Source organism: Eulemur rufifrons, chromosome 10, assembly GCF_041146395.1.
Source record: "Eulemur rufifrons isolate Redbay chromosome 10, OSU_ERuf_1, whole genome shotgun sequence".
NCBI classification, from domain to species: domain Eukaryota; kingdom Metazoa; phylum Chordata; class Mammalia; order Primates; family Lemuridae; genus Eulemur; species Eulemur rufifrons.
The window spans coordinates 4,297,006-4,867,813 of record NC_090992.1 but is presented as its reverse complement, the minus strand read 5'-3'; the positions used below and the strand labels follow the sequence as shown (position 1 = coordinate 4,867,813).

General features: G+C 45.8%; 1 protein-coding gene across 2 annotated transcripts; it reads left to right on the top strand.

Moving 5' to 3' along the window:
* Positions 1-89,319: 89,319 nt before the first annotated feature.
* Positions 89,320-549,710, top strand: SPOCK1 (SPARC (osteonectin), cwcv and kazal like domains proteoglycan 1). 2 transcript variants are annotated; one of them, XM_069484074.1, is made up of 10 exons: positions 89,320-89,505; positions 292,856-292,901; positions 404,609-404,723; positions 426,568-426,694; positions 469,446-469,560; positions 534,127-534,243; positions 537,871-538,092; positions 541,763-541,825; positions 547,397-547,534; positions 547,981-549,710. In XM_069484074.1, the coding sequence occupies exons 1-10, from the start codon at positions 89,320-89,322 to the stop codon at positions 548,169-548,171; spliced, it is 1,320 nt and encodes a 439-aa protein (XP_069340175.1). In that variant the 3' UTR covers positions 548,172-549,710. The 2 variants fall into 2 exon arrangements, with proteins under 2 accessions (XP_069340175.1, XP_069340176.1); XM_069484075.1 differs by lacking the exon at positions 89,320-89,505 and adding an exon at positions 143,350-143,580.
* The last annotated feature ends 21,098 nt before the right edge of the window (positions 549,711-570,808 follow it).

Here is a 570,808-nt window from a genome sequence, read left to right as displayed (position 1 = left end):
GTTGGTCAAGTCTGTCTGATGTCCTCGTCTTCCTTTTCTTGTGCTTTCCCCCAGGATCCTCCATCCCCACTTTCCCTCTGGGGTAGGAGATGGCACGGGGCCCAGATTTGAGATCTTTCCCAAGGGGTACTTGTATTTTAAAAGAGGAGCTTAATGAGAACTTTCCTAATTCACAGGCAAAAATTATTAATACTAGAACTTCAAACATCTGGAGGGGTGGGTATTTGAGGGTGCGTGGAGTCATTTGCATTAAAAAGAAATCTTCAAGCTGTATTGTTCCTGAACTAGCAAATTGCTTTTGCTGGAATTTCCGGCATAGGAGAGGAAGTCTTGTGCCTAGAAAAGAGTCTCATAACTTGGGGGCTGGGGTTTAACCCTCCTGGTGTCAAGGCCTACCCACAGGAAGCCAAGGGGCTTCATAAACCCCGATGTAGGACTCTGACACATCGGGGCTACTTCCAAGCAGATACTGCGGGAGGTCAGCACCCCCAACCCTGCAGTCAGACACCCAGGAGTCTCCCCAGCTAGTTGGCCACTTGGTGTATTTACTGTATATTTATTGTGTGCTAAATATGCAACGTCCCTGAAGACAAAACTTCTCTTTCCAATGCTAAGCAGATGTTACTTTAACAAGACATTTGGAGAGCAAGAAGACACCTAAGATTTTTGGAAGCCTTGGGAAAGGGTAAAACGTCCAGCGTTGGTGGACGTGGCGGAGCTGTCTGCAGAGGACTGGAGGCGTGCTTTAGTCAGCGCTCTGTGCTCACCTGGCAGCGGGGATGACTGTGGTTTCAGAGCTGTGCCTTGCTCTGGGCTGGAAGTTGATGGCATCAGCTTTTTGTTCCAAATGTCGTTTCTTCCTCTCTGACGGAGTTGTGAGGCTCCTTTGGGTGCGTCTGTGGTCAGGATGAGAGTGGGCTTGGGACTGACGTACGCTGCTCACAAAGCTGTCAACGTCAGATAAGGTGGAGTCCCCATGCCCTCCCCACCGCTGAGAAGCCGGACTTCCATGCTGGTGTAGGGGAGACTATTTTTTGTGTGTCATTGTCCCAGAAAGGGTCCCTCTCTTGAAAGCTAGCCAGCCATGTTTCCTGCTCTTGGATTTTTGCTATCGGTTCCACTTGGCGTCTCCCTTCCCAGGAAGCGCTGCCTCCGCCGGTAGCGCTGCCGGGGCCACACTCATCTCATCCTCACGCGTCTGAGCTCACGGGGACGGGACGCTGCTGCGTCATCACCAAAGCCAGTCCGCTCTAGCTGCCCACAGATGCCACCCCAAACCCGTGTCTTCACCAGGTACGATTCTTTCTCCTCAGTAGACACAACAGACTTATTTTCTAGTTTGTGCTGGTCACATGGTAGGTGACACCTCCTCCCGCCCCCACAGGGTGGCCACTGCTGCTTGCTATGCAGATGCCCACGGTGCAGCTGTAATCTGATCGCGGTGGTGACACAGAATCGAGCCCCAAGGTTAGAAGCAGCTTAAACGCCACTTGGATACTGATTTGGACAACACAGAAGTCAGATTCTGAATTCCAAAGTTATTTCTCATAAGTACCCAATGGCATCTCTCAATCTAAAAAGTTGCAGTATTATGCAAATGAAAGTGACCTCATTTTCTGCTATGCAATAAGAATACTTAATTCTATTTCATGACAAGCCAGTTGCAATGTCCCCTAAGATGCTTTTTGAGCTGTCTTACTTTGATACCTGTTGTGTGATGTTTGTATATTTCTGAGCCAGATCCTTTCAAAGATTGCCTTTTTATAAAATTGAAGCTATAGCTTGTAGGCTAAAATTTTAATGTAGATATTTTTATAAGATAATTTTTCAAGATATTTGAATTGCTTTTTATTGTCCACGATAATGAAATGTTACGTTCTATATGTCATTCACTCTCAAACATAGTTCATGCCTGTAGCTATCTTTCCTTTGTTTCTCACCCTCCAAAAGTGGATTTTTCAGTAGCTCCAGGTAGATGAGTCGTCTTTTTTATAACCCTATTCAAGGAAGACTGCTGAATTTCAAAACTCAGTCACTGGTGTTTCTTGAATTGCTAGGGACTAATGTTAAGCTTGACTCAGCGCTTACCCATCTATACTGCTTGTCTATTTTTTTTTTTTTTTTTTTTTGAGTCTGCTTTCTGCAGGGGAGAGGCTAGGTTGGCCCATCTCCTGTTGGCTGTCACTGGCTGGTGCTAAGCCTGGCACACGGTGGCACGGAGAAACCCCAGACAAAGGCCAGCCCACGAGCTCATACTCCTGGAGTTTCCTGGGTCCAGCAGACCGCTTTTCTGTCTCTTCTCTCCCCCCCCCCCTCGTTCTTCTGAAGCTTCCAATAGCCTGAGGTGTTTGCTGCCGCCTCACGTTGCTTTTGGAAGCATCTTGTCTCTGAACTTTGGAAGAGGGGTCAATCCTCACGATCCCCATTAAGAACGTGTTAAGCATGCGCTTTGCAGATGCTGCACTTACAATTTACAACTTGTTTCTTGAGCTGTGTCTACACTCCAGGCTCTGTTTTGTGTATTTATCTGCCATTAGCCTCATGGTGTTTTTTTTTTTTTTTTTGAATCTCTATTTTTATTATTGTTGGGACAGGTGCCATTTAAATTGCCTCCTTGCTTCCCGTTTGCACCTCGCTGGATCAAGTTGGGAGGTTAAGCAAACTCATATTCCAGTTAGCTGGAGTTTTTAAGGCTCTGTTTGCCCAGAGAAGCAAGGAGGTCGGAATGTATTTTTTTTAAGCGTTTGCACTATTTAGAGTCAGTCCTAAGCCCCTCATGTTCAGCTGTGCTGTGTATCTACTGACCCGGCAGGAGAGCTGGCAGCACGTCCAACGTTTGGGAATGGAAGAGGCTTCTTCCACAGCGGATAATCGCAACCTCATAGCCCCTGTGCACCCCTTGTCATGGGACTCAGTGGTTCACGGATACAGCGTCAGCCATGGCAGAAATGCATGGGACCGTGGCATCTGCAGAAACAAATGTCCCTAGTGCTGTGTTCTTGCCTTTGGCTATGCGATTGTACGTCATCTTTCCCCCTTTTCAGTGGCAATAAAGGACCCTTGTTGGACTTCTTGTTTAATTTGTATATGACGTGTAAAATACTTTCTTTGAAAGAAAACTCGAGACGCTGAATGTGTATGTCTGTGTGGGTGCTCTGTCCCTGTGGTTGTCAGAGGCAGTCGGACTTGATTGCCGACACCCGTACAACATGTCGCATAGGAGAGGTCTTTGCCCTGGTGTTTTATGCGTGGATGTTGGGAACTGTACATCTTGCAAAAGAACACTTGTCACATGCTTGATCAGTTACAGTGATAGCTGAAAAAACATTTCCTCAAATGTATCATTTTAACAGGAATCATGTTCTAGTTTCCCATCCTTTAATTTTAATAAAAGCCGAACTGTGCGAACCTTTCTCAGTATTTCATTTCTGTAGTCCAGCCTTTCCACGGTATCTCAGATGTGAAAAGGACAGACTTATTGCTCTGCATATCTTCAGATTTAAAAGTTTTTCTCTTTGAGATCTGCTGGACAGGGTCTGGGTTCCTTTGGTCTCTGTCACCTGGCCCCAGCACAGTGCCAGACCCACAAAGACCTTCAGTGAGGCCCATATAGGACAGTCCCTTCAGTAGGTGTCGCAGGGTGTGGGCCACTGCCAGGTAATCCCTGGGACCTGCTGGGTGTCAGATTTGGAGGGTGGGGTGGCTGGCTACGCCGGCGTCACCATTTGGGAGGGAGCTTCTCACAAAGTGGGTCCAGGTACTTGGCTCAGCTGTGACTTCTCAAAGCCCCCTGCACAGGGACCTGAGCTCCCCCTCTGGTTAATAAACTGGGCAGTCCCAGGCCCCTTCACGATGTCAGTGGCTTTGTCCTGTACCAGGTGACAGATGGACAACACAGAGGGGTCAGGCTCATCCTTAAGCTGGAGAGACCCAAGGGACAAGTGGGACCTCTCTGCTAGATTCCTCCCCATATGTGGGAAAGTACATTCTGGGCTCCAAGAGGGCACAGCCTGCTTGACTTACTCTGCGTCCCTGGGGCCTGGCACTCGGTTGGCACTCGGGAAATTTATGGAAGAAGGAAGAAAGGCACGTGAGTTGGGCCCGGGTGGTAGCACCTTCCCTCCGTCACCTGCTCTCCCTGGGCTGGCCTCCGCTGTAGCTCTGTTCTCCCGTCCCCCGGTGCCCAGAGAGTGGGAGGCGGGAGCTGCTTGCCCTTCCCGTCCTAGAGCAGTGAAAGCCTGTTGGGAAGGATGAAGTTGGGCCTCCTGGAGCTCCACTACGACCCTCGGGGCAGGCAGGTGGGAACCTGTGTCCCTGGGGTGGAGGAGGCCCAGAGAGGCGACCCCATGTACGTGAGGCTGTGCTGTGAGTGAGCAGGGGGGCACACCTAGCTAGAACCCGCCAGCCCTGGGCCCCACAATTCAGTGTGAGCGTCGGTCTGAGAGGAGGGCTCAGGCCGCAGTCGTTTCGATAATCACTGCAGCTGGCATTGATTGTGCGTTTACTGTGCGCCAGGCCTGGGCTGAGCACTTTAATTCCTGTTAATCCCGCAGCACCTCGTGGAGGTGGATGAGGACGTGAAGCTCTGCCTAAGTCACGCGGCTCCGGGGGTGAGTTAACAACCCTTGAGGAGAGACGGGGGCCCCTCCTCTTACTGAGGCTGCTTACGGAGCCGTGTCACCCTCAAATCCCAGAGGGCTAGCCCTGGGGCTGCGTTCTGGAACTAGGAGGTTGCCAATATCTGGCCCTCAGGGCTGGGCAGGGGGGCAGAGCCCAGAGACCCCCCTCTGCAGCCGGCCTGCCGTGGGCCACCCATTCTGGGCCTCACCTCGCCTCTGGCAGGGTCCTGGCGAGGGACTGTTGGCGAACGAGGACTTTGCAACACACCTTCCCCCTCTGTGCTCTGCTGGCCTGGTTTCTCCTTCCCCAGAAGTTCCAGAGTGATATCATATTTGGTAGTTTTTGTACGAAATTATTTTTCTAAAGTTTACATATAAGGTCTTTTGGCCCTAAGCAGCTGTTTTATTTTAATGAAAACATCTTTTCTTGCTGTCCGCTTCCTGTGATTTTCGCTGCATGGTCTGCATTTACCCTTGCCCGTCCTCTCTGCCCAGGCGGCTCCTCCCGCTGCTGCAGGGTCGGTGCTGTGGGGAGGGGCGTGTGGCTGCAATTTTAGTGACTTGCCCGAGGGGAGGCTGGGCCTGGAGGGGGCCTGGAGCTGTGGAGCGGCGGCTGCCGTCCTGGCCCGTCTCCAGCCCACAGGCAGCACCGGAGCCGCCTGTTAGTGCCTGAGGCAGAGCCGGTCCCCTTCAGCCCAGTGGGGGCCCCAGGGCCCAGCCGCCTGCCCTGCCCGAGGTGACTGCATGCGGGAGGCCACGCACTTGCAGGGGTGGAACGGAGAGAAGAGAGAGAAGGGGTGGCCCTGTCACGGCGGGGCGGGTGGCCCTGGGACTCCTGCCCTGTGCTCACTCCAACCCCCCAGGGTTGCCGGCGGCCCCAGCCCTCCTCGGGTGCCAAGTGGAGGGAGGCCTGACCCGTGGCTGCGTGGCTTGCGGGCGACCTTTCCCTTTCTGGCTCCTCGTCTGTAAAGTGGGGCGACTTGTGTCCTCGTGAGCATTTGCCAGTCTCTCTCCGGAGTCGGTGCCCCCATCTGTGGAACTTGAGTGCCGGCCAGTTTCGTGCGCTTGTGGGGAAGGTGGTCGCGAGAAGGCCCCAAAGCACAGAGGGCACAGACAGCAAGATGGCTGCAGTGGCTTAACCGGAGGGCCGGTTATTCCGCCGGCATAAGCTCAAGTCCGGAGGCGGCATTCCAGGGCTGGCCCGGCAGCTCCACTGTGCCGCTGGCGTCCCGAGTCCCTCTGTCCCTCTGCTCTTCCATCTTGGCATGTTGCACAGCAGGCCTGGAAAGGAAGGGAGGGGAGGGAACAGGAAGGCAAAACCTTTCCAGAAGTCCCTAGCGGAGTGCTGCTGTCGCTCCTGCAGTGCCCCGGCGGCAAGCGGGTTGAGGTGACTACGTTTAGCGTGTGGCTGCTCCAAACAAGCTCAGAGTTTGCCTGGGGACAGAGAAGGGGGATGGACTTTGGGGGAGCAGCTAGCAGCGTTGGCCACAGTCAGAGCTCCTACCACCTCCTGTCTCCCAACGCCATGTGGCTTCCTCTCCACCAGTCAGTTCAGAGTCCACCTTCTCGGGTCCAAAAGTTCACATCCTTTTGGTCTGTCCCCTAGCGTCTGCCCTTTAGGTCATTTTATCTGAACACTGGTTACATGCGGGGCTCCCTGGCTGTGAGTGCGAATCACACTCCCTGTTCGCTGAGTGGGGCCCAAGGCAGGACGGGGCCGGGCAGGGAAGGCTTCCTCTCAGGGCCCTATGTTGCCGCCTTCCTTGCTGTCCTGGCATCGAGGGTGGATGTCCCCCTTGCAGGAGAAGTGAGGAATCCAAAGCAATAGGGACCTTTAGGAGCCCGTTGCTGAGGCCTCGGCGACAGCTCATTTATCAGCTGTGGAAGTTTTTCTGAAGCACTGACTGAAGGGGCCTGTCAGCCTCCAGATCCATGACCTTCATCTCCGGACTGACCCATCTGTGCGGCACCATCAATCTTTCCAAGCTGCAGACTGGGTGGTGGTGGGTGAGATTTGGTGTTGGCCTCTCGGAGGCAGTTTTCCCGCCTCCTTTGTCCTGCTGCCCTCGCATCTAATAGTGGCCCACCCCGCCGTGTCCTGAGCCGAGCTGGGCTGAAGGAAGTCCCAGAAATTATGTGGACAGTCTGGCTGCCAAGGGGGCTGTCGTAGGTCTGTTCTCGCCCACCAGGTGTGGCTCCAACGTGGCACAGAGTGGGGAGGGGGTGATATCTGAGCTGGAGGGGCTCAGGCCTTGTCCTGCTCCTCATCAGGAGTGTGGCTGGGTAGAGTGAGAACTGGAAGATCTAGTCCCAAAGCATCATTTGACAATGTAGCATGTGGTTAAGGCACAGGCTCTGGGTTGGACGGTGTGGGTTTACTCCCTGCCCACCAGTTCCTAGCAGTGTGATGCTGGTGACAAAAGGCCCTCCTGGGACAAATGGGTCAGCACAGGCACTGCGCTCCCAGGATGAGGGAGCCCGGGGGGCTGACAGCCCCTTCGCGGGCTTTGCCCGGGTTCTGGCCGTGCTCTGCCTTTAAGTGGCAGCTGGGTCCGCGGTGAGGGGCTGCAGGGGGAAGGCCGAGACCGCAGAGGGCATTGCAGATGTGCACTTCAGCCGCAGATACATCATTTTAATGCACCCCGGGCCTCCTATTTGAATGATTAACTAAGGAACTGTCCGTCCTGGTGCAGGCGGCTGCTGCAGAGTCCTGATAAGGAAGCCCATAAAACCGTCTCCAGGCCGCCAGAGGAGGCTTTATGTCTGTCCTACAAAGGGTGGTCGATTTCTAGCAGCTTCTAGTAGAAATCTCCTGCCTGGATTTGGGAACCTGACAGGCACCAGGAACCTGTGAATGGCCCCAGGTGAACTCCAGGAGGCCGGGTGGAGCTGAGGGGCGAGGACGGGAGAGCTGGGCTTTGCTGTGGTGTCGGCTCCATCGTGGGGGAGCCAGAGTGGGCTGCGGAGCTCCGGGGTGGCGTCAGGGGAGCCCCCCCCACTGTTGGCCTGGGGTACTCGAGTCCACTAGACAATCCCCCGTGTGGGCTGCTTGTGAACTTGTATGTGTCGTGTGCTCGCTACATGGTTTTGCTTCATGTATGTCAGGCTCTGCCAGCTCTAGAGATAACGCTGTGAATGAGAGGAACCCTGTCCTCGGGGGGGTCATGTCAAGTTGTGGAGACCAAGTCGCATGCAGGGAGTGACAACAGGGCCTGTGGAAGCACGAACGAGGGTCGCGGGTCGGGGAGTGTCCTGGTGGGAGTGAGAGAGAGCCGGGTCCGTAGTGTGGGTGGGTGACGGGTGTCAGCCAGGTGAGGGACAGACTCAGGTGTTGGGGAAGGAACGGCAAGTGCGGGAGACCCAGAGGCTGGAGAGGTGGCTTTTTGAGAAAGCACAAATAGTTCAGTGCTCTGAATTATGGGGTATAATGCGAAGGTGCAGAGAGATGAGGCTGGCGAGATGGGTACGGGCCATGTCACGGAAGGACTTGAAACCATGGTGAGGAGGTGACCCTCTGTCTTGAGGTCAATGGGTGTCTAAGGTCAGGTACCCCAAGAAACAGACTCCGAGATGCTGAGATTTTCATGCGGGATGTCACTGGCTGGTGCCGTTGCCAGTCTCGCCCAGGAGAGAGTCGGGGAGCAGGGGAGGGCGGGGGAGGGGCTGGGCTGGGGTGCGGCTGCCGCAGAGGCCTCGGCAAACCCTCAGGGAGCCCTGGGGTCAATGGCCTGGCAGCGTTGCCCTGCGTTGACACCGGGAAGACAGCCCTTCCTATCTTTGCAAAATCAGTCATTAACACCAAAAGCACAGGTAACCAAAGAAAAAAGAGGTAAACTGGAGTTGATCAAAATTTAAAAATTTTGTGCTTCAAACAATACCATCAAGAAAGTGAAAAGAAAACCCATCAAATGGGAGAAAATATTTGCAAATCACATATCTCATAAGGGTCTAGTATCCAGAATCTATGAAGAGTTCTTATGACAGAACAGTAAAAAGATAAATAGCCCAATTAAAATGTAGGCAAAGGATTTGAATAGACGTTTTTCTAAAGAAGACATACAAGTGGCCAATAAGCACATAAAAAGATGCTCCACGTTATTAGCCATCAGGGAAATGTAAATGAAAACCACAGTGAGATGCCACTTTGTACCCACGAGGATGGCTGTAATCAAAAAGACGGTAACAAGTATCGGCGAGGATGGGAAGAAATTAAAGTCCTTGTACACTGCTCATGGGAAGGTAATATGGTGCAGCCTCCTCGGAAAACAGGCCGGCATTTCCTCAGAAAGTCATGTGTAGAGTTACCCTGTGATCCAGCAGTCCCACTCCTAGCTACATGTCCAGGAACACTGGAAACATTACCACACAAAAGCCTGTGCATGAGTTTTCATAGCAGCATTATTCATAACGGCCCCAAAGTGAAAAAACAAACCTACACGCCCATCAGCTGACGAATGGGTAAACATCGCATACCCACGGAGTGGAATATTGCTCGGCATGAAGGAATGAAGTTCTGATAGATGCTGCAGCCCGGGGGGACCCTGAACACGTTATGCTAAGTGAAAGACGCCGGGTGCAAAAGGCCACGTGCTGTATGTGTCACTGATGTAAGTCCGGAATAGGCAAACCCGTCCAGACAGAAAGTAGGAGCTGGGGGAGGGGGCTGGGGGAGGGCCATGGGCAGTGACTGCTAACGGGCAGGGCGTATCTGGTATCACTTTTGGGGGTGACAAAAATGTTCTGGAATTAGATAGTGACGATGGTTGCAGACTTTGTGACTATACCAAAACTCATCGAGTTGCTCTTTAAAAGGGTGAATTTTTATGGTATCCACATTATGACTCAGATAACAAGGTAGTCATTGCCTGTGCGTGCCCCCAGCCCCCAACCCCATGGGTCACACAAGCTCGGGTGAAGCGGCTCCCCTCGGCGGGGGGCAAGGTCTGGAGAGCGGCTCAGCCGTGAGCCGTTGGGAGAGGACGCGTTACGCGCTGGGGGAGCAAGTGCCTTTGGGGACCTGGGCTGTGCGCCACAGCATCCACTCCGGAAGCCGTTATGGGTGGAAATGGCACAGTGAGATTGTCACTGTAGCCCCTAATCTTCACGACAGCCCTAAGGGGCAGGAATTATTATCCCCCTTTTCAGACGAGTGAACCGAAGCTCCAAGAGGCCAAACAACTTGCGTAAGTTTCTTGGCAACTAGTGGAAACTTGGGTGGGGATGTGAACGCCTGTCTGCCTGAGGCTGAAGGTCACGTTCCTCACTCTGGTTCTGAGCTATCTTGTGTTCACTCGTTCAGATGTGTTTCCCCTGAAAGATAAATTCGTTTAAAAGCAGGGACCCTGTCTCTATGCCTCCTCAGCACCCAGCACAGAGCGTAAAGAGGGTGCTCAAAAATACTTGCCACACTGCAGTCAGAAATTCCCTTCCCAGCTACTACAGATGCCAGCAGTAGTTTTTTCCCAAGCCACAAGAAGAAATTAATGGGATGAACAGAATTTTCTTATTTTTAATCTTTTTCTGGATGCAATTTTTTGCTTATACTTTTTGACAACTTGTTTGTACTAAAATCGAGTATCAGAGGCATGTTATTTATGAAAAACATTATAAACTTATCTTCATCAGTGTTTGAGTTTCCCGTCAGATTTTCCCATACCTGAGCACATTCCCTCGGTGACACAGGCGGAGTGACGGATTCCAATCAGCTGAAGTCAGGGCTGACGGAGATGCAGTTTGACTGCTGTTTCCCCCTAGGTTCCCCGCGAAGCTGCTTCCTGGTGGCTGATGGAGAATCCAGGACATTCTCCTTGACATAGATGCCACCTAGTCCCCTGCCAGGCACATTGGTGCCTCTGGGCTACACCCTGGCTGGGGCAGCAGAGGGGGTGGTGTTAGGTGCATCTGAGTTGTGTTTGGTGGATTTTTCTCCATATGCGGAAGGGCAGGAGGGTGCATGGTGGGGGCTGCTTCGTGGGGAGACAGTGAGTACCTGGAAAGGCACTTTTCAGATTAGATGGACACGGGGTGGTTTTCAAGACCCCAGGAAGGACCACATGTCGCTCTGTGTACTTGCTCCAGCCTGGAGTTTCATCCCTCGAGCTCAGCCAACGAGGATGTTGACGCTAGTACAATGAAAACAGCCCTGCCCGCCAACGCTGACAGCTGTGACATTTATTCCTGTTCAGAGTGCTCAAGCACGTTTTGAGAGGGGAGGAAGCAAAGGGCCCTGGGGACCTAAGTGGTGGCTAAGAGGGTGAGGAGGGGAGAGCTGGGGCAGAGCAGCAAGGTGGTTGAGAGAGCTCTGGGGGTGCGCTGACTAGTTACAATCCCGGCCGCACTGGGGGTGTGCACGTGGACCCAATCTCTCTGCGCTTGCCGGCTCGTCTTCGCAACGGAGCTGATGATAGTTCTCTGCTCACTGGGTTGTTGGAAGGATTCAGTGAGGTTATACGTCCATGGCAGGCACAGATGAAAACATGGCCATAGGAGCAGAGAAGATGCAGCCTCTGCCAGGGCCGGGGGAGTGTTCCTCACAAGGGTCCCCTTGCCGGCTGGCAGGAGGGGAATCTCTTCAATTTTAGTCCAATCTAGAAAGTTTAGTCTTACTAAAAAATTGAAACAATCCTTGTAGGTAGTTCTCAGACTCCTTAGGTAAAATCGCTCAGCCCGTCACATGTGTCTGGTTCCCTTTTCTCTGTCCCAGGATGGCGTCGAGGCACGTGTGGTGGCAGTGGAGAACGGCGCTTGTCTGGGTCAGGGTTCAGATGCAGAGAGAGACGTGTGAGAGGGTTAGTCGGTGGCTCATGAAACCGCGGGGAGAGGTGAAGACCCCCACTCTGGGCTGCTCTGGCTCTTGAAACTGTGCTCCCGAGCGAGGCTGCCTGTGCCCCGGCAGGAAGCTGCGGAATCAGAAACCACCATCCCGGCTCCCAACCCCACCTCTGCACGGTCCACACCGGGAACGTGGCCGCTCCCCGCTCTCCCCATGTCCTCAGTGCCCCAGCTCTGCTTCCGTGACTCTGACTAGCAGAACCTGAACCACGTCCAGAAACCCTCGCTGCAGATGAGTCTGGGAGATGTGGTTTTCAGTTCTCCGGCCTCTGCGTGCTGGAAGGGGTTGGAATGTCTCTCGAGCTATCAGTCCCTGTTTTTGCCACACGCCTCCCGTTGGGCAACTCAACATCCATACGGACACTTCATGTGTCTAAGCAGTCGTGACAAAAACGTGCTCCTTTCTAACCTCTAATGCAACTATCCCAATATTAATTAATGCAAAAATTAAAATATGCTTACCCTTCTTCCCCAAAGGGGAAGCCCCAAATGTCATCAGTCACTGCATGTTTAGGTGACATTATTCCTCTCCTACTTCAGTAACAATTCTGCCTTGATATCACGGAACCCGAAGTCAACAACCACAGTATGTACTAGAGCTTATATAAAATAGAAAAAAAGAGAAAAAGGGGAATGGGAGTATGTGTGTATATAACATGCATATATACACATATCTGTTAGTTTCTGCTGCATAACAAAGCACCCCAAAACTTAGTGGCTTGAAACAATCACCACTTGTTATTGTTGTTCTGTGGATGGGCCAGGCAGCTCTGGTCTGACGCGGTTCGGCTGCTCTGCTGGACTTGCTCATGCGTCTGTCGTCAGCTGGCGGGTCAGCTAGTGGCCGGATAATCTGTGATCACTCAAGTATCTGGTGGTTGGCAGGTTGTTGGCGAGGGTGTCTCATCTTCCAGCAGGCTAGCTCAGGTGTCCCGATGAGGGTCCCAGGGTGTCGGGCACAGCAAGAGGTCAAGCCCCAATATGCGATCACTCCTTGAACCTCAGTTTATATCACGTTTGCTGATGTCCCATTAGCCAAAGCAAGCGGCATGACCAACCCAGACTCAGAGGTTGGAGAAACAGATGCCACCTTTTGTTGGGAGGAGAAGAACTCGTGGCTGTTTTTGTCATCTACAATATCTATGTACACCAAGACAGAGCAAATGCAGGGCCGTAAAACAAGTCTCAATAAATGTGAAAAGACTGAAGTCACAGAGCACATTCTCTGACCACAGTGGAATTAAACTGGAAACCAATAACCACAGGGTAGCTAAAGGAAACCCCCAAATATTTGGAAATTAAACCGAAGTCCTTACCATGTTTGGGGGAGGCCGGCAGGAGCCTGTCTCCACTTTTCTTCATCCCCGTATGATCTTCATTTCTTCACAGGGATGGCAAAGATTTGGGAAATTTGTCAGCTAGGGGTTCTTTATTCTCTTGGGCACAACCTATTGCTACATTTGCTGATTAAAAAAAAAATTTTTTTTTTCTGAAGACTGGCTTTATCAACGTAGCTATTTGTTAAGGTGCCTCCCATGGAGTCCCAGCTGCCCCGGCTCTGTTTCCTGTGTCCTCCTGCTCTGCGGGGCCATCGTCCCCGACAGCGGGCCCTCCCCAGACACCCTGTCTGCTCTCGCGGCTGGTGAGCAGATTCTGGTCATGGCTGCTGGTCTCCCTGGGTGGCTGGAGAACTGGCACGGAATCGAGTGATATCGAACACTCGAGGAGAGCCTCCAGGACCCAATTCTGAGCCCACGGCACACATCATCAATCAACTGGGACACTCTGGCTCCCTGGCTCTGGCGAGACAGGCACCAGGCAGCCCCGCCGATCCGTCAGAGCTGGCCTCACGTGAAGCTGATCTGCCATCTCAGTTGTCACCACTGGCCCGTGTGTTCCTTTGCCTGGTGCAAATATAATGTAATAACATAATATAATAATATAATATTGTGTTGGTGTCCCAGATGTTGGGGGGGGAGGGGCTGGGGTAGAGAATCACAGGTACCCGGAATCTGCTACAACTGTCAAAAGTGCATAAAATTGACAAAGCTAGAAACAAGCCATGGCTCATTTTCTCTCTCTGCAATAGTGTAAAATTTGCGATTTTTTCAAGTTGGAAGATTTTTAAAAAAATACCCTGACTAGTGATAGGTAGAGCAGACTTAAAACCAAGCCGTCTGTGCCCTCCCCTGAGCACTTTTTCCCTTAAAGAGCTGTCTTCTCCCCTTATTTCCAGATCTTAGGGAGATCCTGGAAGCTTTTCCTTTGTATGTGAAGAGCATGTCAAAGATTTCAGGTTAGTTCTGTCCTACAGCTTGAGAAAATACCCGACTCGCACACCAGAGGCCCCTCTTGGATTTTGGATTTCGGATTTCGGATTTTGAAGTACAACTAGTTTAACAGCAGCCGGCTCTGGGTACCCTCCTGTGTGCCGGGCGCTCCCGGCGACGCACCTGCCATGGCCTGTCAGCGCCTCACTCTGCTGACGACGACATGGCCCTGAGTGGGCCGTGGCTGGTCCAGCCTGCACGGCTGGCCAGGGCCGAGTTAGGATTTGGGTCCAGGTGTGTCTGGCATCAGAGCCGCAATGAATCCTCTCCTTGGTCCCTCTCGGGGACAGGGTGCTCTTGGATTTGGGGCTTGAAGGTTCCTCTGCCTCTGTTCTGCTTTCCCTACATTTTACTCACACTAAGTTAACACTTTCAATGTCCATCTCAGCCTTTCTCCACTCGCCCCTTCTCTGTTCGTCTGCAAAGGCTGCGCACTGCTCAGACAGGGACATCCCAGGGACCCAGCTCAAAGTGCAGGAGTCCTGGAGCAGAGAACATGGCCTGCGAGTTAAGTGAGCGCTGGTGTGAGGTCCTTTATGCGCCTGCCCGTGTGTTCCTTTGTCTGGTACAAATATAATATAACATGATGTCATAACATAGTGCTGTGTCGGCGTCCCAGATGTGGTGGGGGCGCTGGGGTAGAGAATCTTATGTACCAGGAATCTGCTACAACTGTCAAAGTGCATAAAATTGGCAAAATTAGAATTTGCAGAGTTTGAGAGAGGCAGGAAGCTCAGCAGGGAAGGGGAGGAAGGGGAACGGCGGAGGGGAGGTTGGGAGCTGCAAAGTCAGGCTGCGCTAACCTTGCCTCAGACCCAGAGATTTAGTCACTGTTTATCCAGAGGACGAACCTCCCTTGAGCGCCTGTTGAGTGCCAAGCCCTGTGCTTGGTTCCATGGCGAAGACCTGCCTCTAGGAAGTGCCATCCAGAGCCGGGGGAAGCAGGTAGGCGAGGAAGGCGCAGCCGCTGGAGGCGGGGAGGGCAGAGATTTCCCTTAGGGCCAGGCCTTCCGGGGCCAGGTTGTGCCACACTCTGTGTCTTCGCCCTCTGCCCTCGGTTCGGTGTCCCTGACTTTCGGGTTGGTGCCCACGCTGACCACTGCCGTTCGTCTTCTCTGTACGCAGATATTTCACGTGAGGGGCTGGCCCTGGGTGTCAATAGTTGCACTTTGGTTTCCACTGCTTCGGAGGAAGAGGTGTCACCTCATGCTGCTTTCAAAGTGACTACTGTGTGTCCGTGTGTTTTAATTCAACTATCCAAATATACCCTTCAATGTAAGGAAAAAAAATCTCCAGCCCTTTCTGTGCATTGTACTAGGACAGAAATTTCATTTTCTGTGAGTAGTTACTTAAAGGCATTCTTGCTCAGTCCCTTCTCGCGAGCTGCGGGGGGCCTTGCGGGTGGTTGCCCAAAGCTCTGGTTTGGCGGGATTTGGTTCTGGGGGCACCTGCAGGCTGCTTCTCCCCTCCCCCTGAGGGTCCCAGTCCTGCCTTTCTCCGCTCGCAGCCCGCCAGGGTCCCATCACACAAAGCTGTGCCCCTGGGTCTGCTCCACGCACGGCCCCAAACCCACGGCAAAGCCTCAGCCCAGGCAACCGGCCCAGCGGGGGCAGAGAAGGAGGCGCTGCTGTTTCTCATGACTCTGCCGGCCTGATTTCCTCAGGGGCCCTGACAGGCTGTTGTGACTTCCTTGGTGTTGGCCAGGCCCTTTCTGTTAATGTTACATCTTGGCACTTAGTATTAGCATATAATAGTAGGCCCGGGCCCTGGAGCAAACTGCTGTTGTGTGCCCACTTGCTTGTTACTTAATATCAGATCTGGGCCCTGTGTCATCCCGCGGAGCACACTGACTGCAGGACCGGCAGCGTGGGGACCGGCAGCGTGGGGACCGGCAGGGTGGGGGACCGGCAGTGTGGGTGTCTGATGCAAGCCCTGTGCCGACAACTCCACGCTGTTTGCGCGAAGTGCTGTCTGGAAATGGCAGGAGAGGAGCAGAGTGCTCCCAAGGTCTCAGCATAATTTGGTTTTATCACAAGGGTTTTCATTTTGATGGCAACATTATTCTTTTCATGGAAGAAATTATCTTCAAATTATTTAATCTCACTCCTTTATCTCTGGGGACACGTGTGGGTATATCGCTGCAGTCTCCGCAGAGTGCTGGGAGGTAGCTGGCCTGTCAGTCGCTGTGATTGTTGTGGCGGGCCCACGTCTGGAGGGGGAGAAAGTGTCTTGTTTCCACAGAGACACTTGGGCCCCGAAATAATCCTGAACTATCTGTGCTTTCCGGAGCAGAAGCACTCACGCTCCTCTGTTGCTCCAGAGGAAAATACTACCAGTCTGGGAGGAGCCGAAGGTTCGTATAAAGGAAGGTTATGAAGAAGGTGGACTCCACCGTCTTTCTTAGGGTAAAAAGTGTTACTGTGAGATGCAGATCCTGGGAAGATGGTCATTTTAATTTTTCTTGTGTGGCCTGGAATCCAGTAAGCATTAAAAACAGTAGTTGTAGATAATATTAATAATAAAGTATCTCAGTGGAGAAGCTCAGTGGAGACTGAGCAGGGCCCTGGAGCTGGGAGCTGGAGGAGGAGGCCCCTTAGGGCTAAGTTGCATGGCTCAAGCTGGTGCCAGCAGGGTAGGTGGCGCCACGCTGCCCAGCTCCCGGCCCAGAAGCAGCCCTGGAGGAAGATACAAGGCGAGGGTTTCAAGGGAACATAGCGCCAAGGCTTCCGGAACCTTGTTGGCTTCTCCAGCATCATCAAGGGCTGAGCAAACCTGAACCACGGTGGCCTCCTGGAGGGCAGGCGCCTTGTGGAACATTGTGCTGCTGGCCAGGTGGGGATTAGGGGGCTGAGGAAGGAGCTGGGGACCGCTGCTGGTCATTAACCAGGGGGACTTCTGGGAGCGCAGACCAGGGGACCATGCAGCCTCACAGAGACGGGAACAGACATGTGGCTGCTCCAGGTGCAGGGACTTGAAGCAGCTCCCACATTCCTGGATCTGGAAAGCCCGTCCCAGCCACACCTGTCTACCTGGCTCAGGTGTCTCCTCTTCTTGGCCGCCTTTGCTTTCGACCCTCCTTCCCTAGCAGGGTGAATTGCTGTCTCCTTTCTGTCCCTAAAGGACACGAAGACCCTTGGCAAGGCACCTTTGCCTGAAATTGCAGTCACCCGTTTTCGACGGCACGTTCATCTGTCCCCAGTAGACTGCAGGATCTCCCAGGGCAGAGTCTAGCGTAGTTTCTGGCACAGAACAGTCTCCGCGCACGAATGCTAAAGCACTCATCGGCGCGCTCTGTGCGGGAAGACACAACGAGAGGGTGTGTGATCAGAGCACGTGCTCTGGAGCAGCCCTCGGTGGCTGTGTAGCCTCAGGTAAGTCACTGCGCCTCTCTGAGACTCCATTTCTACACCTGTTGCACAGAGAGGGTGATTTTGAAGGGCTCTGGTGAGGGTGGCGGGTGATGCGTGCGGACGTGGCTCCCCACATCCAGAGAGGCTCCTTGGCAGGGCTGACACGATCACCTTCATTTTCGATTAAACGCTCCATTAAATGCTCTAATAATTTGCTTTTCCTTCATGGCGTCCACCGTGGTCATCAGTGACATGTTCTGAAGCGTCTATTCGGGCCTGTCGCGGTTGGCTGTGGGCGCTGGGAGGATGGGCGCACAGCAGGTGCTCACAGTTGCCGAGTGCGTGGGAGTTTCTCCCCTTGCTCCGCGTTGGGCCTAGCCTGTCCTTGTCCCCGTCAGGGCCTTCTCTGGAGGCGATCCCCTTGCATTTTTTGAAACTTGTGCATTTTGACTAGATAGCAAATTGACGCCCGGGAAGAAGGAAGCTCGCGCAGCCTTAACACGAGGCCCGCCCGCCCTGCTTCCCGTCCCCGCCCAAGGCTGTGGCGCGTTCCTCCGCGTCGCCTGCGGGCCGCCCTGCTCGTGCCGCAGCTCGGTGGCGGCTCGTCCGGGTGTCCTCCTAGAGCGCGGTGTGATCCGCCACTCCTCCCTGTCCTGCCGCGTGGAAACACTTGCTTTTCAACATGCGCTGGGCGAATTCCAGGCGCGGGGAGGCCGTTACGGTGCCCGCTGCCCGGTCAGAAAGTCCTGGACTTGGCTGCTTCCTCTCGTCCTCAGTTTCCTCGTCTGTGAAACAGGGACGGGGCAGTGCCCAGAGCGCAGAGCGTTGAGAGGACCCCAGGAGGCGGCCACGGCGCGCCCCGGGGACTTGGCACGCGGTCAGCTGTGCAGACGGCGGCGGCTGGTGTTGATGTCGGGAAAGGAGAGGAACGTCGCTTGGGCCGGACACCTGCGCAGACCGATCCTGTCTGCAGCGAGGCTGGGTCTCGGGTCCGCGGTTCCCGCCGGGCGGAGCGGAGGCCACGGCAGGCGGGCTGTGGGGACGCACCCCGAGTCTGGTGGCCCCGCGGGGCTCTCAGGAAGCTTGTGCCGGTGGTGTGAACCGGGGCCTCCCACTCAGCAGATGGGGCTGCCTGGCTGGGAGCCGCATTTCCATGGGAATCCGCGGGTCTGAGCTGCGGGCTGAGGACTGCGGGCTATGCTATGTGGTCAGGCACGCAAGAAACGCGCGTTAGGCTCCTCGCGTCTCAGAGGACGCCTCCCCTTCTCCGGCCTGGGAGGGTTTCGGTCGTGGAGGTGGCAGGTGCCTGTCACGGTGAGAGCTGGTGGTGGTGGCGGGGGAGGGGGACATGTGTTGCCCCCGCTGCGTGGTGGAGGCAGCTTCCTTGCTTTTCTTGGCATCGCAGATTCTCACAGATGAAAGGGACTGTAGATTGTCAGATTCAATCCCATAATTTCATAGATAAGGAAATGACGTCCAACAAGCAGCTTTGCTTTGTTGTGACCCAGTTTCCTTATCTTTAGGGATAGCATCTCCTGTGCAGAGCTGGGGTGAGGGTACGGGGTGTGTAATGGGCCCAGCAGGGTGCTTGGCTTGTAGCAGGCACGTAATTCCCATGTTCTGCCTGGTTTCTCTTACTGAACTGAGGTGATGGGGAGATCTTGAGGGGTTTTCTGATATTATTTTTGTGTGTGCATAATGAACAGCTTTAGCCCTGGAACCTGGAACTACAAAACCTGAATTTGAATCCTTGCCCTCGTACCATTGGGGAAACCCCCCCCAAACTTGGGTGAATCACAGAACTTCTTGGGAACTCGGCTTTCTCTTCTAACCCTTGCATGTCTGCTCACTGACCTCACAAGGCCAGCTCAGAGCTCGAGTAGAACTGTGCACACAAAGAGCCTTGCAAAGCATAAAATGCCCAGGGTGGACGGTACCATCTTCCCATTTATCTATATTGCCCCCTCCATGCCCCAAAGTGGATTTTTCTGCTAGAGCAATGAACTCTGGGTGGGAGCATGAGTTCGAGTTTGATCTGGTCCTTCGAGTGAGTCTTCAAGTATGTCAAGTTCATGAGCTGGTCCAATGGAGCAGCTTCCCACTTGCAGATCTTCTTCCTCATTCTCTTCCCTCGCCACCGATGTGTGTGAAAGCTGGGCCTTCTCTCCTATATGTTACTTCTGCGATGATCTATGTCACCAAGAGTGAACAGCATCCGAATTGGCTGGAGATAATTCCAGATTTACTGGGTGAGAACATCACGGTCTGATCCTGATTCATGAGCACTAAGGGTTGAATTCCATTATGGAGCAGACAAGTCTCTGGTTTATTTGCAGGAAAAAGGGTCAATTTAATGTGATGAGTTCTTTTTGAAAACAGCAATGATAATTGGATATTTCCATGTACAGTTAATCACTTTTTAAAATATTTTTCCTTTAACGGCTTTCTTTCATCTTCTGGGCATCCTTGGTAAATTCATTACTTTTTTTCCTCATTAATATATTTATTAATACTCAAACATTTATTGTACTTCATTAATCAGGTTAGAGGATTAACCAAAATTGGGATTTTGAGCAATTAAAGCTACAGGCAGGTCAGAATCACAAAAATATAGAATTTCAGTCTGCTGATGGCTTCATTGTCCAGCCTGGGTTTTGAATATGAAGAAGCTGAGTGTGAAGGCCAAGTTGAGTTCAGTTTTCTTCCTGGGCGTCGGAGCCCTCCGCTCAGCTCCTGGGGCATTGGCGGTGTGGGAGGTGTGACCTTGCTGGCTTTCATACACGTGTGTCCTGAGAATCATATTCCTGAGAGAAATAAACTCAGTGTCAATAATGAGTTAGGGTTTAGAGGTCAAAAGCAATTATTTTAGTATATGTCTGCCAAAGCAAGCATCAAAAACAATTATTTTAGAATCTGTTCTCTTGCCAAGTCATCTTAAAGCTGTAATGCCTACTTTCTTCGTAGGCAGGATGACAATGTTAATAATAACATTATTAATACTAATGGGAGTTCTCATTTTTGAATATCTACAATGAGCCAGACACTATGTTAGGCACTTCACATGAATTACTTCATCTGATCCTCACATGAACTCAAAAAGAGAGGTGCTAATTGCGTCTCTCTTCAATAGATGAGAAAATTGGGGGACAGAGAAGGTAATGAGCTTGCTCAGGGACACTTGGTGAGTGGGAGAGCTGGGGTGATCACAGTGTAATAGAGTAAGCCCTGGATTGGGATCAGAGACTGGGATTCCAGCCTCGACTATCTGATTAATCCTGTGCCCTTGGAAGTTACCCTGGCTTTATGGGTTGCAGGCATTTTTGGGGGGTTGTTTTTGCTGTTGTTTGCTTGTAAATGAAAAGCATTCCTAGGAAACATGGACTTTATTTGAGCCCCTTTCCAGCTCTGACATTCTGGAATACCGAGAAATTATACCCAGAGTAAAAAGGGCCACTAGAGTGAACTGAATAGAATTATCTCCCATGCAGAACACTTCAGCTGGCCTGAATTTCTAGCAGTGACACTTCTGTGCCGGTGCCTGTGATTGCTTTGCGATGAAGTCCTGCCCGGGTTCTGAGCCCTCCTCAGCTGTCGCACACTCCAAGCCCCTTGAACATTCCCCTCAATTCTGCAGTTTCTCCTCGCGTGCCCCGAAGCCCAGACAACACGTAAACAACCAGACCAAGAACAATAATTCTGCTTCTTGATATTGAGAAGTGTATCAATTTTCTGTAATTCCTTGTAGCAGAGTGAGCATACATTATAGAGTTCAAGTGTTTTGAAAATAAGCTATGAAGAATTGTTATCTGCTGAAAGAACTGGCAATTTGTCAATGTTCAGCAGCTGCGGGGCTGAGTGTACTCTGTGTGGTGTGTGCTGTCAGCACTTGCCCCAAGGAGGCGTGAGCAGAGGAGGAGGGAGACAAGGAAGGGAGCATCCCTCAATCTCTCAAAGAGAAAAAATAATTTAGCTACTGGAGATGTGAGAGGACTTTCATAAGGACCTGCGTGAAGCTGTGTCCACTGTGACCCATAAGTCCCAATTTGCATCAAGATACAAAAGAAAAGCCATGAATGGTACAACTCAATCATACTGTCTCGACCTACCTGCCATTCTCATCCAGCCCCAAGAACTTATTTGTTTGTATCAACACCAGCAAATTTCAGCATCTCTTGGTATCCTTGATAAGTTTTTTACTTTCCTTCGGTAGTTTTGTAATTCATATTTCAGTTATGGTTGGTTATGGCTTCTTGAGAACTACAATTGTTTGCAAAATAAAATTGAAGTCTTCTTTTTCACTTTGCTAATGAATCTTTCAGCAGTGTCTGCTTTTGCATTTGTCTTTGTTTTCTTTTTTCTCTGTATCTTTCTCCCCTTCCCATTTCCCCCTTTTCTCCTCTCCCACCACTGCCTTTTCCTTCATATTTTTTAGAATTCTTGGTAGAGGTTGCTGAGAGATCACTGCGGTCGCAGGTTAGGAGAAAATCCCAACAAGCAGGACCAGCACCATGGACAGCGCCAGGCGCATGCGCAGGCTCCTCCAGCTGCACTGTTCTGATTAATTAAAATGCACTTGATGGCGTCACCTTGGGGCAAGACTGAAACCTGTACGGAAAGTTTATATACTCATTTAGAAGCTGCAGAGCTGAGAGTGAACTAAAATGTCCCTTGTTCTAGGAAAGAAAACGTTTTAATCTTTGGAGCCTGACAGCACCAGCCAAAATTTGCATCAGAAAGTTAATTGTCACTAGCTGTGAGCAGGGAGTGAGGATCCTGCGACAGCTGGTGAGAGTGAAAAAGAAGAACAAGCCGGAGCTGACTCTGACTGGAGGTTGTGGGGCTGGAGCTGGGACGGTGCATCCCTCGGTGGGGAGCCGTGAGCAGTTCGCCCAGGGGTCTTAGTCAGCCTGCCCGAGATGGAGACACGAGGGCATTTATAGAAGTTATGGGTGAGAAAGTGCTATACATTTTGTTCTCACGGGAATAGAGTGTCAAATGACATGCAAATGACATGCAAATTGGCTGCCACTATTTTGCTACCATTAGCTCATGTAGTTTACAGAATGTCACAGAGCTAGGAGAGCAATAATCTAAATACCAGGGACATCACCTAGAAGCAAGGGAGAATTCATCAGGGCAGAATACTTTTCCCCAAACAGTCCTGATTAAGGGAGACCCTCTGCTGGAGAACAGAGGCTGAGATGCTTTGCTGCCCAGAAGATCTGGCCTTGGAATGGATGGGACGGTAGAGAGATGGACAGGGGTGTCATAAAGACCATGTGACAACAGAGATCCAAAAACATGTAAATATTAATTTTTAAATTGATTTTGGAATGTGTGGTATATGAAATTACATAATATAAAACATAAAATGTACAAAAATGTTGTGATGTTTTTATTGTCATGAAGGATTATTTAATTTGGCTATTTGAATTTGTCAATTCATTCCTTTTTGGTATCATGGTTTTGTGTCATATTTTAGAAAGCCTTTGACTTTAAGATTCTAAAAGTTATACAGTTATAAAAACATATATTGCCATATATTTTGTCTAGCACTTTTATGGTTTTATTTTTTAAATATTATTATGAAAAATTTCAAGTAGGCCTCTCTCTTTTTCCTGTTTCCCAGGCATCTACTTCTCCTACCCGGAGGTAACTATTGTTACCAATTTCTTGTGAATCCGTCTAGAGATGTTCTATGCATATAAAAGCACATACCTGCCATATTTTCGCTTCTTTATATACAAGTAATAGCCTACTGTATCCACTAAAATGCATCTCACTTTTTCAATTAATAAAATGTCTTGGAGACAATTTCATATTCGTACACTCAAATTACCTCATTATTCACAGATTTCAAAGACCTTTAGGATGTAGGATTCTATTTGAGCTTTGTCTCAGAGCTGTTAGGTAAGTTGGCAGACATTCCCGTGTTGCAGATGAAGAAAACTGTTCCCAAGTGGTTTTGTGACTTGCCCAACTTTTATTTTCTCTAATAGTAATAGCGCCAGGATGCAAATTCAGGTCTTGGGGTTCCAGCGCTAAAGCTCCTCTTCTGCTACACACACAAGTTATACCAGATACTCCCCCAGAAAGCTCCCTGCAACTTATTTTATTAGAGCTGAATTATATCAGTTTTCATTTGTCTTTATTTTACCCAAATCCGTATTGGTAGTGATTTTCTCTCAGTGCATTTTCCTGTGCCGCCGTGTTCAGGCTTTCGGCATTACCGTTGATAAGTCAGCTGTCGATCTGACTCGCTCCTCTGTCCTTTTCCTCTGAGTGCTTTTGTGTCCCTTTCCCCCCGTATCTCTGGTGTTCTGTGGTTTTGCTATGTCACACCTTAAGGTGATTTTTTTTTTTTAAAAAGACTATTACATCTTGGGATTTGTTGGTCTTGCTGACTTTGTGGATTGGTATCTTTCATATGTTCTGGAAAATCCTCTCCAAAATTTGTCTCTAATTCATTTTTTCTTCTCTCCTACTTTTGGAACTCTGATTAAACATCTTCAATGTTTTCACTCTACTCTCTTGTTTCTTTGTTTTTGTAACAGTTTTCATTGAGATATAATTCACATACCATACGATTCACATTTTAAAATATACAATTCAATGGGTTCTTCGTATATCCACAGTCCTGAAATCATCACCACAGTTTTAGAACTTTTAATAACCTAAAAGAGAAACCCTATACCGGTAAGCTATCATCTCCCAATTCCCCATCTCACATCACCCTAAGCAACCACTAATCTACTTTCAGTTTTTATGTATTTGCCACTTATGAACATTTCATATAAATAAAATCATATAATATGTGGTCTGTCTTTTGAGAGTGGCTTTTTTGACTTGGCATAATGTCTTTTTTAATTTATTTTTATTTCAGCATGTTACAGGGGTACAAATGTTTAGGTTACATATATTTCCTTTGCCCCACCTGAGTCAGAGCTTCAAGCATGTCCATCCCCCAGACGGTGTGCACCGCACCCATTAGGTGTGAATATATCCACCTCCCCTACCCCCCCACCTGCCCAACACCTGATGAATGTTACCACTATATGTGCACTTAGGTGTTGGTCAGTTAAGTCAGTTAATACCAATTTGATGGTGAGTACATGTGGTGCTATTTTTCTATTCTTGTGATATTTCACTTAGTAGAATGGGCTCCATCTCTATCCAGGGTAATACAAGAGGTGCTAGATCACATTGTTTTTTGTGGCTGAGTAGAACTCCATGGTATACATATACCACATTTTATTAATCCACTCATGTCTTTAAGATTCATCCATGAATACATCCATGGATGTAACAGTAATTCATTCCTTTTTATGGCTGAATATGATTCCATTTTATGGACATACCACATTTTGTTTATCCATGCATCAGCTGATGGACCTGTAGGTTGTTTCCACCTTTTGGCTAGCATGAATAATGCTGCTATAAACATTCATATGTAAGTTTTGTATGAACATATGTTTTCATTTCTCTTGAGTATATAGCTAGAAGTAGAATTGCTGGAATGGTAACTATATGTTTAACTTTTTCAGGAACTTCTAGATAGTTTTCCAGAGTGACTGCATTATGTTACATTCTCACCGGAAATATATGAGGGTTCTTATTTCTCCACATACTCACCAACACTTGTTATTATCTGACTTACTGATCATAGTTATTCAACTGGTGTGAAGTTGTATCTCATTATGGTTACAATTTGCATTTCCCTGGGACTAATGATGTTCAGCATCTTTTAAAAATGTGCTTACTGGACATTTGTGTATCTTCCTTGGAGAAATGTCTATTCAGATTATTTTGCCCATTTTAAATTGAGGGTTTTTTATTGAATGTTTTTATATATTTTAGATATAAGTCCCTCATTAACTACAGTTTGCAAATATTTTCTCCTATTTCATGGGTTGTTTTCATTTTATTGATAGTGTCATTTGAAGCAAAAATGTTTTTAATTTTGATGAAGTTCAATATCTTATTAATTGTGCATTTGGTGTCATGTCTAAGAAACCATTGCCTAGTCTAATGTTGCAAAGATTTACCCCTATATTTTCTTCTAAGAGTTTAACAGTCTTGTCCATTACATTTAGGTGTTTGATCCATTTTGAGTAAATTTTTGCAAATGAGATGAGTCCAACTTCATTTTTTTGCATTGGCCATTCAGTTGTCCCAGCACTATTTGTTGAAAAGACTATTCTTTCCCCATTGTATTGTCTTAGATCCTTGTTGAAAATTACTTGACCATAAATCTATGGATTTATTTTTGGACTCTCAATTCTGTTCCATTGATCTCTATGTCTATCCTTGTGCCAGCAATAAACAGTCTTGATTACTGTAACTTTGTAATAAATTTTGAAATCAGGAAGTATGAGTCCTCCAATTTCATTCTTCTTTTTCAAGAGAGTTTTGGCTATTCTGGGTCTCTTGCATTTCCATATGAATTTTAGGATCAGGTTTTCAATTTCTAGAAAGAAGCCAGCTGGGAGTTTGATAGAAATTGCACTGAATCTGTAGATCAATTTGTGGAGTATTGCCATCTTAACAATATTAAGTCTTCTGATTCATGAACTAAAGATGTCTTTCCATTTATTTGGATCTTCTTTTTTTCTTCCAACAATGATTTATAGTTTCCAGAATGCAAGTTTTGTACTTCTTTTGTTAAACTTATTCCTAAGTATTTTATTCTTTTTGATGCTATTGTAAATAGAATTGTGTTTTTAATTTCATTTTAGGATTGTTCATTGGTAATGTATAAAATGAAATCAATACAATTGATTTTTTGTGTGTATTGATCTTATATTCTGCAAACTTGCTGAATTCATTTATTAGTTATACTAATTTTCTAGTGGATTCCTTAGGATTTTCTATATATAAGATTATGTCATCTGTGAATATAGTTTTAGTTCTTCTTTTATAATCTGAGTGTCTTTCATCTCATTTCCTTTCTTGATTGCCCTGTCTGGAACATTTGACACAATGTTAAATAAAAGTGCTGAGACTGGACATCCTCCTGTTGTTTCTGATCTTAGGGGGAAAGCATCCAGTTTCTGGACCATTCAGTATAATGTTAGCTGTGGGTTTTTGTACATGCCCTTTATCATGTTGAGAAAGTTCTCTTCTATTCCTGATTTGTTGAGCTTTTATTTTTTTTAACCATGAAAGAGTGTTGGATTTTATCAAATGCTTTTTCTGCATCTATTGAGATAATCATGTGGCGTTTTTTTAATTCTGTTGATATGGTGTATTACATTAACAATTTTAAGCTATTAAATATCCTCTTTGTCTTTCTTCCATATTTTCCACCTTATTATACTGGTTATGCTTTATTATAGTCTGTGTCCCGTCATTAATATATGAGCGTAATAAAGGTAGAGACTGCATCTTACAATAGATTCTTGGCTTTCAGGAGGGAGATCTTTGTGGATCTTGGAATATGTGAATCCTAGCCCTACCCCCCATGCAAAATGCCACTGGGGGAAAAGGAGAGAAAAACTAAATTGGGTTGAGGTGCGTATTCTGGGTAGTCACTGGGGCTCAATCACCAGGGAAGTGATTTTTTCTTACATTCCAGTCTTCAAACAAGTAATTCAAACTCGTGCCTCAGCAAAATGACAAACCATAGACCTTCAGGGTCACACCTGAATAGCTAAATTTCCAACGCTATATTCTCCAGGGCCATAGACCACAGGTGTTCATCCCTACAGTACCTGGCATGTCATGGAGGACAAAAACTGTTTCTTCACTTTATTGGGATGTGTACCCTGTGTTAAGCACTGGGTTAGGTTCCGAGGCTACTGAAACGCATGAAATATGGTTCTTGCCTCAAGGATCCCAGAATCCGTGGTGGCGGAGCGACAATTAGAATACAGGGGAAAGTTCTATGGTGATGTGAGCACAGGGGAGGGGAGAGGAGAAGCCTTCCTGTAGCAAGTGAGGTCTGAGCCTCTCCTCACCTCCACAGCCATCTCCTGGTCCAAGTCACCATCCTCTCTCTCCTGGAATAATGCAGGGGCCTTCTAACTGATCACCCTGATTTCCCCTTGCTACCCAGCCATCCATCTTCAGTAGAACATCCAGAGTGAGCCTTTAAAAGCTTAAGTCTTCTTATATTAATATTTCTCTTCTACTCACAGCCCACACTGACTTCCCATCTTTCCAGAGTTCAAGCCCAGGTTATTCCACAGCTCACAAGTTCCTACCTGATCTGGTCTTCTCCTGGGTCTCTGACCTCTTTCACAGTTTCACTTTTGATAAGACCACACATCTCCACCTGGGCCTTTGCATTCATGGTTTCCTCTACCTGGAATGCTCTTCCCCGGGTACCACTCCCTCACGCGCTTCAGGCCTCCGTGCAAAGCTCTTGTGAACAAGGCCTTCTCTGACTTCTCTACATAAACCAAAGGACTCTTTCCTTCCCACCAGAATCTGCTTTGTCTCTGTACTCCTCATTTATTTGCTTGTTTATGGCCTTTCCTGGCTAGAATGTAAGTCCCATGAAGGCAGAGACATTTTTGCCCATTTTTGTTCATTGCTCTTGCTCATTGCCCGGCATGCTTCCTGGCGCACAGTAGGTACTCCTTAAATATTTGATGACCAGACTGATGCACTGCCATTCTGGAGGGTGAGCAGGAGTGACCCAGGCAGAGGAGGTGGTGGGGTGTGAGGCGGACAGGGTGCTCATTGACATGATGGTTTGTTTTCCCCACGTGGAAGGTTTGGGCTTCAGATCAGCCAGTTGCTGATGCCCATTTCCATCCCATCATCTCTGAAATAGCATGAAAAAATGGCAGTTTTGGAGTCTAGAGTGGACCGAGGGTTTATGTGAAGGACACTGACAGCGTTTAGCAATCTGAGGGGGAGGCATGCCTGCAGCCACCAGAACTCATGACCAGGTAGTAAAGATGGTTCCTGAGACCACAGCCAAATCACAGATGCCACCCACTACTAGTTCTCCCATCTCGAGAACCACCTTTGCACTAAACCTGTTAGGCGGGGACCAAATCTGCAGGTGGCAGATACAGGCCAGGAGGGCTGTTTCTAGGGGTGGAGAAGGCGGGGGTTATGGGGGTGGGGGAGGGACTGCAGGAAAACACGGCTCACAACCACAAAGAACTTGAGGTTTTGAGACACACACACCTGTGGAGCTGCAACTCTAAGAACACCTGTCAATCATGTACATCAATCATCTGGTAACACCCCACCCCTCCCGTAAGCCAAGCCTGCCCCAGATCAGGCCAATAAAAGGAAACCACCTGGCAGTCCTCAACCTCTGTCTCCACTCCTGAAGACTGACCCGTTCCTCTCTGGAACTTACTCTCACTTTGTATAGCTCCTTTCCTTTCTGCAGTAAAAGCTGTTTGTGTGGAACTGCTTCCTGTCTGTGGTCACTCGGTCACACTGGCCCTGCTTGTGAATTTTCCAAGGAAGGAGCCAAAGAACCAGGACAACAGTCCACCAGGAGGCCCTACCTGACCAGAGCTCAAAGTTAATCAGAAGCTCCCTAGCAGAATGTATTGTTAACTGTTTTTTACTGAGTGCTTCTCTTGGGCCATGCTCAGTGCCGGGAGCTTTACAAAGTTCTCTCTTTTAATCCTCTGAGACAGGTACTGTTGTTACCTCCCTTTTACAGATGAAAAACAGGAGCTCAAAAAAGTTTATCATTTACCTAGGGCCATGTGGCTGGTAAGTAGCTAAGCTAGTAAGTATTAATTTCAGTCTGATAGAGTCTAAAACCTATGTGGTTGGCCCCATTGAATATCCCCAGATCAGCCACCTGCAACGGATGTATTATTTCTGAGGGTAAGAACACAGCCTGGAGGCTTCTCTGCTTTTGGAAATAAGGTTTGGGATGTTCCAGAAACTGCAGGTGCGTTTCCTCCCAGCTTTGATAGGACAAGGGCGGAAGGACCGTGCAGGCTTGGACACTGTTCTAACGGAATTAGTTATAATTTCACATACGCTGTTTTCAAAACTCAATTAGGGAAGTCATTAAGAGTGCCAAGGACAGGGCAGATTAAGAAGGCATTACTACTTAGGATAAATACACTCTTGCTTAGGAAATGTATCTTCTGTGAAATTCTGGGAGTCCAGTTCCATAAGCTTTATTGAAGGGAGCCCAGTGTACGTTGGGGAGAGAGTTTGGAGTAGCCAAGTTCCCTGGGAAGGGGCAGGAAGTGTGTATTAAAGCGTGTTGGTGATTCCTGTAGAGCATTACGGGGTTAGATAGGAGGATGTGAGCTTCAGAAACAGAAATGCAGACCACACGTTGAGGGTTTTGCAGAGGGTTTACAGAGGTCGTTTGCAGTTCAGGTGATAATGAGATTCTTCCTTTTGGGGAGCTTGGGCTGGGGCTCAGCCCAGAGAGTCTGTTCTTGGGTTAAGGAACCAGGTCTTTTCAGAAGCGGCACTGGGGCAGCTTCTGAGTTACACTGTGGCAGTGTTGTGACACCCCCAGATTATGTCAAGGGACAGTGTCTTGACACCCCTAGATTACATCCTAGGCGGTGCTGCGAGACCTCGTGGTTTTCAGCACACTGCGAAGCGTAGTGGAAAGAGCTGTGACGTTTGACATTGGAGAAACCATTCACGGCAGCTGGTCCGGCTGAGGCCTCGTGTGAGTTCCTTGACATATATGGTCTTACGCTAACACCTACCTCAGGGGTGGTCCTTGGGTCCCGCTGGTGGCTGAAGGGAGCCTTAGGGAGTATCGGGAAGGTCAGGACACTGTCGCGCCTTTAAAGCCGAGGAATCGCCTCTGAGCCTCTTCAATGACGGGAAGATGCTCAGGATTGTCATGAGCCAACTGGAGTGTTTGTGGCCTGTGAAGCCACTTGCCAGCAAGCTCAACAGAGGGAGTGGGAATGTGAAGAGAAACATGGTATTTTGCTCTCTGTTTTAGCTTCTTAATCTTCTCTCTTGCGCTGGGGCCGTCCCGACCAGTTACAGAAATTTCAAGGTGAGTCCGGCCAGCTCAGGCTCATTAGCTTTAGCAAGCAACCTGTTTTCTGGGGTGAACTGGGGTGTGTGTGTGTGTGTGTGTGTGTGTGTGTGGTGTGTAGAAGGCCGTTGGGAGGACTCAGGCCCATGGGATTCTGCACGACCTCCACATGGCATGAGCGCCCACAACGGGGAGCTCTGTCTTCATTCTGTGCAGCATGGGGTGACAACCCCCCACCTTCATCCCCCAGCCCGGGCTGTCCACTCTCCCGGCTCATCTTTACCTTCTCCTTCATTTAGACTTGAGTTTGCTTCCTCCACTCAACGTCTCAGTTAAGTCCCCCGTACGTGAGTTTCCCTGACCCATTCGTGTCTGTTAACTCTCAAAGAAAGCTTGTCTGACACACCGTGAATACTGCCTAACGGCCGCCTGATGTTCAGAAGTGCATTCTAGGAAGGGCTTTGTGGAGACAAGGCCTCACTCCGTGGGACAGCGCCACAGGTGGCCACAGCAGGAAGGCCAGGTGCGTGGTGTCTCTCCTGGCCGTGGAGAGCGAGGTCTGGCTGGAGGAGCCACGGGCACAGGAGGGGGAGAGGGCGGTGGGAGCCGTGGGAGGCGACTGGAGAAAACGCAATTGTGCGGGAGACGTCGGACTCTGCGTATGTATCACAAGCTAATTAGGAGAACAGATTAAGCTGCTTTGGTGTCAAAATAGCTGTGGGGAAAACAACCTTAATAGCAGGTTGCAGATGAAAGAAAATGAAATGGGAGAGAAGTGAGGAGCATTTTAAAAGAAAACAATCAGGCTAGAGGGAACGGGGAGAGGAGAAATCAGTGCATTGAAAAAATTAAAGAAGTTGGCATGGGCGGCACATGCAGGCCTGACAAATGACGGGGTGGGGAGAATCTAGCCCCACAGTTCCTTCAGCCTCAGAATTGCCTTGTTCAAAGCCCCCCAGCTCCTAGGGGACAGGAGAGGGGAGGTGGGAAGCAACTCTGGGTGGTCACCCAAAATCATCAGCTTCAGAAGGGGCTGGTGTGCTCTGTCCCTGCTCAGTCTCAGCTGGCCAATGCCCGGGGTTCTGCCCTCTGCTTCCCTCTTCCCATTCCTGCCAGTGAGACCCCAGCTCATCCCATCCCTCTCATGAATCACCACCCCTTAGTGGATGGCTCCGAAATCCAGGTGTATGGCCCAGGTGGGCCCCCTGAGTTCGTTAGCTGCTGCACACCCCACTCTTCACCATCTCACCTACACGTTGAGAAGGAGGAACTCATCCCTCTCCCCATGTGCTCAACACACGATTCTCCTCCAACCTGCCCCATCTCAGCACGTGGTACCACCCTCCACCCAGTTGCCTGGGCCAGAAAACTGGGAATCTTTCTTGACTCTTTTTCCTCCACACACCCGTGAGTCGGTCACTGCGTTCTGTTGCCTCTGCTGTCTACACACAGCTCAGCACTTCTCTTCCCCTCACTGCGGCTGTCTTGGTCATCACCGGTACAACTGCAGTAGCCCAAAGAGTTGTTCTGCTCAATTCTTCCCACCCTCTAATCCATTCTCCACACAGCAGCCTGAGCACTCCTTCCAGAACAAATCTAATCACGTCACTTTCCTTCCTAAAACCCTTCAATATTTCTTTGCTTTTCTGGTTATCTATTGCTACCCCCCAAAAACTTAGTGGCTTAAAATGACCATTTTATGATACCTTATAATTTGCAGGTCAAGAATTCAGGGAGGGCTCAGCTGGGTGATTATTCTGTTCATAGGACATCACCAGGTCAGTTGTGTTACTCAGCTTGTGGTGGGCTTCACTCACACACGCAGCACTTTGGTGGGAAGGGCTGCAAGGCTAGGCTCTGCTGGGACTGTCAGCTAGAGCACCCACACGTGGCCCTTCTAGCATGGTGGTCTGAGCGTAGTAGGTCTGTTTTACACGGTGGCTCATGGCTGCAAGCGCGAGAGCTCCAGAGAACAAAGTGGAAGCTCCGTGGTATTTTATGGCCTGGCCTTGGAAGTCACGCTGTGCTCTGTGGGCTGAAGCAGTTATGAGCCTGCCAAGCTTCGAGAGGGGACATAGACCCCACCTCTCAGTGGGAGGAGTGTCAAGGAATTTGCAGCCATGTCTTCCAGCCACCATCAGGGTGAAGGGTGGCCTCTGCAGTGTGGGAGCTGTGGCCTTCCTGGGCTGGCCCTGCGGATCCCCTCCCTGCTCGACATCCCCAAACTCATTGCCTTTTGGGCTCCAAGGCCTCAGCCACCCTTAGCAACTTACAATTCTTTGAGGAGTCTGAATTCTCTTGCACTGTTCGGTTCCACTCTCTGTTTAGAATGAACTTCTTACCCCTTCTTCATCTAACAAACTTCTATTTCCATTCAAGTCTTGGCTTAAGTGCTATGTCCCACAGGAAAGCCTTCTGTGCATCCGTTAGTCTAGGTTTGGAGGCTTCCCATGTGGTCAAATAATACTTGTTACACGGTCTCGTAATTGTTTAATAGCTCACAACTCTCACTAAACTGAAAGTTGCTAGAGGACAACACTATGTCTTATTCATCTTTTTATCCTCAGGACCTAACACAAGACTTGGCCCATATTAATTGCTCAAAAGATATTCTTTGAATCCTTTACCTTCTCTGCATGTCAGCTTCCTCAGTTATAAATTGGGCCAGTTAGTTAACATTGGAGATGGCAAATAGGTTTATCCTATGTGCCATTGTCTTACTCAATTGCTTCCTCAGCATAGAATTGAAAAGGATTCTGAAGTTATGACCAGTTTCAGCAAGAAAGAAGATCGTGATCCATTGGTGATGTCTGCCATGGGCACAGCAGGGGGAAGAGGCAGCATGCATGCTGTGCATTTGACCTACCTAGATTAGGTCACCTCCAGGGCTTCTCCAGCCTTAAATGTCCACAGTACTGTATATGACACAACTACCTGGAATCCCAGGCTGTAAGGGCTGGATATTTCCCCTGGGATCACTCAGTCCAATATCTTCATTGCATGGATGAGAAAACTGAGACTCGGGGAAATTGATTCACTTGATGTCAGAACTGAGTCCAGGGTCAGATCTAATATAATGAATTAATTTGCACTCATGTAAGCAGGGCAGGAATAGAGGATTGTTATATAAGGTAATAGATGCAAACACCGGCTCAATATTAATTTCCTCCCTTGTCTACTCTGAGGTTTCAGACGACTTGGCAATAGAATGAACTGGGTTTGAATCCTGGGCATAGCCACTTACCAGCCGTGTGTTCTTGAGAAGATTACTTGACTTTTCTAAGTTTCAGTTTCCCTTTCTGTAAAGTATGGGTGATTTTTATCGTCTAAGTGAGGTAATGTAGGGAGAGCACTTTTCACTTATTTCTGGAACATCGTGAGGACTCAGCTGTTACCCGTCAATAGCAGCGGTGTCAGTGTTATGACCACCTCTGTTACCGTCACTAAGCTTTCACCTGGATTACTCCCTGGAGCTGGCATCGAGGTCCGGGCAGCAGGGGTTGCAAGGCAGGGGGCACGGGATACCCAAACTCTCGGGGGTGACTTGATACTTTGTTAAGGACAAATTGAAGAGTCCTATTTTCCCCACCCAGAAGGCTTTGAGACTGAATCCAGTGACAAACTGCGGCTCGCTCCTGGGAAATGTTTCTAGACCACTATCAGAGCGGCCACATTTTCAATCAGGATTTCTATAAAGGAGAAAGGACAGCTCATCTAACAGGCCAGACACTTGATCAGATCTGAACAGTTTTGTCTTGGGGAAAGAGAGGGAAGAAGTGGTAAAATCAATGGAAAACAACTGACTTCACACACACACACACACACACACCCCCCAATGAGGGGAAGGGATTGGCGTCTCCCATAGTTTGGGGTTTGTCACTAAAAGCTGAATAGTAATGAATCAAGGTGAGCTGATTATGAAGTTTAAAAAGTAAAGTTCTCTGGGAAAGATCAGTAGCGGGTGATTGTCGCAGAGTCCTGGCACCGCAGCGGGGGCCTGGGGAGCAGCAGGGCGCGGTCAGGCGTTAATCTGATTTGAGGAGGGCTGATGTGAGAAGCTCTCCAGGCAGCAATGACAAATGCACTTCTAATCATCCACATATTAAATTTAGTATCGAGGAGAGGGGCACTTCTCTCTCTTCAATTTCATAGGAATGTGATTAACATGGATATGAAAAAAGTTAAACAGAATTTGATTTGAACTTCAGAGTCCGTTTCAGAGTGAAAATTAAGATGTATTTGTAGGGTTTTCGTGGGTAAGTGTCCAGGGACTCTAAATTGTGATTGAACCAATTCCATCTTGTACTTTTCCTCCCTCTCCTCCCGCTTTCCTGGAGGTGTCAGTCTGCTAAGATTTGAGCAAAAGGAGGAAAGAGCCAACCCGGGTGGGCGCAAGGAGGATGCCACCCTGGGCAGGGAGGAAGCTCCTTTGGCAAAACAGTAGCGTGAAGGGTTTCGGGCTGGCTGTAGACAGGAGAAATGAACCTCCTGGTTGGCCATGAACCCTTTGTCAGCACAAGGTTGGGGCTGTCTGGGTTTGGAACAGGAGAGCTGGACACACATGAGAAGGAAGAACTCTCCAAAAACGCATAAATGTGTTGGTCAGAGTTGGCTTAGTGCTGCCGGGTAACAGGCTGCCGCCTGTCGACAGTTGTCGGAAGAGACAACCGCCAACCTTCTTCCTCTAGTCACTCCCCTCACTGCCCGGTTAAAGGTGCTGGATTCGAAGACTGAGAACGTGAATGGTTATCCATGGACAGCTGTACCTGGAAAGGTCTCTTCTCTCCTAAGAGTCTCTCAATTTTAATAATTTTGGGGCACAGTGAAGGATAAAAGGGGAGAAGAAATCGAGGGCTCCTCTGGTTTTGACAATAAAGGCACCTGCAGCTCTCCTGACTTGTGTCTTGAAAACTTACTTTTTATAAAGAGGTGCTTTTTTGGAGTGTGCTTGCAAATGCATCTCCTTCTTTAGGGAGGGGCCTTTACACGCTCTACCTTTCGTCAGTAATTTAAGAAGCGCAGACCACTGGTCTGGCTAAACATTAGAAAACAGGGAAATTAAAGAGATGTGTTTAATTGGGAAATTGACCCAGAGCCTGATTCAGCTTCATCCTGCAGGCCGGACGGGGTCGGGCTGACGTCAGTGGCAGTCTGGCTGCCTCGGGAGCTGGGGACAGAGCTCGCTTGATTAAGATGTTTCCTGGGAAATGAAATTAAGCCTAATGATTTTCTATGGAAGGGACTGCTAATTGGGGAGGTGATGCTGCCTAATTGGGACATCTGCAGGTAATTAAAGGCTCCTGCCCTGCTCTGACTCTGGGAGGTTAAGACAATGTGAGTGATGTGCAGACTCTGTCCCTTGGCCCTCTGTCCCGGGCCACTCAGCTGGGCCACCTTTCTCCTCCACGTCAAATGGGCTCAGAGCAATGTCTTCCACGGACCCTCGGAAGCCTGGGTGAGTTTAGGTCTCGCAGTGAAGCTGCCGCCGGGGAGTCTGAGCTCCCTGGAAAGGGGAGGAAAAGTCAATGGGTTACGTGCAGTGTTCGTGAGGTGCCCCAGGTTTTGGTCTTGATGCCCAGAGCCGAGAGGCCTCCCTGTCATGACTCTGGCTGAATGGGACTTAAGATGGAAGACGTCACCTTCCGCAGAGACAGGCAGCCTGCCCACGTGGGAAGGGAGCCCTGGTAGAAAATACAATCAGCAATTGGGAAATATGATTTCTAGTTCCAAATTCACTGCCAACTGGCACTGTGGCTTATCTTGTTAAGCCTCAATTTTCTCAACTGTAAAATGGGAATGATTCTACCTAATTGTGGGCTGTGCCAAGATCCTTTCACTCTAGGCGCTGGGTGAGGGACTGGGGAAGGGTGAGATGTTGACCTGTGTTCTAAGGAGCCCAGGCGAGTGAGAAGGCAGACCTGTAAACCGACAGCTGCCATTCGGTGTTGCAGGCCCTGCCGGACAACGGAGGGACAGGTCAGTTATCAGAGATCAGAGAAGGCTTCAAAGAGAAGGGGACGCTGAAGTGAGCTTTTTGAGGGACGTTTATGACTGGGTAGGGCAGTGGGAGAAAGCATGCCAGGCAGCGGCACAGACACGCAAAGGCCGTGGCGCATTCTGGGGATTGGCACTGGCGGTGCATTTCTGTTGGGTGGGGAAGTGGGGAGGAAACCACACAGTGGAGGTCACAGGAGGTCGCAGCAGACGGATCACAAAGGGCCATGCATGTGACTGCCGGTGGCTTCCTTGGACTTTCTCCAGTAGACAGTGGGTGGGTGCTGAAGTGTTCAGTGTGGGAGTGACAGGTCACAGCGGGGTTGGGAAACGCCACCGACAGAGGTGAGCCTCTAGTCTGGGAGCTCAAAGGGGCAAGGCCGGAGGCAGGGAGACCACTGCGACAGTCCGGAAGACGGGAGGTTTGTCCCTAAATTCAGGCAAGGGCAGCGGAAACCGAGAAGAGGAAAGAATGTGAGTTTGTACCAGGATTGCTTTGCTGGTGTTTGTACTTTCGCGTGTCTGAGAGCTCTGCTCATGACAGCCGCTGCTTCCTCACAGCCAAAGGCTGCTTTGTTCGCATTTCTTCACCTGCTCGAACCCCTCGTTCTGCAGACAGAGGCTCCCCGGGAACCGTTCTCCAAAGGAAACTTTGGGAAGGCCTGGGACTCCCACCCAGGGCCCTCGGATAGGAGCAATGAGAAAGGACAAGAATCTGGGGCCTCCAGCTCCCCAGGGGACTTAGGAAGGAGAGCTCTGGCGAGAGGCAGGAACCGGCCCAGGCTTGAGTTTCAATGGTTTTGAAAAAACACGAGATTGAAAAGCAGCCCAGATGGGAGGCACAAAGGTGAGCTGGAGCCGCGGGTAATTGCAGGGCTCGCTGGGACTGCGTCTCTTGTTCGCTCCTTTGATGCTGGCAGTCTGGGTAATAGGCACGGCCTTCATCCCACAACAGATGAGGTGGGGTCCCATTTCCAGTTTTTTTGAAAGGCTGCTCCCAAGAGTTGGGTCACCTTAGAGGCTCGGTACCAGCTGATGGTGCCAGTGCAGACTCTTGGGACTGAAACTCTTACCTTCTAACCCCATCAAAAAGCGTCTTCAGTGTGGCAGGTTTTTGAAGTGTTCAGCTGCGCTTCCCTAGCGAGTGCAGCGGGAGCAGCTCCTGTGCAGGGGAGCGGTCCCTCCTCCTCACTCTCACAGCACGGCTGCACCAGCCCTCGGGAGGCCTTAGGCCGAGCTGGGAGCGTGTGTGTCCCTGGGGAGAGGACTGCTTGGTGCACTTTCAGAATTTTCATCCCAACGTGCAAGTTCAGTTCCCTTCAACTCGTTTTGCTTCCTTTCGAAGTCCTTAGTTCGAACCGGATTGGAACAGGGTGTGAGGGGCCTTTTCCTCTTTGGAAACCACAGGTTGACCTGCCTTTTCCCTCCGGCCTCTTGAGGGCAGGAGCCTGTGTTTTCTCCGCGTTTCTGGGCAGAGTGAAGCACCTGGAAGTTCTTTAGGACAAATTTTACCATCGACCACGTGGGGCTGATTTCACCCGAGGTGCGTAGGAGTCTTACTACCCTGGTACATCCTTGCTGGGTAAATGAATCAGTTTACTTTATTTCAGGAAAGTGTTTCCCAAAAGGGAAAAATAGAGACTGTGCTATAAAGTCTGTGCCCAAACATCTTCTCTGACACTTAGAAAGAGCTGTCTTGCACCAGTCCCTTCCCACTGTGCTTAGGGTAAGATCCAAGCCCCTGGCCATGACCCACACGGTCTGCCAGGACCCTGGCTCTGTGGCCTTGTCTTGCTCTGCTGTCCCTCTGTGACTCTGTTTCAGCTGCACTAACCACTAACCACTTGTCCTCGTCCCACCCCAGGGACACAGCACAGACGGTTCCTTTGACTGGGATGCTCTTTTCCTCCCTGTCCAGCTAATTCTAAATCGTCCCTTAGCTGGCCCTAGGGAGGCTTCTCTTACCCCTAATTCATCAAACTCTTACATCTCTTATTAAAACTCACCCTTCCATATTTCCATGTGAGATTATTGGCTGAGCCATTCTTTCCCTCTGGACTCTAAGCACCCAGGGCAGGCACCTTGCCCGTCTGAGTCTCCACTAAATTCTAGTGCCCGGCACAGTGCCTGGCACGTAGCAGGTGCTTAGCAAATATCCTTGAGGAAATGAATGACTGATGGGGACTCTTAGTCCAGTGTGGCAGCCAGGGTGGGCAGGGCTGGGCAATGCTGCAGTGCAGACAAGCCTACATCTGGCCCATCCCAGGAACAGTGATGGCCACAATGCTTCTAGAACTCTCCTGCTTCTACACTATAGGGGTCATCAGAGTAGAGCAAAGAGGCTGATGCCACGTCTTGAGTCTTCTGAGTCAGAAAAGTTCTGCTTTTGCCTCTCCCATTTTCTTGGAGTCCTGGAAGTTCTCTTGGTGTTTTTTTCTGTCCCTGCAGGGTTGGGTGGTCTGATGGGCGGGGAGCCAGGTAGGGAGGGAGGAGGGAGGAACTTGTTTGGCCAGACTGGAGGCTGGCAGAGCAGTTTTCTTAGCAGGGTGTCTGTTGATGAAATACCTAGAGCCAGCTGCGAGAGGTTATTAATCTCAATTAAACTTGATTATGACAGGATTGGATTTGGGCTGAGACTGTCGAAGTCAAGCCTGGCCCAGGTGACAGTCTGCTCAAAGGCAGGATCACATCACACAGGCTGGTGTACATCAGGGTACAGGAGAGCCTCTGGCACCCCCGGGAAAGAGGGGCGATGCTGTGGATATTGAGGTCCCCAGCCCTAGGGGGCTTCACAGATTATAGGGGTCTAACTGCTGTTGGCATCTTGGAGAGACGTGATGTTCATTATGAGGAGATTATTAATCATCACAATTATGAAATTATTACCTTGGAAAAGTGGCCACTTTTATTATCTTCCCAGTGAGGATGTATTGAGAGAGAACTTGGTCTTCATCGTGAAACCAGGGGAGCAAGCTGGCACCAGGAGCTTCCCGGGTCCTGCCAAGGGCCAGGTGGATTCCTGAACAGCCAGTATTGGCCTTGTCGGGGGCTGTGCAGGTTTCCAGCTGTTGAAAATCATGGCTCAGCCTGTTGTTGTCACAGGGAACAATGAGAGGGTCATTAGCATGTGGGCCAGACAGGCTGGGACAACGGTGAAGCTATTAGTAGTAGCCTGGACGCAGAACCGCAGAGGGCCAGGGAGCCATTGGCTGCTGAGGTCTGGAGAAACGAGAACAGACGAATCCCTGCCTTTGTCCACAGCAGGTGCCTGGAAGCACAGGTGAACATCAAATGGGTAGAAGGTGAACAGTAGACTTCTGTGTTACCAGGGAGCCTGTTTTCAGAGAACTGGAAATAATAACAAATCCCTTAAGACATTTCACTATTTAAACATAATCTTAAATAATGTGGTAATGTGTTGTGTGTTGTTTTAAAAAATAAAATTTGCTTTTATCAAAGTCATATATGCTCGTATATTAAAAAGCCCATAATGAGAAATAGTCACGTGCCCTGCCCCTCAGCCGTTTTCAGTTCTGTCCCTGAAGTCAGCCACTCTCAACACTGTTCATAATTCTTTGGGCATTTGCCTCCATATTTGCGAGTACTATGCTGATACAGCTATCTCTCGAGTCACTCATTTTGGACATTATTGAATTCTCGCTAGGGCAGGGGTGGGTTTAAGATGCTCGCACACGCCCTCCTACCCACTTTCCACCCCTCACTGCCACTGTCTCATTTTCCTGTAAAATGAAATAATGTATTTTGGTTGAATTAGAAGCCTACGGTTATATTATTACTATGTAAATGTAGTACACTATTAAGCCAAATAAAGTACTAGAGTTATTTTCTTTTGGGGGGAATTTTTATTTTGTTTTTCCTAGAGTTAGTCTTGTTCTATTTTTTCACTCCAAGAGTTTTCTTTTTACATACCTTATATTTTTTATTAGAGATTGTCACACTTTTATAAAAAAAATTTTTTTGAAATACACATTCTATCAATTCTGTATTGTTTGCTTCCTAGAGTCCTCCTCCCTGGAAATTTTCATCTTCCTGCTTCTGCTTTGGACTGATTGTTCTCTAAGGCCTGCAAGCATAACATCACTTGGGAATACTGTAGCTTTTCTGCTTTAGAGTCTCTGCTTTTGAGTTCTTTCAAGTTTGAAATGTATCAAGTTTCACACAAATGGTAGTTTAGCTGGTTATAAAATCTCAGGTTTAAAAACTCATTTGAAAGCAGTGCTTCATTGTCTTCTGCATCCCATGTTCAGTTCTCTCCCTTTGGTCTCTCTTTTAGGAAAGAGGAAGCTAGGGAAAAACTACTTTCAGGGTAAACTCTTTGTCATCCAAATATTCCATTGAATTTTTCTTTGGGCTATCATTTTAAATTTTAGAGTTCTTTCTTGACCTTTTTTTTTTTTCCTTAAAAAAGATAGAATGCTGCTCTTGTTTTTTGGATATCACAGCTTATTTTTCTAATTAAAAATTAAGACATTTACTTCTCTTTATTATATTCTCATTTTCCCTGTTTTTTTCCTTTATTTCTGTTTTGTTCTGTCTTTCATGTTGGAAGAACTACTCAAATGTTAAGTGATCCTTTGTTGGCTGTTAATATTTGACAGTATGGTTCTAAAAAGCTTTTGGTGGGTACTTGTGTATATGTGTGTGCAAGGAGAACCTGGTCAATTAGTAGGCTTCCCTGTAGTAATACCAGGTGAATATAAGAATCTGGCCATTTTTTCTCTGGATAAAAGTCATCTTGTCTCCAGCCTAGGAGGAGAATGACTCATTTCTAACTTTCTGGGAACAGGGTGGAGGAATGGGGACATGCAGACATTAAGTTAACCTCCTTTATCTCTAATATGCCTGGTTTTTTGAGTCCAGAGCCTCTCTGGTCTGATTTCTCCAGAGAATAAACCTTTGGTTTCCTTGAGGATGAGGTGGGTGGAATTCATCGCCTGGCTGTGTGGCGGCAGGGAGGAAATCTTGGGGCATGACAGTGTTGAATACCAACTTTCAGTTAAGTCCACCTCTTTTTAGCTTGGTGCCTCACATTCCCACGTTCTGCTTTTTGTTGCATCTAGAACTTTAAGTCCTGATCCTTTCTGGGGCTCTGTGGGTAGAGATTGGAGAGGGAAGAATTAGCTTATTTATTATAACTATCTCCATTCTGGGCACATCGGTGGTAGCTTTCTCTGCCCTGGTATGTAAGTTGCCAATCCTTCATTTTCTGTCTTCCTCAAGTTTGTAGATTATTTATTTATTTACTGATTGATTGATTGAATGATAGGGTCTCACTCTGTCACCCAGGCTGGAGCACAGTGGTGTGATCATAGTTCACTACAGCCTCGAACTACTGGGCTCAAGCGATCCTCCTGCCTCGGCCTCCTGAGTAGCGTGCACCACCATGCCCAACTCAGTTTGTGGAAATTTTTCATTCACTATTATCTCCTTTCCCATTCTCTTTTCTCTTGGGTGGTTATACTTAAAAAAAATCCTTTAATATTATTTTAGTGGTGTTTTCCGAGGGGAAAAGAGATAAATGCTTTGGTCAATTAGTCATATTTACCTGGAAGTCTCATATGTTTATACTTTTGTTCTTTTCAAAATTGCACACGTAGTTGATGGGCTTAAATCCAGTGAGTACTATTGGAACTAAAGATGTACTGCTTTTGGCTCACCCCATACAGGTCATCTTTTTCTAAACTGTACAATATTTGTATGCTGTTTTTCCTCTAGTAACGGGCCTTTGGTTTTATCTCCCCATAATCTAATATTCAAGTATTCATAAAAATAGGAAACCACACACAAATGCAGCAAAGCTAACCAAACCGAATCATTGTTTGGGAAGCGAGGCCGCTTGGTGATAGCTTGACGTGCTTGTCCGTCAGCTGGGAAAGTCCACCTTTGCAGTACAGGGGACAGCGTAGAGGTGACAACATGTAAGCCACGAAAGTCATAGACATGGACATGAAGGGCTGTTGGTGGATACAGAGTTTAAAAATGAGGTTGCTGGTCGTGCCTCTCTCCGGCTGCCTTCCCCTCCGGGGTGTCCCCAGGGTTCCGCACCCTCTGGGGTGAGCTCCTTCCATCCTGCAGCACCCGGCCCAGACAGTTCCTCTCCTGGAGCCCTTCCCTCTCTGCCCTGCGCAGGGCTGCTTGCCCTCACAGACTTTGCTCTTGCTTCTTTCCAAATCCTCGTGGTGGTTTCTAAATGGCCTTCTGTGAACCGCTGCTGAGCTGTGATGAAATTTCACTGAACTTTAGAAAAATGAGAAAAATGAAGAAATGCAAATATTGCATGTGCATGTGCATTGTGGGAACACACATGGTGGGAAGTTCAAAATCCCTTTTCTTGGTGAAGAGTGACCTTTCTTAGGAAGCTGTCCTCCATTCTTATATGTAAATAATGGTGAAATGTCTTTTATGAAATACTCATGAGAGTAAATCATAGCCAAACAAATGTTTACTTGGCAAAATAACAGGTTGTACACATCAGAAACCAAGCTCTGAATTAGGGGGCTGGACTGTCACCTGGAGCAGTCATCCCAAAAAGCCACCTATGGACTTGGCTATATCCTGTCCCCTTAGGTTTTGCCTTTCTTACAGCAAATATCTCTGTCATGAATTTCCTTTCCTGTACTGAGTGTGTAGGGTCCTTAAAAGACAATAAATATACCCCTGGTATTTAATGGATGAACTGGTCACATTGCCTGGGCGCGGGTCAGGTGTAGGGTTTGCTTTCAAGGGGTGGATATTGCGAGTGTGGGACTTGGGTCCTGGTGTTGACACCATTGTTGCCTGCTCCGTGCTGAGGTTTTTTTCCTGCCTTCCCACCCCTCCTGCAGCTTTCCTACGGTGGCACGTCTAAGCTTGGCAGCATCACAGGGACCAAAAAATTCTTCCAGTGCTTCCCTCTCCTTCCTTCTCTGTGCAGCACACATCCTTCCCTCGCCTCTCACACTGAGCCGTGAGCCCCTCAAGGGACCCTATTTAATTCGTCACTACATCTTCACTCTCTTCTGGCCACTGGCCCAGTGCCTAGAACACAGTAGATGCTCAGTCAACGTCTGCAGAATGAATAGTAAAGAATCATGCCTGAAAATTTCATAGTACATATAATTTGCAAATACCTCCATTCTTTAGTTATTTACTGAAAACAAACAAACGAGCATTGACAACTTTGTAGATCACAGATCTTAAGGAATTCATGGATTGCCTTCTTTAAGAATTTGTGAACCTCTTAACATTATGTGAACAATCTTGTGAATGTTTGGTGAATGTGTGTTTTTCTTGAAGAGTTTTCATAGCTATACCTTTAAAAGGTTAAGAACCAGCCCAGCAAACAAGGCTTGGAGATGTGCACAAATACACCTCAATGTACATGCTAAGATGGGAAGTGCTGTGTCAATACAAGGAATTATTATTATTGTCTTCAGGAGTCCTCTGCTTTGGAATGGCCAACCTCCTGGCTTGACCACATTCTCTTGTTGCCATCCTTTCTTGGAATATGCCGTAGCTTTTGGGTCCAGGATTTTATTACTGGAAACTAACCCTCGAATCTTAGAGTCCCTGAGCCTGGCACATGAACCCGAAGCTCTCGGTGACTTAAACAGATTTTTAAGTTAATAACTAACTGGATCGGATAGAGTGTTTTGTTTCACAAACATGATCATAATTTGCTCTTATTTACTTTCAAATCATAAATGATTATTCAGTAGTTTTTTTCCTCCTTTTTAAACAGGCTCTTGGAAACATTGCTTTAATGAAATATAGAACTTAAAAGCAGCTGTGGTGTTGGTATGTAATGATTGAAGTGTAATTAAGAGTGGCAATTATTCCCAATTAGGCATTTGGAATGCCAAAGCAGGAACCCAATCAACTCAGCACGCCAGGGAGGGTCAGGCCTGAGACGGGGCCAGGGTGGGGAGGGGTTGACTCAGGGACCCCAGGTTCCCAAGGTTTGGCCATGGGCTGTGGCATCTGGGGACTGATTGGTCACGTGTGGCGGGATTGCAGAGGGAAGGCCCCGAGGTCTCAGGTTTAGGGAGGGAAGAAAGTCCTGCTCAAGGGAGGATGACTTTCAGGGCTGTTTCCCTGGGCTTCTGAGCCTTGTTTACTCGACAGCAGACAGACACCCTGGAAGAACTTCTTCCCTTTATGGAAATGTAACTTGAGGACGTATCAGGGGCCAGAACCGCCTTCCCTATGTCCTGCAGGGCCCATGACCTGCTGTAATCTCCAGGCCACCAGCCTTCCCCGTCGCTGTAATCTTATGCTGCCTCCCCCGTGACTGCACTAGAAACCTTTACTGTCCCCACCTTCCTTTCACAGTCACATGACCGGGGTTCAGTGGTCCCATGGCCCTGCCACCAGCTCACAGATGTGCCCAACCTAGGACTCGATGCTGTGGAAGGAACGTGGACAGCAGTGGGTGACGGCTGCGTCCTTTGGCCTGTTAGGAAGTCCTCCCGAAGGTGTGATTCCCCTCGTGCCTGCTCCTGCCTTTGGTGACAGTGGTGCCCGGGCCAGGCTGGGAGGCGGCGGCACACCTGGGGAACGGCACCCCCGGCAGACTCGGTCACGGGGCTGCAGGCACACGTGGCAGAGCCGTGGTGGGACGTGGCTGGAAAGGTCCTCTGACTCCCGGCTCACAGCAGTGGACTTTGACACTCGGGTTTTATCCGCCAGTTCGGCCAGTGTGGGTTCACTGGAGGACTTTGAATGGAAAAGGGACTTGGCCAGAGCTGGGCTTTGGAAGATTTTTCAGGCATTCTGTTTGTGGGTGTCAGTAAGTGGGGGAGCCTGGAAGCAGGAAGATACACTGGAAACCACTCCTGCAGTCCAGGGGACAGTGGTGATGGACTGGGCAAAGGCTGGCTGTGGGCCAGTGGGATGGCGGGGGCGATGGTGGGGTGTGGGACACAGGGACAGAAGAGTCCCTGGCAGGATGGCGGGGAGTGGGGGGAGGGGCCAGGTCAGCGATGTTAGGGTTAGGCGATTTTGAACTTAGACAATTGGAAAGACAGAAGAAAGGAGCGAGGGAGGTGAGACGGTTTGGGAAGGAGAGGAGGAAGAGAATGAGTTTGGCTTGAGTCCTATTATTAATATTTGAGAGAATCTCCATCTGGAAGTGTCCAACCAGCATTAGGAATGTGGGAGCCGGGTTGGAGCACCTCTGGGGAGAGAGTGAAAATATAGGAGGACCAGGGACCAGTCTCTGGGCAGTGCCTGTGTGAACCCAGGGCCAAAAAGAGCCAGGGAGAAAGCAATCCTGCCAGCAACCCTGACGGTTTTCTTTGGGTTTTCATTCTTAAGGACCGGGAACAGCTCTGGGTTGGGTCTGTGGACTCACTGTGACTCTCGTCTGTCGAGGCTCCGAGAGGAAGCCGCTGTGCTGGGACTGGGCAGATCTGAGTTCTAGTCCCACGTCTGCCACGTCTAGCTGTACAGCATTGGCTAATTAACCTTCTGGATGTCAGTTTTCTTATCTGTACAATGGGATAATAATAGAACCTTTCTCATAGGTACATGCAGCAAATATTTACTGAAAAACCTTTTGCACACTAAGCACCGTGGGTTTACAGAGAGAAGATGTGACGCATCCCTACCTTCAAGCCACTCACCCCCTAGAGGAGAGAATGACAGACCAGCAAATACAATCGAATGTGGCTGCTATGGAAACTGCACCAGGGAGGGTCAGGAGCTCATGGGAGGGTCATCAAACCTGGACTGTGTGTCAGGGTCTGTGTGTGTCGGGGTGTGGGAGAGGACATTTCCCCGGGGGATGTTGCAGATGAACTTGGGAGACTGAGGAGGAGAGAGTCCAAGTGCTGCCCGTGAGGATCGGCTGGGAGCCAGGGCTCCACCTGGACCTGTTCAATCCGGATCTCAGAGAGGGGTGGGGTGCGTTGGCACAGGCATCGGTGTATTTCTAAGTCATCCTGCGTGACGTGCAGGTAGAAAACAACCGCATTCGCCAAAGGGGGAGTGGGGAGGAGAAAGTGATTCCACCAGAAGGAGCGGGGTGTGTGAGATCTCTGCAGGGCAGGAGGGGAGGGCGAAGTGGATGGATTGCAGAAACCTGTTTGGAACATTATTTTACAAACTTGTAGTTCATGGTTTGTTAGTGAGTCATGAAACTGATTTAGTATGTCATGGCCAGCTTTAAAAAACAAACAGACGGAATTGAAAATATCAGGGCACATGGTAAATAGTAAAGATCACTTTTTCCAGAAACTTCTGTTTCACAAACACACGTGCGTGTGTGCCGTGGGTCTCCTGCAAAGCGTGTCAGTCGCAGGTTTCTGGAAAACGCTGGTTCAGCTGCACCGAGTGCGGGAGTGGGGCGGGGAGGGGGCAGGGAGGGGGGGGCAGCGGGGTGGGGGTGGGGGGCGAGGTGACGGAGACCGGCTGTGAAAGGCTCTTGGGCTCTGTCCCTAGGGCAGGAGGAGCCTTTGAAAGGTTTGACACAGAGAGTGACAAGGTCACCTCTGCATTTCAGAGTGGTTCCTCACCTGCAGCGAGGGCTGCCACTGCGGTGACAGTCCCTGCAAGGGGTGACCTGTCTTGACAGGCAGCGGCCAGGGAAGGAGGGCTGGGAAGGGAGGACTCCAGGCTTCCTTTCCTCTCACTTGCTCCTTCTGGGGCAGGTCCCTGGGGCTCCAGCCACAGCGGGGACAGTCCCTCCCGCCGGATCCTAAGGGCCTGCATTTTCCTCTCACCTCTCCACCCACTTGATGTCTCCACCGGGGAGAGCTCAGCACCACCTCAGTGATTCCAGCAGGGGGAATAGAAGCCTCCAGAATCTCTCTTTAAATTGAGGCATTTTGGGAGGTTTCCCGCTCCCCTAGATGCAAAAATAGTGGAACAGATGAGAGAAAATTTCCTTTGAGCTGATATCAAACATAACTGTTGCGCCCGGAAGGGGATGTTCAGAAGGTTCTAGGCTGGAAAACATTCCATTTTAGCTCATCTGAGGATGGGCACTCCGTGGCTTGTTCTCATCAGCAGGATGCGGGGGCCCGTGTGGTGCTGGGGGCTCAGGTTAGGGTGGGCGCAGGCGCCGCAGAGCCTTCCTGCACATGGCGCCTGGGCTGAGTGACAGCAGCCGGAGACTGAGTCGCAGACGGAGTCGCTGCCACCGCCCCTCCCGCGCTGAGCAGCTCCCGGCTTTTCCAGGACAAACTGCCTTAAGGGCTTCCATTCCCGCTCCTCCCCCAGATCTTCACAAACGTCCTGTTCCAATGCCACCCATCCTGCGTCCTGCGGTGGCCTTTCCTGGCCACCAACGTAGCTTTTTCTTCCAACACATTCTCCTTCTCTCATCTTGCTTTACTTTTCTTTCATTGCAATGACCCGACCTGCCATGACTCACGCGGTAGCGGTGGGGGGTCTTTGCCCTCAACCACAGGGTGAGTCCGCGAGTGCAGGGACCGTGTCTGTCCACGTCCACCTTGTCACTGCTGTATCCCTCACGCTGGAACACGTGATGTGCAGGGCGTGTGGCATGTGGCAACTGGTGCTGAATAAATATTTCTTTAAAAAAATTTTTGACACATATTTGTTCATATCTGTGGGGTACATAGGGATGTTGTGATACTATGTCTAGTGATCACGTCAGGCTAATTAGCATATCCATCATCTCAAATAATTACCATTTCTTTGTTGGGAACATTCAATATCCTCCTTCTAGCTATTTAAAGCTATATAATACACTATTGTTAACTGTAGGCATCCTACAGTGCTGTAGAACATGAGAACTTACTCCTATCTAGCTGTAAATTTGTATCCTTTAACAAATCTCTCCCTTTCCCCTCCAAATATTTCTTTAATGAACGAACAGTAGATCTGGGCATCGCGGATGGTTCAACTCATTCATTTGTTCTTCATTCAACCATGTGTCAGGCACTCGACTTGCTGGTGAGGGAGGTTTGGGAACCTTGGTTCATGTCCCAAAGGTCTTGGCCCCAAGGTCTTGGAGCTTTTATGGGAGACAGCCACTTGCGGTGCGACACTGCTCGGTTTTGTACCCCAGTGTCTCCCCCTGGGGCTAGGACTCTCCGCTCAGAAGGCACCCTGCTTCCTTGGGGCTTCCAGGTAGTTTTTAGTGGTTTGTCCCGGGGGCCAGGTACCTACTGAGATCCATTGGGAAATTACATCTGAACAGCCCCTGTGGTTATGTAAGCAACCCTTGCCACCTGTCCCGGACTTGGGACTCAGTTGTGCCCCATTCTCTGCTCCCAAAGCCTGTCGCCACCTCCTCCCCACGTGTTCCCAGTGCCTCCCTCCCCGGTGTTGCGGCTGGAGCCTCCACATCGTATCTTTGTTCCCTCTGTCGTGCTTCCGGCTAGATTTGGGGTTGGTGGGAGTCTCAGGTCACCAACTTGGAGGTGTAACGTGTCTCACTGTCTGTAAATCTGAGTTCCCATCCTGTCAGGCTGGTGGAAGCTCAGGCTCGGTCATTCTCGGATACTGCCTCTCCTCGGGCAGTGCCAACGGGTTGGGAAGGTCCTGGCCATGGGGCACTGAGCTGCCCATCCTGCCAGCCACATGGTCTCCCAGGCCCCGAGTTCCTGCCGTTTCTCTCCCACACTTGCAGCCCTGAGCTCATGTCCAGTCTGCCCACTGCACAAGGATGGTTTTTCCCACTGAGCATCACTCCACGTGTAGTTTCAAAGGGAAAGAGGAGTCCCTGTCCCCGGCCTGGGAGACCAGCCTGTTTAGCTGCAAGTCACAGGCTCCGCGTAAAAAGGATAAGTAATAATTCAAGGCAGTCAGTCAAGTGTTAAACAGCCCAAGGGCTCTAGCCGTGGGGAGTAGAGTGAGAGTGGGGAGGGCTGGAGAGGTGGGGAAGGGCTGCCCCGGGGAGATGACGGGAACCCCTGCGTCTGGAAGCTGGGCTGATTTGAGAGTTCCCTCTGGGGAGAAATGAATCCCCATCCACATACGAAACCCAGCCAGCCAACTCCACGGCCAGTATCAGGTGAATTTGCTGGAAGAAAAACCAACTTGAACTATTGAACTTTGAAGGACTTGAAAAAGCGTTTGGCTATTTCTGCACGGACGTTCTCCCCCCTGCGCCTGCCGGGACCGACAAAGTTGGGTTTGAGATTCCGCAGCCCGATGGCGTTGCCTCTCTTCGTAAGGGCGCGGCTTTGAAATGTAGTATAACAGGTGCACCTGTCACAGGCCTGAGCAATTCCTCAGCTGTCGCCCCCAGCTCTGCTGCTGCGGCACAGGGGCCACATTAGAGTCCGACCCCAGAGAAAATGAATCTGGAGTTCACTGTGGACGGCAGGTGCTTTTTATAGCTTTCCATGGGTTTTGAGCGGGGCTCGGAACTGACAAAACAGCTCTCGAGGCAACGGCTGCTCTGGACACAGTGTTTTGAAAAGGATTCAATTCCATTTAAATGATGGCATTTCGAGTATTTTTTCACATTCTGTACCCCCTGTCTTCCTTTCTATTTTCTATAGGAAGAGTGTAAATGTGAATTAAAATTGCCTGGGAAAGTCTAGGCATAAATATTAAAATGTTTGGCTGCTGGTTAAAGGGAATTTATGTTCGCAATTTCTCTCTGGTGCAGAAACTTGCTTTTATTTTTAGTGGAGGCTGTTATCGCAGACTTCAGAAGATGTTCTTGGTGTTGTCTCCCTCTTTCTCTGTAATTCCCTGTCCTTCCGCTCTGCCCCAACTCTGTGTCTGGTGGTCTTGGGAACAAGCGCTCGTCATCTACAAAGTAGGGGCCAGACTCTAATGGCCTCAGGCCCCAGCAAGTAAATATATGGGCGACGTAGGCTGGGGGCGTGGGGTGGGCTGGGGGCGTGGGGTGGGCTGGGGTGGGCGTGCTGTTGGAAAGGGCAGCTGCCACCACACCAGCTGACAGTTGTCACAGGATACAGAGCCAGGGGGCCCCGGCCTCTGAGTTTTCAGAAGGGTTTTGGCCTTCTTTCTGAGGGTGGTGGGATCTCCAGACTGTCTCTTCGGAGGGAGGGGGCAGGAGGAGCAAGACTGCTGTTTTTATAGGTTTGGGGGTGGCTTGGGAGGGAGCTGATAGAGACTACGAGGGAGGCACTAAAGCCTCCCTGATGACTTGGGCAGCCATTGCCCGCCATCTTTGGGGTGCAAGGGCCCGTGGGGAAGGTCTGCACAAGGGATGCCCCTTTTTCGCTGCCCAGTTGCCTCTGTAGCTGCCGCACATAGAATGACAAGGCAGTGCTGGCTGCCTGGGACAGCACTGAGTTTCCTGCTCTGTGTCCTGTTCCTTGACCAGCGGGGCAGTCAGCTTTCCGTGCAGTTGCAGTTTCCCGGGGCGGGGGTGGGGGGGATGCCACTGCCCGCTGGGAAGCTGGCGCTGGGCAGCCAGTTCACAGCATGGTTCTTCTTGCTCCTGTTTGCTCTGGAATCAAGAATTTGTTGATTGTGCCTCCCTAAGAACTAATATTCCCCTGAATTTCGTGTTACCCAGCCAGTGCGGCACTAAATGTCCTCCTCCACGTGTTCAAAATTCATTGCGTAAATATTTACTGAGTGTCTTGCCCGGCACGGGAGACAGAGGAGTGAATGAGACAGACGAGACCCCGGCTCCCACCTGGCTCTCCCGGTGGGCGCGGGCTGGGAAACAAAGCTGACAGGTCTGGGGGGTTTCAGAGGAAATGCTGTCGGGTGGAGGAGGAGGATGCACGAGAGGGTAAGTCAAGGGTGAGAGAACAGTGTCCCAGAGAAGAGAGAGGAACAGACAGTTCTAGAGAGGAGAGAACAGGGCTCGTTCAGGAGCAAGGGGAGATTCGGTGGCTGCAGCTTGGGCGCAGGGCCAGGCCAAGAAACTTCGTACAGTTTCCACTTTCTTTGCTGTCCCGGAGAAGCTTCTCCAGAACTTGTGGGGGAGTCCTGAGCAAAGTCCTTGGTCAAAGCTGTCCAATGCTGTCATCCTGTGGGATCATCCTGAGCACACCGGGTCCTAGACACGTCCGTCCAAGCTGTGTTTCTCAGCTACCGCCTGCGTGAGGGGGTCGTGACACTGGTGATGTCAGAAGTCACAGGAAGTGATTGTTGCAAACTCTTGGAGCACACTTACGGCTCAGAAGCTTTTGCATGGATGCCCCGAGTCCTGCACTGCTGAATTGATATAACTGCAATGACAAGGGACAGCTTTCTGCATTTAACGAGAGGAATGGGGGGTAGCGGGGCTACAGCGGCTGCAGCGACCTTTCACGGTAGGCAGGGAAATGCCAGTGTTGAAACAATTATCTCAAGTGCCTGCGGGTACCAGCTTCCTGTTGGTAACATGTGGTGCTAATTACCTTGAAGAATTTAGGGCAGATGTTGGTGCCGGGAATTAATTGGCCTGCAGAAGGGCTGGGGCTGGCTGGGGACCAGAAGCGCAAGTGTCAGCCTCCTCCAGCGCCCAGCACCAGGGGCGGCTCCCCCTTCTCGCGTCCCCCTTTTATGACTCCAGATGAGGTTCCTGTCTCCTCCAGCCGCTGTGTTTTATTGCACCCTCTTAACCTTTCCAGCGAACCAAGAATTTGATTGGCTGACCACTCACCCCTCTCTCTGTTTATAATCTCCTAGACCTGCAGGGGAGGGACCGGTGGCCAGTTAATCAAAATTACTCTGTGTGGAAAAGGTCAGCGTGGTGGGGCCCCTACAATATATTTCCCAGAATGGGAGGTATTAACATTCTGCCTCTGCATTCCTCTCCGTATTGCCCGAGTCGAGCCATGTGGTCAGGAAATTGCATCGGTGCTGTGGGTTCTCGATGGCCACGACTTTAATTAAAGAGAGCAATGGTGCCGAGTCTGATCGACTTGTGCCTTCTTCCTACCAGCCCACTATTATCCGAAGGGTGGGCAGTGGTTTCCCTGCTGTGAGCTCCATACACTCTCTTCCTTCACAACTTACTACAGGTGTAAATGCTTATGATGGTGTTAACTAGCCTTCATCTGGGCCACTCGTGCCAGGCTCTGCACCAAGCAGTGCACGAGCATCATCTCAATGAATCCCTGTAACAACCTTATGAGTTTATTTTATGCCCCTTTGTCAGATGGGGAAACTGAAGCCCGGAAAGGTTGACTACCATGCGGGCCCCCCAGCTAAGCTAGTAAGTGGGGAACCAGGATTTGAACCCAGGGAGTTTGACTCCAGAGCCACTCTGTTTCAGTCTACCTCCACATCAGACCCTGAGTCCCATGACCACAGAGATGGCCCCTATCTTGGTCATCTCTATGCCTTCGCTCCTAACAGAAGCCGAGCACACAGGGGAGGCTCACAAGGGTTTGTTGAGTGAATAAATGAACTTAAAACCTAACCCTTGCATGAGGGAGAGAGCAGGAATGGCCGTTGGACATCAGGTTCTCACCCGTCTGTCCCCTTCCGTGGGTTTTGTAGACGGGGTCTGGAGGGGTGGTGTGAGGGGCCAGGCCGAGTGCTGCTCGGTGGTCTGCTGTTCTTGAAGAATCCGGTGAAAGCTGCTTTGGTTGTCAAGGGAAGCTCGCTTCTGGGAAATGAAAAAATGGTTGCCATTGAAGGTAATGAACCCTGTGGGCCATTTGCCATCATTTCTGATTTCCCCAAATCTTTAGATGTGAAAACTAATCTGTAATAGTTGGCTAACCAAAAATGGAAGCAAACTCCAGACACCATCATTTACCTTTCAGATATTTTTAGAGGATCTTGTTCTCCGAGTGAGTGGGGAGGGTGTGCACGCGAGTATCTCCATTACTGAATGGAGCACGTTGAATTTTCTGCAGTGAGTGCCTCTCGTTTTTACCCTGGAAGGCTGTTTCATTTAGAAAAATTTAAAGTGTATAAACAAAACAGAAAAGCATGAAGGCTAAAGTAAAAATCACTTGAAAACCCACCACCCAGAGCTGACTAGCAGATAATTTGGTGGACATCCTTCCAGCATGTGTGTGTAGAAAATATAATTTTACAGAGAGTAAAATACTATAAATACTGTTTTGCAATCTGCTCTCCTCTCTCCTCATTTAATATACTGCGGAGATCTTTCCATATCAATGAATATGGTGCTTTATCATGCTTTTTAATGGCCTTATAAGACTCTATTGTATGGCTGTTTCATGATTAATTTAGCCTGTCCCTCATAATATACATTTATCCACATTCATGTGGCACTGTAATTATCCATTTCATCATCATCTCTCTCTCTCTATGCTGTGAGTTCATTGAAAACAGGGACATATCTAAACCCACAGGCATACAATAGGTGTCCAATATATGTTTGGATGGACAGATGGGTGGATAAGTGAGTAAGGAGAGGAAGAGGCTTTGTTTTGTCATTGCTGTGGTTTGTTTCTGGCTAAACCTATCTGAGTGACAGCCTATTAACCCAGGGCTGGCGAGGAGCACTTAGTGATTATACAGCTAGAGGGTCCCTGTTCATTTGGTGCCATGAGTTTAAATCCTGGTGCCACAAGCAAGTATTTCTGACACCATTCAGATTAATTCCTGGTCCTCTTGAAGGACAGTCCTCGGTTTCTTAACCCTATGGGTCACTTTCCCTGCAGTTACAGCCTCTCCCCTGCTCATCTCTTCCACAGCGACGTCGACTGCCCAGGGAAAATGCCACTAACACACTTAGGGACAACAGAACTGGCTTTTTGTGTGGGGAGTTGAGGGCAGTGTCATGGGTAATGGTCTCTCTCTCTCTCTCTCTCCTTGTAGAGTTCTGAGCCGGCTGCCTGAGCCCCGTTCCAGGGGTACAGAATGTGCTGAAAAGTAGAGATGAAAAAGAAACCCTCCAAGATCACTGAGTGAAAACAAAATTAAAATTCTAGATGCCCACTTCTGGGGGAGCGAAAGATTTTGCCACGCTGGGGTCTTCACCTGGGGATTGTCTTCCCTGTGTCCACAGCTGGTGTCGGATCCTCAGACTTTTGAGACCCCCAGATAGGTTTGAAAACTTTATTGTTGGACGAAAAGTAATTCAGGTACCTAAGCCTCATTTTTCTTTTCTGTAAAATGGAACAATAGCTATTGCCTCACAGAACTGGGTAAGGCTTGATAAGGTATTTACAGCAGCTGACTCAGAGTGCAGGAAACGGCCGCCGTACCTGACACTCCCAGGGTGGGGCAGCTTCCCTTTCTCTGCTCCATGGTGACCATCCCAGCACCACTGTGTGTGGGTGTTGGGCTGTCACCACAGGTGTGCTTTCGCAGCTGCTGCCATGGGCTGAATGTGTCCCCCCTAAATTCATACGTTGAAACTCGATACCCAATGCAGTGGTGTTAAGAAGTGAGACCTTCTAGGAGGTGATTAAGTCAAGAGGGCAGAGCCCTCAGGAATGGGGTTAATGCCCTTGTCAAAAAGGCCTGGGGACTTTGTTTACCCTTCTGCCATGTGTGAGACACACAGAAGGTGCCATGTACGAGGGACCCTCCCCAGACACTGAATCTGCTGGTACCTTGGACTTTTCAGGCTCCAGAACTATAAGCAACAACCTTCTGTTGATAAATGACTCAGTCTAAGGTATTGTTTTTTTACTGTGGATTTTTATTATTTTATTTTATTTCAGAATATTAAAGGGGTACAAACGTTTTATTTACATGAATTGCTTTTATACAGATTGAGTCAAAGTTGTCAGTGTATCCATCACCCAGATAGTGTACATTGCACACATTAGGTGTGAATTCACCTATCCCCACTCCCCCCCACCTGCTTGATAACCATTGAATGTTACTACTGTATGTACATATGAGCGTTGATCAATGTAGTAGTGAGTTCATCTGGTTTTTGTTTTTCTATTCTTGCGATACTTCGCTTAAAAGGATGGTCTCCAGTTCCACGCAGGCTGTTACAAAAGGTCTTAGTTCACCATTTTGTTTTATGGCTGAGTAATACTCCATGGTCTACATACACCACATTTTCTTGATCCACTCATGTATTGACAGGCCCTTGGATTGTTTCCACATCTTTGCAATTGTGAATTGTGCTGCTATAAACATTCCAGTGCAGATGTCTTTTTTATAAAATGTCTTTTTTTTTTTTTTTAAGTCTAAGGTATTTTGTTACAACATCCTGAATGGGCTCAGACAGTAGCCTCGCTCTGACAGTGTTGGTCTCACGGACCAGAGAGAGGGAGGGGAAGGCTGGAGCCCAGGTAGGGGCTCCCCGTCCTCCTGGGCAGTTGCTCCTGCTCTCGCCCTCCCCACCCCACCGCCACGGGGCCCTGTGCTTTGCTGGGTGACAATGAGCACTTCTGTAAACATCTCCTCCTGTAACACCTGTCAGGTTCCCACATCTTTCTTAAGTCTCTTTATGTTGTCAAGGGCAACCTCTTGGACTAAGGTTTCACAAGCACAGTGACCCGAGATCATCAAGGAATTTATTCCTTTCAAGGCAAAAAGCCTTTTTACTTTTGGATGGAAATATTTTATAATTGTATTATAAACTTCCTTGCCTTTATAATCAGTATTGATAACATCAGGAATAAAATTTATAATTATTAATGCTTAATAAAAATCCAGTGGTAAGACACATGTATTTACCCCCCTCCAGAAATCTGTGTCCCATCGAGCCAGGCTTGTCAATTCTGCACCTGCCTCTTCTCACTGTCCTCCTCCCAGGAGGCATCTGGCTGTCCCTTTCCGTGCCTTGTCTTCTCATTTCTACTTTCTTACTCTTTTAAAACTGTTAAAATTTTAGTGATTGCAATATACACATTTATGTAGAAAATAGAACATATGAACAAATATGAAGAAAATACAAGTATGAAGAAAGTATTTTTCTTCCATCTAATTCTCCCTTCCTCCCTTACTCATACCACAGAAAATTCAGTTGTACTGAATATATATTAATATGTTTCCTATTGAGCTATCTTACAAAATGATTAAAAAGTGTTTTATCACAAGATGTACCTTGTGATAAATTTACCTTGTCTCTTATGATTTAACATTCAGGCAATTTGCATTTTCTAAACTAATTATATGATGAACATTTTGGGGTATTTTTATCCTTATTTTTAATTTTTTTAAAAGATAGATTCTTAGATGTGAGATTAATAGAGCAGACTTTAGAGTTTTGCTTTGTTTTTTTAAGCTCTTGATTCTTAAGGCCCGATTTCTTTGGCCATACCAGTTATTGGTGACGGTGGCACTGGAACACTCATATGTTGCTTGTGAGAATGTGAAATGGTACAACCTTTTTAGAAAACAGTTGGGCAGTTTCTTAGAAAGTTAAACACACATCTACCATATGACTCAGGCTTTCCACTCCTAGGTATTTACGCAAGAGGAGTCCACACAATGCTAATAGAAACTTTATTTGTAATAGACATAAATTAGAAGTAACCCAAATTTCATCATGTTTATCCATGGCAAATGGATAAACAAATTGTGGTGTATCTGTACAAATGGATTTCTCAGCAATAAAGAGAAATCAACTATTTTTACATGTAACAACACAGATGAATTTCAAAATCGTTTTGCTGAAAGAAGCCAGACAAAAAAGAACATATACTATATGATTCCATTTACATAAAACTCTAAAAAATGCAAACTAATCTATAGTGACAGAAAGCATACTAATGGTTGTCTGGGTTACAGGGGTGGGAAGTAGTGAGAGAGTTTGCACATGAGCGCACACACCACTTCCCAGCTTGCAAGTGGAGAGGGGAACCTTTTGGGGGTGATGGATGTGTTTGCTATCTCAGTTGTGCCAATGGCTTCTCAGGGGTACGTGTACCTCAAGAGTACACTAAAATATGTACAGTTGATTGTATGTCAATTATACCTCGATAAAGCTAGTTCTTAAAAAAAGATATTGTTACATATGACCAAATTTCTTCCTAGGACAGTATCAGTTAATATTCCAACTAGGAGTGTGTAAACCCCTTCTCACCGGAGTCTTGACACTATTGGGTATTATAACTTTTAAGCATCCTTGATTAATTGGATAGGTTAAAAATAATATCTAATTGTTTTATTTTGTACATGTTTTATTTCTGGTAAGTCTGAAATTTAAAAAATGTTTATTGGTCATTTGTACTTCTGTGCGTTTTTTTGTTCATGTCTTTTATTGCTTTGGGGCTCTCTGTCTTATACATTTATATGTGCTCTTTATATATTAAGGCTGCTAACCCTTATGTTTATTTCGTATACTTTTCTCCAAGTTTATGGTTTTCATTTTTATGGAGAATTTTTGATACAAAGGAATTGTAAAAAGTTATAAGGTTAAATCAATCAAACATTTCTTTATGTTTTTCTTGCCTTCCTAATGTGCAAATTTTAGTTCTGGAAAAATGAGTAATCAAGTATCTTAAAATTTCTTATTAAACAAGAACGAATGAGGCTGTAGTGTAAGCCTATGAGGTTTTTCTACATAGTTATATATGTGAGTTTGGTGACAACTGTTCCAGCCCTTTCAAAGTCATTGTTTTCTAAATTTATTGTGTTGCAGAATTCTTTTTAATGTAAAAAACTGTGGCCCCCACATGATAGTGATTATGCTCTTAGCATCTGATGATGGAGAATATATAATGACTAAAAACTCCTACAAATTCAGTTACTTTCAAAAACAAATTTGCATTGTATTAATCACCACAGCACTTATATACATTTTGAGAAATGGCGCACTTATGTGTGAAGTGTGTATTCTGTCTACAGGCGAAGTTTGGTGTGTCTAAGAATGCACAACCCCCTGTAATAATTTAAGGCCCTCCGCCTTTGGGAACCCTCACTGGGAACCACGTCTGTATAGGTGGAGTAGAGACTCAGACATTTCACCTATGTTGAAACCTGGCCCTTTCTTTAAACTGCCTTCACCTGGGAATTGTGGGGACGTGGGGCAGGGGCTTTTGGGAAGCCTGAATTTGGCATAAGTGGGAATACTGGTGAGCTTTTAAAAACTTTTGTCTTCAACCCACCTTTTTTTAGTTTTGAAGAAGCATCTTCTTCAAGTGTCCTGGGAGTGGGTGAAAAAGATATTAACTATATTCTTCTCAGTTGTTTTCTATCCCATTGCAAATGTTTTTACCCAGAATAATGTGCATGTGGCTTCTCCTGGTCCCTTTGTCATTTTGTCTCAGCAGACTTGAAGCAGGCCTGTTTAAACGAGATAACATGAGAACTGCCTAGCACAGGGCCTGGCTATAGTTCACACTCGGCAAATCTTTGTTCTTCTCCCCTTCCCTCTTCTGTTTGACAGCAGGTTCCAAGCTCACTTGCAAATGTGTCATTGATCTCACAGCAAATATGTTTTGGCTTAGCACTGAGTCCACTGAAAAGGAGGAAGAGAATTATTTAAATTATTGAAATACCTTAATCCATAAGCTCACATAAAAGTTGTTTTGAACTCATAGTTTCATGCACTTTGGCTCCTGTGTTCCATCTTATGGGTGGTTAATATCTCTTGCTATTACATACCAGGCTGAATATCTCTTGCTGTCACACACTTTAAAAATTCAGGCGTTTGAAATTTTCTTTTTGTTGAACTTGCAATGGAGTGTTGGATTCCTTGGTTCATTTTTTAAAAAGCCCTTTATCAAAATGTTAAGCTTGGTTAATTTGCATGAAATATTTCCTCTGCAATTTACTCTCTATTACTGTGGAAGCACAAATTGCCTCTGTGGCGGCGTGGGGTGGCTGTGATGGCACTCGAGCTATTAGCGTTTTCAATTCTAGGAATGAACAAGTCTCGGGTTTGAAGCTCAAGGAAATAAATCGGAATCCTGTCTTGACTCACTTTTGTGGGTGATCTGATTTGAAGAAGAAAAGGAAGAAAAGGAGGCAGGGGCTGCAGAGAGAGGGTTCGAAGGCCGAGGTTGGGCCTGTAGAAGGGTGTGTTAGACGCTGCGGTGCAGTGTGTGCTCTCCTGTGTGTGGGGCGAGAGGAGGAAGGAGGAAGGAGGAAGGAGGAAGGAGGAAGGAGGAAGGAGGAAGGAAGGGCTTGAGGTTTTGTGCTCAGAAAGCAGCTCAGTGACAACACATCTAAGGGGCACATACAGCCAGACTCTTCTGCCTGAAATGCAGCTCCCATCCCGCCATTCCTCTGTTCTGCGGCCTTCACTGCCTCCCGACTAGCCCAGAGTCAACTCCACATTCGGACAGGGAGTCGGAGCAGCTGGTGGACGTCAATGGTGAAGGGAATAAGCAAGCCTCAGTGCACCCAGCAGGCTGCCGGGAAACCAGAGGCCAAGAGACTTTCCTGGGGCCTTAGCGACAGGGACCCTGAGGGTCCTGCCTTTGCCCCGAGAGGCCCACCTCAAACCTGGGTGTCCATGCTTCCCGCGCAGGGCAGCAAAGGGGAGCATTTCTGCGCTTCCTGACAATCCCCCTTTAAGGCAAAGCTACTCAGCCTGAAAAACACTGACATTCACGGAGAGCAGATGGGCAGGCCATAATTAGGCAGCTGCTGGCTCCTCACACTCCACTTTCCTTAGAGAGGGGCAGACTCACAGAAAAGAGGGAGGGCTTCCTTGCCGGGGAGGGGTCTCTTCTTTACACGCAGAAGTTTCTTCCTGACTCACCCTGGGCTTTTCTCGGAAGGTTCAGAACTAGCTAATGTTAGTAGGAGCAAGTGAACATACTTGGTGAAAGGTGGGATTCGTGTGCAAGGAGAGGGGTTATATTTAGACCTGTGTAATTAAGGATCCATTTATGTCTGAGCATCCTTAAACAGACAGATATAAAACTCATGAATACTAAAGTCTATTTGGGTAACTGGCTGGAAGCGCACGCACCCTCACGCAGACACGCTTGAGCCTGTCTCTGTCTATTCGAGCAGAAGCAAAGGCCACCAGCTCAGCTCAGGTTGAACAAATTTTGAGCCTCACTACTTAGGGCTACAACAGAGAATTCTCCAATTCAGCGTGTGCGCAGGGAATCGGGGTAGGCGGTGGACATTAATCCTGAAGGAAATAAACAAGCTTCTGGTTCCAAACAGGCTGTCGGGAAACCAGAGGTTGAGAGACTTTGGGGTTTTAGTGACGGGGGCCGTGATGGCCCTGCCTTTGCCCAGAGACACGCACCTCAGATCCGAGCGTCCCGCTCTCTCTGGTTTTGAAAGTCTCATCCTCTGTTGCCGCATGAAGTCCAGGATGTTCTGAGATTGATACTGACAAGAGAGAGACCAACATTTCTTCTGAATTATTTTTTCCCTAGGGCCCACGTAGAAGTGATTTTTGAAACCTTAAAAAAAAAAAGTCAATGATTTGCACCTATTGAAAAGCAATTTGTTTTTCACTTAAAATACTTCAAAAAGAAGAAAAAAACCCACAAATTCCCAATCTGTTAAAAGCCCCGCCAGCCTAGAGACTGGGGTTTCCATTTTCTGTACCTTAGCAGTAGTGAGAAAAAGGCCACTGATATCTGACTTTCTCTACCCGATATTACATTGGAGATAATCATCTGAAATTACTGCAATCATGTTGTTTTCTGAAAAAAGTGGGCACAGGCCGATCTTTGGATTTCAAATGTGCTGGAGTTTAACTACCGAGTCCTCCACTGTAGCCTCCAGCAGGGGCTCCTGTCCCTTCCTCCCTCTCTCCTCTGGAAGCCACAGGCACAGGTTCCACACGGTGCTGGGCCGTCCCGTCTGGGGTTTGCACCCTCTGCGATGCAGCATCCAAAGGACAGAGGAAGCAGCCAGGGGAGCCGTAGCTCTGGTCTTTCTGAGTCACAGGAGGGACCCTGGGAGAAAGTGGCCGTGTCCTCCTAGAGATTTCTTGTTGAGGATTTGGGTGAAAATGGAGAGGGTCCTCTTGCCAGTGTGCAGGTGACAGAGATGGGAAGGATGACCAGTATGTTGAATGACAGCTTTGGGAGTCAAAGAGATCTTGACTGGATGGAGCCAGAGCCTGGAATCTAACAAGGCAGAAGCGAAAGGGGTAAAGGTAAGGCCTCAATACGAAGGGCACAAACCCAGAGCGGGGAAGGAAGGGTGTGACTTGGGGTTGTGGCTCGCTGTGAGTGCATCTGAGTCAACGATGGGGTGTGGGATGCGGGGAGGCAAAGTGAGCTTTGGCTTTGTTGTTAGAGGTATGATGGCTGGAGTGGAGGAGCTGAGTGTCCCCATCTATCATGGCCTGGTCACACTGGAGGGTCCTACTCAGGGCAGGACCTCCCACTAAGAACTGCACAGACAGATGGAGGGTGTTAAAGGAGCGTCCAGGCTCCTGGAGGAAGTGAAGATCTTACCAAGGAGAAGGGAAGGAACTGGGCTTATTTGATTCAGAGGATAGAGGGTTTGGTGGTTATCTTACTGTATTTGCAGGACTGACCTATAAAAGGGAGATGTCATTTGTTCCGGGTGGTCTAATGCAGGGAGTCAGCAAACTGAGGTCTGCTGCCCATTTGTCTAAATAAAGTTTTATTGGAACACAGCCACACTCATTGCTTTATATATTGTTCATGGCTACTTTCACGCTGCAACAGCAGTGTTGAGAGACCGTATGGTCCACAAAGCCTAAAATATTTACTATCTGTTCCTTTCCAAAAAAAGCAAGCTGACCTCTGGTCTAATGTATAGGAATAAGGTCTAATTTGGAAGAATTGACAGTGAATATTTTAAAAGAAGGCGTATTCTTACACAAAGGAAGAAAAGTTAAATTTAAGTTATTAATTCAAGGTAAGAGTTACCTTCTTGATGGGATTGATTCAAGCATTAGTGGCTGTTTAGTCTTAGGTGACCTTTGACCTTTTCCCAGTTTTGGAAGTCTGTGATTCACTACCTCGTCATGGCATTACTTAAATTTCTTTTTGGTTTACTTTCTGATTATCAAATGTGATCAATTCCATCCTTCCCTGCCCCCTCCTTGTCTACGGAGCTCACACCTTACTCTGCTATGGCCAAGGTAAGTCTGCCCTGCGCTCTCTCCAAGGGCATTTATGATGAGAGTTCCAAGAGGACCTCCTCTTAGGAGAGTTTCACCTATAAGGCTGTCCAAAGGTGGGCACTGCAAGGTTAGTATTGTAACAAAAATCTAGGGAGGTGGCATGGATTGAAAACAGCACAATCTTGGAGCCAGACAGCCTTGGGTTTGAATCTCAACTTCACCATTTACTGTGATCTTAGAAAAGTTTCATTCATTCATCCAATATTACATCCAATGTGTATTGAGTACCTACCCTGGTACCTGGTATTTAAGGCACTTATGATATATTAGTGAGCAAAGGAGTAAAAATTCCTGCCATCTGGGAACTTACAGTCTTCCAGTGGAAACAGACAATGAATATAAAATGTGATAAATGTGGAAATTGCATAATACATTAGAAGGTGATTGGTGCCATGGAAAAATAGAAGTAGAGCAGGGTAAGGGTGTTTGGAAGCTGGGGCTTGCAAGTTTAAAAAGGATGGTCAGGATAGGTCTGAGAGAGTGACATAGAATCAAAGATTGGAAGGGAGTGAAGGAATCGGCCATCCAGACATCAAGAGAAGAGCAAGGTACCTGGATGAGATTGCTCCAGGTGTGGAGCATCAGCAGAAGTGGTGGGAGGCTGAAAAGGCTGCTGATAGAGGGGGCTGTGAGAGAGGAGTCAAGGACGACTCCAGGGTTTTGATACCAGGAGTTGGTAGGATGGGGTCACCTTCCACAGGTTGGGGAAGGCCAATGGTGGAGCAGAGCAGGTTTTTGTTAGTTTGCTTGATTAACTGTTTAATTTTAACTTTTCTTGGTGGGGGCAGACCTGGAGTTCAGTGTTGGACATGCTAAGTTTGAAGTGTGAGACGGTGGAGTGGAGTGTTAGGCAGGCGGTGGGATTCACAGGTCTGGAGCTGAGGGGGGCATCTGGACTGGAGTTGGGAATTTGGGAGTTGTCAGTGTATGGAAGGTGCCTAAAGCCATGTGACTAAGTTCCTGAACCTCTAGGAATAAGGATCCAGTTACAGGGAAAGTCGTGTGGATCCGGGTGTCTGGGAGGGACGCTCTCATAGTCCACAGGAAAGGCAATCTAGTCCTTGTCACTCCTTGGAGCAGCGGCAGTGGCATCACCTGGGAGCTTGGTAGAAGTGCAGACTCTCAGACCCGACCCTGACCCACCCAATCAGAACCTGCATCTCACGAGGTCCCAGGTGACTTAAATGCCCATTGAAGTTTGAGATGTGCCGTTTTCATTAGTATAATTACTCACCTCACTTTAGGTGTTTGTGGAATGGGCTTAATTTAGATTTTTCTGGGAATATCTATTTAAAATGGCTGCTAGAGTCAAACAAAGGATCAGGGAACTTCTACAGCAAAGGGCCAACCTTGTGTCCTCATAACATTTGGAAACCTTTGTTATCGCATTCTCAAAAGTACCCGCAGTCGGTCTAGCAAGGTGCCTCAGCTTCAGGGGAAGACAGGTGCAAACACGCATACCTGGGAGGTGAAAAGTGACCCTTGCTTGTTCCCCTGACTCCGCAGTACCAGCTTTTCACAGCCAGAGTGTCCTTGCAGTATTCTTTCTTCCTCCAATTCCTCTTCACCACCTCCCCACGCAGCGGTTACAACCTTTACAGCCCTTCACGGATCTGGGGTCCTCTCAGGTGAGAGGGGTCATTTTTTTAAATAGATAAAATCTGATTTATCTAAAAGTCTTAAAATATATTTTAGAAGGTGAGTCTACCTCTTTTTCCTCAGTTAGGTGAGGCTGGTACCAAAATAATCTATAAATCCTTGCGTGTGGAGGTGGATGGACTAATTTTAGGAGAAACCCTCTCCTGGGAGGAGGGCTCACAGGCTGAGGACAGAGGTACTGATGTAATTCATTTTAATCCATGATTTCAGAAATCTACTTTCAGATATTTTCTTTATGGGGATTTTAAAAATAGGAATATCTTGCTTTATATAGTAGACTCATTTCAGAAGACTCCTAGTGAACTATAACTTCTGGAAGTCAAGCCGTATTTCCTTCCCCATGAACTCATCTGATCATTTCAGAGACATTTTGCCCCGATTTTTGAGTAAGACACAAGCAGAACTTATCCCAGCTTGGGAATAGGGTGACCAGCTGTCCCTGTTTGTCTGTGACTGAGGGGTTTCCTAGGATGAGGGTCTTTACCAAAAAAAACTTAATATCTTCAGAGCAGTTTTAGGTTCATAGCATAATTGAGTGAAAAGTACATATTATCCCTGTTCCCACACATGTGCAGCCTCCCCTACTGTCAACATCCTCTACCACAGTGGTGCTCGTGTTACAGCTGATGAACTACTTTGACACATTATCATCACCCAAAGTCCACAGTTTACCTTAGGGTTGGTCTTGCACATTCTATGGGTTTGGACAAACGTATAATGGCATGTATCCACCATTATAGTATCATACAGAATAGTTTCACTGCCCTAAAAATCCTCTGTGCTCCACCTGTTCACCCCTCCTTGCCCTCTAAGCCCTTGAGACCAGTGATATTTTTACTGTCTCCATAGATTAGCCTTTTCTAGAATGTCATCTAGTTGGCATTGTACAGCATGTAGCCTTTTCATATTGGCTTTTTTTTACTTAGTAATATGCATTTGAGATTTCTCCATGTCTTTGCATGGCTTAATAGTTTCTTTTTAGTGCTGAATAATATCTTGTTGTTTGAACGTAACACAGTTTATTTATCCACTCATCTACTGAAGGACATCTTGTTTGCTTCCAAATTTTGGTGATCATGAATAAAGCTGCCATGGACATCGGTGTACAGATTTTTATGTGGACATAAGTTTTCAACATGAGTAAATACCTAGAGCATGTTTGCTGGATCACATGGTAAGAGTATGTTTAGTCTTATAAGAAATTGCCAAATTGTCTCATTTTGCATTCCCACCAGTAATGAATTAAAATTCTTGCTACTCCACATCCTCACCAGCATTTGGTGTTATCAGTATTTGGAATTTTGGCCATTCTATTAATAATAGGTGTGTAGTGGCATCTTGTTTTAATTTGCAATTCCCTAATGACATTTTTATGCATCTTTTCATATGTTTGCTTGCCATCTGTGTATCTTCTTTGGTGAGGTATCTGTTCAGATCTTTATAATTTTTTTATCAGGTTGTTTTCTTATTGCTGAGTTTTAAGTGTTCTTTGTATATTTTGGATAAAATGGACTTTATTAGATATGTCTTTTGCAAATATTCTCCTTCTAGCCTGTGGTTTGTCTTATTCTCTTGACCACGTCTTTTACAGAACAGAAATTTTTAATTTTAATGAAGTCCAGTTTATCATTATTTCTTTCATGGATCATGCCTTTGGTGTCATATCTAAAAAGTCATCACCAGACCCAAGATTATCTAGATTTTCTCCTGTTATCTTCTAGGAGTTTTATAGTTTTGCATTTTACATTTAGGTATTTGATCCATTTTGAGTTAATTTTTGTGAAAGGTATAAGGTCTATGTCTAGATTCATTTTTTTCACATGTGGATGTCCAGTTATTCCAGCACCATTTGTTTAAAAGACTGTCTTTTCCCCGTTGTGTTGACCTTATTTCTTTGTCAAAGATGAGTTAACTATATTTATGTGAGTCTATTTTTGAGCTTTCTATTTTGCGCATTGATCTAATTGTCTAATCTTTCACCAGTACCACACTGTCTTGAATACCATATATTTACAGTAAATTTATAAAAAGTTCAAACTTTGTTCTTTTTTAAATTGTATATATTTAAGGTGTACAACATGATGTTTTGATGTAGTTTATCTTGATGGACACATACATACTGAAGTGACTACTATAGTCAAGCAAATTAACATACCCATGATCCCATATAGTTACATGTGTGTGGTTCGGGTGGGGGGGGGGTGGTAAGAGAACCTGAAATCTACTCTTTTGGTAAATTACCAGTATCAATACAATATTATTAACTGTAGTCCTCATGTTGTTCATTAGATCTCTTAGACTTATTCATCCTACGTAACTGAAACTTTGTACCCTTTGACCTACACATTTCTATCCCCCGCCCCATACCCCACTTGTGTTGTAAACCACTTTATTGAGGTATGATTGACATATAAAAAGCTGTATGATTGGAAGATGGGTATATTAAATTACTTGATTATAGTAATCACTTTACTATGGGTGTGTGTATACATATATCTCAACATAATAACCATATACTGCATAATAACAGTTAATGATGAACTGCATATACAACAGTGGCCCCATAAGGTTATCATAGAGCTGGAAAATTCCTATTGCCTAGTGATGTCATAATGTTGTCATAGAGTAACACAGTACACACGTGTTTATAGTAATGCTGTGTAAACAAACCTGTGCTGCCAGTTATGTAAAAGTCAAGCACATACAATTATGTGTAGTGTGTAATACTTGGTAATAATAATAAATGACTATGTTACTGGTTTATATATTTACTACACATCATTATTTTACAGTGTACTCCTTCGACGTAAGGAAAAAAGTTAACTGTAGAACAACCTCAGGCAGGCCCCTCAGGCGGTATCCCAGAAGTGTCATTACAAAAGAGTCAAAATGTTAAAAAAATTAAAAGTTTATAAAAAATTACAGTAAGCTAAGGTTAATTTATTGAAGAAAGAAAAATTTTTAAAATAAATGTAGTGTAGCGTAAGTGTACAGTAATGTCCTAGGCCCTCACATTCACTCACCACTCCCCAGCGGACTCACCCACAGCAACTTCTAGCCTTGTAAGCTCCATTCGTGGTAAGTGCTCTACACAGGTGTACCATTTTTTTATCTTTTATACCATATTTTTGCTATAACTTTTCTATGTTTAAATATGTTTAGATACACAAATACTTACCGTTGTATTATAATTGCCTACAGTATTCAGTACAGTAACATGCTGTGCAGGTTTATAGCCAAGGAGCAATAGGCTATACCGTATAGCCTAGGCATGCAGGGTGTACCATCTAGGTTTGTATGAAGTATACTCTGTGATGTTCTTACAACAATGAAATTGTCTAGCAATGCATTTCTCAGAACATATCCCCATCATTAAGTGATGCATGACTGTATATCAAAACATCATGTTGCATACCTTAAATATGTAAAATAAAAATAAATTTGGAAGACTGATACGACTCAACTTCGAGACTTACTATAAAGGTATAATATTCAGGGTTTGTCATATATGGGTCCTGGCACAAGAACAGAGAACCCAGGTATAGAACCATCTCATATAGCCATCTGATCTTTGAGAAAGCAGACAAAAAACATACACTGGGGAAAAGAATCCCTATTCAATAAATGGTGTTGGGAAAATTGGATAGCCACATGTAGAAGACTGAAACAGGATCTGCACCTTTCATCTCTCACAAAAATCAACTCACGGTGGATAACAGACTTAAACCTAAGGTGTGAAACTAAAAGACTTCTAGAAGAAAATGTTGGAAAAACTCTTATAGACATTGGCCTAGGGAAAGAATTTATGAAGAAGACCCCAAAGGCAATCACAGCAACAACAAAAACAAATAAATGGGACCTGATCAAATTAAAAAGCTTCTTCACAGCCAAGGAAACTATCACAAGAGCAAACCCACAACCTACAGAATGGGAGAAAATATTCGCATGCTACACATCTGATAAAGGGCTGATAACTAGAATCTATATAGAACTCAGGAAAATCGGCAAGAAAAAGCCATTCTGTCTTAATCAGAGTTTGAAAGGGGAAGTCAAGTGACTGAGAGTAGGTGGGGAGGAGTCAGAATTTCCTAGGTAGTGGTGTTCTAACTTCTGTTCTCAGCCCCTGATGAAGCTCACCCAGCAAGTTCCTTCTGAAAGGGCACAGGTAAGATAGGAAAAGTACCTCCGCAGTTCGTTCATAACCTTGAACGCCTTCCCCATGTGGGCAGGGTTGACGGTGATCATCCTCTGGTTCTTCTCATCATCCCCAGCCTGTATCGGGGGCTGGGAGCTCAGCTTGATGCTGTGAACAGGAAGGGAGAGAGGGAAAGAGATGATCACACATCGGTAAACCCACTCCGTGCCTCCAAGTGCCACAAGTCCACACATTTACCCAACCGCCAGGGGCATCTCTGCCAGCCTGTTCTCCTCACATTGACCCAGCAGGAAAGAAAACGCCCTGGGTCAGGCAGGCATTTCTGCAGGATCTTCCAGTGAAAAGTGCGTTCCTCTGGAGGAAGGCAGGTCCTAGCTCAGTTTCTTCCACCAAGTGCTTTGTGACTTTGTGCGAGGTCCTTATCCTCCCTCTCTCCATCCTCAAAGTTGAAGGGGACTAAGTACCACATCACTGACTTCACAGAGATGTTTGTTCACTCAACAAACATTTAATGGAGGCTATTGTATGGCTATGCCATGTCCAGTGTACTAGTGAATCCGTGGAAGGCATTCTTCATTTCTGTCACAGTTTTTTCTTTTCTCTCTCGCATTCCTACTTGATGCTTCCTTAGAAGTTTCATCTCTTTGCTTATGTCCCCATCTATTCGTATGTGTTGTCTACTCTTTCCGCTGGAGCACTTACCGTGTAAATCATAGTTGTTATAAATTCTGGTCTGATGATTCCAACAGTCCTGCTATATCTGACTTTGGTTCTAACACTTGTTCAGTCTCTCAAATTGTGTGTTTTTGCCTTTTAGTATGCCTTGCAAATTTTTTCTTAATGGCCATATCTGATGTCCTGGGTAAAAAGAATTGTGATTAAATAGGCATTTAGCAGTGCAGTGGTAAGGTGTGGGAGAGGGAAGTGCTCTATGGCCCTATAATCAGGTTGCAGTCTTTTAGTGAGCCTGTGCCCGTGGACTGTGAACTTCACCACTCGGACCCTCCTCTTATGTGGGACAGGGTGGTCAGAGGGGGCTGGAGTTGTGTATTTTCCTTTCTCCACATGCAGTGCCAGTGTGGGAGAGAGCTGGGCATTTCCCTGCCCTGGGGAAATCGGGCTCTGATACAACCCCAATAGGTTAAGCTCTGGGCAGACAGTTCTTTCCTGGGCCGGCTTTATTAAAAGGAGCAGAATTCCCTGGTACATTTCAAATTGGCTGCTTTCCCCTCTTTCTGACAGAAGCACGAGGGAATTTTTCTCCCATCTTTACTGTAAGAACCTGGTAGGCTCCTGGAGGTAAAACTCAGGAGAGGTGAGGGCCTCTCGGTAACTGGTCCACACTGAGCCTGTAGCAATTCGTCAATTACAGGTCAGGTTTCCTACCCCAGCGCTAGTTCCCACAGAGATTTCTGCTTGTCGGTTTCTGTTCAGTTACGCTTTTCAGTGTATGTCTGTCTGTGTTCCCAGGTCTGGGGGCAGGGGTTTGCCCTGTGACCTCACTTCTCTGATGGACCTAAGAATTGTTAATTTTTCAGTTTGTTCGGGTTTTTACTTGTTGAGCTTTTTCAGTTTGTTTGGCTTTTTACGAGGACAGAGTGACGACTTCCAAACCCCTCACATTCTGGACCAGAAACTGGGAGTCAGATAAGGGCCTTGTAATACTAAAATGGGTTCAGTTCTGGTGAAACAGGACGGCTGGTCTCCCTCCCTGGGAGGAAAGAGATCCAGGATCCTGTCCTGGCTCCGGGGAGTTACCCTGGGCGTGGCATTCCTGTCTCGGAGCCTAATTTCCTCCTGTGAAATGAGAGAGAGTTGCCTTCGGGCTTCCTTCTATGTACTTTTAAGTTCACAGGATCTGATTTTCTTGATGCTGGGTGTTCTTAAAGCAAGGCATTTTGGGACTTAAACTAGTGGAGACTCCTTGCTAGGAGATAAAACCTAAATTCTCTTGTTAAACATCTTTTTTTCTTGACTTGGAATCATCTTGGTTTGGAAGGCGCGATGACCCTTTGCTTTCAGAGAAAGGGCCTCCCTGCTGCTTTCCCCCATTGTGATGTTTGTCACACAGCAGGGTGTCTTCACCCTTTGACATCACCTGTTTGAAAACAGAACAGTTGTGGTTAGGGATGACTTAGGATATTCTGTCTCCTTTGGCCGAACTCAACTGCAAGGATCCAAAGCAGAAGTAGGAGTGAGGTGGGGCTGGGGGTGAAGGCCTGGCCCAGCCTCTGCGCTGAGGACACAGCCTTGCAGATCGGCCTCCAGTTTATTTCTTTCCACACACCTTTCAGTCCCTGCTTCTTTAATTATTCCACGGTTCCTCACTTGCCCAGCAACACAGACACATTAAGTGCATCATTATCTTCCGACGTCCATGGCAGAGAAATAGCTAAGACAATTTTTATGAAATTGTAATGTGCCCATTGAACACAAACCCTAATTTCCTCCAGTCTAGCTCTCGTTTGAAGAATCGTCTGATTTTTAAAAAATTGAATTTTGCTATCAGAGAAACTGCCAGTGCTCACTGCCAGCATTGTTATTGTGTTCTTTATATATTTTAGTCTTAGCTCTTGAGTATAAAAAGCTCTCTCCTGCCTTCCCTTCCACGAGTTGAGTTTCAATCGCGTGACTAGCGTTGACGATTTTGCACAGGCTTAAGCCTTCGCAGGGAAATGGAACATGCTGCCGTTTCGTTGTCTCTTCTTGTAGATGGTAGATTTTCCCAGTGGCAAACAGACATAGGGAGAGGGCCAAAAATTCGAAAAAGCAGAAAGGGTCCTAGGAGGTCTCCTGCTCCAGCGCATTGCCCACTGGCAGATTTGTATCCAAGCCATTCCAGGTAGAAAAAGGGCATTTCAATGTCCCTTGGGAATCATTTCATTCTCAAGAGGGTCTTGTGGAAGGTCTGTACGTTCAGGCCAAGTCAGTCAACAACTACAGAGGACAGCACCGTGTAACCGGTGTGGTTGTAAGTGCTGGGTACACAGCAGTGAGAAAGATAGGTGAATAAATAGGAAAATCAGTAATGCTATCAAGAAAGTAAAATAGGAACATGAGGTGGGGAGGCCTAGGGGTGCGGCGGGGGTGATACCACTTGAAAGGGAAGGCACAAAGATGGGGCAGGTGATATTTAAGATGAGATCTGGAAAATAATCATTTAGATTCTACCCTGTTGTCTAACTAGGAACCAACAAAGTTTCCCACATGGGCGACCACAGTATGATGTAATCAATAACCCACTCCCACACCTACATAAGTGTACGTATCTTATTTTTTCATAAGAAACTCTGTGAGGTAATTATTAATATTATTCCCATTTTACATACGAGCTTCAGAGGTACATATATTATACCTTGTGCCTGAGGAGGCCGACAGCCTCTTTTTTCCTTTTGATTAGAAACGTTCAGATTCCTTTTCCTTTGCTCATTTCCTGCCTCTCCCCAACGCCATGCAGATAGTCAGAGGAACTGGCTCTTTCACAGATGTCTATTTGACCTGGGGTCAGTCACCTTTGGGACCAGCCTGCCCGTCTATAGATGGATGAGGTGCCCTTAAGAGGCCTCACGGACTCAGATACCCTGAGTCTGGAATTTGTCCTCACATGGTGCCCTTTTTAGTCCGAGGGAAGCAAGATGGGTACACAGGGCCTCCTGCCTCTTTTTACGAGTTCCCTTGTCCAATGGAGGGACGATTAAATGGAGGCTATTTCTCCTGTGCCGTGGAGGGAGAACCACAGAACATTCTGAGGTCGTTGCCAGACTGCTTTGGGGTGTTCATCCTCTTTGGAGACTCCACATTCCGTCTGGTCCCTGTAATAAATGGGCGCCCACACATCTACCTCCCCCTTGACCCCATCCTCATTACAGTGGGTTTGACACTGACCTATTAGGCTGTTTATGATGAGATGAGGAGTTAAAAAAAAAAAAGAAAACTTTGTTCATTTCTTAAAAAGTAGGTCAAACATACCAAATCTGTTATCGTGTTATTTAATCTTCAGATATTAACTCCCATCTATTCTGCAACCTCCCCTGGGGAGCTTGCAATGAGAAGGGATGTTTTATAGCCTGAGATGTGTGTTTGATGATCTCTGCCTCATTAAATTGGAATAGAACCCCTCATTCGTTCTTCTAATAGATACTTGAACACCACACCATTTGTTAGCGCTCCTTGTTACAATTTCTCTTTGAGACACCCAAACAGTCAGAGAGAAGCCTGGGCCCCTGCGCCCCTTTTCAGCCTCCCTCCACCCAGATACGCTGGAGGTTCTGGGACTGTTTGCAACACAATTGGGAGGGCTCGCCCCTCTGCCTCGGAACAGTGGCTCTGACCGGGGAGACCTATTTGGTGGGGGCAGGTTGGTGATGACTTAAAAACTTTTATTGTAGTAAAATACATATAATATTTGCCATCTTAACCATTAAGTGTACAGTTCAGTGGGATTAGTAAATTTATCTTGCTGTGGAGCCATCACTACCATCCATCTACAGAACTTGTTCATCTGCAAAACTGCAACTCTGTACCCATTAAACAGTAGCTCCCTGTCCCTCCTCCCCCAGCCCCTGGCAACCACCATTTTACATTTTGTCTCTGTGAGTGTGGCTGCACTAGGTATCTCGTATGGCAATGTTTGTCCTTCTGTAACTGGCTTATTCCACTGAGCATAACGTCTTCAGGTTCATCCGTGCCGCAGCACACGTCAGAATTTCCCTCCTTTTTAAGGCTGAGTAATATTCTAGGCAATGCACATACATGTTTTATTTGTTCACTCATCAGTCAATGGACACTTGGTTTGCTTCCATCTTTTGGTTATTGTGAATAATACTGCTCTGAGTGTGGTTATATAAATATGTTTGAGATCCTGTTTTCAATTCTCTTGGGTACATACCCAGAAGTGGAATTGCTGGATCATGTGGTAGTTCTATTTTTGATTTTTGGAAGAACTTCTATACTGTTTTTCATGCGGCTCCACCATTTTACTGAATACATGTATAATTATTTTTATCATTTAAATTTTAATGATGTATAAATCATTATATATTCAAATATTTTATAGAAAAATGCCCTTTACTTAAAAATATTCTTTCTGTTTTACCTTTTGATCCTTGTCAGTGGATCTTCCTTTGTTGTCTGCGAGGAGGTTTTAGTCTAGGTCTAGTTGCTTGTCACACAAAAACCAATTACTAAGACAATGAGGATTGCCAAGGGAGAAAGGAATTTTTTGATGCGGCAGATGTCTTGTTGGAGGAACAGGAGAGGCTGCCTCAGATCCATCTCTCCTCCCAACAGAGATCATGGGCTTTTATAGGAGTGGCCACGTGCCTTGGGGCAGGTCATGGTGTAACCAGCAAGGAGCTACATGCACCGGGGGCAGGTTGTGGGGGGTGGTGAATCTTGGCATCAGGAAGTCTGCCCAGAGGCCTTCAGAATCTCAGCTCCTTTGTTTTGCAGAAAATCCACCGGGGTCAGTTACATATTTGGGATCATCCTTGACTTGTCTTTTTCCCTCCATATCCAACATCCAAAGCACGAGGGAAATTCTGCCAATGTTGTCTTCAGAATATATCCAGAATCTATCCAGTCTCACCACTTCTACTTGCCTGCCTCGCCCGTGTGTTTCCCCCCAGCAGTGAGAACAATCCTAAAACCTATCGGATCATGTCACTCTTCTGCTCGAAACTCTCCCAAAGTTTTTCCCATTTCATAAACCCAAAGCCTCCTCATGGCTGCAGAGTCCTTCAGGACCTGGCCCCTCCCTCTGGCTCACCTGCTGGCATCCCCGCGCTGCCTCCGGAGCCACACAGGTGTTCTCGCTGTTTTGGGGACACACAGGTATGCCCTTCCGCAGCACCTGTGCACTCAGTGTCTCCTCTCCCTGGAGCACCCCGCTTCTACCCACCCCACCCCCGCTGCACGGCGTGGCTTCTCCTTCCCTCACTCTACTCACAGATTATAAAACTTTCTCAAAAAGGCCTTTCCAGATGACCCTATTTAAACGTGTAAACTAGCTTCCTCTTGCTTCCTCCCCTCCTCATGTCCTCTCTTCACAGTCCCTAGGTCCACTGGTCACGTTTGCCTGTCTGTCTCCCGTCGCCACCAGAAGGCAAGTCCCAGGAGAAATAGAACCTCGTCTGTTTTGTTGATCCTGTATCCCAGAACCCTCCAAAGGGCCTGGCGTATATAGACATTCCTACCTAGTTGTTGGATGCATGTTCATGCCTGCATTTTCATTTAGTAATGATAAACTTTCCAAAGGCTCTGGAATCAACTTTCCTAGCTTCTCAAATGGGTTCCAGTTTAATTTAAGTAAAATTTGGATATTTTACTTAACATAAGCCTAAGTTTCTTCATCTGAAAAATGGGGATAAATAACAATATCCACCTCATAGAGTTGTAGCTGAGGGTTCAGTCAGATAACGCTCGTAATGTGCTAGTCACCACATCTGCACATAGTAAGTGATCAGAAAAAAGTTATTTGGTTGTAATTGGTGTTGTTATTCTTTTGGCTTCTGTATGTTTTCTTTTAGTTTGATCTTGTTTCATGTACATGATGCCAAGTCATTTTTTAGGGTTATATGATCTCCATCCTGGTGATCTATGGCACCCGGCTTAGCCATTCCCCAGATAGATGATTCCAGGTATTTTTTTAAATCATTATAAATAGGGTTGTGATAAGCCCCTCTGTATATGTTGTAAATTTGTACTTTTTATTCATCACTGCTAAACAGAAACTGTTTGGAGTCTAGTCTTTCATTTGGACTGCTGGAGGAAAGGCTTGGAAGTGGCTGAGTGCCCTGTCTCCATCCGGGAGACTTAGGATCCCAGCCCACCCCCCAATCGCCCCACGGTACCCGCGGAACACAAGTGCTCCCGTCTGGGGCCTTTCTGGCCAAATTGGAAGCTAATAAAGGGCAGGAGTTTCTCTATGGAGGAACACGACATAGAGGAAAGGGGACAGGCTTTGTGACTAGGAAAACCTGGGGTAGAAAAGCGGTGCTGACGTTTCCTAGCTGTAGGATCTCTGTTAAGTTATTTTACCTCTTTGAACTCGGTTCCTTGCTGAACAAAGGAGGCCAAGATGACCTCCCTCAAAGGGTGAGGATTGGAGATGCTGTTTGAGACACGTCTGGTATAGTGCCTAGCACATAGTACTATGCAGTTGTACCATGCATAGCAACAACTGTGCATAGTTGTTGCTGCTGTTCTTTGTGGGTGGATGGTCCCTGCCCTGTAGGAGGGTGGTTAATGGGGGAGGTGGGTAAAATGTTGAGGTCAAGTCCTTGCACTGTAGTCTCATGAAAATGTAAGTCTGTATATTGGACAATGGGTTTCCTCTCTGCAACTCCCCCTTCTAGGGGATGATCTGACTTGATGGAAACACCATCGGTGGAAAAAGCTTCCTTTCCCATCTAGCGCAACCCTCATGTCACGGTGCAAGAGCTGAGGTCTGTGCCATCAGGTGCCTTGCGACATAGCTGAGCTGGTGGGTGGCTGGCATGGAAACACAGGTCACGGCCACTTCTAATCTGGCTGCCTCTGCTGTCAGAACAAACCTCCAAGTATAACCCTAGAATGACTATGCAAGTCTTTCGCCCCCTCTTTTTCTCATATTTCTATTTCTTACACCATTTATTTTAGAGCTGAGAGAAAATTCACAGTCTGAGTTAGAGGTTTCAAATGTGTGACCCCTGGGGAAGAGGGCAGGTGGGGAACCTGGCCGCTCCGGGAGGAGGTGAGATTTGTGAACGTTGCTGGGGTCTGAGGCAAGAGGGAAGACCAGGAATGCAGGCGAGAGGATAAGTACAAGAGTTCCAAAGACAGGGTTATTTATAATGGTGTAATTTATAAAGATTGAGTAAATTTAGAGACAGATCTGGGTGCTGAGATTTCAAATAAAAGATTTTTTTTTTTGGACTGGAAATCTTTATTTGTAATTATTTACTATATTAGTAAGTGCTAGAAACCCAAGTAAAGCTGGCTTAAGCAAAATCAAAACAAAAAGGAATGTATTGGTAAGTGGACCTGGCTGCATCCATCTCTCTCCGCTCTGCTTTCCTCTCTGTTGGCCTCATTCAACAACTCTTCCGAGAATGGCACGGTGGCCACCCCTCACTCTGGGCTGTCATCTTAGTGCCATAGTGCAAAGGGACCTTCTCTTTCCTACTGATTCCAGCAAAAGCCCTGGAATGGAGCCTCACTGGCCAAGCTGGGGTCATGTGCCCATCCTGAGCGGGTGCTGGTAGCCAGGGGAATCAGATGCTCTCTGGGCAGGTTGAGGTCTACGCCCAGCTCTGCAGGCACCTGAGTCATGTGGGCTGAGAGTGGGGAGGAGGGGGCTCCTCAAAGGAAAATCAAGGCACGTTTTAGCCCAAGGAAAAGAAAAGAATACTGGGTAGGCAAAAGCCTTAGGTTTCTGCTCCATTTATTATATGCTGATGTTTACTCACCTGGACATTTTCCTTTGTGCAAATGAAAGGGTGCCCCATGAATGGCTGGAGTCAGGTGAACACTCCCAACCTTATAAGAATATGAATATAATGTATCACCTGTTAAAATTTTCCTATGACCTTTGTCTGTGCCACAAATATGGGGAATTGTACATGACTATTGAATTTGAGTTCAATAAAGGATCCGTACCACCTGAATTACACCTCTACACACAAGATAGGATACATTAACTTAATTACTGTTGGATTCAATAACATAGGCCATTGCCCGGGGAATTTATTTTGTGTTGTACCCAGAGAGAGAAACTGGGCATCATTTCTAAAGGCAGTCAATTTCCAATTATCCATGCTAATGGAAGAACACAGCATGTGGAGATTCTAAATACAGTTTCTGTTTGGTTTGGGGAATAGACATGATTTTTTTATTTTTCCATCTGAGTTATTTATCTTGTTTGGGCTTAGGAAACACTAAAAGGAGTCTGCATTATCTGGGCCTACACTTACTCTCTTTTTTTCCCTTTGGTTTACAAAATGTGAAGTACATTTTATTATTTGGGTTTTAAAAAAATGTTTCCTTTTTAACTAATTTTAGACTTACAAGTAGTATAGAGAGTTTCCTTCTGTTCCTTACCCAGTCTACCGTCACGTTAACATCGTGTATAACTATAGTACAAAGCTAGAAAACTAACATTGATGCAATACTATGAAATAAACTATAGACTTTATTTGAATTTCACCTGTTTTCCAGCAATGCTCTTTTTCTGTTCCATAATCCCACATTTAGTCATTATTTGTCTTTAGGCTTCTCCAATTTTTAACAGTTTCTTGGTTTTTCTTATTTTTCATGATCTTGATACTTTTGAAGAATACTAATCAGTATTTTGTAGACTGCCTTCAGTTTGGGTTTGGGTGTTGTTTTCTCATGCCTGGATTGAGGGTATGCATTTTTGGCAAGAACACCGAAGGAATGTCCTCGGTGGGTCAGATCAAGAGCTTGGTGAGGGCAGTTGATTTTCATCACTTGGTTACGGTGGCTTCTGCTAGGTTTCTCCACCGGAAGGTTACTGTCCTTCTTTTTATGGTTAAACATCTTGGAGGAGACTCTTTGAGACTATACAAGTCCTGTGCCTCTTCAAACCATCACCTGCTAATTTCACCATCCTTGGCTGATCTTGTCTGTAACAATTATTACTATAGTGTTTGCCCAATGATGATTTCCTTTTTCCTTCTACATTTATTAATTAGAATTCTACTTTAAGGAAGATCTTTCCCTTCTTTATTTCTCTGTTTGTTTGTTTGTTTTATTCTATGGGTTAAATCCAATACTATCATTTTGTTTCCAAAATTTTTCCAGCTTTGATCATTAGGAACTCCTTCAGGTTAGATCTTCTTCTTTTATTTATTTATTCAATAGACTTTATTTTTTTAGAGCAGTTTTAGGCTAACAGCATAATTGAGCAGAAGGTAAAGAGATTTCCCACATACTGCTTCCCTCCCTACCTGGACAGCCTCCCCGCTCATCAACATCCCCCACTGAAGTGGTACATTTGCTGCAATTGGCGAACCTGTATTGACACACCATTATCACTCAAAGTCCATAGCTTACATTAGGTTTCACTCTTGCTGTTTCACATTCTATGGGTTTGGACAAATTATAATGACATATATCCACCGTTACAGTATCATACAGAGTAGTCTCACTGCCCTAAAAGTCTTCTGTGCTCTGCTTATTCTTCCTTCCCTTCCCCCATTCCCTGGAAACCACTGATCTTCATACTGTCTCCATAGTTTTGTCTTTTCCAGAATGTCTTAAGTTGGAATCATACAGTATGTAGCTTTTCCAGATTGTCTTCTTTCACTTAGTAATATGAAATTAAAGTTCCTCCACGTCTTTTCATGGCTTAATAGCTCATTTTTTTTTTTTTTTTAGCACTGAATAATATTCCATTGTCTGGATGTACCACAGTCTATTTATCCAGACCCCGTTCTTTGACAAGCCCACATTCTTTTTTGAGCATTTCCTTACTTTCTGGCATTACAAAGTGTTCTATCCTCATCTTGTATTTTCCCTGTCCTTGCACTGGAATCAACTAATTTTTCAAGGAAACCTAGTTCTTTTTGTTGGAGAACGTGTTTAGAAACCAAGATCTAGGTACTAGGTATGCTCATTGGTTCTGAGGTGTGATTACTGTAGACCCTCTCTGTAAATAGGGCTAGGAAATTTTATACACACACACACACACACACACACACACGCACTATATATATGTATCACAAATCCATGCATATACACCCATCTGTATTTCTTGCATGATGAACTGATGAATGGAGTAGTCAGGGTTGCAGAAAAGAAAACTGTGTGTGGTTCCAACAACACAGGTTCCCTTTCCCCTAAGACTAATTTAGCTACTGCTGCAGCTGAATGTTTGACCTGCCAGAAACAGAGACCATTGTTGAGCCCTTTGCATATCAGACCTCTTCCAACTTGGAATCAGCAATGTTTCATTCTGACTGGGACTGGCACATATTCAGGGATCAGATTTGCCTTTTCTGCCTGCAGTGTCTCAGCCAGCACCACCATGCTAGTGTCTGATCTACTGACGTGGGAGATCACATTCACTGCCTTGGACCAAGGCCCATTGTATGGCAAAGGAGGTATAGCAGCGAGCACACACCATAGGACCCACCGTGCTCCTTTTAAATACTGTCCCATCCCAAAGCTGCTGGCTTGGTTAAGGGTTGGAACAGCCTGTTGAAGGTGTAGCTGAGGTACCAGTTTAAAGATGATATCCTTCCAGGAAGGGGCAACATCTTTTAGGCAGAGTACACACCTTAAACTGATAGGCATTGCATGGTGCCTTGTCCCCAGTAGGCAGAATACATGAGTCGGAATGAAGGGGTGGAGGAGGCAGCAGCCCTGCTCATCCGAGCACCCCACCCCGGCAGCCAGCAGCCAATGCCGCGGGAAAGCACAGACCGAGGGGCTGTGTGTTTCAAGGGGCATCGACAAGGGGTACCAACAGTGTTCCAGCTCCCTGGGGCTGGGCTGAAGCATCTCCAGCGGAGACCACCCCCTTGCTTGGCTTTCTTCCCCGAGCGTTCCTGCTTCCCTCACTCTTCTCCTCAGCTGCCACTTGTCCCGGGTTGTTTCCTTTTACTCTCCCCTCCTGCTGCAATCACCCTGCGCATCCAATTCTGTAACTTGTTTTTTTCCTACTCTCTGTTTCCCCATGTTGCTTCATGGGTTTTATAGCCATCATTTTAATGCCCTGCATAATATTCCTTTGTTGGGCAGATGCTATAGTCTTGAATTTAGTGTTCTCCCACTGAAGCTGTTGGGAGAATTTCTGGGGACCCCTGCTGTCTCCCCTGCAATTCTCCTTGGCTTGATAATTCCTTTCTCACTTCATGTCTTGAGTGAAATGATACCAATTTAACTTGCAAATTGCCTAAGGATGTCTTTTGTAGTTGTAGGCATCTGTAAATTATATGCAAATATGTGTGTAGCCAGGCAAATTCTTCCCAACGCTTCGACCTTAAGAAAAATCTAGTGAAGATGAGTGTGTAAATAGTGAAAAGTTTTTCTCTGAGCCTCAGTTTCTCAGTCTATAAAGGGATGTACTAACCTACTTATGTGAGCCTCATGTGTGAGACGTTAAGCAGACATTGCATGGTAATTTGAAAGGCAACGACAGAACCACTTCACACGTAGTATTTCACATGCAGACACTGGCACTGTGGATTTTACATATCTCTTAATCCTCTCTGCAGCCCTAGAAAAAAGGCACACCATTATCATCCCCATTTTATAGACAAGCAGATGGGCCCAGAGGGGTTAAGCAACTAGTCTGAAAGTCCTACTAGTAGGAGGCGGAGCTAGTGTTTGAACCAAGGCTTGTCAGAACCTCAGAGCTCTGTGCCTTGGCACAGTGATGGAGGTTTGTGTCCTCCTGCAGGTCTGTCAAGGCCCCCTGGGACTATTTTGCCTTAAGATGATAACTTTCTTCCAAAGTATGTGAGGAAGTCCTACAGCTCAATAACAAAAAAGCAATAACTTGATTAAAAAATGTGCTGAAGACTTGAATAGACATTTGTCCAAAGAAGACATACACATGGCCAACAGGTATATGAAAGGATGCTCAGTGTCACTAATAACCAGGGAAATGCACATCAAATTCACAGTGAGATATCACCTCATACCTGTCAGGAGGGCTATTATCAAAAAACCAAAAGACAAGTGTTTAGGAAGATGTGGAGACATTGAAACCCTTGTACACTGTTGGTGGGAATGCAAAATAGTACAGCTGCTATGGAAAACAGTGTGGAGGTTCCTCAAAAAATTAAAAATAGAACTACCATATGATACAGCAGTCCCACTTCTGGGTATTTATCCAAAAGAGTTGAAATCAGAATTTCAAAGAGATATTAGCATTCCTGTGTTCATTGCAGCACAATTGACAAGATGTGGAAACAACCTCAAATTCATTGATGAGTAAGTAGATAAAGAAAATGTGCTGTGTACCTACAATGGAATATTATTCAGCCTTAAAAAAGAAGGAAATCCTGCAATATGTGACAATATGGATGGACCTAGAGGATATAGTGCTAAGTGAAATAAGCCGGTCACAGAAGGACAAATACCGCTTGCTTCCACTTACATGAGGTGTCCAACATAGTCAAACTCCTAGAAGCAGAGAGTAGAATGGGGGTTGTCCTGGCTTGGGGGAGTGAGAATGGGAGTTGCTAATCAATGGGTGTAATATTCAATTATGCAAGATGAATAAGTTCTGGAGATCTGCTCTACAAATTGTGCCTATAGATTACACTGCTGTATCATGGTGTAATCTAACTTAAAAACTTAAAAATCTGTTAAGCTCAATGTCACTAATCATCAGGGAAATGCAAATTAGGAACACAATGAGATATCACCTTACCTCAGTCAGAATGGCTTTTATTAAAAAGTCCAAAAACAATAGATACTGGTGTGGATGCAGAGAGAAAAGAATGCTTATACACTGTTGGTGGGACTACAAATTAGTACAACCTCCATGGAAAACAGTATGGAAATACCGCAAGGAACTAAAAGTAGACCTACCATTTGATCCAGCAATACCACTACTGGTATTTACCCAAAGGAAAAGAAGTCATTTTATCAAAAAGACACCTAGACTTGAATGTTTATTGCACCACAATTCACAATTGAAAAGATGTGGAATCAAACCAAATGCCCATCAACTCATGAGTGGATTAACCAAATGTGGTGTATGTATACTATGGAATACTACTCAGCCATGAAGAAGGAAGACTTAATTCCTTTTGCAACAATTTGGTTGGAACTTGAGACCATTATCCTAAGTGAAGTATCTAAAGAATGGAAAAACAAAGACCACATGTGCTCACTATTAAATTGGAACTAACTGATGAGCACACATGTGCATGGAGGGAAGTAAAACTCAGTGGAAATCAAGCAGGGGGCAGGGGGGAAGGAGTGGATGGGCGAAAACCTACCTAATGGGTATAATGAGCACTATCTGGGTATTGGATATACTTTTAATCCTGACTCAAGCATTGCAAAAGCAATCCATGTAACCAAAAACATATGTATCCCTGTAATACTTTGAAATTAAAAAAAACACCTATTACAGTAGATCTCATGTTAAGAGTTCTTGCCATAATAATAATAAAAAATGATGCTCTTCTAGTCTAGTGTCCTTCATTCCTAGGGGCCTGAGCTGGTTCAGTTTAGTGTGTAGGACCTTGCTGACCCATCTGCACTTCATTTTAGAAGTTGTGGTAGGAAATATATACAGGAAGTTTGGTCTGGTTCAATTTAGTGCACAGGGTGATTTTAGAGATCCTTTTGAGTGAGTTCATGGTGCAGTAAGACTGGGCTTCTCCGGGGGCTCAGCAAACTATTAATAGTTTGATTCATGTTGTTGGGTTTCCCAGGCCCACCTGGCTCTGTGTGACTCCTCTGGCTCCAGTTTTGCTCTCCTGTTTCCATCCCAGCTTGAAAGCTTCCCGGAGAGCTGCTTCCATAAGGGACCCCATTTTGCTCTTAGTCTTGGGGTGCTTTGCTAAGCAGGGGCCTCTTTCACCAAACTTGTCCTTTGGGGGCATGACCAGGCTCGCTGTTGACTCAGCATTCACCAGCACCCCACTCCCCAAGGTGAGGACCTGCATCACACCCACCCTGTGAGGTCCTCCTAAAAGCAGCGATCTGGACTTGACCCTGACAGGGAAGGAGGCCCCTGCCGGCCTATCCCGAAGCTTTGTAGTGTGTGTGGAGGCTGGTGCCAACATGTGGGTGCATTTCTGTTCTTTAAATGAACATAAAGCAAATGAGAAAAAGAAAAGGGGCCTGGATTGCTTTTGTGAGAGCGGAAAAGAAAATTGTCTTTGAGTCTCAGAGGGCTTGTTACTCAGCCAGCAGAGATCATGCATGTTTCCGTCTGCATGTTTCCGGTCTCAGCCTGTAGCGTGAAGGGGAGAGAGTGCCTAAGGCTTGGACATCGAGGGAGACGCTGCGGGCACCGTGGGATGGCAGCGTGTGGCTGAGTGCTGTGGGGGTCAGCGGGAGCTTTGACATCAGATAGTCCCCGGCTCAAACCCTGGCTCTCCCATTTACTCCCCGAGTGATCAGCAAACGTGATAGCTTGACTCTGGGACTCTAGGCTTTCGTCTATAGCGTGTGCCTACTTCACAGGGGGCTCTCATGAGGATCGCATGAGATGACACACAGGCCTGACATGTTGTAAGTGCTCATGCGTGCCAGCCCATGTTACTAATATTGTGGTCCTTGTGATTTTTTTTTCTCTGTGTCAGAACTTTGGCATCCTCTGCTCTGTCCCTGAGTAGTTGCTTGGCCGTTACGCTTTTCGGGTGGTTATTTTCATTTCTTTGTGAGATGTTCATTTGTTTAAAATCAATTCCCCCCAGTCTGGGTCACCCGCATGCACCATGGCTCTGCGTGGGGAGAGGAAAACAAGGAGGTGTGTGCTGGGGCCATGGGGGATGCAGGGAGATGGAGAGAGCCAGGCCCTGCTCAATACATATAATCAATAGGGAAAATTGACGCGCTCGTACAAGTTGCAGGCCTTGCTGGGTGAGCTGTTTTCGATGGTCTTGAGAAATGCGTCTATTTCATTACTCCTTTTTGTGGGGCCCAGCTATATCCCAACATCACCCTCCAACCACAGCAGAGTAGCCTGGAGTGGGAAGGTTGTGTCATTCCCTCTCTGTCCCAAGCTTCCATCCAAGGGGTGACAGGGGATTAGAATACTCAACATGAACCCTGAGCTTCTTTACTTCTAAGAAGGGAAGGAAATAAACGGATTGAGCTACGAGCATTTGTCGATTCATTCAATATCTATTGTGTACCTACTATGTACCAGCTGCTCTTTTAAGCACTATTAGCTCTGCAGCAAATGAGACAGACTCAGACCAGACTCCGCCTTTGTGCTGCTGCACGTCTTGGGGGGAGTGATAGTAAGCAGTTATGCAGCGGTGATGAGCGCAGGGCCGCGGGGGGCGGGCAGCCTTTTCTGAGGACTTGGAGAAGTTGTGGCTGGAAGGGTGGGAGGGGCTGGGCAGAAGGGTGGCCAGGCTGGAGAGCATCTAGGCTGTAGGGAGCCCTGCAGGGATGGCCCTGAGGGGGAGGGGCAGGGGACTGCGGGTCCCTGGGCTTAGCAGGATGCACAGCGGGTTGGGTGTGGTGCCCGATCTTCATCCCGAGTGCAAAGGAAGGACAGTAAGTAGAGAGAAGTGATCACATTGCCACTGAGAGAGGACCACTCTGGCTCCTGGATGGAGAATGAATTACATGGGGTGAGGAGGAGATGGAGCTCCTTGCAAGGGCTCTGTGGAGTGCAGGTGAGGGGTGGTGGGGAGTGGACGCCAGAGGCCCAGAGTGGGTACAGCTGGGGAGAGTGGAAAGGTGGGCTGGGCGCTGGGGGAGCCGTGGAAAGTGGGGGCTGGGAAGGAGGTTGGGATGATGCTAGGGTTTAGGGCAGCGGTGGTGGTTTTCCCGAGGTGGGGACCCAGAGCAGGTTTGACGGGGGATGCAGCTGTCTTTCAGTTCTGGACATACTGAGTTCAGATTCAGTGAGACAGTGAGATGGAGATGCCACGTAGCAGGCAGACATGCGTTTGTGGCTAAAGATAAATGAGGGCTGGTGACAGGGAAGCATGAAAGGCAACTCGGTTATTGCACGGGGCCTAATGGGTGATTCTCATTCTAGCCAGCATAGCATCCTGAATGGGGTGGGGCGTACACCCAGAACCTTCTGCTACTAGATTCAACTTTCCCTCTTTCTGTGACCTTCAGCAATTCGTCTAACCTTTCTGTGCTCCCCTATCCTGGGCATAAAATGGTGATAGTTATATCTGCTTCAGACTACCCAGGAGCACATGTTTGAGGATCCATTAAGCCGCAAATAAAACATGTGGGGCTCTTTGGAAATAAGAACTATGTTAAAACAAGGCGTTATTATAGTTGTGCATAAGCCAATGAAAAGCAGAAATACAGCCCCAAGGCTCAGTATTGATTTTGCTCCCGGGTGCTCCCCGCAGCCGAGTAAATCTGCCATTTCTGCCCTCGAGCGCTGGCGGAGCGGATGGCAGGTCTCCAGCTCCAGCCTCCTTGCCCCGCTCCAAGGTTATGTCCCCTCCCGGCTCAGGCCAGGCCAGCAGCGCACACCTGCCCGCGCTGCTCTGGCTGGCTGCCGTTCCCAGGCTGGCGGGTGGTTACGGGGAAGATTCCAGTTGTGCAGTTGGAGCTTGGCCAACAGCAGATGCCCTCTGATTAAACTGGGGACAGGTCCCCTTGAAAAGCAGAACTCGGATCTGCAGAACGAAGGATGTAGGGGGACTAAAAGAAATGGGTGTAGACAGCTAGGGGTTTCAAACTTAAGGATGCATTAAAGGTTATGAAATTTACTATTATACATTCATTCATTCAAGCACTGGATAAATATTTATTGAGCGGCCACTGAATGTCAGGTTCTGCAATTAGCCTGGGGATACAGGAGTGAAAAAGACAATACGTTTGTCCCCTTGGAGTTAATATTTGAACGGAGGAAGAAAAGAGAAACAAAGGAACAAAATACTCTTAAGGGAACAAACAAACAACCAGGTACGACCATAGGGAATATTGATGTGGCTGTGGTGGGGACTGACTATTTTACAGGGGTGGTCAGGGGAGGCTTCAATGAGGTGGTGACAACTGAGCTGAGATCTGACAACTAAGAAGGGAGCCAACCTGTGAAGAGCAGCGAGAGGGACATTGCAGGCGGAGGGCCTGAGGGGGCAGATCTTGGGATGTTTGCAGAACCACGTGAAGGATGTGGCTAGAATTAGGGACTGAAGCAGCACAGGGACAGAACCAGATGGTGCAGGGCTTTTTCAGTCATAGGAAGGAATTTGAATTCTTGTTTTAGTGTCATGGCAAGCCACTGAAAGGTTTTATGCAAGGGAGTGATTTCTCTTTTCAAAAGATGCCCTCACCTCTGAGTGGACAGTGGGTTGCCAGGCAAAGGGGAGAACCAAGGAAGCCAGTCAAGCAGCCACTTCAGTGGCCACCTGGCTGAGGGGACGAGGTGCTGTCCCTGGAGGTGGAGGGAAACAGATGGCTCCCAGTAGAAGGGACCAGCTCGCTGATGGACAGGAAGTGAGGGGAGAGGAAATAGAGGAATTGAAGATGACTGGCAGGTTTCTGGCTTAAGCAGCTGTGCAGACAGGGATTCATTTACTGTAATAGGGATGAGCGAGAGCACAGGTTCATGGAGGGAGACCCAGGCTTCCGTTTTGGCCTGGTGACGTGTGACATACCTGTGAGGGCCTCCGAGGAGATGCCAAGTGTGAAGCTGGAGGTACAGTTGGACGTCATCAGGCACCTCAGGGCTGGACAATACCTGGAGAATCTCAGCACAGGAATCGACGTGAGCACCTGGGGAAAGGGTTTGGGTGCTTAGAGCACAGGCCAAGGCCGGAGCCCCGAGAAGCTCCGCATGAGCAGGAATGACGGCAGGGGGGCAGGAATGACGGCAGGGGGGCAGGAATGACAGCAGGGAGCAGGAATGACACGGGGAGCGGGAAAGCCAGCAGGCTGGGGCCAGGGGCGCCTGAGGACACTGCTCAGAGGCAAGTCGGGGAGGATCGAGGGGTGCTTGGACGGGGCTGCTGATGGTGCCATGTCATTTCAGTCAGTGAGGATGCAAGGCAGATTGGAGCAGGTTGAAGAAAAAATTGGAGGTGAGGAGGCAAACATGACATCTGGGGACAACTGAAATTTTGCTGTCAAATCGGGCAGAGAAATGGGGAAGTGCTGCTTACTTGGTTTTCTATGAACAGAAGAAACATTCTCTTCATCATTTCTAAACCTCTCTCCCACTCTGATACACCCACCTAAACATTCGTATGATAAAATAAACCATGGATGATGTGGAGTCCCCAACATAGTAGCTGTGACTCTACTCCTCTCTCCCTTTCAAGAACGTTTCTAGGAATGCAAATCAGTCAGAGTAATGTCGGGATAACCATGGATCTGCTGATGTTTTTAAGAAAAATCATAACCAACTTCCACACGTTAAACTATCATACACAACCAAATTATTTGCAGCACAACTTACTACAGACCACATCACACATTATTGTTGGCGTGTTGGCTGAGACGTGTGGTCCTAGGCATGGTTGGGTGGCATTTATTCATTCCCCCAGAAAGTATCTTTTGGGCACTTGCTGTGTGTCAGGAGCATGTGCTCTGGGCTCCAGGGAGCACCAGTGGATGGGACAAGCACAGCCTCTGCTCCTCAGGAGCTCCAGCACGTGGGGAGGCAGACCCAGGGTAAGTGATTCCACGTGCAGTGAGCTGAAGCTGGAGAAGTATTGTGTTTTCAAGGACAGCGTCCCTGGGGGTCCTGGCCTGGTCCACAGGCTCAGCGAGTCTCTCTGAAGAAGTGAGGATGAGTAGGCAAAGGAGTGACTTGACAAGGCTCCTGCTGGGTGTGGGGACAGTGGCCCAGGCGGAAGTGAATGCCAGTGCTGGAGGGAGCCCATCTCCACTGGGGTCTGTACCCAAGGCCAGCCCATCCAGGAAGTCAGGGAAGGAGCAGGGAGTAGGGTGAGAGGCAGCCAGAGAGGTGGGCAGCGGCCAGGTGTGCAGGGCCTGGGGGCTCCAGCCAGGAGTTTGGTCTTTACCAGGAAGCATCATGAAGAGTCTTAAGTTTGTGTCGAGGGGAGAGGGGTGAGGGTAGGGTCAGACTTGTGCTAAAGGAGCGCTCAGGTGTCTGGGGAATGGAGTGTAGTCGTACAGAGAAAGGTGGCAGATAGGCGTCACCTGTACTCAGGCAGGGGAAGGTGGTAAGTCCCAGCCTTAATCAAACACGGGTGAGTACTTGGAAATGGGGGTGGGGGGAATGGGAGCAGGGACAGCCTCTTGCTTCTCAGTGTCCTGTCCCCGAAGCCTGGTCTAATCCTCCTCTTTCCCCTCACTCCCCCTGAGAAAAACCCAGCAGTTAGCACCAGGGCCAGTTCTCAAAGGGAAAGATAGTAACAGCCACCAAGGGATACCCTACGGGGCCACTGTGGGGACACAAGGATGTAGGAGTGACAGAAATGGAAGCTAGAAGGGCCATTTGAAGGGACTGAGCAGTGGGCCCTGCAGGTGGGTGCATGGCTGGGACAGGCAGCGCCGAAATTCACTCACCAGGGAATGACAAGGCAGTGGTTCTCAAACTTTGCTGTGCACAACAAGCACCTGCGCACAATGAGCGCAACGAGCTCATGGAAAGCGCAGCCTTGGAGGCCTTCGTAAGAAATGCCGATTCGGCAAGTGGGGAGGGGCTGGGAGCCCGGAATCCTCATTTTTAGAGAAGCTCTCTCCTCTCTCCACCGACGTGGTTGTGATTCTTTCTTGTTTTTTCTAAGACACAGGTCTCGCTGTGTTGCCCAGTGGCGATTCACAGGCGCGATCCTGGAGTGCTACAACCTCCAACACCTGGTCAAGCGAGCCTCCTGCCTCCGCCTCCCCGGCAGCTGGGACCACAGGTGCGCGCCATCACGCCCGGCTTCCACCAACGTGATTCTGATCTGGGTGGCCCGACAACCTTCCCTTCGAGAGTGCCTCGACGCTGGCGGGCTTCTTGGCCTTACGTCCCCAGGCCTCTGCTGTCTGGCACCAGCCTGGCCGGAGAGCTGACTTCACCGCGGCGTGAGACGTGGGCAGCCACGCTCTGGCTGGGGCGCCCGGCTGTCGCGCGGACTGCACGGCCGCGCGCGGCCGCCAGGGGGCGCCAGAGGCCTCGCCTCGCGCGCTCGGGCTCCTCCGCCCGCGGACGCCGCGCCCGAGCCGGCGAGCGAGCGGAGCCACAGCGCTGCGGGCTCACAAAGCGGCCGGACGCGCGGCGGCGGCGGCGGCGGGCGGCGGGAGCTGCGGGAGCCAGCCGGCGCCCAGCCTTCTCGGCGACCGCTCCCCAAGAGCTCGAGCAACTCGGACGCGGGGACCCGGGCCGGCCCCCAAGGTACGTGCCCCGCGGAACCCCGCGCCCCAACTTGGCGTAGTTGGGACCCCCCGCGGCCGCCGGGGGCTGGCAGGGCCGGGGCCTGGGGCGAGCCCCGCGCGCCCCTCCGCCGCCGAGGCCGCAGGGCGGGCGGGAGGAAGCCTCCGCCGCGGACAGGGACCCCCAGCAGCGGCACCCCCGCTTCATTTTCCCCGAGCCTGGGCCGCTGCTCGGAGCCCTCTTCCCCGCGTTCCCTGCCCCGGAGCTGCGGGCACCGTCTGTGGGGCGCCGCGTGCGGTCCAGGGCTCCCTGCTTTTGGGGAGGGGGGTCCCGAAGCCCCTGATTTGAGAGCACGGTCTGCGGGGCACCTGGAGAATAGGTGAGAGGGTCCTCTGTAGTTTGACAGCCGCCCCTAATTTGTGACGCAGCCTCTTGGTTTGTATCTGAGCCCCCCGCTGGTGAGCGGGGTCTCCAGTCGGCGACAGGCTCCCCAGGTGCGCGCGGGGGGACTCTGTCCCCGCCGTGAGAGCCCCTCCTCCACGGCGGGGGCCGGTCTCGGAGGCGCTCGGACGCCCGGGTGCCCGGCGAGGGGCCGCCGTCGCCCTGCGCGCGGCTCACTGCCCCCGCGTGTCCCCGCCCCGCAGATGCCAGCGATCGCGGTGCTCGCGGCGGCCGCCGCGGCGTGGTGCTTCCTCCAGGTGGAGAGCCGGCACCTGGACGCGCTCGCCGGGGGCGCGGGCCCCAACCGCGGCAATTTCCTGGACAATGACCAGTGGCTGAGCACCGTCTCCCAGTACGACCGGGACAAGTACTGGAACCGCTTCCGAGACGTGAGTACCGGCGCTGCCAGTCCCAGCGGGGCGGGGACCCCTCGGAGAGGGCACTCTGCCGCGGGGTGGGGAGGGGGCCGGGTGCAGGGCTCCCCCTGGGGCCTGTCCGTCCGTGGTTCCTGGGCTGCATCTTGCATGAAAACAACTTTAAAGAGAACTTTGGAGGCTTGATGCTCCTGCCTGTTACCTGTGGTCCAGGTGTGTGTATTTGTAGGACTGGGGGAGGTGACTACACTAAGATGTGACACACACCACGAGCAGCTGTGGGGATAGAGACTCCCTAAGCTTCTCAGTTCTCCTTAGGGTGGTAGTTGACTTTGCCAAGCCCTGGAGAAAAACCTCCCTGGGGCAGCAGTGGTCTGGACCCTCTCTAGGACGTATCAGAAGAATCCCTACTGGAGAGGTTAGGTGTGCGGTGAGCCCAGCGCATCTATGAGGGAATCAGGGGTTGCAGGCAGGAGAGGAGGTCCTGGGGGGAGGGCCATGCAATGGCCTGGTAAGATGTTGGGGAGGAGTGTGGTGGTTTTGACCCTTGGAGTCCTTAGGGGAAGGTAAAAGGAAACAGGCAGCCGGTGGAGATGGTCCCCGCCGTGAAGGGTAGCCAGGGTGGCAGAGGACTGCTCCTCAGGGAGAGCCCTGGGAGGGGAGAAAGTGATTCCTGGGCACCCAGAAGCACGTATGCTGCGTGTTTCTGCCCCAGGGCTGGCTGCCACTCCCCAGGTGTGCCCCGGAGGATGTGGGGCAGGAGGCACCTGGTGCAGGCTTTCCAGCAGATGGCATTGCCTCTGTGCTGTGGGAGCTTCTGCCAGCTCCTTCAAGGACTGCCCCAGGTGGCTTGGACCATGCCCTTCTAGGGGACTCGAAAGTGCCATATTTTATGGTACTTAACATTAGGAATTCTAGGCACTGAGAGGCCCTAAATATTGTAAAAATGCCTGAGGCTTCACAACAAAAAGAGAAAAGCTGCATGTTCAAATGCACTGCTTTTGTTGTTGTTGTTTCCGGAGCAGTTTTAGGTGTTAACCTAACATTTTTAGCAGCATATATTTAATAAAATGAGAATTTGATCCATAGCACAGAGCCCCTTGTTCTGTCACAGGGCATGGTTTACAGACTTTTCAAGGTGGGGTATTTGTAGGGGTCAACTTTCTCTACTGGATTCCTCCTAGCCCCCTTCCCAGTATCCCCAGCCCTTGCAGGGAGAGGGTCTGAGGAATGGAAGGAAACTCAGATGTTTTCTTACACTTTCTGAAGAGCACCCTCTCCAGGTCCCCTTCCAGGGGGCAGGGAGCACATGCACCCATAGCCTTGGGTGGAGACTGACTTACCTCTCTTCCCTCTGTTCCTCTTCTTCCTCTTTCTGTTAATAGACGACACTGGGCTACTTCTCTTGGAAAGGGGCTTTCAAACACTTTCAGTGAACATTCACAGTTATTTAGTACCTTTTTAAAAAATTATAACTTCATTTAAAACAGTTTTAATTGATACATAATTGTTGGGGCCTTACTTTTGCAGCAGATGTGCCCCCTGCTCCCCTCCCCAACTCCAGTGAGATTCCTGCCACAGCTTGCCCCATGCCTGACCTGCTCTATTAACCATCTCTATCCCCTTCCTGCTCGGAACTGAGAAGCCCTACATTGACTACCTTTGCCTGTGGCTTCAAAAGATGCCCAAACCATGAAGGAGTCACCTGGGGCAGAAATAATTTTTTTTGTTTTGTTTTTATTTTTCTATCATTATGTCTTAGAGTTGAGGACCAGGGCAGATGCTGAACTCTGCTAGAGACGGGAGAACTGGGCCAGGAGTAGAGGTGCAGGGCTGCCTTTGCAGGTGCTTTGGTTCTCCCGGCGGCTGGGTCAGATTGAAAATACCTGTGCTTGTTGTGGAAAGGTCTACTGTGCTTTTGTGCCTGTTCAAGATTTTCTAGTCTCAGTGTATTATAAGCATGACATTCTTAATTCCTGTTGAGCTTTAAATTTTTTTAATTGGGCTTTTCCTCATTTCTTTTCTTTCTTATGGGCAATGTCCAAGACATAACAACAAAAAGAGAAAAGCTTTTATGTTCAAGTGACTGCTTTTCTGTTTCTGGAGCAGTTTTAGATGTTAAACTAATATTTTTAGCAGCATTTTTTTAAAAAGATAATTTGATCCAGCATACCATTACAAACATCTAAAAGTATTCAAAAAATCACAAATATCTTAAATCATCAACCATTTTATATGCTTTATGGAGCCTTCTGATACTAGCAGTGGCTCAAACATAATTTAAAGTCATTAACCTCTTTAAAGTGTTGTGAAACTCAGACCAGACGCTCTTTTAGGGAAAGTCCAGGTGTCTTCAGTCGGGTCGTTTATGTGGAATAATCGCAAGGCCTGAGTCCCCTGGGACCAGGGAGTAAAAGGTTGCTTTCTATAGAAACTGGCTATTCGGTGGACAATGGATAAAGCCCCAGTTAGTGTTACAGTGGCTCAGCCAGCCTGATCGTTTTCACTGAGCCAGGCCTTGCTTGAGGTTGACAAAACCCCAGCTTCTCTACTCTTGTTTTAATTGTTTTGTTGAAGCTACTGATAACTTTGAAAAGGCTGTGTCCCAAGATTATTGTTATGATGCTTGTCAATTTTTGAAGCTCATTGTGAAAGCAAACTTCTTTCCTTCCTCCTGACTTGTTATTTTGTTGGACCTGGGGGAGAGAGATTTAGAAGTGATTTTTGAACTAGGGAAACTGAAAGCTAAGGGCTCTTTTTAGAGAATCGATTGTAGCCATTGGTTGTTACTGGGCCAACTTCGAAATAAATATGGTGGTGAGATGTGTGCTCCATGTGTCCCTTACTGTTGGGTGTGCTGTGACATTGCTGGAGATGAGCTGGCAGCCTCTGCTTAGCATGTTGAAATATGTCCTGTTGCTCAAGGTACATAAATACTTACTGTCTCCTTATTTCCAGAAGTAAAACCTTCACAACTACTCCATGGTTGTTGCCTGGACTTATGGGTCCAGGAGAAATATAACAACATTCAGATGATTGCTCCTAATGTATTTGTGTTCTGGTGAGTTTGGTTATTGTTCTTTGATAGGGACTAGCAATTGGGATGTTTTGGCCAGATGGAGGCCTGGACTTTTGCACAAATACAATATTAAGGAGGAGGAGGAGAAGAAGGCAGATGTTTGCATTAAGTTGTACAGTAATTTTCCATCTCCAGCTGTCATGCATTTAACTCCTTTGTGGTTTGAGGTTGAGGGGTCAAGATTCTCCTAATTTTTCCAAATCTGATTTGGCTTTGGCTTTCCATAACCATTACTGTAAGGAAATTTTATGCTGTGCATTCTCACATCCATTTGTACATTCATGGATTGCAACACATAATTTGACTGTCTGCCATGTGGTAGGCACTGGGCTATAAGGGTGAACAGGAGAAATGTAGTATCTTTCAGGTAACCTCTTGTCTGCTGGATGAAATCCTTTAACTTATACTGTCACATTTCTTATTCTGCTTTCCTTTTTTAAAAATAAGGGTTTTTTTTTTTCCTTATAAAGGTAACATATACTGATTGTAATTAAAAGATTAAAACATTGCAGAAATAGATAATAGCTGAGGTTTATGGAGCACTTAGTGTGCCAGACATTATTTAAGGTATTTTCCATATATTACTTAACATTCATCACAGTCCTATGGGAGAAGTGCTATTATTAGCATTCACTGTTTCCTGGGAGGTTAAGTCTCTTGGTCAAATTAGAGCTGGGATGTGGAGGAGCCTGGGCTCTGGACTAGGCCAGCTGAACTAGGCTCTCACTCTGCACCTCAGCCAATCAGGAGCTGAGTGGATTTGAGGTGTGCACCTTCAATGATGTCACATTGCAAGTTCTTCCTGCCTTATGGGTGAGGGCAATCCATGAAGAGCCTTAGGTTAAGACAAAGTGGGATGGAAAGCCAGGTGGACACAGCTTACTGTGGGTGCTGTGTGAGGGCTTATCTTCTCCTAATAATGAGCTTCTGATTTGATTAAAATAATATTGTTGCTTACACCAAACATGACATTTTCTTTCTTCTGCACACATGAAACTATCCCTGACATTTAACTTTAGGATAATTACCTTTAGCAGGCCCAAAGAATCAGAAGTGTTGCCTTGGCTGGCATTTATCTTACTGCAGAGTGACCTGAGTTTGTAATTCTAATAAGAGCACAAGGACCAGTGCACATTCTTCTTTCTTCTGGCACATACTCTGTGGGATTTGGTGGTCTCTGTAGCAGAACTAAGGTGGCAGCGAGCTTCTGATCTGCTCATTTGATCTTAACGTCTCAGCTATAATGAGTTTCAAGGGCAAGTGGGGCTTATTGATAAAACAGGGGCTGGCTCAGTCAGTGGGGCTGGTGACAAAAGAGGTGGTATGGCTTAGTGGATCGGTCATTAATCTGTCACCAGGGAAACTCGGCTTGTAATCGAGAGTAGCAGAAAATCATTTCGATTAAACAGGTTCAAGGAGACTTAAATGAGTTTGTGATCATGACTCTCTTTAATGAACCCACTATCTTAAATCCCCTATACCAGCTGACCATTGATAGAAATAATTATTTCACAGGCATCATTATAAAGGGACAGTTTAAAAGTTGATAGGACTAAGAACATTCTTGTCTTCTCTGTCCTTACCTTCAGTTTGCCCTTGCCAGAGATACACCCAGTGTGGTCTTAGATGGTTGAACTTCTTGCCCCAGTTGACCTTTCCAGGCTGAGTTTCCTGTCTCTCCTGGTTCTTCTCAGACCTGGCCCCACAGTACGTCAGCTGAACTGCGTTGCTGGGAGGATAAGTACTCTCTTATATTCTGATGAGGCTATTTTTAAAACCAAAAACTGGCTCCGAATGGATAGTCATACCTATAATATTCCCCTAGAGGAATGGGGCCTCCTCGTTAGCTCAGCCATTTTAGGTTGCTTAAAAATAATGCTAGTAATTAAATATTTTATAATAAATCATTTACTCAACATAATGTACTTCAAACCAAACACATTCAGGATGACTCATTTTGCCTTTCTTACGGTGAGGTGACTGTGTGTGTTTCTTGGGAAATTCATGAGACCCAAGCTCACACTTGGTCTTATCTCCCAGGTGAGATAATTACAAACAAAAGAAATTTCCCATAAGGTATTAAATAATTTGCCCAAGGTTATAAGTATTTTTTAGCCATATTTCATCCAGTATGGGATGCCATCAATTGTAAGATGTACCATTTTTATGTGCTACCAAGAAAGAAGACAGTGCCCGGGCTGAAGAGTTTAATAGACCCTGCATAAAGCTGGGACTCCGAATGGCTGTCCCCTCAGTGTAGAGCTAAACAAGAAGTAAACTCACCGTGAGGGAAAAGGACCACAGCGAGGCAACTTACCTGTTTCTACCTTTACGTTGTTGGGTGGAGAGAAAAGAAAGATCGGCTCTGAGCAATTGAACCGGCTGGTTCTGGTCTAAGTGCACACTACCTTTGCAGCCCCCCCACAACCTTGCACTGTTAATTTAATTTAAAGCACTCCTAGGTCGTTCATCCTCTCTGAGCCTCTGACTCCTCATTTGTTAAGTAGGGATAATAATATGCTATTGGTGAGGACTCTAGATTGCAAGTGATTGAAATCTAAGCCAAGCTGGCTTAAATGGAAGAGAAAACTTATTCACTTGTGTAACTAAAAATTCCACTGATAAGCGGTGGCTTTATGTAAGGCTAGATCCAGAGGCTCAAGTTATATTACAGGACTTGGGGTTTGTGTGTGTCTGTCATTCTGCCTCCCTCGGCCCCCACCTTTGGGCTTTATCTCTCCTATGTTGGTTTTGTTCTCAGGCTGACTAGTTCCATGTAGCAGCTCATGGCACCTACAGATTTACATCATGTAGTTGTTATGTCTCGGTAGTGCCAGTGAAAGTCTCAAATTGAGATGTGTTGGATTTACCTCTGTTCTGTACCCAGTCCTCGATCAATCATCTTGGCCAAGGTGGTAGAATGTACTGACTGTTCAGGCCTGGAGCCTAGGGCTGGCGTGGTGGAGGGGGCTCCGTTGGATCCCATGGCTGACGGTGGTAGAAGGGTAGTTCCTTAAGGGGGAATGAGTGCCTGGTGGGCAAATACCAGCAGATACCCACTTGCTGACCATCCTCACGGGTCAGCATGAGGAATGTTTGGTTAATACAGGGGAAGCTCTTAGCACAGTATCTGGCTTACTACTCAATAAGTGGAGGCTATTGTTTTTGTTAATATTAACTCCTATAGCACTTTTATGCATTATTTCTCAATTTATAGTTGTATATATCTATATTTTAGCTTCTTTAATAGTCGGATGCTTCCTGAAGTAAGAGCTTAAGTCTTATTATGCCTCATATATAGCAGGTGGTCAAACAAGCATTTTGTTGACTTAAATTGCATCCTAAGCACACCTCTTGGATGAACTCCTGAGGAAAGCTTTTAGGAGCATAATAGGCACATGTGCTTACAGTCTTTGATAGGTGGAAATTCTAGGGGTCACACACACTTTTTTTTTTTTTTGGTCTAACTCCTATCTCTAAGGCAGGACCTCACAACTTCATAATTTCTTTTATGATACACTGTTGTATTTAGCTTGGTGTCTCCAGACCTTTACCATAGAGCCCTTCACAGAAAGCTGCTCAATGAACATTTGGGTGAATTTGAATGAATAAATGGATGAGTGAACTATCCCAGACCAGAACTTTCCACGCCTCTGGTGGGTAGGGGGCTCATTACAGAGGGCTGAAACCAGTGAGTCATACTAGCTTTGCAAATGTGCTTCTCATTGTATTAGTCATTGAAAATGATGATGGATACCAATAGATGGGGTGCTGTTGAGAGGCAGGGGGAACCTGGCAGGGAAACACAGTCCCCCTTGAGATTCGGGCACGATCTCCGAATCCATGAAAAGCTCTTTGAGACTGACACCTGTCAGGGTTCAGTGTCCACTCTTCACTTGAGTTCGTATTCCAGTTTTGCCAAGTCTAAGCTTGGGTCTTTGGCTAGAGCATCAGTTTCCTCATTCCTGTAAAACTGGAATGATAATATCTACTTTGTGGGTTTTGGGGGAGGACTGAGTGAACACATGGCACGAAGTAGGTGCTGAGATCTTTGAATGGCCGATAGATCTGCTATTTTAATTTGTTTTCCGAGCCTCACTTCTCTTCACTTCCGCCTTGTATGAGTGAGTTGATGGCACGTGGCTGCTTTCCATCTCATGTCTTAGAAACATGTTGGGGAAATCGTCCCATGATCCTTGAGCCTGTCTTCACTCCATGCCTTGCCAGTCTGGGAGGCTGTGTGAGGTTCCATATGGCCCATTCTGTTCCTGGCACCGAAGACCTTCCCATCATATTTCACGTTATCGCCAGACCCCTCCTGAAACTGCTTTCTCTCAGCATGAAGTGTCTGGGAGGGGAGTTGTGCCCAACTGTGCCTGAAATCCTATTTATGTGAAGGGCTCCCCTGGGAGCCCTGTTATGTGGACTAAGCCCTAATTAGTGTTGCTTTTAATATTAAGCTCTGATCCAGTTGCCTCTAGCCCATCTCAAGAGGTAAAAACTTCATCTTGTCCTGCATAGAGGTCCCAGGCTGACTTTATGGGAGGGAAGGGGATGGGGCCCAACCAGCCTGTGTGTTGCTGTGGGTTTCTCAGCATCTCTGCACATCTGGTGCCTACGGTTTGGTCTTGGTTTGGCATGATGGTGCATTACTGTTCTTGGGGAAGTTCCTGCAGGTTTTAGCAAATGCTTCTTGGCATTCAGGAAATCATCAAGTTCCAGGTTTGGCTTTAGAACCAATAGGAAAATTCTAGTAGGATTGGTCAGACCTTTGTTCCTTCTCTCCAAAGACTCAGTTCTGCAGCCCAGATTGTTACGGGCCATCTGAGAGCCTATAATTCACGAAAGCTGAAGCAGGTTGGCTGTGCTTTTGGAAAAACCCAAACAATAACAAATAGTTACTGCAGGGCAAGGTGGTTTGTTGGTGCAAAGGTGTTCTTCAAATGCCAGCTACGTGCCAGGCCTGTGCTAGGTGAGGAAGGTAGACACATCTGTACCATCCTGGAGATTATGGTCCAGCGTGGTAGACCTATCAGCAATCACCAAATGATCCCTTAAGTACGTCTAGGTAGAGGCACTGATGCTCTGAGGATGTGTGGTGGGGCGGGGAGGAGCCGATGGATGGTTTGGCATTGCAGCCGAGCCGTGCGGGATGACAGCGGTCACAAGGCGAGGAGGGCGATGGGAAGAGCAGGTCTGAAGGTCTTGAAGTGGGAAAGGCCTTGATGTGTTTCCGTCAAACGTGTTTGCCCTAGGGTTCCCTCAAGTAGCACGTTCTCTCCGAGTGTACTTAAAAAGCACGCTTCCCACATTTTCAATTTAACACTCATTTTGGGGGCAGGGGAATGAGTCAGCTGTGGAAAGTGAGGTACGCAGATGGCCTGTTGGAAGGATGGCCTATTCTTTCCCCCCTCTTTGTGCCTTTCTGTGCTGCCTTCTGCTGCCATCTCTGTTGTTTAAATATTCCTCACCCTGCCCCACCCCTCTTAAGAAAAATCCTTCCTACTCCTTTAGCATCTGCAGACACTCCTAGCTTATGCATCCCTCTGTGGTCAGGTGTCCTGGGCTTTAGAGCTCCTACACTTCCCACTGCGGTTTAGAAATAAGGGCACCATCGTATTTCTTAGAGTGATGATCTGTGAAGTTTATATTTCAAAAATGAGACTAGTATACTTGGCGCTGCTCCTTGCCCTCCTGCCCCTCCCCCTTCCCGTTTATATTTCAAAAATGAGACTAGTATACTTGGCGCTGCTCCTTGCCCTCCTGCCCCTCCCCCTTCCCGTTTATATTTCAAAAATGAGACTAGTATACTTGGCGCAGCTCCTTGCCCGCCTGCCCCTCCCCCTTCCCTTCCACCATTGCTGAGAGCCAACTGGGGGCCAGGCTTTGAGGTTACAGATGAAAAGCAAGATTTCCACCCTCAGGGATCCCAGCTCAGGGGGAGAGACAGGCATGCGTGCTGTTACTGCAGCGCCACGTGGGGTGTGTTGGCTGGTATGTGTGCTTTGTAGCATTTGGGTCTGGGTCCTCCCAGCTTTCCTGCGACAGACACGAGGAAAATCGGTTTTTGGAGAAGAGGAAAGATGCATTTGCAGACTGGTGGCGATTCTTTTAGAAAGACAATGCTAATGTCCAATTAACTTGATTGGGTTGCTTTTCTTATGGTTCTATAAAAATATGTCCCCCAGGAGGCCCTCTCACTTGACCCTTGAAAAGGAACTTTCCTTTGGTGCCATGGGGAAGGGAGGAAGGCAGGACATGTTATACAACTATTTGTAATAATTTACTAACTCTTCCTGTGTGATCTGCGACATGTCACACCGCAGAGGGCACCGTCAACCTTCCCCAGCATAATTATGGGGTGGGTGAGCAGGCATTTATGCAAAGTCCGTCGGTGCCTGTGATTGGAGCAGGGAAGCAGAACTTGCTGCAGGTGTTCCTGGCAGTCTTTGCACAAATAGAACATGGAAGAAACAAATATGCAGAGAGCAGAGGCCTCTGTTTCTACTTCAGCTGTACTCGCTCTGTCCCGCCATGCAGATGGATTCACTCTAACTCAATTCTGGGAGGCCAGGCCAAGGCAGAAAGGCCAAGGCAGAAAGGGAGGATGCCCAGAGGGATGTGCTCGAGCAGCATTCTCAGACTGGCATCTTTAGATCTTGAAAAATCACTGGCAGGGCTTGTTTGAAATGCAGATTTCATCCCTAGTCCAGAGCATAGTCTTCGGTAGGTCAAGGGTGGCGCCCAGGAACCTGCATTTTAAATAAGCATTGTGAGTGACTCTGTTGTAGGTAGTTCTCAGACTGCATTTTCAGGAAAATCCTAGAGAATTATTATTCATCTTAAATAGCCAACATCATTAACTCCAATGAATAATAACATCTTAGACAAAGTGAGCATTTTATTTTGAAGACTTGCAATAAATTATTTGTGATATTTTCTCCTTATGCCAACAGGGCTGCCATGGATGTCAGTAGGAAGAAAGGTCTTATTTCCCAATGTGTGTATCTGCAGAGGTCTCAGCAACAGCTCTTGTCTTGAGGTTTTCCTGGGATGGAATAACATTTGACTCTTGACTGCCTTCTAGAGCTAGGGATGCTTGCACACATGAGCATAGTAGAATTGATGTGAGATCTTCTACATGACAAAGTCCCAAGGGATCATCTCAGCAAATCTTTCTGTCTCCGTAGGGCCTGATTCCAGCCTACTCTAACCTGAGTTTGTCTTCTCTAACAGAATTGATACGCTTTCTGCACAGGTGAACTGAAGGAGATTGACTCTGACATTGGCTTTAGTTACAGTGAAAAGGGTATTGAAACTGAAGTGGTGTTAAGGGTATGGAATAGACAAGGAATGGTGGATGCAATAAATAATTTTTACTCTTATAGGAGGTGTCCCTTGGACAGAGAGATGCAGATACTGGCACTTGGAAGCACAGAGAAGGTTTAAGGGATATGGGCTGGACAGTGACACTATCTGCTACTCTCTTCCTGGAATAGTCCATTTTTTTGCTTGGTTGTCCAGATATTTTTGGAAAGATCAGAGGACACCAAAAACAAAGATTCATCAAACTTTAGAAAATTTACAAGCGCCAGCAAGAGTTGTCAGTATTCCTTGTTCTGAAGCCGTTCCGTTGCCCACTGAACAAACTCAAACTTTGCTTTACCCCACTTGGTTGAATTTCCTTTAATTAATGGGAAATTAATGGCTTCTAAAATTGATAAAAATATTACCAAGAGGGAGAAAAATAGTTAAGTCTATTGGACAGACTTGTGTGGTTAATTGGGGTTTTTCCATTGATCTGTGTTAAGGGGGATATGGGGAATTTCTGGGTCTTTCCAGGCTGATTGAATATGATGATTCCCTTGTGAGTTTTGTGGGCTTGGTTGGTTAAAGTCCAGCACTTCCATTAGGCCGAGGCTTCGCTTCCCAACTGAGCTAGCTGGTCTGTGGTGACTCTGGCCAGACATCCCAAATGAGGCCTGTGTTGCTGTCAGTGAGTGAGAGAGTGAAAATGCTGTCTATGGTAAAGATAAAATAATGCTCTATTTACTGATGTTAGAGAAATTCTCAGATTTTTTATATGCCAGGATTATCGGTTTAAAAATTCCTACCTCAGAAAAACCACCTCATATGTTTTTTGAACATTTTCTTTTGTTTCTTTCCATGGCTGTTCTGGATCTACATCCTTGCCTTTGCAGAAACCAGCATCTGGTTTCTGGAACCACCTAACTCAGTAGGTCTTGTTTGTTTTTCATGCATTTGTACCAGAGATACTTATTGGCCAGGCTACCATGTACCAAGTGCTGTGCTGCGTCCTTAGGATATAGTGGGGAAAAAACTAAACGTGGTTCCTGTCCTCTGGACAGGCTACAGGCTTCCTGTCTGAGACAAAGTGAAGAGGTCAGGGAAACCTGCTGGGGGTGGTTCTGCAAAGAAAAAGGCCTAGTCTGTAAATGGATCAGAGCAGTTCTGTCAGGGTGGACTTCCAGAGGCTTTGTTCTTCTTGTGACCCTGGGTCACATCTCTGGGGGAGAGTAGATTAAGCCTTCATCCCTGCATCTTTCTGGGGGTCAGGTCACCTGGGCTCGCCTCAACTCTTACTTACATGCATGGGTAGCCTCTGCTATTTTGCCCAGGGTTACAGACCAGACACTGCCAATGAGAGGGCGCTGGCCTGTCCTATCAAGGTGGAGAGTTTAGATGAGTCAGAACTTGATGTGTGTGTAGATGCCAAGGTGTGGCGTGTTTCGCCCTGTCAAGGCCTGTATTGAATGGAGAGATGATCACAGAGAAGATGCCTTGTCCTCAGCAGCCTGGATTGGTAGGGAGTACATTGCACTGGACTATGGCGTGCGTAGATCAGAAGGTACAAATCAGACGGGTACCAGCTGATGCAGTTTCCCAAGGGAACACACCTGTACACCAGATCAAGAGGCAAAATACTATCGGCATCTGAGGCATCTGACTTGTGCCCCTTGTGGTCACTGACTTCTAACACCATAGATTTGTTTTGCTCGTTTTTATGCTTTTATAAATGGAATCATAATAAGTATGTGCTACTTTTTATATCTGGCCTCTTTTTCAACATTAAATTTGGGATACATTTTTGTGTGTAGCTGTTCTTTGTTCATTTTCATTGCAGGATGAATATTCCACAATTTATTTACCTGTTTTATTGTTGAAGGGCGTTTAGGTAGTTTCCAGGTTTTGGTTATTACAAAATAGCACTCTCTTGGCATGTCTTTGGTGACCCTATGTACACATTTTTCTGAGGTACACACGTAAGTGTGGAAACCACTGGTCCCAATAGGGTAGGGTGAGTGTTCGACTTTAACATATGCAGTTAAACAGTTTTCTGAAGTGGTTGCGCCAGTTACTCTCTCACCATTAGTACATGAGAGTTCACTGAGAGCAACATTTTTGTTTTACTGATTAAGAAATTAAAAAACAAAAACGTATAATCTACCTCAGACATCCAATTCAACAAAAATGTATTGAGCATCCACTACGTGTCAGACGCTTGCCTGCCCTTGTGAAAGTTATGTTCTAGGCTGGGAGAAAAGCAGCACAGGTGAAGGTACAATGGTTGGTTTTAAGTGTTACGGACAAAAATAAGCTAGTGCAGAGGGAATACAGAGGGGAAGTGTTGATGCTCTAACTGTGGGTTTTCCATTATTCTTTTGACATTACATTGTTTTCCCAATTTAAAGAAATAGATAATTTTTAAAAAAGAAGACACAGAAGAAGAGGAATAGATCACTTCCTTCCAATATGCAGTCACTTTTTGTGGGAGGGGTCTGTTTGCCTCCAGTAGAGTTTTTTTTTTTTCCATTTATTTTTTATTTGTTTATATTCGTTGAGTACAAGTGCGATTCTGCTACATGGGTGTATTGCACTGTGGTGACGTCAGGGCCTTCAGTGCACCCATCACTGGAGCAGCCCACAGGGTACCCAGCAAACAACCTCCCGTCATCCCCTCTGAGTCCCCATCTTCCATCAGTCCACACTCTGCTTCCCTGTGTGCACATTATTTAGCTGCCACTTATGAGTGAGGACATGTGGTATTTGTCCTTGTGTCTTTGTTTCACTTAAGATCATGGCCTCCAGTTCCATCCATGTTGTTGCGAAAGACATGATTTCATTCTTTTTTATGGCTGAATAGTATCCTACTGTGTATACACACCACATTTTCTTTAGCCAGTTATCCCCGGATGGACATTTAGGTTGATTCCATATCTTTGCCACTGTGAAGAGTACTGCAGTAAACATATGAGTGCAGGTGTCTTTCTGATATAATGACTTCTTTTCCTTTGGGCAGATACCCAGTAGCGGATTGGGAATCATATGGTAGTTCTGTTTTTAGTTCTTTGAGAAATCTCCTTACTGTTTTCCATAGGGGTTGCACTAATTTACATTACCACCAACAGTATGTGAGAGTTCCCTTTTCTCTGCATCTCTCTAACATCTGTTAGTTTTTGTCTTTTTAACAATAGCCGTTCTGATAGGTGTAAGATGATCTCGTTGTGGTTTTAATTTGCATTTCTCTGATGATTAGTGATGTTGAACATTTTTTCATACGCTTGTTGGCCATTTGTGCCTCCAATAGACTTTTTAATACCAAAGTGCTTATTTTCGTGGTTGATATCATACTGTTTATCTGATTTGGTGCTCTTGTTTTTCATTTAACAACATAGCAAAAACATTTTAGGATGGTACTATTCTTTGTAAATGACATTTTAATGGTGTGTATTAGTCCAGTGAATGTGCCTGCTACAATATGCCAGACTAAGATATGTAGTAATAGGCAATTGGTTGTTTGCATTTTTTTCCTTATTCTAATTAATCATATTCATATGAATATTTTTGGTCATGTGGGTCTTTCTACATTTAGAATTATTTCCTTTTGATGTATTGCCAGAAGTAGAAGTACCTGGTGTACTGGCATGTGCATTTCAAAGGCCACTGATGCATGCTACCATGTTATACTCATTCTACTCCTCAAATTGTAGCATGCCTGTTTTACTGAATTCTTGCCAGCATTGGGCATTAGTGATTTTTTGGTAAGGAAGAAGAAGGTGGGAAACGTGGCCTGCCAAGACAAGTGCAAGGACTAAACCAGCACAGGTAAGACGATGTGTGATCATCAAGAGGCCTGACTGGGAGGACGTTTCTCTGATCCCTCTTGATTTTTGTCAGGGAAACAGGTGAGAGTCCCCGGCTCACCCAGAGCTGGGAAGCAGAAGCTGTTGCCCTTTTTCACATTTGTGCCTGGCCTTGTGAGGGCTTCGCAGAGCCTATTCTCTGAAGGGCCCTTTGAGCTTGTGGTGGAGGTATTAATGAATCCCAGCCTTGTTCGTAATTGGGAGCAGGCGCAGATGCTCCAAGCTGGATTTTAAGTGAACTTGCTGCTGACGGCTCCCCTGCGACCCGTGCTACGTATAGATGCTTTAATGCCCTTGTGTGGAGGAGGGTGAGAGGAGATCATTAAAAACCAAGTCCATCCCCACCACAGCGGTAAAGTGCTTTTTCCTGTAGAATACAGACAAGGCTTGGGCCCACAGCTCAGTCTTCATTTGTGTTCCAGGCATCTGCCTGATTTTCATTACCCAGTATTTCCTCCCACCGTGGGCCTGTCGGTGCACTCGCCCCAGAGTGTAGGCAGAGAGCAGGGTTTCCCCTGGTGCTATCTCAGCATTATGAAAGAGACAGAAAACGCGTCAGTTCTCTTGGTCTGTGTCAGCCCTTTGGGAGCTCTCTGCAGGCCTAGCGCAGTGATGCCCAATTAGGGAAGATTTTGCCCCCAGGAGACATCTGGCCATAGTCTGGACACATTTTTGGTAGCTATAACGGGGTGGGGAGTGTGCTACTGGCATCTAGTGAGTAGAGGCTGGGGGTGCTGCCAAACAGCCTATAGTGCACGGGACAGTCTGCCCCCCACCCCCAGATAAATTGTCAATTGGGTCAAGGTTGACAACTGCTGGCCTAGAGATATGGTTGTTCCTTTTATAATTATTTTTTAATGCAGAGCATAGCCCAGGTGGATGAAATTGAGAATGACTTGCCATTCTTTCCTTCATTTAAGAAATCAGCGTGCCACGTACTCTCTTAGGCTCTGAGACACAGAGAAACCCCCTGCCCTCATGGAGCTTACATTCTAGGGCATAGAGCTCCTCTCGTTGGTGATATTTGACTTTTCCAGAGCCAAGAGCAGGGAGGACTAATTGAACAAATCCATTATTTTTTTTATATCTCAAGGAAGTTTGATAGATTATTGCAACCAGTCAGGTACAATAAATACTACATGACTTTTATTATTTTCACCAAGATAAATGGCCAGTGGGAGTTGTGTAGCTACCTCTGAGTTACAGTAAGTTGGTTGCACTGTGAATCGGAGACCCTGTGTGATTTTCTTCCCCTGAAGAGAGTGGAAAATGCTGTGTAAAACTGTTACTGTTGCCCAAAAGAACCGACTGGATGGACGGGCTGGTTCCTCTCCCTTGATTCCTGCTTCTCTTCACGTCTTGGGTAGCATTGTTATTTCCAACAGGATCATCCTTATTCCAGCTCACTTCTTTTTCGTGTGCTGTGCAGCACATTGTAAAGACCGGCCCCTCTGAGTTCTGTAGCCGTGACAGCCAGTGCCACGCAGCTTGGTGTCGGGAGCGTGTTCCTCACGCTGGGCTCTTGTTTGGTCTGACTGAGGCACACCTGGATTGTGAGCTCTTGTGTTTTGAGACCTTGCCTCATGTATTCTGGCATCTCTACACTCCTCAGGATACCCAGTCCATATCTGAGGATGTGCTGGGAAACTCTTCTCTCTTTCTCTGTATAATTCTAACTCTTCCTTGGGCAAGAATGGGGACACAGCCCATAACAAAGTGACCAAGCCCGCCAGCCCCTCTGCGGATGCTCGATCCGGCCTTTACTCCAGGTTGAAGCAGTCTACGAGTCCACACAAAGCCCATGGGCAGTGGGGATGGGGCAGGTAATGCCTCTGGATGTTTCTGTAGCTACTGATCATGGATGCGAAGTCTTAGTCCGGGAGGAAGGGAGGTACTGTGTGGCCCACCCTGTGGCTGGCAGAGAGTGTTCCCATGGGTGTTGTCCATGGTGTCCCTCCCCAAATCCTGCCAATTTCGGTCCCTGACATCCAGCAGGGGTTGCTACCTCTGCCCTGGCTGTTCGCACTCCTGGTGAAGGTTGAATGTCTTAGGCATGGCTAGGAGTGTGGAAAAAAGATCTTTTTGGTCTGGTCTGAAAGACCTTTTTCACTTTGAATATTAACTTCCTGCCAATATAACTCCCGTGCAAAGCTAAGCTAAAAGTGTTATCTTTCTCCTTTTTAGCCTAAACTTCAAAAGACCCATTGAGTTCATGCTTTAGAGCTGTGGTCCCCGACTAACAGGCTGTGGACTGGTACCAGTCTGTGGCCTGTTAGGGACCTGGCCGCAGAGCTCCCCTGCCCCCGTCCATGGAAAATTGTCTTCCATGAAACTTAGGATCCAGGGGGGCTGCACAGCAGGAGGTGAGCAGCGGCGAGCAAAGCTTCCTCTGTATTTACGGCAGCTCCCCGTCGCTGGCATCGCCTCCTGAGCTCTGCACCTCCCCTCCCTGCCTCCAGTCCTTGGAAAAATTGTCTTCCATGAAACCAGTCCTTGGTGCCAAAAAGGTTGGGGACCACTGCTTTAGAGGGCATGAGAAAAAGAGAATAAAACCTGTATTGCCATAACCTGCTCCCTCACCACAGCTCTGCAGGACCTTTCCTGTGTGGAGTTGACAGACCTTAGCTGACTGTGCTGGTCTGTTACTAATCCTCGAACGTGGGACCTTGACACCCAGACTCACTTTCTGGAGTAGCTTTTTGAGTACTTTTCTTAAGTTATGGTTTTAAAATCTTACTCTCTTCTCTATTCTCCTCCCCACTACAGAGTTAGCCTTTATGTGAAATGTTTTCATAGTGCACGAAACTGACCAGCAGAATAGTTGAGTTTCTGCAGAGGTATCACAGATGTTGATGCCTAGACAAGAAATACAGTTTGTGTTACATGGACAAGGGGAGCAGGTGAGAATCACTTTCTTCCCGTTGTTTTGGTCAAGTAAAATTTCGAGAGAGACTAGATTGACTTACTTATTGAATACCTGTGTGCCAGGCATGGTGCCAGGCTCGGGGATGTGGAAATTCAAGACACTCTAAGGAGCCGACACGCGACTTGGATAAACAGATAATAGACAGTTGTAACGCGAGGCAATGTGAGTTGATCTAGGGAAACACAGGATGCCAAGGCAGCCCAGGACGGTCATCCCACCCCAATGGAGAAGTCAGAGAGGCTCGCAGGGAGAAGGCGTCTGCTCTAGACTGTGAAGTGCCTTTTGGAGAAGGTGAGATCAAGAGGGCAAGGGGGGAGGCTGCTGTAGCCGAGGAGTTTCTGCAGAAGAATCTGCCACCCAAATAAGCCCCAGGGCCTCACACAGCCAGGCCTGTTTCAAGTCCCGTTCACGGATGCGCGGTCCACCAGCCAAAGGAACTCAGAGAATTCTAGTTCTTTCTTCTATCTTTCAAAGAATGTAAAAGACCCAAATCATAACCCACAACTACAGTTCTCAGAAGCTCTGTTCTGCTCATCCTCCTGTTTCTTTTCGTCCATCAGTGTGTTCAGGAGACCTCCTTATGACAACACCATCAAACTCTCTTTTTCCTCCTTCCCTTTCTCCCAGCTCTCTGTTAGATTGGCTTTGTCTCTCCTGGCCACATACCTTCCCACTTTCCTCTGGCCTCCTAGGTGCTCTCCCATCCTCCTGACTTCCAAGCTAGAAAAAGATAAAACTGTTCTTTGCAGGGCCCGGGGTGGGTGATGTGGCATGGGGAAGGTGTGGGGAACCGTGACATGTCAACAAGGCTCCTCCTGTCACGCTTTGGCTATTCAGTGCCCCCCTCTGGGTAATGATAGTTGAGCTCCAATCTGCTTCTCTTGGACACGTTATTTTCAGATATCCTGATCTCTCTCTCTCCCTGTGGGGTGTGCAGAGTAGAATAACTATATATCTAAAAGAAGCAGGAAGGCCATGTGATAGGATTAGTAGGTCACCATTGATAGGCTGATTAGAATTGATGGTCTTGGGGCAACATTGATTGTCTTTTGGAAACTATTTCAGTGTTACGAGTGTGTGTGTGTGTGTGTGTGTGTGTGTGTTTTAAGGAGAGCAAATGTGAACAGCTGCAGCTTTCTGAGACCAGTCGTAAACACATGTCCCTGTTTACCAAACATGTATGGGCAGCCAGTGTATTGAAGAATTTCAGTTTGGGAAATAAACATGAGGCAATTTTGTTTATTTTTAATTGCTGCTTTCCCTTAATAACATCTTGGCAGATTCCATAGTTTCCCATCATTTTTAGCTTCAAAACTAAGTCCAGTTGAGTTTTAAACTTCCATCTCATATCAGATTTGGGTTTTTCTCTTCCTCTTCCCCTGCACAGTCTAGACGTGTGGCTTGAGGAGCCCGTGTGGGGATGGATGTAGGATTGGTTATTGAACCCCCTTCCTCCCAGGCCTGGCATCACGGTGGCCCCCTCTAGGCCAGGCAGGGACCTGCCTACCGCATAACTCCCTGATGTGGTGGTTTGATCCCTCTTATCAGTCAGGATGGGCTAGGTTATGAAAAATCACATTTTTGTATTAAAACAACAAAGGTTTATTTCTGTCTCATGCTACACATCGCTCACAGGTGGGTAGGGGCTCTGATCTGCATTGTCCCAGGACAGCAGACTGGCGAAGGCCTCATCTCCATGCGTTCACAGCCACTGTGGCAGGAGGAAGAGTGTGCTGTGGAACTTGCATTAGCAGTTCAGTGCATCTTGCTAGAAGAGATGCCATTTTTGAGAGTGAAGCAGGTCACACAGCCAGACCCCACATCAATGGGGCAGTTAAGGGTAATCTTACCATGGACCTGGAAGGAGGAGAAGTCATGTGTTCGGCTGATGGCATCAATACCATCCCAAAAGCATGTTCGGCTGGAGACCTATTCTACAGACTTATGCCAGTAAGGTCCTCTCACTTATGGGTGGTCCCCATGGAGGGGTGCACACACGATGGCTCCAGGTGAGCTACTGTTTGTGTTCTTTTGTTTCCTAACCTCTCATCTCCTTGCTCTTCTAAATATCGGGGACAGAAGTTTCCTTAGTGCTGCCCCTTCTCTCAGTTTGGCCAGTCCTCTTGAATCCTTTTCTCTGTTCAGTTAGGCACAGGACAAATTAGCAAGCTCACTACCGGAGTACATGTCCAACTGGGGAAACAAATCATCTCTTCTCTATGGTGCCCCAGTTTTTGAGCAATTCTCTTATAATACTGCCTTACATGGCACTTGGGAGGCAAGCACACCTCCCTGGGAGAACCTGGTAAACATTGCATATCTCAGAAGGCTGGTGACCACCACCTTCTGCCTCTCTAGTGCTCTTCTCATACAGACCAGAGGACAGGGGAGAGCTGGTATGACATAATGGTAGGGGTCAGTTTTTTTTCTGCCCCCTTTATGAAGCCTTTTAGGTAAGAATCATTCTTTAACGTCTGGAAACCTATTGCCTGTTCCCCACTCCCACCTCCTTTTTTTATTTTTTACAGGAATTTGGTGCTGAACTTTGATCTTAGTTAAATTTAGGGGGCGGGCAAATTCAGAGTCCCACTTAAACACCACACTCCTGTTATAAGGAACCTAGCCCTCTGCTTGGCAATATAGTAGTTCATTGATAAATAGGAAGCCTTACTAATATATACCAATTTAAAATCCTCTGGATTTGTGACCTAGCTTATTTTGGTTAACACTGGAGTCTTTGCTGAATGCAAATTTCCTTTTTCTGTTCAAATTTACTAGGAACCGGGGAGAAAGCTTGTTTCATTTCTAAAAACAAACATTTTACTGGGTCATTTAGTTTATGTTCCATTTAAAGTAAAACCAGTGATTATGTCAAATCTGAATGTCTTTGATATGTGAGACTTGGATGTGTTTTTTTTTTTTTTTTAATCCAATAATTTCTTCCCTTTTGGAGAATACTGATGCCAGTCTTAGCTCCTGGAGGCTTTGAATCTTGCCACAGGTGATTGTGTCTTAAGCACTGTGTTTGGTTTATTCCATCTGTAGGTGGATGACTGGCCCACTGATCTTTGCTCTAGCAATAACAGCTAGTACTTACCGGGGCTTAGTATGTGCAGCTGCTATTCTAGGATGGCCTGTCACCATTTTGCTCTCTGTTCGTCAGTCCTCCTGTGCATGTATGTGCTTACTTCTCTAGCAGGCAGTTCACATGTAGCTCATTTAACCTTCATGGCTCTACTAAAAGACCCTGGTACCTCCAGGTTACACCCAAGGTGCAGAGCAGTGACTTGCCCAGGTAGAAGAGCTAATGAAGAGAAGGGGAGCTTCAAATTTGGGTTTGACTCCAAACCTGCTTCCTTGAGCCTGCTGTGCTGCACAAGTAGACCTCATGCTGCTCACTGGCGCGGCAGCCAGCAAGTTGACAGAAACCGGGAGTTCCTCAGCTTTCTTACCTGAAGCCAGTGTCCCTCCTTCCAGAGTCACCAGGATGTGCTGATGTGTGGGAGCTGCTTCTGTCAGCTTTTTGCAGGGCTCCGTAGCGTCAGGTGCTGTCTGAGCTGACATGTGGAGCTTCGACAGGGGTGCTAGGTTGAAATGAGGCTCCGTTTGCTCCTCACATGTGATCATTCCCTGGGGAGTGAGTAGGGAAGTGTCATGGTCCAGTGGATGTTGACCTATTCGAGCTGCTCTTGGGGGTTGTTGGCAGGTTGACAGGTTGCTTTGATATCCCAGCCGGCAGGCAGGCCCCCTGCAGGTTACACTGAGAAATGTTACAGGAGCTAGAGACGTGTTGGCTACCCCAAACTGAGTGGTTTGCAAGTTTTCCCAACCTTGAAGTTGGTGAGAAAGGCATCTGGATTGGACCTCCCCAGAGCCTTCTGGACAAGGCTTTTCCAGTCCCACTTGATAATAAATTTGCTACTTGAAAAAACCATAAAATCTCATTTTTTGAGGAAATTAAAAAGAAACCCAGAAGAAAACATATTAATAAAATACTTGTAATTCTATCGCCCTGAGATAGCTATATTGCTTTATGTGTTTATATACCTACATATGTACAATTTTAAATGAAATCATGTAATGTATTTGCCATTTTCATTTTAAAATGCTACATGAACATCTTTCTAGATCATGGCATATACTTTGACCACATCTTCCTAGTATTCCTTTGGATATCCCAATATTTACTTAAGCCTTTAAAAAAAAAATTTGGATTGTTTTCAGTTTTTACTTTTTTTTTTTTTTTGAGACAGAGTCTTGCTCTGTTGCCCTGGCTGGAATGCAGTGGCATCATCATAGCTCACTGCAACCTCAAACTGCTGGATTCAAGCGATCCTCCTGCCTCAGCCTCCTGAGTAGCTGGGACTACAGGTGCACACCATGACGTCTGGATAATTTCTTCTATTTTTAGTCAAGATGGGGTTTCACTCTTGTTCAGGCTGACCTTGAACTCCTGAGCTCAGGCAATCCTCCCACCTCGGCCTCCCAGGGTGCTAGGATTACAGGCATGAGCCATTGTGCCTGGCCAGTTTTTCCCTCTCATAACAATGTTGTGATGATCATTTTTGGTGATTAAGTCTTTGTTTATTCTTATAATTATTTCCTTAGGATAAATTTTTATAACAGTAAAATAATTGCTGAATTGCTGGGAAATAAGAATGTACAAACATGTAAGACTTGATTTGTTTTATTGAACTATCCATCTACTCTTCTCCACTTAGCCTGAGAAGACCATGCTTCACCGTACCAAGGACACCACTGACACCTCTAGAAAACGTTAAGGAGTCTCTGGCTCCTGTAACATTTCTTGGTGTAACTTAGAGAGGAGGAGGGGGCCAGCCTGCTGACTGGGATTTCAAAGGGGGGCCTCTCAAAATATTTAAAAAAGCGTACAGCAAATAAACTTACTCTTACCCCTGTCTCTTGTCTGCTCTGTTCTCTGCTCTTCTTTGTCACCTGCCACAGGTATCCACTTTCATTCATTTCTTATATATCCTTCCAGAAATAACATGTGCACATACAAGCAAATAAAATTGTATGATTTATCCTCCCCCAACTTTTTAGACCAAGGTAGGATTCTGTGTACACTGTTCTATATCTTGCCTTTATTTTTACACAAAATATGCCAAAGAAACTTTTAAATATATCGGAACATGGAAAATGACTTCATTCTTTGTTTAAAGACACTTTATCTGATATGTTTCTGAAGAACTCCATGTTTTCAGTAATAAAATTGTCAGACCCAAGAAACTTAACATTAATACAATGTTATCTAGTCTACATTAAAAATTTCTCTTACTTTCCAAAATCATTATGTATAACTTTTTTTTCATTCCATGATCTGTCAGATATTGAATATTGAATTTGGTTATCCTGTCACCTTTTGTCTAAAAAAGAGAAGAGGAACTTTGCCTTTTATGGGAGGGAAGGGTCTTTTAGGACATTGTTGCTTTTGAATAGTTGAGCAGTTGTCCTGTTGGATAATACCCAATCTGTATTTGGTTGCTTCTTCATACTTACATTTGGCGTAGACATTTTGGTAAGAAGATCACGTCTGTGATGTTATGTACTTCCCACTATTTCACATAGGCACCCAGTGCCAGTTTGTCTCTCTGTTAGGGATGTTTAGTGTGATCACTTGGTTAAGGTAGTGTCTTCCAGATCTCTCATTATAAACATACTGTGTTTCCTTTGTACTCAGTAAATCTGTGAAATGGAATTTGAGTCATGTGACTATCTTGTTCAACAACTTTTCACTCAGTGGTTTAGCATCCATTTATAGCCATGTCTTGTATTAACTATTACATTGCAAAGGGATGATTTTCCAATTTTACCATTCTTCCTACATTTTTTAGCTAGTACTTTTTATATGAAGAAGAGCTTCATCTTTCTTCCACCTTTTTAGTGACACTGTGGACTCCTGGATTTTTTTTTTTTTTTTTTCCATTTGGTGTGTTCCTCTTCAGTGTGTTGTTGACGATCACTGCTCTTCTTGGTGCTCAGATTGTCCCAGATTTGACCATGGAAGCCCTTTCAAGCTTGCTGGAATGTTCTTTTGGTCACGGTCTTGCTTTCTGGCATAATAAGGTGTTCCAGGTTTATTTTGTATTTCCCCAGTCCTGGAATCAGACATTTATTTAGCCAGTCTCCTGTAGATGGGCATTTAGGTGGTTTCAACATTTTCTGGCATATTCATGATGGTAAAAGAATAGCTTTGTGCATCTGTTGTTTCATATTTGTGGAGGCATATCTTTGGGGTAAGTTCCTAGAAGTGGAATTGCTGGGTCGCTGCTGAAGCATCTGCAGTTTAGTTAGCTATTGCCAAATCCCCCTCCAGGGGCCTGAGCCATTTTGTCCTCCAACCTGCAACATACAGCAGTGGTTGAGAGAGTATGTGATGAAACTTTTGAGTTTTTGCAAGTAGGATAGGTAATAAATGGTATCACAGTGTAGTTTTAATTGATATTTATTTTACTATGAGTGAAGCAGAGTATCTTTTCAAATATTTGCTGTTTTTTTTGTGTGGACTGTGTATAAATTTTGCCCATTTTTCTATTGGGTCTTAATTTTTTTTTTAAAGTTGCAGAGTATTTCATCCTCTGGTGGAAATTGGGGTTGTTTCCCATGTTATGCTTTCAAAAACAATGCTGTGATGAATAATCTTACGGAAGCCTCATACATGTGCAGCTGTATCTGTAGATCACATTTTAGAAGTGACTTTGGGGCCGGGCGCGGTGGCTCACGCCTGTAATCCTAGCACTCTGGGAGGCCAAGGCAGGTGGGTCGCTCGGAGTCAGGAGTTCGAGACCAGCCTGAGCAAGAGCAAGACTCTGTTTCTACTAAAAATAGAAAGAAATTATCTGGCCAACTAAAATATATACAATATATAGAAAAAATTAGCCGGGCATGGTGGCACATGCCTGTAGTCCCAGCTACTTGGGAGGCTGAGGCAGTAGGATCACTGAAGCCCAGGAGTTTGAGGTTGCTGTGAGCTAGGCTGATGCCACGGCACTCTAGCCAGGGCAACAGAGCGAGACTCTGTCTCAAAAAAAAAAAAAAAAAAAAAAAAAATGACTTTGCCTGGTCAAAGGGTATATGTGTTAGTTACATGAATGGATATTGCCAAATTACACTCCCCTGCCATATGTTGGCCCAGTTAACATCCCTGCCAGCAGGATACGTGAGTGCCTGTTTCCTCCCAGCCCTATGAGCTGCCTGGGTGTTGCCTTTTGGAGTTTTGTCCTGATTGGTGAAACATGAGATCGCTGTGAAGTGTTAGATTGCGTTGAGCATTTTGTGTATACTTGAGACATTTGTACTTGTTTTCCTGCTGTATTGCCTTCTACATTCTTTTAAGGTTTGGGTCCCCTTTTACCTGGCGGTCCTTCCTGGAAGAGGTGGTGATGGGGGCATCAAAGGGAAGATAGTATGACAGGCATCCCTCCTGTCTGACCAGGAGCTCTGCCTCTGGAGAATTAATTGGCAGCTGCAGACTAAACCATTCTCAAAGCATCCCCGTGCCTGAGGTCCACCTTAAGTATGCACCTGGGCTGCTGGCAGCACTGGAGCCATGTCCCTGATGCATGTCCTCCCATGAATTCATGGCAGCAAGTCCTCGGTGAGCTGCACTCCAGGTGAATTCCTTAGTGGAGAAAGAGTCTGACTCTGGGACCACCGCTTGTGACTTAAGGGATGTTGTCCTCACTCTTATTTGTGTTCAACCTACCTGGGCTAAATCACTCTGCCCTGTTATTTTCTGTGCCTTCAGTTCCCATGGGTATGTGATTACCTCTTTGCTGATTGCAAGGCTGCAGAGTTCCCTGATCACCTGTTTGCAGCCTCCTATTTCCCTGCTGAGAGGTGGAGAGAGTGCTGAGGCCCCTCCTGCTCTGGGGAGATGCTCCTTTTCTTGCTGCTGGGACCTGCCCTCCTGGGCTTTGCCACAGGTCCAATCTGCTGACTGCTGGCACCTAGCTGGCCCCCAGCAGCCGTCATTATTTATGCTGGGTGGGAAGGGGGCTGCTTCTGGGTTTCACGTTATTTTAGAATAGCCACCAAGGCCCTGCAGTGTCCAGTGTTTGTCAGCCACACTATGGCAGCAAAAGCAATGGTGGTGGATCTTTCTCTTGATTCTGGCGATTGCAGCCACACAGATAGTAAGAGCAGCTACTATTGATTGAGAATTTACTGTGCGCTGAACATGTTACTTATATTTCCATTTAGCCTTTGCAACAACTGAATGAAGTAGGTGCTATTATCATCTCCATTTTTACACATGAAGAAGCTGCCCAAATCCTCACAGTTAGTCAGTGGAAAGCAAAAAAAAATATGTGAATAATTTGACTTTGGGGAGTATTTTAATTTGGTGGGGAGGGCAGCAAAATCTGCCAGTCTAATTATGTGAAAAATAATTTCTACTTCTTGGGCATATATCATCTGAATACATCAGCCTGGGATTACCCCTTGTGACCCTGGAGACCTCAGCTTGGATTGGAGAGTTGAGCAGAGCTAAGTCCTGCACCAGGCAGGCTGTGGTTGGGGAGACCTGTTGATTAATAATGCCAGTGTTTAGTGAGCATTTACTATGTGCTCAGGGCTGGGCTAACTAAGCATTCTGTGCAATTACCTCATGCACTGTCACAACAATGCTATGAAAAAGGAACTATTTTCACCCCAATTTACACGTAAGAAGACTGAGGCTCAGAACGTTGACCAAATTGCCCAAGGACGATGGCTGATGACTGGAGAGCCTTGATTCAGAGCTGGCTGCTCTACCTCCAGTTACTCATGCTCCTGACTATTCCGTCTCACTACATTGCCTCCCCTGAGGCTGGGGAGATTCTTCCCAACCACCTGGAAGTTTCCTCCAGTCAGTCTCCCTTCCAGTACTGGAGCCAGGGAAGCCGGGATGTTTTGCTGTCCACTGTTGGTGAACCAGTGACCAGTGATTTTAATGAGGCTGACTTCCTTCCTGTCTCGGGTGGGCTTGTTACCAGGGCAGTCCCCATGAGCGACAGAGTGCGTGAGCTACCAGACTGGAGAGGGCTGGCCACCTGTCGGGGCCTGCTGGGGTCTCGAGGGCACTGTGCTCAGCAGCCACCCCTTCAGCTCCCTTTTCCTGATGTACCTGTGGCCTGCTCCATGCCGTTCAGGTTTGGCCTCCTTACTGATATCACCCTTACAGTTGGGGGAGAGCCTCACCTTTCACACTGTTGCCCCTGGGTAAGACAAACAGCATAGTTTCTCATCTCAGAAGGCCAATGCCAGGCTGACTGACAAGCTTGGCTGCCCTCATTTATAACAATACTTTGCATTAAAATTTTTTTTTTCTCGGCCAGTCTATGTTCTCAATGCCACGGGGAGAACACAAAGACTCTGCCCTTGCAGAACATGTTGTTTAGCTGAGGATTCACTCACAAATCCGTCCACAGTGAAATGGTCAGAGAGGCACAGAAGTAACCACAGGAGGTGTCATGAGGCAGCGCCTGGGCAAGTGCCAAGAACATCAGTGCGCTGATGCCATCTGTGCTCTGAACGGGGCAGAAAAAGATCACTGTGGTCTGGAGTTTCTCAAAGGAGGGGGATGTTAAGGGTGGGGGGTAATGTACACGTGGAGCACAGAGTTCTAGGTCCTGACAGGTTTCGCAGCCAGCCTCTGGGTCCCAGACAGGCACAGGGAGGTGGAGCCGCTCTCACAGTCCACCCCATAGCAGCACAGTCAGTGGGGGGGGGGGCGTGACTCGGTGGTGTCCGGAGCTCACGGTGGCGGGGGTGGCCAGCGGAGCCAAGGCCCTGCCTGCGCAGCGGTTCATCCTCATCGCCAGCCCGTCACACTGACCGAGGCCCTTGATAAGACAATACTGAGCCACTGGGAGCATTTAAGGAGAAAGGGAGGTGTCCAGCACAGTCTTTCCAAAGTCCGTCACACAGAACCTTAATCTCAGGAGAAAAATGATTCTCCGGAGAAGTACATAACATACCCGCTTGAGATACTCACAACATACTTTATTTTTAAAGAATTTCAGAGAAGTCCTATTGTTAAAGAACCTATTTAACTTTTTCAGCCTACTGTTTGCTAAACTTATTTGACCATGGGATCTCTCTACTTTTTTTTTTTTCCCATAACTCTTACTAATATCCAGAAGAACCAGTGTTATAAAAAAACCTTTGAAAATGCTGAGATAGTATATTTCTGAAAGATTTCCATCTTAAACGGATTTAACTGTTAAAAAGCTCTTGTACGTAAAGGTTTAATGCTCAGTTCTCAGAGAACTGAGGAACAGAGTCATTCCTGGTAGGAATGACTGAGGTTTATTATTGCATACTTGTTTTTCCTCTTGAGTTAAAATGTTAAGTTCCTTGTAGGCAAGAAATGGAATCTGAACGTCCTTTGTGTCAAGCACGCGGCTTTCTCAGGGCTGGCTATATAGTAGCTACTCAATAAGTACTTGCTAATTGATTGATTGAAGACGTTTGTTAAAGGCCAAAGAGTTAATTAGTTGAGGCTGGAATCCAGTTCTTTCAACTTCCAGCCAGAGGCTTGTTTTGCCAACAAAGGAACTCTAAATTTAGGGTCCTCCAGCCTCCTGCAGTTTCCTGAAACTACTTCAAAAGCTTTTTAACTATTTTATTAAGGAGTTTTCTGCTGGCCAGTCGTTCTCAATCCCCCTTCTCCACATTGCCGTGGGCCTTGGCTAAGATGAAGCGTGTGATGGGACAGTTTGTCAGCAGGTAGGTGTGTGCAGGTGTGTGTGGGCAGCCCTTTTCCCTCAGTTTTATCCTGCTACAGCTTCCTGCCCCGAGAAAGCACTCGACTTCGTTGGTACCTGCCTTGTTTTGCCTGTGGGTTTTACCATGGAAATTCCATCCTGGTGTTGGGTCTGAGGGAAGTGGGACTGAAGGTAGGTTGTTCCCAGAGCTGGCTTCCAGTTGGTGCTCAATTGTTGAGCATAATAAAATCATGTTACCAACCCCCAAACCTCAATTGCATTATTCTGTGCGTATTGACTGCTGACAGTGTGCTTGGTGTTTTCACAGCATCAATAGAAAAGATGGTCCTTTGTCAATAGGAGTACAATGTAGGCCATTTATCATAAGTATCTCAGTCCAGGTTAACATGGATATAATGAGGATCTGCTAATTTCTTTTCCTGTACAAATGTATCAGATTTCAGATATATTAAAGTGTATTCTTTTATGACTGTTTGACACTTAGACCTGCAGCTTGCTGGTAAGCAGGAGAGAGCGTTGAGCAGAATTTGAATGCCTTTGAGGGAAGTTCTTTATTTAAACACCCACTGGGCTGCATCTGTTTCTGGGTCTATTCTCCAACCTTGGGAATCAAAAGAAAAGCATCTTTATTTTTGAGTGTTTTAGTCTACCTCTGCCACGCATCAACATCCCCCTGTTCTCTCTAGCTCCAGGAGTCACTTAGCATTATTTATGTAACAATTGATTGAATTTCATGTAATGGAACAAGGAGGAGTCTTCATTGTTCTAAGCAAGTGTGTGTGGGTTGGCAATAATCCATTGGGATGAGATCTGATTTTGGTTAGGGGCAGTGTGTCCTGTGACGTAAGGCTGTCTTAATGGATACCTTATTAAAATAAAACTAAGCCCCCAAGACACTGGAGGTTAGAACGTGTGGAAGATTCAGACCAAAGTGGGTTTTATTAACTCTGTTTATCTGGATAGTTTGTTAGGGCCAATGTACCTGAATTCCATTTTGTGAATTTAATTTAGTTGAGAACAATGGCCAGTTAGAAACTTTCCTGTTTAATGTAGCTTCGAGGTATACCTGCCTCCACCCTCCACTCGTGGATTCCTTGCCATGTGCAAGATACTTTCAACCTCACAGCCTTCATGCACCCTGTTCCTTTTGTGTCCAAACCTCTGTTCTCTTTCCTGTCTCTGCCCTTTGCCTGGTTAACTCTTCCTTATCCTTTTGGTCTCAGCTTGGCTCTCTTCCTTAGGGAAGCCTTACTTTGAATCCCAAGTAGATCACGTTCTTCCTGCATTTTTTAAGATACTTTTTCTTTGTGGCACTTGTCACAATTTTAATTCGATGATAATTTGCCTCATTTCTTTAGTATCTGTTTCCGCTGCTAGATTATATGCTTCATGAGAGCAGAGGTATGTCTGTTCTCTTTGATATATTTTTCAAGGCCTTTGTGCAGTGCTTGGCACAGAGTAGGTACTCAAATATGTGTTGAAAGAAAGAGTTGGAAGCTCATCGTGAAGAGTCTGGCCTTTCAGATTGTAACAGGCAAACCTGTGAGTGGTCCTGGAATATCCTTACCTGCTGGTAGTCGGGCCTTTGTGTAGTGTAATCCCCTCCTCTTGAGTATGGGCTGGGCCTAGTGACTCACTTCCAGCAAATAGAATATGGCACCGAGTATGGGATATCACTTCCGAAATTAGGTCACAGAGGGAACGTGGCTTCTGTCTTGTGTGTCCTCTCTTGCTCCCTGTTTGCTCGTTGTGATGGAAGCCAGCTGACATGCTGTCAGCTGCCCCGCAGAGGCCTAGGCCGTGTGGCAAGGAACTGAGGGGGGCTTCTGGCTGCCAGCCCGTGAGAACTGAGACCCTCAGCCCAATAGCCCGCAAGGACCTGAACTGGCAACAGCCATATGATTAAACTTTGAAGTGGATCTTCCCTCCATGGGAGCTTCAGATGAAGCTCTGGATGATCCTTGGCTGCAGCCTCTGAGAAACCCTGAGGCAGAGGTGCTGTGCTAAACTGTGCTCAGACTCCTGACCCAGAGAAACTGGTGATAAATGCTTGTTGTGTTAAGCCGCTGTGTTTTGGGGTAATTTGTTATATAGCTGCAGGTAACTCATACACAGATTAGTGATAATCATGGGAACTTAATATGTGCCAGGTCTTGTGCTAAACACGTAACATGCTCACTCTTATCTATTCCTCACCTTCGCTCTGTGATGTAGGTTCTGTTATTATCTCCATTTTACAGATGAGAAAAATGAGGCAGAGAGCTTGAGTAATTGTCTGAGGTGTTGGCAGAGTACTGTTGGTGTGATCCTGGAGCCTGTACTCTTAACCATCACCCTGAAGGTAGAAAATAACCTGAAATGGCTTTAGGCTCCTTCCTCACCTGAGGATGAGGGCACCTGACTCCTCGGGCTTCTGGGACTCAATGGAGGTAGGTTGGGTGACTGTATGAGGATTTGGGCAATGGCTCAGCTTGGACTCTGTCTCTTTAAGGAGGTGGAATAAGCCCCTTTAGGAGCCATCCAGCTGTCCACTTATTTAGGCATGACCCTCTTAATGCCCTGTGAATTAGCATGCTTAGTGTGGAAGCCCAGGGAGAAATTCTGTTCAGCCACTCCTCTTGTGTCCAAGAATAAAATCTAATCAGGGACATAAAAGACGGTGGCTTTGGAATAAAATGAGCAGCATCCACTGTGATTACAGCTTGTTTTCAACTTCTACAAGATGAAATTAAATTGAGTAATTGTTTGCACATTTACCCACATGACTCTGATTTGTCTGAGGCAGATTGTGGCATTGCGAATATTTAAACCAGTAATAACGTCTTTAAGCTTATGTTCCATTTGATTGCATTTATCTGTAGATCTAAAAATGCAATAGAACAGAATGTAAGATGTTTTGTGGGAAAGATGAATGTTGTGTAAGATCACTATGGATTTAAGGTTAGGAATTTCCAAGACCTTGTATTGTAATTTTATATGCATCATGATTCTGAGCCCTGGATTCTGGGATATGTGTTCTTGCAGAGAATTCTTGGAAGATTGGGACTCTGTTATTGTCTTTTTTTCTGTCATTTGATGTGCCCGTGTCTCTCTTGCCTCCAAATTGATTTTTGCCACCTTCTTGAATACTGTGGGGGTGCATCATAATTGCTCACTCAAATAGATTCATTTTTAGTGATGGAAAAATAACCAGGCATGTACATTTTGCAAATAACTGTTGAGTATGAAATGTATATTGAATCTGCAATTACTTGAAATACTGCTTCAGACAAGACCTTATATTCTGGAAACATACCTGTGTATCTGATAGTAAAAACCTTTGACAGTTCAGCACAACTTTTCCAGATAAACAAGGATCAAGTTTGGGCTCTTAGGAAAATAATCAATTTACAGTTTTTCAAATGTATAAGCTTATACATTTATCTTAATGTTGTTATGAGAAGGAATTTGGATAGAACTTGGATTTCATATTCCAAGGCTTTGCTTTGCCCATGGTGTTCATCTGTCATGGTTTTGGCAGCTTTTTGAGACCAGAGTTGTTTTCTAACCTCAGTGAGATCACAAGCAAATTAAATATGTGTGTTTAATTTGGTAGTCTCTTCAACAATGTAAATTTGGAGAAATGTGTCCATTTATTTTGGTGTCTTATATTTTATGGATGTACCAAAATCGATGTCCTTGGGTGCTTGGTTAATTACTTCTTCTCATTCAGCTGAGTCTGGACTCTGGTGTTTTCTGGCACCCCCTGCCCCTGCATTGGCTTCTACAGCGCTGTTCTGTTTTCTGCCTCCCAGCCAAGTACTAACCAGGCCTGACCCTAGTTAGCTTTCGAGATCAGATGAGATCAGGCACATTCAGGGTGGTATGGCTGTAGACTCTCTTGGTTTTCTGACATGGCCTGTCAGTCTTTTAATTTAGGCCCACGTCATTTCTTGCCATACGATCTTCAAGCTATCTTCTAGTAATATATGGAACTTGCTTTGAGCTCCATGTTTCTTAAACCCAAATCTGATCTTGTCATGTCCCTGCTTAATATGCTTCAGTGGTAGCTCCTTGCAGTCCTCAGGACTAAGTCTGGATCCTTCCACTTGGTGAACTCTGCTTGGTGCCAGGTGGAGCATGGTCAACCTCTGTATCCTTTGACTAGTTCTCTGCCCTCCAGCAAGTTACTTCTTTGTGTCTCAATTTCTTCACCTATAAAAGGCAGATAACAGTCATACTACCTCATGTTTGTTGTGAGGATTGAATGAGTGAAGTATATCTTGGGACATTCCTGAAACATAGCAAGTGCTCAATAAATGTTGCTGATATTATCATCATAAACTAAAAGAGTTTAGATTAGCAACTTCTGATAAATATGTAGGAGGTAATAAGTGCTAATTTTGCCTCATTTGTCACCTCGGGGCTGCCGTTTGCAGCACCTCTGGAGTTCCTATCACTCTTCCTGCTGGTCTCACTTTGTTTATGAGACGCAGAGGGGCTTCTAAAAGCCAGCCTAAAACCCACCACTGCTAGTATGCCCTTCCCAAATGGGTTATAAAAGCATAAATGCTTCAGATTTCCATTTTAGATTTTAATGCTTACTACACATTCTCCAAATGAATTTGTATTAATAATAAACTTCTAAGCTATTCAGTGCTCTGCTTCCTAACATAAATGCATCATAAAAAAGCAGATCCCTTAGTGCAAAGAACTTTTACTGTCAATTCATCTGATTACAAGTAATTATCTATTTTATTAATACTATTTGATCTGTTATTTATTTTTGTCCCACTCAGGCAGAGTTGATCACTTCCTCCTTCTGTCAGACCTAGACTATGAGCACCTTGAGGAGATGATCCGTGACTTGTCTATTGCTACAGCTCAGTGCCTGGCACAGAGCAGGCACCTAACACATGTTTGCAGAATGAAGGAGTGAATGAATGATCTCATTTGCATATAATTTTTATATTATGAATTGACAGTTCTCTTCTCCACAAATGCAAAATCAACCAAAATGCAAATTCCCTGCTCACATAATTCTTAATTTTCAAACATTTTCCATTATTGAAATGGTTTGAGATCAATTTCAATACAAGTGAGTTTTCCCCATGAAGGCTGTGGCTGGGGAAGAGAACTCTGAGTAGACCATAGGTTCCTTGGCTATCGGAATGTGCAGGTGGAAGCCGTGATGTGATGAGGTTGTCACATGGCACATACAGACTCTCTTTCCCCCAGGGCAGTTGGTGAAGACCCGGGTTTTTCCATTGCTCATGGCAGATGCCCACTGGGGGCTGGAGAGCCCCGACCGCTGCTGTGGTGGCGAATACTGGGGGGTATTGTGGCAGGCGGTTGTGAGTTGCATGGTGGAACTATCTGAATGCTTGACTCTAGAGACATTGGGGGATGGGTCAGAGCCTATAGTCTTTGCCACGCTGCGGAGCCCATGCCATGGGCGATGCTGGGATCTTGGCCATGGGCAGAGCTTCAGGACAGACACACATTTGCCCTCATAGTTCCCTACCTGGTACATCCTTTCTCAACCTGGAAAATTCTCACTTCTCCTTCAAAACTCAGTTCTGTGTCCAGTCATGGATTCGGCAAAGTTGCTGAGCGTCTACTCTGTGGCAGGCACTTTTCTGGGCTCCAGGGAAGCAATTGTAAACAAAACAGGCAAAGCTCCTTGCTTCATACAGCCAATGTTCAGGGGTGGCAGAGGGCATTGGGCAATAGGAAGGTGGACATGCAAGATTATTTCAGATAATGATGGATACTATGAAGACATTACAATCGGGTGATGTGGTGGAGTGGTGGGGAAGGCCTCTCTGAGGGGAGGGCACTGGAGCCCACCACGGGAGGATCTGAGGACAGACTTTCCAAGCAAAGGAAACAGCAAGTGCGAAGGCCTTGAAGCTGGAATGAACTTGATATTCTCAGTGAGGCTTTCCCTGTCTGTTCTAGTGAGTATTTGGTTTTGTATTTGGCTTCTAACCTGTGCTGCTCATCTCTTGGAAATATTATTAAACTGCATTCTAACTTATCTGTGTACATGTTTCTTCCCATCCCTTATTCTTTGCAGACTCTTAACCTTTCACTATATGTGAAATAAGAGCAATTAATGGCAATAGCTTACATTTATTAAACTGCTGTGTAACAGTACTAGATACTGTGCTAAGTGCTTTGCGGGTATTTTCTCATTTAATACTCACAGTAGCCCCATGAGGTTGATACCGCTATAATGCTCATTTTTCAGATGAGGAAACCAAGGCTGAGTAACTCGCCCTGAGTCATACTGGTGTGAAGTGGCTGATGTGAGGCTCCAGGCCTGGCAGTCCAAGCATGAGTCTGCCACCAGTGCACCACCCAGCTTCCCAGTGCTTGTGGCTTTCAGGAGTGGGACTGACCCAAGGAAGCCTTTCTCACCTAAGCGCATGAACCGCAGTCTTGTCTGTGTCCAGCTGCAGCGGACTGTGGGGCTGAAGTGGCTGGAAGTGCTGGGCTCTGGCAGCTGCCAGAGGAGCAACAGACATGGTTACTGCCTTTGGGGCCTTTCTGGATCCTGGTTGTTGAAGAGAAATGTGCATGCCAGAAACAATTGGAGGAAGTTAAAAAATAACCACTTCTGCCAGTGAAAAACAAGAGAAAATAAAGGTGGCTGTAAGGGCTGGTGCCTGCCTAGATATGGGCCGCATGGTGTCCCTGGCATAGAAGGCTGAGCACAGGGCCCAGCAGGACCTTCCCACTTCCTCTTACTCCTGTGTGAGCAGGTGCAGACACAGGTGGGGAGTTAACTCACACTCAGCAATGTCAGAAGATTGTGGTCCGAGCCTTCATTTGGCCTCCTGTCTGGGACTCTGGTTAGTCTCCTTGTCTCCCTGAGCCTCAGTTTCTTCATGTGATAATACAGATGCTACCACTGGCTTCACAGGCAGTTTGAGAATCACAAGAGATGGTGGGATGTGAAAGTGCTTTGTTGAGTAATCAAATGCGACAGAAATAGTAGTAGTTTTTATTGTTAGATCATAGATTTGCTGGAAGATGTTTCTGAATTATCTAAGAGTTTCATTTATTGTCTATCTCGTTAGTACCAGTAAGTGAGACTTGGTTGCAATTTGCTGTTTCTAGGTTAGGATGAAGTTTTCTTAAAAGGCATCTCTGCTTTTCATAAAGCCTCATTAGAGCCCAGAGACAGGGGCAGAACAAAGACTCAGGCCCCAGAGCAGACAGTGACTCATGGCCTAAGCCTTCCAGAAGACTCTCATTTCAATCTCAGTGGCATGCCAGCGGTCTTACCTGCCTCTCTCCAGCCCTTAACTCCACAGTTAGGGGGGTTTTATTAGCAACATTGACAGCATTTCAAGGGGCTGCCCCCAAAAGCTGCTTCATTAATGAAGACATTTCTGGAAGCATCCTTTCTCCCTGACTGTGTGTTCAGCAAGTTCCCCATTGCTTTTCCCCTGTTTGATGTGAGCACACACAATACCCAGCTGCCAATTTTCTGGATGCATATGGTTTAAAAGAGACCAGAAACTCGACAGCTTCGGTCTCTTTAAGATCTGCCTGAATGTCACACACCCTTAAACAGATTTTCTACCCAGGGAGGTAAAGTTTCATGGATCTCCTAAGACATGGATTGATTGATTAATCATTTCATTTATTTAATCAATATTTATTGAGCACTAATGTGTGTCAGGCACTTCTATAGACACTGGAGAGACAGACATGAACAAGACTGAAAAGATTCCCACTCTCCTGGGTTTTACATTCTAACAGGGACACAGACAACAAATCAAACGTATATAGAAGTTAGAGTTTCTACTAGAGCTACGTGCAGTGAAGGAGATGTGGCAGGGAGCTGTGCTAGGTGCGACGTGGCTCCTTGGAAGCACAAAACTTAAATAAAAGCAGTGAGGACAGCCTTGCTGAAGAGCGGGAAGGCCAGTGGGGCCTGCGGAGTTAGGCCCTGGGGAGAGGCATCCTGGTCCAGGGAGCAGCAGCGTAGATGCCTAGAGGGAGGCATGGGAGTGGCACATCTGGGGAATAAAAAGAAGGATGTCTGGAGCATACTAGGTGGGCAGAAGTGTGGTGGAATATGGAGGCAGGGCTTTATAGATCAGTGGGAGGAAGTAGGTTTTATTTGAAGTTAGAGATCGGCTTGTCTGCTCTTCAAGTGCAATAAGTAGCAACCCAGAGTGGACTTTGCAACCCTGTGCTACCTGCCTCTCCACTAGGATGGTGGTTGTCATCCTCCCTGTACATCCAGGCTTCAGCCTGGAGCCTGGCCTGCATCTTTTGGCTGCCTGGAACTGCTTGCTTTAGGTCTCCTGTAGCCCTGGGCCACATGGGGAGGGCAGGGCGCAGCTGCTGAGCTCTGCACCATGGCGCCTCTGTGTCCCTTAAGTGCATTCAGCAGGCTGGTTCTTATCCTGTTCCTTGACCTGGAAGATTCTCTCTGGGGGTCTCACATCCTAGGAGTTTGCTCCCCTGCCGGGAAGACTGTTAAGCACACAGGGGTGTAGGGATTTTCAGAAGAGTTCTGGTCAGTAACCTCTTCAGCCCTACAGATGGAGGGCCCAGGCATCCTGGGCTGCTTTGAGCCTTTCCCCATTGTCCAGCACGGGCCTTCCCCACCCGTGACCACCTTGCAGCCTGCTCCATATTTATCTTGCAGCCTGCTCCATATTTATCTTTCATATCCTCCAGTGTATCTGCCCCGGTGCTTTCAAAGACTGCTTGACGTCGATGAACTGAATCCATACCTCTTAGCGTGGCTTGCTTGGCCCTTTACAATTTAGTCCTACTTACGGCTCTTCCTCACCCACTCTTCCCCTACACAGATTCTCTCCCACACCAAACACGTTTACTCGTGATCTCTAAATACCACTTGTACTTTCTGCATTTGTACATGCCAAGCCCCTCTCTTAGCATGCCTTTTCCATTATCCTAACACTCAGGTACACCATCAGTTTTCAGTTCCAAACCTGCCCCTCCAGGCAGCCCTTCCTGATTGCTTTAGTGCATGAGGATCTTTTGTATACCTGTGAACCGCTCTAGTGCTTACCGTGTTTGGCTGTAATGGCCTCACCAGGTAGTTACTTTTTCTTTTACCTCCCCCAATATACCCTGAAGGACAGGGCACCTGCTTTATTGTTGGTGTTGATAAAAACTGAGAGATAGTGAGAATCTATGAACAAGCTGGAAACCACATGTGCCTCCTTCAGGTCAGGGTGGGAGTACATTCCGGATGAAACAGTCCAGAAAGATGGAGGAGCATCACTTAAATTTCCAGGTGGTTCCAATCAGCTTTTCAGGTAGTTTCCAAAAGGAATCCCTGGTTGATGTAACTCCTCGGGACTCCAGCTGTGATAGTGATTTTTTTTAATATCTTACTCAGAAGCCTTGAGTTGGCCTCTATCCCTGTGTAGAAGGCAAGGACATCTTTCTCTTGGAGACACCTCTTCATCAATGGGACTGTTCCCCCAAGGCTTGGAGTTGGAGGTGACCTTTTTTTTTTTTCTGTCTGAGGAGGAAAGTCAATTCCGGAGATGGTTGGGCCTGGTCGCAGGGCTGTCTTGTTGCTTCTGGCATTGATTTGATAAATGTTCTTGTCTCGGGCCTCGGGGAGCATCCCCTGCCCTTGAATTCAGTAAGGAGTCTTGTTTTTAGTTCCTAGGAGACTACACGACACTTACGTCCACATCCATTCATCCTGAGCCCGAGGAGGGCCCTGTCTGGTTCCACATGCAGCCACCAACAAGCTCAACCGACACGGGGCCGTTAACCTGGGCTGCCAACCTCACTGACTGCTCGGACACGTTTCATTGTTTGTGTAGCTTCACAGAGAAATGGCAAGATGCAGCCAGAATGTGAGGAATACGCTCTAGCTTTTTTGCATGTGTTCTGTTTCCTTGTTGGTAAACATCATCCAAATAGTGCAACCAAATTGGTATCCCATCCTTCTAGGCTTACAAGATGGTAAAACCATCCAAATCAGCTTCCTGTAATGCTCGCTTTGACATGAGAGTTCCCACAGTATTTCATTTTAGCTGGGGGCTAATCTGTGTATTTTCATTTGATGCCCAGGTGCTTCCCTTGTGTCCATGGGTCATATGTGTTTTCTCAGAGGGACAATACGACGTACACAGGACTGTTAGATATTTTCCTGACTTTACTGGTCAAAGATAAAAAACAAGAAATGAAACTCTTACTCCAGCAGAAAATGAGATGATTGAAGAACGATAAAGTATCTTAAATTTCATAGCAAATAGTTTTTTACTGTATCTTATCATAAAAACTTGACTGAAGGCCAAGATTCACTGACTTTCTCAAGAAGAGAGGATTATTTGCAAAATTAAGGCATCCAGGAGCTAAAGATATTGCCCCTGGCAGCTTTTAGTACTGTCTGTTTTTAAAAAACGTGTTTATCTTATTACGAAAGTAATTGTAATATATGTTCATTGTAGGGAGTTTAGAAAATAGAGTCAACTTTTTTTTTCCCCCGCATAAGATTCTTCCAGGCTGGTCAAGAGAACCTGATCATGGAGCCAGTTTTAGAAATGATGACCAAAGTCTGTGGCTTCTTGAGGAGCATTTTGCATATGTTTTGGACGTATCTCACAAGAAAGTGACACCGGTGTCTGTTTACGTGGGTCCTTTGCCAGGTCCTCTGTCCCTTGGTCTGTTCCCTCTGAAATGTACTCTCTGACCTACCAGGGAGAGTGCAGGCTACCCTAGAAGGAGCAGCCGCTGCAACTGCGATGCTGTAGCCCACCAAGAAAACCGTCCCCCGTCCTTGGGAGACACGGCAGCTCTCCTTTAAGTCTCTGCTGTGTCTCCTGGCAGCACTGACTGCCACTGTTTGCTGTATTTTCAGTAACCGCCAAACAGAATTGAGTCATTTCTGTGGATTTTCTCATTTTGTGTCCTTTTGTTTATCCCCCACCTACAGCTCCCACTTTGTTGAAAACCGAAGGAGATTTATCTTGTTCACAGAACAAATTCCTCTTTTCATTTCTCTGAGGTAATTAGAAAAGCCAATATGTTCTTGTGGAAATAAAAGGGATGTGATAATTCTGTGAGAGTGGGCTGAGTAGTTTCTAACCTTTGCACCCCCGATGGCTTTATACTGCTTGGCACATAGTAGGTACTCAAACAAGGCTAATTGAATGACCCAGTTAGACACCGACACGTCCTCACTGGCTGAGCTCATGGAAAGAGGACTGTCACACCGCTTAACTCCAGGGGCACCTTCCCCATGCACGTCCTGCCTGTGTGGCCGAGTGCAGCAGCCTTGTCTAGAAGTAATAGTCAGCACAGGGTGTGAGATTTGAATAGCTTCTTGGTTTTTGGTATAGTATAAAAAATCTCTAAGACTGGCATTGAGTCTGAAAGCTGGGCGCTGCTCGTGCTCTCCCAGTAACCCACACTGGTATTATTCATTTGTCTCCTCAAGCCTAGGAACATAGTATTCTGCTCAAGCTCACCCTGCATGGATAGACTTTATCTAAATTCTAATCCAGGCCAGCACCGCTTCCATTTCATATCATTCTGCTCCAACCCATTCATGTCTATTTTCTCTTTGATCTTCCTTTGAAAAATTCATAAGGACCTCTGCAGGTATCTGCTTATGTGTGGGTTTCTGCTCAGAACCAGCCATATGTGAAACTTCTCGATAGTGAAGCCTCATCTTAGCTGGTGATTTGAGTTGTTATCAAATTTCAATTTATTCTTTCTTGAATTTCGAGCTAAACTGAAAAGCCCTAGACCATCAAGGAGGATGAGTACTAGAAGACATTCCTTGGGTAAACAACTTGCGGACTTGTTTTAGACTTCGTAGTTTCTTGAAACAAAGGTTAATATATCAACTAGCAGATGTATAGTAGTTGGTAGTGTGTGTTAAAAATGAATTTCTTCTGTAGATGCCAAGCTGTCTTTTGTTGAAGTATCATATTTGCTGTCATTTTTATAGTCTCAGAGGTAAAATAAAATTTATGCAAATTTCCCATTGGCTCTAGTTAACTAGTTGTTGTTTGGTTCCACCATGGTATCCATGACTTCTGTCATAGTCCCTGTAGATCATCTTTTACTGGTTATGGGTTCTTGCCTCCATCACTCATTATTGCTTCCTTGAGGACAAGGGCTTGCTTTTTTCATATACATACCTAGTGGTGATAATTGTGACAGAACATAATACTGTTCAGTAAGTGTTTGTTGATTGAATAAATACTTCAAAAGTCTTTAGGAAGCTGGTGGGCCAAAAACACCCTTGGGTAGTTGGATATAAAGATGCCATCTGGGATCAGGAGTTAAGAAGATTCTTAAGCATTTAATACAGTCGGAGAGTCAGAAGGCATAAAGGGGACATTGCCTCTCAATTACCAAAAGGAGAGAAGGAATCATTGTAAGTATTAAAAGTATGTGCAAGCGGCTACATAGATTGTGATGTGAGTTATTGGTTATGTGGGTTTGGTGATACTACAAAATCATATTTTTCCTTCTCTCAAAATGAGAGCCATGAGCACGGGGATGGGCAGGAACCTCCTGAGACACAGGAGAAGCACAGGGATAGCAGTGACAATTAAGACCATGGACAGTCACAGACGTTTCTCAGGTTTAGGCTGTGGCCCCTCGTGTGACCAGTCCAGCTTATTTAATTGGAAAAGAAATTAGTCTCTGAATTCTAAGCCATGAAGAAAGCGGGTGGCTGGAAGGAAGGAATGATTCCATTTTAAGAGCAGATCCTCCAGGCGTCTCAGATGACCAGGTCTGCGGGTACTAGAGATGAGGAACAACCTGTTGCCGTGGACCACATCAGCACACACCTCCATGGTGAATGGTTACTATTGTTCCAGGCCATCCCAGGGCTGTGACTTCGGCTGGCTACTATCTCTTTGCATTGTCTTTATTTAAGCTCCATGAAGAAGTTATTCTTCTCATACACCCTGTTAGGCCAGCATGGGCCCTGTCTCCTAGGAGACATGCTCAATATTCTGCAAGCAACTATCTTAGTTTCATTTAGGCAGCCTGGTGTCTACAGTGCTTCCCTGGAAACAAAACCATCCGTAAAGAAGAAGAATCCTTCCTTCTTGATGAGTTACTATGGGACTCTGGGCAAGTCCTTTCACCTTCTCTGGCCTCTGATTCCTCTGAGTTGGAGTAGATAACTTCTTTATTGTCCTTAAGGTGGTATGTGTGAATAGACCCAGACCCTTTGGGGAAGATGCTCTGGAAGATGACAGTGAAGCAATGTTATTACAATGATAAATGGGTGCTTTCCCTTGTGTAAGGCACAAAGTCTGTTAAAGCTTCAAAACTTGGCCTCATTTCTCCATAATTCCTAGCTCAATGAACTGATTGTATAAATATTTGAGAATTGAACATGCATCTGAAGAAGACAGAAAACATCTCCTTTAAGACAATGGAGGTCTGGTTTGGTGATTAATTTGGAAAAAAGATCGTTTTCTTATATTTTCTGTGGGTAGAAAACAATGGGACAAACAGATTTATGCTTTATGTTCAGGTGCTCCTAGTTATGTGTGACAGCTTTTCAGAGGCAAAAAAAAAAAAAAAAAAAAAAAAAGACCCTTTGCATATATATGATTTGACAGCATTCTTGGTCTTGGATCATAGAAGATGTGTCATTTATTGCTGTAATTCAGCAATTGTGATTAATTGTTCAAGGCCTTCTTTGTACTTTGCCAAAGCCAAATTAAGGGAAAACAACATTCTCATCATGCAAATCATGTAACCTTAATGTTTATTAATCCTTACATAGAAGAATCAATATCCACTTTTGAATGAGAGCACTGATCATTGTGAGCCTTCTCAAATATTGCTGGGAGACATCATTTTGAATTTTTCTAGGGGACTCACCTCATTATCTTAGCAAGTTTTATCTCATTGTGCACCCCTCCAACCTCAGCAGGTTTTTGAGGCAATTATATGGATTTACAGGGATATGGCATTTGCTTCAGGGTCTGTTGGTGATGGGAACAAGATTTTAAATGTTCCTTCATGTGAATGTTACTGAACCACATTAAGCAGAAGGAAGCTCAGTGATCCTCTGAATGTCTTTACCATTCTTACAGGTAGTTTTTGGGAGGACTCTTTGTAGTTAACTTATAATCCACCTTTGTGATATCAGAGTTGGTGTGGGGGTGGCTGCCCTTTTAGGTCTGAGTTCCTATCTGATGCTGAGTTCTCATCAATGCCTATCCAGGCCCAGGTTTTGCTTGTCAGACGAGCCATCCTTGAATTGTATGGGCTGGGCCACACTAACAGAGACACCTCTAATCCTATTTTATCATGTTAAGATTGATTTTTCACTATTCTCACCTACTCTATCCTTGAATATAATTGATGGACTGTGAGATTTTGTCTCCCCTACATTTTTTTCTTGATCCCAAATATTTGTCTTCCATTCTTGATTGTAACATCCTTATGCACCATAATAATTGCCATTAGGGAGCATGGTATGTATTTGCATTCATCCATGCACAAACAGCTAAATTTAGTTTGGAGAAGTGAAACCCAGGGGACAAAGGAGATTCGACTACAGTCACATCAGACTTCTAAGACCTTGACTTCTCATTTACTTTCTATTCTCTACATTCCCTGTTCCCCCACAGAACAGGGCAAAATAAAACAGAAGGACATCTTGACCTTCTCTTACTCTACCCCCTAAATTGCATCACTGTTGTGACATAGATACCATATATGGAGCAGTGGTAACATCTAGCTTTCAGTAATGCTGCTTGGAGCTATCCATGGTGCTGATAGGCTTACAAGAAAACTATTCTTGAACAAGAGCACAGCCTTGGATGGAATGAAGCCTTTTGCTCCTTAAACTTAGAGCTCTAGATACTCACGGCTGGATTCTGCCATACTGAAAGAAATAAAGAATTGAGGGCCCGACACGGTGACTCATGCCTGTAATCTGAGCACTTTGGGAGGCCAAGGTAGGAGGATTGCTGGAGGCCAGGAGTTGGAGACCAGCCTGAGCAACATAGCCAGGCCCCTATCTCTACATAAAGTAGAAAAATTAGCTGGGGGGGGGGGGGGGGGGCGGTGCATGCCTGTAGTCCCAGCCGCTTGGGAGGCTGAGGCAGCTGGATCGCTTGAGCCCAGAAATTTGAGGTTGCAGTGACCTATGATAACACCACTGCACTCTAGCCTGGGCAAGAGAGCAAGACCCTGTCTCAAAAAAAAAAAAAAAAAAAAAAAAAAAAAATTGAGAATTGGATATGATTATACTGCCTTGAGCCAAAGTAATTTTTTTTTTTTTTTGAGACAGAGTCTCACTCTGTTGCCCAGGCTAGAGTGAGTGCCATGGCGTTAGCCTAGCTCACAGCAACCTCAAACTCCTGAGCTCAAGCGATCCTCCTGTCTCAGCCTCCCGAGTAGCTGGGACTACAGGCATGAGCCACCATGCCCGGCTAATTTTTTTTCTATATATATTTTTAGCTGTCCGTATAATTTCTTTCTATTTTTAGTAGAGATGGGGTCTCGCTCTTGCTCAGGCTGGTCTCGAACTCCTGAGCTCAAACGATCCGCCCACCTCGGCCTCCCAGAGTGCTAGGATTACAGGCGTGAGCCACCACGCCCGGCCAGTAATTTTTTTTTTAGCTTTCAGTGCCTTGATATTTTGGGCCCCATTTCTCTTGGTCTAAGATACTGGGAGAGTTTCTTACTACTGGGCTGTTTTTGGTAAAGTTGGTAAAGCTTATGTTTTCATTTTTCCTGTCTTGTAGTACCCTGGAGTATCACAGAGAATACACAGGGAATTGACAATTATTTTTAATGAGAGGTGTATGTGAAGCAGCTTCTCACTCTGAATTCCCTGCACTGCTTTTTAGTGGAATCAGGGGGTTTGAGTTGAGCTTCTGGTACTGTTTGTGTTGACAGTGAATTCCATAATCACTTTCTGGAAGGACCAAATGGGCTCTGGTTTTGAGTTTTATTTCAGAAACATGCCTTATTTTGCTAAGCAAACCAGCTGGTTGTGACATTTGAGGAAAGCACAGCCCTCCGATATTTGCCTTTGGTTTGAATGAAGGTGAAGAACATGGTAAGGTAGAAAAGGATTTAAAAAGTCAAATAACCTCCACTTTTTCTTTTCCTAAAACTCAAATTTATGGGCTTTAAGGTGTCCTGGATTCTTACGGTACTAGTGCCCTAGAAAATTCTCAGGAAACAGGGCTTTCTTTTCTACCTAAGTAGCTGTGCCACTTTGGTACTAGCACCAGGAAAAAAAAGTGATATTCAATTTAATATGTATGTATTGAAAATTTACATCTGGGCCCTCATAGAGCTAAAAGAGCAGTAGAGAAAACAGGATAAATAATTACCCATGTACTAGGGATGCCATGTAAGCCAAGAGTGAAACTATAGTTTTGTATCTGAAATGCAAGTGATAAAAACACAAGTACCATTGTGGGTCAAAACTATGTCCTGGAAATTTGTGTTTATTGTTGTTGTTGTTGTTTTCGCTAAGAATTATTACATGAGGTTTGGTGGGGCATGTCACCCATGCACATATAGTCTTTTCAGGATGTCTGTTAGACACATTCACATTAAAAAGGGAGAGTTTTTTAAAAACTATGTTATAAACCTTCAATCAGATTCACTTTTATTATGTTCCTACGTGGCAGTAGGTAATAGTCAACTCAAATGGGAGAAAGGATGCAAAAATCATTTGGGATTCAATAAGCTCCACCCTTTCAAAATGACAGCTTCATAATGACTTGGCAAAAACACTCCATTTTTATATTTTCTTAGTCTGCATAACAATAAGCCAGAAGAATTGATACAAAAAAATTTCCTTGGCAAAAAGCTCATCTAGCCAAAATTATCATTGTGATACAAAATGCACACGTAGCACATGATGGTGAGATTATGTACCACAAATGTAGAGCATTAGATCTTGGTTTATTTTACAAAACGTATTTTTAAGGTTCTCTGTGTGGTTAATGGTCTAAAATATGCAGTTATTATACCAATTGACTATCCCATATCTGAAAATCCAAAATCTGAAATGCTCCAAAATCTGAAACTTTTTGAACACCAACATAATACTCAAAGGAAATGTTCATTGGAGCATTTTTTTATTTTCAGATTTGGGATGAGATGCTCAACTGGAATAAGTATATAATGCAAATATTCCAAAATCTGAAAAAATTTGAAATTTAAAACTCTTTTGGTCCCAAGCATTTTGGATAAAGGAAACCCAACCTGTAGTGTCTGTGAAATTATCCTAATCTGTAGAAGTAGAAAACATACATGCATAATTACTGAGCTAAAAAGTTATAGGACTTGCTGAAGGAAACTAATATAAATGGGTGAAGCAAATCAATGGATTTTGCTGGCAGCATCTTATACAAACTGGAATTAGTGTGCTGCAATAGGATTAGGATTTCAAATGGAGGCAGAAAATGTATGTGCAGGACCAAACACAGCCTGAATGGGCTAAATCTATTTTTTATTTTTACATAGATCAAGGGAAAGAGATGTACCGAGATGATGCTTGTTAAATATTCAAATGAGAACTAGATTTTGGTGGCGTTAGAGGGAAAGCACATTAGCTGGATTAGTGAAGATCTTTCATATAACTTTGAGGTAGATTTCAAGAGTCTGTGCTTAATGTAATTCTTCTGTTTGTGTTTATTGTCACAAAAAAAGGAAGAAAAGGAGGTGACAGATGTCCTACAAAATTGAAGACATTGTAAAAAGCGCTGCAATAGCACTGAGTTCACCCCTGCTAAGGCTGAAATGTGAGCTTGGGCAACATTGAAAATGTGTATTGTTATAAGTCACTTTCTGAAAAATTGTGCATTGTGTGGGGGTGCTTGGGGGTAGGCGGAGATGGGGTGATAGAGCGTGGATTCTGACCGCAGGGAGCATGCAGTATAGTAAGCATGGTATATACATCAGAATGGGGAAGCTGTTCTATTTTAGAATGAGGATTAAAGAGGAAGAGGTGACCTAGCTGTTGGCCTGTGGTTTACCTGAAGTTTTAGGAGTTCTGGGAAGGGGAGGTCTGTTCCGAGACTGGGCCAGGAGTGGGGATTATCGGTGTCTTCAGAGAAGTGGAGTTGCTACACTGAGAGAGACTGGGGGCTTTGACATAAGCATGCGTAGATACCCCCACCTGCCTTTATGTCTTGGGATGCCCAAGTGAAAACAGAGCAGGCTTGCATGTGTTGGCACAGGATGCCACACAGGGACTGAGGCTGAAAAGGACAAGACTCAATGTCGGAGTGGAACTGAGCTCATTCTACCCCAATTGTTGATGATAAGCTCATTATCAAGCGTGATCAATTCCCCAGGACAGGCGGGGAGCCAGAGGTCCTCTGAAATTTGCCATCAGTTGGCATTTGAGTGAAAGCTATTGAAGCAGAGAAGCCTTTAGAAGGCCCTTAATCTTCTCACCCTCCTTCACCCCAACATCTCACTCCCCCAAGGGTAGAGCTTGAAAATTCCCTGGGCTTTTTTTACATCGAGGGAGGAAGATCCTACCCTTTTTTGGGGGTGTCTACCGTGTTTATGTCAGACACATTCTTCTAGAGTTTTTATGAACGCTACTTTATATAATCCTTAGATATGGGTATTACTACCTCATTTTACAGATGAGGAAACTGGGGCTTCCATAGGCAGGAGGCTCCCAAACCTCACAGTTTCCACTTGGCAGAGCCCCTCTTTGTCTGTGAAGCTGTCTCCTCTTTTTGGCCACAGAAACACAGATAAATCAGAAGTGCTCAAGATTCTTAAAAAATGTTGTATCAGAGCTAAAGTTAAAACTACTTTCTAAAGAAACTGACATCGTATTCAGGGCCTAGAGGATAGAGGCAGGGTGGAGCAGGAAATATTCTGAGGTTAAAATCGTAGTGCAGGTGGTGCACATCCATGACATGTGGTCCAGGAGTGGCTGTGGTCTGCTGGAGGACGCTGGCTTTTTCTGTCTGACGGGGCAGAAAGTGTTGGGCCCTTGGGTCAGTTGAAAAGAAATCATTTTCTAGTTTGTGACTGTGGCCAGCCAGCAGGCTGGAAAGAGCGCTGGGGCAACTGGTCCCACATGTGTCCTGGGGGCCAAAGCCAAGTATCTCCTTCCAGGCTGCTTAGCTGTTCCAGTGCCTTGAAGCAGGGCCTGAGGGGAGGGAGATCACTGGAAGGTTGTGGAAGAGAAGTGACACCTTAATGAAGAGTGCTGTTTCGCTTCCCTGGCACCCAGCTGACAGCTCAGCAGAAATCAGATCTCAGGCCAAATTCCTGTGGAAGGGCCGACCTTCCTTCCCCAGGCAGGACTTTTCTGCATAGGGCCCTGCCCTAGTGAAGGAGGAAAACTGGGAAGGCACAGAAAGAAGAGCAGGTACCAACTGCAGGATATATTTGTACGAAGTGTCTGCTAATTCTGTGAATGACAGAACAATGGAGAACTTGGTGTTTGGGAATCTGAAATCATCATTGAATTAATTCTGAATTAATGATTCAAACTGATTGATAGGAAAAATATGTCCTTAAATATATTGCTGTTTGAAAACTTAAGTACAAGAAAATCTTACTAGTAAAATTTAAAAATATATCTGATTATTTTTCATTCATGCATTCTCACCTACATTTGAATTCCATTTAGTTAGGAAAGTGTGTGCGGAGTCCTGGCCCCAATAGGAGTCTAGGTACAGAGGGGCTCAGGGGGCGTCTATACGTGTTTTGGAATCTGAGGGGTTGCACATCACAGTGGAATTCTTCTGTCCAATCCTCCCAACCTCAGGGCCCTGAAGAAACTGCCAGGTTTCTAATTCTCCACCTCTGGACCTCAGACGCCTGGGTGGGGTGGTGGCTGTGGCACGATGGTGGGTCATCTGTAGATTTCAAGTCTGGGAATCAACATGCTTGTCAAGCTTTGCCTATTATATGTGTGCTATTGAGTGTAATATACTGATTTATTTTAAAACACCTCTGAATTGCCAAGAGCTTTTTGTCACTGTGTACTTTTTTTTAATTAAGATTTTTTTTTTTTTTTTTTTTTTTTAGATATTTAAAGGAGTCTCCTTGTATAGAAACAGAAAAAATAGGGGACCACTGTTTTAGGGAGAAGCTACAGCCCTGTGGCTGGGTCGTGGTCTCCCCGTTGTGTGCAGTGGCATGCTGTAGGTAGCACTCGTAGCAGTCCTTGTGTGCGGACATCCTTCTCCCCTGCTGGTGAAGGCCTTTCTCAGCTGTCGCCCTCCTCTTCTCCGACTTAGGCAAGAAGGAGTGATAACATATTTTAATATTAGTAACCAATGAAAAAAATTAGGCTGACCTTTTCTTCCATTTCTGTTTATGAGAATCCACTTATAAGAATCATCACCATATCTGTACACCCATATTTGATATTCATAGCAGCGTTAGTCACAGTAGCCAAGAGGTGGAAGCAACTCAAGTATCCATCAGTGGATGAATGGATAGAGAAAATGTGGTATAGACATACAACGAAATACCATTCGGCCTGAAAAAGGAAGGAAATCCTGTCTCATGCTACAGCAATCACAAAAGGCACCTTCTGTATGATTGCATTTCATGCGGTACCCAAAGCAGTCAAATTCACAGTAACAGAAAATAGAATGGTGGATGCCAAGAGCCGGGGGAGGGGGGAAATGGGATTCTGTTTAATGGCTTTAGAGTTTCATTTTTGCAAGATGAAGAATTTCTGCAGATTGGTTGCACAACAATATGAATGGACTTAATAGTACTGAACTGCACACTTAAAAATGATTAAGATGGTAAATTTTATGTTATGTGTTTTTTTTTTTTTTTAAATCACAATTACAAGAGAATCATTGCATTTGTAGTCCCTAAGCCATGTTGACTTGTGCCTGTCTTTTCTCTTTTCCCTGGTGTTGGCATATCCTCAATTTTCTCATATTCTGCATCTCACATCTCCTGTGGGGATTCCTTAGAATCCAGGTTAGACTTGTTTTGGGATCTCTTACCTGTGGGGTCCTGCAGAGACCAAAGGGAAGACTACCTTTGCCTCTGGGTCCCTGCTGTGGTGGGTTTCTACCGTTCATGTCTGGGTAGCCTCCGTGGTCTGGTTTTTTCCGGCCCAACTGCTCTCTGGAGATCCAAACGCTGTGTCATTTTCTGCAGCTGCATTGATTAGTTGCATCATTAGGTTTGGTTTAATTGCGGTGACTCTGCTGTTAACAAATTTATACAAGGTACAGCCAGAGAAAAGGCTTTGGGCACTTCCATCTCCCTGAAAGATAAAACATAACCATTTTTCTGCATCATTTGAATTTTTATTGTTAATAAATGCCCAGCACTGCTTTTTGGTGTGATATTTAAGTCCAAAGGGATATTGTGGTGCCTGCGTATACATAATTTAATGGAGAACATAGAATTTTAGTGCTGGAAGGGATTTCAGAAAGCTTTTATTTCAACCTCCCTTTTTTTGTTCTTTTCTCTCTCTCTTTTTTTTTTTTTAATAGAGGATGAATTTGGGGTCCTGATTAGGAAAGTGGTGAATGGTGGAGCCAGAACGAGGCCTAGCTCCCAGTTTGAATTGTGAGCTCCTCCTACTCCTTCATGCACCCTCTTGGAATTTATAAAACTGTTTAGTGCCAGGGATCTGAATACCATTCGTTTTAGAGCATAATATATCTATTAGCTTGCAGTGATTTTATGCTCAGTCTCAGCAGTGAGAAGTGTCTGAAGTCCTGTGTGGGTTTCCTTTCCTTTACACAGAAGATGTGCTTCTGATGCCATGTGCAAAAGTCAACTTTTGAACTTAATGCTTCCAAGGAGCTGACTATTACACGATTGTTGGATTAAATCATTTTGAAAATGGAAAAGTTCTTCTATAACATGAAAAAAATCACCTTTGAATTAACCTTTTTCAGAAAATGTTTGCATTCACCTTTGACTCCCTCTTACCTTTCCTCACTCAAAACTTGTATGAAATTCTTTGGGGACCTTACACGTTACTCCCTATGAGGTTATAAGCTTCCCAAGTCTCTCTGGTTGCCCCTCGCTCGGTGCTCAGCACACCGGAGGGGCATTTGTTTTTCAATCTGGCTGTACTGAACTTCAGTAGACCCTTCACAGGGTTGAAGAAAAAGCGTGATCATAAATAAAATGCAGCTTCCTAAAGCAGAGTAAATAGCATTTTGAAACTAGATAGAATTAACCCTACCAAGCTTCATGGATGTGACGTTTGTTCTCAGTTCTGAAAAATGGGCAGAAAACTTGCGAAGATAATTCTAGCAGAGGAAAAATGACATAGTCAGGGGGAAGGGTAGAAAACAAACTGTCCAGGGTGGAGCTGGCAGTGGAGTTGCCTTTTGGAGTGTGTCCCTAGCTCACATGAGCCCTGTCACTCTGCCTCATTCCCCACTGTGTATAGTAGTGGGCCCCTCCATGGCCATGCTGTCTGGAAGCATCCTGCCTGATGTCTTCATTGATTGAGCTGGGGACAGGCCCCTCACCCAAGCTGGGCTGATCAGAGTCTCTTTTCCTGGGAATTCGGACCAGGAACTGGGAGAGGAACTTGGGTAGCTGGGTCTGTGTGCGCTTGGGAGCTGGGAAGTGGACATCTGGTCCCTGCCAGGAGGGTGGAGAAGGGGAAGAGAATGGTTAGCAGAGGGTGATTTCCACTCCAGGGCCTGGCTGTAGTTCTGCCCGCACACCCTGTCAGCTTTCCTGTGACGGCATCATAGATTCTCTTCTCCTTAGGCCATCCTGGGATGGAGCGAGGGTGGTTCTGTTACTTGCACCTAAAAATGTTAACAAATAGCAGAGCCTCAGGAAGAAGAACTAGAGTTCTGGTTGTATCTCAAAAGCTTATTGGAGAGTTTTGGTTTTGATCTCCTTGGAGGCTTAGTGGCTTGGTCCTAGTGTACCTGGGTCTGTCTGTCATCTCTGCTGTGACTCAGCACTCTTGTCCAGTGTGGGCTCAGAAGCCCAGAGAAGGGGGGTCATTGATTGGAAGCTTACATATTTAATAAACCTTGGACACTTACACTGCATTCTGCACTAGATGCTGTTGTGACACTGGTAGAGCCCATGTGATGCGTGCTCAGACAGAGGTGTGTATATGGTGCTCGAGAGGGTGGGGGTAGAAGACCCAGGGTGTCCCAGGGAGCTGGGAGGACATCCCAAAGAAGGTAGTGTGGGTGGATGTAGGAGCTTTCTTGGGGGACAGTGGGAGCATCTAGGCAGAGGTAGCAGGATGTGCCAGTTGGGGAAGAGCTTGATGCAGGGGGATGTGGGGAACAGTCCATAAGGCCAGAGCAGATGGTGTGTGACAGAGATGGGAGACAAGAATGCCCTCACAGAAGCTAGACCACGAAGGGCCTGTGAGCCTGGCTGAGGCCCACCCTTTATAGGAAGGTGACAGCACATCTCAATTTGCCCAGGACAGTCAGTCCCAGTGCATACTTGTTATCCTGGTATAATGATGACTGGTGTCCGCCTTCATTCTCAAAAGTGTCCAGGTTTGATAATAGAGGATGTCTTTATCCTACTTTTAGATGGTGGGGCCATCTTAGGATTGCAAACAACAGAGGAGGATTTCAAGTTAGGGAGACGATTCAGGAGGCAGGGGAGAGGATGGAGGAGCAGGGAGCATGACTGGAGACCAGATTAGGGGTGAGGGCCTGAGCTGGGCAGAAGTAATGGAATGGGGGAAGGCAGCACTAGTGTGAGAACTGGCAGGAAGGTGCAGCCCACAGTGCTGTGTGAACCCATGGCTGTCTGGAGAGAGGGCTGGTGAGGGTAGCTGAGGAAGAACAGGCTTCGGTGAGCCGTGGTATTGAAGTTTGTTTCAGATGAATGGTTGAGGGCCATGGGGCGGCTGGATAAGGAAGTCAAGTATGGATCTGGAAATAGCGATCTGGGGTCTGGGAGGGAAGACTGGCCTGGAGACAGCCATCTGGGAGCCAGCAGGCTGGGTGGTGGTTGAAACCATCACAGTGGATGACACTGTTCAGGGAGAGTGTGTGTCAGAGAAGCAGACAAAGACTAAGCCTTGGGGATACCAGTGTTTAAGGGGGAGGCAAGAAAAAGTGAGTGCACGCTGAGAAGGGCTAACGAGAGGGTGAGGAGGAAACCTAAGGGCATGGCAGGAACAGCTGTTGCTGTGAATCGAAGGTGTGTGATTCAGGTACTACACTGGAAAGTCCAAGTACCTCAATCTGTGAACCCGTAACAGCCTTGCAGGTAGGCGGTATTAGCCTCAACTCATGGGCTTAAAGTTTAGCTAACATGTCCATAGTTAGCTGTCCAGCCAAAGTGGCAGACCTGTCATTTTCCAAAGCCCATGTTCTTTGCCACCTGATGGGACTGGTGGTGGCAGCATAGATGGAGGCTCCAGAGTCTAAAAAACTCCTCCTTCAGGTGACCTCAGCAACTTGGGCAGATGTCAAATTTGAGGAACTTGACCATTACAGGTACCAGTTGTGGGGGGGTTGGCTACTGGGCCGGTTTCTCTGCTGGGCCCACTGAGCAGCCTACATAATGGAGACCTGGACAAGGAAGCGATTTAAAATGGAGCATGGAAAACAATGCCAGTGATTTAATTGCACCGTGAATGGTGGCCAAAAAAGGAGCCTAGCAACAAACTCATTTTCTGTTGGGCACAAGGCACAGACGACCGGCTATAATTAGTTCTGTTTTTTTCCTTGTTGGCAATTGCGTATTTATTATTTTCTTCCTTGAGTGCACAAGATGGGTCAGCTTTTACCTAAGGTACTGGTGTTTGAATTGTCTAGCTGTGTTGTGAAGAGTTTGTGGGGGTCCTCAGTTTGTTGAGTGTAGGTACACACTTGTATCTGACATTTATGGATCACCCGCTATGTGCAAGGTGTAATGTACTTGAGTGTCGTACATGTACTATCTTATTTAATTCTTCATACAACCATGTGAGTTAGGTAATATTATCATCTTCATTTTACTGGTAGAGAAACTATATTGATGTAAGTTAACTATTTGCCCAAGATTCCATTGCTAATGAATGGCAAATTGAGGATTTGGACCCTGTTCTCCCTGGCCTTCCCAGTTACTCTCTGTGTCTCCCTTTATTTGCTCTGGGCCAGTGTCTTATCCGAGTCAGAGCCTCTTTAGCCTGAATCTTTTTTTTTTTTTTCCCCCTAAACTATGATTGTCACTGAAGACCACGAAGGGCTAGCAAAACCGTTTAAGAAGGAGGTGGATGAATGACCCACAATAGTTAAAACAATGCATGCAGAAGCCTTAGTCTGAAGCTAGAGTAGCTGAGGCCTGAGGATTAGCCGAAGTCCTCAGCGTCGTGGATCAAGGTCTGCAGGAATGTCATCAGTAAATGAACACTCCAGGCCTGTTGCTGACTGGCTTTGTTCTTTTGCTTCCTTAGAAATAGAAGGAGGCTGTTTCTGAGACTCAGGAAATTGTGACGCTATCACATACCCAGTGACCTTTAGGGGTAGCTCTGGGCCCTTCATTCTTACAGGGAGCATGCTTTCTGGCTCTACTGGGAGCTCTGCACCTGTCTAGTTGTGAAGAGGTAACTGCTCATCCCCAGAGACCTGGCGTGAGTGTCCTTTTAAAAGCCAATTCTTAACACATAGACAGAAACATGCCCTTTGTTTGAGGCTTCTTGCTTATGGATTTTCTTTTGTCACCAGGGTGGTTCTGTGCTCTTTTGTTAATGAATTACCCAGGAGTCAATGGCCCATGCACAGTGGATTGGTGTTGCCGTCCACGCAGCACAAGGCACAGCTGCCAGCCCTGTGTGACTGGGACCCGGGGGTCAGAGTCTCCGAAGGGATTGCGGAGCTGTGCCATTAGCCACTTTCCCATTCCCTTCCCGTGTGCCAGGCAGGCCTGCAAGTCTGCATTTGCTCACTCGCCTGCGGTGAGCAGTGGTTTAAGCCTGGCAGGTGGCTGCGACTGCTGATTTGATTTATCTTACTAAGTAGTACGATTTGATAAAAGTTGGAATCACAGACTTTGGGAGCTGGAAGGAACCTTCAATCTCTTTATCCTGTACCTGAGAAAACAAAGGCTGCAGAAAGGAGGTGGTTTCCTTGGTGAGGTCTTGAGGCAGCCCTTGGCCTCGCACCCCAGCGATTTTCTGTGCTAGCACTTCAGACGTCTCCGTGGCAGATGCTGCTGAGGCTGGTCCTGTTGCCCAGGAAAATTGGAAAAGAAGATTATAAAGAGATTGGAGAAACCTCATCAGTTTTCCAGTGGCGGTTGGTAGGTTCCTTCTCAGACACTCTCACGTTGAACATTTGATTGTGGGTCACTTATTTCTGTCCAGAATCGCGGGAGTAGTTGTGACGAATGCTCAGCGTTTTTCAGACGAGTGAACGAGGATCAGTTGTCATATTAGAAAACTCCTTTGCTCTTCAGGTTATTAAAGAACTATTATTGCCCTCCAATAGTCGTATAATAAATGAAGCCTCCCAAGGCTGAATGGCAGCAGTAAGTGCCTCATTTGCACCTAAGGATTCACCTGCTCACTCAGCAGGATCTAGGTCAATAGACACCATTTTCATAAGACATTTATCTTTCTTTTCCCATATTAGACAGGCTTATTTTTTTCTGAAATTTGCTTTTGAGGCAATAGGCTTTGGGGGAAAAAATAAAACTTGCAGATTATAAGAATAAAAGCTTAAATCAAATTGAAGTATAAAAAATAAAATGTGACTTCCAGGGAACCAAATCACTGCACCGTTTCCATTTATATCAACACTTCACCTTAATGTGGTTTAGATTCAAAATCCAATTCTGAGTTCTGTAAGATGATTGCTCATAGCAAAGGTGCAGTTATGCCCACTAGATGCTATTCAGGCAAGTTGGAGAGGTCATTAAAAAAAGATTGTAAACAGCAAGTGGCAGGAGTTAACCCCTGACGTAATCAGAAAATTTCACGTATAAGAGTCCGTAACCCAGTCATGCCCGTTAGTCTTGGTTTTCCTCATTAATGAACATCCCAAAGTGGGCTGTACAGACTTGGCCCTACAGTTACATTCTGGGGCTCTGCAAACTTACTTCCTCCCCCTCTTCTTCCTCCCCCTTTCCCTCCCTGCCTCTCTCTCTCTCTCTCTCTCTCTCTCTTTCTCCTTCTTTTCTTCTTTACTTTCTAGGAGATTTTCTCAAGTTTGTCTTCCAACTAGCAAGGTTTCCATGTCTGGAATATACACAAATATGTAAATTTAACTTCCCAAGACTTCTTTTTCTAGGGTTCCAGATGTTCTTTTATTATACCATGCTTTTCTTATTTCATGGCTACAGTATCCTTATCTTTCTGAGCATATTCATGGTAATTATTTTTAAGTCTTTTCCCTTCCCAGTAGGGTCTCTTCCAGATTTCTTTCTCTTCCCCTGTGTTTCGATCTCTGTTTTCCTGTGAAAGTCTTTCCCTCAGTGTCTGAGAATAATTTAATTGTTGGTTTATCTGTAAGAGGGACAAAAAAGCTGTGTAGAACTTTTGGGATGTGTGGGGCTTGTTGACCCTGAGCCTCACCGAGCGGGGGGGTGATCTGGCGGGGCCGTTTATTGAGAGTCAGTGTTGGTACCTTTAGTTCTGTCCTTGTGGGCTGCTCAGACCCCCAGAGAAGACTCTTCTCATCTCCTAACTGGAGAGTGAGGGGCGGCTGCTAGAATTGCCAGGAGCCAGTGAGAATGAGAGGGCTGGGTGTGTGTGTGTGTGTGTGTGTGTGTGTGTGTGTATCTCGGCATCCTCCTTTGTTTGTTTAATCCTTTTACTTTAAGTGAGTACCCCAGCCCTCAACCTGTGCTGGGGGGTCCCTCAATTTAGAGACCGTCTGATACACCTGTCAGCGAACCTCCTGTGTTTTGTCATGGCGGACAAGGAGCAGGTAGCTCAGCTCTGCAGAGGGAATCTGGGGCTTGACTGTGTCTCGACTGGAATTTCAATTACTCCTTTCTTTAGCCCCCTCACCCCATACCTCTGGAGGAACCTCATAGCATGAATTCCTCAGCCTTTTGGGATCTGAAATGTTAAATTGGTTGGTTCTTAGCTTTCCCTGTTGCTGGTTAACAAGTCAGTTTACTCAGGTCAGCTGAGACTTGAGTGAGTGAGGAAGCTCAGGGCAGGAGAAGGGAAGAGACTTCTCTGCTGTCACGTAACTGGTCAGTGCGGAAGCTGGAGCAGAAACCAGACCAAGTCTTGGGACTCCTTGTCCAGCAGTGAAACTACCTTTGCACCCTCACCACCCTGTGACTCGCTCGCTCTCACACGCTCCGTCCCCCACCATTCGTCTCCTTTCCACCCTCCCCGTTCTGGTTTATGTAACCCTCCACCAATCCAGCGAGTGAGGCTTGAATATCTTGATTTTACAAATAAGGAAACCGAAACCCAGACGCTGTGGTTTGCCCATCGCCACAGAGCCATTTGGTGGTGGAGCCAGTGTCTGACTCCAAGTGCATACTCCTAACTGTCTCATTGTACCCTCGTAAGTCACATGTTGGGTCCTTGAACCTCGCCTAAATAAACTATCTGGACACTTACTTTTGTGGTGGGTTTTTACAGCTAACTTTGACTTGGGGAGCCTGAGGCATGTTCCTTGCGACAGGGCGTCCGTCTGCTGTGCCTCCTGCCGCGCTCTGTGGTGCAGCAGCCGCCGCCAACTCGTTCTGGCGGAGAAGGGACCCTTTATCTTCCTTCTTAAATCTACTGGTGTGAAATTAGACAGTTCATCAGGTTCCACTTTGTGGCTTCTGTGTGTGTGTGTGTGTGTGTGTGTGTATGTGTGTGTAAATACCTCAAAATGAAGTGTTAGGACTGACGTTTTCTCACAAAGGCAAACAGTGGCGCTACCCTGGTCAACGCATTCCGAGAGGGAAATTGGCTATGGACGTTCCCTTCCAGGGCAGACGGAATTCGCTGATTGGAGGCACATATGTTTCTTCTTCGGGTTATTAGCATGGAGGGTCGGGAGTGGTGGGGAGACTGTTCCATGATGGCACAACTATCCAAGGTAATGGGATGATTATTTTAAGATGATTTATTTTTCTTTGAAAATGTAAAGTTGGTATTGAGCATGCAAGAACCATCGTGAGTCTGTTACATGGTCTAGCCAACCCAGCTCTGCCCTGACTCCGGGGCTTTCGGGCCCATTTGTCATTCATTTCTTCATTCATTCATTCATTCGTTCAGGAAATGTTGAGCCCTCTCTGTCAGGCACTGGAGAGACAGGCATATCTTTCACAATGGGGTGTTGAAATTTAGGCTCACCCCCATCTTGGACCTTCCTTGCTTGGTGTAGTTTACTTAGGAGTAAAAATATATAAAACACACAGGAATAACATAACAAGAAATGTTGCAGAATCCACATGAGGAAAATCACAAAAATTTACTGACTGACATAAAGGAAGACTCAGATAAATGGAGATGTGTGCTGCCAGCTTCTCTCTGTGTGATGGAGATGTCACTTCTTTCCAAAGTAATGTATCATTTCACCCCAGTCCAATCAACATCTCAGCTGGGGTTTTCTTTCTTTCTTTCTTTTTTTGGATTGTGTCAAATCCAAGTAAGAATACACTGGCTGGAATTGCCAGAAATTTTTGGAAATGATGTATAATAGAGGAAATTTGCATTTCCAGATATAAAGTGTACTCAAAAGATGCTAATTAAGAGCATGTAGTTATTATCGCAGGAACATGCCAGTGAATGGAATAGAATAGTCTAGAAACAGAGACTAATATGAAACAGGGCTTAACGCATGAGGGAAGGAAAGAATGAATTAATATATTGTAAATTAACTACTTGGAAAAATATGATTAGAGCCTTTCCTTATGTAATATACCAAAATAAATTTTGGTTGGATGCAAAAATTGCAATAATAAAGAATTAAAAACTAGGAAAATTGTAGGTAACTGCGATATTAGGGAAGCCAATACAAACAAAATACCCATGGAGGAAAATGACTCTATAGAAAATTAACATTTTTATAAGTCAGAAAACTTCCCCAGGAAATTAAAATTAAGATGCTGATAAAAAAAAATCTTGGGAAAACATATGGAAAAATGGATTAATTTTGTTAATATATAAATAAGAACAACACTAAAACCCAAGTGGGAAAATTGGTGAAGGATGTAAGCTGGCAATTAACAGAAGAAATACAAATAGCTAATAAACATGAAAAAGTCTTAAACCTTTCAATGCTTCTCACCTTTAAGAAATACATTTTATATGATGGTTTATATATGTTCATTAAGAGAATGTTTCCAAAGAACCCTTAATATCTTAAGTCAAAGATTGTAATGTTAAGTGGAAACAGTAGGAGACAAAATAGTATGTCCAAAATTTGTAAAACAAAGAGGAACATACAGAAAAAAATTGATAAGACATTTACTGAAAGTTTAGTAATGCTGTTGGAAAGAAGAGTTCTTAATTTGGACTATTCATTACACCATTGGTAGAAATGTAGATTGGTATAACATTTAGATAAAGCAGTCTGGCAGGTCTTATTAGTAATAGAAATTTTAAGGAGTCAATGAATGTTGTTCCCAGAGTTTCTTTCTAAAATCCCTTTTAAGGAATTAATCAGATGCAGCCATAGGTTTACCTACGTGAGTCTAAGTTTATTGATGAAAGTTTAAAAATTGGGAACAAGCTATAAATACAGTAATAGAGCGTTACAGAAATTATGTTAAATTAAATGTAGTTGATACAGTGTTTAATGACAGAACAAGATGTAAGATTATAAATATAACATGTTCACATTGTGATTAAAAAATATGTATGCTTAGAAAATACGTTGAAAGGAAAGAGATCAAAATGTTAATTGTGGTTATTATGGTTAGTGGGATTATTGGAAATTTGAATTTTCTTCTTAGTACCTGTATCTATTTTCTATATTTTCTTCTTTGATTACTTTTATAATCAGAATCTTGTCTTCATGGAATACTTAGTATTTGAGCAAACAGTTCATTGATAGGAATTACACAACTTCTGCTAATATTTAACAGTTAACATTCTTAAGAAATTGAGAAAGGAAATCCTTTTTCTCAGTCATAAGGATTTGTACGTACTTCCTTGAAATCTGATATAGTTTGGATGTAAGACCTACAGGGTAAATAGTGGAAGAATTTCCATTTATCTATCCAAGATCATCGGAATGGGGGATGTGTTTTAGGAGTTGAAATAAATTCTATTGTGAAGGACTGAAGATCAATATAGAAATGTCTCTCTCTCTTTTTTTTTTTTTTTCCCAAATGACAGCTGAGGAAGAAAGATAGATCATTACTCACTGCCTATTTGGAGGCTGTTCACGAACTGCTTTTAAAAACCGGTGCATGGTTCAGCAACTTTGCCATTTCTTCAGCTGGCCAGTTTTGGTGGATCTATTTAATTAGATTTCAACACGGCATCTGTAGCCCCAGTAAATTCAAATAATTAAGCTTCATGATTTCTTGTGTGTTATAAATGTCACTAAAATTGCTGTTGCAGAACAGATCATTTCTTTGGTAATTGCAATTTCTGTCATGAATTGTTTCATCATTTATAGTGATTAGAACTTTGAAATAATTTCTTAAAATTGGACTCAACGGAATACATTTTTTTTTGGATTGGGTCTTCTTGTCCATTTTTCTTCCCCACCTCCCTCAATTACTTGTGCCTAGTGTACTTGCTTTCCATAGAGAGAAGAACATGGGTAAATGCTCTCAAAGAGCAAGGTGCCCAGAGTTGGAGTTGTGCTGGGAGGGTAGACTCAGTGTTGCTTTAGAAAGGAAGCCCTGCTCTGGTTTTTAGACCCCATCTGGGACTCTTTGGGAGCTTAGGACTGGCCTGTGGTATCCATTAGTAACAAAGGCCTTTTGAGGTGTTTGCCTGTTTGCTGTGTCTCCTCCATCTCTTGGGAAATAATAGCCTAGACAATAGTGATGTGTAGGGGTTGGTCTCGGAAGCTAAGTGGGGCTGCCTTCCCTGATAATCAATGTTAGTCATTTGGAGGATTCTCCAGATACTGCTGACCACAGAGTGAGTTGACAATTTTTGAGAACTTGGGTGTATCCTTAGAAGAGTCTTAGTTGCTGTGGATGCAACTTTATCTCCCGTCTTTATCTCCCGTCCTCGTCTATGAAATAAAGATAAGACTTCCTTACCCAGTGTCTGGCTGTCATCTTTTCTGCTCATGTTAATGGACAATTCCCTCCAACCAAACAGATGCTCTGCCGTCCCTGCTCACATTGCAGCTATTTCTACCTGGAATCATCTTTAAAACTCCTTCTGTTTCGGCAATAAAGGTTCTCATTCTTGGAGTCCAGCTCCATTTTCATCTCTTCTTTGGATCTTTTCTCAACCCCCAAAGCCAGGAGCAGTGGCCTTGCCCTCTGAGGATGTTGTACCTATCTCTGCCTCTCTTCAGGGCAGATGTTACATCTGATCTTGGAGTACGGCTGTTCTCGAACATCGTTTTGCCTTCCTAAAGGGCAGGAAACGATTTGACTCATCTTTGGTTTCCTAGAGAGACAAGTACGGGTGCCTGTTTGCTGCATGAATGAAATGCCTTTTAGATATGTTGATCTAGGACAAATCCACAGTGGGTCAAGCATAGCAGGACTTGACCCAGGGGTGTCCAGCCAGCAGTGTTTGACACCTTATGAACTCAGTGAGATGTTAGTATTGGTATTGCAAATTACCATTTTATTATAGTTTAAAAATTATTTTTAAAAAATGTGGTAAAATATAAAAATCAGCATTTTAACTATTTTTACCTGTGCACCTCGATGGCATTGAATACATTCACATTATAGTGCAACCATCACCAGCATCTATCTCCAGAATTTTTTTCTTACAATATGGAAACACTCTTTCTCCTTTTCTTCCAGCGCCGGGCAACCACCATTCTACTTTATGTCTCTGTGAATAGTCTGACTACTCTAGGTGCCTCGAATAAATCAAGCAGGAATCATGCAGCATCTGTATTTTTATGTCTGGCTTATTTCACTTAGCATAATGCCTTCAAGGCTCATCCATATTGTAGCATATATCAGAATTTCATTCTTTTTTAATGCTGAATAATATTTCATTGTATGCCACATTTGAAAAATCTCTTTGTTGGTCAATCAACACTTGGGTTGCTTCCACCTTTTGGCTCTTGTGAATAATGCTGCTGTGAACATGGGTGTACAAATATCTTCTCAAGTTCCTGCCTTCAGTTCTTTTGGGTATATGCCCAGAAGTGGAATTGCTGGACCGTATGGTAATTCTTTGTTTAGTTTTCTGTGGAACCTCCGTACTGTTTTCCGTAGCAGCTGCATCATTTGACATTCCCACCAGCAGTGCACGGTTTATCCACATCCTCACCAACACGTATTTTCTGTTTTTGTTTCGTAACAGCCATCCTGTTGGGTGTGAAGTGGTATCTCATTGTAGTTTTGATTTGCGTTTCCCTAATGAGTAGGTTATTAATTACGTTTTCATGTTCTTATTGGCCACAGTTTATCATTTGCACATTTAACTAGACGTTGCACAAAAATTCTTCAGGTGCACAGTCTTAGTCCATTTCATGTTGCTATAACTATACCTGAGACTGGGCAATTTGTAAAGAGGTTTATTTAGCTCATAGTTCTGCAGGCTGAGAAGGTCGATGGCATGGCCCTGGCTTCCAGTTAGAACTTTTATGCTGCATCACAGTGTGGTGGAAAAGGTCAAGAGGGAAGTGGACACGTGAAGAGACAAAACCCAAGGAGCATGCTGGCTTCATGACAATCTGCTTTTGCAGGAACTAATTCATTTCCATGAGAACTAATCCAGTTTTGCCCAAGTAAAAACTCACTACCTTGAGATTGGCACCAGCCACAAGGGCGAGGCCCTCATGATCCAAACACCTCCTTTTAGGCCACACCTCCTAGCACCACTGCATTGGGGATCAAATTTCAACATGAGTTTTGGTGGGGACAAACTATATCCAAACCATAGCTTGCACCATCTCACATATGCCTAACAGCAAACCTGTGAAATAGGCAGTTACAGTGTTTTCATTTCATAGAAGATGGAAACTGGACTCCAATGATTAAATAACTTTTGTCCACACTACGTAGCTAGTGAGTGACTGAACTGGCACACAGCCCCACGTGTGTCCAGTCTACAGGCCATGTTCTTAATCATGCCCTGAACTATACGTTCCAGGACTATTTGGCTGTAGGTAACAGAAAACCTCTCCCACAATGGTTTAAGCACTGATGGGTTTGTTTTTCTTATTTAGTAAGTAATCCGAAGGGATCTAGCCACTGTCATTGTCTCTTTGGCTCAGCAACATCAGGGCTAACAGCTCTGATTCTCTGGGTCTTTCCCTTGTGACTCCCTCATTGCTCCTTGGATGCAAAGTGGCTGTTAGAGGTTCAGACATCAGATCTGTGGTAAAGAAAGATCTAAAGGCCAAGCTACCTGGGACTGTCTTTTCTTAAAAATCAAAGCAAAAGCTTTCATAGAAGCCCCTGAAGAGATTCCTAAGACATTGCAGTGTCTAGAACTAGGTTGCGTGGTGACATCTCAGTGAAAGGGAGGCTGCCACGTGGGTGTCCCACCCTTCAGTCTCTGTAGTGAGAGGCAGCAAGGGCACAGGGTTTGCAGTGGTGTCTGGGCAGCCACTCAGCAGTCTGCCATGGTGTACCTTTCTGGAGGAACCCAGGAATTAATCCTTCCTATTCTAAAGCCAAAATGAGGCTACCTAAGCTCCCCTGCCTCATCTTAACTGGAAACAAATTTTATGTCAAATTCTTCTCAGAATAAGGGAAGCATATACAAAAATAATGAATATACCTGGAAAGATGCATAAAAAGGTGAAGTAAAATCACTTAGTAGATTGTGAAGGGCTATACAAATGTAGTTTGTTGAAAATTTTGTTGTTGAAAATGTAGGCTGGGAGCTTCCTGGGGCACAGGCCATGTCTCATCATTGCGGGATCCCTGGGGTCTAGCACAGGGCCTGAAATATCTTGGGCAAAATAAATAGGTGATTAAGGAATTGGCTGAAACATCATTTTAATAAGCTAGTGGTTGGAAAGCTTCCAGGACACACACCTTTCTTGATGAGGCCGGGAGAAACTGTCTGTGAATTGACTGAGTATGAGCTGGGGTCATGGATAGTCTTTTTGCCCACTTGTGAATAGAGCCTTTGGTAGGTTCAATAATAATGCTATAGGTACATTTAAATCAAAATTTAAATTCCTAGTACATACATTGCTGGCAGAAGTCAGTTAGCCAGCAATGCCATCTTCCCAAGATGGATAGCCTGCCACGTGGCTCTGTGTGCTAGAATGTTGAACACACTTCTATGTGGTAAGATTAGTATCATGTGTTTATCATCCTTATCAAACACTGTTTGCTGGCTGCCTGGGGGAACAGCAACTGCTCACTATGAAATGCTTTCCTGCCTTCCTAAGTACTTGCTATTCTGGTGGATGCACAGGAATTGAAGACCCACTTCATAAGCTGTCCTAGAAAGCCCCACATCTCTAGAGAGACCATACATGCCAGACCTTATGCCAATCACAGTGTACATTTCACTGTATTTAATTCCAACCACAGTGTACGCGTAACCTTGTTTAATTTTTGCCACAGTTTATGAGGTTTAAGTGGCCAGTGCATCCAGGATTTGAATACAGATCTTTGGTCTTCATGGTTTAGGTCTCATCCTCTCCTTTGGATTATGGATGGATGGATCTCTTGGGGTTGGAGTGACTTCAGTGTCAATGTGGACTAAGGATGGAACTGTGGATTAAGAGTCCAGGGTTTGAAACACAGCTCTGCCAAAGATGGCAAGACTTTGGGAAAGCTATTTCCCTTCTCTGAGCCTTGGTTTGTTCATCTGTTATGTGAGCAGGCTGAATTTGCTAAGCCAAATCATACTTACTGAGTGCTTACTGTGAGCCTGGGGCTGTGCTGGGTGCCTAGAATATAGTACTCAGCAACTTGAATTGGTTTCTGCCTTCATGGAGCTTACATCTAGCACAGCAGAAAGCCATTAAATACATAATTATCTAAATAAGAATTTGGATAAATACAATGTGGGATTATGTGATGAGAAGGGGGGTGGGGTGGGCTAGAAACACTTCGCTGAGAAAGCTGTGCCTTAAACAGAGATGGAAGGGTACATAGGAGTTTTTTGTGGGATATGTAACCCTGAGGGGCAGGGTCACAAATGTATTCCCAGAGACAGGGCAGCCTGAGAAAGTTAGAATCCTGCCGCAGTTCAGGAACGGAAAGGAGACCAATCTGAGGGAGCAGAACGAGTGAAGAGGAGAAAAGTGGCAAGACTGCTGGAAAGGCAGGCAGGGACCAGGTCGCGACAGTGTTGTGAGTACCATGTGGAGAGTGTGGTTCTATCCTGAGAAGAGTAGAAGGAAAACACTCAAGGTAGGGAGAGAATACCAGGATCAGAGGTAGGTCCGTGGAAGATCACTCTTCTGGCAGGGCGGAAAGCAGGTTGGAGGAGATCAAGCACACCTGGGCCCAAGGGCATCCTCTAGTCCGTGTGAGAGAGCTGCTCTCGGCCTGGGGTATGGTGGCAGCGGTGAAGATGGAGAGATTCAGGAAGTAGAACTGATAGAATTTGGTGTGTGACTCCAAGGTGTGAGTATTAAGAAGAGGGAGGTATGAGGACAACTCCCACAATTCTGGTCCTGTGTCTTTGGGGGTGAGTGGGCTATGGGCCAGTGAGGACAGTCAGAGGAGGAACCACGGGGGTGGCAGCAGGACACTGAGGGAGTAACAAAGTCTAACCAGGATGAACGAGTGCCTCTTTAAAGCTCATTTGAGGGAGAACACAAAATTTCCATTCAATCAATAAAAGCCTACAAGTTTTTCAGGGAAGGAAGCAGAATGAAGATGGACAATGCAAACAGTGAAAGGAACTTGGATTCCATGAAGCACAGCAAACCATGAGTAGAAGAGCCAAGACAGTCATCTTGCGGGACAGGTTTGGGGACTGGCTTTCAGGGCCAACTCTCCTGATGGGTTGACTGTGATGGCCTCCAAACTGGGCTCCCTGCCTTTCCATTTCCCCTACATGACCCTCCTAGTGATGATTGTATCTTAGAGACCTCACTTAAGAGGTTAAGAGCCTGATGGGTCTTTGTTGTGTAAAGGACTCAACCTACTCTCTCAGCCTCACCCCTTCCACTGTGTTCCCTCCTTTCTCCCTCCTTCACGTGTGCTAACTTGTTTTTAAGCTGAGTCCAGCCAGGTTATAAAGAGCTGGGTATGTCTTCAGTGGACCCAGAGAATGGCTTATGGTAGGTCATGGCTTGACTTGTCCATGGGAAGCCCTGAAGTGGATGCAAATAGAAAACTTCTAGGCTCTGCTGTGCAGGTAGGAGTCAGGGGAAGTTACTCCTGGCACAGTGAGACCTGAGAGCATGGGAACTGGACTTGGCTAGCGTGATAGGACTTGCTGAGTAGCCAAAGTATTGCCTTTGTGGTGGGGTAAGTTGTTTCTGGGCTCTGACGTGAGTGGAGGTGGTAGTGCGACCACAGTTTTGAGATCTTTTGGTCTGGTAGGCATCTTGCTCCATGGAGGATGCTGTGACCACTGAGCTCTAGATGAACCATTGTGAGAAAACAGGGGGGAACAGAGCTTGGTCCTCACCTGTGTCCTTGGCTTCTTTCTAACCCTGGCACTGTTTAATTGTTTCTTCCAGAGTAAACTAAAGAAACTCAACTGTGTTTTTATGGGACCCTTGGTGAGATATGTGAGCATAGCCCACACTGCTTTGGGGCCCAAGCATCAATGTATCAAACAGTGTTGGAGAGAAGAAGTTTCTCTCCACTTCAGCAGTGAGCACTATTTTTAGTTAAGATAATGCTAGCTGCTGTACGAGGTAAGCCCCAGCATCTAAGTGGGTTGGAGAAGGCTCTCCTCCTCAGAGTTGTTCAGGGACCCAGCCTATTGGGGGCCTGCTGTCTCCAATGTGTGTCCACTGGCAAGTGGGAAAGGAGAGAGCATGGAGAAGACACACCCGCTGCTTAACCATTGACCTGCACATGACTCATTATTTTCACTCTGTTAGTGAGGATTAGTCATATGGTCCCACCTAGATGCAGGGGAGGCTGGGAAATGAAGTCCTTGGCTTGGCATCTTTTTCCCAGCAACAGCTGTACTCTGCGGAAGGGGAACATGAATCTTTGGTGGGTCACTCACTCTCTGTGCCATGCAGAATATTGTGTTGCACATTCTGGGAGTTCCCCTGGAGGCTGTATCCTGGCAGAGGTGTTAGCACTCTCAAGGTGGGACGCAGGGGACACAGCAATGAGCGGGAGCCAGGCTGGGGAGGCTTCTTTTTGAGTGCCTGTATTTCACTTCCAAGGACTCCTAGAAATAACTGGAGGAGACTTTGAGAAGCAGGAGGTCTTACATCATGTCGAGGCAGTCGCCCATAGGTTCGAGGATTGCTGATAGGTTGAGAAGCTTTGAGGAAAGTCAGGTTACATGTGATAAGAATTTTCCAGAGTTTTGTGAGGGGAAATGGGCCACATTCTTTCAGTAGAAATATTCTGCAAATGTAGGAGAATAACTCATCAGGCTGCCATTGTTAGAAATATCTTTTGAAAACATGCCATTGTGTTGGCTCTTATCCTGTACTCACAAGGCAAACTTCTGATCTGTGCTGAGTACGGCGTGAGGGGGCCTCCTTGGGTGGCTGTCTGGCTCTTGATCATAGACAGTCCTGTTGTACATGAATGTGTAAGTGCGCATTCTGAGTTGTAAATCTGTCTTACATTTGTTTGGAAGTAATGAGTCAGTTCTTAAGCCCCTCTCTACTGCAAAACTGAGCAGCAGAGCTTGCTTCAGGTAAATTTTGGAAGCTCAGCCCAAAAGAGCCTTCATTTCCTCTTCCTTATTTTTTGATCCTCATTTAGTTGAAAAAGAGCCCTTATTTCTTTTGCTGATCGCAGTTGATTCCTACGGAGTATACTGTGTCTGAGTAGGAGTTTCTGAAAAGCTGTGTGTCCAAATTGGGTGTCCAGAATTCTCATTACCTCCCTCTGCATTTGAGAGTAAGCTGTCAATGGTTTTATTACCAAATTGATTGTAGTTGATATGTGAAAAGGTTATATGCCATGGTATATATAGATTACAAACAGTAATCAACAGCAGAGATGATAGGCACCTAACATTTATTGATCCTTTACTATTGGCCAGGCATCTGAACTGCACAGCACTTATAAGCTAGGGACTGTCATCTCTATTTTATGGATGCAGAAATGATGGCAATTCTTCCAAGGTCGTACTGTAGAGACATGGTCATGCCAGTGTTGGAGCTAGACTGTTGGGTCTAGCACGTAACTTCTGGACGGGCACGGGACTAAGATGTGTTGGTGAGAGACTAAGAACATGCCGGCATCTGGGTTTTTGATCCCTATCAGTTTAGTGGTTTAGATGACACTCTGGTTCTTCTGGCAACCTCTTTGTATTCCTAGAATGTACCCTTAATAATATAGACGAGGGAATATATACTCCAAAGAGGTTTGGGGGTTTTAGGGGTTTAACCAGAAGCGTTTATTTCAGGTAGGAAATGTCTTTGTGTAGTGTCTTTTTAAAATCTTAAGTTGTGTGAATATTGCTTTCTATTCCATAATATAGTGTGACTGTTTTACAATAAAAACATTTTCTCCTTTCTAAATTTACATGTAAAATTGATGCTTCAGAAAAGATGCTCCATGTTACATTGTAGCTTGCTGTGCTCCCTGCCAAGATGTAGGGCACTGATAGAGGTAAGCAGGTCCCAACCCGAGAAGCTTCAACACAGGGTTTGCCAAATCAGAGGTTATAGATGTGTGAACATTGCCCAGGACCTGGGGTGCAAACGTGGATGTCTGGGCAAGCCTTACTTGTTGTAGTGCTGTGTTGTATTGTGATTCATCAACATTATTAGAGTTGCCATTTACCTCGGAAAATGCATGTGGTGTTTCTTTTTTTGGAGATGAATTTGGCAGCAGAATTCCAGGTCATTGTCTTTTGGAAGGCAGGCTGTGGAGGATGTTTGCATGGTGGCACAGATGGAAAGGCACGCATGTGAGCCAGAGAGAATATGCAGTAGGCTATATCTGTGTGGAATATTCTGCCATTCTGCCATTCCAGCATCAGTCTTTTTTCATAGCAATAACGTTATGGGAATCCAGATAATAAACAACTGGGGCAGATCAATACGTACATTAGTAATAAATGTATCTCCACTAGGTAAGGCCATCCATTGTGCTGAGCCCAATTTTAAGTATTGGTTTAAAATATTAGCCTTGTGAAAGCATTTTAGAAATAGTCAATAGAAACAAGGGGAAGCCTGACATCTTTGTAAGTGTGGTTTTCATACTTATGAATGTAGACAGACGTTTTGGTAAACTTTTAGAATAGAAAGCCCATATTGATAACAGGGAAGGTTGATTTTTTTAAAAATCAATTTTATTGAGGAATAACATACGATAAAATGCACCCATTTAAAGTGTACAGTTTGAGATTTAACAAATGTATACACCCATGCAAATACCACCACAATCAATATTTAGAACATTTCGATTATCAAAACTTTCCTTACGCTCCTTTGCAGTCAGTTGCTCAGTCCCAGGAGACCTCTAATCTACTTTCTGTCACTGTAGGTAAGTTTTGCATATAAATGGAATCATGTAGTATGTAATCTTCTGTGTCTGGACTCTTTCTCTTAGCATAATCTTTTTAAGATTTGTCCATGTTCTTGTGTATATCAGTAATTCTTTTTTATTGCTGACTCCTATTCCATTGTATAGATATAACATCATTTGTTTATCCATTTACCTGTTGATGGACATTTGGGTTGTTTGCTGCTGGAGGCTATTATGAATAGGGTTGTCAAGAGCATTCATGTACAAAGCTTTTGTTTGCCATGAGCATTCATGGCAATGAATGCTTTTAAGTTGGGTAAATAACTAGGAGTGAAATTACTGAGCCGTATTTATAGCTCAATGGAATAAAATGGAAAGTCCAGTAATAGTCTCCCATGGATATGGTCACTGAATTTTTTTTTTTTTTTTAACAAAGATGTCAAGGTAATTCACTGGGTGAAAGACTTTTCAACAAACATTACTTGGAACAACCAGATATCTGTATGGAAAAAAATGAATCTTGAATCACACCTTACAACATACATAAAAATAAACTTGAAATGGATTACACACCTGAACATGAAAGTGAAGTGTAAAACTATGAAACTTCTAGAAGAAAATCTTCACTACCTTGGAGTAGGCAAAGATTTTTTTAGACAGGACTCAAAAAGCGTTAATCATGTAAGAAAAAAAAAAACCCAAATTGGACTTCATCAGCATTAAAAACTTACTCTCTTTGGAAGGTCCCATTAAGAAAATGAAAAGATGGGGAGGCATGGGCAATGTATATAGCCTGATCTTTTGTACCCCCTTAATGAGCTGAAAAACAAACAAAAAATAAAAAAAAAAAAAGAAAATGAAAAGAGGGCCAGGCTTGGTGGCTCACACCTGTCATCCTAGCACTTTGGGAGGCTGAGGTGGGAGGATCACTTGAGGCCAGGAGTTTAAGACCAGCCTGGGAAACAGTGAGACCTCACTGCTACAAAAAATAAAAAAATTAAAAAAATTGTCCAGGTATAGTGGTGTTTGCTTTGTAGTCCCAGCCACTTGAGAGGCTGAGACAAGAGGATCTCTTGAGCCCAGGAGTTTGAGATTGCAGTGAGCTATGGAGACACCACTGCACTCTAGCCCAGGAAACCGAGTGAGACCCTTTGTCAAGCAAATGGAAAGGCAAAACAAGGGGGAGAGAAACTATTTTGTATGTATGCTTGTGCACATACACACGTATGTATGTGTATATGAATATGCATATGTATGACAAAGAACTTATATCCAGAGTATATAAAGAAATATTACAACTTCATAATGAGAAGACACTCTAATAAGGAGATGGGCAAAACATTTGAACAAAACTTCACAAGAGGAGATCTGTAATTGGCTAATGAGCACATAAAAAGATGTTCCATTGGTGATAAGGGAAGTGCAAATTAAAACTGTAATAAGATACTATTTCACCTGCAAGATAATGGCTGACATTTAAAAGTCTGACAATACCCCATGTGGGTGGGGATGTGGAACACCTGGAACTCTGATTAATTGTTGCTGAGAGGGTAAAATGGTACAACTACTTTGGAAAAATGGCAGTTATAAGTCATATTATTTTTGATAGCCTTCTGATTTTTTTATCAATAAGTTACAGGTTACTTCCTCTACTGTATGTTTTATTTTCCCAAATTTTATAGATCTTTAGGGAGAATGATAAGTTTTCTAAAGTCCTAATTTTTGTCTTTGAGCAGGATCATATAAAGCTATTACTTTTGCTCTTCTGCTTAGCTCAAGGTGATATCAAAGAAAGCAATAGATATATTGCAACAAGACAATCAGTATAAGGAAAGCAGTTAACGTACATAACTAATGTTGATTCTGAGAACCCATGTGCTTACCATTGCCAGAGCTCTTCATGTCTTTGTGTAGTATTATACCATGTGGTATAATACTCCTTTTACCTGAGGGATTAAACTTTTTTTTTTGTTTTGTTTTTGTAATAGACATATGCTGGTGATGAATTCTATCAACTTCATTTTGGAAAGACATTTTTGCTGGGTATAGAATTTTAGTTTGACAGTTTTTTTTTTCTTTCAGTGTTTTAAACGTGTTGCTTCTGTGTTGTTTTCGCATTGTTTCCATTAAGAAATTTGTTCTTTTCCTTTTCTCTTGTTCCTTTGTATGTGACATGTCTACTTTTCTTCTGGCTGTTTTTAAGATTTTATGACTTTTTCTCTTTATGACTGGTTTTGAGCAATTTGATTATGATGTACCTTTGTATTGTTTTCATGTTTCCTGTGCTTTGAGGTTCACTGAGATTCTTGGATCTGTGGATTTATAGTTTTAATCTGCTTAAGTTTCTGAGAACTAACAAGTTGACCTGAGATTTTGGGATATTTAGGAATATATAATTTCTCAGGGTTGTCAAGGTAACAGTTAAGAGTGCCAACTAATGTGTTTTCATTCAGTCGAATTAGCAGGGAAATAAGTGGATATAGTTCAGCAAAAGGGTTTTTTTTTTTTTTTTTTTTTCCCCCCACCCCAGAAGCCTCAAATGGATTTGCCTACAAACTCTGGGTTAAGAAAATGAAGGTCTTCATTTCACTTTTTATTCACCTGGGCAATTGACCAGATAGAGATTTCCTGTTTGTGGCCTGTTAGTGCTCATTGTAGTGAAGGACCAAGTACTAATTACCTGTTTACCCCGTTATGGAATCTAGGCAGTTTCCATTCTTTACAATTGAGGGAGAGGGCAAGACCTGGCTGTCACCTTGACCTTAACCTACAGGACCTTTCTTACCTCCTTTGAGTGCATGTCTCTCCTACCTGGGCCTGTGGAGTTTACAGTTTGCCCTTGGCCACTGGCCTTCAACAGCCGCTCAGACACATGGCTTGGGTTTTTCCTCCTCCCTCACAAATCCTATTTAAAACGTCAGCCAAGAGGATTACCGGTAGCACTGATTCAACTTAGAAATATCTGTATGCTTATAATAGGAAAGGGCTGCCTTTTATGAGATGAATCTCGAAACATGTGGGACCTTCTCTATTTGTCTCACCTCCTTCCCTAATCCAGGAATTATTCGTAAATCTCTATTTATATGTTTATCTTGAGGTATATTTTTCCTTATCAACTTGGAATTTAACTTCCCCGAATGGCTTGTATCTCCTAATTAGGATGTAGAAATATCACCGTGTATCTTCTCTTCTGGTTTCCTTACAACTGTGCTAGTTCCTAAACTGGAATGCTTCCCTGGTCCTAATTCAATGTTCATTTGCAGATTCAGGCCAAGTTCAGAGTCAAGGAGGTCTGTGATAGAACAAGCTTTGATCAGCAAAGACGCAGCACCTGAGGGACAGGACACAATGTCCTCCAGTTAGCAAGGGATGGGGATGTACTTGGGATCATCTATGACTTTATCACCATAATATGCCGTATTTGAAACTCTGGACCTTAGGGATGAAAATATGAAGTCTTGGAAAATATTTTGTAATACCTCCCGGGACCACAGAGTACTTATTGCAGGAATTACTGAAAATGTAAGTGTTACTTTCTTTTCCCAGTGTTATAACTGATGGGTGGACACATAGTCACATCCTAATTTAGTAAAATTTCCCTAGTGATAAATCCTGACCAGAAGGGTATTTTCAGTGTTTTGCCACCGGCAAGCGAATGTCTTCCACTTAATATAGGGAAATGTAAACAGAGCCAGCATTCCTGTTTCTTCAGGCTTTAAAATCATTAATAAAGATGTCTTAACTCTCGAAGGGAAGGGTGGTGAGCAGTCACATTTTTATTATTCTACTGAATAAGTGAATTTACCCAGCACATAAATTAGCAAATACATTTTCTCCCTGCAGCACATGTTGACATTTTCCTGCAGATGGCTCAGCAGAAGGGGAAGCGTAAAAGGTAGTTAAGTGACAAAGGACAGGCATGTCTGGTCACTGTCTTTCACCGCTGAGAGACACTGGCCTGCTCACCCCTCTCACCCAGCCAGTGTGCTTGTTGGGAGGGGAAGGCTCTGTGATTGCAGACACTGTTGAGAAGGATGGAGGAGGAAGAGGAAGGAGGTCAAATCTGTCTGGTCCCTTAGAATTATGTTTTTGCTCTTTTGTATTAAATTTGTTCATATGATTGTGAGTGGGACAAAGCCTTTTTTGTGTTTTCTGTCAGTTTGGAATCCTTTCCCAATCATGGTTTGTTTATAGATGATCTTTTCGTGAACCATCACTTGAGGAACAGGCTATTTGACCTACAGGTGCTCAAATTTTTACTTTCAGGCAAATTGGAGGCAGGATTTGGGGAGAACAGGTGGGTAAAAGGGAGGTAATCTATGTTAAAAAAAAAAAAAAAGTGGATGCAGAACTGAGTAAATGCAGCTTCTTGTCACTCACGCACCTGGTGAACCCTTGTGAAAAACAAACTGGTTGTTGAAGGGAGCATGGGAACAGGTAGGGGCTCAGTATGAATAATTTGGTGTTTCTTGATTGTGAAGGATAAAGCTTTGATCAGGCACTTGGGACTGAAGTCCGTACAGAGGCAGATTTCCAAATAGGATTGTGGCATCTGGGTGTGGTGTGGCTCCCTCCAAGGCTGCGGTGTCAGAGATGCCAGGAGTGTAGCTCAGGTCTTGGGTGGAGGGCTGTGACTTGTGCTTGGGTGGGACGGAGCTCGCTCCAGGGACTGTGAAGAAGCAGGCGTGGCCAAGAAGATCCGCTGGGGAGGCAGAATGACATCAGCTGGAATCCCCAGGTAAGTGAATAGAAATCCCATTCATCTATCCACTCACCCAGTAATTAATTATCTATTATTAAAACTGTTCAATATCGAAGCCAGTTTTGAAGTAAGAGAAGTTAGTAAAATGATGGATTGCAGTGTACATGCGGTTCTTTGTTTTTTGCTTGTCTCTAGCAAAAGAGAATTAGTTTTATACATTTTTATATTTTCTTCTAACAGTTTATCTTTAGAATTCAGTATAATCCTGGGGAAAAATATCTCAAGATAGACTGAGTTAACGAGAGAAGCAAAATATAGTTCTTCATTCAGCAGAGTTGACTGAGGAGAAAAGAATTTTGGGCCAATGTCCTCATTTCTAAAATGGAGTAAGAGTGGCACCTACCTCATAGAGAGTTAAATGAGATGATGACTCTAAGTTTTTGATACAGCATCCCCAGACACTTACAATTAAGATTTTATAAAAATAGAATTAGATGCTACATGTTGTTTTCAAAGGTACGTCTTTTTCACTTAACACTCGATTGGGGACAGCCTTTTGTGTTAAAACATGTAGATCTAGTCAGATGATCAGAGTATACTCGGACTCTAATTTATCTTCCAAATCTTCTGTTGGAGGAAATTTCGGTCCTCCGTGCTTGTCTTCCTCACAGTGTGATGGGAGCCTCCTTGCGCATTTATCCGGCTGTGCTCTCTGAAGGATAACGTCTGCCACTTGTGCTTGAGGCCTGTGTGGGGGTCAGCGTGAGCTCCCTGCCTTAGTTATAGGGCCTGGCCGAGCTCCATTGAAGTCCCCAGGCTTCCTCTGTGGTGGGGAATTGGAGTCCACACTGTTCTCTTTTTTGTCCTGAGCACTTCTCTTCTTTTTATATATATTTTTGAGACAAAGTCTTGCTCTGTCACCCCAGGTAGAGTGCAGTGGCATCATCATACCTCACTGTAACCTCAAACTCCTGGGCTCCTAAATCAGCCAAGTAGCTTGGACTACAGGCATGTGCCACCATGCCCAGCTAATTTTTTTTTCTATTTTTAGTAGAGAATGGGGTCTTGCTCTTGCTTGGGCTGGTCTTGAACCCCTCAGCTCAAGCGATCCTCCCGCCTTGGCCTCCCAGAGTGCGAGGATTACAGATGTGAGCCACCGCGCCTGGTCCTGTTCTTTTTGAGCTTTAGGGGCTCTGAGTGAGTCAACATGGTTCCTTCTGGTTGGTCGAGGAATGATGCTTTCCGGACAAAGAACTTGTGCTTCCCTTGTGTCCCTCCCTAAATCAAAGGGACAGCCCTGCAGTTGTTTTCTAATTCACTGATGTCAAGGTGGCATATTTTGTTTGGGAAACATCTACCCATAGTTAGCTATCTCCCGTGAGTCGCCTTTCTCAGGCTTGTCAGCTGTAGAATGGAAGTCCAGATAATTTTTCACTCTGGCTCAAGTTTGATAGGGCTTCCAGATGTTTATTTTGGCACAAGGCATCCCCGCTGGCAGAAATTGGACGACAACATCAGCTCTGCACCAGCCACTTGTTGGTGAGGTCCTGAGGCAGAATGGGCCAGCAGGGTGCAAACCTGTGCTCTGAAAAATCAGAGATTTTGCCTGAGCTGAGCGGGGCTTGTGGTCCTGGAAAATGATTGTCTGTTGAGAGAAGTAATATGTGAGGTCACTGTTGCCTGGGGCTCATACATGGCATCTTCATGACATGTGGTTACTCTGGGTAGCTCAGGTGGATTGTTTATCTTGGGGGTCATTTGGAGTCTGAGGACTCTGCGTCACAGAGCCCTAGAGTGTCTCTCTTCCTTCGTTCCTCTTTCTCTTTGGCTGCTGTGACAGTCACCCACACCTTGTCTTTAAGGGGGGAGGGGTGTGTAGTCAGGGCTAGAAGAAGTATGGAAAAGCATATTCAGCCTTTTTGTTAGATTTAAATAGATTTTTAAAAATTTTTCTGGAGGAGGTTAAAGCTATGAGATGAAGTGAAATTTTAGTGTTGGGCGAGTTGTCATGACCTGTTGCATTTATTTAACTCATTGCACTTGGTGAGCTCCCATTTGCATGGTTGGAGCCTCAGAGGGCTCTGGTGAGATCAGCAGGGCCCAGTTGTTGTCAGCCCCACTTTACAGATGAAAAAGTGAAGCCCATGAGGAGAAGTGAGTCATCCAGCAACACGCAGCTGGTGAGTGGCAGTGTGGGAAGCAGCCCAGGGCTCTTTGCTTCGAGTCCAGGGTGCATTCCAGAACATCACGTTGGTTACTCAGAAGGCTTGTCTTCAAATGCCATTACAATCATGTCTTTCCTGTTCCTTAAATCTTTGGGGGCTGCTTGTTGCCTTCAGAATGATGCCCAAACTCTTAGCAAGCCACGCACGGCCCTTGGTGATACGCCCCTGCCTCCTTCTCCTGCCCCTCCCTGGCGTTCTCCCCTTCTGGTCGTCTTTGCTGTGGTCGTACAGAGCATGCTCCATCTCGCCTCCTGCCCTTCGCATGTGCTCATCTCTGCCTACCTCTTTCTGTGGATAATCATGACCCCTGCTTTAGGCCTCAGCTCAGAGCCCCCTTTGTCTGGGAAGTCTTGGCCAAGTCCAGTCTGGGTTAAAGAACCATTTTAGCTGCTCACATAGCATCTTATCTCCATGGTATTGTAATGGTATGTGTCCCCCACTGGACTGTGAGGGACAGGCTGCACCTGTCCTGTTCTCCGCTGTGTCTTCAACAGGGCCCAGCATAGTGCCCCATCCATAAGAAGGTGCCACTGGTACTGAGAAACATCAAATTTGTGCCTCACTCTGGATGTTACCCAAAGCAAGATGCCAGGAAACATTCTTGCCCAAGGTCCTCAAACTTGATGTGCTCATCTGTGAGGCATGGTGTTCTCAGGATGGCATTTCTGCCTTTTCTGGGCTTGCACTACCCCCCTTGCCATCTCTATCTCTGTCTGGGCCTCTAAGGAGAGAAAACACGTCTCCTTTGTGCGTGGGATGTCTCCGACTGTGCCTTGGGGGTGGCCGTCAGCTGGTGGCACACTGCCCTCTTCACCTGAGCTGTGGACCTGAGTCCGGCACCCATCCTGCTGGCCTGCTCTTTGGGGCGCACCCTAGGCAGACAGAGCTGTCCAGCCCCGTGGGGCACAGTCTCCAGTTAATACCTGTTGACTCCATTAAAATGCAGAGTGTCTTCTGGGCCAGTTACCCAGTGGGTACAAAACAGAAGTTGTTTGGAATAATGAAACTAGTAACAACCCGGCAGCCATAATCTGCGCAGCCACTGAGACAGTTACCAAAAACCAGCGTTTCCCTGGTCTCCTGCAGCCAGCCAGCTCCTAACATCCTAAAAGGCCTCCTAAAAAGGCCCGGTTGTCAGGATAAACCTACGTGGCCATGAGTTTCCAAAGACTGGTTTCCCCTAACTTCTTGTTCAGTTCTTAAAATTAATTATCATTGGGAGCAAGTCAAATGATACCTGGGAAAGATCCTTTCAAGCAGTCGCAGGCCCCGTGGTAGAGTCCCCAGATAAGGGGAACTGCATCAGCTGGAAGATGCTGCTATAAACCAGCAGAGCACCTTGATTAAGTGCCTGTGGACGCCGAATACCAGGAGCATGATAATAAGGGTATAAAATGGGAAGGCTTGAAAAGGTAATAAGGTATGTGGTGCGATGATTCTGGATGTGAGGGAGCCCAGGGAGGAAGTGGAACTTTCAGGGTTTGAGGAGGCAGCTGGGGCCCCTGCCGGCTGGGTGGTGGCACCAGGAGGCATCTCATGTTGGTCCGTTCCCCGGCCCCATCTGATTCGCCTTGGCATCCTTTCCTCCACCCCAGTGCTTAGCCCTGGCCTGAAACGGAGGAGGTGCCTGGTACACGCTAAACTGGGCTAAACTGAATTTCCATTCAACCGTGAGTTCCCCAAGGGCCCGGTGTCTGTTTTGCCCAGTGCTTAGTGCTGAGCCCAGTACTGGATGTCACATGATTGAATGTGAATGGAGTACTGGCATGTACGTCCTTCTAACCTAACAGAGACACAGGAACGTCAACAAACAAAACAAACTTTACCAACCCAATAATTGTGAGCACCACAGTTAGTCTTCGGTGGCAGCTGCCGTGTGCCGCTTATCCATGTGTAGTATTCATCATGTGCTAAGTGCTGTTCATTCATTGTGTTCAAATGCTGCTAAGGTTAATTTCGTTTCACCCCTACACACAGCCCTATTAGATGGGTACTGTTATTACGCCATTTTACAGAAAGGGAAGCAGGCTTACACAGCGAGCACGTGGCAGACTGGGAATGTGAGCCAGACTGTCTGACTCCAGATCCTGTGCTCTGAGTTGTGAGGCCAGATCACCTCCTCCAGATTCCCTTTAGCCCAGTGCTCTTCGTCCCAGTCCCGTGGGAACCTGATGCCAGGGTGCTCAGGGCAGCCTCCCTCTCACCTGCATGCTGGCCTTGGATCCGGATTGCCCCCAACCCATGTATCTCCTGTGGAGAACATACCGGATAGACTTGTACATACCCTGTCAGTGCTTCCTGCCTCCAGGCTTTTCATAGAGAGGATGGAGAGGTGGGGAGCGTGTCTGGCACTTCTTGGATGGAGCTGGGGTGGGCGGTCATGACACTTGGGAGATTGTGCGGGGGCCTGGAGGTGGCTTGGATCCCCTCAGACTTGGAAGCTCCTTCTCCGGAGTGTGGTGGGGGCTGTGTTCTAAGGTGTGTGTTCAGGGAAGGGGCTGGGAAGGAGAGGGGACTGACCTTCACAGAACATAAATTGTGCACCAGGCACTGTACTGGGGGCTGTCCTCCCACCCACCCAGTGAGGAAGGGGGAGTTACCCTCTCATTTCTTAACTGAGGAAACTGAGGCACAGGGAGGCTAAGAAACGTGCCCAAGGCCGCACAGCTAGTAAGTGGTGGAGCTGGGATGCCCCAGTCTATCTCATGCTGGAATCTGCGTTCTTTCCTTTAACGTCTTGTTCCATTCTCCAGGAGAATCAGTCTTTGATGGAGGCTGGTGTCCTTTGCTGTGACATAAAAGTAGAAAATGAGCTGTAGGTGACCTTAAAAGTTACGCAGTTAAAAAAAATTAAGTGGGGTCCAGAGAGGGTAAAATATCTTCCTTTTGTGTTGGCCATAGCTAGGAACTTAAGGCTTTTCCCTCTTCCCCTTATCTTTTCTCAAGAATGGGCTGGGGTCAGAGACAAGCTCTTTGTCCCTGAGAAAGGAGGGCAAGGAGGGATGTGTTTGAAGGTCAAGAGCCTCTGGAGGTGCTGCATTCTAGAGGTAGAGCTTGTGAGGTGGCAGTGGTCACAGCAGAGGGGTGTGGTCTTTCTTCTTCAGCATCAGTTGGCCGAGGATCACAGTTGAGCCCAGACATCCATCTGCGTGTCCCTGTCTGTCTCCCCTCCCCCTCCCCCCTTCTGTCTGGTGGTCAGACCATACCACTCGCCATTCGTGGTGGGGTTGGGGGAGACATGGCCGTGTCTGCCTTCTGTGATATATGGGGAGTGCTGGGGACACAGCACTGACTGACACAGACAGGGCCTTTGTCCTCATGGGCCTTATGGTCTAGTAGAACAGACAGATGATAAACCAGAACACAAGTAAATCATCTATTTTCAGATAGTGGCAAGTGCCATAAAGGAATTAGTCAAGATGCGGTGAAATAACCTTCCAGGGAGATGAAACGGCACCTGCAAAAGCCTCCTGGGTGGTGCAGAGCTTGGCTGCAAGGAGGCCTGTGTGGCTGGAGCCAGGTGAGCTGGGTGGAGTAGCGGGGAGGGCACGGGGGCAGAGAGGGGTCGAGCAGGCCAGACCCTGCAGGGCGTTGGGGCTTGAAAGCAGGACGGAGATGTTGTTCTAAGCACGGGGGAAACCACTGATGGGGTTTAAGCTGGGGAGTGATGTGACCGACGTGGATTTCAGATGTTCTCTGTCTCTCTGGCTGTTTTCTCTGATGCTGATAGGTGTACGATGGGCTGTGTTTTCTCAGAGAGCAGAAAGACTTGAGATTCAGTTTTCTGTTGCGTGGAGAATGAGGTTCTTTGTGTTAGCCTTGGTGATAGGAGTTCTCTTTGTGGTCTAGCCTGAATCACTGGTGTTTTGTCTTGGGGTTTGGACTCAGGAAAGTACTGTTTCGTGCTGCTTTTGTCATATATTTTCCATGGGGACCTTATGGAGGATGGAAAAATGGGACCAGGCAGGATTTAGGTGTCCCTGGGTCCCTATCTAATGCTGTTCTCCGATAATTTCCTGATGTGATCACCACTTCCCCTTGTCAGGTATACCCAGCTAGTAAGTGACTGCAAGAACCTCAGAGTCTGTGTTCTGGGCAGGAATAATTTTTATCGTAACGCCCTGCCCTCCAGGTTAAGCCTGTCAATGCCACCCTCTCTCTACCTCCTTTCTCTTTCCAGGTTTTCCCCCAGTTGTGAAATGTAGCGTAAAGTAAAAAAAGCACAGTGTTGTCACCTTTCTCTAGAGAAAAAAGATCAGTTGCTCTAAAATTGCCTATTCTCCTTGGACAGTGGCACTTCAAAGTGACAGCTATGAGTTGAAGTGAAGATACTCTATCTGTTTTTCCAGACCATGAAATTATGTCCTGCTCCAGTACATATTTTACTGATACAATTAAGCCGTTAATTCTGAGTTTATTTTAAGCCTGTTTTAGCAACACTCCAGGATGGTGTTAATGCTTCACAGTGGTTAAGGGTGAGACTTCAGTTCAAGACCCAGCTCAGCCACTCACTAGCTTTTTGGCCTTAGGCACATTTCTTTGTCCTGCAGGCATCAGTGTCCTCAGTGTAAAACTGATATAACAGCAAAGTCTAATGGAAGTGAACATCCACACACAGACTATTGAAGCACCTGCTTGAGTAATTCATTTAGTCCTCTTAACAGTCCTACGTGGCAAGTACTGTAGTTTCCATCTTACAGGTGTGAACACTGAGCCCAGTTCAGTCACTGGCCCAACCAAGGCCATTCGCCTAGAAAGTAGAAGAGCTGCATTTGGAGCCAGAGCCTGTGTTCTTAGCCCTGAACTAAAGCCGTCTGCAGAGCCTTCCTCCAAGGGTCCTTGTTGGACTTAAGTGGAAAAATGTGTGCATTGCACTTATCACAGTGCCCGGCCACGGAGTCAGTGTTCTTCCCTGTGTCTTCCTCTAACTCTGAAGTGTTGCCTTCTTGAAAGCTTTCTAATTAGAAGGGCAGAAGCTGTGAATCCAAATGGACTTTCTGCTGATGGTGACAGTTCCTTGGCTCCCCATGCTCAAGGTGGACTGCACGTTAGGCCATTAGGTGTTGACAAGGTGAAGCTACCTGGAAAGCGGTATTCTGCCCTCACCCCCAGCCCTGCTGGCTGCCCTCGACACCACGGATGTGCATCCACTCCTGCCCAGCCTTATTGCTCCTGTCGGAGTTCTCGCTCATCAACACACACCTGTGCCCCAGAATTAATACCTTCCTTCAGACCACTTTGGCATCCAAAGGGTTGGCACTGGCATCAAGCACCAGGGGCTGACACTGCTTTTTTGTGTCCCTAGGTATGACTGTCCCACTGCCTCTGTCAGGATGCCTGGGCTGTGAGCATCTGTCAGTGGTAGGATGCTGGGCTCCTCGAGTGGGGAGCCTGTACCTTCTCATTTCACCTTCCTGGAACTCAGGACGTCCTCCCAGCTGGACAGGGAGGGCAGCCTAGAGAGCAGCAGCTTTCCCAGGGACACTGACTCGAGGGGTGATGGAGCCAGGCCACTGCCCAGCCACAGACTTCTGGTTTTTCTTTCCTGTGTTGGCTGGGCCAGGGTGGTAAATGGAGTAGAGCTGGTGACTCAGCCATTGCAGGTCTGTGGGATGGTGCTGCTCACCTGGTCTGTGCGCCCAGATTCGTGGAGAGGATACACCACTGAGCCACAGCACAGCTCTGGGGGATCCTGGGGGGCCTTGTTGTTGCTTCTAGCCACTAAAGATGTCCTCTCAAATTAGGACTTTATATATGAATATTTAACTAAAGTGGGAAAAGAATTAACCAAGCTTTTCTCTTTCCCTTGCCCTCTGCAATTTGGATTTTGTTAGAGGACTTGTTCTTGGTCCTTCTCGCCTGGGTAGGTGGGGGGCAACCTGGACCCCCAGAGAAACCTGGAAAGGAGAAACAGGAAGAGCCCCTTTTGGCCCAGCAGGGATCAGGGCTGCTCCTTGGCTTGTCCATCGTGAGAGGGGTGGGACTAGGGAGGGGATGTCTGTGCTTCCCACTTGGCCCTGGGCCGCCCCCAGGTGGATCCTCGTGTGTGCCTGAAGGAGAGAGGACAGGGGAGAAGTGGTAGCTGGCTTTGCCTACTGCTGCTGGCCCTTCTCCCAGGAAGCACACCCGAAGCTCTCTTCCTTCAGAGACTTAATGACTTGTAGTTTAGCTGATTTATGGGACTAAGATAAGCTCATTATGCGAGTTGTCAGTAATTATATGAATTGATGAGGGGATTTCCCTGTTCCTTCCCTTGGATGCTTGCAGAATCATTTCAGGTTGATTTCACTTTCTTGACCTAAACAGTGATGAATTTAGACATTAACTTCTTTCAGTTCAGGATAACTTCTGATCTTGGAAGCTATTTTGTAACAAGCTTATCTTAGGGAGAGTTTCTGAGAAAATTTGCTGGCACCATGGGTGACCAAAAGTTTCCTGCATCGTTGATATGCCTTTATTGTCTTTATTTTCCTAATTATTTACTAAGAGCATCACCTGGAACGACCTCAGCCTGCTGGCTCCTCTTATGCATGTTTGCTCAACATGATCGATGGAGTATTCTTGAGGATAAAAAACCACAAGCACCTGGAAACATAACTTTTTGGGTAGTAATGATGGAGTATAACTCTTTATTAGTAGGCCAGTTTTTCAATGATTAATCAAACTATTAGCACAGCAGCACTACAGGTGACAAATCCATGGGTTAAATCTGACATGCAGATGTGTTTTGTTCGGGCTGTACCAACGATGTTACAAAATGTTTTTTGAATTAGTTGTTAGCATTAATAAATTAGAAGATGTCATCTAAAACTTCATATATTTGAATTGCCTAGTTCTCTGGGAACATCCTTGTCCATGGGCACACTGGCCCACAGTCCTTTATGGGGACAGTTGGCTGTCACTGTCTCGACTGCCCTTCCATGGGGCGTGTGATGCATGCACTTGCTATCTAGCTTTTCTCTGTTTGCACCTGATCGACTTTGCTTATTTGTCAGTTTGGCCACATCTGGCATTGGAGTTCGTGACTCCAGGTGCAGGATAGTGGTGTGGATGTGCTCAGTGAGTGAGTTACTGCTCCGCAACCCTGCTGTGCCCATCCTGGCTGGAGCTGACGTCTCTGGACAGGTCTGCCTGCTTCTACCTCTGTGTCCTCCCTGCTCCTCCTGCCTCGTCTATACTCAGTGCAGAAGTCAGAATGGGCCTTATAAATGAAAGTCAGAGCATGTCACTCCTCTGCTCTAAACCTTTCTCTCTGAGGAAGAGCCAAAGTGCTCACACTGTTTCACAGACCTGTCATGATTTGGCCTCCTGTTAACTCTCTGAGCTGGTCTTCTCCTTCTCTCAACCTCATTCGCTCTGCTCCCCTGTACCATCCCCTTGCTGTTCCTTGAACGTGCCAGATGTTAGGGCCAGTGCCCATACTGCCTGGCATGCTCTTCTCTGGATACCTGCTTGGCTAATTCTCACACTTCCTGTGCATTGAGGCCTCCCCTCACCATCGTTTTTATTTCAGCAACCTACCCACCTCCTACCTCCTGCATTTCTCACCCCCTCAGCCTGCTATACATTTAAATTTTTCTGTAGCATTTATTCCCTTCTAACACATCAGATGCTTTCTTTATCATGTCTATTATTTGCCTCTTCTGTCTCCTAGAATGTGGATTTGATAATGAGAAGGATTTCTGTTCTGTTTACCATTTTATCCCAAGCATCTAGAGCAACCCCTGGCACATAGTAGGTGTTAATAAATGTCTGTCGTTGGACACTGTTGAGATCCTGGTGTGTTTTCTGAGAGCTGCAGGGCACACGGCACTCAGAATTGTGGGAGCTGTGGTTGTCTTTCCGGCTGGGTGTACGCTGGCCAGCAGGTACCCCTGCGGAGGAAGTGCAGCCTGTGTGCCATCGGGCCAGGGATGGGAGGGCCAGGATTCCAGCGCTTTCCCTCAGCTTTGTTTCCTGTGTGGTCTCCTTGCTTCTCTATCTCTTTCTCTGTAAATGAGGACTAAGGTGGCAGTGTCTTTGTCAAACAGAGCAAAGAAGAAATGGAGAAGAAGGAAGGAAGGAGAGAAGGAGAGGAGACAAGTTTAGGTGGTTCCAGCTGTGAAGTTACCAGGCTGTGTGACTGTAGGCACATTTCTGAGCTTCAGTTTTACCATCTGTGAGACGAGCCCGTTATTTTAGAAAGTCCCTGAGTCTTAGAACTCTGTAATGCTGTCAGTGGTTCTACCACGTCCTGATCCACATTGGCTGTATTTCACATACAGTAGGAGGAGCTCCAGGTGGAATTATTTGTGCCTCTCACCCGCATTGTAGGACTCATAATTGTTTCCTAAATCGGCATCCATGCTGTTAAAAATGCACTTTTTCTTATTTTTCAGATTTGCGTTAGGAATTCTTTTTTGGGTTCAGATATTTTCCCCCAACTTAATGAAATATGACATGATTCCAAGGTGCTGCTTGTGGTTTTGATGTCCCTCTGGGTATGGAGGAGCCGATTGAGGTCTGACCCCCTGGGGCTGCTTTTGGGAGCCCAGTAATCACACTGTGGTGTCTGATGTAGTTTTTTAGATTTTTGCCACCATTCCCACTTACTAATAAAGAATTATCTTCAGTCAAATATGAAATAATAATGGGCCAACTATTGCCTCGGCCAAGTGGCATAATACACACCTCAATTCCACTCCAGATGGTTGTCAATAAAAAGTGACATTTAAAAATGCTGACTAAATTCAAGACTGTGAAATGATTTCTTCCATAATTTAAATTCATTTTGGGGAGATGTGCAAGTCCGTTTTGTTATAATGCCTGTGAGCATATTAATCTCACATGAACTAGAACATCTACAATTATGTTTCCCTAAAAGCTTTTCCAAGAGAAACCTAACAGCTTCCACTGAAACAAATGAAAACCCCTCTGACTCAGGGGAACTACAATAAATGGGGCTATTTCCTCCAAGACACGACAGCTTTGCGCTTGTAACCCATCTTCCCTGGCTTTTCAGTGCTGGCCTCAAGGTGGAATCTTCACGAACGGATGGGACTCCTGGTGGGTCCTTGGGAGGGAGGTAGAAATGCCTGTGAGATAACACTAATAAATGCACCGTTTCAAAGTGCCCCCTTCCTCCCAGAGAAACCTGGGACTCAGTCTTGATATCTCAGATGAACTAGAGCCTTCCTTGAGTACAGACACGTTTAACTTTCTCCTAAAAGAAAGAGACACAGGGCCGCAAGGGGAGGCAGTTGAGAGAGCATGCATGGGGAGTTTGTGCACATACACACACACACACACACACACACACGCTCTCGTAAGCAGATTTTTCTTGGTGCTGGCTGTGCGACCTTGAGCAAATTTCTGACCCTCCATTTCCCAACTTTAAGATGAGAATGTTAATAGTACCTACTGCATAGGGTCAGTCTGAGGACTAAATAGAAAGATGCACATGAAGCTAGCACGTGGCGAGCACTTGATAAACATTAGCTTTTATTTGTTATCATTCTGTTAAGTCCCCCACGCCCCACACACATCAGACTCTTCCTTGTCCTGTTAGAACGATGGAAAGATAGAAACTCCTTGAGCACTACTATTTTTTCTCCAGCTGAAGTGTTTCCATGGGTGGGCCCTGGTATACACCTCCCCTGGTGACCTGGTCTGTTGTTGCCCCACCTGCCAGAACCGTCAGGGATGACCCCTGGTTTCTAGCTCCTGGGTGTATGTTGGGTTTGGTGCCAGGATGCTTTGCAGCCTCTGTTGGGACACAGGCCCTCTCTTTGCACAGCCCCATACCTATCTATTGACTCTGGCTCCAGTAAAGTCAGGTCACTAGGGGGTGGGCTGGGGAGGGGTTTCTAGTGAGTGCTCTGCCGGGTAAGTCTGAAAGTGGTTGTGGAAGGGCCTCCCTATGAGCAGTGGGAACCACCCTTGATTTATCTTGAGCTGAGCTTTTTCTTCTCTCTGATCCACACTTTTCCTCTCTCCTTGCCAGCTGTTCTTTGGACCATCTGTTTTTGGGTGTTTGCCCATGCAGCTTCCAGCTCCTTGGCTGGGAGCATTGCTTAAGTCTTCTCAGGAGCCCTCTGAAGTTCTGAGTGCTGTGTGTGCTGAGGGCCCTGCAAGGACCATTGTCATGGCCACTGTGCTGACCACCCTGCCACAGCGCTCTGTCAAACCCTAAAGACTGGTTACACTGAGAGCTCTTCCACTTGATCCCTCGAGGCAGGAGTGATAAGTTATAATCCAGGCCTCTTTTTTTCTAGGAAATACAGTGTATCTTGCAGATTTGCAGTTCTGGCTGGGCGGAGTGAACAGGGAGGGATCAGACAGGTGTGGGTAGGGACTCAGCATAGCTTCCTGGCAGACCTCAGTGGTCTCCTTATCCACCTGTGAATCTTCCTGTACAGAGCTGGTCCGAGCCCTTTCTTGGTGGAGACTCCAGTAGTAAGGAGGGTCTGTTCCTGAGCTATTTGGCCTAGAGACCTGTAGGCTGTGTGTAGGTACAGTCTCTGGCTGTGTGGTCAGGCAACAAGAATCAGTTTCTATGAGGGCTGTACTTGAGCGCTGTCCTCTTCCATGCTGTGGCCTGGTGATCACCTGAGCTGGCCAGAGGCCGCAGTGACCACAGCCTTGTGTTCCACAGGCTGCCTGCAGACGGGCGAGAAACACCCGTCATCGTAGAGCCCGTGTGGGGAAACTGGGCTTTTGCAGATGTGTCAGCTTATCTGCACTGTGGTGGATGAGACCTGCTTCAGGGCAAAAGACTTTGAGAGATTGAACAGTAATTCTGTTGATTTTCAGGAAACGCTGACCACAGTAGTGAGTCCAGAAAAGAAGCTAAACTCTCCCTGAGTTAGCAAGCCTAGTGTTTTCTTTATTCTTTATTTTAAAAAGCTTTTTTTAATAATCTAAATTACATCAAATTTTTAAATATAATTTGAAAAGGTTGACTTTACATCACTACACAAAGCTTTCCTCTGCTGTTTTTGGGGTCTCTTTTTACACTGCAAATGGTCTGGTCTCCACTAAGCCTGGTCTTTGGGGTCACCTACCTCGCTTGGTCAGGATCTGTGGTAGTGCTTCTACAAGGAATAAATATTTTTTAATGATTGGACAGAGTCACAGTTTTTTTCTTTTTTTTTTAAAATACTTAAAGAGGCAGTATGGTGATAGTAATGATGGTTGGATGGTTTTACAAGTATATACTTATGTCCAAACTCACCAAGTTGTTTACATTAAATATCTACAGTTTTTTGTATATCAATCACACCCCAATAAAGCGGTGAAAAATAATAAAGAGGCAATGTAGCCCAGCACTGAAGAAGCTGGACTCTGGAGATTCCCTGCTAGGTCTGTTAGAATGAAACTAGTTTATGCTTGCAAAAGCTTGCCACATACAGTGACTAGTCCTCGGTATTTGTTAGTAATCATGGTTTACTTTTACCATCTTTCCTTGATATCCCGGCTCCTGGCATATTTCAAACCTTTTCTAGCATTACTTTCAGCACCCTATGTGGGCTACTGTGACTCAGAAAAATAGAACTTTCAGGAAAAATAAAAGGCTTGCTAAAGTATAAACGTAAGTGCATATCTCTCAGGTGGCATGCATTGTCTCCCAGCCTTGCATCGTGTACACTTGAGGATGGTGTCGTTTGTGCACAGATGGCCCTCCCCCCTCTGATTCATTTGGCTAAAATCTCTGGCCCTCCTCAGGTCTCCCTAGCTGCTTACAGTGTAAGGTTTGTGGGGAATCCAAATGGCTTGGAGCATGCTGTGCTTACTGGGTTGATGTCTCTGCTTTGTCTGTGGACTGCAGGTTATGGAAGGTTGGTGCATTTGGAATCTTCCATGACGTATTTTTCATGCTGCTTGTTCATTTTCAGGAGTAAACAAGTGCTGTAGTATTAGATTTTATCGATCACTTAACTAGGAAGAAATTATGGAAATGTTATCCGTAAAATTGCCATAAAACCTTGTTAATGTGCCAAATTTTCAAATTAGAGAATCAATTAGATTTGTTGAGTATTTGTTTAGCTGTAGTCTCTGGGTGACTCCTGCTGTATTTACTCTCATAATTCCTCCAAAGATTTGTTACTGTCTTCCTGAGAGAAGAATGTGTTCTGCATGTCCTATCAGAAGCTACTTGATAGGATTGGGGCAGAGAGATAAATTAAGCAAATATTTCAGATTTGTTACCGTATTTTTGTGAGCCGTATAAGTTAATGATCCGAAGCCGGATACATTGCTTAATGCCAGATGCAGCCACGTTAAGTTCTGCTTTTCCCGGGGAAGCTGAGGATGGATTGCAGTCCAGGGTTCTCTGGCCTGTCTCCTGGGGTGATGGGAACCTGCCTCGTGATACTTCATCTTGGACTGAACACACTTAGTCTCTAGGTGCCAATTATTTCAAAGCCATGAATTATTGTCACAGTGCCACCTTGTTGCAACCCATCAGCTAACAAGGCTTCCTCTCTGAGGTTTGCACATGCTCAGAAATGGCAGGCAGGCCTCATTGGAAGTCTTGCCAGCTGGGGGAATGGGCTCGTGTGTTAGTGATATTGGCAGCCACCTATATGGGTGTGACTGGTGGTGAAAGGTGTTTTGGGAAGGCTCTCCAGGCTACCGAAGATTGACCCTACCATTGCCATTCCAGTAGTTCGTCTTCCTTCATTTAGGCTCTGATGATTCACTTTTCTTTGGGAAATTCTTATACATATTCATTTGATCAATATTTATTGAGCATCTAGTATATGCTGGGTATGGTACTGGCCTCTGTGGGCAGGATGGTATCCAAGAAGGCTTCCTGGAGGAGTGATGTCTGAGCTGAGACTTGAAGAATGTGTAAGAGAGCCAGGTAGTAATAAAATGATTCTGACTCCTCACAGCCCTGAGCGGTAGGTATTCATGTGATTCCCACTTGATGGAGGAGGAACTGAATCCCAGAAAGGGCAAGTAATTTGCCTAAGTCAAGAGCTAATAAGTGAACTTAGAAGGTCTCTCCTCAGAGCCCACATGCTCAAACCCCACTGTACCTTAATGAAGGACAGACAGGCACAATCCACAACTGGATGCAGTGTTGTGAGACATTTGTGAGAAGTGAGAGGGTGGTGAATAAACCTGACCTTTAGGGATGGCTCTATGAGAAGGGGGGCTTGGGGTGGAGAGAGAAAGAAAGAGAGAGAGAGAGAGACTTGATTCCTGCCCTTGAGGAGTTATGACCCCAGTTAGAAAGGTAAATCCGTGAAAACTTTGGTTGATAGAAGCAGGTAACTATAGCCGCATGGGTAGCCCAGACGTCCATCTCTGGGAGGTGACAGGAAGCAGTCTGTGGCACTGGCATCTGCACACACACTGTTCTAGAGGGTCTCAAGCCATCTTTGGAGCTCTCTGTATCCCACTTCCTAAAGGAGTTCCTTGGAAAAGCTCTGAGTCTTTGACCTGTCATCATGGAAGGATCATGCAGCAGGGTTTTGAGCTTCTGGACCAAGAATCTGGAAACTTCAGTTCTTATCCTGCCTCTATTGCCCACTTATGTGTGGCCTTCGGTACCTTGCTCAGCATCTCTGGGCCCTGTTTCCTTCATCTAAATGAAAGTAATACCACAAGGTAACTAGATGTTGATGGGTGTGAAAGTGTTTTCAAGAGTTCTAAGTATAAGAGTGTAAGGCTCTTTGCAGAGTAAGTTCTTAATGTTATGTTTTCCCAGTCTGCTGGGAGAAGGCAGATAACTGGCCACTGAGACACCCTATCTTGGGTGGCCGTGACTTGTTCCAGCCACATGTCAAGGCCAGATGAGCCACTCAATACATGAGATTAATAAATGTGCTACTTTAGGCAACTGCTGTAACGTGTCTGTGTTTCCCCCGGACTACAAAATGAGGAGACTGAATTTTACCTTGTAGGATTGTTATGAAAATGAAATGAGATGATGCATAAATGGCTCTCCCGAAGCAGAGCAGGTGCCCAGAGTGTTACCTGCCCTCCCTAGTCGCAGCCCGGATGCGTGTGTGCTCACAGGTACTGCAGGTGCAGTGGGAACGGCTCTCCAGTCTCACGTCCAAGCCGGCGTCGCCCAGACTTGTGGGCACCACTGTCCTGACTTCTGCCACATTATCAGATGCCTGAATTTATTTTTTAAAAATATTTTTTCTTTTAATCAATTCCCTTTTCCCTCCAACTTAGTCTTAAGGGACTAACCTTAACTGTGAAAACACAAGTTGAATATACATTAACATAAATCATTTAAATAAAAAAAAAAATGTGTACTCCATAAAATCCTCGGTAGCATCCCATGTTGAGAAACACCGTGCTAATCAAATCCCTTTGAGAGACCTTCATGCTTGCTGGAAGTGTTTTCTCTGTTACTACTCATTAAGAAATGCTCTCGGCATTTTGGAGGTAAGTTGGTGAAGGGAATGTTTTTATCCGAGGAAGTCTGAGGAACAAAACTGGCTGAATTTTAGTGGGGAACTCCAAATCCAGTTTGGCTTCTAGATCCTGAGGTCTAGAAGCTCTATCTTTTAAAAGCTCTTTCTAGGTACTGGAACCCAAAGTTCTTAGCCGAGGCAGTCCTTGACAAAGCTGCAAAAAGGTGAGGAGTACTATGGGCTGCAAATACATGTCACTTATGTTGAAGAGACATTCAACCTACGTTGAAGAGTTACTAGTGAGTGCCGCTAGAATGAAATTGTAGCCTTTCTATGGGTGTTGGGGGTGGGGTTTGGGATCCTTCTGGAGGGGAACTAAGTGAATGGCCTTGGTTCACTATTCCTATCTCGGCTTTTCTCGGGCAACAAGTGCACAGCCAGGATAGGATCCCACCCAGGATCATAGCAAGCTTTGGATTGTCCCCCCGGGCTTGCCTCACCTCTCAGGGATGCGGCTCCAAGGCCCTGCAGGCGCCGGCTTGTATCTCTTCCAAGCTGCATTGCGGGAACATTATTTCTGCTCCATCAACCGCCTCACCTCACCACAGCCCTGCCTTCTCCTTCCCTTCCAGCGCGCGCACTGTGTAGCAGCTGCCTGCAGTCTGGCTGGTAGATGGGTGATTATTGTAGTTATTAAACCCAGTCAGTTGGGAATGAGTCACCAGGTATCGAGTGCCGTATTTGGTGTAGACAAGACGTGGGGAAGATGCACAGTTGTGGGTAGAGTGTCCTCCCGTTTCCCGCTTTGCTCGCTGACTGAGACCAGCTCATCCCAGACCAGTGAAAATGTGTTCTGTTTGTCAAGCCTGCATTTTCATTCTTGTCTGAAGAGAAATGTGGTTTTAATTCCAAAGATCAGACGGGATGGCTTGTGTTCATATGGCCGATAAATCATCTTAAAGAAAATTACTTTGGCATGCCTGACATTTGTATGAATTGCTGATGAATTAAAGGAATGGCTCCAGATCACGTCAGAAATATTTTACCATTACAAAACATTGTGGTCTGCGGAAAACACAATCCAATAAAGCTATAAAGCTGTCTGACCGTCCTTCCGAGCTGCAGAAATGCAGCATTCTGGAACTGTGTCATTGGCATACACAAGCCCCATGGTGGGCAGTCTACAGGGAGGGGAGACCCTCGGATAGGAACAGGGAGGTCTGTGCATTGACCACCATTCACCGCTGGGCAGAAGTCATTTCATCTCACTGGACCTTGGCTTTGCTGGGTTATTGACGTCACGTGAGTGTCTGATAGAAGCTTTACCCTCTCCCTGGAAAGCGTTTACACTTCCCCAAAGTGTTTTTCCCGTGGTGCCAAGTCTTGGTGCTCCCCTGGCAGCTCATCCATGTGGTGGCAGCAACACTGTAGAAAGAGTCAAGATTTAAGTTCTGATTCTAGCCTTGTGATCCTAGGCAATTCACTGTGCCTCAGTGGCTTCAAATGTACAGTGATGTCAATAATTTTAGGACCTTCTGCCTCTCCGAATTATGAAATTCACATATGCTCATGTATTAAATTTTAAAAATTGATAATAACTGCTATGGGATTGTGTCATGTATAGAGGGGTTAAATGATAAAGCTCCTGTTATTAAGAGTTGACATTCGACTGCCAGAGACGATCTTTGCCAATAAAAAAAGTATATAAAAATGACAGCGCACACCAAGAGTTCAGAGAAGGAAGTCATTACCTGGGGTTTGGGTGACCTAGGGAGCCTCGGCCTGGAACCCAGGGATCTTCATCTTGAAGGATTTATTACTTTTATTACCATATTATATGTCATCCATATTAGTTATAGAAAAATAGAAAGTAATACTTACTAAAAAACCTAAAACACACTATTCATCATTTGAGCAGCTGGAGATAATCACTTTTGATCATTTGGAGGCAGGAAGTGGTGTCAGATTTAGAGCCTGTGCTCGGGGCATTTGGCAGCCAAGGCCAAGACCTTTGTGGGGCAGCAGGGCTCGGGGAGAAGGTGCTCTGTGTTAGAGAGGGAGAGGGGTCAGGAGGAGACAGTGGGGATGACGGAGGATGTCAGAGAGAGGGGGCTGATGAGTGGAGCAAACCCCAGGAGGAATACATGAAGGCTGGGGACCAGGAACTGGCGGCCGAGGAGGAGGAATTAACCACGGAAGGGAGGAGGGAGAGATGCATGGAAGGACCTGGGAAGACACCAGGTGAATTTGAGGTTAGTTGGGGAGAAAAGGGTAGGCCCCATGCAGATGCGGGACAGCGTGGTCATTGCTGTGTTTGTGGTTAGCTGCTTCCCATGCAGGAGCCAGAGGGTCTTCTGGAAGTAAACCGTTCCAGCTCTCCCTTGCCCCCAGGATGAAGTCCGCTCTCCCTGAGGTGGCCTGCGTTGCTGGTTGCCTTTCATGTGGGGTTCCTGGCAGTTCTTCAGCCTCGTCCAGCCACCCCCTCCCGCAGTGCTCCTGCCAGCTCTGTCCTTGTGCCGCACCCCCACCGGCTCCTCCCTAACTCTAGCCTTTGTTTTGGACTGTTGACCTCTGGCTTCTTTCTGCACTTCCCTTCTGGAAGGTGCCTCGATCTTTGCTAAATCCCAGCCCCCAGCACCAGGCCTGGCCCACAGGAGGGGCTCAGTACAGATTTCTGGAAGGCAGTTGAGGTGGGCAGTGTTAACACACAGCGGGGTTTGCCACTGGTAGCTGAGAACATCTATGGAGGTGGGAATCTCTATGGTTTTTCTCTCAACTCCTTTGTGTGCTCAGTGGAAGAACCACTGTGTGTTTTTCGAGCCTGACCAGCTGTCCTCTACCTCGCAGTCCCCCTTTTCCTTTTTCAAATGGAAGTAAAACGGGTAAAGCAGACCTCACAAGGACCTTCTTCCTTAAGACAAATAGCTGGTATTCCCATTAAAATGGTAATTTCCTTTGTTTAAAAAGGCAGATGTGGTCAAATTAAGCTAATCTAATTTGCAATTTTTCATTAAAAATATATACGAGTTAGGCTGGGAGGCTATTCAGGTCCCAGGGGTCACTGTGGTAGCAGCCACGGGAACAAATGTCCTTTATTTGCTTATAGATACATACAGCCTTTCAGGCAAGCATCATTTCCTCACACTGACTTCTCCATGACCTTGTTTCAGACCACAGGGGATTTTTATCTGCCAACTTGTCTTGTATTTTGCCCTTTTTATTAAATAGAAAATCCCTAAGTCCCCCCGGTTGCAGAGTCCCTTGTAGAAAGAAGAGGAGAAAGGATCTCCTCTAACTCACAGGGACACAGCACAAAGACATGGGAGTTTTTATATCACGCAAGAAAGAATGCAAAATCCTGTGTGAAGCTGGGTGTCCGTAGAGCTCCCTGCTCACCCACACGCGGGGACCCGGTGGACGGAACACCACGGGTGGAGTAGCACGGGGACAGTGGTACCCCTGCGTACTGAATAGGCCCTTGAAATTCCAACATCACAGACTTTGTTGATATCATTGGCAGTCTAGGATTTTCCCCACAAAATGCCATCAAGCATGTCTGAAACCAGCGTGTGCCCATCTGAACCTTAAAGAGAGTTCACGTGCACTTGGCAGCTAGGACAACAGAGCTAAGCTGCATGGAGCCCAAGATGCCGCGGCCAGCTGGTTTTTCTTCCACACTCCAGCTGTGAGGGACTTGGTGCAAATCAGTTCCTTAGCAGAAGCTTTGGCATCACAGCGATCGGATTAGAGCACCAGCTCTGCCTTTTGCAGCCTTGTGGCTCTAAATCTGTGGAACGGGGACACCGCTGTGCTGGAGACGGACCTGTGAGTGCTCTGCGAAAGCTCCGTGCGTGGCAGCGATCACGACAGGGTGGTTCTTACCGTCACCACCGGCTTTCGGATTGCTTGTTAAGTGTTGGGACCGTGCGTGTTAAATCTGCAAAGTCAGGGGTCCCTCCTGCTTCTGGTTCACCTCAGCAGTGATGCATTGAACCTCGAAGGGTATGTGGTCACTCCGCTCTCAGAAAGCTGAAGTACATCTGAGTGGTATTAGATAGTGGCCATACAAAGGTTTAGCACCCACAAGGGCAGGCAGTGCCCAGCAGAGGATAGGGCATATAGCTTCTGAGGGGACAGACGAGACCTAGGCAAAGTGTTCTTGGCCTTTCTGGTAGTCCTGTGCAACTCCAAAGCTTACGAGGAATTGGAGATGCTTCTGTGCTATTTTAAAGATGGCTGATGTACTTGGAAATATGTAATTAATTTTGATTATCATTTGCAAGCCTACAATAAAAACCATCTTCCAAGAAGTGTGTGGCAGTGTGCTTTATTTGTACCGCTTGCATCCTGTCTTGATTGGTCTTTGGAATGTAGTCGGCCTATTTTCTTGCCTACCTAAATTACGCCAATTTGTATGAAGTGCTGTATATGATGACAAGTGAATGGTCTGGGTGAAGTCTCTCTTCTGAGGCCCTTTTCTCATCAGTGTCGCAGCTGTGAGTGTTGGCAAGTCCTCCAGATAGGTTTTCTTTTCCTCTTAAACATTTGTCTAAAATTAATTTAGGCTGTTTTGAAGAGGTTGCCGAGCAGTCATGGGGTTCCGTAGAGCAGAATCTGCAGCCCTGGCGGTGGCGCTGAAACTTCCAGTTCAGTGTGGTGTGTGAGTGCTGTACCCAGGTGGACACTGGGTCCACGTCAGTGTAGAGCTGGGAGGTGACAGTGGCCATCCATGCCATTGAGCTGACCCGGAGGGACACCTTTGGGGCTGAGGCTCTACACGCCACCACACCATGTGGACTTTGAGGGTAGGAGATGGCACTGGTCGTCATAGACGCACACACTCCAGACATCTGGCTGCGTATCAGGAAAAATAGTGCTTTTTTTAAAAAGCAAAGTTCTGTGATCTTGCTTTTGCTATACAATGTCTTGCAAATTCAATAGCAGTTCCCCACGTGCCCCTTACCCTCAGAGATGGCAGTAAGGAAGATCTTAACTCAATAGTTTAAAGAGTATCAGTGTTCAAGGGGCTGTCTTTGTATGCCGTGTGCATGTGTAGTTTGTGTGTTTCCAGTTAGAGTCTAGCATGATGCTGTCTCCCAGGAGATGAAACTCTCATTCAGTAGGTTGCAGGCTCTGTCAGGGTTGGGTCCGCTTTGCTTGTTCTTATATCCTCACTGCCTGGCAGAGGCCTGGCACACAGTAGGAACTTAATAAATACTGGTTGAACGTGTGTGTGAACAGACTCTTCATATTTGTTGATTGGATTTTATATTATAAATACTCCGTCGGTGCCATCTGACAAGTGGTTTGGGAGTAATTGTTCCTCTTTTCCCCTTTGAATGCACTTTTAATTGATCCTGGGTGGACAGGATAGGACATAGTTCAGCAGCTTGATGGGGGAAGGGGAGACCTGGATTCTGTTCTCAGCATTGTCTGTCTGAGTTTTGCCTGTCATTGTGTGGATAGTGAATCTTACTCATATGTGTATCCTCAAAAGCAGGGGTCACAAACTATATAGCCTATCACCTTTTTTTTTTTTTTTAATATACTGTGTTTTTTAGAGCACTTTCAAGTTAACAGCAAAAATGAGAGGCAAGTACAGAGATTTCCCATATGGCCCCGGCCACCCCCTGTGCACAAGCTCCCTCATTACCAACATCCCCCACCAGAGTGGTACCTTTGTTACAGTTAATGAACCTGCACTGTCACATAATTATCTCCCAAGAACCGTAGGTTATATTACTGTGGTCCCTGTTGGTGTTGTACATTTTATGGAGCTGCATACATGTATGTTGACATGTATCCATCACTATAGTAAAATACAGAATAGTTTCATTGCCCTAAAAATCCCCTTTGCTCTGTCTATTCATCCCTCCCTTCTTTCAAACCGTGCTAACTACTGCGATCATCTTACTGTCTCCACAGTTTTGACTTTTCTAGGATGACATATAGTTGGAATCATACAGTATGTAGCCTTTTCACATTGACTTCTTTCACTTAGCAATATGTACTTAAGGTTTCTCAAGGTCTTTTTCATGGCTTGATAACTCATTTCTTTTTAGTGCTGAATAATAATATTGTCACTCATTGTCTGGATGTAACACAGTTGGCTTATTCATTCATCTACTGAAAAATGTCTTTTTTTTTTTTTTTTTTTTTGAGACAGTCTTACTCTGTCACCTGGGCTAGAGTGCCATGTCATCAGCCTAGCTCATAGCAACCTCAAACTCCTGGGCTCAAGCGATCCTCTTGTCTCAGCCTCCTGAGTAGCTGGGACTACAGGTGTGCACCACCACCCAGATAATTTTTACTATTTTTAGTAGAGATGGGTCTCACTCTTGCTCAGGCTGGTCTCAAACTCCTGAGCTCAAGCGATCCTCCTGCTTTGGCCTCCCAGAGTGCTAGGATTGCAGGCATGAGCCACTGCATCTGGCCCCAAAAGATACCTTGGTTGCTTCCAAGTTTTGGCAATTATGAATAAAGCTGCTATAAACACCTATGTGTAGCTTTTTGCGTGGATATAAGTTTTCAGCTCCGTAGGGAAAGTATCAAGGAGAACAATTGCTAGATTATGTGGTGAGAGTATGTTTAGGTTTGTAAGAAACCACCAAACTGTCATCCAAAGTCAATGTGCCATTTTGTATTCCCACCAGCAATAAATGAGAGTTCCTGTTTCTCTACATCCTTGCCAGTATTTGGTGCTAACACTGTTCTGGTTTTTGGCCTCTCTGAGAGGTGTGTAGTGGTACCTCATTGTTGTTTTAATTTGTATTAAAACAAATTTAATGGCATATGATGTGAAGCATCTTTTCATAAGCTTATTTGCTGTCTATATGTCGTCTTTTGTAAGGTGTCTGTTAAGGTCTTTAGGCTATTTTTTAATCAAGCTGTTTTTTATTGTTGAGTTTTGAGAGTTCTTTATATATTTTTGGGTAGCAGTGCTTTGTCAGATATGTCTTGAAAATGCTTTTTTCCCATCCTGTGGCTTGTCTTTTCATTCCCTTGACAGTGTCTTTTGAAGAGCAGAAATTTTTAATTTTAATGAATTCCAGCTTGTCTGTTCTTTCTTTCATGGATTGTGTCTTTGGTGTCTAAAAAGTCATCATCAAACCCAAGGTCATCCAGATTTTCCCCTGCTTTATCTTTTAGGAGTTTCGTAGTTTTGTGTTTTACACTTAGGTCTGTGATCTGTTTTGAGTTAATTTTTGTGAAGGATGTGAGGGTGTAGGTCTGTGATTTTGTTTTTGTTTTTTTGGCATGTGAATATCTAGTACTAGCACTATTTATTATTTTTGTCCATTTGCTCCTTTGTCAAAGATTAGTTGGATGTATATATGTGGGTCTACTTCTTGGCTCTCTGTCTTGCACTGTCTTGATTACTGTAGCTTTTTAATATGTCTTGACTTTGGGTAGTGTTAATCCTCTGACTTCATTCCTGTCCTTCTATATTGTGCTGGTTATTCTGGATCTTTGCCTCTCCATATAAACTTTAAAGTCAGTTTGTGAATATCCACAAAATAAACTACCGGAATTTTGACTGGGATTGGATTGAATCTCTAGATCAAGTTGAGAAGTATTGACATCTTGATAATATGTCTTCCTATCCATGAACATGGAATATTTCTCAATTGATTTAATTCTTTGGTTTCTTTCATCAGAGTTTTATAGTTTTCATCATATTGATCTTGTACATAGTTTTTAGATTTATACTTGAGTATTTCATTTGTTTGGGTGCTAATGTATTAAATGGTATTGAGCTTTTAATTTCAAACTTCACTTGTTCATTGCTACTATATAGGAAAGGAGTTGAATTTTGTATATTAACCTTGTATCCTGCCACCTTGCTATAATTGCTTATTAGCTGCCACCTGTTTTTGGAAATAAAACTGTATTGGAATATGGCCATGCTCATTTGTTTGCATGTTGTCTGTGGCAACTTTCATGCTGTATCAGCAGAGTTAAGTAGTTGCAACAGAGACCATATGGCCCAGAAAGCCTAAAATATTTACTATCTGGCCCTTTACAGAAAAAGTTTGCTGATCCCTGCTCCAGAGCATTCAGGAGGCAACTGGCAGATGGTGGGTACCTGGCAGAGCCTGTGTTCATTGAATGCCCAAAGAATGTATGAATATATTGGTTTATTGATCTGGAAGTGAGGTGTTCATTCCTAGGGGCTGTGGAGGAGGTGAGATTGTGGGCTCAATCCTAGCACTACCTCTGAGGGCCCACAGTCTATGCAGGGGTGTAGATGGCTTAGTGTGATCTGGCACCTCTATTAGACTATAAGGAGGAGTGGCTCTTGGTCATCATTTATTTAGTTGTTAGACATTTGTTGAACAAAACAATTGCTGAGAGCAGTGATGAATCATTATTCTAGTTAGGGAGCATGTACTATTTGCTGGTCACTCTTTTTGGTGCCATATGTCTTTTCTGAAGTGTTCAAAATATTCCTGCAAAGCTGGAAATATTCTTGTTCCTCAGATGATAATGGTCAGGCCTAGTCATTGATGCACATATCTGGGGTCTAAGCATTAAAAAGAGACAGAGCCAGCTTCCAAGCATGGGTCTTTCTGGTGCAAAAGCCCATGGTCTTGCTGGTCTTGCTTCTGAGATCACGTATCTCTACATGTACCCTACACTCTTAGGGGTACTTAGAAAGTGGATTTCAACAAACATGGTCCCTGTGCTTAAGGTGATTGTGATCTAGAGGGGGAGTCTGAATTGTCTCAAAGTCTTTCTGGAATGAAGTATTAGGAAGGCTTCCTGGAGAAGGAGATGAGATGAAGATAATGTCTGTGATAGTAGCAACATGTGGCATTTATTGTTTACCACGTGCCTGTTACTGTGTAAAGCATGTTGCAGACTTTGCCTCTGTTAATCTGAATAACCCCCATGTGATTATTGATGGACACTGCAGGGTTTATGGATTCCCCCCACCCGATTCCACGACAGTTCACATTCTAACCCCTGGTACTTGTAAATGTGATGTTATTTAGAAAGAGGGTCTTCGCAGATGTAATTAAGGATTTTGAGATGAGATCATCCTGGATTTAGGGTGGACTCTGTATGACCGATGTCCTTAGGAGAGAAAGAAGAGGGAGATTTGACACACAGAGACCCAGAGGGAAGGGCCATGTGAAGATGGAGGCAGAGATTGGAGCTACGCTGCCACCACCAAGGGATAGCAGGTGCCACCAGGTGCTGGAAGAGGCAAGAAGGCTTCTCCCCCTAGAGCCTTCGTGGGGAGTGCAACCCTGCCGGACACTCTGGCTGCCAGAAAAGTGAAAAAAGATATTTAAGCCACCAAGTCTGTGATAATTTGTGATTGTAGCCACACGAAAGTAATATAGGGACAATTATTATCCTACTCAGAGAAGCTGAGTTAGCTGTCCAGGATGGCACAGCACGCCAGGTGAGTGGTGGAGCTTGGGCTCAGATGCAGGTTAGCCTACTTTAGACTGCTGGAGCAGGGTTTGGGTTCAAGGTCAGGTGGAACCTGATTAACAGGATGTTGTAGGCAGTGTCCCACTGGGCTGCTCTGCCTGTCAATTCCAAGTGAGCATTTCGGTCCTTTCTCAGAGGCCTTGTTCCCAGCCGCAGAGGGTGAGCGCCCCTCTGCCACCTGTGCACGGAGACCCAGGTGGAAGCCCCACTGGGAGTGTGCTGGACCGTATGTTCCCGCTGTGCTGACAGCCCCAGCTGCGGCCCTGTGCCTGGAACAGAGCCCCTGTGGTTTGTGCAGCCGGCCACTGAGGGAGGCACTGGAAAATGTGGCCTCGAGTCGGACTGGGCCTCTGACCCACAGGCTGAGGAGGTGGCAGGAGGAAGAGGCTTCTGTCCTTGGTCTGGGGGGTGTGGACAGCACGTGCCTCTTGTGGTCCTCCAAAGAGCAGAGACCTTGGTTTGGCTGATGAGGAGGGAGCCAGTGCTGAGTTTTAGTACGTACTTTCTGAAAAATTGCTCATGATTCAGTGCTCCTCAGGGGAAAAAGATGTGAAACAGACCCCAAGCCTGAAGGAGTGAAAGTGCGTCTGGAGAGGAAGCCGTTAGTTGACCTTCTCCCTGGGCTGCAGCCTCGGAAGCGCTGTCACAGGTGCCTGTTGGCACCGAGGGTGGGACGGGCCTCCAGGGGCTTCCCGGTTAACTGTGGCTTGGACTCTTCCACGTCCAGTCATTTCCATCTGCTGTTTGGCCCAAGCCTGTGCCGCTGCCCTCTTCGTTCTTAGACTGCCCTGGCCTATCTCACTGTGCTTACTCTTCACCAGCCAGAGGGAAGGAGAAAGTGACCCTGACTAGATCACCTTGCAAAGCTGGCCTTTCACACAGGCTGGCTGGCTGATTGCCTGCATTCATGGGGGTGAGGAGCGTGAGTAGTGAGCTGCCTGCTTCCTGGAGAACAAGGGTAGCTGGAACTCAGCCAGCCAGTGCGCTGCTGGTGCTGTTGGATGCCTCAACTCACCGGGTCAGCAGCAGGAACTGATGGCTGGGTGGCTCGGAGGGCGGGGAGGGGAAAGACAGTTGGAGCTGTCATTTGTTGAACCCTACTGTGTGCCAGGCAGTGTGTTAAGATTTTACTATTTTTGCATGTTTTTAATAAACCTAAATAGCACAGCAGCTCTTTGAGATAAGTTTTTATATCCCCATTTTTTAGATGGTGGAAAAAAGGCTAAAGGGCTTCAGTCTTAAGAGACTGAAGCAAAGACTCAAAGTAAATGGCAATGCTGGGATTTGAACCCAGGGTCTTTCTGAATCCAAAGGTCATGCTCTTTACTGCTGCTTCTGGGCCGTGAGGTGGGGCACCAAGGGGGCTGCCCAGTAAATAGGCTACATGGAGATTGTGGAAAAGGAATAGAAAGACAAAGGGACTGTCTTTACTTGTTTCATAATTTTAACCAGTCCTGGCCTAGCAGCTAATCAAACTTCTGAGACTTGTGACATCACATGCTTTCATTTTAAAGTGAACATGTTTAAACTCTTTTCTCTAAGGATAATGCTACCCCCTGTCCCCGAGGGGTTTCCCCTTCCTAAGGCACAGCCTCTTTCAGAAGCTCACACTCACATATTAGACACACATAGATCATTTCATGACTTGCTGTCTCCTTTATATTGCATAGGAAAATGCACCCAGAAGCTGCCGTGATGACTACACCAATAAAGTGGTTACCTAAATGAGTTTTCTCTTGAGTTGCATCAGTGTTTAGCTTTGGGCATTGTCTAACCTGTCAGGTCACCTCCTCGTCAGCCTCCACCGTCTCCATTTCTGCCTCTCTGCCCTCGGCGAGTCCTTCCAGTGGGGGGGTGGGACATAGGTGGAGTGTGGTTCCTGCGGGCGCCATTTGCCCCACTGAGCTCTCGGTCTGGTGAGCTTATTCCGTGTGGGTCTTGAGGAGCTGCTATATGAATATGTTAGAGGGGGGAGAAAAGGAGAATGATGAATGCTTGGAAAGCTCTTCCCTGACATTCTAATTCTTACCCACTAAGTGTTAAAGTGGCAGTATTTAGTTTGATGGTTCAGTCTGTGCAGGGGAATTGGTTTTAGTGCCATCACCACTGGGGCTCATGAATTGATCCACCACCAAGGTCTGAATTACCTGAGAGATGAGTTTATTTGGACCTTGGAAAGAGAAGGTGGTTTTAAGCCTCAGTCACCCAATAGCTCCTGTTGTCACGTCAAGCCCTGGCTAGTGACTGGTGCTGCAGCACTGCCAGGCATGTCTTGGCTCATCGAAGGAAAATTTCACATTCAAATCAGATGCTGGTTTAATGTATGATTTATGGTTATTAAACCAAAGTAATGAGGAAAGTTTAAAATCGTTGGCTTGTCTTGTGTGATTTTCAAGTAGCACCAAAGTCCCCCTGGGCAGCAGCGGGTGCCTCTCAGAAGCGTTTGCATCTTGTTTTGGGATGGGGGTGGGGGTAGTTAGTAAGAGGCCTTGTCACTTGAGCAGCATCTTTTTGAACGTTAAACCTTCCTTTTTTGTTAAAGCCACAGGATGGCTCAGAAATGCATTCGCATATTACCCAGGATTTTTTTTTTCTTTTTAGTAACGATAAATCTCCATGTGTTTGATCTTTCCTGTGTTTGAAGGAGATTAAAATAGAATCATTACGATGAAACTCTTCTCAAATGGTTAGTCTGTTGTGATGGAAAGCTAGAATGAGTTTTCATTCTCGTGGCTTTAAAACATGATCCTGACATTATCAGTTCTGGGGCGGGCGGGTGGTGGTGGTAAGTATGTAGCATATATTCTGCCATATATAGCATCCCCCAGCCCTGGAGAGGTGCCTCTAGGTTAGATGGTGATGGGGGAGTGTCTGGGTCTCTCTTGGGCTACTGGGAGCAGAGCCTGGCTTGGGATGCACACTGCAGGGCACAGGGGGAGATGAAGAGGCCCAGGAAACAGTCTCCCTTGTGCGAAAGCCAAGTGTCCCCAACAGCCACACCTGTGGAGCCCTGGGAAGCCGCTCAGGATACAGCAGCCATTTCGTCGGTCTGGCTCCATGGGCATCTTCAAGGGTAGCAGTTTGCCTCCTTGGTGCCTTTTCCTCTCTGCTGCTGCTGCTTCTCTCTCCAGCTGCTGAGTCGTTCCTCAGCCCTCACTTCCTGCTCCCCAAGAGGAAACTGAGTCACTTCTCGTGATCGCATTGCTGGTTAGTCTGTAGAAGACAGCCTTGCCTCAGGCACCCAGCCCTGGTCTGGCCAGCTGTGGGCGGGGAGAAGGACTGCCTGGTACCAAACTCGCTCACTTGTACTGATTTACTCAAAAGGAGGCCGTCAGCGAGTGGCTGTGTCCCCCATCATGGGCTCCTCTCTGGCTCAGGTGGGGACTCCAGCCTCACTCCCAGGAAGAGCCTTTGGGTTCGTCAGTGTTCCTAGCTGAGAGACCGCACCCATCCCTGTGTGAGACAAATCGTTGCTGTTTTGCTCAACCTATGAGGTGGTGGGGTTTTTTTTTTTTTTTTTTCTTTTGAGTAGCCAGAACCAACATTTATTAAGTTCACCATCTTATATGGACACAGTTTGTGGCACTCCCAAAACAATTACAATAGTAACATTAAAGATCACTGATCACAGATCATCATAACAGATCTAATAATAATGAAAATTATGCCTGTGTTTGCATCTTCTTCTTTTTTTTTTTTTTTTTTTTGTTTAGCTAAAGTTTTATCTCCTTTGTCTTTTTAAAAAGCCAACTTTTGGTTTCATTGATATTTTCTATTTTTTTCTAGTCTCTTTTATTTATTTCTCTTGTTATTTTCACTGTGTCTGTCCCTCTACTAACATTGGGCTTAGTTTATTCTTCTTTGTCTAGTTCCTTGAGCTGCATCATAAGGTCATTTATTTGAAATCTTTCTTCTTTTTTTCCCCAGAGACAAGGTCTCGCTGTGTCACGCAGGCTGGAATGCAGTGGCCCTGTCATAGCTCACTGTAATGCGAGGTGGTTTTTGATCATCAACAGGCCTGTCTACATTTTATGGAGCTGGGGTGGTTGTGCCCATCCCACCTGTACCCTCCATGCCACTTCTTTCTCACCTGCCATTAGACCTGTTCTCTCCCTTCTTCCTTCAGCTGCAAAGACACTAGAATCCAAGCATTTGCCTGTGATTATCACAGGCTGTCTCCCTCAGGCAGCAATTCCCATGCAGAACAAAGCTAAGAAATGGAAGCGAAGAGGGGATTGTGTTGCATTTCTGCCAGCTCTGTCTCCTGATTCTCCTTTAGTCTTGCCTGATTTCTTTTAGACCCTGTCTGATTTCTCTTTAGGACAAGGAATTACATTCAAGACTGATTTGATTAACTTGTTGGAATCTGTCCATTGTGGAGAATGCCAAGGGGTTTCTTCTGAACACATTGTAAGAGAATTAAATTCTACTACCGCTGGTGGTCATGCAGAAACATAAGAAGTAGCTCCCCCACCCCCATGATTTATCTGTCAGCTTAATTGCTTATGTCTTGCCTGTTCCCAAAACTTAATTTGCTATTCCATAAGTAATATGTGTTCCTTGTAGATTAAAAAAAAAAAGGAGGTATGGGTACAAGTCGTTCCACAATACTTGGAGAGTAAGACATCACACGTTAAAATTTTTTTCTGAAGTTAAATCAACTTTAATCAGAACTTGCTGAGATAGACAGGAAGCCCAACATCCGGCATTCCTCAAGGCTTCTTCCTTTGGTAGGGACCTAGGAGATTCAGGAGACAGGGGAGGGCCCGGAGGCTCTGCAGGCCCTGGACTGATGCTCCCTTCTCACAGGCACCTGCCTGGCCTTCCCCGTGCCAGCTTCTACCCCATCAGAGACCTGTGTTCCAGAGAGTCAGGTTCCCCCACTGGAGACCCCACAAGTCTTCCCTGCCTAGTCCAACAGCCTGTGTGGGGCCATTTCCCAATGTGGTGCTTGCAGCCCATACCTTCATCTCTCCTACGTGGAGATGCTGGTACAGTTAATTTTCCTCATTGGGCCAAAAAATGGAAATCACAGGAGTTGGAGGAAGGCTTGCCTATAGGTTCCTTCTCTCTCATTTTGAAACCTACAAATAATAACGTTTACTCTTTTGTGGAACAAGGAGAGCCCATTTAGGAAGTTCAAAGCTGGTCTTGCCTTCATGAGTTAGGAAGCAAGGTGCCATATTGGTGGGAATACTGTAGTGAAAACAAGCAGATGAACAAAAGACACCAGTAAAATTCCTAAAATACCCTTTTAGCATAAGGTGCACAAAAAGAAGGCACAAGTCACCCATGGTCCTGCCACTCATGCTTAACAGCTTGTTAACATTGTATTGTTGACTTTCTAATCTTTTTTCTATGCATCTATATAGAGATGCACTGGAAGGGTTGGAGACAGTGTACAGAGATTCTGTATACAGCAGTATTTAAAAAACGACACCGACATGAAGGGAAAACAAAGGCCTGAAAATGAGATAAATCCAGGAGTTACGTTTCTCATGAGGCTTATTCTCTGCCCGCAGAACCAGAAGGGAATTCCTGTGAAAAGGAATCTTCTGCAAGGAGCTTAAAAGTGAAACCTGTTTGTGTGGTGGATCTAATTTCCTTTTTAAAAGTCTCCCCCACCCCTGTCCCCGGGGAGCTCTATGGCTGAAGACCCTGTAATTGCTGAACTGCAATTCAAATCAGAGTGCGATTGTGATCAAACCAAGTGACTCTCATTACTCCTTTGCCTCTTGCAACAAAACCGCTCACATTGACAGCGAGCACAGCCGGGCACACGTAGTCTGTGATTCTGGGCACACTGGCTCCACTTTTAATAAGTCCAGAAGGGCGAGATCGCCGGTGCTGGCCCTTGGAGGAAGGGGACGAGAGAATGCCTGTGCTGCTCTCTTCCTGAGACCAGAATACCCAGGGCTCTGGGTTGGTTTCTGGGACTGTAACTGAGTGGGTCCTCTGGCTTTTATTCTAAGCCCAGTTTGTCCCCAGACCTGGAAATAATTAGAGGCAAGTCTGCCCACAGTGGTCTACTGTGTGGTGAGAGCCTGGTGGGCTGATGGTTTCCTTTTGTCATTTATGCCTATTTGGTTGCTGAGATGGCCAGTGACAGTTTTATTGCATTCCGTGCTTTTGAGATTGCTTTTGAGTTTCTTGTGGTGCCTTCTTAAAAGGCCCGATGCTCCTAGGTGCAGAGGAAGGGAATATTTTTCTAAGCCCCTTTGAAGTGGCTTTGTTCTCTGCAGACATGTCTTCCGAGAATCAAACTGTGGATCTCCCCAGCAGGGTAGGCTGGGGTAGCTGGAGGTCACGCGTAGCCGGTGCAGACCTGGAGCACCAGGCTTCTGTCAGCTGACGCCATTGCTGGAGTGCTTTATTGTTGTTGCTGAATTTTTGTTTTGGAGTCGTAAAAAAATTTTTATTTGCATTTTTTTTTTTTTTTTTTTACAACCAAGAGAGACAATTGCTCTTTTTCTTAAATGCATCTGGGCTCATGCTTACCTAAAAGTAGAATCCTGGATTAAATCACTTATTGTGATATTCTTGAGTTTTTACATTTTTATTGAGGTATAATACAGAGGAGTGCACAGATATTAAGTGTACAGTTCAGTAAATGTTTAACACTCCTCTGTTACCTCATGCCGCCCAAGATATGGAATATTTCCGGCACTCCCAAAGGCCCCCGCATGCTCTTCCCAAGCAGTAGTCCCTTACCAGGGGTAACCACAGTTCTAACTTACCACCAAAGATAAGTTTAGCCTGTTTTTGAATTTGATATAAAATGAATTCATCCAGTATATATTCTTCTGTTTCTGTCGTCTTTTACTCATTATGTCTGTGAGAGTACCATGTAGTGGTGTCTGGAAGTCGCTCTTTTTCATTGCTGTGTTATATTCCTTTATGTGAATTTATTACGACAATCTATTCTGTTGGGCATTTTGCTGCTTGACTTTTTTTTAAAGCTTGGCTTATCAGCCATCTTTGAGTATTGGCCATAATTTATTCCAATGCTTTTTAAAAAATCAGCAGTGGATCTTTCTTTTCTTCCGAAGAAATTTCACATGGAGTCCGTTCGTAGGAAACAGATCAAATGGGAACTGCTGCAACTGAGCTGGGGGCAGGGGTGGCTTGGAGGCTTCAGCCTCTGCCTTCCCTTTTCCCCGTGGGGTGGCCCGTGACTGAGGCGGTTTGCTTATTGGTTCAGAACCTGGCTTCCGGAGTTGGACTGCGTGCTGAGTTTCACCTCGTTGTGCACTCCTGGACAACTGACTTCTCATTGCTTTCCTGTAAAATGAGGATTAAAAAAAAGAATACTTGCGTCATAGTGTTATAGAAAGCAAGGCAAGCACCGTTCACAGTGTTCACACTCAGCAAGCGTGCAATAAATGGTGTGGTAAGTGCTGCTGTCATCATTGCAGTCAGTGTCATTTTCATCTCTGCAGATCCCTGGTGCTCCCTGGGGCGTCATTGGAAAGCGATGGATTCATGCCAGTGGCAGGATCTCAGCCCCACTGTCCCTCCAGTCCATGAATATGGGACATGCTGTGGCATGTTGGAGTGCCTCTGAGGCTCTCCTCCCCGCTAATGTGTGAGCCCTTGTGGACCTGGCAGAAGGCTGACACTCTCCTGCCTAGGACAGTTGGATCCCCCAGAGCCCACCTTTCACGAGGCACCTGGGCTTGACTGTTGAGCTTGCTAAATAAAGACTGTCTGGGGCTCCATCCTTGTGGCAGCACGTCCTTGTGTGAATGCCGAGAATCCAGGAAGAAGTCGGGATGTGAAGAATGGAGCCCCTTTCTGGCTTTTTCTACCATGATTTCCAGCCACATTGGGCTTTTGGAGCCAGGCTCAAGCCCAGGTGCAGCTGGAAGGATTAGATATTACTATTGTTAACATTCATAATAATAAGAGGTAACATTTAGTGCATACATTCTGCATTAGATGTGTTTAATCTTCACAATAGTACAATTATTATATGTGTTGATCTGCCCACTGGGCACCTCCCCCTTTCATATAGAATTAAATTCCATGAGCGAGAGAGTTTATGTTCTTAACTGTTGCATCTCTGGAAGCTAGAACGGTATGGGCTCAAGAAATATTTGTAAAATCAACAAATGATTTTCTCTGTTAAGGAAGACCTTGGGACTCAGACCACTTAAATGACTCACCCATGGTCACATTGCTGGTAAGAGGCAGAACCAGGTCTATTTGATTCTAAGCTCCCACTGGTAACTGTCCCCTGTGTAAGAGTGGGAGGCCCCTCCTGAAAGGATGAAGGTCCAGGTTTGGAGTGGGATAGGGGTGTTACCTTGAGCTCAGCGTTTGTATGTACCTGTGGTAAGAGCCCAGCATGCTGCAGAGAACATGTGGAACATACCACCTGCCACTTGGGTGGGGTCATTCACGACCCTCACCTGCGTGGGGCTAGGTCTTGGCTGCCCCCAGACAGCCTGGCAGGGCAGAGGACTTGGTGATGGGCCTCAGTCTTGGGCCAGACATTCCTTTTCTGGACCATTCTATAGGGACGTTGCAGGAGGATTGGTGGGGCAGGAGGTGAAAGCCACCCTTGTCTGACAGGGACCCTGGACCAGTCTTGTGCTTAGGCCAATGACTCTTCATGCTTGACGGTTCCATCCCCTTTCTCTTTAAGCTCTAGGTATTCCCAACAAAAGACTCTCTATTGATCGTGTTAATCTTCACGGAGGCTTTTCAGGCCATTTTGATTCTTGAATGGAATGTGCTCCCACAGTACAATTGGCAGCCAGTAATTACCATTTGGTCTTAATCTGTTTTGTGCTGCGGTAACACAATACCTGAGATTTGGTAATTTATAATGAACAGGAACTCATTTGACTCACAGTTCCGGAGGCTGGGAAGTCCAAGAGGGAGGTGCCCCCATCTGACCAGGGCCCTTCTGCCGTGACGTCCCATGGCGGAAGGTGGGAGGGCATGAGAACATGTCCGTGCAAGAGAGAATGAGCGATCGAACTTGCAGCCTCAAGCCTTTTTATTAAACATAATCAGCATCAAGCCATCCGTGAGGTGGAGCCCTCATGACCTAAACACCCCCATTAGGCCCCACCTCCCAACACTGTTGCATTGGGAATTAAGTTTCCAACACATGCTTTTTGGGGGACACATTCACACTAATGCCATTATGCCACAAATTGCAGCCGCAACGAGTTTCTGCTTTTGAGGAGAGAACTCGAGGCTCTCTGGGGTGGGATGCGGGCAGTGAGTGGCTGCTCACCGCAGGCCTCCTTGCCTGGTACTTGCTCTTTCTCCAGGTAAATACATATTTACCCATCCCCATTTAAGTATGTGTTACTTCCTCTTTTATTCCACATTTTCCTGTGCTTAGCATTGTCATTTTCTGCTATTTTACATTGGCATCCTTGATCATCACTCATCTCTGTGATGCTCATTCTCTTTATCTTTCCTGGGAATTCTGACACAGAGTTGGACTTTTTTTTTTTTTTGGACAGGTTTGAAACTACCCTCCGACGTTAGTTGGGTGCTGTGGAAAAAGTGCTTGTCGCCTCTTCTTAGCTGTTTCACACGCTGGGACCATTTTTAGCAGGTTTTAGTGAAGGTGTCTTGTCAAGATCTTTTTTTTTTTTTTTAAGTTAAACTTCAGGTGTCTCCTTGTGCTTTCCTTCAGCTTGCAGGAAAGGGTTTGCATCCAGTCCTCGTCACGAGGTTCCTATTGCTTGGGGAGGATACTGGTTGGCAGAATGTGGGGCTCCGTGGATTCAGCAGTGAAGGGCTGGAGAGCAGAGTATTGGACACTTGGCTCTGGACACAGACTGCCTGGGTGCACGTGGGCCCTGGCCAGGCTTCTTCTGTTGCTTCTCATTGTTTAAACCTGCACAGTTTACCACGGTAACCACCAGCTGCCTGTGGCTACCGACCACTCGAGACAAGGCTAGTCCGCATTGAGAAGTGCCATGAGTGTGAAACACACACCAAGATTTCAAAGCCTTACTATGAAAGATCATTAATATTTTAAAATGTTGATGGCATGTTGAAATGATATTTCGGCTATGTTGGGTTAAATAAAATATTGAAATTAATCTCACCTGTTTTGACTTTTTAGTGTGACTGCTAGAAAGTTTAAATTGCATACGTGGCTCACATTTGTGGTTGACATTCTGTTTCTATTGGATAGGGCCGGTCTCAGCCCAGGGTAGTGACAGCCCTGCTTTGTGGATTGCTGAGAGGGTTAAATGAGCAAATAGATGAATGGTGTCCAGTGTGGTGCTTGGCATAGAGTGAGCGCTCACAGAATCTTGGATGGTCGTTGTTGTCATCATCTTATTATCCAGGGTGGAAACCTAAGCTAAGAGGAGAAAATTTGGGTGTGGAGACATCCGGATTGTGGTTTGAGGTAAACTTGTCTCCTTCTTCCTAAGAGGGTGCCTATGATGTGGGGTTCTCTGGTGTTACGAGTGATCCTCCTCCCCTCAGCTCATTTGTATTTGTGTAACAGAAGGTTGTTTGTACAGTTCACGGCAAATCCTGGTACCTACAGGGCTGGATGCTCACCACAAACTGCTTTGTTGAGTCCCCCGAGGCCTGCTTATTTACCAAGCTACTTCAATCGTTGTAGTGGAGTGAAAAATCAGTTTTTTATGAAGCTAGTTATAAATAGCTAACCTTCATGAAGCACTCGCCATATGCCTGGCACCATCCTTCCCATGTATTCCTTCCTCTGATGCTCACAGTAGCCCTCCCAGGCAGGACCGGCCTCCCCGGCTGAGAGTGGAGTGAAGCAGGACGTAGGGTGAGTAACCTGCCCAGAGTCTCGTGGTCAGTACATGAGGGAGCTGGGCCTTGAATCCAGGTTGCTCTGATTCTAAAGTTCCTGCACTATATTCTGCCTCATTAGGACTCGAAGCCATTGTTTTAATCAGGAAGCCTTAGAGGGTAGCACACTGCGTATTTTGGAATGTCTGAGACATTGGAGAGGGCGTAAGCTTGCGGGCACAGAAAGCCCGGAAAATGGCTGAGAATCCTCAGGCCAAGGCTCAGCTGGGCCCTGGAGCCAGAGTGAAGTAGGTGGTGGCTGGTGACAGGTTGCAGCCAGGTCATTTGACCAGCAGTGAGAGCAGCACAGTCCTAGACTGTCCCTTCACCTCAGAGGCAGATTTCATAGGATTCTTTCGTGGACCTGGGGTCCATCCACCAGAAAGGCTTTCCCGAGACTCTGGAGAAGTAGAGATGCTGGACAAGTGCATTAGCTTTGCCAGTGCTGGTTAAAGGAGGCTTTGGATACAATGTTTCCAAAGCCACAGTGTTTACTTGGAGAAATTTCACTACAGCTAAGAACGATGACGGCATGTGTCAGAAAAGGGCCTTATCTTTTGTTTAGTCCTGATGTAAGTTTGCTGGTGACTTTACCACGTTAGCTAAATGGCAGGACAGATACATGTCACTGGGCTGGGTGTTTCTGTTGTCACGAGACACTGAACGGCGCCTTCCTTAATGAGTGAGTGTCACTGGAGCAGCTGCCTTTCAGGGAACCATTTCTCTTGAATAAAAGATTTCTATTTAGTATCCCGGTTATTTCCTCTTTGACCCCTTTCAGTCAAAATATGCAAGGTTTATTCTTCACCTCTTGACACTCGATGCCTGTTAGAGCCTCATTAGCATTTGTTCTCATTGATGTTCATTGCATTTTAAATCTGGTAGGGACGTGATTAAGAGGTGGAAAATCACCGGACTTGGTTGGCGTGTGACTGTCAGATCGTGCCATGATGAGCAGCTCAGCATTTAATCACATCTCTTATGTTTTCAGTTTCCTTTCATTCCCCTGGAGGAAAGAAGTTCAATTCCAAGTCATGCTCTGGCTTAGCAGGGCCAGGCAGGGGATGAGAGGGCGTGTGGAATTGGTTTGTCCTGAGTGTGCTGAGAGGCAGGCTGGGGCCTGGGAGACAGATTCTACCTGCCACTCACCCAGGGCACCATGCGTGCGTTAGTTGCCACAAGGACAAGCAGGCCAGCAGGGGATTTCCATGGCTAGGCACCGTCCTCACTGTTGTACCTGCGGGATCCCAACTAATCCCCGCACTAGTCCTGTGGGGTTGGTGGTTGCTACAGATGGAATTGTATCCCCCAGCCAAATTCATATGTTGAAGCCCTAACCCCCAGTGTGATGGTATTTGGAGATGCAGCCTTTGGGAGGTAATTAGGTTTAGATGGGGTCATGAGGGTGGGGCCCTTACAATGGGATTAGTGCCCTTTTAAGAAGAGACGCTGGAGAGTTTGCTTCCTGTCTCAGCCATGTGAGGACGCAGCAAGAGGGCAGCGTCTGCACTCCAGGAAGAAGAGCCCTCACCGGAAACGGAATTGCCAGCACCTTGATCTCACACCTCAGCCTCCACAACTCTGAGAAATAAATTCCTGTTGTTTAAGCTACTCAATCGATGGTATTTTGTTATGGCAGCCTGAGCTAAGACAGTGGTCCTGATTGCATTTTACAGTGTTGAGAAGCTACACAAGTTTGCAGTAAGTGGCACAGCCTGGTCGATCTGGGGGTAATGACTGCTGTGTGGTCTCCCTGGCTCCTCCCTACCTCTGCGTGGATATTGCCTGGCGGGGTTTGCTTATTTCTGCTCTCCTTGGGGGGATCTCCTATGGTCCTGTCATGTATCTCGGGGTCCCTCACAGAGCCGTGTATAGAGCAGACACTGAATTGAGTACCTGCAGAGTGAATAAGTGAATACGCCGGCCTGAGACGGAAGCCAGCTAAGGAAAGAGGCAGCTGGGGGAAGCCACGAGTCACCTTTTCCCTCTGCTCATGTCTGGTATGTAAGTCTGTGTGAACGAGGGTCCCAGAGAAGTCTCCTCTGCCGTACCTTGCCTCTCCAGAGGCACCCTCCCTTCGAGGGGCTTGGCCCGGGTCATCACGAACTCCTTGAGGGGTCGTCTGTCATCCTCTCTTGTCCGTTCAGCCAGTACCGCCCCAGTGAGCACCCAGACCTCTGCTTCCACTGAGCGCCAGTCTGGATGGGAAAGAAAGGGTTAAAGCCTGCAAGTGGGAGAGTCTGTTGTGCAGAGCAGCATCTAGGCCATCCGTCCAACACAAAAGAAACGAAGCACAGCTCTCCCAGCTGCGGCTTGCTGCACAGCCCCCGCTGCTCTGTGCAGAGTAATACCAGGCGGGCACCAGGCTGTTTTAATAAGATACAGCAAGATTAGCAGGGGAGCCGACCGCACATTCCTCTGGAACACACAGTCCTGTGCGCGTTCGTGAGGAAGACACAAGGGGAGACACGGACACAGTGGGGACAGAAGGCCTGTGGGGGCAGGGAGCGGGAGGCAGCAGGGAGAGCAGCCCCAGACCTTCCAGCGAGGAAGGGACACATTATGGCAGGGGTCCCGAACCAGGGTCCAGGATGGGTTTCTAACAGTCTGAGGATGTGGCATGCTGCGTGTCTCCCTTGTGCACTGCCCTCTGGCCTGCCTGGCTTTGTTTGGGGCTGCACGGGGCCTTTGCACGGGCTCTTCTCCCTGCCTGGTGAGCCCGCCACTCAGCTGTCAGGTCACATGTCCTTGGGGGAGCCTTTCCGGGCTCCCAGACTGGGTCACAGGTGCCCATGGTTCCCTTTAGGGCCCCATGAATTGTCATTTTACCTGAACTTGTAACCCTCTGCCCCCCGCCGCCCCCCCCCCCCCCCCCCCCCGTCTTTGGCTTGCCTGGGTTTTCCCCTGCTTCGCTAGGTAAGCTGTGTTTCTCTGCTTGTTCACTGGTATGTTCATGTCTGGAAACGTCTCTCTCAGCCCTGGCTCAGCTTCACCTTATGGTTCAGAAGCCCATCATTAACCAACCACAGTCTTTCTAATTAGGTGCAGATATTTGGGCGAGAATGTGCTTGGGTTATTTTGGGCTATTGAGTGCGTCTTCTAGGCCCCTTCCCCAAAACCACTTTCTGAGAGCTGCAGCTTCCTCACTAGGGGTGGACCCTCGCCTCCTTTGACCTCACCTTGGACACAGCCTTCTCCCGTGTCTGTAGCTGTAGCTCTTCTGACTGTGAGGGCAGGGATGTGCTCTTCATCTTAGCATCCCAAGAGCTTGGCACAGTTCTTGGCAAGCAGTTGGTGGCTAAGAGGTGTTGGTTCTGGTGATGCCAAGGAAGAGAACAGACATGGGCGGGTTTCTGAACTGTTGTGACAGAGACACTTTGTTGGGATGTGTGGTTTATATGGGTCAGCATGAAGGACTGTGGGCAGAGAAAAATGGGTGCTGGAAGGAGCTTAACATGGGACGGTCATGGTGATGATGGCTCACGTGTGTCGATACTTCTGTCATTCTAGTGACTGTACACCTGCTGTCGGATTTCATGTTCCTGAGGCATATCTCAGGTAGAGTTATTTATATTTTTTCCATTAAGCTGTAAACTTCTTACAGGAAAGTGTCCCTCATGTGGCATGTCTGTGGCCGTGGTCCCCTGGAGCTGCCCTAGAAATTTCCAGTGACTTGATTTCTTCAAGCCCCAACTTTATTTTCTTCCATGCACAGTGCTCCATGGTGGAGCTGCTTGCTCAGTGTTGACGGCAGGGGGGTGGGTGTGACTGTTCAGGGATGTTGAAGCCTGAAGGGAGGGGTCCAGAAAGGCCAGGTGCCTCCTGTGGATTTACCAGTCGTTGCTGCGTGGGGGTTGTCAGTGGTCCACTTTGAGGAGCAAAGGATGGCATTGGGTTAGGCAGGCAAGCTGCGGATGGAGCAAAGCGACGGGCACACTGTCCTCCCCAGAACCCGGAGCCGACGCAAAGCATCGTCTCGTGCTTGTATTTCACCCACTTCACACGTGACTGGGGGAACGAACAAACAGGAACGCTGGAAGCACAGAATCATCGTGTCTCTCTCTTTCTCTCTGGTCTCTGGCTCAGCAATTTCAGCAGTCTAAGGCCTGGCGTTTAAAAACCACAGCCACAGTCATTTGCTCTTCTCATTCGCGTGGTCTGATGGTTTTTCCTGTCTCGCTGACTCCTGGTCCACATTCACCTGGAGCATCAATGCCCTTTCTCTCAGCTGCTCTTACAACCATGTCCTTTTCTCTCTGATTCCCTCTGACTTTCACAAGGCCCGTGGTGGACTCCCCTGCTACAAAGTTTGTAACTGAGATCCTCCTTAATCGTTTATGTCTTCAGCATTGCTCAATGACCTGCCCATTCAAAGGAGCTAAACTATTCTGACAAGCAGTTGGCTGGTGTCACCGGGGTGTCATCCCACACAATAGGGGTGGGTGGGGCAGGACTCCACTTTGACCTAGGCCAGTTTGGCGAGCAGGCTTAGGGCACGGGCACTGGAGTCCAGTGGACCCCTGCTCCCAGCCTAACTCTGTCACTTGTTGCGGGGGCGGGGGGGGGGTGGTCATGGGCACGTCTGTGTTAACATCTCTGTCTTTTCCTGTCTAAAAGATGAAGATGATAACTCCTACCTCTTAGGGTTGCTGTGAGGATTAAACTAGATCTTCGATCTCTACACTGTTTAGCACAGTGCTTGGTAGTGAGTGCAATAAATGGTGGCTATTTGTGCTATTATTAATATTATCTAGTTTATAGATTGGGATGAGACATTTCCAAGTTTTCTGTTTTGAAGACATCAAACTTGTCTTGTTTCCTATGTGACATCCTAGACCTTAATACGATTGAAAAAGTACTCTCTTGTCCTTGGAGCACTGGGGGTGGGGGAGTGGGGGGGAGTATGCTTGCAGATAACTCACTGAAATTCTCGACTAAAGCACAGAGGATCCCAGGTCTTTGTCTCTCTTTGCCCACTCGCTGAACTTCAGTGCAAAGAGTTCTGGGAACCTATCCCTTGTCTCTGGCTCCCGTGGTACTGATTTGGGAGTCCATGCCATGCTCAGAGCCTTCGCTGCTACTTTTGGGGCAATTCGTGAGATTTCACTTTTTTCCAGTGCTGCCAGAAGTTGGGGACTGTACTTTTGTGTGCCGTTGTGCAAGCGGCCCTACAGAATATGTAATAAGGTCAACCATAATACATGTTTGAAAACTGTATAAGTTGAGTTAGGAAAACAGCTTTGATTGCATGAGTAATATTTAAAATGCCTGCTAAAAATACAGTAACTTTTCTGTCAATAATAGAAAACCTTCTGAGCTCTGGAGAGATTTTTAAAGCAAGATCCAGTGGCTCTTGCCCGTCTTCATGAAAGTTTTCCATTAAACAGATGATTCATGTTATGAGAATGGAATGATTAGCATGAATTATGGGAAAATTATTCTAAGGCTTGAATGTCTGATTTGTGAATGGATTAGGAGGCATATTGCTCCACAATTGGTTTTTTTAAAGGAGGATTTTAGCTGACTAAGGCCCTCAAAAAGGGGGTTTGTTCAATATTGCTGTTTCTTTTGAGGCAATGTCTTAGAGTCCTTTATTTAAAGAGGGAAAATTGCTTCTAGGGAAGAGTAGATTCTGTTAATTCCAGAGTAGATTCTAGAATTCCTCCCAACCTGGCTCAGTTAGAAAGGTTCGAGAAGGCCAGAACACCCTCTTGATGTGTGAACCTTTGAGTCCAGGGCCTGTGCTAAGGGCTGGGGGAAAAACAGTTTAATTTGAGTTAGCGAGAGACTCCCGTGTTGATGGAGGGAATGGCTGGGGCCCTCTTCCTTGTTGGCTAGTCACAGCACTGCCCACAGGAGGGTCTTAGTGGAGACCCCTGACTGAGACCTGCAGCCCAAGCTGGGGGGAAGGGCGTGGCAGAGCAGGGAAGCTGAGAGTTCTGCAGATGCAGCCCACAGCTTGGGTTAGTGTCCTCATCAGAAGCATAGCTGGCTTGAGGCCCTACTCTGTGCCAGGACCCGTGCTGGATGCTTGGACACCATTCCTCCTTGTGACTAGCTCATGTCCCATCTGGGGCAACAGTTGCTGGCATAACCCTGTCCTGCAGGGAGCACTAATGAGCCGTTTGCATGTATCTAAGTCACCTAATCCTAACAGCACCTCCTTTGAGGGAGGCACTATTATTAGTCCCATTTTAGAGGAGGGGACTTGAGGCCACAGAGAAGTGATCAGTGATGGAGACACAGTTTGAATCCCGCTTTGCCTAATTCCAAGTCTTAAATCCTGCCTGACCCATGGTGTAAAAACGTAACTACTATTGTGGTGTCATAAGCACTAAATGTTGGGCACAGTCCCAACAATGTGGGCTCCAGGTGGGAAGGGATCACATTCTGCCCTTTTTACACGTCAACAGTGTAGGTGTTAGGTAAGTAAATGGGCGAATTTGCCTTTGTCTGTTGACCAGGTATCTCCAGGGCTGGAACCTTCATGGAAAAGCTCTTCGTGTTCTGCAGCCTTGTGCTTATCCAGCCCCACCCAAAGGTGATGTAAAATGACTGCACTTTTCTTTGGCTTTGTGTGAATTCTTCTATCAGGTCACTTGGGTGGCCATTGGCAGGTAAACCAAGGTGGCAGTGTCGTTTAGAAAGGAGATGTGCAGGGTTCAGTATGGAGGCAGTTATGTTCTTCTACAGGGTACGGCTGTGCTGTAGTCTGAAAAAAGGGGTGGGTGATTTGTCATCTTGCCCTTCAAGAACACAACATGGGTGGTAAATTCCGTGTGTGCGTGTGTGTGTGTGTGTGTGTGTGTGTGATTGATGCTCATGCTGAACTCAAGGACGATGATGTTTGGCCTCCTGAAATGTCTGAGGATCGTGTGTGGGTGGTAGTTCCTTTGCTTATTCGTTCATTTGTTCATTCATACAGCAGATGTAGTTGAAAAGCCTCTACGTGTCAAGCGCGGTGGGAAGTCCTTGGGGAGTAGTGGTGTAAGAGATGGACACAGTTACTGCCTTCACAGAGCCCCCTGTCCTGGTTGGGGAGCAAACCGTAAATGAATCGTCAACCACCTTAGCACTTGTTCGCTATTGCTATGAAGGAAAGACCCACAGCCGCAGTAAAGGAGGCAGTGATGGGGGCCACTGTGGCTGGTGTGTAGTGACAAAGGGGAAGTGAGACCAGAAGGGCATGGTAAGGGGGCATCGGGCGGAGGTGAGGTGCAGAGCCCTTGGACTCAGATGGACCTGAATTGGCCACCTACCAGCTATGTGACCTTGGACTGGTGACGTAACCTCTCTGAGCTGCGGCCCCCTCTTTTAAATCATGGATGAAAACACTCGCCTCTCAGGGTTGCCGTAAGGATAAAATGGCATAATTTGAGTGTGAAGCCCCGTGGTGCCTGAAAAAACATCACTTATCTCTCCTGCTCCCTTGCCTCCCGCTCTGGCGTTGATGAGGCAGCCACAGGTGTGCAGATGTGGTTAGGCATTAGGGAAAACTGCTTCTAAATCTTGCTATTTAACTCCTGTCCTCTTCCAATTAGGCGGGCCCCCCAGAAAGGCTTGTGGAAGGGAATGGGTGAAGGGGCAGGCTGGGCGTTCACTCCCCTGTGTGCTGGAGGTTAATACGGTCAGAGTTTACTGAGAGTCAGAAGAACAAGCAGCAGGGCTGGGCTGTGGGCGGTGGGAGGTCCTGAAATCTCAGGCTGTTTGTGTTGAGATGAGTAAACAGAAGGTGTGCCTGCACCTCAGGGCTCACTTTTACTGCCATCCACCTGTCTCCTGCAGAGAAGGGCCTCCTGGGATCATTTTGAGGATGGATTTGTGCATCTCAAGGCTGTCCCTGGTGCCTGGCCTGCCCAGGCTGGTTCTGCAAGACAGCTGTTCCTTGCTTCTAGTGCTAGACTTCTTTAATTGGGAAGTCGTTTGCAAAATAAGTCCTATTTTCCTGCTGACTTAGATTATATCAGAAAGTCTCCCTTTCTATTAATATTTATCTCCCTGTGCTTTATTTTACACCTACTATGGGCCTGGTGCTGCAGATATGACTATGAACAAGACAAGTCCAGTCCCTTTCCTTCAGCCCCCAGGTCGTCTCCTACCAGCCCTAGGACAGTAAGGATTCCTAACCTTGGTGTACAGGTGAGTAGCTGAAACTTACAGCAGGTTCGTCATTTACCCAAGGTCACACAGAGCTGCGATTCCAATCCAGGTCTGTGTGTCCTTAGGTTCTGTGCTCTTAACCGTGGAGCTGAACTGTGCAGCAGTACAATGAGTTTCTGGTAGGGCTCCTCAGGCTGCAGTTTGTTTCTTGGGTTCCATACCCAGGACTTAAGGATGTGTAAACAAATATTTACAAGCTCTAGGTGGGGTCACTTCCTAGCATTATCCTTGTGTAGAGTGTAAAATCCTTTTGTAAAGAAACGAGGTATATTTGTATGTGGGTTTTGGTGTTCCTGACACCTATGTTATTCTACTGGGGAACAGGAGTACTAGGGGGTACTTGGTACCCCTAGGGTAGGGGGTACGAGGCAGGTACGTGTGGGGCGGATGCCCATCTGAAATTACGAACTTGGGAAGGCAAGGTCTGGATCTTGCTCATCCTTGATCTCCCAGGCCCAGCCCGGTGCTGGTACAGGGTGTGCTCCGTGTGTGCCCCGCTGCTGAAGAAGGGTTATTGCCGTCATGAAGGCCTCCGAGGCCAAATAACTGTATGATGAAGCCAGGCTACTTTGGAGTCAATGCACTGGGGTTGAGTCACGCCCTCCCACCTTCCGACGGCATAGCCTGGGCAAGTGACTTAGTTTCCCTGCGTCTCAGTTGTCCCACTCGAAGGTTGTGGGAATTAAATTAGAGATAGTGTGAGTCAGGAGCTTAGAACAGTGCCTGCCCATGTTAAGCCAAGAGTTGGCAAATCATGGCCCTCAGGCCAAATCTGACCTGCTGCCTATTTTTGTATATGAAGTTTTATTTGAACACAACCATGCTCATTTTGTTTTTAATGTATTGCCTGTGGCTGCTTTTGCACTACAGTGGCAGAGTCAAATAGTTGTGACAGAAGTCATACAGCCTGCAAAGCCAGAAATACTTACTGTCTGGCCCTTTACTGTGAAAGTCTGCTGACCCCTGTGTCAAGCCCTTAACAAATGGTAACTGCAGTTGTTGTTACAAGTATTGTCATTATCTGTACCTTCAGCCCTTCTACCCGTTGTTAAATAAGTCACTTTTAACACAGTGACCTCCTTCTGTACTTCTGAGCTTTAGGAAGAACTTTTCAATTGCTTGGGGAACACATCTGTACTTCCCTTGGTTCTGGTTTTCGTGGCAAAGATTTGGGTCGAGTTTCTTCCCAGCCTTTTTCTTCTGGTCTGATGGTTTCTCATGGTCTTGGGTCTGTCATCGGAGGCGGCACTTGGGTATCCATCTTCGAATGGCCAAGGCCGAAAGGAACACTTCATGGTGTAGCCCACTGTCAAACCATCTGGGTAAAAAGGGCAAGTAGAAAGGATTGTGTGAGGTTCCCTCGTGCTTCTGGGGACCCTGGAGAGACAGACGCTCCTGCACTCTGGGAACACGACTCACCAGTCTTGACTTCTTCCCTGCATCTCTCTGCCTTGCTTTTAGAGGTGAAAATCTCCTGAAATGCTGAAGCAGTTTTTTTTCTTAGTAATTTGCTTTTTAAAAATGTAATCTTATTTTTGGATCATAAATGTAATACATGCAATCTGTGGAAACATGGGGAATGAAGACAACGGCAACAATCAATCCAGATCCTACCACCCAGAGGTAACCGCCATTAGCATTTTTAGCATATTTCCTTCCGGATTCTTAATCATGTGTAAATGTTTACATAATTGGAATCACATTGTTTATGTAATTTTATTTCCTGCATTTTTACTTATTATGTCATAATTATTTCCTCCAGCATTGAATGTTCTTTAAAACCATAATTTTTGTCTATGCGCATACAATGCATCCATCCACCTGTCCAGCAGGTATTTCCTTCGTGCTTGTTAGGTCCCAGGTCCCATGCTAGGTGCCAGGTATGCAGTGGTGAGCACAAATAGACCTCATCTCCTGCTTATACAGAGCTCACAGTCTAGCAGGAAGTATTGAGACATAATTAATCATTATAACATTGTCTTAGCTTGGGCTGCTATAACAACATACCATAGATTGGGTGGCTTAAACAACAGACATTTATTTCTCACAGCTTTGGAGGCTGGGAAGTACAAGGTCAAGATGCTGGCAGATTTGGTTCTGGGTGAGGCCCTCTCCCTGGCTGGTAGATGGCCACCTTCTTGCTGTTCCTCACATGGAGGAGAGAGGAGGGTCTGGTGTCTCTTTCTGTTCTCATGGGTGCCACCTCATGACCTCATCTATACCTAATTACCTCCCAAAGACTCCACCTCCAATTACCATCGCATTGGGTATTAGGGTTTCTCTCAACATACACATTTTAGGGAGGGGACCCAAACATTTGATCTATAGCAAACATGTGCTAATGATTTACTGGAGGGTAAATAGAGGCTATGTAGACACACACAGAAGAGACCCATCATGGCCCTCGGAGTGGTGAGGAAAAAGGTTTTCCAGAAGAAGTCAGTCTTAGTCTTTGAAGTCATCTCTTTGGAGGAAGCTTGAGGACTCCTGACCTACCAGCCCTCTTGGAATGGAAGGTAGCCTTCTGAGAAGTGTGTGCTTGAGTGAGATGGAAGGAAAAGAAATTAGTAGTTACTGTTAGTGGCAGAACCCCAAATATGACTGTGCTGTATTTATCATCAAGACTGTCTTCCTAACATGGGGCACTTTAGAAGTATAGTGAGGCGCTGCAGAGAGAAAACCTGGCCGACTCATCTGGAGATGTTGAATTTATTCCCGAAATAGGCGGCAATGTTCCAAAGAGAGTTCCCTCCCTTGACTTAAGGGCACATCCTAGGAGGGGTCACATTTGGAGGTGCTCTTGTCTTTGAAGGTTCAGCAGCATTGTTTTGAAATCCTGGCACCCATTGGTTTCCCAGTGACCTTGAAGGGCGGTGCCCAAGGTCCATGGGGGTCCACATGACTGTTGGATTAATGTAGAAAAGGCTCCCTCCCTTGTAAGAGGTGGGTTGACTCAACATTTTAGGAAGGACAAAACTCAGGCTTAACACCATCCCAAGTTCTGAGCACACAATGCCGCCACCTTCTTCCTTTTGCCTTGTTACCGTGTGTTTGTTTTTACATGTTTGCCCTGAGGAATGAGGAGGACAGGATGAGAGATGGCTACGGTGATGAACTCACTGCAGATTGGATCTTACGGGTTTATGTTTGGCAGCTGAGCTGGGCTTAGAGTTGCGTATCTGCCACGAGAGAGCAGTGGCACAAATGCTCTTTGTCTTAAACCCTCTCTGAGGGGCTGGGATGAAAGTTGGCCCCGTTTGTTCCTTGGATGTTCAGGGGATGGAACTGGTCAGGGGCACCCTTGTGGGGACTTTTAGTCCGTAGTACGTTTGTCACCACGAGGGTCTCTGAAGTTGCTGCAAGGTAAATCTGTGGGTCAAAGCCACCTCCCAGCAGTGAACAGGGCAGCCACCATAGATGTGTAAGTGATGTGGAGAAAGCTCAGCACTATATTACGTCCATCACAGGGAAAAGCATAATCCAATTCATGAAATATATCTGTCTATGTATTTCTTCTTGACTTTTTATCTTTATCCAAGTTGGGCAAGCATATAAAAATGCTGACTGCATTTGCTCCTTAGTGTGGAATGCAGTGCTTTATGAAATAAAATAAAAATGACTTTTCATTAGCAAAGGCCTGCAAGCAAGGCAGAAACTAACAAAATTTGCATTTCTTTACCTTCATCAGTAAAATGTGGGAGTTAGCACTACCCTGTAGGGTTTGCTGTTAGGATTAAATTAGAGAGCACATATCTTTAACCTACTGCCTGCTGTATAGTGGGCACTCAATAAATGGAAGCCGTTATTTTTATTGATACAATAGCTAATTTTGATTCAGGGTGCAAAGTGCTTTACATGTATTAACTCTATTAATTGATTTGGTATGCTCTGGATCAAGTGCGTTTTGGTCTTTAATTAGAGATAGAGGTGTCGATGAGAATGCAAGCTTGTGCCTTGCTCACCTTCCTGGGGGCAGGTGTCCTGGTGATGAACAGCCACAGAAGTGTTTTATAACCAAATGAGAGAATCATGCAAATGCAAATTTCTAGTTCAGTCTCCAGATTGCTTGCTGAAATACAGTAATATTATTGTAAAGTGATCCAAAGTTTTATTTTCAAGAGGGTCTTGTGCCCCAGTTAGAGGGAGAATTCTTATTTCACATGGCCGCGATGCTCAAAAGATTGCTCCTAATATAGGTCTTATACCACAGACTCCCCAGTGGGTTCGATTTATTTAGACTTCCTTTGAGGCTAACTGGCTGCGATAGACAATTTTTAGCCTTCATCCTAGAAATGATGCCTTAAGAAACTGTCCTCTGTTCTATACTGCAGGCTTTGTGATGAGTTCATACTTTCAGTACCATTCAAAAGTGCCTATTAAATTGGAGTTCAGGGTACCTAGATTCTTGATTTGATCGTGTAAGTCTTGAAATTTTTTCCAGGAGGCATAGAAAAACTCTTCAAAGTTTTGAGTGTTTAATCCGTTTGAACAGAGTCTCAGAAAGGGGTTAGCCAAAGAATATCAAACTCTGATATAAACAGTTTATCAAAAACCAACAGAGAATGTCTCTTAAATACACAACCACCTGGAGCACTCAGGGTTTGCAGGAAACAGCTGAAGACCTGTGGGATGGATTCAGTTTCTTATGGTTGGGGGAAAGTTATGGCTGTCTGGGCAATGTTAATGGAGGAGGAAGCTTACATCCATCTGTCTGTCTGTCTATCTATCTATATATCTATCTTTATTGTGTGAAAATGACCAGAGCCAAATATGTTGCACAGATGAAGGGCACAAGAGTGATGCCCTGGGTCAGTGCTGTGTCTTTCTGTGGGAGCTGGGCAATGGTGTTGGGTGAACCTCACCTGCTGGGCGTACTCAGCAGGTGTGCAGGACGGTAAGGTTTTTTCAGTCATTATTCAGTGATGGCTCTCATGGATACACAGCCTGCAGCCACACAGCCCCTTTACTCTACCCCGCCCCCTAAGCAGGCCTTATCAGGTCATTTGGTGCTCTTTGACTTCTGCATAGGAAAACCTTCGGGATTTGCAGTGACTGGTACAGTCCGGTACCAGGCAAAGCTTCTGGTCTGTTCTTCGCATTTGCCTTTCAGGATGAGGTGAGTCTGGCAATGATTTCTTGATTCCTAGGAAGATCCATAAGGTTCAAATGGAATAATACCTTAGGGGAATAATATTTTATTCTGATGGAAAGTGTATTCTTTTTTTTTTTTTTTTTTTATTTCAGCTCATTATGGGGGTACAAAAGTTCAGGTTATATATATAGGGAGCGAAGAGAGGGGACTGCAAGAGCTCCAGTTGTTGGAAAGAATGAGAAAAACTCCATTTCCTTCCAACTTCACAGAGACTGTATGAGAATCATTAGTTATAAATGAGGCAGAAACACACTGACCTCTTTAAAGGAAACTGTGTATCCAGCCCGTTCCAGCGGTACAAGCTGGGTTGCCTTGTGCCCCTTAACGCATTTATGCCTCCGACCTGCCTGCAGCTCCCCATATGTGTGTGCTGTTACATGTCTGCTGGGCAAACTCCTGCTTATCCTTCAAGATCATGTCAGGCTTCTCTTTCTCTGTGTAGCCTTCCTTGACCCTCTCCTTCCACAAGCGGAGCTGATTTGCATCTCCTTTGCATACCTGCTGACCTTGAACATACATATTCATTACAGTTCTCATCCTCACGTCCCCAGTGCCTCTCGCTGTGCCTAGAACAAAGTGGGCATGAGGGCTGATTTGTTTGTGTGAGCACCTACTGTCTGGTCTGTGAACTTCCTAATAGTGGGGAACATGCTCTATTCATCTCTGTGTCCTCAGCAAATAGTACATACCTGAATCAGAATTATAGATGATCAACTATGATTAATTGAATGGATAGATTCAGCGCAGTGACCTAGTAGGAGAACGGACTGGTGTTGGATCACAGACTCCGTGAACAGTCCCCTCATTGGGTCCCGTTGTAAGCTCTGATGGGGAAGATTGAGCCGTGGGTGAGCAGAAACCAGTAGTTTGTGTAGACATGAGGGGAGGGAGGGGAATGGAGGGAGGGAGGGAGAGTCTCTGCTAGTTACCAGGTCAGCAGTAGGCCGTGTTTCTCTGTTTCCTTGGGAGACAAGAGAGGCCCCTGTGATCAAGGTGCCCTGTAGCTATTGTGAGCGTGGAGCTTGGCCCAGGACGTGGGGCTGGGGGAGGGAACGAGACGAGCAGCTGGCCCCCAGGATGTTCCGCACACAGCTCTACATGGTTTTAGGTGGAGGTGAATGAAATCTGTCTGCCAGGGTTATGGCAGACAACACAAGTGAGCATTCCTTGCTTACTAACATGATGCTGGGCAAATGCCCACTTCCCTTTTAAATTTCCCACTAAGTTCCCTAAAATGTCCAGATGGCAATTTGCGGGTGAATAATTTATAACAAGGTATCTTATGCATTATGCAGAGCAGATCTAAATTACAAATTGACCTCACTTGGCAGTCTACCTTCATTCATAAGTGGGCTTTGTGGCGGTGGGTTTGATAGGCTAGTGTGGGGCTGAGTTGGTGTTAGGCAGATGCAGTGGCACGGCAGGCCTGGTGCAACGTGTGCTGTGACATGGCAGAGCAGGTGGAAGGAGGCCCCAGAGCTTGGGCGCTTTGACTCTGTTGAGCCCATTCTCCGAGGGTGGGCTCTGGGCAGGCCCAGGCACTTCAGTGACTGTCTCAGGAGTGCACAGATTCCTCCCGGAAGAAGGGTGGTGGAGGTAAGTTAAGGCTGGAAGAGCTGAGCCTCCCCCGCGGTCTGCCGACCCAGGAGGGACGTGCTCCGCTCCCCCAGCGGGTGTGTCCGAGGTAGGCACACACCTGGGCTGGCATCGGGTCCATCTGGCCTGTGTGTTCAGCAGCTACTGCCCAGAGCAGTCTTGACCCTTTGAGAGGGAGGCATGCAGGCCCCCACCTGGGGTGGGCTATGGTCTAAGCCAGAGGAGGAGAGGGGAGGTCTGAGGGCAGGAGAAGCTGTAGAGAAGGGTGGTGTTGGGGGGTGCTGGGGATAAAGTCTGGAATGTTTACAGGTGCATCGAATGGCTCAGATCTTTAAAGCAAACTGGGCGAAAGAGTGTGGCAGGAATGCTGGGACCATTCCAGCACTGCTACAGGGTGATCATCACAGACATCTGCTGTGTCCAGCCCCACACCAAGCCCTCATCCTGCGTGACTTCATTGGCTTCTCGTGGCAGCTCTTTGAGATGATACCATCCTGTTCTCCTATTTTAGAGGTGGGAACTAAGACGTAGAGTGAGTCACTTGCCCAAGGTGACGTAGTCAGAAAGTAAGGCTTGAAAGCAGGTTTTTCGATTAATAAAATATTTACTGAGAATCTCCTCGGGGCTGGTCCTTTCCTGGGTGCTGGGATACAGAGGGAACAAGGCTGACAGGTCTCTGTCCTCAGAAAGGCTGCATCCTGGTGGCCGAGACGCAAAATAAAGCTGTCAGGAAACAAAGGAACTGACACCTGCAGCTGATGCCCGGGCCCTTACACTTGAACTATATGCTGTTGTGGATTGACTGCATAGTCTGTTCAGCAAATATCGATCAGAAGCCTGTGGTGTGTAAACCTCTGCACCATGAGAGGTATACACAGCGGTGGATTCGACTGAGTCCTAACTTCAGGGTGCTCAGAGTTGGGGTGGTGGGGAGAAGTAGAGCACACAGGTGGCCCTGGGCAGGGTGGCCCCAAGAAGGGACTGCTGGGGCTGCCTGGAGGGTGCTCACATCATCTGGGGGTCTTGGAGAGGCTGCAGCAGGGGGATCAGGTTTGAGGGTACCCTTGAGGAGCGGGGAGAATACTGATGAGGGCAGGGCCTCGCAGGACGGAACTCCATGGCAGGCTCTCTGGAAAGGTTTGGCAGGAGTGAAGGGGGGAAGCAGAGGAATGTAGGAGACTAGGAAGGTGGAGGCCGGGATCAGGGACTTGTGCTCAGTATAGTGAGGGGTGCGGAGCCAGCCACTGGCTGTCCTGCAGCAGCGCATTGGCGGCCTGCTGCCATGCGAGTTTTGGGATGGCGTTGGGAAGTGGGATGACGTTGGAGTCAGGGAGATACGACCTCAGAGCTCCTGAGGTATGAACTTGAGTGAAGATGGTGGGAGAGGAAAGAAAAGGGCAGATGCAAGAGTTTCCTGGAGGAAGACTCTCTGAGGCTAAGAAATGTGGGTGTCTGGGAGTGTCCTCACCTTCAGCAGACATCAGGAAGTCAAGCTGGTGACGCTGTTTGGGAGGAAAGAGGTGGTGTGTAGCTTTGCCACATGGTGCTGGGACGGCCAGCAATGTCAGTAGGGGAAGGACATGGGCAAGGGATGAACACTTAGGTGCTGCTCTTCTGGCAGGAGGTGGCCTTCCAGGGACAGAGAATTGAAGAGGGGACACCTCAACTCGCCCTGGCTGAGCCTCCCATCTCAGGAGGAGTTTTAGGTCCTTAACTCATGGTAGCTGAGTGTGTTGTGTTCTGGGGACCTTTGATTTGTACATGGCTGCTGTCTCCATTGGTCGGGGTGTAGAGTTAGTTCCCGGGAGGGATCTGGCAGTAGTTGCAGAGTTCGAATGGACTGAATAATTAGTCTCTGTTCGAGGGTGCTGCTTTAACTGATCAGGAGCCCTCTGTTATTTGATCAGAGATATTTGTGTCTGATGTGTGAAGATAATGCAACTGCTGTGGTGTCTGGTGGCAGGTGCAGTTGGCAGGAGGCTCTGGGACTGGGCCGCCCGTCTGGTTCAGTGGGGAGAAGCCAGTGGGTTCACTTCTCGTCCTGCGTCACTTTCAAGAAAGATTTCCTAAGGCCCTTCATATTTGTCATCTGTCAGTCTGTCGTCTTGGATTTGGGCAGTACTGCAGTAGTACTTGGTAAATCCAGAACCGTAAGAACGACAATTTTCAAAAGGACTTCGTACATTTTTTGCAATACAGAAAATGATCGTGTACATGTACGTGTGAGAGAGAGAGACTGGAGATGGGTCACTGCAGGCCTAACACCTCTCAACCCACCTGTGAGTTTCCCTGCCTTTGCATTGTGTACCTTCCCTCTCTTTGTTTTGAACTAGAGAAGTTATTTCATTAGCATTTCTAAGAAATGACAGATCCTCCTTGGCTACAGCCTGTCAATATCTCTCAGTACATGGGTATGGCTGCCTTTTCAGGTAATTTCTGACTTAAATGCTTCCTCCCCTCCTTCTCCCTGTTTCCCCCTCACTTCCCAGCGTGGTCTTGCTGAGCTCCTGTGTGAGCCGGGCCGGGCACTCTAATGGCTGTGACAGGTGTGGTGAGTCCTTCCAGGGGGGGACAGTCATATGCATATACAGATCGATAACTTGGTGAGAAAGATGGCACGTTCTTCACAAACCGTGTGTGCAGGAATGGTGCACCCTTAGCAGTCACTGCACTGTCACTCCCTTGAGGTGAGTCACTGTGCATCTCAGTACTCTACCCACACCGTGGTTGACTATATTGGGGACTTAGTAGGTACTTAATGTGTGATTATCAGAGATGTCTTTTTACATGGAATTTAGTTCTGTGCCTTGAGAAAAAACATCTAGTCTATGAAAATATTTACTGGCCCAATAATAACAATAACAGTAGTTGCCATTAGTTGGGGGGCCTGTAGTGCATCAGCTCTCGTTCTAGATATTTCCCCTAAGTTTTCTCACACCTTCTCAACAACTTGGTAAGTCTGGACTTTACTCATAAGGAAGACGAGAAGGCACAGAGAAGCTAAGAGACTTGCTCCAGGACACACAGCCAGTACATTGCAGAGAGGGTTTCAACCGCGTCCTGTCTGATTCCAGAGCCCAAGCCCTTTGCGCCTGTCCCCGCAGCCTGGCTGGTGATCGGCCTTCAGGTCTTCCGAGCCCTCAGACAAGGAGGCTTCTCACACGGGCTGATGAGAGGCTGAGTTAGCAGTGATGCTCCTTCATGTCTGCTGTATAAGTTTGGTTTAGCTGGGCCCTACTTCGTCAGGGTTGTGTAGACGTTCTGATCTACATGACAAAATTGTGTGTCCTTTTCGTGTTTTAAAGGGTGCTATTTTAAAGGGTAAGTGAAAGGTGGTGACATTTGAGTGTTGGGGAGACATTTAATTGTTAACACCATGTGATTGCGGCCACGTGTGTGAACGTACCGCTCTCTGATGTGGTCAGAACAGGAAACTGCAGGGCTACAATTTCACACCCCCGGGTGTCAGGCCCTTTGCAAGGTGGTGGCGGGCTGCCGTGAAACAGAACCGGGAAGGCTTTGAGGGCAAGATCCAGGCGTTTCTGTGCCTTCAGGGGATGGAGGATGCAAGAGTTCTTGGACTCTGTCACAGCTTTTGTGCTCGTTTCGGGAGGAGGTGGACGACAAGGGACTGCGGTTTTAAGGAGGACTATTGGAATCAACAAAAAGGCAGTGAGGATACCTCCTGTAGAGGGTGCTTCCACTGATGAGCTGCAGTTGTCACAGCCACCCAGCAAGAAGAGTGTGCTGTGTTTTCATTTCATCAGCGGGAGCCTGCGAGGCCGAGTGCCCTGCCCAGCAGCACACAGAGCGTGGCGTCCTCGGCCCATCTGGCTGAGCTCTTTCTGTGGGCCCGTCCGCTCTGGTGGGAGGTCGGGATCCAGCCTGTGTGGGCTGCCTTTCCTGGCTGTCTCCCTCCAACCCAGCATCCTGCCTCTCTGATCCGTCTTCAACCAGATCTAGCCCCTGGGCCACCTCAAGTGTGTATGGTCAGTGGCGGGTCAGAGTTGTTTTTCTGTTTTCTAAAACAGATGTGGCCATGTGTTGACACTGTGACCAGCTGTGCTCAACTGGGTCATGATCAAATCACGAATGAAGGGTGTCCTTTATGAGAAACTTGTGGGAAGCACGCATGTTGATAAAATAGAGACTCATGTTCCTTGAAACCCGCTCAAACTGGATTTTAGTGTGATGGTGCTTTCATGACCACTTTGATACACACACACATATTTATTTATTTTACTGTATTTTACTTTGTACTTTCCCTCTGCTTTATGAATAAGGGGGTCTCACATTTTCATTTTGTACCGGGCTGCAAAAATTCATTCTGTATCTGAGAATTGCTTCCGCTGAGACCAGGAGGGTGGAGAAGCAGGGACCAGGCATAGCCGTGCCGTCGGCCCTGCCCCTGAGACCAGCAGGTTGGAGCAGCTGTGTGTGTCTGTCTGTGTGTGTGTGTGTGTGTGTGTGTGTGCGTGTTCTGCTGGACAACTGCAGCTGAGTCCAGCCTTCAAGCCACTTCCCTTGCACAACCCCAGCCCAGGTGCGAGACATACGAGTGAAACAGTATTGGACCCTCCAGAGCAGTTCCTGCACCAGGTGAACTCCACCACGCATCCTCATTTGATGCCACGTGGTGCAGTCGTCTTGCTCAGCCAAGCCCTGCCTGTGTTCCTGACCCACAGAACTGTGAGAGACAATACATAGTAGCGGTTGTGAGCCACTGGGTTTGGGGCTGTAGTTAGCTACATAGTAATAGATAACTGGGACACCGTAGTTGAACCAGTGACATTTCCCTGCAGACCTTCTTTTCCCTTGGCCTCAGGAATGTTGCCTTCTTGGGTTTTCTCCCACCTCTTTGGCAGCCACGCTCCTGCTGTCTACCTCTGAAGTGCTGATGTTCTCAGGGTTTTCTTCTCGGCTCTCCTCCTCTCTGTAGCACTATAACTTCTCTTGGGCAATCTCATTCACGTCTGGGGCTTCATCCATGCCATCCACCCACCTGGCCTTCAAGTGTCTGTTTCTGTTTGGACTGGGTAAGTGAACATATGTCCCTTGACTCTATATCTCTTGTGCCAATTTTTCTTCTGATCCCAGGACTCAAGCATGCACAGTTAGTTCATGCTCAGCATGCTGAGAACTGGGTTTAACATCTTTCCTTCCCTTCGTGTTATGGGTTGAATTGTATTCCCCCCCAAAAGAAGTTGAAGTCCCAATCCCCAGTACCTTAGAATGGAATCTTATTTGGAAATAGCGCCTTTACAATGAGGTCATTAGGGTGGACCATTAATCCAGTAGGACTGGTGTCCTTATGAAAAGGAGAGATTTGGACACAGATTTGCACAAAGGGAAGACTGTGAAGACATGGGAAGAATGCCATGGGAAGACAAAGGCAAAGATTAGGGTGATGCATTGAAAAGCCAAGGAACACCAAAGATAGCCCAGAAAGCACTGGCACCTAGGAGAGAGGCATGGAAAAGGTTCTCCCCCATACCCCTCAGAAGGAACCAAGCCTGCCAACCTCTGTCTTGGACTTCTGGCCTCCAGAACTGTGAGACAGTCAACTTCTGTTGTTTCAACTACTCAGTTTGTGGTAATGTTACAGCAGCCCTAGGAAATGAGTGTACTCCCCTGTGCCATCTATGCTGTAAACTGGTCTTCCTTCTGTAGTCCTGGTGGCAGCAAATTGTGCCTCTCTGCCCCGCAGTCTCTTCACTTGTTCAAGCCAGAAACTTGTTCTCTCTCTTCACTTGTTCTCAGCCCCAAGAACTGGAGAACTGGGCTGGCTTGAAGTTGGGCTCTCAGTAATATCGACTCTTTAAATAGATGCCCTCAGATATTGTAGGTCTTTTGGCAATTGTAGATATCACCCCGAGGAAGTGCAGAATTGGAATTAAAGAGAGATGCAAACCCCAAACATCTTTTATGTCCGTCCCATCCCTCTGTACTTCAGGTTTCCTGGGAGAAACTATTGATTTCTTCTTTCAGCCATGGGGAAGGCATATATTGAGAGCCACATATATGTAAATAAGGACTCAGCAGCTTGCCTGCCTTTCAATTCTTCAGAGAACTATTGATTTTGACTTGGGAGAGTTACCTGAAAGTTCTCTTTTCACCACCTTCGTCATTGTGTAAGACTAGCACCAGTGTGCTGAGGTATACAATGTGATCTTTGTAACGAATCTTGCAAGTTTGGCTGAGCTCTTTGGAAGGCTTAGGGCACGGAGGGCAGCGTTAGAGCTGTATTGATCTGCAGCACGTTATTGAAGTTGTTGCAAATGCTTACCTCTATTTTTCCCATTCAGTGATATTGAAATCACTGGTCTGCAGAATTAACAGTCAGGTTTCCAAAGAGATGTTGTGCTATTTTTCTCTTGACGGTGATTTATACAAGTCCCTGTGCAATATCCATCCTTTCAGAGCATCTGGACTACCCTTGGCAACAGAGGAGCGATATAATTGTTGCAATTTCATTTTATATTGAAACTACTTCAACGTATTTCCTATACTTGGTTTATGCAAATTGGTTTTTTTTTTTTTCTTTTTGCAAAGAAATTATCGTTGTGTGTAGAAGCCCTGAGCAGGGCACAAAGACATCAAAGTCGGCCATAATCATAAAAAGCACATGCAAATCTTTCACATTAATAATTCACAGTTACACACTGGCGCCATGGCCCCCTGTCTGGGATTGCAGCAAGTACCAATTTATTTAGCTTTGGTAAAGGGCACAAAATCACCAAGTTCAAATGTTCTCATTTGGTCTTGCACTTGCTTTATGGATTCGATTTAGGGAAATAATCAACTTTATAACTGGACACTTACATATTCATCAAGAAGGTCTGATTTGTAAGGGACAGTGTTAGTTTTGTGGACATTGTCAGTATCATTATTCCCGGTGGCCCTGATGAAACTATTACCCGAAGCACAAATTCCTGAACATCCGCCTCTAAGCCCTCTACTGTCCTCCTCTATTCATTCTGTAAGAATTTACTGAGTGCCAGCCTGTGCTGGGTGTGGGGTTGGTGCTGAGGATCCTTGGTGAGCAGGACGAGCATGGCCCAGCTTTGGCAAGGTCAGTCTGGTGCACCAATGGTGTCCGGGCGGGCCCCACTCCAGATCTGCTGAATCAGCGTGTACATGGCCAGGTGCTCCCTATTCCTGTCGACGAGGAAATACACATTCAATGAGTAACTGTAATATGGTGGGAAAGGCCCAGGGAGGGCACTGTAGGGCATTCTGGGAGGAGAGAGCAGGTAACACCTCTGCTGGAATGGGCGGGGCTCTGGGACTGTTGCATTGAGATCAGAAGCACTAAGAAGCATGGACCAGGTGGAGATGGGTGTGTGAGATGATCAGGTTCCAGGCAGGGATGAGTGTCTCCTGCAAGACATTACACGCTGTGGGAGGGACGACAGTCTCTGTGGCTGGAGCTCAGAGCACTAGGGGACAATGTGGGAGGCAGAGAGTGGCTTCAGGTCCCAACACAAGAAGTCTGAACGTTCCCCAGATAGTCATGAGGAGCCATTGAGGCATCTAAACGTGGTTTGATTTAAAAACATGATTGGACTGTAGAAGAACCACTTGGGCTACAGGGTAGGAGATAGTGCAGGAGAGGGTGGAGGGCTATCTAGGCTGCAGATGACAGGCCTGGACCAAGGTAGTGACACTGCAGGGGTGGGGAGGTGAGTGGGTGCCTTTGAGACATGCTGATAAGGTAGAACTGGAAGGACTGGGAGTTGGAGGGAGGCCCGTTAGAAGGTGCCATGAGCTGGTGCCCAGCAGAAGATCTGAGTAACCTTTTCTGACTCTCATGCTGGAGTCTGCCCCAGCAGGCATACGCAGTGTGGGTTTGGGATATTTCTCAATTCCCTTCTTGACTAGATCATCGGCTACTCGCGGACAGGGCACGTTTTTGTTTGACTTACAGTGTCTAGCCCAGAGCCCAGCACACAGTGCTGTCTGGAGTCCTCTTTTAAAGCTGTGAACCATTTTCAGGAGAAGATTGAAGAAGGCGAACCTCGGAGGAGAATTGTCTGGAAACGCCGTGTTTCCCTGTTTGTTTCTCTTTAATTTGAACGATAACTCCTGTTTGTACGGCACTTTACAGCTCAGGCGTCATTTTAATAACCACCGTCTCATTTGCATTCCTCCCGTCAGCCTTCTGTGCAGCTTCGGAAAAGGTTGTGTGTTCACAGCTCAATGTTAATCAAGGGCTGATTATCTCAGTCTTTTTCTCCTCCCTGTTCCGACTTCCTGCCTTTTGACTTGGGAGTTACAGCTGGAAGCGGGTTGGGGTCAGACAATGCAGAGTTGAGGCAAATGAATTCTATCCATTCGAATTAGCCATTCAACAGAGAAGATGGGGGAGAAAGGGTGCAGGTGAAGCGGGAGGGGGACGAACGGGCTCCCACCCTGTGGCTCAGGCTTCAGGGTATCCGGGTCGCAAGGGCAGGAGGACCCCGTAGGGAAACACATCTCCCCAGCCTTCCTGGGCTTCTCATTCTTTGGGGTCTATGCTGTTGTGCCCTGGGACAGGAAGCCAAAAGCAATTTGGTGCAGGAAAAGGAAAGTTGAGGCCTTATTGCAATGGGCCCTCGAGCCCCTGTTGAGTGATGAGGCTTCCATCAGGTGCAGGAGGGCGCCATGCTATCATGTAGATGGCTAAGGTTCTCAACCTTGATGTACGAAAGAATCATCCAGCAGTTTGTTACACGTTCCTGGGCCCAGCCCCGCCGAGTCTGACAGGCCTGCAATGGCTCCCGGTTGATTCTCACAGGGAATACATTTTGGGAAAGTTTGGAATAGAGCCACACCTGAAGAGCCACCTAGGCCAGGATGTTTGGGAAAAATACAGATTCTCCGCCCTTCTCCAGACCGACTGCATGGGACTTCCCAGAGGGAGAGCCTGCATTTTTACCAAGCCACAGGTCAGTCTTAGGATCAAGCAAGTGTGGGTAACACTGGGCTGTGGGATCCAGGTAATGCCCACCCCTGGGGGTGTTTATGGATAGAGACGCAAGCGGCTGGGGATGTGTTTTAAAGTCAGAGACAAGTTCAGCCCATGAACGGGAAGAGCTCATCAGGGACCGTGCGCTGCCTTCCGGAGTGCTCACTCCTGGGACTCAGCGGGCACAGCCTGGCAAGGTCTCAGACTCTAGAAGCTGACTGTGTGTCTATGGGCACTTTCCTTCCCTGCTAAAATGAGGCCATGGGACTGGATGACTTCAGTCCTTCCAGCTCTGAAATCACTTGACTCTAAAAGATTTGTAAGTTAAACTAGGCAGAGATGAGTATTTGTTAGAAGGATGCCCCCAATGTCTGGTGTGTTTGCATTCCGTTTAAATACTGCTCTATATTGTGTGAGTTTATTCAGTTTCTGTATTTAGTCCATGTTGCTACTTACCTGTGATTATATTTTTGTGGGGAAATAGAGCATGTGCGGTTCCATGAGACTGAGAATTTTCTGTGAAGCTTTTGTTACCCAAGCTAACAGCAGTGCTACCTGGTGGCAGCTTTTGGAATTGCAAGCCCATGGTTTTGAGGAAATAGTGAACACTCACTCACCTGTATCAAAATTACCTGGGGAAGGGGGGAAGTTCTTTGTTTAAAAAAAATAAAAAATAAAAAAAAAGCACATTCGCACATCAGACCAGCTGAAAAAGAAACTTTGTGGGCAGGATTCAGAAATTTGCATTTACAGTCAATCCTTTATGTGAACCTATGCCCAATGTTGTTTGGAAATCATTGCCTGACAGCAGAGTTTGCACTATTGGCTTTTGGGACTGGGGCATTCCCTGTTGTGGTCAGCCATCCTGTACAGTGTAGGGTGTTTAGTAGCATATCTGACCCCTGCCCACCAAATGTCAGTAGCACTGCCTCTTCCCCAGTTGTGAGAAGCAGAATTATCTCCAGACATTGCCAAGAATCCGCCGGGGGGCAGAATCGCACCTGCTTACAAACTGCCGCCCTAATGTGTGCCCTGAACATCCAGCCCATTTCCATGACAGCGTGTGACACAGGGTCACTAAAAGCTAAGATATGCCAACTGTCTTGATGGGAGGCTATTAATGCAAATCTGAAATGACTTCTGACTCGTAAGTGAGATAAAACATTCTGGCTTTATGACCTTTGTTTTGGTTTTAAATAGTCATTGAGGAAAATCACAAAGGATGGACTGGCATTAATGACTCCCCACGCTTGGGCTGCAGTATCTGATCATCCACACGGTTGCCCCCTGTGTGCCTTTCTCGGCTTGACGTGTCAGCTTCGGCCTGCAGGCGCCTGGGGAAGCAGGAGGGAGGGGGAAGTGTAACTTCTCCTCTCTCTCAGAATCTCTTTGATACCATTGCATTCTGTTAGGTTTTCCAGTTGTGGGAAGGACCTGTTTATTGTGTGAAATGTGCCTCTGTACAGATACACACTTCCAAAAGGTTGCAGATGGCACTTGCTGTGAGGAGTGGATTCACTGGGCACGCCTGTGGGTGGATCCCGGCTGGTTGGGTGAAGGCTGCTGAGCCCGTTCTATGAGGCAGAGCTGAAGTTTCCTGTGTGGCACCTGCTCTGGCTCCTCCAGAGGTGACTTCTTGGACTTAACACCTCTGTTGAAAGTCAGTCAGTTGAGGGCTGGGGCATGTCGGTACCCACAGCAGCTTCTTGCCTTCTGATCCTCTTGTGCTGCGTCGGTACCTACGGCACCTTCCTGCCTTCTGATCCTCTGATGCTGCAACGGGGGTCTCCCACGGGAACAGCCAGACACCAGAGAACCTGTGGCAGGATGAATCCTTGGGTCTTGTAGAAGGGATGGACCCTAAGGGGGATCTGTGTGAAGATGCTTCCTGTTTGGTGTGGGATTCCATACAGCAGGCTGTGCGTCTGGACCGTTGCAGGTGGCTGCGATGGGCTTTTCAGTGGAGGAGCTGAGTGGGTTGGAAACAGCAAGATACCTCCTGCCAGGCTCTCCCACCAGTCCTCTCTGCACCCTGGGGAAGCCCCTGCCCTTCACCAAGCCTCGTTTCTTCCACTGTGGAATAGGAGGCACTGATAGCTACACCATTGTCTGGAGGGAGGGGCTGGGGTCTCTGTGTCTCTTCTGTTCTGGGTGAGCCTAGACAAGAGGGTCCTAGGCAGGGAATCTAGTGCTATACAGTTTCTGACCTCGGTTTAGTCTGCTCTTCTGCATCAGCGTGAGCACTGGACGGGGGACAGCCAGCCCTCCCAGCCTCCCCTCTGTGACGGGTGCCCCTGCAGTCTCCTTTGGCACCTGGGCGAGTGGTCAAGCGTCAGGATGTGCTCGCACCTGAGAGAAGGCCTTCTGCTCAGAGGTGCTCGTCCACCAGCCCTCTCAGGCCTAAAAACCCGCTTTCGTGCAGTTCTTTTGGTTTAATACTTGATCTGGCATCTGCTCATTTATCTAGTATTAGTCATTGCATTTTGGTGTGAATGTAGTTCAGCTCATTTCCTGAGATCAGATTTTGCTGGGAGAGTAGAATATAGATATCGTGCTCCCGAGAGGGTCAGGTAAAGAACAAAGGGTGGAACAAAAAGCCAGGAGGAACAAAAAAGGCATAGAACTTGGAGACCAGAACTGATAAAAGAAGCTTCTACTGTCCAGTGTTGCTTAAGGGCAAGGTACTCTGACTTCTTCCTCAGCCACAGATAATTTGCTGTGAATAACCGAGCATCTTTCATTTCAACCTGCTCTCTTCTAGTCTCAAACTCTGGCCACATTTCTGTATTTTAAATAACCTGTGAAGACCCTCATTCCCTTCCAGGAACCTACTGTCTCCATCATTCTAAAACACTATTGTTCAACACTTCTGCCTGACATTCTTCTAGTGGTAACATACTTTATTTGATCCTGAAGGGGCAGGAAGAAGGTCATGAAAATCTCTCTTGAGATTATATATGTTACCACCCTCAGTGGACACAGTAGAGATTGGCTGGGCTACCAAATGAATTTTTTACTTATATTTTCAATTATTCATGGTGATCAATTCCATGGGGTGGGCTGAAAGAAGTGTCCAAGACAAGATATTTTTTAATGACATAAGGAATAAAATGCGTTTCAGCCAGGCACAGTGGCTCATGCCTGTAATCCTAGCATTTTGGGAGGCCAAGGCAGAAGGATTGCTTATGGCCAAAAGTTTAAGACCAGCCTGGGCAACATAATGAGACCCTATCTGTAAAAAAAAAAAAAATAAATAAATAAAAAATAAATTAAAAATTAGCTAGGCCTGGTGGTGCTTGCCTATAGTTCCAGCTACTTGAGAAGCTGAGGCAGGAGGATCACTTGAGCGCAGGATTTCAAGGCTACAGTGAGTTATGATCATGCCACTGCACTCTAGCCTGGGTGACAGAGTGAGACCCTGTCTTTAATAATAAAAAAAAAATGCCTTCCAGATTCTTAATTTTATTTTCTTCTGTTGAGAAATTCTTGTTCTGAAAGAAACGTAGCAGGTATGTATTGGTGCACTGGGGAGATTGCATGCTCAGGGGAGGAGGTGCAAGTAATACTGGATCTTCCTGAACACAGCAGGTCTACCCCACACACCATTGTCTCCTGCAGCGTTTTTGCAGAGTGCTTTCTGTGGAACATTGTCCCTCACGATGTTCTGTGGATAAGAGTTTGCCTGATCACATGCATTTTTGCAAGGCTTTTCCCAGCGTCTGGAGTTGGGCAGGCCTGTGTGCCCACACACTGTAGCCCCGGCTGTCCCTTGGTGAGTCCCTAAGCACATTCACTTGGTAAAGGATCAGGGAAGTCCTGCAGTAAAGAAACTGATTTGCCATTTTTAAAACCACTCATTCTCAACTAATTTGGCCACAAAGCTTTTTGTTTTCTTCCCTTGACACATTATTAGAAGGAACAAGTTTTTAGAAATGTTGCTGTGTGAAATGACTTTCTCCTGGGATTAGCTGTTAGCCACGTCACTGTGAACATGGAGTGTTTGCAGACACGCTTGAGCCACAGACGGGGATGCGGGGAGGTGGTGTCTCTGTTCTCAGCAGGAGAGCCCGGGCTGTATCTGCCACTTTGAAGGCGTAGTCGGAGGGTCTGCCGCAGTGCCCGGCACATGGAAGCTCAGTAGAAGTTAATGGAACAAACGAATAAGAGGTTTGTTTTAAAAATTTGATAGTCTTGTAAAACCCTTAGTTCACACAGGTGTCCTCTGTGCTAGTAGGCACAGCGTCAAAAGCTAAGGCATTGACACATTGCATTTTGCTTTTCTTGCTAGGATTTTTTCAAACCTGAGACATGCTCACATCCCTGAGGCCTAAGTCGTCTTCCTTGGCATCATCCTGATTTCCTTTGTATGATGATACACCTGTTCCGTTGCTGTTTTTTTTTTTTTTTTTTTGACACTTATGAAGAGTAAAGGCTCTGGGAACAGGTTTTGTTTATTCTGAGCAGAACTTAAAATACAACTACATTTATAAAACGCCTGCAAGGCACCCTGAGCAAACACACATTAGGAGAAGATAGAACTTGCTTCTTGTCTGAGAGACCTTGCCTTGCAGAGCATAAAGTTTCTGGCAAGTGCATGTGGAATATAATGCTTGAAATTGTTCCCCCGCAAGGAGAGCAGAGCCTGGATGGTGCAGCAAGTGGATGAATAGAAACAGCTCTGGGAGCATCACGGCTGTGACGGCGCACGTTGACTGTCAGAGAGCTTGTAGTCCCGTGGAGGGGTGCAGCGGGCAAGGACTCTGATGTCAGCCCCGAATGTGAGTCCCAAATCCTGCAAATGTTAGTTCTGCGACCTTGGATGAGTCACACAACCTCTCTGGGCCTCAGTGTTCTTACATGTAAAACCGAAGGCAAGACCTGCTGCCCAACCCGGCCTCCTTGTTTAATCCTCACAGCAGCCTGGGGAGGGAGTCCTATTGTTATTTCATAGCCGCAGAACTGAAGGCTCGGAGAGGCAAAACGGCTTGCTTTAGGTCATCGTTAGGAAGTGGCATGGTCAGGGACCCAGCCAGCCGTGGCTGTACTCTGAAGCCTGAGTGTGGCACTAACCACTATCCTACACTGCCTCTCACTAAGGCCCTGCTTAGTGGGGCGGGACGGGAAGGAGCCAGAAGGAAGGGATCAGAGGGAAAGGTCAGAGGGCGAGTGTCAGGTAGTGAGGAGGGCACACCATCTGGGGTGATCCAGTTCCCATTTCTTGCGACAATCCGGAATCAAGATCTCCTTTAGTGATGACAGCTGGAGCGTGAGAGGCCCTTAACGCTCCACCTTCTCTCTGTGTGTGTTTTAACCAAGTGGTTTTTTTCTTTAAAACAGTAAAGTGGAATTTATGAGGAGCTTTCTCACCGTGCTCCAGAAAACAGGGCCCTTGTAAATGGCACGGCGCCACCCACCTGGAAGGATGAGACAAATGGGAAGTCAAAACCTGTCTGTGCAGCACACCACGCTCCGTACCCGAGCTGGACCACACGGGCAGACCTCGGGGATTCGGGCTTAGGCAGTGTTGTCATCAGGTTAGAAACGCATCCCGGGGGTTCAGAGTTGCTGTATGTCAGGCCCAGCACCTTTCCCACCGTCTAAAGTGAATCAGGGCTCAGGGTTCACGCGTAATTTGGGCATCTCTGTTCACTCGCCCTACACCCAGCCCCAGTCGCTGTCACTCAGGTATCTATCTGGACTCTCCCAGTGTCGTGAGATAAAATTCTTATTTTAAACTGTTAGAGAAAATTAACTTTAAGATACAACTAAGAATTGAAGAGGTAGTTCTGGTTTCAGATTTAGCTTGATGCAGGGGCTCAGAGATGCCACCAGAACCTGGTTTCCTGCTTCCTGTCCCTGAGCTCTGCTGTCTTCTATGTGTGGGGTCTGTTCTTGGGCAGCTGTCCCCAGGGGGTGAGCTGGCCGCAGCAGTTCCAGTCTTACAACCCCTCACATTTACGTTCAGCCATTCTGGCAAATAGCTCATTACATTTCCTTGGCCAAGGACGATATGTCCATCCATGGACTAGTCACTGTGACCAGAAAATGCAATGTCTTGGTTAGCTTAGGTGTGAGTCACATGCTCTGTCCTGGAGCTGGTGGAGTTTGTCCCAAAGCCAAGGACTGAATGTTGGGGAGAGCTGGCTCCCCAAAGGAACTCAGAGAAGGGGAGATAAGTGCTGGTAGCTGTGATGTAAAAAAAACAAATGTTCATTCCCCAAATAGATCTTCTTGGTCCTCTGGTCACTGGCTGTACACTGGGGTTATGTGTGTTGCGTGGGGAGTCTGTGTGTACACTTCTGACTATAGTGCAAAAGCAGATATGTGTTTGTGCCCTGGCCGTGTGCGGACACTGACATGACAACTTACACTTAGTAGAAACGGGGGTAGTGACTACAGCTACCATTTGTCGCGTCCCTCCCTCATGACAGGCATTGTTAGTCACTTTGATGTACATTATTCTCTGACTTAATCTTTGAAATAACACTCCAAGAGAGTGTTACCAGTCCCAATTTACAGATGGAGAAACAGAGTCTGGGAGGCAAAATGCTTCAAAGTGACATCATTAATTAGTGGAGAAGCCATGATGAGAAGTCATTCTGGTCTGGTGGCCAAAATTCTTGCTACCCAATCACTCTCCCCCTTCTGTGGACATACTTATTTGAAAGATAACTGGATGTTTGTCAATGTTTCTTGATAGACGAAGAGAAACTGAAAAGTGTCTTCATTTAGGAGGGTCAGAACTTGATGCGGTGATAAACTAGGTTCTCTGTGTATGTGTGGGTGTGCGTGCATGTGTATATCTGTATACGTGCTCTCACAAGAATGTAAAGAGTTGGACCCTTGACCTTAGTGTGAATTGAGACTTGTTCTTTGCCTTTCCTGGGATGGGCGCTGAAGCTCACGCTGCATCTCTGGTTCTGTCATTGAGGTATTCGGTGCCTGTGGTCAGAATTTCTGGAAGGAGGATGCTGTTGGTCTGAGACCACAGGTTCAGTAGACTTAGTATTTTTATGATACAGGAAACAGAAAGGAAGATGCCATGCAATTTTCTGGATCTGTGGGGATACTGAGAAGGTAGGGTAAGAAAGCAGAGTAGGAAGTATGGATTTAAGGGACTACAGTGGAAATGTGTGCTGGTCTATAGAAATGTTAGCCGTGGGATGATCTGACCTGCAGACAAGACTGCTTCTTTAGCCTGAGACTCAAAGTTTTCTCTGCTGTAGTCCCATCATATAGGTCTGCAAATAGACTTGGTACATCCACCAAATGGGGTTGTTTCCTGATCTGTGGACAGACACCGTAGTTTGTCACTTCCACCTTTTGTGTAACTGCTTGAGCCTGTGCCTTGAATTGAGTTTTGCAGAAAGTAGATGCCCACCAAGTATTACACATCCATTAGTTAATTCAGCAGGTACTAGTTGAGATACCGCTGTGTGCCAGGCACTGTTCTAGGTGTGTGGGCTACAGTGGTTAACAAGGCAGGTGGTGGCCCTGGCCCTTGCCCTGCAGGGGCTCTCAGACCTCCGTTGAGTGAATCATTGACTCTGGAGGCTCCACTAGGCTTCTGGCCTGGACACCTCCCCTAGGAGCCCTTTGCTTACAAACTTGCTCTTGAAACTCTATTAGCCTCCAGTCCCGAGGAGATGTTTCTGTCCTCTGGCTATGCTTTCGCTAATGCCTCCAGGCAGAGAGCCGGGGGAAGTATTTCCTATTTTCAGAGCAAAATTTATTTTGTAGGGTTTTTTTTAATCCAAGGCTCTATGGATGTAAGTTGCAAAGACTCATTCAGGCTAGAAGGGCGGTGATCAGGGGCCAAAGGGGTCGTTTGTGCAGCCTGAGAGCTGCCCTCACGGGCACTGTCAGCAGGACTTGGAGAAGTGTTGGAGGCCAAGAAAGCCACTCTCAGTCTCCTCTGTGTTCTCTCCTTTTCCGCTTTTACTCTGCTCTCTCCGGGGCCTGGCTTTACCTGCTTTACCAGAAAATTTGTAGGGAATGGCTGTCCCACGACTCTGGAATTTATAGATCCGTATTCAAATGACTGGTGGAGAACAATAATATTGCAAATTCCAGTTCCCCAGGTCAGGGGAGAGAGTCACTGGGTCGGGGTCTGCCCACAGCGCCAGCAGCTGCGGTCTGAGAGAGGGTGGTGGGTTCTGTAGTGCGAACCAGACTGCAGGACCTGCCCCTGTGGAGCAATTCTTAGACGATGCTGGTGGGCTGAGGATGCCAGCCCAAGGCTTCCTACTGGGGCCGGACTAGGAACCATAGTGTTTGGCTCGGTCTGGGATACTGCTTCCAACCAGCACACTGCAGGACCGGCCCCGGCTGACCTTTGTCCTCAATCCTATCACCCACGGTGGAGAAGCTCCTGTGTTAGCGTGGTACGGAGTATTTATTACCTTAGAAAATTCTGCAGGTACTGTAGAATACCTAGAGATCTAGTGTGTGATATTAATTCCAAAGGATAGAAAATCATTAGTTGGGGGCAGTAAATCCTCTGTTACAGTAAGACTGCGTAATCCAAGAAAATAAAGAGGCTTTCTCATGGAAAAAAGAAGCATTTGTACAGGTATGCTGTGTTCTGGGTTGGGGATGGGCAGGCACCTCGGGCCTCACGCTTTGCGATGTAGGTCCAGTTACTCTCGTCCGTATTTAATTGGCTTGAACACGGTGAAAGTTGTTCCAGGGTGTTAACCGGGAGCTGGTGGGTGCACCTGCGAAGTGTGACTTAATGTTTGCTTTCTCTGTGCTAAGCCTGACCCCCGTCTGGGGACACACGCTGTGACCCCCGTCTGGGGGAGCTTGTGCTTGCTTTGCCAGGGAGGCCTTAACTCCTTCAGATCCCCGAGTTTCCGGACAGCCAGAGCATTCGGTAGCTCCTGAACTGCAGGAGCCAAAAGCGGCATCTTCTCAAACATTACTGTTAACTCCTCCGGTTATGTGCTCTGGGCCAATTGTTTCATAGGTGCATTACTCAGTCACAGTTGCAGTTTTTGATTATGAAAGCAGCACAAATTCATGACAAAATTTGGGTACGTACTGTTTTATACAGAGTATAAAGAGGAAAATGAAACGCACCTGTAATTCCACTATATAGAAAATAATCACTAAAACATTTTGGCACATTCCTTTCTCTTTTTTCCTCTTATGCCTTGACGTATATTTGAAAAAATTAGGATATGATTTGGTATCTCGTGTTGTGTATGTGTGTTGTTTTTTTAAATCTATAGTTCCCCATATGATTAACCACTAAATGAATGCATTTCTTTTTACAGTATTATTGAGGTAAAATTTACTATCATAGCATTAGCTTATTTTAAGTGTACAATTAATGAGTTTTATTAAATAGTAAAATTTTAGATTGCACAACTGTCACCATAGTCTAGTCTGAGAACATAACTATTACTCACCAAAATTCCCTGAGTTCTCACTTCTGTCCCTGTCCCCCGGCAGCTGTCGGTCTGCTTCCTCCCTCTATTCGGGTGCCTTTTATAGACATTTCACACGGGTGGAGTCATGTCACGTGTGGTATCGCATCAGCCGCCTTTCCCTGAGCGTCACGTGCCATCTCCCCGTCACTGAGGGGCCCCCTTGCAGGCAGCGTCATGCCAGCGCTTGGTTTGACTGTCCCTAGAGGCCCAGGTCCCTGTAGTGCACTGGGAGCTACGGTCTGAATGCTGGGAGCATCTGTCTTCAGGGAAAGGCAGGACAGCGTAGGTGTCTGTCCTGGGCCAGAGGGCAGCGATCACAAATGTTAGTGTGACTATGAGGTGTCTGTGTTGGCATCTTGCTGACCTCAACAAGCGACCTCATCTCAGGGGCTGGGTTATTGCTTCAGTCTGAACCAAAGACTGTGTTACAACGATTGATTTTTACCAGGAAGGTTATATTTGAAAGCAAGGGGCCAGAAAACATCGTCTGCTCTGGAGACAATGTTGGCAACAGGGCAAGAAGCACAGGGACCTGGTTGTGTGACAAAACCCACCCCTGCTCCTCGAATCTAAACATTTTTGCTTTCCCTTTACACTCAGCTAATTAGGGAGACATTTCTCAAGCTGTTTACTTTTTTGCACGGAGCTTATAAGGACTCCCCAAAAGTCTTGCCAGGATGTTTGCAGCCTGTCTGCCTTTCAGACAGGTGGAAGTGATGTAGTTGCTTTCGGCTGGAACCTTGTTCGTGCACTTGGAAGAGGAAAGTTTTTTAAAAGTCACCTATTCTATTCATCTCGGCAGAAAAGAAACTTGCGTGGACGCTCACACACATCATCAGCTTGGGTCCAAGTTATGTATCTACACTGTTTTGAGGCGAGTCTGTCTCACTGAACCCGTGCTCTCTCGTGAAGACAGTGAATTTTGTATAGGTCACGGCCACAAGAGCCGTGCAGAGCCAGGACGGCGAGGATGGGATGGCTGTGACGCTGGCAACCACCAGAGCGTGGGGCTCCCCTGGGCCCTAAGGGGGGCGTATTTTAAACTCCCCAGTCAGGGTAGAAACTACCCAATGTGCTTCACTTTAATAATGATGCTTTGAGTATGACGTTTATATATCCTCCAGCTCCTGGTTCTTTTCTTTTTTTATTGAGCAGTAGTAGAGGCCATTGAAATTCATCTCCCAACAAACAGATGCATCTGTTTGGAAAATCTCACTCTTATATTTAGCGTTCACAGAAATCTTTATGTATTTATAGACATGTAACGTGCATGAGCCAGTGTTCCCCAGAAAAGCAGGTTCTCAGCTTTGACCGGATTACAGTTACTATTAGTTTGTTTCCAGGAACTTGGGCACCTGGCATGTATCACATCCCTGCCACATACCAGTGCCGGAGCACTTGAACTCTGAAGGATCTCTTACCCTCTTGGCCGCACAAATAAGCTGTTCTCACTTGTGCCGTGAGATCCTGTGTGTTTCTTTTTATCAGAGCATCCTCAGGCCTGGACTTACCAGGAAGACCAGAACAGATGCCGGGCAGGAGACCAGAGAGGCTTCTCCATGTCCCTGACTGGTCCATAGTGGTGGCTGACACCGTGAAATCCGACATAGGGGCTGGAGGGCTTTGTGGTCTCCTCATTCATCTCTCCTCTCTCCTCTGTCTTCTCAGTTCCTCCTGAGCTATTCCCTCGCTTTCTAGAAGATCACATTTGCCATATCACTCCTTTACCCCAAAACATGCAGCGTTTTCCCTTTACCGGTAGGTTCCAGGCCTAGCTCTTGAGACTGACATTCAAAACCCCCTAATGTTTAGCTTTAACATGCATTTCTAGCTTTTTATTCCCTTTAAGTTCTTTCAAATTACTGGCCAACAAACAGCTGTGTGCTTCCAGGCCTTTTTGCCTGGTGGCCTTGGTTGATGTGCATCAGAATCACCTGAGCATGTGACGAAACGTACAGGCTCCCAGGCTGAACTCCTGGCTATGCTAGAAGGTCAGGGGTGCTTTTAACCAACACCTCAGGTGATTCTGACACAGGTGGGCAAGGGCCACACTTAAGCTGCCTGGTTATTGACATCTGCTGTCTGTGTCACCCTGTAGGGCCTGGTTGAAGTCCTGTTTCCCTAGGTAACCTCCCCTCCCTCGTGTACTCTCTCACCCTCGTTTTTGCAGCACTTGTTATTTGTGATATGCACTTTGTACTTAGCATACTCTGCCTTGGACCATGATGTAAATGTTTGTCATATACATATTTTCTCACCAGATATACACACATATATATATCCCTTTATATTTGCATGGCAATTTATAGTCTGAAAACACTTTTGCAGCATGTGTGATTGGGCTCCTACAAAGCACAGACCTTGCTTTCTGCACGGGCCTCGGCACACCTCCCCCTCCCCCCCTGCCAGCCCACAGAAGAGGCAAAAGATCCATGGTGCTGGCCGGCCAGTCGCTGAAGTAAACAGACAGGGCCTGTCAAGATAAGCAGTGCTTGTTCTCAGACATTCGGTGTCCATATCGACTGCTGGTTCTGTGCCAGGCGCACTGCTGGGTGCTGAGCGCAGATGGTGGATGGAGCAGGGTCCTCAGAGGGGGGACGAGCGATGAACCTAAGTCGAAAAATTACTAGTTGTGCTATTGCTGTGAGCGACCAGACAGGGCAGGGATCTTAAGGAATGGGTGGGAAGGCCTCGCAGAGGTGGGGGGGTCTGGAGAAAGGTTGCAGACGGAGGGAAGGGCAGGGCTCTGAGGAGGAAAAGACCACGAAGAGCCTGGTGCCTGGGGCGTTGGAGCCGTGAGCTGGGGTGTGGCCTTGCGGGGCCAGGGAGGGGGCAGGAGTGAGTGACCACCCAGGGCCTCACAGGCCCTGCTCAGAAGTTTCCATAACCAGTGTTTTGGGGGAGGGGTGTTACTTTAATGCCTGGGAGTGATGTGATCCAAGTTAGTAAAACTCTAATCTATGAAAAATGGCTCCAGCTCAACAAGTAAGATGAAAGGGGAGGGCACGGAGGGTGGTGAGTGAGTGCTGTCCCTCGCGGGGTGGGGTCTGTGTCTGGCTGGGATGTGCTGAGGCCGGTGTTGTGGAGTGAGCTCATTTCTTGTGGGGCTCCCTGTTGGGATCTCCTGGTGGTGCTGTGTGTCCAGGGCGTGAGTTAGGTCTTGGCCATGCCTGGACAGTTCCTCCCATTGCAGGGGTTCCAAAGACCCTGGAGTTGGAAGACATCGTACGGATCCCCTGTTCATCTCCCTCATTTGCTAGGTGACAAGGCCAACTCGGGGGAAGCAGCTCCTCTGGGACTGCAGCACCAGCCTTGCCCGTCACATACCTGTGCCTTTTCTCACACAGAGGAGTAAGCAGTCCCTTGGCCTCAGACAGAGCAGGGGAAGGTTGTTGTGCGGCTGAGTGTGAGGAGTAGGCCTCTTTCCAACCCCTTGGGAATCCCAGTGGCTGCCCAGGAAGACCAGAGCTTTGCCATCAAGATAGACGAGGAGTTTGCATCCCAGCCCCACCTCCGTTTGCTGATTCTGTGACTTCGGGCAAGTCATCTCACCTCTCTCTAGCCCTTTCCTCACTGCAAAGTGGTAGTGCAGTGACCTGCCTTGCAGACGTGTCAGCTGGATGAAATGGTGTGCTGTGCATGGTGCTTATCCCAGGGCCTGATGTGACAGGTGCTCAATAAATGGAATGATGAAGATGCTATGGCTGGATAGCACGTGTCATGTGACTTCCCTACATGATGGCTGTAATTATCAGGGCGAATGGGGCTGGGCAGGTCTCTGCAAGGATTCACATGACTCCCTCCTGGCAAACTGCAGGGGTTTTGGTGCAGGGCATTGGTAACGGGGAGCTCTCGTAGGCATGGCCTATCGCTGTGTCTCCACGACATGTCGTGGCTCCTCAGCGCATGCTTGTTGAAGTGTTGCATGGATGGATTATTTTTACTATCAAGAACTGAAGGCAAGTTACAAACCCAGGTATCGGCCTCACATTTACATTCGTTTATGATTTTTGCTTCTAGCTTTCCGTGTGAATTTTCACAATGTATCTGGTAATAGGTTTGGAACAGGTTCATGTCTTGAAATCTGAGAGAGATGTGGCTTTAAAATAAATGCTGATGTATTTAAGGAGTGAGTTAAACTGGCTTTCTCCTAATCTAACTAAAGACTTAGTGTCAGTTTGCATGTTGGTGGAAGGTGGTGAAGGGAGCTGGGATATGCAGGAGAATGGTGGGTCTGTGGCCCTCGCCTGACACGTCGCCCACCCCTGGGAGCTGCAGTTACGATTTCCACCCCTGCGGTGTCTGAGGGTCTGTGACTCAGCCAGCCAAAGGTGTCCTGAGCCAGAGATAGAGGGCAGGCAAGTGGCAGGAACATAAATAATATGAATGGGGCCCATAGGTCATGTCTTAGCTCCTGTGTTTTGGGCAGCTCGTCATGATGAAAGAGCTAATTTTCGAAGCAGCGGCCTGGCGGGAGGCCTGGCAGGGCAGAGTGAGGCCCCCCCTCGGCTTCCCGTGCGACATGAAATAATGGCTGATCTGGCTCCAGCCCAGGACAGTTACTCCCCACTGAGCCCAGTTTGAGGGCCAGGGGAGTCTGTCTTACAAATGGGAGAGAGAGACAGGAACTGCAAAGAAGGTTCTGGCCCCAAATAGCTTTTCCTTCTACAGTTTGTTCGGCTCTCCAGACCCTTACCTAGACTCACGTGGACGAGGAGACTTGCGGGTCGTACGTCAAGTGAGCCACGGGGCGGGCTTCTCAAGTTTGCACCATGGGATGGTGTTTGTGCACAAAGAGCTGTGGTGTGTCGGAGGAGCCAGCAAAACAGTAGTGTGGAAAGGGGCTGCAGGTGAGCCAGAGCACTCGCCCCTGATTCCCCTCCCCACCACGTCCCGCGCTCTGAATCGGTTCCCATTTTATTTTCACAACAGCATTTTTTTAGGTTGGACATTTCTCTAAGGTTTAGTTATGAACATTGGGCTATTGGATGCTTAATGCCTAAATAACCCGTTAAAAATTTCCACTGTTAATGAAGGCTTTAGTTGGATTTCTGTGACGCTTGCCATCGGTGCAAGGGTTCTCAGAGAAACAGAACCAATAGGATATGTAAATATGCACACACATACACAGGTAGACACATAGATGTATATGTGCATGTACATAAATAAAGAGATTTAGTATAAGAAATTGGCTCATGTGATCATGGAGGCTGAGCAGTCCCCAGATCTGCAGCAAACAAGTTGGAGACCTAGGAGAGCCCACAGTGTAAGTTCCAATTCAAACCTGGCAGGCTCAAGACCCAAGAAGAAACTGTTTTTCAGTTCAAGTCCAAAGGCAGGAAAAGACCAATGTCCCAGCTCAGCAATCAGGAAGGAGGAACTTCTTTTGTTGAACCTTTTTGTTCTATTCAGATCTTCACCTGATTGGATGGGGCCACCCACATTAGGGAGAGCAATCTACTTGACTCAGTCAGTCTACGGATTTAGATGTCAATCTCATCCCAAAACACTCTCAAGATATACCCAGAGTAACGTTTAACCAAATGTCTGGGCACCCCGTGATCAGTCAAGTTGATACATAAAATTAGCCATAGCATCCAAAGACTGGAGTGGGAGAAAGCAGACCAGCTTAGGGGAAGTTTATGACTATACATACCATTTCTAATTCCCTAAAGATTTTCAGGTAGCAAAAACAATCTTTAAAATATCCCAAGGTATATGGAGCTGATATAGTTAGGAGTGATGCAGACGGCTGGGGTTGGTGTTGCAGTTCTGCTGCGTACTAACGGCGTGATCCTGGCAAGTCTTCTAGCCTCTCTAAGCTTCCGCTCTCTCACCTGGAAAGTGCGAGTGGTAATAGCACCTGCTCTTTAGGATTGTTACGAGGAGAACATAAAATAATTCGTGTAAAGCACTTAGTGTTCTGCCTCCGCCTGTAACCTGCTGGCTGTTGTTATAGATGCATTCTGAGTTGAGGAAGAGAGTGATGGTTACAGTCAGTATTTATCAAGTGAACACAGTGGGTCTGGCATGAGGTTGAACACTTTACTTGTGAGATTTCCTATTTTTATTTTTTATTTAATTTTTTAATTTTTATTTTTTTTGAGACAGAGTCTCACTCTGTTGCCTGGGCTAGAGTGCTGTGGCATCAAGCCTAGCTCACAGCAACCTCAAACTCCTGGGCTCAAGTGATTCTTCTGCCTCAGCCTCCCGAGTAGCTGGGACTACAGGTGAGCACCACCATGCCCAGCTAATTTTTTGTATATATTTTTGTTGTCCAGCTAATTTCTTTCTATTTTTAGTAGAGACAGGGTCTCACTCTTGCTCAGGCTGGTCTTGAACTCCAGAGCTCAAATGATCCACCCGCCTCGGCCTTCCAGAGTGCTAGGATTACAGGTGTGAGCCACTGCGCCCGGCCTGCCTGTACAATTTCCTTCTTGGCCCGTCTGTTCAGGAACTAGGTTCAGGACTTAGTACCTGATTTGTTCTCTCCCCGTAAGACGACATGGATCCTGTCTTCTCTTCTGAGGTTTTTCTTTTGTTGTTTAAGTAAGAGGAGATTTATTTCTTTGAGGAGGACATGGGTTATCCTTGTGAACTGTCACTGTTCCCAAACCTCTCTTCCTGCTATCCCTGTCTTCAGAGTGCAGATGAGGACAGGGGCTTGGAGCCGAGGCCTTTGATGGTGACATGGCCTAGGACTGTGGGACCCCTAACCCAGGGACTCCAGCATGTTTTTCATCTGGCAGGTGGTATTTACAGATTCTGTGGAACCACCTGGTTGCCCTGCGGGTGGGTTACTGGCACAGATTCATTGGTCAGTCCAATCATGTTTCACAATTTGTTCTCCAGTTACTCACAGAGAAGAGTTCAGCTACCAGTTGGTTGCTGGGCAGCAGAAAAGACTGTGATGAGCTGCTGCTATTTGCACCTTAAATGGCCTCACAGGTGGGCATGGACAATGGGCAGTTAATTCCAAAGTGTGATCTTAAGACACTGAGGGGTCTCTGTAGGAACAATACATTCATGTTTTTTTTTTTTTTTTTTTTTTTTCTTGTAGAGACTTTTTCCCACTGTTTCTTTGACTTGAGAATCCAGACTTTCCCAAGTTAGGAAGAACCACCCTAGTGAAGGCAGGTGAACTTGCCTTTCCAGTGCTCAGACTGGCAAATGCTGTATGCATATGGTAGGACTTGTCTGCTATAGTAGACATCTTCTTCATAGCAATCCTAGGAGCTATGTATGTTTATTATTTTCCACCTTCCAGATGAGGACATTGAGGCACAGACTGGTTATTTGCTTTGTCCAAGATTACACAGCTTGTGTATAAAAATTAAGACTTGTATTTAAGGAATATACTGGCCTATTAGAATAGGAAGCCCAAAGCATCATTTACAGAGTTGTGGGAGAGAGGCTGGGAGTCTTCCTCCAGATTGCTTTCCTCCTTTCCAGGAGGTTGAGACCAAGTGTCTAACCATCGCTCTCTCAGTTTTCCTGTTGGCAGAATGGACATAGCTGTGTTGGCTTCTGCCAGTGCTGTAGAGGTAGTTAACACTTCATTATGTTATACTTAAGGATCTATTTTCTTATTTATTCTCGTGGTTGTTATAAAATTATGAAAATGAACCTGTATTATTTTTATATCAGAAAAATCAAAAGTTATTAAAAACTGTTGTGTTTTTGGTAACATCAGTTTTCATTATGAGATACACCAAAGAATGATAATCGCAGCCGACGCTTACTGAGCACGTACTATGGGGAAGGCAGCATTTTAGGTGATTAACGCGTGGAGTCCCTGTGTGCACTCCATGGCTCCCGTTTGATCTTCGGCAGGTGCGGAGCTGGGCCAGGAGATCAGGCTGACTTGGGGGAGCGTGCTCCGAGCCACAGTGCTCCGTCCCTCCCACGATAGAAAGCGTCCCACTTGGGCATTTTGAAAAGTTCCGTTTAAGTCACTGCTGAATGCAAGTGATTGTTTTTTTAGAATCTAAGTGAAGGGTATTCAGAATGAGGCTCTTTTGGACAATATCTCATCAGAAATAATGAGGTTTAATGCAATATGTATTAAAATACACACCATTTGAGGCCATCCCGAGAGAAATTACTTGGTTGATTTTTACAATGAGCATAAACACAATGGTATGATAGATGAGACAAATTCAGGTAATCTCCAGATTAAAATTCTGAACAGTCAAATAGCATTTTTCATGAAAGGTTGAATCTCCAGATAAGCTCCAAATTATATTCCCACCTTATTTAAGAATATGTGTTGGCAGGTTTAACAAGATCTTGGCACATTCTAATTTGAGATTTATTACAAGATGTGTGCATGTTTAATAGGGCCTTAATTATTCATATCCACATCTTCCTGACAGTAACTTCCTTCAGCTGTAGATAAATTCCTGGCGCTTTGGGGAATATTGGCTTCTGCCGTTAAAAAGATCCAGTGAAAGAAAAATCAAATGCATATGCGAGAAATTACCCAGGGCCGCCAGCTCACTGGGGCTGGAGCTTGTCCCTTATAAGGGATTGACAAGAAAGCTCTTTTGTGCACCTGGACATAGGAGGCTGCCTGGGGGCGTGGGAAGAGCTCAGGCTCTGGAGTTGGGCTGACCTGAGGTCAATTCCGGTTCTATCCTAAGGGGGTGTGTCCTTGGCCTGATTTCTTAAGTCTCCAGGCTCTGGATTTTTTGTACAAAAGTGGGTAATGCCTCTCTGAGGGTTGATGTGTGGGTGCATTGAAACATCTGTAAAGTGGGGAACACAGTACCTGGTACAGAAATTACTGAAAGGAAGCCGCCTTCTTTCATTTCCTCTCCTACCATCATCAGTCCTTTAAGCCCATCTGTCCAAAGTTCTTGAAGAAAACACAATGGTAATTATTTTTTTTTTATTTCAGCTTATCATCATGGGGGTACAAAAGTTCAGGCCACATATACGGCCCATATCCCGCCCACCCCCCGAGTCAGAGCTTCAAGCGTGTCCATTCCCCAGACAGTGTGCAATGCACTCATCATGTAGTTATACCCCCCATCCCCTCCCCCCACCCCCATCCCCCCGAGTCAGAACATTCAAGTGTGACCATTCCCCAGACGGTGCGCAACGCACTCATCTTGTAGTTACAGACCCATCCCCTCTCCCCACCCCCCGCCTCAGTCCGATGAGGTGCTGGTGAAAATGTAGGGAAATAGGCACTCCCAGATGCTGCTGGTGAGTGTGGATTGGTACATCCCTTTTAGAGGTTAACTTGCTGGTATCTATCAAAACTAAAAGGCCTCAGGGCCTTTGCACTTGCAGTTGCTTTGCCTGGAATGCTTTACTCCCACATCTCTGTGTGGCTTACTCTCTTTATTCCAGCCCTTGGCTCAAATGTCACTTACTCAGAGAGATCATAGCTGACCACCTTGTATGAACGAGCATCACCCATCATCCTATGGATTATTTACCCCACTTCGTTTTCTCCATAGCTTTTAACATTTCCCAACATTATTATATATCCACGTGTGAGTTTGTGTGCCCATCTCCCCCATGAACGTGAGTTCTATGAGGGAAGGATCTTTGATTTTCTCCTTGCTGTATACCCAGGACTGAGAGCATGCTGTGGCTGGCATAGAGTTGGTGCCTCATAAATAATTCTTGAATAACGTAATTATAAGTTACGCCTTGAAGTTCTGTTTTGGCAGACAACTCCAGAGAGCTGGGCTGTTAGCTCTCAGGAACTTCACATTCAGAATTCGCCTGAGCAAAGGCATCAGTGCTCTAAGAGAAGTGTCTGTACACAGGATTTGGCTCCCTTGACAAGGAGGGGGTGGGGTGTTTTGTCCTGGCCTCAGAGCACGAAGGACAATGAACCCAGTGTCCAGAAACTGCGTGGCTTCCTGATGACAGAAAGGTGAAATTTCTCTGATTTGAGAAGGGATGTCAGGCAAGGGAGAGGGCTGGTGTGTTTTTATATATCAAGGACATCTATTGAGAGATAAGACCATAGCTGATTTGTTAATAGTTTTTTAAATCAAATAATTTTATTTTCATTATTTTGAATTAAATCATTAACATTTTTCTTTTAAAATATTCTAATATTATTCATAAAGTTAAATTATCTTGACAGTCTCTTATCCCACTTCTCTCTTCCAACTTCTTGCCCCAGATAGATATATATGTGCATTTACATATATTTATATCAAACTCAAAGTCTGCAATTGGATCGACAAATGTTCAGCTTCCTTGGTGAGTGCAAACCTCTTATGCTTTTTTGGAGATTGAGCCGTCAGGATTGTCTATACAGTTTGGTGTTGGTGGTGGTTTGCCCTCTGTCCCTTTGGAAGCTAAATTTTAGGGTGGGGAAACCTGCTTGTGAAATGGGTTGTGTTCAGATGATTCTGAGATTTCCAGTTTATAGAAGAATGTATAGCATTTTTTAAAAACTTATGGTAAAAAATAACATGAAAGCTACCTCCTTAAGAAAATTTTAATTGTGCTGTACAGCATTGTTAATGACATGCACATTGCCATACAGCTGATCTGTAGAACTTTTTCATCTTGCCTGGCTGAAACTCTGTACCTGTTGAACAGCAAACTCCCATCTTTCCCACATTCCACCCTGCAGCCCAGGCAACCACTGATCTGCCTTTTGTCTCTAAGGTTTGAATACTTTTGATATTTCATGTAAGTAGAAGCATGTAGTATCTGCCCTTCTGTGACTGGCTTATTTTCCTTTGCATGATGTCCTCCAGGATCATCCGTGTTGTAGCATATGGCAAAATATTCTTTTTTTTTTTAAGGATGAATAATATTCCATTGTATGTACACACCATATCTGATTTACCCATTTGTCCATGGATAGACATTTCTACCTCTTGGTTATTATGAATAATACTGCATTAAACATGGGAGTGCAGATATCTTTTTGAGATCTTTCAATTCTTTTGCGTAAATAATTGGAAGTGGGATTGCTGGATCATGTGTTAGTTCTATTTTTAACTTTTTGAGGAACTTCTATATTGTTTTCCACAGCAGCTACAATAATTTACATTCCCACCAGTGGTGTACAAGTGTTCCCTTTTCTCCACATCCTCACCAGGACTTGTTATTTAATATTTTCTGTTTTTTTTTTTTTTCAATAATGGCCATATATATGGGCTTTATGCTATCCTTCTATTCCTAATTTGTTGACTATATTTTTAATCACGGAAGAGTATTGGATTTTTTTTGAATGCTTTTTCTGTACCAATTGAGATGATCGTGTGATTTTTATCCTTTGTTAATGTGATCTATCATATGGGTTGTTGTATTTTGAACCATCCTTGCCTTCCAGGGATAAATCCCACTTGATCATGGTGTATGGTCCCTTTAATGTGCTATTGAATTCAGTTTGCTAGTGTGTTGTTGAGGATTTTTACACCTGTATTCATCAGGAATATTGGTTTGTAATTTTCTTTTCTTGTTTGGCTTTGGTATCAGGGTAATTAATGTGTTTGGAAGAGAAGATTCCCTCCTTTTCAATTTTTTGGAAGAATATGGGAAGGACTGGTATTAGCTGTTCTTTAAATGCTTGGTAGAGTTCTCTAGTGAAGCCATCTGATCTTTGGCTTTTCTGTGTTGGGAGGATTTTGATTACTGATTGAGTCTCCTTACTAGTTTTAGGCCTATTCACATTTTCTATATCTTCATGATTCAGTCTTAGTACATTGCGTGTTTCTGGGAATTTATTCATTTCTTCTAGATTATCCAGTTGTTGGCACATGATTGTTCACAATACTCTCTCATAATTTATTTTTATTTCTATAAAATCAGTAGTACTGCCTCTCACTTTTATTTTGGATCTTAGTAATTTGAGTCATCTTTTTCTTAGTCTAGCTGAAGGTTTGTTATTTTTGTTTGATCTTTAAAAAAAAACCTCAACTCTTAGTTTTATTGATTTTTTTTTCTTTATTTGCTTTTCTCTGTTTTGTTTATTCTCTAATCCTTATTGTTTCCTTCCATCTGCTAGCTTTAGGATTAGTTTGTTCTTCCTCTAGTTCTTTGAAGTAAGGTTTTTTTATTTGAGAATTTTCTTCTCTTTTAGATATAAGTGCTTACTGCTATAAACTTCCCTCTTGGTACTGCTTTTGCTGTGTCCCATAAGTTTTGGCATGTTGTGTTTTCATTTTCATTTGTATCAAGATAATATTTTTTATTTGCCTTTTGGTTTTTCCTTTGGATGATTGTTTCTTCAGGGGTATGTTGTTTAATTCCCAAATATTTGTGGATTTTCCAGTTTTCTCTTCTCGCATTGATTCTAGTTTTATTCTGTGGTAGTTGGGAAAATACCAGGTATGATTTCAGTCTTCTTAAATTTGTTAAGACTTGTTTTGTGATCTAATGTGATCTATCCTCAAATGGTCCATGTCCATTTGAGGAAAATATGTATTCTTCTGCTGTTGGGTGGAATGTGCTGTGTATGTCTGTTAAGTCTATTTGGTATACAATGTTGTTGAAGTCTTCTGTTCTTTGTTGATCTTCTGTCTGGATGTTCTATTCATTATCGAAAGTAGAGTATTGATGTTTCTTACTGTTATTGTGTTGTTTTCTATTTCTCCCTTCATTTCTGTCAATGTTTTTAAATCTTTAAAATTTTATAACTGACAAAATTGTATATATTTATAGTGTACAATATGTTTTGAAATAGGTATACATTATGGAATGGCTAAATTGAACTAAGTAATGCACACATTATCTTACATACTTATTTCTTTTTACGGTGAGAACACTTAACATCTACTCTCTTAGCAATTTTCAAGTATAGTCAGCCCTCCATATCCATGAGTTATGCATCGGTAGATTCAACAAACCATGGGTTGAAAATATTTGGAGAAAAACTTCCACAAAGTTTCAAAAAGCAAAACCTGAGTTTGCCAGGTGCCGTGTACTATATTGAGTCTATGCTAATGAAGTGGTGTAGGCACTTTTCTAGGTATTTTTAAGTAATCTAGATATGACTTAAAGTATACAGGAGGATCTGAATAGGTTATATACAGATACTTTGCCATTTTATATAAGGGACTTGAGTACCTGCAGAGTTTCATATCTACCATGGGTCCTAGAACAAATCCCCCAGAGATACTGAGGGACAACTATATATAATACACTGTAATTAGTTATAGTCACCATGCTGTATGATAGATCTCTTGAACTTATTCCTGCTGTCTGACATTTTGTATCCTTTCACCAACATCTCCCCAACCCCTTCCGCCAGCCCCTTGTAACCGCCATTCTATTCTCTGCTTCCATGAATTCAAGTTTTTTAGGTTCTACATATAAGTGAGATCATGTGGTATCTGTCTTTCTGTGCTTGGCTGTTTTCACTAAACACAATGCTCTCCAGGTTCATCCATGTTATCACTAATGACAGGATTTCCTTCTTTTTAAGGCTGAATAATATTCCACTGTGTAAATATAGTATATCTTCTTCATTTTTCAATTGGAGGACATTTAGGTTGATTCCCTGTCTTGGCTATTATGAATAATGCTGCAGTGAACGTGGGAGTGCAGATATCTATTCTACATACTGACATACTAATTTCATTTATTTTGGATGTATATCCAGTAGTGGAATTGATGAGTCATATGGTAGTTCTGTTTTTAACTTTTTGAGGAACCTCCTTACTATTATTCATAATGGCTGTACTAATTCACATTCTCTCCAATAGTGTGCAAGCATTGCTTTTCCTTCTTATCCTCACCAACACTTATCTTTTGTCTTTTTGATAATAGTCTAACAGGTATGAGGTGATATCTTATTGTGGTTTTAATTTGCATTTCCCTAATGATTAGTGCTGTTTAGCATTTTCTCATACACATGTTGGTTATTTTATGTCTTCTTTTGAGAAATGTCTATTCAAGTTCTTTGCTTGTTTTTAAATTGGTTTATTTTCTTTTGAGTTTCTTATATATTTTGGATGTTAATCCCTTATCAAATGGATGGTTTGCAAATATTTTCTCCCCTTTTGTTGGGTCTGTGTTGTGTCAATGTTTGTTTTGTATAGTTGGGTCCTTTAATGTCAGTTGCGTATATGTGTATAATTGGTATCTTCCTGGTGAATTGAGTCTTTTATCATTATGTATGTCCTTCTTTGTCTCTTGTGACAGTTTTGGACTTAAAATCTGTTTTGTCAGATGTATGTATAGCCACCTTTGCTCTCTTTTGGTTATCATTTGCATGAAATATCTTTTTCCATCCTCTCATGTTCAGCCTGTGGGGATCCTTAAATCCACAGTGAGTCTGTTCTAGACAGCAAACAGTTGGGTCTCTGTTAAAAAAATTCATTCAGCCAGTCTATGTCTTTTGATTGGTGAATTTAATTTACTTACATTTAAAGTAATTACTCATAAGGAGGGACTTATAATACTATTGTCATTTTGGTATATGTCTCTTTGAAAATATCATATGTTGGAAACTTAACCCAGAATGCAAGAGTGTTGTGAGATAGAGCCTAATGAGATCTGATTAGGCCATGAAAGCAGAGTAAGTGAATTAATGCTGTTATCATGGGAGTGGGTTTGTTATAAAAAGGGGAGTTCAGCCTCCTTTTACTCTCTTTCTCATCCTCTCTTTGCCCTTCCACCATATAATTCTTTCTGTCACTGTATGACATAGCAAGAACGTCCTCACCAGATGCTAGCCTCTTGATCTTGGACTCCCAGCCTCCAGAGTTGTGAGAAAATAAATTTTTATTCATTAAAAATTGCCCAGTGTCAGATGTTCTGTGATAGCAAAATGAACTAAGACACATTTTGGTAATTATTTTCTGTCTTGTAGCATTTTTGTCCCTCTTTTCCTCTTTTGCTATTTTCCTTTGTGTTTTATTATTTTTTTTGTAGTGATATGTTTGATTCCTTTCTCATTTTCTTTTGTGTGTCATATGTAGCGTTTGTTTTGTGGTTACATGAGGCTTACATGAAACATTTTACAGTTGTAACATCTATTATACTTTAAACTGATAACTTCCATTGCATACAAAAACCCCACCCATTTACTTCTCTATATATTTTTTATTATTAACATTATAAATTATATCTTTTTATTATATATCCATTAGCATATTTTTATACTTATAATTATTTTTATACATTTGTCTTTTAACTCCTGTAGTAGTTAAAAGTGATTTACCCACCACTGTTAGAGTATTATAGTATTCTGTATTTGTCTATATGTTTACTTTTACCAATGAACTTTATACTTCCATATGCTTTTGTGCTGTTGACTCATGTCCTTTTTTTTTTCTTTTCTTGTATTTTATTTTGCATCCTTTCTTTTAAACTTGAAGGATTCAGTCTAACTTTTCTTGTAAGGTGGGTCTAGTGATAAATTTCCTCAGCTTTTGTTTATCTAGTGAACCCTTTATTTTGCTTAATTTCTGAAGGACAGTTTTGCCAGATACAGTAGTATTGGCTGGCAATTTTTTTTCTTTCAGCACTTTGAATATATCATCCCATTCCTTTCTGGCCTGCAAGTTTCTGCTGAGAAATACACTAGTAGTCTTATGAGGACTCTCTTGTATGCTATGAATCATTCTTCTTATGCTGCTTTCAAAATTCTCTCTTTGTCTGACTTTTGACAATTTAACGCACATCAGTGTAGACTTCTTTGGTTACATCCTAGTTAGGATTCACTGGGCTTCTGGGATCTGTATGTCTGTTTCCTTTCCCAGAGTCATTATTACTTCAGACAAGGTTTCTGCCACCTTTTCTCTCCCATCTCCTTTCGAACATTTATTATGCATCTATTGGTTGACTTCATGGTGTCCCATAAGTCCCTTAGCCTTTCTTTATTCTTCTTCATTCTTTTTGTTGTTATTGTTCCTATAACTGAATAATTTGAAATGCTGTCTTTGAGTTCACTGGTTCTTTCTTGCTTAAACAATTCTGCTCTTAAATAACTCTGAATTTTTCAATTCAGTTATGTGTTCTTTAGCTCCCAAATTTCTGTTTGCTTCTTTTTAAAATTTTATCTTTGTTGATATTCTCGTTTTATTTATGTGTAGTTTTTCTGATCTCATTGAGCATCATTATGGTGGTTATCTTGAATTTTTTTGTCAGGTAATTCATTTAACCCTGTTTCTTTAGAACCAGTTTCTGGAGATTTTGTAACTTAGATTGAGCCATGTTTCCCTGTTTCTTTTTGAGCCTTATAATTTTGTGTTGGAATATGCACTCTTGAAAATACAGCCATTTCTCCCTTATGGAGAAGTATTTATGGATTTACTTATTCCAGGGAAGAACCTTCATCGATCAGCCCAGCTAGATTTTCTGGAGGGGCCTCTCAATTCTTTACTGGGGAAGCAACTTCTCTGGGCTTGCGCCTATGATTTCCCATTTAGAGAAGGTTTCTGCCACCTTTTCTTTCCCCTCTCCTTTGAAACATTTATTATGCGTTTGCTGGTTGGCTTCATGGTGTCCCATGAGTACTTTTTCAGGAGTTTGTAGTCTCTTGTATCCTCTGGTGTCTGAGGTATTGCAGGTGAGCTCTCTTCCATTCTCTGTGGACTCCAGGTATCCAAGGTTTTCTGGTTCTGTCAGCACTCTGAGACAGACAAGACAAAAACCACTCCCTCAGGCAGCCCTTGAAAAGCTAAAATATTACATGCACATTCCACTCTTCTCTTTCTTTCCCGGTGGAGGAGCCATGAGTTGGATGCTTTTTCTCACTTGTGATGAGTTGTGCTGGATTCTCTGTGTGATATTACAAGTTCTCTGGTGCTGTCACAAGCTTCTGAGCTCTCTTTTGTTCTCTTTGGTCCACAGGTATCCAAGATATGTCAGGTTCATATCAGCACTCTAAGTTAGGCAAGAGAAAAACCAATCATAGGGCAGTTCCCCGAAAAGTTGGAACATTGGGTGTACATTCCACCCTTCAGTTTCCCTCCTAAGGGAGAATCCACACGTTGGAATGTTCCCCCTGATCATGAGCTGTTCTGGCTTGGGAAGAGGGATTGGTGCAGTTGAAATGAAATAGTTTTGGTTAGCTATTTCAATGTAGCTGTTCTTGATTTTGAACTTGCCTGGGGTGTATTACAACTTCCTGAATTTTGGAGTTCTCATGAAGGCTTTTTATGCCATGTATTGTTGTTAAGTTGGTGTTTCTGTTGGGGAGTAGGTCTGGGGATTCCTATTCTTACTGATCTCTCTTGAACAGAAAGTATAGTTTTATGGAATTTCATAAAGTGGTATCTCAGCATCACTCTACTGAAATCATAGTTTCATCATCAGTGCCTTCCAAGAAACCATTTTATAAGTATTAAAAAGACTTGTTCTTGGAGGAATGTCAATCTGTTACTTACAATGAGCAATAAGCATATTGGAAAAATGTGCTGGATGAAAGAAAGGGGTAATGAATGGCTTTAAATTAATAGATGTTTCATCCAAAGCTAGCCCTGGAGTGTTGCTTATGAATCAATGAAAGGCCAAAGGAAATCTCCATCATTGAACTCTGAGTTTTTACTTACAGACATTTTCCTCCAAGTGGAGTTTCCCTGGATATCTGTGATTCCTCACTTCTCTGATGAAAGGCAGCTTAAAATTCAGCTGGGTAGTTTTTGTGACATCTCAAACAGGCTCCATGACCTTCATGATATACTGCAGTCTTGGATTTTGTATGTGCCTCCTCTTCTTTCTGAAGGCAGAGATTGGACAAACTTGAACTGCTGAGATGGAGAAAGTGACTTATTATGGTTTTTACGTTACAACTGCATCGGTGGCAAATTTTAGGGATTGGAGCATGAATTGTATGTCCTGAGTAGAATGGCATCCACAAACATCCTCTGTGACTGAGCAAGTCTGTGAATGAAAGAACTTTTATTTCCTGCAGAGAAGCAAATCGACATTTTTGAGAGTCTCTGCCCTCAACTGCATGTCTTGGGGTTAAGAGAAATTTTAGCTTGACCAGGTGAAATCTCCAAGGTGGACCTACTCTGTGCTTTCTCATGCATGCTCTGGGTTTTACAGTCTTAGGTTTCCCCCCCAAACATCCTACTTGTAAAGAAGGGAAAATTAAACAGTAGGCCGTACTTGTTTTGTCTTTGAATTCCCGTTTTACCAAGGGGTGGTCTCCTAGTAACATCGTGAATCTGTTTCTGTTTCCACTTCAGATCCACTTGGCCATCTAAATAATTATCTGGTTCACCATCCACCAGAACCATAGTTACACGGAGAATGATCTTGAGGACTCTTACCTTTTTTCAAGGCACTGAGAAGTGTCCCCAGGAGAGAGAACTGAGAAGACAGACAAAGCCCCTCATCATGATTGGGTGGTCCCTTAGTGCTCCTGCCTGGAAATAGAATTCTGCTTGACATGCTAGACAATAGAGCCACGCTTTTTTATTATTTAAAGACAGCTTTTTCTTTCTTCTCAGGTAGTCGACAGCTAGCAATTTAAATGAGCTGGGTTTATGGATGGCTGCAGAAATCCTCTTCACTCAAACCCAGTATCTATCCGTCAGCCGCTGCGCAGCACTTTACCGGAGAGGCAGTGGGGGACAGCTCATCAGAATCGCCCCAGTGGAATGTTATGATAGGAAAAGAGAGGAATAGATTACATATTTATGTGGGCTTTGAAAATGCAGTGGGACAGGAAGATTGCTTGTAACGTATGCAGTTACATTAGATGACTATTAACCTTCAGTGGTTGTGAATGTCTGGCGAATACGTTTGTGCCCGTGTGTGTTGTGTGGCTTGAAAAATTAATGAGACTTTTAAAATGATCAAATTAAAAGTATTTGTTACCCCAGGTTCTGATGAGCTATCAAAACAAAACTCGGTATAGCTTACAAAAATAAAGTGTCTACCGAGAGGTAGAAAAATATAAATTGTTGGGGGGGGATATTTATAGCTATGCAGATCTTGGAAGCTAGTTTCATCTGATGGCGTAAAATAAGAGAAAATATGCTCATTGTAACTGGTTTCATTTGTAGATTGTGGTTGGTGAATTACCTCTTTTGTCATAAATGCATCACACAGTGGCAGAAGGAGGTGCCTTGCAGTAATGTTTCATTTCTGTGGGTGCCGGATTTTCTTCAGCCTGCTGACTTGCGGCGTGGCCTGCCAGGCATGGTGAGGAGTGGAACCTGCTGAGCTGGCCTTAATTTCTTGAAACGGGGGGTTTCCAAGGGGCTCTTTTGACAAGGATGGTTTGACTCTGCTGTAGGTTTGTTCACACCATTAAAATTGCAGTTTATTTTCTTTTTTAAACGTTCTTGTCTGCCTTTCACAAAGCTGGCCTCCATCTGTTCCTGAGACTCCCCTACTCCTGATCTGCTGAAGACCGTGTTCTCCCCAGTGTCTCACCCTGTGTCAGAGCAGTGGCTGTGTAGGTCGGGGACAGAGCCCGTGGAGACCGGAGACCACCACTTCTCCTGCTCGCACTGCATGGTCACGAGATGGGAGGGACAAGGGGGAACGGGGTTGCAGCAGTGTCACTGTGGGAGCTAGGAGCAAAGGCTCTTTCTACTTTCTGACTTCACATTTTGTACAAAGCCCTTTCTGTTTATCTAGCTGAAGTGGAAACTGGGGAGGGAGACAAGGGCTGTGGTTGGTAACCGAGGACTCTCTCCCAGGATGCCTGTACAGAGACACCCCTCTGCCGCAGCCAGGCATTGCAATGAGGGAGTAGTCCGTGTTACGCCCAGAGCCCTTGGAGGAGGTGGGCTGCTTGGTCTTCCTGTCTGAGTGACCATTCAAAGCTCTTGTCAGCTTGGCAAAAAGAGTAATCCTCAGGGGTGTCCACAGTGTCACTCCTCCTAGATGATGAGGTGCCATGGGGCAGGGAGTCTGGCTCTTTAACGGAGCTCATCCAAAGACAGCAGCTTTGTGCTCCAGCGGGCACACGGCAGGCCGCGCCGAGCACGGAAATGGTGTTGTTCTAATTGTTAAACAAGAAAAATGACATGTTGTGACTGAGGCTAATTGATCTTCAGAATTCTGGTTTCCTATGATTTGAGACTCTGTCCTGGGCACGAGGACAGAGGGCAGAGGAACTACAGATGAAATCTACAGGGAAAAAAAGTAGTTAGAATATGGTTTTGCTTGGACAGTTCTGAATTCCGAATTCCAGGGATTTAAGAGCAAAGGCATCCACCCGTGCTCCTGCCTGCCGAGGCCAGGTTGTTAGTAATGACCTGTGTGAGCCACAAGTCCTGGGGGCCTGGGAGCTCCACAGAGGGGATTAAACCCGGAAGGTTCTCTGGCCATCAGCTCTTAGCTCTTCAGGACTGAAACTTGGCTCTGAATTCCTTGAATAGTATGATACCAAGGACCAGGAGGGGAGGACTCAGGTCATAGCTGAAAGAAAGGACAACAACAAGTGCCCAGGAATGAAAAATGAAAGTTATTTTTTGACAGTAAGAGGATTGGCTCTAGCCAGCTGCTGTGGTTTGAATGTGTCCCCTCCAGAATTCAGCTGTTGCCAGTGTGACGGTATTAAGAGGAGGGGCCCTTACAGAAGAGGCTTCATGCAGTGCTGGGCTCTCTTGTCCTTCCACCAGGTGAGGACACAGTGTCTCTCCCCTCCGGAGGGTGCAGCCCTCACTAGAACTAAGTGCTGTTACCTTGATCTTGGACTTGCCAGTCTCCAGAGCTGAGAAAAATAAATGTCTTTCCTTTACAAATTTCCCAAATCTCAGGTATTTTGCCATGGCCGCACAAACTAGCCAAGCCTCCATCGACTAGAGCCTTGCCTTGCAGAGGGAGCCTGCTCTCCGGCAGCCTCGCCTCGCCTGGGAGTTGTTGGAAACACTGGTGCTCAGGCCCCACCCCAGACCCGCAGAGTCAAACTCTGCGTCTTAACAAGACCCCCCGGGAACTCACACAGTGATGTCTGAAAAGCAGGGAGAGAGAGATGAGTTTTCGGTACTACTTCAGTAAATCTTCATGGGAACGTATAGCCTGGTCACCCTGCTAGTGCTGGATGCAGCGAGAGGAGACAGACACTGTGCCTGGTCTGAGGGAGCTAACTGTCCAGAGGAGAGGATGGCAAATACTGATCATAAAACGGGATAAACTGATCTCACAGTGGTGTGTGTGAGAGCCTCTAGCTGTTGGTGTAGTGGGCAGCCACTGGATTTGCCCTGGTGGCAGGTGTGGTGGCTTGGAGGGCTCCTTTCCCTCCTGTGTAAAGCAGAGGGGGTTTGAGGTGACGTGCTCAGCCTCTCCTAGCTACTGTCTTCTCACGTACCAAAGGGAGGGGATGTGATATTTGCTTCGCAGGGCTGGTAAGTTATTCACTAAAAGTTTGCTGAACCTCTATTCTATATCTGTCACCATACATGGTGCAGGTAAAGACGGATCCTTGGAATGCACAGCCTCGTGCAGATGACAGATAAGAAGAAGAGGGGACAACAGTGCCATGGAATATAATCTCACAGAATATGAGTTGCAGAGAGAGACAGATTTAGCATTGAATTCTGTCGACTGTGGATCTTGGAAGGCTTCCTAGTGGAAGGAGATAGATTTTTAGCTGAGATAATGCAGCTTTTCATTGGCATAGTTCCAGCTCCAACTTCTGCCACTCTTTGTTCCTACCAGAGATGCATAGGGTTGTCGATAAACTCAGGCAGAGGAAAGCAGGGGCCTGAGGGAGTCGGCAGGGTAAGCAGACAGGTGAGAGTTCTGATTTTAGAGAAGCTGCAGGATTTGGTGCATGCGGAGGCTGGGTTTGGTGCACACAGCAGGGGTTTCACATGTTCCTGAAGACAACTCACTTCTGCTGCGTATCGAGACTGAGAGGGTACATGTAGGTGGACAGACAACTTTAAATACTACTGATCTCACTAAAGCCGGTTAAACACGTGGAACTGACCGGGGTTGTCCCGTGAGCCTAATTCATGGAGCACTCGCTTGATGCTGAGCTCAGGGCAAGATGTAGTAGGGAGGTAAAGAGGAAATGGAAAATGTGGACCATGCGCTCTAAAACCTTTGAACATGGCAGCATCCTGCACGTCCTTTTAAATGGAGCCAGGCTGTAGATCCACGGCTAAAGATTCTAGCTGTGGATAAACCACACACATGTGACAAATACTGATGCTGACTACTTTTCATAGAGAACAGAGTGTGTTCCTGGCAGTGTGCTGGGTGCTTTATGTATGGCATTTCTAATTAATTTTTTAAAAAATCCCCAAAGTAGGTTTTATTATCTCTGTACAGGTGAGGAAAATGAGGCTCAGAGAGCTTGTCATTGGCAGAGCTGGGATTCCAGTGCAGGTTTGTCAGATGCCAAGTCCTGTCTTCTTTCTATTGAACCATGTGTCACTTTTAAATCAAGCCCAGAGAAGCTGGTGGGGTTCTCTAGTGCAGAGGTGGTGGCGTTTGTGAGGCTGGATTTTGGAGGCCTTTGAACTGTTACCGGGGAAGTAAGAATTACCCGGGATCATGTGAGAGAATGATGTTTCTGTCCTCATTCACCAGCAAGCAGTGCTGTGACTGGTCGCCTTGTTAAGTGAAATGAGCCAAGCAGAGGGAACGAGGCGGGCACTGCCTGTCCTCAGAGGTTATCGGGCTCGGTCTGAAGAGGCTGGGGAGAAACGGAGGGCTAACTGGGAGAAAGCCCCTGGGCAGGGAAGCCTGAGGGGTAGGGCCTGGGAGCTTGACAGCCTGAGTTGGGATGATCCAGGGACGAGGAGCTCAGAGAGGAGGAGGGGAGAGAGCGCCTGGATGTCGCAGCGGGGTGTGGTGCAGGATCCACCCGGGAGGACCAAGAGCAGGCTCCAGCCAGAGGCCCGAATCTCCCTCCCGGGATCCTCTGTGAGTTCCCCTGCTTCTGTCTTCCGTGGGAAGCATTTACAAGAGGCGGGGAGGGGCGGGTTCTTCATTTTCCCCGGGCTGTGGAGCCACCGAGTCTTGCAGTAAATGACCAGAAATAGCCAGGAAAACTGTTCCTTTCCCTGTCCTGCATGAAATGCCCTTGGTCGAATGAGCTCTGAAAGTACTGCAGGGAGCAGGCGAGTGGGGCAGCATGGGCTCCCGGTCAGCGGTGGAGTGGACAGACGTAATGAGTTTTCCCCCTAGAACATCAGTATTTGTGTAAAGTAGCCATGTGTTCTGGGATCTCAGTGGCGTGGAGTCAGGTCTGTTTTGAAGGAAGGTAGGAGGGCGGCTGGAGCCTGTGACTCTGCTTTGGGTGGTCCTTTCTGAGGCTGCTGGTGTCCGTTCCATTGGATGGGTGTCCCGGGTGCCCAGCCTGCTCTCCGCCCGACTGGTTCCCGAGACTACCCTTAGCAGCAGGTGAGGCACCTTCTGCAGCAAGATGCTGGGCTTTACGTTTCTCTCTTCGACCTCATCCTTCTGTCGTCCCTGCTCTTTGGCGTCCCGTACCTCATCCCTGCTTCCAACTAGATGATTGTAGTGTCCTACCAATGGGCTAGTTGAATTAACTAGTATAGCGGTGACTAGTTTATGTGTTGCCCCAAATGTGTAATGCTGTGTGTTTATTAAAACCCATACATCCCACTGTGTTCTTAGGAGAGACTCTAACTGTGGGAATTTTAGGCACTGTTGGAATGGATGGTGGGGACACACTTTGGTCCAGGATGGTTAAGCCCACCCTCTCTTACGTCACGTGGGTGGCACTGTGTTCTGCCCAGCCCAGCCTTCCTCTTAACGTAGGGTGCTGCAAGGGGGGACAGCAGCCCAGGGTCCCCCCGGTTGGGCTTTACATTTAGCTGACGGTAGGAACACCGGCCTGTCCCAGGTTTGCTGTTGTCTGGTGGAAGTACTTCAGATCCACGCAGACGTGGGCATGCCTGCTCTAGGGGGATTTGCTCTTCCAAGAAGGCCTCCTATCACAGATGAGTCTCTTGTTGGTGGACTTTTACTAGGTGGGGATGGTGGAGGAGAGATGGGGGTAGGATTTGGGGGCAGAGAAAGCATTGTTTCTCAGAACCTCAAGACTTTGAGGCACAGTGGGCTCCTTGCCATCCACTGTACCCCACTAATGGCCTGCCTGAAAGATGGGGCCTACTGTGTCTGAAAGAGTCTGATGGCTGTGAGCTCCTGTGTTGGCACATCTGGGCATAATCTGGTTTATAACTCAGTGTCTGGATTTAGGTTAAGAAAAATGAAAACAAAATGAAAAACTGAAATATTCCTCCTTCCTCACTGGTATGGTGATAAAAGGCTTTGAAGGTGTATGGCGTGGTTTTCCCACGGGCTTCAGTGACTTTCTGCTTTATTCTCAAACCTGGTCTCTGGAACCTGCGATGTTCCTTCCTTCCACCCCACAACTCTAACGCGGGCTGCCAGGAGTCATAAGCTCTTTCAGGGCAACCCCACTGCTAGGGATTAAGGGAGCTGAGTTTGAATAGCGAGCCATATCCTAGGGGGTTTCTAGGCATTTTTTGAAATGAGATGTGTCTAGGAGCCCTTTGAAAAAGAAGTACCCTCAAGAACTGGCATAGTGATGGAGCTACGTGCCAAGCAATGGAAGTGTCCCTACGTTTTCAAATACCTGAGTACCTGATTTTCCTAGTTTGGGGATCTAAATGGAAGACTTTTTTCAGACAGTAAAACCTAATTAATTCAGGCAAGCTGAGTAAATTAGGGCACAGGCATACACTGTGATGCTAGGCCACCGCTAAAATGATGCTGTGGAATATTTAATGACGTGGGGAAGAGTTCATGCTTTATTAAGTGTAAAAAGCAGGTTACAAAAGAGTGGGTGCAGAATTATTCCATTTTCTAGTGATTAAAAAAAAAAAAGTACAGCAAAAGACCGACAAGGCAGACATCAAAATGTTAACAGTGGCTCTTCCTGGGAGTTTGGCTTGCAGGTGATTGTTATTTTTTATTTTTATATATTTATGGTATTTTCCGTATACATAGGATATTTCTCAAAATGAGAAAAGTCCCTAAAAGTGTGTGTGTATAAAGATTAGACTGAAGGAAAGGAGGAAAGGAGTGGATACTTTGAAAATTTTTAAAATTGTGTTGGACAAATCACTTATGCTTACAGATGGAGAGACAGATTCAGCAGAATGGGTATAACCTTATCTGTTATGTAGGTGTGTAATTATAGAATGAAAACAGCCTTTGCAAGGAATCTAAGCAGTAGTTTTTAATACTCTCCAGGTAGTTTTAATATACACCAGAGCACTGTTGAGACCAAGCAGATCCCTGACCCTCAGAGGTCCTGAGCCTGGGATTGTTCAAAGTATTGAGGATTAAAAACCAACCATTCACGTGGTGGTTTAGGAATAGACGTGAATTTGCAGTTACCCTCCTTTTCTCCCCCTAAAAAGAGAATCTAGGGTGGTGCTTAGTACGTAATAGTCGCTCAGAAGATGGTTAGGCATCTTTTTTCTGAAATCAATGTTTTACTTCTGGATACAATAAAACCATGACATTCTGAAGCCAACGGGGAAAAGAAACAACTTTGAATTTATCCCTTTTGGATTAGCTGTGTTTGTTAAACCAACACCAGAGGCTCTATCTTGTGGCCTGAGAGCTTAGTACCCACTTTGAAACATGTGACTTTTAAGATGAAAACAACATAGATTTTTAAACTGGCCTGTAGGAATTTTGCTCTTGCATGAGGGAAGATTTCCCTTATTCTCTCTCTGAGGGTACCTGTGTTTGGGAATAGAGCAATCCTTCTATGTCTTTTTAATAAGAGCCGAATTGATGTTAAAGCTTGTGTCTTACCTGCATCTGGGGGAGGTAGCTTTTCCTCACGTTTAACAACACAGCCCCTCATTTCCTGGGCTCCTTTTGCTGTATTTCGTGGATGTTATTCAGTAGGAAATAGCCAATAAATGGTCCCTAGATTATTAATTCATTAAGGGACCCATTAAACTCTTGCAGCTTTGCAGTGATTAATGGTGAGGCCCATCCTCCGTGGGACCTGTCATTCCCACGTGCTGATTCCCACTGCTTCCCAGTGGAGCAGGGCAGGGATGCGGGAAATGCCGATGAATTGCTGGATGACGTGGCTATAGATGTTTGTGCAGGTTCTCCTTTCGTCACAGAAGGAGAGCTCCGCGGAGGCCAGCTCATCAAATGTATGTTGCTGTTTTGATGATTAATGATTCTGGTGTGTTGATCCACCCTACTGTCTTCAAAACAATTATGTCAACTGTAATCTCCCCTGAGGAATTGCTTCTTATGGTTAATAAATCAGCAGACAATATAAAACTTTTAAATGAAGATGACACTAGCGTGGTTCCACCTGGATGACATGCTGCGGTGTTTATAATTGCAGTGAGGTCTGCTTGCCTTTTTCATGAGCTGAGAAAAGACTTGATGCCATTCATTTAAATGGGAGGGATGGAGACTAATATTTGCAGGCGAGGAGCTATGTTAAGCACTTTGTATACCTTGGTTTTTTTTTTTTTTTCATTTAATCCTTATAAGAATTCTTTCCATTTTACAGAACTGGCTCAGAGAGGTTCAGTAGCTTGGCTGAGACACACAGCTAGTGAGTGGTGCAAACTAAATTGGAAGCGCAGGACCCTGCCTCTAAAGTCTATGCTGTTTTTAGGCTTTTGTGCCTTTGGGGTTATTGTACAAAGAGGCAGGTATTTTTATGTGAGGATTCTTTGATGACTAGATGAGTAATGTGTATGTGTAAAAAGGAATATTGAATAATTACTATTTACATACTGTCTATGATGTGTGATATGTCAGAGCCTCTTGTGAAAGCAGGAGTTTAAGTTGTGGGGAGGAGCACCCATTGTTTGAGTACCTACTACTTGGGAGACATGATACTAGATGATTCACGTACATTTTCTTACTTAATCCTCATGGTAATTCGATGTGATAGTGATAAGTGTCTGTAGCCTTAATTCACAGCTCAGTGATGACAAGGAATCTGCTCAAGGGCACAGATTTTAAGTGGCAGAATCAGGGTTTGGACTCATTTTTGAGTTTGTTATAAACAAATAATTATAGTGAGTGAGAATCATGCCATAGCATGCTGAACCCGTGATAGAGGATCAGTGTGTTTAGCAGACATGTAGGTGGTTGTTTACTACTTCTCCAAGAGGAAGAGGAGCAGGTGCACAGTGAAAAGTAGCAGCCAACAACTGGCTGAGAAGGGTGGGGGAAGCTTCGGAAGGAGGAGATGTTTGATTTGGTTCCCTGGAGGGAGCTGGAGTGGGTTCCTGAAAGTGTTGGTGAGGACAGAGGCCTCGAGACCAGTGTGGAGGGACCAGGAGGGGCCCACAGTGGAGGTACATGGTGTCTGGGACCCTGAGCTGGAGTTCCGGCCACTCTGCCCTTCTTCTTCTCTGACCCTCACCCTTTTCTTGTGGGCTCCCTGCCACCCCTCTTCTTGTGCCAGAAACAGGGTTGGAAAGACTCCGTGCGGAGTCCTGGAGTGTTGCAGAAGAGAAAGAAAGACAGTGATGGAGGAGGTGTGCTTCACATCTCCCTAAAGATCTATCTCTTTTGGGATGACTTTTTCCCCAAAATGTAAGTGACTTGTTTGGTTCTGATATAAAAGTAATTCCTAGTTATTAAAAAAAAAAAAAATTCTTCAGTAGTGTACAAAGAAGGAAAAAACTATAATCTCACCACCCAGAGATAACCACAGTCACAATTTTGTGTATATTTTTGCAGTCATTTTTTAGTGCATGTGTGTACATACCTCTCACTGTCAGTCCTTCTGAGTATAATACTGTGTCACAGTCTTGCTCTCTTATCCATAGCCCTCAGTCACCTTTATATGTCAATACATTGAGATTCCTATCATTTCTAAAGTCTGCTGAGTGTTCCATTGCGTGGTTGTATAAAAATTCTTCAAGGTCAGAGTCCGGTTAGGAAAACAGAAACCACATTAGTTGTTTTCAATGGACAATATTTAATACAGGGAATTATTGATTGCACAGTAGATGGAAGAGCTGAGAGCAGCAGGTCGTTGCTACCTCTCCTGGGCCGGGTGGGTGCCCAGTGATGAGGCGGTGCTGCCAGAGCCCAGGTGGTGATGCCAGGGCCTTCTGAGGGGAGCTAGAACCAGAGAGGCAGCTGTTCACAGGAGCTGGGGGCACTGCTCTCTTGCTACTGAGATGCCACTCGAAGCAGGGGAAGGCAGGGAGAAATGCCCTGGCTTCTCCCCATTTCCTCCCTTCCAACGTTGCACCCGGGCCTCCCACTGGACGAGACTTCCTGGGATCAAAGGAGTGTGAGATACATCTGTCTTTCTGATACAGAGCAGAGTAGCGGAAGAGCTGGGAATCGTTCTGAGGTCAAATAGGCATATGGCTGCCAGGGATGGGAATCAGATAACTTAATCCAAAGGCTTTTTTGAGTGTCTGAAAAAACTTGGTAGGATTAATCAGCTGATACCTTTTTGGTACTTTTATATACCCTGCACTGGCTTAAGTCCAGTTGGGAACACAAGGAACTATAGGACATGACCCTGCTCTGCAGTAAAGTTCAGCAGGGGAGAGAATGTTAACAGCTGCTGTTTGTTGAGCATTTACTAACTGCCAGGTACTGTGCTCAGCACTTTATGTAGGTCATCATTTTAATCTTCATGGCTCATAGCATCGCATTGCACTTCTTTTGGACATTTGCCTTGTTTTGTCATTATATAAATGCATACCTCGTTGAGTGCAGGCTATGTTCCTGGAAATGAACAGAGTGCTCACTGAATCAGCACTCCGCAAGGTCATTGACACCCGGGCCCCCGCGGCTCGCTGTTGTCGTCTTCAGATGTTGGCAGCCACCTTTCCAGGCGAACTTCCCGAGGCCGTGCCAGGCTTCTGTCTGTGCTTACTCCACTCGCCGTTTCTGACAGTTGTGCGTTGTTCCATTCAGGCTGCAGTGGTTTTATGACGTCCTCTCTAAGTCACCAAGTAGTTGCCAATCCCTCAAGGTCTGAAAGTCTTTGCTCTCTGTGTCCTGGAGGTTTTCACCTGGGGGACTTGCATTTTAGCATCGTGTGCCAGATTCTTCATTTGCTGCACACCTTTTGCAAACCATATGGGTCTTACCCACAGGGAGTAAACATTGTTGACCAGGACACAAACTAAATGGTAGAAGGAGAAGCCACGTCATGATAAACACACTTGCAGAATGGAATCAGCTCAGGAGACAGGACGCTCCCTGGCTGAGAGCTTTTGCTATACAGTGGGCTGTGTTTTTATTTCCCCCCCCTGGCTGAGAGCATACGTAGTTCTTAGAGAAGAATAGATGCATATTAAAACTGTGGCCTGTGTTTATGTTTTTGGTTGTTAGGAAAAGATTTTGGGGACAGTGATGAAGTGGAGGGGCTCTTACATCATTGAAGGCTGCTTCCCTCCAGCTCTGTGCCCTGTGAGAACAAGGGCCATGGCTTCATGCCCGTTTTTGCTAGTGATTACATCCCTAGCTCCTAGCACAGTACTTAGAAACCGAACAAATATTTATTTGGGACTGGATATTTAAACTGCCATATAAACTACCCCATTTTACAGCCAAGGAAATCGAGGCTCAAAGAGATTAGACAACCACCAAGCACTCGATTAGATAAGGCTGGGGACTGTGTTGATACAGGGGGTGGGCGGCGGCCCGAAGACTCTGTGTCCAGGACCATTTGGTTTTCCAGAGAGAGCAGTGAACTCAGAGACCCACAGTAGCTCAAGCATGGATGGATCAAGTTTTGTGGGGCCCGAAGCCTGATGCAGTGTGGCAGCCTTCTCTGTGAAAACCCCACGGAATTACATACACACACTTAGGAGTAAAATTATTGGTTGTTTAGGCTGAGAAAATAATCACAAAACTACACATTTTTTAAAAGCTTCCTTGTATTACGAACATGATCCGGTCCAGACAGTAACAGATTTATGCCGTGGATTAACTGCCCAACACACCTCTACGATAAAATTTCTCTTGTGTGTTTTTTGCTGCATGCTGTTTGGTTGTATCTTTATATGACATCGATTGTGTAATATTCTCCACAGAAAGATTAGAAAGACAATTCCCTCTTTCCTCTAACATGGCTGAGGAAATTTGGTTTTCCATTTTTCATAATTGGATGCACAAAGCACACAACTTCCTACACAGGTGTTCTCTGCTCACTGTTCGTAAAGTGTTGCCCCTTGAGCACAGGGATTCTGATTAATTCTGTGTGGCTCTCACCACGAAATAAAGGAACAAAGCACGGGCTTTTATAATTGTATGTGCTGTGTGATCGGGGATGCTCCTGCTGGGAGAGGACGTTTATTTTGAACAGGCATCGATGAGCACCGAAATCCTTGTTGCAGTTTTGTGCCTTTGATTCCTGGAATACAGAGCTGGCACATTGATTCCAGCTCTGTATGTTTCAGAACTTGGTTTTTCACGTTCACATACTTCCAGTGCCGGGCGCTGTAAGCCATGTTCCTCTTGTCACACGACTTCTGGCCCTGTTCTTCTGTGTTACCCTGACTCGAGGTGAACAGGAATATTCCTGAAAGCCATTCCCATGCCATGTTGACTGGCAGTAATTTTAACTATACAAACCACACAGTCCGTCCCACTCAATCCTCCCTGAATACATCTAATTCCTCTTAGCTGCCTTCCGGTGCTAACGGGAGCAAGGTGGAAGGTGGCCGAACAAGACGCGGGATAGAAAGAGACGGACGTCTGAACCGATTGTGGTTAAAAGATCTCACTTTTGCATATTTTATGCAAACACATCTCATTAGTCACATATCCAAGACCTGGGACTGTCTCGAGATCTTAGAAGGAGCATATGCAAGGAGGGGCCTAAGGCTTTACGAACTTCACAGCACACCTGCCTCTGGCCCAGGGGAACTCTGGATGCCTCTGGTGAAGAAGTGTTCGTGGAGCAACTGGATTTGAGCTGGGTGTGAAGGCCAGGGGGCTGGGAGCAGCCTGCAATGAGGAAGTGAGTTTCTATAGTCGGGGCCATAATTAAGTGGTCAGTGAGTGATGACAGTGAGGTGGAGTGGGGTAAGTGATGGGAATGGCTGTCACTAAACCTGTCTCTGTTACTGAACATTCAACAGAGCTGCTGATGTTTATCCAGAACTTTCTGTGACCAGGTAAGTGTTTCTCCAGCCCCATCCTCAGGGAGTCCCCCTGGTGTGTATTGAACTGTGGTCTCCAGAAGAATATGAAGTGCTAACCCGTGGTATCTAAGCATGTGACCTTATTTGGAAACAGGGTCTTTATAGAGGTAATCACATTAGGATGAGATCGTTAGGGTGAGGCCTAATCCAACATAACAGGAAGAAGAGACACAAAGACACAGGCACACGAGGTGAGCGCACAATTCAAGGCAGAGATTGAAGTGCTGCCTTCAAGCTAAGGAAACCACAGATGGCTGCCAATCTCTAGAAGCTGGGAAGAGGCAAGGAAGGGTTCTTCCTACAGGTTTCAGAGGGGGTGTGGTCCAGCTAACACGTTGGTTTTGGATTTCTAGCTTCCAGAAGTGTAAGATAATAAGTTTCTGTTGTTTTTGTGGGACTGTGTTAGAGCAGCCCTAGGAAGCTAATCCAGTCCCCCAACAGCCGTATAAGGTGCGTACAATCATAGCCCCCACTGGCAGGTGAGGAAGCTGAGGCACAGAAAGATTAAGTGACTGGTTAAATCTCACAGCCACGCATGGTAGAGGCTGGGCAGCGTCTCTCCCCGCCCCTCTAGAGAGAAGCCGTCCTGATGGTAAAGATGCAGTAGATGGATCCCTGGCCCAGAGCAGCGTGTGCTCCTCAGTGGACCATGGCAACCTGCTTGCTCACCCGTGGGTGGGGCAGCTGCCTCCCATACCAGCCCTGCTGGTTCTGATGTCACAGGCCTCACCACAGTGTCTTCTGTAAGACGTTGGTAATTTCCTCCTCCTGTAAAGATCCTACTCCTGACTCCCCCGTACATCCTGCACTTCCTGTCCCCCACCTGTGTCTCACTCGTACATCTCACCGGGCACACTAAGCCGCCGAGCTGGGCAGAGCACATGACTTCCCTTCAAGGGCTTCTGCAGGCCTGAGGGGCAGAGCTCACGCGCTGCTGCTCACGTGGGCTTGGTGGCAAACCTGTTCCAGGGCCTGAGTTAGATGCCCTGGGAGCGTGGAGATGAGCAAAACGTTGTTCCTTTCCTTATTTTCAGTGTTAGGTGTGGATTCAAGCCTTTGAATATCAAAATCTAGTTGCTCATGGACATAAAATATTTCAGTTTTTATTTTCAGTAATGCTTTGTTTTCGGCTTTCAGTGAGTAAAGGCTTTTAATGTTTCAACTTTCGTCTTCTTTGACATCCTTGTTTGACTTTGCTTTTCTGTTTCATGATTCCCTGATGATATTTTTAACCACCAGTATTATTGAGCGCCTACCTTGTGCCAGGCCTATACCTATTCAAGACGCTGAAAATACTGTCGTGAAGGTGACAGGGGCAATCCCAGCCTTATAAGCCCCCAAGGCTGGGATGTCAGATGCACGATTTTCAGTTCCTTAACCTTGAGTCAGGAACTCCGAATGGATGTGAGAGTTCATGGACACTTTCGAGGGTGTATGCAACCCATGAAATTATTTTTATCTTGTGTATATGTGTATGTGCTTTTTTCCCCCCTTGGCATAAAACATATGTTGAATTAGACTTTTAATGGCATCTAAAACTGATTTAAAGGAACCTCAACGTCAGTTCCTTTTGAAAAGAAATTGTCTACAATATAGATGCCCTCCCATAATTTATCTGTTCAAAACTATTTAAAATCTAACTTGATTTTTCTCCTTACCTTTACATTCTGATTCTAAAAAATCTCATTTCTCTGGAGTAGACCAGCGTGAATTTCTGAAGTCTGTTTATAGGTCCTGCATTATTATCTGGTAGTAAGTTCAGACTGTTTATAAGATGCCTCTTCAAGAGCCAATTTCATTTTATAACGGTTGGAAGCACATTGTTTCAGAAACGTCATGACCCTCAGCATTATGGGCCACCCGGTGGGCTTGCGGATGGCAGTCACCACACTTAACGGCTCTTGCCGTCCTCCCAGTATTTAAATTATTCACCCGTGACTCTGAAGCAGTGCTGTTTAGGGAAAATTTGTGAATCTGGAGTGACAGTACAGAGCTGACTCCAGCCTGGCTTCCTTTATTCTCTAGATTGTCTCTACCGGTGCACAGGAAACTGTGTAAATGATAGAGTTATCTTGCCAACGTTAGTTTAGCAAACTGTGTCATTGTTTTTCCTTCTGTGCCCTGAGTAGTCCTTGCTGAAAACGAGGACACACTTAAAACAATAATGACGTAATGCTTAATGAGCATGTTTGCTAATAGTTCCTGAGGATCACAACCAGGGTTCATGTCCAAGACAAAGGAGATGAGGCAACATGCTTTAGTATGTACTGAATGTTACAGATTAGAACAAGGAGAACTGATGGTGGAGGTGGAAGGAAGGCTTGTGTGTGGCTACGCGTGCTTCTGAAGGAGCTCACCGCTGGTGTTGGCAGAGCACGTTTCTACCTGCAGTCGTGGCCCAAATAGCTCCCCTGTGGCTCCCCCAGGTGTGCACGGTAGGATTGTCATGGACGCCTCTCAGTGGGTAAATTGCTTTGAGTAACAGTAATGACTAATGGGTCAGGGACAGCCATGATATCTCCAGATATCTGCTCTTTGGTCGGGCTCCAGGGGAAGATCCTGAGGAGGTGCTGCTTCAAATCCCAAGTCTTCAGTTCGCCACCTGTGTGAGCCTGTGTCAAGATTCTGCGTGGTGTTGGATGCACCTGTCTCCCTGGGATGATGAATCGTACTGGTCAGGACACCTCCACCAGCCCTTCCCGAGGAGAGCCCTAAACTGTGATTTATCTGTGCTTGTCACAGATGAGTGCAGTGTACTTACGAGGCTTGCATTAGTGTCAGGCCAGTGGGAAAGCCTTTCCAGCCGCCGATTCGCTGGGCAGCGCTTGTCAAACGGAATGTTCTAGGCAGAGCCAGGAGCACAATTTCGCAGCCTGGATGCTCCTTTAGTTCATGTTCAGTCAGCCATGCCCCACTTTGTAGTTGGCCATCCTGGCTTCTCTCTTACTTGGACACCCTTCCTCGCTGTTTGCTCATAAGTCTCATAACTGGAAATTGTGTCCTTTAACTCAGCATAGGTTCTGAGTTTGCATGCTGGCTCCACTGCGTAACTTGTGACATTTGAGAAAGGCCTGCATGTGCCCTTCTCTGCTTTAGTCTCAACTCTTGCCTTAGTCTGTTCAGGCTGCTATAACAATAATGCCATTAACCGGGTAGCTTATAAACAACAGAAATTTATTTATCACAGTTCTGGAAGCTGGGGAGCCCAAACCCAGGCACTGGCAGATTCATCATCTGGTGAGGGCCTGCTTCCTCCGAGACAGCTGTTTTCTCACTGTGTCCTCACGTGGCAGAAGGAGCCTCTTTTATAAAGACATTAATCCCATTCATGAAGACTCTGTAATCACATGACGTTCCTACCTCCACATTCCCTCACATTGGAGATTAATTTCAACATATATTTTTGGGGGGAATGCAATCATCCAGACCATAGCAGCTTCTTAAATAATAATACAACTCTCCTTACTGAGTTGTTCAGAAGATTCAGTAAGGTAATAATATGTGAGGGAAAGCTCTTTGTAAAATGAAGTTCATTTATTGTTTTATATATGATGTAACTCCACTGATACTTGATTTATATAAATCAGAGACCACACCCAATAATGTGTAGCTTTATCCGGTAAAAGATTGTCTAAGCATGCTTGGTCAGTGAAATGAGTGTACCCCTAACTTCTCATGCTAGCATCATAAACGGTATCTATAGTTGGCTTTTAGTGGGGGGAAAATCATGTAGCCACTTCACCAAGTACTGGGTCCTTTAATTCTTAGCCTCTGATTTAGTTGTAAAATTGTCAGAAATGATGGCGTCATATTTTTTAAATGAAATATGTCAAGAATGGTTCATTGGCTGGCCTTGTGGTGAGATTCTTGGATCCAGCAGGTTCGATGAAATGGAGACATGTTCATCTCTGTTTCCAGGGGATGAAATGGAGACATGTTCACCTCTGTTTCCAGGGGATGAAATGGAGACATGTTCACCTCTGTTTCCAGGGGATGAAATGGAGACATGTTCACCTCTGTTTCCAGGGGATGAAATGGAGACATGTTCACCTCTGTTTCCAGGGGATGAAATGGAGACATGTTCACCTCTGTTTCCAGGGGATGAAATGGAGACATGTTCACCTCTGTTTCCAGGGGATGAAATGGAGACATGTTCACCTCTGTTTCCAGGGGATGCTGGCTCTGCAACGCTGGTAGTGGGGCTCCGTGGAGGAAGGGCAGTGAGGAGGGCAAATGTAATGTAAGCTTTCATGGAGGCAGTGACATTTAGGGCAACCAGTGACAACTGAGTAGGACATGAAGAACATTTAATTTATGATTGCAAGGGACATAGATGCTTATTGCAGAATGTTGGACAAGTATAGAAAAGCCATGGAGAACAAAATATAACAGCTGTATTGAAACCATGCAGGTGAATGGTGCGTATCTGTGTATTCAGAGTATTTACTGAGTGCCTCGTGTGGGCCAAGTGCTGGGAGACGTCGGTGACCAAGACAGGATTCCTGCCCTCCTGCATCTTATGTCCCAATGGGAGCAGAGGAAGACAGGCAGTAAATGAGGGATAAATTCTACAGAGGAAAAACAAAGGGAGAAAGGCAGCGCCAGAAGCAGTGGCTTGTGGAGATGGAAAGAGGAGATTTTCTTTCTTTTTCTTTCTAAATAGTTAAGGAAGGGTTCATTTATAAAGGGGAATTGAGCAGAGATTTCAAGAAAGAGGGAGGAAGCTATGTGGATATCTGGAGCAAGAGCATTTCAGGTATGAAAACAGCAAGTGCAAAGATCCTGAGGTAGGAGTTGACATGAGGGGAGAGATGGAAATTAGGAGAGGCAATAGGGCCAAAATCCTACCCCTGGAACCTTTTTCTTGCTCTGTGTGATGCTGTCTTTATTTATTTGTAGAACTTTGCATAGGAATGCCAGTTGACAGGTGGAAAACAACGACAAATATCAGGAGTTTAGGATAAGGGAGGTGACAACTTCCATTGTCCTTGGTGTTTTAAATTGGGTTTATCCACACAGGGGCAGCGTGTTGTAGTGGAAACAACATGGCTATTGGAATCATAGGACTTGTGTTCAACTCTTGCCTCTGTCATATCCAGCCCTGCGACCTTGGACAGATCACTTAGCCTCTTTCAGCCTCAGTTTCCTTATCTATAAAACTTACCTGATAGAATTTTTGACAGAATTATAAACCACACTAGATACTCAAATCAAGTCATTTTGCCTCTCCTCATATAAGAAATTGCTATAGATTTTCTCATGATGGAAAGGAATATGGTATAATCCAGTTAACTTCCTGTTCTTTTTTCTCATCTAGTGCCACATGGTTCAATAAAGAAGCCAAAAGATACATATGGCCATTGAAATTAATTGAAATTAATTAAAATTAGACCTTCAGTTCCTCAGGCATACTAGTTATATTGCAAGTGTTCAGTAGCCACATGTGGCTACTGGGTTGGGCAGTGCAGACTGTAGAACATTTCCATCCTCACCTAAAGTTCTGTTGGGTGCTGCTGCTCTAGAGCGAGTGGGAAACTTCTGCTTATTCTGAGCTCTCGTCCAGGTGTGGAGGAGAGTGATAGATAATACCTTCCTGTATGGTGGCATTTCATAATGTTGTCTCTGGACCTTCAGGATTGTGATCACTTTGGGGAGGGGGTGGGGTGGAATTTCAGAGCCTTGTGACAGATGTCCTGGATCAAAATGTCAGAGGGTGAGGCCCTGGGATCTGCCTGTTTAACCATTTCCTCTGTGAATGTGACGCAGGCTAAAGTTTGAGATGTGGGGCTCCTGGGGCATTTTCAGAATTAATTAAAGCGTGTAGCACATCCTAAAGTGCTCAGAGGATGCGAGCCACAGAATTGCAGAATATTATTAATAATTGCATGTTGCTTCGGTGGATCACATCCCTTCATCGTGGTCCACTTGAGATTAAACTAATTTGTTGGGCTCTGTGAACTCCCCTGGAGATAGCATTTCATGTGCTCTAATAAAAGCTGCCAACATGTTATTTGTACTTTCAAAATATTTCTGAAATAAATGGTGCTCTGTGTTGGTTTATTGGATTTATTTAAAGAAATAAGCCTAATACCCAGCGGCCTGTAGTATACATTGAAGAAAAAAATTCAACAAACCAACCACAGAATTGAATTAAACAACAGTGGCCACGGTTTTCTTAAAAGAATGTGCCAGATGGGCACCGGCCACAGGGGATTACTAGACCAAGAAGATAAACAAGATTAAAATGGAATTATTTCTCATTCCAAATCAGGATTTTCCACTGTGTTTGCAGCAACGACTCTGGGGGAAATGCGGTCTGCAAAGAGTTTCCTGTCACGGTGCCAGTTGTGTGTTTGTCCGGTGATAAATCAGTGGATTTATGGATTTAATTTCCTCTTATTGCCAACTCCCTTCCTATCTGAAGATATGAATTTAAAAGTTAGGGTACGTATCTACAGGTAGTAAAATACCATTTTGTTCTCTCTCACTGGCCGAATCCTGGATGGAATTAAAATCACAGGAAAATCTTGTTAAAGATGAGTCAATGCATTACGGTGTAGAGATTCGTTTGTAGGAGACGAGCTGGCTAGGCGCTAGTTCTGCCATGGGAAGGGCTCTGTTCCGACAGCCGTTTTCTCTGGAAGGTGATGAGGGGCTTACTCGTTTCAGATGACATCTGCACCCATGGTGGCTGCCCCAGCATTTTGGTCTGGCTCATTGTTTGCCTTAATTTTTTTTTTTTTTTTTGCTACTTCCTCAGTAAGTGGGGACAGCATAGGGTTTTCTCATGAAATCAAGCTCCTTCCTTTCCTGGAAGCTGAGCAAGGGTTTGGGGGTTTAATGTATGATAGTTCCCATTGATACTCTCCGTGGGGCTAACTTAAGACTGGTTGGCTTCACTCTGTCCAGTCTGTAGTCACTTGGTTTGGAAAATGCCCCTACCTCATGCCTTACTCAGAGACCTCTACCGTGTTAGACCTCTTAGGGTTGCAAGTCAGTGAAACCCGATTCAGATGAGCAAAAGTACCAAGCCAAGTTACTGTCCCACATAATTTGAACGTGTAGCATGGGACTGCAGGCATGGCTGCATCCAGGGCTTGCATTCACTCCTTCCTCACCTCTTGGCTGTAGCTCCTTTGCCATATTGACTGTTCTTAGAGATGCTTTTCTCATGTTACTGGGAAGATATTCTCTGATGGTTCTAGCTAGCCTCTTCCTAATAGGGTCCCTTTCTCTCTGGCACCCCTATATAAGCCCAGGGAGGACTGAGCTGTGAGGATCATGTCGCCATTCCTGGATGAATCACCGGCAAGGTGAGTGAGCTCACGTTGGCTAGACCTGAGTCACGTGGCCCGCAGAGTGGCTTTGGGGTATGGTCAGCCATGCCTGAACCACAGGTAAAGGGTTCCCTTGGAAGAAGGGACAGACAATCAGATGTCGTCTTCACCACTCCGGGAAGGACATGTTCAGGGCTCCCTTCAGCTGTTGTTTGTTTGGGGTTCCGCATAGCTCGCTCCACACCTCTCCTTGCTCAGGAGAGCTCCTTCTTACTTGCTTGGTCTGGCTTTGGCCTGGGTTTCTAAACCAATCACATAGGTGTGAACTTTTCCACCCAAATAGGGACTTACAAGGATTATATAAGTTAATACATTTTAAGCACTTAGAATGATACCGGCGTTTAGTATGTGATGGATGGACTAATTGTTACTTGTGCCAGTACTAGGTTTCCCTTCAGCCTTTCCGGCTTCCCAGACTTGTCAGGGTTGAGACTAGACAAGGGCCCCGACCTCCCTGGTTGTGGAGTGTGTCTGTCCAGCGGTTCCCCTAGTATCAGGAAACTTGTCCATTCTGCCATGTGAAGATTTCCCTAGAAAGGCCTTTTTCTGGCTCAGAGTATGTCTTTATTTCCCCCTAAGCAGTGACCCAGCTGGGTCGTGTAAAGACAGCAGAATAGACTATTTCTCTGTTTCACTTATTTCTTCAACTTTAATTGACGAACAATGTACATATCTACAAAGTTCACGGATAGAATGGACTTACCGCTAAGTGAGCGCACCCATGTAACCAGCACAGAGAGTAAACAGACAAAACATTACCAGCACCCCAAAAGCCTCATTTAACCTCCCCTAGTCTTATTCCCCTCTGACTTCTTTCCCAAGGTTACTCCTGTTCTAACTTCCCACTGTACGTCAGTTTTGCCCTTTTTTTTGAACTTTGTTATCAGGGGAATCACACAGTCTATATTCTGTATCTAGCTTTTTTTCACTCAGTGTTCTATATGTGATATCATCTATGCTATGATGTGTAGCAGCAGTTTATGTAGTTTTTCTTTTTTTTTTTTTTTTGCTGTCTAGAATTCCATTGTGAGAACATACCACACTGTATCCATTTTACTCTTGGCAGATATTTCAGTTATTTCAAGTGAGGGTTATTTTGAGTATTTCTGCTTATGAATATTCTTGTATACATCTACCTGCAGTTCTTCATGTTGGTTATAATCCTAGCAGCGGAGATGCGTGTGCTCATCTTCAGTTCCTATTACCAAACAGGTTTCTGAATTGGCCGCACCACTTTCGTGCCACCTTCCTGCCAGGAGTGGATGAGAGTTCCAGTTGCTCTGCATCTTTTCTGACACTTGTACGATCATAATTTAGTTTTTGGCTGTTCTAGTATCTTTTGGCCTCTGGTATCCTGTTTTGTGAAGTACCTGTTCAAACTTCCTGCCTCTTATTTTTATTGGGTTATCTGTCTGTTGTTATTGATTTGTGTAATTTCTTTCCATATTCTAGATGCGAGCCATTTGTTGATTTTAAATGATGCAAATATCTTTTCTCACGACGTGGCTTGACATTTCACTCTATGGTGTTTCTTGATAAGTGAGATGCTTCGTGAATTTTCTTCTTTGCGTACCCTTTTCCTTACATATTTTAAAGAAATATCTAGGAAAATGTGTCTTTCCTCCTCTTGTTGAGCAGGGTGCAAAGCTCTGTAGGGCTTTGTTCTGGCTTCAGCCAACACATTTCCTGCTGGGAAACTTGTGGTCTTTCCCCCGAATTGTTGCTTCTTTGTGATAAAATAGAACCATCTTCTCTCATCTTTGCCTATGGTTTACATGGTAGGTTTTCTTCTTTTTCTTTTTAAGAGATTCTAGGTCACTGACACTTGTACCAGTTTTTAGACTGTGGAACCAGAGTATGCTATGTTTTAAAGCAATGCTATAGGTCAATCAAGTATTCCCTTGAACCTTTTACCCCTAAAATGGTATTATGATGGGCAGGCCTTGAAAAGAAGAAGAATCAAGAGATAAAATGCACAAAAATTATAATCTATTAGACAATATTACTACTTATAATGAGCATTCATCAGTCCTTTTGCTCAGCACATTACGTGGATTGACTCATTTAGACTTGGCAAACGCTCTGAAGCTGGCCTGATGAATAACCTCATTTTATGGATTGAAGAAATGAGGTTTTAGTGTTTTCCTGAGGTCACACAGTCAATAATCTTTTTGAAGCCAAGACAGAAACTGTTCCGTCAGACTCCAAAGCTCAGGACTCCACTGCTCTGCTCTGCCTTGCTCTTTGAAATTTGGATCCAGCTAATCAAACCGCATTTCAAGCCTTCTGCTATGAATAGTTCAGTACTGATGAAAAATGGGGAAGCTTCTCCTTCCCAGTTCTCCTCCACAGAAATAAATCAATTAAGTTAACGGCTTTCTTAGTGCCTTTCAAAGTTGTTTTATTTTTCATCATTCCAGATGGCATTGTATCTTGTTCCCTGGTGCAGTCAGGAGGACCTGCAGGTTTTGGGTGAAATGTGATGGACTTCAACACTTAGAAACCACCTCCTAGAATTCTGTATATAAAAATCATGTGAGTTCAGATTTCCCTTCTCAGTGTTCAAGCTTGGCAGCGAATGACTGCCAGGCCTCAGGAACCCGGGAGAGGCCAGCGACTGGACTCTCTGGCTGCTTCCAGGTTCTCTTCATTGGACGAAGATCCTCACCTCACAGCCTGCTGACCAATTGCTCATGGTTATGAGGGATTCAAAGTAGAGAGTGGGGACTGGCCCATGCTCAGGAAGTTAGGACCCTCAGAGGGGAAGCACTGAGTGGGTTTCAGGACACTGCGCTGGGCCCTCTACGTGGTGTGCAGCTCATTGTTGAGACCTGGGACAGAGGATTGGGTATGTCCAAGGTTTTCAAGTTCCTGGCTTAGGGCTGAATGGGGATAACAGGGATGCTGCCATTATCTGCTCCTTCAAAAGTCAGTAGTGCTATGCGTTGAGCTGTACAATTTACCAAAGTCGATACAGAAGCTACCTCTACATTGTGAAGTTGTGTGCGTGGAAGGAGAAAATCACACAAGCTGGGGACTGGGCCTGGCTCCCACCTGCCGGGTGAAGCACCTTCAGTGCTCTCGGGACTGTAACAGTGGTGAGGTTCAGTCTCTCTGGGACTGTGATAGCTCAATTATTTGTCATTTGGAGATGCCTCTTGTTGCCTTGCTCCTCTCTTTAACCAGAGGGTCTTGTCTTACTGTGCTTCCTCCCGATTATTGATTACCCCCTGCAATGGGACTTCCCTTCACATTTAACTTGAAAATAGTATTTTCTCAATTTTATGGTTTGTGACTTCCACCCGCCCATTGCTTCTGTCCCCGTGCAGGTACTGCCTAAAGCATAAACAGCTGTTTGCTGGGTAATTTTCCACATCGCATTTAGCAGTAGTGAAGGGCTCTGGGACTGACTGCCCTAGCCTGAACCAGCCGTCCGTCGACACAGCTCCATGGCAGCAGAAAGATCGGCCGTTTAGGGACTTCAGAGCTTGGTAATTGCAGGGAGCAATTTGCCTTTTCTCCCCACTAGTGTCTGTCTAGAGACAATTGCTGAAACTTTTAGGGGCATCTGAGAAAAATCTTGATCATGAAGTTGGAGATTAAAAAAGGAGAGAAGATGTAGTTTCTTCTACTTGTTAACTGATCCCTAACAATTTAACTAAATCTTTGCCTACTGTGGTCTCACAAAACAATTTGAGTGTATTTTTTCCTGTTGGGTAGGGTGGGGGAGAAAGGCAGCCTCACAGGTGCTTAAGGGCTCTTGTCGCTCCAAGGACATCTCACCAAGTCTGAGGCAGGAGCGTGCCTGTGTGAGGTGCCTCTGGTGGCACTGGACTCGTGTGCCTCCTGTGGGTTAGGACCTGGAAGTCCGAGCCCGGGAGGAGGCGTGGGCCACAAGACTTGTGGTTGGCTTTGGGCCTGGGCATGGCTAACTTCTGCCAGGGAATTTGGGTGCACAAACAGTTTGTGCCACAACAGTGTGGGGACTGTAGGTCCCCATAATGTGTGGCGATGGCCTTGGAGGCAGTGGTCAGAAGACCTGTGGCCGAGGACCCTATAGGACCACCTGAACAGCAGTGGCCTTGGGTGTCAGCCATTGTTCTTCTAGGTTCAGAGCCTATTTTTGTTAAGGATGGTACCCACACGGTAGCAACTTCAAGATATTAGGGGAATTCTCCAGCACCCCCTGGCTTCCGTTAATTAACTCTTATGCAGTGATCACCAAGAAACAGCCAATAGATGTCTGCTGAACTGAGTAGAATTTGCATAACTCTTCCTTTAAAATACCCATTTTCCACTGTTTTCACCTTTTAAAATAATGAAGTCCATTAATTTCCACTGTGTGTGCAGCAGTGGTCTTCCTCTCTGCATGCTGCAAAACTCCATGCTAGGATTGGGAGGTGGAAGACTTGGTTTTCCCTAACGACTGAGATGTTGTGTCTGGGTTCTCGTCACCGGCTTCCCACACTGCACACGTGGCCTCTCTTCTGTCTCCCTTCACTGTTTCAGGCTGCAGGGTCCTGGCTCCTCTGACGCTGGGAGGCTGCTCCTCCCTCATCCTGCCCCGCAGGAGGTGTGCTAGCAGGCTGCTGCAGCCGTCTGGGGCCTCCGTGAGAAATCCTAATGGCAAGAGGGCCCTGCTGGACGGGTGCAGCCCTGCTCCAGGGTGCTCGGTTACCGCGTGCAGTGCTTGTGGGATTCCAGCCCACGCTCTTCTCCTGACCCGGCATTTCTGTGCCTCGAGTGACCTGGGCAACGATTCATAGCAGCTTTGTGGGCTGTCTTGACCAGGGCAATGATGTTCAACAAACATCAGTTCTATTACATCCCGTCTTACTCGTAATACACGTTCACTGTTTGAGCAGAGAGTTGCCAAATTTAGAGTGTTTTTGAGGCCATGTGATACAGTGGGAAGCGTATGACCTTTTAAAACTAATGGACCTGGGTTTAGATCCTGTCTGGCTTTGTGCTTTGAAACTGCCTCCGAGTGGATGAAGTCGAGCAGTTTCTTTAGTAGCTCATTCCTGCATCTTTAAAATGACATAAACAGCACCTGCTGCGTGGGGTGGGGACGAGCTTTAGGAGGTGTAGTCTGTTTAGAGCAGGGGTGAGCCGCTTGCAGGCCAGCTCCAGCGGAGGCCACTAGTTTAGAATGATCTTTACATTTTTAAAGGGGGGGTTTTAGAAGAAAAAAAGAATGCGTGACAGAGTCTGTCCATGGCCCATAAAACCTAAACCATTTGCTGTCTGGCCCTTTATAGAAAAAGTTTGCCAGTCCCCACTTGGGAGTGCTGAGCCCACCTGGCCCACGGTCGTGGCTCTAGGTGAGGTATTTTCCCCTCTTACATACAGATCTTCCCCCAGGGCTCCTCCCTGCCGGAACGTTTGGTGCAGGGGCTTCCACCACCAAGATCAGCCGCAGACGCCAAAGTGATCCTGAAATGAAAATCTGTTCAAAATGGAATTTCAGAGCAGTCCTGTGTTCTATGCCTTTTCCCACCTTTAAGTATAAAACTCACTGAGGACCCACCTGTGCTTATAGTTGCCACAGGTGTGAGAGATTTGATAATTTCTCATAAATAATCACGTTTAAGCTGAGTCTGAGTAGACCATTTTTCTGATGGTCTTTAAACTGGTTATTTATTTTCTTGAAGAAATACAACCCAAAATGGCTTGGCAGTGAACTGTTGTGGGGCTTGTTCACATTATGGTGAAGAAGATTTATGTTCCCAGGTAGATTGTAGTTGTGAAAGATTCAAGAATAATGTGGTGCTCTAAAGAGCAGGAAGACAGTGTTAATAAGCACAAAAGGTCTGTGTTGCTGTGGTCGAGTATGTGTTCATAACTTATTTCATATTTTCTCCAATTCAGTCATCAGGCATAATTTCTGCGTGGAAGAAAAATGTAAGGACCAGCAGGAAGGCAAGCAATGACCAAAATCAGATCTGCATCTAATTTTAGAGCAGTGGAGACCCAGGTTTCTTGTTCTTTTTTCTTTCTTTCTTTCTTTTTTTTTTTTTTGAGACAAGGTGTCACTCTGTTGCCCATGTAGGAGTGCAGCGGTATAATCATAGCTCCCTGCAGCCTCCACCTCTTGGTCTCAAGTGATCCTCCTGCCAGAGCTTCTGAGTAGCTAGGACTATAGATGTGTGCCACCACACCTGGCTAATTTTATGAAAAACTTTTTGTAGAGAGAGGGTCTCACTATGTTGCCCAGACTGGTCTTGAACTCCTGGGCTCAAGCGATCTTGCTGCCCCCACCTCCCAAGGTGCTGGGGTTACAGGTACACACCACCACACCCAGCCAGCCCCAGCTTTCTTAACGTGTGTGTGCCCGAGGCCTGCTTGGCTGTTGGGCCAGGTCTGGGCTGGTGCTGGTGCTGGGGGAAGAGGTGCATTAGTCCAGGCAGATTCACAGATCAGATTGCAGACAGGTGCACGTTGGCAAGTTGGTCTCCATACAGTGGGAACTGGCCCTCCCCGGACCCTTGTTCATGCTGTCCATCTTACCAGCGAGACCCCTGTTTCATCCTCTGTCCTCCAGCTCTGTCTTCACCCAGGAACCACACACAGGTCCAGTGTAATAGGCTGGTCTGGGGCCAGCTGTCCCCTCGTCCTGTGGCTTCCAGGACCACTCTCACAGTCATGGAACTTGCCCCCTCTTTGGACCCACCCTCCCTTCCCCAAAGAGAAGTCACTTGTGTGAAGGTGTCAGTGAGCCCCGTGGAATTCACCAAAGATTTTGTGAGGGAGACTGAGAAAGGGATCTTACACACTCCACAGCGAACAGTCTCGAAATTTGCTAGTAAACATGTATTTTCTCCCCTCATGAGGTCACCCTGCCCCTCGAGGGCCCTTCCCTTTGGCCAGTTTTCTTCTGACCTAATTCTAGGGCAGAGCCAAGCCCAGCATGTTCCTTTGCTCCAGGATGTCTCCTAGGAGCAGTTCTTCCCCCCTCTCTTTCTAAGCTCTGGGTTCACTCGTATTTTAGCTTGGGGGCTCAGTTTCCCTAGGTTTTATCAAGGGTGGTCCTTTCCTTTCAAAAGAATTAGATTGCTGGTTGTCAAGAGGAGTCATCATTTCTCCACATACCAGCTTTGATTCACCCCATGGCTGTTCTGCATCTCTGCTGGTTGCCCAGGTCTGAGTTGGTTCCAGCAGAGTCCCGCCTTTTGGAGCTGATGCTCTAGAACTTGGTGGAACCCGCAGCCAACTTGGGGTGTTAGGCCATCATGGTGCATGGAATGAGCCGAGGGCTCTGCAGCTGGACAGAGAGTAGATTTAAATCCCTGCTCTGCTGCTTCCTGCCTGCATTACCTACCTGGGGCAAGTGACTTAACCTCTTGAGGCCAGAGGTTTATAGTCTCCTCAACTATAAAATGTGGAGGCCACTCCTTCTTTGCAAAGTCATTGTGACGACTGTGTGGGATAACCTATGTGAAGCGCAGAGCTTGGTGATTGGCAGGCAGTGGATGTTCAGTGAACATTCCCATTGTAGGTTGAACACAGGCTCAAGCTGCTATTTCTTACTTAGCCTCCCCTTAGAAAATGGCAAGGGTACCAGTACCTCCCCTAGGACCCGAGTCCTTGCTCTCCTGCCCACTGGGTTGATTTCAGGTCTTCAGTAGAAGATGTTTTCACACTGACCATGCTCATTTTCTCGGTCACTGTGTCGTCCTTCAAGGCTATTTGCAGAATATCTTCATTTCCTTTCCCCCTCTCTACTAGTTCTTGGTTGTCCTCACCTTCCACCCTGTCCATGCGGCAGACAGGCGTGCCATAAATTCAGGGGACAGACATCCCGGCGGGATTTTGTCACTTTAGGCTTGGAATAAACTAGAGATTTCTTCTGGCCCAGACTGTGCTGGGAGTCCCTGAGAGCTGAGGAAGGGCCTTTAATGGCTGACTTGGAACCTGGCAGCATTTCCCCAAACAAACATTTCTGTTTGCGTTATCACCTTATTATGAAGGCATCACCTCCTCCTGCAGGGTCTGTACCTCCCGATAGCAGGAGTGCAGGGCCCGTCAGGAGCTGATGTAGACGTTCCCAGCCGGGACGTCTGCAGACAGCTGGGTGGACTGCAGTGGCAGCCGGCAGATAATGAGAAATCCATCACACGCGTGCACTTGCTTGCGGCTCTGGATCACATGCGTTAAGCTGTGAGTAATGTGATTACTTAAGTGGCATTTTATTTACACTTTTGCACAGAGCAGAGGCTGCTTCTTTTCCAGAGCAGCCATCATCCAGATTTGCTTTTTGAAAAATCTCCTCACAGTCAGGATTGCAGCATCCCAAATATCCTAATCTGGAGGAAACTAGCAGTATATATTTTTAAAACTCTGTTATCAGCTTAGAGCAGACGATATACCGAGGTCAATTTAAAACTCTAGTTGCCATTTCTTAGAGCATCCCATGCACTGGGCATTTGGCATAAATGTCTCAAATAATCCCCCCAGTCACCCCGATAGAGTAGGCACCGCTGCCCTCATTTTCGGATGAGGAAACTGAAGCTCGGGAAGGTTAAATCGCTTGTCCAGAGTCGCTTAGGCAATGGCAGTAGAAACGGCAAGAGAAGTTACCGGTTAAAAAACTGCCATGGGCGTATGTGTATTTTATGTCTTAGACTGAGAAGCAGAACCATTGAAGTCAGCGCCAAGCTGAGCTAAGAGCTGAGTTTTGTGTAGAGAGGCGTGAGCAATGGCAGTATTGTTCCCAAATAATTCCAGCGGCAGCCCTGACAAGGTGCCTCCTAGCTGTGACTAGGGTGTCCCTCTGGTAAATGAGGTGAGGTATCTGAGCCTTGGATGCCTTATTAAATTGAGCCACAATTTGAGTATTCAGTTGGAGCCATCACTGCCTCGTGGGTAAATGTGTGATTTCTGCAGTGAGTTTTGGGCCTTTCTCCTGCGTGTCTCTGGCCTGGGCCATGGGCCATGTGCTGCTGGGTGAGCTGAGGGTCACCCCTGCTTATTTCAGGTTTTTTATTAATAGGGTAGCAGAAATGCCAAGACAAAAGGGATAAATGAATGGGTGACACTATTTGCCATCCCAGAAACAGGCTAATTATAAGGGTTTGTGATTCTATTGAGCTTCCTGGAAACATTCCTGGACTTTGCCTTTGGTCATGGCCCAAAAAGCTCTTCCTTCTTACTTACCACGTCTGGGACGTGGGGACCTTTTCTCAGGGTCTAAGCTGTTGGTGTACATGGATCTTACACTGCAGATTTTAGTGCCGTGTGAATTAATGGAAAAAGGATTTTTACCTCTCCGGGCTTTTGTTTGCCTGATTCTAATGTTAGGGTGATTCTGTCTTTGTTGTACCTGTCCTAGAGGGCTTTAAATAAGTGAATGAGTGAGTAAATGATTGAATAAACAGACAATATACAAATTCATGAAGTCATCCATGTTAACTTTTTGAAAATTGAAATGATCATAAAGTAGAAGCAGGACGAAAACTTTCATTCCCATGGCAGTGGATAACCATTGTTACCATTTTGATTTTTCTCTAGTCCTTTTCTGTATTTTCTGTATTTTCTTCCTACAGTGGGTTACAGGCACTATTTAAGGGCAGTTGAGGCTTCTGACCCACTGGTGGTCAGACTGCCCTTCCTCCTCTCTGGGCTTCTGAGTCCTGGGAGGAGGGGCTTAGGGCGCTGAGAGGTTGTGTTTATGGGGTGGGTGAAGCAGTCACTGTTGCGTCTTTGCTTCTCTTTCTTGTTTCTTGGTTTTCTGTTTTCTTCCCATGTCTTCCTGTGTAACCGTCTTCTGTCTGTCTTCAACTTGCAGGAGAAAGTAATTCTTGCTAAAGGATTTGGTCTTGGAAATTTGTTCAAGAGATTCTGTTTCCGTAGCTCTGGGCATCATGTGAAAAATCCACTGGAATCTTCCTTTAATGTTCGTAAAGTTATTTAACAGGAAAGGGATTTTAAAGATCTAGGACGTAATTACTGCTTGTGTTCCTGTGAGGTCCTTAAAATTTGGAAGCAAAAATAAAAACAAAACAAAAGCAGCTATTGCTTTGGTCCACCTTGGATTCTCCTATTACATTCTAGTTCTTGCTAGTCTGTGAAAATTGCTCCTGCTTTATTTCTACAGAGCTTTTAGGCATATTTGATTTATTATTTGACATATTTAGAATCATAGAATTTCAGGACTGGAAGGGACTTGCATTGTTATTAACATTCTTACTATTTCTCAAATAATAAATGGAAAAAAAAAAGCATAAAAAGTATTACATGGTTCTTGCCGGCTGAGTGCTCCTCCACAAGAAATAAATATGTCCCTATTGATGAGCATTTGTTACTGTAAGAATGATCTGATCTGACAATTTTACCTTGGAGGGTTTTGATTTTAAAAGATGGGAACAAGGGAACCCTGGTTGTTCATCTCTCCCTACCCTTGTTGTCCCCTGCAGACAAAAGTGGGGAGTTTGAGATTCTTCCTCTTGAATCCCCTGCCTTAGCCTGTACTTTAAGATATCTGGCTTAGAAAGCTCTTGTCACTCTTTCCTTAAAAACAGGGAGGCAGGTAAATTTTTTTTAACCAAAAAATATCACACATTTCATAAAACTCTGATGAATTTTGGCTATGTGAGAGGGCATAAACATTCCTAAATATGGATCTGTGAATTTAGTAAATTAACTCTATGGCTATAGTCCTTCAGTGCAGGGATTTTTGTTTATTATATATTTTTTTCGCAACAGCCTTGCTCATATTCCAGGTGTAGCTAGCAAACCCCTGTTTCGAAGCAAGAGCCTTATTTGATTCAGTGTAGATGTTTCCTGTCTATCCTTTGTGACAGGGCCTTTTACATGAGTGTTTTTTTCTTTTTGTATGTGTTACGTGTTTGTTGTATTAAATAAAGAGGAATGTACATATAAAAAACAAAGTGGAGAGCGAGAGCAGGAGACCTCGAATTGTTGTCACTGGCTGAGGGTTGGGAGGGAAGACGCCAGGGGGCCTGATTCCCAGAGCTTGGTCACCTGGCATGGCCTTTGTTCTCAGAGAACTCACCTCTAGAGGGAAAGATGCTTAATTGTTTAACAAAGGAAAGGTGTAGCAAGCTGACACTGTGTCTCTTCATGAGGGGGGGACAGGCAGGCAGACTAGAAGGTTCTAACTGTGTTTCATAATGACTCACATGTCCTTAACAGGTGGCATGGGAACTCTTGCTGATGGGGTTGGAGGGGCCAGGGTGTGGGCTTGCTTCTTGTCCCTGGTGTGTCATGCCATGGGTCAGTGTGGTTCCTTTAGGCACCAGTCTCATGGCTCGGCCTTCCAGCTAAAGTGGACGGATGGTAAATATGACTTGCATTATCCCCAACAGCCAGCCACAGCAGCTGCAGCGTCCTAGTCCCAGAGCAAAGGGGAGGCCAAGAGGTGCAGACACCGAGCAAGCCGCCAGTGTCTCCTGTGGTTCTTGCACCTGGGCTCAGGCTTCCTCACCCTTTGCTGGAGCTGAGAGCTATTGTGGCAAAGACTGCATGCTCTTGCACCTGCCACCTCCCCTGCCTGCGATGTCCTCTCCCACCCGACTGCGGGTTCCTCCCGTGGACAACTCCTTATCCTTCCAGATCCAGCTTCAGTGCCGCTTCCTCAGTGGTCTTCCTTGGCTCCCTGGAATACACGGAGGCTTTCTCGTCTGTATTCCCATGGCTAATTTCTTTTTTTTCATGACCACATTTACCAGGTAATATTAAATATTATGCTTCATCTGCTTACATTTCTGATTCCCTTTCCTCTAGCTAGACTGTGGGATTTGTGAGGGTAAGGGCTGGTTCTTATTCATGTTTTCTGGCTTAGGACAAGGGCAGGCACACAGCCAAAATGTTGTAAGTGATTTTTGTACACAGGTAAAATGAGTTTCTTCACTGGCATCCTTGGTTTCAGTTGGGCTCCCTTTAATCTGCCCCCCACGTAGGGTGCTGAGCATGCTCCAGAAAATACCGGTTTGATGGGGTCACCCTCTAAGCCTTCTGGGGGCTCCCCAATGCCTGAGATAAAGTCTGGGGCATGTCAACAGGCATCTGGCCCTTAACTTTGCTCTGCCTGTGTAGATCCCCCAGGCCCTAAATGAGCAGGACCAGATCATAGAAATCCCTGTGGGGGAAACAGGACAGCTAGATGTTCATGGAGCAGACTAGTACGTGGACCACCCTCCTCTAGTAGTGGGGTCTGGACTGCTACTGGGGGACTCGTGTATTGCTCTTGGGGTGAGGACAGTTTTCTTGCAGGTTCTTTGGGCCGTCTGTCTTGTCCACGTGACATAAGTACATCATCTGTCTGTCCAAGGGGCCAGGCAAGCAAGTTCTCAAGAGTGGAGCCTGGCTAAAGTGTGTCTGGTCATCTCTCTGTCCCCTGAGTTTATGAGGCATTTTTGGGACAGTGCTGGGGAGAAGAGACTGTGTTACAGTCTTTGTGAGATGAGGCAGCAAGTCCATCTGTCACGTGCCTGGCCAGAGGGAAGCAGGCGAGACACCCTGAATTCCTTGTCTACCCCTATACAGGCACAACCTCACCGAGACAGCTCCTTGGGTGGAGTCGTGGCCGCCAGGCCCAAAGACAGCAGCCTCAAGAGCAGACTGGCATGAGCCTGGATGGCAGGGCTGGAGGGAGGCAGGGAGGCTGTTTAGGGCATGTGGCTGTGACTTGAGGAGAAACTGTGGAGGCCTGAAATGAGGTAGAGGCTACATTGATGCAGAGAAGTGGGGAGAAGTGAGAGAGACCTCGGAGTGCAAGTGGAGGGGACTTGGTGGTTGCCTGAATAGCAGGGAAGGAAGAGGGAGGAGTCCAGCCGTCAGCTGGGGTTCTTGCGTGGGCAGCTAGGTGGACAGAGGTATGGTGTACCTGGCTGGAGATGCCTCCAGGGCAGACCCTGTGAGTGGGAGTTGGAGACCACTCTAGAAGGCTCACACCTGGTTTGCTGCCCACCTGGTTCTACACCTGGTTTGCTGCCCACAGTAGGTCTGACCTTCCCTTGGTTGCCTCAGTCACTGTGATTCCTTCAGCCCAATGGAGGCAGCACATGAGTCACTGGAGAGCTTTTTTTTTTTTAATGCTTTCTTCAATTTTGATTTTCTTTCTTTCTCTCTTTCTTCCTTTCTTTCTTTCTTTCAGGATATTATGGGGGTACAAACATTTTGGTTACATGAAATGCATTTGCCTCGCTCAAGCCAGGGCTACAAGTGTGTCCTTCCCCCATACAGTCCGCCCCGTCTCCATTAACTGTGGGTTTACCCACCCCACCCCCTCTACCCCTACCCCCCCAACCCCCCATCTGACTGGCACCCAGTGAGTATTACTACCATGTGAGCACCTTAGTGTGGATCAATTAGTAGCAGTTTGATGGTGAGTACATGTGGTGCACGTTTTTCCATTCTTGTGATACCTCATTTCAAAGGATGGGCTCGGTCTCTATCCAGGATAATATAAGAGGTGCTAGATCACCATTGTTTTTTGTAGTTGAGTAGTAAGTATTCCATGGTACACATATGCCACATTTTATTAATCCACTCCTGTATTGATAGGCATTTGGGTTGTTTCCACATATTTGCAATTGTACCTGGAGAGCTTTTTTTTTTTAAAAAAATCCCAATGTGGAGGGCACACCCCAGGCACTGAATCTCCACCTGCTGGGCTGGGCCAGCGATCAGTGTCTGAAAAGCTCCATCACGCCCCCAGTGGTCAGCCAAAGAGGAGAACCACTGTTTTTGCCAATCCCTGTGGCTGGCACCTCCCAGAGAGGATGAGTGGGGAGGAAGGGGTGAGGTGGTCATTAATAGCTGGTGTTTATTCTGTAAAAGGTGACATCTGGATGTTCATGGAGGCCTGCCAGCCATGGGACAGGGGTGGGGGGCATTCTCAGAAAGATGGTGGGAGCTAATTAATTCGGAATTTGTGATACATGGACAGGCTGGGCCTCAGGCCAGTATAATTTGTACTTTCTCTGAAATCAAGGTTTACATGCTACAAGCTGTAAGATGGCAACGGTTTTGTTTGATTTGCCAAGGAGACGTGCCCTTTCGGGGTTCCTCCATCTGTTTTCTACATGTAAATTGATAATTACACAGAAATTTTGCCTGTTCAGAGCAGGTTCAGTCCCCTTATCAGGATATAGTTAATCTATAATTGAAGCTTTAATTAATTTGTTTACTTTTATATGATATGTTATACCTTACAATGGTTTAAAACACCACATTCAGTGTACAAAATAGCCTGATGGTACAAGTATTATCTTTTTTTCGTAGATGAGGTCTATTATAATAGATGAGAGTCACTGAATCTTAGATAGTAGGAGTCTGGCCTTTAAACAAAACATGCCTGCAGCTCAAGTTTTCAAGTTCATTGAAATTTTTTTCTAAACTATTCTTCGTATATGAGACTAATAAAATTACATGCATTTAAAATACTTCATAATTATTTTTTCCAGTTGCGATTGGTCTCTCTTCACTTGGGTCTAATTGGCAAGACTCAAATGTGCAAGAATCACATTATTGGCATTTTAAACATTTGCACAAAACTTCATATTTCACACCATGTTCCTGGGACATCCTACTACCATAAACCTTTGGAAATGGACATGAAAGTGTGTATTTTATTTATTAATTCTCTGTGCCAGATAATATGCCAGGCACTTTGGGTCATTATCTTGAATCATTGTGACCATCCTTCAAGATAGGTGAAAGTGATCTTACTTTATGGGTAAGGAAACTGGCTCAGAGAAGCTGAGTGGATTATGCAAGGCCACAGAGCCGGTGAGTCCTAGAGCCAGAATTTGACGCCACATCTGCTTCAGAGCCTACCCTGCTTATAGTATCTGCCCTGCCTTGGACTTCATGGTGCTGACCTCTTCTCTCCTTCCTAGATACTGAGAAGGCTACTCTTGGTTAGCTCAGATAATTTGATAATTTTGCTGATAAGGTCTAGGGTATGGGGGGCTTTGAGTCAGGGGAGATACCCCTTGTCTTGGCCAGAGTACAAATAGAATATCATATACCCATTCACATCCCCAGGAGAACAACCCAAATGCAGAGCATGTTTTGGGGAAGGAACGTCAGACTCAGTTTTTCTCCTTGGGAAAAGAACAAATTAGTGTGTTGCTTCCCTCCACCCTGGTTTGGATGTACTGACAGAGACAGAAAAGCCCCCAAGAAGGGGACTCTTTGTGTTGGTTATTTTTTAATCAGCTGGGAGGGCCATGACAATACTATTTATTTTACATATTTCTTAAGAACATAAATCCATGTCTTTCTCAGGTTTGAGGTCCCCTCAAGCTATTTTGGAACTACAAGGCAAAAGAATTTCTTTGCAGAAATATAGAAGGTCTATTACTCTTGGTCTCTGATGTCATCTTGGAATTTTTATTTAATTTTGCCCCTTGGACTGGTGTCACAGGCTATGATTCATTTGAAATTCTCATAGATGGTAATCATGGCTGAGCGTTTGGATTTAATCATGGTTTTGCTAGCTGTTCTGCAGTAATGACAGAGATCACTAGAGCACACTCAGATTCTCCCCACGTCCGTTTTTCTAACCCATAACCTCATGTCCTTTCCTGTGAACTTAGTGAATGATGGGACCTTTTCAAATGAATGATGGTAGGTGACTTAAGAGAAAACACCTGGCTAACCTTTCTAATGTTATGGTAATTTGAAATTTTGATGCAATTAATCAAAAATGTGTACATTCCTTCCTATTGTTTGATGTGATTCTTTTATTTTTTCTCATTTATAATGCTTTCGTACTCAGGAAGTTGAGGTAGGTTTTTGACTTTTCAACTGTGTGTAGACATAGCATCAAAGTAGTTGCCAAATAAGATGTAAATTTCACTCTAAATCTTAAATCTCAGTGGTAAATATTTGTTTTAGTTCAGTGAACCAGTACCACTCACATTTATTTTTCATTGGTATATCCAAGGGATGCAATTTATCAAATACATATAAACAGTCCATTTGCTGCTTTATCTTTTCTCATTAGTTACAGTACAAGTATGATTGTCAGTTATTATCTGTGTTTTACTGGTGGGTTATTTATTGAAAGAGCAGAGCAACTGACATTGTTATTTTCTGAATCATTTTGTCTAAGACCTGAAGGACTTTAAACCAAATGTCAGACCAATTTATCAAAGATTCGCTCTATTCAGGGTGAAAATGATTTAGAGCGTGTGCATAACCATACACCCACCTGTACTTACATACACCAGTAACAGTTATGGGAATTTCACAGGGATACAGAGATGTTAATAAAGCTGGAATGGCTTACTTACATTTGCTGTCATTTAGCAGTGATGTATTGTGTGCTGTTGAGTGACACCTTGGGGGAATATTCAGGTGAGTAAGACCCATCCCTGCTCAGAAGTAGCCTAGGCCCAGGTTTGTGTGGGTGATACGTGCACGTGTAAATGCGTTAATGCACACAGCTCCCAGTCCCTGGTGTACAGAGTTCTCGTAAGTCCTACCTGTGGGTAGAAGGCTGGGAGATCTCAAGTCACTGTCCAGGCTGGGATTCCCCATTCAGAAGAATTCTCACTGGGGCTCCTCGCCAGGGATGGGGAGGGGTAGGCCTGTTTGACAGGGGACAGACAGCACATTGTTTGCCCAGAGATGTGAATGGAAACAGCTCTGAGATGAGGTAGTTGTATGCAAAGCCAGCTCCTTTATCAATAAATGGAGTGTTTTGTACCTTACAATAGCTTGATTAGCAGTGATTTTTGTTGCACACAAATTAAAATTACAGGGAGATGTCACATTCATTATATAGCTGATGCGCTTAACTAACGTTAGAAATGTCACTTTTCTGGTGACTTCTATTATCATTTTAGGGACACTTCTCCCAGTCAGCAACCAGCACTTTTTCCTAATGTCCCCAGTAGTGTGAAAATGAGCTGAACTAGTTTGCACTGACTCCTCTTGAGAGCTGTTTGGCTGTGGTCCTTTTATTGACCTCTTTCTAAAGGTTTTGGGTTTGGTAATGTGGGGTCTGCCTCCATCTGGGATCTACAAACCTGGCTTTAGTCCGCTTGACCGTGCAGAGAAGTGCTTCAACCTTTTCCATTTCTCTGCAGCGGGCCCACAGATACCCCACGATCACTGCCTGCCCTCCTCTGGCCTTGCTTCCTTCTGTTCATGTCTCTGTTGCTCACTCCCGGTCAAGACAAATGAGCCTCCCATTTATTTTACAGGCTGGTAATTTGTATTATCTCAGGTAATCTTCAGATGAAACTGCAAGGTTCAAACAGCTTAGCTAAAATATGTATGAGGGGGAAGTGATCTGTTTCATGGGAACTAAATGTCTTGATCCTATAGCATCTGAAGCAATGGCCTATAATAAAGGACATCATCATCTTTGTAATCGGACGCCAAAGCAGTTGGGTTTCCAAAGCAGTTTCCGTGGTGGTTTCCATTTGGCCCTGCCACCCCTCTTTTCCTCAGGGTTGGCTTTAACATTCCTTGGAGCTGAAAAAGGCACCGCTCCATAAGGGAAATCCCTGGGGAATATTTAAGCTAAATTGCATCAGCTATTTTGGGCCTGTGGCACAGTGAAAGAAAATTCAGGTTCTTATTCAAAATGGACTGGAACCATAGCCTTTCCAGCTGGTTATGATCAACCGTGATGAAGAGATTCAATCACCCAAATTACAGCAGGAATATTTTGGCTTCATTTTATGTCAGGAAGATTTAAAGATTTCATTGGAAGATGCATTATAGGGTGGAATGTTCTTGGCATATATATAAAATATCATGTATATTACCAATATATGTTAAATATATTTACCAGTTTATTATATTTAACGTGATATATGTGTATACATAAAAAATAGACTTTCTTTTCCATGAATGCTTATCAGAACAGACTATCTCTAAAGTAGCTGACAACCCAGAGTTAAATTCCTTTGTACCAGCCACAGGGTGCCAATAATTTCACAGGATCCAGTACTATGTTCGTGGGATATTTAATTAATGAGATCAATGTAGAAATATGGTTCTGTCTATGTTTATTAGCTGCAGAGGATAAAAAAATAACTGGAGCCATAGTCACTACTAGTTTCGGATTCCTCCTCTGTGACCGGCACCACCCTCTTCTTCCTCATCCTAGACCTGTGATGATTTGTCGCTTTTTTGCTATGATCTTTATGATAACTTTTCATATTTCCTGCTGCCCTGGGATACTTGATGATTTTAGACATAAGTCAGTATGCTCAAGTTTGAGCCTCTGTTTAAATTTGTAGGTTCTTCCAGATTTTAACATTCTACAAAAAAGAGTTGGATAATTTTCATTTATGAACTGCTACAGTGTAATGGAATCCACCTTTCCTCATATGGGCTGGTTAGAATTTAGAGCAAGACTATTCTCTGCCCTGTCCAGGAGAGGCCTAACGTTATTTTATTCTGCAGTGTAGCCCATAAAACATACATGTGTAGTAACACTGCCAGCCTTGATTCCTCAACCTGTATAATGCATTAATGGGAGCTATTGAACTTAATAAATGACTATATTTAGATATACAGCTTTCTATTTAGGTTTATATTTTGGAAATTAGCTATTGGAGTTCTTGAAAGTCTTTTTGAAAGCTTCATCATTAGATGATAAAATTACCACTCAAGAGGCCAACTCAGACAGATACGCCTTGCCTAACAAGTTTGACCTTATCCAATGTGTCTTTTACCACAGTTTGACTCTTAACAGACCACAACTTTATTGGACCAGGAGGAAGGTCAGAGGTTAGAGATCTTGAGGTCCTATGCTTTGTATACCTTGTCAGTATCTGGACTGGACTCGGGTCCACACAGCATTGGGGTGGTATGGGGATGGGCACACTACTTCCCAGGGTGGGAAGTGATAGAACTATTGACAGCACAGTAATTCATGAGTCTGTTTAAAGACGATGTAAAATATACATTGTATGTTTTTATTTTGGTAGAAAGCAAGGCCCTGGAGAAGTGATCAGCCCTGGTATTGGTAGAGTATTGGTTCAGGACCACAGACAATTGTCCTTATGTCCTTTGAGCATCACAATTGTTAAGTGGGACTCAGGGATAAACACATTTTCAGGAGGTGAAGCTATAGAAGAGGCATTCTTTTACCTTCGGCTTTTTTCCACATGGGTTTGGACACTGCCTCACCAGAGATTCCCCCAGACACAGAGTGACTTAACTGATGCGGCTGCAGCCTGCTCGGAGTCACCACGTGGACTCACCTGGGACCTAGCTAGCACAGTGCAGAAAGTGATCACATGTGCACCAGCATGTCAGACTCTGACCTCAGCCTAGCAACGGCTGCTAGGAAACCCTCTCCCCTGGGCTCAGTGACCACCCCCAAGTGGGCTCTGGTGCCTGGAGTACTTCACATGTGTTCATGATAGTACCCTGATAGGAGGTTTTCTTTCTCAGCTATAGCCTAAGAAGTGATGCCCAAGGTTTTATCAGCGCTGGCTCATTGGTTTTTGCTTTGGCAGGCCACTTTGCTAAGGCAGGGCAAAAGCAGTCAGATGCAGAGAATAATATTCTTTCCCTGCGTGGCCTTGCTGGACAGGGGTTGTTTGAAGGACTCATTTTGCATAATGAGTTTTCACTCAAGGTGTACTTTCACATTCTGTCAGCAATTAGGCAGTATTATACATTTGCAATGGGTTTTAAATATTCTAATGCAGATATCTACCTTTGAAGGCCTTATATTTAAAACTATGATTTTCCCCAAGAAATATGTAAAAATGGCAATTGTAGTTAACTTGAAAAAGTGACAAGGTCCAGAAGAATGCTTCAAATTCCATCCAAGTTATAAAGTATGTTGAAATCATTAGGGAATATTCAGTTCTTGGGACTTGCTCAAACCTTTCCTTGACATCAAAGAGAATGTGACATGTGAAATTAAAGTAAAGGAACTTGTCTTTGACGCCAGCCCTTCCATTTTGTACGTGTATCCTAAGCTTCCAAGGTCTTCCATGTATTAGAGCAGCATGTTCACGCAGAAAATATTTCACAAGATTCCGTACTGCCATTAGACGTGATGCCGTCCTCTGTATGTGGAGAAGGCATTGATGACCCACAGTTGGAAGGATGAACAGTTTGTTACTTTCTTTCTCCATTGGTGAGGATGAGTTCATCTTGGGTTATCTCTTCTGCTCTTGAGAATATCAGAATCTGTTGGTAACATGGTTGTCTAAGGCTAAGAATTATTGGCCATAAAACCAAGACATTGGGTGCTAAATTTCCTACCTACCTTCTGGTCCTTAATTTACAATCATGTAATACTGGCTGCTGAGTTTCAGACAGCACGATTCCAAAAGATTAGAATTGTATTTAAAATAATGATGGAGAGAGAGATCGCAGAGAGATTGTTTTAAACTATCTCAGTGATACCGCGTGGCATAGATCTTAAAGGCTTCTTAACCAGGTGGGTGAGAAGGCCAATTATCCCATAAAATTAAAGCCAGAGCAAAGTGGGCCAATTCCTTGGAGTTAACAATTTAATTCCGAATCTTCAGGATCCAGAGGAACCTGTTCATGTTTATTCATGCTTTGGAAAGTGGAATCACTGGCCAAGAAACAATATGTTCTGATTTTACTCTAAATCCAGTTTCCTAAAATCTATTGAAGGGCTTAGGTGAACTCAGCAAGGATCTAATAAAGCCAGGTAATTGAACGACACAGAGGCTGATAAAATTCACAGGAGATTGTGTCAGAGATAAACGGCATCAAGAGACAGGATGGACAATAATTTAAACTAATTGTGTGATGTAAATTAACTTTTCCAGAAGAGAAATTGAGGCCTCATTTTGGACAGCTTTCTGAAACTGTCTGCAGCTTGCAGAGTATCTGCCAAAAACACATACAGAGAATAAATTGCGTATTAACAAAAAAGGGGCAAATGCCCTAAATAAAGCAGGTGTGGGTATGATGTGCATGGGTGACACCTCTGCAACTTACACACTGTTCGGTTTTGCTGACAGAGTGGGTGATCCAGAGAAAAAAGGGATCCAGGAGTGCTGGGGGAGAATAAAGAGAGTAAAAATTGGTTGTTTGGGGGGAAAAAAGGCTTATTGGAGTGAGGAAGCGGTCAATAGAACTATGAAGAATTGAGTGACTGAGACCCTTGCGATATCAAAGTAGTGGAGTGTCTGGCCTCAGAGCATACACTGATGCCACCTGCTTACAAGAAAGACATGGTTACGAAGAGACCAGATTGGCCAGTCTTTGTTTTTTCGTCTTTCCCTAGCTGGAGAAAATGCTATTAAGTTAAACGTATGCCCATGGTTAATTCCAACATTTGAACGGCCCTCTGTTTTTAGGTTTTGTGAGTGTTGAAAAACTGGAACTGTGCACCACAAGATACATGTCTCCATGTAAAAGAAATGTTGACAGTTGAATTATCAGCTGTTACAAACACAGAGACTTAATCATAAGTGAGAGCAGCAAGGCATCACCTACAGTATAATTGATAGCAAATACACCTTGCACTTAGAAGGTGTCGGGGTTTATATGTCAAACCAAGAAGAGCAATGCTGTTTCCATATTGGGCTGAAATGTTTTTATTATTCCTGGTGTTTAATACATAAGTTTGAAAGGCAGGAATTTGAAAAGCAAATTGATACTTTTGATTGCATGTTGATGCCTGTTTTGGGAAACATTTCTAAGCTGTTAGTGTTCTCCTTTGTGTTTTGGGAGGTAGGAAGGAAGGCAGGTTTTTATGCAGTTATGTGAGAAGCTTCCTGAAATCTGACCTTTGTTTTCTGTTTTTTCCTTATATAGGATGATTATTTCAGAAACTGGAATCCCAACAAGCCCTTTGACCAAGGTAATGGATGTGATATTTCTTGCTGTATAGTCCATGGGAAATGCTGTCTCATTTTTCCTTTCTTGCATGCTGAGTTAATGTTCCCCACAAAGGCCAGCCAGCTGTCTGATTTTATTGACTCTGGGGACTGAATTGAATGGGGTGAAAGAAATTGTTTTATTGAATTAGTTATTTGTCTGAGGTTATGTCTGGGACAGATTTAAACAATTTTTAAAAACTGAATTGACCAATATTATCACTGATTGGTTTTGTTAAGAAAAACAGTAACATAGTTACTAGATTCACCTGGTGAATTGTGGAGCCGAATCCCATGGTTTCATTCTTGGAACAGACTGTGCCTGGAGACACTCTCCAATTCACAGGAGCCACACAAATGGAACTTTCTTTCTAAAAAGAGGTTAATCCCGGGGGACTTTCCAGGCCACTAATATTTCATTTGTTAAATAACTTCTTCATGGTTTCTAAATAGAATCTTGTTTCAGAGTCGGCTCACTTGGGTTCAAGCCTGGTGCTCAGAGGGCCTTTCCCACCCACTCCAGCAAGCACGGAACCTGTCTCGCTCACGATAGCTGTTGTAATCACTAGCAGTGTCCTCCTGTGAATCATTTAAGACACAGTGAGGATCTACTGTGAATCACATCCCTTTTCCCTTTGTTCTACGTGTGGCTGCTGTTGGCGTAGACCCTGATGCTAAAAATGATGGTAGATTTGTTATTTCAAGTATGTAGATGCAATTAATGCTAAAACTCAGCGGAACAATAGTACCTACCATTGTGGCCCCCAACCCCCAGTCTGTGGCCCTGTTAGGGACCAGACTGCAGAGCTCTGCCGCACCGCCTCCCACCCTGGTCCGTGGAAAAAATTGTCTTCTGTGAAACCAGTCCCTGGTGCCAAAAAGGTTGTGCACTGCTGACCTACCACATCTCAGAAGGCTCACGCTTCTGAGAATCAGCTTCAGTTTTGAAGCCGAAGCATTGGATGTGATCATTATGGTCAACTTGATACAAAGAAATCAAGGGAGACGTTGATGTGTAATGGGGTGGAAGGTGTGCCGCTTTCTGCCCCCTGCTTTGTCGCTTTAACGGGTCACTCCCTCTGGACTCTGGTTTCCTTATAAGCAAAATTGGTATTGAAATTTACACGTATGCATTTAATTCATGTCTCAAAGCAGTGCAACATTTTGTTCATGCATGCATGCATTTATTTATTCTCAAATGTTTATTGAGCTTCTACTGTATACACAAGCACCAAGCCAGGTACTGGGGTTAGAGCAAAAAAGCTGTGGTGCCCACCCTAGAGTCGCTCAGAGCGGGAGTAGGGAGGGTAATTAGTCAACAACTGCAGAGGGATCTGTTAATGGCTGTGATGCAGGTGTGTCCAGGGAAGCATGTGACTCTATATGTGGGGGGCTGCGCACGCACGTGTGTGTGTGCGCGCACGTGTAGAGGGTAGGGGGTCCAGGAAAACTTTCCTTTGGAGGCTCTGCCTGGAATGTACATATCTTAGCAGGCTCTCAGAGCCTTACTCCTTTGCATTTCGAACAATGACTGAATCATTACAAGGATTCACCTTGAAAGCTTATGAAGGCAGTCATAATTTAGTTTAGAAATTTTCTATCAGGCGTGAGCCACATTTTTAAAACTTTCTTTTAAAAGGATGAAACTTTATTTATGAAGAACACTCAGATACAAAGCAACAAATTCTCTGTCTGTGCTGATAAACAAGTTCCCCTGCAAACAACCCTGCCAGGCTTTTGCTTGCAAAGGTAACTCAACCTACAGTTGCAGTGAACTGATTCTTTCTGGCCAAGAACTAGAAATAGGTTCTTGTGCTATAAGGATCAAATGTTGCCTGAATAACTACCATCTTTACTCTTCCCCAAGGCTTGCAAACAAATACACTTTTCCAAGGGAAGACATTTTTACTTTTACTAATGCACATTGGAGAAGGGAATGCATGAAGGTAGGGACCATTTGCCACTTGGGGATAAAATGTAGCTTCCCTTGGTGCGGGGGATAACAAAGAAACTTTGAGCGCCAAAGAGAATGTGATATTTAAACCTGCTTAGGTTAAACGTTGAAAGGAGGATTTTTCTGTCCTGGGAATGATGGCAACCTGTATCCAGCAGAGGCCCGCCCTGCTCCCTCTTTTCTGTCTCTGCAGGGTGGAAAACTGGGTTGGTTCAGATAAATCCTCCCAGAAAACCTTATGGCTTTATGGAATATAATTGAGGACCTTAGCCGAGCGGCCCCACTTTGTACCTCAGGTGTAGCTGCTGCTGGCTATTTATATACAGAGCCACAGCGAGAGCAGGCAGAGCTGAGAATAGCCCTCACTTAAAATCTCAGCCCCAGCAGATGTCATCAATTACATTGTGTGCTGCTCAATAAAAATGGGAGGTTACTATATCAGCGCTGACACCACTTGGTGAAATATAAACCACAGGCATGGGCAATGTAGAGCATTTCATCTTCCAGAAAATAGGAGAATTACTGAACTCAAGTGGAAGTTGTCAGCCAAAGAGAGAAGTCATTTCCCCTCCTAAGCTGAAAAAAGAATCAAACACAGCTAAGGTGGATTGTGGTGGGGGGAAACTTTTGGTTTGTAGAAACAGAACTTGTTGGAAAGCGTTTTCCATGTTTCAGATGACAAACGTGGGCTAGAAGAGGGATGGAAGGGGCTTCGAGATGGAGGTAGATATGGAGGGGCTTGGGATGGTAGAGGAAGAGGATGGGAAGGAAGGCCCAACATGGGCGATTCTGATATAGTATGATCAGAAAGGTGGGTTTGAAGCAGGTTGAGAGGGACATTTCTTACCAGTCTATCAAGTTTGAACTTTGTTTGCTTGGCAATGGGGAGCCATAGAAAGTCTTTGAGTAGGGGAGTGACGTGATGAGAGCAATATCTTAGAGGATTTAGTTTGATGACTCAAGAGCTATGATTAGGAATCCAAGACACACTTGCTAAATGATGTCATTCCTATAGGACTCTTGGGCAACTGCTCCATGGCATCTTTCATTGCCTTGGAGCCTTAGGTTCGGGCTGTCACAGACTTATCCATTCATCTCTTCAGGTTGACTTCTGCAGTGCCCATGGAGCTTCTGATTGTCTTAGGTATTGGTGTGGCAAATAAGAGACTGAAAATATTCAAGAAATAGTTCCTTAGCTGTAATTGCTCTGTCTGCTTAGATATTTACTGAACTTTGAACAACAGGGCATCCTGGAGCGAGCACTTACCATGTAATCGACTCCAAGGCAGTGAGAAGAAAAGCCTCTCACCTGGTGCTCTCCAGCGATGAGACTCAAAATGTCTTTAACTTGTTATCTTTAAGCGAACCATTAATGCTTCCATCAGTGGACTGTAATAGCCATCAATTTCAGGCTTTTCTAAGAATTCTTTCTGAGGTTCGGGTAAAGTAGTATGCCCTTTTTTTCTTGAAATGATTTAATGCCAAAGCTCACAGAAGCGATGGACAGTAGTTCAGAATTGAGGGTGATGATTATTAACTCGAGTGAGAAATTTCCCTTGTGAAGTCCACAAAGAAAGACGCCCTGCAGAGACAGGTGGGCAGGCTGCACAGTTTGAGAGAGCCGTGGGCGAATCCAGACGGGTTTCCTGTCTTGCACAGGCAGGAGAAAGGGAGGCCCTTCCACGGACCTCTCTGCAGGAGTCTGGCTGAGGCTGGACAGCTCTGGAGTGATTCCAGAGGTTTTGGTTGTTTCTGCCACTTTGCCCTGTCAGCATCTTCCACACCTGACCCCCCAAAAACCTGGGAGCACATATGAGGTTAGTGCTTCTCAGCTTGGGGTCTGATCGTAGCAAGATGCTTCCCCAAGAAAACAGTCCTTGGTCAAAAACATGTGAAAGGCTGTGCACTCCAGTCGCCTCTTGGAGATTAACAATGCCCATTAGCAATGTAAAAGCTCTGAGAGTCTTTCAGTAACGAAGCCCATTTTACCTACCATTTTCCAAATTTGCTGTTGACCATGTGTTTTCATATTTATTTATGTTTATTAGAAGAGGTAGTTAATTTGGTAGGATACACCTTGGTAAGTGTGGTCTGGCTTCTTGGGGTTTGGAGTCGGATTCCAAGTTTAGACCTTGCCTCTGCCTGTTACTGGCTGTGTGATTCTGGGCAAGTAGCTTAACTTCTCTGATTCTAAGCCTTCACATCTGGAAATGGCAATAATAAGTACTTTCAGTAGTAGCAGTGGGAAGATGAAATGAGTTAACATGCGTGGCATATAGTAAATGCTTGACAAGTGTTTTAGCAAGTAATTCATCCCATTCATTCCCTCCTTTTCCTATTTAGCTGCCTCTCCTTATGGCTTCCTTCCCTTCCCATTCAGGTTTTATCAATATTTCTTTCTCCTTTTGTTCCTTTCTGGTGGCCTTCAGAGTTGTGATGCTCTGAAGCTCTCAGGGCTAAATTGGCACTGGCCTGTCTTACATGAGGCGGGTCATTGTCATGGTGGACCCCAGATCCTCGTAATTAGAGCTGAAGAGGGACAGGTTCTTAATGTGTTCATCCCTTCCTTCATTCTGTAAACAGTTAACAAATGCTTGATGTGTAAACCCATTGTACTGGGTGATAGGGACAGCACTAAGGAAGACCTCTCTTGTGGGATGTTCCCAGTTGTCAGTCCTAAGAGACATCCATGCAAGGTCGTACCCAGGTATGGAGTGTATGTAAGTATGGGGGTGGCAGAGGCAGGGGCAAGAGCTGGTGGGGGTGGGAGGCAAGGGGGGTTGATCTGGGTAACTGGGAATCCATAAGATGTCGAGTGTTTATAGAAGTGACATAGCTCAATTTTAGTGGAGGTGACTTTTTTTTTTTGCTACAACTTGGCCTTAGGCAGTCTGTGCCTTTGGTGTGTGGATCAGGCTCCATGATGCCACACAACCAACCTTTGTTGGTAACAAGTTACCTTCAATGCAAGAATAAAGGTGTTGTCAGGAGGTGGCTTGATGAGGAAGGTTATCCAAAGGGTCCAGAGGGGACAGAAAGATACAGTTCATCGAACCACAATACTGTTGTGAAAACAAATGTATTGCATTGGAGAGTCACAGAATAGGGGATGAACAAGAAGCAAAGTGAATTCTGACAAGTTGCTTTAAAGCTTCCTGATTATAGTCCTTTTTTTGAAAAAGAAAATTTAAGCTTATGCACAATGCTTTTGCCAAATAAAAGGTTTTTTTTTTTTTTGTTGTTGTGTTGGGGGCTCAGGAAGGTAATTTGTGTATATAACTACTACATTACTTTAGGATAAAATTCTGATTACATGAAGATGTCTCAAAGTGATGGACCACAAATTAATTTAGGTTCTGTAGCCGTGGTCTATTCAGGAAAGAACCCACCGATTTATTTGGGTATGAAGTTCCACTCGATGAAATAAGCCATTTTAGGAGAAATGGCTGAAGAGATTTAGCACAGAAATTTTTTTTTTTTTTTTTTTTGAGACAAGTGTGTTCCTTTAAAGTAGAATAAATGAATGATTTAGATAAAGTGTATAGTCATTGCTTTTAAGGATAATGCTTTTTCTTATGGAGGGGATACTAATCGTTCTTCCAGAGCAGCCTGGCTGTAGCTAAACCTCAGATGATGCTGGGGATCTTCAGAGCGGAATACAAACGTGTAGAAATTGATCTCCAGATAAAAATAAGGCTCAGAAAGTCGGGGGCCCCTTTCACTCCGCTGTTCACTTGAATGGAGGAAAAGAAGAAAAACCTTGCCCTTTGACTTCCAATCTATTACACCAAGATCCTGACAAGCTCAAATCCTGACCAAAGCCCTGAACCGTTTTGAGGCGAAAATTCTAAAACTCAAAAGCAGGGAGTTCTTCCCGTGTTCCAGCTGTGTTTCTGGAACCAGAGCCCAGGGATTATCGTAGCATTTGTGTTTTGTTGAAGTTTTAAAGGGTGCCCAGGGAGTCAAGATCACTTATTTCTAAAATTGTTCTATAGAAGGAGATTTTTTTTCGTCTAGATGAATCTGAAATTTTACATGATAGGCTTAACAGAAATCTTAAGTCCCAATAGCTTTTCTTCTTGATGTGGAGTTTAACCTTACCCCAAAAAGAGCCTCTGATTTGCATTTATAGGGCTTTGAAAATTTTTCAGTTTTTAAAGGATCCGTTCACCTTATCTGATCCTGGAGCTGCTGATTTGCAGAGGCAGCTGGTCTGCTTTGTGGGAAGCGTCTTAATTTCTTCCAGCTCTCTCGTGTTGGTCTGGTTGGTTTCTCCCTCTCACCTGCACCTTTTCCAGATAGTTAGAAATACGCTTTTCTCTGCAGTGACCCCTCATCTTACGTTAACCTGCTCTGCACCCCAGACGTTCACACCTCACTCCGGCCACATTAGCCTTTCTCCCCACTGATAACATTTCTTTTGTTTCTTGATTATGACAATAAAAGTTACTATATTTTAAATTTTTGGAATATTGATTTTTAAACGTTCCAAGTCAGTTCTGCCAGACAAGAAACAGAAAACTATCAGTTCAAATATTGGTGTGCTCTTCCTTTAACTCAGTCTACCTGCTTTGACTGTAGGTCAGATCAAATGTTTTCTCTTTCGTCTTTGGCTGCCTTTGCCTGTTTGCTTATTTTGAAGAAATAAAACATCAGATATAAGATTGAAATCCCAAAGGTGCCCCTTCTTGGTCCTCTTTCCCATTTTCTTTTCTCTAAAGGTGACTATCTCATTAAATTGTTTTTCATTTCATATTCTTATAGTTTTATATTATATGTGCATATTTACAAACATTATGTTTTGGAATAGAAATTGATGTTTCCTTCTCTAATCTGTTTATTCTACTCAACACCATTTTTGAAGTTTTCTGTTTTGATATTGTATGATAGATCTAGCTAATTTCTTTATATTTCGGTATTCTATTAATATGCCACAGTTGATCTGATTATTCCCCCATTGATGGATGTTCATGTTGCTTCCATTTGTTTTGCTGTTGGGGCTGTGTTGTCTTGGCATTTCTAACACACACAAGCCATTTGGCAGGGGGGTGTGGTATCCCAGGATGAGGGCTGAGGTAACACATGGCTCCGCCACTGTTAAAATGTGCAGCTTCGTGCACGTCACATGGCCTTTCTGGACTTCTGTTTGCCTGTCTCTGAAATAAAGGAAGGGGACTAGATGGCTTCTGAGATCCTTGCCATCAATGGTAGTTAAGTTCAGGAAGCATAATTTTCTGTGTATGTTTTCTCATACAGGGAAAAAAATGAGAAATTTGAAGTGTGGTGCTCTTATTTCAAAGGTTACAGTTTAGCCAATGAGGTATGAATATACTGTAAGTTCATTAAAACTAATGGAATTAAATGGGCCTTTTAACCACAAGGGATGGGTAGGGAGGCGCAGGATAAAAAGCAAAAATGGGCCAAAGTAGGAGTCTCTTCTCACAGCATCCTGGGGGTGCTGTAAGCTGCAGAGGAAAGAGCAGGAGTCAAAAGGGCTCAAGTTCAAATCTTGGCTCTCCTGTTACCTTGCTGCATATGTTTGAATAAGATCTGGCCTTTGTTTTCTCACCTGTAACGTGGGGCTAATGATGTCTGTCATGTAGGGCATTTGTGAAGACTAAGTGAGATGATGTTTTCAGAGGGCCAAGGAGCGAGAGTGTGGTGTATTCTCAGGAAGCCTCCATTTCTTTCCACTCAGTCAGGTATGATGACTGTGTGGGTCCATTTGCTCATTGAGTGCCTGAGTTGCTCCGTGAGTGTGTGTTCTGGCTTCAGCCTGACTTCTCAAAGAGCTCCCAGGACCTCGTACCCATGGAACCAGGAGCAAAAGCCATTCTGGGCTGTGCCCCACCCTTTGGAGGGAGTAAGAGAGAATCAGGAAGGGTAGCCAAACTCGCCGTGCAATTATGGGGCACTGCGCCTTTCTGTTACCACGTTTAAGAGGTTCTTTCAGCACAGCAGACAAATCCATTTTAAAGACATGTTTATTACCTTTCCCAAAACTCATAAAATGTGGTTTTAGTTTTATCAAAAGGAAAAAAAATCTTCCTGCTAATCCACCTGGTAGAACAACAGTCCCTGAATTAATTATATTGTATTTGTTGAGTCCTAATGAACCAGCCTTGGTTTGGGAAGATCCTCAATAGGGAGAAAATGTCAGCTGAATTCTAAAATCGGTCAATAATGCTGTTTAAATTTTCTTCATTTGAGAATGTAGAGTGGATTAGAGCATTTTCACAATGGAGAGATGGCTGCTTGGATAGAGACTGCTGGAGTCGCTGTATCCCCCATACCTCTCGTGCCTGCGACGGAGAGTTTTGTTTCGTTAAGGTCTTCAGTTGTATTACAGAGCACGTCATCGCTGGGGACCTGTTAAATGTTCATTCTTCCCCAGTAGCCATGTGCGATGAGAGGGAACGTGATATATTGGAAAGGCCCTGGGCTTCGCAGTATCAAAGATTGGATTCAACTCCCAGCTTTTCCCTCTAACGGCTGTGTGTGCCTAGACAAGTGCTGAACTTTTCTGAGCCCCAGTTTCCTTATCTGTAAAATAGAAATTATGACATTTGTTACACCTATCGCATGAGGGATCTGTAAAACTCCTGACCCAATCTTACAATGAACGTGATAAAGGCCAGAAAGCTTTGTCAGAAGGTGGAGGCATGATGAGTTTGGGAATCTCATATTTGGAAGGATCTTAGTGTTTTTCTGATGTGTCTGCTTTTCCCATCAGAATGTGAGCTCGTTGCTCGGTTAATCATTGAGTCAAGTACTCACGGATCGCCAGTAGGTGCTATGTTGGTCACAGGCAGCATCGTGAAGGGGCTTGTGGTCTGACGAGCTGAGAGACACACATGAAAGACAATCACCCAGATTGGGGGGCTCAGGTCAGGAGATGGTCAGCTCTACCTGGGTGAAGGTTGGGAAAAGGATCCAGGAAGAAGTGAGCTGGGAGCCTTTCTGAAGATGGGTGGATATTTGGAGGGGGAGTGGAGGGGAGAGCATCCGCTGGGGAGAAATGCTCTTTGATAGCTGATCATTGCAAAAGTGAAGTCTGATACTGTTTTAGTCCATTCAGACTGCTCTAACAAAATACCATAGACTTGAGTGGTTTATAATCTGCAGAAATTTCTCACAGTTCTGGAGGCAGAAGTTTGAGATCAGGGTGCCAGCATGGTTGGGTGCTGGTGCAGGTCCTCTTCCGGGTTGCAGATGTCTGTACTCTCCTTGTATCGTCACGTGGGGGAAAGAGAGCCAGCGAGTTTGCCGGGGTTCCTTTGATAAGGGTGCTAAGGCCACTCATGAAGGTTCACCCTCGCGACCTAATTGTCTCCCAGAGGCCCGCCTCCTAATACCTTCACATTGGAGGGCAGGGTTTCAACATGTGAATTTTAGGGGAGCACAACATTCAGTTCCTTGCAGATAGGATGCTTCTTTTAAAAATGTTTGTTAAGAGAGAGGAAGAAAATGTAGTCGTCATTGTAGAGGCTGCTTCACTCTTTACCCATTTGTCTCTGAAGACTCATTCTGATGGGCACCGTGCCAGACCCCTGGAGCAGGGTAGCAGATAGCAAGGCAGGCCTGGTGCAGTAGCCTGGGGAGGGCTGGGGACACTAACCCATTCTACCTCCAGAGAGCAGCTAAGACCCAGCGCTAGCTGATGCTGGCCGTGATGGGCCGGGGGCCCAGCATTGCCAGGACTTCTGGTTTCTCCAGAGTAGCTGGGACTGAAGAGGTTTTTCTCTGTGTGAGGCCTCCTAATTCTTCCGTGTTGGCAAATCAATTACTTACAAACACAATGAGAAGGTCAATGTGTCAGTGGCTTCTCTCCTAGAGGGAAGCCAAGAGACTCTGCGAGACCTTGTGCTTTGCCTGTGGCATATGTGCTCTGGAGGCTGGTGAGTCCTTGGGGCCCCTCCGACCTGGAGCAGCTGGGTAGCCCTAGGGGCGGGGGCAGAGCACGGCAGAGCTGGCAGACTCTGGGCAGTCTTTGTCGGCACTGTGCTCAGAGACCACCAGAGGCCTGCTGTGGTTTGACTGTGTCCCCTCAAAAACGTGTGTTGGACTCTTACTCCCCGTGCAACGGTGTTGGGAGGTGGGGCCTAATGGGAGGCATTTATGTACCGACACACTATAAAAGGGCTCGAGGCGGCGAGTTTGATCTCTTGCTCTTTCTCACCATGTGATGCCTTACTCTGTGTTATGATGCAGCAAGAAGCCTGTCACCAGATGTGACCACTCAGTATTGGACTTCCTGGTACATTTCTGTTCATTACAATTACCCACTCTGTGGTATTGTATTGCAGCAGCACAAAACAGACCAAGAAAGGGCCTAAAGCCACTTGTGATAGGCGTGAGAGCCCCAGGCAGAGGGCTGGGCTGTTACTCCTGTTTCCACGTGACCTCCCGCATCACCTTGAGCTGGATTGTTTTAATCTTGAAAGGAGGGACACTCACCTATGACCTCGTACATGTACACACACACACAGTCTCACACTCACGAAAGTCATACAGAATGTAGTGCCGTTGTGACTTAGAAACATACCACGTCCCAGAGAGCAAAAGTGGAGCCCGTTTGATTTCTCAAGCCATGATGGGAGGTGCTGAGTTTCTTTGCTCCCGGGAAGGTGTGCGCAGGGCTGCAGGCACCGGCAGCCTGGCCAGGAGCAGCCGCTTTGCAGACGATGGCCCTGCGCTGCTCCTGTTCTCCTTTGGCTCCAAAAATGATGGTGGGAAGGGATAGAGAAGGCGGGAGATGTCTGTTGCAGTCATTGCCAAGGCAACACAGTCCCTCTGAGCCTGTTGGAGCCACTGCGACATTCTAACCCTGAATTTGCCCAGGGTTTGCGCCACCCTTGGGCCCCTGACCTGAACTCTGCTCCAGCCCGTCTTTCCTTCCTTAACTTCAGGACCTGGCGATCAATGCGCTTGAGTTGTCCTCCTGCATTCACCGCAGGTCTGTGGATGCTCAGTGTCCCTGCAGGGACTTACTTGAAATGTCACTCAGTTGCCCTCAGATCTGTAACCAAATGCATGCTAGATTGACATGTCTTCATTTTATTGCATTATTTCTTTTCTCTGCCTCATTCACCAAAAGGTAACTTAAGGGCATATGTAAGTATCAGGTGATAAAATGAACAGATGACAACATTTGAGTATAAGAAAAATATATAAGTAAATCAAAAACAGCTATAGCAAAGGTAACTTCTGTGCACTTCCAGGAGACCTGGGTCCAGAGCTTCCTAACCATCAAAGCAAGGAAGGAAGCTCAGAGCGCTGTGTTCTGGTGATGTGAAAACAATGCAGCTGTTCGAGAGGAACACAGGTGCCCTGGTACTGAGACCAGAGATGCTGTCCCCTTATGAGTTCTCAGAAGGGGGTTTGTCAGGGTGGATGACATTCCTGCCAGTGTCTGAATACCACAGTAAGTTTTTATGATTGCTTTGTCCAAGATGCGTCAGTGTGCAGTGATGCTTAGTGCCAAAGTACAGTTCCGTAAATGAACTCAATAATACAGAGTACGCAGTCTTCTAAAGGCCTGGCTTGATACATGGATAGAATTGACAACATCAGGAAGAATGGTTGGCCTGCGTCTCCATCAGGGAATACGTTGATTGTTTTGTTTCTGGTAACTGACTAGCATTGGGAACAGAGAGTTCTGGGCTTTTCCTGGCAGGAACGAGGAGTTCAGATGATCTGTGCTGCCAATTAATGGAAGCATATGGATCTTCTCTCTTCAGCCAAGTGGCAGGCAGAGCCAGTCTCCTTGGTTAGACATTAAGAATCCACACCGGAACTTTGATGCCTGACTGCATTGTCACCTTCCTCCACGCCGACACTGAAGTCATTTCAGACCCACAGGCAACTGGCTGATTAAGAACATCAGCATTCTTCCCCACGGGCCTCCAAACCCAGGGCAGTTACAGTGGGATTACTTGGAGCTTGACCGTGTAGTGTGGGCTTTATGTGGGTGGGAAATGCTCCCCTTGCACACAGACACGTAGATGTACACCCCTGTTTCTCACATGTGTGCAGACGCTCAAGAAATTTACATCTTATGTGAAGACATTATCAGATTCTTATTAAATCTTGCTATAAAATTCTGAGCCACCATCAGCTTTTGGTGTGCTGGTTACATTTGGGGGGATAGAGGGGAGGTGCAGCCTGCAGATTTTTTGGCAATGAAAAGGGTTCCTCATGGTAGAAGAATTTGGGCACATCATCACGGCACGTAGATACAGGAGTTTCGTTTGGGAATGTTTTCAAACAGGTGTTATAAAGCAGTCATAAAAATCCCAACAGAAACTCACAGAATGCTTAATTTCAAGCCACATCTCTTCTCCCTGACCCTGCTAAGATAAATTATTTGTAAAAGAAAAATATACCCTTGGGGAAAATATAATTTTTGGATATAAGCCATATAAATGTTGGCAGGCTTCTGCTAATAATGATGATTTTTGCTTTTAGCGAGGTTGGTCCTGAGTCATTCTTTCTATCAGTGATTAGGCAGGAGGAGAAATTCCCAGTTTGTGATGGTAAAATTATACTGTCAGATTAAGAGTGAACACTCTTCATTCTGCTCTCACAGCAAGGCACAGATTTCTTCATCCAGAAATGTCTTCAAGTGCTTTATGTATAGTTTTAGAAGCAGGGGTAGGGTGATAAAACTGAGCTGTGAGCAAGCCAGCACAGTGCCTGGACTTTTGAACTCCTCTGGACATAATAGCCACTCTTGGATATTTGTAGGTTGCTTGTAGGGAGGGAACTGAGGATTCTGTTTGGCTCCTGAGTGTATTCCTGGAACCAGTGGTGGGATTTGCAAAGGGCTAGATTGTGGCTCAGTCCATCTATGGCATTTCCACAGGACAGGCTGTGTGAGGATGAGTAGGCTGCATCGGGGAGACTGAGTCACCATCCCTGGTAAATACCATTGTTAACCTCTCTAATGACGCACCCTCAAGGCTGCTCTGTTGCTCCTTTCTCCATAGCATAATACAGCCTGTTCTTGAATGTGAGGGCCATTCCATGTGGCCTCCTGAGGACCGGTTGGGAAGATTCAGCTTCCCAAGGCTCTGCACATGGGGATAAGCAACTCGTGGTAGCTGGCAAAGGGGAGCATGTAGCTGAGGAAGCGGCCAGGAGGGCTGTGCAGTGGAGCTGCCTGGCTTCTGTGAATGGACCCTGCAAAGCGCTGGTGACACTGGTTCTAAGCAAGGAGGGCAGGGGTCATTATAAGCGACTCCTCATTACAGCCTGAGTACGATTCGAGTATGGAGACTTGTATAGTCCAGGTAATGGCAGTCATGATGGCAGCCCAGAGTGCTGGGTAACCGACCTGTGACGGCCTCAGCCTTCTTTCATCTGATCTCACTCACCGTCAATTGCAAGACACAGCTTTACTTTGTGTACCACTGAAAACAAACAAACAAACGAAAAAAACAAAATGAATCAAACTGACATGCCATTGACTGTTAAAAAAATCCTGATTTCAGTGTTAAAATGTGAGAAATAATATATTAAAAAACAGTGAGTGCTGAGCCCTCATGCATCGTTACATTCAATCTTCCCAACTGCCCTGTGGAGTTGTGGCTATTGCTCTACCTATTTTATAGGTAAGGAAACTGAGGCTCAGTTAAGTCAGTTGCACAGGGCAGGGGTCAGCAAGCTTTTTTTGTAAAAGGTCAGATAATGAATATTTTAGGCGTTGGGGTCCATATAGTCTCTGTTGCAGCAGCTCAATTCTGCCTTGTAAAGTGAAAGCAGCCATGATACTATGCAAATGAGTGGGTGTGGCTATGTTCCAATAAAACTTTATTTGTGGAAACTGAAATTTGAATTTCATATAATTTTCACGTTATGAAATAGTTTAAATTTTTCAACCATTTGAAAATATAAAATTGGGCTGGGCACAGTGGCTCATGCCTGTAATCCTAGCACTTTGGGAGGCCAAGGTGGGAGCATTGCTTGAGCTTAGGAGTTGGAGACCAACCTGAGCAAGAACAAGAACCCCTTTTCTACTAAAAATAGAAAAAAAATTAGCTGGTGTGGTAGTGTGCACCTGTAGTCCCAGGTACATAGGAGGCTGAGGCAGTAGGATTGCTTGAATCCAAGAGTTTGAGGTTATAGTGAACTATGATGATGCCACTGCACTGTAGCCAGGGTGACAGAGAAAGACCCTGTCTCAAAAAAAAAAAAATTATTATTAGCTCATGAGTTATACAAAACAGAGAGCAGACCAGATTTAGCCCTGCATAGGTTGTTGACCCCTGGTTTAGGGTCACCTGGAGTCCAGGTTCAAATCCAGGTGTATCTCCACAAGCAGGTTTTAATCTCCACTGTACTATGCTGCATATAATAAGGAGAAGTAGCTGATTGTCAATTTGTTTATTTCTTAAAAAAACTGTGCTAAAAGTACTACTTGCCTTAATCATGAAGTTTGTCAGATTTTTCAAGGAAGGTCTAATTTTAATTTCCTCTGAACTTTTTTCTTTTTAGCTCAGTATTAATTATAATTTGGGGAGACATTTTGGCTTTTGAACTGACAGCTTGTAACATTTTTTTTAAGTAAAACAAACATGCATGTGATATAAAAAAATTCAAATACTTCAAAAGTGTATAAAATGGAAAGTAAAGTTCTTTCACTCTCCTGTTCCTTTTTAGTCTCTAATTTCTTCTTTCCACAGATAACTGCTATTAATAGCCTCTTTTGCATTCTTCTGAAAGTTGACTATGTGAATACATCAATATGGGTGTATGTATATTCATTTTTAACTACATAATTGTTTTTTCATATATAATGTCCATATCAATTTGTCCATCAATACATAATTTTTAATATAGAGTATTATACTGTATGATGTACTCCTGAAGTACTGTTACTTATTTAACCTCGTTTCCATTGTTGGATTGTTATTTCCAGTTTTTAGTTATCACCAAAAATGGTTCATTCAATATGCTATAATTAAATCTATCATACTTCTACAAATAATTCCGTAGGATAAGTTCCTAGAAATGAATCCACTACATCAAAGAAGATGTGCATTTTTTATAATTAATGTTATTTTTAGGTTAAATTTCAAACAAGTTATTTGCCTGAGCCACAAATGTCCACAAAGAATAGCATTGCTGGTGGGAAAATGGACTTCCTTCTGCCTCCTGTAACGTTTTCAGTTATCTGTTGTTTTTTGTTTGGTGAGAAAATAGATTATGTCTTGTCTTCAAAGAGTTTTTAGAGAATTAAGTACATGGTGACACTAAGGAACTGGGCTCCAGATCTCATTGTGATCTTTGACATCTATTTAAAGGATCAGTCACCTTTTCTTGAAGAGCATAAAAAATGTGCTCTGGGCCTGCCTGGCCAAGATGCTCTAATGGGGAAGTAACAATAGTTTGTGAAAATTGTAGTTAATCCTAAAATTTCCTCAAATCCTAAGGGAGGATTAATAGCTTATACATCAGTTGACGACTACTGATTTTGAGTATTGACTATGTTCTAGCTTCTGTACTAAGCCCTTCAGACAAAGCATCTCTTTGAATGTGCATGATGGACATGGAAGACTGAGACTATTCTCATCTCTATGTTCAGATGAGAAAACTGAGGTCAGAGAGGCCCAGAGTCACAGAGCAAGTAAATGGTAAGGTCAAGCTTCAAGCCAGAGCTGACTTCAAAACTGTCTAACCTCACTGGTCATCTCAAAATTTTAAAAGTGTTATCTATTTCATGATGGAAATTGGTGAATCAGTAGTGAGAGGAGGCCACAGAAGTAGATGCTGCTTAGGCCTTCTGCTTCACAGCTGGGTATGGAAACAGGCTTTTCTACACCAAAAACAGGATGGCGTGCCGTGCCGCTTACACCTGCGACCCTAGTCCAGAAAGGTGCTCAGCGAATATTGACTGACTGAATGAATGAATCTGACAAATACACATAAAATAGAGAATACATTAGGGCTTTATATTATCAGGGTCTAAGCAGTAGGGTATAAAGATTAGGGTGCTATAGGTTTTTAAGAGTGAAGAGAGCTCAAAAATTATATGTTTCTTTATATCTCCTCAGTAACAAGACCAAGAGAATAGTAAATTTTATTTTAAATATTAAAACTTTGCTTAGTAGCTAATCCTTAGCCTCTAAGTTACATGGAGGGAAATAGGTAAGAAGAGTTAACACAAAGCCTTTTATATCTAGTGAACTGCTATGGTTTGGATATGGTTGGTTTGTCCTCTGTTTGGGTGATGGGCATACCTACGGCCAGGACTCAAGCATTACAAAAGCGATCCATGTAGCCTAAAACATTGTACCCCCTTAATTTTTTGAAATAAAAAAGCTCATGTTGAAATTTGATCCCCAGTGTGGCAGTATTGGGAGGTGGGGCCTGGGGGGAGATATTTGGGTCATGGGGGCAGATCCTTTGCAAATGGCTTGGTGCTGTTCTCAGGGTAGCGAGTTCTTGTGAGACTGCTGGAATGGGTTAGTTCCCCAAGATAGTGGCTTGTTACAGAGATAGGAGGTCCCTCCGGTTTTCCTCTCTTTCCGTGTGTCTGCTTCCGCTTTGACTTTCTCTGCCCTTTTGTGATGCATTGTGAAAGTCCTTACCCGAAGCCAGGGCCATGTCCTTGAACATCCCAGCCTGCTGAACTGTGAGCCCAATAAACCTCTTTTCTTTATAAATCACCCAGTCTCAGGTATTCTTTTATAGCAACATAAAATGGACTAAGGCATAAGCAAACATTAATTTTTGTAAGTGCTCTGTAGAGATATATAGTGATGCCTGGTTGTATAGCTGGGGTCCAAAAGTGGTATATCTGCTTGTTTACTGCACTCTGGATGGTTACAGATAAACAGAAGAGAGATTGCAAAGATAATATGCAATTTGCCTTAATTCCACAATCATAGGGTGATGTGAATATTCGCCATAGCAGAGCCATGATTTCTGCATGGCTGGTGGCACCTGAACCTAGGGAGAGTCTAAACCCGACGTGTTTGCCACCAACCCAGGCAGGAACCGAGAGGCCTCGATGGGCTCCTCCAGCTCTCAGTGGAGAACTGAGCTTACATGCCAGGACCTGGGCCAAGCCCTCAGTGTCCTCCCCCGCTTCCCTGCACCCTCCCCTCCCCTGCCCACACTCTGCCACAGGGGCCTTGTTCCAGTGCCTTGTTCACGCCTCGGCCTGCCGTGTTCCCCCTTCCCGCCAGTTTTTTCTTTAACCTGGTTAATGCCTCTTTGTCCTTCAGCCTGTTTTTCAGGTTCTTTGTTGAGTGAACTGCAACTTTAGATGTCCTCCCAACTGCAGGGTGGTGGCCTTCCGCTTTTGGTGTAGTCGTGTGCTTGGGGCGCTCTGGAGTGCTTGCTGAAAGGTGCTCCTGGGCTGCACCCGGAGAGATGGATTCGATGGGCCCAGGGCGGAGCTTCTGACGTAGGTGACCTAAGGACCCACCTTGAGGTCCAGTGCAGTGGAAGTGTGACTCACTGCAGCTGCCAGAAACCTGCTCTGTGACTTTCAGCTCGTTCTTAGGCTCTTGTTTCTACTCCCTCATATGTCCCAGACAAATGGTGGGCAAGGTGGTTAGGACAGTTTTGGGCAGAATATGTGTAACAGAATAAGGTCCGGAGTCGGGGGTGGGAGAGGTCCTTCATGGCAGACTCTGAGTCTGAAGATCCCCTGAGTAACACTGTCCTTACCCCCGAGCAGGTCAGGGCCGTCAAATTTAGAGGCCAGCCTTGCATCATGGTTAACCGAGTTGAAGATGAGAGAAGTGAAATGTGGAGGTGGCAGGGGAGGGGCTGGAAGCCTTGGTGGGAGGTTAAAAGAACCAAGATGTTTAATTTGGGAAAAAGCCAATGTTGTGGATAAAAGTGGCATAAGATATGGGGATAAGGAGGGAAAACCAGCCTCAATGGATTTATGTTATAGGGAGGTCAACTTTAGCTCAATAAAAGGAGATGTTATGTCATAATGACAATAATAGACACCAGGCAATTTGCTGGTCACTTTATAAATAATGTCTCTAAGATTGATAGCATCACTAGAAATAGCTACTATTACCCCCACTTTGTAGATGATGGAACTGAAGCTCAGAGGTAATTAAAGAGGTTGCTAAGGGTACAAGTGGGTAGTGAGAGTTCAAATATTGGTCAGATTCACTTTGTTTTTTTTTTTTTTTGAGACAGAGTCTCACTTTGTTGCCCAGGCTAGAGTGAGTGCCGTGGCGTCAGCCTAGCTCACAGCAACCTCAAACTCCTGGGCTCAAGCGATCCTCCTGCCTCAGCCTCCCGAGTAGCTGGGACTACAGGCATGCGCCACTATGCCCGGCTAATTTTTCTATATATATTTTTTAGTTGTCCATATAATTTCTTTCTATTTTTAGTAGAGACGGGGTCTCGCTCTTGCTCAGGCTGGTCTCGAACTCCTGACCTTGAGCGATCCACCCGCCTCGGCCTCCCAGAGTGCTAGGATTACAGGCGTGAGCCACCGCGCCCGGCCCAGATTCACTTTGAAACCTGAAGTGTGTCCACTGTCCTGTTTCCTGTCAATAACTAGAGCTGTCTAATCGTGGAATGGGCTGCTTACAGAGTGGTTGAATGCCTTTACTCACTGTTCAAACAGAACATGGAGGAACTCTAAGGAAACCAGAGAGAAACCTTTCCTAAAGATACTCTTCTTCCTGTTAGTAATTAACAAGGTGTTAACAATGCTTACATGTATGTATGTGGTCACAGAAGTTGAGATTACATCAGTTTAAACATTAATTAGACTTCTTTACTGCTGGACCTCTTAGAACCTTTGATACACTAACGTACATTGTGGTTCTTCAAAGACAGGCAACGTGTCTATAGTGGTTCCCAAACTCATTTGATCATAGATCCCATTCTTAAAGAATATCTCAAGGCAGTTAAAGCTCTTTAGAAGATTTGTTTTTTGAAAAAAATGCAGCTGTGAAAGAATTCATGCTTCAGAGGACTCGTGCTTGGGCCAGCTGAACAGATCCCTTGAGGTTGTTGATACCTCTGATTCCATTCCATCACCTCTGGGTGCCTTTGCAGAGTGGACGCCCTCCAGTCCTGGGCACTTTCATCCAGAACTGTTTTTTTCTCACTCCTACGAGTTCTTGATGTTTGTATTGCCCTCAGTTTTGCTTTTATTTTTAAGGAGCAGTATTGAATGTTTAATTAATTCTCTCCTCTGCCTGTGTCCTTAACTATTGATTACAACCAACAATTGGTGTAATAATCATTTGAAGTATAATTATTTCTTATAAATGTTATATGAGTCCTGGGAATGGCCCTGTAAGCTCTGGCAAGTAATGGAAAGACACACTTACATCCATGTGTGTTTTTTTTCCATTTCTAAAACCAATTATTTTTCTAAAATTGCTTTTCAGATTGGCTATTAAGTTGAAAAGATCATTGATTTTTTTTAAAATACTGGCATCAAGGAGAATCCTAATGAAGCATGATATGTTTACTATTAATTATGTTAGCTCTCACCTGGTAGGCGTAATACCAATAATATTTATTTTTTACTTCTATGGGGTCATGGGGTCATATTCACTAATACCTTCTTTTGTAGGGGATAGGAGTGGGGGCGAGAGTTATTACATTTTTATTTAAATCCTTAGAGGATTATTTTGCATTACTCAGAGTTTAAAATCACAACCTTTAAAATTTTTACCTATTTCTTTGAGCTATTTTCTCTTATTAGGTAGAGGTAAACTTTGTCCTGGACATTGGTAATAATAAAATTGGTCTTTAAAAAATAATTTAGCAAAGGTCTTTGTTTGAAGGAGTCTGACTTTCCACCCAGGAGGGGTTTTAATCTGTGCTTCACATGTTGGAGGGCGCTCGGCCAAGGTGACAGAAGCTGGCGCAGTAGAGAGCATCTGGTGAGGACAAGGCTGCCCAGGTACCAGCAGTTGCACAAAGCCTTGCCCAGTGGACTTATTTGCAGTCGTACGGGCAGGTCCCGTAGTCCCGATTCCTCCCCTCTGTGTGTGAGCACAGTCCACTGAGGGTGGAACACAATCTTGATGACTAGCATAAAGTGCAACTCCATTCTCTGGTAGAGCACCCTTAAATTAAGACCCACAGACTTGACTTTCTCCTGACTTTAAATTCAAGACTGCCCACTCTGCTTTTTAGTTCTCTTAAAAACTAATTTTTCTATTCTGCTGTTATAGCTTTTTGGAAGTAACTGGGATTCTACTCTAATTTATGCAGATTCTTTTCCGATACCGCAAACATTTTTTTTTTTTTTTCAAATTCTGTTATGTGTTTTTCCTCCTAAAGTCCTTCATTTTGAAAATCACATAATGGAAGCTACAGGCTCACAGTTACTTGAAGGGGACAGTGTGTTTTCCAGAGCGGTCTCTCCAAGTCCCAGCTCAAATCTGAATTTTGTACACGTTGAACTTTGGGGGTTTGTGTTTTGCAGATCCCTGTGCCACTAGCAGACTCTTTAAGTCCCTGGCTTTGTGCTGTTGAGTACCTGCATCGAACGTAATATAGTCTCTTTATAGGCAACATGTTATTTTTATGTGCCTTCCTTTATTACACATGAAATGAAACCATCTCTGACATTTTTTATACTCACTGAATTTTTATTAGAGTTATATCTTTCATCAATAATAACATAAGCTGCAACACCCTTCTCCAGAATATTTACCGAGATTGCTGCCACTGTTGGGAAAGAGTGCTGTTGCCGCCTTATTAGAAATAGTTTCATCCTCATTGCTTTTATCTCGTTAGATAATCCTTTAATCCCTGCTCGTTGCCCATAGATTCTGACTTTCCTTGCTGGTGCTGTTAATGCCAGCCCACAGAACAGTGTGGTGGGTGAGGCCGGCCTGCCAGTTTATCAGTTTCGAGTCATTACGGAATCATTAGTTCTGGTGGCTGCAGTGATTAGAACTGGAGGTCTAATACCTGAGGCCAGCCGTGTTCATTCATAATAAGGGATTTAGCAGATATTTATGCAAGCAGAAAATTGAATCAGCAGTGCCATAAGTGCATTAAATTATGGCATTTTTTTCCCTGCAGAATTCCTATAAAAATGTAATAGATTTGGACAGGCCATTTCTTATGTGGGTTAGTTTAGGGTCTTTAGGTAACACAGGGAGGTAGAAAGTTTTCTGCATGAGTAAGTCTCCCATTACCTCAGAGACTTCAAACCAGTTTGTTGTGGTTGGTACCCACAGATGAATGCGGCAGCCCACATTTAGAAGCTAACCTTTTTTTATGGCAGTTTTGGAAAATCACCACCTTGATGATGTCTTTGGTCTTAGGAAAATGAGACTGAAAACACCAGAAAATAGAAAGGCTCTAGTACTGAATTTAAAATATAAAATGCTAGCCTGCCTTTAAGAGTTGGGTGAGTTTCATTGTAATTTTAAGAGATTTAAAAATAGCTGCCAATTATGTGGCGTCTTACTACCTCAGTGTGCTTTTCCCCAGGTACTAACTGTTAGGAAACCCAGGGCTCAAGGGAGAGCCAAAGGGACATCAGGGACTCAGATGCAAATGGGACGAGGCACCTCCTAGGTCATGTTTGGATAACAGTTTCTAAAACATCATTCCACGGAAGATGATCATATTCCTTTTTGTTGTTTATTGAATATAGATTTTAAATTAGGGATACATTTAGTTGTTTCATAAATGAAAATAAATAAGAAGGAATACAGTAAAAAGTCTCCTTGTGCCCAATTTTCTCATCCTATAACCACTGTTACTAATTTCTTGTGTATCCTTCCAGAGGTATTTTCATACACATATTAGTGTGTGTGTACGTATTCTCTTCTTTAAGACATTAAAGATAGCATGTTATACACAATGTTTTCCACCCTGCTTTTTGCAAGTAACTTTATATCTTGGAGATATTTCCATATTTGTGTGTAGAGATCATCATTAACTTTTTTCTTCTTCTACAGCTGTATGGTATTTTAATGTTCAAATGTATTATAATTTATTCAACTTATCCTCTTTTGGTTGTTTTCAGTATTTTAATCATAAGCAGTGCTACAAGGAATAGTCTTGTATATATGGCATTTAACGCATCATGTACCAGTTGTCAACATGCTAAATTCCCAGAAGAGGAGTTACTAGGTCAGAAGATATATGCATTTATAATTTTGATGACTATTATCAAATTGTCCCCTCCATAATGGTCAGTGTTTTAGTCTGTTTTGTGCTATTATAACAGAATACTGCAGATTGGGTAATTTATAATGAACTGAAATTTATTGGCTCATGGTTCTAGAGGCTGGGAAGTCCAAGATCAAGGGACTGGCATCTAGTGTGTGTTCATATTTATGACCTTGGCATTTATGGCTTCTGGATTTTCAGACATGACTTAAAAGGTCTCCACTTCAAGGTTACTAAAGAACTTTTCCATTTTTTCATTTCATTATTTTAACATTTGGAATTTACTTTGGTATATGATGTAGAAGATACAGAACCAACTTTTTCCTTTAGATGCTATCCAGTTGTCTTTATATCACTAGTTGAATATACATTTTTTTTTTTTTTGCCCACTGATTTGAGATACCACCTTCACCATACACTGAAGTATTCTCATTTTTATTTGGATTGATTTTTGGACTTTGTATTTGGACCTATTTGTTTGTCTTATATTCCAGTACCAGGACCACATTATTTTAATCATTTCTTGGTAATGTTACACTATCTGATAGGCCTGTTCTTCCTCCTTTTCTTTTTCAGAGTTATTTACTTTTCTTGATTGTCTTACATATTTATTTTTTTTAAATGTACTTAAGGATAAATTTGTATGATTCCTAAACTCAGTGTTTCCATTAGGAGAGCATCGCACTTATAAATTACCTAAGAGTTGACATCTCTGTGAGTTTATCTTTCTGTCCAAGGATATGATATGTCTTCTGATTTGTTCAAGTTTTCTTTTGTGTCCTTCAGAAGAGTTTTAAAGTTTTATTCTTACAGATCTTCCACATTTTCTTATTTAGTCAATTTCTTGGTATTTTATTTCCTGTGTACTATATTATATGAAATGGAATTTTTTCTTCATATAGGTCTACTAATTTGTGGAGGTTTGTATATAAGAAAGCTATGGATATTTACAAGTTAATTTTGTATTTTGCTAGATTTCTCAATTTTTTTTGGTTTATGATAGTTTTTTAGCTTATTCTTTTAGACTTTCTAAGTATATAATCGATGTGTTTTTAGAGAGTCCTAGTTTTTTCTACTTCTTTCCAATTTTTATACTTCTTTAGACTTTCCCTAGTTCCCCTTATACAATATGAAATAACAGTGATGACAGCAAATTCCGTTGTTTTGATCCTGATTTTTGTTGGCATCTTAAAGAGGAAAACCTTTTCTCTGTACACACACTTCTGATACCAAATGTTTGGGTTTTTTTCATACCAAGAAATTCTCCAATTTTCTGTGGGCATCAACTGGCTGTCAGTTCAATTCTGACACTATTTACTTAGAGTTACTATCAGATCCCACAAGTTAAAGGCCTCAATCCCAAAAGACTGCCTCCACTTTAGATACCAGTCCTAAGTCCCAGGTTACCACCTGTACTTCTGACGACCAGCTATACAGTCAGTGGTTCCCACAAACTCCTCTTCACGTTCAATAATTTGCTATAATGACTCACAGTATTCAGGGAAATAGTTTACTTACTATTACTGGTTTATTATAAAGGATATTGTCAAGGATACAAATGAAGAGTCAGATGAGAGACACATAGGGCAGGGGTCTGGAATGGTACTGAGTGCAGGAGCTTCTGTCCCTGTGGATTTGGGGTGCGCCACCTTCCTGGCATGCGGGTGCATTCACCAACCCAGAAGCTCATCAAATCCTATTGTTTAGGGTTTTTATAGGGGCTCAGTTATGTAGGCATTATTGATTAAATTACTGGACATTGGTGATTAGGTCAATCTGCATCCCATCTCCTCCCCTGGAAGTTGGGATTTGGGGCTGAGAGTTCCAACCCTCTAATCACATGGTTGGTTCCTCTGGCAACCAGCCCTCATCCTCCGAGAGTCACTTCGTTAGCATAAACTGAGGTATGGTTGAAAGTGTCGTATGAATATCAAAAGGTGTTCCTCTCACCTGTATCACTTAGGAAATTCCAAGGGTTTTAGGAGCTCTGTGCCAGGAACCAGGAATGAAAACCAAATATGTCTATCTTACTATATCTCAGTACCAATCACTTTTCAGCTTTTGGCTAAGATCAAGTGTATATCTCACTATCACGCATGTATTTGAGTGTTGCTTCATTAAGTATGATCTGGGGTTGGGATAAATGTATTTTATCGTGTCAAAGAAGTATATATCTATTTCCGTTTTATTGAGTGATTTTTGTTGTTATAAAGAATGGTTGTTGAATTTTGCTCAATACTTCTTCAATGTCTTTGGGCTAGTTACATGATTTTATTCCTTCCCCCCCACCACCCCCTTCAGAGACAGGCTCTCACTTTGTTGCCCAGGCTAGAGTGCAGTGGCAGGATCATAGCTCACTGGGCTCAAAGAGATCATCCTGCCACAGCCTCCCAAGTAGCTGGGACTATAGATAAGCACCACCATGCCTGGCTAATTTCTTTTTAGTTTTTTGTAGAGATGGGTTCTTGCTGTGTTGCCCAGGCTGGCCTTGAACTCCTGGCCTTGAGCAATCCTCCTACTTTGGCCTCCCAAAGTGCTGGGACTACAGGTATGAACCATTGCACTGGGCATAATTTTATTCTTAGTTCTATTAATGTGCACTAGTTTCATGAATTTACTGATATCGAACAATCTTTGCATTCTTTGTATAAACTCCATTCGGTCATGATGCATTATTCTTTTATTGTGCTTCTTGATTCTATGTGCTGATTTTCTTTTTGCTTTGACATTCACAAATGAGATTCATCTTTAGTTTTTTAGTGTGTAATACTTTAAACAATTTACATTTACTTTTTCTGTGAAGGAGGGTTTCTAAATAATTTCAGAGTGTGAGCAAGGCTGTCAGGAGCATGTTTGCCTTAAAGGAACAAGTGGCATCAAAGACTGAAGTATGTTCATGTGTGTGAGTGCAAGTTTAGACCGTTAGTGAAGATGGGGTTTGTCTCTTTGGAGAGGCAAAATATGGAGAAAATTTATTAACACTTCATTAGTACTAATAAGAACTAACAATAATTAACAGTTAATTAGTTAATCTTATTAATTAGTTTAATATGTAGTAGCTTGGCTTTACATGTATTAGCTCATTTTGATCCTCTGTACAGCACTGTGAGGAATTGATTTTAACTTACAGAAGAGACAACTGACTGAAGAGATAAATTTGCCCAAGATCACCCAGCTATTAAGGAAGGAATCACACTTTAAGCCTAGAATTATTTGAACCCAGCATCCCTATTCTCAACAACTGTCATGTATTGTTTTTTAAATAAATTTGAGTTTTTGTAGGCAATTGGAAATAAGAAAACTATTTCCTAAAGCAGGAGCCTCAAAGTGTATCCCCAGAGCAGCAGAGTACGCACTGCCGAGGAGCTTGGTAGACCTGCGGATGCTCAAGCCCCACTCAGATGGACCTAAGCGGGAACTCAGAAAATGAGGCCCGACAGACTGTTTTCATAACCCCTCCAGGTGATCCTGCTATGCGCTAAGGTCTGGGAGCCACCACCTTAGAAACTGCACGCATACTCTTCCTCCCGCAGTCTGAATTGTAGGAGTCGTTAACTTGTTGACTTTATGAATAAAAGCAACATAGTCTTTATTTTCTCCATTTACTCTCCAGAAATGAAGGCTAATTATTTGTTTAACACCCTACATCTTGTTCACAAAAGGGAGTATTTGCTGAGCCTCGCTCCCTGTGAAACTTGTAAGAATTAAACATTCTTGTGAATGTCAACAGAGCATCATTTACTCAGAGCCTCAGTGCAGGCAGAGGTCTTAAACAAACTGATTAGACTTCATTTTAGTAGCGAAAGCAGTTTGCACATGTGCACGTATTCCAGACACAGCTCTCTGCAGGATGTTCCTTCCTGGGACTATGCAGATGAGGGGGCCGGGAGGGGAGGGCCCAGCTCCCTCAGCCCTCTGCCTCCCAGACAGGCACACGCTGCCTGTGTTCCATCCCTGAGTGAGCGAATGCCAGGAGGAAGTAGAAATCATGGTGGGCTGCCCATTTGACCCTGTCTCTGCACCAAACTGAGGAAATAATGATAATTCACTTAACCTGAAAGGCTCAACCCAATTAATGATTTCCATGCAATTGCCAGTTGCTTGCCCTTCCCTTCTGGGTGCGGAATTCATTTCACTGGCATCACTGATTTACAAAAGGCAGACTGCTCGCAAGCTAATTGGGTAAAGTCGTTATCGAGGGCAGCGTGGCTGTGAGCTGGAGCAGTGCTAAAGTGGTTTTCGATAAGGTGCCTCTCAGCCCTGCCTTGATAGTCACCCCGGAGTAATTAGATCTGAATAGTGTCAGTTTGGGGCTGTGAGGATGCTGTGGGTTTACTGTGACCAAGTGCAGTTTGTTGAAACTAACTCTTCCTTGTATTCAGGTAGGCACCTTGTCCAGTTCAGGGAGCTCCCAGGCCTGACACATTTCTGGGCTCAGTAGATGATACCTGTGTGTGTGTGTGTGTGTGTGTGTGTGTGTGTGTTTATGGCCGGTGGGGATTGATTTGGTAAAGTTGCCAGTTTTCAGGGTCTGCAGGGTATATACTTTTGTGTGTGCTGACTGTAGGAACCATACCCTCCCCCAATTCAGGTCAGATATTCCTGTGTCCCCAGTCTACAGCTCTGTGACACTAGGACTGGTAGAGCTCAGAGAAGCCCAGGGATGCCTACCCGTGTGTACGTCTGTGCATGGCCTGCCTCTAATATGAGTGCAGGCCTTTGGTGAGAGTGTAAATGGAGGCTCACATATCTTGTGTCTGAATAACTAAATCATAAATCAGGCAAACCTACTGTTAAACAGTAACACGTGTTCTGTCCTCCTGCCTTGGTAAATTAACCCTCATAATGATCTGGGATGTAGCAGTGTGGAGAGAGCTTCCGTCTCTTCCCACCCTTGGCTTCATCCTACTCCATGAAGGGCCATGCATGGATGCAGACAGACAGACAGGCTTCTTGTCCAAGCTCTGATCGTAACCCCCTCCTCACTGCAAAATGCTGCCCAATGGCCTCTCCAGGGTCCTCACTGGCAGCTCAGGCCACCTTGAAAGGATAGACTTGGAGAAAAGGGTCAAATGGTCCTGTAAGTTGGCTCAGGGCCATTTGGGCAGGAAATTCTTGGGATCCCAGGGACATGCTCTAGAGTTGAAAAGCATGAGCTCTGGATGGGCATGTCTTCTAAGCCCCACAGAAACCCACACCATCGGGAGGGACACAGTCTGGCCAGAGCCAGAGCAGGGGCTCTTTCTGCCTGTGTCTAAGGATAGTACCAGACTTGTGAAATAGTAGCACAGTTTCATTTATCCAGGGCCTCAATCAAAAGAGAGGCTCTTAAACACAGTGTGTTATGTCTTCATGCACCCCTCCCCCCACACACAGACATTAACATTTACTGATGACCACAAGCTGAACCCCTGTGTGAGCTCCCTATCATACTCACACGTGCACCCTGACACCCTCACATGCTCCTACACTCCTAGCAGACGTGTCCACTCCTACATATGAACATGCACATTCAGAAGTTTTTACCCGTCTGCCATACTGTGGCATCCACATGCAGACACGTGTCATGAATCATTATGCAGACTGGTGTCTTCTCACTGACGTGTACCTACCGGCCTCACACATATATGTATACCCATCAACATTTTGCTCGTATACATACCTCCAAACCTAGATACCTTTCTGCCCGTACTCATTTCTGTAGCATGTAGTGACACTTTATCTGGCATGTTTTTCTTGCCAGCAGTTGTGATCATTGGTATTACTGGGAATCAGGTTGAAACTAGTGGCTGAAACGAGGCTTCAGGGCTTGGGCTGCAATTGTTTTACTGAGGTTTTGCTTCTGGCTCCTTAGTGGATAATGAAAACTGGTCACACATTTACTGATGATGGTAAGGTATCAGAGACACCTGCCATGTCTCCATAGGTAGCACATCCAGCAGGGCATAGCACTTGGCCATGGCTGCTTGGTCAGGGTATTTTAGGAGCGGTATTCAGAATTCCTTTCAGCGTCTCACATCAGAGAAACCACACAGGAAAAGCATGCAGGGATGACTGAGTGACGCTGGGTCTCCTTGTGAGCCTCAGCTCTCGCTTTGCCAACGATTAGCCCCAAACATCTCATCTCCAGGTCAGTGCCCAAATAACTCGCTCTTTGTAGTCCCTTCTGTAGCAGTGCTGTCTGAGATGGAACACTGTGTGCTGGGAAAGACAGTTCCAGGTCAGCAGTGTTGGGGCAAAAGCCCCTTCGTGTCAGTGTTGGGTTAGCTTTAAAGTAAAAGATGTCCAGCTGCATGTTGAGAAATTTTTGTTGAAGGTGTGTTTGGTATTTAGTAGTATATTTGTCAAAGCAAAGAAAATTACATTAATACATTACTAATTAACTAAACTCTAGACCTTTATCAGTTGGTAAAAGTGGTGACTCAGGCTTTTCCTTGTAAAGCTATTTTCCCCTTTCCCTACTCTCTTCCTTGGAAGCGTCACTCACCTGAGCCCACCCTCAAGGGGAGGAGGGCAGGAGTTAAGCTCTACCTCCTGTAGGGACCAATATCTACATATATTATTTGAAATTCTACTAAAAGAAAGATTTCATTTACCCTGACTTTAAAAAGTTATGAAGGTATTTCATGTAATTTCTGGCCTGGACAAGATGGCACAGACTTGTTTCTCTCTGCTCCTTCCTCTAAATACGATGATGGACCCTGGAAACAGTACAAGCGGCAAACAAAGGAGAACTCTGAACGGTGGTGAGAGGAAGGTGAGTTGGTCTGGGAGCCCCGGGCTGGGGGAGCAATGCAGCTGCAGGGCTTCTCTGTCCTCCCCTCACCCATAGGGGAAGGGGACCCAGCATGGTGCTTCCTGACCCCAACCTTGCAGAAGAAAGCAGCCCAGGTAGGCACATCCCTCCCTGGATACAGTAGGGGTCCCTTTGACAGCACGAGGTGAACTTGGCACTTGGCTCCACTAACAATAGCAGCCAAGGGAAACAGTGTCCTTCCTACTGGGCCTGAGTGTCCTGTCCTTCTCTGAGAGATACTGTGATGGCTGGGGGTCTGCCAGCAGAAGAGGCCCCACCACAACAGGTGGCTGGCCTGGGAAGCCCCTTTATCCCAGTGAGTCAAGACTCCTTTCCCCCACCCAGAGACCCCTGGCATCTGAGGGACACAGGCAGAGGGCATCCAACTACAGCCATCACTCAGGATGCCTTTTCATCCCCATGGACCTGAGACTCCCCATCCCAAAGAGGTGACACCAGATGGCCTGGTGTGGGGAAACCCTTTGCCTTGAAGACCAAGGCAAGGATGTCTGCTCTCACCACTCTTAGTCAACATAGTGCTGGAAGTTTCAGTCACTGCAATTAGGCAAGAGAAAGAAGGCACTGGAGGAAATAAAACCATGCCTATTTGCAGATGACCCATGGTTGTCTGTGTAGAAAATCCCAAGGTATATTAAAAAAATAAAGCCTCCTAGAACCAGTAAGTGAGCTCTTCAGTGGTCATAGGATACACGATCTACAGAAAAAAAAAATCAGCTTGCATATCTGTATACTAATGATGAATTTGTGGAAACTGAAGTTAAAAATACCATTTATGAGGCTGGGTGTGGTGGCTCATGCCTATAATCCTAGCACTATGGGAGGCTGAGGCAGGGGGCTTGCTTGGGCCTCAGGAGTTCGAGACCAGCCTGAGCAAGAGCAAGACCTTGTCTCCACTAAAATAGAAAAAATTAGCTGGGCGTGGTGGCATGCACCTGTAGTCCCAGCTACTCAGGAGGCTGAGACAGGAGGATCGCATGAGTCCAGGAGTTGGAGGTTGCAGAGAGCTATGATGATGCCACTGCACTCTAGCCAGGGTGACAGAGCGAGAGTCTGCTTAAAAAAAAAATACCATTTATGATTACTCCAAAGAAAATGAAATAGATATGCACTTAACAGACACGTATAGTCTGTGTATGCTGACTACTACAAAACACTGATGAAGGTCTGGAAAGGAGGCCAAGCAGGCATGTAGGATGAGCAGCACCGAGATCTATCACAGTACGTTCTGTGTAGCCTAAGATATAAATATCTTCTCACTGTCCATGCTAGTGCAGAGAGCATTTATTTTGATTGACAAATAAAAATTGATTATATTTATGGTATGAAAAACACTGATGAAAGAAATCAAAGAAGACTTAAATGCATAGACATATTTTGTTCATGCATTGGAAGACTTAGTAAAGATGTTCATTTTCCCCAAATTGATATGCTGGTTCAAATAAATTCCTGTGAAAATCCCAGCAAGGTTTTTTGTAGACATAGATAAGGTTATTCTCAAATTTATATGGAAAGGCACAGGCCCTAGAATAGCTAAAATGATTTTGACAAAGAAGAATAAAGCAGGAGGAATCGCTCTACCCAATATTAAGGTTTCCTTTATAGCTACAGTAATCAAGACAGTGTGGTATTGGCAGAGGGATAGACACATGGATCAATGGAACAGAAGAGAGAGCCCAGAAATAGAACCAGACAAATATGCTCAAGTGATTTTTGACAAAGGTGCAGAAGCAATTCAATGGAAGAAAGATAGCCTTTTCAACAAGTAATGCTGGAACAGTTGGACATCCATAAGCAAAAAAATGAGCTTCGACTTAAACCTCATACCTTATATAAAAATTCATTCAAGATAGGTCATGGACTTACATGAAAAATGTAAAACTATAAAACTTTTACGAAAAACAAAATCTTCAGGATTTAGGAGTAGACAAAGAACTCTTAGACTTGACAATAAAAACTTGATTCACAAAAGGAAAATTTGATAAATGGAACTTCATCAGAATTTAGAGAAAATGAAGCTTATGTTCTGAAAAACCCTGACAAGAAATGAAAAGACAAACTGCAGACTAGAAAATATTTGCAAGCCACATATCCAACAAAGTAGCTAGAATATATAAAGAACTCTCAGAAGCCAAGAGTTAAAAACAAGCCACCTTGAAATGGGCAAAAGACGGAAAGAGACATTTTACCAAGGAGGATACGCAGATGGCACATAAGCACACGAAATGATGGTCAATGTCATTAGCCATCAGGGAAATGCAACGTAACCATGCGATACCGCTACACACCTATCGGAATGGCTAGAACGAGAAATAGTGGGAACACCCGATGCTGGCAAGATTGTGAGAACCTCAGTCACTCAGACATTGCAGGTGGGAACATAAAGAATGTAAAGTGGCCTCATCATTCTAGAATGCAAATACCGTACAACCCAGCAATTGCACTCCTGGGAATTTATCCTGGAGAAATGAACACTTATGTTAATACAGAAACCTACATAAGCGTTTTTCTAGCAGCTTTGTAACAGCTAAAAGCTGGAATCAGGCCAGAGGTCCTTCAGTGCATGAGTGGTTAAACAAGCTGTGGTAAATCCACACCATGGAATAGTACTTTGCAATAAAAAAAGGAATGTACTACTGATAAAAGCAACAGCCTGAGTGAATCTCCAGGGAATTTTGCTGAGTGAAAATGTCCAAAAAAGGTTACATACCATATAGTTCCATTTATATAATATTTTTGAAATGCCAAAATTTTGGAAAGGGAGGACAGATGAGTAGTTGGCAGGGGTCAGGGGGGTAGGAGGACAGGGGAAGGGTCGGCAGGGAGGTGGGTGTGATCGTCCAAGGGCAGCGCCAGGGGTCCCGGTGGTGCTGGAACAGTTTTGCATTTTGACTGTGGTGGGTGGTGGTGGATGCAGGGACCTACACATGTGATGAAATTATATGGAACTAAGTGCACGCGCACACACACAGTACAAGTAAAATTGGAGACGTTTGAATAGGATTGATGGATCATATAATGTCAATATCCTGACTGTGATCTTACATTTTCACGAGATGTACTCTGAGGAAGACAGGGTAAGGGTACATGGGATGTCTCTGGGTTATTTCGTATAACTTCAGGTGAATCTACAATGATCTCAATAAAAATTTCAACAAAAAAAGTGCTGTGATGTGGTGGGGTCAGGTTTAATGTATTTTGAAAGTAATAAAAATGATAGCTGGGTGTGGGAGCTCCCACCTGTAATCCCGGGTTCTCAGGAGGCTGAGGTGGGAAGATTGCTTGAGGCCAGGAGTTAGAGACCAGTCTGGGCAACACAGCAAGACTCTGTCTCAAAAAAATAAAAAATTAAAAAAAAGTAACCAAGTTTGATGGCACATACCTATAGTCTTGGCTGCTTGGGAGGCGAAGGGAGGAGGATTTCTTGAGCCCAGGAGTTCAAGGCTGCAGTAAGCTATGATTGCACCACTGTACTCCAGCCTGGGCAACAAAGCAAGACTCCGTCTCTAAAAGCAAAAACAAAAAAGATCGAACAGGTCCTACTATGAAATTTTCAGCAAAAATATATACTAAGCAATACAGCATCTAAAATTCCTGTCCCCAAAGTTGAAGTTTCTTTTTGATCTATTGATGCTATATATTTTAAAAAGTGAAGTAAGTTTTATTTTTCTTCTTATAGCAGTACTAAAGGTTCGTTGTATTTAAAACTTCTGAATAAGCCCAAGAATAAAATAAACATGACCTGTGTGTGTTTGCTTTTTACTAGACAGCTCAGTCTGGGGTGTTTTCTTTTGCTCTCGCTGGTTCCTCCTGTCGTTCATTTTGCAGTGGGCTGGTGGGCAACATTTTCTTTCCAAGAAAAATCCCCAAATCCTTGGGTGCAAGGGTCTTTCTCTGACTGAACCGGTCCTTTCTGCTCTTGCGCAAAATTTAAGAAGCTAGCTGGTCAAGGGACTATAACCAAACACGTATCCTGCATGCTCTCAGCAGCTGAGTTGATATTAGGTGGTAAGCCGAGGGGTTAACAATAAATGTTTGCATATAAAGAAAGGCAGAGAGGGCTTAGGGTCCAGAGTATCCTGTCCTGTCTCCGACCAGCCCCTTGTTGTGAGTGGAGCGCTAGGGCATCTTGCATTGCCTTTCCTTCAGAGGCCAAAGGCTGTCTCTGTTGTCCACTACTCTGTGGTACAGTGACAGGGCCGCTTCCAGCCTAATCTGTCTCTGCTCTGAGCCTCCTGCCGTGGATATTTGTTGCTTTATCTGCCTAGAACAGCAGCCATCCACCTTTCTAGGAGACGTGCCTCTCCTCCTCTCTGATCTGTGATTCAAATGAGTGTGTCTTCTTCTCATAGCATCTGCCCCACTGTCCAGAAGGAGTGGCCCGGGGGCCTGGGAGCTACCAGCCATTCCCAAGACCAGCCACCCTTTTAGGGGCTCGTTTTTCTGAGCTTAGGGAGGTGTGTTCCTTGGCCAAGCTAGTTCATGCTGAGCTGCTTTCACATGCATTCAAATGTCCTGATTCATACTCTCCCTAAGATTGATATGTATTATTTTCTTTCTTTATTCTGCTCTATGTCTTACTGTTCTTAGCTATGGATGGAGAGGCCAAAGTAAGTGCATCATTTTCCTCTGTTATTTAAGTTTCCTGCTGTGTCCCAGACAAGATCAGTTGAAGGTTCCCTTTGTGTGTCTAGCTTCTATAGGAATGGCTCCGGTCTGACCAGGAATTCCCCCAGCCAGAACTAAAAAGGCCTGGAGTAGTGCAGCCCAGGCCACTCCCAGGGCCTTTGTTTGCAGGGCATGAGCTCATCTTGCTGCAGAAGATGGCATCACCCAGGCCAGGTCCTAACAAATTCATGAATCATGACCAAGGAGTGATTGCAGAGGTATATTTAGATTGTTCCTAAATTCTGACATTGCTCTGAGCTAAATCCATTATCTGGGTAAGAGCTGCTATGTAGTAATTAAACTGAAAATATTACATTTGTACATGCTTTCTGCCCCTCAGCAAAACATGTTTAGAATGGACTTAGAGGTGATTTTTTAAATCTTTGCACTTTTGTACTGCAATCCCACCTGAGTAACATACAAGCAATATTCTGAAGATTTGTTTTTCTGTCTCATATTGGGGGCCTTGCAAAGAGGTGATTCTGTGGTATGTTCAGTCTGAGGCCCCAGTTGGATGGTTAGAGCAGCCAAAGGCTTGCCCTGTGGCTTGGTAGCCATCTCTGCAGAGTGCAGCTACGGCCCCCTCGGACGTTGATGTTGGCTAAAGCCCTGTCTGTGGTTGTACCAGCCAAGTGCGATTTGTAAGTCCTGGACCTTGAGTCATTCAGGGATGCTCAGGTCAGCTGTCACTGGTCAGAAAGCCATGTATTCCTGTTTGCTGACAGATGAAGAAGGGAGCATGAGAAGAAATCAGGGTTGGTTTGCTCATTGCTGCATTTTTGGTCTTGTTAGCTTTGTTAAGGAAATGGAATTTATGCTTTTTCTGCAGTATAGATGAGAAATGTCCAGATCACAGAGTTTTGTGATTCCTCTTCATAAGTGCTCACAATAGGCCCCAAGGAATAGGACAGTAAAGACCCAGGATGGGGGAAGGGAGAGTCTAAGGCACGAGCTGATGGCACAGTCTGCTTTGGTGGTCTGTATTCTGGCGGTGCTGGTGGTATTGGCTGTTGCTTTGCTCCTAGGGCTCCCGTGGTAACTTGCCCTCTGCTCTGTTTGCCAAGCCTAAGAGTTTGATCTGAAGCCAGCCGTGGCCTTTCTTCTTCTACGAGAGTTACTAGGTTTGGTTACCGCCTGTGTTTCCTCATTCTATAGACCTTGCTGTGCAAGTTGCTTTGTTCCTTTGCAATTGTTAATGCCTGGCACCCAGCTGGGCAAGAGGTGCCAAGTTCTCAAAGATTCTTGTTTGTTTTGATGATACTGGTGCCAGAGGATCATCAGGATTTCAAGACCTTGTGGTATGATCTGGCTTAAGTCGTAATCTGGTGACCAATTCATCTTTCTGTCCTTAGAAACTCTTCCTCCATGAGACGAGGCCAGCTGATGGAACTGAAGCTTTAGAAAATAGCCATGACTTTAAATTTTTTTTGTAAGCAGCAAAATCTATTTTTCTCCCAAATGAACTCTCACCTAGAATTTACACATAAAACTGATTAAGGCAGAATTTCTAAGATTAGCCTATCCCTTGTCTCCTGAAATAGATCTTGTGCCACTTCGATGGCAGCCCTGGGTTTCGGGGCCACTGCTTTGAGGGCCACTGGCACTGAGTTCTCCCCTGCCTTAAAAGCTGAGGGATGACGACTGTAGTTCACAAAGGACAGAAGTGGCTTGGAGTGGGGTCTTCTGATTCTCTCAATTTCATTTCTTGCAGCTTCTCTGGAGCCCCTGCTGTGTCCCCTGGTCACAAACCTTGTTAGAAATCCTCAGTCAAAAGAGGGAGGCTTTGAAAGAGGTAGGGAGTTAGTTGTTCAGGGCCAGCTATCCATTCATTCATTTATAAATATTTGTATACGTATTTGTTGAGCACCTATTACATCAAATTTTTTTATTAGGTGCTTTATTAGCTTTGACTCTTGGCCTTGTAAAGCACATAACCTGGATACAAATCATTATCAGCAACGTGACTGCTATGATAAGTGAGGTATGAGGATACTATTGGGGCACAGGGTAGTGATACTTAAACTGGTACCGGAAGGACAAATAGGAGTTAAACGTCTGGAGAAAGCAGGAGAGGGCCATCTTCCAGGCAGAGGGAACAACTTGTGCAGAGGACGAGAGGTGGGGAAGTCCTGAGCCCTGGGGCAAGGGTGCCTAGCGCAGAGAATGAGACCAGAGGAGATGGGAAGCTGCAGAAGTAGGTAATGGATCACAGAGGGCTCAGAAGCCAACTTAAGGGGTTGGACTTAACCTTGAATGAGGTGAGGGAGTTGGCTTGAAAACAATAGAAGAGGAGGAGGAGGAGGAGGCGGCCCTCTGCATTGCTTCCATAGCACTGAAGACCCAGCCTGTGTCCCTGGCTCTTGGCAGTCCAGCATCGCTTGTTGAGAATAAAGGTGTGGCTTCTGCAGCTCGAGGCTGCAGCCCTCAGGGCGAGCTCAGGCCACAACATGTGTGATAAACAGATTACTTTGGTCAACAGTTTAATTCTGACAGCAGCTGAATGACATTATAAAGAATGCAGTGGCATTTCTACTGGAAATACCTGCCATCATTTTCTTCATGACATGAGGAAAATAAAGGCTTCCCAAATTCAGAAAGAATTAGCATGAAAGATGCCCATCGACCTCCCTGTGAAGAATCATTATGCTGCAGAATTGTTTGGACACAGAGGAGGCCGAGGTGGTAATTGAGCAGGATGGTGTGCAGCCCACTGACAGTCTTGTCTCAAAACCCACCTCTTTTCAGGGTCCAACTTGGGTATGGATGTCCCTGTTGGGCTGTGATCTTGGGTCAGCCCAGCAATCCAAGTACTAGGAGCATGGTAAGGCCAGCTCCAAGTGGGAAGATGGCAGCCTGCAACCATTCCTGACGCTCATGTTGGGGTGGCCTTCTGGTTTCCTCGAGGGCTGGACTCCCTTAGGTTCTGAGCTTCTCAAAGGGGCTTTGGTTTCCACATACCCCTTTCTCAATTCTTGAGCTTAGCTCCTCTTTCTCCTGCCTTTAGCACAGTGGTCCTCAAAACGTGGTCCCTGGGCTAGCAGTGTCAGACCTGCAACCTTGGGGGCTCCACCGTGGACATGCTGAATCAGCACTTCTGAAGATGGGGCCCAGAAACCTGTGTTGTCACAAACCTGTGTTTTTGCAGGTGATTCTGATGCATGCTCACGTGGAGAACCACTGCTTTATCGAATGCGGATGTCGGAGGCATCACGCTGCAGGCCTGAGAATGCGCGAGTGTGGAAAGTCTCTGTTTATGTTTGAGTGTGGGTGCAGGTGCTTGAACCAATTAAGGAAAGTTCTGTGCAGGGAAGTAATTATACAGAACACCTGGTAGAGGGCAGTGATGCTTGAGGGTTCTTTAACATCTCTTAGTACCCACTGATGATGATGATGATGATGATGATGATGATGATAGCTGGCAACTTTGAGCATGTACCACATGCCAGTCACTCTGCCAAGCCTTGTGGATGTTGTCCCATTTTATTTCCACAGCGTTCTACAAGATAGCTACATTTACTTTCTCCATTTTATGATGACTAAAAGCGAGGCTCAGAGCTATTAAGTAACTCGCTCAGGATCACCCAACCAGAAACTGGCAGAGATGGAACCCATGCACAGGTCTGCGCTTGTCCCCTGCAGTCCAACCCTTGTCCCACTCTGCTCATGCACTGGTGCTTTCGGGCATGGCCGATTGCAGGAACACCTGGGTTTCCTGTGTGTGGCCTGGGGCTGGCTTGGTTGACATGTTTCAGTATTGAGCCCTACAAAGAGACCGAGCACGAAGGGCTTTCATGCTCTTGGGGCAGAACGGTACTTAATCTTCTCTCCAAGAGTAACTTCAGAAGCACAAACAGGAACCAAGAAAATGAAGTGAGCTATTTTACACTTGAAATGCACAAGTAAATGACTGCATATTAAATTGGGCTGGGCCTGTGCTCCCAGCCCCCTGTGATTGAGGCCATTAACAGGAAAAGCTGGAATGCTGGGGGAAGGCTGACTAATTGTCTTCCCTGGTTGCTGCAGCAGCCTGTGAGAGGGACAGGGGTCTCATGCTGCTTGCATGTCTCCCTGGGGAGTTTCCTCTTGTTATTAAACAGCCAGCGGTAACAATTTCATTTTGTCTAGGAGGAGGGGTGGGGGTGGGCAACCTGGGCAGAGGCTTAGAGACCTTCGTGAAGCCATGTGTGTATGAGTTTCTGTTTTATTAGGCTCAGCAGAGACAGTTTCTGAATCTCAGCTAGCTGCTTCCAGGTTGATTGGTGATGCTTTTTCAAGTTCCTCACTGGTTATGAAATCTGCAGGTAGGTGGATGCTTTGGGACTCAGGTATGAACTGGCCTTTTGATTTTTTATACCAGCTTCTTTTCGCAGCTAACATTCTTTAAGGAGTTGTATTTGGCTTTTTCCTCCTTATAGACCCTGATTTTTTCAGTCTTTACCTTGAAATCATATCACGTACTTCAAGGAAGAATCTGGCTAAATGTAAATAAAGTTACATTACCTGTATACCCTGCCTACCTGGTAAGCAACCCTCTGTCCATTAAGTGTCTGGCCATTCTCCATATTTGCGTTGGAGACATCCAGCAGTGGCCTGCATTTGCCTGTGATTTCTCTCTCCCAATTAGCTTGTAGCCAAGTTCCAATAATATACTAAGCTGAGAGCTCTTCTTGTTAATTTCCCCATAGAAAAGATATGGCAAAGCTACAGGGAGGCTGAACCTAGCCTACAAAACAGTGCTGAGCTAGGCCGTTCTTCCTTCCAAATAATCAGTTCCTCCCTTAGAGAATAACTTGGTTTAGCATCTGTAACAATGTTGGAGTGTTACAGGAAGTTGGAAACTTTGTGGCATTATTAGTTAGGGGAAAGACACCTCTGGAGTGAACTTCATGAAGTGACTGTTCAAACTTCTTATTATCCAGTAGGTGAGTGAGTGCACTAAGGTGGTCCCCACTTTTTCAGATTTAACGTTTTGTAAAGTTCACTTTTAGTACATTACCAATTGATGTCCATGAACGACCTTTCATTTGCTGGTTTTGTATCTTTGTTCAGATGTTCCCTGGCAGGCAGATATTCTGAGCTATGGCAGGGCCTGCCAGCTAACAGTTCATATTTTGGGCAAGATCATTTACCTTTGCTGCTACAACCTTACATAGTTGAGCAGGTTTGGTTTTTGTTTTTTTTCGTTTGGTGGTTTGTTTTTTTTTTAACTTTTAGTGCATTTGTTTTGCTCATTATGTTATCAACACATGTAATAAAATGAGAATAATGGTGTTGAAATTTGAGTCTCATAAATCTGGAGATAACATTGGGAATCATTAGGCGCGCCCCAAATGGCAAATGATTAGTCTCAAATGGATGGACACTAGAATTAAGATAGTCAACTGGGTATTCAATTGTGAGGAGAAAAGAAAATTAAAGGGCACAAATGAAATGCAGAAAATATGTCATCAAAGATGGTATTTTAAAAGTGGAATTATTAGGAATTTCATGCTGTTTCAACACTTGGGTAATGGACAGTCCGCCTTGTAACACAGAGATCTGTTTGTCATACTTTTTACTTTTTCACATTGTAACACATTTATGTAGAGGGGCTGCCTCCGGTTATAGAGGCTAGCCTTTTAATTTGTCATTAAAATTTGATTTTTCTCAAGTCATTATTGGGAAATTGATTGCATTTCCAAAGTAATCAATGGAAATGATAGATTGTTCCTGTTTCCATCCTCTGTCCTTTCCTACCCAGCCTTTATCTCCTTCCCCTGCTTTATTTTTTCCCATAGCACTTATACTTACTAAAGTCTCCGTTTTACTTACTGGGTATCATCTGAAACTACCAGTAGCACATTAGCTCCATAAGCGTGGGGACTTATATCTGTTTTGGTCATTACTCTAGTGTGTTTCAACTTTTCATTATCACTCCCCTAAGGAGACATTTAAGATATTTTCTTTCCCAATTGCCTCCCCGTCTGTGAAATTTTAATACTACACATATACTGTATATCTGTTTGTTTGTTGTCTGTATGTCTGTGCTTTATATGTAAAAAGAAAGATTTCTTTTCATCTCTCAAAAACCAATTTTCACCCCCTTCAGGGACAGTGCAGCCCTTTGTGAATGCCCATTCTAGACTCAGTGTCAACAGGAGTACCTGGAACATAGCAGGTGCTCAATAAACTTGTGTTGAATTAATTTGACTTATCTGGGATGTCTGTCTCCATGAAAGCTGTTCAACTCATACATGATGTGTTTGTAGTTTTCAAGCACCTAGTTTTTGAATTTCATAGTCTTTTTTTTTTTTTTTTTAATAGTAGAGGCCAAACACACGTTGGCCAGCCACTTGATAGGTGTGTGAAGGGCATTGCTCCTGTAGTTGTTTTCAGTACAGATTCTTCTGTTAAGAGTCTGTGATCATCCAGGAGCGTTAATGCTTTAATCGAGGGTCTTACTAAAACCTAGAGACAGTTATCCCTGATGATCAGTGTATACACAGACACTCAATGCACAAATTTACTAAATGCTTCTATTAGTGACTGGTGTTAGCCTTTGTTCCCACTTAAGCTGTGATACTGAAACGGAACTGTTTGGCGACAGATCCCTTGACCGTATTTTGCTGGTCCCCTACGATGGCATTACCCAAACAGAGGTTTTCCGCACCTACTCTGAAGTGGTGGGAACTGAATAGAGGCATGCAAAAAATCGTTTAGTCTGCGCTGGGTCTGCCCAGGCGCTCTGCGTGTTTTCAGATCACTTGATACTCTGAAGCTACTTTGTCCTCTCTCCAGATAACCTGTGTATATAACATGATAAAAGCCAGCGGTTTCAAGTGGACTGAATAAAACAAGAAAACTCAAGGCCTCATGCTGTCCTTGTGATGGGAATAGTAATGTAAGCAGGACAATTGGTCTGTGTTCTCTGAGATGTCAGACACCAGAAAGACTCTCTCAGATTGGAGTCTGACCAAGGCTGTCTCATCAGACACAAACAAACCCAGCGTCTGAGCCTTGAGGAGAGACGAGTGCTGCTTCCTTGAGATATCTTGGGAGGAATTACTGGTTGTGTGCATTCCCAAAAGTGGAAGCATTCATCATTTTAGGTGCCTGTTTCTCCATAGAAATAATTCAGATGCTAATTTCCTTGGGAGAGAAGATTGACATTCGCATTTTTATACCAACAATTTAACAAAAATATGAATATTTATGCCAAGAAAATGAATTTAATTACAATCTAAACAGATATCATAATGAATGGTTCTGATAGTTTTGTCCTCATGGCTGTAATAATAAAGTTAAGTTCCTAAAATGGGAATCCATTGTTATCTGTCACTGACTAAAAGTGAAAATACATGATCAAAGATGGTGTTTAAAAAGCTGAGTTATTAGGAATTTCCTGCTGTTTTCAACACTTGGGGAAGAGAGGAGAGAACCGCTCTTATAACCTATAGATATGTTGGATTTTTTATTTGTTGTGTTGGAACAGATTCCTTGAAATACAACCTAAGTGTGTCATATAGTTTTCCTTTTAATAACTCTCATCTTAATGGGGTTAAGCATGACATCTTCTAGAGCTTTGTCACAGCCAGATACACCTGCAAGTTTCTGACGTGGGCCTGGACTCTTAGTACTTGAATCCATGTACTTTTCTTAATAACAATAACTGATTGGTCATTTACCTTAGGATGGACAAGAGTTTAAAAGATGGGTTTTTGGGGGAGGTGCTGAAATCAGACATTTAAAATGGAAATTTCCAAGGCAACAGACTATTTAGAGGAAACTTATGGTGAATCCTTTTTAAAATTGAATGCCTCCCCCACTCATGTTTCTACATAGATATTTGGGTTTTTATATCCTGGTTTTTCTAGGCACACCTGTCTCAGGTGTGTTTCTGCTGGCTGTGTTTCTGCGGCTGCTGGCTTCCTGTGATGGAGGTGTTAAGTGAGTAATCTTAAGAGAATATTGCAAAAATGCTTTGAAAACATGGATATTAAGTCAAACATCTTAATAAAAACAGTTGGGGGACTTTGTAACTCAAATCTCTTTTGAGTGTTAATGTTTTCTGCTCTGGGGCTGTGTTGGATGCCTGAGAGAGGCAGAGGATTCAGCATGGAGACTAGCACCATTTGCTTACTTACTCAGTCACCCGGTCACACAACTGCTGGTTGCTCCGTGCCTGCTGAGTGCTGGTCCCTCTGCAGGGCACTGGGGAGACAGAGATGATTCTGACTCAGTCCTTGCCTTTAGTTTCTGGGCAGTTAAGAGAAGTCCAACAGTTCCACCAGGGGGCAGTGGAGTTCATAGTGGTTAGGACACTAGACTTAGGTGTCAGCCCTGTGTGACGTGGCCAAATTACTACATACTCTGTGACTTAGTTTGCTCGTCTGTAAAGTGGGATTAAAATAGTAACAACCTCTCAGGGTTCCTTGAAGATTAAGGACCCGAATCCATGCAAAGTACAGTGTCTTGCACCTGCTGATCAGCAAACGATGATCCATTCAATAGATGCTCTTGCAAGTGCTCCAGAGAATGACGCACAGCGCGTGCAGGGGAGCTGCAGAAGGCGGGGTGACTCGGGAAAGAATTAGCTGTGCGCGCACACACGCAAGGTGGGAAGCGCATTTCCCCCCCACCACAGAATTGACCAAAATATTGCTTTGGGGAAATGAAGAATTGTCAGCGTGAGATGACGAGGACATGACTCTGAGGTCATTTGATTTTATTTTGCACTGCTTTGTCTCTGCAACCCGCTTCTTCCTTCTCTTTAAGCCTTGGTTCTTGTTGCTCTGCCCAGAGACACCACCCTCTGGGGTCAGGAGATACAAGCAACCCCTCTAGAGGGCGGAGGGCGGGGGGGCGGGGGGGGGAGTCTAGACCCCCTGGGCTGCCCTTTCAGAACCTGCTGCTGAGGCAGAGGGAACAGTGGGGGAGATGCCCAGGGCAGGAGCGTTTCGAAGACAGTGGCTCTGTGAAGGTGCACATTTTTCAGTGACTTCTTCAGGACCTACACATGCTGAGGAGGCAAAGCAGTTCTAAAAAATGGGATGGGGCTGTAAAATTATCATGTCTCTTCAGGGGAAAAAAAAAAAAAAAAAAAACCATGTGAGGTTTTCTTCAGTGAAGTAGACTGGGAGCTCATCGAGGGCCAGGACCTCAGCTTCCTAAGCACTCAACGTAGGCTGGACAGACATCTGTTGAGTGAACGGATGATAGCTATTTTGATCGTGATGAGTTCTAGGACATTGGGAAGAGGTGCTGTGTCAGTTGTTTTCTATGTGTGTGTTTTCTGGTAATAAGGTATACTGTCTCGTGAAATTTGACCTGGGGTTTTGTTTGGTGGTATTTTGAGCTGCTGTTCATTTGGAGAAGAAAAGGCATGATTCTTAATTGCTGTAATTTTGCCTTCATGAATTCAGAAATGCGACTCCTGGAATAATGAGTGCCCCTTTGAGAAGGAAGCGTATTTGCAGCAATGCCAGTTCCTGGCTCATGAGGCCCATCCTGGCAGTGGAGATTCTGGCTTTCCGTGCAGGCCCTGCGAAGTGTTGGGCTACTCTTACGTGTTCCAACCCTGCTGCCCCCAGTCAGCTCTGTCTCTTACAAGGAAGAGTTAATATTTAATGAGAGGACCTTTCAGACTCCCTCTGGCAAAATCCTGCTTACTTACCACTCTGCAAATAATTTTAGATGAGTGATTTTTATCATCTTAGCATCATTATTCCCATTCACACAAAGAACAGCATGTATTTGTGTAAACAGGCCAGTGGACAAATTGATAGGGTGATGCTAGCATTTCCTGGGTGAGAATTTGTCAGCAGTCATCTATTTGGAGAGATTCCAGGTCAGCTCCCAGGGAAGAAAGGTTTGTATAAAACAGGTTTCTTCTCATGTGCCTCCTTAAGGTTCCCACACCGAGGGCTTAAGACAGAAGAGTGCCTTGGTGGGAACCTGGAATTTTTTGACCTATTTCTGCCCGTGTGGAGCCACCCTGGGCACTGCTTTCCTCCTTGGTGATGATTTTCCCTCATGTCTCCACGCCTGCCTCTGCCCTGGTGGCCAGTTTCTGGTTACCTGTTCCTGGCCTTGGTGGTGGTGTCTGGGCTTCCACATCCTCCCCTCTGATGCGGTGGTTTGGTGAGAAGTGAGAAGGGACTCCTTCTGGGGAAGGTCTAGGACCACCTGTCCTGGTATGTGTCGAGGGTCGGGGAGGCATCTGGCTGGCTCCTACAGGACTTGATCCTGGGAGCTTGCTTCTGCTGTGTTTCAGGAATCTGACCACTGGTTCATGCTTTTCATGTAGCTGAGCCGCGTAACTTCTCAATTTTCCCTGCAAAGCTTGAAGAAAATTGAGTTCATCCGAAAGGAATTAAATAAGTAGCATTATTATTCTTTTGTTTAATTCATGAGTTTTCTGGGATTCCAAGACAAAATATTTGTTAGTTTGAAAAGGAAAGTTAATTTCCCAGCTTTACAAAGTATTCATTTCAGTCAGAACCAAGCAGGTGTGCTGTTTTATAGTGGGCCATTAGTTGGATGATTTGTAATGTCCAAGGACCATGTGTTAAGGCTGTATTTAGAGCAGTCTCCTCCTGCCACGTGATGATGTGGTCTTCTTGAGTATCTCTTTTACTCTTTATCTATCATCAGTTAGAAAAGAGACTACCCCTTGCATAAGGAGATTTTTACCATCAACTCACTAGACTAAGAGTCAAGAGACCAAGATTCTATTTCCAACTCTACCACTAATAAGCTGTATTTCTTCAATCACATTCTTCTGATGGGATTCAGTTTTACAAGGCAAAGATAAAGGATCAGATTTCTAGAAATAAAGCCTACAACCAACTGATCTTCAACAAAACTATACACTTGGGGAAGAGACACCCTATTCAATAAATGGTGCTGGGAAAATTGGATAGCCATATGCAAAAGAAAGAAACTGGGTCTATATCTCTCATGATATGCAAAAAATAACCCAAGATGGACTAAAGACTTAAATGTAAGACCTGAAACTATAAAAATCCTAGGATAAAACCTGGGAAGAACTCTTCTGGACATTGGCCTAGACAAAGAATTTATGACATGACCTCAAAAACAAATGCAACAAAAACAAAAATAGACAAAATGGAACTTAGTTAAACCAAAAGCCTTTTGCACAGCAAAAGAAGTAATCAACAGAGTAAACAGCCGATCTATAGAATGGAAGAAGATATTTACAAACTATACATTCAACAAAGGGCTAATATCCAGAATCTACAAGGAACTCAACAAGACAAAAAACAAACAAACAAACAAAAAAAAACAACTCATTAAAAAGTGGGCAAAGGAAGATGGATAAAAGACTCAAATGCAAGGCACGAAACCATAAGAATTCTGGAAGAAATGTAGGAAAAACTCTTCTAGATATAGGCCTAGGCAAAGAATTTTGGCTAAGACCCCAATGACAGTTGCAGCAACAACAAAAATAAATAAATGGGATTTTACTCAACTAAAAAGCTTCTGAACAGCTAAGGAAATAACAGAGCAAATAGAAAACCTACAGAATGGGAGAAAATATTCACAAACTATCCATCCAATAAAGGGCTACTATCCAGAATCTATAAAGAACTCAAGCAAATCATCAAGAAAAAAACAACCCCATTAAAAAGTGGGTAAGAGACATGAACAGAAGCTTTTCAAAAGAAGATAGACAAATGGCCAATAAATGTATGAAGAAAATGCTCGGTGCTGCTAATCATCTGGGAAAAATGCAAATTAAAGCCACAGTAAGATATCTTACCCCGGTCAGAATGGCTTTTATTAAAAAGTCCAAAAACAATAGATGCTGGCGATGTGGAGAAAAGGGAACGCTTATACACTGTTGGTGAGACTGCAAGTTAGTACAGCCTCTATGAAAACAGTATGGAAATTTCTCAAAAGAGCTAAAAATAGAACTACCATTAGATCCAGCAGTCCCACTACCGGATATCTACCCAAAGGGAAATAAATCATTATATAAAAAAGATACCTGGACTTCTATGTTTATCGCAGTGCTATTCACAATAGCAAAGATGGAATGTACCTAAGTGTCCATAGGAAGGTAGACACGGGGGAGTCGTGCCAGTGAGGTAGTGCTGTATGTTGGATAGGAGTGGGGTTGGGGCTGGACAGTGTGATTTCTATCCCAGCTTACCACTTATTAACTATAATACCTTGGATACATTACTTAACCTCTCTAAGCTGCAATTTCCTCATCAATAAACAGAGAACGTTATAGTCGTTATCTCATAAGATTGTTATGAAGATCAAGTCAGGTGTTTTAAGTATTTTGCCTAGTAGAAAATCAATAAAAATGTTGTCAAGCTGTTCTTACTAATATAATAACTGTGGTTAAGTACTTCCTTGAGTAACGGTGGCTGACTTTGCCCAGCGGTTTTGATTCCAAACCACAGGGTGATTGGCTGACATTATGGATATAGATGGCACCCTCAGAACAGTACAGAGGTATATTATGGCCCTGTCATGAAAAGGAAGTCTTGTCTTTAGAGTCAGAGCATTTGAGCTGGAAGGGATCACAGGGTCCGTGTTTTATAGATGGGAAATGGAGGCCATGGTGGGGACGGGTCGTGTCCAATGTCACTGAGTGAGGTTGAGGCAAAGTAGGGCCTGTTCTCAGGCTCCAGCATATCTTGACCTCTGTCTCTTTCACCTCCACTTAGAGCTGCCCAGCTTAGGGGCCTCCGCAAGGAGAGGAGATAGGGCTCAGTGTGATGGTACCCCATGCTCTTACAACCACTGGCTCTGGGGAACAATTTAAAGGTAGCAAAGTACTGCTTTGTAGTCATAGGAAGCATATTTATTCATTCATTATATTTGAGAAGAGCCTCCAGTACTGGAAAGTTCTTCAGGCAACTGAGTTTGCTTTGTTGGTTTATCTGGATTCTGAAGGGCTTCTCATGGGCTTCCCTCTCTTTCTCTACCCCCCGTGTCAAGTCTAAGCTCTCCACTCCCCTCTCCTGAATCAGGCCTTCAGAACTTTGCCTCCTAACCTGCCTCCCACCCTCTGGAATCCTCTCCCTGTCCTAAAGCCTCCCAGCTCTTGCCTGATGCCTATTTTAAAACCATGCCCTTTGCCCACTCCTTTCCATTATGATGTCCTATTTATCCTGAAAGATAGCCCAAATGTCAACTCAAAGGCTTTCCCAGCTATGACTTCACAAACCACCCCAACCGACCCTGACTCCTCCAGGCAGAGTTGGGAAAAGTTTTGATCTCCTCTGCACTTTGCTCTCATTTCATACTTGTTTATTTTACTAATAGATTGCATGATCTTTGAAGGAAAGAATGCTGTATTATACAATCCTTTATCTACCATCCCTAGTACAATGGCTGTCCTAAAGCAAGTATTTTATGAATGTTTGAATGTCTGATTGAATGACCCACAGTAGTTAATGCTCATTGCATGCTGAATGCCTGGGCCTCTGCTGGGCCATCTGCAAGCATCTTATTTGATTATCTTGAGATCCTTGTGAGATGGGTGTCATTCAGGGTCCCATTTGAGAGCTGAGAAAACTGAAGCCAGAGAGGATGAATAACTAGTGTCTGAGGCACAGCTAGGAAGTGATGGAGTCAGGATTTGACTGCAGGTTGTGAGAGATCGGATTCCCTGCTCCCTATGTGATGGTAATGAAAGTCACAAATCGTGACGTCTTTGTTCAAGATGGTCTTCGCCGGCTGAGCATCTCCCCGACTCTTCTCCCCTGAGTCCCTCCTGTTGTTTAGGGTCTACTTCAGTGCCCCCTTCTCCTGCCATGCCTTGGGTTGTCCTGTGGTCTTCACTTACTGCAAACTCATGTTGTAGGGAGCATTCTGTGATGAGCCATCCTTTCGTTGTGTGTTTCAGTATGCCGCCTGGGTCATCTGCTTCTGTAAGAGAGCAGCAAGGTTTTGAATTTGAACCTGGATTGGGCTCCAGTTATGCCACTTTTTGACCTTGGGCCACCCACTGACCTCTTTAAACCTCAGTTTCTTTGTCTCTAGAAGAGGTAGTTATATGTTCCCAAGAACACATAGCTAGCCTTCCGTGTGAGGATTCCTCCCTGAAATGAATCGTCATGTGTTAGATCAGAAATATGCAGTTACCACAAGGATATCTCATGGTTCCCAGATCTCCAAAATTTGAGAAATTCAGAGCTTTGTCAAAAATTTCCACCACAAGCTCCCATGGTAGGGAAGCATGAACTCTGTTGCTGGGAGATTGGGGGTGTGGCCTGATAGAGTCTTCCACAGACCTTAAATTTCTGTGAAGTCTTAGGTTTCATCTTAAAAATTCATACACATTTTGAATTCTACTTCTTAATATATCTGTGTTTATTTTGGTATGAAAATGTATAAAATTACCACCCACTAAACTTTTTGTTCCAGGAAGGTGCTCTCATCACAGCTGTTCATTGCAGACAAGGTATGTTGGTTCTGTGGCTTTCGCACTTGTCCCCAAAAGCTTGGCTGATGTAAGTCTCCTCTCGGTGCTTAGGAGGAATCTGATTTCGGGATCTTGCAGAGCACAGTTCTCTCTCTGCTGGCCTGAAGGCCAGACCTTGGTGGAGGGTGATTTCAGAAGACAGTCTGCCTCTTTGGCCGGGTGGAAATCAGATTATTAACATTACATTGAATGTTCCTCATAGGTCTTAGGTGAAAAAACCTATGAAAAGGTTAGTTCGTGGCACATAGTAAATGTTCAAAGATGTTGTTTTCTCCCATTGAAATTATAGACCCTGCCACCTACCCAACCCAGCCAGTAATTATGCAATACCTTCTGTGAGCAAGACTTTATTTGCATGAGCTACGGTGCTTGTTTATAACTTAAGACATGATATTCCTTTGGCCTGTACTAATTAAGAAGTAAGTATTCATTTTTCCCTTGGAATGAATACATTGAGCTTTTTTTTTTTTTTTTAATTGGGCTAGGACTTAGGAATTAAAACACATAGGAATGGAACATTTCTACAACAGAATGGTAATATGCTGTGAACTCTGCCTCACGTCATGATTCTCTGCATATTCAGATGCTAACTTCCTTCAAATTCCAGCTCACATGTAGTTTCCTGACCACCTCAGACCCACTATCTCGCCTTCAACTCTGATATCCCTTCTCATTTGTGTCCTGCTCTGGCACTTGGTATGTGAGGTATTATTTCTCTCTATCTTTTTGTGCCTGTGTTTTATTATTTACCCTAATTGGTTTGAAGGTATAGACCACAGCTATCAGTAAACCCTTATTCAATCCATCATTTGGCATTTTTGTTGCTATTGAGCCAATGAAATGTGCCACGGTGTGTTGGGCTGCAGGGAGATGTTGGCGAACCAGATGAACATGATCTCTTCTTTTTAAGCGAATGATGAAGCCACGAGCCACTGCAAGGGGCACGTTCAGTGCTGTAGAAGTGACGTCACTCTCTGGGGTCCGGATGTTGTTGATCATGCTTGCGTGGCAGTGCTGTAGGGGGCTCTGGGTTTGATTCAGACAGACTTGGGTTTCAACTCTGGCTGCACCTCTTGCCAGCTCTGTGACCTTGGCCAACATTTCTCCCTTCTGAGCTTCAGTTTTTTTTTCATTTGGAAAATAGTAATAAAAAGAACCCGTTTTTCATAGGTTGGGGAGATAAATTGAAATAACACAGTGCCTGGTTCATAGCAGTTAGTAATTTGTTAACTATTTACTATTACTTAGAAATATTTGCACTTCTATGTGACAGGCCTTGCACTAGGTATTATGCTAAGTGTTGGGGAATATGATGCTGACAAAGCCATTGCACTTACAGCATTTTGGTAGCAGTTTTTTTGGTCTGAGTTCCCTAGTGCTGATATAAACTGAATGCTGACGTGAATGGATGCACATTGGTTTTGTTGTTGTTTTGCAGTAATTCTGTCAACGCTGTTCTTGCTTTAAGAATAGAGTGAATTAAAATGATACTACCAGGGGAGGATTTGGGGCCAGGGCCCTGCTACATCTGGCAGCAACCCCCAGATGTGGGGAAGAATGTTATTATCACAGGTTCCGATGCGTGTGGTGCACCCTCTCATAGGAGCCTCACTCAGACTCCAGGGAGCAGGCACTCTGACCCCATTTCACAGATGGGCAGCTGGGGGCCCATCAAGACTGCTGACTTAGCCAAGGGCATGCAGTCAGTAAATGGCAAAGACAGGACTAGAACCAGGTTTCCTGATTCCTAATTTAGTGCTCTCATGGGCATGGGGGTTAGCGGCAGATGCCAGCCTTGTCACCCACTTCTGTGACGTGACTTGAGTTTCAGTTTCCTCGTCGGCGAATGAGGATAACAATAGCACTGACTTGACATTTAATGGAGGTGAGACGTGAGAATGTAGTTGCTCTGCACAGAGCTTGGCTCATCAAGTCTAGAAGTATGAGTCCCTGGTACTAGTGTTGTTATGAGTATAGTCAGTGTGCAGAACCAGAGACAACCTGGGTGTGAGGTGTTTCTGCCACTTGTTGTGTGACCTCAGGTTACTTTTCCTCTCTGAGCCTCAGTTTCCTGAGGAGTAAATAGCTGTAGCTAACACATGCAGTCTGAAGAGCACGTGTTCAGGAAAGGGCAGCTGTCCCTGTGAATGGCGGTAAGGTAGACGGTTTTGCCTTCCTGTGCGCTCTTCCCCTTGTCAGGAATGAAACCCCTGACCGTGTGCCTCAGATATGAACCTTTTATGATCTCTACCTGTGGCATTGGTAGGCTTTCTCCTTCCTAAAAGGACCCATTGTGAGTTTCAGAGGCCTCGTTGTCTTGACCTCCCCGAGATCCAGCTCAGCACTTTGCCCCCGGCCAGCAGTGGCTTGAGTCTGGGAGGTCAGAGGCTCAGCTCGGGACTGTGATACCCTCTTTCCTCCCTTTCTCTATTTCAACAGACAGTGCAGCATCCTTGGTCCAGCCAAGCACCTGGGGCTGTTACCTGTGTGCGAGAAACTCAGCCTCTGACCTTGTCTACCGCAAGGAAGCTCAGCTGCAGGGGTAGCCAATCTGGCAAGACACAAAATACGAATTCGGGGAATTTGTGAGATGCAGTGTGAAAGGGCAAATGCCTTTGACCCAGGGCGTCTAGGTCAGTCATGGACTAACCAGGGAACCACATGGATTTCTCATCCGACAAAGGTGAGATTGTTAACCAGGCACCAGGCAAGCAAGTCAGTCCAAGGTTGCTGTGTGATTCTTCTTGTCTCATTTTGCCCCAGCTGAATCCACGATGCCTGGTGCAAAGTATATGTTCCGTATTTGTTGTTTGGGTGAACAGAATTAATCCTGAAAGGATTGTGGTTTGAAGGGATTCTTAGAGATTGCACCAGCGTTACTGTATTTGTTGCAACATGTGCCAAGCACTGTGCTAAATGCTTTCTGTGAATTATCACTGATTTTTAGTCTAAAGGAAAAAATAAAAACAACCGTGTTTTATCTCTCTGCTCTCACACATTTAACGTATTCAATACAGAATACTTCACCTCCAGTCACCACAATGTGTGGGGTCAGAGATGCCTTGTCATGTCCCCTTCCCTTCTTAGAGATATCTTTTGTAACTCACTAACAGGCCTAAGGCAAGAAAAAGCTTAAACCACACCTGTAGGTCCTCAATTTACTTAACAGATCACTTGAGTCTAGTATAGTCTGGTGGCTTGTCTCTGATTAGCAGACTACTTTATCTTAAAACATTCTAAGCCTTTATACAAAGCTTCATTTCTTTAACCAATTACAAATCAAGGAGTCTTTAAACCTACCTGTAGTCTGTAAGCCCCTGCTCCCTTCGAGATGTCCCATCTTTTTGGGCCAAACGAATGTATACCTTCCATGTATTGATTTATGACTTTACATGTAATTCCTGTCGCCCTGAAATGTATAAAAGCAAATTGTAACCCAACCGCAGTGAGTACATTTGCTCAAGGCTCCTTGGGCATGGCTCCTGGCCATGGTCATCAAACTTGGCTCAGAATAATCCTCTTTAACTTATTTTACAGAGTTTGGGTTTTTTTTTCCCCATTGACTTGGGCATCAGGTGTACATAGGGCTGAGCACTGACCCAGCTTCATTGCCTTGCTGTGGACACATTGGCTGGTGACAACGAGGGGACTGTGCCTCCGCATCGCTTTGGCTCACTAGAGAGAATTGTAGCTGACTGGCTTTTCAACAGCATACTGGGGCGATGAACACCCTTAAGCCCACAAACTCCAGTGACATCAGGCAGGCCAAGCATATTGGCAATTCTGAGTCTAGATATCTCTCTTTCCTAACTGGCATAAAACAAGACTAGGGGGAATACAAATAACAAAATTGGCAAATGAAAGCTATAAAATGGAACACTGGGCCTACCCTCCTCTTCACCCCAGCTGCTGCTGCGTGCCTTGCCGGTGGCTGGGTTAGCTGGAGAACGGAAGCTCGGGGGCTGACTCACAGTGATGCCTTAGTGGTAAAGGCTCACCTTTACCTCTTCAGATGCACCTGGTCCCAGACTGGGTATCGGACCTGTATTATAAATGTACCTTTTATTATATGTTCTCTCCTGCACCTTCTTGAGTTAATAAAAAAGGTTGCTAGGAGGCACTTAAAGAATGGAACAAAATGACTCAGACAAAACTGATCATTGTAAAGCATTCCAGACACAAGTGCACATGGTTCCTTCTTAATTCTCCAAAGACTAAGATGTGATACTGCTTTAAGAGTCCCCTGGATAAATAGTTGGTCCACTTCTAGCCTAGGAAGTATTAAGAAAGCAAGGCACTCTCTGCTTCTTCAGAGCATCCCATTTTCAGTGTTTTTTTCTTTGAGATGAAGTCATATAAAACTTGGCCCGGTTTCTTTTGCCTGTTACCTGAGAGAGGGAGGGTGTGCACCTGTGAGAAAGAAGCCGATGCCATTGAATCTCGCTTAACTGATATTATACAACTGACGTCTTCCTATCACTTTGCTCAATTGTCCTGTGTATAACAGGGTGAATGTGTCACCCTGATATTCTATAGAATTGGAAATGCAAATAGAAAAAATGGCTACTCTGGATCATATATTTGGTCCCAAGATCTTTCAGTTCCTGGCTTTGTAACAAAAAATCAATATCAAATCTAGTTGTGTTGGCAAATACACAAGTTTGAAAAGACTACAGTGGAACATTGAGAGCACTAAAAGTACTTGAGTCTTAATGCCCAAGAGCATAAATATGGATTTATTTCCTTTGGTGTTTGAGAAAGTTTATATTTCCCTGCATTTCCTGTGGTTTTATGTTTGTATACAGAATTTATTATGTGTATGTTTTTAAACTTGATCCCATAACCACATGCTAATTGACTATATGAATCAATTTTCTAATACCTTCTAATATAATGTAACTTTTCTGGCCATTGTTAGGCTAAAGGGTTGGGTTCTTGTTTTGTACACATTTGACTGACACTGAGGCAGAATTCTCAAGGGCCCCATAACGGAGGCAAAGTACAGTCAAGCAATATGCGGTTAGTCTGATTCAGTTAAGCCCGGTGCCTTCTCATCTGTCGCAGAAGCCACTCTCGAGGTTCTTGGCTCAACAAATTATTACGAGAATGGTTTCACATTCGCTGCCAGTGGTAATGGTGCCTGCTTCCAACTTTGGGAAGGATATTTACAGGGTTTCTATTAGTTTGAGTCATATCGGAGCAAAATCAAACTACCTCCACATCTGCTTACGCTTAGAGCAATTTATTTATGGTGTGCGGGTCATGCAATCCTGTCTCTGACGTGGCCTGGTTATTTAGGGTATTGGCAGCCTTAATAGCTTTGAATTACCTAATGGAAAATATATTTTGGAGATAGTAAACACACTCTTTGTGAGTAATTCCTACCATGGTGTGGGGGATTTAATATTGAAAGGGAAAAAAATTGTTGCTGCCTCATTCAAGAGAATACACATAGAATGGTATTTTTAAGGAAAAAAAAAATTTAAGATGTCTCATCAGGTTGAAATGAGGAAATGGCATTTATAGAGTGTGCTCTTTGAATTTTCACAGCGACTCTCTGACACAAGCATTTATTGTCCCGGTTCTACACATGAGGGGGAGGGGGCCCGAAGGGGTTCGGAGACTTGCTACTCGGCGGTCTCCCCAGCAGGAAAGGGGGAGGGGACTGGATTCCCCACGCGGAGCTAACTCCACATCCCGTGTCCCTTCCTTTCCTCCGCAAAACTGGAATTCTGCTTGGTTTTATTTCAGATATGAAAGAGGGGTTCTGGATGGCACGGTCTCTTTTAGGGAAGCAGAATAGAGTTGTGAAAATCTCTGAGTTTCTCCCGTCTCCGAGTTGTGTGGCCTTTCTTCATCCCTCTCAGGCTTCATCTCATCTATAAAAATGGGGACAGTGTCCCTAAGTTCACATTCATGTTAACAGTACCGGGATAGAACTGAAGTTATTAACATAGGTATGTCCACGGAGCTCCCTGCTCTGCCAGCCACCAAAGAGAATCCTATAATTGCCAGCCTCATTTTTTCTCTCCTCCATCCTTGTAAATAGAAAAAAAAAAAAAATGTTTTCTGGCTGGGAAAGAGGTTAAGTCAGTCAAAATAATTGGGGGCAAAGAAGAAAAGAAGGACATTTAGACTGTGAGTGTCTCTAGAGTGCAGTAGTGAGGCCGGCTCTTCTGTGGGTGTGAAGGAAATGGATGGGAGAGGGAGGGATTTTAATTCATGTTGCTGGGGATTGTATATTTAGAGCCTTTTAAAATGACTTTCAGAGAGGCAGTAAAGGATGGAATTCTGTGTTTTGTAAGCTGATAAATATGAGCTTTGCTCTGATATTAAACCACGTAGGTTTTGGACTGATAGGGTACGATGATAAATTAAAATAATAATCAGTGATAATAGTAAATCACAGAAACCACAAGCAGCATCGATGGAGCATGTGCGAAGCCAGCCTGGCACTGAGCCTGTACGTGCAGCTTCTCATTTGACCCTCCGGCACCCCAGGAAGCGCCTAGAACAGGGGCCAGCACATCACACGTGCTCAGTAACTGTTGGTTCCTGACCTCTGTCCTTGGTCCCTATGTCACATGGCAGGGCAGCCACTCCCTCCACTGCCTCTGCTCCTGCGGCAGTGCCCCCATCTGCCGTCGCACACTGGCGGAGTAGGCGACCCATGGGACCTCTTGTCATCTGCAGGTAAAGCAGATGCAGACCCAGGGCAGTGCTGTACCCAAAGCCCATACCTCTTCCTGGCAGTTGAAAAAAGTCTGATGGAAAACACCATGAAGAAAATGTATGTGCACCTGTAAATCATTTTTTCATCATTCCTCATACTAAGTAATACTAAAGAGAACGCTGGTGCTGGTGTGTTGGTTCCAGCTGAAAATAGCAAGGCTCCCTGCTGTGGGCCTGCAGGTGCTCATCCTGGGCAGCTCAGGTTGTTAGGGACCTGGGCAGAGTGACAGTGGTGCTGGCCTGTCACAGGCATGGAAAGGGTTTGTCAGACAGACTACTCAGAGTCCCCAACTGGGATACCAGAGAACCTGGACAAGAGGAGATTCTGGAGACCTGAGACTGGATCTGAGGAAATCTGTGTGACTCGGGACAGAGGGCTGTATATATATTAATATATTCAGGGACAAACACGCCCTACTCTTTTATCCTTCACAGGGCGAAGGTCTGTGGCCTCTGGAGTCACCTGGCTGGGTTCACATCTGGGCTCTGCCACGTGCTGGTCATCATGCGCTTTTGGCACATTTTTAAATCTCTCTGGTTCTCGGTTTCCTCGGTTGTAAGAATGGGATTAATACTTGTCCTATCTTTATGGAGCATTTGAGGATTAAATATAACCCAAACATATTGCAAAAGACATTGCCTGGCACGTAGTTAATGGTTATTAAATGTCAGCTATGATGATATTTATGTGATGTTTCTCCTGTTTGTATTAATTATTCTGGTTGTAACATATTACAGGCAAGTTTAATTTGTAGGATTACGCTAGCATTTCCTACATGTATCTACTAACTCACATCTCACAGCAGCCCTAGGACGTGGTGGCTTGATCCAGGCGAGGAAACAGACACAGTGGGGCAAGTCACTCACTTCCTGTGCCCTAACTGGTAAGTAGCAGAGTCAGGAACTCAACTGGGTCACAGCCTGGACTTCTCCCACTCAGCCGTGTTCCTCTCTAAAATAATCTCCTCTTGTTGCCTTTTCCATGTGGTAAGGACTCCTGCACGTCTCTGTCTGTGCTGGGCAGGCTCCTGCAGCTGGGAGCCCTGCAGGAACATGCAGGTGGACCCAGTGTCGGCCTCGGGGGCCAGCATGGCCTTGGGGCAGGAAGCCCCAGGGGCCTGGCGAGTTCTCAGGCCACTCTGTGGCTTTGTGTTTGCATTCTCAGAAACCCTTTTCTTTAACCTAAGCTTAAGCGTTCTCTGACTCAGGGGTTATAATTGGCTTCTTGGAATCCAGCCCAGTCTGGCAGCCGTAACAAGGATGTTAAGTAGGTTTTTGAACATAACTAATGGTTCTTGTAGAGGAATTGAAAAGGGTGATACATATTGCATCTTGCTTTGAGTTCCTGTGCTGCAGGATAGCGTTGGGGTACCAGGGCCTTTTCTGATCTGCCTGCCTGGGTTCTCATCCTCACTTTGCCACTTGTAGATGTTTGACCTTGGGCACTGTGCCTTGACCTCTCTTTGCCTCTAAATGTTCTCTCTTATCCAATGGTGGCAGTAATAGTACTTTGCTCGTAAGGCTGTGGTGAGGACTAGATGAATTAATATGTTCAAAGGGCTTAGAACTGTGCCAAGCACATGTAAGTACTAGGTAAAGCTCAGTTAGTTTAGTTTTTTCTTTTATTTAACTGGCTAGCCTGGCACGGAGATGGTGCTCAGTCTGTGTTTGTAACAAGTAAGAAATGTTGTTTTGCTTTTAGCAGTGGCTGTGGCTTGACTGTGCATCTCCTCTAAACCCGAGTCCAGGAAGCTGTTTTTCAGGATCTGAGCATATGGGGCCTCTTGCAGTCACAGCAGCAGCTGGAAGGGCCGCTGCAGCCCAAATGCATGGTTCTGCTGTCCCCTTTCCTGCCACCCCACTTGTGTGACTCATCACTGCCCAGCATGGAGCCTCTTCCATCTCATGGAGTTGTGGGGTAAATGCCACCTGCCAGGTTGTACAGTAGAATGGATCGTTTCCCATGAACTATCGACTGGTCCCTGCTTGAGCACTCTCAGGCCTGGAAGACTCACTCCTCACAGGGAAGGCAGCTCTTTGGAGAGAAGGATGGCCTCCTTTCACTAAGGTGCCACTGGCTGCCTCATATTTTCCACTCATGTTATACGCGCGCGCGCACACACACACACACACACACACACATGTATATATTTTATTTCGGAATACTATGGGAGTACAAATGCTTTGGTCACATAAATTGTCTTTGTACCACCCGAGTCAGAGCCACAAGTGTGCCTGTCCAACCCAGACAGTGCTCACTTCACCCATTAGGTGTGAATTTACACATCCTTCCTACCCACCCCCCACCTGCCCAGCCACTGATGAATGTTATTAACACTTCCATATGTGCACATAAGTTTTGATTGAGTAGTACCAATTTAATGGTGAGTACATGTGGGCATGTGTTTTGCTGTTCTTGTGATACTTCACTTAGAAGAATGGGCTCCAGCTCTATCCAGGATAATACAAGAGGTGGTTAGCCTTTTTTATGGCTGAGTAGTACTCCATGGTGTACATATACCACATTTTGTTGATCCACTCACGTATTGATGAGCACTTGGGTTGATTCCACATCTTTTCAATTGTGAGTTGTGCTGCTATAAACATTCGAATTCAGGTGTGTTTTTTATAGAATGTCCTTTTTTCCTTTGGGTAGATACCTAGTAGTGGGCTCGCTAGATCAAATGGTAGTTCTACTTTTAGTTCTTTGAGGTATCTCCATACTACTTTCCACAGAGGTTGTACTAGTTTGCAGTCCCACCAGCAGTGTATAAGTGTTCCTATCTCTCTGCATCCATGCCAACATTTATTGTATTAGGACTTTTTGATAGGAGCCATTCTCACTGGAGAAAAGTGATACCTTATTGTGGTTTTGATTTGCATTTCCCTGATGATGAGAAATATTGAGCATTTTTTCATATGTTAGTTGGCCGTTAGTCTATCTTTTTTTGAAAAATTTCTGTTCACGTCTTTTGCCCACTTTTTAATGGAGTTGTTGGATTTTTTTCTTGCTGATTTTCCTGGGTTCTGTATAGATTCTAGTTATCAGCCTTTTAACTCATATGGTTTTTAACTTTATTCTGAAACCATGTAGAAAAAAGTCCATATCTCACTTTACCCCTTGACAACACTTACATAATTTTTTCTTACCGAGTACGGTGCCAAATACTGTGCTGTGTGGAGGCATGTGGCAGCGAATGAAAACAAAGTTGCCCCAGTCATTCTTGCTAAGCTGATAGTCTAGTGGGGAGATAAATAAGCAAACAAGTAAACAAGCAAAAGCAGCATAAACTTGAGAAAACTGTTGCAAAGAGTCAAATTGGGTACTATGATAGGGAATAAATAACCTTGTTTGGCATCACTGGGATTGTCCCTTCCTAGGAGGCCATGTTTTGGTTGTAGCTTGATGACAAGGAGCCAGCCAAGCCGAGAAGGAGGGGTTAGCCTTTCGTGCAGAGGATGAAGATTCTACGTGGCCTTGTGGTGGGAATAAGCTGAGTGTGTTTGAGGAACAGAGGTGGGGGCTTCTGGACTGTGTTGAGTGGGAAGGAGGGATGTGAGATTGCAGGGTCGGCACAGGTCTGCTGGGATTTGGACTCCATTCCAAAGGCAGTTGGAAGCCGTTACAGGTTTTTAAGCAGGTAAGTCTGGCTGTTGGATGGAGACTGGATTTGGTGGGGTGGGAGAGTGTCATAAATTAGAAGTGGAGAGGCAATTCGCAAGGCTGGTTGTGGGTGAGTGGAGCATGGCCTAAGGTTGGGTGCGGGAAGTATGAGTGAAGAGGGGAGGGCTAGGGATGTGTTTTATGGTACAGGGTGACGGGCTAAACAAGGGGGATGAGAGAAAAGAGGTGAAATTAAGGATGACTCCTAGATTTCCACCTTGACTGTGAGGTGAGAGATGGTTCCATTTATTGAGGGGTCCTGGAAACCACTCGATACGTGGTTTTGCCAGTCTGCTGCCTTGCCTTCCCATCAGAGCCCAGTCGACTCTGGCAGGACAGCGCTGTGTCCCAGACGTGGTGTCAGGATGCACAAAGGTCTTTGGGTTTTGTTCCATTATGTTTGTAAAACTCTGTGCTGTTTTGTAAACTGTTGTGCCACTGACAGGACATCACTCATAAACCTAAAAATAACATTAACATCTAACATATCATGCAGTGCTAAAGACTTTGTAGGCATGACATTAACTGATGCCTCATAACAAACCAAGAGTTAGGAGTGGTTAATTCCATTTTACAGAGGGGAGAACTGAGGCTTGAGTTGGGTAAGTAACCAGCCCAGGGCCCCCACACGAATGTGTAGTACAGGATTTAAATCCAGATCTGTTCGACTCCAGAGCCTGAGCTCCTACCCACTAGCCAGAGTGACTGCGTGTGTTGCCAGCATTCCATGTTTTGGGAGGATTCTACTTCTGCCTCCCTGTGGAAGTGGCAGCACGACATTAATCCACATTACTTAAGAGGGATTTTCGGTAATGTCCCTCCAATCAGCCTGATTAATTTATGAAGGAGAGACGGTTATGCAAGAGTGACATTGCTTCTGATCTAAGTAGTTTCTTGTTTACATGTACGACGTTAGAGAGCACCCTATAAATCAAAAAGTTGTAAGCCAGGTAGAGTAAATAATTTCTGTTGATGACTTGGTGAGATAACTTTAAATTCATTTACGCAGCATCGTATGCAAAGTTCTTAAGGATTAGAGAGAGAAAATGATTTTCTCATTTAGCTAAAGCACACATTACCCTTCAGGTAAACATGGTAATGCCATCCTAAGGAAAAAAGCGTAAATAGCAGTAATGATCAGGAAATCACATCGCGAACATCCGTGATGAGAAGCAGCTCCGCAGGACTTCCCCCGAGGCTGAACCACAAGGCGCTCAGGCCTGGAATCCGTCATGGCCCTTTTCACTTCCTGAGAGTGAGTCTCATGCCTTCAGCACCTTGACTTTGGGGAATGTTCTCACCCCAGATGGGTAGTGTTGTCAGAGCTCTCCTGAAGCTTGTCAATTAAAGTGTCACATCAGGTGCCACTTTTACTTTGATGATGAGGCTGAGCAATCCCTCTGGGGTGCACCGGATCATCTTCCACTGCCAGTGGCCACGCCCAGAAGAGTGTTCACAATTTATCAGCCCTGTCCATGGTATCAGTTACCACATTTAGGGCATTAGAAGACAGACTGTTGTCGTCAGTTAGTTACTTGTTAAACCAAGGTAATCATTAGCCTAAATGAAGTTTCATTAAAGGTAATGTACTCATTAAGCATAAAATGGCTTGGAAAAGCTTAACTATCATCATTTCTTAGAATAACTCAAACCTTGGCTCAGAAGGTTGATTTTCACCTTTGTGCAACAAGCAATCAACATTTAATTAGTCGAGTACTTTGATTTGTTGATTAGAACGCATCAAGGACCTGAATATGTATGACATTCTTAAAGCAACATATTCAGATCAGCCGCAGCTTCTCTGACACTGCTTGTCCAGCGAGTTTAAAAGGATCACAATGAATATGGATGTTCGTGATTATTTATAGAATAACTCTTCTATTCCCATCCTTAGCCTTTACAAAGTTATTTTTGAGTTTACTGTGACCTGGTTTTTAATTCCAGGAAAAGAATGCTTTGCTGTTATTTTCCTTTTTGCAATTGGAGTTGCTCAAATGAAGAAGACGTTTCAGCCTGTGAACAGCTAACTAAGTCATTTGCAGACTGAGGAAATGATTTTCGAACTCAAAGCCTCTAAGTGCTGTTCAACTCAATTTTTACTCATTGGTTCTCCTGGAGGCATTTATATATACATGCTGGGAATACCAGGAAATTGACGTATCACGTGCATTTGTGTATATATATTCTCACATCCATTTCCATCAGGATGCATAGGGTCAGGCCCCCAGTACAGGTGAATACCAGCTTGTCCTGAGCATTAGTCTTGCTTCTCTGGTTTGTCATGTTTCATGAAGCTTTCTGGTTTCCCTTTATTTCCAATAGAAGAACATAAAAGAGCTACATGTGTATTGGTAGCATATTCACATGACAAGTGTTTTACGAGATTATGAACAAGTAGACACACCATACCTTCCCCCACGGCTCCTTTCATTCGGTTTCTCCTTTCCCCACTCTGTTACTTGCTTTTCCTGGGTTGGGATCAGAAGTGTCGAGGGTTTGCTGCAGCTACAAGAGTCTGGGTTGTCATTAGAGGCTGAGTCGTCAGAAGGGGATCGGTATTATTTGGAAATAATTGCATCCAATGATCCAAAGCACATGCTCTGCTCAGATGATTGGCTTCGTGTTGTTCCTCAGCAGCCTTGAGCGGCCCTGTACGATGGAGTGTTCCGGCACAGACAGTGAAGCTGGTGGTCTGGGAGCCGTGGTGCCAGAGCCACACGGGGGCCTCAGTTGGACTGAGAGTTGTTGGGCTTGCTGTGAGGCAGTTTTAATCTCTATTTAAGGCACATGGGTTTTTATCTTTTTACTTTCCCCTCCATGGAATGGAGCTGGCTGTGTTTTCAGTATAGGCTCTTTAGAGTTGAGATTCGATCTTATGAAAATAATGAAGAAGAGGCAGTGTGTACCACACTGCAGTCCTTACCCAAATTGAGATTAAGCAGTCTTTCTCAATGGGGTACAGAATTATCTTTGTTTTTTCTTTCCATTTTTCTAGAGAAAAGATTATATTGCCTTACTTGTTAAAGTGAAGTATGCACATGAGGTGTTTTCAAATGTTAACATTGGAGTTGGCACCAGGGCCTGGATTACATCCCAATTGTGGCATCTCTGGGACTTAGTTAATAAGGTTCTGTTTATATTAGCAGGGAGAATATTAAAATTCTCCCCAAAACAGCTTGACATGTTACAGTGGCTTTGTTTCTGAAGCATAACAGGAGTGAAGCACATTATTAATTTAGAAACAGCTAGGTAGAGCAGCCCTCCTTCCCCCTTAGAATTAAGTGATGAGAATGGGCATTTGTGAAATTGACTGAATGCTCTTTGGGGGATGCTTATTAAAATCTGAACGTTGTTCCAGAGTTTTGTAGTGGATTCATTATCAGCTGTAATCATATTAGCACTGTTTTGTTTTGTAATCACCATTCCATCCATGGAGCCCCTGGATGTACACGTTGCTTCTCTGCTGGTCCAGCCCTTCTGGTCCTTTTTGTTCTGATGAATTAATTCTTCTCCTTTTCTGTCAGTCAGATCCTTCACTCAGTGTCGGACATTGTCTGGCTGATGCTTTTGCCTTCCTGGGTCAACTCGACACTTTGCCTTGAGATCTATACTGTTTGTTTTTTTTTTTTTCTTCCCCCAAGAAAACTACATTCTAAAGATACCAGTGGACAACTCACTCACTGTATTGTAAAACAGAGCGGGGCTTGCTAAATAGAACCGGTTTCTATTCACAATGTCGCTGTCTGAACTCCTCGGTTCAAATCCACAGTGTTATAAACAGGGGCCTTATTATAGAATCCGTTCTGGGTTCTAATTCCAACCTTGGGAGGTGTTTTTTTTTTTTTTTTTTTTTTTCTATTCTGAGCCTTTGTTTCATTATTAGTAAGAGGAAGAAATGTCAGAACCTATTGTGTGCCAATCACAGTTCTAGCCCTGCTGGTACAGCAGCAAACAGACAAAAACGTCTGCCTTCGTGGAGGTTAGATTCTGGTGAGGGAGGTAGTGTGATAACAGTTGAGCTAAATAAGAAAACTCTGAAGTCTGTTAGTCTAAGTGCCGAGGAGAAAAAATAAGGCAGAAAAGGAGGCTATAAAGTGAGGAGGTGACATGTTATTTTGTATTTATTGTGGAAGGGGCTGACATTTTAGGTCAGGCCAGGGAAGACTCACTGAGAAAGTGACAGTGAGCAAAGACCAGAAGGAAGCCAGGAGTCAGGAAGGAAGAATCCTTGGGAGAGGGAGCAGCTGGTCCAGGGGTCCACAAAAGCGAGTGTCATGTGCCTGAGGGACGGCAGGAAGGTCTGGCGGAGAGTGCGCAGGGGGAGGACATTAGCCGATGAGAACAGAGAGGTAAACAGGGACCAGAACAGGTTATGGAGGGTCTTCTTATTGGAGTGAGATGGGGTCGCTCTGCCTGCCATGTTGTTAGAGACAGACCAGAGGGGCGTGGGGATGATGGAAGAAGCAGGGAGGCCACTTAGGAGACTGTTACTCTGGCGCAGGCTAGAGGTGCTGGGGAGGTGAGATGTGGTGGAATTCTGGCTGTATTTTGGGGAGTTTGCTGATGGACTCTGACGGAGGTGGCAGAGGGAGGAGCTGGTTTGTGGGGAAGTTTGGGGGTTCATTTCAGGATGTGTTAAAGGTCCACGTGTTGATGGTTGGGTGTGTTGATCTGAATATCAGGGGAGGGACCCATGTTGGGCATGTAAAAAATTTGGGAGTCATCGGCCTGGAATTGGCGTTTAGAACCTTGAGACTGGATGAGATCACCTTAAGAGGGAGTGTAGGAGGAGAAGCAGATGGCTGATGACTACGAACTGGGGTTCTCTGACATTCAGAAGTTGGGAAAAGGAGGAGGCAGTAGCAGAGGAGGCTGAGAAGAAATTGCTAGAAAGAAGGATGAAAATCACGAGAATGTGGTGTCCTAGAAGCAAGTAGATGTTCAAGGAGAGGGAAGAGATCAACTGGGTTAAATGCAGCGGATGGATCAAGCAAAGCGAGGACTTAGAGCTGACGAGGTTTAGGGAGTGACCATGGGTAGCTGAGAATCACCCTTGATACCGGTCAATGTTTTGCCCAGCACAGTGGGTCTGTGCTGACTCATGCAGCCCAGGAGGCTCTTTTCTCACCAGCCTGGACTTTAGAGAACATGTGCAGAGAACGAAAGCAAACCACGAATTGAAAGAGAATCCATGAGGTGAGGGAGAGTCATTTCTGGCCTGGATGATATTAACAATACCAGAAGCCTGTGTCAGACTGTTGCCCTATTCTTCTGGGGCATGGGGTCATTGTCCTAATGTGCAAGCTGGTGCTATGACAGGAGGCTGTGGTCTGCAGGAAGGTGGCAGCACCCTGTGTTCTTCTGGGTCACAGTGTGACAAGGATCTGCTGACTCAAGCTCTGAGGAAGATGAGTTTTTTTCCCCCCCTTGAAAGTTCAGTGTGAATGATGAAAAAAATCAGTGGACAGAACAGTAGACTAGAATCCATCAGTCATAAATAAATCTTGATAGTCGTTGGTAGGTCTTTGGCATATGATGATGGCAACATCACACGAAGGATTATTCCACAGATGGTGCTGGGAGATTTTGCAGAATGCTTTGAGGTAGGTAGTTCATGCCAACCACCACAACATATTTAATTTTTGAGTATTTCTTCAGAGGAATTATATATAAAAAATGAGAACACATAACAGAAGAAGACATGGTTAGATTTTCGTCTAACAGTAACAACAGTAGATCTTAAAATCAAAAAATTTGGCTACACTAAAAATAGTGTCACAAATAAGTTAAAGAGTTGATTTCCATAATATATAAAAGCATCTACAAATTAATAAAAATGCTAAAACTTTAGATAAAGATATGAGTAAAAAAAATTTCATTGAAGACATGTAGACAAGCAATTCGTGTGAAAAAGTTCGACTTCATTGGCATTCAGAGAAATGTAAAATGAAACAAGATAGTCTTCCTACTATTGGCCAATATTTTTTTTAAAAGGTAGTGCTTACTCTTCTTTCTCCCTTTGACAGCTGTTTTTCTAGCCCCTCGATATGACAGGCACTATGCTAGACACCATGGGAGTATAAATTCTGGAAAGCAATTAGCAACATTGAGAATTTTTAAAAAATCAGTGTGCTTTGTTAAATAGTAATTCATCCTTTAGGAGTCTTTTCATCCTTTTGAAATTAGGACAGGGGCATATGCAGAAGTACATTTATTACAACATTATTTATAAAACCAACACTTAATAAAAAAATTGGTTGACTATTATGATGGATTAATTTTGGTGCTAGCATGCAATGGAATATTATGGAACTTTTTCCATTGTGTTCTTAAACAGCAATTATGGTGTAAGAAAAGTGAAAAAGTCAGAATATGACAAAGTTTATATGGTATAACTCCAATTTTGTAAAATAAAAATATTGATGTGAATATAAGAAAAATTAAAGTGTTGACAGGTGGTGTATTACACATTATTTTACCTTTCTTATTTTTGTACCTTTCTGATTTTAAAAAGTCTTGACAGTGGCAATCAGGATGCTGATTGTAATAATGTTTACTGAGCCCTTACAATGTATCAGGCACTGTATCCAGAACTTCATATAAGTTATCTCATTTAATTTCCACAAACAGGCTATCCATTGGGAAGTACTACCATTGCTATTTTATGGATGTAGAGACCAAAATCTGGGAGTTCAGTAACTTGTCCAACGTCAAACAGCTGTTAGGAAGTGGAGTTAAATTTGAACCCACTTAATGGGTTCTTATCTCCTCCCTGACATTGCCTCTCAGTGAAATGTATTACTGTGATAATCAGAAAGAGAGAAACTTAAAAAAAAAAAAAAAAAGGGATCCAATGTGTTCCCAGATTTGATTTTTAAGCTTGTCTATTTCTGTAGAGAAGTAGTATGAGAATTTTTCTCTTCTGATGAAACTGGAATTTGAATATCTAGCCTGTGGCAAGCATGCCACACACATTATCTTATTTAATCCTCACAGCAGCCTTGAACGGTGGATATTGTGATGCTGACCCTGATTTTATGCATGAGCAAACTGCCCCAGAGTGGCACAGTGACTTCCCTGTGGTCACATAGCTGGGGCACAGCAGAGCTGGGGTTCATAGTCCTGCTTCCTTCCAAAGCAGGCGCCCTCATACCTCGTCTCCTCCCACAGGACCTTGGTCTTTCTCTGAGCCACATCTTTCCGGTGCAGCAAAAGTAAGCAGGCACCGGCAATCACTGGTTTGGATGTGACAGGGCCTGGAAGCTCCTGCACCTTTGAGGTCCCCGGTAGGTTTTGGGTATGTGATTGGAGAGATTCATGCCCAAATGGGTTCTGGAGAATTCACAGAACCAGTGAGCCTCCCACAGTGGTCCAAAGGGCATATGATCTTGATGGTGTTGTCAAGATTAAGGTGACGGCCCTCTGGTGAGTGCCCTGCCTGATGGGTTCTCCTTGGGTCACAGGGGAGCTGTGGTCATCCTCATCACCTGCATTCCTCCACCTGCTCTGGGCTGGTGGTGTTTTCATTGCTGGGTGTCAGTTTTCTGGAAAGTAGATGTGGATCGTCTCACGAGCTAGACCAGCTGTTGCAAGCCCCTTGATGCCAGGATTCTTCCACTCAACAAATATTCTCTGAGCTCACCTTGTGTGCCAGGCACCCTGCTGAGTACTGGCCACAAAGTGATGATCAAAGCAAGTACAGTTCTTGCCCTCCTGGAGCTTATAGTTCACAAGGGAGACATTAATCAAATGTCACATAAATAAATGTAAGTTCTAAACAGTGCACCAAGCAGAGGTATGCAGCGCTCCGGAAGTTTGTAAAAGGAAGATTTGACATAGTTCGAGGTGGTCAGGGAAGGCTTCCCTGAGGAAGTAGCGTTCAAGCTGGGACTTGAAGGAGCTCAACAGGTGAGGCAGGGAAGGAAGAGCATTGCAGGCGGAGGGTCTGTCGTGTTTAAATACTCTGTGATGGAGGGCAGTGGGGGAGGGGTGAAAGAAGACCGGATTGCAGAGAGCAAGCCTGGCGGGAGAGGAGGCAGAGGGAGCAGCGGAAGCCAGAGCACACAGGGCCAGGCAGGGCACCTTGCGGAGTTCTGTTGCCATCCTAGCAGCAGTGGGACCCCGCTGAAAGGGTTTCAGGTGGGTGTGGAGGTGTTTTGGAAAGCTCCCTGTGGAGGATGGGCTGCAGACTTGGGGGCACTGGCATTTGGGGTCTGCGGTTGGGAGGTTGTTGCTGCTGTAGATCTGAGGTTGGACTAGTAGGTAGATGGCGCTGGAGATGCTGGCAGGTGGCTGATGTAGGGGAGGGATGCAGTCGTCCTGAGGCAATGACAGATAAGATACTGGGCGGTGAGGGAGAGTCTCCTGTTTCTTGGGATTCTTCATAGCACTTAGCGGTTGCCCTGGGCGCGGGCTAGATGATAATTTGATTGAGTGTGGTGTGCTTGGGTGGCCCTAAAGAGTTGTTCTCTTCCCTCCCTCTGAGTAATCCACTTCCCTAGGGTGAGGTATCTTAGTTACTCTGGGGGCCACACTTTGTTCTGTGATAATATATCTAAGAGACTTGTGAGGTTCCGGGGGTGCACATGATTCTGTGTAATTACGGCCACCCAGAGTGCTGACATGTGCATCCCTGGCCTGGCTGAGCCTTCACCAGTCGTCCTGGGAGGGATATTCCCCTGGTGCTGCCATTGTAATCTGTTTCCTACTGCCGAGCAGCAAGCCTGGCTGGGCTGAGTCACCTGCCTTAGAGTGGACAGTCTCGGTGATGACCGACGCTTTCCAAGTCTGGAGCTGGGGCCACCACGTCATGGTCGTGCCATGTCCACAGGATGTAATACGCGCTCAAAGCTGGCCTACCATACCTTGTGACTATATCTGGGTCGTGCTGGGCCCCATCCTTCATCCACTGTCCCAGCTCCCACGTCTTCCTCTGCCTGGTCTGGGTGATAGTGACATAAGGACTGGGTCTCAGAGCTAATTTCTTGGCTGCCCTCATGCTTTGTTAGGGACATCTTGAAAAAAAATTAATGTTAGGCTAAACCACAGCCGTTCGACGTTACATTTTTAAATATCTGTGAGATTCAGGTAAATTGCCCATTGTCTTCCTCAAGGCAAGGTGAGTACCTGTGGGAGAGCCTTCCCTGGAGCCTAAACCACTAAATGGGCAGAGACTCCTTCAAGTTGGAGAGGGAAATGGTTAATACTTGCAGGGGTGGGTGTGTTGAAACCTGTGCACAGGTGTTGGCTATACTTTCAGTGATGGGGCATTAAAAGGACAGGCCAAATGAGCCTATTTACTTTGGTTTAAGAGGGTCATTTTACATTGTTAGAGTGAGAAGAAAACAAAAGAAGTGATGAATGACCCCTTTGCTGCGTCGTGAATTTAATTATGAACCGGGCCCTGATTTTTCTGTCTTGCTCATTCACGGGTTGGATGTGGAGGGAGTCTGGGTCACACCGTGGAGCGAGTATGGCTGCTGTTAGCATTTTGTTTTCGTTGTGGTTAAACCTGTGGAGCCTGACCAGGCAGGACCAGGGTCCCTTGTGGTGCTGGGCACAGTGTAGGCATCCTTCATCCAAAGGCTGTGACCAGAAGTGGGGAGTGCAGCTGCTGGCCTCAGAGATGGTGTTTGTGGAAGGCCCAGATGGGTTTTCTCGTGGACCTGGGGAGGATAGTGCTCAAAAAAGGCTCTGAGGCAGAGGGCGGAGCGAAATCAAGTGGGGCCCAGTATGGGGAGCAAGGGGCTGGTCTTGGGGAGGGAGAGAGGGAGACTTGGCTGTGCTCTGTCAACTCCTAGGGCAGGGCTGCCCACATCACCTTGCAGTCTGGAATAGGGAGGCACAGGGCTGAGTCTGCTTGCCTGCCCCTCCACCCTCAGCCCTCTGCACTCTGCCACCTGCCACCCTCTGCCTTGAAGAAACTGAACAGCTGCAGCTGCACGGGTGCACCGCTTGTCCTGACTCCCGTGCCTGGCACACGCTGCCCGCTTGAGACGCTGTTCCACTGCCTGCGTCTGCCTGGCGTGCTGGCTCAGTGGCATCCTGATGCCTCGGTGATGTGTGAACCATCGAGGCCTCCATGCTGCTTCCCTCCCTCCATGATGACAACGTGCTGTTGGATCTGCAAAGCACGGAGGAAGCGAAGTTGCCGTTGCCGCCGCCTCTTTTTCCGTCTGCGGCTGATACTGTACAGAGTGGCTCCCCTGGACTCTCCTGCCCTCTGGAAATCCTCAGTCTGAAACAGGCACCACTGGCTTGTTAGACACTTTGAAAACCAAGACCCTGAGCAGTCTGGGAATTAAATGAGCAGTTAAACACTTTCCCATTTTACCCAACCGAGTGAGGCGTGCATTTGGGATGGGGGAAGCTGGGCAGGGGCTTCAGAGCTGCTTCTGGGGGAGGAGAACAGACCCAGGGCCATTTGTGTCTGGGGTAGCATGATGGGTTATCTACGTGATCACAGTGTCATCTCTCACCCGTTCTAATTTCTGTCCTATTAAATCTGCCTTTCCTAACATATGCTTAAAGGGGAAACAAATGACCAGCACCCTGTACCTATGGCTCCCTGTGTCATTACTGTTAATGTGATTCTCAGGGGCAGCCAGGCACTGTTCACATTTCACAGTCATTTGCACCCCCAAAGCTATATTGAGCTATCAAGTATTCATGGACACCATTCAGACCTCCCATTTTTCTCTACTGGTTGTCCCCAAAGGTTTGAGGGCAGAATGAAGCAAGGGCTGTATTGCTACTTGGGGCTTCAGCTCTCTCCTTTCCATCCCTCCTTTAATTTGGTTATTTCATCAAAGGCAGGCACCAGGCATGACTTACAAAAGAATTCTCATGATATTCTGTGGTGACGGCCCATTATGGGTCTGGGAGGATGTCTGTGTCTCACTTCATTGCTAGAGGGTGGTGCTGGGGGTTGTTGGTTCTGGATCTCTCCCTGGAGTGGCTACATGTTTCTCTGCTATTACTTTCTGCCTACTCTAATACCCAGTCACTGTAGCCAGAAAACTGGACATCAAAATACCTGCTCCCCTTGTATCACTTTTTTCTTCTTTTAATCTCATAACCACCTGAGGCTTAGGGTCACTTCCAAGGCATGTACTGAGTCTGCCCACTTGTCACGGTCCCCACTCTGTCTTGCCTGGGCCATGGCAGTAACCTCCTAATGGGCCCCCCCTTCCGGTCCTGCCCCCTCCCCTCCAGTCCCTTTGCTACACAGACACCAGAGTGATATTTTCTTCTTTTTTTTTTTTTTTTTTTTTTTTTTTTGTTGAGACAGAGTCTCACTTTGTTGCCCAGGCTAGAGTGAGTGCCGTGGCGTCAGCTTAGCTCACAGCAACCTCAAACTCCTGGGCTTAAGTGATCCTACTGCCTCAGCCTCCCGAGTAGCTGGGACTACAGGCATGCGCCACTATGCCCGGCTAATTTTTTCTATATAGGTTTTTAGGTGTCCATATAATGTCTTTCTATTTTTAGTAGAGACGGGGTCTCGCTCAGGCTGGTCTCGAACTCCTGACCTTGAGCAATCCACCCGCCTCGGCCTCCCAGAGTGCTAGGATTACAGGCGTGAGCCACCGCGCCCGGCCGATATTTTCTTCTTTATAGCTCATCTGTTTAAAAACGTACCTCTATATCTACCTACAAGCACTAACACAGCTCTGTCAGCTTCAGAGCTTTCACTTCAAGAAACAAAACATCAGAGACTTGTTAGTGAAGACCCTGGCATAACCTTCTCAGATCCCATCCCCTCCAGAGGTAACCACAATCCTGAATTTGGTATTTCTCATGCCCATGTGTATGTTTTTACCATGTATGTATGTATCTGTAAGTAAATACATGCTGTAGCTTTGCGTGTATTAAACCTCATATAAATGGTATCACACTCTGTTTTTTCCCTCAACATATTTTTGAGGTTTGTCCATGTTGGTTCATATAGTTCTAGCTCACTCACTTTAGCTCCTGGGCAGTAGTCTGTTGGGTACACAACGATTTATTTGTCCATCTTTCTGTTAATGATACTGAGTCATCCTTGCAAAGTATAAATCAGGTCATGTTTCTCCTTTGCTTATAGCCTACAGTGAACTGGTCTGGGGGCTGTCCCCGGCCACGTGGCCTTGTCTGTGCCCATGCTGGGGACTGCACAGCCCATAGCAGGCAGACACCAGGAAGGAGGCAGGCTTGGGAGTGGGAGAAATCCTGACTTAGGCTAGCGTCTTGCCTCTCCCCATTCCACTGGCGATGGCTGTTCTTGGTGAGTCACTAACAAATACCATTGGACTCCGGTGCATCGGACTTCAGGTCTAGAGACCTGGGCTTATGCGCGTCTGCCCGGCTTTCACTTGTGCCAGGCTCGCCTGTGTGACTCATTCCTCCCTCAGTCTCCCCACGCAGCACACACCCTGGGGAGGAGTTTCTCTGAGCTTGTTTTTCATGCTACTTACCTTTTCATCATCCCTTTCTGGTCCCCAGGACAGATGGTGAGTTTGTTGGGATATGGCATACAGACATTGGGAATTTCAAGAAGCCAAACACCTCATGTTTGACTCATAGACTTTAGGTATTGTTTTCCCCAAATGACTTCTCACCAGTCCTTGTCTCTGATCTTGGCCAAAGGCAGTAAGGTCACCACTGGGGTGCATGGCCCATAAAAAGCCAATTTTCTATAGTGAAAAAGGAGCTCCAAGCCCATTCTACTAAATGCCAGATAGGTCGTTCACTGGTACTGTCTGGATTCTGCAAGGGTGTGATCGACCTGTTGATACTACAGGTCACATTTTAGAGTCTTTGAAAAAGAAATTTGTGATTGACAAAAAGGTTTTCAACTAGCAGATGAAACCTAGCTTGTTTCAAACAAAAATCGGTGTGTTCAAAGTCCAAGTCTGTCATACTTCTCAGCCTGGCCCCAGAGTATGTGCTGGGTCTCGGAGTCCATGACGGTTTCCATCGTAGAGCAGGCCTTCTCTGGATGCCGGTGGGTGTCAGATCCTGTGGTTTGCTTAGTGGGAATTGGAAAAAGAGAGGGATGGAGGTAATTACCTACTAACTGAGGACTTACTCTGTACTTTTCAAGCTATGTGTTAACTTATGTATTCTTCAGGAAACCCATTTGTGGGGAGATTTTATGTTTCTCATTTTGCAGAAAAGGAAACATTCAGTGAGATTAAGTAAGTTGCTCAAGTTCACAGCCAGGAAGAGTTAGGATCTACCTTCTGCCATGTGCTGTAGGTTCTGGCCCTCCGCAGCCTCTAGATGTGAAAATAAGATAGAGGAATCAAAGGAGAAGACAAAAAAAGACAACCTAGAACATTCTATCCCTAGGTGCAAAGGGGAGATAGAGGAAGCTCTTTCAAAGCTTGCTTTTCCTTGTCCTGGGCAGGCTTATTTCTTAAGGCTCTGCAACAGGTTGACCCCACAGTGAGTTCTCCTGGGTTTGCTCAGGAAATATCTATGGAGCTGTATCCATTGCCAGTGATTGGCTGAGATACCAGCCCTGCCCAGCCTTGACCTTGATCTCATGGGGAAGTGGAAAGGAAGATTGCAAACAAATAGGCATATGGGAGCCCCAGTGAGCCAGGTGGTTGGTCAGGATTTCCCGGGCTGCAGCATGTGATGAGGAGGAGCTGAAAGCTGGTAGACAAGGTGGAAAACGGAAGGGAGAACAGTATGACAAAAGTCCCACACTCATGGGAGCACAGAGCACAGATATACCTCAGAGATACTGAAGGTTCAGTTCCAGACCACCGCAATAAAGCCAACATTGCAACAAATCAAGTCATGCAAATTGTTTGGTTTCTCAGTGCAAATAAAAGTTGTTTACACTATACTGTACAATATCAGTTGTTGTCATTTCAACAGTGTTCATGGCATCTTCACCAGGAGTAGATTCTATCTTAAGAAACTACTTTCTTTGCTCATCTGTAAGAAGCAATTCCTCATCCATTCAAGTTTTGTTATGAGATCCTGGTAATTCAGTCACATCTTCAGGCTCCACTTCTAATTCTAGTTCTCTTACTATTTCTACCATGTCTGCAGTGATTTCCTCCATTGAAGTCTTGAACCCCTCAAAGTCATCCATGAGGGTTGGAATGAACTTCTTCCAAACTCCTCTTAATGTTGATATTTTGATTTTCTCCCATGAATCACCAGTGTTCTTAATGGCATCTAGAATGGTGAATCCTTTCCAGAAGGTTTTCAATTTGCTTTGCTCAGGTCCCTCAGAAGAACCACTATTTATGGCAACTATAACCTTACAAATAATAAGACTTGAAATGACTCCTTGATCCATGGGCTGCAGAACGGGTATTGTGTTAGCAGGCATGAAAACAACATGAATCTCCCTGTACATCTCCATCAGAGCTTTTGGGTGACCAGATACATTGTCAGTAAGCAGCAATATTTTGAAAGGGCTTTTTTTGTAAGTCTCAAGAGTGGGCTTAAAATATCCAGTAAACCCTGCTTTGAATAGATGTGTGGTCATACAGGCTTTGTTGTTCCATTTCTTGAGCACAGGCAGAGTAGATCTAGCATCATTATGAAGGGACCTAGGATTTTTGGAATGGTAAACGAGCATTGGCTTCAACTTGAAATCACCAGCTGCATTAGCTCCTAACAAGAGAGCCTGTCCTTTGCAGCTTTGAAGCCAGGCATTGACTTCTCCTCTCTAGCTATGGTCTCTTGTTCCCGTAGAAGGCCGCCTCATCTACATTGAAAATCTGTTGTTCAGTGCATCCACCTTCATTGATGATCTTAGCTAGATCTTCTGGATCACCCGCTGCAGCTTCTCCATCAGCACCTGCTGCTTCACCTTGCATTTTAATGTTATGGAGATGGCTTCTTATCTTAAACTTCATAAAATAACCTCTGCTAACTTCCAGCTTCTCTTCTGCAGGTTCCTCACCTCTCTCAGCCTTCATAGAATTGAATAGAGTTAGGGCCTTGCTCTGGAAGGCGTTGGCTTAAGGGAATGTTGTGGTTGGTTTGATCTTCTATCCAGACCACACAGACTTTCTCCGTATCGGCAATAAGGCTGTTTCACGTTGTTATCCTTCCTGTGTTCCCTGGAGTAGCTATCTTAATTTCCTTCAAGCACTTTTCCTTTGCATTCACGCTTGGCTAACTGGCGCCAGAGGTCTAGCTTTTGACCTGTTTTAGCTTTTAATGTGCCTTCCTCGCTAAGCTTAATCATTTCTAGATTTTGATTTAAAATGAGAGATGTGAAACTCTTCCTTCAACTTGGACACTTAGGGGCCATTGCTTTATTAATTGGCCCAATTTGAATATTGGTATGTCTCAGGGAACCGGAAAGCCCAAGGAGAGGGAGAGAGATGGGTTAATGGCCAGTGAGTGGAACATTCAGAACACACACAACATTTGTGGGTTAAGTTTGCTGTCTTATATATATGTGGTTTGTGGCACCCCAAGACAATTACGATAGTAACGTCAAAGATCACTGATCACAGATCACCATAGCAGATATAACAATAATGAAAAAATTTAAAATATTGCAATAATTACCAAAATGTGACACAGAGACACCAAGTGAGCACATGCTGTTCGAAAAATAGTGTCACTAGACTTGCGTGACACAGGGTTGTCACAAACCTTCAGTTTGTGGAAAATGCGGTCCTACGAAGCACAGCAAGCAGAGCACAGCAGAGCAAGGTGTGCCGCACGGTGAGGGATGGTGATCAGGCGGGGCTGGAGCCGGGAGCAAGGGGGGCAGGTGTGAGAGGGGGCAGGATTAGGAGGATCTCGCGCAGCCTAACGGGACCTCCCATCCTTTCCTCTGCCGTGACTCACCTGACCCAGGGTGTTCTGTGCACTGGTCTGGGCTGACGTTCTCCTGGCAGGACTGTAAATCCTCCCCTTTATGCTGCAGCTGAGCGAGACGTGTGTCATTACCAGCAGCCTGGCGTCCGCTCTAACACATGGGAAGATAACCTGAAAACAGACTCCTGTCGTTGGGCCATTGCCACATCCCTGTAGTGGGCCATGACCCTCCTGTGTGTCAGGACACCACCACTGGTAGCTCCACTGGGGCATCCAGAGGGGAATCATCGAGGGTTGTTGATAGGAAGTGACATGAAAAGCTTTATCATTCTCTTTTCCAGGTGCCTGCAGAACTATATACAGATTTGTGTAGTTAACATATTGGACTTTAATAGTTTGTGTCTTGTCTAGAACTTACGGCCACCAGGAGCATACCCAGAGTGAGTGCACCTGGTTGTCCATAGTGCCCAGTACACAGTAGGTGCTCAATGCATGTATGAGTTACACTTGCATTGGAGATAGAAAATGGTGGCAGATTGGAGGGAGATCAAGCCTGAACCCAGCGACATCTCAATAAAGAGGTGTTTGCTACAGATGAGAAGTTGTGGTAGGGTGGTGGGAAGGGGTCCGATGGAGGCAATAACTACAGGATAGAAAGGTGTATCTGGATGTGGGGAGACAGAGAAAGGAAGACGTGCTCGATGACGAAATGTCCAGCTTGGATGGCTGGATAAGGAATGCAGAAAGCAGAGACGAACCTAGAGGAAACAGGTAAACGTTGGACCCGGTCCCTGCCCTATTTCCAGTGGATCATTCCTGGGTGAGGAGCAGCAGGCTGCTGGCACGTGGGCCTGGAGCGCACCTGGGAGCCATCGGCATGAGGGGGTGTCTGTGGCCACAGAGTGGGACGGTGCGTTACTGTGCCCTTTCAGGGAGAGCAGATGAGCGCGCGAGAGAATCTGGGACAGAACCCCAAGGAACTGCAAAAATGTAAGGAATAAAAAGAGGGAAGAGAGTTCACGAGGAGACCAAGGAGCTGCCAGAGAGGCAGGGAGTTGGCTGGGATGGGCAGTGTCACCGTTTTGCAGAAGCCAGAGGGAGAGACACATTCAGGAAGGAAGGAGGATGTGGCCAGGGGGCCAGAAGGCCCTGTGAGCCCGGCCAGGGAGGACTGGGACGTGGCCTTTGGAGTTAGAGGCGTGGAGGTCACTGGGCCCTGGTAAGAGCAGTTGTGTGGAGTGGCGTGATAGGGAAGGGGGCCCGAGGCCGGGCAGTGGAGACGGAAGGACTAGACCAGACGGGAACTGAAAGGAGCGCAGAGACTCGGCTCAACACTGCGCTTGGCTCTGGAGTCAGATTCTGCTCCCGTGGGAGTGGACCCAGCAAGTGAGATTCGTAAAGTCGCGGAGACTGTGGCATCCTCCCAACCCCCCGACTTCTGTCCCCTCCTGTTGTCTTGTGGGGCTGGAGGAAAGTTCCTTATGTTTTCTTGTCCAGTTTGGCCCAGGGCTTTGAAACGTTTTCTTGGAGTAGAATTGTGTCCCTCCAAGGTGATGCTGGTGACAGTGGGTGCAGTCCCAAACAGACAGCGAGGCAGGAACAGCCCCAGCCATTATGTCACTGTCGAGCCGGCGAGGAGAGGGCCCTGGGCAAGGGTGGCTGATGAACGGTTCTGCCCGCTCGCCAGGCCTCTGTGGTCACCAGCGTCATTGCTCCACACACTCCTTCCAGACGGTTGGTCATGAAAGGAAAGTGAGAGAGGGAAACACATTTGACCGAGAGCTGTCTCGCTAAAGATGGGGACTCGAGCCGGTCAGCTGCCCCACGTGCAGACGTGGACCGCAGGAGGCTTTGTGCTGGTGAGGACAGCGGTTTTCTGGATTCCAAATAGTCACCCCTGTTCTGCGGTGCAGATAAATTTGTTCTCCAAGGGAATTTGCTTCCATATGCTGCCATCCCACTCCGGCCCCTTTAGAAGACTTCATTTCTCATGGCTTATCAGGACGGAGCACTGTATTTTGTCACCGTCTGTCTTGTAGTAATACCACATTCATTTTGTTTTCAATTACCAAGATGTACTTTGAAAGGCCTTATCTAGCAGAGACACAACTTGCATCTTCCCTGCCTGGCGTTTCCCGGCAGTCCTGCAGGGGCCTCCTTAGGTGCCAGCCGGGCTCACACCTATTTTCCGCCCGCCCGCCCCCCTCTGGGTACCCTGGCACCCAAAAGTCCCCCACCTAATCACACGCCCAGCCCACCGCGTTCCCTGAAGTCCTTCCGAAGGTTTTATTTATTTCTCTGTTTCATTAAGACTTAGGAGCCTCAGCGGGCCGTGGAAAAGTGGAAAAGTGATTGCTACAAAGCTGTCGGGTATTAAAGTCATACGAATGTAGCCAATTTGTCTGCTTCTACTTTCTGAATTAAGAAGAGAAACTCGATAAATTAAAATAATTGCTAAGACTCCTTTGGTGCTGGAGCCGGAGGCATCTGTGTGAGGAGTCCCAGGGTCCTGCTTTACGCGTGATCCACAGGTCTCCTGGTGGCAGCCAGGTGGTGGGGCAGCTGGTGGCTGTCGTCTGGTGGCAGGGGCTTCAGAGAAGGTGGCTCCAGCCCTGGAGCAAGTAAATTTGACATGGACGGAGTGCGGCCTGCGTGATGCCTTCGCAGGCCTCCAAAGCAAAAAGAACAAGGAATAAAAATATCTCTGGCCACCCAGGACACAAGAAAGGCAGTTTTTCTTTTGTTTCGCCCTCCCCCTCTCTCGTCCCCTCTCCCTCTCCCAGCCGACCCTTTCCGTTTCCTCCTGTCTCTGTTCCCACCAGCACCCCTCCCTCCCCTCCCTCCCTCTGCTGTTTCCCTCACACGCTCTGCACGGCGTGCTGTGCTGGGTGCCAGGACTCCATGGTCAGTGAGACAGACGGAACAACCACAAATGTGGGTGAGGTCTGTGAGGGGAGTAGGCAGGTGTCAGTGGTGGACGGCAGGTTCAAGGTCGTGAGAGGGGGCCGCTGAGATGAGGCCCGAGGGATGAGAAGGAACATCTGGAGGGGCAGACTCAGAGCGGGGGTGGGGGTGGTCTTGGAACCCTCCAGGAACTCGGGCATTGAGGGTGGGAGGGAGAAGGGGGTGGTAGAGGAGTCGCAGAGAGGCTGGGGCCATGCACCTGCTCCTTGGTTCTCATGGCGAAGGCCATTGCCTTAGCGCCCTGTGCCTTCTCCACTCGGCCCCCGAGCTGGGCTCTGATGAGGCTGCCCTGCTGCTCTCCGTGCTGGGCTGTGAAGGGCAGGAGGCCCGTGCGGATTTCGTTGGGTCGTGGGTGATAATTTTACGTGAAATCCCCAGAGCTGCAGTCAGAATCTCTGCCACTTGCCCAGCAGCGTGGGAGGGGGTTCGTTACCTTCCCTCACACAGAGGAGCTTGGGCCACGCTGGGCGGCAGGTGCCAGGAGCTGGTGGGATGTTCACCTGCAGAACTTCAAAGTGCAGAATCTCGGGCGGCACCACCGCGATTCTCCTTTCAGGGGGGGAGATCTAGGAACCCGTGTTGTGTTGGAAGTCGGGTCCGAGCACCGCTGACCCACATGCTTACACTGTGAATAATGGTTTGCCCGCCGGGGTGTCTTCCATGCCCCTTTGTGGACTTTTCCCTGACTTTCGTCTTTGTAAATTAGCCATTCCTCCTTCTGTGACCCTGTGCAGGTTGCTGTCTGTCACGCCGTGTGTAGACCTTAGTGCCTGCTCACTGCCCCTGCCAAATGCTCACTAAGGACAGGTACTTTCTCATCCTTTTATTCATAGTCTCTGCTGCAGAGTGAGTGTACCATAGAGATTCTTGGGATTAGTGGGCGTTTGAAAGGATATGTTTATATATCATAAAATGCTGTGTGTTTGCATAGGGAGTTACCTGTCTGTTCCTGGTTGAGACCATGGCGGATCTCCATGGGGTCCTCATGGTGGAGACCATTCATACAGAGAACACGAATGTGGGTGCTTTGTACCTAGTAAGCACACTGGGAGTTGCTTTGCATGTCACGGGGCTGATTCTCCACTAACCCATCCACATTCCTTCACCAGGACTCTGGGGAAGTTGATGACGTGGGCCTGGAAGGTGGGCGGCCAGAGTTGAGGTGTGGGTCTGGAGGGAGGACAGTGCGAGCAGAGAAGCTTAGCCTGACGTTGCCGGGGCCCCCTCTACTACCGGGTGGAGACCTTCAGCGCGGGGACTCTTGAGTGAGCACCGACAGCAGGCTGGCAGCCCGTGCTGGCCAGAGGGGTGGGACAGGCTACCCCTGCCCTCCAGGAGTTCACAGTCTAGTGGGAAGACAAACCCAGTGGCAGAAATGTTGACCCAGAGGTTAAGTGAGGGGAGGGAGGTCCAGGGCTCTGGAATCCAGGCTGGAACGTGGGATGAAGTCCTGGCTGTGTCTGTGTGACTTCCCAAGTCAAGCTCTCTGGTCTCCTTCATTATAAAGGCGGGATTATAATAGTATGCACTTAGCGTATACAGATAGTAAACACTGACAGATACTTTGTTGAATAACCAAGAGCTGAGACACTGTTCAGGAGAAGCTTCCCAGAGAAGGAGACGTCTGAGTTTTGTTTTGAAGAACAAGTAAGATTTCAACAGGAGAAGAGGGGCATTTTAGATGGCGGGGACTGGAGGTCAGAGGCCTGGCAGTGTGTGTGGCATAGGAGGGAAGCTGCTGGCAGTTCATTTATTGCCAAGGTGTTAAGTTTTAGGTGGTATGAAGCCACAGGTGGTGAGGGCTGGAGAGAGGAGCCCTCTTGAGCATTTTAAACTTTATTCCAGAATTGATGGTATCCATTGAAGGATGTTAAGCAAAGAAGTGGCTTGATTGAGCCTGTGCTTTACATGGGGACTGTGTCCACAGCGAGGCTCTGATCTCTGTAGCCGTGCATTGATCAAGCTGTTCCTGTGAGTCCACTGCTGCAAAGTTCTTTGCAGATGACTGTCCTTGTGTCCCTTTGGCCACCAGTGGAGGTTCAGCACATGAGTGCCTTGGGGCCCGGACCTCTGGGGGCACGTCAGTCTTCCTGCCAGTTTCTGCCTGCCAGGCCCTGCGGTCTCCTGGGGGATGAAAGGGAGTCCTCAAGCAAATCCTAATCAGATTTCCCAGGCAGGCATCTGCCCAGCCCGATTTAGATTATCATACATTATCCTCAGCTCAGAGAACTTGTGATGGTGGCAAGATTAGCTCACACTTTGCATTTGCCCTGGGAGTTTGCACAGCACAAGCCTGTTTGTCAGCTAATGCGCCAAAGTTTCCCAACCCCCACCATGGGGACCCCCGTGGTTCCAGCTCTGTTTAATGTTTTATTCAAATGCAGCTCAAGAGAGGTGCAGAGCTGATGGCGATCTGGAAGTTTCTAGGCTTGGGAAGCTGTCACTGGGGCCCCTCTTAGCCTTGCCCTGTGACTGCTTCTCTCTTTCCCTGAATCTAGCCTAGAATTTTCATTTCTAAGGCAGGAATCTGAGAGAGCCCTGTTTTGTGAGCAGACCTGCAGCCCCCTGTTGACTGGAGCTTCTGATCTTGTCACTGTTGCTGACGGAATGAAGGACCCTGAGGCAGACCCTTTTGTGTCACTGCCCACCTCAGAAACTGGCCCTCACTGATGGGGGCATAAAGTCCAGACTTACCGGCACGGTGCCTGTGGTTCTTTGTGTTCTAGTTCCAGACTAACCATCGCCGCACGTCCTCGCACAGTCCAGACTAGAACATTCCACACTGCCTCTAGCATCTCCTGCCCATGTTCACGCTGCTGCTTCTCCCCAGAATGCCCCATTTCTACCTGTCGGAGACCTCGTGTGTTCCTCAGTGCCTGTCGCGATGCCACCTCTTCCATCGAGCCCTTGCGCTTCTGTTGATTGGCATCCTTGTTTCCCACTCTGTGGTTTTCGGCTCGTGTTAGAGTCGTTTGTGAGGTTGGCACTCCGAGCTGGAAGATCCTGGAACTTGTGATCTGGAGGTCACCTTTATTCCCCTTCTCTGTCCCCAGCGCCCAGCCCAAGACCTCACGGGCAGGTCCCGATATGTCCCTAAGACTGGGCTCAGTTCCAACCCAAACCGGACCAAGCCATCCACTTGACCACCCATTATTTTAATTTCTCATTGTGAGGACCAGGATAACGGACAGCGTGGCCTTCTTGTGTTTTTCCATTAACCCAGGGCGAAAACCCTGGGGGGTTCTATTTTGAGATTGTCTTTGTCAGAACGTGGGAAGGAGGAGAGCTGAGGTGGGGAAATGAGGCCTCCTCACAGGTCTCTACCTGAATATGCTAGAGGTGGCTCACCTGGTTTTCTTTCAGCCAGCTACGGTTCTTGGCCGTAGTTGGAGGTGGCCACGGGTGGCAAAGGAAATTGTGCCAAGGAATCAGACGACCCCTTGGCACAGTAAGTCCTGAGAATCTTGGTAGTACAGGCTTTGAGAAATAAAACCCACTGGTTTCAGGTTTAGGAAGCTGAAGATTTGAGTTTGGTGTTCCCAACTATAAAATGAGGATGATAATACCTAGCTCAGAGTCATTGAGGAATAGGATTATGTGCCTGTTGGCTCAGAGAGCCAAATACCTCTTCTTCCTCATCTCCCACCTCGCTCTAGTCATCACCCCCTGATGTAAACCGACTGAATGCAGGCTTACATGATTATTACAAAAGGCACTATTGATTAATAGCGTCTCCCACTTGCATCTTCCTGTTTGCTGTACGAAGCATGTTACACTCCGCTTGGCGAGGGCTTGCATGTGTCATGTGCCTGGCGCTCTTGCCAGCCGCAATGCAGGAAGGTAGAGAGGTGAAGGACCTTCTGATATACCTCTTCTTATAAGGGGCAGGGTGCCAGAGTAGGGGAGAGCTGGGCTGTCACTTCTGCCAAATCCAAGTGGATCGCTGCTCAACCATCCAGTGGCTGTGTGACCTTGGGCAAGTGATTGAACCTTTCTGAGCCTCAGTTCTTCACTGTAAAGTTGAGATGCTCACGATCCCTTTGCAGCATATCCTGAGGATTAAAGGAGCTGGTTCCTGTGACACCCTGATGCCTGGCATCTAGCGCGGGTGCAGTAAATGTTGGCGAGTAGCAGGGAGGGAGGGAGGCAGGCTTAGTCCTTAAGGAGCATATGGCCCAAGGGGGAAGAAGTCCTCACCTACGTGTCATCCTCTCAAGAGCTCTGTGAAGTAGGTAGAGACCGTCCTATTAGTACCTTTTTTTCCTTTTTTTCTTAAAGTAAAGTCAGGGGCCCGTCCCAGCTCATCCACCTGGCAAGACACGGAGTTGGGGCTTGGAGCAGGTCTTCTGCTTCATGCTCTTGGCTACCTGACCTTGGGAATGAACTTCCATCGTTCTCTGCTGGGGGCTGAGCAAGGCGAACAATCTGTCATAATGCTGTGCAAGATTTAGGCTGCTACCAGGAGGAATTTTGGGCTGTAAAAGGGTAGTTAGAGAAACAGGTATCATGAGAGGTGATGCAGCCCCTCCCCTAAGCAATGAGCGGTTCCCAGGGCTCCAGGCTGCTCTGGAAAAGCAGAGGAGAAACTAGATGAGCCCCGCAGGTCTGCCAGCCTGGGAGCCTGCAGTTCGCCCTGTGTGACAACTTAAATGTGTGAGTTAACTAATCGGGAGCATTATGCCCTATTAAGGGAGAGCGAATGGTTGTGCCTTTTCTGAGGCAAAATCAGAGCTTAAATCAGGTGCTGTCAGAGGCATTCAGAGCTGATGCCTTTATTTTTAGATTAAATAGGGAGAAGGGGACAGATATTTTGTTTTTTTTCACCTGATAAGGCTAGAAATCAGTCCCTTTATTTCTTTTAACCCACTATGGATGTGGTCCTTAGCAGACTGGACATGGAATCTTCCTGTTTGCATAGTTCCCTTTTTGTAGTGAAAACACAATTTTAATATTGGATGAAAAATAATGGCAGAGTTTAAACAGCCTGAGTAGCCTTGGAAATGCCCCACAGCCAGTCATTTGTTAACCAGCATGGAAAGGGAAGTCACCACTCCCTACCCAACACAGTATCCGCTGAGCACTTGGTTTTCTGGGCCAGGTGCTGTGCTAGTCCCCGTGGATGCAGAGGGACCTTTAGCCCTTTACTAGGGTTATGCTGAGCTCAGACTCTGTGCCAGGCCCGTTGGATATAGTGGCTTACACCCAGTGGGTCTGGTTTTGTTGGTTAAGCACAACAGAAATGATCCTTGCTCTCGTGGACATGCATTCTACTGATAATGTCACTGGTAGGCCAGCCCAGAGGGGGCCAGTGGCAGTCTGGGTCTGAACAAACTGCATTTCTTAATTCTTCCTTCTTCTTGCCCTGAAGGTGCAGGACTGGTATGAGGGTGGCCCAGAGGAAGGTGAGCTGGTTGGGCTGGTACTAGACTGTGTCATTCTGTCACCCCCTGTGACCTCCACCCTCCTGCCCCAGACTCTTTGGAGAAAGGAACTTGGGCTTTTGAGTTTGTTTCTTGCTCTGGTATTCTGTGATGCAAAATGTCAAGTCACTTGTCCTCTCTGAGCCTCAGTCTCCTTAAATGTAAGGGTGTGAGTAATTACGCCTCCTTGTGGGAAGCGGTAAGGATGGATTGCGATCAAGTGCCTGGTGCACGCCGGACATCACAAACCGGGGCCCTCTCTCTCCACCTCCTAAGAAGGTGGCACCAACAGCGGTCCTCATGTGATTAAGAACCGAAATTGTTGATAAATTCTGTCGCTTACTCCACAAAGTGCATGTTTACCATGTGTCAAGCACAGAGGATTGATAGGTAAACAAAATTCCCCATTCTCATGGAACTCATGTGCTAACAGGGGAATAAATGCTAAATAATCATGCAAATACATCGGCTGATTTCAGGGGAGTTTCTTGGCAAAGCAGCAGGATGATCTGGGAGGCCTCTTGGAGGAGGTGTCCTTTGGATTGAGCCGGTCAGTGAGGTGGGCCATGGGTGAAAGGCCTCGGGGATTCATCTTCTCTCTGCTCACCTGCCAGGGTTATGGAGGTGATTTCCTGAAGGGAGGCAGGATCAGGCGTGTTTCCCTCTCACTTGTGGTTGTTGAGGTCCTTCCGTTTCGTTTGGTCTCATGGCCACACCTTTCCTTACCTGTGCTGGCTCCACTTAGCACAGGAGGGCATGGGCCTTCCCTGGCTCTCTTCTCTCAAGCCCGTTTGGAAAGCCGGTGGCCGGTTCTCCCTCTCTCCCTGTCCACCCTCTGCCCCCACCAGAGACCCTCTTTCCCCCACTCCTCATTTGTCTCCACTGGCTCCCACCAAAGACACTGCTTCTTAAAAAGACTCTTCAAAGTGAATGCTTGGGGCTCCCCTTCCTCTTATCTTTGAGTCCAACAGCACTTTTGTGAAGGGAATTTTTTAAATGTGTGTTCATGTTAAAGGGAGTTTTAAACTTTGTTGTTTTACAAGCTCTCCATTTTCTTTTCCCTCCTTTCCAAACCCGTACATTTCTCACCTTCCCCACCCTGGCGCCACGTTCCCCATGGTATGTTTTCTGTTCTTTGCTCTCCTCTTTGCCACGATGTCGTGATTCCTGCCCGGTTTTCCTCTGCCCTCACCATCTCTGCCCCGCAGCTGGGCTCCCTGAGCTCCTTAACCCGGCTGTTGCCAAGGGCTGTTTTCTAAGTGCAGGGGCCGCTGGTCTCCTCCAAACCCCAGACTCCTTTGAAGATGCCTTTGATAATGTGGGCATGGCCCCCGGCACACCTGTCCACAGGACGCCTATTTGCCCACTGGCTGAAGCTGCCCTGATTTCAAAGGAAGCAAGTGTTGTCTTTAACTTCACATGGTGGATTTTCCCTGGGAGGAATTTCTGCAGACACTAAAAAAAGTACAACTAGCATTCAATTATTGAGGGGCAGACGCTGCCCTGTGATGCCATCCACTCATCTCTGGTCCCCGACTGCCCTGTGTCCAGCCTTCTGTTAACTAATTCCACCAGTTTCTGGGGACTTACTCCTTTCTGTAACATAGTCTCAGTCTTTGGGTGCTGCAGAAAATTTTCTGGTGGAGGAGGACATGATCTGAACTAGCAAAAAGAAAGAGAGCAAAGTGGCTTGTGGTTCTGCTCTTACATTGTCATACTGAGCAGCCCCCCACTGCTGCCCGGCCACGTCCAGCACAGGTGCCCTTTGGGAGAACATGGTGAGAAGGGAAGCGGAGTCCTTAGGGTTGTGTTGCGTTGCTTTGGCACTGCGTTAGCTGTTGTTGCGTTCCGTTCACTGTGCACCATTTGTTAGCTGAGCATGCAATTCATTAGCATCATTTTTCTTTTCTAACCATGCCAGCCTTCAGCTGTCCCACCCCTGCAGCTGATTTGTATTGATGAGAGCATCAATGTGGGTTATTGCCTTTTCTGATGAAGGATTCCTCTTTCTGAGGACTTAACAGGTGATGGGTTCCTACAGTCATTTCAAATTATCGAGGAATAAAGTGTACCTTTCTAGTGAGGTAAATAATTATATATGTGTACACACACACACACACAAAATGGGTTGTGGTAAGGGAGGCTTTTGTAATCACTGTCAGGATTCTGGATCTTTCCATTAGAACACTCCAGCCCGACTTGAGCAGGGTCTAAATGTCCACCAGGACATCCAGGGGTCTTCCCAGCTTCTAGGGGATGTGCTGACTCGTGGGACCACCTCCTTGTCATTGTGTTCACAGCCCAGGAGGCAGCAGGGCTCCTCCCCCCGTGGGTTGGGGGCTGCCTGAGGAGAGCGCTCGTCTCCGAACCTGTTCAAATGACCTTGATGGCAAACGCTGAAGGGAATTGAGGACACACTGGCCATTTGTGTGATTAAGGAACAGGATCTTCCTTACTTAAAGACAAATAAAACATTGCTGTGGGATTTGCAGGGTGATTTTCATTTTAGGGGCTTATAAAGCAAGACGATTGGTAGTTTTAATGGTTGTTGGTTTGGATTAAGTCAGTCATTAGGAAGATTGGGTCAAAGTTTTATACTGTTGGCATCCCCGTGGGTTTGATATCCAGGTCTAGAAGTTTCTTTCTATAGCATTAGAGTTAGCATAAGTGTAGTCAAAAATAGAGGTGGGCAGTGCAAGCCTCCTAGCTTTACTATTATTGCAGATTTTAATTTTATTGTGAGTTTGGAACAAATTATGCATTTTCCCCGAAGGAATCACTGCTTGCTGTAAACAAATGTGTGTATACGTGTGTGCGTGTGTAGGTGTAGGTGTATCCACACACACGTATCTAGACTGCTCATCCAAGTGGACGGGGGTGGAGGAGTTTGGTGGGGCTTCAGAGGATGAGTTAGGAGCTTTTTTGAGCACAGTCTCTGTCAGGTGCTCTGCAAAGCACTTTGCATGGATCGCCTGCTTTGTTATTTCACAACCGGTGAGATAGCTATAATTATTTTTCCACTTCAAAGGTAAACTCAGGTCAAGTAGAGACGAGTCACTTACCCAAAGTCACACAGTTAGCAGATGGGGAAGTGGGGACTAGAACCTGGAGCCAGATCTCTTAATCACCGTGCTATATTGACACTTAATAGAACAACCCAGCAATTCCGGGTAGTGGATAGATCAAATCATAACAAATATTTATTAATCTCCTACTGTACCATTCCCTGGCACAGTTCTACTCTCTGTCCTTAAACAGTTTACACATTAATTATATGGAACATTTGCACTTATAAAGAGGTTGAATCAGCTGCATTCATATCACAATTTTGCTCAAAAGCCTGGGTTTCCCCTTGTGTATCCAACCCACCAGTGCTTTGAGTGTGGCCTCTGGTCTTTTGGTCCCATGTATTCCCTGCCTACAATTTCTGCCTGTCTTGTACTCTCCATTTTTCGGAGCCTACCTCCAATGCCCTCTCTTCCGCAAGCCTTCCTTCATGCCTGGTGTAGGTAGTAATGTCTGCCTCTTGATAACTTGTTTGCATAGTAATTTATCATTTTTCTCTCTTGTGACATCTGACTCCTTTCTTGTTATAATTTTGTAAGCTCCTTGAGGACAGGACTGAACTGTGGAATTCTGCAGAATGAGTGGGAATTTGCACTGCACAGGTGTGTGTGGCGGGGCGGGGTGGGGGGAGCGGCTGTCATGTTGAGACGGAATGTGTAAGAAGTGGGGGGGCCTCAGCCCCTGGCAAGCTTCCGTTCCTTGAGTGACGCCTGCTCCATGGGACACATGCACCCTTTATTCCTTCACTCCTTTCTGTGGGCATGTTCTGGACGCTGTTTTTCTGGCTGTCTCGATCATTCTTTAGAAAACATGGGACTGGCAAAGGGCCAGGATTTCCTCGAGGCCAAACCAGGGTGGTGTTTCTTCCCTGCACAATACCAGCTCCTGGGTGCTTGGGGCTGCCCGTGAACCAGCTTTGGAAGAGAATCTCTTATCAAGGCAAATGCCCCTTTTTGGAATGGTGGTTGTCCCCCACATTCTGGAATGACCCTTTTGCACCTCTGCCCCTCTGATGCAGACACCTGAGTCAGGTGTGAGAGGATGGACAAGGCTGAGCACCAGGGCACGGTGCTCGTGTGTCGGAACCACTGACTGCAAAGGACAGCTAGGACACGGTTTAAAGCAGAGCAGCAGATTGGGTTGTGGAGTTGGAAATTAGGGCATGTATGAAAAATAATTAGGAATTGTAGCCTCAGGAAAAGAAGCCTGCAGGGAGATCTAGTAATTGTCTTGAAGCATATGAAAGGCAATTTTACTACCAAGTTAGGTCAGCTTGTCTCTGCCCATGGAGAGGAGAGAAGTATGTTTAAACTTGGAAAGAAATGGTTTCAGCTAAATGTGCAATTGTTACCTGCTGGCACGAACTGTCATCAAAGTGCTCGCATCGAAATTGGAGAAGGAGTCCCTCTTTCCAGAGGGAAAGCTTAGGCAGAAACAGGGAGCTGTCTTGGGTATGCCTCAAATTTCTTTTTGTCCCCAGGACTTGGTGGTGATTTGATTTGACTGTGAAAGGTACCACAATATGTGCCTGAGAGTCATCGTTAAGCAGCATTACTTGGTTAGGTTAGACACAGGTGCTTTTGATTCTCTTAAAGCAGGTTCAGATCTTAGCTCTGCCTTTTACCAGTTGTGTAAATTAGGACCCGTTGCTTATCTCTTCTGGGCCTCTGTTCCCTTTATTGTAAATGGTAATTTTACATACATTGTGGTATTGTTGGGAGTATTAAATGATAACAAGTGTACATGGAATTTGGTAACTGTTTACACCTGGATGGTGGCAGGTACATGGCAGCTAGATACTTAGGACAATAAATTTTGCTCAGCCTTTGACCTGAAGGAGTCATTTCCCTCGTTAAGAACATTTGATATATGCAAAGATATTTGAGACTGAACTCTGACCTCATATGCAATTCAAAATAAAAACAATGTAAACTGGAAATGCAAGAACAATTGATTTGTATGGTATTTGATGTTTACTGTGGTTCTAGTCCACAGCTTGGTGGTGGTTAGTTTTTGTTTTTGAAATACCACAGTCTTAGAAAAATATTTTTGGGGCCCTGAGCACATGTTGAGTCTGATGGTGATTAGATGGAGTCGCAGTTGGATCACAGCTTCAATCTCTCTCTCAACAACTAGTTCTTGAGTACTCGATCAGCCAGCATCCTTGTTTCAAGAAACAGAAGCTGACTCTGGATAACTTAAGAAAAAGGTGATTTATTAGGATGATAGAGGCTTACAGAACTGCTGGGACTTGGAGCATGGGTAGAAACCGAGGGTCCTGCTGAAGGCCGTATGCTGGAAATGGTCAAGTTCAAGTGCTGCCATTTTGGCTGTGGTGAATTTGTTCTTCGGGTTTTCTTTGTGTTACTCCCTGAAGACTTGGAGGTCCCTGAAAGAGGTCTGGTGGCAACCACATACCTGCCCACAGATACAAGGACACAGGGAAAAGACGTATTGGTCCCTTCACCTACGGGATGAGAGGCCAAGCATCAGTGGAAACTGCATTCCCACCAGCACCACACAGAAATGGGAGATTGGGGGACAGCAGAAAGGGACTTAGGTACTGGGTGGGGGGTAAACAAGGACTGACATCCACTGTGCCTTTGACATGCCAGGCCGGGCATCACCTGTGTGGTCACCAATCATGCACTTAGCTGATTTGTGGTCTCCACCGTTTGCCTGTCCGTGCATTTGTCTCTGCAGAGAGCCTTGAGGCTCCAGAGGGCAGGGACCCTGGTTTGCAAGCTCTGTGTTGCCCCATGTGGCACTCAGTGAATGTCTGGTGATCAGTTGCGTCACCACTCACTGGATTCTGAAGGGAGCTTACCCCCGTCAGCACGGACAGACGCGGATGGGGTATCCTGGCATAAGTAGTGTGCATCAGACACTGGGGTATGTAGTGAAGCCTAGAAACAGCCTCTTGGCCTCAAAATATCGGCAAATACACGCCTGTGATTGCCAGCTGACTTCAGCACTGTGTGTGCTGTAGGCCTAGGGTCTCTGGTGGAAAGGTTGAAAAATAAAATAAACTCATCCCCTCAATTGCTTTATTAAATAATGCACAGATGACAGTGCATGAAATATTGATGCACAGAGAGCTCATCCTCCTGCAGGGGAGAGGGGCCTCTGGATAATTAGTTTTTCTACATGGCAACCAAGATAGCTTGGAAATATTGTTACTATTTCCCTCGCCATATCAAGCCCTGTCTATTAATGGAGAGATAGACCCAAGCGATTCTTGTTTTCTAAATCCTCATTATCCTGCCGCCAGGGAGATATCAAAATGAATGGAAGGGCACGGCAAAGTATCAGTGTATCGTATAAATCAGCTTGCAGGATCAGGCTCTTCAACGGGTTGAGTTTGAGGGCCATTCTGACCATCTTTTTAAAATTGGTGGAGGCGTATTTTGTTTTTTATCTGTCTGGAAGATTTAGCAATGTTGGGAGTTGGGTGTTGAAGGCCAAGGCTGCATTATGCTATGGTAGGGGTTTAAATGAAAGAATTCTTGAATTCCTTGAGAAAGCTGTCTTACACGAGTGCAGTACAAAAACCTGCCTTCAAAGGCCAGGTGCTCAGGACATTCGCTGGCCACGGAGGCAAATCGTCCATGGTGTTTTAATATGTAAGACGTGCATGACAGGAGCAGCTGCTCTGGTACTCTTAATGGGATTTTAAGTTACAGTAACCTTTATAATTGGAGGCACACAGGTAACATATGTTTATTAGAAAGGTATGCTGGTAGCCATGTTACCCTCTCAGAGATGCCTGGCAATGCCCACTCTCGCTTGAGTTTCTCTTTGTAGGAATTGTTAGCCGTCGTGTTCAGCCGATCAAGGAATAGTTATTGGATGCCTACTGTGTGCCAGCATGAGGGTTTCCTCTCCTGTCTTAATTTTTTTTTTTTTTTTTTTTTTACTTTTGGTCATCTGTCATTTTTTTTTTTCCAACAAGTAATTTGGTCCAAGAATAAGTTGAAGCTCTCTGGTGATAAATACAGATAGCTCTCAGTTGCTTAAAACTTAGACGCAGATTTTTTTGATCCAGCAAACATTTACAGAGCACCTATTGCTAGCTGGGTCCTGACCTTTCAGGTTGATAGTGTGGTCGGCCCTTTTTCATGTGCTGGCTTCGAGAAGGTCGCTTCCCAATTAAGTTGTGTAAACGCTGATTGAGTGCCTGCTCTGTGTCGGCACAGCGGAAGTCAGCGGGAGCTCAGAGACTGTAAGATCCATTCTCTGCCCCTGAGGAGCTTGCGGTCAGGGAGAAAGATATGCACAAACCGTCCAGATATGACCGTGTGACTTCTCGTGAGTGTGGAATTGAATATGGGTCACAGGAGGCTGTGCAGACACGAGTGTTAATTCATCACTGTGGGTGCGGTGGGCGTAGAGCACAGTGATTTAGGACAAAGGCTTTGCAGCCTCCTATAGGAAAGCTTATGCCCCTGTGCATTTAGGGGAGTTTCATAGCCTCTCTGAACTGTAGCTTCCTCCTCTCCAAAATGATAAGAGTAATAGTGCCTGTATCACTCATTTTATGCTGTTGTAAAAAAATACCATAAACTGGGTGGCTTAACCAGCAGAAGCTTCTTTTCCCACAGTTCTGGAGGCTGGAAGTCTGCGATCGGGGAGCCAGCATGGTCAGCTCCTGATGAGGATCTCTGACTGGCCTGCACGTGGCCTTCCCTTGGTGTGTATGCGGAGAGAGAGCAAACTCTTTGGTGCCTCTTCTTACACAGGCGCAAATCTCATCTTGGGACCCCTCATGATCTCATCTAACCCAAATTGCTTCCAGAGGGTCCATCCCCAAACACCATCACATTGGGGATCGGGGCTTCAACATATGAACTGGGGCGAGGGGACAAGATCCCCTGCAATATCGCCACCTCCTTCCTCCGGTCGCTTGGAGGTCATGTCAGTGGAGAGCCCAGAGCGGCGCCCGGCACAGGTTGAGTGTGGTCATCCCTCCACGTCCACAGGTTCTGCAGCTGCACCGTCAAGCAATCATGAATCAGAAATATTCAGAAATAAAAATAACATACAACAATAAAAATAATACAAATAAAAACAATGCAGTATAACAACTGTTTACATGGCGTTTACATTGTGTCGGGCAGTATAAGTCATCTAGAGATGATTTGAAGTGTACAGGAGGGTTCCGTAGGTTATGTTCAAATACTACACCATTCTATGTAAGGGACCTGAGCATTCTCAGATCTTGGTATCTGCAGGGGTCCTGGAACCAGTCCCTCCTGTATGCCAAGGGACAACCATATTCTGTAAACATTAACTTCTTTAGTCGCATGGGTTTATCTCTTTTCCCTACAAAATTATAAGCTTCTTAAGGCCAAAGCTGTATTTTGTTTGTGGCTTCCTTTCTGAAGTGATTACTATAGTGGGGAGGCCAGTGAACGTGGAGAAAGAATAGAGAACCTGGATTTAGAACGGTAGCTTTGAATCTTGGCCTGGCTGTGTCTTAGCTGTGTGTCCCAAGCCAGTGACCAAACCTCTCTGAGCCTCAGTTTTTTCTGATAGGTGGGATGGGAACAGTAACTCCTACTTCCCGGACTTCTGATAAGGTTTAAATGAGATAACCCATGTGAAAACACCTGAGTTTTCTGAGACATAGTGGATGTTCTCTACGTGTTGGCTGAATGAGATTCCCACACATTTATTTGTGAAATATCCATCGAGCTGGCAGAACTGGTCACCTTGTCGTCTTAACTCCCAGGTTGCTCTGACCCTACTTCCCTCATGTCACTTTGCAGACCCAGTGGGTGTGTGCCTGGGCAGGTAGCCATTCGATGAGATTCTTGATGGGGATTAAAAAAAATAAAGATAAACTTAATCTGGTAGAGAAGTAATGACTTAGATCAAATTTCGCATAGAAAAATGGGTTATTTTGAATGCTCTTGGCCCCATTAACAAAATTTAATCTAGTGGTGAAAATTTATGGGGCAGCAAGCAATCTGTGTTGCCTGATGGTGCTCAAAAGTGCAAATGAACCCTTCGTAGAAACTCCCTGCTTTTCAGAGTTTAACAGCACATGAGCATTTACATTTTAAACAAGGTGGTCCTCACTCCAGTGTGTGAAGTGTATGGTCTGCTAACAATTTAAATTTTCTAAGAAGCCACTTCAAACAAAAAGAAATACGTACAATATATGTTCATGAAGATAGTTTTTTGTTTTGTGTCAAACCTTTAATAGGTAAACTGCAGACAGGCTGTTTGGGCCTGGTAGAAGAACAGGAGAATTGGGGATCACATGCTGCCTTGGAGTGGCCGCCATGCTGAGTGGTCGCTCTTAGCTCTCAAAGCTTGGAATGTCTCCCTGCCTTCTAGCCTGATTGTTAAGAGCGTAGACCTCGAAGGCAGGCAGACCTAGGGGTGAGTTCTTCTAGGCATGTGACCTTGAACTAGTTATTTTATGGCATTGATCTCAAGTGTCTGCATCTACAAATTGGGGAAATGATATCACAGGGCTGTAATGAGGATTTAATGAGATGGTAGCACTAATCCTGCACATATATCTGTGCCCAGGAAATGTTGGTTGACATTATCATTACTACTATTGCATTGCATAGTAATGCAATAGTCATTGACCTGTGGAATTTTAGAACCTGAAACAAAATGTTGCATCATCCTAAAAATCCTTTATAAAGGTTCTTAGGGAGTTTGCCTTTTTATAGGTCTTTAAGCCCTGGAGGAGATTTTAGGGTACCAGACTTGCCCTGGGCTTCTATTTATCTTTATTGCATTTCTCTGGTAGGCATGTCCATCCCTCCTGCATGCATTGCTAGAAAGTAAGTCCAGGGGGCTTTGTCTCTCCCACTCACTGCTATATTTCCTGCACCTAAACCAGTGCTTGGCATATAATAATAGTAGGTGCTAACTGCTCATCTGTCGTTGAATAAATTTATTTGCTTTCAGTCTTTAGATTGTGTATCTGGTTCTTCCCTGGGCCAGAAAGGTCTTTTCTCACTTCCCATCTCTCTTAATGAATTTAAAGGCCAATAATAGTTTTGAAGCTATATTTTGTTTTCCCTTTTCATTAGGGTCAACATGATACAGAGACAGAACATTGGGTTGGGGACAATGAGACCAGGGTTCTAGTTTCAGCTCTGCAGCTAACTTGCCTAAGAACCTTGGACAGGTCAGCCTTCCCTTTCTGCACCTCAGCTCCTCAGCAGTGTCTTGAGGAAATAGACGCATGTGCATTTTCTGAAATCCCCTTCCAGTGTTGGCATGGAGTAGATATGCTCTGGGGAGATTCCTTAGGGATGAACCTCAGTTTCCTGTTCCTCCTTTCTTATGCCTCCAGTACCAGCCGGGCTCACTTACTTCCTTCTCATCTGTACAGAAATGACCCCATCTATAAAAAAGGTTTTAAACAGTAGCTTTTTCCAACACACCCTGTGCATCCATGCTGGGGTTTCCCAACCTTGGAACTATTGACATTCAGGCCAGATAATTCTTTGTCGCAGGTGGCGGCCTTGTGCATTGTAGGATGTTTAGCACCAGCCCTCGCCTCAACCCACTAAATGCCAGTAGCATCACCCCACCCCCGCACGCCAGTTGTGACAAGCAGAAATGTCTGCAGACATGACTAAATGATTACCAAATGTCTCCTGGGGGGGGGGGGAGTGCAAGAGAAAATGGTCCCTGATCTAGGCACACATTCTTTCAGAGTCTAATTTGAGATAGCATTGTGAGAAGATGGAAGGTTTTCTCAGGAGACTAGAGCAAACGGGAATAGTATATTGATCAGAGGCTTCTTTTTCCCTTGGGGATGGAGGAAAAGAAAAAAGAAAAAGAAAACAACTTTCTTACCAGCTTAAAAGTAAAAATATAAAGCCAGCCCAAATATTTTGCTGGGGACCTGAATTCACACTGAGATAATTCTATGTATAATATATCACCAAAGATGGGAATAGGGAATGACAACGCTTAGATCTTACCCAGAATGTGACAGCTATTGGATTTTATTCTTACATCATGGAAATTGGGTAGCTGTAGCACTGAATACTTGATGAAAAAGATAGGTTTGAAAAATCTTCCGTCTTGCTCACATCTTAGATGTAGGCAAATCCTGGAGATTTCTGAACACAAAAACAGTTTGGAGACAGCAACGTTTTCAGCGTGTGCCAGGATATTATTAACAATGAGTTTATTATAAATTTGTTTATACTATTTTGTCAACAAAAGTATGATACTGGCTTTTCCGAGAGAAATAAAAAGTATTTATAAAACAGGAGCTCACAATTTGGTAGGCGACACAAGACAAAAACTGGCAGAAACATAAAACCTAAATCATAACTAAATTTGTAGATGAAAGCAACGATGATTTTATAGCACAAGAAATAATCACTGTTGGAGCCCCCCAAACACAAGCATGAGCGCAGGTTGGCAAGGTGGTCAGCCTACCTGGAGAGAGAGTTGAGAGGCTCGTGCGGAATGTGGCATCACCTGAACACAGTTCGTCTGAGTCATCAGGACACTTTTTAATGATCCTAATTAGCTTTATTTAGAAGCTGGTGAGACAACATACACTTGACATGAAGTGTCGACTCTAAGGTATTTATTCCATAGCTTAGGATATTCAAAGGAGAGGCAATCCCATGTTAAGAGGTCCTTATTTCCTTGTCGCATGTAAATCCTTCTGAGGTTGGTAGCCTTTGAAATATTTTCCCAACTCCACACTACCCATGCTCTAAGAATATTGTATCTCTGTCTAAGAAAGCAAGGGAGAGGAAAGACCAAGGGGTGGGCTCCTGGTAGCGCCATTTGCTCGCTGAGACCAGCCTCCTCCCCCCCACGCTGTAGCTGATCGGCTCAAGGGACTGCCCGATTCCAGCTGGACCAGTCCGGTGTGCCTGACACTTTAGACTCAGGCGTTGGGTTTAGGACTCAGAGCGTGCCAGTCCCTGCGTGTGACTGGAGCTGTGCATATCCGTCTGGGCGCCGTGGGCAGCCATCCTCCCCTGTGAAGCCTGGAGAAGCTGGTGGCTCGGCCATCTCTGGAGGAGATCCCATCACCCGGGGACCAGGGCATCACAGGGCCACCCTGTGGGGTGGATGAGGTTTGCCTAGGGGTCTTCTCACACCCCAGCCTGCCCTTTCTCCTTGGTCCCTCCCTCGTCACAGTGCCCTGGGACTCCCTCCCTTCTGTGGCACAGCCTCGCCAGCTGCCCTTCCGTGTAATCTCACCACACCCCCTTCAGTCATGGGCGTGGGACTCCCATCTCCAGGGAGCAGCTTTCTGTGGGCTGTGCTCTTGGGGAGGGTCCGCTCACTTCAGCCGCTTGGAGCCTTCGCAGCAGTTCAGGGTCAGCGTGTTGATTCGCCCAGGTGTGGCTGCATTTCAACCGACATGGAACGTCCGAGCCCTGACACTGATTTCTAACCACAGACCGCTTTGAGGTTCTCTAGAGAGCGTGAGCCTGTACTGCTGAAGAGTTCTTTGGATGTTAGCAGCAGAATGTGACTCGGTTACCCCAGGAAGGATAGCCAGAGCTCACAGAGACCGTGCGAGGCTGCAAACCCTTAGCTTGAGGACTAAGGGCAAGCAGGGCTAGGCAGCAGGAACCAGAGTCCAAACGTCCCAGCGAGCCTCTGCCCTGGGGACCCCCTCTGCACTGCAGACCACTGGATGGAAGGAACCAGGACGGGAGAGGAAGGACCGGCTGCTTAGCCCTGTCTTTTTAGTGGGCAGTGGGCATTTGGAACCCTGCACTGCAAAAATGCCCTTAAAATTTTGTGTGAAGGTTTTAGACCCTCTAAAACTGGTCCACAGACCCCTGGTTACCAACCTTTCATCCAGAGGAATTTCTGTTCATTCATATCATTTCAGAGCTTAGTGCCTAGGGAATGGGATTGGGACCGAGTGATTAACAGAAAACTCTGCAGAGAGGGAAACCGTGTCAAAGATGTCCCCACTTGCCACCTTTGGGTACATGCTGGTAAAGGCCCTTCCTGGGGGGAAATATGGGCTGGTAGAGGTCCCTGTTTTGCTCCCCTGCTCTAGAGTCACCTCGGGGAGCTGACAGCATTAAGACTGCACAGTCAAGACTGTTAGAACAAACACCACGTCAAGCCTTTAGGAGGGGAAAATTCTCCAGGGCGGAGGGCTGCTAAATTAATTACTCAAATGCAGAAATCCAAAGGAGGAATAATTAGACAGCCTGTTCAAGCTAAAAAAGAAGTTATCATGCTGTTTGCCAAACAATAAAGTACCAGGAACTGGGAACTGCTTTTAAACGAAAGAAAACGAATCCTCCTGGAGCATTCCCATCCCAGTTGTCATGGGAGTCTTCGCTAAGTGGAGGAAGTGTAGGATTTGAGCAGTGCGGTTATTTATTTTATGAAGAAAAGACATGTTCTTACGGAGCTGTAGGTAGTGCAAACACCAGTGCCTGTGGGACCAGGCAGGCAATTAACGTACACTCGAAGCAGGAAGGGAGGCTTGGGGTGCGACCCAGTGTAGGGAGGGGAGGCAGGAAATGAAGGAGCGGGGGGTTGGCGTGGGGAGTGCGAGCCCAAGTGTGGGCAGGTCTTCCAATTAAAAATGACCCGGAAATTTGTACTAGACTTTGGCATGACATGCCCTAATTTTTTATTGCTAGTAACTTATCTTAAAAGCACTGTACGGGCTGGTTCCAGCACACCCATGGGCTGATCGTGCCTACGCTGTGGCCTCTGGTGCAGGATGGCCCCCGATCCCCTCGTGTAGGAATTCTTGCTCTGTCCCTGCCAGCTCTAGATGCTTGAGCGAAGTTTCTCTGTTATCTTGGCTGTGAAATGAAGATGAAGGTAACACCTGCCTCGTGGGGTTGTCATGAGGATTCCATGAGGTCTCTGTACCAGGTACCTGGTAACTCTCACAGGCCTGCCAGTGCCACAGGCAAAGGGACTGGCCCTCCCTGATTTAGCACCAAATATGTTGCCTGGAATATAGTAGGTGCTCAGTAAAGACCTAAGTTTAATGAATAAACAAATTATTGGGTATCAGACTACTTCAGAGTAAGCTCTGTTCTACTGATTTCCCTTTTGAAGTCAACAGGTGGGAGGGGGCTGCTATGGAGGTGTGTTCCCATAAGGAGTTATATCCCATGAGGTGGCCAGGTAGACTCACGGTGAGATGGAAAGGGATGGGTCAAGGCCATGTCTATGACCCCACCTTGACCAGGGGATAGCAGGTGCCAGCTGTTCATGGCAGACCATGTCTAGCGAGTCACTTCATTTTTGCAGCAATACTTGGTGGTCACTCTGACACCCTCTCACCACTTCCTGGGTGCAAAGGCACTACCTTTGCTCCCCCAGTGGCTGAGGAGTCATGAGTGTACCCCTGAGGCCCCTTACTTTGTGGTGCTGGGAATCTCTCTGATGATGCTGCAGACCTCTGTCATGCTCTGCCTATTATTATGCCAGTGCCTGAAACCGTAGTGCACGTAGTCTGAAAAGTTGTCACCTTGCTACTTAGAAATCAGTTAAAAATCAGTGGCCTGATTCATCAGTCTGAGTTTGAAATTCTAGACTTTGATTTGGCTTCCAGTGAGAGAAGCTGGTGGAGAGGGAGGGAGGAGGCCTGGGGGTCTGCCCACCCCGTGGGGCTTTGAATCAGGGTCCAGGGCCTCTTGCCCTTGTTGATTAGACAGGGCTCACAAAGAGCCCAGACGGAGCTTTTGTTTGTCAGAGAGAGCAACACACCAGGGAGATTTGTTGCCCATTTAAAAAACGATTGGGCATGAAATGGATACTGTTTGAATTACACAGAAACACATCTTCTCATTAGCTTTTTCAGGATCACAAAAGGCCTGATGGCTGGTTTAGTCCCAGCCTGTGGGATATGGTGCCAATAATCTCTGTTACACATCTGCATGGGGAAAGAGTATTTGGAGAAAAGGCAGTCTCCATATTTCATCATTATTCCTCTCTTTTCACTCTCTTCCTGGTGTCTGTGCAGTGCCAGGTATCAGTTTCGAGCCTGGCCTCACTGAGTGGAGGGTGTACACCTTTCCCCTCTCCCCACGTTGGCTGGCTGGGCAGAGTGGCGTGATCAGGTGTCTGATGCAGGAGTTGTGTGGGTGGGGCCCAGGCCCACTGAGAGGGGGATTCACCCTTCGGTGGGGGGGTTTGCTGTGGAGGCAGTGGCAGTCTGGCAGTAGGGGCCACTCACTGGAGGTCTCGGAAAGTAGAGATTAGAGGCAAGGTGATTTCAGGGCTGTGCTTCAGCTTAGAGATGACCTGGTGGAGAAATCTGGAGAGGAAAAGGAGCTGGACTGTTGCAACCCTAAGGAATGCTTAGGAGGAATCACCGGGGAAGGAGTTGAAACCAACATTACTGAGGATCAATGCTAAGCATGTCACACTTTGTCCCATCCCAGTCCTCCTAACCACTGTGTAAGGGAGGTGTTGCCATTCCCCTTTGCAGCTCAGAGAACCTGCTTAACTTGCCCAAGGTCACACAGCACCCAAGGAGCTGAGCTCAGGTGTGGACTTGGCTTTGTCTGTTCACGCTCCATTGGCCTTTCCACATAATCCATATCACGTGTATTGGTGATTTGCTTGTAGGAGGAAAGACCATGCCCAGGAAATTTGAGATCTGGGTTCTCTGCAGACTGTTCACTTTTGCCTTTGGCATCCTGGGCAGTGGCCAGTCAAGACCCTGTGTTGAAGCAGAACCTGGATCTGTCACGCATGATGGTGGTCATGGCGATGAGTGCAGGTCTGAAGCAAGGCCAGCACGTTGCTGCTGCAGCGCCTCAGGCAGACCTCACCATGTTGCTCGGATACCTGCAGACTCAGTGCTGTAAGGATACACGTCGGAGAATCAGTCATTCTACAGCTGAGTCCTGGTCCCACCCCAGCGTGTGTCCTTGGAAAAGTCATGAAGTCTCTTAAGTCCTGTCCCTTTATCCAACACTCCAGGGCCATTTACCTCCTTGGAGTCTTGGCAGTCCCTCTCCTGGAATGTTCCTCAAATGATCTTCGGAAGGCTGGCTCCTTCTTGTCAGACTATGGCTTAAATGTCACCTCCTCTGAGAGGTCCTCCCTGACCTCTCAACCCAAAGTGGCCACCCAGGAACTCTCTATTGCATCATTCTTTTAAGATTAGTTGCTTAGTTCTTATTAACTCATGTTTTCTCCTTACTTCTCTCCCTTCTGCATTTCTTCTTTCCTCTTCCTCCCTCCTTTCTTCTTTTCTTTCTTTTCATCTCTCAACTATATGTAAGTTCCTTATGTCTGTCTTAACGATCTCTCTTTGCCCAGTGCTTATAATAGTATTTGGCATATAAAATGAGTTTCACAAATGTTTGTTGAATTAATAGATTAACGTCTTCCCTATGTTAAAAATGAGCATGTTGGCCTGGAGATACCCTGGGTACTCTTGCAGCTCTGAATCTGTCTGACCTGGAAATCTCAGGTTTTTAGATCCATCCAGAGATGCCCCTTGTACAGTTGATTCAGCCTTAACTGAGCATGTCCTTTGAAGCAGACATCTCAGAGAACTTGGGGTTCAGAAATGGTGAGCAGACCTGCTTCCTGACCTCACAGAGCAGCTAGAGTAGTGGTTAAGCCCTGGACCCCGGCTCAACAGCTGTTACTGAGCCCACATGATATTGCAGACACTGTTTTACGTGACGGGGGTGCAGCAGTGACGAGGACAGATGCTGTCTCTGGTCCCTGAGGCTTTCACTGGAGTTAGATGGACTTGGAGCTACATCCCAGAGCGGCCACTTACTAGTTGCATGATCTTTGGCAAGTTCTAATTTTGTTTCCTCTTCTGTCAAGTGGAAATAATACTGGCCTAATGAGCTGGTTGGAAGAATGAAATGGGATTCTGCATCAGACAGGACAGGCTAGACTCAAGAGGCAAAGCACACCAGATGTTGGAGGGTTTGTGAATTGCCCAACGTAACTGAAGGCAAGGCAAATATTGGATGATGAGGAGAATAGAGGCAGAGAATGGGAACTAAATTCTGGAAGGGAAGTTTCAGGCCAGACTGCAGAAAATGGAGTCATGAAGCTCCTTTTAAAAAAATTAGAATCCATAACTTTAACAAAAACCTAGAACATCAGCCCCTCTCCCTTGGTGGAAAACTGTGCAGCCAGTATAGAACCCAAAGATGATTTTCTCCCTGCTCTGTCTTACCTGCGGGGCGCTTAGTATTTATTGCTATGGAACAAAAAAAGAAAGACTTTACTCCTGTGTTTGTTTCATGCTTGTCTTTGGAACCCCATTGGTACTTGCCCAGTATTTATAGTTGCATCTGTCTTCCATATACAGATAAGCCCTGATTTGTGTTTTATATTAGCACGGTAGATTTTATCTTAGACTAATGTAGAGAGATAATTAGCCATTGAGTGGCACACTGCTGGGGAGATAGGAAAGAGATTTGGTTGGGGGCAAGTTTGGAACTGTGAGTTGCTTAGCTTATTTGGATGCAATGTGATGAAGTGTTTTTAGCAAAGATTGAATTCCCTGGGACACAGAAAACACACAAACATCAAGAATACACAAGACTTAAATGATACAACACTTACCAAACCCCACAGTGGGAGATGCAGCCACCCTTCCCTCAGCTTGAGGTAGTTTCTCCTAGTAGACACCCCCAGAAACCTCAGCTCCAAGCAGCACAAACTTGGTCACGATTGCTTCAGTGTTATCAGTTGAGACATGGAATTTAGTAGCCTTGGAAACCATCCCAAGGAAGCAGAGAGGAACCTCCCCTAATTGGAGAAGGAAGGGGCTTGGAAAGGAATAGTCTTCGATGACCCGTTCACAAATCCACAGCCAAGTGGTTCCGAAAACTTAACAGTCGGGGGGAGATGAAAGTAATAACAGCTTTAATTTTGATATTTACACCTGGGGAACTGCGAATGCTGTGTAGCCCCTTTAAATACCTCACCCAGTGCTTGGCACTTAGAAAGCTCTCAGAAAAGCTTAACATTGTGCAGGCTTAGTTCTCTGGAAAAACACTGGGACCTTCCATCTGTGGGACTGAGATCCCTGGGAAGAGATGGCATGGAAGTCTGTTCCAGGGAGCAAGGGACACATTTGTATGAATTGGATTTAATGGGAGCTGCTTTCTGGTCCTGCAGGAATGAACAATTTGCTTATGAGGGTTCTTTGTGTGTACTTTTATGCTGTTGATTTTCCATCCTAGGTAACAGTACCCTGGAGAGCTCTCCACTTCATTCTAGGACCCTTTAAACTTGGTCAACCCTTTCAATACTTCTCAAACTTTTCTACCAAAGAGGCCCTGAGGGCAAGTAAGAGTGAACACCTATTCTGAGGTTCAGGGGGCAGAGCCCACTGTGAGACATACCTTTTTGAAGTCTCTTCTATACAAGCTTATATAAATTTTGCATTCTATTCCAGAATAGATCAGCGATTGCCTTAATATAAAAAAGTTTAAAATTACCTACCACCTAATAAAATAGATGCTGCAGGGAGATTCAACTGTAGATTTGTATTCTCCTTGGCCTACCATACAGTCTGAGAAGGAAGGATTAGATCAGATTGTGGGAAAATAAGAAAAAGAGGGGGTAGGGCGTGCTGTGCTAGACACATACGGTGTGAGACGGCTGGTTTCCCTTTCTCTAGCTGGAGTTTAGACTTGCCGAGAGGTGGCCATGAATGAGCACTGTGTTGCCTCGCTAGAGCTGTACACTGCAGTTCTGCTCCATAGGACGCTAGGCTATGAAAGTGACACTTCATCTGAGACTCTCAGGGGTCATTTGAGCATCCCAGTCTCCAATCTGGGGCAGCCTTTCCCTAAAGACTTTACAGTTCTGGTTTCAGTTAACACCTGTTTCTGCAAAGCTCTATAGGGCAGGACAGAAGGCATCAGAGGGGCCAAGGATCAGAGAGCCCCAGCCTTGGACACCAAACCTGCCTTGCTGAACCTGGCCTGCCTATCTGTCCCCAGCATACTCCATGTTACCAGCCTCCCTGGACTCAAGCCTTTGTCTTCTTTTTTTTTTTTTTTTTTTTTTTTTTTTATTTAATTTTACAGAATCAAAGAGTCTAACAGTATATCTTGTTAGATACAGTATGTCCTCATAATGTATACATTATTTCTTGTACAATGATATGAAATAATATGGGAAATATTCATGATAAATTATTAAGTGAACAGTGCAAGTTAAAAACAATAGTTTCATATTTTTTTCCCCACCCCCCCTTTCCCGAGTCAGCACCTTCAAGTCTTACCACTCCCCAAACGGTGCGCAATGCACTCATTGTGTAGGCATACCCCCATCCCCTCCCCCACCCCCCACCTCAGTCTGATGTCCAATTGGTGTCCTTTCCAGATTTGTATTTAGGTGATGATCAAGGAAACCAATTTTCTGGTGAGTACATGTGATGCTTGTTTTTCCATTCTTGGGATACTTCACTTAATATAATGGGTTCCAACTCTCTCCAGGAGAACCATAGAGATGTCGTATCTTCATCATTCCTTATAGCTGAGTAATATTCCATGGTATACATATACCACAGTTTACTAATCCAATCATGTATTGATGGGCATTTGGGTTGTTTTCTTGAATCAACAATGTTTGCCAGTTCCTTTTTTCTTAACCAGGCTCTTCTTTTTCTAGCTTTTTACCAATGGTACTTGAATGTAGGCTCTTAGGACCCCTTAATTCTCAAACTCCATGACTCTCCAACAGAGAGACTTTTCAAAGCCCAAAGACCTTCTCTCAAAAACAACCCCCGCCCCCGCCCCAGATAACAGAGTATGACAGTGTAGGTTTGTGCACATGGCTTTTTTCTTGTGTGATCTTAGTGTACATAATTTAGGAGAAAAAATGATTTTCCTCCTTGATTCCCAGCTCTTAAAATCTCTGGGAGGAGACGAGGCAGAGTATGGCTCTACTAGAGATACACGGGCAGCTTGGTTGTCGTGTGGTAGTTTCAGCAATGGTGTGGATCTGGTGAATCGGCAGAAGTTTCTTGGATAAAGTGGACCCGGAGCTTTATGTTCAAAAAAAGTTTTCATGTTCCTTTTTATAGAGGTGAGTCTACCATTCTGAGATTGGCAAGACTACACAGAATTATGGCTCCAGGATATTGGGTCTCTGAAATGTTCAGGGTCCCTTGCCGTGGGTGGACATCCACTTTCTGTATTGTAGGAGCAAGCGGAAAAGAGCTGGTAAGATGAGCATGTGCTATGTGCCAGGCCCTGTGCTGGATAACTTTCTTGCGTTATCCCATCAGACCCTCACAACATCGCAGTGAAATAGATGTGTTTGTCTGCACGTGACTCCTAAAGAGTTGAGTTAACCCGTCAGGACGTCACAGGGGCAAGAAGTGGCACAGCTGAGCCTCTCCTCCCAAACCGACAGCTCTCTGGTCCAAACTCTTGGGTTCTTATCTTCTAGGTGCACTAAAAATTTGGGGGAAATTCTTGGAGTTGCTGAGCTTGCCCATCCTTACGTGGTCAACAACCATAGCTGATGAATAATGACAGAATACTTAGCACCCAAAAAATTAGTCCTCTGGATGCTTTTGGTCTGGGGAAAGCTCTGTGTTTTATGGGAATTTTAATTGCATCAAAGTGAAACACAGGTACAAAAGATAGACTTTATGAGCCACAGTGATCTTTTAAGTATACCTTTTTCCTGGAAATATTTGATTTTTATTGTGCTTTTTATTCCCTCTTATTCTCCTAGGTTATAGAATTAGTCCTTCCGTATTTTGAATAATTCTCTCTCCTTTGTTCATAAATGTCTTGTGAATAATTTATGTCAATTACAATGAAATAGAACCCAAGTACCTTTACTATTATAACATTTTAATAAATCCTGGCCATTTTGATGGACGAGAAGACTAAGACTTCTCTGCGGATGGCATCTCGTCCCTCTTAGAGCCGAGACCATTCTCGGGTGCTGTTGTTCGTGCTGTCCTGTCCCATGCTGCCACCTCCCCATCAGTGACGTGGGCCATATGCATGCTTCACAGAAACCCCTCAGGGAAGCAACCACAACTGGTCCACCTGGTCCCTGTTGTGTCTTAAGTCGGGGTGAGTTAAGTTCACTGGGCAGCAGCATTGCCTTTAAAAGCAAATTTCACTTTTGTATTCATCATGTAAATAATACTAGCTTGTTCAAATATCCAACAGCCTGGCTTTGATTTCTGATAGCGCAATGATTTTTCCATAATAAGAAGTTCTTTTTGAGCTTTTATGGGTAACAAGACTCTTGGGGGAGGTGGGATTTGCATATGTTGCTGCTTGGCATTTCAGTCATCATGTTTATCCCCGTCATAAGTTATTTTCATTAGTGGTCTAGCGGTTCCAAGCATTAGCTTGGTGTGAGGCTCATCAAGATTGAAGTTCGGACTCACTGGCTGTGTGACCACAAACAGGTTACCTAACATCTCTGTGTCAGTTACCAGCTGGTACATTAAGAATAAACCCATCTCTGTATCAGTTTCTTTATTGTTAAATCGGAATAGTAGTATGTCATTCTGTAGGTTGATGGATGTCATTGTCTCCATCATCAGCCCCCTCATTAGGCCACACATTCTGTAATGACATGCTCCTCCCTCCTCTTCCTTTCTGCTTAGTTCCCTTCCCCTCCTCTCCTTTTGTCTCTTCTTCCCACCCACCCCCCCCCCCCCCCCCCCCCCCGCTCTCAAAGGAAGTCAGTTTCTTGTTGGAAATGCTGAGTGAGGGTCCTTGTCTTCACCATCTCAAGGCAGCTGGGGAACGGGGAGTGTGTGATGACAGCGTTTGAGGAGGGGGGCTCGGCTGGCCAGGCTGAGACAATTCTGTGGGTGCTGATTTTATGGAGCACATTTCCATGGCTGCTCTAGCAGAGCCCTCTTAATGCCCTTCTCGTCTAATGATCAGGATGTGTACATTACCGTGTTGGGCTTTTCAGTGGTTGCACATAATGTCTTGTTTTACATGTGGGCAGAGAGGCCAAGCTCTTCCCAGCCACTGTCATTAGTTCCAGCCAGTCCTGGATTGTCCTTAGCTCCTACATCTCAAAAGCACATGCCAAAATCTCACAGAGCTGCACACTTGCTCTGGCCCCTGGCCTTGGTCATGACCTGTTACTGTCTCCTTGCTGCAGACAAGATTGTCTAGGAAGAAGGAGACTGTGCCTTCTGCAAGGAGTGTTCCTAGACCAGTGAGTGACAGGCAGCTGCGGTGGTAGCCTGGGGTCCTAGGGCGTCTGAATTTGTTCACGGATTATTGCAGGGATTATTGCCTCAGGGGGCAGAGGGCCATCAGGGGAAACTGAGGGCCCCAGTGTGTGAGTGGGGCAGAGCCTGGCTCTGTGGGGAGAGAGGCAGCTTTTCAAGGGACTCAGGATCGGGAAGGGAAAGTAGACCGACCTTGTTTTGAGTCCTGGCTCTGCCATGAAGGCTTTTGTGGTGCTGGGAAGTTACTTTACCTTTTCAAATTTTTCTCTTCTTCAACTTTCCTTTTCACTTAATTTATCATGAACATCACCTATGTTAGGATACATAGATCTACTTGTTCCTTTAAGAGAGCTGCATGATATTTCATGGATGAATTATGTAATTAACCATTTCTCATACAGACTGAATGTTTTTGTACCCCTCAAATTCCTGCGTTGAAGCCCTAACCCCCAGTGTGTCTATAATTGGAGATGGGGCCTCTAAGGAAGTTATTCAGATTAAATGAGGTCAAAAAAGTGGAGCCCTGATCCACTGGGATTAGCAAATTATAAGAGGAGACAGAGAGAGCTTGCTCTCTGTCTCTCTAGGTGCGTGCACGGAGGAAACGCCATGTGAGGACAGGGCAGACGTTGGCTGTCTGCAAGCCAGGAAGGGGGCCCTCTCAGACCCCGGCCATACTGCCACCGTGATCCCAGACTTCCAGCCTCTAGAGCTGTGAGAAAATAAATTTCTGTTGTTGAAACCACCAGTCTGGTATTTTTGTTATGGCAGCCTGAGCAGACTAAGACAGATGGACATTCAAATTGTTTATCATTTTCCCTTATTAGAGACCATTAAGATGGACATTTTTGCCTAAAATGTTCCCTGACTAGATCATAGGATGTTTTTTTTTCCTTCTTTTCTTTTATTATTAAAACATTTATATATACCAAAAAGCTGAGAGGGTAATATAAAGTCCCGTATACCCATGTACCTATATTGAACAGTGGCTGAAAAATTGCCGTCCAAAAGAAGCTGTTATCAGTTTATAACTCACTCCGCCTTCCACCCCAATAACAGAGAAGGTGCTTTTGGTTTTGACACAGAAAAAAAGGAGTCCTCAGTCCCTTAGTTTAAAGGGGAAAGAAAAGTTCTCTTCCCAGGAAGGGTATGTTTGGCCAGATGCATCTTTTTACCCTTGTCTGTCCTTTGTCCTGCCCATCCTTTCCCGTTCCCTGGTCACTAGACACACAGATTCAGCCTTTATGTCACTCAGCTGTCTGCCTGTCTAGAGGCACGGCCAATAGTCTCCTTCATTAGGCTTCAGAGAACTTGGCCAACCCCTTGACCATGAAAGCCGAGAATGGTGAGGGAGGCTTTCCAAGCTGCCATTCTTCCCTGGTTACAGCAAAATCCTATGGGCAGAATGGTCTGTTTTGTATTCTGTGAGGCTCTGTCGTCAGCTGGTAAACAAACCCCTCTGGAGAGGGGGGAGGCAAGATGCGTGCACAGGTTACCATGGGGACAGACAAGCTGTAATAAATGTGCACGATCTTAGCTTGACGAGGTTTTCACAGTTTGGGGTAATTTGTCAGTCCTCTAAGTCACTCCTAATGAATCACTGGGAGTGTTTGCTCTTCCAGTGAACCTTGGATGTGCACGACTGGGGCAGAGGGCAATCTTAAAAGCAAGGAGGAGACAACAGGCCATCATTAGCTTGTGGACTTTTTGCAAATTTAATTGCCTTTTGTTGGAGGAAGCTTCTGGGAGTCACCAGAGTGGACACAGCTATTTTAGATAAGTTTTTTGCTTATTGGTCTCAGCAGGTAAGCTTGTTGCCTCCCAGAATCCTGTGTGGCTTAATGTCCCCAGGGAGACGGAGCAAGGAGGTTCCTGGAAGGAGGAAGGGGGCTCTAAGAGTTGACCACTGGGCCCTCAATCCCTGATGTCCCCTCTCATTTGCAGGACGAGAGAGTGCAGCCTGTCCTTATCAAAGTGCCACTTTCTACATAAAAATGCACGTACAGGGTTCCCTCTTCCTGTTGCATCCCCCACCTTTGGAATGGGAGAGTGTGTCAGAGGTCACCAGGTTGTACCACGTTTGACTGAACATGAAGACCAGAGTTGTCCCTGTGGTTTTCAGGCCGCCTGTGACCATGCCAGGCCCCTCCCCAGCTCTGTCACGTATCACCCTGCTCCGTCCTGCTGCCAGCCCACTGGAACACCTTGCTTCCCCCGCACTGCCACAGTCTCGCTTAACCCTGGGAAGAGAGAGCACTTTTACCTGGAATGCTCTTCTATATCCTATTACCTGGTTGAAACCTGCTTTTCCATAGAAGTCAGTTTGTCCAGGACGTTTCACTGTCCCCCTGAATGGCTGAGTTAGGTACCTCACCTGTCTCCATAGAAGTCTCCTATTGCCCGTCTCCTCTGTCCCACTGTGAGCCCCTGGAGAGCAGAAATGACATCTTTTTGCTACAGAGGTGCTGGCCTGCAGCCTGCAAAAAGATGCCTCACACAGAAGGATGCACTGAGAATGTTAAATGAATAAACACAAGCGTGTGTGATTTCCCTTAGGTGACAATAAGGGACCCTTTTGTCCAGCCCACAAGATGGAACCACCTCCTCATCTAAGCGTATCTGAGGGTGTGTCAGGCTCCGGTGTTCCAGGTGCCATGACCTTTTGCCAGTTAGCCTGTAGGATGTGCCCAAGGAGAGGGAAAAGTCTTGATTCAGGATTTTAAAATCAATGTAGCTAATTAAAAAATAACTCGTTGAACTGAAAAACAAGTTCAGAAACAATTAAGATGATTAAAATATCACCACCTTAATTGAGACCAAGCTGTGAGCTTAAAAAAAGTAAAAGTAATTAAAAAAAAAAAACCTTACATTGAGCTAGTAATTAACTGGCTTTTGAATTCAGTGTTTTTTAGCTCAACAAATCTCTCTTTAAATTAATTCATTATTGCTTTTCTTCTTTGAGAAAAGTTTTTGTACAAATTACTTTGAAAAAATAACTGGACATGAGCCATTGGCCAGTTGATCCTCGACTGGTTTCTGGGTATGGGCAGGAAAGGTGAGATCAGCCTTTGGTGGGTGGTGGGACCTGCTCTGTGCTGGGCACGCATCCTGGTTAGCGACACATGAGTCCTGCAGGTGTTGTGATAAAGAGGTGGAGGAGACATGGGGCTTTGCTGTCTTCTGGGGATTTCGGCATCCTGTCACCAAGCATGTACAGAGAGAGACTGAAATTTGGAGCAGCACAGCCTCCGAGATATCATTAGCACCACGGCCAGGGAGCCTGAACCCTGCTCAGGGCTCTCACGCTCCGCTCTCGCCCTACCTTCCCCTCCAGTGCAGTTTCCCCACCTCATTAAAAGGCCTCTCACATGTCACTTACTATTCTGATCTCTTACCCTTCCCTTCAGAGAGTGGAGCCACACAGCCCTGGCCAGTACAGGTGCTGGGTGCCTTTCAGGAGTGTCACAGCCTTGGGCTGCCAGGAAAAGCATATTTGGGAGGCCGGCATTTAAACGGAAATGACACGCTCCTCATCCCCTTTCAATCCCAGTGTTGCTATGTTTCAAAAACAAAATGTGTGGAGGTGATTAAACAAATGCCGACAGCTTGATTTGTTACTGTTTGGTTGTTGTGTGAAGTTCATTTACTCTAAATGATTCGCATATGTGTTTGAAGTATTCAGACCCTAGTAATTGATTTTTAGCAGACTTCATTTCTGTATTCAAATCGTTAAGTATGTGTACAGAGTTGAATAACTGACAGTTTTTATGTATTAGTATTTTTGGTTGGAGGTTTTCTTTTTTGTTGGTGTTTTTTAAGAAATGGTAGCTTCCAGCAATGGAGGGATGATCTGTCGCAGTTAGCCTAATGGTAGGATGACAGATGGCAGGAACTGCAGAAACAAAATTGACCGGGCCATGCTTCAGTTGACTCAGCCAGGGGGGGTGCTGCGTTCAGAGGGAGCAGGCACAGGGCTGGGGTCTCCAGGGCTGGGTGCCCCGCCCCCTGGCCAATGGTGGCTGGTGACCCAGTCCTGCGGGACACACTGAGAGGGTATGGAGGCACAACCTCCGCAGCACTGGGTGCCTGGCCGCCCCTTACTTTGCCCCAGGAAGCCTCATTCTGCCCTGGAGCCTTCTCAAGAATATGGTGCCACCAGTCAACTTTTTACAGAGGCTCCTAGGTGATTCTCGAGCTGGTGGAACATACACAGTGGTGAGGAGGTTGGGTTCTGGAGTCAACAGACCAGGTGTGCAAATACTCTCTGCATCTCTCATTGGCAATTTCTTTTGGAGACCTTTGTTTGCAAAATGGGCACATTAACAGCAGCTGCCTCCTTGGGTGGTTGTGAAGATCAAATGTGGTGATCGGAGGGCTCAGTTCACTGCCTGTCCCTCAGATGCACCAATGAGTGTTAACTATTGTTAATATGAGGGCTTGTTATTTACTCTGGAACAAAGGACGAGCACAGAAACTTAAACACATACGAGGTGCTTGACATGTACCAGGTCTGTCCTGAGCACTTACAGATATTAACACATTTAATGCTCATGACAGCTGACAAGCAGTGGTAAGCACTGTTGTTATCCCCATTTTTGCAGATGGGAAACTGAGGCACACAAAGGGTTAGTAAGCAGCAGAGCCAGGATTTAGTCCTGGAAGCTCCGGCCCTAGAGTCTGCGCTCTTCCCTGCTGTGCTCAGCCGATTCACGTTCCACCAGCCATTCAGGCCAGAGGCAAAAAGCAGCTCAAATTCTGCCATGAAGCTTGTCATGTAGTCCTGCAGATTTCAACACCTGTCACCCTAGGCCAGCCTACTAGTCTCCGTCTCTGAGACGCACTCAAGTGAAAATCCCAAGTTCTCTGCTGCAGCACTTGGCAGCTACTGGGGAAAATGCCTCAGCTGGTCACAGTGGCTGGGGCTGCCAGTGGTCTGGTCCCCAAGTTTCGTGAGATTTGTGCCTTCCTCCCGTGGCGGTGTGTGGAAGCATGAGAGGGGGCAACAAAGAGCTGACATGGTCACCTGGTAATGGTTTGTGATTGTTGACTCAGTTTTGCATGCATCGTGGGAAGCAAGTCGAAGTTGGCCGTCCTGCAGTCCCGGGTTGGCAGGGGTTTGGGGGCGTGCACAGGAGAAGGCCACTGGCCTGAGACCACACAGCCTCCTGGCTTCTCACGCAGACGTCCCCAGGAACAGAGAGAGTTCCACTTGGGACCAGGAAGCTCTTGCTGCACATTCTGGAAGGCTCAACCTCAGAGGACTCTGAGGATAGACACAGGGCCCCCTGCCACTTGCCTCTCAGCTGAAGAGCTGGGAGTGAACACCCTGTCCCCGGGACTGGAATCAGCCTCCCTTTCATCTTGCAGCCTGCTGCCCTCTGTGAAGCTCCAGGTGTCTCCCCCAGGACCAGGACCTGGACCTTGTTGCCATGCTCCTTGGCCTGGGAATGCACCGTTGCTTCTGTTTGCAGCTGCTGAAGCTCTGCAGTGGAGCTGACGCCCTGAGCTGCTCAAGCAGCAGAAACGCCTTTCGATGTGTGTTCCAGACCCTGGAGAAATTCCCACGGCCATCTGAAGAAAATGGTGCTCAGACTCTGGGCCTGGGCAGGAGCAGGGGCATTGCGACCTCCTGCATGTGCCGGGGAGTCACGATGGCTGAGAGTCCCGTGGTCGAGGGCACCACGGCACTTCCTTTTGTTTTGTTTGTTTGACCATGACATTTCTTACAGCAGTTGTGCTGTACCTGCTCGGGATGCCAATTTGTTTAACCAAATGTCTGCGTGGGGAGGACATGGGGAGATATCACCTCCCCTGACTGTGGAAAGCGGTTATGAAAGATTTACTGCCTAATAGGCTTTAGGCCCCGGAGCTGGGAGATGGCACAATTGCTTTTGTTTTGTGCAGAATTCCCTGAGGCCTCTTCTGTGCCAGTGATGAGCATGTGCACCTCAGCATGCAGAGCGCTGATTAGCCAAGGGCGTGCTGCTCAGCCTGCTCTAGAAAATGTTGCAATATAGAACTGCTGTCTTTGGAGACCCTTTCTGGAGTTCCTTGTTTGAATTAACTTCCCCTCCTCTCATTATTGCTCCCCGGAAACCACACTCAATAGTCAGATGGAATATCTCGTGATTGCCCAAACATGCCTCCTTACACTCGCTGTGCTGCTTGCCCCGCCTGGATTGCTTTCTCTATCTTTGCTTTTCAAAATCCTGCCCATCCTTCAAGATCCAATTCACATATTAATACTTCACTAATCTTTGCCCTAGAAATTGATCTCTATTTTTCTCTTGAGCTCTGTTATCATTTTATATGCCCGTCATGGTCCTTATCTAATTCTCCCTCACACAATAAATATTTATGTGCAAGCTTCCCCCCCTCCCTGTTACATGGTAACTCTGTGTGGCACAGAACTGTCACACACATCCTGAAGTTCTACAAAAACTTCAAATAGGGTATTTATGCGCCTAGTCAGTGTTTATTGAATTGAAGCAAAACCCTCTGTCCTCAAGGACTTTTTATGGGATGTAAGTACAATTAGGCAAGGACGAAGTCATTAAAAAAGCCACACCAGATACATAAGCAAAGAGGGGACAATAGCTCTTGGTCCTTGGCTCACGTAAGATTCTGAAGGATTTTTTAAAGTAATTCCTGCCCAACATGAAGATGCTGCAACTCCCACAGCACGCGGAGTCACTCTCCTGGGACGGAAGGATGTGTGTGCTAGACACGCATCCCCTTGGTTTGGGTTTTCATTCCAGTCCCTACTGGCCGCAGGAAACCACGCAGAGTGCAAACACATGGTTGGTTTATTTCCCACTTGTTTATTTGAGTAGAAATAGACGTTAAATTTCCCTGGAGGTTCTAACAGCTTCCTTCTTGTTCTTTTTGCCTCAGCCCTGGACCCATCCAAGGACCCCTGCCTGAAGGTGAAGTGCAGCCCTCACAAAGTGTGCGTGACCCAGGACTACCAGGCTGCCCTGTGCGTCAGCCGCAAGCACCTGCTGCCCAGGTGAGGGGGGAGGGAGGTGGCTGGAAGCCGGGAGGTGTTCTGCAGCTGGCCGATGGGCACAGGCTCAGTCTCTGTCTGGGGACACGGGGACGGGAGGGCATGGCATTTGTGTCGCCCTTTTGTCCGGCGTTTGGTACCTGTCCTCCTGCTGTGGTATGAATCTCAGTTCTCAAACACAGATTTACACAATGGCAACCTTTATTTCCTTTAAATCTACTTCGTTTAGACCCTGAGCCCTCATCTGAGCAGATGAGTGGAAAATCCCTCCTCAGTCATTATTGGGACCTTTCCCCCTCCCAGAGTGATGTCAGGATCCAGGAAACCTACAGCTACGAAAGCAGGGGCCAAAGCTTTAGTCTCCTGGTGGCTCCGACAGCCTCACTGTGATGGTTCCTTGAGGTCCCTTGAGGTCTGAGGGTTCTCTGCTTCTGTGCCGCGATGGGACGTGGCATCTTTGCTAGCCCTGGATTTTGGGTCCCGCCTTCTCAGGACCATCACACCACCATTCCGTCTGGGAACATGTCCTGCTGTTCCCTCAGGGTGCAATGCCCGATACCCCCTCTTCCCCAGCTCTGAGGGAAGTGTCCCCCTCTCCCCAGGGTCCTCAGCTCTCTCGCCTCTTACGCTGCCCCAGCTCCACTCCCAGCGTTATCCATCCAGTGGGTTTAGGCTTTTACAAATGATGGAAAGAGCTTTGGAGTTCAGGCTGCTTCTGCTTTAGTCCTGCAGAAATACTCGAAGCATGAAAACAGATGCACACACCCAGGCCGACGGGCTTTCTTTAGGAAGGGAGTTGGGCAGGGTGGGGGTGGGAGAAAGGCGATTTCAGTGCACGTTCCGCCTCCCCCCTGCGCTGCCTGTGCGATCAAAGCTTTGGAGTTACACATTCCCCGTTCTGGATTTGGCCACTTGCTGTGCCATGCACCTGCACCACACCATGACCTGAGGCGGGTAAAGCAGCCTTCCTGAAACTTGATTCCCGCTGAAATCTGCCTCCCTAGAACTTGATAGCTCCATGTTGACCTCCCAGCACCCTGCAGAGTAGGTCCTCTCCCGGCCCTTGTTCTTAAAGTCTAAGCAGAGCTGGTCCCCTTGGCTTCTCCTCTTGGGATGTGTCTTAATTCCCCTCAGTCTCCCAAGTGGTGTCCTCTGAATGTGCCCCCCTCTGAATCACAGTCTGGCAGACAAACTGAGCTCCCAACTTGGGGTGACAATTCAGGGCTCTACCGCCACCTGACTTCTTTAAGCATGGCGCTTGGAGCAACAGACCAAGCCTTCAGGGCCATCTTGCCGTGGGTCACTGTCAATGTCATTTTTAAAATAATCAGCCTTTGTCTCTGTAAGACCAAGATGCAAGTCTTCTAACGTGCTTTGCTCTTCCCCAGACTGAAGTGTTGTTCCTGGTAGTGAAGGTAGATCCTGTTCCTAGATCCATTGTGCTTGGCACCCGCATCCTTGAATTCTTCCAGCCATTTTGTAAAGTTGATATTTGTTTTGTCTCCACTTTACAAATGAGAGAACTGAGGCAGGGAGAGGCATTAGTGATTTGCTTATATATCTAGTAAGCTGCAACCATGATGCAAACGCAGGACTGTCTGGCTCCAAAGCTTGTGCTCTTCACCCCTACGTTATGTTGACCTCTTCCTTCTGTTCTTGTCTCCTCATTTATTCACTGTCATCCAACATGAAGGCATTAAATACCATGCACCAGGCTTGCGTTAGGAACTAAGTCTACAGAATTAAACCAGAGGCCCTATTCCTACCCTCAAGGAAAATCAAGTTCACCGGAAAGTGGGCTGTAAAAAAACATTTTGTGTGTTTGTTTTGAAGTTTCTTTTAAGGTATACATCCTCTGAGAAAACTAGCCTAGATTCTCCTGCCACAAGTGATTTCTTCTTCCTTCTCTGATGGAGAGAAGATGTGGCTTCTTGTGTTGCAAATACCCAGCACCCTCGGGATGGTGCTCTAAGTTATTCAGCTTCCTGGTTGTGCGTGTGTGTGTGTGTGTGTGTGTGTGTGTGTAAGAGGGAGAGTCCATTGCATATTTCCTCCTCGAATTTCTCGGCATGCCTGACAAAAGATTTTTGGTTTTAAAATCAACTGTGTTTGAGACAGAGGCAGTGACCTCATTGATATTCAGGCATATCCAGGTGTAAATGGGGTTTTTCTGGGCATGCCGTGTTTCTGTGTTGGAAGCACTAACACTGTTTTGCTTATGTTGAAAATGTAATCCTCATCTCCTGCGTCTCCTGGTGACCACAAAATTGTAGTGGCCAAGAGCACGGATTTGGAAATGCAACCAATCTGGGCTCAGTTCCTAGGCAGGCTGTTTCCTATTTCCAAGGGACCTTGCCTGGTTGCTTTATCTTTCTGAACTTGTGCTTCGCCATATGTTAAATAGGTTTAATGACAGTGCTTGTCCCTTTCCTCTGTTCCATGTACTGGAATACATCCTTTAGTGGTTCTCACACGGAGGGTTTATGGGTAGTACGGTTTATGAATCCTTGGATGGGGTATGTTTTGTGAATGTTTGTGTGAGTTCAGTAAGATGGTGTGTAAAGTTACACAGTCTAGTATTAAATGTGATAGTTGTTCTTACAATTACTAAAATAATTTTGATAATAGTTATTTTTATCTGCATCATTCTGGAAGGTCAGCAGGAAATCCCCAAAGTTGCATGCTCCTGAGTGACAGTCCCTCCCTACAGGTGCCGTGGCCCCTTCCCCGTCTGACTGTGCTCGCCTTTTGCAGTTCCTGTGGGAGGAGCCTCTGGGGTTTAGCATGCGTGTTACAGGGCCGTTTCTGCTGCCCGCTTTGTGATCCACGGGGTATCAGGAATAAGAGGATGACTGTATTTCTGATAACGGGTCCTGTTCATTCATTGGAAAAATGGCCCAATGAGGAGGCTTTGGCCGAGGCGGCGTGCCCACTCCCTTAGCAGGACCTGGGAGGGGGCCTGGCCCAGGGCGGTTCTGCAGCGTGTTAGCTGTGGTGGTGGACCCAGCCTTCCTCCCCTCCCTCTTGAGGCCGGATGCCTCAGCCCGCGGTATCAGCCGAGCGCACATCTTCCACGGGTCTTGGACACCTTCCCAGATGGAACATCTGTCCTTCCACATATACTTCAGGGGTCCCCCCCGACCGGGGAGACCGTGTTGACAACTCTATTTATTCATCAATCAGGGAAGTAATCTTCCTCTGTGAAGCATCTGTAAGCGATGCCACCAGCCAAGCTGGCCTCTGCGGCAGCTCGAGAGGCAAGTCCCACCCGCCAGTCAGCGGCACGCACAGACGGAGGCGGCAAGGCTGGCCTTAGGCTGATCACCAGGCGCCAGACTTGTGCTGTCTTTGCAGGCAGATCAAGACAGGAGGACAGTGAGCGCATCAGCGGAAGAATTTCATTAGCTTTCGTTGCCCACGAAGACTGAGTGGAGGCAGAAGCTGTTTGACACATGCATCTGTGCCTGCAGCGTGTCGGGCTGGCAGCTTCCGTGGGGGCTGAGCAGGGCGACCGGCCCTCCCTGCCGGGGTCCTTGTCTTTGATTAGGGTGGTGGTTGTGTTTGGTTCCATCTGGAACCTTCAGCTAAACTCCCATTCTCTTTGGAGAATTCTGTCTGGAAAGTCGCCTCTTCCTGCTCTTAAGCACTACTGAGTGGGGTTGAGAGGGGCAGATGCTCGGGGGCAGTTTCACCTGTCGGGTTCTCCAAAGGGCCCATTTCTGCACCGCAGAGCAGCGTGCAGGCAGCCTGGGGTCAGAAAGGGGCACTTCTCTTAGTTGATTTTTTTTAATTCTCCAATTCATTTTTGTTACAATGGTAGTTGGAGTCATATTATGTAAAGGTAGTAATTAAAGTATTACAGGATGTTTCCTTGTATTCTTTCTTCTAGTCATGAGTTTTGTCCCTTGGTTTGTTTTTGTCAAAACTTGATTATCGAGTGGTGCCTATGCTGTATATCAAAATTTGTATTGGGCCCTCTTCAATTAATATTTATAAATGAGTATTTTTGTGATACTATAAACTCTTTATAGATATACATTTTAATTATATAACAGACTATACAAAAAATTAACTTGAAATAGGTCTTAGACCTAAATGTAAGAGCTAAGACATAAAACTTGTAGAAGAAAACATAAGCATAGTGACCTTGGATTTGACACAGATTTCTTCAGCAGACCACAAAAATGTGAACTATAAATGCAAAAAAAAAAAAAAAAAGGGAGACAATTGGATTTCATCACTTGTCTTCTAAAGACACTTTAATAAAAAGGCAAGTCACGCTGGGAGAAAATATTTGCAGAACATGTGTTTTGATTATAAAATATGTAATAAAAGCATATGTCTGTTTAAAGACTCATCCACACGTATGCATATCAGCTTTATCAGTAATAGACAAAACCTGGGAAACAACTCAAACATGCCGCGGCAGGTGAATGCGTAGACAAATTGTGGTGTATCTATTACAACGGATTACTATCCAGCAATAAAAAGAAATAGGCTCTTATTGATGCATCCGACACCATGGATGAAACTAATGATAATGGGAGGAAGACAGACAAAAAAATATGTACTGTATGATTTCTGTTTACGTGAAATTTTGGAGAATGCAAACCAACCTATGATGACAGAAAGCAGATCATTTGTTGGCTGGGGAAGGACCACTTCCTCAGGGTGGTGGTCATCGGGTACCAGCATTCTTGAAGGCTCGGTAATAAAGCTGATACTCTGGGCAACAGTCAAGTCAAACTCTGGTTTCAGATGCCCGAGGTCCCACAGGTAGATGGGTTTGCGGAAGAAGAGTTTTTATTACAACAGTGTGTTATTCTTCCTGACTTAGGTTTTAAAGATACCCTCTTAGGGGACAGGAGGATAGACAGGATATCCTAAGGCCTGCAGAGGGCTCTGCTCTCGGGGCCTCTTCTAGTCCGAATGGCTGGTCCTGATTTATTGTTCTGTGCGGGCAGGAGATTGTGTGTTGGGGGATGGAGGTTTCCCTACAGAGTGCTGAGCATTGATTTTACCTCTCTGTTGCCATTGATTTTCATTTGGAGAATGGAAAATTGAAGCATTTGTTTTAAGCCTTCCAGACAAGCCACATTCTCAAATTCTGCAAGTGTATTGTGAATGGGAGGAAAGGATGTCAGAATGGAACTTGCAATATCTAAGCGTAGCCGTCGAAGCCTTCGGGGAGTGGTGGGAACTAATCTGTTTTTAAATAAGGAGCAGACGCGCCCGACTTCCCGATGGGCCCGGCCTCTCTAATGTAAGGGCCCTTTATCTCCACTTCCTAACTATCGGGAATAACAACTAATTCTCCACACCAGCCAAGAATTCAGATCCAGTCGAGGCTCTCGATACAGTAAACCAATCTGGGGGGTTTCTGTCTTTTATGTGAACTTGAAAAAAAAAGAATCAAAGTGTTTGAGGTCAGAGAGAAGTACATCACAGAATGTACCTCAAATACCAAACTCTCAGAGGATATTTGAAAGGATGATGGTTATTTCATCTCAGTTTTGTTTTACAACAAAGCACTGCCTCCTGCTTCAGGGGCTTTGAACCAGTTGATTATACATACACATACCTGTCGAGGTTGAGAAGACACGTGGCCACGCAGTAGGTGGCTAATTCCTAGATGTCTGGATTAGCTTCCTGGTGCTTCACAACTCAAGGCGTTGCCAATTACCAGGTTTGACTGTGCCCACGTCCATTACTACGATTTTATATTTACGTAGCTCATGCTCTTTCTCCAGGTGACCCAGGGATTGCTTTGGGTTCTGTTTCTGGTTCAGAGCGTCTTCATTTACAGTGCTCTGGGTCTAGGCAGGGTGCTAACGAGAGCTTGGTGCTATTTCTAGGCTGATGGTGGAATTAATGCAGCTGAGTGTTGAGTTTGCCCTCTTCTGAGTCAGTCACCTTTGAAAACAGAAAATCCATCCCCGTGGTCCATTGTTTTGCAAATCAGTGTCAGTAGACACTGAAGAAGATGAGAGGGAAAGTGGCTGGTCTGGGAGATGCCGCTTACTGAACACCTCCCGTGTGTTAGGCACACTTGGCTGGGGGATCTTTCTGACTTCTCACAAAAGTCTGCTGAATCTGTATTTTAATCCCCATTTTACAGGTGGGACTGTTGAGGTTTCATAAATAACTGCACTCACTGGGGACAGTAAGGGGAAGATTTAGAACCAGGATGGAGGTCACTGCACTCCCAGATTCTGCACCCTTGGCCTGTGCTGCACGGCCTGCTCTGCTGCGGAGTCCAGGGGGCGAGCTCTCAGAGTGCTTTTCCCTGGTGACAAAGTCTCTGGCCACCAGCCAGTCTGCTCCGGGCCTTGGCAGAGGTGCTGTCCACAAGGCTGGGCCCTTCTCCCCTCATCCCTGCCCCTTGCGGAGCAACTAATCTGGGCCCTGGTATTGAACCTGTTCCTTCCTTTCTGTTGCCAAAGCGGTAATTCTGGTTCGTTTTTCCCGTTTGTGGTTTTTCCAAAAGCAATCATTCAAACCACACATCACTTAAACATAGATATGTAATGACTTTAAACCCACAAGCCTGTTTTTTTGTTTTTGTTTTCCCTTAACAGCAGAAGTCCTCTATGGCTCCGCCCAGGGTAAGGGCCCAGGTGCTGGTGGAGCCTTTACTGAGCAAGATTTCACAACTCAAGCCACTTAACTTCTCTGTTCCTTCTGTTTTCCTCTCTGAAACCAAGATTATTGATTAGATTTTGATGACGAGTTCAGCAGAGAGTCAAAAGCAATTCCTAATGGAGATGTGAATAATTGTGTGGAATTTTTAGTCCCTTGGAGCAGAGGACAGAGTGAGAGGCAGATATTACATGGTAAGGCAAATCCACTAGGCTGGTGTTACAAATACATTTAAAAACATAACAAAAGGAAGACTGCCAGTAAAATGTGCTGCACTCATACCTTATCCTGCTTTGTTTTTTTAAAGTGTACTTTCAGTGACATCTGGCGAGGGGTGGGCGGGGGCAGGGTTACCTGGTAAAGTCTCCCAGTGAGTCTCATGGCCTCTTGCCTGGCCAGGCGGTTTCTGGCTGGGTGTGGCCCTCAAGGAGCAGAGCCTCTGCCCTGGGAGGTGGCCGTCAGCCCCTCCAGGCTGCGCTGCCTCGGGAAGATCCCCTTCGGTGGGGGACGGGGGCAGTTCATGTTTCCCAGTGACCCCAGAGCACTTGATCACTGTCTCTTGTCTGAGCCACGTTCTATCTTTAGGAGACAGAGAATGTTTTATGGTTGAATTCCCAGGATGTGTGCGTGCCGAGATGCTAATAAGCTGAATGTCTGTGGGGCTGGGAATGGCTGTTCGCAGGGCCAGGGATTGATTAACGATGCCCTCTCCTTTCCTGTCGCCATCTCCTGTAAAAAGACACCGAGTTCACTGCCCTGCTCTGTGGTTCTGCCCAGGCTGATGGGGCTGCAGTCTCTGTGTTTATCGGTGTCCTTGCATATTAAGGAATGTACAAATTGGCATATTTCATGCATCAGATTTAAGTGGATTAGAAAGAGGAGGTTGAGGTCAGTGTGCCCATTTTGAATAGATAATCCCTAGGTATTATTTCCACCGGGGATTGGGTCTTGCCGGGTAGCATACAGGTGTGAATCGCTACAGGAGCACATCTGTGTGTAAACATTGAGAAACAGACAAGCTTGAGCCCCCTGCAATGTACTGAAGATGTTCAGCGGCCCATCTGAGTGCTGAAATCCACGTTCTGGGGACACTTTACTTGCGTAGACCAGAGTCTGTGTGACCCCCTTATAAAATATGTCATCATCTTTTACAAAAGTTATCAGATTGAATTCTGCTACTTCTACTTACTTTGTTTTAATTTCTCAACCCCCTTTCCTTCTCCTCTTGTCGCCTGCTTGCCGCTCTGCTGAAACTCAAGATCCGAACTCACAGGTTTTCAGTTTAGACGTTTTATATCAGATTAATTCAACCAATGAACCGTGAAAGACATTCTTGATGGCTATCAGCCACCATGGTAGGGCCCATCTGGGGCACTGACCGTGTGGGTTCCGGGGCCAGAAAATAGACTCAGGATGATTTAGATGGACATCCAAGACTATTTTTAGGAGGACTTTTGTTTTAAATAGAATGTTCTCAAGCTAATGTCCTGTCTTTAATGTTTCTCATGGAGGGGGTGGGCAGAGGGCAGGCCCTCCATACACGGAGGGACAGGAGAAGTGAAAGTTAATTAGTTTGGGGACCTTGGCACCTTTCCAAGGTGCGCTCTTAAATGAGGGTTTTCACGGGCACATTGACCCTGAGGCGGCTCCGTTACCGGGTAATGAAAGGTCCTGCTCAGCGCGCCTTGTCCGCGCTGCCTCTGAAGCTGGCGGGGCTGCTGGGTCACGCTTCCTGCCCAGCTGCGGGGCCAGCTTCTGCTCGGTGACGTTACCTGCAGGCGAGGCGGGGGCCTGGCCAAACTTCCTGTGGCTACGAGGAATTCCCAAGTCGACAGCAAAGTGACAGGGCCTGCTCTGGCCTGGAACTAGATTCCCTCACTTGGCAGGCACCAGGGGAGCCATCTGTGACGATGGTGGTGGTGATGAAAGGCTTTAGAGCTTGAGTCCCTCCGTTGTCCCTCCTGCCCTCACTTTGGCAGGACCAGCTCGGGAAACTGCCCACATGCACTAGTGATGGTGGCTGAGGGTCAGTAATTCAGATCCCACTGAGTTGGAGTTTGTGATAATTCATTTATTCAACAAATATTTATGGGTGCTTTCTGAAATTGGGGACAAATGGGCATAGTCTACCCTTGTGGAGATGAAGGTCTATTGGAAAAGACCGATGAGAAGAAATTAAGTATCTAATAAATTTTGACAAGCCTTAAGCAGGGTAAGAGCGCAGTACTACGAGTCACTTCAGATTGGTTGAACAGGGAAGACCCCTGGCGGGGTGAAGGGTTATGGGTGCCAGCAGGGCCGAGCGGAGGGGAATGTGTTCCCAGTGGAGGGAGCAGCCTTTGCAGGGCCCTGGGCCGGGAAGGGGGGCAGGGGCTCTTCGCCTGCCTTAAAGAGAGTGAGAGGCAGAGAGGCCTGTGCTGTAGGAAAGAGGCGACTGAGGGGTGTCCCTGTGCGAGGCTGGAGAGGAAGGCAGGGCTAGATCCTGCGGTGCTTGAAGACCATGGGGACAGGTGTGGCTCTCAGGTCAGGCACGATGGGCTGTCCTGTGTGGCTTTCAGTGTGTGTCTTAGAATGGACTGAATGTTTCCTTGAATGTTTGTTCTTTAAGGCAGATTTTGTGCTACGTGAGAGAAGCTGGAGGGCTGTGTATGTGTGTGTGTGTGTATGTGTGCGTGTGTGTGTGTATGTGTGTGTATGTGTGCGTGTATGTGTGTGTGTGTGTGTATGTGTGCGTGTATGTGTGTGTGTGTGCACGTGTGTGTGTGCGTGTATGTGTGTGTGTGCACGCGCACATAATTCTAAGGATCTCCTTGTTGAGCTTGTAGCCTGGTGGAGATTAGGGACATAAATGTATATAATCTAACATAGACAGTGAAAAGTCTCACGAAATGAGGTTCCAACAAGGCAGCAAGCACTTCCAGTACAGCTGGGGTTGGGTGGTGGGTGGCCCCAGAGAAGGGATAGCATTACTTAGCGATATTCATCAGTATTCACTGGTGGTTTAAGAGCATGCGGCTCTTCAAGACACTGGCTCAGAACCACTGGGACTTGCTCGGTATTGACACCTGGTAAGTGGCAGAGATGGGGGACCAGGGTAGTGCCACCCCAAAGCCCATCTCTGCGTAAGAGCCACTCTACCCTCGAGCTGCTTTCTGCACTGAGTATCCATTTCCTTATAAAATGATGACTTTAAACCCCACACATGGCAAGTTACCAGGAAAGCCGAGGGCATAGTGCTGGCACATAGTAGGTGTTCAGTAACAGCCTGTGCTCTGCATGTCTAGTTCCTCAAGGGGCAGTCAGATGGGGTAACAGTGCTTGCCGTCCTCACCGAGTTGCTCAGGCTCATGTGTGGTCATGTGTGTAAAGGGCCCGGCTACATTTAAAGTTCTGGGTGGTGTCAGTTGTTGTCTTAGTTGTTAGCGTTGCTGAAACAGAATATCAGAGCCTGGCTGGCTTGTAAACAAAAGAAATTTATTTCTCACAGTTCTAGAGGCTGGGAAATCCAAGATTAAGGTACCAGCAGATTTTGTGTCTGGTAAGGGCCTGCTTTCTGGTGTGTAGACGGCTGTGTTTTTGCTGTGTCCTCACATGGTATTAATAGAAGGGGTCAGGGATCTCTCTGGGGCCTCTTTTATAAGGTCACTAATCCCACTGTTTGCACTAATCCTCTTGTATGCAAAATACATTCATTCCATCCACATAGCCCCAAAGGTCTTATTCCAGCATCAAATTTAAGGTCTAAGTTCCAAGTTTCATCTAAGTATCATCTCAGTCAGATCTGGGGAGGACTCAAGCTACTATTCATCTTGAAGCAAATTGCTCTCCAGCAGTGAACCTATGAAACCAACATGTTACGTGGTTCTAAAATACAGGGGAGGGACAGGCATAGGATCGGTATTCCCATTCCAAAAGGGAGAAATAGGAAAGAAGAAAGGGATAGCTAGGCCTTGGTACACTGTGGGCGTTCACGGCAAATTTGGTGGATGAGGGAATCAGTTAGGAGAGGAGCAGGGGATGCAGGGCCCGGCGGACGTACTTAATCAGGAGCTGTGATAGGTCAGCCAAGTTGCAAAGTGACAGGAGAGTTAGGGTTGCTGATGTCATGAGGGCAGAGAATGCATCCCATTTCCTTTGTTTTCTGCAAAGAACCTACCACATCCCTGGGCACACAGAAAATACTCAGAAAGTGTCTGTGAAAGTCCCCAGGGAAACTGGAGGTAATGTGTCAGTCAGTGGCCCTGCTCTTGGACAGCGCATCATGCCCAGACTCTGCACCCGCCCAGCCTGGTGGCCGCTTCTTTAGGGCCTTGTCTCCTTGCCCTCTCTCGCTGTGCTAGGTGACTACATACCCCTAAAGGTCAGCTCTCCCCTGGGGCCACGGGCTTGGGCTTGATGGTGGTAAGGTGTCATGCGTCCCAGTCACCCCAGTTCTGTGTTCCTCAGAGCGCAGCAGAGTGGCCTTGGGTCTGCTGTAAGGAGGGAAAAGGGAAAGGGACGCGTGTTGGGCACCTGCGTGTTGGGTCCTCTCGCTCGGGGCCTACGTGGCTCTGCGCTGCTCCTGGGCTCCGAGGCTGCCCCGTGACTGGCCGAGACTCACCCGTAGGGACTGCCTTAGCCAGGAGGCTCGTAGGCTCCAGAATCGCTTCTCTCTGAAGCTGATTCTTCTCTCCTTGGCCCATGGGCTTTGCCCTCGCTGCCCTTCAGAGTCGGAGAGAAGGGCTGCCTGAGCCACGCTGCCCACTCGGCCAGAGGGAAGCCTGGGGGCGAGGGCAGCATCCTCCTGGGTTCATGACTTTGTCCGGGGGAGAAGCCGATGCAGAGGCGCTGGGAGATGAGCTGCGCAGCCCCCAGAGGGGCTCAGGCCCGCAGCTGCCGTGCTCTCCCACATGTGAGCCCAGGATACGCCTGCAAACTAGTTGGAATATCTGGGGTGGCATGAGATTTCCTGCCAGCCTGCCTGCCCTCCAACGTCAGCAGTTTCTGCGTGTGCCGTTTTCTTCCTCTCATGTCGTGAAGGGAAGGTGGCTTGTTGCTCTTACCGGCTCTGCTGGTTATCCGTGGTCCTTTGGTGGCGTTTCCGACACTTTGCCTCCCAGCAGTTCTCAGAGCAACCCCTGGCAGAGCCCAGCAGGGCGGAGGGCTGGGCGGACGAGGTGGTGCCCCTGCAGACTGCTGTCACGGGGAGTGTGGATCCGCACGTCTGTGGTGGCGTCTTGGCCTTACTGACCCCGTGATTCCATTCTGGCAAATATATCTGATGGAAGTAAATAGGGATACACATGAAGATTTATATGTGGGGCTGTTCAATGCACTCGATTACAATATTGAAGAAATGGCAACACCCCCTTCCTCCGGGTGACCCCTGCTTGAACTCTTGCAGTATTGGGAGCCTCCGTCCCCAGCCTCCTGAGGTAGCTCCTCGGTCTCACGTGGTGTCCGAGGTGTCTTCCTGAGGTTGAGCGGAGTGGGACACGTTGGCTTACTACTCCCTGTGCCAGCACGTTCTGGAGCACTTGTCTCTACAAGGGAGACAGCCGGGGACCCACCGAGCACAGCCCAGCGTGGCCAGTGACAAACAGCTGCAGGGCACAGGCCGCTGGGGTCCCCGGGTGTGTGGGTGGAGGTGGGGGCTGTTTAAGACAGTCGTAGGGAGGGGTGGCGTTTCGGAAAAGGTGGGAGGGTCCTGGCAGAAGACAAATGTTGGGGAAAACAAGGCTGAGGGAGCTGCCCTTAGTTGTCACCTCCCGACCCAGAAAACTGCCTCCCGGTGAGGGCGGCAGAGGAGAGAAGGGGCCTCTCCGGCGCCGGCTGTGAAGAAAGCTTCCGGAGCAGGCGTAGGTTGTGTCACTGACCCACTGCACACGCCCGGCAGTGCTTCTGGTGACTGACCCCCTGCTGATGCTGTCGGAGGATGACGTTTGCCCAGCTCCTGAATGCCAGGTCGCATCAGCTGCCAGCCTGCCTCTGGGCCTGTCCCGAAAGCCGTCATGTCCGCGATGACACTAACGCTCCATTTGGCTGACTTGCTCCTTCCTAAGATCACAGCAGCCCTCCCAGGACAGCAGGCTTAGCTGCCGGTGGCTGGAAGACAAACATGGGTGTTTCTCTCCCTCACTCGTGTCCCATAATAATTAATTGCCCCCAAGGAACGCAAGCCTACGCTTTCTAGGTTTGTAACAGCGAAGCCGATGGTGGACTTGCACGTGCCACCCTGTGGGCACACCTGAGCCCACGCACACTGGCCGGAAGCTGTGTCGACAGAACCCGGCCCCACAGGCCCTTCCTGTGACGAGGTGGCATTGTGACACTCAGGAAGGGGTATCGAGAGCAATTCTCAGCCCTGGGCCTGCCTGATGACTATTTGCTTTCTTCTAATTAATGTGTCCATTGCTAAAGATTTCCTCTAAGGTCCCAGGGCTGGAGATGGACTCTCTTTATTGGGCCAGTGAACAAAGAAGAGCAGCAAAACAAGAAATCAAACCAAAATGACAAAGGTCAGTGGGTAAAAGTAACAATTTCTTTTCTGCCTGTTAGGAAAAATGGATTTTCAAAACAGAGTACATCACTAACCATTATCCTAAGGGAGTAAAGAAAGCTCAGCTGTTCGTTTACATTTCCCTAATCGCTTACAAATACAGTGCTGGCTTGACACTTTTCCTTAACAGAAGAACTTTAGTTGGGGCAAGTACCTGTGTGTGTGTGTGTGTGTGTGTGTGTGTGTGTATGAGAATTGTTGTTACACACATGCCCCAGTGGCCATGGTTGTTTAAGGAGCTGAAGCAAAACCCTACCGTTTCCTGCCTTACAGAGCCCCTGGGTGTCACTGGCTGTGCTCTGTCACTCTCCTAATGGAAAGTGACTACAGACAGCGGAGTCCCCAACCAGTTAGTCGAATTTGCATAATCACATCAACCTGCTAATCTTCAGGGTTTGGTCTGGACACATTGAGAGCATTGTGATTTTAAGGCTAGAAGCAGTTTTGACTAGGATCCCTAGAGATTCTATCTATGTCTTCGGTTTCAAGTGTAAGGAAACCTTGATTGAAGTAATGTCCAAAAATGTGTGAACCACCAGAGATCTGGACTGCAATCTGGAAAGTTCCTTTCCTTCTTGCCATTTGCCGACTGGCCACACCATTTGCTCCTGGCACACTTAAATGTGGAATGGCTTGGGGGATTCCTGAAATTAATAGCGAATTTCTTGCCACATAAAGATTTTCTTGGAAAAGTTAGCAGTCTGTAAGTCTTTGGAGTCTCAAAGTAGGAATAAGAACAAAAATAGTTAACAGTTCTCCTGAATAAATTCAGCTATTCAGAGTAATTAAATATGATCATTGTGCTTAATAATCATTCCATTTAATAGATGTTACGAGAAGCACGTTTAATGCAATGCTAGCATTGTCTTTGAATTCTTTGCTCAATTTCTGGCACATTGTAGGTAGTTAATAAGTGTTTGCTAAAAAGAAAGTAAAGACTATCTTTAGAAATCCTAACTACATTTGGAATGTTTATACCTTCAGTGTTGATAGCTTTGCTTAAATAGACCCTCAAAGTATTAATGTGGAAACGTCAATAAGACAGAGTTGATCTTGCCTCTTGGTCTCCTCTGAAACCTTTGAGGACTAGTCAGGGAGCTTTTATGTAGGTGAACTCTTTTTCGGCCCTCCTTCCTACACTTGGGAGATGTTTCTTCAATTCTGACAACTTAGGCTTCTCGAAACATTAGAGAAATGGAGGACTGGCAGACAAGTGTGAGTTCAGCAGCCTGTATTTCTTTAAAAATTAGGAAAATGCATCTTGGTTTTTAGATTTTGAACCAGTTAGACCAACAATACAGGGTTGTAAGAAAATCAAACAATAGAAGGACTTACAGAGCAACAAAGCACTAGTTCTACTTTCCATATCCTCATGCTACTTTGCTTGAGGGTGTGTTACACGTTTGGTGTGTGCCTCCTCAATCGTCTTCAATTCCTTTACACCTGCCCGCACAGTGTTTTTGGAAATTCTCATTCCAGTATGTTGAGTCCTCTCATCTATGAAGAGCAGATGCTCCCCAGCTGCCTTGGCCATTATTCAGCCCAGGTGAGAGGCAGGTCGTGGAGTCCCAAGCTGAAGTGAACCAGAGTCTAGAGTTCAATGTTCGAGTGTACCCAAAGAGATTCTGATGCCTTTGGAATTTCATGCATACCGGACACGTATCTTTTTAGTGGCCCTGATTCAGCTTAGGTTGATTTTGAAGCATGCCCATGGCTGATGGCTCTCTGCTTATTCTGGGGCCTGCCATGACTTTCTCCCTCTTGCGGCTGTCAGGAAGAGTAAGTGAAATGTTCTTATAAAGGGCTTAAAACAATGCCTGGGACAGTATGGGAGCTCAACACATATTATATTATTATTGGTAGTAGTAATAATAGTATTTAGTAGCAGCAGTAGCGTAATGTCCTCAATGGATGTTTAGCTGCTGTTATCATTATTACATATTTGTCTTTTTGAATTTCAAGCTTCTGCAAACAGCAGCTCCTTTGTACCGAGTGCCCAGTAGCAGCTGGGACCCTCCCAGGCACATAGTGATCACTCTGTTTCTGCCGTTCTCTGCCTTGTTAGGAAAATTGGGTTGTTTTTGGACAGGATCTTGTATCTGGGATCTTCTTCATTTGGAAAAGGAAGGAGACTTGTGAGTCTATGCCTAGACCAGGATGGGGAATCTCTCTCGTGGGAGCCTGTCTCTTTCATAAGGGCCACTTTTGTAAATGACACAGGCCATTATGCTCTTCCTGTGTAATTTTATGACTTCGTATAACGACTCAAATAACCCTAACAACAGAGGAATTATAGCGTCATTTTACATGACAGATTATTTCAATGGTTAACATGTTTTTCATTTCAATTAACATTCATTATTTTGTTTCTGGTTCAAAATAGCTGCTCTGTCAACTATCCGTGTATCTCCTATCCCTGCTTTAGAAGCAATAAGCAAACAAATTCAATCTTATTTTTGAATGGGCAGTTTCATAGTAGCATGTAAATAAAATGCCTGTAATCCTTTTATGTCAGCAAATACTGTTATTACTGGAAAAGGATTGGGCTGACAGGTCTGTCTTAGAGATCTGATCAGAACAAAGACAGGATGGAAAGGAAGGTGACCGGGACAGGTTACGGAAGGCTCAGTTTTTCCTCCTGTAAAATGGGGGTAATAGAGTCGCCGTGTGTGCACAATCAGGGCAGTTAGACTGGCATGTAGTAGTGACATAAAACAAGTGCAGTGCTGCTGCCATTGCTTGTTAATCTGGAATTGCTGTTCTTCACCAGCCGTTCATCTGCAGAGAAAACTAGTTCTGTCTGAAGCCATGCAAACAGGGTGGGATGCACAGTGTACTGAGTAAGATGAATGGTCCTTCTGCAAAGATTGAAGGAAAAAAGTCAGCAATTCTACTGCATGTATTTTTAGCAGCCGCCCCTCCCATCACTGAAATGTTTTTTATACAGATTGTTGAGTTTCATTCAGCAGGCTGTGTCGGGAAGTTTATACTTGCACAAGTGTTTATTGCTGATAGACGTCCTCTGTCCTGCCAGCTCCTTGCTTTGGGCCCTGAGTGAGACCCCACTCTGACATGGGCAAGTGAAATGGGTCACACTGAAGTCATCTAAGAATCCCTGGTGTCACCGGAGGGGGAGCAGCAGGCCCTGCGCTGGGGTGGCTGGTAGTAGGGTCCAGGTGAGAACAAGAGCAGGACCCAGTGGCAGATGGAGTTAAAGGTTAAGGTTGACGTTCCCAGGAATGGGGACAGAAGCACCTCAGGGAGAGGGGTTGTGACCTGGACTGTGAGTCCTGCTTGCAGCTGTTCTCGTCTTACAAGAGCATGTCTGTAGTCTTGTCAGCGCTGATGGTGAGTTGTTCTTATCAATAAAATGCATATTAGTAGATTTATTTGCACAGTATGTTTTATGAAAATCCCCTGAGTGTTGGTCCAAGGATAGTGTTAGAGCGAAGTCGTTAAATTGACAACATCAACATGTGATTCTGGGAAGTCCTGTTAACTTGCTAAAAGATCCAAATGTTATGTTATTTGAGTACTGCCTAATAACGTTGGCTGACAGTTCCGAGTATTTGAATTTTCACACTGGGCTACATTTCTTTATAAACATTATTAAATTTACTATTTCTTACTTCAAAAAAGTACATAATATTTGTGAAAAATGTAGAAAACCTGATTATTTTAGCAACTCTGGAGAATTCCTAAGAATTCTCATTTCCCATTCCCAAATCCTGAAGATTAGTATCTGTTGGCAGTTTGGAACCACTAGAGTCCTCGTGCAGCTTTGGAAACAGTCTGACTTCCAGAGTATAGGAACCCCTCAGCCCTCTGATGCACAGGAGAGCTCCCTCCACCCACTTCTCAGTTGTTTCTAGAGTGGTATTTCCTTTACATTTTTATTTTTTTTCCTAATTGGATTTCTGAGTCTGAATTAGAATTTCTGGAAACAACAGCCTGTTGTGTTATTGTTGCTTAAAACAACACACTATTTTTGTCTTCTCATTAGTGCAGATACGTTTTCAGAAATAAAAGAAAGTTCTAAAGGTCCAAATTAATACATTCACTTATTTGCTGAGCAAGTCCATGTGCCAAGGGTCAACCATATTTCTAAGTACCAGGAGCACAAAAGTGGTTAAGAGCCAGTCACTGCCCTTCAGGAATTCATAGTATATTGAAAACAATAGACACACAAAAAAAAACTGCTTCGCACTGTAGTGAATATCACAGTTGTGTCTGAACAAGGTATAATGTTGGAACAATGTAATGGTGAGGGTCATGGGGTCAGGAAAGACTTCACAGAAGGCAATTAATTTGGAACTTGAATAAGGAGTAGGCGTTTGCTGTGCAGGTGGGACACATTTGCCCAGTCCTGCCGATGTGAATTAGCATGGCGGGCGGAACAGACGTATAAGTGGAGGATATGGCTGGTTGGAGATGTAAGGGGTAGACACGATAGGACAGAAGGGTAGGGGGTGGTGGTGTGGACAGGGTCAGGGTGGTGTCCAGGATGGGCTCCCAGGCTTCTAGCCTGGGTGCCCCCAATGTGCTGTTGGAATAATAGTAACCTCTTAACCCTTGGTCAAGTTTACTCAAGGTCCTTGTTTGGAAACAGTCAGAGAGCATGTCCAGAAGCAATCACTGGGCCACGGTGGAGTGGGAGCGCATCCTGACCACCTGTGGAGGCTCCCAGCAGGCTTCCTGGTGAGCTCATGTTTGAGCAGGGCCTCGAAGAAAGGAGGATGGAGGAGAAAGGTGTGGGTGGGAATGCAGGCATGCCAGGTGGAGGAAAAACGCACGTGATGGCACAGAGGTCCTTGTTGGGCTCTGGGAAACAGCTGAGGGTGGCTGGAGCAGGAATTGGTGCTGATCATGGGTGTGTGCACGTGTGTGAGCGCCTGTGTGTACATGTGTATCGAGGAGGGAGAGAGCCGACAGTGAGCCTGGGAAGGTAGCCTGGGGCAGGCACACACCCAGACTTGGAGTGGAGGTCACAGGACATGGGGAGAAGATGGAGGTTCTAAGCATGGGAGTCACATGATCAGATTTGTACTTAAGAATCATTCCCCTGCATCAAAAACATAAATGCTAGGAATTTAGGTAGACTTTGTAAACAGACTGATAATAAGCAGTTGAACAAAAGGGCGTAAGGAACGCCAGTGGTCGGCTGATTATCTGTCTTCCCTCCAGCAAGGAGGGCTTGTAGGTTGGGATTGTCCGTGTGGTGCCATCGGACTGTGGGGAGTGTGGCTACCCCTCAACACCAGCCAGGCTGGGATGGGGTTAGGGCCTGCTGGCCAATGGGAGGCTGACAGGACCTGCCTCCTAGAATAGTTGCTTGTGTCACCACAGCTGATGAATATCCTGTCACATTAGGCACAGCAATCCCATCAACACACCTTCATCCGATTTCACTCTTCATTGACTCAAGAATTGAAATATCTTGAGTTGGAAATCTTAGCCCCTTGCCTAGACTAGGTTGGTTATTTTTTATGGTATGCACTGAATTGTGGGTATTGAAATGCATGCACAGTAGCCAGGGACGTTATGCCTCCTTGGGCTCACGTATACATTGCTTGACATTCTTGGCCTCTGGACAGGGACCTCAGAATTGGGGGCCATCTCCACTAAGTCCTGCCTAGTTGAGGTAAGGAACAGAGGGGTTTGTCCCAACCTAACAGGTATGCTTGTTTCATTAGAATTGGGAAAGTTCACAATGGCTTGGCCTTTGCACCCACGGCATCCTAGGAGGGGTCAAAGGTGGTTCTACCTGGGCATGGTCCGTGAGCACCTGACATCAGGTGTACTGACCTTGCTCCTCGGCAGGTGCAGAGCCAGGAAGAATGTTTCACAGGAGCGTTATTGATAAAACTGAACCCTGGTAATGAAAGTACAGATGCCAGAATAAGGGATTGACATGGCCCCAGATCAGTGCAGTGGTTTCCTGGACAACTTCATTCAGCAAATATATGATGTAACTTGGCCATATTTCTCTGTGACACTGGGTAAGATACTTCCTCTCTGTGTCTTTAATTCCTCACTTATAAAATAAAGTTGTTGGATTAGAGTAGTTTTAAGGTGTGTTCTGGTTCTGAAATTCTGTGATTTTGTGCTGTGGTCAGCAGTAGGGTCCCTCACCCGGCACCCAACAGGGATATCTTGAGCATCCGGGTGCACTAGGCCCTCTAGGAGGCACCGGCAGCCTCACCTCCCTGCCTGTCCTTAATGAACTTACCTTAATGGTGAAGTTCAGGTCCAGAGACAGAGATGACTTATTACTAACTGGTGATTGATAGCTGGTTCCATCTTTTTCTTCAAAGCCATTGATTGGTTCAGTGTTTACCTCTCCCTTGCCTGCCTTTGGCTAAGCTCCGTTAGGCTTTTCTCCTCTGGGGCGTCATTGCACGGTTACGTCTGCTCCAGCAAAGCTGCCTACTCCTTGGACTTTAGGGCCCCGTTCTGGGAACTCATAACAAGAATTGCTTTAGCCGTGGGCAAGCACACTGGGGACTGACCCAGGAGAGGGGCTGCCAGATGCTGGAACTTTTTACTGCATTTGTGATTCATTATCAGTTTCAGACAATCTGCTGTGCGAATGATGATAAATGTGTGGTGTCCTGCTGAAGGAATCATGCACTCTAAGATTAACGCCATGCTGACAGCCCCTTCATCCACTGCATGGAGTCCCACCCACCAGCCTTTTGCCCATAGTCCAGAAAAAACCTTGCAAGAGTAAAAAGTATGTTTGGTGAAGGATAATAGGAGAACTCGTGTCCATGTTATTTAGAAGTGCAAATGACAGATTTTTTTTTTTTTTTAAATTCCAGACAGAGGGCAAGGCCAAGGTGAGGAGCTGCTGTAGGAGCAGCGAGGTGTTGGAGAGAAGGCCCCTAGTGACACACATGTGGGTGTTCTCAAAGGATTTTCAGGCTAGCAGTCTAGGTTGGACTGAGGTGGGCTGAAGAAGAGGGACGCATCCCTGGACACTCCGCAGCTGTGTGGGTACGATCCCGGGTCTCGCCACCAGTCAGCTCCTCAGCTTTAGGCAACACTTTTGCCCTCTTTGATCTTCGGTTTCCCCATTAGTAAAGCAAACAAGTTGAACTAGGTGATCTCCAAGGGCCCTTGCAGGACTTTCTTCTATGGTTTCTTGGTCAGACAGGCTCGGGCCCAGGCCCTGTGCTGGGGGTATGTGCCGATCCTCTTTGATGTCACCCTCCAAGTTGGTTCTTCAAACAGACCTTGCTCCTCTTACTGCCTCCCCTAAATTGGTAGAGCAGGTTTGAGGTAGAATCAGAGCCGCATTGGTGAGTGCTCTCTGCTTTATTACCTTTCCTTTTTGCTCATTGTCCTTCATTTGCAACAGGGTAGGTCACCCCAGATATCAAACCCGAGTTCCTGATGGACTGGAGGTTCATTCCTTTTTCTGGTTCCATGAATTCTTTGGAGGAATTAAGTGCCATTCCAAACCTAGGGCCCGAGGATACAGTCACGTTTCTGTGGCAATGGTAATTTCATTCTGTCTACCCCCATCTATTGGGGCAAATAATAGTTGTAGTAATAATGGATACCATTTTTATTGTTTCCTATTTTATAGGCACTCCACTGAGTACTTTAGATACAGCAGCTCATTTAATCTCCATAATATCCACTTGAAGCAGATTCTATTTTCCCCTGTTTTACATGCGAGGAAACTGGTATTTACAGGCTTAAATGTCTTACCAAGTTTACACAGTCTGTAACTGGCAGGACGGATTGGAGCACGTGCTTTCTGACTCCAGAGCCTAGATGCTCACTACCTTGCAGGACTGCCGGTGCCAAACATTTCAAGGGCACAGTAATTACATGATTGATGGGCGGTCCAGAGACACGCCCAGGGCCAGGGCTGGGGGAGTCACACTGGGTTTGCTGGGAGAGCAGCTTCAGCTAAGAGAGAACGGGTGGCAGTAACTGCAGGCCTTTATTTCCGTGGTTTATGATACAGTGATGGGGTTCCTTCCGTGGACAGAAGCCATCCTAATAGCGCTATTTATCATTATGACAAAGGTTAGAATGAGGGGAAACTCGAGCTGGAATGAAAGAGTAGAATTCTGATTATTTTAACAGTTGAAAGTGACATCACCTCAGAACCTCTATCAAATGGCGAATTGGAAACTGGACTGAAATTGCTTTAAAATATATCCAGAGGTAGTGTTCTACAGCTGTGACAAAGTCTTCCAGTTGCGCACGGAGATGCATTTTGTCTATAGTGCTCACTGCGTTCCCTGTGTGTCGTCCGAGCAAAAGGTGCCCGTGAGCCCCAGAAAGTCTGTCTCAGGGGTGCCGTGCCATGATGTGCCGCATCCGGCGTTGGGGCTGGTGATGCCACACTCCCCCATTGGGTTTTTTTTTTTTAATATTTTGTAAATGTCTTTCTATGTCAATAAGGAATGTTTTTAATGGCCATATTGTTTCCTGTGGTCCATCTGGGGACTTGAACCGGGGCTTCTAGGACAAAGTCCCCTGCCTCCTGTCAAGGAGTTGGAGCGAATGAGAGTGCTGGCTAAGGGCCCTCTGAATTCCCGCCTGTTTGACCAGCCTTTATTTATTTATTTGGCCTTTTATTCTGGGAACTTGGAGGAAAGACCCGTAGTGTCTAGGGGTTTGATTAACTTACACCTTTTTTCTCATCCTTAGGCAAAAGAAAGGGAACGTGGCCCATAAACACTGGGTTGGACCTTCGAACCTGGTCAAGTGCAAGCCCTGTCCTGTGGCACTGTCACCCATGGTCTGCGGCTCCGACGGCCACACCTACACGTCCAAGGTCAGTCGTCTTTGTGGTCTTTTTGGTCACCAAACATACCCCGTGTTGGCTTGTCCTGGCAAGTCTCTGTGCCAAAACGGGCTTGCAGAGCTTGCTGGGCTCCAGGCCTTGCCTCCAAGAAGCTGCTGCATGAATAGACTCGGAGATGTTCTCCGGCCAAAGAGACAAGCAAGACAGAAATGTTCCATCCTACGTAACTGGGCTGGTTCAGGGAAGAGGAGAAAGGGTGGTTCTGAGAGTGGCCCGTGATCCTGAAGTTGATCTAGACGAGCTTCCTGCAGAAGGAAGATAGAAAACTGTAAAGATGCAAGTCACATGGCTTGGCTGGCGGGAGCAAACCAGTAAGGGAGGCTGAGGATGCTGCTTTGTGGTCAGCGTGGTGAAAGGAAGGAGGGAGTATGATGTCAGTGTACACTTAATCTGTACTTATGGTGCACATAGAATGCACCCAGCCCTGTGCAGGCTGCAAACACGGCACTGTTTCTTTCTCAGGGTGGGGTAGGGGGCGTCTGGGGCTCAGTCTAATGGGGCAGGGACGAGTATGGAGACAGGTCATTTTAATTCAAACCAATGGAAAGAACGTGGTTTGATAGAGAAAAGGCCTGGAGTCCAGTGGGTCTGTTCATTATAGGAGGGATGAGGAGAAGCTTCATGGGGGAGAGGTGTTTCCTCTGGGGTCTAATAATAGGATTTACAGACAGGGAGGCAGGGATCACGGTGGTAGATAAAGGAGGTGACAATCTGCTCTTGGATTTCACTCTACTTGGGATAAAGTTGTCCATTTGTCTTTGAGAATAGGAGCATAATAATGAATTAAAGGGAAACCACAGAATCAACTAGAATTTGCTTATTCGTTCTCTTATCTAACAGCTATAAACCAAGCACCCCCTTGGGGTCTGACACTGTGCCCGGCACGGCGGGGCTGGGGTGCGGGTACGTGTTTTAGGGGTTTCTCCAAGCCTCCAGCCAGAGCTGCTCCGCTGTCCTCTGTCTTCTTGTTTTTCCATGTAAGGTTTCACTTGCGGAGCGGAGTCTGTGGCTAAAGAGAGTTGCTGTGGGGACGCCCTGGTCACTCCCAGCTGCGCTGCCACGTAGTTCTCAGGCCTTTCTGCTCGGCCGCTCCTTGTTGTCCCCACTGCACAGACCATCAGTGGCTCCTGTTGTCTGGGACGCCCTCACCGCCCCGACCCTCACATCACGGAGAGGCCATGGGCCCGGGAGCCCCCTCACTGCCTGCTGTCCTCAGAGGCTTGTTCAGGTTATTTCCAGACTGTGGCCACTTCTCCCTACTGATTTTGGGATGTACAGGTCATATATTTTTATATCTTTGTTCACTGACAGAGTTTTAATCTCCCAGATGTTCACATGTTTCTAACAAAGGTGAATACAGCTCACAAAACAGGAGGCTGGAGGATGTGTGTGACTTGTACTCAGACCCGTGGAACTGGCTTTGGGAATTCAGTGGCATCATTATTGCTTGGTTGGCTCCTTTGTTCATTCATGTAGTATCATTGAGCCCTTTCTATGTTCCAGGCGTGGTGCTAGGTGCTGGGGGAGCTCAGTGTGGGAATTTAAAAGCTGTCTGTTCTTCATTGTCAGAGTTGGTGACCCTCACCCTCCCCAACTCCAGACCTGCCCTGTGAGTGAGACATTCTCTGCTCCAGGTCACAGCTGGCACATCCTGGCTGAATAGCCACAGCCGTCCTCAGCGCAGCTCAACCCACGCTTCCCCTTTCCCTTACGCTCCGTGACCCCGAACAGAATCAGAGTCTGAGACAGTTTGTAGTGAAGAGCTCGTCTCTGATCCCCTAAATGTGTCTGGAGTACTGGATCTGAAGGGGACACTGATGAATCATTTCTGTCCCCTGTTCCCAAAGGCCGATCAAGCCGTGGCCGTCTTTCACACGGGGCTGGACCCTGGGTGCGTGAGCAGGTGCCTGGGAATCCTGTCAAAATGAAGATTCGGATATAGCAGGTCTGGGTGGGGCCTGAGATGCTGCGTTCCTGAAAGTTGCCAGGTCGTGGCCATGCTGCTGGGCCCCAGACACACTGTGACAGCGGGGACATCGGTTTTATAGGCGCCTCCTACTAGGTCTCCAGGCGGCCCCTGCCCCTAGCCCTAAAATTCCATTTCCACATCAGAGAAGGTTATATTCTGTAATGAAGTCTGTGCGTCCCCCCTGCGGGAGATGCCGGCTGGCTCTCCCTTGCCGCTGGAACCACGCTCAGCCTCTGCCGTTACTCACAGAGCCCCCCAGAGTCTGCCCCTTCCTCCTGCACAGTCCCGAATCATAAAAGGACCTTCCATCCCTTTGTTCAGCAGTTGTCTCTTCCACGCTTACGGCTGTTCCAGGCACTGTGCAAAACGTGGGGAGGGGGTCGTGGGGACCAAGGCAGACACCGTCCCTGCTCACTGGGAGATTGCCATCTGGTGGGGGAAAGAGCAAGCAGATAAATATGTCATTTCAAATTATAGTAAGTGCCACAGAGGGCGCGGTGGAGAGAGGCCTGCTCTGTGGGGACGGTGAGGAGGTGGGAAAGCACCACGGCGGGGGCAGCGAGCAGCGTGAGAACCGGGAGGAGGCCCCTGTGGCCCTCAGGGCGAGGGGAGAGGCACATGAGTCGAGAGGGGAGAGGGAGGATGGTTAAGAGAGGACATTTAGCCAACCTGGAAGGTCACAAGAGGATCCGGCAATTCCAGGCTTGTGGGACACTCAGTACAGCAAATGCCTGAAGAACGTGAGATCCTAGAGGCACAGACAGTGCCTGTCCCCTCCTTCACCAGGCATGGGGCACAGTGCATGGTGACTGGTACTCAGCAAGTGGCACTGACGAGGGAGGAGCCAACAGCGACTCCAGCTGCAAGGAACGGGCAGGTTCCAGTCTGCAAAGCCCACCCTGGATTTGAGTGAAGCGGTTAGAGAGAGCTTTGCTGAGAAAAACAAGCCATCCCCATCCCGTGCCAAGTTGCTTAGCTAAACACCCAGCCTGAGGCTCTGGCAGAGAGTTAGCAGCTCCTTGTGGTGCTTCTCTCTTTGTGAAGATCCTGTTTGTGCCGTTCAAAATCACTCCTGCCAGCTCTGGAGTAAACTGTCTGATCCTCGAGCCTGAGGTTGGAGATGAGCCACGAGGTGCCAGTGAGTGAACGGGACTGTTCGGGCACATTGCACATCAAAGCCCAGCAAACACCTGCTGCACACCTCTGTGTCTCATTCACAGAAGGGGCTTAAATGCTGGCTCCCCTGACCCCTGAGCTGCAGGGAGCAGTGGTGACCTGTCAGAGATGGCCTGAAATGCTGTCCCTTGCCCAGGGAGTATCTCTGGGAATGTTTGCTGGTCAAGGTCTCCTGGCATCTGGGCAGGAAAGTTGGTTTTTTGTGTTTGGGAAGGTTGCCTGCGTGCAGGTGCTGGTGGATAGCTGGCTTAGGAGGCAGGATTAGGATTCAGAAGGCCCCTGTGCAGTGACTCCTGGTGCTCTGTAAGAGGAGTGGCCTCTATACTGCTGGGCAGAGCCCTCAAAGACCTTCCTTGGCGGCATCCTGATACTCCTGTAGTGTCGTTGAATTTCTGTACCAGCCAACTGAGTCCTGTTTCCTGGACCTGCTCCACTCTTTCCTGGAGCAGAAGAAACCTAAAGCTTTCATATCGGAAATTGTAGTATTCTTCTCCCATACTCCAGATGAGGTACACTGAGGCCCAACGAGACAAGGCCAGTGGCCGCTGGACAGCCGTGGTCCCCTGCCCGGTGTCTGTGATGGACTCGCTGCCGTCTGAAGTTAAGGAGAGGGTGGTGGCAGAGGCAGCACCGCCATGGAAATGGGGTGTGTGTGGTTCCTTCCCGTTCGTGTGCTTGTCTTCTGTCTAGTGCCAGCCTTCTAGAATGTTTGTGTTCTTTCTTAATAGGTCAAATATGTCTCACAGTCCGTAGCTTTATGTTGATGGCCCAAGACCTCTGAAGCAGAGGACAGTTCAAACGCCTGTGGCATTCGATGAAGCTTCCTTCCAAGGAGGAGATTTCAGTCTGGTTGGGTTGACTTCTGGAGTGTTTTAGGTATTGCCCCTAAGTACATGGCCACTTCTTTATGGAGGTTCAAAAGGATGCCTGGGTCTGACAAACAGCGCTGTTGGAGACCACCGGCAGATGCTCCACCAGTAAGAGTGAATGAGTTAACCATGAGTAGACAAATGACTTCCCATCCCGTGGAGTTACGGCCTTTTTTGGATCATTGGTGGCAGGAAACAAAGGATAGATGAGACCATGATGCACGTGTAATTGGAGGTGATTTGATGTCATTAAGTCAAACTCATAAAAATTAGTTTCAGCAGAAAATATATTGCAGCCCCAGTCCTGTCATTACCAGGGAAACCCCCACAGCCACAGTTCTCTGGGTAAATTGCTTGACCCTCTGGGAGGGGGTCGAAGGCTGTGGAGCATCACTGGGGAAGCAGGAGGAGGGAACCCGAGCATCAGCGTCGTTAACACTGAGTGTCTGTCGGGGGTCACGGCAGACAAGCTCTCCGTCTGCTTCTGCTCCCCAAACAGTCAGAGGCTCCTAAACTGGGGGACGCATTTGGGAGCCTCCGTGTACAGCAGGCCTCTTCCAATGTCCTGACACCAGGGACACCACTCAGAGCTGCGTGATTCCCCCTGGATCAAAGATAAAGTGCACAAGTCTTGAGATGAAGGGATATAAGATGGTACATGGCAATAAATGTTTATTCAGACTCTAGAAAGCATAACCCGTAAAAGATAAGGAACAGAAAGGCACCGCAGGGAATTGACAGATTGAAGGCCAACACTGCAGCTGGTTTGAGAGTGTGGTATAGACCCTGACCCTTGACCTGGCTTCCAGGCAATAAGGATCACCCTACTCACTTCTTACCTACCCTTAATGTCACATTTTTCTGGCCAGGAAAACTGAAGTAGTTCAGAAATTCAGTAAATATATATTGAGTTCTTTCTTGCTCTGTGCCATGCACTATGCTAAATACTAAGGATAGAGCAAAGGACAAAGTAGACAAAACCCCGATTTTCATGGAACTTAAAAGCAAGGAAGAAAAATTTGAAAAGCAGTCTGCTTTCATTAGAATAGGTGTTTAGATAAGGGACATTTGGGGTGCTGCAGGAGCACAGAGCAGGGCCACCTCAACTAGTTGGGAGGCACAAGCAGCCTCTTTAGGGGAAGTGATGGTTCGGTGGAGATCTTTGTTTGTTTGTTTGTTTGGAGACAGGGTCTCACTCTGTCTCCTGGGGTAGAGTGCAATGGCATCAGCATAGCTCACTGCAACCTCAAACTTCTGGCCTCAAGCGATCCTCCTGCCTTGGCCTCCCAGAGTGCTAGGATTATAGGCATGAGCCACCATGCCCGGCCCCTCAGTGGAGATTTTAAAGCTGAAAAGAGTCAAACAGACTAGGAGTTGGGGGCAAGGGAGCTCATTCAACCAGAGGGAGGAAGAGGTTGGAGAGATGAAAGCACCCTGAAGGAACAGGTGACAGTGTCATTGTGGCTGGGTCCCACGTGGGAGAAGGTTCACTTGCTACAGAAACGAGGCTGGAAGAGTAACCGGGGGCCGCATTGCACAGAGCCTTGAAGACCCCATGAAGAGGGTGGGACTTTATCTTAAGAGCATTGGGATCTATCAAAGCTTTAGGATTTTGAATTTGTTCACACTGGCTGCAGGGTGGGAATGGTTCGGGCAGGACTGGAGACAGGTGACTGTGAGGAGACGCCTGGAATCATCTGGGCATGGCATGAGGAAGGCCTGCATTTGCATAGTGGTTGCAGAGATGGATAGAAAACAGTCTGAAGAGGTCTTTAGGAAGTTATAGCTGGTCTTGAAAACTATTTTAGTTTCAATATAGAAAGTCTTTCAGCTGTGAGCCCAGCAGAAGGACATCTTCGTCCTCTTTGTCCTGGCTGGCCTTGCGATTGCCTCCCGCCAACAGCTTTGAGGTTTCACCCTGGACTGTCTGCGAACCCGCGGCCTCTGAAACCCTTTCCTTTCTCTTCTGTTGTCTGTGTAGAAAGAGTAAAGTTCACTGGGGGCCTAACCATCAGCTCTGAATTCTGCCTGCCAGGTGCAAAGTACTGATGCTGCCAACTGGGCAGCCAGGCTCCATGCAGGGGGGCCGTCTCCGGTTTCTTCCCACTGAGAAGGGGAACTGTTTGGGAAAATGGGAGCAGATGTGGAGTGGTGTTGGGGTCCTGGAAGCTCAGAAAGGATCAGGGGAAGAGGTCCCTGCTGCTCTAGGTCCTGGCCTTGATGGGGGTCTCCTTGCCAGGCCCCCATCCACAGGACTTCATTGACTTCTTTCATCTGGACCCACCTGACCAAAGCCCAGATGTCAGGGCTGTGTCCGCTCGTGTCATCTGTCAGGTGCTGGGTCAGGCCTGCGGGGGGGGAGGGGAGGCTCTCCAAGTGCTGCCGGGAGTCCGGAGCGCCAGCCCTGCTCTCTGGCACCAGCCTGGTTGTTGGTATTTGGCAGTCAAGTAGGCAAATACCCGTCTGCTTGCTCTCTCCCCTCCTCCCCAACATTTTCTTCCTTAATTGCTGTTAAACAATTAGCAAATGGCTCATTTATGTCTAGACGCAGACGAGAGATGCAGAGTTAAGAACTGCTGCAGAGGAAAATGTTTCTCTTCCCTTCGGAGGGTGCGCACGTGAGGGAGGGTAGCGAGAGCACTTGCTTTACAGGGTTGGCATTTCTCTTGGCATATCGTCGCTGCAGATTATATTATTTTTTCAGAGGCATCTTAATAGTTTCCAACAATTGCTACCAAGCAAAGGTCATGTTTGAAGTTCTTGGCAAGTGGAGCCTCCGTTGGCCGACATTTCCCAAGAACAGGCTATTCCCAGGGTTAGAGCAAGTCGCGGGTGTGGATTGGTGAGACTGCTGAAGGTGACTTTAAGCTCAGGGTGACTGCTCAGTCTCCCACAGACAGTTACGACCCTGTGACCGTGTCAGGCATCGGAGGTTTTTAGTGTGGCTGCCCTTCTTTGCTTTGAAGCAGAGTGGAGGCTGTCGGTATTTTCAGGGATATTTTTGGATAGGCCTGCCCCCCCCAAAACCTGTGGGTTGAGGAACGTCTTGACTTGCAAATGGCTCATTGGTGAGGCCTGGCTTCTGACCGAGCAGAAGGTAAACTTATTGGAAACTGAAGGTGGAAGGCTTGCACTGGCACGTTCTGTGCGTCGGCAGCTGGAGCACGGGGGCAGCAGCAGCGATTCGACAGGCCCTGCCCGCTCCGTCTGCGCAGGGCTGGAGGTTGCGATCCCGGACTTCGTGCGCATGCGCCCTCTGGCGGCGGGGGAGGGGAGAGTCCCGTGCAGGTAGACCACGGGGCGCACCAGCGGTCTGATAAGGATTCAGGCAGTCGATTTCCTCATTCTGATTTTCTGTTGCTTAGAAAAAGCCAATGATAGAGGATTCATGACTTTGGAGAAACAGTGGTATCTAACCAACTCTAAGCAATTATGCTATTTATATATTCAACCGTTTGAGGTTTGCGGACAAACACTCGATGGCAGATGCCCTAATTTCGCCTTTTTCCTTCAGGCTTTGTTCATTTCCAACCTCGTTTCCTTAGTCTGGGGCAGCCCAATGTGGTTTGATGATGAGAGCTTGTTTACATAGTATGAAAATCCTCAGCTATGCGTTTAATAGAGTTCTTGCCCTAGTTTTGTTATAATCATCCCCTTTTCTCCTTCACAGGGTTTTTAGAAGGAGCAAGTATGAATAATGTTTAAAATATTAATTGTGTATTACTTAGGATATAGGTTCTAGCTGCTATAGCAAAAACCCAAATGAAACAGGCTTAAACGGGATCAGATTTTAGTTCTCTCTCATGTAAACATTTACCAAAGGAAGCAGCCTGAGGCTGATGTGCTGACTCCGGATTGCGGATGACCGGGATCGTTTCAGCTTGTCGTCATTCCCAGTAACGGGATTGTCGAGCTTCTGTCTCTGGGTGCAGGACAGCTGCTGCACTCAGCCAGTAGGAAGGAGGAAAAGAAAGGAGGCACAATCCAGACGTCACCAGTGTCACTTCTGCTCACATCCTATTGGCCAGAACTCAGTCACGAGGCCACTCCAAGCTGCAAGGGAGGCCGGGGAATGTAGATTTTATTCTAGGCAGCTTTGTGTCCAGCCAAAATTTGAAAGGTATATTATTAAGGGAAGGACAGAGTGGATATTGGGGTTACCTAGCAGTAGCTACCACAGTAATATTTAAATCAAAATAACAGTAGCAACAGCAAAACAACAGTACTTAATTATTGAGCATATTAAATACTAAAACCTTGTGCTAAATGCTGTAGTATCATTTTATTTATTTTCCTATATTATTTCATCTAATTCTCACAACAAACCTATTAGGTAGGTACCATTATTAGTCCCAAATTAAAGATGAGAAAACTGAAGCTATAAAACATTCTCACAGTGCAGCTAGTAAGTGGCTTTGAACCCTGGTTTATCTGATCCTAGAGACACGGTTTTTATTTCCATAAGTGAAAAGCTATCTGAAAAGTAATGTAAAATACCATTTGTATCAGCAGGATGCTTTTGATTTTAATGATAGAAACATAATTCGAACTTAAACCAATAAAGAAGATTTCCTGGCATACAAGGCTAGAAAGTATACAGAGGTAGCCAGTCTTAGAGAAGGAAGGGAAATTCAGTGTTGCCAACACTCCGTTTCCTTCTGTTTCTCATTTTTGTTTGTCTCTGCTTGGCTTCATTCTATAGCGGCTTCCTCCCCTCGGCAGAGAATATGGATTTTAATAGCCCCAGATTCACTTGCTTCCAGCCTAGAAGTGCCAAAGAAATTTACCAGTGTTTCAATTTTAGGGAAGACTTTTGATTGACTCACGTGTCTATCCTTTAATTAAATATTATGTCCAGGCTGATGCGGTTCTGTGATTGGCCTACTCTGGTCTCCTGAACCTCTTCATCCCACCTTTCACTGTGAACAAGAATAAGAATTTTTTTTTTTTTTAGTAGAAGAGGAAGGAGGGCAAGAGTTTATACTGGATTGAATAAAATGTAAAAAGTAATGTACCACCCAGTCACCTTATTAAATATCAGATATGTTAACCTCATTAAAGGCTTCAGCCAAATGACACTAGTTTGAGCCAGTAAGAATGTATGAAGGCGTACTGTGTTTCTAGGAATGACGGGCAGACAGAGGCATGCAAGACAAGTTTTTATACACAGACATGTTGTCTAGTTAAAGTTCATCTAGAATAAAGTGGATCCAGTATCATTTTAATTCAGAATTCTTTTAAACCATTTGGCTTAATGTTTTACTACTTTCTTCTGATCATGGGGCACATCTGTCCTCAGTTCTCTTTAGCATTTATTTCTTCTTGGAACATGCCAAGATAACATAGTCTTTTTGGCTCCCGAGGATAAACTTTCAGGAAAAATGGTTATTGTGACATTTTCGGAAAGCACAGATGTTCAAACACCATCCATGGTGAAAATACATCCACAGAATTTACACAGACTACTTCAGCATGCAGATTAGTCATGAAGTTACAGCAGAAGGAAGCAATTCAACTAATTATTTTACCACTTATTTCTATGTTCTATATGCAAACATGCATTTAACCAAGATTTGAAAAATAGGTTTTCATTTCTTCTTCTTAAATGCCCTGAGTAGAATGCCATGTAATTAGTGCTTTTGTTAAAAACACATCAGGAAAAATAACCTTATTGTTGTCAGTTCTGTTGAATGCACAATTAAGTCATTTGATAAAGCAATTACCTGAACACGATGATGCTTGGCCTCCCTTCATCAGGAGATGAAATTAAAGATTAGGTAAGATTTCAAAGCACATGAGATCTCTGCCTACCAATCCTTTACACGGCAGGAAGGTCCCTGGCCAGAATGAATCTGCACAGTGCTATACATCTAATTCAGCCATTATAAACTACTGTAATTAAGTTCATGATCATGTCACTTTTGTTTTTCTTTAAAAGAAACAAACAAAATATTCCCTGTTGACATTCTTTTCAAATGAGTACGGTCAGATTTCTTCACAACATTTTCCAAGAGAATATATCGGCACCAGGATGCGGGTAGTGCTCAGAGAAGCTGGTCTCATTTTCTAAGCCTTGGGCCAGGACCTGTATGTTATGTGAGGGAATTAAGGAATGTTAGCTGGGTTAGAATTTACCATGAATTGTTGCCATAATTGCACATTGAAGGAAATGGCTTTAATGATACTCTCATTTTTACCAAAGCAAGTTTTTTTTCCCTTTCCAAAACAAATGAAACATTCAGGAATCTTTATATACACCATGGACAGAGCAGAAATGCCTCTTCCTCCAGACAGGGGTAGCCTTCTTAAGGTGCTAGGTTCTGGCCGGTGAGGTGCTCAGACCAGCACACCTGCAGCAGCACGAGAGACCCTACGTCCAGAAGAACAACGTTCCCAAGTTCTCATCCAAAGGCACTGAGGACTGCTTTGAAACCCAACCCCCCAAAGGCAGGCTGTACAGTGGCAGATGAATGAGAAACCGGGGTGCTGTGGGAACCTGGGGGCTTGACCAGCTTGATCAGATGGAGCCCATGAGAAGGGTTTCTTTGCTTGTCTTTTCCAGTGGAGAGACCAACGTATACTACTATGTGTCAGTGAGGGTGGCTCTGAGCAAGATCTATTACATTTTTCATGTAATAGAAAATGTATCATTTACCATTTTCTGCTGAAAGCTGTCAAGAACGGCCTCCTGACCCCTCCTTGTAGCAAACTAATATACAACCGAATTCACTGGCACCAAACAAGGGACAGGTAGAGGCAGAGTAGAGAGGAGGCATCGTTTTTGTTTATTTATTTATTTGTTTTTGCACTTTACCGCACTCCTTTCCTGGAGAATCCTCTGACTTGAAGTGTGCCCTGGATTGTAGCATCGCTTTGGGTGCCAAGCCCGCTTTTCACTTGCTGGTGCTGCCCGTCTGCCCTTCTCTGGGAGGGGGTCTTGGGAGACCGGGTGGGGCTGAGAGCCGACCAGGGCGTGGCCGGGGTTGCAGAGCAGGTCCCCCTGGGGGACAGCCTGCGGAGCGGCAGAGCAGTGGCCTCTCAGAAAGCCTGCCCGGGCGGGAGGGACAGTTAGGGTTCACTGTAGGCGAGAAGAAACTGCACAAAGTATCTGCATATCTGGGAGACAAGAACCAGCGATCAGTGCAGGTGAGGGAAGAACACATGTTCGACGTGGCCCCTGGGAGCAGTGCGGCAGAGCCACTGACCCTGTAGGTGTCGGGGAAACAAGGGAGACGGTCCCTCTGAACGCACGTGGTGGGAGAGGCTGCTTTGCCTTCCGACTCTGTGGGTGTTCACGCTCCATTCGCTGAGTCCTTGCTCAGACCTCCACGTCCACAGGGTTAGAAGAAGCCACGAACTTCTCTGGTGCCTGCTTTGTGACCCTCCTGCTCCCAGGCAGGCGAGATGGCACCGTGTTCTGCTCCGTGGGGGTGGGATGGTGGCAGAGCTGCCTCCTGCTGAGGGCTCCCTCTGTGGCAGGCACCCGCTGGGGCCACTTTCCCTGCTCGTTCTCGATCCCGTGGCAGCACCCGATGTGGCAGCTGCCGGCGCAGGTCCACTCTCAATCATTCAGCCAGCGCGTGGCGAGCACCAGGGGCCGTGGCAGGCTCGGGTGTGGCTGAGGTCCTTTTAGTGGAATCAGGGTGGGCCTGAGCAGAACCATCTTACTCACACTGTGGGGCAGTAGCAGGAAGTAGGTGAAGCCTGCCTGGCGTTGCAGGTAGGAACGTTTGCTGTGCTCTCACCTGTCGGCCTGACTCTGACGTCCCTCCGCCCCACTGCACTGCGCTTTCACTTGCCAGTTGCTCGCTGAGCCCCTCTGAGACCCTTAGCATGCTGCGGAGTGCTAGGGCAGGTGGGTTGAGCCAGCTGCACTTTCTAGAGCTTGGGAGTAGCTATTTGGGCCTGCTGGGCTTTGCAAGCCCAGGATCACATGTCTCTGAGACAGGGTCCTGTTGAAAGACTGAGTGACCAGCAGCTTTGGTTGCTGGGATGACCTTTCCCGTGCTGGAATCCACCCAAGTCTGCCAGATGCGCCAGGGTGGCCGAAAACCGGGCTTGGGACGGCGGCTGCCTGGAAAGGCCCCTCCCCTTGTAAATTAAGCAAACGCGGCCCCTCTGTTCACAGGGCCAGAGACTAGGGTCTGCTCCAGAAGCTCCCTCCAGGGGCCAGCTTCACCTCCCTCGGGGCATCACACCCCAGCTCCTCCACGTTTGCCCTGTTGACCGAGGTGGGTGTGATTCGCCGGAACACCAGTCCCCGTACCACGATGAGTGTCTGCTGTGCACCAGCTGCCGTGCCAGGCACATGACATGGCATAATTCGCATGCCAGTCCTGTGAGATGGACGCTAGTATGAAGCCCCTTCTTCAGATAACACTCAGGGAGAGAGAGAGGGAAAGAGACTCCATTATTAACACCCCGGTGTCCCCTCAGTCCCTGGGTGGAGGAGCCAGCTTCAACTCGGTGTCACCCCGACTCCCAAAGTCCAGGCGGCCAGGCGTTCCCCATGCTGCTCAAATCAACAGGACAGAGCTACCCCAAGTCACATGAACCTGGGAGCAGTTGGATTCAGTTAGAATCAGGAAGAAAATTGGATTTTAAATATTTTTAAAGAATTCCTTTTTTGAAAAACTTTCGAGATATGACTGCAGGCTGAGGGTCTATTAATCCTGCCGTGGCAAACGAGCACAAATAATAGCCCGGGCCAGCTCATCGATTTCTTAGATGCAGCCGTGCTGCTGTGATGATTTGTTTTCAAGTATCACCAGCAGCCTCTTTACCCGAGTAGTTGAAATGTTCCTGTCGCACTTGTGTCTGCGTTAATTCCTCCCCACGAGCGGATCTTTTGTTTCCTAAGCTCCTGATTGTATCACCCCGAGCCCAGCCCAGGATGGCATTCCACAGGGTCCTGAGCAGGGCGTCGTGAGTGTTGGTGGGTGAGGCGGAGTACTGGTCTCCATGGACCCCACGTGACCCCATGGTGCTGTTTCTGTGCCATCTCTCACGTACCTCACTCCGAAGTAGTTGTCGTGGAAACCTGTTGGGTTTTTTGTTGTTGTTGTTTTCTTTTTCTTTTGGTCTTGGGGAGGGACCTTCTTTGATCACAGCTCCCTGGAAAGAGCGGAGCGCCCAGCCGTCCCGCCGTGGAAACGAGTACAGCGAACTACGGAGCAGTTTCAGGGGCGGCTGCAGACAGCTGGAGGCCGAGGATAGGCAGATCACGTGGCATCCCTCGGGGACACCCTGCAGCCACCACCCCATTATCGTGTCCTACAAACAAAGTGCTTCTGTCACACGTCCTCCATGCTGCCAGTCTCTCGAAACTGGGCCCCTTCAGTGACCTCACCCTGTCAGTGAGGGAGGCTACCCTTGCTCCTGCCCACCCGCCCGCTCGCCCGGATTCTTCCCTGCTGCTGGGAACCGGTGCTGCAGGGAGGGAACGGGGTTCCTGAGGTTACTTGGTTTTCACAGCTCACAGGTTTTCTTGATTGCATGTTTTGTAGATCCACATTTTTATCCCTGGAGCTGTCATTTTTTTTTTTTTTTTGACCTGCTATTTCAGTCACTCAAAACAATATTACTGTATTGCTTTGGAATTTCTAGGGCTTTTCTCCTTTATGAGGTTTCCGTCAACCTGTAGGATGATACTGGCTAATGCTGAGAATGGAGAAGCGCGGCTGACTCTGCTGCGCTCCCGGCCGCCTGGCTCTCCCGGGAGCTGTGCCAGGCGGCCCGTGTGCAGCGTCTACGCCGCGCCCGGGGCCGCACGGCGCGTTCGCTGCTCACCCTTAGATCTGGTCCTCACAGCAACTCTGGGACGCTTGATTCGGTTTTCATTTTTACAGATGAAGCGATTGACAGTCGGGAAAAGTTTGTTCCTTGCCTGCCTAAGATCTTACGGCCGTAGGTGACAGAGGTAGCATCTGAACACAGACTTAGCTGAACCCAAATAGTTGGGTCTTTTGTCAACACAGGTTTGCCTCATTGCTTCATTGCACTCTGCAGATTTGTGATTTTCACAGATTCAAGGATGTGGCGACCTGTATCCAGCAGGTCTATCAGGGCCATTTTTCCATCAGCACGTGCTCACTTCATGTCTCTGTTTCACATTTTGGTAATTCTCACGATATTTCAGACCTTTTCTTTATTATATCTGTTACAGTGATCTGCGATCAGTGAGCTTGGATGTTACTACTGCAGTTGTCTTGGGGTGCCATGGACTGTGCCCGTATAAGACTGTGCACTTAATAAACGTTGTGTGTGCTCTGACTGTTCCCCTGACTGGCCATTCTCCCAACTTTCTCCTGCTCCTTGGGCCTCTCTGTTCCCTGAAACACACCAGTATTGAAATTAGGCCAATTAATAACCTGACAATAGCCTCCAAGTGTTAAGTGAAAGGAAGAGCCACATGCCTCTCACTTTAAATGACAAGCTAGAGAGTATTCAACTTAGTGAGGAAGGCATGCCAAAAGTTGAGATAGGCTGCAAGCTAGGCCTCTTGTGCCAAACCGTTAGCCAAGTTGTGAATGCAAAGAAGTGCTTGAAGGAAATTAAAAGCGCTACTCCAGTGAGCACATGGGTGATAACAAAGTGAAACAGCCTTACTGCTGATATGGAGAAAGTTTGCACGGTCTGGATAGAAGATCAAACCCACCATGATGTCCCTTTAAACCAAAGCCTAGTCCATAGCAAGGTCCTAATTCTCTTCAATTGTGTGAAGGCTGAGAGAGGTGAGGAAGCTGCAGAAGAAAAGTTGGAAGACAGCAGAGGTTGATTCATGAGGTGTCAGGAAAGAAGCCATCTCCGTAACAGAAAAGTGCAAGGTGAAGCAGCAGGTGCTGATGGAGAAGCTGCAGCAAGTGATCCAGAAGGTCTAGCTCAGGTAATGGATGAAGGTGGCTGCACTCAACAACAGATTTTCAACGTAGAAGAAACAGACTTCTGTTGGAAGAGGATGCCATCTAGGACTTTCTTAGCTAGAGAGAAGTCAATGCCTGTCTTCAAAGCTTCGAAAGACAGGCTGCCTCTCTTGTTAGGGACTCATGTAGCTGGTGACTTTAAGTTGGAGCCAATGCTCATTTTACCATTCTAAAAATCCCACGTCCCTTAAGAATGAAGCTAGATCTCCTCTGCCTGTGCTCTAGAAATGGAAGAGCAAAGCCTGGATGACAGCACATCTATTGACAGCATGGTTTACTCAATAGTCTAAACCTACTCTTGAGAGACCCACTGCTCAGAAAAAAGGATTCCTTTGAAAATACTACTGCTTATGGAAAATACACATGGTCACCCAGGAGTTCTGATGGAGATGTACAAGGAAATTAATGCTTTTGTGCCTGCTAACACAACATCCCTTCTATAGCCTGTGGGTCCCGGAGTAATTTTTGACTTCCAAGTCTTACTATTTTAAAAAATATATTTTATAAGGCTATAGCTGCCATAGATAGTGATAACTCTGATGGATTTGGGCAAAGTAAATTGAAAACCTTCTGGAAAGAGTCCACCATTCTAGATGCATGGGAGGAGATCAAAATATCAACATTAGCACAGGAGTTTGGAAGAAGTTGATTCCAACCCTTGTGAATGACTTTGAGGGGTTCAAGATACCAGTGGAGGAAGTAACTGCAGATATGGTAGAAGTAACAAGAGAACTAAGAAATAGAACCTGAAGATGTGACCGAATTGTTGCAATCTCATGATAAAACTTGAATGGATGCGTTGCTGCTTCCGAAAGAGTAAGGAAAGTAATTTCTTACTCCTGGTGAAGATGCCATGAACATTTTTAAATGACCAAATGATTTAGAATATTCTAGAAACTTAGTTGATAAAGCAGTGACAGAGTTTGAGAGGATTGACACCAACTTTGAAAGAAGTTCTACTACTGTTAAAATGCTGCCAAACAGCGTCAAATGCTAGAGAGAAATCTTTCATGAAAGGAAGATTCAATCATTATGGCAAACTTCATTGTTATCGTATTTTAAGGAATTGCCACAGCTACCCCATGTTCAGTAACCACGACCCTGGTTAGTCAGTAGCCGTCAGCAAACATTGAGGCAAGACCCTTCACCAGTAAGAAGATTATGACATGCTGAAGGTTGAGATATGATTAGCATTTTTTAGCAATGAAGTATTTTTAAAATTAAGGTATGTACATTTTTTAGACATAATGCTATTGCTCACTTGATAGACTAAAGTATAGTGCAAATATAATGTTCATGGGCACCGGGAAACCAAAAAATCATGTGCCTCGCTCTGTTGCAATATTCACTGTATTGCAGTGGTCTGGGACCAAATCCTCAATACTTAGAGGTGTGCTTGTATGTGAAGTATGTAAAGTATTAAACTTTCCTGGTTTAACAGCAATGAATAGGAACAGCATGGTACGTGCATAGAGTAGCTTTTGAGTGCCCTGCTTGAACTGTCCACTCAGACGTCTTCTTGGCATCCCACATGCAGTGTGGCCCAAACAGAGCTCCTGAGTCTCCTGGTTCCAGTGCCTCCTGCAGTCTGCTAGTGACTCTACTGTCTACCCAGGGACTTAGGCCCAAAACCCCGGAGTCACCTTTGACTGCTGATTTTGAGCACTTACCACCATTGCTTCTCCCACAACGCTGTGGAAAGCCACTGTCTTCTTGCACCTGGGCCGTTGCATGGCCGCCTTACTGGTCTCTGCTTCCATCAGCGTTAGCTTCTAGTCTGTTCTTCACAGAGCAGCCGAGTGATCAATTGAAACAGCTGGTTGTCAGTCATCACTTGTAGAGTGACGTCCTTACCCTGCTCCCCTAGGTCCTCCATGGTCTGTCCTCTGTCTTACTGTGTCCTACTAAATTTTTCTTATTATCACTGTGCTCCAGCCACGTTGACATGCCTCCAGTATGCTGAGCTTGTCCCATGTCAGGGTTTTTGTACACGCCGTTCCCTCTGCCTCAGTGCTCTTCCTGCAGAACCTCACATGCCTGGCTCCTTCTCAACGTTCTGGTCTTAGCTGACGGGTCATCTCCTTGGAGAGACCCTCTCTGACCACCACACAACAGAGCCAGCCTCCCCTCAGTTGCTTTCTAGCTCATTGCTCTGCTTTCTTCGTGCCAATCACCTATACCTGAAATCATCTTACTTCACTTGCTACTCGAGACTGTATGCTTCATGAAGGCGGGGCCTGTGTCTATTTTATTTCCTCCTGAGTTTCTAGAATGAAGCCTAAGACCTGGTAGATGCTCCGTAAACATTTGTGAATAAAAACTTAAGCGATTGAAGTGCTAGAGGTCTTGCAGTGTGCCAGAATAGCTGCTGGGTGGACCACCGGACTTCTTTTAGGGTCCAGAATCTCTTAGGGGCGGAAGGAACACCCTGCCCTTCTTTTGCCCCGTGATGAGGATGCTGTCCTCTTCTGATTGCTCTTTCCAAATCCCAGGGAGACAGAGAGAGCACAGAATCACTATGCTAAGTTCAGAAATTGTATTGACTGCTGCAATGGTTTAAATGCCCCCTCTAAAACTCACGTTGAAGCTTAATCCCCATCGTGGCAGTACCGAGAGGTGGGGCCTTTAAGAGGGGATTGGATCATGAGGGCTTTGCCCTTATGAATGGATTAATGGATTAGTGGACTAATGGGTTAATGGATTAAGTGATTATCATGGGAGGGGAACTAGTGGCTTCATGAGAAGAGGACGAGAGACCTGAGCTAGCACGTTGCATGCCCAGCACACCCCCTTCCCCCTTCCCCCTTCCCCCTTCCCCCGCCATGTGATGGCCGGTGCTGCCTCGGGTCCCTGGAGAGTGTCCCCACCAGCAGGGAGGCCCCCACAGGTGTAGCTCCTCAGCCCTGGACTTCTCAGGCTCCTTAACTGTAAGACATAAATTCCATTTCTTTATAAATGCCCCAGTTTGCAGTACTATGTCATAAGCAACAGAAAGTAACCTAGTATGACCGCCCAGCACTGATGGGTGCAAACGCACGTGCCTGGGAGAGGAGGAGGAGCTGGATGGCAGTGGCCGGTGCTGGGCTCTTCCACCCATTCTGTCTTCTAGCTCTCCTCCCATTCGTCAGGGGTGACCTGGATGCTTGCTCCTCTCTGGGCACTGGAGATACAAAAATATGTTAGGCAATGGCCCTGCCCTCATGGAACGCCCAGCTCGGAAGGGGAGATGGGACAGGTCCGTGTGTTAAGTGGCCTGAGAAAGGTAGATCTGTACCATGTGGGCACATAGGAGGACACCTAACCTCAGCCGGGTTTCAGGGAGGGCCCCCTGGGGAGGCGGTGCCAGAGCTGAGCTGCGTAGGAGGCGTGGGGGGCGCCTGGCAGAGCACAGAGGCTGGAGCAAGCCCTGGGTGCCCCGCCCTCCCCGCCACCTTCAGATGTAGCACCCTCCTCCTCCTCCTCCTCCAGATCTTGGCCCTAGACGCCTTCCCTGGTGGCCCGGCCATCTCAGGGCCCCTTGTCACACATCTCAACTGCACCACATACTGTTTTTTCTTGGCGTTGACTGTGATCATAGGTTTAATTTTGTATTTATAAGATTATTTAATTAATGTCTTTCTCCCTCTGTCAACTATGAGCATGGAGTAAGAACCACGTTTATTTTGGGCTCACCTTTTTATCCCCAGCATCTCACACGATGCCTGGCACAGAGAGATGACTCAGTAGACACTTACGTATTGGACGGTGGGTGTGGGGGTGGAGGACTGGGGGGCGATGGGGCTGGAGGGGGGAGCAGGGGCCAGTCACGAAGGTTTCCTTGTGGCCTATTGAGGGACTTGATAGGAGCAGGATGGAAATGTGAGTTTATTGTGTTTATAAGGGAGTGACATGCTTGAGCACTGTGAGGACTTTTTCAGTCTTGGTGGATGGCACAGCTTCATGAGAAAATAGTATCCAGAATCTGTCAGGACAGGTGAGCTCCCATACACAGAGTTCTCAGTGGAGGCAAGAGGGGCTGATAAGCCCAGCTCACCACTGAGTGTGTGTGTACCTGGCGCCGGCTTTGCGCCCAGCTCTGGGGATGCCCGAGACCAACACGCAAGCTCCCTGCCTGGACACGCTGCGGGTGACGGGGAGGGCCGGCTTTGCTGCGCCAGCAGACTGACCGTGAGGACTCTCGAGCTGCTGAGGCAGGGGGGCTCCAAGAGCCGGGAGCGAGCAGTTAAATGAAATGCGGCTGTCCAAGGAACTGTCACTTGTGTCTGTCCTTTCCTAGAAACCAAGGTTGCCAGTGGCCACAGCTCGCGGTGGACGCGAGTGCAGGCCTTCTCCATGTCCAGCCCGGGCGCGCCGCTGCCCAGCGCTGATGTGATCGTGAGGGAGCTGGGTCTCAGCTTCGTCCACAGCGAGGCTTTCGGTGTGTGTTTGGTATAACCGTGGGGCTGTCTTCTCATCCTGGCACGGCACTGTTTGCCAGAACCTTTACTCCATATCCCGGCACCTAGTACAGTGCCTGTGTGACAGCTAGTGGATGCTCAGTAAACGTGGGTGGAAGACGGGATGGAACAGAGAAGAGACAGTCCTCGGGACAGTAGGAGAAATGGCCTACGGGCTGCCCGGTTTGAAGGCAGCGTCCCCAAACTCATGCAGAAGCTGATTGATTTGTGACACACGCCTCGCACCTCATTCAGCCACCTCCCCCGTGGACTTCCCTTTGAGCCTCACCGCTCCCCCTTGCTCCTGGGCGCTTGGACACAGAGGAACCTGTGGCCTGGTTTTCATGGCTCCTGTGCTCCCTTCTCAAGGGTCTTGGCTCACGTCCAGGCTGGATTAGTATATAAAGAGACGGAGGTGGGAAGGGGAGGGTGTTAGACTGGAATTTGAAACTGAGCCAGAGAACACTGGAAGAAAGAGAAAGTGCTTCATGACTGCAGGTGCCTGAGAGTCTCAGGAGAATCAAGTTGCATCTTGTCAAAGCCCCTTGCTTAAAAGCCCGGGGGAACAAAGACATTTTCCTTTTACAAAATCTGCCTGTTCCGTCTGTGCCATGACCCTTTTCCTCTCCCAGCTTGGGGACTGTGGAATATTTGAGAGGTGTTTCATACTTTCAAGATGAAACTCTACATAGCAATTGAACTTGACTGGATTCTGCTCTTTCATTAACTTCAGCCAGCGAAAGCGCCTGCTGTGTTCTGGTGTCCACGCTTGGCTGTGCGGTGGCAGGTGTGGAGACGGCTGGACGCAGCCCCTGTCCTGGAGGAGTTGACAGTCGTAGCCACCACTGACCTTGTGCTGGCTGGACAGCGAGTGCCACTGCAGCAGAAGGCCGAGTGCTCCCCGGGCAGACTATACTTGTGTGCCACATGCCTGTGACCTGCAGAGGGAGGAGAGTCTGGGTGTGGCCAGAGACAGAGCCTGGGGGTAAGATTCTCTCTTGCAGACGAGGAAAAGAGAGGTCCTCTGGGACTCATAGATGTGTCCGACGGCTAATTGCTTCTCTGTGAGAGGTTAAAAAATGACATAGCAGTTTTGTTGACAGGAGGATGAACTTCAAGTTGCTGTTTTGCAAAAAGTTATTTGTTCTTGAGGCAGGCTCGACTCTTTTTCACTGAAATAGAAGCTTGTCTCGTGTGGGATTTGATTGTTTTGTTAGAGGAACTGTTGCTTCCGTTCTGCTGTTCTAAATGGTGGACCACGTGCAGGTGGCTTCCATGTCCCCACGGAGCCCCAGCCGAGTCAGACGGCAGCAATGCTGAGTGTCAGGCTGTCGTGCGGCCCGGCCGGGTACCTGGGGAGGCAACGCTGTGTCCCCCAGTGATCTCCGTCCGTTCCTGGCTTGGCCCCTGGGGCTGTTTCCCAAGGTGCCCTCTGTTCCTCGTTCCAGTCAAACTGTGGAGCTGTCTTGGATAGCTAAAAAGCCCTCTAAGCCAGAGCTTCACAAAATGTGTTTTGAAACTTGAATTTCTAAAAACTTACTCTCAATTTTTGTATTTATTTTGGTACTAAAAATCAGTGTAGATTTGATGTTTTGGTCTCAGTGTGAGATGATACATCTAACGGGACTTTGGAGCTGAGCGGACGTCTGATTTTAATGGAGACTATTTCCTCATTAAACCTTCGTTTGCTTACTGTGGCTTCCAGAAGTCAGCCTCTGATTGTCTTGGTGACTCCAGCCACAAGCAGACCTGGCTGGGCTTGGTCACCAAGGAGACACCAGGAGGCAGCGGCGGCTTCCCAGGTCCCGCTGGTGGCCCAGCGCTCTCTGCCATCACATGGAGGCAGGTGAGGGAGGAGGAGGAGGGTGGCCACGCCTGGGAGTTAATATGAGGCGTAGTGGCCACTTTATGCGGTACAAGATGTGAGCTGTCACCACAGGTTTCAGTCTGGGAGCCTGAAGGCAGTTCTACCTGCCTTCCCTAGCAAGGCCAACCAGAAAATTAGAAAATACTATTGAGACAGGGCAGGTTTTGAAAGTTTTTTGTCTTACTTTGTTTCAGTTTGATTCAGAGAGAGTGTCACTTTGACATTCATGAGCAGGGACAAGGAACAGGATCGGAAGCCAGGAGGGCAGCTCCATGTAGGCCCCGCCAGGCACAAGGTCCCCCTGCCCCCGACTCTGTGCCTACGTTTCTGTGCTGCCCCCCATGTGAGCCCTTCCCAAGTTCCCCAGCTCAGCCCCCTCGCCGCCCCCCCCGCCAGTGCTCTCCTGACCCCTCTCCTGGCATGTCACCTGCGCCTCTCCTCTGCTTGGGAGCCCACAGTGACTGCTCTTGCTCCCGCAGCAAGACCAGGCCCCAGTTCACATTCTAAACCTCTTTCCTACTCTCCCCCGTTCCCTGTTTCTTTCTGAATCCTCCAGAACCTTCCACCAAGTTGTGAGACTGCCTGGAAGATTTCTCCCCACGAGAGTTTCCCATCTCTCAACCCTCGTGGTACTTAAGGTCCCTTGCCACGGTCCACTGTGTAATTGGGACCAGTCTGGTATTAAATGCCAGTTGATCCATTTATTGATCTACCTGAAATGTCTTTGAGGGCAGAAACCATGACCTAGCTCCATTTTTGTGTATCTGTCAAAATATCTTCTCTACCAAAACAAAAGTGAGTGGCAGGAAGAGCAGATGACACCCCTTCCCAAGGGCTGAGGGTGTGCAGAGGAGGGCAGGACTGGCCAGCCTTCCGCCAGGGGCTGGTAGGGGTGACATCCTGATGGTTCTCTTTTTATCTTTCTTTACTAATGCCTGGGAGTAAGATGATCAGGTGATTTGTATCCCGAAGTAGAAACAAGCCCATATAGGAGACAGACACTGTTCATCTTTCAAATCTGTTGCAGATTACTGAGCAGATGAAAAGCATACAACCAACACACATTGATAAGACCAGTGGGGGTTGGGAGTGAAGTTTACCTAACGAATATGCAGGAGGCAAGAATGGGACTGCTGGTCCATGACGCTGCCTGGAGACTTCAGCCGCATTCCCTGGGAGGCTTTGTCGGAACAGAAGCTGTAACCCCTGCCTGGAGCAGAGCCCGCATCCAGGCAGGATGTTCTGTTGGCTGGTGAAGGCCCAGTGTATTGGAGTTGGAGGGAAGCCTGGCATCCATCCAGCCCAGCCTTCTCTGGTCCCCATTCCCTGACCCCCAACCACCTTTACAGATGCAGAAACTGGACCTAAGAAGTTGGGTTTTTTGTTTGTTTTGTTTTTGAGACAGAGTCTCACTCTTTTGCCTGGGCTAGAGTGCCATGGTGTCAGCCTAGCTCACAGCAACCTCAAACTCCTGGGCTCAAGCAATCCTCCTGCCTCAGCCTCCCGAGTAGCTGGGACTACAGGCATGTGCCACCATGCCCGGCTAATTTTTTCCGTATATATTTTTAGTTGTCCATATAATTTCTTTCTATTTTTAGTTGAGACAGGGTCTTGCTCTTGCTCAGCTGGTCTCAAACTCCTGAGCTCAAACGATCCTCCCGCCTCGGCCTCCCAGAGTGCTAGGATTACAGGCGTGAGCCAAGAATTTGGGTTATTGTCTAAGCAGGAACTAGAACCTGAGTGTGCCAACTTCCACCCAAGAGCTTTGTGTGGTTGAGTGGTAGATGCTTCTGGGCACCAGTGAGCTTAGAGAAAACACCTGGATGTCAGCAGTGCCGTGTTACAGATCCTGGGTGGGAGGGTCTTTTATAGAGGTACCCACGTGTTTCCCTTGGTTTATACACTTGTTTTTCTTTTTCTCTGCTGCCTTCCTGCCCTCCTTTCTGAGGCTCCTCCTCAGTGTTCTTCCTGTCCTGGGGCTTGGGAAACCCTCTCTAGCACCCCCAAAAGATCCCGCTGATGCTAGACTGCTGACTCCAGGGTCATGGTGCTCTCGCGGCCCTGCCCTGGGACACGCACTATGACATTCGCTGAAAGAGATGCTCTGAGCTGCTGCTTCCCAGAGAAGCCAAGTCTCCAGCCCCACCCCTGCCACGCACAGGCCCAGGGGTGCAGCGTCTCTGAGGGTGAGAGATCTTGAGGAGGCGGCTCATTTAGTGAACTCGATGACACGAATAGCAGTATTAATGATGGGAGCAATAATGATAAAGCAGCTACCATTTATTGAGTGCTGCCCTGTGCCAAGAGCTTTACCTCTGTGACCCCACTTAGTACGTAGGCCAGAGGGGTCAGTGGTGCTCGTCCTGTTTCCAGAGGAAGACGCTGAAGTGCAGAGAAGTGTGGTGACTTGTCTGAGTTCATGCAGGTGCACTAACACACACACCTGTTCCCCCAGCAGTCGGCCCTTCCGGACGCAGCTGTGCCTGTGGCCGTCACCTTTAGGGACGGAGGGAGGCCACCCAGTAGCACCTCCCCCTGCTTCGGTTAATCAGGTGGGAAGGACAGGAAGGAGGCCGTGCCTGCTCCCTTCATGGTTCCCTTTAGGAAGCTTTTCCTGGTGGCTCCTTGTACTGATTTTGTGCATTTCAGCAAATGTCTACACGGATTTCACTAGCAGCTGGGGAAATAGCAGTTTGTTACGTAGTAAGAGCACTTGATTATGACTCAGGAAGCATTAGTCAAGCCTCAGCTCCGTCTCGTGTCATCCTGGCAACCGTGGGCAAAGCCTGTGATTTCTCCGAGTCTCCGTTTCTCCACCCGTCCAGTGAAGCTAACGTTGCTTCCCGCGTTCCTGGAGAGCTTGCTGCACAGACGGAAACTCGGGAGAAGGGGAAGCGCTTCACAGAGGATGAGGGGTAGTAGAAAGGTGTGTTTCTTTTCCTCATTATTAACTTTAAATGAAACTTGCCCACTCAGCTGTAAACTTCGCGGGGTCAGGACTTGGGTCTGCTGAGCTGTTGCTCGCTGCGTTAGCTCCAGGCCCCTCGAGGCCAGGCAGGTGCCAGGTGGACGATCGGCTCGATGGATGCAGGGCCGGTGGAGGGAATGAATGGATTACGAATGGTTACTGCAATGGGGCATGCAGACCCCCAGCCAGCCACCCGTCTACAAGGTCTTTATTCAGTTTGGGTCCGTGTAGACTGTGCTCTGCCTTCTAGGTCATGATTTTGCCACCAGAGCAAACAAAGAGCCTGTTGCCCTCATGTGTCAGCCCTTGCTCAGGGTGCTCACTGTGGGGCTGCCGAGTGCTCTCAGCCCTGGGTGGCCCATGTGGCCGGGGCTGCACCTCCCTGGCAGAGAGACTGCTGTTGTCCTTGCTCAGTGTCTGGCCCCACCCAGGTGGGGGCTGTTGGGGCAGAGAAGCCCTTGACATCTTGTAACCTTTGAAATGGTTTCTTCTGTCCCTACAGAAGCCTGTGGTTCGGCAGAGTTGGGTTGCAGGGAGAGACGTGGGGAGGAGCAGAAGTTAGGGGCCAGGGAGGCAGGCAGGGGGCCTTTGGCTCCTTAGTGCGGCTTGGGTGTGCCCTGCTGTCAGGCATCAGATTCACCCAGGAAGTGGGATTGGAAGGTGCAGGTCTCTCTTCTTGCCAAAAAAGGGGGGAAGGGCCAGGTGTGAGGCCCCTGTGCGAAACACTCTATGAACATTTTTTATTTCATTTGCTTTAAGTTTAACAGCCCTTGAAGTGGGTGCTATTATCACCTCCTGTAGACGGGATGCCCAGGACTCAACCAGGATGTGGCAGAACTGGGATGAAGCTGAGCCGGTCCCTGCAGGGCCCAGGCCCCCGGCCCCAGTGACACTGCCTGGTGGGGACGGGAAAGGAGGGATTTTTGCCTGGGCTGAGATGTAAACTGAAACAATGATGAGATAGACTTTTCCACCCTTCAGATTGGCAAATAGTTTAAGAACCAAGTATGCTTATCTTAGAGGCCTACTGTGAGGATCTAGTGGGCCCCGCCCTTTATTAAAAGGATTTGTTCCGCAAAATTTGGATTCAGTCAAAAGGCTGCACTCAAGGATCCAGAAGGCCTCCTGTGGCCCCCAGGCTGCGGGTTCCCCAGCCCTGGACGGAGGCAAAGCTCCACTTGGAGGAGTTGTTATTCGTTTCCCGTTTCTGTCCTTGTCATCGTGGGGAGGTATTCACTTTAGGAATGGTCGAATGGGGTGGACTTGGCCATTTCCTTTTGTGTGGCCAGAGATCTGGCTTGATCTTCCTGGGTTCCCTTGGGAAAGGGGAGTGTTCTTCCTCCCCGGTGTGTCTAAGTGCTCACCAGGGCACTGGTCTCTCTCCACAACCATCTCCCCACAGGCCTCTGCACCGAGCCCCTCCTCCTCCTCCTGGAGGGGGCCGTGGCTCCGGGCTCCTTGCAGATGGTGAGTGGGATCATCGCGCCGCGGCTGGGCTGCTGCTTGGGAAATGTCACTTTCTGCACTTGCCTCTCAAATGCCTCAGAGCTGTGGTTGGTGTCGGCCCTAAATTTAAATCTTGGTTTTCTCTTTCTAGTAACTCGGAGGTCCTTCCTGCCAGCTACTGCCGGGTTTGCTTCCCCGGGTGCTGTCCTTGGTTACGGCTCTGTGGGTATGTCCAGCTCCTGGACTGCCTCCCTGGTGCCACCGAGGGAGCCCCCAGACCCCAGGGCTCCTCGTGACCTCCCCCCGTGCTGTGTCACTCTGGGCACTGAAGGTCCCTTCTTTTCAAGTCACGTATTTGGTTGTCTTCTAGATACGTGGGACATTTTATTTTTAATTTTAACAAGTTGTATTGCTTTGTTCTGATTATAATCATAATAAATGCAGACTATTTGTGTGGTTGTGGAAAATCTTTCACTTCATATAAATCCCTTGCCTTCTGCAGATGGTGGATCCCAAAGAGAGAGCTTTGCTTCCCTAGAGGGACATGGGTGTGCGGACGCCAGGAGACAGGTCTGGAGCCCAGGCGGTGGGAGGCGTGGGAGGGAGCAGGTGCCTCTGGTCAGGGGCAGCTCGAAGGAACTTCTGGTGGAGATTAAAGAATTCAGTAGAGATTTTCTTTTTTCTTTTTTTTTCTTTTTTACCTCCCTCCCTGTTTCCGTCCCTCCCTTCCTTCCTTCTCTCCCTTCCTCCCTTCTCTCCTTCCCTCCTCTCTCCCTCTCTCTCTCTCTTTCTTTTTCTCTCTCTTTTTCTTTTTAAAGATTTAGTAGGGCCCTGAGAATATAACCTTCTCTGTGTCCTTACAAAATCTGTAGCAGAACACTCCTTTCACTAATGCGCCTTAGAGAGGACTTTCTTCGAGGGAATCAGAGACTCTCAGACGCCTCCATCTCTGACAGTGGCTTCCCTGTGTTCCCTTCACTGATCCTGCTTGGACTTGTTTCTGTCCCATAGGTGTCTCCTGTGCCCCAGCCACATCCCCAGCCGTCCCTGGTGCTCAGGCTGAGAGGTGAGCCTCTGCCCTCCACGAGCTCCCAGTCTGGCTGGGGAGGAAGAGCAGCTGTCCGTGCTGTGGCCCCAGGTCAAGTGGGGGCCAAGGCTGTGTGTTGCCAGCCCTGCCGGCTCCCACCCGTGCCACAGGGGCAAGCAGAAAGGGCAAGAGCCGTGTCGTGGGGATGGGGCTTATAGCATCCTCATGGGTGACAGGTGAGATGACTTAGGCGCCCTGGGCACAGTCACAGAGGTGGCATGGAGGCACCACAGCAGCCATAGCTTCCTGAGCCTGTGTAGGGGTGAGGACTGGACTGAGTGCTGATCATCCTCCTGGCACGTCCTCGAGACTCAGGGAGGCAGGTGCCGTTAGTATCCCCATGTTACAGATGTCGGAGCTGAGCCTCAAAGGGGAAAGTGACTTGCTCAGAGTTGCAGGGTAGGCAAGCAGGAGCTGGGGCTTGAGACCAGGTTTTTCTGCCTCCAAATTCTTTCCCCTCCATGCCATTGCCTGGCTCTGACCCCAGTAGGCCTCTCACTGTATCATAGCTTGCTCCTGTCACACTGGAGGGACACATGTCCTGCAAGCTGCCCAAGGTCAAGGCTTTAAGAATGCTCATTTCCTCCTTAGTCTGAGGTAGTGGGGGGAGATGTGTCCCCCAAATGTATCCTGTGGGTTCCAGCTCTGGGTCTGGCACTGTGCCCAGCACTTATACATATTGTTTCCCCTTTAATGTCGTTTTTCCCTAATATCCGGCTTCCTTCTCTGGAATGGATACCCAAGAGTGGGAAGCCTTGCCTGTTTTATTCGCCGTCGTGTCCCTAGCAACTAGAACACTGCCTGGCACATAGTAGGTGCGCAGCAAATGTTATTTGAATAAATGGAGTATGGTAGCGCATTGAGGCAGACGTCACTATTTCTCCATTTTACAGATCAGGACGTGAGGGCAGGGAGAGCTGATTTCCCCACGGCTGGTCGGGCTGGAGACAGGGAGGGTTTGAACCCAGGTCAGTTCATTCTAGAGCGTCTGCTCTCTGCACTGTGGGAACAGCCCTGCAGCTCTGAGGATGTGAGTGGCTGATGTATTGGCGTCCCTGTGAGCTCACAAGTGACATCCTCCCAAGGCAGGGAAGGGAGGGAGATAATGGATGAGCTTAATTATCTGTGGCAATGACATGATGAGGGTGCCACGAGGAGAGTGCTCATTATTACTGTGCGGCGCGGAACTCCCTGGAACGGGAGCACTCACGTCCCGACAGGCGCCGGGAGACCAGCTGTTCCGTTTCCTTCACAGGTGCCCCCCGGAGCCCGGTGTTACGGTGTTTGAGAAATCACCCGGCCGTGTGAAACACAGATTATGTTAGATGGAGAGCAACTGGCTTCCTGGAGATCACTGTGGGCCTTCGTTAATGAATTCTGCCCGATTCACACAGGTTTAGGTGGACACCAAAATACGCAAGCGGAAACTTGATGTAGGGGTGTGGGGAGACTGGCTTGAACTTTCTAACTTTGAAATCAGGGGGAGGCTCCCGTGCGAAGCTTGGAGCTGAGGACTGAATGTGTAATGAGCTCTCAGGTCTTTGAAGTTGCGCCACTTTGTGCCACCTCTGTAGACCGAGGCCGAACCTAGGCCCTCGGGCCCCCCTGGCGCCGTTCCATGCCCAAGGACACACAGCCAGGATGGAAATCTAGGGCCGAGTGACCCTTGAAAACTACACCAACTGCTTCTCTTCTGTCCCGTTTCCTCAGAACCTAGACGCTTGTCATGAGTCCTCATCTAAGTGTAGCATTCCCTGAAACCTTCACGAGGACTTCCAGTGGAGTCCTGTCCCTGAATGCCTGCCTCCTGATTGCTGGGTCCCCATTCCGGCCCCTCCTGCCCGGGCCCGTGCACTGGCTTACCCCGTGCTGCTGTCTCTGAAAGTGTCCTCAGCCACCTGGGCAGGCTCTTGGCATCTCATCCCAAGACAGCTTTTTGTGAACATGTCTCTCCCCCCTTTGTCCGTGTGGCCTGGCCTCCTGGTTTCAGATCTTCTTTTTGTACCCCCCAGGAAGTTACCCAGGTACCCACATGCCCACATCAGCTGCCGGCAGCTGCCAGCCTTGTGAGCTTGCCTGCGCCAGGTCACGGCCGACTCAGGGTCACTGGGCTCAGTCCCAGCCTCAAAAGAGAGTACAAAGGGAGGGGGCGTTCGGATGAATGATGAGACTTACACGTTTCTGCCATGGGGTGAGCCGTGGGAGCCACCAGCATCCAGCTTCCTCACAGGGCGGCATGATCACCAGGGCTGGCCTTTGGGGGCACCTGGTCTAGTTGGCTCACCTTTCATCGGGCCGTGGGAGAAATGAGATCAGACCTGTTCGGGGAGAACCGTGTAATCAAAGGACAGGAGAGACGACAGCCTCTGTCTGGCCCTTACCGGTGTCAGGCCTCGGCTCCATCATCAGAGAATGGGCTCTTGCCAGGCCGTTTTATTACTTAAACGTATTTTTCACAGAGGTGATGTCGAGCAAAGAAAATCCTCTTTGAGTTATATGGCTTTTTTGTTCAGCACTACAGGGTCTTTCATCTGTAAGCAGTAAAATCAAGCAGTAATTCAAAGTATAAGTTACTGTTTCATTTTAAAAATACCACCTTAATCTTGTTGCATTTGGTCAGAAGTCTGCTTTGGCGTTTTTGGTCGCCTTTATCTATGACTTCATTTCTGTTGGCTGTTATGAACATACACAGGCTTTATTCAGAAAGATATCTGGGATTTATTTTTTAGAGCAAGTGAGGGGTAGAGAGGAAGAAACTGGGCTGAAGTGCAGAAGTGAAGCACTGCTGAAAAGTCGGTTCAAGGTGAGATGTTAATGGCTTTTTTGACCTTGGGAAATGTTAGTTTGGACAGGAATTAGTGGGTATGATTAGGTAGCAGCTGTTTTCGCATTCTTCAGAGTGCACCGGGGGCAGCTGGGGGTGGAATATTGACTCTCACCTTAAAAATCTCCTATTACTCCCGTCTCCATCTGCATTTCTTCTTCCTTGTCTGTGAAGTCTCAGTAGGTAAGTGAAGAGAGTCATTTTTATGCAGAGACTAAGAGCGGTCGCTGCTTCAGAAGCCCAGACTCAAGAGCCTGCACTCTCCCGCGTGTTGGTGATGACAAGAGGTGCGGCCGCGCAAGGAGGGCAGAACTGGGCCAGGACCGCCCCGCAGCAGGCTCATGTGCAGAGCTGCTCTGGGACAGGAGACGCAGCCCCCTGCTGAGGGGATCAGAACAGAGCAGCCAGCGTCACCATTGTCTGAGCTCTGAATGACAGGGGACCTATGAGGCCTGCGTCCTCGGGAGTTCAGAACCGGGAGAAAATTGGTTTGAAGCCACAAAAGAGGCCATTACTGTGCTGCTTTGTAGCAGTTACAGATCTGATGTAGACTTCTGTTCGCTCTGACCTTCCTTTTATTAGTGGCATGGTCATCCCACCCCCACCTCTTGGTGGCTGTGAAGTGCTCTCTTTGACAGAGTCACTTAGAATGTCTGTGGTTTTCTTCCCTCGTTTCTCCAAGAAACTCATTCCTTCCGGCAGGGCTTTGGGAGGAGACTTGCTTCCTATCTCATGCATTCGTTCATTGATTCAACAAATAAAGGGTACCTACTATGTGCTGGGTTCTGTTCACGGTGCCTGAGGTACATCTGGGAATGAAAAGTCCAAGATGCCTGCCCTCATGGAGCCCATGTTTGGGTGGGATCATGGCAGGAGCCCTACAGAGACATGTGGGAGGGACATTGTAACACTAAATGCATGCTACCTTGGTTCAGTTCACAGAGAATGCCCCACCATTGTGTGACTTGGCTTTGTTTGGGAGATGGCAGCTCCTGCAGGCACCAGAAGCTGACAGGGAAGACCATTGCCAGCACCGCCTTGAACTCAGAAAATACCTTGACCTGAGACCGTATGATTAACCTCTGAAGAGCACAGACTTTAGAGTCAGATAGCCTGGGTTTGAACTCTGGCTCTGCAACTTAGAGTGGGCTTGCATTGGGCAAAGAACATTTGTGAGACTCAGTTTCTCCATGTGTAGGATGAATGTTATCATCATCTTTATCATGTAGAGAAAGTATAGGTAAAGCTGTTAGCACAATGCCAGGTTCATGATTACTTATAGTAAGCCTTACATACATTATTGAGCCTTTATAAGCCATTTCTACCAGTGCTGTGGAGGATATAAATATACTTAGTGCTTGTATCTGTACTCTGAAGGATACCTAGACGTATGACACAAATGCCCTGAAGTCCAGCAGCTAAATTACAATTGGGAAGAAAATATTAGAAGGACAAGAGGAAGCCAGAGGAGCAGGCACAGGGCTGTGTGTGGCTGGGGGAGGGTTGGAAATGCGGCTGGAGCCAGGGGGTCTGCAGGGAAAGGAGTGATCAGGGACGTGTCCGTAGGAGGACGTGCCTGAGCAGGGAGGATTTGGGACGAGAGAAGAGAAGGGCATTCGGTGAGGGGACATCAGAGTGGAGCCAGGGACTGGGGAGAGGGGCGGGCTGTAGGAGGATCGGTGCGTGTCAAAAGTCAGGGCAGTGTTGTGGGAGAAACAGGATCAGGACCAGATGGTGACCGGCCTCGAAAAAGGAGGACTTCAGTTTTAATCAGGGCTGGTGAGGAAAGTGTTAACATTTTGGGATCTTCGGTCTGACTTCCCAGTAAACAGGGAGCATCAGATAGGGAGGTAGCAGAGGGATAGTCCAGGATTTGCATCTCCTGGACTTCGAGAGTCCTGATGCCAGGGAGTCACGGGGCCAGGGAGTGTCGAAACCTGGAGCCGGATGCAGAGACGACCTGATTGGGGTAAGTGTGGGAGGTGACACCAGCGGAGACCTGTTGATTGCTCAGCAGGTGGTCGGGTAGGTGGGGCTGGCATCCATCTGCCCATGTGTCTATTTATCCGTCCAGCGTTTATTTAGTACCTTGTCTTTTTTAGATCCTTTTCTGGGCACTTGGTCTAAACAAGTGAGGTAAAATATAGTCTTTGTGAAGTTCCTAAGAGAGACGGGCAAAAAAGCAGCCATCAAAATACAGGGCAAGAGACAGTGTCAGAGGTGGACAGAGGTGCTGGGGGGGGGGGTGCCTACCACAGGTTCCCCGGGTTGGGGGCGGGAGGTCCGGAGACAAAGCAAGTCATCCAGGATGGAGCCTCGAGGGACGTGGCAGGGAAGACTGAGGTGGAGCGTGCGTGGTCTGCTCGGGGGTCTGCGAGCTGGATCAGAGTGGGGGGTGTGCTTGGGAGAGACACAAGGAGTGTGGACGGAGGGATACTCGGGGTGCAGATGTCCAGGCCCTTTTCTGCTGGGCTAAAAACGTCACTTTTTATGTGCGGGGACAGCAGGGAACAAGGAATGGTCATAAGCTGGGGTGGGATGTCACAGACGCATTTGCATTTTGCAAAGATCACTCAGATGTGGAGAAGCTATTGGGGGAAGGAAAGAGTGAAGGTGGGAAGGGGGGATGGAGGAAGGAGCTAAGATTTTTTGTCCTCCATGTGCCGGGAGTGCCACCAGGCACTGGAGATGTTCGTTATCTGTTTTGTTCTCCTGACAGCTGCAGGAGGTAGGGATTATCTTTGTGTAGTGAGAAGGGAATGCACACTTGGACAGGTTATGCAAATCGCTCGGCCTGTCACCCCTGGTGAGCAGTGGCACCGTGGGTGTCAGCTTCCCTTCAGGTTTGCAGTGAGAGGTGCAGACAGACCCTGGGCAGAAAGCCTCTCCCCACCCATCAGCACCACAGGAGAGGTGCAGTCATGATAGAAATTAGGTGCCACCCAGACTTGCCCTCCACCTCCTGTGTATCCTGTCTGTGGCGGAAACGGCCCCAGCCAGTCGGGGGCAAGGCAGCTGGGAGAGGAGGCTTGGCGTGGGCTGGCCCGCCAAGCAACCAGGACAGCAGGGAGACAGGCGTCTCCAGGGCGTTTATAGCAGCAGAGACGTTTTTATTTTAAGCAGGTGCCAGCACCTCAGAACGTTCTCTTCCTTTCTCCGAGAGCTGCCTGAGCCCACACAGGCAGGCTGGGCGAGAGACGTGTGTGATGAGGTCCCTGTTCCCACACTGCCTCCTGCACCTCCCGAGTCTCTCCTGGATACTGTGTGCTTTTCCCGACCCTTGGCTCCCATCCTCCGCGCTCTCCGTTTATTCCTTCTCACTTTTCTTCCTTCCTCTCCTTCTGCCATGCCTCCCCTCCTGACTTCTTTTCTTGCTCTCTCCTTATTTCATTCTTACTTGTGTTCCGTCTTTCCTTACCTTTTTCCTTCCCATCTGTAAAATGCAAGTGATAGTCCTCAGCCTCCTAGAGCCCCTGGGAAGGTGACTAATTCCGGCAAGCTTTTCCTGCCTCCTTTTGAGGTGCAGCTTAGGCGCGGCCCTGGGGCATGTAAGCCTGACAAGGAGCTCGCCATCAGGTGGGAGTCGGGGTCAGGCCTGATCCTGTGAACAGAACTCTATTTTGAGGCCCTGGCTAGGCCGCTCTGGACTGCCGGCTCCTGCAAACGCTTTGCTTGGGAGAGCTCCGGTGATAACGCTTGACAGTTACTGTGTCAGCCTGGGATAGCTGCAGGCACTTGCGCCGCTAGCAGAGGCTGAGTCTAGATGCCATCAGCTTTCGGAACACAAAGAGAAGGTGCCCACGTCACCTGGTCCAGGACTGTGAGCTAATCAGCTCCACTTCTGTAAGTTATCTTAGCTAATCACACAGTTTAGAGTGACTTTGAATAGCATCATTGTCACTAGTGACAAGTCACGGTTGACAAGCAAGAGTTTCATTTGGTGTATTTTCGGATATTAGGAGAAGTGGCCGGCCAGCTCCATTTCCTCCCTGAAGCTAGACACCAGCAGTCCCCAGCAGGGGACCTCCTGTCCTCTCACCCTTTCCCCAGCTGGGGAGTCATCTCCCTCTCCTCTCCGCTCTCTGTCTCATCACTCAGCCCTCCTGGGATGCCTGGAAAGGTTTGCAGCCCCTCGCTGTTGGAGAAGGCCGTGAGTCACCACATGCAGCACCGGACTAAGGAGAAGTGGAGGGATTGGATTAAAAGTTAAATCTGCTAGTTATTGGTCTTGTGTGCTTGAGACAGTCATTTGCTTTCTCTGGTTTCAGTGTCTTAATCTCTGAAATGAACATACTAACACCTGCTTCCTCATAGGGTTACATAAGGTATATCCCATAAATAAACATTTATTAAGTACAGATGGTCCCCAACTTACGATGGCTCGGTTTCTGATTTTATGACTTTACAAGGGTGCGCAAGTGATGTGAATTCAGTAGAAACAGTACTTCAAGTACCCATACGACCGTTCTGTTTTTCACTGTCAGTATGGTATTCAATAAATTCCATGAGCTATTTAGCATTTTATTATAAAATAGGCTTTGTGTTGGATGATTTTGCCCCAGAGCAGGCTAACGTAAATGTACTCAGCATGTTTAAGGTAGACTAGGCTAAGCTGTGATGTTCAGGAGCTTAGTGTATTAAGTGCATTTTTGATTTACAACATGGCACCTTGCAGTGGGTTACTGGGACGTAACCCCGTCATCAGTCGAGGAGTGTCTGTGCTTGCTGTGTGCCGGGCTCTAGACAGAGATGCCTGTTTCCTTCAAGAACCAGATGCGTAGACAGGGAAGCAGGGCACAGAGCGGTGCGTGCAGTGAGAAAATCGCCCGGGGCACAGAGGCAGGAGCCCAGGGAAGCCGGCCTGGAGGAGGGAACCGGCGCCAGGCAGGGAGGAGGGGAGGACCACAGCAGGCCTGACTCTGCGTCCTCACACGCGGCCGGCCCTGAAATGGCGTAGCTCTTCCTCTCTGTGCCATTCGTTTCATTCTACCTGGAGCTCCTGTCCTCTGGGGCTGGAGGAAACCTGACCATGGTTATTTTGTGCATTTGCCTCCTCCCTGGGGCCCTGTCGAGGGTCTGAGCTCTTATCCACAGCCGTCATGTTGGGGTTGGGTGGAGACGTAGGTCTACCAGTCGCTTGTGCACACAGGCCACTGCTTTTCTTCATTCCTTTACTCAACATATTTTTACTGAGCACCTACTATGTGCCAGGTACTGGTCTAAAAATTTTGGTTATAGCAGTGAACAAAACAAAGATCCTGTCCTCATGGAGCTTACGTTCTAGCAAGGACAGCACATAGGAAACAATAAATCAAACAAATCAGTAATTTCTACAGTATGTTAGAAGATGATAGGTTTTAAATGTTTAAAAAAGGAAGAGTGGAACAGTGTGAGGAGATCAGGAGTGCCTGCAGTAATTTTAGAAAAGGGTTGAGAGAAGCCTTCAATGAGGACATGACATCTGAGAGAGGCCTGAAGGAGAGGAGGAGGGTGCAGGGCAGGGTACTTAACTGTCCCGTCTCCAGGGCCCTTTCTGTCCCTGCTCTCTGCTGCCTCCAGGCCTTGCCGGCGAGGCTGTGGGTGGTCCCACCCTCCCCATGCACACACACCAGGCTGGCCTTTTTCCTGGGTCTGCCATCTCCCCACGAGGATGGCAGGAAGCAGGGCCTGGGAACTCCCAGTCTTTCATCTGTATTATCCCTCAAAATTCCAGATCAGGGGAAAATCACAGAGAAATTGAAAATTTCAAAATATTATCCACTCTAAAGAGAATCTCAGGGAGAGCAGACAACAGGAGAAAGGCCCAGAGGTGCGAACAGCAGTGGTGAGCCAGGAAGCCCCTCTCGTGTGCTGCTGGGGAGGGTAAAGCCTGCGCCGGGCCCGGGCCAGCTGGAGGTGAGCCTGGTGCACACGCAGGGCGGGGCCCCGCCCCTGGCCAAGGTGAGGGCCCTGTGGGGTGCAGCGCCACGTGGAGCGTTCCGCAAGTCAAGGCTGCAGGCGGGTGCTGGGGTTGTAACTTGCCTCACGGACTCCTGCCGTTGGGGAGGGGGTGTCTTTCCTTAGACCCCTCCCCTGGAGCCTGGTTCCTTCCCCTGGCGTTTGACGTGCAAGACTACCCACCCACCGGTTTTGTTATACGATTCAGAAAAACTCTGTTCGCCCTTGCCCGTAACAGCAAACCTGTGACAACTTGTACATGAACTGGACTGAAATTTACCTCCTCACTTGCTGAAAAAGGGTGTGCTAAATCACTGGCAAACAAGGACAGGAGGAGACAAGCAAAGTTAATTGCTTACATCAAGGAAAAGAATTTGTGCTTCAGCAAACCTCAATCCCCTGTCCCTGTCCCCAGTCTCTGTTGAAGTCCCCAAGTGAGGCGGGGCCGGTCACTGCCCTCAGAGAGGCCCCTCGAGCGGGAGCTGCCTGAGGACATGAGGTTTTTGCAGTGGGGAAGAGGCGGCCCACCAGGGAGGGCGGAGCTCAGGGGGGGCAGAACGCAGCGGCTGCTGGGAAGGGTTGTCCTGGCACCAGTGGGCAACGCATGTTAATTTTTCCCCCTAGCTATGAATTTAACAATTATTAAATGTATGGAGAGTTTAAAGAATATTGCAATGAATACTATATACCCACCATTGAGATTTGGCAGTTGTTAACATTTGCCACATTCGTGCACTCTCTCTTTGCATATCCATATCCATATCATGGCTTTCCTCTGAACTGTTCGTAAGTAATTGCCAGACACTGTGGCACCTCACCCGTAAGGGGCGTTTTACCATATAACCACTTAGTCGGTTGGCATCCTATCTCTGAGAACAATTCCGTGATATCACCTAGTGCACAGTTCACATTAAAATCACAACAGTTTTTCCCAGAATGGGATTTATAGCTTTGTGTAATAATTATTAGTCAAGATACAATCAAGTCTCACCCATTGCATTTGTTTCGGCTCTTTAATTTCTTTTAATCTAGAATAATGATCCGGTCACCTCAGGTTTTTTTTCTTTTTAGGATTCAGGGAGTTTGCTTATAAAATATCCTTGATTTGGATTTCTCTGTTCCCTAATAAATAGATTTAGTTTCAGCAGCTTTGGTACCGGTGCTGTGTACGTGCTCCTGTGTACTTCCTTTTGTCCTATGGCAGGAGGCTCGTGCCCGATTGTTCTGCTGCTAGTGGTACTAATTGGTCCCTTTGTCCCCATGTTAAGGGGTGACCGCCATATATTTTGTTGAAAATATACATTTTCTGCTGTAATAACTAAGTATTCTGTAAGGAGACACTTTGAGACAGTGTGAACATTTTGTTCCCCAATAACTGTCCCTTCAAATTTTTAGCAAACATCAAATGATCCTTTCCTGACTCAATTATTACATGGGGAGTTGCAAAATGGTGATTTTCTAAGTCTAGCCTTTCTTTTAAACTTTTTTTACCTGGGATTCTTTTGTTAAAAAAGGGATTTTTCCTTTTTTACGTTATTAGCAGCTTGGTTTTAAAGTTTGAGTTCTGACTTCTTTGGCAGCCTTAACTCACAGAAATGTGTGTGCATGTGTACGCGTGTACGTTAGAACACAAGACTGAGCCCCGGGTCACACACAGGCCAACCTTCAGTTCAGCTGAAAGGGTCCTGTCCACTCTCCTCACTCCTCTCCAGCCACACTGGCTTCCATCTCAGGGCCTTTGCACGTCCCTTTACCTGGACACCCCCTTCCCTGGGTAGCTGGCTGGCTCACCTTATTCTGTTCCCTGCTCAGCTGTCATCTTGTCAGAAGATTTGTTTATTTAATACACCATCCCCTCCCCATTCTTCTCTGTTTCGTACTCTCCTTTATTTTGTTCCTTGGCTGTCATCAGCACCTGCCATGTGAACTTCATGGGAACAGACCCTTGTCCCGTTGATTCAGAGCCTAGAACAGGGCCTGGCCCATCGTAAGTGCTCAGTGGGTATTTGTTGAACGCAAGAAGGGACACGTACATGTTCAGTAAGGTTCTGAATGAGCCCAAAGAACCCTCCTTTGTTTTTGTGCATGGCTTCTTCTGGATGACCACTGAGCCTCTCGAGCCCTGGGCAGAGCCGAGTGGCTGTCCTTCATCAGCCAGGGACGACGCCTGTGGCATCTGACTGGTGCCGTCAGCAGCCACTCGCTTCACGCCCAATTATTAAAGCCAGCAAAGCCTCGGGATTATTTCTCCCCCTCTACTGTGACATGATTTTGGGCGAATAAAAACAAATCAGAATTCATCAACTGTGAACAAAATTGTCAACTGTGAACCATCAACAGTCTGGCTTAAAAATAGATGATAGGTTGATGAAATATAGTGGAGAAAGCAATTTAAATAAAACGTTAAAAATAATACCCAAAGCTTGCAAAGGAAAGCAGAGAGTGTGGTGTAGTGGAGCAGTGTGCTCAGTTGAGGCCTGCGTGAGCGATGAACCAGAGAGAGGTTATTAGTTTTGCTTTACAAATCACAGGAGAGAAAGATTTACTGGCCATTTGCAGGAAAACACTCGCTCATTCTGACGTGTTGGGGTGTTATGCAAAACAGAGGGAAAAATTGGTTGGGAAATCTGCTAGCACATTTATTTTTAAGTAGGTCAACATTTTGAGTATTTCTGCCCGTTGGTGCAGTCTTTGGCTCCTTCCTTTTTTCTCCGTTTCTGCGACGATTGGGGAAGGCATTTCTGTTCGAGCAGGTCAAGGGTCTGGAAGCTTCAGGAGGTTGTATTTATATTAATGTTTCTATTCGTGCTTGTATGAGTATGGGTTCTAGTGTCGTGTTTAAAAGCCCTTAATTTATTTCTCCGTTTCTCAACTCCTTTAGAGAGTTAGAGTTAATTATTTATTTAACTGCTTTATCATAAGATCAATATGAAGGCTTGAATTTTTCATATTTCCTCTTTTCTGCCTCACAGCCGATACAGCCTGGCCAAGTTCTTTAGGTCCAACCGCCTGTATCCTGAAGCTGCTGTTCCGTGATTATTTATTTTTTTTCCTCTCTTTCCAGCAGAACTGAACCATCTTGGGACGAAGATGTGTGCTTTATAAACCTAAGACAAAGCGTTTCCATTCCTTAGAGTCTATCTCGTTTTAAAAATCTGAATAGAAGATGTTTTCGTTTGCCGGGCTGCCATGACAAAGTACTGCAGACTGGATCTTAAACAGCGGAAATTGATTGTCTCGTAGTTCTGGGGGCTAGAAATCCGACATCAAGGGAGCAGCCGGGGTTGCACAGCCCTGCTGAGCAGGAAGCCCTGTCCTTGGAGCGGGCGGGCCCCTCTGTGTAGGGCTGGAACGGTGGTCAGCATTTGGCTTCGGTACCTGTTCTTCCCTGGCAAGCATCTGGGGGGAGAGAGGATGACGGACAGTGAGTGGGAGGGTAATTGAGGGGCGAGGATCGTGACTCCATAACCCTGAGTTGCGGGCCCTCAGGATGCCTCTGGCCAGCGAGGATTCAGGGCTCAGGCCAGAGCTTTGCACTCCCAGCCCTTCCCCGAGGGCGCCCCTGACCCGTGCTCCGCGGGCTCATCCACTTTTCCTAGGAGTGGCGGATCTGGCTTGCTGTCGCCTCTGTAGAAGTCGATACACATTGCTTTAGATTTTATCATAGAGTATTTGATACTTAACGTAAAAAATACATGTACTGCTGGATTTGACACGTAAAAGTATATGTATTATGTTATAGAAGCTGTCAAAGCTGGTAGCAAAACAAAAGCCTCAGACACTAACACGCGCACCTTCTGAAATAAAACATCACCGATTTTTGTGATGCTTCCTCCGGGCTCCTGTCTGGCCAGCCCTGCCTCCCCTACTGGGGCAACCCCTGTCCCGATGGAATTTGCCGTCGTTTCTCTCCCTTTTAAAGGAGCTTTTTACCATATATGTATGTATCTCTAAATAACCTGTTTTGAGCTTTATAAAAAATGGAATTGTAGCTTTTTGAGCTCCGTTTAAATGTTGCACATTGTTGTAGAAGATAAAAAGCAGATCTGTGCCGTTGAAACTTGGAATTTCACTGGTGTAGACAAGTACTGTTTTTTGTTTTTTGTTTTTGGTGGTGCCAGGGAGGATGCTGGCCTGCTGCCACAGATTGCCCCCTGTGCCCGTGCAGGGGAGGGGATGCTGCAGCCCAGCCAGGAAGCAGAGTTCTGGGGATTACAGTCCTCAGGGGCTTCTTGTCGTGGCAGGGCCACCCAGGGAGCAGGTGCTCTGGGCACCTGGGAAACAGATAGACTAGGCTCCAGTGATAGGCAGGGTGAGCAGGGAGGCTGAGAGGCTGAGACCCGAGTGTGGAGCTTAAAGAGAGGACTCTGGGAGCAGAAGTGGGTGAGGGACAGTTCCGGATGAACGTCTTGAGTGCTGAGCTCGGCACCTGCAGTCCCTGTGTGGGCAGATCAGGAAGTCCCGGTGGTTGGAACAGAGGTTCGGAGCAGCAGAGTGACCGTGCCATCCTTCCTTCTGCCTTTATCACTCAGCAGCTGTTTATTGAACATCTACTATGTGCCAGGGCTATATGTGTATCGTATCATGCCTGGGTAAGACAGTAACTAAGACCTTTCCTGCTGTTAAGTACTTCCTGGTCTAGGAGGAAGTCAACCGCTCTGTTAGTCAGCTTCTGCTAAGTTATGCTGTAGCAACAAATGATCCCTAAACACCAGTGGCTCACAACAGCAAACCTTATTTCGGTGTTCATGCTGTGTGTTAGCTGTGGATTGGCTTGAGCTCTTTTCCATGTTCTCTGCCTTCCGAGTCCTGGGCAGAAGGAGCAGCCCTTGTCGGGCACATCATTTCCACGGTAGAGGGAGAAGAGTGAGCGAGGTGATAGAACCAAACAGTGATTCTTGATGTGTCTGCCCGCACCTGGCTGGCATCACTCCTGCTAATGACCCGCTGGGCACAGCAGGTCACATGGCCAGGGCTGGTGTCAGCCACTGGGAAGGGGATGTAGACTCTCCCTCCGGGAGATGCTGCTCACCAAGACCTGGGCTGCGAGAGGGAGCAGAGACTCCTGTCCCAGGGAGAGCAGAGAGCATGGGGGGAGGTCACAGTCTGTCACAGACACACAGGCAGTAACAGGAATAGTACAGTAAGGCTTTATGATAAATAAGCATTAATATGATTCTGACTGTATAAAATAAATTTACACATAAAAGTATATTTTACCCTAAATTAGCTTTAGGGGTTCCGTAGAGAACCGCTAGTCTGAAACTGGGTGCTGTCCCCGAGAGCTAACCCAGAAGAGGAGAAGCGGGCAGCGGGCCGCCATGGAGCCCTCTGTCTAGCCGTGGGCACCTTGTGTGTGCTGCGCTGAGTGGAAGAAGGTCCCCTGCTGGTGACCCGCCTGCTGCCTCCCGGCGCTCCCCTGGGCGTACCTGCAGTCCACGCGGGCTTTCCGCAGCGTGTCCCCTACCTGCCGGCCCCGCTTGTGTTCCGTCCTCACACACACGTATATCCCGCCTGACCTCCTCGTCCCATCCACATGGCTTTAAAGGACATGCTCTTCTTGCTTCATCGTCATGTCAGTCAGTGTCTGAGGCCTGGGCCCCCACAGCTCCTGCCACCCACCGGGCACGTTCTAGACACTTGGCACGTTCTAGACACTTGGCACGTTCTAGACACTTCGCAAACACGCCCAGCAGGGAGTTTTGCGGCAGGAGGAAGCCAGGTAGGTTGGCTCTGTTGCCCTCTCCCTGCGAGCGTGGCCAGCGACCGGACTGTGTGGGTGATCGCTGAGTGACACTAGAGTGACTCCAGTACATTTAGAAGCAGGTTTAAAGCACTCTTCCCCTTGGCTTGTCATCAGTATGGGGACCGAATAGCTCGTCCTATTACAATGAGCCAGTATTTATCTGCACTTCCTTGTGTGTGGCTTTGCAAACGCTAGCGGACTTTTTTCAAAGGTATGCATTTGTGTTTTCCAAGGGCAAGGACTGTATCTCCTCTTTTCTTTCATTTGCGAGATTCCCCGTGGCACCTGATAAGAGCTGCGCGCCCAGTGGGTGCTCAGTGAATTTCACCTATCTCTTCTTCCTTTGAACCTCTCCCGGAAACACACACGTGGTCTCGGGCCCGTGGGCCTTGGCAGAGGACTGATTACACACAGGCCTTGATCTTGAGAATTTTACAGGCGAAAAGGGAGGAAGCTGTCAGATAACTCAGATCTAGGCCAATAGCAAAGTTGCCTAATTAACCACACACAGTTCGGCACAGGACGTCCGTACGCTGAAGCCCCGTCCACGGGACAGAACCGATGTTGTGGGACACACAGGCCAAGAGCTGAGCCCTGAGCCAGGCGTGGGTTTGAATGAGCGTTGTGATCTTTTGCAAGCTGTTTAACCTGAACCTCAGTTTCTTCTTTCATAGTGGAGGAATAATAAAAATGCTGGGACTTGTTGTGGTCTTCTGCACCTGTTAATAACATCCCTCCCTCATGCTTGTGTTCTGAATCCATTGAGAGTTAAGAGTAAAGAGCTGGCAGAAAGTGACCAAAATATTACCATTGTTACTGATACAGGGTTGACAAGATGTGCCTTATGGGCTTCTAACGCAGAATCCTAGAATTGTGTAGACACTTCCACCGAGTCACAGGCTAGTTTGACCACAGGCCGCCTCTGGTGAGGGAAAGACCCGCATAAACGTAGGTTTTGGGCGGTGGAGGCAAAAGCATTCGTTCCCTGTTGCTCCCAAGGGGAGGGCCTGAGCCTCAGGTTACCACCCGGACTCCCTAAGGGGACTGTTGCTCTTCCCCCCCAGGAGGAGCAGTGGCAGGCTGAGGGGACGAGAGGGGTGGACAGGCACGTGGGAGGAAATGGGGGAGACGCCTCCTCTAGGGCAGGGGGAGGTCTCCGTGCACCATGTGCAACTTTGGACATGTTAAGTTTCATATTGATAATTTTATAAGTAGTGACACTTGAGTTTGCCATTCACAAAGTAAGCCTTCCAGTGTTTCCACAGTGTTACGAGAAGTTATCCTGTGTGTTTGGAAACACATAAAGGGCCATTTCTTATCCAGTATCCCATAATTCAGACCTTTAACCGAGATGGAATTCTCCCTGCTCCAGCTTTGCTTCCGTGAAACAAAGGCACTGGCTTTCTCCCAAGGCGGCTGAGGAGAGGTGTGCTGTGGCTGCATGCTCAAGGCCTGTTCTGTCTCTCTTTTGCAGTGCAAGTTGGAATTCCATGCTTGTTCTACCGGCAAGAGCCTCACCACCCTCTGTGACGGGCCCTGTCCGTGTCTCCCGGAGCCTGAGCCACCAAAACACAAGGCAGAAAAGAACGGTGAGTGGGGATCTGAAGAGGGTGTGGGTGTCAGGGAGGGTTGGCATGGCCAAGCCCTGGCCCAGGTGCCAGGAGCAAGCTGGGGACATGGGCAGACTTGGCAAGCAATTACTGCAGCTTGTTTAGGGACCCTAAACTGAATTGCCTTCAACTACCGTTAAAAAGAAGAAGAAGAGCTGAGTGTCTTTGAAAATAATTCTGTTAGACCAAGATATGCACTAGGTTCTTCTAGTGGTCGAATGGGCCGTAGTGTGGGAGGAGGAGGTTTTTCAGCATCTAAGACCAGGGCCTGCCCTGGGGTCCATCCTGGTCTTTCCTGAACTCTAATCTCTCAAATCCTTTGAACTTCTCAAGGCCAAATATCAAAACAGAGACTACAGAGATGTCACAGCAGTGGGGAGCATTCTCCCCCAAAGCATTCCTTTATTAATATATTCTGCTTGTAACGCAGCACAGAGCCAGGGGACTGGTGAAAGGGAAAACCTCCCCAGGGGTCGCTGTTTCTCTTCCATGGCTGAGCGGGGCAGGAAAGGTTCGGCTTATTTAGATGTTTTCATGGTGGAGAAAGTAATGTCATCCCACTGATCTCAGCCCCTTTTTGAGCTGTCCTCGATGAGACCCAAGGCAGAAGTTTGAGTTTGCATTCTACGGAATTGGCTTTCTCAGCCATAGTTGGCTATTCCACGGAAAATGTTTAATGTCTGCATGAATGTGCGCGTGTGTGTACACTAGTGTCTGCTAAGGCCAGCAGCTGTTTGTAATAGAGGAGAATGAACAGGGTGTGAGTGTTTATCCATTTGCCTGCTTATAAACCATTTTGTCTTTTTGAGGGCAAATAGTTGAAGATTTCAAGTCTAAAATATTGTGTTTAAAGGCTCTTTAGGAGCTTTAACTCAGGATGTGGAAGGACATTGTAAACTATGCAGCACTGTGATCACACATAATCTCCAAAGATGATTCTTGCTTTCCGGAGAAAGCTGATCATCTTGCATTTGCGCCTGATTCATTTATATAAATGCAGTAAGAAAAGTTAACTAATATATTAATACATGAGCCTCTCTGTAGTCTGGTCAGAAGATCCAAAGCCATGTGGTGTTAAGCAACTACATAATCTAGAAAATTAACTTCTGTCTGGAGATTCCTTAAGAATCTTTTTAGGAAGTTTCAGTAGCCTCTGTTATTCGGTGTATGTTGTTTATTGCTTTAATTTGCTCTTCTGTTCTGCGGCTAGGAAACTAAACCAACAAAGTCAACACCACTCTTTTGTCTGTAGTATCTATAAATAGGGGTGAATGGATCTTTCCTCAAGGGCTCAGAAATCTGCTAAAATTTCCTAACTTCCATAATAAGGTCACAGGCCAGTTTTCTGGGAGGACTCCATGGTCCTCCCAATGAAGAGCGACCCTTGTTTCTCAGTGGTGGGCTTCATGCATGAATAAATGACATCCACTCCCACATACAACACTCCACGTGTGGCCTTGACTGCGCCATCTGTTTGTTCCAGTAAATACTTATTTACTGGTAATAAGTATTAGTGGAACAAATTCTTATTGTACCTATGCAAGTAGCTACATTGCCGTTAAAAGTAAAGGGATTCAGAAAGAGTGTTGTTTCTGAACTCTGAAAGGTCAGTGAGAACTAGATTACCATTTAAAAATGTTTCATTTCAAGATGTTTACAAAAGCATACTAAGTTAATGGCAAGAGAGAGATCAGGGAGAAAGAAAAATGACTTCATATTGTATCAGAAAAGAGAACATTAATAATGCCAACAATGTTTCAAAATAATCAAAATTATATTTCCTCATCAGCGCCTCCAGTCCTATTCAATTATTTTTTTTTTGTTCCACTGAGTCTTGGGTCAGCAATTAGCTTTCATAAAGTCATCTGCGGCTGGACTATAAACAGTCCTGGAAATCCTCATTTCAGTCCCTAATACTATTTAGAAATTGTCTAAGAAATTTCACCTTAGAAGCTTGTACTAATGCATCTGTTAGCTGAAGTATCAATATTCAAACTTGGTACAATTTTTTTCCGTGAAGTTCTAAGGCTGAGCTTTGTTAAAGACCCAACTTCTAGGCCAGGAGTGGGGAACCTAGGGGCTTAAGGCCACATGTGGCCTTCTAGGTCCTTAAGTGCAGCCTTTTGACTGAATCTAAATTTTACAGAGCAATTTCTTTTGTTAATACATTTTTGTCTTATATATTTTTATTTTATTTTTAAAATGAACCTATTTAAAATGCCAAAGAATAAAATAAGTTTCAACAAAATAATCCTCCCAGATTGACCAGCACAATAGAACATCAGTAGCTAAATTGACGACTGCTATGCTCATGATTTAGTTCTAACTTCCCCTGCCTGGTTGGCACCACTGCTACACGAGGCTGGTTGGTGAGAGTTTATGGGGGGTCACATACACCAGTCTGTTACCAGCTTTTGACAATAATACACTGTGTTTCTGTTTGAAGTGGAATTTGTGGACAGTTGCACAGCTCAACAGTATTTTTCAATCCTGTCTGCTTAACAACCGTCGTGTCAAAGAAGAACAAGAAAATACTGAAAGAATAAAACAGATTTTTTTAATGACGATTGGGAATTGTAATATCATCTTGTTTCTGCTAAAGATAAGATGATTTGCTTGCCTTGTGATACTGCAATAGGCATTAAAGAAATTCAGTGCTCATCAGCATTATAACATTCATAAGGACCACAAGTATTTTAAATTAAAGGGAGAGGCACGAAAGGTTGTGTTGCAGAAATTAAAAGATAAAAAGCAAAAGCAAAGAAAATTCTTTCAAGCGACAATAAGACCTGGAAATAATGCCAATGAAGCAACTTGTGAAGTAGCTTATATACTTGGGGAAAAAAGGGAAGCCATTCAGTGATATAGAAATTGTGAAAGAACGCATTGTCCAAGTTGTAGGATGCTTAGACCCCAATAACGTTTCAAAGTACAAACAACTGCCTCTTTCAAGGAATACCATAACTGATGGTGGCATGAATTAGTCTTCAACTTAATAGCACAACTTCATGCAATACTTCAAAAAGAAAATATACATTATTCAATTGCTTTGGATGAATCAACTGATACTACTGACTTGGTGCAGGTTTTATACTGCATTTGGGTCATAACAGAGTATTTTCTTTGCTACAAAGAGTTACATTGGGCACTCTTATGAACAGAATATGGGGAATAGATATCTTCAACAACTCGCAAGATAAATGTCGTGAAATTGGACTGAATTTGGTAAATTTAGTGAGTGTATGTACAGATGGTGCACCTTCCATGACAGGAAAACATGAAGAATTTATTACACAGATAAAAAATAGTATTAACAGATACAGATGCTCTTATTTCTTTTCATTGTATCTTGCATCAGCAAAATCCCTATGCTAAAGCTACTATTTTAAGTAACACTTTGCAAAAAATTATAAGTATTGTTAACTGTATTTGTGCAAATGCAACACGGCATCATCAGTATTGTAACATGCTAAAGTTGGATTTGCCATATCATTCTAAAGTGCGTTGGCTATCACAGGGACAGGTGTTAACCAAAATTTATCTCTGTGAGAACACATAGTTAAATTTTATAAAGAACAGAATCAGTAATGTGAATTATTGAAAGAAGATTTCTGTAGGAATGAAGCATTTCTGTGTGATATGTCAAATCAAAATGACTTGAATATTTCTTTGCAAGGTAAAAATAAGTCTATATATGATATGTGGCAAAAAATGTAAGCATTTTGGAAAAAGCTATCTTTTTTCAAAACTTCTTCAAAAGGAAATTTCAGATGAACATACCTGAGTTAGCAAAGGTCATTGATGAACAGCATATATGTGCAAATCATTTGAAGACTACGTAGCAGTTACAGATCTATTAATTGGAGAATACAATAAAAAGTTCACTGACTTTGACAATCAGGACACCACACTCAAATTAGCATTTCAGCCTCACCTAGTTGGTATCACCAAGGCCCCTAAAGAACTACAGATGAAATTGATTGAGCTCTCAGTTGACATTTTAAAGTCATTGTTTGATGCTAAGAAAGATCCAACTGAAATATGGAAAAATGCACTAGAATACCCACACTTTTGGCAACATGCCAGAGAATACTTTCTTGCTTTTCATCCATTTATTGCAACAAATCTGTATTCTCCTACCTAACCCAAATTAACATGCCCTTAAGGTTACAAATGACTGATACCCATCTAGAGGATCAGCTGAAACTGCAGACCTCCATGCTGCAACCAAATATTCAAATGCTTTCCAACAAAAAGCAGACACAACAAAGTCATTAAAAGGTTAGGTAATTTTAAAATTAACACAGTTTTAATTTTTTGAAATCATTACATACACAGTAGTTAGATTTTTACAGAATAATGTACATTTTTAAGTATATCTAAATGAAGTTTCTTGAATGTGGCCTTATTTGGTTACAGCTACATTAACACGGCCTCCCGCATGAAAAGGCTCCCAGCCCTGCTCTGGGCTGTGACCTACAGTAGAGTTTTCCTGTAAACACGAGGGGAAGCAGAAACCACCCGTTGATGGTGAGACTGAGTGGCTATGGTTAATCTGTGATGGAATCCAAGTATCCTCAAGGGGAGAGCATAATCCCCTATTAGGGTATAATGTTCAACTATTTAATACGGATTTGATCAGTGTTTCCCTGGAGGATAAGAACATATTCTGGGCGGTGAGGACATTGAGAAATCCCCAGGGTCATTCTGTGAAATGAAACTTTTGAATTAATAATGTTTTACCTGGACAAAGTTGATCAAGGGAAGGCTGACCTTTTCCTTTCATTTGACAACTCTTTCCATGCAGCTGTCAGGACAGTCTGTGACAGGCAGAACTTGGGGGCTGAACTGAGGTGGTGGCAGTTGAAATGAAGGGGAGGGGCTGGGTGCAAGGGAGGGATGAGAGGCAAAATAAAAGGCAACGCCCGGTTGTCGACTGAGCCACGGGGGTGCAGCGAGAGAGGAGGAAGAGCTGAGCACACAGTCCCCCTTCCCTCACCTGTCAGCAGCCCCTGGCAGGAGCTGCAGGCGGTGGGCCTGGCATCTGCGGGCCACTCTGCCTCTGTGAGACACGTCATCGCTCTGGGACCGTGTCAGCCGCAGTCTTGTTTCTGTGCCTATTGCAGAGTGACATTTCATAGTCTCATAAGCGCAGCTAAGTAAAAAATGTGGCGATATTACTGTTAATGTTGTTGGTGTTTTATTTTCAATCTTGCCTCTGTTTTGAAGCTCAGTTCCACCTGAGGTGAAGAGCTTTGTGGCATCACTCCTGGGTGAATTCTGTTAATTCAGGGCTGTCTCTAAATTCTAGGAAGGAGAGGTGGAGTCGGGGCTTCTGAGCTGCGGTGTTGGTGGCACCATTTCCTGGCGCTCCCTCTCATTCTTGGGCACCCCCGCCTCGGTGGGGTCCTGCCGTCTCCAGTTAGTTGCCAGCAGTGTCCGTCCCCGTCGGGTCCGGTGAGAGATGTGTGCGCGGCCATCCGGGACCCCTGCTCGCCATGTACCTTAAGGCCGTGTCGCGGCCTCTTTTTTTCTCCGTTAGACTCTTCTGTGTTTATTGACAGCCTCTCCTTGGCCGCGTTCAGGGGCACAGAAGACGTGAGGATGCCCTTCTGTGCTTCTCTGGCCCCGAGGAAGACTGCGGTGAGGTTGCTGTCTCAAGCTTTCTCTCCATGGGTCTGCCTGGAAGCCGTTTCTGTTTCGTGCAGGGGATGTTTTTGCGCGGCTTGCCTCCCAGTGGCTTTCACACTGATGGCGAAACACTGCACTGCCGGGAATCTCTGCCCGTCGTGGGTTTCAGAATTGCCTCGTCCCAGCCCAGGACCCAGAACTGGGTCACAGACGGGAGAAGTGTGAGCAGAAGGCGAGGAACGCACCCGCGGCACGTGCCGTCTCCTTCCCAGAGCTTGGCCGCGCGGCCCCCTTTGATCAATATTGGATGTGCGTGCGGAGGGGGTGTGAGCGCAGGTCTCACCTGCTCTCCTTTCATCTCATGGGGTGCCCTGTTTCTTCCAGCCTTTGGTCTTCTGAGTTACAACATGCCCAGCTCTGGCAAATCAGAAGTCTCTTGTCTCAGCTTTCAGTCTCAGAGAATTTTTTGGAAGTCAAAGCCAAGTGGCTGATTTTTTGTTCTCTTTATCTGGCGTCTCTCCTTTGATGTGTCCCCTGAAGAGACGGTGCAAGGTAGGGTCATCCTTTCAAATCGCTGAATATTTCCTATCACACCTCTAAATTTACCTCCTGACCTTGGCAGATTACTTCATTGCCTTCTCTCTCATCTCCGTAAAGCCAGTCCGGCCTCAAGAGCGTAACGTAATGATTATCCAAACAACAACAACAACAACAAAAAGGAAAACAAAGCGAAAAAGGAGGAGGTGAAATTGAAATCTGTGTGTTAAGCCTGGGGTTCCGTGCATTTTTCTGAGTTTTTCAGGAAAGGTCTCTCCTGATTCCAGTGGGTAATTTTTAGGACCCAGCAGCCAACCCAGGCAGGAAAGTCACTTCTTGGATCCAGGCTTCATTCTGTAGCTCCGGGGCGCTGCTGCTGCTTTGTCTTCAGCCCTCAGGGAGGAAAGAATGAAGGTGAGGAAGGTCTGAGGCACCAGGTTCTTGATTACTTGCAGTGGTGGAAAATCTAAGGGGAAAACAGAGGTCTCTAAAAAGCAGAGGCTTTAAGGTACATTTTTCAACTAGCCAGCACTTCTCCCCTTCTAAATCTGAGCACCTCCCTCCCCGGCCCCCCCCCACCTCGACGCTCCTGTTTCAAGAGACAAACCACCCGCTCTTGGCCTGCGCTGGGAAGCCCTGTTCCCTGCACCCCTGCTCTGAGGGGGTTCGGAGCGTCTCATTGCTCAGGTGCAGACTGTGCAGGGGTGTAGGTTTCAGATCAGAAGGGTCTCACTCGTCTTCTCCCACCCATGCTGAGGGCTCCCTCTGTCCTCCAAGGTGCCCACAAAGCCCAGGGGAAGGCCAAGTGGGTGGGGCCTCAGACCTCCCCGCTGGCAAGTCCATCTTTATGCTGTACAGCATTAGATTACATCTGTAGGAGGAGTCTGACCCCCAGTGATCCTTATTCAGCCCCAGTTTAGCAGAAGAGAACACTGGAGCCCCCGTGAGAGAAAGAAATTTGCCTGAGATCAGATAATGGGTCACTCAGCTCCAGGCCTAGTGGCTTTGTTCCTTCCACGCATACAGCCTTGGTCACAGTCAGCAGAGTCTTCAGCCTGAAGATGGTAAAGAGGCCGTAGGTGGGAGTTAAATTTAATTTCTCCTGTGTCTGAAGTCACTTGCCCAAATCGGATAGCATCAACCGTCAGGCAGAAAATGTCACTGTGTTCCCACCACCAGCAGGGTTTTGAATGGCATTCTGCAGAATCTCTCCCACCCCCTCTTCCACTCTGTCTCTGGAAGAGGAAACGGAACAGAACTCTAAGGACAGCTCCTTCTCTTGTTCTGTTGGCACAGATTAGCTTCAGGAGAGTGGATGTGGCCCCAGCCAAGCGACCTAAGAAACTGGAGGAGCCTGCGGAACTGTAACCCTTTCCCCGCCTGGCAGGTGCAGGGAGGTGGGGGCAGGTTGGGTTCAGGGAGGACAGAGAACTGCAAGTCTTTCCAACACGCATGCCAAGGAGGAAATACCTTCCCTGCACCTGAGCTATTTGGAACAGTAGAAAAATAGTCTACAGTGATTTTCTTTTCTCAGATGGTGTTTTCAACCCGAGGGCTAGATTCTGGGGGAGAAAGTCTTGGGTTGACAGACATCTGTCTAATTCCATTACTTATCACAAGTGGAGCTGGGAAAACATGTTTAAAAGGGAACAGGAGGCGGCACAAAAGAGGGTAAGGAGTTCTTCTAGCTGTAATGCCTCAACAGAAAAATCCTAAAAGAATCCTGCTGCAGAGGCGCCTAGAAAAGTCGAGGTTTATCTTTGCATCCAGGAAAGAACATTTTTCTTTAATGCCTGTTGTTTAACAGGGTGAAGGCCTCGGGCTTGCAATTTAAAAGCATTTTATATTAACCTTCCTCACCCATTCAGCTTCATTCACTTATTCAGTCCTACTGTTAGGGTCAGAAATTAAGCATATAAAGGAACATTTAATTTTTAGAGCCTTGTTATTCTAAATATTATGGCCTCAGAAAATGCTTGAGAATTAAATTGGCAGCTGCCTCGAGGAAGAAAAACTCATTCGTCAGGACTCCGAGGTTTGACTCAGGTTCTTCCTCTGCTGCGAGTCCAGCTCTGGGAAAGTAGACGCAGGTTTTCCCGGTCCTCCTGAAGCCCATTTGATGGCAACTGAATGGGGAAAGCGAGAGGTGCAAAGAGAAAGAAGGATAAACTGAGACACAGGGTGGCCAAGGCGGTAACTGGATTCGGCAAAGGGGACAGAGGTTTGTGCTAGAAAGTAATGGCTTTGATAGTCTGCCCAAACGACAGTCTTCTCCTGTCTTTATTTTTGTTTAATTTGCAAATTAGCATACATTCTTACATAAAATCCAAATGTTATGGCAAAAGAGTCCATATTCCAGTTTTGTTAGCCTCCAGTTTTTGGCTTATGTCTCCAATTATTTTTATAAACGCATACTAAGTTTTTAAACTGTACTCATGCATAGTTGGGATCATATTCTACGTAATGTCTTGTGCCCTGGCTTCCATATGTTATGGATGTGTCTTCATGTAAGTACACGCAGATCTATCCGTGTTTGTCGTGTGCCTGTCTGTCATCAGCCAAGCTGCGTACGCCGCTCCCTTGAACTCCAGACTTAAATGTGCACTGACTACCCCGCATCTCCACTCGGTCGCCCACAGGCGTTATCAAGCTTAACGGACACAGTCAAGCTCCTAATCTTGCCCCCAGATCTGCTCCTTCCTCCTTCAGTATTTGCCGTCTTAACCAGCAGCTCCATATCTCCACTTGCTGAAGTAAAAACAAACAAACAAACAAAAACCCTCCCTTTCTCTCATAATCAGCAAATCATGTTGGCTCAACTTTCAAATATAACCACTTCTTACGGCCTCGACTGTTACCGCCCTAGAGATTCAAGGACATCCCCACCTTTTCGTTAATAGCTTCCTAATTGATCTCCTGGCTCCTACATTCCCTTTTGCACGGAGTAATCCAGGCAGGTCTGTAACCGCAAGTCGGATCGTGTGATCCGCTGTGCAGGACGCTCCAGCTACTCCCCTTGTTGTTAAAAGTAAGAGGAAAAGTCAGAGTCCTGTCAGTGACCTGCAGAAGCCAACACATCTCTGTCCCCATCTGTGGCTGCTCTGCCCCTGCAGGCTCAAGGGCAGGCACACAGGCGTCCACGGGTCCCTCAAAGGTGCCCTTGGCACCACTGCCTTGGAGCTTTGCCCGGACTGTCCCCTCCACGTGTCATCCTCCCCGGACATCCACACAGCCACTCCATCGGCCACCTCTTTAAATCTTGGCACTAATGTCACCTTCTCAGGAACCCTTCCCCAGCACGTCTTCTCCTTCCAGCTTTCTGTTCCTCCACCCCATTCATTACCTTCTCGTATATTAGATGGCTTGCTTGCCTTTTTCGTTTATTTTCTGTCTTGCCCAACTAGAATGGAAGTTACATAAGAGGCGTTTTGTCCAGATTCTCAATAATTGTCAAATGTTGAATGAATCTGCCTTATTCTCTTTAAAGATTTGTCTGCTGTATACATGTGTCATAATTTACACTGTTTAACATAGTAAAAAAATGGTTTCTTGTGACACAATGTAACCTGTATAAGGTGCTTAACATGCAAACTGTGCAAAGCACTTCATGAGTGTGTGATTCCTCCAACAACCAGAGAATGTGATCTCTGCTCCTGATGAGAACATCTCAGACTTGGCCCAGTCAACACCTTGCCTAAGGACACACGGCTAGTATACGAAAGAGCAGAGATCCGAAGCCTTTTCTAGAACTTAGGCTTTTACGTTCACATTATGCTGTGTTCTTAACTAACTGAATGTCTATTGAAAGGTCAGACTTCCTTTAGAAAAGAGAAAAACACACACACCGCACATCCACGCACGTGTGTGTCCACACTCTGTAAGATACGTTTGGCCACGCTTTCAGCACTCAGAGAACACAGCCCTCTCCTGCTATCGCAGCCCTCACTGATGGTATTTTTCCAAAGTGAGAAAATTAATGTCCTCGATCATGTTCTCTCTTTTCCTTCCAGCGCGCTCAGCTCTCTGAAGTTTATCAAAACACTGGTGCGGGCTCATTGTTCCCCACCGTATTAGGCTTCTCTGATAGCCACAAGTTTCCGACTTGGTTCCTTAAAGATAAAAATTCATTTGTAATCTGTCCCGAAGTCGACTGTTCTTCTGTTGCCCTGCTATCTATTTCTGTGAACAGAAAAGACGGCATTACAGTAAGAAGTAAATTGAAATTATAATCAGAAGGAATCAAGTGACTGCCACCCCCCACAAGCAGGCTGCTGAGTGCAATGTTGGCGGCTTCTTCCCTAGATCCCAGGGGCGTCCTGGGAGCTGGGCTCTGGCAGGGCAGGGGGCACAGGAAGGTTGGCCTCAGTCTAACAGGTGTAGTGAGAATCAAATGAGCTTCATTTTAACTATAAAAATAGAGTTAGAGTTCACAAAGTGTAACACTTATCATCGTCATCATCACATGATGACGACGATTCTGTTTCAAAACCCAAAGTGGCAGTTAGATATGAAGAAGGCCGGAATGTCACTTTGATTATTTACCTTGAGGAATATATGATGATGCCAGATAAAACCCAGAATAAGTAGTTGGTTGAGTATACAGTGATAGCTATTCAGCTGGGTTGGGACTGTGGCCAAAACGCAAACAACAACTACCCAGATCTCTCCAGTCTAACGAGACCAAGGGAGAAGCAGGAGCCGAGGGTGTTGGAGTAAAGAGGGTGAAGCCTTGTGTTCCTCTCTCAGTCCCAGAGGGTCGGCCTGCGGGGGCTCCTGCTTGAGCACAGGGAGTTCTAGGGCCGGAGAAGGCACCTGGTGACACAGGTGGGGTTCTGCTTGTGAGTCTCATTATTTCAAGACTTAGAGCCAACAGGAGGAACAGCTTCAGAATGGTTTAGGGGAGGCTCTGAGAGCACCTGGTGTTGGGGGAGGGGAGAGCACAGGCGTGTGCAGAATGTGCGAATCCCTGCTCTCCAGTTTCCCAGTGATGCAGCAGCAGGTCTTGCTGGGAACAAGTCCTTCATACTTAAGTAAATCTTGCCATGTAAAAAAATCAAGAACAAGGAACAAATCCAGTTCTTCTGTTGCACATCAGCCTGGGGGTCCCAAGAAGGTGGTTGCATGTGCCTGTCTCCTCCCACCCCAGCCAGGAGAGTATCTATCTATTTTGGCTTCCTTGGCCTGACTGTGTTTGATCCAAGCTTGAGACTCTTAAATGGATCTTGCCACCAGGTCATATGTGGAGGGGGGGTAGGGCTGACGACTGAGTGGGTCCTCTGGGTTGCACCCTAGAAAGAGATGTGGGCATAGCCCCGGTTTTAGAAATTACATAGGCAAGGGACGCTTACATCATGAAACTAGATTTAGAAGTTGAATGTTAAAGACCCGAAAATTAGTGCTGATGGGGTTTGATTAAAATTCTGATCATGTACCAGTACACAGGGCCAAGAAATACTCTAGAAAATAACTTGTAAAAACAGTTACTTTAAACCAAGTTAAAAAAACAAAATCCCTTTTTATGGGAGCTACTCATTCTGTGGAACGACTACCCCGAGAGGTGTTCATGAGGCTGGAGAGGCCTGAGTCCTTGTCCCTGCATCTCTCCAAATCTTAGAACTTGAGGGATTCTGTCCCAAGCCAGACTAATCACCAAGGAGCTTCAGCGCTCCAGGACAGCAGCCAAGGGGAGAGCATCGTGTCCCTGTGCTCCCTTGGCCCAGTCTGCACAGAGCTCGGTCTGTGGCCTGGTCCCTCCAGGGCGGGGCACGGCTGGCCCTCCCCAGCCTCCAGGACCCGGCATCCGGACTTCCCACAGCCTCCCACCCCTGCACTGAGGGTTGGCTGCCGCCGAGTCCCCTCACCTGCCAGGCTCCTGTCTGTGATCCGCACTTGCTGTCTGTCTTCTCCACCTGGGTCTTCAGCTCCAGCCTGTCCCACAGCCTGTTCACTGCCGCATGCACCGTGCCCAGGGCAGTGCGTGGCACAGATCGGGCTGACTTCGGTCACTTGTGGAATGATGACGGAAAGAATGTGTAGGCTCTCAGTGCCTTCCAAGCACATTCATGCGCCTGAGCTTTTGGTGGCCCCAGCCCTTGGGAGGGTTAGGTTCTGTGGGCAAATTAGGTCCCAAGGTTGCAGGCTCTTCAATCCGAAGTTACCTGTCTCTGGACTTCCCTGCATGGCTCATTCTGGGGCGTGACCTCAGGAAGCAGGTAACTTCCATGTGCGTTTCTGGCTCCGCTGGCTGGGAACAGATGGTGTCGTCTAAACCAGTCCCGGCAGGTCTGTTCCCTCCCTGCATCCTGCCTCCCTAACTTGGGAAAAGGGCTCAAGGTGTCACAGGAAGCAAATATTTTTGCCTTGACGACAGTGTAGCATCCCTTGGAATAGAACACGCTGTTCAGTGTTTCCTTGGGCTCTTGTGAGAACGCAGAGAACATTTATAGGCAAAGGAGGGAATATCTGGAGATTATAAGAGTTTGTTCTCATTTGAGTTGAGAACTTCTAGTACAAGAATTATACACAGTTCTGTGTTGTGAGACAGTTGGATTAAAATCTGATTGCCATCGTGCCCAAGAGGAAACTTGCGTGTTCAGGAAAAATAGTGTACTAAAGTAACACTGGTCTGGTACTTCTCATACCTTACTTCTGAAGACCTCTAAGCTATATTTAGAATTTAAAGCTTACGGCAACACTCCAAGAAGTTTTTTTTTTTTTTTTTTTTTTTTTTTTTGCTTAAAATTGAGGGTAGTGATTGAGTCTGTTGGTAGCGAGTAATGCTTCTTCATCCTTCCATCCATCCACCCATCTGGCATTTATTAAGTGCCTAATCTGCGTCCAGGTCCTGTGCTGCTTCTGGCCTGAGTGAGAGAACGAGAACTTGTACCACCCAATGCATCCGTGTGTCGTTCACGTGTCAGCACGTGGAGCTCCCTCATGTCCCGAGGTAACAGTTTTCTAGAGCTGAGCCATTTTCCATCTCTTTATGGAGCTGAGTTGTAAGTCCAGTACTCCAAAGATTTTTTTATTGCTTTCTGAGTACTTTGCTATAGTTTCAACCTACTGCCATTGTAGTCTGTGTGTTCAGAAGAGCTAGACTTCATTTCATGAGGTTGAGACAAGGAAACTAACTTTAAAAAATTACATTTGGCCCCCCTGATAGAAACACTGGCATTATGCACCTACTGGATTGTGACCTCCTTAAAAGCAGGGATCATGTCTCATTTTTCTTTCTGTCCCTAGCATAGGGCATGTTGAATGAATGGCCACAGCTAAGTATAAATGTTAATTTGTAATATATATGTTGTATCCAGGTTAAATTTAGTGTCTTTCTACTTTCTATCTCTAATGAGTTATTTATTCTACCTACGGTAGAGACCAAACTCCTTGGCTTCCTCTAAGGCTTCTGATTCAAGTTAGCTTCTACGGTCTTTGGGTTCCTTTCCTTGGTCACTTGCGGTGAGTGCTTCGCCCTCTGGGGCCCGTGTACCTGCCGTGTTGCCTGCTAGTCCGTGAGCAGCCACTACAGGAGGAGTCGCAGCGTGCGGTCTGGCCTGCGTGCTGCCTTCGTTTTCCACGGGAAGCCTGCTCTTCACCGGGCCTCCGACGAGTCTTTAACTGTGTGCCTTCAAGTTCTCAGCCAGCTCGGCTGTACTTCTGTGCCCCGATTTGCCCTTCAGTCGCGTATATAATGGGACTTGCTGAGAGGCAGTGTCATATGCTGGAAGACACGTGGACTGTGGAATAGGCAGTGGAAGAGTCGAACCCCAGCCCCAGGACTTACTAGCTGGGTGGCTTTGGGCAAGCTGCTTAACTTCTCTGAGTTCCCATTTCCTCATCTGTAAAAACAAAGATAGAAGCCTACCTTGAGAGATTATTATCAGAATGAAATGAATCCAGCAAGATAACTGTGAAAGCAGCCTGTTCTAAAAGGTGCTGGATGAATATCATTCTCTTTCTCTCTAGTTCATATACATCCCCCCCCCCCACGCACACCATTAACCTAGATTTGCTCTTTGTGCGGTTGGCAATACACTGCTTTCCAAAAGACACTGGGATTCTGGAATTAGTCTGGCCAGCATGCAGTGGACACTACTAGTTGTCTGCCCCATACCCATTCAATTCTGGGGTTTGTTGGTTGTTTTGAGGAAGAATATGCTCAGCTACATTCTTCTTTTCCCAGTCTCTTCCAGCTGAGGCTGTGGCCCTGCGCTTCAGTTCTGGCCCATGAAATGCAAGTAAAGTCTCCTGGAGGTTGCTGAGAAAGGTTTTGCTTTCATAACAAACAGGGCAGGCACAGCTGGTGCTGTGTTCTACCTTGCAGAGCGGTGAGAGGAGCTGCAGCAACTGTGTTGTAACCACGGGACGCCAAGCCTCAGGCTTCAAGCCCAAGCGCTGAGGATGACTGAGCAGAAGCTCAGAAAGAACCTGGGCCCTGGCGGTGCTGTGCAGTAGCAGAACCAACTTTGTGTCTGCCTCTCTCCTGGCTTCCTGTGTCACAAAGTAAATCTCATGAACTTAGGCTACTGTGAATTAAGCTTTTTGTTATTTGCAGCTAAACACATTTTCTAATTGACACAGAGCACATCCTTTTTAAGGGCTATTTGCTTAGAGATACAGAATATTGGTGTGAGGCCAGAAGCTCCCAAGAAGTTAGGGACAATGACATCTTGGTATCTCGGGAAAGGGGAGACCTGATATGGCTTCAGGAGCATCACTTAGAGTGTCATGATACTCTCAGTGTCTCAGGAACATGTAGTTCCAAGAACTAGGCTAATGGACATAGAATGCCCTGGAGTGGGAATCTTTGACCTACAGTTGTGTATCAGGTATTTCTCAACCTTTGCAAAGACTGCTGACAAGACAGCAGTAAAAATGTTCTGTGGTACAAACAAGTGAGGCATGTTGGACCAGAACGCCTTTTGCATAAAGGTGAGCAGAAGGAACTGGAGGAACGGAGAAGGCAGGTATGTGGGGGAAGGCAGTAGACACAGGCAAATTCAAATGAGCATTAAAAAAATTGGATTTATACATGTTTGTTATAGAAAATTTAAAAAATACTAATTCTTTGCAAAATACAAAGAATGAGTTTTTTAAATTACCCAGACTCCCAAACTGAATGTAATCACATACTGTTTAAAATCTTTATTATTAGCTTAATAATACTTAATAACATTCCCATATCATCAATTATTCTTTTAGAACTTGATTTTTAATAGCTTCATGGTGTTTGATTCCATAAATGTACTATAATTTTTATAACTAGTCCTCTATTGAACATTTAGCTTCTCTAATTTTTCATTATAAGCACTGCTTTTATGAACATCATTGTGTATTAATTTTGCACATATCTTAATTATTTTCATAGGATACATTCCTAGCAGTAGAATTTCTGCATAAAAGGTATGTATATTGTTAAGTCTTTTGTTACATACTGGCAGAAATTCTTTCAGAAAAGATGTACTACAAGCAGTGTATGAGAATGCCTCTTCAGAGGATGCTTATCAGCTTTGGATACTATAATTTTTAAAAGATTTTTTTCTACTTTTGTGGATTAGGAAAAAAGGTAGCTTTCTTAGCTGGGATTGGTTCAACAATATATAACTGACACTCCAGCACCCAAATTAAACCAAAGAAGGTTTAAGCAAAAGAGGGTTTTTTCATTTTCATATGAAATAAGTCAAGTGGTAGGAGGTGGGGGCTGTAATGGGGCAACCTCGATCACCGGGGACCCAGGCGCCCCCCCTTGTTGCTCCAGCACGTCCACCTCCATGGTCCAGTTGTCTGCTGGAGCTCCAGCCATGCTCACTGCAGTCCAGGCAGCAGGAAACATCGAAGAACTCAGAGGGGCATACTCCTTTCCTTCGAGCAGAAGTCTGTGAATTTGGATACAATTCTGCCTACGTGTCAGTGTCCAACTCAGTCTGAATTTAGTCTCAGTGTAGTCACATGTTCCTACCTAGGTGATGGGGAATGTAGACTTTTAAGTTGGAAGGCAATTAAGTCAGCTGCAAATCACAGTTCTTGTTACTGAAGAAAAGCAGAAGAATGGCTCTTGGAAGGCAATTATCTGACTATTGCATTTTTGCTTTTTTACTTCTTTGGTTATGTTGCAGGTTTCACTTGTGGGGGAGGGGCATGCTGTTTGTAATTCTTTTTAATCGCCTCAGACCCCATATGCTTTCCCTTTTAGAGCACCCATCTTTTTTTCAATAGTTTATAAGGCGATTCCTTTACATGCTTAATATGCTATGAATATTTTACATATATTTCACTCCCCCCCCCCCCCCCCGCAGTGTGTCATGCCTTTAACAGTGTTTTCTGATAAACTAAAATTTTGAGGTTTTTTTATCCAGTCAGGCCTGTCATTCTTTTCTTTTAGAGTTTCTGGCTTTGATGTATGTTAAGAAATCTCTTCCCTACTCTGAGGCCAGATAAAAATTTCACCTCTGTTTTCATTTTGTTATTTCATGGCTTGCATTTTTTATGTGTGATGCATTAGGCCAGTGGCATTCTAGCAGGAAGGAGTAGTTTATGCTGTGAGCTGGTACTTAGAGCTTTCCCCCAGCAACACCCTTATCCAGTGAGATATGCTCTATTTTCTGTTCTCTGCCATTATACCTCATATTTTAGAAAGTTATGTTTTTAGGTCCCACTTATGGATTGCAACTTGTAGTTGGAAAAATGCTGTTTTAATCAGTCCAGTACTTTTTGGGGTATAATATGAGAAATGGAACTACAAGGGCTTTTTTTGTTTGTTTCAAATAGCCAGTTTTTGAAGTGAGTTGTTATCCAATAATTCATCATTTTATCTAACAAGTTTATCCTCTTTTTCATATTTTCGTGGATATTCTTATCTATTCATTCTCCCAGATGGTATTCAAAATCATTCTGAAAACTTTTTTTAAAATGAGATTTAGATAGGCTTTACAAAGTAATTTGAGAAGAATTGATATCTTTGCAGTTAAGTTGCTCCATCTGGAAACATGGCGCATCTCCCTCTCTCCGAGTCTCCCCAGGAATGTCTGCAGTTCTCTTTCGTGTGTGTTCCCGTATTTCTCATTACATCCAAGACTAGAGCCGGCAATGTTTGTGACTGCTTTTTGTGAATGAAATCTGCTTTTCATTTTTGCTAAAACAATTATTTCTTTCAAATAAGAAATCTGGATTCTGACAGTTTTTAGTTTATCATTTGGATTTGCTGTGGAAAATGATATCATCTACAGATAATGGGCATTTTTATCTTCCTCTCCAATGTAAATTTTATGAAATAGCCATTAATTTATGACTCACTATTGCTAGGCACTGTGTATCCTATGTATGTTTCATTTAATCGTCCTGAAAGGCCAGTGATGGAGGTACTGTTAGCTCCATTTTAAAGATAAGAAAACGAACTGTTTTAAATTCAAGTTGCTCCAAGTCACACATCTAGCAAATGACAGAGCCAGGATTTGAACTCAGGTTATTCTAACTTTTACCCTTGCACTTTTAAGTACTTCCTTCTACTGTCTGTCTGTATTTCTTTTTTGTGTCGTAATTGTTTGGTTAGAACTTCCAGAATGGAGTAAATAATAATGCTTTACTAAGAAGCCCCTGGTATGGTCATTTTTAATTTTGCTGGAGCATAAATATACTTCAGGGCTGTGAAGGCATTTGTACAGTCCATGGCTCTGTGATTGGTCTATGAACTCCTCATGCATCCCTTAGAGAGGACTCCCCTCCCATTCTTGGATTCCTCAACTCTTGGTCATTCTTCATACTTGGAGCACTATGCCTCTCTCTTTTTTTCAGCAGTTGGAATCCAACAAAGCTCTGCTGTTTCCCAAAGTCATTACTTCAGTGTTTATTTTTTCACATAAACTTTTTATTTTAGAAGTGTTTTAGATTCAAAGAACTATTGCAAAGATAATATGGAGAGTTCCCAGATAGCCTGCACCCACTCCCACCTGTTATTAACATCATACATTGGCATTTGTTGCAATTAATGAACCAATATCCATATATTATTATCAATGAAAGTTCATATTTTAATTCATATTTCCTAAGATTTTACCTAGTTTCCTTTGTCTGTTTCAGGATCCCATCGAGGATACCACATTACATTTAGTCACCGTGTCTTAGGCTTCTCTCACACTTTCCTTGCTTTTGATGACCTTGACAGTTTTGAGTACTGATCAGTTATTTTATAGAATTTCCCTCAATTTGGATTTGTTTCATGTTACTTTCATGATCAGACTGGTGTTACGGGTTTAGGGGAGGAAGACCACAGAGGTAAATGTCATTGTCATCCTATCATGGCAAGGGTACATGCTGTCTGCGTGACTTGTCACTGTTGATATGAACCTTGATCACCTGGCTGAGGTGGTGTTTATCAGCTTTCTCCAGTGTAATGGTCTCATTTTCCTCCTTTTCTGTACCAGAGTGTGTGGAAGAAAGTCACTCTGCACAACCTGTACTGAAGGAGTAGGTATTTGATGCTCTGTTTCCTCATGTAGACACTTGAGGGTGGAATATCTATATAAATTATTTAGAAATCTTCTACATGGGAGATTTGTCTCTCCTCTCCATTCATTTGCTTATTCAATCATGTATTTATATAAATATGGATTCACGGACATTTATTTTGTACTTGAGTTTATAATCTAATACTAATTATTGAATTAATACAATACAAGGATTTTATTGTTCAAATTGTTCCAGTTTTGGCCATTTGGAGCTCTTTCTGTTGGTCCTGCGTCCCTTTGACATACTCTCACTGTGGCTTATTTTATTTATTTATTTTTGAGCACTTCTTTAATTTCTGGCACTGTAAGGTGCTTCAGGCTCATCTTGGGTATTTCTTATCCCAGTCACAGAATCAGCCGTTTCCATAAGCAGCCCTGGTTCCTTTTATTATAGAATGGTATTAGAAAGCAAGATGTGGGCTCTAGGTATGCTCATTACTACTGGAATGTTGTTGCTTCTCTGCCCTCTCATCTGACAGAGCAAGGGAATATATGTGTATATATTAACCTATATATATATATATATATACACATAGACACATACATGCACATACACATTTATATATGATTCTGTATGCATCCATCTATATCTATATTAAGCTGAATATGAGTTCATGCTAATGTAACCAACTCTAATCCATTACCACAAGGATCATTATAGCCTCCTCCCCTTGCTTGTCTCCAACGGTGGGAAACTTGGCTTCCACCATCCATTTACTTAATTCTTTAATTCCAGTATCAAAATTGTCCACCTCTACCTTCATGGGAAACAACTTTATCAGCTAGAGTACAGTGCTTATGAATAGGTCTTCTGCCTATTGTCTCCATTCATTACCAAATCTACTCAGCTCAGCAACTCTATAGTACATTTAGCTTGTTTTGTGGCATTCTGCATTTTGTCTTAGGACAAAACATTTTAGAATTTGCATACATTAAGAATCACTCTTTGTGTTGTAAAGTTCTGTAGGTTTTGACAAATTCATAGAGTCATGTATCTACTCTTACAGTATCACAAGGACTAGTTTCACCACTCTAAAAAAAACTTCTCTGTGTTTCACCTTTTCAACTACTACTTCCTTTCCCCCATCTCAAAGCCCCGCTGGTGAGCACTGATCTGTTTATCATCTCTATAGTTTTGCCTTTTCTAGAATGTCATATAAATGGAACCATACATTATGTAGCCTTTTTATACTGGCTTCTTTCACTTTGCAATATTCATTTAAGATTCACTTGTGTCTTTCTGTAGCTTGATAGCTCATTTCTTTTTATCACTAAATAGTATTCCATTGTATGGATGCTTCATAATTTTGTACCCATTAACCTATTAAAGGACATCTTGATTGCTTCCAGTTTAGATAATTATGAATAAAGCTGATATAAACATTCAAATCCAACTTTTTGTGTTGCCATAAGTTTTCACATCCATTGGGTAAATATTTAGGAGTGAGTGCTATTGCTGAATTGTGTGGTAACATATTCAACTTTATAAGAAACTGACAAACTGTTTTCCCAACTGGCTGTACCATTTTACATTCCCAGCAGCGAACGAAAGTTTCTGTTGCTTTGCAGCCTTGCCAGCAATTGATATCGTCAATTGTTTTGGATTTTAGACATGAAAAGAGTTATGTGGTGGTATGGTATTATTGTTTTAATTTGTATTTCCCTCATGATAAATGATGTTGAGAATCCTTTCATATGGTTATTTTTCTTCTTATGTGGGGAGGTGTCTGTTCAGATCTTTTGTACATTTTCTAATTGGGTTGTTTGCTTTCCAGTGGTTGAATTTGAAGAGTATTTGTGTTTGGAATGCAAGTCCTTTATCAGGTGTGTGTTTTGCAAATATTTTCATCCAGCCTGTGGCTTGTGTTCTGGTTCTCTTAACACTATCATTCACAGACACAAGTTTTTAATTTTAATGAAGTCCAACTTATCTATTTTTTCTTTCATAGATTGTGATTTAGGGTTATATTTACAAATTCATCACCAGACTCAATGTCACATAGATTTTTTTTCCTACGTTTTCTTATAGATGTTTTGAGTTCATTTTTATACAAGGTGTAAGGTCTCTGACTAGGTTCATTCTTTTGCCTTTAGACATCCAGTTGTTCCAGTGCCATTTATTGAAAAGACTGTCCTCTCTCCATTGAGCTGCCTTTGTGCCTTTTTCAAAAACCAGTGAACTCTGTCCATGTGGGTCTATATCTCAGTCCTCTGTTCTGTTCCATTAATCTATTTTTTTCCACCACTACCACACTGTCTTAATTATTGTAGCCTTATAGTAAGTCTTAAAATCCTGTAGTATGAGCCCTCCAACTTTTTCTTCAGTAATGCTCTTATAAAAAATGTAATGTAAAATATTTTTTTAAAAGGAAGTAAATTTGGTTCTCAACTTTTTTGCCTGAGACGTGTGCTTTGTCTGGGTAATCCTGCGCTGGGCTAGCACACAGCTGGACCTCTGTCATTTGTTGACTTCCTGGAAGGAGGGTGGGGAAGATTCCCATAGCTAGTGCGTGAGTTTAGCAGATGGTTGGGTGTGGCCATCTCAGTGGGCCCTTGTGCCTCAGCATCTCTCGTGAAGTGATAAACACTTGTGGTTCCCAAAAGAAAACTGTGTGTTCTAGTGCTGATGATTAATATGAAGAAGGAAGAAAAGATTTGAGAAATTGATGGTTCTTAACCCCAAAAAATAAGAGATTTGGGAAGAGCTGGAGCTCATAGTTAAATGAGAATGAGAGCACTGATCACACCATAGAGAAATAAGAAAAGCAGTTCGGGAAATGGGTTCAGCTAAGGTTCCAGCCAGTGGAGGAACTTTTGTGGTCACATTTATGCTCTGGTGTTGTATGGCAAATTGGGAATTATTAAATGTCTCAGAAAGCATTTGTCCCTTCTACATTTTGTGGGTCTGTATTTGCAAAATGTTTTCCCCATCTGCCTTCCCTTGCTCCCAGATATGCTTGGAGATTGCCTCCAGCTTTTTTCTCCTCTCTGCAAGCCATGTATGTGCTTTGCGATGAGTTTTCTTGCCACAGTTCAGTGCTGAGCGAGGAGACATATGCCCAGTGTGGATTGGCCACAGATGGATCTCATCAGGATGCATTAGAACAGTGGTCCAAGCCCTCATGAAGTGTGAGCTTGCTGTTTACACTGCCCTTCCCACCTCTTTGGATCTCTGGGTGGGCCCACTTCAGCTGGAAGCCAATCAGTAGTGATGGTCCTTTGTGCTCCAGGCTCAGAGCCCGGTCTCTGCTGGCATCACCGCCCAGCGGGCACCAGGCAGCTGCTGGACACAGCCAGAGCAGGGAAACAAGTGCAGGAGGAATGACAAAAACCCAAGTGAAAATCTGGCTGTGCATAACAGCTCCATATTAACTTTCATAGAAGCACTCCTGGGAGGCAGCCTTGGCAGACCCAAGCCAGCAGCTGGTTTTATTGCTCTTCACAGAGTGGGCGCAATGAATGGGTTGACTGCAGGGATATTTGGTCCTAGCCTAACCCAAGGAAAGCTGCCATGGGAGGGAAGCTGTTGTTCAGGTGGAGAGCCAGTCACCTGTATACCTGTGAATACTGCCCTGGGTGACTGGGAGGTACCCTTCGATTGGCCTGCTCTGTTCTTTTGCTGCAGGGCCTACCCAGTGTGGTAGCTTAGTAGAAGCTACTGACACTGAGGGTTTATAGACTGAATCATACTTAGAGCTCTGATGCCAGGGCTGTTCCTCCCTCTGGGCCATTGTAAGCAAAGCCTTGCCTACTGATGGCTTGGGCCCTGCCCACAGCGCTGTGGGACCTGTTGCCTGGATGCTCTGGGTTTGTGGGGGAGGCAGGTGGCAGATGACGGCTTGTGATCTGAATTTGTGTCTTCCAACTTGAGTGTTCTGCAAAGGCCAGCAGGCAGGGTGGACTAATATTGAGGAAAAGTGGTAAATGAAATTCAAGTTCTTAATGGATCATTAGCATAGACATGGGTGTTGAGTTCCTCAGGGTCAAGATCCATAATTTCTTTTGCCTGCACATGCCTCAAGTTTACCCCTGTTCTCCTAGGGCTCCTGGTACTGGTATAGGCAGAAGGTCCGTGCTGGAAAAAAAAAAAAAAAAAAAAAAAAGTATGGCAGGTAGAAAAGCAGAGTGGTGAAAAGTATTCCTTCGAGATTTAGATCTGTGTTCAGTTCAGAAATCCCGTTATATGACTGTTAGCAAATCTTTTACGTATTGGTCTTTATTGGAGGAATGGAGACAACAATACCTCCTCATAGAACTGTTTTGAGGGTTTAATGAAATAATCAAAGTAAAACACTTGGAATGGGGCCTGGTGGATAAGTGTGTAATAAAGGACATCACCACCACCATCATCATCATCTACACTGTCACTAGTAATAGAAAAGTCTGTGTAACAAAATCCACTCTCTGTCATTAGCCCCTTGAATTAAGTAAAAATCAGAAAATCCTTTTTGATTCCTGCCATGCGCGGGACCCTGAAGGATGCAGGCATGTGCACGCACGGCTTCTGCCCTCCTGGGGCTCGTACCGTCTAGAGGGGAAAAGTGATAAATTTATTAAATTTCAGTAATAAATATAAGCAATGCAATTTGTGATTATTAATTGCTGGGAAAACCGAAGTAATGGTATTCATCTGGTTACAAACAGCTGTGACCCACAGGGTCTTTCCTTGGCTCGCATCATTGTTAATCTGTCAAAAACATATTAAATACATATCCATGAAAAGTGAGGCGAGCTGGAGAGGACAAGGAGGCAAATCAAAGCCACAGCAAAGTTCCTCGGCACTTTTTCCTTGTGGCGTTAAGTAGGTACTCCCTTTTCGCTTTCCTGCCTCTTCCTTTCCTGTGTCTTGCATTCTCCCCTTCCCCCCTCCCTCCTTCACTTCCACCGCCCAGTCGGTGGAAACCTCGGCACTCAGAATACTGCTGCAGGAGGAAAAGGAAAGAGCACAACGTGCGGTGGTGCTTTTTGGCCCCTGCCAGGCCTGGTTCTGGGCATTGTCAGGTGCCTGCGCTGCCCGGCCAGAGGCCGGAATCCTGTATCGAGGGCAGTTCCAGCAGGGGCCAGGGGGGCTCAGAGCTCAGATTTCCCCTGATACAGAGTAATGTGGCATCCAGTGAGATCTTCCATGAGTCCCAGAGTTTGATGACAGATCAGCTTCTTAGACTGCCTGGACCTCTCTGTCAGGAGAGAGAGAGAATTCAGTGGCATTTCTTTCTGCACCCCAGTCCGGAGGGCTTCGATCCAGTGTTGCCCCATACCAGGCCCCCGGGAGAGCCAGCCCCACCCCCAGGCAAAGAGCACGTGTCTCAACCCATCTTGCAGGTAAGGACATAGGCTGCTGTTCCCTCATGCGTAGTTTCCCAAAGGCATTTTTCTCTTCTCTGACGAATCTGATGTGGCCTCTGCTACCAGCTCCCATTTATGTGATCATTAAAATATGTAAATGCAGCCACTGGCAGCATTCCGCCGGGGTGAATGAGACGGGCACCTCTGGGTCAGCTCTCCCTGCTCAGCTGTGCCTCAGCCTCAAACACCAGGGCTAGGTGACTGGAGTTTCTGAAACTCCGTTTCTGGGTCTGTTACTCCCCATGCGTATTCATGTATTGGGAAACATTTTTTAGGCCAGGGGCTCCTGTGAATTCAAGGAGCAGAGCCCACCCCAGAGGAATGTGCAGATGAGGCCGAGGGAATTAATGTATGCTGGTCTCACTCCTGCCTGATCTCAGTTGGAAGGGATGATGGCTGATGATATACTTTCTTATACTGTGCCACTTAGATGACGGGGCATATTTGTTACCCAGCTGCTATGGACCTTAGCTAGCACAGAAACGAATTCACAGAATGTTAATTGAGCACTCGCTCTGAGACAGGTGTTATGCTAAGTGCTGGGAGCCACCAGGGCGGATGGCAGGGAAGGCTTGCTCCCGGGGAGCTGGAATTCTCGGGCAGCAGTCCTCTGTCTAGCATGTGCTGTACACGTGTGCTGCCCGGGCACAGGCTAACCATGGGGGACAAGGGCTATATGTTTTTGCACCTCCATTTTCCTATTCCCAGCTGGTAAGATCTCTGCCCAGCATCTAGTAAGTGCTTGAAAACATTGTCGATGATGCCTTGACTTGGAGCAGAAGCTCCTGATCCTGGCTCTTGGGAAGATGTAGGCTCCTATCTTTCTTCCTAAATAGGGGAGGGAGATGCCTTGCATGCGAGTACACCCTCCGAAATCAGCTTTATTTTTCATTGTCTCACACTCATAGAAAAGGGAGCTTAAGACTCTAATTGCCGCTATCGGAGCCCAGCACCTGCTGGTTGGAGCTCTGCCTCCATTAGTGCCGCCTCTCTCCCCCAGGGCTGCCAGGCGGGTAATCTGAAAGGGAAATGACTTCTGGCCGGGGGGTGGATGGGACTCATTGTTGCTAACTGCTCGCCGTGTCTATCACCGTCTCACCTCTCCTTCTGAGGAGAGAAATCAATAGCATTTTAAATGTCTTGCTAAGTAGGTATTTATGAAGCAGGTTCCCAGAGGGCTTCTCCCAGGGGCAGCACTCAGGGCAGCTGGAACCGCCCGGGGCAAGAAAAGCCTCCGGGGTCGGGGTCAGGGGGCCGCCCCCTTGCCCCCTGCTCACCTTACTGTCCTCCAAAGTGATTGCGTCCTGAGCTGGCGGAACGAATCGGCGGGCCTGCGAGGGGCCGAGGGAACGGCAGTCACTGGTTCATTCATTCACCCACCCGTTTATTTCAGGACCGGTTTTCTGAGCGTTGTGTTGAGTGCAGGACACGCCAGCCCTGCCCTCAGGGCGCTCCCTGTTTGCAGGGAGGACAGACAAATAGGTCGTGATAGTTGTGTAACGTGCAATGTGAGGGAGGAAGGTGGAGAGAGCTTAGGGCGGACAGAGGGGCAGACGGGGCGGTCAGAGAGGGCTTCCTGGGTGGGACGGAAGCAAGTCTTCCGATTTAGAGCCATTGACCACTCCCCACCCACAAACTGTTTCTCCAGGAGCTCCTCACTGTGGGGGGAAAACTGGTCAGGGCATGGGCAAGGCAGAGAAAACTGGAACGATGTGACCAGCTCCTGCTCAGGGTTGCTTGATGGCCAAGAGTTAATTAGAGAATGGAGTGGTGTGGGCCAGAGCTGGTGCCCAGGGGGTATCCGCTCCCTCCCCTTCAAGAGAACAGATACACTGGCCCTCAGCCTCCGCCCCGGTGTCCCTCAGCCCTTTGCTGCTCTCAGGGGCCCAGTTTCCTAGGGGAGCCTGGCTCTCTCCCCGCCCCCGCAGTGTGTTTCCAGGGTACCGTCCCCTTCCTACCCGGCCCCTCGCTCTCATCCCCTGGGGAGCTCCACGAGGGCAGCTCCCTCTGTCTTGCTCCTTGGCTGAGCCCCAGCATGTGACCTCAGTCACACACGGAGAAGGCGTCCAAGCAGAGGGACACTGCAGTCTTGCTCCCATCCCGGCAATCGGCCTCCTTTCCTCCCCGCCCTTGTTCAGCTTAGCCCAGAGAGAAGGTGACTTGGGAGGTCCCCAGGCTCTGAGGGGTGAGGAGTTGCCAGAAGACCCCTGCCCCCACCTTCAGAGCCCCCACTTGGGTTAGGCAGGGTCCCAGCAAAGCCTGGTTCAGATTCATTCACGTGACAAGGGAGGGCGTGGGCACATGGTGACCTTAGGACAGTGCTTTCTTCCCACTGAGTCCCAGGCACTGGAAGCCCCCGGCCCCCGCTGAGGGATGGTCCCCCAGACCAGCCAGCCTTGAAGGGCAGCAGCCGGTGGCCCCAGGTGAGCGCCCTCCCTGGTCATGGCTTGCACCCCCTCCCTGTCCACATTCACCCTCTTCCATGTTTGCCTTCCTTCTTCCCACCTACTCTTCCTTCTGGAAAAACAGCTGTCTTGCAGAGAGGTGCAGCGGGTCTGCGCCTGTGCCTCCTGAGCAGGAGTGTCTGCCCTGAAATGGCTTCCTGGGAGCCGGGAGGCCCCTGCGTCTTCCCCAGGGGTTCTCTGATTCACACTGACAGCCGCCACTGGCTGGGGAGCCACAGGGGCTGACAGGCAGGGGGGCTGATGTGGCCCTGCTGCTTGGCTGCTCGATTGCTCACTCTCCTCCTTCAGGCAGAGCGAGAAAAAAAGAAGTTGCAGCACAGACACCTGCAGAAATAGCACTAATTTGGCCTGATTTAAATTCAGGTGCTAACTTGCGGCCGTCCTGCGCACGCCAGGCCCGGCCCGAGGAGTGGCTGGTGGGCTTGCGTGCAGGGAAGGCGTGCATCTGCTGGAAGGACTCAGCCGCGGAACCCGCTCCGGAGGCGGCCAGTGCCCCCCGAGGCTGGGTGGGCCTGCACCTGCACCCCTCTGGACCACTCACGCGTGCCTTTTGTGTGTTTTGTGCTTATTAAAGGGAATGCTTTAAAATGGAATCACTTTGAAACAAGACCCAAAACATGGCCCATCTTGTTGTAATTATGCCATGTATAATTTACAGGAAAGAATGTGCTTTCATGATTCTGGGGGAAAATGCTTACAAAACAAAACTCTTCATTACCGTACATATTATAATTAAAAAAAAAATCTTTGGGAAGAATTAGAATTCTGGGGAAAATGCTTACAAAACAAAACTCTTCATTACCGTACATATTATAATTAAAAAAAAAAACTCTTTGGGAAGAATTAGAATTATAAACATACAGTAGCTGCTAGGTTTTCCCATTGGGGAATATTTACATCTAGAAATGGCATAATTGCATTTGCTGTTTTTAAAGTCAGTTGGGTTATGTTAACTCTGAGAAGTTCAACATGAAATACAATGAATTTTGGAAATTGACACTGGTTAAGGGCAGATCTAGCTTTAGTGTAATGGAAAGAATTTTGCTCTTGAAATGAAGGACCTGGGTGTGAGGCCTGGCTCTGGCATTTCATAAATAGAAGGCATCGGACATATTGTTTCTTCTCTTTCCAAATCAGGGCTACCATGGAGAATAAAAAGAGAATTAGGAAATGGTACAAAGTCCTATGTGAGTGTGAGACATTGTCAGTTTTATCTGTGACACTTACGTTATTTTAAAAATAAAATGATAATATATGTTAATTATTGAACATGTGGGAATGTTAATTATTCTAACACAGAGAAAGGAAAATACAGAAAAAATGGATTTGTACAAACAAAACTGGAATAATTTTATAGGTAGTACTTTGAACCCTGCTATTTTCACTTTAAGATATATTGCAAACTTCCCCCAAATCATTGTCTTGAGGAGTTGGTTTTTGACGGCTGCATGGTGTTCTGTTGTATTGGTGTATTTAACCAGTTCCTAAGTTTAAGTTGTTTGCATTTTTTTTTTTTTGCTATCCTAAGTATTTCATAAATATCTTTGTACATAAGTTTTTGTATATATTTTTAATAGGATAAATGGTTAAAATGAAAGCACAGGTCAAAAATATAGATAATTTTAGGTATTTTGACCCATCCGTACTGACTGCCAACTTATCTGCCCAAAAATGCTGCACCATTTATACTCTCACATGTGGGCCATTTGGCACATCCTTTCCAACCCTGAGTTATTATTTTAAAAGGTAAAGATATTTTTAATGTTGCCTATTTGCTAGACTTTCCCAAAAATCGATTCCTATTTTAATTGGTATTGCTTTGATTACTGGTGAGATTGAACATTTTTTCTTTTTTATTTGGCAAGCCATAGTTCTTCCTGTTGTAAATTGCCGTTTGTGTCCTTTGTACGTAGAAGCCGTGTGAAACATCTCTGTTCTTGCCTGAATTACTCGTGGCATAGCCACTAATGGTTCATTAAACTGTGTTATGTCATCTTGGATCAGATCTTTAAATTGGTCATTTGTCCAAAAAGAAGTATTTGCTAAATAAATGTTAAGGGAATCGTAATGCAGTAGCTGGAGGGCCGCAGGGCAAGAGCTAATGTCACCCCCAGGAGTGGCAGGACATCACTTCATCCGTCACGCTACCCAGTGTGTTTTTAAGTACCAGGCTGTGTATTAGGCTTTAGTTTTTGCTCTCAAGAATTTTGGTCTTAAAGGGGAGGAATTTGCAATATGATGTGTGAACTCATTAAAGGAAATCCTTTGGATCACGAGTCCATCTTTGAAAGGGTGCGTTTGGGGCCTGAACAAAGTGGTCATGGTTTCACCAACTCCCTTCTGAGGTGTGTGTCCCTTCTCCTCTTGTATGCTTCCTTGGGGAGGCAAATTTCAGCACCAAGCAGGTCAAATTCAGTTTATAGAAAACAAAACCAAGTCTCCTCTAGTACCTTTTCTATAGAAGCTCACAAATTTGGTTTCCTCTTGGCCTTCACACCCTTAGCGTGATCTCTTACTGCTCTGCCAAACCAAGTTTGAAAATCACTGCTGGAGTTGGGTGTGTAAGGACTTTGGAGCCAGGCAGACCCAGGGCCTAATCTCAGCTCTTTCACTTAGAAAATCTTGGGCTCCTTAATTACCTTCTCTGGGTCTCAGCTCCCTATTATTTAAAATTTATAAATAAACCTTGCCTCACAAGGGTTTTTGTAAGGATCTGTCAAGATGATGATTTAAAGTATCTGGTGTAGAGTAGATACTAAATAATAGATACTATCATTATTAGTAGTAAAGTAACATAGGCTTATCATTAAGGAAGTCTAGCTGGTTGATTATGACAAAAGATTGTGCAATGTGGCCTTTTCTTCGACAAATGTACCACACTCCAGATCTGTCTAGATCTTAGTTTTACAGATCTGAAGCTTGATTTTATTTTTACATTGAGAGTAGATCAGTCTCTCAGGCATGAGGTCACATTAACCAAGTTCTCAAGAGACTGTTGTATAAACCCAAACCAAGATAGCCTATCAAGTCTGGACAGTTGTCAGACAGATGGAGACTAGAATACCCACATCACAGGTCAGTTCTCTCCCTCCAGGAGGTTCTGTGAGAGCCAGCGTATAAGTAGTGCTCGTTAGGTGAGCAGGGGACTGAGTGGGCTGTAGGAAGCCAGCGCCCACCCCTACCCTGGCCGAGAGAGCTTGATGACCTGTTGTTTTACATTTAGTCTTGTTCATGTGACTCTCCATAGACACGGTCCCATCCCTTCGGAGAGGGCTGTGACGGGCACTGCCAGTGCTTCCTCTCATTTTCTTCTTGGTTCTAAGCTGACCATTTCCTTTTCTGATTGACACCTTGCCTGGTTTGTCAGTGTCTTTAACCTGGCCATGAGTTAGCACCAACTCTCGCTCTCCTTCCGGAGTCTAGTCTCTGCGAGGCTTTGCACGTGTCCCCTAACACATTGATTCTGTCATTCATTTCTCTGAGGTCAGTCTCATTTCCAGAGAGCCCTGGAGTGGGTGGGAAGGTGAGACGGCGCACACTGCACTGATCTCTCCGCCCCACGACCCAGTTGCAAACTCCCTACCTCAAGCAATGGTAAGGGATGCGAAACCCACGCCCGGGGATGACCTTCCCACCAGCACATACATTATCTCTTACAGTCTCCAGGGAACTAGCAGCACCCTCGGGGGCCCCCTGCTGCTCAAAGAGGCCACTTAACATGTTTGTAAACATGCTCAAAGCCACTGGCCGCATGTTGCTGTGCTAGACAGTGCCTTTTCCAGTGAACGTTCTCTGCCAAATCCTGTATTCTGTCGTTAAAGTCAGGAAGTGGTAATGGTATATTATATTTCCTCTGGGACATAGCATTTTGCCCAGTGGGAGTCTGGCTGGGGTGATGTTCTACTCGGTTTCACGTGGCCGGAGAGCACGTGTCCTCGTGCGGTCATTGCCGCTCCTTCAGCCCTTCCTCTGCCCCTGTGAAAGCAGCTTGCGTCCCACAGAGGAGATGCACAGCTGTGACAGCTGGACCCTTTGAGGTGGCAGAGTCACCCTGACTTAAAGGAGGGAGCAGAGGAGGTGTGGGTACCCCAAGGCAGAAAAATCCCCTCCCTCCCAGCCAAAGCATTTCCGGGGGGATGGGAAAGGTTGGCTTCCTGAAAGAGAAAAGAGTGTGAGGGTGGTAAGTTTATTCTGACCACAGAGCTTCATAGACGCCCACTTCCTTCCACGGCCCACCTTACATTCCATCCCATCGTCCTCGTCAGCTCCTTGCCCAGCAGGCTGTTGAGCAGGGCAGCTCCAAGGTCTCCATCGAGGTTTGGCTCCCTGCCAGCTCTTGTGCAAGGCAGAAAGAGGGGCACAAAAAAAGTGGTGGGTATCAGGGCACGAGGGAGACCCCAGCCAGACTGACTGCTGCTGAGCCAGCCTGGCTGCAATAGGGTTGATGGAAGAAGTGTCCCTCTGCTTGTACAGACCTACTCTGGCAAAACACCCTTTCTCCACAGCCTTCAGTTAGTCTGTGTCCGCTACTAGCCACACATGGCTATCGAATTTTGAGGGGGTATTAAAATGAATTAACATTAAATAAAACTAAAAGTTCAATTCCTTGGTCACACTAGCCACGTTTCAAGTGCTCAGTAGCCACACATAGCTAATGGCTACCATATTGGATGCTGATGACACAGGACATTTCCATCATCATAAAAAGGTCTATTGGACGGCACTGCTCTAGGGAAGGATTATTGGCTCCACAAAAGAAGGCACATGGGATTCCTTTAACACTAGAACATTTTTATAAGCATTGGATTTATATGAAATTGGCCTAATTGCTTCTGATGGCTACATAATTTGTATAAATTAGGGCCTGTTTTCTCTGAAGGCACTATCTCCGTGATACCCCTCCTCCCCTGTAATAAAAGAATCAACTTCAAAACATGGAAAGAGCTTGGGGAGGAAATCTCCAGTGTGTGAAGCAGGGTTCCAGAACTCTTAGTGTCTCATTAGGAATTTTGCCCCTGTCACTTAGCTCTCCAGGTGATCTTTGCCTTCCAGGGATTTTGACACAAGTTCCTGATTTAGTCACCTGGGTTGGAGTTTTTCATAAAACATAACAATCATAAAAATAGATTTTAAGTTTTTTAGAGTGGAGATTTTATTTATTCATTTAGTAGCTATTTATTGATTGTCTACTATGTGCCAAGCAGAACCCAGATTCTCCTGCACCTAACACAGGGCCTGGTACATAATAGGCATTCAGTAAATACCTATCAAATGAACAAATGAATTATTCACCCTTAAAAAAGTCCACCAAGCCATTCAGTCTGCTGTTCCTGTTTGTTCCTCATGAATCCTGTGGGGGTCCCAGGCCCAGCAACGCAGACCGGCAGCTGGGAGGCAACTTGGGATTGATTGTGTTCCAGGCTTGGTTAGATTCTCGGGGCCACTGAAGGTGGTTTTCTGGTTCTGTATTTTAATGTAATCTTGCTGGCGTTCTCCAGAGAAATAGAACCAACAGAGCCTGTCTGTGTGTAGAGAGAGAGAGAGAGAGAGAGGAGGGAGATTGAATTTAAGGAATGGGCTTATGTGATTGTGGAGGCTGGCAAGTCCAGACTCTGCAGGGTAGGCTGGCAGGCCGGAGACCCAGGGAAGAGTTGATGCGGCACGTCCGGAGATGGTCTACTGGCAGAACTGTCCTTCTCCAGCAGGGGAGGTCAGTCTGTTTTCTCTAAAGTCTTCAACTAATCAGATGAGGCCCACCCACAGTATGGACAGTAATGCACTTTACTCAATCTACTGATTGAAATGTTAACCTTGTCTTTAAAAATGCATTCACAGAAACATCCAGAATATTGGTTGACCTGCCATCTGAGTACTATGGCCTTAGCCACGTGGACACATAGAATTAACCATCCTAGTAGTCTTGTCTTACCTGCCCTTGGTGGAGATGGGCTGCAACTGAAGCAGCCCTGTTCCTGCACCGCACCGAGCACGGGTGTTCTCCATTATCCGGTTCTTTCCCTAGGCCTGTCCTGCTCTCTTCCTGTGGACCAGCTAGGTGACCTCAGGTATGCAGAAATTCACTTCTCGCAGACGTTTGTCTCTGCATACCTTCCTTCTTCTTAACAATATTTTCATCACTCCTCAACGCCAGTTTCCTTACTTGTTTGTGTAGGTTAGTCCTTGAACCTAGTTTCCTTGGCCACGTAGTCCTGAGTCTCCCCACCTGTCCCTGCTAGTTTCTTCTCCCTCCTGCGTCTAGAAGGAGGCTCCTGATGGAGTGGAGATACCATAGGTTTGGAGTCAGATTTGGATTACAACCTTGGTTCCACTGCTGGTCAACTCCAACCTCTCTGAACCTTAGTTCCCTTATCTGTTAAGTGGGTAATAGTTGTCTATGGTACCCTTTATAGCACTTTGCATTCAGTTTTGGAATTTCCTCTTTATCTGTTTTTCCCCCTTTGTTTATGAAGACTGGAACTATGTTTTATTTACCGTTGTGTAAATAGAATAGTCCTTAGACAGAAACAGATGCTTGTGACTATCTGTTGATTACATGTTGAATGAATTCACTCAGAGGGAGTGCTACAGGCAGAGGTACGTAGCAGGTGCTTGGAGTGTGTAGGTTTCTTTCACACTGTCGCTGGGCCTGCTGTTAGCCTTCTTTCTATGCCTGATCTAACCTGTGATGCCCCCAGTCTCTCTTTCTCTCTCTTTTTTTAAATTTTATTTTATTGTGGTAAAGAGCACTTAATGTGAGATCTACTATCCTCTTTACAAATTTTTAAGTGTACAATACATTATTGTTGACAACAGTTACAATGTTGTACAACTGATCTCTAGGGCTTATTCATCTTGCTTAACTGAAATTTTATGCCAGTTGATTAGTAACTCCCATTTCCCCCTCCCCCAGCCCCTAGCAACCACCATTCCACTCTTTGATTCTGGGAATTTGACTATTTTATATAAGTGGAATCATGCAGTATTTATCTTTCTGTAACTGGTTTATTTCACTTGGGGTAATGTCCTCAAGGATCACCCATGTTGTCACATTGCAGGCTTTCTTCCTTTTTTAAGAAAGTCTGAATGGTACTCCACTGTATGCACACTGCACATTTGCTTCATCCATTCATCCGTCAGCGGGAATGTTGGTTGTTTCCACATCTTGGCTGTTGTGAACAATGCTACAGTGAACATGAGGGTGATCCTCTCTCTTTGAGATCCTGATTTAAGTTCTGTTAGATAAATACCTAGAAGTGAGTCTTATCTCAGCAGCATAGAGGAAATGATTGATGCATCCGGAGATCAGTGGATATTCAATCATTTTGTTTTCCCTTTCTAGTTTTCTTTTCTACTTTTTTCCACGTGTCAGGTGGCTCCTGTCCTAGGGATTGCTCTATACCACAGGAAATTAGTTTCCCTGACTAAGGTGTTCAAATTGTATAGCAACATGGGGTAGATAACAGTAAGTGGGATATTCTACAATACCTTAAACATTTCTATGGGTCAAAGGTTGGTATTACATTTATCCTAAAAACCGGGCAAGATTTCATTAATTGCAGCAAAGTTTGAGGATACCAGCTTTAAATCAGTGTTGTATTTAACAAGAAATGAGCAGTCAGTTGTAACTTTTTTCAGTAAACTGATGCAATTTAGTACTTATGGAATTTATCTGCCTGGCAGATCAGCAGCCGAACATAATTTTAATTACACCTGTCATCCTCGGCTGCCCTCTCTCATTCTGTGCTAACCTTATCGCAGCAGCAGTACCTGTGCTGCTGGGTTTTGCTGTTCAAAACCCCGAGTTTTCTCCCTTGTCATTTAGGGAACTGGCTGGCACTTGAATTTCAGAGAGAAGCTACCTTATTAATATAAAGTGACTTAATAGGAAGTACAAGCTGTTAGGGTCTGTGTCTGACTAACAAAATCTTCTGCAGACTTCCTGAAATAGCAAAGGATGCAAGTGTTAAAGTTGCAAAAATTACTATATTGACACTTGCTAATTAGATCCAATTTCACCATGTAGTCTGCTATGGTTATGTGAATTTTACTACCTTTATTTGCATTGTGCTATAGAAGCAGTTCTTGCTAATGATACTCGATGTCTTTGGGGAGAACAGTCTTCTAAAAGAGACAAATCAGCTCCGTTCTCCTTCATTCTGTGAGAGCAGACAGGATAAAGGGACAGGGGAAGAAAATCACTTAGGATGGCAAAGAATTGGCATTTTCTCCCATTTGATAATTAGGGTATTGAACGTGTCTGGACACTGCATTGCGGATGAAAGGACGCCTTCCTCATGGCACGTCCTCTCCATCAGTAGCACAGTCTGATTGTCATTTTCTAAAATGATTCTTCTGGCCCTGGTCTGGTATATAAGTTACCGTTCATGTGGAGTTACCGTTCTTTTGGAGCGTGTTTTGTCTGTTACAGACTTTAGAAGCACAGCAGTAGTTAGCCTATCACACCCTGCCTTCAGATTTGTCCCTAGTGGCTTCCAAGCAATGGCTACTGGAGTTTCTTTTCAAGATGTCACTGTAGGGGCACACAGTTCCCTGCCCAAAACCCAGTCCCTGCTCTCTGCTGGGTAGCTGGTGAGAGTGAAGCCAGCCTTTCTGTTTATATTGAAGTCTGTTTTTTACATTATCAAAATAAGTCACTTCTCTCTATCTTAGTGACCAAGTGCTCTCAATTTTTATAAAGAAATTACCAATCAAGGTTGTAGTGCTATATCCGTTAATTCATTTAATTTAATCCTCATCATAGCCCAATAAGGTTCTATATTAGCTATTGTGATCATAGTTCACTGTCACCTCAAACTTCTGGGCTCAAGTGATCCTACTCATTTAGCCTCCCAAGTAGCTGGGACTATAGGCATATACCACCACACCTGGCTAATTTTTAAATTTTTTTGTAGAGGGATCTTGCCGTGTTGCCCAGGCTGGTCTCAAGCTCCTGGCCTCAAGCAATCCCCCTGCCTTGGCCTCCCAAAGCTCTGCAATTACGGGCATGAGCCAGTGTGCATGGCCTTTCCATTCTTAAGATGAAGAAATAGAGGCACAGAAAGCGTACACGTTGTCCGAGGTAGCAAAAACAGCAAGCAGCAGAATCAGCAATCAAAATCAGGCAGTTGACCTCTAGAGTCTGTGCCCTTAGCCACTACACTGTGCTGCCTTTCTCATTTCCTAGGCTTTGCATTCTGGGAACTATGATCAATTTTAAGGAATAGGAGAGAAAGAGCAAACTCATGTGAGAGTTGCTGGCACAGTTGATATGTTCCCAGCCAACAGGCAATGGAGAATTCTACCCATGGCTCATCCATCTCGGAAGGGAGGAGACCTGGAGGAGAATGGTAGCCAGCCAAAGCCAGCCCTAACAACAACAGTTCAGTTGCTACCCTTTATTGTTTCCTGTGTACAGAGCACAAGAGAGTTTTCATGTGGCAACATATCCCATGCTTAAAAACCTTGAGACATACAAGCTGATACTAACCAACAGTTTTCCACTTGCAAAAATTGAAGCTTACAGAGGTTCACCAGGCACACAGCTGGTTAGTGGCAGGGCTGTCTTTAACACCCTGGGCTTCTGGCATGAGTTTAATATTCTTTCTATATCATCTTTCTTCTACTTACCTTAAGGGAACTTAACATCATAGTTTGTTTCAATTATCTGTCCTTGTGTAACAAACTGCCCCAATCTTGGTGGCATAAGATAACAAGTCATTTATTATTATAATCTGGCATTGGTTCTCAGGTTGACTGGGATGCTTTGCACCTGAGGTCTCTCATGCAGTTGCAGCCAGAGGGTGGCTGTGGCGGAGTCGCGCTGACAGCGTTCTTGCATGTTGGCATTGATGCTGGCTGGTAGTACTGTAGCGGGGGCTGTTGGCTGGAACTCTCACTTGTGGTTTCTCTTGGTCTTTCTCACAGCTTGAAAGTTGGATTCCAAGATCAAGTGCCCAGAGAGAGACAGAGCTACAGATCGGGTGGGGATGGGGTAATAGGAGGGAGGGGAAGAGAGAGAAAAAGGCGCCATCAATAACCTAGACTCGAAAGTCACGGAACATCACTCCTTCCTTACTCTGCAGGTCAGTCACAAAGCTCTGTCCAAGTGCCAGGGGAGGAAGCAGAGACACCCCCGCCCTAGGCAAGTTGTATCAAGGTCATATTATAAGAAAGAGCACGTTTTGAAAATATAATCCGCCATATCATTTTTTCCAAGTTTTTTCCCTTCTGAAACTAAAACTTCTGCATGAAGCAAACATTTCTGTCAGCATAGATATTTTTTTTTAAACTCATTATTGATATCAGCTGTTTTCTCAGTGAGACACTTGGGGATAAAAAAAAATCAAGTATGCATCTTGAGCAGTACCAATCAATAGGAAATATTGTCTTCTTTGTCCCAAGCAAAGAATAATTTAGAGTAATTCCAGGATGTTGAACATAACCAGAATAATTCGTAGTATAACTGTACTCCATTTGGGCATTTTCTAGCTCGCAGAGGGATATTCCCTCATGGCTCCCATCTTACTGTGAACAGGATTAGGACAAGAACTACCTCAATAAGAGGCATTTCTAATTAGAATATTTATTATTTTGTTAGAATTTTTATTTAATATAAAATAGGTAATCTTTTTTTATCAATGAAACACATATAAGGAATAAACAGTGACAAAAGAAAGAACACCAGCCACATTAAGAAAGAGACTGTGGCCATTAACTTTGTCACCTGTGTCACCTCTGGACCTCATCCCCTTTCCTCCCTACGCTGAGGTAACCATTGTCCTGACTTCGGTGCTTATTGCTGCATTAATTTTCTTTATAGTTTGGTGCACATTTGCATCCCTTAATGATACTGTGTTTTGCTTGCTTTAGAACATTTCTGTAGTTGCAATCATATTGTATTCTTTCCCTTGATGCTACATTCACCAAATTTATGCTGCTGCATGTAGCTGGATTGCAAACACATTCACTGTTATATAGTATTCAACATTGTAAACAGTAACATACTGTACTTTTGATGGACATTTCTTTTTTCCAGTTTTATTTCCTGTAGTAATGCTGATATTAACATTCTTATGCATAAACTCAGGTATACATGTAGAAATATTTTTCTTCAGGGCATATACCTAGGAATGAAATTGCCAAGGAATAACAAATGCTTATTTTCAATTTGATTAGAAATGGCAAAATTCCATTTTACATGTGCACCATCAGTATATGAAAGTTCTGGTTATTTCACATCCAGAAAACACCAAAACTTCTTTTTTTTTTTTGTTTGTTTGCTTTTATTGCCAACCGTGTGCGAGATGGTATCTTATTGTGGTATCTTTGGCATTTGTGGTGTCTTTTCTTATATTTATTGATCATTCTGGTTTTCTCATTCATTAAGTTACTATTCAGTTCTCTTGTTGATTTTTGTATTGGGCTGTACTTTTCTTATTTATTTTTAAGTGTATTTGTTGTTCTTCTATCCTGGATACTAACCTTTTTTCAGTTGTGTGCTTCAAATATCCTCTCCCAGTTTGTGGACTGCTTATTTTCACTCTTTTTGTGATATCTTTTAATTAACAGAAATTGCTAATTTTGTACTGTCCAATTTTTCAACCTTTGGATTTTATTTAAAATATCCTTCCCTACCATGAGGTCATAAAGATATTCAATTATATTTTCTTCTGAATGCGTTATACTGTCTTTCTTGACATTTAAGTATGTAATATACCCAGATTAACTTTTGTATTGTTAAGTGCACACATGTTTAGAAAGACTCTGTATTCCTGGGGATGTGAACCTCTTATCAGTGTATCTGGGTGTGTGCGTGTGTGTGTGTGTGTGTGTGTGTGTTTCACAGCCCAAGTCATAGAAGCCTACCTATCTTTGTGTTTTCACTCTTCATTTTCAGTGATCCTTTTGCTTTAAATTTTGATGATTAAGAATTCTGATATTAAAATTCTGATATTCTGATCATTTGTTTAGCCACAGCTGCTCTTAATTAGTATGTGTCTATTATAGTTTTTTTTTTTTTTTTTATCCTTTTTTTATTCAACATTTCTTTGTCCTTTTGTCCTGGTTGTCTGATAACAGCAAATAGCTGGGTTTTGTTTTTTATTCTGTTATCATTTTTATCTTGACTAAAGCATTCAACTCACATATATTTATGATAATTCCACCATCATATTAGTATTTTCTGCTTTTTCTTTGTTTTTCCTTTTCCATAATTCTTTTTCTCTCTTTCCTTCTTTTGGATTTTTTTTTCTAATTCTATTTTTTGCTGTCTGTCAATTTTAAAGTTAGCCACTCTGTTCCTATTCTATTAATAACAATCCAGAGATTTTGACATGCATATTCACTTATTAGAATCTAAACTTAATTAGTATCTTTTTCCTCCTCTCAAACAATACAAGAGAGAACTGTAGAATACTTTATCTCAAACTTATGTGGCATTGTTTAAGGCGTTTAAGTTTTACTTTTTTTTAACATCTAAGATGTTACTGTTTTCTTGTATAGTTCATGTTTGCTTAGTTTTATCTACATGTTTGCCCTTTTCTTTGTCTCGCATCCCTTTTTGTACTTTGTAAGTTCTGTTTGCAGTCTCTTTCGTCTGAAGTACAGCATGTCCTTTGGAAATTCCTATAGTGCAAGTGTGTTGGTGGTAAAGTATCTGTTTTTGTTTGTTTCACAATGTCTTTATTATCCTGTCATTCTAAGTACAATCTAGGCAAATAGCACTCATTGAAAATGCAGAAAAGATTGAGGCACGATGATGATCTTTATAGCATTGTTTATGATAGACAAAAAGAAAAAAAAACAAAAGCAGAATGAAAAACCTGCATGTCCAATAGCAGGGGAGTAGTTAATTATACAGATACATCCATAAGACATCATATTAGACAGCCATCAATTATCATGTTTTTTAAGATAAAGCGGTGGCAAGGGAACAGGCTCACAATGCAGTACTAAGTGAAAAAGAGCAAGGTACCAAATTGCATGTATAATATGATAAACACATTCACATAGACACTCCCCCAAAAGACAGACAGATATAGCAAAGAGTTAAAAGTCTTTGTTTCTCAAGTATTAAAGTAATAGGTGATTTCATTTTCATTTTTATACTTTTCAGTATTTTATAAACTTTCCATATAAGCAAGTATAACATTTGTAATTGGAAACCAGTTATTTATTTTATAAATTTCCCATAATCAAAATGATTTTCAAGAAGATTGGATCATTTACATTCATATCTGAACCCGTTAGTATATGAGAAGCAGTTATATTTTTAACGTTTGCCAATTTTATAAGTGGGCTATAGTATTTCATTGTTATTTCCATTTACATTTTTTTGATTACTATTGAAGTCCAACACTTGTGTGTATGTGTTTATTGGCTGTTTGTATTTCTTCTTTCTCTAGAGCATTTGCTCATACCCTTCATCAATTTTTCAATTACATTTTTAATGGTTTTCCTATTGATTTTAAAGAACTCTTTATATATTAAGAATATTGATTCTGCCTTTTTTCAAACTGCCGCCAACTCGTCTTTTAATATTGTTTGTAGTAACTTAGTTGTTTTTTTCATTTTTTTTATTTAAAAAATGATTCAGGTATACGTTTTGAAAAAAAGGGAGAGGAATAATTACAAGCAAGGTAAGCTATATTAATACATTCAGAAAGATTCTAATATACATTTTTATAATAAGGAGAGAAAAAGCAGAAAAATCTAAGGAGGAGGAGAAGAGGCAGAGTGCTCCTCTAGGGTTCTTCGCTGACGGAGGCAGAGCCACGTGCCTCCCCCGCAGGCACCGCTCTGTGGGTGTGCGTGTCCCTGCATCTGCGTCTGTCTGTGTGGTGGCTGTCACATGCCTTTCGGGGCTATAATCATTCATTGTCACTTATCTGACCTACCTGAAGGAGGGGGATGAGGGGAGAGGAAAGGAAGGTATTGGCAAACTACAACTCCATGCAAGGTAAAGGTTTATACATCTGATAGTAGGAATTAACCCAGTGATGGTTCCACTTTGCACCAGAGTCCTGAGGTTGGGACTGTGTCCGTTTATTCCTTCTAATCACCCGCGTGGACATCACTCAGTCAGTCATGAATAGCTCAGAGGAAACCCCTTTGCTCTTCTGGGCCGGAGTTTCTCAACCTGGGCACTACTGACATTTTGGGGGGGATGGTTTTTGGCTGTTGTCACGGGGGCTGTCCTGTGCATCGTAGGAAGTTATCCGCTAGATAGATGCCAGTAGTACCCTCCAGTTGTCACAAGTGTCTCCAGACTTTCCCAAATGTCCCCTCTGTGCAAAATTGGCCCCAGTTGAGAACCACTGTTAAAGCCTAAGGGGGACACTGGGCAACGAAAGCTAGAGGTTTCCTTCTAGGGTTTTGAAATGTTTAGATTGAACTGCAATTCAGAGACATTTCAGCCTCGACTTCTTTGATGGAATTGTGGCTGGCTGGCCATAGGTCTCTACACATGGGGCTATAGCAAGCCCTTTAATGAAAATAAACCTTTCATTTTTATACTCAGTGTTGTTAATTTTTTTGTTATTTGTGGCTTTAATATGTACAGAGTCCCTCTCTGGTCATTTTCTAATAATGGGCACTGTTGATCGTTTTTACCCTCGGCCTTAATCCCTGTCAAACTTACATGGATGTGTTTTGTGAAGTGAGGCTTTAACCTTTTCCAGCTTCTTATATTTATAAATCATTACAGCAAAGAAACTCCTTACACGTTATTTGTTTACATATACACATAGCTAGGTGTTGGGAATAATGTAATTCAAAAGTTGCATCCTACTTTTCTTTTGTGACTTTTTAAGTCATTTAAACTTTCCCCTTGAAATGTGGTTCAGAAAAGCAGCAAGAACAGCAGTCTCAGCCCTCTTAATTGGTCGCCAGTAGCAACTGCCTATTAAGCTCCCACTGTGTCAAGGTACGCTGCAAGAGAGACAGAAATGTGATGCTGTCTGCAACTGCAGAGTCTTGCAGTCTCGAATTTGAAAGCCACGTGTGCGGCCTCCTCTGGCCACGCTGACTGTTTTACTCCTGGTCTGGAGGAGCTAAGGAACCTCCTCTCACCTTCCACGTAGGCAGCGGGCAGTGGCGACAGCCCTTGCCACAGCCCAGTCTTGCGGGGCACCAGGGGTGTGAGGCTCCCTGCCCCCCGCCCCTGCCTCCTCCTTCCCTCCAGTGAGTGACGCCAACTAGGAGAACGGAGGAAAGCTGGCAGCGCGGTGGCATGCTGCTGGGTCACAAGGGCTTGCCGGGTGGCAGGAGGGGCCGCAGCTCTCCAGCACCCCACGTGTGTGTGAGCGTGCGGGATTGGCCAATGCCTGCACTCCAAGCAAAGCCCCCTCATTCTTGGTTTCCCCGTCTCTACTCCCGGTTCCCCTCCTAGGGCCTCCCTCAGGCAGTCTCACGGCGCTGAGAACATGGGGCCACAGCAGGCTGGGGTTTTGATGGTTTTGTTCTCTTAAAGTACAGCACATGGTTTCAGTCCTGGGCAGCCTCACTTGATGCCTGAGCAGTCTTCCTTTCATGGAACTCTTCACTCGAAGGTGGGTTGGTTGCTGTCTTCCCAGAAGTCTAGAAAAACATACCAGGCTCCCGTGGTCAAAACTACATAAGAACTAGGTAAATTCTTCCTGTTACAGCCGCTAGACACCGGTTGGTGTTAAGCTGACCTGTCTGATTTTCCCAGGTCCTTGTCATCTGGGTTCTGCTTTTGGTATGAGCCTGTTTAAAGATTTCTAGGTCTGCTTATTTTGGAAATACTATTTATATTTGAACTTACAAATGTATTTTCTGTTCGGCTGCTCACTCAGAGTCCTAAGTACGTAGGCCAGAGAAGGAGCGTTCTAGGAAAATCTGACGTGTTGAACACCCACTCTCGGCTGTGCTCACGCCTGAGGTGTTACATGACCTTCATTTAATCTGCAGGACAGCGTGTGAGATGGGAATGTTATTTTCGCCAGTATTCGCAGGAGTGACATCTCAGACGTCACAGGGAGAGCACAGCAGCTTATGAGTGATGTTTGCATTTGCAGAGGTCCAGAGACAGGAATGCACAGGGGTTTCTTGGTGGTCTGATCTTTGCAATGAACAGTGGCCTTGTTCCAGGGGAGCAGTGCATCCTGGGCCCGTAACCCTCATCTGCCCTGGGTTTTCTACCTTTTCAGCAGTGAAGCTGAGCTGCCAGACTCCAGCTGTTTCAGTAAGAGTGTCCTTCAGACTCCAAACCTTGGAGCCAGGAGCCAAGACACAGAGTGCTTTCTCTTCCCCTTTGCTGTGTCCCCTTCAGTGCCGGCTGCGTTTCCTTCAACGCCATCTGCCGGTAGGCTCAGTGTCACGTGCCTAGGTGCCTTTTGAGAGGGTGTCCTGCCCTGGGTGATGGTAGAAGCAGTCCTGTCCTGTGCCCACAGGCTCCCATCTGCCTTATGCCCCCAGAGGAGCAGACCACACACAGGCTCAGAACAAGTCTGTCACCGGCGAGTATGAGAGTGCAGAAGGGCAGGATGGGATTTCTCCTTCCGTGGCCCGTTACATCTGTGTGTGTGTGTGTGTGTGTGTGTGTGTGCGCGTGCATGTACACAGGGAAGCAGACCCCGTGTTCCTTGCATGCTGAGAGCTGGCAAGGGGTGACAGTGTCAGAAGCAGGACCGCTTAGGCGCTGGCTGTGCTTCTCACATGTCTTCAGATTCCTTCAGGCTTCCGTTTGGGAGGAGGGAACCTTGTGGGACGGCTGTGCCCCGAATCTGAATGTGCACGCGAATATTTCTGACACTGGTGTCTGAGTCCCCGCTCTGCTCTTTAAAAAGCGGACTGATTTCTCTTTCCCAAGACTAATGTGATAACCATGCTACAAATTCTTCTCCACAACTACTTAAGCCGCTTCTCGGTGAAAGTAGAAAAATGAGGCTTTCAGAATTCACTTTTACCCAGAGACTTTTTGAATTAGCTCCAGCCCAATTTCACAAGAGAGAATCCGTCCGTCCTGGAGAAGTCACCTCCAAACAGATCTGGCCTCTGTCTAGTCCCCCTGCCAAGCTTTCTCAGCAAGACCCTTGCTGCACACAGAACAGTAACCGTCACGTAAGTGGGTGGTTTCTGCCGGAGTCACTGGGGTTTTCACATCATTACACGGTATTAAGAAAGCAAAACAAACTAAATAAAAGATGTATTCTGACCCTCTCAGGAATTTGTTCTTGTCAAGATTCTAATATCCTTTGAGATAGAAAATTGGATTAATGAGTCTTAGCTATGTACATATTCCATTATGGGTGATAAGCTCAGGTATATTGACACAAAGTCCCTCCTCCAGATAGATCTTAGATCCCTAAGAGGGCCTCTCTCCTCTCCTTTTGTCTTGGCCACCCACACTCTGGGCACAGCAGGCTCCACTAGGCAGTGAGTTACGTCTGAGGCCATGTTTTCTGTAACACCCCAAATCTTGATGCCACAGACTCCCACTTAGGGACTAGCGGGGATATATTTGTGAAAACCTGAATGTCTTTAGGTCACCCCCCAACTTGGGATCTCATGGCCAAGGAAGAACGGGCTCCAGGAGGACCCGATACCATCAGAGCAGTCACTGCCACCCTGCTGCATGCTTGCTTCATGGTCCTGGTCCCCACTGTCCCTGCCACCTGCTGATCTCCTCTGTGTCATCCTCAGGCTGGCCTGGCTCCCGCGGCAAGCGTGCAAAAACAAGGATAGCTCCTAGTGATAGCACGCTCCGCAGTGTCAGCAGCAGTCACACGGAAAAAAGAAAGTGTTTCACACTCACAGAGCATTTTGGCTTGAAATTATGTCTGCAGATCCAGGGATCCCATGTTGATAGGGAGTAAGAATTTTTCTTCTTCTTTTACTTAAATTCTGAAAGTATTTATGGGGGATGCGGAGACCAAAAATTCATTAGTTTTACAGGAATTACAGAAGGGAAATTCCTGGCGGGAAAGGTTGACATTTGCACTGTGCGTAGATTGTAGAAATGAATACGTTTTGTTCTCTAGGCAAATGCTTCCCAAACTGGGTTCCTCAGAGCTCCGATCACGTCCTACACAAAAACATGGTTCTGTGGTCATATAAATTAGGGAACCTCCAGCTGAAGCAAATTTAAACAAACTTTCTTTGACAGGAGACTGCAGTGCAAGTCAACAGAGTTTGCCAAATGAATTTCACCATGAAACATTTTTCTAGAAATGTCCGCATACTCTAGACTCGGGTTTGTGCTGTTCTGGTCTCTAGCAGTCTTTTCTGGGTCTCATTGGACTGTTTTGGTCTCATTCTCATCTACATCCAAGTTCTTATGCCCCCTGCCCGCCCCAGAAAACCTTCAAAAATCACAGTATTATGGTTACAGTGATTAATTGTAATTAATTATAATTCCTACAGTGTTAATTGTAGGATACTGGAAAACATCAACAGGCAAAAGAAGAAAGCAGTGACCATGCTCTGTCATGGGATGGACACATTGTAACCTTTTACTGTGGATCTTCCCTCCCTCCTGTTTCTCTGTCTGTCTCTCACTGCACACACCCACACTATCCATTTCGTGTTACAAAAATAGGACCAAACCATAGGTACATTTGTAAACTGTTTTTGTCACTTAAGATATCATGAACATGTTCCATGTCATGATATCCTTCTTTGTCATACTTTTTAATGACACTGTAGATCTCTAACATACTTGTGAACCATCATTTAACCCCTAACATTAGACATTTGTTTCTGTTTTTTTCTCTGTTATAGGCATTGTAGTAGTTTGTAAAAGTACAGCTAAATCCTATTTGACTTAAGTCTTACAGAAAATTTACTAATGGGTCATAATTTTCAGTGTTCGTTCCTCATCCTGAGACAGAACCCTAGTTAGAAGCAGCTCTTGGACTATCAGTAACATGCCTGTAATTATTACATTAACTATTGTGTGACCTCTTGGCTGAGAGTACAGGGCCTAGAGTCAGCCTGGGTGCCAACCCTGACCCCGTTACTTAATATCACACCGAATTTGCATAGGTTATGTAACTTCTCCAAACCTCAGCCTCCCCAGCAGTACAGTGAGAATGATAACAGTGCCTGCCTCACAGCGTTGTTATGAGGGTTAATGAGCCTGTCACTTGGAATTGGGTGTGTGTTGTGTGTTTGGGGGGTGGAGTGGAGGGGAACAGGGAAGCTCAAGTACTGGAGACCAACACGACCTCCGCATGCCCCAGGTATTTCTCCCTCAGCTTGTCCTCAGTCTCCACCGTGAGAACCTCTTTATGAACAGTAGGAATGCAGGACACAGCAGGACAGACATGGCAGTGGCTGTGACCTGAATGTGCCTCCCAGCGCTGCCACTTATTAGCTCCTTGACTTAGACGTGTTTGGTAACGTCCTCTGGTGACAGCCTGGAAAATGGGTATTAATTAAAAATCCCTGCCTCACACAGAGTTGGTGTGATGATTCAGCGAGACCATGTTTGTGTGTATATTGCCTGTCATGTAAGAAACACTCAATCAGTGGCAGCCAGAAAAAAGTCACTTAACCCCCCTGAGCTTCAGTTTCCACCTCAGTAAGAGAGGAATAATAATGACTCCAATGGGTTATCACCAGGATTCAATGAAAAAAAGAAAATGAAGGGAAAGTGCTAGCACGGTTCTTGGCAGTAGAAGGTGTTTCATATCTGCAGCGGCTCTTGGAACATCACTAGTCCTCGTGTCGATGAACGTGACAAACCGAGCTGCACTGGTGCCACATGCGGTCCGCAGCTGGCGGTTTGAGCCCTGTAAGCCAGCGGGCCTCTTCGCTGCAGACAGTGGACCCCTGTACTTTGGTACACAAATTGGAAACCACTTAAGCCCAACTGCTCTAACCTGACCTGCCCAAGGATTTTAAATCCATACCACTCAGTCGTAAGGTTGCCCTTCTGGAGTGATACTTTCCATTCAATTTCCTTACCGGTGCAATTTATTGCCGATGTGATAGTAGAAGGGACCGAGGCAACAGGGCCTGCCGGAGAAGGGCAAGAGTGTGTAATTGCAGGGAAGCTTTAACTATTGCCATGTGCTCTGAACTCAAGGAAGATCTAGAATTCTCTCTCTGGGCTTAAGGAGAAAAACATATGCTGGGAAATTGTGTGAAGGATGAGGAGTCACAGTGGAATTGAATCTGAATTGTACAACCTCATCACACCATGAATTCAATCTCATGGAATGGTATGGGCTATAATTCCTGGGAGTCCTTAGAGATGCCGTGCTACCACTTAAAATTAGCCCTGTTCAAATTGTTGTTTATGCCCATGCTCCACATTATAAACCGTTATTTTCCATTCATATCTGGGCTCAGCTATTCTTACAAACCAATAATTCTGTATTCCTTTCAGAATTTAGTGCAATAGAATGACTCTGTTGCACTAAAGTTTCCTTGGAAGGTACCTTTGTTTTTTTCAATGCTCTGAAGTGTGAAGTCTACATAATTTGCTAAATGCATCATGTTTACATATGCATAAGCCAGTTACCTCCAAATCACCACCTCCTGCCTGCACTGTTGGCTGGATGCTTAAAGAAAATGCAGCCTAATTTTCTGTAAGCAGCATTCCGTGGTTTTCAAATAAGCTTGCAGAGACACAGATAAACTAAATTACTTAGTGGTAACTACCCAGACAGGAATGAGAAGCCAGTATGGAAACAAGCCAGGTGCGTGGGATCATTCTAGCATCCCTCAATCACAATATGCAAAAAAAAAACGTGAAAATGAGATGCCAGGGATCCCTAGGCTGCTGCCAGGCTGAGCTGAGGTCTGAGATGTTAGCAGGGTGTGTTAGCACCAACCTGTGAACCCACAGACCTGATTTCAGCCTTCAGAACCCTGAACTCGGAGTTGCCAGGCATCCTGGTAATTCCTTTCCTCGGGCACGGGGAGCCGGTGTGCTATCTGTGATAGAACAGTTAGAGCATCTTTTCCATAAGCAAGTCACCATGGATGGGGTACAGAGCATGGATTTCAGTCCTTTGGTCCTGGCCTCAAATGTTTGCTTTGGCCTTTGTGTGTGTTGGGAAGGGAGATGTGGGCTGGAGTGAGCAAAACCCCTAACCTGTTTAGGCCTTGGTATTCTCAGGTGTGCAGTGGAGGTCATAGTATCGCCCTCCCAGGGCATCCTGAGGCTTTACTGAGACACTGTGTATCTTTATGCTACATCATAGGATCCTACACATGGTTATTTCTCCCTGCTGCTCCCTTCCCCCAAGTCCATTCTCTGGCTGGAAGTTAATGGTGGTTGTATCTCTCCACCACATCCTCAAAGGTGCATGCTACCCACTTTGACCTGTTTACCATATTTATTCTTGGTGCTTTTATGGTGATGGGGACAGTGTTTTCACTTGGCTTAGCATGTTCCCATTCTTCCTTTTTGGCCTCCTGAAAACACATACCTGTGGCCACTTTTGGCCAGGCACCCTGTTGAGCACTGGCGTGAATACGGACGTGACTGCTGCAGAATCCTAGCTACGTCTGACCTCAGAGTCCAGAAGAAACAACAGGTTGCAACACAGCACGGAAAGGTGGAACCGCAAGGAGAGGGCCCTGGGGAAAGCCCAAGGAGGGGGAGATAGAGTCTTCCTGGGTGGGTGCTGAGAGAAGATTCCCCAAAGGAGCACACAATTTACACTAAGCCTGGATTCTCCAGGCACGAGGATTCTGGGAGCGAAATGGCTGTGTCTTCCTTGTTAAAATTCCACCAGCTCGGTGGAGGGAAAGCGTTCTCCTTTTACAAATCAGGAGAGGGGAGACGGAGCACCAGGCAAGGCTGTGTCTTAATCATGTCTGTATCCCCCAGAGTGTCTGGCTCCGGGAGTGCTGGAATTGAATTTAGACTTGCCCAAGGTCACAGGGCAGAACAGAAAACAGCACACAGATTGTGTTGATTAAAAAATCCTGCATTTAGGGATTATTTTCCCCTTTTGGTCTAAAAGGAAAAATGTTAGCATGTGGCCTGAGAACCGACGGATTGTACACACTGTCTTGAGTTGCAGCTAACAGGTCTCAAGGATCCTGTTACTGGAGCTTGCTCCACCTGGGGTCCATTGCCCTGCCCTGCATTCGCTCATGCATTCGGCAAAACTCCGTTGGCCACCTACGGTGCTGCAGGCCTTGAGACTGGTGCTGGGAGGCAACTGAGAAAGTGAGACACGTGGTCCTGCATTCAGGGAGTGCATGGCTTAGTGGGGGAGGCAGGCAAGGAAACAGACTTTAATTTTTTGAAGAGGTATACATTCACATCACAACCAAGAAGTATTAAAAGAAACATAAAATTTCTTCCTCCCATTCCTGTCTACCTTAGGTCTAGCTCCCACCACCTCCGAAAACAGAAGCCATTAGCTTCCTGTATATCCTTGAAGAGATTCCTGATGCCTATAGAAGCAAACACACATACAGGTTATTACCCCACCCCCTTAACACAGATAACAGCATATAACACACTGTTCTGCACTTCGCTTTCTTAACTTAATTTCTCTTGGAGACTTTTGCACATCATACACATGGCTATACAGTTTTCCGTTGGGTGAATGGACCATAATTGATTTAATCAAGGACATTTGAATTGTTTCCAACCATTTGTGCTTTCAAACAATGATGTAATGGATAGCCTTGTACATGTTACTTCAAACATGTATGTGTGCATATCTGTAGGTTTTAGTCCCAAAGTGGAATTTTGGGGTCAAAACATCTAGCAACCTTTCTAAATCACTTTGCCATTATTATATTTCTTATAAAAATCAGTGTGGAGCTAGACTTCTCTTTGTGACTTAGTCTGAAAGTAAAATCTTATTCTTTTGAGAGGTGAATTTTAACCCATTTAGATTTATTGATGTAAGAAGTTATGCTTGGTCCTATTATCTCTGTTATTTTTTAATGTTCTCCTTTATGTCTTTTTTTTTCTATCGTGTGTTCTATTTTCTTTGTGTAGAAGGGCATGTGTGTGTATAATTCTTCTGATATTTAGGAATGTTGTCACTTTAAATAGTGAAAAAATTGACATGATTCTTCTTCCTTTCTCTTCTCCCCCCCCCTTTTTTTAACCTATCCTCCCTTTCTCCTGCCACTTGATAATAGTTAATAAAATCATTGTCCTAGAGTTTAACCTTTGTTTTAGGAAATGTTCACTCTATATTATTCCACTTGTCATCTTTTAATGCTTTTATCTGACCCCCAACTATTATATATCAGGTAATCAGCAAACTTGCTCTACTTTGCATCTTGATTCCTTCCCCTCATTGTCATTGTTGTTAGTTGTATCATTTCTTCATTGTCAGGGCACGTTGCATTTGCATTCTTACCTGCCACCCCAATCTCCACCTTTGCTCATTCATGAATAAATGTATTTCCCAAGTCATCTCAGTTGACTACAGTTCTCTGGTATCTCCTTCAGGAGGGCTCATGAGAACAATAGTCCCAGGTTATTGTACAGAACTGTTTTTCTGTAGTATTTATTCTTGAAAGAGAGCTCAGGTAGATACAAAATCCTTGGTTCAATTTTCTTTTCTTGACTATCTTATAGATATTGTTCTGCTGGCTTCTACCTTTGAATAATGCTGTGCTGAAATCTGAGGGCAGCCTTACTTCTTTTTCTCTCATAAGTTACTTGGGTATCTTTTCTGCTATGGTGATATGTCTTTATTTTTAAAATCTGCTAACTTCATTAGGATAGATTTTAGTATTGACCATTCTAGCTCAATTTTCCCTGGCTTACACTGTGTCTTTTCAACATGGAGATTCAGCTCTACAAAATATCAGGAATGGTTTAACAAATTGTACTTTAAATATATGTCCTGTTCCATTGTTTCCTTTTGTTTCTTCAGAAATTTCAGTTATCCACATGTGGGGTTGCCTTTGCATCTCCTGTGTAGCTGTCATTTAATCTCTAATCCTTTGCAATTCTTTATTTCCTCTTCCTGGTGTACAGTTTCCTCATCTCTGGCATCCTTTTCCCTTGCTGTGTTTTTCCACGGTGTCTGTTCTCCCTTGTGCTTCTCCAGCGTTGGCTTCATTTTCTCATAGGTTCTAAATGCTCACATGCCATTTCCTCCACGGACTCTTTATCTCTTTTCTGAGTTCTTGTATATGGCTTTATTGTTTTATTTTAATTCATGGTGTTATACTTGATCCACATTTTCAGCTTTTCCATTTTTTTCTGCTGAGTGTTTTGTGATAAGTTTTGTTGCTCTTTTACATAATTTCTCTTATTTTTTTAAATCAACGTGCCAGCCCCTTTTAAAAAAAACTATTATTGCCTTGTAGTATAGCTTGAAGTCTCCCGATATGTTATTACATAAGGTTGCATTGGCTATTCGGGGTCTTTTCTGGTTCCATACAAAGCATAGAACTATTTTTCTATATGTGTGAAAACTGACATTGGTATTTTAATAGAGATTGCACTGAATCTGTAAATCACTTTGGGTAGTGTAGACATTTTAACAATGCTGATTCTGCCAATCCATGAGCATATGTTTTTCCATCCTCTGAAATTTCTTTCCTCAGTGTTTTGTAGTTCTCTACGTAGAGGTCTTTCACCTCCTTTGTTAAACATATTCCTAGCTATTTTGTTTTCTTTGTTGCTATTATGAAAGGTATTGCATCTTTGATTTGATTCTCATCTTGACTGTTGTTGGTGTATACCAAAGCTATTGATTTGCGTACAATGATTCAAGGCTATAGTAACCAAATCAGCATGGTACTAGCAAAAAAATAGGCATAGACCTATGGATCAGAAAAGAGAACCCAGATATGAAATCATCTTCATATAGCCATCTGATCTCTGACAAAGTAGACAGAAACATACACTGGAGAAAAGAATCCCTATATAATAAATGATGCTGGGAAAATTGGATAGCCACATGTACAAGACTGAAACAGGATCCACAACTCTTCCCAACTCACAAAAATTAATTCACAATGGATAACAGACTTAAACCTAAGATATGAAACTATAAGAATTCTAGAAGAAAATGTTGGAGAAACTTACAGGTATCAGTCTAGGCAAAGAATTTATGAAGAAGACTCCAAAAGCAATCACAGCAACAACAAAAATAAATATATGGGACCTGATCAAATTAAAAAGCTTCTGCATAGCCAAGGACACAGTAAATAGAGCAAAGAGACAACCTACAGAATAGTAGAAGATATTTGCATGCTACACATCCGATAAAGGGCTGATAATCAGAAGCTATAAAGAACTCAAGCAAAACAACAAGAAAGAATCAAACAACCCCATTAAAAAGTGGGCAAAAGACATGAACAGAAACTTTTCAAATGAAGATAAACTAATGGCCAACAAACTCATGAAAAAATGCCCAACATCTCTAATCATCAGGGAAATACAAATCAAAACCACAATGTGATATCACCTAACTCCAATGAGAATGGCTCTTATCAAAAAGTCCCAAAACAACAGATGCTGGTGTGGATGCAGAGAGAAAGGAACACTGATACACTGTTGGTAGGATGACAAACTAGTTCAACCTCTATGGAAAGTAGTATGGAGACACCTCAAAGGACTAAAAGTAGACCCACCATTTGATCCAGCAATCCCACTACTATGTATTTTCCCAAAGGAGAAAAAGACATTTTGTAAAAAAGACACTTGTAAAGGTCGGGCGTGGTGGCTCACGCCTGTAATCCTAGCTCTCTGGGAGGCCGAGGTGGGCGGATCATTTGAGCTCAGGAGTTTGAGACCAGCCTGAGCAAGAGCGAGACCCCACCTCTACTAAAAATAGAAAGAAATTATATGGACAGCTAAAAATATATATAGAAAAAATTAGCCGGGCATGGTGGTGCATGCCTGTAGTCCCAGCTACTCGGGAGGCTGAGACAGGAGGATCGCTTGAGCCCAGGAGTTTGAGGTTGCTGTGAGCTAGGCTGACGCCACGGCACTCACTCTAGCCTGGGCAACAGAGTGAGACTCTGTCTCACAAAAAAAAAAAAAGACACTTGTACTCAAATGTTTATAGCAGCACAATTCACAATTGCAAAGACGTGGAAACAGCCCAAGTGCCCATCAATATATGAGTGGATTAATAAGATGTGGTATATGTATACCATGGAGTACTATTCAGCATAAAAGAAATGGCGATCTAGTATCTTTTGTAACAACCTGGATGGAACTGGAGACCATTCTTCTAAGTGAAATATTGCAAGAATGGAAAAACAAGCACCACATGTACTCAATACTAAATTGGAACCAATTGGTCAACACTTCTGTACACATATGGAAGTAAAATTCAATGGAAACCAAGTGGGGAGCGGAGGAGGGGATGGTAATTTCACACATAATGGGTACAATGCACACTATCTGCGTGAAGGGCACACTTATAACTGTGATTCAAAGTGTATAAAAGTAAATTATGTAACTAAAACCCGTGTACTCCTATAATATTCTGAATTTTTTTTTTAAATCACACCTTCAAAAAAACACTATAATTAAAATAAGTTAGATTTTTACTGGCCCAACCATTCAAAAGGGAGCCTTGTGGATAGAAGGGGAGGAACCAGACTACCTTTATTGACTTCCTAGTCAAAAGCATGTTCCTTCAGTAACTCACCACTGACAGACGGCTTCCTATGAAAATGGGCCCTCTGTGCGGTCCTATCTTTTCTGTTTCTACGAAACAGATCAAGTCCAAGAGGGTTTTTCTCATCAGCTGTGCTCACTCTGTCTTCAATTTTCTTTCCCCTTGCCATGCCCAAGCTGTACTTTGGAGTGAGCCTGTTGCCTGCGGGAATAACACATTTGCAGGCATTTTCTGAGATGTACTACCAGCAGTCCATTTCACTCTTTTCCTTTTATCTTTATTGTTTTTTCTTCCTGTGCAGCTTCTGCTTAATCTACATCCTGTCCCTTCCTCCAGCTCCCTTAGTTCTTGCTGAACAAGAAGTCTGTCACTTCAGAAGGAGCTCTTTGCCAATAGGAAACATATTTTTGCTGAGTTTGTTGTTGTTTCTTTGTCTTTTTATTGGCCCACCTGGACCTTTTACTTTTTATTTCCATCTGGGTGGCTTCTGTTGTACTGTTTAAGCCAGGCTCATATCTCTCTTCTAGTTCTACTGAGAATGAAATCTATGTGGTTTTTTTTCCTGTTCATATTATTGCTTATATATAATGTTCAGGAGGGAAAGACAGAAATTGGGAGCTAAGTCATGCTGCCATGTTAGATGCTGGACGTCTAAATAGGTAATTTTGATCAAATATAGCAGTTTTACTAGAAATAGAAATAATAATAGCTAATATTTCTGTGCCAGTCACAAGCTCCTCTCTGAGCGCAGAGGAGGTCCCTTGAGGCTTGGATGCCAAGTGCTTTTCATGCCAAGTCACTACACCGATGGATGCCCTGAGGAAAAGGGGAGACAGATTGAGAGTGACTTGCGTGACCTGCAGGGTGAGAAGAATGACAAGTCAGCAGTCAAGTGAGCAGGATGTGGAATAGGCTAAGACACCCTTTATGGTTTCGGAGGCAGTTCTTCCTTAGAGCCTGACTTATGTATCTTCATCTTTCGTCAGTCCACCAGAAGCACGAACGTGCAGATGCCATGCAGCCTCTGGCCCAGCATCTCCAGGACCGTTCTGTTCTGGCCTCAATTGCAGGTCCTGCCTCTACTCTCTCACCCCAGACTCCAGCACCCCTGGAGATGCTGCTGGACCTTTGTCACAAGAAGATTTAGTGTTCCCACCCCTCCATCAGCCCACATGCCCATGGCACCGTCCCCTCTAGACCAGGGCCTGTTGTGGGGTGGGGCATTAAGAGGAGCTCATAGTTCTCCGCATGTGTCCTAAATCTACTCCTGGTCCCCCCACCTCATCTGCAAATGGACGTATACCAGTGTCCTCCTCCCACCCCCAAATAGAAGAGCCATCTACAGGTCCCAGATACCTCGTAAGCTTCCCATCACCCTCAGGATCTGATCTCAAATCGCAAGCTTGGTATACACGGTCCTCCACCAATCCTTTGTGGCTTTCTGCCCCATTAAATAACAATATAGGTTTATCTTATGTTTATAAGTAAAAACATACATGCATATATTGATGCTTAAGGCAATAAAAATAGAAACTAAAACTATGTTTAATAATGCCTAGATTTGGATGTTGAATTTGAGCAGGTTAAACTGGACACAAGTTGCCCATTAGGAATGGCGATTCATCTTATATGTATCCTAAAAATATGTCTTCTGTCACTAAAACTTACAGATACACAGGCTCATGCATCAGTCCTGGAGCAATCAGTACTAGCTGTGTCAGAAGTCATCCCTTGGGATGTATATATTAATATAATGTATGATATAGTGGAATATCTTTAAACAGATGTATAGAAAATATATACACACATGTTTATGATTTTTAAACACATTTATGATTTAGAAATAGATTTAATTATGCTAAAATTGGTGTATTTAATTTGGGCAGAACTAATTTTAAGTATAAATCAGTTTTAAAAATAAATGATTTCATTCAAAATGGGCTCATTATTTCTAAGACCTGCCTAGAATGTCTTCTCCCTCCCTAAGTCCTCCCTGTATGTGAGTCTCGGCTCAATTCCTGCCTCTGCATAGAAGCCTCCCATGACTGCCATTGGCCACCGAGCTCCTACATTAACAAAAGGCAGAGTGACTCTCAGACACTCAGTCTGCCTCTGTGCAGTGGGATGGCCCAGCAGGGACCAACCCTCACCAGCCCGGCCCTTTCCTAGGGCTCTGCCCTCCCCTGGCTTTCTCAGTAGTCCAGGTCGAGCCTGTTTCCCGAACCTCGTCTTAGTGTCCCTGCCATTGCTGACCTTAAGTGAGAACAGCAGTTGTCATTTCTCCAGTTTTTAGTCTTTATTAGTTAAAAGCCTAAAAACTCTGGTTGGCCATGAAGTCGTTCAGTAAAACTGCAGGTTATAATGTTGCTAATCTATTCCAGGTCTCCCGTGTAGGGCAACGCTGACCCACTGGCTAGGGAACACAGTTAAAAGCCAGAGTTGGCATTTCTAACCAATATTTTACATATTCAATGACTTTTTTCCCCCCAGAGTGTGGAAAAGGCTGTGGATTTTTATGAGACGCTTTAAAAGCTTATTTCATCTAACTAACCTTCCTTTTCTAGATTATTCAGGGGAAAAAAATAAGTGTTACTCCACTAATGCACATTTACAAATGTTATACAAGTTCTAAATGTATTTCTTTTTCCACATGAAAGATTATCATTAGAATCAAGGGAAACATTAAAATCTCTTCAAATCAGGTTACCAAGAATAGTCTTAATGGGTTTAATAGGGAAATTTATCCATCTTTGCTTGTAGGTTGTACCATTAATTAGTTTAACTCATCTTTCTCCAAATTCAATGTCAGTATTTTAAACTCTTCCAAAGATTGCTTTTTAAGAAGTACTTTATTAGCAAGCTCCTGAATAATTCCTTTGCGCGTGCCTGTTTTTACATGAAATGATGCATTCTCTAAGGATAAGAGAACGGACATATATATATATTGAGGTTTTAGGCACTAAAAAGTAAAAACTGGAATTACATATAACACAATTTAATTTGAGCAGTGGTAACCTGGCTCAAATTAAGTCCTTGATTTGACTCTCAGCCTGACTGTTATTAGTATACAGAAATGCTACTGCATTGTGTACACTGATTTTGTAACCCAAGACTTTGCTGCATTTATGTATCAATTCTAGAAGTCTTTTGGTGGAGTCTTAGGTTTTTCTAGAAACACGTTCATATCGTTGGCCAACAGGGATAGTTGGACCTTCTCTTTCCAGATTTGAATACTCTTTATTTCTTTCTCTTGCCTGATTGCTCTGGCTAGGACTTCCAGTACTACACTGAATAGAACTGGTGACAGTAGGCACACTTGTCTGGTTCCAGTTCTTGTGGAAATGCCTTCAACTTTTTCCTATTCAGTAAGATGTTGACTGCGAGTTTGTCATATATGGCTTTTATAATTTATATGTTCCTTCTATGCCTAGTTTATTGAGGGTTCTTGTCATGAAAGGTTGCTGGATTTTATCAAATGTTTTTTCTGCATCTATTGATATTTTCGTATGGTCTTTGCTTTTGCTTCTGTTTATGTGGTGAATCATGTTTATTGATTCATGTATGTTGAACCATCCTTGCATCCCTGGGATAAAGCCCACTTGATCATGGTGAATTATCTTTTTGATGTGCTGTTGAATTCAGTTTGCTAGTATTTTGTTGAGGATTTTTGTGTCAGTGCTCATAAGGGATGTTGGTCTGTAGTTTTCTTTTTTTGTTACATCCTTTCCTGGCTTTGGTATCAAGGTGATACTGGCTTCATAGACTGAATTAGGAAGGTTTCCCTCCTTCTCAATGTTATGGAATAATTTCTATAGGATAGGTGCCAGTTCTTCTTTGTAGGTCTGATAGAATTCGTCTGTGAATCCATCTGGTCTGGGTCTTTCTTTTTGTTGAGAGATTTTTTTTATTATTGCCTTAGTTTCACTGCTTGTTATTGGTTCATGCTCTTTATCTTGTGGGAAAGCTCTCACTGTGCCTGATGGAAAGGCAGATACAGGCACCTTTGGGAAACTCGAGGTGGTGGTAGGTGAGCAGATGAGTGAACCTCTATTTAAGAGACCTGACTTGGAACCTCGGTTTTGGCATTTACCATCTGTAGGACCTGGGAGATATCTGACTTCTCTGAAAAACAACAGAGGAGATTCATATCTTGCTGGATGGCTTCATACAGTCATTTCATATGAAAAGACCACATGCATGGTCTTAATTCCATACTTTCCTGTTTGGTGAATCACCATGCTGCCTGGTGTCCACAACCACCAATGAGATTATAGCCAACAGCTACTGAGTGTGCCATGCTACCGTTGTGACAGGCATGGTGCTGAGCACTTGAGTACATTTTAATCTTCCCCATAATCCTATTAGCTAGTTCTGTTATCACTTTCATTCTGCAGATGAGGAAACTGAAGATTAGAAAGTAACTTGTCCATAGTCTTAGCAAAGAAGGCAGAGCTAGGATCTGTACTCAGCTCTGCCTCCAGAGCCTGCTCACTCTTGTCTGTCTCCCCAGGATTCTTTTAAAGCAGCATGACTGGTTATTGCTGCTAAAACTGTGCTAAGCAGAATCAACCCTCACCTGTTTGCATTCCAGTATATCAGAGCCCACGTTCTTAAGGGAACTGTAGGCTCACTCTCTCTCTCTCTTTCAAGCTCCCATGGCATGCAGTGTCCTCAATGTTCCTGACCATTTCTCCAGCACTGGGGCACCTGCTGTGAGCCAGATATTTAATGACAGGAGGGATCTGGTCCCTGTAGGGCAAGAGGATCCTACTGTCCCATGCTGGGAACAGACATGTGCTGCAGGCTACCGGCAGCCTGAAAATGGCATGGTGGAGGGAAGAGACTAGACCCAAGCACGGCAGTTCAGGAAGGCATCCTTGTGTTTGCTAGAACCCATTCTCTGGAAGCATTATCCCAGTGTCTGATCGCCACCCTAGGGGAGGCTCACCTGGACCTTTTACAGGAGCTGCTAATTGCAGACACTCTGATGCATGAATCCAGTGCTGCTCTGAATCAGTAATTATTCGTAACAGCACCTAGGAGGGCTGAAGGAGATTTGTTTGAAAGGACCAGACCCAAGTCTTCATTTCTGAAAGGCCTCCCATCCTGCTTCCAAAAAGGACTTGAGTCTGGCCCAATTCTTTAATTACCTTTGGAGGCACTAAAGGTTAAATTAAACTCAGAGTGTTTTCATATTAGCCTCTGCCAGAGCCCTGAAATAAGCACTGGTGAGGCTAAGGTGGGAGAGGAAGGTTGGTCCATGTGCCAGGGTTTGGGGGTGTATATTTTTTTCATTTGGTCCTTTAGCTGAAAGAGTCCATGCATGACAAGAGCACACCAGTAATTGGTTCCCTAGCAGAGGTTTACAGATATCCTATGATGCCGTGTGTCAGATCTGCCATTTTCAGACATCCCCAGTTGGGTGTTCAAAGTGTCTTCAGTTGGGATTTCTAACACAGAGACTCAGTCACTCACTCACACTTGCTCATGGTCCATCACTCTATTAGACAGTGATGCTACAGCTTTGAATGAGAATTTCTCTCCTCTGTCCCCACCTCCATTTTTTATCTCATCTCTCATCTCAGAGATATTTTTTATACCTCTGATTGTTTCCTTGTCTTCCTTGTTTCTATCTAATCCTCTGAAAGGGCTTCATAGAGTGTCATTCAGCCCACAAAGTTATCAATAAGCTGAGACCAGCGTGGAACACCCGTTGTGGCCTTTGGTAGCACTTTTCACAGAAGCTTGAGTTTCCTAGCTCCTATGTCTCCTCTTTCAAAACCATAAGCTGTTTTGAAACTTCCTCACCAGCTCTTCACTAGCCCTTGGCTTTGTCAGAGGGAGGACAGAGGGGCCAGGGGGGAGGGGGCCCAGGGGCAGGCAGAGCCAGACTACTGACACGCGTTCAGTTAGGAGGCAGCCCCTCTCTCCCTGCAGTACCACTGCCCGCAGTCTAACTGCCCCGTAAGCAAATACTAATTGGTCAGAGCCCCCTCACCTCTAACCTCACCAGGGCTGCAGAGAAGCCGTCTCCGTCCTGTAGTACAGGCAACGGTAATTCCCAGACACCTAACTGCCCTCCAGGCTTTGTTTAAACACTGTCTGCGTCAAACCCAGTCTGGCTTAAAGCCCTTTAAACCTTCATGCCTTGGGTGGAGCGGGGCGAAGGTGCCCAGATGAAAAAAGTGATCACATTTTCATCCTACGGCAGTATACCTTCCACGGAGACGGCACGTGCCTTGTTTACACTTGCTCGTTGGATTTTGTTCACATTCTCCAGACAGACAGGCAAAGTCCACGGGGAGAGCAGCGAATTACCCGGGCCCCTCTCTGCCTGAGCGCTGCGTGTTCCTGGGGGAGGGGCTGTCCTTTTCCACGTGTTGGAGGCATGTGCAGTGAACGGCACGGGGCTCTTTTCTAACAAAGCCCCGGTGGGTGCACGCGTGACACACGCAGCGGCTGCTTGCAGTCCCTCCTTGTCCCCACACCGAGCCTAAGGCAGGCAGTTGCTGCCCCTTGTCCTGTGTCACTCAGCGGCTGCCTCACCTGCATCACTGGCAGAGCTTCCTTCACAGGTGAGGGCCTGAGTTTTGGTTTTTGTTTTTTTTTTCCAACCCAGAGTATGGACCAAATATATTAATTGCTAAGTTAGTGCTGGCTACCCACAAGCCAGTCCCGCACGCAGGGACGGCCCAGCAAGATAACGGCCTGATTCCAATCCTGTCTCCACCATGTAAGAGCTGTGCAACTGTGGGAGGTCGCAGTCCACGAGCTCACTCATTCATGCTTTTCATAAATACATTGTGAACAACTAATATTATCACCCTAGGGAAAGTGCCAGCAGTGCAGATGTGGGGAAGTCAGACCAGTCCCCACACTGTGGATCTTATGTACTTGGGAGAAGGCAGACAGAAACTGACCCACCTATGAAATGAGTAAGGAGGGATGTTATTCTTTCTATCACAAGCATCTCCTCAGGCTTACAAAAAGCATAGCAATAAAATTCTAACATATTATGTAGACAGTTGGGGTATGGGAAGGGGAACATAAATGCATTGAGTTCCTGCTATACGCCAGTAGCTCTGAACTATGTTTTACAGCTTTCATCTCATTCTGTGCAGTCACGCTGTGAGCTAAGCTTTATTATGCCATTTTGCAGATGGAAAAACTGAAGTTTGCAAAAGGCAGCAGTGGGGTGATTGTGTGCAGTCAATAGGTATGCATCGAGAGCGTTCTTCATGCTAGGAGCTGGCCGAGTTAGAGGCTGGGCCCCCGTGCTGAGGCAGACTCGGGGCATGTTTCGTGTTGCTGTGATCTGGAGGGTGATGGGCGCTGAGTGAGAAATTACAAGTGGATGAATGCCGTCAAATAGCAGGGCGTTCGGAGCACAGGAAAGGGAAAACTCACTAGTTTGAGGGTTAGGGAGTCTTCTAAGAGGAAGTCACTGTAAAGTCGAGATCTGCTGGAGGAACTGGTGTTAGCAAGGCAGCCAGGAGAGGTGTATCCAGGCAGAAGTGTGCGCAGGGCAGCACGGCCGGAGCCCGGAGGCCGAGGGAGAGAGGATGCCGGAGAGAGCCTGTGAGGTCTTCAGGCCGTGGGTCCTGCGGGTCACGTTATAGAGCTTAGACTTCTAGAGTAACTGGGAGCCTCTGAAGTAGCTCCAGCAAGAGAGTGACTTGATCACATGTCAGTTTTAGAAAGATCATTGTGGCTGGGGGATGGAGAAGGGAACGTGGGGAGCGAGACGGGGGACCAATGAGGAGCCTGTGCCAGTTGTTTTGGTGGGAGGTAAGGGTGGCATCAGGGACTGGAACAAAGGCTGAAAGCAAGAAGCAGCGAGCCTTTCTGTGGCCCCATGATAGGGAGGGAGAAGATGACGGAGAAATCCAGGACAGGTCCCCAGTGTGTGTGTGAGGACAGGAGTACGTGGTGGCACCATTTTTGATGACAGGAGGAGGCACAGACCGGCATGGGGGGGGGGGTCAGTGGATCCCAGAGATGCTGCCCACAAACCAGCCACTCGGGGGCAGATGGACATGATGTAAGAAAGATGTGCAGTGATCTGTAGGAACAGGAAGGCGGATAGGGACCATCCTTGAGAAGTAGGCTGCTGGGCAGAGCCTGCTGGGGGAATGAGAGCAATTAAAAGTGAGCTGAAACCAGGGCACAGGGCAGGAATATAACTGAATGTGGGAGAACCGGAGGGGCTAGCTGGCTCACGTCCACCCAGCGGGGCAACGTAATGGCAAAAGAGATCGGGTCCTAGTCTTTGTGATTAAACCAACCCTCTCCCAAGCAAGCACCCTCGTGTCCTCTAAAGAGTCGGATGCTGATGGCCTGAGCACCCTGCTCCTCCTGCCAGGACGTGTGGAGAGGCCATGAGGACCCCTCTCCAGGAAGCACAGGGGTGGCCCACCTGCGGGCAGAGAGCCAGGTGGCAGGGGGTGTGGTTCTGTGTGTGGCTTTGTTCCCACAAAATATTACCTTTCCCTTGGAAGGAACTAAGTGTGTGGGATGTGGCCTTTGGGTCTCCCATTTCTAAAGGCATCAATCCCCAGTCCATACCTGGAGCCGGGGCGGTGACGGGCACCTTAAAAGGCAGGTACTTTTCTCCCGTAGCCGGCCTGGGTGTTGCGGCTGGAACGCCAAATCCAAGCAAACCGCTCTCGGAAGGCCGCTGCTCTGATATTTTTTTCTCTGGGACGTATCAAGCTGGAGGCGTCTGTGGCTGGTTTTCTCCTCATGAGGACTATCCAGTTGGGGACGGTGAGAGAGAACGGGGCCCAGTAACTGAGTGCCGCCGTCTCCATTTCCGTTTTCTGATCTCAACCCACGCCAAGGGCTCCCTGCTTGTGGACTTGTCCCTGAGTGACAGGGTCACTCTTTCAAGATGCCAGTGCCTGATTGCATCAGCCATCCAAGGCCTGGGTACATGGGAAAGCCTGTGGAAAATTCATCAGTCTTATAAAGATGCAGATTACCTGCACATCTGTCAGGGTTTTGTTAAACAGGACTAATTTATCTTGCAGTGTGAGATTTCCTTTGCAAGTTGACTTGGCAATTTTCTCTGCTCAGAGAACATTTAGAATAGATGGTGTGCATGGCGATAGAGAATAAATAGATGCTATTAATTTTGTATTTTCAAGTGTGCACTTGGCAGTATCCTATTCCCTTCATTAAAACAGACTGAATCTCGCCCCTGCACAGAGCTGTGCAGTGTCAGAAAAGCGAGCACCTCTTCCCCCCGGAGGCTCTGAGCGGGGGGCCGTAAGCGTGTTAGTGTCACCTGCTCCTGAGGACCAGTCTTAGTAGAGGCACAAACATGGGTGTCAGGGTATCATGAGGAACCTCCAGCAAGTTCACTAACTTCACCCAGGGCTGCCCAGTCCTGTCACCAGCCATGTGTGACTACTGAGGGCTTGGAATGGGGTGGTGCAACTGAGGAATCAAATTTTAATTTTAATAAATGTAAATAGCCATATATGGCTAAGGGCAATTTATGGGATAGTGTAAATATCCATTTTTACCGATTTCCTATGTGGCCGAAGAGAGTTTAGTTTTGTTTGTCTTATTGGTTCTCTGAATGCTATTATGCTAGCTCTAAGGTTGCCCGTAAATTTTTAATTAAAAATAATAAAAATCATAGCCGGTACATGCTAGGTAGATACCACATACCATGTACTTTGCTAGGAACTTTACACGCGTTCCCTGATTTATAGTCATAGGATGGTATTATCATCCCGAGTGTACAGATAAGGAAGTCGAGGTGCTGAGAGGTCCTGTGACTTGTCTGAGGTCACCCATCCATGAGTGGCAACGCTGGCATTCATTCCAGGCAGTGTGACTCCTGCGCCGTCGTACTCTGCTGCCTGTTGAGACATTTCTCAATGCCATTTCCTGGCTGGTGTTTTAAAATACAGTAATGCCTTGGTTGGTAAAAGCAACACAATGTCTTGAGGTCATTAACAACTTGGATAGAAACACGGGACACAAATGCATCCCGTGCTTTGCAGAGTTTGGGGTCTGGACCATGGCAAGGACAAAGGCAACACACTCATAAAGGATTGTGCTCAGGTTGTGTAGACCCAGCCTGGTCAGTGTGCGGGGTGGGGAGAGACCTTTCCTGCTTGAGGTCTGGGAAGCTGGGTTCTCCACCAAGCCCCAGACACAGAGCATAACAATGAGAGATCTGTATGGTATTTTCTTCTGGAGGGGATTCCCCTTGTCCTTTGCAAGGCAGACACATGGGGACCGATCGCCTTAATTCAGTCAGGCCCTGTGCTGACTGCAGGCTGGTTTGGAGTCTTGGTGAGACTCTAATTCTCCTCCGTCGCCGCCCCCGGGGCTTCCCGTGGAGAGCCCGCATTGCCCACTGGGCTCCCTGTCCTGGCAGGTTCAGGGCCCTGACCTGGGTCTCCTCAGCACCATGAGACGTTCAGAACTGGACTCTGCGTTGTGACAGCATTTTTGCTTAACTCCTTAGCTGCCTGCTTCTGTAGCTTTAGACTTTGGGAAAAGTGACAGGTGTGACGTCCAGTTCTTTGCCCCTTTTTACTCATTGGAATTTTGGGCTCTCAGGTCTCTGATGGTCTCTCCAGATGCTAAAGGCCACCAACTGCATAGCTGGTTTTTCTGTGTCTTTTGTGCCTGGACCCTTTGCTGGGACTCTAAGTACCCAGGTTTAGGGTATGCCCTGAGGGAAAATCGGGGGGCTGGGAAAGTCAGCCCCCTTCTCTGTGCCATCTTCCCTCTCTCGGGATGTCTCCTCTCGAGTCTTAGCCCCACATTCTAAGAGACCGTCAGATAATTTGTACCCACCTCCTCCCCTGCCCACCCATCCAGCCGTCCGTCTGGATGTTCTTGTTCTCAGGAGTATCCGTCTGCCCCAGTGACTTCGTCTTACCCTGCAAGACGAGCTGGGTAGTCAGAGCTGGGCTGAGATAGAAAGGACTCTTTCATGGAGAAGGCATCCATCCGTCTAGAGCGGAAAGTCAAAATGAGTCCACAGGAAGCCGAGCAAAATAGGCCAAATCCACAAATCCAAACCTTGGGCTAAAACAAAATTGAGAGTCTGCTATTACTAGGATCTTTTGGTGTCCTAGGCAGCCTCTCTCCCTAAGAGCATTAGCTATTCCTGGGTGTTAATCTCTTGGCATGAGTTTAGTGGAAAATGTAATCTTCTCTGGCAAAACTGCAATAGCAAGCTTTATGCTGTTAGCCAAAGGGACCTGACAGTCCTTGGAGGGTGCTGCACAACTGAGACCAGTGCAGCTGGCCCCTACAGCTCGGGGCCGTCCAAACGCAAGTTCTGAACAATGGCCACTTGCCCTGGAAGGCTGGGCTCTCTCTGTCCTACTCTTTACTTGTGGTAACAGCATCCTGTGGGGTGTTTTCAGGGTGGGGGTAGGATTATAGCACGGTTGGATGGGGAGGTTTGCTTTGAACATGGCTTTGCTAGGAGCCTTGCCTTGCACACTGAGGGCAGAAAGCCACGCACTGACGGGTCGTTCTGCTTGCTTTTCTCAGCCTGCACAGACAAGGAGTTGCGGAGCCTTGCTTCCCGCCTGAAAGACTGGTTTGGAGCTCTTCACGAGGACGCGAACAGAGTCATCAAGCCCACCAGCTCTGACACCGCCCAAGGCAGTAAGGCCACTTCACTTTACCCCATGCATTGCATTTCAAATGTCGTATCTCCTCAGTTATTAGATGTTGAGGCAGTAGTATCAGTTTGGGGTGAAAAAGGAAACACTGTATTAAATGTACACATGGACTTTAAATATGTCTCAGTCTCAGAAATAGGGAGAAGGAGAGATGCTTTACAATCAAGAAAAAAATACAACTTATATTTTTTAAAGCCTGATTTAAAAAATATATTTAGTATATAGACATTTTGGGAAATGTGACATTTTTTTCTATAATTTAACACCTGTAAGCATGCCATGGTTATATACTTTGAGGTTTATTCTTTGTCATATAGGGAAAGTGTGTGTGTATATAGTTATATACTTTACAGTTTTATGATCTTTTATCATTTAGAAACATATTATGACTATCTTTTCATGCTGCTGAGTAGTATTCTCTTTGTAAGAGGTACAAAGAACCCCAATTTACAGATATAACTATTTAATTCAACCTTTTTTGGCTGTTGCCAATGTTTAGCTCATATAAGCAACACTGCAGCAGGTATCTTTGATAGCGTCAGTCGACTGCGTTTTGTTTTCCATAGAAACTTCCGGACAGGTGTCCCCCTCCACTGTCCATACCGTGCGATTCGTCAAGGATCCTCCCTCTGGCTTCAGCTCCTCAGTTTAGAGACCACACTCAGTTTTGTTGTAGGCTGAAGAGAAAACTCAGGGTTGGGCCCTCGTATTTGCAGTTTGTTGGAGTCTCTTTGACGCTTTTAACTCAAAGGTGGTCAGGGGTGTGAGGGTCTCCACGCACCGAATGGATTAGTAAACACAATGGTTCAGATACACGGAGTTTTGCCACTGCTTTTTCTGTGTAGCCATGTTGATATTACCTGGTCAAAATACGAAAACACGTTGCTGTTTAGAACATTGAGCATTTCGTCACTGACCTGCCACGTGCTTGAGCGGTTTCGACAGCGACACTCCCGGGCTGAACGCAGTAGTGGGAAGTCACATCGGCCACCGCTGGGTCCAGCCTTGGACTAGCATTGGGTCTCTGGCCAGAATAAAAACAGCCTCCTTAATCTCTGCTGTTCCTCGCTGCTCATAGTCTTCTAGAGCTATCAGTGGAGAAAATCAATGCCGGGGACAATTATTTTAATGATTTGCGTCTTTTACCTTAAGGGAAACGTAGTGTTTGCCCCTCGGAGTCGCGGTCCCGAGAGTGGCTCCTGGTCGTTGTGTCTGTGAGAATTTTCCCCGTCCCTCAGAGGTTCCCTGGGAGTTTGCGGATAATTAATTCATGGATGGTTAGAGAAACTCTGTCCTGGGTCCTCCGGGAGCAGCCGGGCCCTGGGGCTTTGTGAGCCACCTTTCAGCGCAGAGCAGAGTGACGTGAGGAGGCTGCTCCGCGCAGCCTCCAGTCCCCTGCGGCTGCTCCGAAAGACCTGCCCTTGGCCAGAAGCAAATCGAATCCCCAAGGAGCCTTTTAGGTTTGATGCTCTGAAGCAGCGGAGTGAAGGGAATGCAAAGCGCCCACGCGGCCAGAGGGGGGAGCAACGTCTCTGTTGGTCCGGGAGACCTGCAGAGAGGACCCAGCTGTGTCCTGTCCTCTCAGGGCTGACCAGAAGGGCCACCCTGCTTCCCCGGGGCTCCAGGCACCTCTGTTCTAGAAACCTTTCCAGTGGGGCTGCGGTGGGTTTGACTTTTTGACCACTGACTAGCTTGCTTTGCACTTCTTTTTGGTGACCAGTCAGCGTAAATTCCTCTTTCCTACGTATTAAAATGTCAATATTCTATAAAATTGATGCATATTATATAAAATATGCTACCTAAAAGTGTGGAACCATGCAGTATTAGGGTAAATTACTTTCCCTTAAAATGTCAATATCCTATAAAATTGATGCATGGTATGTAAAACATTCTCTGCAAAAGTGTGGATCCGTGTAGTGCCAGAGTGAATTATCCGCCCTTACTCAGCAGTGCCTGAGGCCATCATCTCAGACACTGTTGACAGTCATGATGGCCGTCTAAGAAGGGGCCACATTATGTCCCATGGCCTGTCTTCTGGGAAAAGGGGGATATTTTTAAGATGTGTTCTAAGATACAGAAACACATTTAAAAATGGAAATATTTTGTTTAAAAGGGTAAACTCTGCAGAAAACTTCTCCCAACATGTATTTTCTATGTTGCTCTTACGTGCTGAGGCTGAGGCTCCTGCAGGGGCAAGAGAGTGTGCCCTCAGGGAGCTTGTCGTCTAGTTAAGAAGCACTGACGAGGGAAGGGCAGGGTTCCGTGAGCGCAGAGGAGGAGGTGCTGAACTGATTTTACTGACGTCTGGACAGTGGAGACCTAAGACCCTCCTATAAAGACACTGCTTTCAAAAGGGTGGGTGCACTTGGCTGCAGCTCACCTCCCACTGAGTAAGCAGGAGATCCCGGTGACACAGGCAGGGACCCAGTGACCGGGCCGTGGGTAGGAACTGCTGGAGTGGGCGATGGACGCCTCAGACCCTCCACGGGAGTCACTGCCCATCTCTGAATACGGCCCCTAAGCCACGTGGACAGCCTCGGGGCAGCAAGGCCAAGGCCCTGGGAGAGGAGGCTTTGCAAATCTAGACTCAGGACTGGGCTGCTGGGTGTGAATCCCAGGTCTGTAATTGTGGGGCCCGGAGCCTCAGTGTTCCGTCTGTAGAGTGGAGCGGCTGCGGCGCCGTCTCGGGGGCCTGTTCACGGTATCACTGAGGTGAGCACGAAGCCCTTAGGAAGGTGTTCTATGTGTAGCAACACAAACGTTAATTTTTATCATCAGTATTCCAGGAACAAAAAACCAGTGCTAGAAAACCAGTTTATGCACTAACCTGAGAGAAAGACGGGTTCAGGCTTGGGTCCTGCCTTCGCCGGCTCTGTCTCCGGTGCCTCAGTATCCCTAGTGCTGAGCCGAGCGCATGCGGTTTCCACTGTGGAAACAAACAATTCTTTACGAAAACTCCTCCTCCCCCAGGGAACTAAGAAAGAAATTATTGTCTGAGTTGGTTTGGATTCCATCTCATGTCTCTCCTTAGGGATTTCAGAAAAGAAGGACGGGGAACAGAGGCAGGTACCTGGCGTGTTGTGCCGTCACTGCTCAGACGGCCTGGATGTGAGGGTCCTCTGGGACGCAGTCAGCGCTTCTGGACTGTGCTGCGCTGTTGCGTTTCACTGCTATTCTTTTTAAAAGATTTTGTTTGGGTTTTCCAAATTTTTTCCCTTAAATATGAAAGCATAGTTTTTAGTTTTCTAAGTTTTACCTCTCAGTCACCATGTTTATATTCTTCCTTTCAGACATTACCTTGTTTTAAGCAAGTTCAATAAATGAAAAGCCATATTTACATCCCAGATAAATTAGCATTAGGGATTTGTTCCCTTTAGAACATATTTTACTCAAATGCTGGCTTCTGTTTTAGTGCATTTTAAACTGTTTCATTGGAAAAACAACAAACACAAAACATTCTAGAGTTACCACTGGAACTCTATTCTGGGAAGGAAACAGGCTCTGGAGAGGAACAGGAAGGGGGGCTTTTGGTCTCTTCTTCTTGGGGCAGGAAGCTGGGGAGGGAGCAGGCTTGGTGGCAACTGAGAGGTGCCCTTCCTTCCCTCGGCAGGGTTTGACACCAGCATCCTGCCCATCTGCAAGGACTCCCTGGGCTGGATGTTCAACAAGCTGGACATGAACTATGATCTCCTACTTGACCACTCGGAGATCAACGCCATCTACCTGGATAAGTATGAGCCCTGCATCAAGCCTCTCTTCAACTCTTGCGACTCTTTCAAGGATGGAAAACTCTCTAACAATGAGTGGTGCTACTGCTTCCAAAAGCCTGGAGGTGAGGCCGGAGGGAAGGGTGGGGTCCAGAGCCCAGGACACCCGTGCTGAAAGACACGTGTAGGTAGAGAATGAAGAATTCATCCCATTTAATGGCAAGCCCAAGGGGCCATTTCTCCTATTTTTACTTTGAACGTGGTATATTAGAAAACCCAAGACTATAATCAAGAAGTCTGTTATTTCAATCTGTTCCTCCATTTGGGAAAATCTCTTAACTGTATAGTCTCAGTTTTTCTCATCTGTAAAATGGATATAGAAACCTTTACTACATAATTCCCAAGGTCATTGTGAGACTCTCAATGTCAAAAATACCTTAAGAATATCATAGTTCCCATTATCACATGACTTCTCCATGTTTCCCTTAGAGAAAGCCGTTTGTCAGCTTTCTCTAGGATAAGTAGAGATGTGTGCTGAGTGTCCTAGACAAGGATATTTTGTCATAATAAACTTCAGTTAATGAAAGAAACATACAAGATTTGGGGAGTAGATGGAAGGAAACGAGGATGTCTCATGTACCCTGAAGTCAGGCAGGAGAGTCATCCGCAAGGGGACTCAGACAGGAAGATGCTCAGGAGCCCGGCAGCAGGTGCTCCACCTTCCTGGGGGCAAGCCCAGGTGTGGCAGCCACAGGTAAGGGGAACAGCAGAGACTGGCCTGCCTCTTTATCCCAAGCTCCGGCATGAGCCAGGTATTTGGGACAGCATACTAGAGGCACAGCTGCCCTACCCCATCCCCCCGGGAAAGGAGCATGGCTGCTAATATTATTTGCATTATATATATATATATATATATAGATAGATATATATGCATAGACAGTGCACACATACAACAAGAAATGTGGGCACTCAGGGAAAAGTATGTACAGATATGTATGTTTATAGAATTATGAGATCCATCCCTAGAAGCAGAATTACCAGTCAAGTGGCATGTGCCTTTTTAAATTTGAGCAATATTTCCAATTTAACATCCAAAGAGGTTCTACCAATTTTTACTCTCACCAAAAATATCTAAGATTACTTATTTCCTCCTGGCATTACCAAACGTTGTAATTTCTTTCCTCTCAGTTTGGCAATGATCACATCTCCTTCTGGGCTCTATTTTATTACTATTTCTCATTATGTGTTAGGTACATCTTGAATTTCCTCTTCCTTGATATGTCTGTATGTTCTTGGTACATTTTTTTTCTTTTAGACTCTTGTGTTTGTTTTTAGTAGGAAACTCTATGTTAAAGAAATTGAAGCTTTTGTAGCCAGAGGTATTATAGATTTTTTTTCCCCCAAATTCAACTTTGTGCTTTTAGCTAGGGAGAAATTTGAAATTCTAAGACAAATTTCTCCATCTTTTATTTTCTTTATGGCTTTTAAGATGCCATAAAGCCTACATTAAGCTTAGAAAGGTATTTTCTCACTTGAAGATAGTAAAACAATTCTCTTACGTTGTCTTCAGTACCTTTTGTGTTTGTTACAGAAATTCTGTGTCATTCTAGGTTGTGTGTGTCACAGTCAGGTGGGGCCCAGCCCCTCCTCTGCCCCGGAGACACCACCCAGTCTCCCTTCTCTGTTTTGACTAACCCACTTTTCTCTCTTCAATTTGAAACACGGCTTCCATTTTATGTCTATGGTATATATAAACCCCTATATGTGTTTGTATCTATTTCTGAGTACTCTATCCTATTTATTCATAAATTAGTTTTAACGTGTTTAAATCACAGTTGTTTTGCAAAGTTTTAATACCTGGTAGGGCTGTCCTTTGCCACCATTAATCTTTGCTCAGAATTTTCTTGGATACTCATATATGATTCTTTTCTTCTGTGAACTTTGGGATAAGTTTATCCAATTAAGTAAGTCTGATTTTTTTTTCATATCAGGCAAAATTAGATTATTCAGGTGGGAATTCATAGCTGTATAATACGTAATCCTTTTAGCTTAGAACAGGATCTGTCTATCAACCAGTGGAGTTTACATTTTAACTTTTATTCTCACAGGTGTTGTACTTCTCTTGTGTTTGCTATCTTTGTAACTGAAATAGATTTTTTTTTCCCATTATACTCCCTCATTGGTGGTGGTTTCAACAGTAATTCTGTTCTCAGTCAACTTACAAATTCTCATTTTGCTTATAAGTTATCCTGGTTGGTTTGCTTGGACTTTTCAGGTGTGTAAGTAATAATTCTCTTCCTTTTCATTTTTTATAGCTCATTTCTTTCTCTTTTCTAATTACATCTACTAGTACCTACAAATCAATATTAAATAATAGCCATTCTTTTACTTTAGTATAAATACTTGTAGTGAGTCAGCATTAAGCCTCATGATAGGTTTGAGTTCATATGAAATCATGATTTTAGTCTGGGTTCCTTAGAACGTGGAGCCTGTGCGTTAATGCTTTCCCCGGATGTGCAGTGCCAGGCCGAGAGTGAGGTTACGTAGTCCCTTGACCAAGAGTCGGAGCTGGTCACCTGGGACATCTCTGGACAGGCAACCCTTTCAGCAAGTGCCAGGGTAAGCCAGGCCCCCCACCTGTGGCCCAGCATCTGGGACTGTCATAGTCACTGCTACCTGTTATAATCCAGCGAGGATGTGTTTCTCCTTTTGCCATTTTCAGTTGGTATCGTTCCCCTTTATTCTGAAAGCAGAGTCAACAAAAATGAATTTTACAACGAGTTTCTCTCACAAGCAGCAAGACCAGGTGACTTGTGCAACCCGCAGGGTAACAGATGAAAACAGGTGCTTAGATACTTTCTTCCAGCCCCACACTTGCATAGAAAGAGGCAGTATAAGCCCCAGGTAAGAGCCTAGAGAATCGCAACACCTCTGCCAGTGCCAGGGGGACCACGAGCAAATAGCAGAGCCTCCTGGAGCCACACGATCTGCAAAGGCAAGTCACGATAGAGCTCTGCAGAACTAGCGAGGTCACTTTTCATTTCACTTGGAGTGGAAGCAAGTGCTTCTCTAGGGAGGTAGACGTGTGCCACGTGCTTCCACACACCGCACTCAGCCGGGTGGCTCCCGCCCTGTCTTTGCCGTGAGAACTGGTTCCTACAACAGGCATTGTACAACTGCGGACATGCAAAGAGACTCACCTACAGTATCCAGCTAGGAAGCGGCAGAACCTGGATCTAAAGTCCCCTTAGTAACTGCTATACTCACTGCCTCTGCAGATCTCTCCTCCAGCTCCCTGGTTGTCCCCTGGGGCCTGTGTTTCACTTTCCTTAGGTGGTAAGCCAGGAGGTCCGCAGTAGCCATTCTAATCCTCTCTCTCTCCTGCAGCACGACCTGGGATAGGTATTTGTCATCTCTGGTTAGTGGATTCAGAACACTGCCCCACGGATAAGCCCCACCCTAGTTTCCAGCTCATAGAAACCTTAGAAAGGAAAAAGTCTTAGTAAATCACCTATTAGACACCTGGTTTCTCCCTGAGTTGGTGGTAGGAAGAAAAATTACGGCACAATGTGAGTATACCCCAAATACTATTTTAAGGACCTCGTGGTATGAGTTTCTTGTTCTTTGATTAGTAACGCTAATGGCCCGAGTTTGTTTTGCTGCATGGTAACAGCATATGGAGCAGTTCCGCTCCCAGGTGTGTCGTTGTCTACATTTCACGTCAAGAGTGAAGCCAATCATTAGAGATTATATCCCGTACCATCTGGAAACTGACTTTCATAAATTATTTTTTAGGTCTCCCTTGCCAGAATGAAATGAACAGAATTCAGAAGCTGAGCAAGGGGAAAAGCCTGTTGGGTAAGTACAATTTCTTGCCACTCGTTTAAACGACTAATTAAACCATCCCTGTCTCTTGTAACATTCAGCACGGCGGTGGTTATTCAATTAGGGCCAGTGAGTGTCTCATGAAAGACATGCCTCCTTTTACCCCCGGCAGTCCCTGCAGCTGCTGGTAGCCACAGGCGGCCGGACCTGGACGGATTGGCTGGCTGGGACCCGCTGCCAACTCCTTCAGCAGGAAGGGAGGCCAGGGGTCAGCCCCGTCCCCACTGCTAACTCCTCCCTCATCATGGGCACCAGTAAACCTTGCCTCTCTTTGTTCAAATGAGGTCACTGCATGGCACTGTCACATGTTCTTTCCAGTGCTAAAATTATAAGGCCTAGAAATAAGAGCATTTTCTCTATTGCCCAGACCAGGGTGCCCATTCAGGGAGGAAGACGAGCTGTATTCCCTTCACAATTTATCCCTTAGGGTTGAAGGACTTGTGGGCTCTTAAGCACATTTCTGCTTTCACCTACCTCCTAGAGGAAAGCACTCAGGCTGTGTAGACAGCACAGAAGCAACGGGGTTGTGTGTGTACCCCCAACATGCGAGTCTGTGGCTGAGGTAAAGTAATGAATGAGGGCCTGTCACAGTGTCCCCTTTAGCTACAAACCCTCCCGTCCCCAGCACTGGGAGGAATTTGTGGCATTCAGATGGGCCACCACCAAGATGTTGGCAATCCTCATTTGTCTGAAAGGAGGCGTCTGCTTTGCTTTTTAAAAAGAGCTGACAGCTGCAACACAATAATTCAGAATTATTTCTGCTAAGCATTCAGAGGCAGGTGCATCCCCTAAGCAGCCTGCCATTCCAGAAGTTTATGCACTTACTTGAAGGAAATGGGCAAGTTTTCTTGCAGGTTGTCAAATGCAGGGAGTCTGTGAACTCTAGCAATTTCTCCTCTTCTGTCTCTGCCTTGAGAACTGGTTTATGGGGTCACCTCAAAGTGCCTTCTCCTTTGGAAAATTACTGATTTCCCTGGCGTGCCTCCCACGTTTGACTTCTGATAACATCCTCTTAACATCCTCTTCAACTCAGAATTCCAAAGTCATCTTGATTTTGAACTCTCTTGGCCTAGATTCTTCTCCTGTGTAAAAAGACAAAAGACATCTTTCTAGTCTGAAGACAAAGTGGCTGTATCCCTCTTCCATAGGTTTTTCTAGCTCAAGGACTTGCTTAAGATCCATAGGGAGCTGTGGAACTAGCATATGGCTATTTTAAAAAAACATTGTTTTCATGGGCTATAGGTATCCTGCTATTGCCTCATTAATAGTTAATGAGACAGTCATGTCTCATCTTCCATTTACTCTAGCACACGTGGATGAAATGCCCACCTCTGTCCTACCAGGAACCCCACCTTGTTTTAAAGCTTTGCTTTATCACATCTCCCACACATGGAGATTATTCTGGCTAACTCAGAAAAAATGCCATTTATTTACTTACAAATTCTTTCTTGCATGAGAAAATCTCCTAATATAATAGCTATGTACTCAGGGGCATACAGATTCAAATAAATAAAACAAGCAACAATAAATTATCATCAATTATAATTACTGCCTACTTAGAAAAAGTGGTAATCCTATTACAGTATATAGATTTAGATCAGCACCTGCTTCTTACCAACCTGTCAGCTCAGCCCCATTTTTGGTTCATTAAGTGCTGTTGTTTTCTAACTGCAGCTCAGAGAGAAGGATCAGCATTTCCCCAGCTCTCTGCTTGTTTTCTTTCTTTGCAGTCCTTGATTGAGAATCTGCTCACAAATCTCTCTGCCTTTGGGGGTATTGAGAGCATCCACTTTTTCTTTTCCATCTACCGCTCCCTGAAAACTAGGGATAATGTGTGCTGGTTTGAGCTCCTCAGTAAGAGGGTGGGCATTGCTGTGCCTCACAGCAGCCTTTTGTGAGTGACAGATACGGTGTTCCAGGGCCTGCAGCGGCACCTTCCTCTCCTTGACATCCAGGACTAGCCTGTGAGTAGAGTGTTCAAGAGTAGATCTTAGAGTCAGCTGAATCTGAACTTAAATCCTCCTTCAAAATAGTAAAAAATCTCTTCTTCCCATGTCACACTGCTTTCTGAGATCAAAAAGGTAAATTTGAAACATAGGCACTCTAAGAAAACATCAGAAATAAAATGAGAGAGTAGAAAGCCACAGGGGTGAAGCAGGGGCCTCTGTTTTCAAGACCATGTCACCACCTACGGAATCCTCCCATGGAAGATGAGCACACGAGCATGAAACACACATATGCATGCAAGTAGCCTATAAGGAAAACCAAAACTGTTATAAATGCAGATTACCTACAGGAGAATCAGATTGGCATCAGACTTCCTGTTGGCAATGCTGACTTAAGGAAAAATAGTATCTTCAAAGTGCTGAGGGGAAATGACTTCGAACCTAGAATTGTAAACTCATCCCAATGATCTTTCAAATGTGATGATAGTCTCATTTATAAGCTTACTAAATACAGACTTATCACTAATGGATTTATATTACCAGACAAATGATCCCAGGAAAAATTATTCAGATGCAATTGTGAAAATGAAATTGACAGGCTGCTAAATCAAAACAAACATAACCTATGAAAGTGTTTTGATAGCAAGGTAAAATTAAAATTCCAGACTTAGCAAAGTGATTAAGAGGTGGCAAGAATGTGTTTAGTTTGTTCAGAAAGAAAAGAAAAGCAAATATAGATTAACTTAAGATCTCACTAGGAAAAAACTATGCTTCTCTGTAGAAAATTTAAGGACAACCACAAAAATATTAGCAATAAAATGTATAGGTTTTAAACTTATGCAAGAAAGACCTGAAGTAAAGAAAACTTGATTTCCCCAAAAGGAAGGAAATGGGGAAAATGATAAATAGGAAACAAACCTAGTGACAGAGATGAGTAAGCATTTCTGCCATCACAATAAATGTGAATGGGTCAAACACATTTATTATGAGACAGAGTTATAGCTGAAACAATGCCACCGAAAATTAAAGTTAAAAATGGTAAATACTGCTTTTTATAACATCACCACGTTGCTGAAAAGTACTTTTTACCATATTATGCCATCAGTTGATATACAGTCCTGAGTTGCTTAATGACAGGATACATTCTGAGAAACCTGGTGTTAGGTGATTTCACCGTTATTCAATCACAGAATGTTACTTATACAACCCAGATGGTGTCGCCTGTTGCTCTAGGCTGTAAACCTATGCAACGTGTTACTATACTGACTACTCCAGGCAACTGTGACACAATGGTAAGTATTTGTGTATCTCAACATTTCTAATTATAGTAAAGGTACTAGCTACAATGTATACAATTCAGGTACACTAAAAGCCCTGACTTTACCACGGTACAATTCATCCGTGTGACAGAAACCATTTCAACCCCCTAAATCTATCAAACTAAATTCTTTTTAAAGAACAGGTACAGTAAAAATATAGTATTATAATCTTATGGGACCATTTGCATAGATGTAGTATGTCATTGACCAAAACATTATTCATAACTTTAAAACAAAATAGAATTGCAAGGAGGAACTGTCATATCCAAAATCTTATTCAGAGTCTTCACGTGAACTTTCAGTTTTAAGAAGAGAGATGTTATGTAAATGTGAATGCTCATTAACTTTGTGTATTCACACACACAGCTATTGAACCTATAGTCTTTCTAACACACACGCAGTATCTGCCACGGACTATGCCACCACAACTCAACAAATTTCAAGTAAATAACCATGGATCGAATTCACCGGGTCCAGCACAAGATTACCAAACCCCCATACATCTGGGGGGTTTATAGATTAAAAAAAAGATGAAATAAAGTAGAAACTACAAAATATTTAGAACTGAATGAAAAAAAGTCTTGTGTACCAAAATTTAAGGGAAGCAACCAAAGTGAAATTTAAAGGAAACTTCATAGCTTCAAATGCACTTATAAAAAACAGATCAAAGCTAAATTAACTAGATTTTCAACTCAAAAAGCTTTAAGAACAAAATACACTGAAATGATTAAGATGAAAGCAATAAAAAAAACAAATATAAATACTAAAATAGCATTGTACAGATAGATCTTTAAACAAACTAATGAAATACACAAACTTGACAATATAAAAGGCTCAAATACTGACATGAATTTAATATTGGGACGTACACACATATGTACAGGAATGCCGCAAACTTGTGGTTCTCAAACTACTGTATATCAGAATCAATTGGAGGATTTATTGAGAAACAGATTGCTGGGCCCTACTCTCTAAGGTTCTTGGAGGTGGGGTCTAGGAATTTGCATTTCTAAGGGGTTTCTAAGGTGACGCTATTGCTCCTGGGACCATACTTTGAGAATAGCTGCTATAAACCAATTTGTATAATAACAATCATGAAAACCTAGATGAAATGGACATTATTAGTTACCAAATTTGGCCCAAATAAATCAAAACCATGAAGTGATACTCAAAATCAAAATGCTACCCTTACCTCCCAAAATAGGCACCAGGCCCAAAATATTTTTATGGGTGAATCCTTCAGGGAAGACATCATTCTCATTTTATATATAAAATTCCTGGAGTATAGAAAAATACCAAAACAATTATATGCCTCCTTTCGCAAGGACGAGAGAACGGAAACAGCAGTAGTACTCCAGTAACAATGTATCATGACCGAGTAGCAGCGGGAAAGCAAAGGCAGCATTCTCTAATACTGTGCCACCAGTAATTCATCTCACTGAAAGCATACAAACCGTGATTTTCTCAAGTGTTAATAACAGTGCTCATTCAAGATTTTAAAGAAGGAATCCTGCTTAATCCTGGACAAGTTGGTTATCTCCAGTGTATCACTATTTTTGTCTGTAAGCAGGAGGAAAGAACTAGCACCCGCACCTCATAGTGATACTGCAATGGCTCCATGAACTCATGCAAGTGACGCCCCGGGCTGTCACCACCTGTTGGAGGAGAATGGCAGTGGAATGGCTTGGAACTGTGTGGTCCATGCACCGGTAGTTCATAAAACATTTGTTACAAGTCAGCACTGAGTACAGAAATTGGTGCATTTAGAAAGTTTTATAGTAATTTCAGAGTCACTTTATGCAAGTGGGCAAAGTATTGGTCCATGAAAGATTGGAAATTAGAAACAAAAACAGGTTCTGTGCAGTCAGATTAAAGGATGTGAATCCTGGACTTGGTATTTACTAGCAGGTGCCTTGGAAAGGTTTTCCTGGACCTCAGTTTTCTATCTGTTAAAAGGCAACAAGGGTATGTGTAAATGTTTGTGTATATATACATACATACATAGGCATGGTTTAGCTCAGTGCCCAGAACATAGATGTGTTCAAAACATGTTCGCTATCATCATGCCTGTTTAAAAACTGAGCTCCACAGAGTTTAATGCGTTTGGGCCCTTAAGGCCAAGGGCCCTGTAATCTTAACTAAGTAATAACTACCCAGCCCCTTTCCCTGCTGCTGGCCCTACAGCAAATACTCTGTCTGGTGGGCAAGCCGTTTCCTCCGTGTGGGAGGGCGTTAATGCTTAGTATCTCTGATTAAAGTTGGACCTTTTGTTCCCTTAGGGGCATTCATACCTCGGTGTAACGAGGAGGGCTACTACAAAGCCACGCAGTGCCACGGCAGCACGGGGCAGTGCTGGTGTGTGGATAAATATGGGAACGAGCTGGCTGGCACCAGGAAGCAGGGTGCTGTGAGCTGCGGTGAGTACAGCCTTCTGCATCGGCCCTGCGGGTCCTCACTGTGTAAGAATCTCGGCAGAAGAATTTCAAGTAGCAGCTCTGGTCTATCATGAGTTTACAGTGGAGACGTAGTAACCCTGAAATCATGAGCTCATGCACAGCTAGCTTTGCAAGTGGCAGCAACTTTGAGAGTCAGGGGAATTTCTCACTGAGGATTATAAACCTCCTGAGAAGGCAGGAGCATCTCAAGAGTTCCAGGGCTCCTATCAGAACCCAGTTTGCAGTCCCTGCTCCAGACACTGACCGCAGTGGGGCAGGGACGCCTCCTGCCCAGGGATAGTCTTTGACATTTAGAAAATACATTGCATGGTTTTGCCTCATAGTTAAGTCACGTGCAAAGGGAACGCCTGACATGGGTCATGAGGTATAAGCAGAAGCTAACCCTCAAGTCTGTCTTCCTGTTTCAGAAGAGGAGCAGGAAACCTCAGGGGATTTTGGCAGTGGCGGCTCCGTGGTCCTGCTCGATGACCTAGAGGATGAACGGGAGCTGGGACCAAAGGACACAGAGGGGAAGCTGAGGGTGCACACCCGGGCCGTGACAGAGGACGATGAGGATGAGGACGACGACAAAGAGGATGAGGTCGGGTACATATGGTAGTGCCCACGAGAAAGAGGACATGAGTTTTGCACAAAATTGCAAGTTACTTCCTATTCCTGCATTTGTATCTAAGACTCCAAGGCACCGAGGTCTCTTCTCTGTCACTCTCTATACCCAACCCAAGGTTTGGAAGACAACTGCTTGTTCCCAGAACATTCCGATTTTGCATATGTTTGTGTGGGAGAAAGGGTGTTGTGTTCTGTTTTGGTTCTTTCTGGACAGGGATGTGGCTGGCTTCAGGAGAGCCTCCTTCCCTGCCATGAGATTTCTGCAACAAGCATGTGATTTCTGTGGAATTCTGACAGTGCGGGGAGCCCCCACCCTCTCAAATGTCCAAGACCCTTTTCTTGTCCACACTGGTGGTCACTACAGCATGGTTCCCAGCCTTACAGTGTCTCAGTGCTTTTCTTGTGTCTGTAGATGTCGTGGAAAAAAAAAACAAAAAACGCACACTGTACCTTTTCCTCCCTGCCCCCACCAGTCCTGGTATTTATTAAAAATTACTTTTTCACATCACTATATCTGGCTTCCTACAAACAATAGCCTTAATTCAGTCAAGAGTCTCTTTGGGGAATTCATTTTCATTATTGAAAACTGGTGTCTGGATGCTTCTCTCTGTACATGCAGAAAAATATATGCATGTACAGAAGAGACTGTGTGTGTGCCCTGCACACACCTCTCAGAAAAAGTGGGTATCGGTTAAAAACTCATTGGAGAAACAATTATAAATTTGTCAGTTTGTCCAGACCTGGAACAAAATTTCTAGAATAAGAAATTTATATGGAAGTCGTTTTTTGCACTAACAGTTGGCACTTGTAGCCTGAGGAGGTTTCCTCTCCATGCCTCAGCTGAGTTCCTGGAAGCCTCTTTGACTCGGATAAGCCTCCGTCTGCCCAAATCGCTTTTCTCGCAGAAGCCATGCGACCCCACGTGGGCCGCGTCACAAGCCATCGCTCGCATTTCTGCTCAGAGCCCCTGCGGGCTGCACAGGTTCCTCCCCTACCTACGCGAGGGCTTTTTCTAAGGCACGCACACACCTCTCCCGTCCTCTGAGGAGACAGTGCCGCCCGGCATTCCGTAAGAGAAGACAGTTTAGTGTTCTCACTCGTTGTTTGACTTTTGCCCCCTTTCTACCTACACATCCTGTGGGTACAAAAGCTGTACAGATTTTTTTGAAAAACGAACCATCCTTTGCAAATGATCCCAAACAGAGGCCTACAAAGAAGTTCATGACAGCACGTGGAAGCTAGCACTGGGCTTTGAAGACCTAATTCTGTACCTCCCCCACCCCCAAATGTCAAGATACTGACGAAGAAAGCCCTTCACCATTCCACTTCTTTTCCCTCAAGTTCCAAATTTGGTAGGGTTGTCATCTCTGCATTCTTTAGGATTTCTCTCCCTGGCAAGCTATTCCAGATACGAGTACCAAAGAGTCATCTTCAAAGTGACCCTGTTCAGCTCAGTGCCAGTCCTTACGCTCCTGCCCCACCTGCTTCCCACCCACCCGGATGCCCCAATCGGCCACCCAAGCTAGGCTCTCTGGCCCACATTTCCGTCTCTTGCCTTCCCCACGAGCTTCAGCCAGTCCACGAGACAACCCTATAAACTCAGGCAAGAAATATATTCATAACCAAACTATGATCACTGCCAGCTGACCAACCTCCCACCCCAAATTCTTTGGATATACCAACACACGTCAAATTAGCATGTTCCAGTCCTTGCGCTGGCTGGACACTAGAGTTGGTCTGAGTCCTTTGGCGCCATAGATACAAGTCCAACCGCGACCCTGAGGTTTATATTAACCGTTACTTTCCCCAGAGAGACCAGAGGCAAGCTCTGAGTTGGGATCTCAACTCTGTCACCTCTATTTCAATACCTTTTTTCCCACTTGAATAAAACTTTGAGATTATAATTTAGAAAACAAGTGCTTAATTGCAGCTAAATTACAATACAGTGTATTACAAAATCAAGACATTAAAAAAAAAAAATCTCTGTTTAGTCCATCAAAGAAAACTTCTATTACTATGTCCTCTGAGCTTGGAAAAATGCACAAGAGAACACATTAAAATCGACAAATTGATTTTACTTAGAAACACTTCTAGGCACAGGGTGAACCACTGATTTTAATTTGCCTAATTATCTTATGACAAGTGTCAGATTAAGATGACACTTAAAGATCCTCAGCATTAACTTAATGACGGCAGAGAGCGCTCAACAGGCAATTCCCAGCAAGGTACTAAGATGCGATTTTCAGAGACATTCCAAGAAGATATTTTGATTCATTAAAATATCAAATAGAAAGCCGTGCTCAGACTGGAATCCCACATCCATGGAGCAACATGAACCCCACTTTTCATGCCTCACTTTGGCAGGACAGCGTTAGGTTTTTAAAAGATCTTTAGTACTTGTGGAAAGTACTAAAGATTAGATCGAGTTATCTTGTCCTCAGAAGTAGAATTTTTGTTTTCCTCTTTTTGGAAGGAGCCCTTTACTTACAGTGGCCAAGTATATGTAAAATATTGATTTTTTTTAAAGAGTAGTATCGTGATAATCCAATCCCTTGAGACAGGTATTAGGTCGAATCCTCACTAACTCGCTTCTGGAAGGTCCTTAGTAAATAGTTTCATTCTCATTCCATAAACAGGTCTTTTATTTACTACCATGTCCTTGGCATCCAACTTAAATCCCAGAATTTTCTTCCACCCTGGTTTGCTACCTGCCATATTAATGTCTTTTTGTTTCTACAAATATCCTCAGCATGGACATATCTTAATACTGAATTTGAGGTTTTGTAACAATTTCTCCTTCTTTACGCCTATTTCTCCACCCGCAGCAGCAAATGACAACACATGTGTCCAGGTCCCGGTGCTCTTCCCAGAACGCCACTCCCGCTTTGTTTTCCTTTTAACCTTGACCACACTGTACAGTCACATCCAAGAGGCCATTCTACAGTGGGTGGTTTTGGTCTTTTTATACCTTTTTCTCAAAAGTCACTTATGTCTGTCCCTGTTAAACGTGTAGCATTGTAATGACAACCCATCAAATCCTGAGTGTCAGTTTGTTGTCCCTATTGTAGATGAAATAGTGATGTAGCAAAACCTAGTAAATTCTGAATGCTTTTCCACGTAGACCGATCTGGAATGTGAACACGACTCTTTGGTTACTAGTAAATACGTAACTGTAGTCCTGAGTAGGTGCATTTCTGTCCGTCTCAGTAAATTTTCCTTTGTCTGCACCGTGTGCGTGTGTGTGTTTCACTGGCTTGGGTGGGTGCTCACCGGGCCACGTCCACACTCGACCACTCAATGACAGCGCGGCTCACAGAGGGGACGGCCAGCGAGGGCCTCGGCCAGGGCTTCTGCTCCCGGTGGGGGTCAGCCCGGCCTGGCCCCTCCCAGCACGCCCCGCCCTGTGCCTGCTCAGTCTAGAAACATCCACCTGACCCCTCCGTGGGCTGCCTCTGCCTTTCTCGGGCTCCAGCTTTATGCCTTACCCACCAGATCTCACTCCTGTCATCCTGTTTACAACCTTAAACTTTTTTTTTTTTTTTTTTTTTGAGACAGAGTCTCGCTCTGTTGCCCGGGCTAGAGTGAGTGCCGTGGCATCAGCCTAGCTCACAGCAACCTCAAACTCCTGGGCTTAAGCGATCCTACTGCCTCAGCCTCCCGAGTAGCTGGGACTACAGGCATGCGCCACCATGCCCAGCTAATTTTTTCTATATATATTTTTAGTTGTCCATATAATTTCTTTCTATTTTTAGTAGAGACAGGGTCTCGCTCTTGCTCAGGCTGGTCTCGAACTCCTGACCTCCAGCGATCCACCCGCCTCGGCCTCCCAGAGTGCTAGGATTACAGGCGTGAGCCACCGCGCCCGACAACCTTAAACTTTTTAAACTCTGCTTATCCCTTCTCTCCCCAGCCAGTTGTTCTCCAGTTCTCCCAAAAAACAAAAACAAAAAACCCCCTCTCCTCCCTGTACAGGGACCCTGAGCTCCCCTCTGTTCATGAGTTCACACAGCAGATGCTGGCTGAACATCAGAAAGCACCCAAATTGGAAAAGGAATTATTTCCTTCCCGCCTCTGTCCACATTTGGGCCAGTGTGTCTATGACTTAATTATACCCTGAGTGAGTAATTTCACCATGAGCTGAAGTAAAAACCGTCTTATGAATAATTCCATCCTGTCACCCTGTGGACTAGATTTTACAGACAATTTACAGACTGACAGTTCAAAAAAAGGTGCTTCGTAAATCCACAAAATAACTAATGTCAGGAGAACCGTGGCCGATACGCAGTCTCTGAGGTAGGTAGAGGGTACATTACGGCGTTGTTGGTGTTTGTGAACACACGCCACGTTCTTCTCAAATCAGCACAGTTTCACAGGCAAAACCTAAACATTTCTCCTAAAGTTGTACCTCCAGGGATGCCACCTTGGCCCGTTCAAGGCCAGGACCAAAAGGAAGGAGAACCAGAAGCCAGTTCTCCAGCCTGGGTTACACCCCTGAGTGACAAGGTCACAGGACTTTCTCAGAATGCGTAGTCCTGAGATTTGCTTTGCTATATCGATTTAGGGAAAGACGAAGACTTCAAAATTTATTCATTAAATAAGACTTCACAGATGAACTGGTAGATGTATAGTCAGATGGACGAATGCCACTGTGGGCACGGAACACACTCAGTCCTAGGAATAGAAAGTGCCTAAGACCTGGTCACTGCGTGGGAAAGCTATTGCCTTTCAAAAGGTAAACACACAAGCAGTTGTTACGGATGTCATAATGGATGGCGGTGGCCATTCAGGCCTTGTCAAAGCGAGTTAGACCTTGCTGCCTTCCTGGGTTCTTTTTATCCGTCATTTCCTGGCTTTCCTTCTACCCTGCTTGGCGTTCCTGTTAGGCCTCCTTTTGTTCAACCATTCTGCTAACACGGGGGTACCTCCCAGTGGGCCCCTGGCCCACGTCTTCCTTTGTTTACTTGCTTTCTCGGGCAGTCTGGTGTGTGCCTGTGGTTTCACACATCTCCACTCCGAGAGGCCCCCAATCTGTATCTTAACTGTAGGTTTTGACTTCTGCTCTGTTCTGGAACAATCACCTGACATTTGGACAATTCTATTTAACTTTCACACCGACACCTCAGTTTCAAACCTTAAAAAATCAAAACGATAGAAGGAAATATGCAACGAATATGCCTGTGACAACAGCAGTCAGCAAGCTTTTCCTAAGCGAGTCCTGGCACGTGTGAGCCGTAATGGAAAAGGCTGACACATTTGCCTCCATCAAAATTGGTAACACATCATAAACAAACTCAAAAGATAAAGAAGAGACTAAAAAAGATATTGGTGACATAAAACAGATGGAGTAGAGTATAAACTATTTTTTTTTACAACTCCATAAGAAAAATATAGCCCAACAGAAGAATATGCAAAAGATAAAAACAAGCAATTCACAGAAGACACACAAATATCGACCAGTCTCACCCATGATCGGACAAATGCAAGTTAAAGCAATGATATATTTGTTATCATTCAGAAAAAAATCTTGATCATGTCAAGTATTGAGAGTGTTGGGTAAGGAGTTCTTGTGAATACCGTATAATCAAAACAGCCGTGTGGAGGGCAGTTTGGCAGAGCATACACCCTGGGACCCAGTAATCCCACTTCTCAAAACGACTTCTGCAGAAACAAAAATGACACTATTTTTAGAAGTTATTTGTAAAAGTATATCCATTGTAGCATCATGTGCTAGAACAGGAAATTTGGGAAAAAAACTACTCATTGATGGGGACATTGGGTGAGTCTATACTCTGGAATACTATGCTGCGGCCAAAAAGAATGAAAGCCTTAAGTGCACTGACTTAGAAGAACCTCTAAAGCACTGGTTGTGTGGGAGAACAATCAAGGGTGAAATATGTAAGTCAGACATCTACAAAGTGATACTCTCCATTTCCTTAGAGTAGGTGTCAACATGCACAGAACCAGGCCTGAAAGAACATGCACCAGGCTGACAGGGGTGACCTCAGAGGGGAGAGCTGAGATTGGGGCAGGTGGCCAATGCGGGCCTCATCCTCTAAGTTTCACTTTTTTAAAATCACAAAGCAACATACCATAATGTCTTATGTAATTTAAAAATTAATAATTTAAAAAGAATCCATCTGCTTCCTCTTCAAAATGGCTCCTTTGACTCAGAAATGGTACCACCATCTGTGCTTCTTTCCCACTCCCAAACCATGGTAAGTCACTAAATCCCGTCAAGTCTTCTAAATCTCTCTTTCCTTTCTGTCCCATCACCACTGCCAGCCATGCTTCTGACCACCGTAATTTCTCTCAACCATCTCTCAACTATTTAGGATTTTCTTAAATAGTGACACTGCTCCATCCTTGGCCAGCTCTAACGCATCTTGCAAGCCACTGCCGCCAGATCATTTATTCTCAGAGGCAGATCTCATCGTGTCACTGCCCTACTTAATTTCCAGATTTCCCATCACCTTCGAGACCAAGTCTGATCTACCTGATTTGGCAAACAGCCTCCTTAGTAATCAATTCCTTTGCACCTCTCTGTCCCTTCGCATTCCTCACTTCTCAAATTCTATTCTTTTCCAAGCACCTTTAATTTACCCTTCTCAAGCCTCTGCCTGTATTCTAGATGGTTCCCTTACCTTGGATGCCCTAAGGGCTCAGCTCAACTATTCCTCCTTTAGGAAGCCTTCCAGATTGCTCCCAACAAAACCAGGCATTCCTTCTCTCTTTCCCTAGCACCTTGTATCTCGAACATAGCACGTGGTCACTTTCCATGTGCAAGTCTCTCATCAAATATGAGCCTTTCAAAAGCAAGAGATGATGGAAAATGGTGGACTAGAAAGTTCCAAGCTCTCATTTTCCCCAGAGACACCAAATAATAATAATAAAAGCGCACACAACTAAACCTGGCTAAAATAACCTTATAGGAGCTCTGTAAAATAGGTAAAGGTCTACAGAAACCAAGTTAATACCTGATCAAGAAAAATTCATTCAAAATGGTAGGAGTTTTCAATGTTTTATTTCACCCTTGACCTGCCCTTCCTTTGGGACAGCATTGTGTCGATCTGGAGGAGGTGGCTCAGTAACCAATGCCCTCCCTAAACCATAGGGCACAAAGCAGGACTAATTTGCAATGTTCCAACCTGTCCGGAGGCTGCCTGCATGACTGATAGGTTTTTCCTGATTTGAATCTCAGGAAGAGAAAGGCACAGCTCATGAAAGCTGCAGGGGGACTGCAGGCCCACAGATGCCTGGGGTTGGAGCGTATAATAGACCATATAAGGATCCAAAAAGGAGCTGGATTAAGACTCTTTGGGACATTAAGACATTTGAAATCAGCCATGCACATGGGACAAGCAAAAAAGCCACACATGCAGGCCTAAGCAAGATACATACTCAGGCAAGATGCATGAGAAGACTCTAAATTTTCACTGTGGACTGCCCTAACACAGAGCCGGTCTACAAGGACAGAGAGGTGGCTGTTTTTCAAATGTCCAGTTTGTTGTAATAACAACAACAACAGAAAAAAAATCACAGGGTATACAAAGCAACAGAAAAACATGCCCCATTCAAAGGGAGAAAACACACTGGCAAAAATTTTCCCTGAAGAAATACAGGCATTGGACTTAATAGACTTTAAAGCAATGGTAATAAATGTGCTCAAATAGCTACACAAAGCATGGATGAAAAACTAAAGAAAAAAATCAGTAAAATGACATATGAACAAAATGAGAATATGAACAAAGATGAAAATTATAAGAAGGAAACAAATAGAAATCCTGGAGCTGAAAAATACAATAATGGAATTGAAAAATTCACTAGAAGTTTAATAGCAGATTTGAGCATGCAGACAAAAGAATCAGCAAACCTGAAGAGAGGATATTTGAAAGCATCAAGTCTGAGGAGCAGAGAAAATGAATAAAGAAAGTAAGCAGAGCTTAAGGGACTTATGGGACATCATTAAGTGGACCAGTGTGCATATTATGAAAATCTCAGAAAGAGAAAAGAGAAAAAGTTAAAGAGATTATTTGGGGAAAAAAATAAGAACTGAAAATGCTTCAAGTTTGAAGAAAACATGAATCTACAAATCCAAGCAGCTCAGTTAACTCCAAGTGGTATAAACTTAAAGAGACCCACATCAGGACACATTGTAATCAAACTGTTGAAAGCCAAAGAGAAAATCTTGCAAGCAGGAAGAGACAAGGGACTTATCACATACAAAGAATCCTCAGTAAGATTATAAACTGATTTCTCAGAAGTAAACTTGGAGACCAGAAGTCCGTGGAATAATATTTAAAGTGCTGGGAAAAAAAACCCATCTGTTGACCAAGAATTCTATACCCAGTACAAAATGTCCTTCAAAAATGAGAGGGAAGATACAAGTTCTGATAAAGATAAATACATGTTCAAATATAAAAACCAATATTACTGTAATTTTGTTCATAACACTAACTTCTATGGCATTTAAAAGACAATGCATAGAATTATGAAGTTATGTCACTGTGTACACAAAACATGAAGATGTAATTTGTGTCACCAATAACAAAAAGTGGGGAGTATGGAGCTGTAAAGGAGTAGTTTTGGTATGCAATTGAAGCTGCTATCAATATAAAATAGATTGTTATAACATTAGAACGTTACATGTAATCCTCATACTAATGATATTTCCAAGGAAAATATCTATAGAATACACACAAAAGGAAATGATAAGGGAATTAAGATGTGCTGCTACAAAAAAAAAAAAAAAATAATAATCAACTAAACCCAAAGGAAGCAGTAATGGAGGAAATGAGTGACACACAAATAAAAGAAAGAAGGAAAAAATAAGGCTTTAAGACACACTGAACACAAATAGCAAGATGGCAAAGTAAGTTTTTTACTCTTAGCAATTACTTGAAATGTAAATGGCTTAAACTTTTAATCTATGCTCACAGAATGAAATAAAAAACACGATTCAACTATGTACTATCTACAAATTCACTTGAGATATAAAAACACAATTAGGTTGAAACTGAAAGGACAGAAAAAAGATATTCTGTGCAAACAGTAACCAAAAGAGAGCAGAGGTGTATATACTGATATTAGATACAGTGGACTTTAAGTCAAAAACTGTTACAAGAGACAAAAAAAGGACATTATATGATGTTTCAATTCACCAAAAAGATATAACAATTATAGACATACATGCACACAAATCATAGCTCCAAAATACACAAAGCAAATGTTGATAGACTTGCAAGGGGCAATAGACAGCTCTACAATAGTATTGTAGTTGGAGACTTCAACATCCCATTTTTAATAATAGATACAGCGGAATACACGTTTTTCTCAAGTATGCATAAAACATTCTGCAGGATAGGTCATAAGTTATGCCACAAAATGAGTTTGTAGATGGAGTCTATGTTCCCCAGGCAGGAGAGCAGCAGCGTGATCGTCACTCACTGCAGCCTCGCACTCCTGAGCAATACTCCCAAGCAGTCCTCTCACACCAGCCTCCCAAGGAGCTGGTACTACAGGCATGCACCACCATGCTTGGCTAATGCAAAAAAATGTTTTTAGATGACTCTCACTAGGTTGCACAAAACAAGTCTTATTGTTTTAAGACTTTCAATTGCTTAAATTGTAATTGAAATCAAACAAAGTATCTTTTCTAAACACATGGAATGAAACTAGAAATCAATAAAGGAAAACTGAAAAATTTATAAATGTTTGGAAATTAAACGCCATACTCCTAAAAAAACAGTGGGTCAAAGAAGAAATTACAAATGAAAACACAACATACCACGCTTATGGGTGAAGAAATACCAGTGCTAAGAGAGACATTTATAGCTCCAAACAGTTGCATATAAAACGAAGAAAGCCCTCAAATCAACGACCTATCTCTAAATCTTAAGGAACTAGCAAAAGAACAACAAAATAAACCCAACCTGGAAGAAGGAAAGAAAATAATATTGAAGCAGGGACAAATAAAATAGAGAACAGAAAAATAACAGAGAAAAATCAGTGACACCAAATTTGGTTCTCTGAAATGATTAACAAAATTGACAAATCTTTAACTAACTGACTAAGAAAAAAATGACTCAAGTTACTAAAATCAGAAATGAAAGTAGGAGATGTCATTATTGAATTTATGGAAGTAAAAAGAGACTATAAATAATTATATGCCAGTGAATTGGGTAGCCTAGATAAAATGGAAAAATTCCTAGAAACACACAATACTGATACTTATCAGTATTAGGCTAGATAAGAATAGAGCTATAACTAATAAGGATACCGAATTAGCAAACAGAAACCTTCCAACAAAGAAAACCTATGGACTAGAGAGCTTCACTAGTGAAGGCTACCAAACATTTTAAGAAGAATTAACACCAGTCCTCCTCAAATTCTTCTCAAAAAATTGAAGAAGAGGGAAAGTTTCCTAACTAATTCTATGAGGCCAACCTTACGTTGCCACCAAAGCCAAACAGACACTACAAGACAAAAATATTGATCAATAACTATTATGAATATTCATGTAAAAATCCTCAATACTGGCAAATTGAATTCAGCAGCATATTAGAAGGTTTATAAACCATGCCGAAGTGGGATTTATTCCTGGAATGCAAGGTGAGTCAACATACAAAATTCAATCAATTTAATATATACATACATTAACAGAATGAAAAAAAAACAGATTAAATACATATGATTTCAATTGATACCAAAAAATCATTTGACAAAATTCAGTACTTTTTCATGATAAAAACACTTAGCAAACTAGGAATAGAAGGAAAAAAACCTCAGCATAATAAAGGCCGTATATGAAAACCCATAGCTAACACCATACTCAGTGGTGAAAGACCGAAAGCTGCTCCCCTATAATCGTGAACAAGACAAGCGATGCCCACTTTCACCACTTCTATTCAACACAGTATTAGAAATTCTAGCCAGAGAAATTAGGCAAGAAAATACACTAAAGTCACCCAAACTGGAAAGGAAGAAGTAAAATTATTTCTGTTTGCAGATAGCACAGTCTTATATATAGAAAATTCTAAAGATTACAGACACACACACACACACACACACACACACTTAGAATAAACTAATTCAACAGTGTTGCAGAACACAAAAATCAACACACAAAACTAAGCTGTATTTCTACATGGGAAAAATGAACAATCCAAAAAGGGATTTAAGAAAGATTTTGTTTACAATAGCATCAAAAAAAGTGAAATACTTAGGAATAAACTTAACCAAGGAGGTAAAACACTTGTACACTGAAAACTACAAAAAATTGCTGAAAGAAATCAAAGAAGATATAAACAGAAAGATAGCCTGTGATCACAGATTGAAAGACTTAATACTGTTAAGATGTCAACGTTACTCAAAGTGATTTACAGGTTCAATATAAATCCCTATCGATATACCAATGATGTTTTTTTGCAGAAATAGAAAAAAATCCCAAAATTCATATGGAATCTCAAGAAGCCCTGAATACCCAAAATTATCTTGAAAAAGAAGAACAAAGTTGGAGACTTTACATTTTCTGATTTCAAAACTTACAACAAAAGCTATGGTAATCAAAACAGTACAGTACTAGCATAAAACCAGACATATAATTGAACAGACTAGAGAGCCCATTAATAAGCCCTCACATATATGGTAAATAATTTTCAATAAGGGTGCCACGACCATTCAGTTGGGAAAAACAGTCTTTTCAACAAATTTTCTTGGGAAAACTGGATATCCCATACAAAATAGTAAAACCGGACGCTTACCTTACACCTTTGGTCCCCAACCCCCAGCCACAGACCAGGTACCAGTTTGTGGCCTGTTAAGGAACCTGGCCACACAGCAGGAGGTGAGCAGCGGGCCTGAGAGTAGCTGTATCCGTATCTACAGCAGCTCCCCATCGCTCACATCACCGCCTTTGCTCCGCCCCCCACCCAACCCCAGTCCGTGGGAAAACTGTCTTCTGTGAAACTGGTCCCTCGTGCCCAAAAGGACAACTGCCTTACACCATATATAAAAATTAACTCAAAAAGGATCAAACACCTAAATATAAGAGCTAAAACTATAAAATTCTTAGAAGAAAAAAAGCTTCATGACATTGGATTTGGCAATTATTTCTTGACTATTCAGGCAACAAAAGAAAAAAAAGATAAATTAGACTTAATAAAAATTTAAAATACATCTGTGCATCAAAGAACCCTATAAATAGAATGAAAAGGCAACCCATGGAGCAGGAGAAAATATAAGCTAATCATGTGATAAGGGATTACTATCAAGAATATATAAAGAACTCTTATAACTCAAAAAAGCCATTTGGATTTTAAAGCAGGCAAAGGACTTCATCAGACATTTTCCATAGAATATATACAAACAACTGTTAAGCACATGAAAAGACGCCCAACATCACTAATCGTTAGGGAAATGCAAATCAAAACCACAACGAGATACCACTTTTCACCATTCAGGATGGCTGTTCTCAAATTAATAAAAACAAGTCAAGGGTGTGGAGAAATTAATAGGAACCCTGTGCATTGCTGGTGGGAATGTAAAATGGTGCAGCCACTGCAGAAGACGGTTCCTCAGAAAATTAAACATAGAATCCCCACAGGATGGGAGTGAGTTCAGACGAAAGGAAAGTAACGTTGACAACATCATTAGACACCAAGGCCAAGGGTCAGCTGCTCAACTACATCTCCGTTATCTTGTAGAAGTCTCACCCCAGCCCTGCAGACAGACACAGCGCCCGTCCTGTTCTGCAGAGCAGCTGTGCCACCCGTCCTGTTCTGCAGAGCAGCTGTGCAACTTGTCTGCCGTCGCAGAGCCGGTGGATGGCAGGGGGAGGGTTTAACCTCCACGTGGGCCGTCTCCAAAGCCCGTGTGCTTACCCGTGGGCCTCTGAGCTCTGACTTAAGCAATGAAATACAGATATACAAGTAGAATACAATGTAACTATTAATACATCCACACACACACACACACACACACACACACACAGCGCAGACACGCTGGACCTCAGGGACAAGGCCAGCAATACATCAGTTCACATTTATCAGCCGCCAGGTACCTCGCACCGTATGGTGAGGACATCAGATCTTGTCCTCAAGGAATTCCTGGTTTCTGTGCTAGAGAGAGCAGAGGACAGAGAGCCAGACACCCTGTGTCAGCCACCCCGAGCACGGCCCTGCTGAGTGACGATTGCACGGGCTCTCTCATTCCTTAGGCAAGTCCCCGCCCTTTCTGGGCCTCAGTTTCTCGCCTGGGCACGACAGGCCGGGCCGCTGGTCTCTGAGGTCCCGCGGTTCCTGCTCTGTGTGTTCCGAATAACACCGTTCCTGCTCATCAAACCCTCACCCCGGGCCTTCCCCGGATCACCACGGCTTCCAGGACAGCGAAGCCTCACATATTTCTCTAACATTGAGCTACACTACATGAAGCAGCTTTTTCTTATAAATGGAAGTGAATTAAGATGAATTTTGCTTGAAGAATTGCTTCACACTTTCATCCCACGCTGCCCTCCCCTCTGGCTGCTGTTAACCTCCCCGAGGCTTCTCGAAGTTTGGGTCTCAACTTCCCCGCCACGCGCCGCCGTGTTCCACCCGCGGCCGAGCGGAGAACCCCGCATCTCCTGCCCAGTCTCGGCAGCGCAGACATGCATTCAGGCCTGACATATTTTCATTATGGAAAAGCAAAGCTCTCAAGCAGACGCTGCCCACGGGGATTAATGAGAGGATGGTTATTTATTCTGCCGTGTGACATTCGTGCAGAATAATTCCCAAGTCGTTCTATACTTCAGCAAATAGTTCACGAACAAAGGAACTTAGCACTTTGGCTGAGCACCAAACCAGGATGTAGGAGCTGGCTAACGTTAACCCAGAGAAACAAAGCCACTTTCCAGAATCACATTCAATGTAAGGACACCATGTACTGTCACAGCCAGCATGCAATGCCTTGGGAGACAGCTGTTCCTGAGCCTGGACAGCACCACCTCACCTGGAAACCAACCACACCAGTCACTCCTGGGGACATCTAAGGACACCCCAAAAGCCCCTGACCCCAAGGTCTGTCCATAGACTCGGTCCACCACCTTTGTTAACAGGAATATCCCAGAGCAGGGGTGGGAAGATTTTCATGTTGGAAGCCTCATTAATTTAGCTGTAACCAAATAAGGCCACATTCAAGAAACTTCAATTAGATATAGCAATACTTAAAAATGTACATTATTTTGTAAAAATCTAACTACCATGTACTTAATAATGTCAAAAAAGGAGAACTATTTGTTAATTATAAAGTTAACTAAGCCTTTAATGACTTTGTTGTGTCTGCTTTTAGTTGGAAAGCATTTGAATATTTGGTTGCAGCGTGGAGGTCCGCAGTTTCAGCTGATCCTCTAGATGGGTGTCAGTCATTTGTGATATTAAGGGCATGTTGATTTGGATTAGGTAGGAGAATGTAGATTTGCAGCAATAAGTGGATGAAAGCAAGAAAGCATTTTTCCAGCATGTTGCCAAAGGTGTGCGTATTCTGCATTTTTTCATATTTCAATTGGATCATTCTTAGAATCAAACAATGGCTTTAAAATGTCATTTATTCAATCAATTCTCCCTGTAGTTCTTTAGGTGCCTTGGTGATATCAACTAGGTGAGGCTGAAATGCTAATTTGAGTGTCATGACAGGATTCAAAGTCAGTGAACTTTTCATTGTATTCTCCAATTAATAGGTCTACAACAGCTGCAAAGTCCTCCAATGATTAGCATGTATCATCCTGTTCATCAGTGACCTTTGCTAACTGGGGAAAATGTTCATCCAAAATTTCTTTTTGGAGAAGTGGTGTTTTGAAAAAAGGTAGCTTTTTTTGTTTTTGTCCAAAGCTGGTAACAGACTGGTATACTTGACCCCCATAAAGTCTCACCAACCAGCCTTGTGCAATAGTGGCGCCAGCCAGGCAGGGGAAGTTAGAACTAAATCACGAGCGTAGCACCCGTCAATTTAGCCCTATGGCTACTAATGTTCTCATTGTGCTGGTCAATCTGGGAGGATTATTTTGTTGAAACTTATTTTGTTCTTTGGTATTGTAAATATGTTCATTGTAAAAATAAAATAAAAATGTATTAATAAAAATAAAAGGATTTTTCTGTAAAATTTGGATTCAATCAAAAGACCACACCTAAGGACCTAGAAGGCCACCTGTGGCCTGAAGGCCACAGGTCCCTCACCCCTGTCCTGGACCACAATTTGAAAACCGCTGAATTAGATAGTTGCATGATAATGAACAACACAGGGGGGAAAAAAAGACAATAGAATGGTTGGTATCTGTAAAGTACCAAGTGAAAACAAAATCACTGTCAATATAGAACTGATACCCAAGAAAACCGTCTTTCAAGAACAAGTGCAAAACAAAAGATATTGCAGGACAAAAATTAAGAGTTTGTTTACAGTGGACTTTCACTGATAAATTCTAGAATGTGTGCTTCAGGAAGAAAAATTATCCCAGAAGGAAGATTTGATATTGAAGCAGGAATGGGGAAGCAAATAAAATAGTAAATGTGAGTAAACTTAACCAATGTTGATTATGCAAAACAAAAACATTACTCTCTAATCTGAAGGACTGTAAGATTAATTTAGAAATAACACTATGGCATAAAAAGCATACGGATCAAGACTGGAATGATTGGATTTAAAACATAATATTCTTATGTGTTAGGAGAAATAGTTCATGTTTATTAAATTCAGACTTATAAAACAAAACAGAAATATTAAAATTCCAGTGCATTCACTGTAAGAACAGTAACAAAGCACGACATCAAATTAGTAGAGGGGAATGTACAGAGTGAGAGAACAAAGAAAATAGTCCAAAGGAATTTATTAAAGGCAAAAAATAAAATAGAAACTTAGTAAGAACATTTATCTTTTAATATTTATCTTAATGTTAATTCATTAAATAAGAAACCTAGTACATGTTAATATTTTATGAAAATAAGTATGTATTTCAAAACAATAAAAAATTAATAAAAGAAGCATTTTTCTATATCTGTGAAAATCTCTAATGTCTGAGTAAAAAGACAATATATTGTTTCAGCTGAAGTACTGAAGAGAATCCACCTTCATGCAGATACGAAGTTAAAAAATGAAGGACCTTGCAGACTCTGGGAAAGGGTCTTGGGGACCTCCAGGGGTTCTTAGACCACATTTTAACAAGCACTACACCAAAAAGTTTTCAGTTTCAAGATTGCAAACTGAACACATGTAGCAATCTTCCTATCCCTACACCAAATAGAAATACATAAAATATGTTAAAATAAAATTGTGTTGCTTCACTTAAAAACTAGGTGTGTATGCATGAGGGAGCAGAGGAATTCCTTGAAGGCGAGTTCTATCATAAAAAATTGGAAAGGGCATCAAAACTGCCCTGTCCATTGTGGTGGTGGAAGCCAAAACCTAAAGGTGATGCAGAAGCAATGAATAGGGTGCTAAGTTGAGGTACTCTAGGCAGATGAAACCTTGTACATCACCCCTGCTCTTCCTAAGAGACCAAGCAGCAGTGGAGGCTGGAGGGGGGTGGTATCCATCTGCCGGTGGGAGCTGGGATCAAAGAGGCAGGACAGTACTTCCAGTGCCAGGAGAAACAGAGGGTGCTCAAGCATGGAATGCCAACTACTCCACCCAGCCATTCAACCCACCCTTGCCCATTCTTACCATACACAACAGTAACACCTGCTAAGGTCCCATATTGTAGAGATACTCGATAGTTTAACAAGAAATTTCAAGCACGAAGGTGAACACACAATCAAAAATCATCAATGGTTGGAGGAAATTTAGTACCGTGGAAGCAGCAGCAAACTCAACCAATGGCAGAATGTATATCCAAGGACAAACAATTAATGTAGAAATAGGAAAAGGAGTAGAAATAAAGACTCACCCAGAGAAACAAAAGCTGAGGGATTTTGTCAATGCAAGATATATCCTACAAGAAATGCTAAGGGGAGCTTCTCAATCCGGAAGAAAAGGATGCTAATGAACAATAAGAAATCATTTGAAGGTATAAATCTCACTGGTAACAGTAACTACAGAGACAAATAAAGAATACTCTAACAGTGTAACTGTGGTATGCAAACCACTCATATCTTGAGTAGGAGGACTAAAAGATAAACCTACCAAAAATAATAACTACAACAACTTCAGATATATACAGTATAAAAAGAAATAACTGGAAACAACAAAATGTCAAAAAGTGGGGATGGGGAAAGAAGTTAAAGTGTAGAGTTATTTTAGCTTTCTTTTTATACTTTTTTTGATAATCAGAGTTAAGTTGTCATCAGTTTAAAATAATTGTTTATAAGATGTTATCTGTAAGTAACCTTAACTCAAAAAACCTACAATAGATACACCAAAAATGAAAAGAAATTAAAACCCAATAAGAGAAAACCACTTTTACATAAAGGAAAACAGGAAGGAAGGAAGAAGGAAAAAGAACCACAAAGTAACCAGAAATCAAATAACATGGCAGTACTAAATCCTTATCAATAATAACATTGACCGTAGATAGACTAAATTGTCCAAATGAAGAGTGGTTGAATGCATAAAAAATAACAAAACCCAACTATATGGTGCCTACAAGAAACTCACTTCACCCATAAAGATATACAAACTGAAAATAAAGGGATGGAAAAAGATATTCCATGCAAATGGAAACCAAAAAAGAGCAGGAGTAGCTATCTTTGTATCAGACAAAATAGATTTCAAGACGAAAACTGTAAAAAAAGAAAAAAGTTTATTATATAATGATAAAGGGATCAATTCAGCAAGAGGATATAAAAATTATAAATACTTATGTACCTGACCCTGGAGCACCCAGATATATAAAGCAAATTTATTAGAGCTAAAGAGAGAGATCCCTATATAATTAGCTGGAGACTTCAACACCCCACTTTCAGCATTGGACAGGTTATCAAGACAGAAAATTAAAGAAATTTTATCTGTACCACAGACAAAATGGACCTAATAGATATATACACAATATTTCATCCAATAGCTGTAGAAAATGCATTCTTCTCTTCAGCACATGAATCATACTCAAGGAAAGACCATATTTTAGGCCACAAAGGAAGTCTTTGAAAATTAAAAAAAATTGAAATTATATCAAGTATCTTCTCTGACCACCATGAAATAAAAGTAGAAATCAACAACAAGAGGAACTTTGGAAACTATGCAAACACATGGAAATTAAATAATATGCTCTTGAATGACCAGTGGGTCAATGAAGAAATTAATACAATTTCTTGAAACATGTGAAAGTGGAAACACAACACACCAAACCCTACAGGACAAAATAAAAGCAGTACTAAGAGGACAGTTCATAGCAATAAGTGCTAACACTGAAAAATGTAGAAAAACTTCAAACAACCAACCTAACAATGTCTCTTAAAGGACTAGAAAAGCAAGAGCAAATCAAACTCAAAATCAGAAAAAAAGAAATAAATGAAGTGAAACAAACAAAAAAATAATATCAATGAAACTAAAAGTTGATTTTTTTGGGAAAAGATAGACAAAATTGTCAAACAATTAGACTAAGAAAAAGGTAGCAGGCCCAATAAATAAAATCAGAGATGAAAAGGGAGACATTGCAACTGATACCACATTTAAAGAATCACTGGAAACTACCATGAGCAACTACATGCCAATAAATTGGAAAATCTAGAAGAAATAGATAAATTCCTAGACACAGAAAACCTACCAATATTGAACTATGAAGAAATCCAAAGCCTGAATAGACCAATGACAAATAACAAGAGAGAAACCATAATAGAAAGTCTCCTGTCAAAGAAAACCCCAGGACCCAATGGCTTCCCTGAATAATTCTACCAAACATTTAAAGAAGAAATAATACCAATCCTACTCAAACTATTCCTCCCAAAACCCCCAAAAAACAAACAAACAAAAAAAATAGAAGAGGGAATACTTCCAAACTCATTCTATAAGGCCAGTATTGCCCTAATACCAAAACCAGACATAACAAAAAAAGAAAACTACAGGCCAATATCTCTGATGAACATAGATGCAAAAATCCTCAACAAAATACTAGCAAACAGAATTCAACAACACATTAAAAAGACCATCCATCGTGATCAAGCGGGATTCATCCCAGGGATGCAACAATGGATGGTTCCACATACACGAATCTATCAAAATGATCCATCACATCAGCAGAACGAAGGACAAAAGCCATATGATCATTTCAATAGATGCTGAAAAAGCATTTGATAAAACCGAACATCCTTTCATGTTCAAAACTCTCAAAAAACTGGGGATAGAAGGAACATACTTCAACACAATAAAAGCCATTTATGACAGACCCACAGCTAGCACCATAGTGAACGGGGAAAAACTGAAAGCCTTTCCACTCTGATCTAGAACAAGGACGTCCACTTTCACCACTATTATTCAGCACTGTACTGGAAATCCTACTTAGAGCAATTAGACAAGAGAAAGAAAGAAAAGACATCCAAATTGGAAAGGAAGAAGTCAAATTATCCTTGTTGGTAGACAATATGATCTTATATTCACAGAAACCTAAAGACTCCTTAGGTTTCTATTAGAACTAATAAATGTATTCAGTAAAGCTGCTAGATAAAAAGCCAAAAAAAAAAATCAATACACAAAAATCAATAGCATTTCTATATGCCAACTGCAAACAATCTGTAAAAGACACCAAGAAAGTAATCTTGTTTACAATAGCTATAAACAATATTCCTCAGGAATAAACTTAACCAAAGAAGTGAAAGATTTCTACAATGAAAACTATAAAACACTGATGAAAGAAATTAAAGAGGTCACCAAAACATGGAAAGATATTCCATGTTTATGGATTAGAAGAATCAATATTGTTAAAATGTCCATACCACCCAAAGCAATTTACAGATTAAATGCAATCCCTATCAAAATACAAATAACATTATTCACAAAATTGGAAAAAAATAATTCTAAAGTTTATATGGATCTGCAAAAGACCCAGAATAGCCAAAGCTGTCCTGAGTAAAAAGAACAAAACTGGAGGAATCATATTAACTGACATCGAACAATGCTACAACCCATCTGCCGTCCACGCCAGCCTCACAGCGCACTGAGGCTGCAGTTCTCACTGGACGGGTGTCCACTGGACAAACTGCTGGGGGTCACCCGTAAAACCAGGTGAGCTTCCTCTTCCATCGTGATTTGTGTCCTGAGAGCTTGGCTTTGATCCTGTTTAGTTTTCCACCTGCTGGGGCACAGAGTGTGGGGTCTGTGTTCAGAGACAGCCGACCGTGAGGTCGGGGACCTGGGACAGGAGCTGCACAGCATTGCTCCCCCCAGCCATCGCCGGCTCTGCGGGGTCCTCTGACTCGAAGTTCTCTCCTCTACCTGGAACAGCTCCTGCCTCTTGTGTATACTGATTACAATCCAAATTCTTACACCTATCGTTCTAAATGGCATAACTTCACCAAGATGACTTAGGCCCTCGGTGCCACTCTGAGGGACATTTGATTTGAATAAAATTGTTCATTTGGGAGGCACCTCAGAAAAGAAAGGGGGTAACATTTCATAAGCCCTGTGGGTAGCATTTTTGATTGGTACCCAGAGGCCTCCGGACAAAACTCTGAATCAAAGATCGCATCACTGCAAGACTCTGTGGCCAAAGCTAAACAGCGATTTGGCAAACTAGACTCGTTTCCCTAGTAAATCTTCCGCCTCCAGTTCTCTCTCCGTATCCAGCTCCCCTCTTATCCTGCCAACTTCTCTCCTTCTGTACCTCCGCCCCTCTCCTCCCTTTATCTGGACCCCCTGCCCTTCCCCAGCAACTTTCCTAAGACCCCAAAATGCCTGCTGCCTGTAGGGACCCACCCCTCCCATGAGCCAGGCACGCAGGCAACCGTCGAACTCAAACCTTGGACCTGAGCTACATTAAGAGCTACAATTAAAGATTTCCATAAATTCAAACAAGACCAGCAAATATTCATAGAAGAATTTAAAATTCCCTCGGGTACATATGACCTAGGATTCCCCGACCTATATCGGCTTGTACACATGTTGGTCCAAACCTCAGATGCTAAATCCCGGATGGCAAAAGCTGACTCGATTGACCCAGAAAGGGACCTACAGGATCCTTCTTTCTGCAACAAGCCCAAGGGTCCAAATGGGCTGGAAACGTTCGTCAAAGTCTCCTAAAAGCCATACCTCAAACATTTCCAGTAAAACTTGATAGGACCATAACTTAAACATGCAAAAAAGCACAAGAGGAAACTATATGAGATTTTCAAGCTAGGCCAGCAAATACCTTCTGACATCACTTAGGAGTTAAAGAAAGTGCCAGCAACAGCCCTCTCATCTCATTCTGTCACTGGAGTTGAACCTCACCTTAGAGACCTAATTGAGAAGCGGAAATCAGAGTGGGAGACGGCTCTGTTAGCTAAACTGCAACATCTGGCAGAACATTTTCATAGGGCTTTAGAACGAAAATGAGACAAGACCCAAAGTAAACTATAGATTAAAAAGCTAAGTAGTTCATTCTAGCCTGGGAGACAGAGCGAGACCCTGTCTCAAAAACGACGACGAAAACCTCAAAACTAAACCTGGAGGTTATCAAGCAGGATATTCTGTTGCTAATCCAAGCTCTGCTTCAGAATACAGTCCTCTACCTGAGGCAAAAGCAGCCCAGGTGGCAGAATTACTGCACTTACTAGAGTTTGTCAGCCAGGCAAAGACCAGAGTTGATACCTATACAGGCATCAGGTGTGCTCTGGAGCAGTGCATGATTTTGGGGTGATTTGGAAACAAAGAGGGTTTCTCACCTCACTGGAACACCCACCAAAAAAAAAGTTATGAACTTTGAAATGCACTCCTGCTTCCTGAGAAGTGGCTATCGTAGAGGCTGAAGCTCACGTTCAAAGGCAACGTGGACGCTAAGGGGAATGTTCCAGCAGGCTAGCAGGCCCAGCAAGCTGCCTTCACCAAGGCTTCCGTCCTCTCTAATACCCAAAGGAGGACTCTCGAAAGGGATTTGAAGAGACCACCGTAAAATAGCAACACAACCGACTCCAACAACAAAATAACAAAAACAACAAAAACAATGATGTGCTTTTACAGGAAGCAAAGTGACAGGAAGGTTGAAAATAAATGAGCATCCTACCTGGTCTGGGCGCGGCTCCGTTGCTGGAGGGCTTTGCTCAGCGTCCATCCGTCTCCTGGCGTGGGACCGGGTCTTCCTTTTCTTTGGGAGTCGGGGCACATCGACTTTTGTGCTTCCCCATCTGCAGTCCACTGTTCTTTTTCCCGGACACTCCGTGTGGAGGTAGGAGATTAAGGGATGGAGATACTCTCTGATCCTCCCACCGAGCCTCAGCCCTGGGCAGCCACTGAGCCCCCGGCTCCTCCCTCCAACCTCGTGCTGGGCCGTCTAGGGCTGAGCTAATTTTTTTTTTTTTTTCCTCCCTGTTCCCCACACTCAGCTGCAACGAATTCTCAGCTGCAACGAATTCTCAGCTGCAACGAATTACTTCCAGCTTCTTAAGCCTGAAGTTTTTGCTCCTCTTTCTTCGGAAGCTAAGGTTTTCCTTTCACAGGTGCGACAGGTGTCAGTGGAGTTTCGGCAGGGGCGTTCCCCTC

What these genes read in the sequence shown, in the direction of transcription:
- SPOCK1 (XM_069484074.1), top strand. Translation starts at nt 89,320, where the DNA reads ATGCCAGCGATCGCGGTGCTCGCGGCGGCCGCCGCGGCGTGGTGCTTC. An exon ending in CGCAAGCACCTGCTGCCCAG is followed by an intron (nt 404,724 to 426,567) that starts GTGAGGGGGGAG and finishes TCTCATCCTTAG; the next exon opens with GCAAAAGAAAGGGAACGTGG. An exon ending in CTGCTTCCAAAAGCCTGGAG is followed by an intron (nt 538,093 to 541,762) that starts GTGAGGCCGGAG and finishes ATTATTTTTTAG; the next exon opens with GTCTCCCTTGCCAGAATGAA.